Source organism: Bombus huntii, chromosome 5, assembly GCF_024542735.1.
Source record: "Bombus huntii isolate Logan2020A chromosome 5, iyBomHunt1.1, whole genome shotgun sequence".
NCBI lineage: Eukaryota > Metazoa > Arthropoda > Insecta > Hymenoptera > Apidae > Bombus > Bombus huntii.
In genome coordinates, this window is record NC_066242.1 from 5075135 (window position 1) to 5613584 (window position 538450).

The window sequence follows — 538450 nt, forward strand, 5'->3', positions numbered from 1 at the left end:
TAAACCTTTCGTAATATACCACTATATAGTACTGTAATTTATAAAATTTATTTATAGAAATTTACTTCTTGTTAGTTGTAGGAAAAAGAGTCTATTAGCACGGAAAATTTGTAACTTGTGATTTCTAAAATTTCGCTAAGGCTACAGATAGCTTAATTGCAATGAAGTTAGCGTGACTGTCATTCTCTACGTCCAGTTTGCTCGAAGAAAAATTGAGATCTCTTCAGTTTTCAACGGCCTATTCCATGAAAAGTACATAATATATTCCACAAAGTACACGCGAACAACCTTCTTCCGCGTTATGATCACCGCGATACGCTTTTGCCGCTGTTTTCTTATTACACGCTTACCAACGCTTCTTTTTCTGATCCACGTTGTTTCCTTCTGGCCAAGATGGAACCCTCCTTCCGATCCCCTACCGTTCCCTCAGCAAACCCTTTCGTTTTCTAATTAACAATACACGTTCGTGCATCCCGGCTATAATAATGCATAAATTTACATAAAGAACTTTGACTGAAACGGAAAGTTCCCCGCGCTTCTCCTACGCCTTCCAACATTTAATCTCGGTGATAGAATTCTATAGCGTTCCGACGATCTTAATCGTAAATTTTTGCAAAGACGCTGTCTGAGTACGGAGTAACGCGGCACATACTAAGAAACATGGTGTTTGCTCAGATGAATTTCATTTTCACTAGCGCAGAATCCGCTTTCGAAAGAAGGAACAAACGAAGCTACGTGGTATTTTGTTTCTTTGCTTTTAAATACGCCACGTAGCTTATGCAAATAGCGTATACGAATAAACACTCGTATAGATATAATCCAACGAGAAACAAGTTCTTATTCGTACGTTTTACAAGAAATACAAACCTTCGAGAACGAACTGTTGCAATTCTTTGCAATCTCTAGGAAAAATTACAATTTTTTTCATATGACCACTCCGACGGTTCTAACGTTAAAAGTGTTTACATCTCGCTTTCGGTCGCTTCTACGGTTTAGTTCTCAGCCGATGATACGATTCTCAGAAGGTTAGGATTTCGCATAATTTCTATACAAATCTGCTCGATATTCGTCTGGTTGGCTCGTTGGCCGGTAGCCGGCCGTTCCAGAACGCTAGCAAAATTCCACCGCACTTGGAATCGATTCGCGTGATATCCTTCATGGCATCCGTTAACCGATCCCCATGTATATCCTTGTAAAAACATTCTTTTCGTTCGCACGGCGATGGAAGAGGGCTGAAAGAGGGCATGGAATGGAGAATCGCGCGATAGATCGGCGTTCACGTCACGCCGCGATGATCAATACGAACGTTTCTGTATGTGGCTGGTTTCCTACGTGCGTTTCACGCATGCCAAAAGGTTACGTAATTGCTACGTGCTGTTATTATAGCTGGTTATTAAATTACGAATATTCCAAATTTCCATCTTCTTGGTATACTTGAGAGGTATGAACGAACAACTATCGTAGCGAAGTGTATTAATTAGTAAGACGTTGTACAGATACGTTTTGATGGTTTAAGGCCACAGATGGAATATATGGTAAGTCTCATTTCCTTTCTTTTGTTGAAGAACAATTTAATGATTCACGATATGGCGAAGCAATTGTACATGCGGACATTTTCAATGATGTTGCTATTAATTCATTGGTACGCGTTTCGATGAATAGGGAAAGGATATGTCCATAGAGCTGGAACTAATTGAGCGAAGTTACTGTGGTTTACGTTGCGATATCAAAAGTGAGAAGAAGCGAAAGGGAAAGAGGAAAGAACTCGATCGTTGGAAAGTAAAATGTGGCGAACACTCGTTAAATAAAATGATGCGGAAACCTCTGATCTAGAATGTAACAGAATCTTAATTGCCGTTTTAATAAGAGCAACCAAATATAAGAATGGGAACACGTATTTATGTTTTAATGGAAGAAACACGATGAAGGAAACGTCATGGTTCGCGTGAGAAGAATATAAATGTTAATTAATTGATCGTTGTTACGTCGTCTAGATGGATTTAACCACGATTGGATAACTTTTATAGGAAGAGGTGATCCTGGATAGCCGCCAAGTCTGGCACAGACATCCACGTTGTCTGCAATTCGTAACGACAAATAAATCAGCCTGCGCGGCCGACGTTAATTGAAAAAGAGGAGAAAAACGTCAAATGACAACGAGGTGTAGCCATGATCGTACTCACTTCTCGGAAAGTCAATGGCATGAAATACAAAAGAAACGATGCATCCTTTCAACGAAACGCTTGAAGAACTGCCGATGCACACGCGATCCGTATGCTAGCTCACGTACAGGCAGAAATATGATTGATAATAAACGACTACTCTTTTTATCAAACACACGAGAGTCGTTGTATGATTTATACGGATCGTTTTATTTTTTATAAATTTCCTTCGTCTTAATCGTGTACATACGCATACGTAAGAACTATCATTTAATGCAAAAGATACGCCGAAGCAAAATAAATTTTCTTCCACTCGAGTTGATACGAAAGCAACGATCAGATGAACTTTCACCCATAAATGTCGAGATTAGATATTTTTTGAATTGTAGGAAAAAGATCGTTTACCACTTGTTGATAAAAGAAATTGCTTTTTTCGTATTTAAAGTTACAACAGTTATTTACAAATAATGTAGATATTATCTACTAAATAAGTATTTCTCGACGCAAAACGTAGGCTATTACGAAGAAACATCGTAACCTGTCTGACAGTTGGTTATGTACTAATCGAATGATTATCCTCACTTAACTATTAAAAAACTATGGATGTGAATAAGTTAATATTCGGTAACAGTTACTCTTTGAATAGCGTGAAAAAAAACCAAAGAGAGGAAATAGAGGTAATCACGAGGAGTCACGAAACATTAAAAACACCTTTTACAGGAAGCGTGTTGTATTATATGAATAAAAGTAAATACTATAATTACTTTCACGTCCTCTGTATTAAGAATCTATTTCTTCGATTATACATATAGCTGGATAACACTTGAATGGACCAAAGGGAAGAAGAAATAGGAGAAAAAGCAGAGGCTGAACGGAAGGCACACGCTAGTTCTTGCACATAAATTGGACAGGGCTGTTTTTTACTTTGCGGAATGCGATGTGCGCCAACGGCGTTGTAGTGGAGCTATCTATAGGGAACTGCAAGTCCGCCAGGGAAAAACCGCTGCTTTACGATACACGTATCCTCGAAAACGCGTTGTCTTTGGGGAATCCTCTAATTATCATGAAATACGGTACTCAACTTCCCTCCGGCTCGTGCTATCTATTCGTGCCTTTCGATCGATTGACTGATTTACGCTGCTGTTAACATCCATTATCTAAGAAAGCATTATTACTCTGATAATTTTCACCAGAAACCTTTTTCCTGCTTGCCAGTCGAATCTTACGATCTTCACGATCGCCTATCTCTTCCCAGTACGAAGATAGTTCCACTATACCTGCAGCAATAGACGTTTCAATGTTGCTTTCCAACTATGTAATTAGCTTCTTAGAGACATGAAAATTCGAATACTTCAAACTCTTCGATATAAAATTTTGAATGTTTGAATAAATATTTAACAATTTTCAATCCTGATAAATCTGGAGCTTCGGGCGTTTTATACAAACTTTGAAGATTAAACGAAACTCAGGATTACAAATTTACTGAAACTTAGTGTTTTAAGTATCGAGCCTTGTCGTTTCAAGTAATTTAGAACTGGAATTAACGATTTTCAAGCGATTACGTCACTGGGTAACAAGATCGTGTCACTCATTCGTTGACAATTTTCATTACACCACGAAGTTCCACCGTGTCTAACGGAACAAACTATTAGATTGTTTCGCAAAAAAAAGAAAGCTGAATTATTAATCAAACATCGTAAAACGAAACTACGGGTGCTCGGTGTAAAGCTCGTAGAAGGGACAAAATTATTTCGCGAATTATAATCATACGACCAGGTAATTTCTCTTCAATTTCGTTAATGTACCGAACAGTAGCTCGGATCGGTGCAGCGTAAGAAAAATCACGGCCGAGCGTTTTCGTAAATCGCTTTAACAAGGGCCTGACGCGAATACCAGAGTTCTCGCTCGTGCCCAATTAATCGCGATTGGGGGAACAGGTTCCCTCGCGCGTTTCAGCCTCGCGTTCGTACTTCCGCCGAGTTTCTTGGCCCCCTGAATAATGTATACGCGTCTAATAACAGACGCGTTAAATTACGTCATAACATTATCGTGAGATGTGAGCTCGAAAAGAACATGGTAGCTTATGTAGAAATTTTTCGTAGGAACTATGTGTTCTTTCGAATTAATAAGCGGATACGATGATTTAGGTGGTAACGATAACGAAGTAACTCGACAAATAATATTAGGTTGTCCGTCAAGTTTCTTTCGTTTTATGAAGAAATAATAGACGCACAACGTTTTTTGTTTTATATTATTTTGTCGAATTACATTTTGTTCTGTTGAGATAAACACCGCGACATTTCACAGTTTGGTTTCTCGTTTATATGAAGGTGCATTGTTGTAAGAAACACGTTTGCGAAGACACTTTTCGGACAACCTAATATTTAATCATTTCACAAGCAACGTTGTAGTCGTCTGTATAATTTCAAAACGAAAAATTATATATGAAAATTAAAATATAATTAAAATAATAATGAATGATGTATTACCGTATCATTTTCCGGAATTACCTTTCTGCCGTGTAATAATTTTTCGACATCGCTGTTGAAAAAATGATCGAGATTTGGTTGCGTGGAACGATAAGATGCGATAATGAAAGCTTCTTTTTGTATAAAATAAGTAAAAATTTGTCCGCGTTCGAGAATAAACCAGATAACGTGAGAATCGTATCTAATGAAACTGATATTGGTGGAGAGCTTCGATGTAGAATCTTACGATACGGGAATTAGAAATACGAAACCTGTAAGTGTGATTCATAGTACAGTAGAAGTCCATTTATCTGAACAGTTCCTATAACTGACATTTACCGATTCTCCACGCTACATACGATTTCTCGTTCAGGTAATAGGAATTCGCATACAGAGAAGTGGATTCAATCGGCAGGAGTTCGGTTAGTCGAACATCGGCTAAAAGATGAGTGAAACTCCATCTAACAGGATTGTGAAACTTTTGTTTATAGCGAGATACACAGATTAAGATAAAAGATAGAGGATCGATAAGACAACTTGAATTTCACATGAGGAATTTAATACGTTTAACAGGATTTAAAATTCAGGAACGCTTATTACAATATCCAAAAGAAAAGCTTCTTTCTAACAATCATCGACGATGGAGATGTCCAAGGCGAAGGATAAAAAATTAATAGCTTTCATCGAAACGGTCCACTCTGTTTTCGGCAACTTTTCTGCGATACAAGAATTCGGTCGTAACAAGTTTTGAACGTTGCGACATTTCTTAGGGTCTTAAATAACCGATACCTACGGTGTGTTCTCTCATGAATACAAGAAGCCTGAAACTCGTTAAAAAGCCGTCTTCGCCAATTAAAAATGCCATAGAAACCATGCACCACAAACGTTGCCAGTCATTGGGATGTAAAGAAAGAGAAAATAAACGAACAAGGAAGGAAGAAAAACACAAGAGTCCAGGTCGAAATTTACTCGTTAAACTGGTATGATGGCGGGTGTGTCTTTGTCGCGATAACGTGATCCGGTCTTTGCTTGAAAATGAATGCATTAACACTAGCCCCGCGGAATTGCTTGCAGTAAAGTTAAGCCAGGCGCTGTTAATGGCTTCGTTCGTTTTTAAGGGCTCAAATTTACGATTTCTGGCGGTCTCTGGGCCCATTAATTAACGATAAAAAGATCGGAAGACCGTTTGTCTTCTTCTCGCCATATATTCTATCCACTCTGATAAAAAAGTGACATCGCTATCTACTGTAATCCTGCCGAAAATTTCCACATCGAAGTCGTAATAAATTCTATTACTTGATTTATTTATTTTTCATTCGTGATGATTTATTTCTTTGTTTGACGAAGAGCGGTTAGATTTCGCTAAATACGCGTAAGTCTGAAAGTTGTCTCTTTCCTAACTTATTTGACTGTTTAGAATGAAATCTGAATCAACGAGACGCTGGTAAGGAACGTGTTACATATCCACCAGTTTCCGACGTATTTTCATCAAGATAACGACCATGACGTTTAATAACGATATATTACAAACGACCATATTACACTCGAGATATGTTACCGTAACCCAAAATTATATGGTGACACGAGCTGAAAAAGGACAACAGAGCGACGAGCAGCGAGTAATCGGCCATTCGATCGTTTTCCTCTTTTTCTTTCTTTCAGAAAAAATCAACCACTTTCTTCCCACCGCCACGATCTTGTGGCTCGAGGCCAATCGTTTATAGCGACGATTCAAAGGGACGTTAATGTCCACCCAAAATTCAGCCCTGTCATTCGTAAGATCGGTCTTTTTACGATGCTTCTTGCATTCCGGCGCCTGTTTCTGTCGTCTCCGAACAAAGCAGCGCATCTACTACCACGTATCCGTGATATCGTTGGCTGGTTCACGTGGGAAGATTTACGCGATATCGAGCTGCAAGATATACGACGAAACGATCGGCGCAAGTGGCCCGCGGAAACGATCTGGGGATGGTTAGTTAAACACGCTGATACCGTTATGCCTAGCAGGATTTTGCCCATCGAACGCTGCCAGTTTGTCGTTTCATTTAGCAAAGGACAATGTATTTACAGTAGACTGCTGCTTAACTGACCCCATGGAAGCGGCGGACCGCTGGTCGCGTAAACGAATGGTCGTTTAATTTGGAAATGTATGTATACCAAGCGTCGTTTATTTGTTGTTAATGAAAAAGATGCGCATACCCATATACGTACGTGTAATGTACGTGTAATGTACGACTCGGTCGCTCATTATATGAGAACACTCGACGTTCTGTATCATACGCTTTAAGTTTATTAAAACGAGATCACATCTCGCCACGCTGACCAATTGCTTTTATTTCGATAAAAATGTGACTGGTTAAAGCGGGACCGGATAATTGGAAGTTTTCTGTATTACGGACGACGCTATTTAATTTTTCTGTTAATCGTGCACTTAAGACGTTTCAATGATGCAAGATAAAAATCCAGAGATCTCGTATCGAACGACATGAAAATCGATTTTAACGACTTACTTACGCAGCCCCGATGGTTTTTCTGTCCACGTTCAAATTCAAACTGTATCTATCTGGCGTATAAATCGCACAGAGAAAGTTACACTTACGCTGGGTTTGGCATGCGCGAGAGAAACGCTGCGCGTTTTGATACATCGGGGAATCTGAATGAAAATACGATGAGAATTATAGACGCGATTCAAGATTTCCTTGCGCTACTTTCTCACGACCGAGTATCGATCTCATCCTAGAAAAAATTCCAGTCGTCGAATCTAATTTACATGCACGTCTTACCTCCACCTCTTGACTCCACTCTAGAAAAAACATATTCTTATCGAGTTTTTCACCTGTCGCCTGTTCGTATTCATTCTCCTATCCAACGCATTAATGAACGCTCACGATGGCGAGTCTATAGGCTACACGACCAACATCAGATCCCGTGCCTTACCAACGTAAACGAAATATCCTCCTCGAATAATTGAATGTTCTGTCTCCAACGCGGTTTCAAATTTCTCCTTTACTTCTAAGACTTGGATGTCTTTTGTCCTCCATAATGTGTTGGACGAGGCCGCGTTCAATTATTGCAAATTCATCGTACGGTGAATGCTCGTGCATCCAGTCGATGCATCGTGCATGAAGCTTACGTAACGACATCGCGCAACAACGGACACGCGTTAACCCCGGCCTCGAGATGGTCGTTGTCGATCGATCAGAGAATTCTTCGTCTCCTGAATCGAGGGTCGAAAAGGACCCAGGCTACGCGAACGGTACACGTAACTGAACGGTCAGAATAAATAAGCTGTGGTACGAGAAAAAACCATGATTCCGCGCGTATGGTACAAATCGATACGATGTGGTCGTCTGTCGGTATGCGACACGAACAGATGTGCAACGCTATGAGAATGATGTTTTTCGGCAGGCGCTTGTGCGAGTTAAAGCCCTCGAGCTTTTTGTTTGCCCACATTGGACTCGGATCCGTTATGTTAAACGATTAAGTATGATTACGTAGCCTGGGATAATTGACCCGTCAACTACTGGATCCCTTCTTCTCCAAACAACTTAATTGTTCAAACGTCTTCGTCTTCTTCTTCTTCTTTACTGGGAATTATGAAACGTGGTAAAAATATTCGTACGTGACACGACCACGAACGAGTTTTGCGATTTTTAGATGCTGAAGCGCGCTGATAGATTACGATTTAACACAGTTATAACGACGAGATGGTTAGGCTAATGGGACTGACACGTTACATATTGATACACAAACAACTCGATATTTATCCCTACTGCGTTCTTCTGCTCATTTTCCGTTTAATTGCATTTTTCTAAATATTCATTAAAAAACGTGTGAAATTTGAACGAAATATGAAAAGATTGTAATTCGGAATTACGTAACTTTTTGCTCGAATCTTCCGTTAAGTATCTTCCTAAACCTTTACGAATCTTCGCTGATTGCTACTCATAAAATTAAAACAAGATTGAAATACAAAAATTCGAGGATTGCGGCAGAGATAATTTATAATACGTAGATAGTACATGAAGGTGATTTATTATAATTTATAATACGAATAAATGACTTAACGGCTCTTTATTAGAAAGGATATATATATATAGTATAAATAGAAATATTCGTCGTGAATATTCTAAGCAGAAGTGAATATATATATATATTCATATCATATACTCATATAATACTGTATATGTATAATAAATATTTCTAATATAAGATAAATATTTAAACGAACGAAACGGTGAGATTTACGGTGTTTGCTTGCAAGGAGAAACATCGGGAATTTATAGGTGAAAATGTGGGATATTTGTCAGGCTGGAACGACGTAACTTTCATCATTTTACCTTCGACCATGACTTTCGCGAGTTATCGTTTCCAGTTAGTGGTATAACTCGATAATAGCCGGTTAAAAGTAGAAAGCGATTCAAGCTGCGTCAAAACGCGTTCAGCGGCGTCGCCCTGTGCATGCTCATCGTGACGATTCGTTGATGCATTTTTAACGACAGAGAAATCCTGGAGATTCGCGAAAAGGGACATTACAATCTCGTTAAGAACCTTGGCAAAACTCAAATCGTTTCGGACTACGTATTTGTTAAAAGTAAAATCAGAAAGCGGATTCAACGGAAGAAATTACAGCTATGTAGACCGCAACCGTGCAATCAGACATGATGATAATGTGTCAACATTTGCATCCGAACATTTATTTATTGCTTTTCGTTACTTTATATATTTTTACGTATTATGCTGCTTATTTTACAGTGAATTTAACACATAATGAAGTAATGAATACGCGTAATACAATTAATATAGTATAGTATAGCATAGAAAATATAGTAAAGAAGGAAGTATGGCATAGCATAGTAATGCATATTTTTTTCTTATCGTCTATTGTTTCTGGTACTTGTTTATCCATTGAACTCTATCGATTGCCATCTCTCTATATCGATTCCCACGCGAATCTATGTCAAAGAGGTTGAACGTCGAACTATGAATAATTGTGCAAATATTTCTCGATACGAGTATCGTACAAGACAAGCTCGGTAGTAGTTCCTCTGCGAATCTTTCTGTCCTTCTCTCTTTTTCACGTTACCTTGTCAAGACACTGAGAAGTACGGTCTTTACTGGTCGGAACCACTCCGATTCTTCTATCTCGTGAAGTGCAGAGGTAAAGCGAGGATCGAGACTGAAGCTGTTTCGCGATTGCTCTCACACGGAAGTGTGGGCAAACTTCAATCAAGTTTTTATTTGTTTTAAAACTTTGAATGTTAATACATCCAGTAAAAATCCTAACACAAGTGTCGTCTTATACTCGAACATACTTTTAAAAGATATTTGCGTTTTAAACAAATTCTTCTGATCTATTTCGCTATAATACTTTCTCATAAATAATAATGGTTACTTGCTGAAAGACAATTTCCATGATCGGTAATGTATATTTCCCGATATCTAAAGATATTCTAATCATTTTCGATGCTTATTCCTAACCAAAGTCATTTCAACTGACGTATCCTATACTATAATTATTTAAATTAGGATTTAACAACTATGATTCCGGGTTACAATTAGCGGGCGTTGGAAGGTTGCGGATTTCCATTCTTCTGGGACAAAAAAATTACAATGATTAATAATGGACAACAATACAAAAATTTAATCGACACGTTTAATATAAGTCCTGCATAGAGATAAAGAGACGTTGCTTTAGCACGCGTCACAGAGAATATAATTCGCGAGTAACTGATTTAACGTCAGAGTAACATTTCATATCCACAAGGTTCTCGTGATAGAATCACCGGCACCGGCTGCAAAAGTATTAATAAAGAGGAAACATTCGATTTCACACGTTTCGTGGCTGTGAACAGATATCGAATCGCTTTCAGCAACCATACGCTTAAGTGAAAATCCAGAGATAACGCATGTGCCAAATACACAGCGATTGGTTCCGGAAACAGCGACCGATATGGATGGCACTCTCCATCAAAGCCTTGAACACGTTTTTGACCAAAGAACTTTAATGTGACAGTCCTCGGATCAATTGACGTTGCTCGTAAAAAAACTTAACAGAAATATCTATCCACTCTCTGACATCTTACGAACCGGATTCTTTCAAAGAACATCTGCGCCATATTAATGATTCTATCGGATTCAAAGAAGAGTACCAGTCCGTAATGCTTGGCAATTCTTGTCAGGCACAAGAAAAGTTTTCTGGTAATTTCCGAGTTGGAAAAAGTTCGTTCGATAAAGTGCACAAATACTGTGTGTAAGAAGGAAACAACGACGCTGATAGTTTCTCGTTATGGACATTAAAATTCCCTTTAATAGCGACCATAATCTCGAGAAGATCCGCGAATCGTTGGTCGTTCGCTCGGTTTTCGCGCTTCGCACTATCGTCGAAGAGTAAGAACGCAATAAGAAACGACACACCGAGCGGCACTTTTGATGTTACTTGATGCCTTGTCCCTCTAAATTGCTTCTAAGCTGGATATTTAAAATGACTGAACTCAATGTGTCTCTTTACTTCTTACTTTTTCCTTACTTTGTTCCCACTTTGAATAACGAACAGCGTGTTATCGCTTTATGTGTATCGCCAACAATGGTTCGTGCTAATCAGCCTCGTAAAATGAAAAAGTTAAGAGATAAGAAATATAATATAATCGAAGCTTCTTAAACAATTGCAAGTACGCTACAAAAGTGTTATATGTTGTATAAATAAAATACACAAATATTTATTACGAATAAATATGTTATAAGTGAATTACAAAGATATTGTTATAAACATTCTTGAGTCTAGACAATTTTGCAGTCACAGATATCAGCACGTGGAGGTTGCTGCGAATGGAGATCCGTAGAGAATTTTACCAGAAATCGTCATTAACGAAGTTCGTCGAATCTAAATTGGTTGTGGATTTCGTTTTTATCTAGAAATGGTTTCTTTGTCAGGTGTGTCGCCTGCTGTTGTATCCTTAGTCTTTGCTGTCTTGGTGTAAATAAAATCATAAAAAAGGCGCGAGTGTTAATCCATAAATCTAAAAAGTCGTAAATGTTACGGCGATACGTCTCAATTGACGGTAACTAGTTGATCGTCGTTGGGCCCAACTCGAAATTAAACGAAAGAAGTAAAATGTACGGGATGGAGTCAGGCGATATAATACACGACTACCATCTGTTATTATGACGAAACAGAAAAGTATAACCATACGTTCTAGAAGTATGGAGACGTGTTTATGGTTGAGGAACACGCGTAACATACCTAATTTAATAAGTAAGATAAAACAACGTGGATGTGGTTGGTATGCACGTGTATTATAATTAAACAATCGCTTAGAATATTCTAACGAGGTCCAGAAGCTGGCACAAGTCTGTAACTATAGTTGATCAGATTGATAATTTTTTTAACGAAGCTTACAAACTCAACACAAGACGAGGATGTAATGTCAAAGTCGTACAAGAATAAACGTACACCTAGCTCTTTTCACATTCTTCTACCTGATCAACAGAGAAGAGATATAACTAACGGTAGTCGTCAAGGGAAACATAAAATTTCGAAAATTGTCCAATGTGTAACGCTTTTTGTTACAATTCCAAGAAGGTTTCATTCGAAAGGAATGTCGACGAATACCAATGGAACGCTATTCCCCTGGTTATCGTGACACTTTCACGAAAACAGAAATCTTTATTTCGCCTGTTACTGTCGCTCGATTATTCTTCGTACTTCGAATACGATAAATCCTTCTTCGAAACGACACCGTCTCCTCAATTCGACAAATTTTCAAGCAAAAAACCGTAAAACACACGATGCAAGAGACAGTAATACTAAAAATATATAGCTAAGAAATTCAAAAGTATTTGCACATCCTTGTATTTCTTGTATTTTTTGTACTAACTACATACAAAAATACTACAAAAATTTGGTGCTACGAAAATGAAACGTAAAACCTAATAAAGAGACGCCCCATTGAAAGATAAGGAAGTGTGCAAATACTTTTTTATAGCCACCGTATGTCTTGATTTCTGTCCGACAAAAGCAGACGTCGCTGAAGACGTTTTCGAAATAAATAATAATAATAATGATAATAATAAAAGACGAAGCATTTTGAAGAAAGTATCCAATAGATCTAGTGACCCAGCCAACAGATACCTTCGGGACATGGGACATTAATTAATTCCTGTAATTAATACACGGTATAGCTTGAGAAAGATATTGTTATTAATATCGCGGAAGAGGCTTTATCGATGCGTTCATCGGGATTTCCAAAGAACTTTTACGAGGCAGAAGAGTGTTAATGAGCCAGTTAGAGTAAATGAGCGTAGCACGTGCTATATTCGTGCCGCGAATGATCCTAGAAATCCATTTAAGGGAACGTTCGCTCTTCCACGCTCCATGGTCAAAGAAAGTGGCGTAATTGAAAGAAATAATAATAGGCAACCAGTGTCACCGGCTTAGGACATGTCCGCTCTTGTTTAGTTACTTTAATTGAATCAAGTCGTGTTACGAAGATCGAGTGGAATCACTGGTTTTTGCTGTGTATAAAGAATAGTCGAAGATTGTCGGCAATCTTCTAGGACATCCGTTACACAGAGGCGTGAAACCTTCCTCTTGATTGAACGACTGAGGGCTATTTAATTGCCTCTCGAAATGATATCACACCGGAGAAATTTAATTTACGGGTTTCGCGAAGTCTTTTAAGAGAGATACCAGTTTCCACTTCTCCGAAAAATATCTTCATCCAGGAAAGAATTCTCCTGTCTTCCGTTTCGCGAATAGCTTGATCGATTTGCGAACTATACCACTCGAACAAAAATAAAATAAGCAATCACGAACAGATTTAATCGTCAAGTGCTATAACGATTTATCCTTTCCACGAGCATCAGATTATTTTCGAGTCACTGTATATCACCGAGATAGTACCGTTTCGCGCACCAGCCAAACAGTTCTGAACGTTTCCATCGAGTTCGCTCGACGTCACGTCGTTTCGTGCAGAATTTCACGCTGAGTCAGCTTCCAAATGTAGGCTCGTTAATTATGCGACATACGGTCCAATGAAGTCCACGCGATTCTAGTAAAATTCCAAAGATGAGCACTCCTCAGTGGCAGGGAAAAAAACCACGACGGAGGGAGTTGCTCGCGGCACCAAATTTCCGGTATCCCGACGAGTCGCCGTTTCGAGATTTAATCTTCCGAACAACAAGGACTGTGTGCATGTTCCAAGCGATAGCTGCACGACGATCCGATGATTCCTGATTGCTCGAACGGAAAATAGACCATCCTTAGATCTGGAATGGATAAAACGGCGCTGATGCGACGATATAACGCAACTGCCAGCAAAGAAAATAACTGGAAAAAGCGCTTTCCTCTTCCTCGAAATGATTCATGAGTAACAAAGCGCTCTTCTTCTAGGTTCTAAATAATGAAAACGAACAAAAAGTTATTGATAACTAATAACCTTTATAAGTTAAAGGATAGGGTAATCAAGGTGATATTCAATTACTTCGAATCGACAGCTGGACGAGACTGACCAGATCTGTACTGTCGTAAAACTTACGTAACCGGTTGATAAAAGCAGATCGGATAGATATTTCAACGCAGCAATTTCTTTGCTTAGGCAATTAGACGTTATTTTCTTTTAACAGGAAGACTGGATCTTCACGCTGACAGACGTTACTTTGCTGGGAACGGGGGGGTGTGATAATTATCAATTACGAAACGAGCTTCGACATTGAAAACGACACCAAGATACATCGAAGAGAAATCAAACAGTCTTATCCCCGTCAAGTATCAAACGAACGAAATTAATCTTGAAATTTATCTTAATTAAGCGGCATGATGAAAATTACAAAGGCGTCGAACGCTGTTTCTAACGAATCAATGGCTTTGAACGCTAGGCAAAGCGAAATAGAATTTCTTACAGCCGCGGTTATTGCTTCGTTTCATAAAGATCGTTGGTTAATTGTGCAAAACACACCAACGAGCCGCGAAACTGGTTTTCTATCACGGTGTTGTTGTAGCCTGGTCGATTCACTGATAATCAGAGAAGTTTATGAGCGCGGCAATTACGTATTCCAAAGTGCAAATACCGATAATGCGACTAATCCACGCGAATTATCCGCTAAGATGTTTAAATCATTCACGTACCGAACAAATACAAAATAATTTTATATGACCGAGCCTGCACGTTTCTGCTACTAAAGAAAATCGACGAACGAGGAAGTCGAGTGGATTAATGAAAGTCTTTTCCATCCGTTATTTAATTCTTGATAACTTCATCCCGAATGCATATGCGTAAGTTAACGGAACATACTGCCAGTCTTTACGATAATTTACTCTATCTCGTATTATCATTTGTCCGCAAACTGTACTTATGTATCAGATGGCGCATGCGAATAAAGAAATATCGGACCAGTTACGGATGCGAGTTATAAATCAGAACTGGTTTATATATCAAAGATAAAGTTTCAAAATTTCGTGCCATGGAAGCCGCAGAATCTTTGGATGCGCTCTATAGAACGATGAGAAACGTAGACGATAATCGCGGCGAGTTTATTAAACACACGTTCAATCTCGTGATTCTCGTGATATATAATTAAATACGGTACACCACGTGAATCGGAAATCCTTTAGAGTAGTCATGTAGTTAACACGCGATACTCTGTGGGGGGAAGAAAGTAATTTACTTTCGTGATATATGTTGCTTCTTTCCACCGCTGATTTCAATGAATTACCTGCTCGAATTACCTGTGCGGCGTCTTTGCTGTAATTACACCGTCGTAGAGTAATAAAAAAAAAAAGAAGAAAAAAGATAACGGAATGCAATGGTCGCCGAAGAAAATAGAATTAATTTCATAGAAAAAGTTAATAGTATAAGTGGCGTTAAATTAATATAAATTAATTTAACTTAATTAAATTAAGATAAAGAATTTGGAAATATCTGCGCGCGTCCTTGCCGTGTCATTGACAATCCTCGACTACGAATCGCAAATATGCCTTAGCATCGAAATTTATTCGTTGCAAGAACAGGCATACGTTGGAAGTACGAAACGTTAGAACGAAACGATTCATCGAACGATCCGTGGTGAGAATATCGTACGAGCTCGGTACAAAAGGCAGTGGAAACGGAGAAGGTAGCGGGACGCGGCTCTTTACGTAGCGTAGGCGAGAGCGGAACGAGCGAAGGTGATAAATCCGAGCTCCCAGCTTTTTCCCATCGATGACCATAAGGTGCACTTGGGGATGCATAGCTTGCCGCCACGATGCTGTTTGCTCGGTGCGTTCGAGTGGCTGAAGGCACGCCTGGCGTTGCCAAGGTAAGTAACAGGGGCGGTCTGTTGAGACAAAGAACTCGCGGAAGTTGCCATCGAGCCATTATAAATCTCTTATGGAGGCGCGTTTGTAATATTTATCGGGGTGTGAATCAGCACCGGCATCTTTGCTGCAGTGGGTGGAATTCAAATTTATAGCTGCTATGAATGGTATTGTTTGAATTAAAAAATGCTAATGGAAATTAAAAGATTCGCCGGTTTAACGCGTTTAATACGCTATTAATGAACGTAATTTCGATACTTTTTACACGCAAGACGATACTTAATATATTAATTGCCTTAATATATGCTAATATATGCTCTTCTCTTTTTTGTACGTATATGTCGATCAAATCTTAATAATTTCGCGTCATTCCATGAACACTGCTTTCATCTTAACAATCGAATCGTATCACGTCGCGCACAAAGTATTTTTAGAACGCGCAATTGGCATATCTCGTTTCCATCAAGCAAACATATTCGCATACGCGTTGTCGTATAATATATCCCGTAATTTCCTCAAGAGGAATGCATCTGCGTTAACATTCGTTGAATCATCTTAAGGTAGACTCTTCCTACCTGAATCAAATTCTACCAATACGGATTACCGTAATTGTTGAAGAAAATCATGTGGAATAGAAATTGGTCAAGCATCGCTTATGTAAGCTATCATAACGTCCATCTGACACGAAAATTTCATTCCATCTATCCGAATAGGAATCCCACGATACTGTAGAACCATTCAAACCGCTAATGTAACCAGTGGTACTCGCATCGACAGATCCCATGATGCTCGAACGATGCACTCGAATGTGCTACCGTGAGACGCGTGATCCGGGTTCGCTCGCTCTTTCTCCGCCGAATAGTAATAGCCGTGGTAAACCACGTAAGTACCATGGGTTATATGTAATATGTTAGCATACTGATGATACCACAAAATCTTCGTAAAGGATATTCAAATCGGAGGGTAGACGTTAACCGACAAAAAAAAGGGTGTAGGTTAATAGCCAAGAATGGTAATTTGTAATTTTTTTTGAATGTCAGTGATTTGCATGCTTGTGGGATGAGGCGTGCGTAGACCATTATTTACCATCGATGGCATCTAGTCGGTTTATTGGAAATTCTAGTACCTGTTTCGAACATCGTAGAATAATATAATCAATTTTAATTGAGTATACATATCGTTGCTTGAGGTAACATCGCGAGGTAGAATTAGATTAAAAAGAAAAGTATATTTTATTCATACGCTGTACGGTATAAGTGAGCAATTTTTTACAAACACTAGCGTGCATATCGATATGTTAGAACGTTGTAGCTTGAATCCATAAAGGCCATGACTAATATTGAAAACAATCACAACACATCATAACATATTCGTATATTGTTAACATTCTCAAATACTGGTTTCTTAATTGGCATTAACGATATGGTGTTCAATGTTCGAGGCCTATGTTTTACGCTTAATGGAAAGATTTATCGAGAGGAATTTCAATTTTCTCGGAACGTGTCCGTTTATCGCATACGTGAGCAGAAGGAGCCGCTAAAAACAATTTAAAGGATGCTGGTAGGATCGAGAGGCGCACGGTAATGTCGACGCGGCTCCGATTTCCTTAAACCAAATCGCAACCAAGCAAAACCGATACTCTTGACGAAAGTACTCTTATCACCACCATTTCACGGCAGAGTGACGATCATCGTATAAATTCCAACGGGTTGACTCGACTGAGAAGCACGCATAGCTGTTCTTCGTGATCATTAATACCATCGAGAGACCAAACAGTCGTTCATTCAGATTAGCGTCGTTAAAATTTCTCAGTTATAAATGTATCTAATTTCGAAAATATCAAGAGGAGCCAAATCATACTAATAAATTAGCAAAGATAAACGTTTTATTACTCCAAAAAACATGTCTCTCGATCCACTGATCGAACTATATGGATACCTATTAAGGATCTAAAGAAATATCGTTTATCGATGTGCAGAAGTTTTCGGCTAAGTAGATTTTTCACGATTAAATTCGTTCGATTCTAAAACTTTCTTAAAATGAATTCACGTAACACGCGAAACGTGTTGATGAAGGTGCGTAAAGAAACCGTGAAGGACGAAGCAAGAAGAAAATCAATTGGATCAGATATCTTCTTACTCCGCTATTTACATACCGCGTTTTAATTTTCAATTTTCTGAAGCGTTCACGGTAAACAAATTTCGCGAACACGCAACGTTGCGTAAAACCCAATTACGGTTATTTATCTTGGCTACTGGTTATCCAACGATTCTCCTGTTTTACTTATTATGCATATCACTTTTCCGCCCGTTATTTGTTGCGCTATTTACTTTAATTACTTGCAGACTCGTCCTAATTACACGGTTCAGATTCACTTCGTGCCAGTTCCCATATAGGAATTAACGGAGATCAAAGCGTAGCCAGAGGCTTCGAATATCAAAAGAAACTCGATTAAAATTAATAACCGATAATCACACGATCTGCTCGTTCGCGGTGCAATTACGCCTGGCTCGCTTGTTCGTCCCGTTTCGCCTCGCCTTGATGAAGACTCGTGAGCTCGTTTCCGACTTCTTTAATCTCGATAATTACACCTTCTTGCCGCCCTCGTCATTTCGTTCTTGTTTTCTACGCCAGTCGCGCAACGACAACTCGCAAATTCGAATTTTGTAACGTGTCAACGTAAATCATTATCCGTTCTAGCACCGGTTATTCGTGGTGCTCCGCCCGCGCCGATGAGGAAAATTTCCCAATAAAATTAATAATTTACGATCACAGGTCTCATCATTCTCGTAAGGATGACCATCTACGACGGAATCGAGACGATGAAATTGATCCGCGATCTGGTTACCAGCAAGAATTCCATCGTCCCGTGAAACAAACTCCTCGCTAGAGGTGGCATCGCAGAATCTTTATTCGAAGCTGGCACTAGTAACAGACACCTTAAAGATACCATCGACAAAAGTATATTTTTATTGAAACTTCCTTCCTGCGATAAAAAATTGATGCTTTCTATTGTCAACGTTTTTATCTCTTGGCATTGCTGCGAAAATTTGCACGTTTCGTAGCATGTCGGAAACATGTTTCGCCAATTGTGCCTCGAGAAAAGAAAATACGAAATTACGAAGAGATTCGTTTGGAGTGGTGAATCGTCTTGGCGAATCGCGCCATCGATCGCGTACGATGATTTTCACGCTGGAACCACGATTATCTTGGTAATTACACGGTGCCAGTTGTTCGAGGCCTTCCTGATCTTCCGCGTCTGGTTGCGTTATTGCCATGAACCGGTGGCAGCGAGCGCGTTCCATGCATCCGCGTCAACTGTTTACCTGAGATTTGCATAAAAAGCTCGTCGTCCAGTTTTCGTGGATCGCTTACTGGAAGAGTGCCTTTATCCGTTAAAATTCCCGATGCGCAGCCAGATATCGGGGTCATTTTTAGCCGGTCTTTTACTGCTGATTGCGTATACCTTCTTAAAATGCCCACGATTTTAACGAAAAAAAACCCGCGACATTTCTCCGTTAAATTACGCTACATTGAACAGTCAACGAACATTCTTGCTTGCAGTATGAATTTTTAACTACCTTTTGCTTCCTCGGCATCTTGTTAACCTCTCCTTGGGTTTAGAGAAAACGATCATTTTTTGTTATTCTGAGAACTATGTAAGTAGACAATTGTTATTTCAAAACTGTCCTTTTATTTGCGTTATATGCGATATAAATAAATATAATAAAAAAAAAATTTGTATACATGTATATGTACCAAAATCTCATAAGAAATGAACTTGTGCGATTAAGTTGTATCGTCGCTTAAAAGCTTTTTTTCTTCTTCACTAAAATCTTCGTTCGTCCATCCATGAGATAATTTATCAGAATAGTAAAAAATGGTCGTATCTGTCGTATGTAGAAGGAGTTAATTTGTCTTTTATCTAGCTCGATAGTAGACTTTGATCGAAGGATGTAACGGATAGTAGGTTAATGGACGAGTCCACCAGTGGATTTTTAGTTATACAAGACGACATCCTTAAAGAGAGACGAAGAGTTTAATTGCGAAGAGTGACAATCGATTGAGAAACTTAAGAGCGAGCGTACGTCTAAAGTTGACCCGAAGAAATTTAGCCACGCGACGTGGGCATCGTCCTTGATACACAGAATATGCGTACATGAACACGTTGCCTAACAATTTGACGCGTCCAACTGCTACCTAGCTGGCAAAGTTTCTTGACAGAGGCGTTTAATCAACTAGATGGAACAAGTAGGTCTCGATTCCTCATTCGTCGCGAGCCTCTAAAAGGTCTTCTTATCGTAATGCTTCTTCGACGATCTTTAACACGAATCTCCTGGTGTTCTAACCGTTCCGCTATTTCCTGTCCCATTTTTGTTAACTGGGAATGCATCTATAGACGCACCTTCAAACAACTAACGACAAGATAAATAAACAAGCTATTAGACGGACAAATTTGTATTATCGCTATCGAACGTCGTTAAAATGAAACACAAAAATAATACACGACGCACGAATAAGTCGACAAATTTTTATTCGATTCTAATAAATATAAATCTATAGCAATTTTTCAATTTTATGCTAAAAATCTTCTTAGGACGTTAGACGTCTTGTTTGCTAAAATCAGAGCAAGATCGAAGTATAGAAATTCGACCGCGAGATCGCAGCGAAGTTAAAAAAAGAAAATTACCGATAATGGAAAGAAACAACGGGAAAACAGACATAGAATTTGAAAGAATATCCTGTAAAAGGATAGAGTCATCGATAACCAAGAAATGCCCGTTTCTACGAGAATTTTTCTGTCAGAATAACAGCATACCGATGGAAAGTTGCATTTATAATGGGAACTAGCGTCATGGGGCAGAACCAAGTTACCATTAAAGGTGAAACCTCGATGGCATCTCATTGCGTCGAGGCAAGTTACAGACTTTGATTTTATTTACAACTTCCACGAACGTTCAACATCGACGTTAGTAATGGTGTTTCCACGGGTTTCCATCCCCATTTTAAGGCGGTACCGCGAGATTCCTTGTGGGATCACCAAGCGTGCGGTATATCCTGTACAAATGTACATTAGGACCAAGCCGAGGCGGAATTGATGGTCGGATACAACTCGTAATGCACGTGATCCCAGTGCAACCTGCCGTTAATATGATCTATGCCCGCGAACTTGCACTTTTCACGTTGTTTATGGCATATTCGTGAATACGCTCGCTTAGCCGCTATCACGATCGCCGCATTGCTATTCGACGAGATACTGTACGGTCACCATTGCTGGTAGTTTTCGTGAATTAAAATCGCGATAGACGCGACCATAAATGGAAATCTTTCGACCGGCTCGCTGGATATTATATATAATAACATTTCTTTGTTATACTGAAATTATATTTTATGTTTCATATAATCGTACGCATGTTCATACGCATATGAAACATAAAATATGAGATAATGAGATTACATTATAATTTTGTAATTACAATATATAAAATTGTGGAAATATTACTCGTTAAGAAATGAATTATTTTATATAATTATAAAATTGATTTAAAAATTCTGAAACTATATTTTATATTTCGTATATTAATATACATGTTTATATAAAATATAATTTCACTGGAACAGAGAAATGTTACTGTATTTTAATATCCTCCGGCATTATATCAATTAATTACATGTATTCCTACGTTATTCTGATTATGAGCGGAATATATAAAAAAGCAAAACTGAATTAGAAAGTAACGAAAATAACAATGTCGATAACGATATTAATAGAAAGAAGAAAGGAGAAAGGATTTATAAGATTCGTTTGAGTCGACTAAAACGAGAGAGTTACCTCTCTTCCTTGAAAAGAAGCAAGCAGTTTACAATTTACAATCGTGTAATCCACGAAACCGTGGCAAATTGTCGATATTTCGGATCCAATTGATTCCATGATATGGAAAAGTCTTATTATGTCGCTGTTCTTAAATTTCTCATGAAAACTTCTGTCTCATTTGTCATGGTCGTGTGGTCATAAAATGCGCATCAATGTCGCAGTAAATTTGCCAGCGCCACAGGTTCGTGTTTTTCGACTGGCGTCAAAAACAGGACAACCATGTCACTACCGAGCACCAATTACGATCTTCAAGTCAGAAAGAAGCTAAATGCGTTCCTGCCAGTACGGCAAACGAAGACAAGCGTTTATCGTTCGTCGTTTAGTGTCTCGAGAGCACAGAAGGAAAAGTAATTTTTCGCCAGAGACATAATTCGTTATGCCTGGATGACTTTGTTTACTCTACTCTTTGTCAAATTCGTTTGCACACCCTTCTTCTTGTCGTGTTTGAGACTTCATTCGTAATAAACAAATTTCTAAATGTTTTGTATAATACGTACAACGTTGTGTGCATAAATGTGTTCAAAAGTGGATCACTACAATTATATAGTTAGAGCATAAATATATGAGTATATAATGCATGACATATATATATACAAAGTATATAATTACATACAGATTACGCGATTATTTATCAAACCGACGTAGGGATTAATCCAAATGTGATAAACATTTTTTCAATGAATTTTTTCCAATGAATGGATGGAAGAAATGTAAAGTTTCTCGCAAAGTTGGCATGGTTAAATCATGAGGACTGGAGGAGAGAAGAAACAGCTTCAAAGAGATCGAGCTTTGTCGGTAGTGGATGCTGGTGATTCTTCACCGAGGTATCTTGTCGTCGATCAAACGTAGGAATTCAGCTGGTGAGTCGAGCAAGTTCGTGAATTAGATTAGCAGTAGAAACCAGGTTCCTGGTCTGTGGACAACTCGACAGGGAAGAAAAAAAAGGAACGATTCCGTACGCGAATCGAACGATACGATGTATTAGCGACGATAGACAAACACGGTGGAAGAAACTGCACGAAACTTCAATAGTCAATCTGAAGTTATTATGCAGAGTTGAGGATTTGACAGGTAAGATTTGTCAGTATATTGTACGGTTACAATCGAGCAAAAGATAGGACATTTTAACTAAGAAGGGCAATTCTGTATACGCAGAAGAGAGAACCAAATGGAAGAAACAGAGAAATATTCCATCCTTTCGGATATCAGACGAGAATTCGTGACAAAGAATCGAGGAAGCTGATGGATCTTGTAAGATCGGATTGTGACTCGAATATCTGTCATAGGTCGTTGAATTGGATGAGGACGTTCGCCATACGAGCCACATGATGCATTCACGCTCTACTGCGTGACAAAAGTCCTCTATCTATTGCCGCTTACGATTTTACCGATGTTCCGTTGCTCGTTTACCGCTATATCATCGTATAAATTATGCGCCTTACTGTGAAAAGTAATATTTCAACGTTCGTAACCACAACTAATGGAATTAACTTGGGGATATTAACATTGGTAAATGTTCAGATATTCGTTCTCGAAACGTAATAGAAGAAGTAATTAATAAAATTGTATAACGTTCGCGTTATCGCATAAGGAGTGTAGATTTTCGATCTACCACCCACGTATCGCGCGTCTGAATCTCCGATTCATTATTATTAATCGATTCGTCCGTCGACCATATGTCGTTTGCTGACATTCCAACAAACGGTTCATAGTTACGAGTAATCATAAGATAATCACGACCGTTATTGTTGTTATTATTAATGGATTTTGTCGCGTGAGATACAAAATGGAATTATCTATGGAAAATTTCTCTAGCAAGTAATAAATCTAAAAAAGTCAACGGCAAAGACGGGATACAGCGTGAAACTTGATTTTAATTTTCCCAATGTCGTAAGCCTAAATTCGTGCTACAGGCAAAGTCCGAGAATATCCTTCCTATTCTGTGATCGAACAGAATAATCTTGCGTGTGAATTTGACAAGGAAGATCCACTTATTCGCAGAAAAATACTTAACTTTCACTCGACGCGATGCGCTGGTCGAAATGGAATTCGCTGGAGTTTCTCCGCGACAGCCTGACCAGTTTGTTCACTTGTACAAACTGGCAGCTTCGGCGTTGGATTAAGGGATGACCATTCGAGCTCGCAAATATTAGAACAGGGAGGCAGAAGGCAGAGTTTTATGATGCTGCGGCCCGATAGAATCGGAAGTTCCGGAAAACGAGACGCAGCTTCGTCAATAAACCGTGTTTGTCTTCAAACACGTGTCTCTCCGTGAGAAGTGTTTTCTCTTTCGATGCCTAAGACATTTTCTACTACTTCTACGAGTTGTCTACAGAGTGTTAGCTACACTTTAACAACGTGTTCTGTTAACCGCGGACACGGTGCTTCCTTCCCCCGAGTTATGTTCAAACAGGGCGCCACCAGAATCCACGTCTGTCCGCATCGTTCTTTGCATCAGAGTTCATTGCCTCTGAGTTTCAACCACTGATCGAACCTCCTCTACGACCGATAAATATTATGTTCCAGGTGATTTACATAATTACCGAAATTTATCGGTTAATAAAGACGCGAATAGTTGCCTCGGGCGTGTTTCTTTGTCGGTAAACCCAGCCAGGGTACAGTTGTACAATGTTCGCCGAAATGAATTTCTCAAATTTTTTCTCTCGTAAAGCAGTCTGAAACTGGATGAAAGTGGACCAGGTATCGGCTGTTTTTCGGTGGAGATTCTAAACTATAACAAATGTTAACTAGACGAGGATCGAGTGAAGTAAATAGCTTGACAGTCACTCTATTCCCGTTAACACGAAGAAACCAGATCTGACAGAGTGCAATTAATGTTCACTAGAAAATAGAACACCCTAAATCCTTTCAAACGACACGGACTGGCCATGTTCGTGGAAAGTCAAACGATATGTCGGCCCTGCTATAGTAGTAAATATTCTCATCTCGTGTCAGACCCTTCATTTCTCTTCAACGCGTTAGACCAGATTCTTCTTCTTGCATCGTGTGTCGGACCGAACACGTGTTTCAGCCGCACTTAAATTCAAGTTCGGCTATACGGAACACGGTCGCAACACGTCGACATCGTTACGGTTTATGTTGAAGCATACAATTACGGTTACTTTCAACAACCTGACCGTCTGTTACTTGTAATACTCTAGTGACTAGAGCCTGATCGGTTGTTGCGATCTTTATATCTTAACTCAACTAGCGTTTCATCGCAGAAATAATTTTCAAATAATGATTTAGTAAAGATTGGAAGTAATTGTCGAACTATAATTTAATAATAATCGACTAGCAAATTTCTCATATTCTTTTAGATCATAGTTCAGAAAGAAGAAAAAGAACATACTTGTGTGAATCTAAAAAATCGATTTTCCTGTTAGCTTATTGAAATGTGCATTAAAAACTTCCAAAAATTAATGAAGTTATAGTGAAAGTTACCATTAAAATAATAAAGCAAAGACATATTGTCAGTCTTTGGAATTAGTTTCTCAATTGTATCTATGTTATATATGTTATATATATATTAATAGTGAGTTCATAGATTTTTGTCTACAAAATATTCGAAAATAAATGAATTCTAAATTGATAATTTTAATCTTTTTAATTTTTTCGGTTCTATGAAACTACAGTAATTCAAAAATTCTGATCGATAATTTATGTCTCGCAATGCCTGTAATCGAAATTTGTTGGCAAATTTGGCTTTCAAACTCTTCTGACACTTCTACTTTCTAAACTGAACCAGTATCTCATCCGTTATTTTAAAAATATCCTTCTGATAATAAAATCGATAAAGATGTCAATTCTCGTAATTGGGAGTGTCAGGTAATTAAACTCAACTCGATTAACGAAGAACCTGACGAAAACTAGAAACTCGAAGAATAGCGCAAAAAAGAGGAATATTTCAACATTGGACGACGAGACGATCACGGGCCGTAAAGCTATTTCTAATCCCACCGTAAATTTTAAGATATACATAAAACCGACAAAATGTTTAGCTGACAGTAACACCGTTTGTCATAATAATGAAACTGTAAACATTGAAATTTCTTAATCTCGTGCCTTTATAAGGAATTATAATCACGATTATGACATGTATATGATACTTAAAAGTACCAAAATATCTTGTTGAAATGCGCCATTCATAAGAAGCGATGATTATAACGTATACTGTTTAAAGTATCACAGTTTAAGCAATCGACTCTGGATTGCTGGAAATTGAGTCGAACGAAAAAGTGGTGAAAATAACAAAATCGTCAATTTCACAAGACCATAAATAAATATTATATATATAAATTGTTTAAAATACTAAAAACAACTTGAGAAAATCTAGAAAATTTCACGGACTAAACAAATTTGACGTACCGTTTCCTGGACGTGTCTAATTTTTGAGAAACATACGCTCGCACCTATTCGCTTTCGCAGTGAAACTGTCAATCATTCGCGAACGTAAAGACGACGCAAGTTGCCCTTTTTGAGATTGGAAAATTACGTAAAACGGTGATTCGAACGAAGCAAATAACCTGGTCCAGCATGGATGAAACGATCTGCATAATTTTACATTATTATTGAACATGATGGCTGGAAAATAATCAGAAGAGTATGCTCGTCGCAAAAACTAACGGTCCAAGGATTAAGAAACTCCCGCGAAGCGGTATTTTAATAATATCGCAATACTCGCTGCCTGAACGAAACGTTGGTGCATTAATGGGGCGACAAAAACCTTAAACAAGTTAGCGGAATTCCATTCTGTAAAATAGCGATTACATTTTGCCGAAAAGAAAAACAAGGAAGTTATACTAATGGCATAATTGAACGAACAACGACACAGTTAGAAATTCTTAATCGTACTAATAGATCGATATCTGTGAAAAATCCTGAATAACATTACAATTCCATTCATCGAGCGCTGTCACTTTTATTATATCGTTAAAACTGTGAAATTTACTCAAAGTTAGTTTATTCTTGATAATTTGAAAATGACATGTCGCTAATGTCGATACACGCAGAAAAACAAATAAGTCGTGTCTTGTACGCATAGAATTTTCATAATTACAGACGCCGGTAACCTGAGTTACAACTGTAGATTCGTGTAAATCTGAAAGAGGTATCTAACGGATAACGACGCGAAATAGAAAATAATAAAGTAAAGATGATTTCGAAAACATCCATAGAAGAAATCTTCATCGTAAGTGTAATCTTTCAACGCTCGACGGCTGATTTATTGATCTGATAAAACGTCTTTACGGCTAGATTGCATCGCATATAATATATCATATTTCAATACTAGGAAACATTTGTAATATATTTGCTAAATTTAATTAGAGAATAGACACATTTTATCCTTTTATCATTTATCTACATCAAGCGCCGGCAATTCTAGTTTTCGTGATATTAGTTAAGTTTAGATTAAGAGTTGCGATAGCTCTTAAAGAACTTTGTTATTTACTTGTTTACGAAATAAATACAAATTAAGATAGCTCTAAAAAAACTTTGTTATTTACTTGTTTACGAAATAAATACAAATTAAGATAGCTCTAAAAAAACTTTGTTATTTACTTGTTTACGAAATAAATACAAATTAAGATAACTCTAAAATAACTTTGTTATTTACTTGTTTACAAAATAAGTACAAATTTCATAATAATTCAACTGTTTGATCAATTCGATTAAAAATAAATCGCTAGCCGTATTTTAATTTATCATAGATCTATAGTTTCTTCACTGAAAAACTGTCTACTAAACTAACTAAATTAAAGTTGAATTTGATACGAACAGTTTCCTTCTCCACCTTCCGCATCTTGAAATTCGTCAGAAATGAATAAATATCCACCGCCGACTGATTATAAATTTTACAAAATTACATCGAGAGGATGGTGTAATTCATTTTCGCAGCTAATAAATCTAACTGTTTAGGTCTTATTTCGTATAAAACGTCAATGTGCAACCACTTCAGGCGCGGTTAATAAACCCATACCCAGAGAATTATTATAGCGAGAGCAACAGCGACATAATTAAGTCCCATGATAAGAATCGTCTTTAATTTCCACTTAATGAAAGATCGTCCATAACATCGAGGGAAACGCATCGGCGATCGTTTGCAAAGATGGAAGCGACAACAAGAGACGCATAGTTACGAGCTAATTATAAGCCGGCCGATGATTATTCCTTCATTCTCGTAACCAGAAATGACATGTTTGTCATTTATGGTGCTCTCTCAATTTCCTACCTATCGGGCAAAGCACGCGTTTTATCTCAATCGGTAGACCCACCGCTCTCTTAGTAATTAATCGAATTCATCTTTACGTACATTTCAAGGCCACTTCGCTGCTCTGTATGTAATTATCGCCAATCATTTGATTCTTTTTGAAATTATATCAAGTTTGCCGATCGTACTGCAATGAACTGACAGTCGACATTGTGGATAATTGTATTGAAGGGACAATGAAGAATGCAACATAGTGGAAGGCTAGAAAATAAAAAACGAAGATTTTTTTTGTTTTTGTTTGTGCTGATGAAAATAGAATATGCCAAGTACATATATTTCAGTTCGGTCTAATTATCAAGGTTCCGCAATGACTTTAGTTTGCTTTCCAACAAAATGAAAGGATAAGGTTAATTATCAAAATTTGCCAAGGCTGTTTAGTAGATAAAGAAAGGAAATAATTGTTCTCGGATATTCTTTTTCGAATTGGTTAAAAAATTCCAGCATGTGAAAGTATCGACGTACTTGTTGGTTAATAAAAGGAATAATATTCTTCAACATGACAAATTGTATTGTGATATTCCTTTTGCTAAGACGATCGATGAAATCTAAAATTAGATGTAATTCGCTTAGGAAAAATTGAATTTACAAATGTATTGTTGCGATATTTTTCTTCGTCTCGTTGCCTTCATATGCGACGAAACTTTTTTGATAACATATAACATTATTTAAGAATTGATTACTCGCTGTTAACGATGTAAATAATTTTCACACCAGCTTCTTTCCATTCGCACGAGACGTATTATCGATTACGCGTTGAACCTCTGTTAATAACGTCTTCTTCATCAGACAGATGTTAAACGAGAAATGCAGAACGTGTCGATTCACACTGTAGTAGTCTTTTTTTTCACGTAGCTACAATCTTGGATCGATGATTTCTTCTCGATCAAAGCGACGATTTAAAAGCGTGACGCGCGGAATTCTAATTTCTCTCTTTTTCTTAACTGTAAGACATATACGGAACGTTTCTTTCCAACATCGATCAACGTGACAAATGGTGTTGAGATTTTTAATCACTGACGATGCGAGGACGATGCTACAAGTATGACAAAAATTCGATATAACGTTACGAAAGGACACTGATACTTTAGGCAACATCTCTTTTAACATATTTTAGGATCTCTTAATGGTAAATATGCCTTTTTTCACATTTACCGGACATAAATCGTAACACGTATGTCAATGGACTTTTGGTCGTTAAATTTATTTCGACCCCTTGTTCGCCGTAAGCGCCATATATGGATGTGTAAAATCTATACCAATCTACGAAATATGGAAATACATATAGTTACAAGCTAAGATACAGCGCGGCAGTAAATTAAATCGCCGAGTAGCTACACCGATTGACTTCTTAAGATTCTATTCCTACTGTATTCTGTTTTTAAGTAGACTCGTAACTAATGGGATTTCGTTTATAAGTGAACACAAATTTCACGATTTCGATATACTGTCTAAAGTACATTGACTCTGTATTAAAGAATTTTTCACAGAAGTCGGACTAATCGCGTTTCAAAATTTCTGACCACTGCGTGCGCCGATACTTGTATCAATTTCTATAATTTCGTTCATTGACTTAAATTCAAGTTGATTAGCTTTAGATCTGCTGCCGTTTCTAATGGAAAATAATGAATACCTAAAATACCGAAAATGCGAAAGTGGAGCAGCAAAGTCGTTGCATTAAAAAGAAGAAACAGCTGGAAGAATCTGGACTTTGCTCGAAACTCGGAGGGATACTCCGAATCAAACGAATAACAAGTACATCGATATATACTTTCAAGTTACTCGAACGAAACTTTTGTCTGAAAAGTCAATCTGAATTTTAGAATTCTACATCCGCGTGGTAACTTTTCTGTACGTTGAAAGTCAATGATCTCTCATAGCTTCGAGGCCCGTGAAATTGACACGTCACGTCTAAAGCATCAGAGTTCCGTTTGTCAAATCTCTCCTTTACTCGAAGAAAAATCATCGTGATCAAAGCGAACAGACGAAGCAGATACTCGACAGATTCGAAACGGATAGTTGACAGATTCGAAACGATAGATAAATTTCGTATCGCCAGGCGATTCGTGAGGAAGATGCAATCTCTGGTGGCATGCACCTTGACACAGAACGCGACATTGCAGTGGATAATCGGTCACGTACGATCTCGTACTGCGATCTGCTCTTCATCCGTGCTCATTCGCGACCCATTCCCTTCGCGTAATCCCAAGTTATAAGGCGGAAATGTTGCACGCATCTCGGCGAACGTGGTCGATTACAATCGGGCGACGCGTGTCCGTGAAAATGCAGACTAATTGCGCGCATTCCGATTCTTAACTCGAACTGTTGACCATTTACATGCACGGACAGCTCAATTGCGGTTCCCTTTTAAGATATTCGATCTTTCGATAATTTCTCCAATCTCACGGTTGCAAATTTTCTGGAAGAATTAATACCACATTGAATTGCCACGCACTATGAAAACTCAGGTGATTCTGATCCATACGATATTATTTTACGTTTACGCTTCCTCAAGTATAGATATTTAGGTGTCGTTGTTCTATTAAACTATATAAATCGTATAGCAGCGTTTCTCAACGTTCTTTCTAAATATTTACAAACATGAAAGTATGAAAATATTTCACGCGATACAATCTATTAATAGACTGGCACGATCGTTTATAAAAAGATTCCAGAAGAAATTAATTCTGTTGCGTAACAGTGACACGAGCCAGGAACATATCGCAAGTTCTTCGGTATCTGTGAATCGGATACAAGCGAAACACTACCGGGAACGTGATTAATGGCTGCTATTAGTGGCGAAGAAACCAGGACGTTCGTAATTCGTGAGCTGGTTACCAAGAAGAGACAAGTAAATATAATTTTATGTATGTATGTTCCCGAGGTAATTCTTTAGAGGTGATTCAAGAATCGACGTTTCGAGAGCAGAAATTACACGGCACAATTTGAACACTGAAGAAATTTTTACCGACTTGATTACGGTATTTTTATGCAAATCTAATTTTTATCCACGCAGGAATCCGGATCTTGGAATCTAGATCAATGTACAATTTTCATTTCTGATTCGTAGTTAAATTACCTTCAGTCAAAAGGATATTTTTTACCCACATTCTACATTCTGTACATTTCTATACGTTTATATTTCCTATAAATATATCACACACTTTCCTGTAAATATCCACAGTTTATTAATCACGTTAGACAAATTTCGATTCGTCGACGATTTAGACGAATAATCGTTCTTCCATTCGAATTATGGAAATCATAAATTACAATGTAATTTTAACAAATAATCAACCACGTAGAGTCCATAAAACAAAAGTGACAGTTTTCCTCTAGCTGTATCAAAGTATCCATTCAAATTCGATGGATTAGAACAGCGTGGTAAATGTTCCAACAATTCGTGGCAACGACGTTCTTGTTCCCACCACTGACAATTAAGTGCGTGCAAATACACTCGGTGAAATGCGTATGAAATTACCATTCTTCGTGCGATGCATTCATCAAACATTATACTGCAGATTATGCGGAATACCAACTAACGCGTTAACCGATACGAACCTGGAAATGATAAGAAAGTGGGCTTCTTCGTTTTTTATGTAATTCGATAATGATTCGTAAGATTCGAATTATTCGTTTGGATTCACGCGAGAAGACTCGCGTAGGAAAAAAGATGAGAATAATCGTTTCGCCGAAAATTATGGGAAGCGTAACTTGTCTGTTGAAATTAATTATATGAAGCGTTTAACTGTACAGGCATTAAATCGAACACCCTCGAATTTACTTTTCTCCGGCTGACGTTGCCAACTGTGTCAATACGAAAAGAAAATTTGCATTTTACGCGAGTAATGGTTAACGAATAATTATTTTCGAATAACTGGTGCTCCGCTGCATCGAATAAACATTACTCCGAATAATACCTCCTCTTGGGTTATCCATTTTTTACGCAGCTAGTTATAAAATACCACATGCCATGATTCGCTTCATCGCTGTGTGTAATATCGAACACGTGAAAAATTCATGATTTGGGTTAGATTCAAATTCATTGGAGAAAATAATATTGGCTTTGTGACAGAAACGTTTTCTTTATTTGATATTCCTTTGTACGTTTGTGAAATTTACAACTTTATTTATATTTTTATTTTTCTAATGCAATAACGCACGTTTCATTTTTTACGAATAGTCCAACTCGTTATTTGATCGACAGTCGATGGTAAAACGTATTGTTCGGATCAAACAGAAGCGTACAAGTTACGAGCGATTGTGTTCTAAGATGAAGCTCGTTAAGTTGATTAATTATCTCATCAAACATCGTGCCTGATGAAGCAAACATCGGTCTTTTTTCTATCTCGAACATATACGAAAAAATTAATTAAATTTCACACGCGATACCCATCCGTGTCGAACGACAGATTAAAATCCAATAAATTTCATTTTTATCGAGCTATGCTAATTCCATATTCTCTTTTTTCATGGCTGGCAGATAAGTTTTCAACACGTGCGTGCGATGAAAGCTTAACACGCGTCAGTTAAGATTCATCCATCGACGATAAAAAATATTACGTTAACTACCTCTCGATACGTAAAATGCGATCTGTCGGCTATAAATTTTCCCGATGCATAAAATAATACCTTGTGACCCACCGGCCATCTGCGTAACTCTGGGTTTAAGCTGAAACGTATTTCACTGTAATGGCTCTCGCGTTGGCAATTCATATTTTCAACCGAGACCAATCGAAAACATTGTGTGTACATATATATACGATGGGAAAATATCTTCCCTTTCCGGATGCTTGATAAAATTTTAAGGTCATAACGTATCACCATGATGTCGCTACTCGATTTCTAAGGGTTAATATATAGCTTCCACGGTAATACTTTTAATCCATTCGAAACCGGTTTATTATCACAAAATATTATAGTTTATAATACTTTCTTTCCAAATCGCAAAAGCTATAATTACTTATGAAAATTTTCGTCCACCCTGTAATAAGACTCTTTGTCAAAATTTCATTTTTATTACAATAATCTTATATAGTATGATACGTACAGTTAATCTTATGCTAATCGTAAATATCAAAATATTTTCATTAAAATAACAATTCATCAATTTTCACTGCAAAATTAATGTATTCTGTTTCTGTATATTAATTATTATTATAGTATATTATTATAGTATATTATTATTAATGTATTAATGTTTCTGGCACTGTCAGCGACGATTACTATTTTTAAAAGATATATTTTAACTTTTCCGGCATCTGGATACAGACAGATTGTACGAGAATTAGTAATGATTCGATGAATTTAGACAGCATGTATTGTTGGGGCTTTCATGTTTTCATCTTTTCCGTATCTCAATAGGAAATACGCTGTCATAAACCTCGTAATTTTCACCAGTCATGCTTCGATACGAAAGCCAATCAAAGTCTATGTATAGAGTCTTAATAGAATAGAGAAATAGACTTTTAGATAACACGTTCTTCGGACTTGTAACAGCATTGCACAGGGTAACACAGTAGAGCAAACTAATGAACGTTATCGATGAGAGTTTAATGGAATAGTTCTAGACATCAACAAATAATCATTCAGCAACCACCAACGCTCGTCATTTACTGACACTTCAAAGTCCACTATCTTGGATGGTTACTGGAATTAACAAGAGAGGAAATAATTATTACTTTATTATCATCTCACTTTATTATTACTTTATGTGTTAATAAATTTACATAACACTACGGTGTATTTTAATAAAAATAATTCTTCCATAAAATGTACAAAAAGTCTCTGTAAACACATGCTACGTATACATATGTACGTGTTATAATACGACGTAATCTGTCGTTCTTCTCTCCGCTCTATCCAAATAAGATAAACCGGAGTCTTCGCTAGTCAATCCAAACACGAGCACGGGCCAGCTATCAGGGAAATCAACAGAATCATAAAGAAGAAGATATCGCGTCGTAAATTTTGAGCGAAACAAGAAAAAGAACTAAAAAGAATCACTGAATAACCGGTACTACGGACTTCGCGAGAGAAGCTATTCATTCTAAAAGCAATTAAAAGGGGAGAGAGCAATTAATAGGGAGAAGCAAGGTACGTATTTCTCTAAACTAACGTCGAATATCCGACGAGCTTCGTTCTCTGCAATCCTAAGTCTCGCCGGAAAGTATTTAGATGCGATCGCGATAGACATCAACAGGCCGAAAAAAGGCACTTTAACAGACGTAAGAAAACTTTAAAGGATGTGCTAATATTTCCGGACGTGATCGAACGCGTGCCTTCATCGACCATCTGGGATTCTATTAAACATCTGTTTCTTTTTTCTCTCCTTATCGTGTAATCATACCGTTTAACTCCCCGACAATTTTCCTAACCGTGTTAAATTGCGAGAATGATATGACACGAGAATTCAAGAGTAGAAGTAAAATCTATGTTTTTATAGAAATTCCGATTATGATTCGGAAGATATGAGATCGCTCTATCGCATTGTTTCGCACGTTCTTGATCCAATTGTACTTTTCTAACGTTAGAAAGTATTTCGAGTTTGAAGTTAAACACATTGAAAGAAGTTGATATCGGTGTACGTATAGGATTTCTCGTTCCCATCTTACGTTAAAACATTAAAAATCCTTTTTAAATGAAAGACTGTTATTAAAGATATATAAATTTCGCACGCGTTCCTAATGAAACGTTGATAAAATTTCTACCTAATCTTAAATAATAATTTCAAATGTCCACACTTTTGACCGGGAACGGATAATTAATTACAGGATAATTCAGGGATTTGTCGTGGATTATACGGCTCCAAAGGCGTAACCGTGAAATTGAAGTAATTATAAGGTTGAAATAAACGCGCGGCCGCCTCTGTTGACTAAAATTAATAGCGGTAATTAATCAGTCTTAAAAGTTTTATAGTGACCGAACGTTGTTTGCGTATATCTTGCTTGAGATTTTTCTCTGCTCGTTGATTGGTTTGTCACATTTGCCACGCTCAACCGTCCACCACTATTTACACATAAATCTCCTCAATAAAGAGATTTAGCAGAATGCTCCTCGCGTCTTTAAATCATCCGCTGTCGACGGTTTGGTTGCGGTAAAATATCGCTCGTGATCGTCTGTGACAAATTTAAGGTCCGCTACATTGTACAAAGACGTTTTTGGCTCGATATAAACGGAAGTTGGAGCACAAAAGAAACACAATGACGTTACTCGTACTAAATATAGAAAATTAAGTCGGAAGACTCGTTAAATACTCGCTTAATCGTTTCTTCTATCTCTTTCCAGTAACCTGCCCACCAACGTTTCCACTTTTACATTCAGATGACGCATCGGTGTCTTTCATTGCAGATTCATTACGAAAGCATCGCTGTTCCATTCTGAAATAATAGTGTTCGTATGGCGAGACTTCTCGAACGCGAAATTACCGTTCTTAGCATCTTGTCCAGCGAAGCATGTTGCTTCCGTGCTGGGAAAAAAATGCCAAAGAAAAATCTTCCTACAAGCTGGAATCGTATCCCGGCGTACGCGCATTTACGGTAAACTACGGGCACACGAAACAGGCATAAATTACACGTTCGATGCATGTCGCGAGCGGCGCATCAACATCAACGCAACGTGTGCCCACGTTATGCACAATCGAGCCGATGGCACGCGTGAGATAAGTTCAGACGATGGGAAACGCGAAAGAAGCGGTTGGAATACCTTCCAATCAGAGGTTCACCGAAACTCACTCATCTTTTTTTACTAACCGCCATAGTCCATGCTCGAGCGGAAGTTTGGCCCCGAACGATTCTCCTAACAGCGATGAAAAATCAATTTCTCATTTTTCTCACTCGTGATTCCTTCTCGCATCTTCGTGTCTCAATCGTTTGCCTCGATTTCGTAACGATAAAGACGTGATAGTACTGACAATAATTTTGCATATAGTTGTAAAGCATCGTAGATATCAAAATCGCACGAGATTTCGCATTTAAATGCTACTGAATTTCTCAATCGAGTAAAACGTAGTAGCAAAATAATGATAAATAAAAGACGTAAATGAAATTTATCTCGTGATAAATCTATTTTTGCAGACTGCATTTTGAATAGTTATACAGATATGGAAATACAGAATAAAGAACTACGGAAACACGAAAATGTTTTAGAATGAAGGAAAAATCAAAGAAAAAACTGGTTGATTTATTCATGACCGAAGGCAAACAACAGACGTTCCTTCGTCGTTCTTCCTCATGGACGTTTAGCTTGGAAAAAAGGTTACAGTAATTCGCTCCACTTTGTTTCAGAATGCAGAGGAGAAGATGCTTCTTCTAGTCCTCGTCCTCGCGGGCTGCTTGAACGTTCTCGAGATTGTTCGTTGTCAAGAGCTTTCGGTCATCAGGCACTCCGATGGAGACATTTTCACGTTGGAAGGTAAGCCGAGCATTAAATGCAATTACAAATGCTTTTTCTTATTCTTATCCTCTTGACTCGAGTAATCAGAGATGGAAGCTGAGGGCTTGGTGACGTTTCGAATAAAGCCACGATTCTTGTTCGCGGAAGAGCGAAACCGTAAATTGCGTAACCGTGATTTGCAGGGTTGGAGAAATCGTACGGGATTTGATATTAAAAACAACGGAAAAGAGGAACGTGCACGTTTCGCGCGGGACCGTGAAGCACAAGGGGCGCTAGGGAAAAAAGCTCGTAACAAATTAACCATGAAATTACAATGTAACGATTTGACAGCTGTATTTCACCTGGCCAGATTATATGTCGTGCTCCGTCCGTACGACCACGGATGAAGTTCTCCCCCGTGGAAATTTATCTACGATCATTACTACTTAAGTAATAGCGTGTAAAAGTACAGTTACGTGGTGTTCTTCCTGCTTTCCCGAAAGATCACTCCGAAAGAACCGAAATCTCGAGGACGATGAGATAGAAGTATATTTATATGCCACGCTGAAGCCAATAACGTAGATAATCTAACATTTTTCTACAATACCGTACATTCAAGATTAATAATGTATTCCCAACATTCTCAGTTCGTTTTTTAAACCTATATTCCTTCTCGTGTAACTTTCGTGTCTACGTAAGTTGATTTCGAAGCATTTGTTAACCGAAAGATCCTTGAGTTGAAAGAAATCAAACTCCAGACGATTATCGCGTCTAATAGAGGAATATTATGTTATTACCTAAGTGTGACAAAATGTGATCTGCAATAGGAACTTCGTCGCATCTCACTGTAGTAAATTGCAAACTAAATTAGTTAACGAGCTATGTGCATTTTCCTCTTTTGCATCTCTCTCTCTCTCTCTCTCTTTCTCTTGTAACTATAGACCATAAAACATAGCAATATAAAAAAGGAACGAGTATCTACTCGCAGATTAAAAATTAAAAATTACGAACACGATTGTTTAGGTTCCTGTACGGAGGCTTGCACGGTGCTCAGCAGCGGAACAGCCAGCCCTTACACACGTAGTCCTTCGACCGCAGGACTCGTTCCTCCCAACAACACTTGCACCTGCCAGTGCAACCACGGCCTCCCTACCTTCCGGGAGGATCTTCACATCTGCGTGAATGATATTCACGGTAAGCCGCTTTAATCCTCGCGCCGTATGGTTATTTTCTAATGAACGCAATCAACTCCGTATACACGTCGATGCTTTCCTCGTAATTCGAGTCGGTCGAGTCCAATATGAAACCTTCAGTCTGGAAATAATCCGACTGAATGTGCAGTATCTTTTCGATGATGCGTATCAGAACATTGTCGATTTCCCGCTTGTATGATTATCCGTAAGAATCGAGTGCACCCAACGGTACCACACACGTGTACGTTTCGCGATGGTCCATTTCTGCTGCGGTCGGCCGAATCGCGTTTCAAAGGTCCTTTGGTACTCGATCGATGAAGAATCCTGCGATATTTATCCCTTCCAGACGGCCTCGTCTTCCTTTGCAGTGCCGAGAAAACGATCCTGAAAGTACCGTTTCCAAATGGCGACGATTTCAGAAACACGCTACATGTAAATTAACATAAATGTATAACTGTCAAACGGAATTTCACCTCGATTTCTGGTTGTATCTTCTCGAATTTCGGTTTTTAATACGCATAATCCCTTTTATTATAATTAAATACGAGCAAGTTGCATTTTGGTAGCCGATTGCAAATGCCTGCCATTCGCTTAAAACAGTCGCGTAAGACTGTTTAACGATCTTACACCGGACAAACAAGCGCTGAAACGCGATTTAGCCGAGAGGAAGATTTTTCTCTGATGCGCGATACTATTTCAAGTATCATTGTCTTAACCCTTGAACCCGCGAGCAACCGGATTCTCGATTTGCATACACAGAAAGCATAGAACCTGCGAGTTACAACTTTTACGGTAGATATTTTATAAAGGATATTATGTAAATAGATGGCAAAGTATAGTTCAAATTCGCGCCACGAAGATATAACGTGCTTGGAGAAATGTTACAAGTCCTATAATTCAATCTGCTGGTAATAATTTGTTTCATAGTCGAGACACTCCTGCGTTTCGTTTCCCTGTTTGTAGCTGTCCTCTTCGTAATTCCATTCAGCTGTGTCTTCTCCTATTCCGCGATCGAGCAGTTGCATGCACGTACCGTTTTCAATTGAACCGTGTCATCAGAAATGATTGCCCTAGCTGTTCATGCAAATGGTTCTCGGACCACGTACTTCTGCATGACTTTGCAGCAGCAGCGAACAACTGCACGCGTGCAACACACTACAATTTCAATGGTACACGTCGTTTGCTGAAACAAGGAAAACGAGATTTCTTTTTTAAAAAAGTCAAATTGTTCAAGGGCGAATTAAAATTGAAGCTGCTGCACGAGGAATGGCGAAACTGACAGATAATCTCGTTATTGTACTCGGAATATTCGATCCGCATGACGCGGCACCGTGAAACGTATAGTTAAGTCGATGTAATCAAAGGGTAGTTGACCTGACTAATTGGATTAATTTGCAATTTAAAATGTACTACGCGTGGCCCGTGTTTCAGAGGGAAATTAATAAGGAATTTGCTCTGATAGCGGTTAACCACACACCTTGTATTTCTGATTTCAACGTGTTCGATCGCCCAGCAACTGTATAATGCACTATACTTAAAACCTCGTTACACGTCACCTTGAATATTATCTTTATCGAATCTTGTCCACAAAGATGCGGACTACCAACTTAAATGTAAAAGCATGTACGATTATGGATAACTATAATATACATCAGCAAATGTGAATATTGACACGATGAAGACGTAACGGTAAAAAAGAAAATATTGTAGCGTTAAAATGAATCGGAGGAGAATTTCTGTTTCTACGTGTCTAGAAATTAAAAGGTTCAAAGAAAAAAAATTGTTTAAAGCAGGTTACACCGATATTCTAAAAAGGCTCTCGCTCGGAGTATCAGAGTGACATAAAACTAAATTTTCGATCACGGCAATCTCGCTAGGATTTACATTTCTTTAATTTCAAGCAAAGAGAAAAAAAGAGTGAGATGTAATGTATTCAGTATATCATCCGATGAAATCTCTACGACCTTTAGAGAGCTATAGCAACGGTCCTCATCGATCTCGATTTTCTAGGCTCGCCAGAATCGCGACAAGACAGTGCGAAATCGTTACATTGCAACGCTGCCAACCGGAGACTTCGATGCGCGCACAAGATACGAAAGCGCGAGAAAAATTGCGGCGCCATTATTCAATCGTATGATGGTATCGGCTAAATTATTGCTACCTACGAAACCTACTTTTCTAAAACTTGTACTAATCGTTAAACTTTTCATGAAAATTCTCTTATTAATTTTATAAATGGGCTAACAATATTTACGCGTTTATTGGAAATTTAAATAAGCAAACATTTACAGAATATGTACAAGAATGTACAGAATATGTCCAAAGTAAAATAAACATTATAACAGTTGAACGATAAAACGAATTTCTATTTAGATTTCATTTTTAAACTATTATATTATATTATTAAACTATTCAAATTTTAAAAGATACTATTTTTCATGTTTAAAAAGGTCGTAAAATTTATGCATTTTTAGAGACACATCCAACATACTTGTAACTTACTTTTACATAAAAAGAAGAAAAATTCCATCAAATGTATAAACCTAAAAAGTTTAGACGATGATTTTATTCTTCGGATATTATAAGATATACTTAATTAAAAAGAGGAATTTGAAATAGGCATGCATTGCATGCATATAAGTACGAGTGGATTCAATAGCTAGGTATTCGCCAGTCGAGAAGTCGTGATTCGTCGCCGAATATCTTGCCCAGTGATCGTAAGCTATGAATAGTAATGGAATACCTTCACGATTGCTGACCCACGTAAGGACCGTGCCCGTTGCACGGTATCTCATTAAAGTTCACTGCTTCGTATCAAAAAGTTCAGACGATACAGCATCCGCGATAATTAACGCGCATCGCGTGTACGAAGGACGATGGAAAAAAAATCTGGCAGTGAAAACCTGAGAATACGAGAACAAGAAGTTACAATAACTAAAAATGGCCTCATAAGGATAGGAGTTATGGCAGAAATAAAAGGGAAACACAAAGACGCGAATGAAAGGAATTTTAAGGGAAAGAAGAATACGTGGAAAGACAAAGGACGGTACGAAAAAAATACAAGTAATAAAGTCATCAAGCTTGAGAATGACCTGCTAATTCCTAGAATCTCCAAGTTCTATTCAGATTTTAAAAGACGTGTTACCATTCGTGTTTGAATGGCAATGAAAATTTGATACCTTTCAACGTGATTAATAAAATTATCACAAAAAGCAGGTGTGACATACATCTTATATATACACGTTATGACAGTACATGTGTACGCACGCAGACATTATTATATACAGTAATTTTGTTCAGTTGTCAGTATTCTTTGTGTATCACGCTTTACATTCGACGCACGTTGCAGCAAAACAATTCTGTTCCTGAGCACCGTAATTTCCTTCCGTCTGCACGGATGTCACTGTTCCTTGCCGTGCATTTAGCTAATACGCGTCACATCTTTTAAATACTTGTCATAATCTTAATCTTCATAATCTCCATATATTTACAAAATATTATCTACCTATACAGTTACGAATTCGAAACGAATTAAAGAAATTCTCAGACGTCGTTTAGGTATCGATCCAATTTTTTTACACACGATATTTTACACGCGCGAGAAGTAAAGAAAGCTTTCAAATTTGAAATTCATTACTCCGAATAGTACAGTTGTTCTAGACAATGAGTAATTTACTTTATGACCTCGAGATCATGGCAGAAGGTCGCATACAAGTTTCACCTTATGACCGAACCCCTCGAGCTTACCAAACCAGCAATAATGTAACCATGCGACCCTAATATTTCATGTGCACACGTATTATACACAACTTATTTTCCATCAGGCTACTTCGTAGACGCACATGACAAACGAAGTAACATTATTGTGCACAGAGTTCTCCGATCCCATTACCATTTATACGAATTAATTACAGCTTAGACGCAAATTTCAATAGAAGGCAACGAACGGCTAGTTTTTATTTCAGGCCACGCTAACATCTATCTACCCGTTTAATGAGGATTCAAATTCAATTGGTTGAGTAAGTGTCCCATTGTTTCTGGCGTCACAATCGTGACCTTAATCTCTCCAAGACCAATAAACCATAAAACGACTGGTATTCCTTTGCTATTCATGCGATCTTAATATTAATTGCAATAATCTTATGAGTTGTACACGTGTACGGATTATTGGTAGAGCTCGAAGGAATCATCTCACCGATGGTTGGGCTATAATTTTCATTCCTCGCGTTGTTCCTCACGTTCGTCCTTTTCTGGTGTCCTGCGTTGAGGCAACTACGTGAAACAAGTTTCCCGACGAAATTGGTAAGGGATTCTTAACCAAGCTATGTTCCTTACGGATATCCAATCGATGATAAACACTTGGAACGCATTGCGTTTATTAACTTCTTAATCATTTCATGCATCGACGGACTGTTAATCGCACTTTCATCTTCATATTATTTAATATTCAGCCAAGAAGACCGATGCAATCTCTACGGTGAATTATCGATAAATTTCGTAATATTCATTTGCAGTAAAATAGTTTGTCTTCGAATAAAGAAACCCATTTACGAAGATAGATATTTATCCATCGTCTTCGTCTTCTTCGTCCAATTATACTCGATACAGGTTTATTACACTCGTAAACTACTTAAAATGAAGCAGGTAACAAAGTCGAAGATCGCGGTACGATATAACGTGGACGGTCATAAAAATCTTCGCTTTATTTTTTGGCACAACCTGTTTCAATTACAACAAGCACAGAACGTAACCGCTTCTTGTAACTGGATAGCCTTCGATGCTAAATTGATGTTGCGAGATTACTATCACGATAAAATAATCTAATCTCGATAAAATAAACCATCATCGCAAATTTTTTCTATGCTCGTCCGTAGATGGAATTCTAACGAGATGGAAACGAGTATTAATTAGTGAATAATTAAAATCACGCATTTTACACGAATGTCCGTTATTCAAATGATCTAGTCGAACTAAAACTTAGATTGCCTATATTTTAGATAACTTCAAAATTGTTAAATCACGATTGAAACGTCGTACAATTTTTTATATTTTCTCCACTGTATCGCCAATACTGTTTCTCTTCTCTATATTCTCAAACTCTACCAATGCTTTAACTCTAATTCGTCGACGCTTGAAAGCCTATCGACCCTCCTATTCCGCACAGAAATCTTTAACAAATATATATTTTGGCAAGCTCTTATTTTAGCACATCTTTTATAAACGACGCGTCATAAAAGCATTCTTCTTGCAAATATTGTGTTGAAGTAATTACTTCAAGAAAAACTCTACACCTTTTTCTTTCGTATATTCGTGACCAGGAGACCGCTATTACAAAGAGAATAGAATTTAGTGAAAAAACTTAAAATAAAGAGAGGCCCATATTATTGTGCCCCTGAATATAAATTTTGTTTTAGTATACAAAGTCTAGAAACATAAGAGCTATAAGTAGATTTCTATTGCTGTTTCTTGTAGCCTTCAGCTAGAGCTACACACCAAGTTAATCTTTTGGAAATGTCCTTTGTTATAAATATGAACATGCTCCCTATCATACTCTTCTTCCTATTGTATTGTAACACTGTAAGAGTGAGGATCTGGATCAGCATACACTTATATTTATACTTATACCTATACTTATTTCAATATATTTTTCTATTACAAATTCATCCACTGGTTCCTCTATCAGTCAACTTCAACATATTATGTAGGTCAGGACGCACTTGGCAGCGAGGCTTGAACATTAATACATCCAGAAGCTTTTTACTGGTCGAAACTATGCAGCAATGCCGTATATTCTGGCGACGTTGGCATCTGTCGGAATGGCATCCTTCGTCGATTTCACGTGCCTAAAAACCTGGCAAACTTGCTTGTCGAAGTATACGACACGTATCCAGCCGCGTTAACAGTATCCCGGTACGCGGACTATCGCATTAAGGTGTACTCGAGGACTGTCCGGAGGAACAATGTCGAGGAATTAATCATGTCGTCAGGATGAACGAGTCTTTCTGCGTCTCGAGGCCGTGTCATCGTCGCGATACATCGTTCTCGTGAATTTCACAGTTTTCTTGTCATTAATTTTCGCCGATTTCCCGCGGCATCGAAGAAACAGCGCCAGGTTTATCCGCTTTGCGAAAACAGAAGACATATTTCACAAGGCCAAAAGATATTTCAAATTTCACGCAAAATCCGCTTCTCGTCGCTCGATCTGTCACGTCGAGATCCACTCGCGCATTAGTCAACGAAATACCGCTTCGACGATTCGACTGGAATCTTCGAACATCGGTAGATTCGAAGAGAATTCAGAAATGCAGGAAACGGTAATTCATCGAAAGAATCCTAAGCAGTGTGTTTAACCGAAGCATCTGACAGAAAATTACGATTTCTTCTTCATAATAGTCAGAATAATTTATGGATAGATATCGTACGCGCCTGTATACCTATCGCGGTTTAAAGCGTACGCGAGAAACGTTTTAAACGGACGTAGTAATAGGTACGTATCTGTTTTTCGCAGAGGCTGACGCGTAGCTCGTGGTAGCCGGTAATTAAAAAAGCTGAGCACAAGCCAGTGGTTCGATGCCGGCGTCGTCAGGGTCAACCGGTCGTGTCAAACGTGTCTCTTGCCGTTTTGCAAGCCCGCTCGTGTGTCCTATGCAGCCGATAAATAACAGATTCGCGGTTGTATAGTTGCGGCGAAGTCTGCACGCCAAGAGAACACGCGGTGCAACCGTAGGTTGATCAAAAGTACCGCAAGGAACAATATCTCTTCCTCCTTTGACTTGTCCACCTCGATAAAACCATCTTCACGGCCCCGCGACTAGTAAATGCCAGTACGTACACACGATTTCGAGTCGAAACCACGATCATAATAGCGTAAAGTCGACAATAGTCGGTGGAAGCGAAAGTTTCATTCAGCGGATAAAAGTCTCCTTCGTTATATCGTTCAAGAGATTTCAAAATAAGAATTTTTTCTTCTTCGCAAGAATTCACCCTACGAATTAGGAATTTGAAAATTCTGTAAGAAAAGAGTACTTACTCCTCAGCACTAATCGTGTTAATTTATTTCAGTTACGGTGGATAGTTTTTGCCATCGAAGTCAAACAATACGCGAGTCCTTAACGCTTCTTGAAGTAGAAAGAGGATCACAAATTGCAAATCTTCTCTTAATAGGCAGTATATAGTTATCGTAAATAATTATAATCCTCAGCCACTCTGATTATCCGTAATTATTCCATCCGTACACGCAATCAGTGTTCGAGCCACGTTTATACTAAGTCACTTAACAGCCACGGTTGAGTTAAGTAAATTCATCGTAATTTGTTCACTGTTTACTAATTCCTACGTCTTTAAACGAGCTTATGCAGAGTTTCTCTACTTCTACCGTCTCTGCAGCGCCTTCCCTCTCCGTGAACATTAATAAATCATGTGCAGACGTTCATTCATATCAGGCATTCTTCGTGTTAAACCATCAAAAGAGAATCGAACGACGGAATTTACCACAAAGCTGTACCAGCATTGGTATTCATCGAAACCGGGTAGCTATAATTTCACCATACCAATTCCAATGTGACTTTATCTACAAGAGCCTGTGGTTCGCTGAGCAAAAAGGCAGGAAGATCGGTTTCGAGGATTGGTCGTGGTTCGACGGAGGTCAAGGTTCATCGGCGAGTATCGTCCCGTTCGCTCACTTCCCGGGGTCGAGCTTGCTGATCGTTAATCAACGGCTCTTTATCCGCTGGTCGATCGTAGAAGGCACAAGTAGCCGGGCCAGCGTCCTCCTACGAGCAAACGAGGACACCGAAGAAGAGAGCTGCCGGCGTTAATTGCTCGCTGGCATCGATTATCGTAAATCGTGTCGTTGAACGACCACTTTTAACGAGATACACGCCGGTGAATCGCGTCGACCGAGAAAACTTGAATGAGAGATCTATTCCTCGAGGCCCCTTGATGAAAGTGAGAAGACGGTTCCGTAGTTGGTTTCACGATTTTCAACGATGGAGGGGCGGCGTACCGATTCGAAAAAATCGACTCAATGCTTCGCATTGCATAGTTACGAAATGCGTATAGTAAATGAGAATCAACGTGACACAGTTTTTTTTATTAGCTAGTATATAATCTGAGGATACTAATAAATCTTACGTAGCTATGGGAACTTAGAAGAAATGGCTATGGCAATTACGTATAGTGACTCACGGAAATGTTCGAAACACTTGGGGAAACTTTTTACAACTATATTACGCGCGTCATATAAAATGTTTTGAAATTTCATTGTTTAATGAGACACAGCTATTATATTGATACAATTTGAAACAAAACTTTAAGTGCATATAAGAGTCACGATATCTATCGCAACCATGCACTTCGCAAAGATCATCCAAGTATTTGAATAATCAACTATTCGCCACATTTGTAAGCTAAAATATTTAGTGTAGCTATGGATTATATAGCTATGGATTATTGCATAATAAATGTCATTTTCCAACGAGCTCGTTTTGTACGTTCCATTTTTTCGAAGCTTCAGTCTGATTATTCTCTTCGCTCTTAAAATATCCCCGTTCTATTTCTTGCAAAGTGCACCGTGCTGAAACATGATTTACAAACCACTTTCCTTTATGGACATAATAAGAGTATCTCCATTGAGGAAAACAGCAAAAATACTACGTTTTTATATTCCATACAGAATCAATATATCCGATAAGAAACTGATAAAATCGCAAAAAGATGTACCGATGTTAACGTTTTTTACTCTGACTAGAAATGTTCACTTCAAGATATGCTACGGTTAAACGAAATTCATTAATACGACAACCTAATATTATATTGAAAAACGTAACGATAAGAGAAATCCTTTCGCAGGATACTGGGAATTAAAAACCACTCCGTTAATAATGATTGTTTGATTTTCGAGAAACTAAATATTAGTTACGTAGGTATTTTCGTAGTAAAATTATCTCAGTTAGGAAACTAGTCGTGAAAAAGTGAAAGTAAGATAAATATAAGATGCAAGAGCTTTGAGAAGCCAAAAGGTTTCGTCTAATAGAATTATTCGAGCACTCGTCGGCAACGATTACGTTTATTAGGTAAATGGACTTACTAAGTCTCCATTGAAATTTCCATTGGAACCGCGCGAAGAGCGAAACCATTAGGAACACGAACCGCAATTTACGTCTAGCGATCGTGATTCCGTATTAGGAGCCGAGTATTACAACGCTGTCAGTAAAAACAGCTTCTCGTTGGTAGCCCTAATCGACCGCAAATTTCTCGTTGTTCCCAACCGAATGCACTTTCGCGCGAATTCTTCGCGACCATTAGGAATGTACCTGTACCTATCCGAATATTAACCTTAATGCAATTCTTCTTCGCATGTCCATGAGAAAAACGTACAAAAGGATACGCGTATCTCTGGTAATAACGCCACGACCATCTTTTTTCTCGTCTAGAAATTTCACGGTAAAGCTTCGATAATGGTACACGCAAACGCGTGAAGCGAAAATAAAATACCAATTGTGCGGACACGGTTTCCAGCGTTAAAAGATTGAAAGAGAGTTCTACTTCTACGAACGATGCAGCTAGCATAAGGCGGATCGAGCAATTAGTAGAACGCAAAGATAAATCTAGGCGGTCAGGGTCGGGACCTCGGATCGGTGAATATGCGCCACCAGGCACATGGCATTTTCTCTTTTGGCGCACACGTGTCGCCTTGTACGAATCTGCGTATCCGACCAGGAAAGTCAACGAAAGATCTACGAGACTCTCCCTTTGGCTTTCTCCTTACAGAACAATGATGCCCTACTAAACGTGACCAGGCCGATTCGACAACCTACCGAAGATCTAGACTCGTCGAGAACACTCGGTTGTATAGATCGGTAGATTAGGTAGTCGTGCATGATTCGCGGCACGATTCAAACGTAGTGAACGCGGCCCATCACGCGGCGAAAGAAGCATCGTTCTGCGTTGCAATTACTTTTCCGAAAAACAATGGAATATATATTCGTTATTTTTGTACAGACCAATGATACGTTAACTGGCTCGTTAACACTTTGACTGCCACGTTGGTCATATATGACCGGCCACGGTTTCTCCTGTGACGCCACGGTGGTCATTGATGACCGAAGCGCTTGAACTTCTTACAATTCTAAAAATTGTATGAAAATTGACAGTTAGGGCATTTTGAATATAAGCGATAAATAGAAGATACTTTGAAATAAAAAGTGCCCCATTGAACAATTAAAAACTTTTAGTAGAACATCAATAAAAAAAAAAAATGAGAACGAATCTTGCATCTAACGGTGCACTGTGTTTGCATCCATATCTTCAAGGGGTAATCTACGAATATTATTATAAGCACATCTTAAAAAATAATCGTAAATGCTGCTTTATAATCATATAATTGAAGTTGGAAGTGTGCACACACCTTACTATTATATATAGAATGAGTAAATACTGTTTACTAGTATCTTCTACACGTTTCAACAATATATTCTGGACGTTTTGCTTACGAGGAAATAACGAACGCGAATGATTTGTTGAAATAAACTAAGCCTTGTTATATGGTAATATGTCGTTATCAACTGTTAGCAAGGCGCCACGGTGGTCACCCGTGACCACCAAGAAGATAAACGGCCCATCGGAGAAGAATGTTGTCTTACATCATCAATTTATTATTTTGCCATTATATGCTTTGAATAATAAAAAATACTCCCATGGCGTCCTGAGGGAAACGTGTGATTTCGTCGTGGCAGTCAAAGTGTTAAGATAAGCGCTAATTTCATATCTTCTAAAATATGATACACCCAAAAATAAAATATTTAAAAAAATGTCGAAGAGTATGAAGAAGTGTTTAACTCCAAATCCAAAGGAAAGGACAATTTTGGTAACGCGAGATCGATTGACGACACACTGGATTCTAAAGCTGTACACGAAAGAAACACATTTTTGATATCGTGTGCTTCTTTTATAACAGCCCTTTAAACAATTCCGCGAGAAACGGCATTTTCCGGAATAACTAGTTCCACTGATTTTCAGGAATACCAGCGAACCGCACAGTAGATACGTCAAACACTTAAATCTTGATAAACGGCAAAGCATTATCGTATGACATTCTCTCGTTAAGGAACCGGTCCCGTCTTCGCCGCAATTTGCAGCCGTGTCGGCTCGCACGAGTTTACCGGCTCCCTCTCTCCCTCTCCGTTTACTCTATTTCTACGAAAAACGTATCGATAAATAATGCTCGTAAAGAACGCTCTATTAACGATATTAGTATTAAAGATTTCTTCGAAGACAAGAACTGAAAGGTAAAAACCGTTCAATATCGATGTACGATATGTATTTGATAGTGGCCGTTTATTTGCATTATCGTGCAAAAAGATTGACTGAAACGTTCTAAGACCGGTTTTATTAGGTACCAGATTACTCGCGATGACAATTCGCTCGCCATCGACAGAATCATTAACATTTTAACGAGCGGTCTCTTCTTTCCGACAGAGACCTCGTAACTGTTAATTACAAATTAAACAACATATTTTGTAAGGTATCGTAACATTCGACACGGATCATGCCACGTTAAGAATCTTCGGTCTTGGAATTCGCTCCTCGACGATTCCATGATACGAGGAGACCTTTTTTACAACCGATTAAATAGCCCTTCAAAGAGAATATATCAAAATTCGAGGCAACCAGTAGTTAATTAACATATTTACGGATACGTTACGTTGCTTGTACCTGGTTTCTCCTAACTGTTACCTCGATGAAGATTCTTTTTTTCTTTTTTTTTCTTTATTAAGGACTTAACTTTACAGGAAATAAACGCGTCAACGAAATAACGTATAACCGCGCCCGACCAATTTTCTCCAAAGAGATCGACCATCTCACGAGATTCGGTGCATTCGACAAAATACAAACATACGTGGTCCTTTGTACATTTCCTGATCAAAGGAAGCGCTCTGTCCATTGTGCCTTCGTGCGGAGCATACCGAATTTTCGAGCGAGCTGTATAATTGCACCGCGTTCAGATTACCGCGACCGATACGCGACTGAAAACTGCAAGCCGTGCTTTCGTGCATACGCACGAAATTGCCAGTCACGACAAAAACGTTAACTTGTGCGGCAAGAACACGTTCGTTCGTCGATGGATGTGGTATCCCTGAGAGATCGCTTGGGATTAGAGAAAACGCGAGGAAACCATCAATGGAATATCATTGAATTTCAAACGATAAATATATTTTGCTATGATACCTCGGAATGAGTCGTAAAATTCTTATTCTTCGATTTGCCTAATTCTATTTTATAGTTCTATTCGTTCTTTCGTACGTATTGGAGTATCGATCGGAGAAAGTAAATAAAAATAAAAAAAAGAAATATACGTTATATTTCGTAGCTACAGAACCATTCTGTAAAATTGTGAATTCATCTACAGGTACAAGGTACGAGATACGAACGAGAAGTTGTCTTCAAATTAAGATTAAAATCATAAAATCGAGAAAACTGTACTTATCATTCTCTGTTTCTTGCCCATGATTTTTATATCGTAGACAAAATATAGAAGACGAATAATTCCGTTTGAACGATTGAATGCTTGCAGAATGCAACGTGGCTGGTTTCGTCAGTAACACGGGCCAAATCGAAAGGGTGCCGTACGTGTTTTTACCTCAACGTGGCCAAATAATATACCCCCATGCAGAAATTCGATTCGAAGGTAAGTTAAATCAATCGGAGGATATTGTGAAATTTTACACCCTCAAAATCATCTCGAACGTTACACATACTCTCTGTAATTCTGTCGTTATCAATCGATCAATGTCTCCGACGTTGAAAGCACTAATTTTTTATACGATCAAAGGTGTGAGCACGCCAGTGTGTGGTATAACCGGAGCTCAGCAATTAGGACGCGCAGGATGGTCAGAATTGAGAAACCTTTCGGACACCGAGCCACCCTTCAGGCTGTTTCGTGACGAAGGAAGAACGTTCCTCCAGGTTAGTTGCGTAAAATAAGTCATTACACTGTCAGCAGGCGATATAATTTAAAGGTGAAAAATTACACAGAATACGCCTAATAGCCGGAAATACGTAAAATATCACGGCTCGTCATGATATTTAGCGAATGAAACAAGTCTCTATGTAGTTACACCACTTGTAGAAATTATGTAATACGATGAATATTTTGGCTTAAAGAAAGAAAATGATTGAAATATATCGAGCGAAAATTGAAGATGTCAGAGTATTCTTTTGCTTTGCTGTTAAAAATTGTAACGTGTAGCCTATGTTGGATATTTTATATATTTTTATACGTTACACGTGTTCTTTGCATTTTCGTAGCTTTTGTAATTCCAATGTGTAGAACATCTAAGCATTTTACAATTTTAAGAGAATTACACTGACCAACGAAACATTAGCTTTTACGACACTGATAATATCGAAAGCCTTAAGGAAGACTGAAGAATAATTTTTAACGTAAAGATTAGAGTGTCCTGTTTTAAATGCTCGACGATCAACGTTCCTTTTTGTCGCGTTGTGATGCAAAAAGTGCATTTTTATATACAGCAGCTTTTTAGTAGTAGCGAGCTTTCGAGATTGAATGAAATACAGCTGCGCACATCCAAGTGCCGCAATTTTGCGACCTACCGGTTAATGAACGTCCCTCGGTCTGTCCGAGACAAATGAACGAAGAACAGGCGTCCAGTGTTTCTTCTGGAAACTTGTAAAACCTTTGATGTAAGGTTAATAAGGAACTTGGAAGGCAGCCGCTCACAGAAACGTTCCACGGCGGAATGTGAACGTGACGTTAAAATTTCATGCACCGGAGAAACCGAAGACGTGGACAACGATATATACGGTACTGTTAGGTGAAATTCGTGCACTTTCCGTTCAATTCTTCCTCATAAAAATATAAACGGGACAAAAAGAGAAAAATTTGCTTCGATGTATTTCCTTATTCATCTATTGCTTGCCCTTTTGCGTGTTGCTTCTTCTTAAAAAAAAAAAAGAATTTCCTCTGGCATTGAACTCCTCTGCTTTTAACAGAATAATTTAATTCGAACGATTTTGTTTCAGTGGATAGGTGAAACGGGACTAAGAGCGGCAGCTGAGGGTCGAGTAGTGACGGCCAAACTCGTCTGCAGAGACGCCTCGCCGAAGTCGAAGCTTCCCAGCGTCTTCACCCCGTGCGTGGCTTTCAGGGTCGCTGGTTCACCGTCTAAAAGTAGTCGGTATTCAACATATCCCGTGATCGAACGAAAATAAATTCTTTCATAAAAATGGAAATTTCAATTGCGGGACGTAGAAACGCGGAGAAAATAATGATTTCTGCTTTGATATAGCACGCAATTGTTCTCTTTACCTAAGTTATCGTCCACAATCAATAGCCTAATAATTAATATTTCAATCGTACGTTACATATTATTTTATAATATTATTCTATATTAAATATTACAATAAATATCGTTTTAATATTATTTATAACATTTGATTACAAACGACTAATACGGTGAACTCGTAGAACCGTTCTCTACGATTTCGATGATTTCTGAATATGTTATAAAAATCAACACTTTGAACAACTTTCTCCTATACATACGACCTTCGGTTTCGCTTGGTTTCCGAGATATTTGCAAAAATCTGTCGATACCACTGTAGCGCATTTCTGGTTATAGTTGTGCGTGTGTAGAGGCGTACACGTCGTAAACGTCCCGTACGCAACGTGCATATGCGAGGCTACAAGAAACATCTTATATATTATGTCTTTATATTATATATTATATATTATATATATCGTATAATATATAACTCGATTAGAAGTGAATATCATCAATGTATTGGGTTTGGAGAGATTCTACGAGTTCACCAGCGATATAATTGTAAATATTAAAAAGAAATCTATCACGGTACATTCTAAAACTGTGCTCCTTTCTTTTTGTCTCTCTGCAGATGTTCGAGAAGTGATGTTCTCTTCGACGACACAACTCTCACAAGGCCTTTCCGCCACGGAATACACGGCCATCGGTCTTTCGTCCGTGATTCTTGCCTTGATCTACGTTGCGAGCGTGTCCTTGTATCTTCATAGCAAAAAGACTAGGAGGAAAATCGTCGAGGAGCCGGAAATAAGCTTGACTCCTGGCCGAGAAGTTAGTGGATTGGTGAAGAACAATCCTTTGCTCGCTGCTTCGAGACACTTCGAGAGCGATACGAACAGCGGCTTAACGGAGAGTGATCTTGGCGATGATCTGCCACCAAGCGACGGTGAACAGGGATTTGAAAATGTTGGTGAAGCTACCTTTAAAGTATTCTATCTGAAAATCGCAAGAGAAAAACATCGTAAACACATTTCTTGGTTTCCTAATTTCAATATCGTTTCTTGATTAAGCAGAAGGGTTTTAATAATGACATAGTTGAAAATAACGACAACTTGTTGAACGCAGGGATCTTTCAAATAGCTTTCAAATAATTGGCGAATCGACGACGTGTTATACGGTTATGAAAACAAAGAATACTTTGGAGAGAATGGTAAAAACACGTGTTTATCTCCAAACCCACATAAAAGACAATTTTGATAACATAGAATTGATATACCAAATATCTTATTACTGTTTCCTTGCAAAAAGATAGGAAATGTGACTTAACGTGTTCTTCTCCTGCAGTCTTAATTTTTATTTTAAATCAATTCAAAGAAGCTTTGGAGCGTGAAAATCATCTTCTATGTACAAACAGATTACTTCGGCTATTGTTCATCCCCATTGCATTTACATGGAACAATCTGAGGGTTGCTTTGGAACTGGATCGATTCTAGGTGAAAGACTGCCAGAAGAGGATGTACGAGTCGTGGAAACCGCGGATAATCCGCATCAACAGGATGTGCCGGTGTTGCCCGGGGCTCAGAGAAGAAAACTGTACTTCAACCCCGCTTATTTCGACAGACAATTGTTGCTTGTAAGCTTTCCCATAACTTCTGTAGATACGAGATGAAATAGATTCTCTGGTGAAAAACTGATTTCCTATATTTTGATAACTGCGAGATAATTTAAACAGCCGGGCATCTTTCTAGGCGCCCCCTCCAGCAGCCATCGAGTTCCTTCTCAAAATTCGGGAAGTTATCTCTATCGCGAAGCACAAAATGGCCGCAAAGAGATTCGTCCCTACTCTCGTCGGTTAGTTGACAGTTTCTTTTTCTCTATTTTAACTTAACGATCAGGGAAGGTGACAGGAAACGATTCTCAACTAATTCAAAATATCCAATATTTCTTCTATCCACGATTCAGGTATACCGGAAGAAGAAATGAACACGGAGCACTGCGACACCACGAAAAATCAGCAACAATCAGCTTCGAATTCGGCTCAGAGTTCTATTACGAAGTCACGGAAGTCTCAACGATGCACCGGATGCCCAGGTTGCACAAACTCGTTCAGGGACACGCCTGCGCTTCCGGAACCTGATCAAACGAATCCAGGTGAGAGTAAAGTTCGCGCGTGGTTAGAGGACGTCAGATCAACGCCTCAACGACGTTGGCGAGACGCGGAGGAAGCTCGGAAAGCGCTTCAGGAAAATACTAAAACCTTCAACAAGAATTTGGAGTATTTAAAAGAGCTGGCCAAACGAGAATTCGACACGGACGTGAAAGGTTTAACAGGAAAACTCCTTTCTTCGTGGAAGGATAATCCACCGATGCTGAAAACGTTTCAAAACGTCGCAAGAAGCGAAATCCTGGAGACAGGCGATCGGCATAGCGTTTCAAAACGTTCGACCAAGTCGATGTTCGAGGAATCGAACTATTATTCGTCGAGGAACAAGGATTGTTCGGTCAGTAATGGCAACGATGTCATTAATGCCAGAGTAAGGAATGCCATCGAAAATTCGTTCATTAAACAGATGGAAGAGGACGCAACGTTGAAGAAAGAGACGGTGGAGAAAACAGAAGCTGAAGAGGAGAGAATCGTAGTCCCTAAGGACGAAGATAATAAAATGGAAGAGAGAATGGCTGTCAAGGAGAGTTCACTTGGAAAACAAGCGAATAAATTCAATGAAAATACAACACGATCGAAAAAGGAGCTACCGGATATGATCAATGAGCTTCCAGGTGCTAAAAATACGGCAAAACGTATAATGGATGCCGTGATCCGCGAAATGGTCGATGCAAAGGTACTAGAACATCATTCGAGATCAGGCAACATCACGGATTATGAAGTGGATAGTTTAGAACGGTCGAAATCTAGCAGAAAGTCGTCTACTTCGCCAGAATCGACCGATCAATCGAGTCCAGCATTATCCACCGCTCTGCCAATGGACGAGGAACTGACGATGCAAAACGCTGTGATTAACACTAGGACCGGTGAAATGATGGTACCGAATAAACTGAACAAGGATATCCTCGAAAGAAGCTATTACAATAGCCTGCCCGAGCTAATTTCTTCGCAAAAATCGGAAAGTTACTCGCTTGTTAGCGAAGTGTACGTGAACGACGGTTATGATAGTCCAGCCTGTAGCGACGATTCTGGGCCAGAAATTCAATACGAGCCCGAGAATCCTGGTCATTTAACTATCAAGGTTCAAGATTCCCCGAAGAACTACGTCAAGCAGGATGAATCTGAATACGAGCCAGACACGTTGGATAGGAAACCGATGAAATTGAAGATCAATGACGACGTAAACTACGAAAAGGACGTTCCTGATGAGATCTACGTGGACTCTCTGGAAAGACCTGCTCAAATCCTCCTTAAAAGCAAAGGCAGTTTTCGCGATCAAGACTCGTCGAAAAATGGCTCGTGTTTGCAACGTGGCTACGGTAGCCTTCGAGAAATCTACGAAGCTAGACTGAAGTCGTGTCCCAGAGACTTGTCTAACAGCACCAAATCGCTAAATGGCCATTTGGATGACTCTATGTCCTGGAAGAAGTGTAAGTATTTAACGCCAGAGACCAGACAGTTGAAGAGGCAACGACAACCGAGCAACCAACCTGACGTGGTACCGTTACCACCTATGGAGGACATCTATCAGCATCCGAAACCTCCGCGCCGTGTGAAGGACGCGAAATTACCATCAAACTCTCTGTCAAAAAACTGCTGGGACAGGAGTCCTGCCGAAGCGGGTGACCCTACGACCAGCAACGGTGCTCCTGTCCCGCTTGAACACACCCACGTAGGGACCACTGATTGTTCTTACTCCTGCAAGTTTCAATTGCCCGAGGAATCGATGACAAGGTGCAAACACCAATTGGAAGACCAAATCAGAAGCAATTGCACGCGAGGCAAGTCAAAGTCCAACGTTTCTGCATCATGGAGCAATCCTCGTAGTCATAAAGATAAAAAGAAGTTGTTCGATCAGTATTGTAAACAGGATAACCAGAGGAGGAACAGCGAACCTCAAACTTACAAAAAGCATCTGACAAAACCTTCCAGAAACTGCGAATCGACCAGCAATTCCACGAGTCATTTATCCGGTTATCAGCAGCCACGAATGAAAGTAGAAGATAGCGGATACTTAAGCAGCACAGACAGCAATGGCTCGCACAAACAGCTACTGAAACACGAGGTGAGCAGCGTTTCGGAAACCGACGAGACAGAATCCGTATGTGACGGTGCGAGCGAAAGCGGCGCCGAAAGCGTTGGAACAGACAGTGTCTTCTTTGGAAATTTCCGCAGACTCTCAGGCGTGGAAATTGGAATGAAGCACACGTACCTTCAACCGTTTTGTACCAGGAATGAGAACGGTGTTTTAGAAAGGGCAAACTTTAGCACCAGCGATAGCGAGACTGAGAGTTTCATCACGGTTCTTCCGCCATGTGGAACTAGAGAGCCAATTTAATCGTAAAGCTGTTTGATGAGTAAAGTTGTATTGTTTTTCTGTTATTTCGATATCGTGTAGCAAAGAATTGATTAGCATAAATTGTAGTATAATTATTGTACCTGTTTAGAGGTTGCAATTGATGATTGTGATGGTAATTATAGAATTTTTTACGTCTTGCTTTTTTTTCTTTTTCAAAGACTATATAGTAAAATGAATGAAATGACTTGGATATACAGTACTAAATACACTCAGAATGAGTAAAAATCAAAATTAAATTGCCATCTATCTACGTGGATAGATATTTTCACAATAGTGGCAATTCACAAACATTCTCACAAAAGACATAATTAGTATTGTTTAATAACGCGTTTAAGGGCCAGTACTTTCATGTTTCTATTACTTCTGCACATTACATTGTATCTTTTACAGACAGTCCTAGATTTTAAGTAGAAACATAAATAGAAGTTTCTTGAATGTATAGAATTATCTTTTACTGATTTTTTACTATTTTTGTTTAATGAACTGGTTTTCTTAATCTAAGGATAACTATGCGTAAATTCCTTTTTACTTAATTGATAAAACGTGACAGACGCGTTTGAAAGTTCTCTAAACGGGTAAATGTACAGTTTAATTACTGATATTAAGTCTGAGTAAATCTGAAAGTAAACTACTTCGCATTTACTAGTTTACCGACTCTTGATATACTTATATCATATGTTATGAAAAGGGTTACTAAATTTCAGGGAAGATTTATTTAATCGTATCCCTTATATTCTACTAAGAAGGATATATATATATATGTCGGAGATGAAAGGACAACGGAGCCTTCCCTTTGGAACTTTAGGAAAATCCCTTAACACTGTAATCTAGATTCTATCACAGCCGTAATTAAGCAATTTTCGTCATTCAATCCGATTGTATTTGTTCGAGACTTGTGATAATGAGCTTGGGCTCGAGGCGACAACCAGTCGCCGAACGTAGCCGCGATCAAGGGATGAACGTTTTGTCTAACAAAGGTATGTAGTAATAGTATAGTTCTCCTTAAAAAGAAATAGTTGTAGCGGCACTCGACAGTAAACATTTCAACGGTTTCTGTTCCGTGGCTCGCCACACGCAGACCCTATTCTTCGAGTAAGATGATTACCAAATGTCGATGCATCTCCACAGTACATGTTCAGCTAGCCTGAGGACCCGTTATAAATCTTAAAATTTAGTTAACTAAAGTCCTTCAAACAGGCAAACAGTCTTTGTCCCAACTACGGGAAGATAGGGGAAATTTATTTTTCTCGCGAACGACGCTTCCCGCTAGCAACTTTTCCTCAAGGGTGGCTAGCATCCTTCTCTAACCACCAACATGGAAATTGAACAATTAACAGCAACGTCAATTTCCCTCACTTTCCGAACGAAGGCATCTCTCCACGAATCCGATGATCTCGTGTCCTTAGACACACCACATCATAGTTTTCCTCTGCAGCATCATCGTGACGGAAAGTCATTCTTCTCGTGAGGTCTCATTAGCGAATTACATGGCGTCTTTACGCTCGGTGAATATTTTACGTTTTAACAAAGAGTTAGTTTAATAATACTTGTACCGTAGACAAGCAAGTTGAGTACAACTTGGACTTTGGAAGAAAACGCATTTTGTTGTCCCGTTGACCGCAGATTCGTTATTGAACCTAGGATCATTGTCGTTAGTTTCTCGAGTATCTAATTACCACGGTTACTTGTCAAATTCTGTAATAATCATATTTGTACTAGTAAATATCTCCTTTATCGCATAACAACAACGTCTAATCCAAATGAAGATTCGTTTCACGCCCCTAACCCTAATCATAATGTGAACCCGACATATATATATATAATTCATTTAGAGGAGGAAAAAGGAATTGTGGCCGACGATACGTAGAAATTGCCATCGTAATTTAACTTGATAGTGAAGTGGCCGGAAGTGCAATATTATGTGGTAAAGATATAATAGATAAATAATTAAACAGATTACTGATATTCTTACTAGAATATTGTAATACTACAACTTATAATTGCTAGTCGATGTGATAGTAATTTCCTTACGAAACGGAAAAAAAATTTTTATATCAAATGACATACAAAGAATTGATTACAACACGCACAAGTAGGAAATTATATAAACAACGTAAAAGTTGTTTTGTTTTCACACCACCATGTAGTTATCCAATCTTGAATTTTAATGTTATTAATACACTTGTTATTGTTATCTTTCATGTTAGTCATGAAATAAAAGAGATTATAACATTTTATATATTCATCAAAGGAGACCTCGACTACTTACCGATGTTTCACATTTTATTTAATTAATGGTTATCTTATTTAATTTGGTGCTCATTGTTGACTTTATTGTTACAAAATATTACGCTTTGTTTAATAATGGCATTTATCACGAAATATAAAGTTAACTGTATTTGTTATTATCGAAATAGATTTTTACATATTTCCTATTTATGTATTTTATATTTATAGTATGTTACATCCTAATATATATGTACTTTCGTTATTCTATTAATTTATTATAGTCATATATATTTATATTCTAGGATAAAAAATAATTGTTAAACAAATAGAAACAAAACAAATAATAATAATTGTTATATGTTAGAGCTTAAAAATATTAATAAGAATCGTCGCGCCTCGCCTCTCGTAATAGAGTAATCTTTTTCATATCAGAAGCGCACGCTTCAATGTACCTGCCAGATGTATATAAAATAGATTTTAATATATTGAATGTCTATAATATAACAATATAGCAGTGCTATATATAATATATTTTATATTATTATATTATTATAATAGTTATATATATATATAAAATATTTTTATATATAATATATATATAACTATTATAATCCATTTATATATATATATATATATATATATATATATATGGAATGTTTTATTTAACATATAAACGTACTTACACAGACTTACGACTTAATCGATTACATCGAATGTTTTCAATGGCTACTTCTAAACCGAAGCTAAAGCGTTCTCAATAAAACTAAATTGCATACGTAAAAGGCAATTTTCAACGTCAATCGTAATCAGTTTTCTGACTGATATCACAGAAAGATATATTTAGATAAACTAACAATCAGTATAAGCATAATTCATTAAAAATTAATGCTACGTTAATGAAAGTAGCTTTGACAATCACAAATATCTTGTACTGTATTGACGGCGAAGTTACAAATATTGTATATGCGATTAATAATTAAAATCTAACGTGAATAACTTTGGGATTGAGAATCTAATTCTTAATATTCTCTCTCATAAATTCGGGAAACATGGTGTTGGCAGGGTTTTAGGATTTTAGCGAAACAGGATGTAAGTATTGTATTAAATATTAGTTTGCTAAAGAATAATATATCGGCACGTTTATATGAAATTTTATAAAATACAAATGCTATTGAATTTTTACATAACTATAGATAAATTATTGTACAACGAAGATTATACTGTGATTTACAGAACACACATAGAGAAATTTATGTTTATACATGTAAAAAAATGACAGGTAGGAAATGAGCAACATTAAAGTAAATATCAAAATTATAATTTATATATATATTTATATATATTTATATATATATATATTTATATTATATATTCTTATCATCACTATATGTATTTATTTATATTTACATATAAGTAGATAAGTTGTTTTTTTTTTTTTGCTTCTAAATATTAACATAGAATTAAAGATTCTGTGATACAGTGTCACAAAAATGTTCATTGTTTAAATTTTTCTAATGTTTTGTTCTTAAATTTTCGTTTGCATCTGATGTATTGTCAATATGTCGTGACGATTCCGTCAATATTTTTGAAATTAAAACCATTAAATCGTCTCTAAATGGTTGAATTAACTGTAGCTTATCTTGGTAACCATTTTTACCTTCATATTTAATTATAAAATGCACGATACCCCACAACATACTTCGAAGTTGTAATAGCATGTCCGCGATTCTGGAAAAAGACAATGTATAAAATAAAAGATAAGTTGGTCATGTAAAAAATATAGATAGAAATACGAACTCGGGTTTACACGTCAAATTTAAATTCTTTATGTTATTTATCCTAATACAAATTTGTTCTTCTTCGGTGGAAACATTGTTTTGTATCTGTAAGAAAATAGCATTTAGCATTGTATAAACATATATTAACGGTTATATTCAAAAACATACCTTTTCACACTCAACATCAGCTTCGCTGAATAATAGGACCGATAATGGTGATATCATACTAGTATCAGAAACTATACAAGAATGTCTTTTAACAAACTCCATCTTATTGATGTAAGTCAAAAGCTCACTTGGCCATGTTGTTCTATTGTAATTTACACTCCCATTATTAATTTTAACGACTTTGTTAGCCCTAAAAAGCAGAAAACTATATAAATTTTAGCCCTTTCTTGTATATTATAATTATATGTATTTTTAAAAAATATATTAACTCAGTCATTAATATGTTTGCTTTGTTTGTAAAAGATCTTTTTTTATATCCATAAACATTTCTTTTTATCAAATGATTCGTAGCAGCAAATAAGATCGCTCGAATCAATTCATTATTACCAGAATATGCATTCAAATATTTAAAATTAGATGTCTCTGAAACCATTCCACTGCTTACAAGTTCATTTACATACGTCGAAAACAACTCTACGAATAAACAATAGTTATTCCTAATATTAAATATTATTTTTCCTCACATATATGTATAACAGACTTACTTTGTGTCACATCAAAGATTTTTTTAAACTCAATTCGATCAGCATTCTGCATGGCAGCAGATAACGAGTTATTATCACTGTACTTCATATGTTGAAAATATTTTAATATACCAATATGATCACTTGTTTCGTGAAATTCCAACACGTTTCCTTTCAAAACTCTAGAGGGACTTGATATTTCATTTAACGAAAGAGTAGGTCCATTAAAAGAAGCAAATGTAGTAATTATTGATAACACAGGATTAAAACACCTAAAAAAATAAACTGAAATATACAACAAGAACTTTTTAAAAATATAAACATAAATATGTAGTATAAAATATATGGAAAAATAAGAATATCTTCTAGCAACAATGTAAATTTTTACATACTGCAAAACGCAGGAAAGTACTGCAGCTTTACTTAAATTCGGATGCAACGAAATATACGAAACACGTTCGCCCAAACTTGTAAAATTTTCATCCTTATCGAGAAAGCCAGAAATTTTCAAATTATTTACAGCAGAAATTATTGAACTAATATTCGGTGGATCAATCATATTATTAAAGAAATCCAATGCTTTCTTATCAGATAATGTTTTACTAATAATAATTGCTTCTTCCAATGGAATTTTTAATATCTCCGGTCTCGGATATAGATCTAATTCATTATATTGTTTTCGAGTAATTAAGTGATAACTTTCACCAGATTTTACACGTCCAGCTCTTCCTTTCCTAAATATTAATAAAAATATATTTTAATCTTTTCTTTCTTTGAAAATAAAATCACAACGTTGCATAAAATAAAAACTACCTCTGACAAATACTAGCTTGTGATATTAGACTAAAATCTAAGCTGGATAGAAGCTTCTGTTTATTCCATCTTACTTCTCTCTTAACAGCAGTATCTATAACATATTTTATATCTCGGATGGTAATACCAGTTTCAGCTATATCTGTAGCTAAAATAATCTTTGTAATATTATCAGGAGCTGATCTGAAAACCTTTTGCTGGTCATTATTTGAAACTTTAGAATGAAGTGGTAATATTAATAAATTACTAATTTTATATTGGAGCATGTTATATAACTCCTTAATTTCTTTCCAACCGGGGAGAAAACATAAAATAGCTCCAGGTGGTTTATCTTTAATAATCCACTGTATTAGACTCACTATGTTATTGAAAGGAATTTCTATTTTCATAGGAGTATTCTGATTTGATGAGTTCTCATTTAAAAAATCAATATCATCCAAAAAATGCATTTTTACATGATGTAATTCTCCAGGGACATCAATAACTGTGGTGGAAAAATATTGTTGGAATACATCTGTGTTTATACTTGCAGACATAACTATAAGTTTTACATGTGGATTGTGTTCCAACATATCTTTAAATAACATTAGCAACATATCTGTTTGTAGACTTCTTTCATGAGCTTCATCTATAATTACGTGTGATACTCCTTTTAATGTAGAATTATGTCTTAATTTTTGCAGGAGTATGCCAGTTGTGCAATATAAAATTGAGCCACTTGTTCTTGGCGTTTTATTATCAAAACGGACATGATAACCTATTTTATCGCCTATTTTTTCATCCCTTTCAAACGCAACACGTTCAGTCAAAGAAATAGCTGATATTCTACGAGGTTCTGACACAACTATATTACATTCATGTGTATTATTTTGTTTTATGTATTTATCCAGTATGAACTGTGGAACTTGGGTACTTTTGCCACAACCAGTGTCTCCTTTAATTATCAAAACCTGGTTATTTTCTAAAGCATTAAGTATTTCTTCCCTGAAAGAAGTTTTTAAGCAATAAATAATTTGATAATAAATGTTATGTATAGATATATAAATACATACTTATAATTAATAATAGGCAAATCTGTTATGTCTTTATATCTTGTTTTTACATTCCTTATTGAATGATTACTATGCATTTCAGCAAAATCATCATCTAATGAAAGATTATCTTCCGATTCTTTTTCCGAACTGTCTTCATTAAGTTCAGTAGCACATGGTATTGTTATTATAGATTTTACTTCCTACAAATAATCATAATAAACAAATTAAGATATTTATAAGTATTAAACAAACACTTCTGTTACTTATAAACCTTACATTATTAAAAGTATCAATCAAAGATTGTATTTTACTTGTGAACTCTGGTGAAAGATTAATATTAACAGATCGTTGAGATTCACAAAAACTATGTTTACTTTTATTATCATATAATATAGGTTTAAAATCTTTAATTTTCCCATTCATATATAGCCAATCTAAACACATTAATGCTGCATCATGTGCAGCTTTCTTTTTGTTTGATGCTATATTGCAAAAGGATGCTTCATAAGGCCATGTGACATCAATAGTACACTTCATTTTATTAATTTTCCCTTTTATTACTGAATATGTATATGATATGCATAACTTATTGAATTCTCTATATACAGCACTATAAATAAGGTCAAGATTTTGCTTAGGATATGGATGAATTTTTTCAAGACCTGAAATTTGAAATGAAAATATTATTGAAATTTAATTTTATATAATATCTGTACAACATACATTTGTATATTATTCATTAATTAAAGGAAATTGATATTATTTTATCATACTTACTTGTTTTCCTAATTGCAAAATCGTTAAAATTCGGTACATTTGTATCTTGCTCTTTCTGTTTCTATTATGATAATTTTGCTGTTAGTATGTTTATATACTACACTACACTACATTTTAAAAAAAGAAATAGTATGCTACATACTTAATTATACAATTTCTATTTCATATTATGATTACATGTTTCATATTATAATTATGTTATATTTACCTGCATAGAGTTATTTACTTCTCTGAGATTATTTTTATCGATATTGAACTTCAATGAAAAAATAATAAAATGAGATTAGATCTGACTGATTTGCATCCCTCGTAAAATCAAATTTTGATTAATTACTTACATTATAAGATGTATCAGATTGGGGTTTAATTTTTGATTCCTTTTTATAACATCGATAAAATGTTTGATAGTTATAAAACTTTCTTAAATGTGATCTATACATTTTGTTTGTACAATAAAATATTAAACTGTTCAACAAAAATATTTTGGATCATTATTTTTATATGCTTGGTTAAAGTTATATATTATAAATTACTTACTGGCTACATAAAGATTTTCTTGAATTAAGCATGATTTCAGATAAAATCATTTTCCTAAGTTTAATAACAATTTTTATACAATACTGGTATTTGTGGCAATACAATATAACCTAATATAACAGAATTTAAAAAGTTAAATTCATCATCTAATATACTTATAAGTATATATATTTGTAAGTTACATTTACAATATGATTTCATATATTTCAGTTTTATCTTTTTGTTTTATTAAATAAGTATTTAGGATTTATGTAAATATTTTAAACAATCGTAATTTTGCAATTCATATACAATGCAAATTCATTGCAATTCACACTTGAATTATACTTGTAAAAATTCAGGAAACTGTATGAGATATGTATGTATTATAGATATACTTGAAGTATATCGTATAATTCGTATATGAGTTTCGCGTCTACATAATACGTGCTTTTAGATAAACGCCACGTCTATGATGATACCGACTGAAACTCGTTTACCGGTTAGTTAAGAGTGTTAAACGACAATCAACAGTGAGCTGAAAGAAATTCTTACGTGAAAAATATGATTAGTCGTAGTTCAATTATATTGCTATGGAATATTGTGTTACTTTTCGGATTAAATATCCAATCTTTCGCTACTGCCAGCACCATTGATCCCGATTTGAATTTTAAGAACGTGGAAAAACATATTGATCTGCAATCTCAATTAACAAAAATTACAACTAGACTTATATTAGAAAATGGAAGTAAAGATCGACACATGCGAAATTTCCTTTTTTCACTGGAACCTGAACAAAAAAGTAGTCTTAGTTACATAGCAGCTTATAGAGAACCTGTGCGAGTTGAATTAAAGCTAACCAAAGTGAAGGTAAATGCTTATCCAGATGAAACTTTCTATCAAATTGAATTAAAAGACCCATTGTCTCCTGGAAGAACTATGTCTGTTGAAATTGAATGGATATTAGCTCATGAACTTATACCTCATCCTAAAGAGATCACACAAAAAGAAAAACAATTAGTAAAATATATAGGAAATATTTATCTTTATGCACCATATAGCATAATGAAACAAACAACCACTGTATCTTTACCATCACGTAATATTGAAAGCTACACTAAATTTAAACCTGTTTCGCAGAGTGATTCATTTATCACATATGGTCCATATGAGAAACTTTCTCCATTTTCTTATGAAGAATTAAACATACACTTTGAAAATAACAATAAATTCCTCACAGTTACCAGACTTGAAAGGAATATTGAAATATCACACTGGGGTAATATAGCAGTAGAAGAACATATTGACTTATTACATACTGGAGCATTACTAAAAGGCTCATTTTCACGATATGAATTTGCCAGAGAACCAAAATCATGGGAAGCTAGTATTCAAAGTTTCGATACCATTTTACCTGCAGCTGCCTCTGATATTTATTATAGAGATGAAATTGGTAACATTTCAACATCACATACTCGTATTAAAAAGGATTCAGTAGAACTAAATCTTCGCCCAAGATTTCCACTGTTTGGTGGTTGGAAAACTAAATATATAGTTGGATATAATGTACCTAGCTATGAGTATTTATTCCATTCTGGAGATCTATATACTTTAGAAATGAGATTGTTGGATCATGTTTTTGATGATATGGTTGTAGATGAATTAATTGTAAAGATTATCTTACCAGAAGGTTCCAAGAATATTGAATTAAGCCTTCCATATTCTGCAACACGTTTGCCAGATTCTCTTTATTACACATACTTAGACACTACTGGTCGTCCAGTAATTTCTGTTACTAAGAAGAATTTAGTTGAGAATCATATTCAGAATTTTAAACTAAAATATACATTTCCACGTATATTGATGTTACAAGAACCATTGCTTGTAGCTGCAGCTTTATATTTACTATTTTTATTAGTAATTACTTATGTAAGACTTGATTTTTCAATTGACAAAGATGAAGTTTCAGAAAGTAAATTAAGAATTGCTGGGCAGTGTGAAAAGATCTTAGCTGCACAAGATCGTAGAGTAACTTCTTACAATGAACTAGATGATCAGTTAGCATATCTTAAAGCCAACAAAGATGCTAATGCATTTCTATCTGTAGTAAAAGGTATTAATCAAGAATATAAGAGTGCAACCAGTTCTATTACTGAAATTGCACAACGCTTGAAAGGAGAATCAGGAGATGTATATGATCGTATTCAAGAATTACAGAAATATGATAGAACTTTAAAAGAACTTTATAATCAACAACAAGCATTGTATGTAGACAAATTAGTACCAGGCAAGATAGGACGTCAACAATTTGTAGAAGCAGAAGCAGCTGTTACAAAGAAAAAAGAAGAATGTGTTGAGAAAATAAACTCTATCATAAAATCACTACAGTAATAACATATTCCTGAATACTTTCAGTTAAAAAAATATTTGAGAACAAGAGACTCAATAAAAATAATTTAAATAATAGGTTATAATAATAAGTTGAAAGAACGTTTCCTTTACAATGAATTAAAATTTGTAATAAAAAAAATTGTAATAAACAATTTGTAATAAATATATATTATAAATTATACATTTTATATTTTTATTATCCATTTGGTTATGATATAATAATGACGCATATTTTAAGTCGCTACTTCGAAGTAGAGAATTTATATTTGTAATTCTTTATAAAGGATTACAGAGACACAATATATGGAAGTATGTAGTATACTATAAGTACAAAATACATATACTTGCTATGCTGAAATGAGGATAGGAAATAATATAAAGTACGTCCAATGAAAATTACATTGATTTTCACAAAATATAATTGTAGTTAAATTCATTGCATGTACAATAAATGACAAAAAAATATAATTTCTATTTTCATGGCATGTCAAATATCCACTCATATGTTAGTATGTATACAACGCCGGTTAAATAAGACACCTGCTAACCTTTCAGACAGCATCGTGTTTGAGAAAACTGTCATTTCACTGATAGGTTGAATGCTCGGTAGTAGAATGAGTAATTTAAGAAAATTTATAGGTAATTAAATTCTTTATTCAGTAATCGTATTAACATTTTAATAATCGACGTTTATGCATAAACTACAGTGTAGCTTTGTGTTTTTTTTAAGATATTTATAAAAAGGTTATACTTTAACAAATAATATATTCTACCGTTGTTAATTTTAATGCAGACATCGGGGCCAATTTGACAGATCCTATGTATCAAGGAATTTATCATGGATCACAAAAACATCTACCAGATTTGGATAAAGTTTTAGAACGAAGTTGGAATAATAATATTTCAAAAATTATAATCACTGCCGGTAATATAGAAGAAAGCAAAAAGGCTCTTGAAATAGCACGAACAGATGGTGAGATGCTTTTGTATAAATAATGAAAACATAATATTAATTAAGTATAACTTGGTGTACTGTCGCGTCTCTCTATCACAGGCAGCTATATTTTATAATTTTCAAATTCTATTTTTTATGTAGAGATATTAATGTTTTACAAAAAGTACAATGATTTTGGTACAATTAACATTTTATGCACCTTACAGGCTTTCAACTGTGAGGGTAAAGACTTATTGTTATAATGTACAGCTACTGTTTATTTCTTATTGTTAGACTGAAATACAATCATTGCATATGAAGAAACCAGTGAAAGAGAGATGCAATGGTGTTGTGATTCTATTCTCTAACTACAACAACAAAATGCATGTCAATGGAAATACCTAGGTACATATTATATTATTATTTTTTCTCTTTTATTGAATTTATTCATATATTGACTGTTACGTATATTTCAGAGCGACTATTTTCTACAGTTGGCTGTCATCCGACACGTTGTAATGAATTTGAAGAAAGTGGCAACCCAGAAGCATATCTCAAATCATTATCGGATCTAGCTGCAGACAATAAAGATAAAGTTGTTGCTATTGGTGAAATGGGACTAGATTATGATAGGCTGCAATTTTGCTCCAAAGATATTCAAAAGAAATATTTTGAAATGCAATTATCTTTATGTTCCACTTTAAAGTTACCAATGTTTCTACATTGCCGTAATGCTAGTGAAGATTTTGTAAGAATTTTAAGAAAACATAAAGATACATTAACAGCTGGTGTTGTACACTCTTTTGATGGTAACCCAGAAGAAGCTAATTCCATTTTACAAATGGGGTTGTATATTGGTATCAATGGATGGTATGTTAAATAAGTAACGTATTTATTTTATATCAAATAATTAATACATGATGTTATTTATAGCTCTCTAAAAACAGAAGAAAACCTTTTTGCTGTTACAACTATACCATCAGATAAATTGATGATAGAAACTGATTGTCCATGGTGTGAGATAAGGCCTACACATGCTTCTGCAAAAGATGTTATTACTCATTTTCCATCCATTAAAAAGGAAAAGTGGCAATCTGATAAAATGGTTAAAGGAAGAAACGAACCATGTACCATAGTGTAAATATATTGATCAATTTTTAAACTAAAATTTGCAATTATTATGATATAATTATGATTAAATTGTATTTACATTGCATACTTGTTAAAAAACAAAAAGATTTTAATTATGGAATGAAATATATATTATTATTTGATTTCTTTTTACAGCCAAATTTTGGAAGTACTTGCACGAATTAGAGACGAAGAAGAGGAATATTTATGCAACCAAATATATAAAAATACAATGAAAGTCTTTTTTCCTCATGAACTTTAACACAGTAATTCAAACTGAAACATTAACTTCATAATCAGTGTGCGTTTTAGTATTGCACGCTCATACATATAATCAGGGAAAAATGCTGTGAAATTATATAAAAAAAATAAACATAATTTCTACTAAAATCATTTCTGAAAAGGAAGGAAATGAAATACATTTTTACACGCATAGTTCTATGGATGTGACGAGTATCACATTCCACTGATCTCTTTCCATATAAAACTTTAATATTTGTTTCTCCTTTTTTGTTAAATTTATCATTGTCACTATAATCATCACCATTAGAGTTGCATGATTAGCGCTATTATATAATTATAATAATAATTATATTACTATACATATATTTATCAACATTATTCTGTATGTCCTATGAATATTATTATTATTATTATTGCTGTATCCAATGACATTAAGTTAATATTTTACATGTACTATAAAATCAACAATAATCTATAATAATCTAGCTTTATTTTTGTAAAAAAAAGATAATACCAAAAAGTAATTTTATTTAATACATTGTCCGATTTATAAATCAACTTGTTATTATATTATTATTCAACACCATATTAGAAACATTAAATGAAAATATATTAATGAATATACAAATATGAGGTTTTAAGTTTGGTACTACATACATATAGTGTAGTCTATATATTACTTTAATAATTATTTTGACAATAGTAACTTAAAAAAGAAACTGACATTTTCATTAAATTTATGGATCTTAATATCATACTTAATGGTATGATACATTTTTCAAATATCACAGGTAAAATGGCCGTCACAATATATTTGGAAATGTATAATATCAAGTTTGGAATTGTAGAACTAAATGCAGAGGTATGAAAGGAGATTTTTTTGATCACCGAAAAAAATCGGTATGCAACTTTTAATAAATTTCATTCATGGAACTTTAGAAAGTGTTTGCACCTTTTCATACACCCAATCATAAGTTTGACTCGCTAATGTCTGTGTGGTGTCAATAGCTTTTGAGGCATAATTTTGCAAATTTTCTGGGCTTAATTTTCCACTAAAAACATAATATTATAAAGTATAACTCTTCATACTTCAAAAACTTTTTATGTACTTACACAAAGACATTATGTTCTAGCCATTGAAGTGTTGCAGTTGAGCGTTCATTCAACTTCTCCACACATAAATTTGAGTAAAGTTTTACATATTCTAAACCTTGATTACTTCGTAATTTAATTTCATCCAACATTCCTGGGACATAATACTCTATCTATAAAGCAAGCAAAGTATTTACTTACAGTATCTACAACTTATATATTGAAATCATTAAGACTTACTATTTGTACAATCAGTGGACCATTTCTTCCAATATATTCTGCAATATTACCAAAAACTTTAAGAGAAAGATGCTTCATTAAAAGATAAGCATCTCCTGCTAATTTAATATAAGGTTTACATGTTTCAACAATTGTTTTATAATGTTCTGGTGAAGTATCTTCTATAAATTCAAGTGCTTTAGTAGAATATTCTTGCACTACAATCCATGACTGTTGTCCATAGGCAACTAATCCAGTTCTTTTTAAAAACTTATTTACTAAAAAGTTATATTATAAATATAAAAATTAATATACTTAAATAATATTTCAAACAGACTGAATATTTCTTTTTTTGTATATATATGTATGTATATTGTGTGTATGTATATATATATATATATATATATATTTACCTTTAAAATCATCATGTTTGTATATGTCATAAGCAAGGATGGCACTAATAAAAAGTAATAACAAAATAATTCCCTTTTTCCAGGAATATTTCTTATTAGCAGAAGCTGTCATTTTCAGTAACAAAGCCTGTAATAAAAGTGTAATAGAACAATGTATTACATGTTAATTTATTTACCATTTAACATAACGAGTCTAAAGGTCAATATCAATTATCAAAAGAGCAATCTTATTACAGATGTATATATGTAAATGAATTTAATTTCTGAATACGTACTTTTTATTCACAGAGTTGATGAAGAAATGAAAATATTTTCTAAATTATTTATTCTAAAATATTGTCTGTAATATGTATCTTTGTACAAAAAAGGAATGACGCGATGAATGATGTTAATGTCGTCAGTAGCGATGCTGAAGGGACAATATGCGATCGATAGTCCCCTTCCGACAAAACAAACGTACCTAACCTACACTATATTTAAAATTCAAATTTCTCAAAATCATTCAAATATTACACTCACGATTTTTCAAAATAAAAACAAGCTCAAATGCAAATTTTGCAGGTTATTGCTGGAAAATTATACCGGTATTTAAACGTCTTTCCTCACTGACAAACAGGCAATTAATCTACACGCGATTTATACGTTACGTAGTATTCCGCTGACACTCATGCTTTGCGCATATACGTGTGTATAATACAATAATCAAATGTTACATGGATTATTTCCATATTTCAAGACATTTGTCACAATGCGTATAAAACATTCTAATTTCGGCAAAAAGTATTATTTTTATATAAATATTAAATATATTTATTTAATACAAAAACAAATATTTAAATTTACCTTGCATATCTTACTACAATTATTAGCAAGACCTTCATCTTTGCCCTTTTTCCACCTTTCATTAATTGTCTGAAATTCTATACATGTTTCTTTTAAACATTTTGTTTCTAATGTTATGTGCAAATCATGCCATTTAGCATCTAAAAAAAATTAAATGAAATTAAATTTAATAAATCCATTATATATATATATATCAACTATAAAGTTAAATCACTATTCTTACCAATATGCATTAAAATCAAATGAGATTGATATAAATTTTTGGCATAAACAGACCTCCACACAAAGAAACAAAATGGATCTGTAGCCAAACAAGTCACAAGTGCTTTGATTAATTCATCCCTATAGTTTGTATCTACCTTCTGTGTAACTTTTGTAATTAACAATTCAAACAGCTTCACATAACTTATATTCTTATTTTTAAACAATATTGACTAAAAAGAATAAAAAAAAATTATGTCTATTTCATACTAAAATGGTGTTTTGTATTAATATAACACTCAAATACCTACTCTTAATTTTTCAATGCTGTTATTGATCTCCCCGCTTACAGAAACAGGAATATTAAATTTCCCAGAATATGTATCTTCTACAATGTCAAGATAAAGTTCTGGTTTAAGATCATAACAGATGTCATGCCCAAATACAAGATCATTCAAAATTTGTGCTACATAACTACAGTAACTCTTTGTCTCTAACATAGGAGACATTACTTCATGCCATACTTTCAAACCCACAATTAAGTTTTTTCTACCAGCTTGTGAGATTGCCCACAATAAAGAAAGACCAATATTTTTTCTATTTTGATAGGAATTTTTTACACGCATCAATTTAGAAATGTTAGCAATTGTCATTTCAGGATTAATACGTGCTAGAAGTTGTAAAAATATTTTATGACCCACAGCAGGTGATCCCTTAACCATATCAGTAGCCATTGTAGTAAGAGTATTTTCATAAAAAAGTTGGGCTGTTTGTTTGCCTGCCATATCAATTGCCTTTTCTAATATGGAAGAAATTGTTTTAGGTACTATACTTAAAGGATAGTCTTTAGGCTTCCCAGAAAAGACTGCATCTTCTTTATCAACAGGTATTTTTATATTAAGGAAGGCAGCAAGATCTTTTAACCAAATTAATGGAGCTTCAGGAAATTTAGTTTGACTACTAGTAAAAATATTTCGAAGCTCTTCTGCATTAATCTGTTGGAAATGATATTTCAATATCAATAAACTTATCTGTAAATTATACATAAAGAACATTTTTTAAAAGTATATATATATATATATATATATATATACCACATTTAATGCATCTTTTATAGACTTTGGGGGTTTTTCCTTTGGTTCTTGCTTCTTTTTCTCAGACTGCTGCTGTTTCTGCTGTTTCTTCTTTTCTTCATTCTCTTTCATTTTATTTTCTTTCTCCTTTGACGGCTTTTTATTTTCCTTGTTATTATCCAAATTATCATATAATGTTTTTACTTGACTTAAGGGAACTGAAAAAAGATAAGTTCTAAACTAACATACTTTCATCTGTATAATGCAATAAACATATTTTCATCTAGAAACTTTATTTTTGAATGTATATATAAAGCAAATTTTACAATAACATTTTATTTGAATAAAAGTGTTTATAAACTTTAAGAATTTTTATTAGTAGTAGTATATAAAAGTGATAACAATTTTATACAAAGCTGAGTAGAGACACTTACGAAAATCTTCCACTTTTGGTACATTTTCGATAAATTTCTTTTTTTCTACTTTTGTAAGTTTATTGATCTTGCCATTGCTTTTGTCTTTCTTATTTCTTCCAACTATTTCCCATCCACCAGACGACATAATGCTATAAATGCAATAAACAAATGGACAGCTAATAATGCTATTAAAAGGTACTGAAGTGTTTGTTGGCAGTTGGCAGTTATGTTGCTGTCCGTATATCGTAGGTACGTGGTCGCGCATGCGTAGAAAGTTGCCACGCGCTACTCTTTCATGAAATAACTTTCTTAGTCCTTTTATAGATAGGTAATTAATAATAACATGTAATATCTACATTATCATGACATTTATTATAAGTAATATAAATAATTATGAAATATCCAATTTATTATCAACTAGCAAATAACTAGTTAGAAACTAACTCAGTTAGAAATTTCTTACTTTCACTTTATAATAAATGTTGATATTATATTTACAAATATATACAATTTAGCGTTTTATATATTTAATTATGTAAAAACTGTAACGTGTTCCTGCTATTCGAAAAGAAAGAAATCAAAGAGTTCTTTCTTAAAACACAATATTTCTCATTTAATTAAATACACAAAATTACAATGTTTACATGAAATAATACTTTTAAAAGATATTATTACAGTAAATTACATATAACTAAAAAATAAATATACAATTTTATAAAGTTAATTTTTTTTACGTCGTCAATGAATCATAAACAAAATTTAATTTTCATATCAGTCCTGTTTCAAGAAAAAGTAAAATAAATAAGAACAAATTATATGATGTGACATAGATATGTAGTATGAATATGGTCAGACTCTATTCTTTGGTATGATAGTATGCAATACATGCTACAGAGATTCGTACTATAGTTATGTCGTCTCTAACGCTTATAATCTGTGTTGTTCGTTGTATGGTATAATCATATTTTATATGTGCTATAATGCGACAATGCAAGAGGGAATATCATGTTGTAAATATGTTCAAATTAACTATTATTTGATTGAATAAAGATAATGTAATAATACAAAATACTATTTGACTGAAACATATATTATATATCCTCTAATAATCAAAAAATAATGATAATCAAAGAGTCTTACTAATTTCTTTAACCTTGATAAATTGACATCCTGTGAAAAATTGTTGCTCGAGACTGTTTGCTAACAAAAATGCATTTTAAAAATGAATATCGTAGATCCATAGATGAATACAAACCTGCTGTACCGATAAAAAGAAAAATGAGCCTTTATTGGATCTTAGTAATCTTAAGAATCATATTAACTCTTATTCCTCAAACAGGATATATTCATCCTGACGAATATTTTCAATCTATCGAAGTCATATCTGGTAAGTACAATGATGTTATTGTCTAGGAATAACATGATTAATTTATATGTTTATATGTTAATTTATAATATAAACAAATTATGGGGGGAATTTATATTTTGTAGGGGATTATTTTGACATTGATGTCAACAAACCGTGGGAATTTAATTCAACGTTTCCCGTAAGAACTGTTTTAATACCACAAATCATAGTTGGTATGCCATATTCAATTTTGAAGAGACTTTCGAAATATACAGTTTTTTATTTGGGTATATCATTGAAATCGCCATATTTTCTTATATCATCTCCACGTCTGTTAGTGTGTGGCTTATCTTTTATATCAGATTATTGTTTGTATAAAATCTGTTACATATATGGTCAAAATTACAAAATAAGACTGATCATTTATGCCAGTTCCTATGTTATGCTTGTTTATGCCACTCATACATTATCAAATACTATTGAACTGGTGTTAACAGCTTTATTATTATATTATACATCATATTCTATGGCATATTCAGAAAAGGTACTAACATATGTACTATTATGATAAGAATTTATAGACTGGTTCATAAAGTGTAATATTTATCATTTTAGGTAGTTGTTCAAAGTGATTATCTATCAGATAAATATAATGAAGCAAAAACTGGTATAGAAAGAGTAAAATACTACAAACTTAAAACTACATTGCCGCCACATTCTTTAAATCATTGTATAAAAATTGCAACAGTTACTGTGATTGGTATATTCAATAGACCAACATTCATTGCATTTGCCTTTGCTCCTATATTCTTTTGGCTACAGAGAGGTTTAGGTTCAAAAACTGTAGGTTTTGGAGACTTTCATGTTCGAATATTCACCTTCATTGCCTGTGGAATACCTACCACTGTTTTCTTTATTTTAGTTGATAGCTTCTATTTTGGTTATTTAACAATGGCAGAGATAGGTAATCTTGACATTAGCATGAATAACTTTGTGGTAACACCACTGAATTTTCTCAGATACAATTCAAATACTAAAAACCTACAGGATCATGGCTTACATCCTCATTATTTACATTTGATAGTAAATGTACCCCTTTTATATAATATTCTTGGAGTTATTGGCCTTTGTACATTTGGAAAACTATTATACAGGTAAATATCTCAATAGTATTGTTTACAATCAATATTACACAAAAAGTTAATAAATCGAAATAATTAGGACAATTGTCATTTACAGTGGTTTAAAAGCACAATGGTTAAATTTGCCACGAATACAAAGTGTTGTTGGTTTAATGACAACATCTTTTATTACACCTATCATATTATTATCAATATTTCCTCATCAAGAGCCTAGGTTTATTATACCAATATTGTTACCTTTAACTTTTTTGTATGCACCAAATATAAGTCAAACATCAGGAGTTGACACTATCGCACGTATTGCAGAAAATGATGAGTCCTCAAATGCATTTACAACAAGAAATAAGTTGAATAAACTACAGATTTTTTGGTTTATATGTAATATTGTATTAACGTTCTTCTATGGATTTGCTCATCAAGGTGGAGTTTTACCCTTATCATCTCATATAGCAACTGAATTAAAAGCAAAACCAGATCTTACGCATATACATTTATTTACATCTCACACTTATTCTGTACCAACAGCACTTTTACATTTAAGAAATACCAAAAAGACATATGTAAGTAGTGCAAATCATAAGTATAAATTAATAAAAGATTTTTATCTTTATGAACAAGGATCAAAATCTTTAAGAGATGTATGTAATGTTATTGCTTCGAAACTTCGTGAATGTGAATATAAGTATGTCACCAAGAAGGTACCATATAGATTGTATTATGCTCTTCCTGCTACAGATTTGGAAGAGTTTATTTTTATTCAAAATAGTATAAATTTATTCAATTATCATATTGCACATAAATTTTATCCACACATTACAGTTGAAAAATTACCGTTTTCAAAAGCCGTTAAAAATATTACGCGTTTAACAAATCTAACCACATTTTCAGTGAATAGATTGACTGAAATTATGGATAACATACTTGAGGTTTTTCAACAGTTTCAATTGTTATTAATACGAATTGAGTATTTAGTAGATAATAAATATAAAAATATACATATATCATGAAAGGAATTATTATAATTCATAATTACAATACTTTAAATTAATCGTTAAATTAACGTAATACGTATTTATTTACCATTTAGTCAATATAATAAGTACATTTGTTACTATAATAAGAAAAAATATATGATTACTTCATATAATATGAAAACATATTTGTAATTCTTAACAGTAAAGCAATATTATACTTAAAACTTACATTAAACAACTCGTAAGATTATCCTAAATTAGGATCCATATAAGATATTTAAAATATGCATTATTAAAATTTTTAAAAATAAAAGTAAATATATGTACAAAAATTATTTAAACTAAATAATGTTGTAATATTAAAATCAATATGTGTTACATTATAATCTACAATTTCACTTTCAATAAAATTATTTAGTTCCATCTTGAATATACTACTTATTCAATGATTATTATCCTGCATAGAAAAATTTATTTATTTATTTAAACATGATACGGAAATTAAAATGTGTATTTTATAGATTTACAAATATTATAAAATACACAGTGTTAATTATAAATTTTTCTTAAATACATGTTTATTTCAATTATCATTTATATTTCATATGTCCATGGTAATTCCTCATTAAATTTACTTTGATGTGCAGCATTACGCGCGGCAAATAATCGCTATAAACATTATCAAACGTATTGTACAGACAAAATTATAGTAAAATGAATATCTTCAAAAAAATTTATTATAACTTACCACATTATCTATGTATGCCTCACATTTGTAACACCAAACTGATAAATCACTGAAACTTAGGGCCAATGGATGTTCCATTTCTTCAGCGTGTATTAAACCATGTTGATTAATACTACGAGCACAGTGAACAGTATAACACTGTAAACAGATCCAGTTTTCAACATTGCTTTCACATTCTATACATGGTGAATATATATCAATTCCAGAAACTGGTACATCCTTGACACTATCCAAATGTGGACATTCTCGTAAAGGTATCACTGCAAACATGTCTCCATCCACTAATGCCTGTAAAATTGAAAATAAATTCCAATTGTAAAAATCACAATTCATCTTAAATAAATATTTATAATGTCAAAATTTAAATATTAATTACTTGCGAATTTTCCAACAAATAATCATGTAAACTTTTATTTCCAGTCATTTGCGCACTTGCTCTTTCGCCTTGTTCACCACTACTACCAGCAGCAATATTGGTAATATTTTCATCAGAATGTTCTTCTTCTTCATCCTGATTCATGCATTTCTTTGTATACTTGGAACCTATAAAAATAATCCTATACAATAATCCTATACAACATGACTACACATATATTTTTAACCTACCATACCTTCGTCATTATAAGAAGTATTAATTGTCGTATGTGTACATCGCTCATGTACAGATTTAAGAAACTCTTGTAATTTCTCACAATCTTCTTGTGAGGCCACTTTATTTATCAGCTTCCAAGTTGTAAGATTCTTCTGCCTAGTTTGCATTTTTTCTGTTTCTATTTCTTCCAATGCTATCTTAGATTCTGAATGCTTTAATATTTCTTCACTGTCTATAACACGTTCATTTGTCTTTATATGTGGAACTTTGGGCTTAGGAAGTACTCTCTCTTTCGGTAAAGATAAATTAAATACTAAATGCGCCCAATATTGTTTTTGTGTTTTTATAACATTATTTATAGTATGAATAGCGCTCGCGCATGGAGTTTGTCCATTCTCTAATATCGGTAAAGGATCACCAAGCAAAGATTTTGTGCAAATAGCCATTGCATGCGCGACTGAATTAATATTGTAACCTCCTTCAAGACTAAGAATAATACGACCATTAGCTAAAGAAGATAGCCAATGTGTTAAGTGTCCGTACATTTCTGGTGTCACGAAACAACCTTAAAAAAAAAATATTTAAGTTAAATTTATTATTTTAATTATAATATTTAAATATCTAAATTTTTCTCAGTTGTAAAAGACATAAAATTGCATATATACCTCCTAGAGGATCCCCAATACATGCATCAAAACCCGCAGAAACTAAGACTAATTCCGGATTAAACTGATAAGCAATTGGCATTATTATCTGTTGAAATGCTGCTATATATTCTGCATCGCCCATTCCTTTCTATATAACACATAAATAATATATGATGATAAATTTGCTTTAAGTAACTTATTCTATAGCATATTTTTTAAAATCAACCTTATTCCATGGAATGTTAACAGTGAAACCTTCTCCTGATAGAGAACCGACATAAGAGTAATTTGCTCGTTTAGAATTTGGAAAAAAATTGCCATTATCATAACGATGGACAGACATATACAAAATTTTAGGGTCTTCCTCAAAGATGGATTGAGTTCCATTACCATGATGTATATCCCAATCTACTATCAATACTCTGAAAAATTATATTATTCTTTGTACTAAGATTGTACGTTATTAACCATTTGAGTCCCAAGCAGCGCGATCGCGCTGTTTAGATTTTGTGTCGAAATGTCCCAGTACATTTGAACGCTACGGACGATTGACGGTATTTTCTATTTCATTGTTATCTTCCCAATAATTTTTATTGAACAAAACTTGAAGTATTTATAAGCTAATAATACGCATATATAATAATATAGATGTATTTCATAAAATAACAAATATGACGAGCGCTATTGCACCGCTTATTTCTCTTCGCAATCGATTAAGACAAGCGCTATCTGGCTGTTCGGAATTTTTCGACTCTGTTTTTTTCAAAGATCTCTGGGACTCAAACGGTTAAAAGAAAATTAATTATAATACCTTTTTACATGATGAAATTCTACCGCATATCTAGCTGCTACAGCAATATTGTTAAAGATACAAAAACCACATGCTGTATTCTCTGCAGCATGATGGCCTGGAGGCCTAACAATAGCAATACCAGATTGACTTTCTCCATTTAATACGCTATCAACTACTTGTAATAATGATCCAGTTGATATACAGGCACTTGTCCAGGTTTCAGGATGCAAATAAACCGAATTATAAGTTTCTGCCTGCCTTTTTAGCTCTTTTGGTTTTAAGTTTTCTGTATCTTTTATTGAATCTATATATTCTTTTGAATGGACTAATATTAATTCTTCTCTTGTTGCACTTCGTCCCTTTAAAATAATCAACGAACAAAATGTAATATTTCAAATAAAAAATTTAGTGTTAATAAAAGAGATTTAATAATGCAAAGTGAATACATGAACATACCTGTTGCACATAACATCGATCAAGTAAATTGCACTCTTGATATTTTTTATAAATAATATTAATACGATGTGGTTTTTCTGGATGATTATCATTAGACATATCACAATGTTTTAACATTCTATCATCATAAACAATGCACACTTTGTTAGGTGCTTTAGATAAATTAGTAACTAAAGAAAAAATTAAATTTATATAATTTGTTGTTATATATAGGATTAATTATTATTAACTATTAAACTTGATATTTACACTGTATTAATGCATTTAACTGCTTTTCTATCATTTCGATAACTTCTTTATTTTGAGTTGGGTAGCAATTTCGAGTCTCATACACTTCAGGCTTAATATCAGTTCCTCTAAAATAAATATATAAATGGTATTTTTATATAATAATTAAATACAATAAAATTCTTGTTAAAATTAGTTTAATTTCTTACTTGAATGTAACTACCGGTAAATATTGATTAGTACTTCCTCCTTTATTATTTGTTGTACTATTAATACTGTATGTATCTTGGTATTGATAGCATTTCCAATATGGTTTATGTGCATAAATTGTATTTAAAATGGTATCACGTACGCTAAAATCATGTTAAATATAAACGTAATTAATGAATTGCATATGTCATACTAAGAATTCTCAGGTTTACCTTATTGAAGGTAATGTAAGAGTTTCTAACATAGGGCATGGATCACCTAACAAAGTACGTAGTGTTAATGCTGCACTTTCTGCTAATGATTTTAAACAATAACCACCCTGTAACGAGAAATATAATGAAAGCATATTTGAAAGCTATAAATATGCAATAAAAATTTAATAACAAAATGAAAATATATTTTATACCTCCAATATAACAGCAACTTTCCCAGAGGCTAAACTCAATAATGATGATAGTAAATGAGCATAACATGCAGGTGTTAGCAACATTTCACCCTGGATATCATAAAATGAAAACATTGAAATTATTATCTATAATTTATTGATATATATAACAACATTAAATTTATTATATATATCAACCTTTTTGTCTCCAATCACGGAATCAAATCCAGCCGAGACAATCACAAGATCTGAATTAAACTAAGATAAAAAAAAAGTTAACAAGTAATATTTATTATTTTACCTCAGGACAGCCCAACGCTGCATCATATCCAGCTGATACTATTATAAGATCAGGTTGAAACTAGAATAATTAAAATTGGCTTATTTTATATAAATCACATTGAAAATTATATTGATATTTTATACAATATATTTGCATTAATATTACATTATTTGGATTATTATAAATTGCAATAATATACTACCTCATAGGCCATTGGCAATAAAACTTGTTGAAATATGGCTAAATAATCAGCATTGGTCATGCCAGTTTTATTAAGTGGCACATTAAAATTATATCCTTCTCCTAAACCATCTCCAACAAAATGGAAATTAGATTCTCTAAGATTTGGCCAAAATTCTCCATTTTCATAACGGTGAATTGAAAAATAAATTACTCTGTACAGAATTTCCAAGTAATACAAAAATTATTCAAAAACATTTAGAGAAAGTTCGAAAGTATTTACATACCGTGGGTCATTATAGAACATTTGCTGAGTAGCTTGTCCATGGTGTATATCCCAATCAACAATCAAAATTTTACTAGCTAAATTGCTACTTAAAACTTTTTCAGCAGCAATTGCGACATTATTGAAGAAACAATATCCACAATATTCTGATTTCATTGCATGATGTCCTGGTGGCCTGAAATATTTTAAGAAATAAAAAAATATAACTTTCAATTATATTATTATTATTTATTCATTTATGTATCAATCAAGCATTACTACATTACCTTATAATGGCCATACCATTCTGAATTTCTTCTTTGCAAATGCTTTCCACTAAATTTATTGTTGAACCCACAGCTAACAAAGACAATTGATAGGTAGACTAGAACAATTTTAAATAAATCAATATTTAAATCTAACATTTTGATCTTATATTTAAAATAAGTACATACAGGATGTATATAAATGGCATCATATGTTGATGATAATAATTCTAAACTATCTACATCTGTACATTCATCAGTAGCCTTCAAAATATCTATCTGTTCTTGGCTGTGCTTCATTAGTATTTCATCCTCTGAGGCTTGTCTTGGTGTAACGAATTTACATCTATTTATTAAACCTAACTCCTCACATCTCTGCATAACTCTTATCAACCTAGCAGGACATTCTGGATAACTTGGATCCCAAAGGCATTTATGTTCTGTCATAGAACGATCAAATACAATGCCAGTTTCCTTCCTTTTTATATTATATGCATCAATAGCTTTTTGATATATATCATGTACAAAAACATTGTTAGATTTCTTTCTTTGTAATACACGTTGTGTTGCTTCATGTTTAGCTGCTATTAAAGCAGCAGATGGACGAACCTGATTAAATTACACAATTAGTATCAATTGTTATTTTTTCATAAATTTATACTTACATTAAACATTTTTGCAGAATTTTTGGCACTTTTCTTATCTGTCACAGACATAGTATTTTTAATATTTCTATTATTTATCTTCTCTGAATTTTCTATAGCTTTTATTAACTCGATTTCACTGTCTGCTAATTGTTTAACAGCAGAGTATAAATTTTTGCAGATCACAGGATCAGACTGACAGGATCAATTTTATACATGTAATACAAAAAAATAGATGAAAAATAAGTTAATTTTACAAGAATGTATATTGTAGAATAAAACATAGAATAGATCTTTAATTCTGTGTCAAAAGAAGCCTTAATTGCACAATGACATTGTTACTTAAAAATAAAATGAATTTATAGAAAAAATTCAAAGTGATTGAATTTCAATTATAAGTATTATCGCATATATAAATAACACTGATAAATACGAAGAGAAATAATATAATTAAAAACACTACACACGCGATAAAATCTAATGCAAGGATATTTATTTACTAAATTACAAAAATTGTGAAGAAACTAAATGTTGTCAATTTATATATGGATGACGTTATGAGACATATAGCTTAGTATAGACTTGTATAGACTTGTTTAGCTATTTGTTTACCCCTTCCACTTCACCGTATCGTGGCGCACAAAATCCTATCATGTTTGTTTTACTCAAATAATCAACGATAACGAATATATATGATTAAGAAAATTTATCCTCTCACCATTTGTGTTTTTAAGTAACCCCAAAATTTTCAGTAAAGAAGCACTTTAATAGATAATTTCTACAAACAAGTCATGCTCAAAAGAGAAACTTTAGACTTTTGTCAATCAAATCAGATTTATTTTATATGAATCAAATATCTTCATTGTGAAAATGCAGTTGTCCCGACTTTTTTCATTTTTCACTTTCAATTTTATTCTTATACGTACAATTCCAATAAAGACCATTCGAGTTATAGGCGACAATTGAAATTACAGTAATGCCATCATTTAGTCCAAGATAGAATCACGAATTTTGAAAATAAACGAAATCCACATCTGTCGAGTCCAGTTCACACCTAAACATGCATGCAGATATACTGCACCGGTTCGAAGCTGTTCAGTCTTCTGATTGGTCGTCATAACATATTAATGATATTTATAAAATTTTTAGAGATAAAGGAAAGAAAATATTGAGAAGAAAGCGTATTTTATTTTTCCTAACAATCTCCATTCAGTCGTATGACTCGTATGGTTGTATTAGTTTCATAAAAATTCTATGACACTATTCATTTGATGCGAAATATGCAATTGAATAAAAATATTTAATACTAGTTTAATTGAAATCATAGTTATAATGAAAAAGTGTAAAATATTACAATGATTTATAAGTACATATATCAAAAGATTTTACATTGATATATAGTAATTCTTTATGATTTGCTAAAAAGTAGAAATTTTATCCGAGTAAGTATAGCTATCGAGGGAAGTATTTATATGTTCGTTTAGAAAATCTTGGATACTTAAGTAAATAGTTGTAGGTACTATTTCTTCCCGGTTGAAAGTGCTACCGAGATACAAATATTCAATACATTTTTATTTACTTCTATAACTTCATTCCATGTCTAAGTTGAAAGAACTAACAGAGATAACAAAACCAAATTTTAGACAATTAACACAGTATTATTGCATGAAAAATATTTCTTATTTCTAAACGCTTACTGAATTGATTATATTCATTTAATCTTATTTTAGTAATAAAATTTTATAAGTAACTGTATTATATATTATTTAAATTATCATAACAATGTGTCAAGCATTCATCGTATGCAATTTTACGATGTTTATGTAATAAAACTTTAATAGATGCTATATATTTCTCAATAATGCAATGCAATATAAACTATGTAAATATTATAGGATTTGCATTTCTTTGATTAACAAGATAACATTTGTAAATTTATTAATTTGTATAATGAAAAAATAGTATGTGGTTTTCAGAGAATACATTTTTTTTCAAATAGCGTACAATGTTTCCACCAAGTTCGTACAATACCAATGAACGCCAGATAGCGATATTTTAATCAATTTTTTGATTGAAATTTAAAAATGTCGAACGCATATTGGTTTATGCGAAAGTAGAAGATAGAAGCATGTAAGTACATATGTATTTATATACACTCTTCCCGTACATATGTATGTAAGTAAGTACTTAAGTGTGTGCAAAAGACACGTTGGCTGTGGTGTGAAGCAACGTAGCTTCAGATTCTTTGAATAATGATTCGGTTTATTATGATATAATTTTTAATATCATTGTAATATATTCAAAAGATTAATTTACTGAAATATACATATTCTATTTCATATGTTTATGTATTTTTAATTGAGGTAATTAAAGATATTTTCTTTTTAGCTCTTTACTACAATATTTCAACAAATATTTAGATTGTGTAGTGATTAAATGAGTATTGAAGCAATAACACTATTTTAAGTTTTAATTTTTTAATTATTTTCAGCTATGTACGTTGCATACTTCGTTTTCTCCTCTTTATCAGTTATTTTTGTCATGTACCCAAAGATTATTTTTTATTTTATATTTATGTAGATTTCTCAATATATAATGAGATAAATTCTCCGATTATAATGTTATGAATTATAAAAATGTTATTGCCAAATTTTTATTTCAGGTGTGATTATCTTAAACAAAATGAGAATTGTACAGCTCAGGCGAAATCGTCTTTTCAGTATTATTATCTGTAGCATATTTTTGCTTTACACATTGTATATTGTTATAAACTTTTTTTCTGACAAGCCTATTAACAATTTAAAGGAATATTGGTCAGATAGTCTAAAATCAGTTAAACGGGTAAATATAATATTAAATTATTTTTATACTATATAAACATAATTTTTTAAACATAAAAGTATCAACATCCTATTAAAAGCAATCTTGTCTTAAGCTAAATTACAAAAATGAACTGTAATAATTTATTCATTGAAATTTTCTCATATAAATGACTAATAATATAAGTATGTCACCTATAGTATATTATACTTAGCATAGTATGATAAAGATACATTCAAAACAATAATTACATTTAAAAAAGGAACTAAAGGAAGAAATTCTATTAAAGTAAAGGATAAAATGTTTTTTATACTTTTATATAAATGTATTTTATATGAACTACTATTCTATAGGTACCAGTTCTATCAAAAGAGCTTGGTAATTTTGAACTCAAGCATGTATCAATTAGAAGTGGACCTGGAGAAGGAGGGAAACCTTATATCCTTAGGGATGATCAACAGAATGATGTTCAACAATCAGAAATAGATTACGGCATGAATATGGTGTGCTCGGATGAAATTTCATTAGATAGATCGATCCTTGATACAAGAATGCCTGAGTAAATCAATATTGCTACAATTAAACATTTTATAACAGTAATATTTAAACTAGATTTTCACTTATTCTGTTTACAGATGTAAACACTGGAATTATCCAGAAGTACTCCCCCGAACTAGTGTAATTATAGTATTTCATAATGAAGGTTGGTCTGTATTACTGAGAACTGTCCACAGTGTGATAAATCGTACTCCCCCACAATTTTTAGAAGAAATTTTACTTGTAGATGACTTTTCTGATAAAGGTGAATAGCAGTAATATGGTAAGAGTATCAAAATAAAAGTAATAACAAGTATGTATTTTTATAGATAATTTAAAAGGAGATTTAGATTCATATATAGAACGGTGGGAAGGTAAAGTAAAATTAATAAGAAATGATAAAAGAGAAGGTTTAATAAGAACGAGATCACGTGGTGCACGTGAAGCTAAGGGTGAAGTTATAGTGTTTTTGGATGCACATTGTGAAGTTAATGTTAACTGGTTACCACCTCTCTTAGCCCCAATAGCTGTTGATAGGTAATTTTTTATCAAATAATAAATTCTCTATTATTCATCTGAAAGTTAATTTATTAAAATCTTTTAAATATTTCTAGAACTGTGATGACAGTTCCTATTATCGATGGCATTGACCATAAGACCTTTGAGTATCGACCTGTGTATCAAGAAGGACATTTATATAGAGGTATTTTTGAATGGGGAATGCTGTATAAAGAAAATGAACTTCCTGCACGGGAGAAAAAATCTCGACCTTATAACAGCATGCCATACAAGTAACTCACATTTTAAAAAATATTCTTTGACATGTAGAATGAAGTTATTTTACATTCATATATCAGGAATAATTCATTTCAGGTCTCCTACTCACGCTGGTGGCTTATTTGCGATAAATCGTGAATACTTTTTGTCGTTGGGTGGATATGATGACGGATTGCTTGTGTGGGGTGGAGAAAACTTTGAGTTATCATTTAAAATATGGCAATGTGGGGGAAATATTCTTTGGGTACCATGTTCGCACGTTGGTCATGTGTATAGAGGGTTTATGCCCTATACATTTGGAAAATTGGCTCAAAAAAAAAAAGGACCGCTGATAACCATAGTAAGTAAAACATTTTTATGGGTATAAATTAATTTGAAGGATATAAAATAACATATGATTTAATATAAATTTATAAAAATCGTTAACTCTTTCTAGAATTATAAAAGAGTTGTTGAAACTTGGTTTGATGATAAATATAAAGAATTCTTTTATACAAGGGAACCACTAGCGCAATTGCTTGATCATGGTGATATATCAGAGCAATTAGAATTTAAAAGAAGGAAAAGGTGTAAAAGTTTTCAATGGTATATGGAAAATGTTGCTTATGATGTTTTCGATAAATTTCCCGAATTACCACCTAATATTCACTGGGGAGAGGTAATAATAACAATATCTATCGCCTATAATTTTTTGTTCTATTATGTTCTATAATTTTTTATGTTATATTATGTTCTATAATTTTTTATGTTATATTATGTCGTAATTTTTTATGTGTGTTTCTACATGTCACTGAATTTTTTCTTCTCTTTTTATTTTCCTTTTAATCTTAGTTGCGAAACATAGCGACAGGAATGTGTTTGGATACAATGAGTCATTCGCCTCCTAGTTTAATGGCTACTACTGATTGTCATGGATTTGGTAATAATCAGGTAATTTTTTACTTTTTATATCTCTTTTTAAGCAAAATTCTTTATTTATGAATTATGATTTATATAGTTTCATTTTTCAGTTAATTAGATTAAACGCTAAAGGTCAATTAGGTGTCGGAGAACGATGCATATCTGCTGATAGTCAAGGAGTGAAATTCGTATTTTGCCGGTTAGGGACTGTAGATGGTCCATGGCAATACGATGAGGTAAATGTCAATAAATATGTTACCATTTTATTGCCCAATTTTTTATTTTATTATAAATGATATATTACTTTTGCAGAAAACGAAGACGCTTTTACACAGAGTGCACAAGAAGTGCATGGCACTTCATCCTCAAACTCAACAGTTATCACTAATGCCATGTGATATCAATAATACGTATCAACAGTGGTCTTTCCATCAAATTCATCCAAAGTGGTGAAGAAACGTAAGTACTGGTGCTGTTTGCATATGAGACGTTTCATGCTGAATTAAACTATACTCATTAAAGACTTTTGGCAAAAATCTATCTATGCATTGACTATTCTTTTATACAAAAAATTGTGTTTACGATACATGGTGTTTTATATTTCCCTACTATAAATAACTCGAATATTTGTGCAAAATCAAAAATGCGTAAAAATCATATTGTAAATTTTTCTTTAAAATTTACTTTAAAATAACAGTTATAAAATACTTATATAAAAAATAGGGCTGTAAAATCTTAACAGCGCTAAAATAAGACTTATATTGTCATTTGAAACCGTAAATAAGTCATGATCATTAATGAAATGAAGAAACTGCTCATTTTGATACAATTTCAATGAAACTGTTTTAATATAATACAATAACATAATTTATTAAAATACTTAATTCTTTCATATATTCATATAACTTCCTATAATGCCAAGTATATTGACACGTCATGGTTTGTCTTATCTTATCTTAGATAAATTTAAGTTCGCTCCTAGTTTATCTATTTTTTGAGTAGTAGAATAAGATTAGTAAAATCACTTTCTTTAAATAAAGGTTCCCTATATCTGCTCGAAATAAAAAAGAGATTGCTGCACACATTCGCGTATCCACCGATCGTGCAAAATGCTTACAAATGTTTGTGAGCATTTAGAGATGTTAGCAAATATTGGTGGTGAATATTTATTAAATATCGCTCAAATACTAATAAATAAGGATAGATAAAGCTAGTTTTTGAAGACAATAGTAGTCTTGTCTCTTCATCGTGCCTTTGTTTGTTTGATAGTTGTGATTTATAAGAAATCCACAACCACATGAGGTGCTATTCGTGTGGACAATACTGGTTTAGGATCTTATTATATTTCTTCTGTCGAAATTATTGGAAAGAATTTACAAATGTTAGTAAATATTTGCGTGCATACGTGTTCCATCTGTGCATTGACTGGTTAATAGGCTTGCAAACGTTTATAAACTATTAGCGTGATTGGTGGACATGCGTCTTAAACGGTTGCAAGGAATGTATATGTTTTAATCATTTTAGAGTGCATTTCGCTTAAATTATCGATATAATATGAGAATGTGTGCTTCCGTTTTCGACTGATTCTTCTTAAGAGAGCATGTTACTGATGTAGTTTTGTAATGGTTTTTAATTTTTTAAAACACACTTTCAGGCAAGAAGTTACTTAGCATAATGTAAAAAAATAAAAGGAATGTCTTATCACAAGTTATGTACTAATAAAATAAAGTAAATATATAATTTGTAATAATTCTCTGTTTTTTCTGTGACTGTTAAATCTTTATGTCAATTATATGAAGAACTATCAATTTTATTAATATTTTTTATTGTAAGAAAATAACTTTATTTAAATTTCATACAAATGAGTGAATAAATAGTATTGTTACTTTAGAGAAGTTTAATAATTTAATTATTATTTTAAATATATACAGGTGCTTAAGGTTGTAAGGGACTTGGAAATCCAAGCTTCAGGACGGATTGGAAAGATTCGGGCAGGATCTCACCCGAATTCTTCCGATTCATCCCGAACCTGTATTCTCAGATATTCGAATCCAACCCTATTGTAAGAATAACTTACAACATATTTGGTCTTCATCCAAAAAAGCTATTAATATTTAGTACTTAATTATAGCAAATATCATTTTCTGAAGTATATGGTCAATCACAGTTAAGTTTGATATTGAGGACTAGACTTAACTTACAATTCTAATTAACATCTCTTACAGAAAAGTAAACGTTAATCAAGAAGCTTGAGTGACAGTGACAATGGAGTGACTCGAGTTTCTATAGTAGTTGGTCTTACAGATGTCTGAAATAACATTAAATTATATAGATATCTATTTATATAGTTATCGAGTAGAAGAAGAAATATTTACCTTATTACGATCTCTAATATTAAATGCACCATAAACAATAGGATTCATGCAGGAGTTTGTACATGCGAATAGAAAGAGACCTTTCTGGATTCGTTGATCAACTTTATATGCTGAATTTCGATCAATCCAATACCTATACATTTAGATATATTTTTTTTTCAATGTCAGATAGACTTATGTATATAATATAGGATACTTTAGGATTCAATGTCCTAATACATATGTTTTCCTATTAACGAGTAATAGCACTTACCAAAGACTCATTACGTAATATGGTGTCCAGCAAATAAAGAATACAGCAACAATGATCACCGTCATCTTTAATGTTCGTATTTTCGCTCGTGTAAGAAAAGCCATAGAAGAACGACGAATTTTATCTGAAATTCGTTAACCATTTACTATTTCATGAAAAATAAGTAAATTGTTTTCTGATTTTATAAGAATTTACTAAAATTTATATATATTACCTTCGCTATTTTTCGATCTTCTGCATATTTCCAGTAAAATGTTCGCGTAGGTGTATATTATTACGACAAGGGGAAACCAATACATCATGATCATTCCAAAGAGAGAATAAGTTATTTCGTGAGTATATGTTGGAAATGCATTAAACGTGACACACTGTGAATACCATGTGATATTTGGATGAGTTTCCAGGTGAAATACTAGCATCTAAGGAAGAAAAAGATTACGGTAGATATACTATGTGTATTTTGAACTAAATTAGAAATTGTAAGATTCTCCACTTTTATCAGTTATTTATAATTATCATACCTGAGGCATTGAACACAAGACAGATCCCACCCAAGCGAAGCATAACAAAATTTTTCCTCTTCTATTAATATACCACAATTGCAATGGTTTTATTATTGCATAATATCTGAAATTAGAAAATTTAATATTTTTCAGTAATATTTTATTTCAATTTTGTAAAAAATTATTAAAAATTTAACTATGATGCCACTAAAAATAGAATTCATTATTACTTTATTTTTTATTTCATTGCCTTATCCATGAATTTATGAAATGTAAAAGCAGATCAATAGTATATGAGAATTTCTTTTTTATAACTATTTTTTATATTTATAATAAATTATAATATATAATATATAAACAATGTAAGTTTTACATTTGTAATTTTTTGTATAGAAAAATTTAAAAATTAGTTGATTCAACAATTGAGAGCTACAAAAAAGAAATGCGACGTAAGCTTCCTAAAATGGTCAGTACAATTTTTTTACTATATTGAGTGAGAAAAGAAAGAAAAAATAGAAAAAATAAGATTGCTTTAAAAAATTAAACTGACCTGTCTATACTTATGCATGCCAGAATGAAAGATGATAAGTACAGACCGAACATCCTAAAAAAAGCCATTATTCGGCACATCGCGTCTCCTGCTTTCCAGGAGACTGTGACCGCCCAACCGATTTCGAGTGGCATCATTAAAAAAGTTACCTGAAAATTGTTTCAGGTTAATACAATTTCATTTAATAAAACTTATTTCTATGTAGTATGTATTTTCCTCCTTCTATTTATTTATAAAAGATATTAAACTAGTTCGATTATTTTGAATGGAAAATACTCTGTACACAGATCATTGATTTACGTAGCATTATTGCATGGTATTAATGTTTGTTAATACATAGAGGCAAATTGTACGTAGTATCTTACCTTACTTTTATTTTATAGTCTATCTATGGTATGTGTCGGTAGTGAAATTTTTAACGATATAATTGTTACGATATTAGCTTGTAATTACGAACGCGTTAATTAATTTTCTCAAGAAAAATTACCATAATTAATCTACTACTACATTACGAAAAATTAAGGGATCACTAGATTTTCATGCAAAAAGTTATCGATCTTCGAAAAATTTAGTTATAAATTACAAACCAAAGCTATTGCAATTATAATGCAATTATAATTAAAGTTTATTATAATATTTCAATATTGATAAAGAGAGAAGAATATACTAAATTATACTTACAAGTAGATCAGCGATCGCAAGATGCATTAACATCGTGTGTATCCTCGATTTGGATACACGTTTGCGACGCATAATTAATACTAACACCGTCGTGTTTCCGATTGCAGATATTATCATTAACACGCTGTAAAAGACAATACTAACAATGTGGCCTTCGTTGAAACGCATATCAATCGGCAATTCCACTTCATTCGAAATATTTGCCCGCGAATTGGACAGTTCCATAGAACTAATCGTTTTTATTCCATTTTCCATAATGTATCTCAATACTTTTAGAAATTCTGGTATCAAATGAATTGATAAATAATTAATAATTAAATTTGGAATTATATTTGGAATTTAAAAATTATTATAAAAACACGACGAATTAATACCAAATTAGAAAGAAATGATGACCTTATAAATGATTAAAAAAAGAATTTATCTTAATAGAATATAGCTTTACCTTGATAATAAACCATAAAGTAAAAATTATTTTAGTAAATGAAATGTCTTCTTTTATTTTCTACATTTCCCTAAAATCAGAATTCACGTACGATCGGAACCTCTTAAAACAAAGTTTTATCATAACTGATTTCTACAAAAATATAACAAGTCAAATATTTAAAACTGAAATGGTACCAAGATGATAAAGAAGAAAAATGCAAGCACAGATAAAGAATGACCATTGAACAGCCAGAGTTTTAGCGTTATCGTTTTACCCAAAGCTTTCTCAAATTAATGATTTTGTAACTCATACAATTATATCATCAGTATACAGATGTAGAAGTGTGCAAAACTAATAAAAAAAGAAGTAGTCAAATAACGAGAGATACGTTGTAATATCAAGAATTATGAAGATTAATCTTCATCATACATTTCGTTCGTCATGTGTAAAATGTGTGCACCCTTAATTTTTGCAGTAATTAATACGAATTACAAATACATATTATGTCATTCGTTCTCTTCTATCATAACACCATACATCTTACACTTTAATCCATTCTGTTGTTCAAATATCAACAGCGTTTGATACCGATATCGATAAATTCATTATTCATTTGTACGACACTTTGGACTGCGACTATAACAAAAATCACTCCCCATTTTTTGTTCAAATTCAATTGCAATTAATTTGATTAATTTTTTCAGATCCTTTCAAATTAATTCGTCTCTGATATTTTAATGAACGTAGAAATGATTGTCTTCTTCTTCTTAAATACATAATGCCATGAAGTATGTTTTAATGTCCCAACATTTTCTACCAAAATTTCGAATCTTTTAAATCTTTTTAATTGTGGATTTTTAAATTAATTATTCACTTTAATATAATATTTAGTTTTTAGTTAATCAGAAAGATTTTATTGATAAAACACCGTTCAAAATTTATCCATTGTTCCAACAATTTTTTCTATATCTTCTTTTATAAATAATTCTCATTTTCTCGGTTAAACTCGGTTTCACTATCTTAAATTTTCAACACACGTGGATCAAAGTAATACATGCTTAAACAACGTATGAATAAGAAAATTTAAACAGAATATGACACTCCTTCGAAAACTGGTACGTAGTTCATATTATATAGTTTATAACAATGTTTGCGAGATAAAAGTTATCTATTTGTAAAGAATGGCAAAAATAAGACGAAAATTAACTTGTAAAGTTAAATCACAATTTAACTAAGAATTTAAAGCTTAAATGAATTTAATAAAGAGATGATAACTGAAATATCAAAGACAGGAACATCCAAGCAAAAACTGCAAATTCCATGGTGCAACTAACATTTATAAACCTACAGACGATTGGTCCGCTAATCTAGGGTCAAGTGTTAAATCAAAACCGATAAGAATACGCTGTTATTATGTTACTGTCGAATGCTGATGACAATAACGAAGATTCCATTTTAGAAAAATGGTAAAATTCTATTAGAATTTATTTTTAATTCAATTAATTGTCTTTACTATTACTAAAGACACCCAGGAACCCTTTTAATTCCAACTTTGGGCATTATTTTCACCACATGTAATTAAGTATTCTTTTTTAGGATTATGTGAAGAAGATTAAAAGATAAAACAAGAGCAAAGTTCAATGGAGGGAAAAATTGTCAAAAAACTTTAATGTACATAAATGTACAAGTTTTTAAAATTGAAATTATTTAATGAAATCGTTAATAAAAATTACAAAAAATGAATTTGAAATATAATTATTAAAAATAATGAATTCAATGTATAATTTTAGATCTTTTCTGCATAATATATGTATATATACAATTAACAAATATACAAACACTAACATGTTTTACAAAATTAGATTATTTTATAACATAAATTCTATTTTGTTATAAATTTCCCAAGTAAGTTTCCAATAATTTATGAATGGAACTATACATGAAATGTTAAATATGATAAGTGAATGAAATTTGAATTAGAAACTGTACATAATTAACAATATCGAGTAGCGTTACTCGTCCCAATCATCGGTATCTGGTTGAGAGTCATACTCGCTGGTGGCCGAATTTCTATCTGACGCAACTGCATCGCTTGGTTTGGGAGGAGGAGGAATCAAGCTGGACATTCTTTCGAGAGCACTACCTCCGGACCCAGCGATTCCCTTCCTTCTGAGTGCTAATTTTGCGTGCAAATCAGCCATTAAATCTCCTCCAACGGATGCAGAGGACCAACGATTTCCTTCTTTTTCCTCTGGTGGTACAGTATGTCTCAGTTTCGCCCTTCCTATACCACCAGCGTTGCGAATAGCTTCCATTAAATTAGATCTGACATCCGGTTTGATTGCTTTATTCAGATCCTTAACAATTTTCTTTTTGTCTGAATCTTTAGTTTGAGATTCAGGAATGGTTGTTTTGGATTCAGCTGGAGGCAGTGGCGGTGGAGGCGGTGGAGGAGAAAGAGGTGGCGGTGGTAGTGGCGGTGGCGGTGGCGGTGGTATCGATGGATCTAACAACGATGAGACTAATGAGGAACGGCTATCAGTCTTAGAGTTCGAAGAAGCAGAAGTCGACGTGTCTGATGCGATCAAGGGAGGAGGAGGAGGTGGTGGAGCAGGCTCAGTAGAATCTTTTGAGAAATCGGTATCGGCAAAGCCAGGTAAGTTTGGGATAGTTCGGTCATGTTTTGTACTCGAATCCTTCTCGTCTATTGTTGATGTTGGAGTTGGTAGATCAAGCCGAACGGTAGGAGTGGTTACTGCTGAGGAAGGTGCAATAGGACTTTGAGAATTAAAATCTAAAACGAATTTTTCATCGTCTACAATTCCAGGTAGATCCGGAAGTATTAGCGGCACATTTATCTGTGGCACCTGTATGATAGAATATTTCATGTGACCATATGTTCTGTATATGTTCTTCTTTACATTTTATAAGTAATATATTGTAATTAAACAATATTAAAATTAAATTTTAATAAAAGATCTTACCTCTCCTAAGGTTGGTGTATATAGATAACTACTAGATAAATCCATTTCTGATGATAACCATGGTTGTATAATTGAATCTGGTGCATCTTCTATTTGCTGTTTGTCATTTAATTTGTGGGAAGTCTGTTTAGTAGATATCTTATATGGATTGTCCATACTACTGAACAATAGAGAATTGATCGAAGATAATTCAAAAGGGAATGTCACTTCGTTGTTATCTGTATAAAGTTCTTTATTAGATTTAGATCGAACATGATAAAATTGTAGCTTTTCTTGCAGATTATTATTTGATACATATTGGCCATCTTCTGTTTTACAATTAGAAGATAGATATGTTTCAGGAATATCTCTTATAGGTACAGAACATTTGTAAACTTTTGGTATCTTATTGATATCATCACACTGAGGCGGTATAGCCAATTCATATTCTTTGTATGTGTGACTAGCAGGATACCTTGCAGCAGAAAACATTTTTACAGCTTTTAAATTTAAGTTAGTTTGTAAATATTTTAATCGATCTTGAAGTTTTGTGGCCCTATCTTTAACATTTGACAATCTAGAAAAAAAATGTATTAACATTTTTGTATAAATTAAAAAAATTTTAATTCCTAAAATATTTAGTAATATAGAAGAAAAGTACCTTTGACCATTTTGAAAAAGCCTTTTATCAATAGACTCAAATATATAATTAACAGCAGAATCTAGATTGTCGAGAGCTTCTGCTATTTGAACTATTGTTTCCTCGTGCCTTAAATTATCAGGAATAACACCTAAATATAAAATTTAAATAAAATGTTTATTTTTTTATATTTTTCCTCTTATATATATAAATTAATTTATTTACCAATTTCAGTTCGGTTTGGCATTGTTAATGTTTTTTAATAATATGTATATTTTCTTAACTCAATAAAAAATCATATTATGTTCCATTGCAGCATAATACACACACATAATTACGTTAACATTTAGCCACATACAAAACATTTTACATAGATTAAATTTTTAGTACACTTATCATCACCAGTTAACCTGATCCATACAATCGTATGATAATCAAAATAAATTTAATAGTTCTTTTGGAAAGTTTACATGTAGATTTACACGTAGATCTGCCAGTAATTATTTTTACGAAGTGTTCATGTATGTGACAACTAAATAGAATGCAATGGTCTTTTTTTACATAAAAGAGAATAATATATTATTTACATTTTTTATGCCATAAAAAATATTCGATATTATGGAATAAATAAACATTCATTATGCTAACATCTCAATGATAAAACTATTGTGTATCTGCCTTGATACCATGAAGATGATCGCGAATCTGTTCTATTATTTTTGACGCAACATTTAAATGTTATAAAATTCTGATATTCTGTTTTATATTTAGATATATTTTACGTCACAATAATCTATATTTAATAACACAGATTATTTATTATATACATATATATTTACTTGTAATCTGCTTAGTTCTAACAAAAGAGTGTTGTTTACTTTAATTACTAAACAATATTCAAATAATCTTTTATTCGTTTATTATTAAGTTTCTAAAGTGGTAAGATTTCATTAAATTAATTAATTAATGTTAATTAAATAAATGCGTGTGACAAAACAAAGAGATTATTTATTTAATATTGAAGACATATATCATAATTTACCGATAACAACAATTTATCTTTTTATCCAAAAAACCATGTAACAATTTGTACCTGACTATTAATCTAGATTACAACATTTCTGATAATTACCGATATTCTGTCTAATTTTGTAAGTCCATAAAGGTCTTTCAATATCAATTTGTTAGAAATTATATTTCATAAAAATTGTCTAAAAACAAAACATTACGAATAAATTATACATAATATGCCATAAATTTGAAGAGATCCAATCAAATTAATATTGATTACTGTAATATATGATAATAATATACTCTTGTATAAAGCAAATACTATTGAATATAGATATATTTATATATTCAGACAATGGTTATGTTGGTTAGCTAATATGATAATTTCATATTAATACATAATAATGTTTTACTCATAATTTCTAATATACTGTAACATTTAATTAACTATTCTTTTTTTCTTTTTAGGTTATAGATTATATCAATCTTTTAACAAAACATGAAATATTTTGCTATAAGATATGACAAAGTGTACATAAATTTATAAAATAATCTTTACTGTTCACAGTATATGAAAATAAGCTTATAGTAATAAAGACTAAACGTTGAAGAACATGCTTATTCATTGCCTTTTGATAGATGTAAATAAAGGAGTTCTGTTTAAATGTGTAAAACAATCTATGTTATCACTACCTGTAATGGCAAATCTAACTACGAAGACTAAAACGCATTATGAGACGTTGGGATTGCAACCAACTGCAACTTATAATGAAATAAAGTCTGCATATTATGAATTGACATTAAAATTTCATCCTGACAAGAATAAAAGTGAATCTGCAAAAGAAATGTTTCATGAAATTTCAAATGCATATGACGTACTTAGTAAATATGAAACACGTAAACAATATGATAGAACTCAACTAATTAATCAGGATTTGCAGAGTTTGAAAAATAAAAGATATGAGAGGTTTAAACCAAAAAACATCCAACTATATAAAAATCAACCTAGAAACATTTTTAATTTTGATGAGTGGGTACAGCAACATTATAGTGATACATTTCAAAAGAGTCTATTAACAAATGAAAAAAAAAATATAAATATGGAAATTATGGGAAGTACACACAACAGTCAAGATCTACTTGTTATGATAATTTTAATAATATTGATGACAATAGTAATCTTCATTTATGAACGCATAAATAATAGGAAATATGAGGAGTTTAAAGTTGCACAGAAGCATAGAAATAAGTAACAATTGTATGTTTAAAATTAGTCTTTATTTACATAAAGAACACGATATAAGAAGAAAATTATGATGAAAAATATGTCTATGTAGAACATGATAAAAATAAGTAACAATTGTATGTTTAAAATTAGTCTTTATTTACATAAAGAACACGATATAAGAAGAAAATTATGATGAAAAATATGTCTATGTAGAACATGATAACATTTACATGTTTATTTCATTAACCCCAATATCAAAAACGTGTACATACAGTTTATATTATATATTTTAACATATTTATTTCAGAAAACGAATCTATTTTAATATATCACAATAACATTACAAAATCTAATACATTGGTTGTAAATTATCTTAATTATATTATCTATTAATTAAATGTTACAAATATTTTGATGTATTATATGCGTTAATCACTTAAAAATATTGTTAATTAAAATTACGTATTTCTTATACATTAAAGAAAATTCAATATTTAAAAACTTAACTGATTGCAATACAATGCTGTATTGTAATAAATGTAACTTAGTATGGTTTAAAATATGGAAAACCAGATGGTACAGGCATTGGCATTGAAACAGGTCCAGCTGGATAAGGAACAGCAGGAGCTAGACTTCTAAAATTACTAGCTATTGGATATCCAGGACCAACAGCAGTATGTGATTTTCTTATTAACTCTCTCAATTTATCTACTTTAACTTTACGTAGATGCATTAATTTTCGACGTGATAAAAATTGTTCTAAAAATTCATCTACTTCCATATCTCCAGCCAGAAATTTTTCAGCTATGGTCTGTATATTAAAAAATACAAATATTACTTTGTAGAAATCACAAATTATGTTCAAGAATTTTAACACATTGCCAAACAAATGAGTTTCATATAAATCTTTCTGAAAAGAATGATAAAAGAAGAAATATAAATATAATAAAAATTAATAAAATGAAATATGAGAATGGCAATGTATTAATAATTATAATAGTATTAAGTCATACTTCCGATTCTTCTTCAATTTCCGCTGCTGCTGTTTGCAATAAATCTAATGCAGTATCAGCAGTCATTTCCCCAGACTTATTTTCTGTAAATATTAGAAAAAATATAATAAGTGTTAGTTATTATTTATATATTATATAGAATATATAACTAGTACTAGTACAGGGAAAAAGAAAGAATACATACTTATCTCATCCAATTTTTCTTTTACGCTCATGCATAATCTACTTCCTTTTTCACTAAGTTCCTTTAATATTTGTTTACCTTCTTGTAATTCTGGTTGTTTTGATAAATTAAACTCTGCCAGAGATGTATTACTTGCCATTAATAATTCTTTTTCAGTTTCTAAATTCTTAAACTGATAGAAAGAAAAGATGTGAATTACATAAAATTCCACACATAGAAAAATTATAAATTGGAAACGTAAAATACCTCTAGTAACAATTTAATTACCTGCTTTACATCTTTTACAATATCTTCAAATTTTGAATCATCGTTTAATAATTCCTTCAGTTCATCGTTTGTTAAATGTGATAACAGACCTAGTGCTGCAGGTATGTCTGGTTCCTGATTTGATTTAAACATTATTTAATATTAATCAGTTTCGCGGTTATGATAATGTTCATGAATTAAATTTTATTTTTTAAGCAAAATTGTTGTCGATTTATTTAATTATATTACACAGAATCAACATTTTATTATACACACTGGTTAATATAAAAATACATTGATTGACCTTTCCACATAAAAAAAATTTTATTAATTTAGTTATAATGTGAAATTGATTATTATTAAATATAATTATCAAAACTTAATACAATTTTAATCGCGTAAATTTTATCAAAATATGCGTTTCAATTAATGACACAATTTATAGATATTATGATATTACTTGAAATCACTGTAAAATAACAAGTTAATAGATACACGACTCAATGTAAAAATCATGGACTTATATACAAGTCTGACAACTCGCCCAATTTTTAGTGGTGGGGATGTCATCATTTTGTTATATTCCCTTACAAGTTGCATGGCGCTATCATACAATTTTTTCAGTGCGCATGCGTCACAGCAGCCAAGAGCACAGTAGGATGATCGCGACCAATGCGTTATTTGGCGCAAAATAACCATTTTCAAATTTCAAAACCAAAGGAGGTACTTAATCATCGGAGGTAAATTTTGTTGTAAATTTATTTATTGAAAACATTTTAGAATAAATGAAACAGTTATCAGGTAAAAAATAAACACTACAGAACTGAATTTTGTTTACAACAAAGAACAAAATAAAGCTAATTTTATAAAAATGGAAATATCAGATTGCATCTTCGAGTTAGATTATTAATGAAAAAAGATTTTTTACCCCTTAATATAGTAGAAGATAATTTAACTAAATTAAACAATGAAAAATTAATATTTAAAATAAATGAACAATTTTTTATATATGCATTCAATATTTTGTATTTATTACTATAACAACATAAACATACACAAAACAGTACTAATTTCGCAGACAGTATGTTGCAATAATTGTATCTTTGAATCGCATTTTTTCTTATTATATATTTGTCTTTAAAATGTTTTTGACGCATCGGTTATAGTGATCTTAATTGTGTTATTTCAGAAATGGCTTGCAATTACTTTTTTTTTAAATCCACGTTTTTGGATATTTTAAATAACGAATATTTTTTGTTGTATTTATATTTACTACTGCAATCCAGCACAATACATACACAAAACATCTTTACTATATACACTTTTCTCCCAAGCACAATCACGATCGTATAGACGTTTCTGTTTTTTTTCTACCCGCCTCTCTTTTCTATTCTGATATATGGCAGCCTAGTGACAGTTTCTGTCGCCCGTTGTAAAGCAGCGTAAATCACTAAATGTGCATTTGCATTAAGGCAGTTTCATGATAGTACTAGAACCATACGGTTAATAAGGGAATTAAAATACATCAAAATGGCGATATCTCCCTCAATAGGACTTGTTGGACGGCCTCTATGCAGCGTTCTCTTTCTTACGCACTGACGTATTCTATTCTCATAGTTCTATGGTTGTAATTGTAGTATATTGTAAACAATATTAAAATAAATGAACAGTTTTAATATTTTAATCTGCATTTATAGCATTAATAGAAACAATTCTCATTTGAAGTGAAAACTTATATTTTAACAAAAACTCAATTATATTTCTTATAAAATAAAAATATGAATAGGTTACAATTATGTTTCCAAAGTCTTATGAGCATAAAGTATGTAAATTATGGAGGTAAATATATGGATAAAAACTCTAATGTATGAGAAAATGAGTATATAATATCTTAATTGCAAATATAGTTTGCAGATATATTCAGCGATGGGTTGCTCCAACTCAATTTGAAATAACCCGAAGAAAAAGGAGGTTACCACCTCAACCTGAACCAAAACGTAGTAATTTTATTGAGTGGAATAGAAATATAGAAATATATGCATTTAATCAAAGACTTTCAGAAAAATTCGATATTGAGAAATTGAATCAAGCTTTTATACACAAATCATATATCCTTGATGAATTAAAAAAGCAGGAAAATATGGGAATAGAGGATCCTAAACTAGATGTGCAACATAACGAAGAATATATTAAAAAAGGGAGAGAAATAACTTCAGCAGTTGTAAAGAAGTATTTAAATAAAAGTTTACCACGTCTTCCTGAAATTGGTATTATGTATGTATAAACTGTATGATATGTATTTGTGTATGCACATAAGTATTATAAAAAATGTATCAGCTATAATCAAAAAACAAAATTTTCATGTTATATAAACTGCAGATTTGAATTTCTAAATTCATTCCTAATATATTCACTTATATTTTAGGGCACTTCATGACTATCTTTTGTCTCAAGAGATATTAGCTACAGCAGCTTTACATATTGGAACAAAAGACATCATTTTAACTAGTGTTTGTATATAACTTAACTATTTTAGTAATTCATTGTTCTGTTACAAACTAATAACTTTATTATATATTATTTAGGAACATCCTGTGTCCCAAGAAACATTGGCACAAACATTTACAGCACTCGTGGGAGCACTTGCTGAAAGCGTTAATATTGATCACACAAGTGCTTTTGTCAGAGATTTTTTGATAGTAGGATTAGCAAGCAAAGATCTAACTGAAATATGGTGCCCAACTAAACCATTCGAAATGTTAAATGATGTAATTTCTACAGAGAAGAAAACACCTATAGAAGCAAGACTTATTGGACAAACTGGAAGAAATACACTTTTAGCTGCCTATCATATTGGAATTTATGCAAACAAAGAATATTTAGGTTCAGGTAATATTTTTAAATATTTGAAAGGCACAAGTATCTTATAACAAATAATTAATTAATTACATTTGTAGGTTTTGGACAAACCATTTCAGAAGCAAGAGATGTAGCTGCTATTAATATATTAGCTCAGATGTATGGATTATACCACACAAGTCAACCATTACGATTTAACGAAGAAATAAATATGTCTGCTTCAAAACAGTTACCAAATTTGTAGAACGTTAAATAATATTAATTATAAATGTATATATGTACATACAAAATATAATTAACCCTTGCTTTACAATAATGTCGTCCTACTGATATATTATTACTGCAAAAATAAAATGTATTGAATAATTTATTTAAACAAGTTAATGGAAGTATTAAACAAGAAATATAGTTTCAACAAATTATAGATAATAAAAGTAGATAAAATACTAATATAAGACTTAAAGAAATTATATCACGCATCAGTAAATACATGTTTGGAATCAATTTTCCTTTTATGTAAAACTGAACATATTTAACATGTATCGAACACGATTACCATTTTATAAAAGAAAAAGCATAACTTCGTATCAAATAAAAATATACAGAAATATTTGAAGTTGCTTGCAGTAAAAATTTCATGAAAGTAATATTAAAAATATATTGTTTTGAAAAGAAGTTAACAAACATGACAATTATATACAAATCAATATCATTATATAAATTTTTTTATTCTTGTATATTATATTACTCTATTTTTAAGAATATTTTGTGAACGCAATAAACTACTTAAGTATGTATGTGGGGAAAAACTGCATAACGGTATTAGCAACGTCCGTATTATATGACATAAAATTTTGCTTATAGTGAAATAACTGAAATCGTCTCATGCTTATGGTATGATTTTTATTAATTGCTAGTTGATAATATTACGAAAATTTGTAGTATAGTTTCTCATATGATCAAAATATTAAAAAACTAACATATGCATGTAAACGATAAAATTATCAAAAATTAATAAATTATTTTTAAATTATTTTATACTTTCTTGTTTTAATATTATTTTTATTTTGCAACCTTCTCATAAATTCAGCGCATAGCTACAATTATAACCAGAAAGTTGATTACAATACAAAAAAATATACAAAATAGTTCACATTTTTCATTTCTTTATAAGAATGAGGATTAACATATGAATTATTTTTACACGATTCTAGTCATATATTCTACGTTTCTATTACTAATGTTATTTCATACCGATTTATACCATGGTTGTTATTTTACATCAAAATAAAGCAACTTATTATTAATGACATTACTATATACATAAATTATAATTTAAGAATTATAATAAATATTTTACATTTTCCCTAAATATGAATTCCAATTCTATTTAAAGAAAAGATTCAAATCATGGAATAATACGACTACATATGTACTATATATATATATATATATATTTTGCAATTGATTAAAAATATATATATAAGAATATGAAATTACGGACGAAAGAATATTATAATTTAATAAAAACAGCATATATATCCCCGGTATATATGTGAAGACGGCAATAAAGGAAACGGCCATATTATTTCAGAACATATTTTTCAAATCAAAGATACTTAATTATTATAATCACAAGCAACATTTCAGAAATGAAATTAAATTTTAAAATAGCAATTTTTTTTAGATGGTATAGGAGTTAAATATCACTCAAAATTTTTCTATATCGGTCGTAGGTATAATATTGATTACTTATGATTCATGCTATCCCCTTTAAGGTGGTTCATCCTTGTCCCCATCCGCACTCCACCGCTCTGAGTTTCCGCCACTTCTACCATCTCCCTCTTTCTCTTTCTCTCTTCATTTTTGTTGCTCTTTTTTTACGGTCGTCTCGCTTCTTATTCTGTCTATTTCTTTTGCACTTCAGTCAGTTTCTTTCTCCTTTCCACGCGGCATCATTCTTTCTTTCTTTCTTTCTCGCTTATTCACTTACATACATATATATATGTACGCGTGCGCGCACACAAATATACGCAATCGCACGTATTATCCCACTACTTGCTCTATTCCTGCGTGTAACGACTCAATGGCGTTGCCACACCCTTTCGCCATCGAGTAATCAGTGTTATTGTTTTACAGTTCCACTTCTGTTATTATTTCTCATTATAAGGAGCGTAATGTATCGATTCGAGAAATATTTTAAATACATCGCGACAAGGTGTATTCGTATTTAACGAAATAAAACAGGGAGAAACGATGATTCAGCATTAAAATCGGTTATATCGATAATGAAGGAATAATATGTAAAGAAACCAATTTGTGTAGTCTACGCCCCTGGATTCTTGATGTTTGGGCTTGGTTTTACAGATATACCATATTACATATTTCGTTTATTTCGAAACAAATTTTAAATTTGCAGTATGAAATAGTTCATCGTTTTCTTGTTTTGCAAACTTGCAAGTTTTTGGATTTGTTTATGTACTTTAAAGTATATTTTCATCAATTTTAAGTTGCATTATAAGCTTGTGTGGTATAAGCATTACTGTAAATTCTGGCTTACAAGATAAATAATTCATTTTTTAGATTCAAAGATTTTGAAGTTATAAATAGATTATGGGTGTTTATGTAAATTCATATTTTTATGAACACATTCAATGATATGAAATCTAAGCAAAGGTTTGATCCGTCCACTATATATTATAACGACTACTTTTTCGAATATTTTGTTTATTTTTACATTTATATATGCATCCTGTACATGCATTTTTGCATCTTTAAATTTCCCATAAAAGCTCAAACATCCGCAATCTATAAGATTACTAATATATTTTATTACATAATTTCGTTTTATTAACATGCAATTTATTTATTATATATATAAACTATTCTCATAATTATTATATGTTTCCATGTTGTAATATGGTAAAGTTCGAAACCGAAACATATCACAATAATAGGAATTGTATAATAAATGATGAAACCCCTTATGCCAAAATGCTGGACGTGGCACAACAAACGTAGTATAACAACAGTGATTATACTCTACTTGATTCATCATTTCATTTATTTTATATTTAATTGAGAATTTCTATAATCTATTGAATAGTACATTCACGATATTGGCATAAGAGAAATGATATAATGTATGGATAATAATACATTCGAGTATGCAATACAACGTATATTATATACATGAAGTAAGTTAGTGAAACGAAACTATTTCGTACGCGTACATATACAAATACATGTATGTATTTAGAATATGTCAAACGTTTTTCTGAAATCTCAAGAGATCAGTGGAAAACTTCGTAGCCTGTTTAAGACTCGGTAGATCTCTCATTCTCTCGTGTATTTGTCCCCCCCCCCCCTCTTCCCCTTCTTTCTATCTCCTTCAACTCAGTAAAACGGGATTCTTTCCTTCTCTGGTCTGCCGTTCTCCGTATACTTGTGTGTTGGTGGATTGCTTGGCGTCCATGAAGCCTTTTGCGACGTTGCCATGCGTATGCCAGTAATGCATCGTTGCCGGGCTCTTGCACTGTTCCGTTCCTTTTTGCTCGTTCACACGCTCTACCCGTCTCTCTCGTACCTTCATATGTGCGCGGCCAGGATCAACCATATACCCTCCTCCGACAACGGCCGACATCCCTACCCGTACTATTCACAGCCCCTCCCGGCCCCTCCTCTTCATTTCGCTGCTCTTCCCTCTACCCAACCCTTCTCTTCCCTTCTACCCGGCCGCAAAGGCAGCGAGTTTGCTTGTGCCCGATACAGTGCCGTATACATCGCTCTTAACTTACTTGCACCTACGCTTTTGAAAGTCGAATTTTATTATTAGTAGAAATTAACACACCAACTGCCGCTGATATGACTATTTTTTCAGGATTGAAGTATAGTTAGATAAGAGCAATTATCAATGATTTTTAAGAAAAGAAGAATTTCTTGCACTTATTTGAATTGATGATAATAAATGATGCAAGGTATGATATTTGATAACAAACTCTTTATATTCTTGTTATTGGTTTAATTACAGAGATTTGTCATTTTCTATTTCAGGATTTTAGTAAAATGATTGGGAAGATTCTGATTACGTGTATCTTCTTAAAGAATGAAAAATTTCGAGGACAAATGTTCAATGTTACATCGTAAAATGTAGATATTCTTGAATATATGTTTTAGTTAAATATGTAAGAAAGGAAATTTGATATGTATGTTAAAGATTAAAAGTTACTCCTATTATAGCTATAATGCCACTTTTTATTTAGAATTAAAATCATCTGCATTCGACTAATCATCTTTTACTTTTTATCGTACTTTACATCGAATCATTTTATATCAATAAAAAATCTAAAGTATTTGTATGGCATAGTATATTTCCCATTGTCTTTTTCATTTTTACTAAATGTATTAAATAGGTACTAATGTATTATCTATTTAGTTCATAAAAATTCCGAATTCTAAGTGAAAGCCTAGATTAAAGAACGCGTAACAAAAATGAATGAAAATTTGAATGTAAATAGCAGTACTTGAAATATGTATATCGAATAGCACGAATAATGAAATATATAATAGTAAACGATAAAATTTGAAAAAAATGTAAATATAATGTATATACGCTACTGGAATACTTAGTTTCTTGCCATAAAAAGAAAAAATTTTATAAATATCATAATAAATGATAGTCGGACAGAAATAATAAATTCATGATAAAAAGATGAAATTGAACATTTGATCTAACATCTAACATTTCTTAATTTTTTCATCAAGATATGAGATCAAACGTTTTTGTTAAATAATGATACTTTTTCCAGTGTTTCTTCTCAGTTACATTTAATTGTCAATTAAAAGCAGTTTTTATCCACACATACATACATACATACATACAACAGCATTTTGCATAGATCAGCGTTTTGTCATATATATATGTAAGTTAACACTAGAATTATTAGTGATTAAAATAACTAATTCATAATTTTTCATGGAAATTTCATAGATCGACAATATATTTTTAGGAATTTGAATGATCATAAGATTATGTATGTATGTATGTGCATAATTGAGGATTCCAGTTCGTATGATAACAAAATTTATATATTTTTTCATATACCTTCAACTTAAATTTCTTTAGCATAAACTTTATAGTTCTGGTGTTGTGAATCCTACGAACTTACCAAACAAACAATTTCATACAACATATTGTAAAACCTTACAACATTATAGTTAATACGTTTCTAAACTATCACCTTTAAGTCGCGGAGATCTTTAGGGTTGTATACATGGATCTCTCTTTCCAACATGCCGTTATTATCTAAAATAAACTTTTCATATTTTCCATTAATTTACTATATTTAAAAGTCTGTCTATATTATCTTACAGATCTAAGATCCAACGATATAATAATATACATCAAAAAAATGAGAAAAAAAGGGAAAAATATGTGTTCGACGAGAAGTAGTGGCACTGAGGGGACCTGAATGTAACGGTCCTGAGCTAGCGTAGACCTCCGTCCCCCGCGACGCTACGTCGTCAGTCGGTTCGGTCGCTCGCTCGTTCTCGTTCGTTTTCCCCCCACTTTGTCTCATACGTCCCCGTCCCCTTATAACCCCACCTGCCCCTCGCCCAAAAACTTTACCCTCACCCCGCCGTATTCAATGCCTCTCCCCCCGGACCTCTCTGTGATTCCGCCTTGCCTGCTGCCAGCCAGCCGTCCGTCCTTACGTCCGTCCGTCCACCGTTTGGGATCTATGGTTGTGTCGGTGGATTTCGTGACGTTAACCTGGCGGCCCTGAAAACGTTGGACTGACCGTACGATTTTCGACTTACCCTTATCGTTGGGGTCGCGAATGTGAGACGCGAGTGCTTTTTTTAATCACCATAGGTTGCCGCAACTGGAATATACGCACGGACTAGTTTCGGGTAAGAGAAGAGAAATGTGTGTGGTGAAACTAACCGATACATTCCCCGGTCGTGTTGAACGCTCCTCGACGGAGTGTAAGAAACTCTTAAATAACTAGTGATCGACGAAAAGAAATGTTGGTGTAGAAGAAAATATTGCCTAAACGTAGTCTCTCAGGTTCTTTTTTCTTTTTTTCTTTCTCTTATACACATACGCGCACATCTACATATACACGTATACACATATACGAGCGCGCGTGCGCATGTATATGTACATACATTCGTACACGACCACACAATCCTTTTCTTTTATCTTCCTTTCTTTCAACAATATACGTAAATGTGTGTAATTTATCCTTATTCTCTTGTATAGCTATGCTTGAATTTGTGTACATATACTGTTAATTCTTATTGCATAGTATATTCTATCCTTTCTTCTCCTCCACCTTTCTTCTACTCTTTCTTCAGATTTATTCTTCTCGTTTTCGGATAGAATACTATTTTTGATTTTGTACGGGAATATTCGAAATGAATTATCTGTGCATTGAGAACATCATATGTATATATGAGTAATTTTTAGTGAAGTTTCAACATTTGTATTGGCAACATTTTTTCTTTGGAAGCTAGATTTGATTTCTTCAAAAATGCTCCAGTATTTATTTGTGAACATTTCCTTAGAATTAATCTGATTTGAATAATATCATTTTAAAGTGATACTCCTTTGTATGATACATTTAATTAGTCTCTTACATATACTATTAATTTTATAGTGCTCATTTATATTATAAACCACATTCTATCCTTTCTTCCTCTCCCCTGTCTACCTTTTTCTACCGCCTCTTCCTTTTCATATTTATTCTGTTTATTCTTGGTATAAGATAAACAGGGAGATAATAGAAAAAGAGAGAGAACGAATACATCTGCACCTGTATCTAAGCCTAAACAGTTATATAGTGGTATTACGAAGTGTACAATAGTGAAATCCATGCATTCTGATAGCATCGTAGCTGGAAACGATTCCGTAATATGTGCTGTCCGTGTACGTCGCTCGTAATGTTCATCTGCAACATTTGAAGTGCGTTCTAATCGGTCGTTCGTTCATTCGTTGGTCGTTCTCATCGATTCATTTTATTCGTGCCGTGGTAGTTTTATTTGTTTCACTTGTTCTTCGGCCCTTCGGGCACAATTATACATGTTCTCTCGTTCATGTTTCTTCTTGCAGTTCCCAAACAAGTCTTGTCGCCGTTTACGCATATTTTAACCTGTGTTCTAAGATTTTCAAGAATAACGTGTTTAAGTGGTGCTCCATGGTGTTTAGAAGTTACCGACCGAGTGTATTACTTCTATTTTCTGGCTACCTGCGTATTTAGATTCGTGTACTCGTGTTTCTTTTTGCCTGCAACGATTTTTAAAAAAGTGTCGTCTCAACGAACTTCTGTGTGTTTTCGTGATATATCGCAACACAAGTGTTCCCCGCAAAGTTCTTTCCTTTGATACACGAGATTCACATTTTATAATGATGTCCCGGAGCAGTGGTGAGAGTGCTGAAGAGTATTCAAGATCCTGAAATAGCGAATCTAATAATAGGCGATATCTTATTCCGACCACTTTTCGTGTGAACTTGAAGAGATAACAACGTGCAGCGTGTGATTAATTAACGAACAAAATCGTACGTATGTTATATAATTGTTATATGTCCGAAAAATGAAAATGTAAAAAGAAATATTATCGATATAGTGAATGGATGAATTATAACACGATCAACCCTTTCTTTCGTGAAACGTTTACCGCCTGGGGAACAAGCGAACTCATGATCGCAACTGTTGAACCTATGATGACGTGTCTCGTTCGTTTGCATTATATCAATCTTTGTTTTCCTTAACGTTTCTTCTCTCGTGAGCAACGATATTACGTTTTAATTAGACTAGTCGTTGTGATTTATAACGTTTTAGCTAAGTGATAAAAAATGGTAGTTCTTCTGATAATTGCGAATATCTTTGGTTAAAGGAATGTTTTCATTTATTTAAACACTGACCAATTTCTTTGATTTTCCTCGTTCCTGCATATGTGTTGGAGAAGAAGAGATTCTAAACGATTCTTCGCTTTACTACACTCCTGTTACTTCTTTTATTCAATGTTAGTGACATTTAGGTTTAACTCTATTTTTAAATCGATTCAAGTTGAAGACTTTCCACTTCGTGGTACAACGGTTTCTCTTAACCTTACACATATGCATGTAATTCCACTGAATTTAGTTGATTCCCTGCGAATGGAGCTTTACAAAATTTTATTGCTTATTCGAAAAGTGAGCTAAAAATCGCGATTGAGGATGTCGACTATCTAATTTTGAGTACACGCCTACAGTTATGTAAGTGAACTATACGAGAATCGAGTACCTTATCAGTTATCTGCAAAGTACTTTGATCGGGTAGAGCAGTTCGATGCTGCGGTATTGGTATTTCAATAAATACTCGGCTTGGATTTTCTTCGAATTTTCGCATTGTAAACGAGATCTATTGTTTTTTTTTCTAATTCATTGTGTCTTTGAAACTTTCTTCTTTTTACATTTAATTTTTTCATATAATCTTTTAATCTTAGATTTTTTAAATTTTAGAACACGAATAATAGAATTTCTTTTATGTTATTTTTTTATTCTTGAAATAAATTATACGATGCCTTGTGAAAAATGAAATTCGGATAAAATTAATTGTTATGAACAAGATGACAGAAGAAAATTGTAAACTCTGAAATGGTAGATTCCTTAGAACTCATACAAAATGCGATGATTATATTGCAATTTTAATTTTTGGATATTTTAGTTCTCTGAATTTTTTTATTGATTGGAAATTGACCTTTTTTTCTCATTTTTATGCTTTTTTTTGAAGAGGATTCTGCGATTTTTGGCTCATGAAAGGAAATTCTTAGATTGTGACTTTAATTTTGTTCTTTAAGTTTTCTATTCGTCCAGGATGTAATTCTATTATTTTTATCTTTTACGACTTTTGGCTCATACTTTAGCTCACATTATCGCTGACACAATATACTAGTTTTCGATTTGCGACTTTTTGCTCATATCAAGTGCGAGCCTGTGATTTTAACTTGGATTTTTTGCACTTCTGCGTTCGCAGAATTTGATTTTGATTTCGCATATTTTACAATATTATTCACACGTTGTATCCTTACCCTTTGCGTCTCGCTGTTAATGGATAGTTCTCCTTATTTGTTTGATTCAGATAAAAGAAATACTTTAGAATTGCTATTAATTTTATGTCGATATCGATAATCATGCGTAGAATTATCAGTACAGACATAGAAAATTAGTCATGTCGTGTACTGCAAAATTTTATTTATTTTTATCTAAAATATTTCTTTCATGATTGCAGTTTATCTAGTTTTCTTCTTCTTGATAAATTCTCGGCACTGGACAGTTCTTCCAATATTTATTACTAAAGATTTGTTATAAACATCTCTTTTAAATATATACTTTGATTTTTAAAATCAAAAGGTTTCAGGTTAAGGCACTACAAAAAATCGAAACACTTCTCTTCCATTTATGTTAAACATCTTCGTGAAATTTTCAGTGCCTTCCATGTGTTTTTTATGTCTGTGATAATATTTGTGAGTCATTCGTTTGTTTTACCAGTTTTGTATTATCTCAAAAAAATACTTAGTTTCAGTTTTTAAAGAATATTCTTAATGAAATAGGACAATTTTAATATTATGAGAAAGTAGTGTAACATTACATAAAAACTTTGTAACATATTGTTATTCTATAATCGTATTTATGAAATATTGTAAATGCCTAGTAAATTATATGTTTTTTAATCAATATGAAATTATGTTCCATAAAGTATATTTAATAATATTTTCTAGGTATATTTCATTGAATTTATTCAAAAGTCTAGAATATAAATGCTTGATATTTGTCAAGATTTATATATAACAAAAGCATAATGCTAAATTTAAGGAAATCAATGTAGAACTATTATACATATATAAAATTACTGCTTTACAATATTTAAATAACAATAAAAATTTATACCTTACCAGTAAATTATATCTTAACCTAATGTAAAAACTAAAATCGTGAAAAATTTTTAAATTAATTAGAATTTTTAATATCATTTCTTGTTTCATATTTCTTTGATTGTTATTCATATTACTACTATATTTGTTTCTAAATGTGATGATTACTGAGAAATTAAAGTTTGCTATTCGGTTTAGAAATATGGATCATTTTTGTATATTTCCGCGTGAGGAGTATACTATAACTTGTTATTACTTCTAAATGAGTCATAATAGATAAGCAAAATTATTCCTTTTTATTTTTATTTGTAATATTATTTTATCCATAACATTAGAAAAGTAACAAATTATTTATATTCGTGTTTGTATAATACATCTGTACCATTTTCATAGTTCATCTTGTATACGCAAAATGTTGTAGTACATATTTAATTTCGCATGTAGCCACTATTTTATTTTATATAATCCATCTTCTAACATGAATACGTATAGTTTCTGAATTATGCAATTTTTGGAATCAGATTCTTTAACGATGAAAAATTTTGTCTATATTATATAAATATCATTGAATATTCATAAATTTGATGTAGGAAGTACAAACAAATAAAAAAAAATGGAGAAAAATGTGAACTAAATTTATGTATACATGCAAAATATATTATATGTGTGTGTGTGTATTTCTCCTTTAATGTGCGGTTATTTTCCTTCCGTATATGCGCATTGCGTATGAAGTCATAGACATAAAAAATGGATTATGGGTAAATCCTATGCACTTTATTGCTGTATGTTTATTGCATTAATAAACGCGATGACATATTTTCAAATATATTTTAACCATATTCTCGTTGCAAATGCGGTTCAAAAGTAATGAAATCATCTATGGATCGCTATTAAGAAGCAAAAGCAAAAGAATAAAATAATATGGATAACGATACTAACTATATGCAGGTTCTAGTTCTAGTACTTAAAATCGTATTCAAAATATTACTAATAGGGTATCTAAGTATCCTTAAAAGTAAGTCTAATAAATTTTATTAATTTCAAATGTAAATAATGTACAAATCTATGCTTTGATTTATTATACAATTTCTTGATGAACGCATCATGCGATCTATGTAGTAATAATATATATATAGTAATAATTAGCCAGCTCGTGGCTAATAAAATCAGTAATTTTATTAGTAATTAATCTATACTTTGGCCTTTCTTGTTTCTGAAAATAATGATTTAAAAGTACTTTTTAAATAATTCGAGATATCTTCCGATATGGCAGTGACATAATTAGGAAGTCGTATCGGGGTGCGCAGAAGAGTTTTCAAACAAAATACAGTCCTTTTATTGGTATGATCTATCACTTCGCACTCGCCCTTTTTACGCGTTGACGCGCTACAAAAGTACAGTCCAGTTCGGTTTGATTCGACTCTTCTCGGTTCGACTCGGCTCGACTTTGAGTCACAACGACTGCGGAGCTATCGACCGTTCTAGGTTTAGCAAGATAATAATAATTCGGATGGAATGTATTCAGCGCGCGCGCGGGAATGGAATGAATTCTTGTACGCTTTATACGTCGCTGTATTGGTTATTATTAGTTTTAATACTAACGAGAAGAGTAATGTTCTAGGATATTCATTGTCGCTTTTAGTAACTTTTTATTTGTTACCAGATTTCCTCCAGATAATCAACATAAAGTGGTTCAATTTTTTCTAACGAAAATTGATTAGGATCTTCAATGAATATAAATAAGAAAAAATTATTGCTTAAACATAGGTTATTTGAAGTTGTATTACAAATTTATAACAAAAATAGAAAATATGGATAAAAAAATACTTAGATCTATACAACTTGATGTTACACCACTAGACTTTTACATGTCAGTGGTTTGAAAAAGAGGTATCGTAAACATGTATTAGTACACGTGATGAACTAAGGAGTTGAGGAAGAGTTGATTAATTCGTTGAGATGAAGCAAGCTTAAAATGATCTTCTTAGGATAATAATTTAATTTTTTACTGTAATTAAGTATTCTATCAATGACTATTAGAAACAGTGACCATTTTAAAATGGGGTATTAAAACCTAACCATTAGATTGATAAATCTATTCTTATCTTATAATACAGTAATTATAAATATATTGTTATCGTCTTCAGAATATTTTATAATTCTTTAATAATGTTTCAAACTTCCTATATCTATGTAACTTTTTTTAATTATGCAAAATATGGCAAAACAGTGTAATACGCCATATATAAGATTTATGTTTATATTTATATTAGTGAAGAATATTTATTTTCGGAAGTATAAACTGGTTTTAACTTTTTACCTGTACATTACGCGTTCAAATGGCTGATTAAAGTTATGTAACAGGTTTTGGAACCACATTTTCAGGGTAGAATGTAATCATACCTTTTTTTTAAGATTGCATGAACTTTATATAGTTTGAAAAATTGAGGTTAGAATTCTCTTAATTGTATACGCGAGTGTAATTTCATTATAAGCTGCATCATTAATTTGTGTCCTTATAATGCGATAATGTCCTTAAAAAGTATATACGTTTACAAAGCACAAATTAAAATACTTTTTAAATCAGAATAAGGCTTATATACTTTTTCTATGTATCGATCACGATACATATATTTCAATAGTTACGTTGACAATATTTTTTCATAGAAACTAATACATTTTGTTAGGAAGTATTAAAGAGAACTTAAATTAGCATCCAGAATTTCCTTAGAATTATCATAATCTGAATAATATCGTTCCAAAAGGATATCCTAAATTTACAAAAAATTTAGGCGATAGTTAAAATAAATATATAAATATAGATCACTAAAATGTAATTTTTTTATGAAGTTGTATCGTTAAAAGTTTTATGTGTGTGTGAATGAATTTTATAAATAAAAAATATCGATTTAGTACATAGCACTAGATTCTTCTGTTTGTCTGTTACGTAGAAATTAATTTTATATTTAAGGCGTAGACACATCTGCAATGCGTTCAATGTTGCTTACGATAGAATTATGCGTGATTTTACATGGGAAAAAGTCAAGGAGCATTGTGTTTCTTGTTATCTACATAGGCTTGAATTTAATGTGTAAATTTTTACAGTTTTGAGACGTAATAGCAGACTTTCAAAGAAATGCAAATCAGGGTTTGAGCTGTTTTACATATAAACATAAAATTATTTCACACATTAAATTAAACATTAAATATTTGTGAAATATATTATAGAGTGACATAGTTAGTTGGAATTGTTTAAACTGAAACAATTATGTGAATGTATTTAAAGAAGATGTAGAAGTCAATTATTCGTATAAGTTTACTGACAATCTTAAATATAAAAGTTGTATTACCTTTGACAATATAACTAATTAAGGTGTAAATCCTTGTATAATTATGCATTGCTATGTAGATACAGTTATATATAGTAAGTTATACATCTGTGCGTTAAATTATGATCTTACTTTTTTCGATTCTTTCTCCCGTTACTATTTTATTTGACTTGTTTATCTATGCGACTTTCATCGTTATATCTTGTTACGAAAGCGTTTTGATGTAACGTGTTTATGTTCATCCATCTTTTTGGCTGAACGTTGTTGTTTCGCAATCTTTCATAAGTCAAGTCTTATAAGTGCGTTACTAGCACTTCATGAAATGTAGCTATATCTTTACCTTGCAAGGTAAAAGACCTCTATTCTTATATTAGATCTATAGAAAGCTTAAATACACACACACATTCAAAATATCGATATTATCTAACATACAATAGCAAATAAAGCTTACTTATTATTTGTTATTACTTAAGGAAATAATTATTATTTATTTTTTCCAATATAAATATTTTGTATGTATATTTGATATAATTTTTTCTGGAATATATATACATAATTCTGTGGTATACATACTACGAAGATCGATCGTTTCCACTGCATTCAAGATGACATATTTTGATTTTAAACGCGATGTATTTTTCAATGTAGGCGAAAGAATTTACTGTGCACGCGTTTAATTTTTATTTTAAATATATAATAAATATTTTACTTTTATCAAATTCATAAATGTAAATTCTTAAATATCAATTGTTATTTAAAGACGATAATTAATATTTAAGTATATACATGGTATTAATAATGAAGTATAATTATTAAAATTTAAGTAGTGGTTCACATATCTTTCTGATCTTTCATGATCATAGCGAAAATATGTTCATTACGTTACACGTAGGTTATACATGAGGATATAGCTTAAAGTCCTTAATTTCTCCTTTCTTATTTGAAATATGATTTTAGAAATAGGAGAACTATCTTTTGGAAGGAGCTGGTCAAATATTAATCGCAAAGACGCATTAGTATGGTGTGTGCAATTATGTACGAAAAACGCATTTTAGTATGAAAGTGTATATTTACTATCTTACAAGATCTTTGTTCTCTTCTTATTCAATAGCAATTTATACATGTGGTCACAAAGAGAATTTTTATTACTTTTAAAATCTCAAATAAGTTTACTAATTCGTTAGGATGAAGTATATTTTCATATCTAAGTCGTAGTTCTTCATTTATTTGAATCCTTAAGAAATTCTCCTTCATTCTACTATTAATATAAGTCGTAAATGTACATATAGTAAAATATGCATCATATCTCTCTTTCAAAGATATTGTAGATATTCGTAGTCAAATAATTAATAATCGTTACAAAATTATGATTTATAAAATTGATTTAAAATAAAGTATCTTTATGACAAATATCAATAATAAAAAGCAAAATATCAATAACTTGCGTTTTATTTACAGAAATACTGCCGGGGATATTGCCGTTGCTGCCATTATCACCGCTACAGAGATTCAAGAACGAGTGGATGTCTAAAGATGAAATGTCCCTATATGCCAAGTAATTCATCCACCAAATTAAAAGCCGTGGTTAAACATTAAGAAGAGGAAGAGAACAAAATTATTAACTCCAAGAGTACAAAAAAAAAAAAAACTAAGAAACGAATGGAAACGAAACGAAGGAAGTACACAGAAGAAACAAAAGAAGAATAGCGTTAGTGGTGGAAAGAAAGGATCGAATGGCATAAACTTTAAGAAGAAAACAACATCGATTCGGATATCTTTGATGCAACCAGTTGTCGTCAGTTGCTGTATGCGCTGAAACTGTGCGCGTATATGTTTCTCGTTCTACCATCTTGAAAGTCATCCAATTTCTTTCTCTTGGTAGCGCGCTGGGTCACGTGTACCGGAAGCGTGCACGGTGCGTGCATCGTACACGCACTGTGCTAGGCTACTATGAAACGAAGGAACATCGGGTCGAAAGGAAAACCAACAAAACAACACGATAATAGCAGACGATAGAAGAACTGCATAATGAAAGCGAGTTTGACGATAAATTTGTTTTATTGCGGGAGTGATAACGGATGGTGTAGCAGCAGTAGTAGCGGTAGCAGCAGTAGGAACGACAACCCCGAAATAAATACAGATGACACTACTGGCAGTAAGCAAAAAGGAAATGACAATGGTTTTAACAGCAACGATGAACCGCGAGTGGAATATAGTGTGGAAGTTGTTAAGTGTGAGCCACGTGGCAACAGTGATGATGAGATTGTCGAGCAGTTGTATTTCAGCGAGGTGTACTCACACTGATTTGTGAGTACTAGTAGAGAAAGAGAAAGCGGGAGACAGAGAGATAGAAGCCACCAAGACTCTCGTGGAGAGCGGGGCACTGAAAGATATGCGGACCTTTGTGCGAACAGCTGAACCGGAAGTTGTGAGAACAAGTGGAGTGCAACGCGCTCCGCCTAATCGGTGATAGGGTCAGTCGGTTAAAAGAAGACAAAATTGGCATTCGCAGCGACGGCAACGCGGCATCTTTCACAATTACCTTTTTCTCTCATCCCTTCCCTCTTTTTCTTGTTTCGTTTCGTTTCACCTCGTTTCCTTTCTCTCTCTCTCTTTTTCTCGAAACTCTTTGACTCGACTCTCACTCATTTATTTTATATATGTATATACTGTTCTACTCTCTGTTGATTACCGAAAAGTCTCACCTTTTTATTTCTCGATCGAGTAACATTCGTTAAGTATATATCGTATAATGGTGACACACGCAATTAAAACGTTGGAAGGATAATGCAAATGAAAATTCGTCGTATAGAAGCCGCGTCGCGTTCCCCCACAATAATGAAGGTATACTTTCCTAAATACATACATACATGTATCGAGACGATCGGTGCTGGACACTCGCATGGCCGTCGCTGGATCTGTTTAGATCTATATCTTATGATACTACTATTTATGTAATTGTGCTTATGTTATATCGTAGTTTTGAATATTTGTTTCACATATAGGCTATAAATAACACTTCCAGAAATCGACTATAGCGAAAGAAGAGTTGAAGTTAAGTATTTTTATATCTACAATGGCACATTGTTTTTTGGATTACCAAATGTTTTCAGATATCTAGTTTATTGGATTAAATATGACATCATTAAAGATAAAGTCAATATATATGTATATTCTTATCGCGGAAATCGTTTTCTCACATCTTTTGTTATTTAGACTTGTCATTAAAAAACTGATTATATTGCGTCTTTCACAGATTTCTTCAACAGACTTCACACTATTCAAACTGTAGCTCATATTTTCTTAGCATACTTCGTAAAAAGTTCAGAAAGAAGATAAATGAAAGAAAATTAGTTCTTGGGCTTGAAAAGAGTTATCGATGGCCGTGCGAGTGTTAAATCACACTGTTCCTTCGATACATGTACGAAATGTAGGAAAAATTTGTACAACCAAATCTATAGCATGTTTTAGCATGTGAACGGCGATTGTGAGTTATTTCAATATTTCTGAGATATTTACAAAAATGGAAAATACATTTTATAGATATTTCAACAGAATATGTATTAAAATCTCTAAATAGATTAAAAAATTTCTTAAGTTAGTAAGTATGAAGAAAATATGGAAAAACCACTTCAAAAATTTTCTTAAGATAAAAATTCGAAAACCGTAGCAGAAATGTACAATTTAATTAAACAATTTCAATTCCAATTTTTCATAATCCTAACAATCGAAGTTCTCTATTTTACCTTCGTAGTACCGTAACTAAAAATTCTGTATAAAAGTCATAATCGCGTGTATTAATGCGCGCGCATGTCCCTTTATGTGTGTTCAGCTTGGCGGGAAGATTTAAACAGCAGATACTAATTTGATATTTCTCCAACTGTTATCTACAGAAATCGTCGCTGGAGCAACAGCGCAAGAAAGAAATTTGAAAAGTCAGTTAAGTTGTGTTACGAGTGTACGAAACCGAGTGGCGTGGAACGCATGAAAGTGTATGTAAGCTAACACAGGAAGAGAAAGAGAGAGAAACAACGAGCGAACAACAGAGAAGAAGGAAGAGGTGGCGAGAAAGAAAAAGAAACAAAACGTCACACGAAGAAATGAAGACAGTGTGAGTACCAGTGGAAGAAAGGGGAAATGATAAAGAAAAAGAAAGAGTTTACGAAGGGAATAGCTTAGTGAGAATAGAAGCAAAAAGTTCGCGCGACGTACAGTATAATGTGGAGTAGCGTGTTTCGCAAAAGTTTTTAAAAAGTCGATATAGAATTTATAAATAGATCGGTTGGTATACTCACATATGTGCACGCGTACGCATGTGTGCGTGATTACGCGCGCACATGTACGTGATTTGCACTCGAGACTGAAGCGGTGAATTATTCTCGCACGGATTGACTACTCGTGGGGGAAATTTGAGATCCGGCTTACCTTCCACAGCTGACGTCATTACCGGTAAGTTGTTTTTCCGTTACTAGTAGATTTATACCTTTACGACGTTAAAAATTCTGCTTTGTTTTTTTATGATTTGTTTTTTTCAAGGCAAATACCTTTCTTCATTTATCTATCTTCAAAGCTAGATACTTATCTTCTAATGAAAATTAATGTATTGGTTCTTAATAAGCTTTTTAAGCATTAGTTATATTTATGTAAACATATATTTATGTATGAGTTAAAGGGGGCATCACATTAAAAAAGATGGTCAAGTATGTAGATATATTACTCTTACTTTTTGTTGGAAATCTAATAAAATATTTTAAAATGAAAGTTTCGCTTTCAGCTTTTTGGCAGTCAAGAATAGAATTAATTTTTTTCTTTTATATGATATCATGAAAAACTATTTTCAATTAACGACAAATTGACAACAGTAGAAGTACACGAAAGGGTTTTCTAATTTTGTACATTCGAACGTGTTGTACGTCGCGATGATTTTCTATGTCTTCTCGTTAACGCTGCGTAGATTACTGATGACCCACGTTGATGATCTTATTATGCAGCATGCATTTTACGCTAGAAGCACGTACTTCATAATGCTCATGGAACTATGAACACAGTTATCGTGAAGAAGCAATAAGAATGATACACAGTCATACCCAAATCAAATAACTCCTTTGATTTTATAATTTATTTTTTGTTCCTATTAAGATTGTTTTATTTAGTGGTTCACTATATATCTAATAGAATAACTATCCATTGACTCGACTAATGATTATTTGGATTAACTATTCCTCTTTTATATTTCCACTCGACGCTTTAATAACAATTGATTATGAAACTGATGACAACAAATTATTGAATATGACTTAATAAAACAGCGTTTAGATAAAAATGCATAAAATTAAAAAAGAAAAAAGTGTGTGTGATCAAAATAATTAAAAAGTCTTTGCAGTCTGATAATAAATTTTTCCTAGCAATTAATATTTTGAAAAAGTTATTAGGTGCAAGTTAGAAAAGTTACTTCTATTAATGGCTAAGTAAAATAATAGTTAATATGTAATAGTCTTATGTGCGGAGGTCAGAGAAAAAGAAAAAAGCTAGTTACTTTGACAAGTGTTTGAGTTTATCAATAAATATAAGTGAAGTATATCTTGACTTTATGTACTGAATGGTTTTTTGGGCCATTAAAAGTTGTAGTAACTTAAAAATTAGAAAATGTTACTTAACACGTTCATTCACGAAGACAATCTTGAATCCTTTTATTATGATTATATATTCGTATAAAGGTTATTTCATCTACAGTATCGACGAGAAGTTTTACAAGATTTTTAACACTAGAACACGAATAATACACTTCGTAAAATATATTTACATTCGATATTCCTTTAACATAAACATTTATGATTTTTCCAAAGTTCTATTTTTGTTAAATAATATTACAGATTTTATGTTAGCCAAAAAACTGTAGTTTAAGAAAGTAGATGTAGCTTCTAACTTATCTCTGATTGATACAATATTTATAGAATACCTAACCAGATCCTTAACTCTTAATTTATAGTTCAATAATCACCTTTCTAGGGATTACGATGTTCCCTGAGGTGGCTATGAGGAGGTCGTGATTATTTTTATTTACAACTTCTTCACAAACAATTTTATCACGATCATTCTCGTCATTTATTCCTTTCGACATAGCTATGATACAAATTCTTACAACATTGCAATATGATACTAGTGATCGTAACGCTTAATAAATAAAATAGACTAAGGATCACTATCACTAATTATTGCAAACTTTTTAGTCAATTTACGTGTTTGTGCAAAAATCCAGAAACGAGGATGTAGCTTTCGTAGGAAACTATATTTACAAGAATTGACATAGTAAATTGGTGGGAATACAGCTGTATGCAATTCTCCGAATTATTTCATTGCTATTCTTGCTTGTCTGATATCTTTCGTGAGGTATAATTAGAAATCTCATTGTGGTAATCTCACTACCGAGAAATATATATATGTATTCATCTAGAGTCTAGAGTAAAATAAAATGATATATTACACATTTTTAAAGAATATATTCTTTAAAATCAGAATACTGTATATCAAGTTTTTAATTCTTTTATTCAATAGTATAAAAAATTTCTTTGTTAATTATTAATATCGACGGAGACATTGAATTTTGAAAATTCTTATAAATTCCAAATTTTGGATCTTGCATTTTTTAACAATCTCAGTTATAACTTTTATTAATAATATTTTTAATGAAAGACTATCATTGGGAAAATAAAAGAAAAATTATTGCTTACTGATATTCATATATAGTTCTCCAATTATTACTTGGCTTATACATACTCCTCCAAACCGTTTCTATATACAGCTTTCGGTTCTCTTTGAGTGTCATTACAGTACCGTTACTTCGATGATGCTAGCCGTTGACGTCCTTGTGAACTTTTTCCTTCTTTTTAAGGATGGCGCACCACGATCACGCGTTAATGTCGATTTCCATTTATTTCACGTACAAATGTATGAATTTCGACTGAGATATTCGGTATCAACCGATCAATTATTTATTACTTGTTAACTACCTTTAACGTGACTTATACATACTTAGTCGATCAGTACTGTTATACTTTGCATTCATTTACTTTAAAATCAAATTTTTCAAAAGCTACATATTTCTAAAGTGTAAGTAGTTAAAGTATAGTATTTTACAATAGTTAATAATTTTATGTAATGCACATGTACGAGTTTCGTGGCATTATATTATAAAATGTATTCAAAGTATATAAGGAAAAGGCAATGAAGAAGGAAAATAAGAAAACAGTGCAAAGTAATTTGTAATAATTCTGGAAAGGAAAAATTGTGCAATGTAGTTAATTTATTATTTATAATTCACGTATGAATTTAACGAAAACGTTATTAATTAAAGAGTACAGATAGCAGATAATGATGAAAGGTAATATTAATTATTGGATTAAAAAGTAATGAACGAAAGAACTATTACATAATCAGGCTTACTGTTTCGTAATAAATATTAATAGTCAATACTTAGCTCGGAAATAATCGTAATTAATCATTTCAATTAATTTATTCCACACGTACATTGATTATATATATGTATTGTTTTGATTGTTATCAATATATTAATGAATTATTTTTTTAATTTATTAAAAGAATACAGAAAGCAAGAATTATAAAAGTTTTGCTCAATCGCGTTAACAATTATGTTATATTAAAAATTATGTTTCTGAGAAAACTGACTAATTCCTTATATCTACTATGGAGTATGGGTATTCTAGTTATGATTACGATTATATCTTTTAATGATTATATCTTAGTATTGTCTTTAGATACTAGATATCATAAGAATAGCAAAATTTATAGCAAATGTCTGTAACAAACGTAACTAAAAATGAATATTGAACATCGTAAATAAAAGTTAATCACAGGAATATATTTGTAGTTTGTTTAGAAAAGTTATTAAATTAAAATACTTATTTCTAAAAGAGCAACCTACGCATATAACATACACATATAGTGGGCATATAATTCATCGGTGTAAAAATCTGAAAAATATCGGTGAGCTGAACGCTGTACGCTCCCATCGTAAACCCGATAATGGCATTGTGTCTTGCTTGATGTGCACTGTCATACTTTCTAATGTGTAGCATTCTCATGACCTTCCTTTTTGTCTGATCTCCGTATTTTACCAACTGCACATCACAAATTAAAAAGTAAAGAAAGTGTATCGTGACATATTCTAAATTTAATCTTTTGGAAATCACAGCAACGTTATTAATCTTATTACTAAATTGAAAAATTTTTATTATTATAATAGTTAATATAATATCACAAAAGTTTGTCGCAAAATATGGAATATATAATAAATCTTTTACATTTAAATACAATTAATATTCTGTAGCTCAGATTTAACAACTTAAATTCTATAATAAGTATAACTTGAATAACACACATATCTTAAGTATTTTTGCCTGCATATATATCAATATGATGAAAAGAGGAGGTTCCGCAGATGTTTTGAGACCGATAACATTTAGTGATATTGCGCGTCTCTGACGAACTTCTAAAATTATTGATCGAAATGTTGTTATCTAATTGCAGTTGACAAAATAGGGAATATTATTGATACTGTCGGGTAAAATTGAAATATACATATTAGGAAACGAATGAAAGGAAAGGAGAAGAAGGAAAGGAAGGGTAAAAAGGAGGGAAAGAAAGATAAATGTAATAAATTGTACGATTTATATTAACGTCACGTAATCTATGTTTGCTTCCAATTTATGAATCCTTTCTTATAAAGATAACTGTATACAGTATATAATAATATAAAATATAATATATAATAATAATATATATTATAATATATTAAAAATATATATTGATAAATTTATTAACAAGATAAATAAGTAATCAATAGTCAAACACGAGTATGAAACTATTGATAAGTCTTTAACAACCGATATGAACAATAATAAATAACTAATTTATATATACAAATATAAAAAGGAGGAATTTTAAAAAAGATAAAAAACGAAGGCAATGTTTCTAATTAATTTTTATGGATTTTTTCCAGTACACAATGCGCTAGGGGTGATGGAGACAGTGAGCAAGCAAGTCCAAGTAGTGAGCGGACTGGGGGTGGGGGGTCCGGTGGGCCCGGTGGGTCCAGTGGGGGCCGATTTGCATCACCATCATCATCCTCACCCCCACTCTCATCCTCCACACCCACATGCCCACCCCCACGGTCATCCTCACGGACCCCATGGCCACTCACTGGTCGGCGTAACGTCGACCCCTGGCAGAGGTCAGACACAACCACCGGTCTCGCATAACCAGCATTTACCCGCGAGATCTACTCCGGTACAGCTACATAGGTAAGTTATTTTCTTGCCTATGTTGTATTGCTATCGCAGTTCCATTGCACACCATATTGTTCACGTGTAGTGTGTACAATATAATTAAAAGTTATGCGCATGCGCTTAATTCTGCGCGAAAAACGACTTAACACATCGTTTGATGAAACGCATCTATAATGCAATCGTAAAGGAATACACTACGTGAAAGAATAATTATTGTTTTTGTTGTCTTTCAGTTATTTTCATTGATCATTTAGCCTTAAGTATGACAGCATGATATATTGATACAATGATTGGACAAAATTGGACCTAAATGCATTGATATATTATCATATCATATGATGTGTAATTTATTGAAATTTTATAGAGATAAAAGTATTAAATATAGATAGCACATTGAGTGGGCGTTGATGTTAAAGTAAATGTTCATATTTACATATACAGCTTATATTAATTACGATAATAATATATGCTACTATGGCTTTCTCTATTATTTATGCCACCTTATATGAAATATATGTTTATAATGTTGGATTCTAATTATTGAGTAATTGTTTGTAATTAAATTTAAATAGTAGGATATCAGAAAAAATTTTTCTTTTTTAATTTTTCTTTTATTAGAAGAAATTTGGAAATAATATAGTGTAACTATTATCACAGTTATTTCATTTTTATATGTTTTATTATTATATTGCCGTTATTGTTTAAAAGTTTAGTTATATTTATTAATATATATTGCAATGGATTCTGTATTGTATAAATTCAAATATTGAAACTTGAAATACGCGGCAGATAGAACATTGAAGTTGGATGCGTAACATACATACATTCGGTGTACTGCGCATGCGTTCTCCCAATTTTACCACTACTGCTACCTGTCGATTCTAACCTCAAACGTCAACGTGCAACGTTGATTTTTAACCTTGCAAGGTTTACATTTACGATTGTAGTTTACTGAAATATATATATGGACGATGGTATAGTGTATTTTACTGAAATTATCAAAATAAAGCCGCAATTTTTGGGAACGCAATGTACCAGATGTGTGAATGGAGAATGTACGTGGGAAGGAAAGATTTCTTTGAAACTCAAGATTGTCCGTTTGCATGATGAAGTAAGTCCACACAGTTATTTCTGTTGCTTCTAGTCGTTATTCCTCGCATGAACAATATCATTACATTATAGTCCATTCTCGTATTAGTATAGTACGTTTCTAACAATGGCATCAGTTACAGTCATATGAGTGATTTCCCCAATGTCTATATCATGAGTTTTATATAGAAAATCATTGTAAATTGTTTTGTTTATTAAGTGACTCGTGATATTGCTCTGCCATAAATATCAAATCCTATGATGTTATTCTATTACAGTGTTTACTATTAGCATAGTAATTACAGTTTTACTATTAGCATACAAAATTTAATTAATCAACAGTAATTCGCATATCAGAAATTTCTCATAGAATGGTTAGTAACGTACATAAAGAATAAAATAAATAATATGGAAAACGCGGGAAAATCAGTTAGGTTAGGTACGGTCTGAGGATTGTGCAAATGAACCAAACAATACGAAGGAACGCAGTACATGTATATGTTACGCACATTTACACATTTACACATACTATGGGTTACATTACGAGTTACGAATCTGGTCTCTTATAGACAAAACTTGTGTAAGAAATAGAAACACGATAAAATAAAAATTTTGCTTTATTACAATCGTTTTTAAAATGATGTTTGATTTTAATATTTGATTTTAGAATCTTTATTTTACACATAATGAATTACATTGAAAAACTACGAGGTTATTAATTAAATAGATAGCCTAAATAAATTGGCAAGTTAAAAATTTCGGTCTGTTTTCTAATAATTTATTGTTCATTTGTATTTGAATTGGTGGAAAATAGTAATAGATGTAGGAATTTGTTCAACGGGAAAGAGAAAGCTAACAGTAGGTCGCATGACGGGGAATAAAAGATGGCGGTGATAGCGGAAATGCACTTTTTTTACCTGTGAATAGGTAAAAAAAAGCAAAGGAAAATAAAATTAACGTGTTGCATCTAATTACGTATATATAAATTTATAATGTCAAAGCTTAAGACATTATCAATTTTATTAACAAAATATTATGCCGGTTATATAGCATTCTTATAAATATTTGTACAAACTTTATGAATATTTCGCTGACTAAGAAATTTACATTAAAATACCTGAGACATATTTTCAAGAGGAAATAAGTGAGGAAAGAATCAGAGACATTAACGGAGGCGTGAACGAAAAGTAGAATTGAAGGAAGGGGCTCAAGGCTACGTAGATTTCTATTTCCTGCAATTCTCTTTCAGACGAAAACAAAAATAGAATACATTTCTTAATATAACACTTAATTCTTTAATAAAATTGGGTTATGTAGAAAATTATGGATATAATATTTAAAAATAGATATTTATTTAAAAATTCAAAGATTTCTAGACTTTGTGGAAAAATTAATTAATCATAACTTTTTATCGTTTTATCGTTGTTGTCTTGAGTATATTATTTGCGATGGTAATACAATTACGATGAAATTCATAAGATATATGTATACATTGAAAACATTTGTTATCGCAGGTGCAACTTTGCATTTCTTTTATTTATATAGGTATTTTATGATATAACTTTATGTAATATAGAATATGTGTTATTGATAAATAGTGATAATAGTGTAGTGATAATTTCTGCTTCGTTTTGACATGATGCATGTGGCGCTATATGATACGTACTTAGACGCTTTTTATGTTGTTTTCATATTTTAGATGTACCCGCCATGTTTTATACCCTAACCTATCATATTACTTTTCTTATCTGTATGTTATGGTCTTTCTTCTCTTTAATTATTTTAAAATCCCTATTATTTCTAATGTAAACAGTGATATGAAAAATATCATCATATATTTTTATCATCTGGTCAACTGTAAGATATACAAATTCTAGATTAATTTTGTTACTGTCCTTCAAATTTAAGAAATTGTCTGGAAAATACGATTGATTTGAAAATGATTCACAGAAGACAGCAGTTAATTTTATACGTCTTATCTATTACAGTGCTATTTGTCCCAAAGGTGGTATTTTATTTCTCACCTAAGTATTAAATTCATCATCATTGAACCTGTATAGGTTCATATGTACAACTTATGTGTGCATATCATGTTATCGTTCTCTCCGTGACCTATGTATGTACGTACATAACATTCTATCGCACGCGCATCATTCATAAAAGGGAAAAAGAGTAGGTGATACACGGGAGGGAGAAGATTTTAGAAGTGGGAGGAGGGGGTCAGTGACCGTTACATCATCGGGAACTCATAGTCTAGGAAAATCCATAAAGTCGTCATTCATTTGCGATTATAAATTCGTATATAAGAAAAAAATAGCAATTAAGAAAGATCGAATGATTCATTAATATGAAAAATATATCGTGCATAACTGTGGGCTAATATTGTGGATAATAGTTGTTTTTATAGCGTTAATTGTTTCTTAATATTATATTTTGTCTTTTCATTAATTTAATTTACAATCATTGCAATTTAATTTTTCTTCTACTAACTGGATAATAATTATTGAAATTATTTGTTTGACATTATTGTATATGCTATTGTTTATGATAATTCAAAAATACATAGTTCTTTTTTTTGTGAATCGTTATGTTGTGAATAGTTTCGTAATTTGCCTAAAAAGATTTAATATCATTAATATGTGTTTACAAAATTTTCAAATAGAAATAGTTAAGAGAGGGTGTCGTTGTTAATAGCTGAAAATATATGCATATTTCTTGGATGTGAGCTAGGCTAAGACTATATATAGACTAAACTATAATTCCGAATGATTTGAAATATTCATTTAGTTGCTGCGGCACAGACTATACTCTTTCAAAAAATATAATCAATTTTGTTTACAGTATACAAAACGTTAATGCCAAATAATAGATATCAATTTATAGAAGAATTTAATTTAGCAATTTTCAAATATATTATTGAATACATGTGTGTTACACATAATTTTATTTCGTATTACAATTATGTGTAACAACTACTTTTACGTTTTTTGAGTATGTATTAGTTTATCTTTTGTTCTCAGAAAAAGATTAAAAAAAAATCATATATTCAATAACGTATGAAATATATTAGATAATTTCGGAAAAGAAATCTTTATAAACGCTATATCAGACTACATCGGTTGATCGTTCACTATTATCCACCAACGAATAACTCTAAGAACGTTTGGCAAGCCTCGAATGTATTCAACGATATGGCAACGTCGCCTTACGAAAGCAGACAGGCACATTCACCCTTTGTGATGTTCAACGCATGCGCAGTCATTCTACAGAGAATAGGTACCGATGCACCGGCACGCGGAATCATGATCTGTGGAATACTGCGACATCGCATATCGTTATACACTATGGCGCATGCGCGGTATATTTTGCCACATGTGACAAACTAGCGTCGAAAGGTCGTGTATCTACTATTCTGCCATACATATGTATAGCCAATGGTTGATTTCACGTGAAGCATATTTTTACCGCGTGACGCGATTGGTTAGTTGATGGTCATTCGTCAATTTTTATATGCATTTATTTCTTACAGTTTATCTTTTCATATAAATCTAATTTTGTACACATATGTAACTTTTTCATATTATTTTTCTTTTAATATGGAACACGCTTCTTTTTTATGTATGTGTATGTGTATGTATATGTATATGTATATGTATATGTATATGTATGTACATATGTACATATTGTATACAGAACATGTATATGTATAACAACCTGTTCGTAAAAGATAGTTCATTTGAACATAAGTAGGATTTATTTATGTTTGTACATAATAGGTAAAATTATTGGTGTATAAAGGTATTTGGTTAGGAGATCTTATGTAAAGGTATATTTAGCTTAAAAGTCTACTAGGTAATTTGATATCATCAGTATAATTTATTAAAAACAAAGGACTTACTTCCCCATAAAGAAAAATTGAACAAATCTTAGATATTCTTCAATGAGCGGGAAGCACTTCATAGGTTGTTTCTCTTTATAGTAACCATCGCTAATAACAATATAAGCTCAGTTTCCACGATGTTGACAAGTACTTAAAAAAAAAAGTATGCTTTTAAGTATTTTCATTATGATACTAAAATGGCTGCTTGTTTAACGAGTTTTGTATGATACGTAAGAATATCTTACTTATATTGCACACTACAGTAGTATATAATATATCAAGAAATACAATCTGAGAAAACCGTTACCATTGTAGGGACGTGAAGTGTCTAATACGATTTTCTCAATAGAAATGCAAAGCATAAATGTAAGTGTATGTATCGTAAATAACCGCGTTGAGTATAAAATATCGTAAAAATGATCTTTGTAATTTCAGAACTTTTATACATATACAAAATCTTGCACAATCTTGTGGAATAGGAAATTTAATTAATTGTACTATACAAGTACCAAAATAAATGCAGCACTGTGCAAATACATTTGCTAATATATTACTTTGCTCCTTTATAATAAATTTCGAATGATATGAATATATATGCATATATATAACAAAATATGAAAATTACGAAGATTTTGCCGTTACTGATATATCTTCTTCCAAAATGAATTGTTAATTTGTATGCCACTGTCCCAGTCTAACCTCGTAATTCAGGTTTCCGAATGTTTGCAGGCCGACGCAGAGTTATGTCAACATCAAGAGCAGCAGCCCTGTATCTCCAAGAACTATAGGAACAGGAGTGACGTATGTGCAGGGCGGTGCGGCTTCATCTTCAGCAGCAGCAGCGGGGACAGTCGGAAGTGGAAGTGGCGGAGGTCCTTCAATCGGTGGCAGCGGTAGCGGTGGAGGAGGCGGTGGTGTTAGCAACGCCGGTGGCGCGAACAGCGGTACAGGAGTCGTCGGGGCTGGAGCTGGTTCCGTTGGAAACGTAGCACCAGCCGGAAATGGTAACAACAACGGTACCAATAACAGCGCCGGTGCGGGGAGCAATAGTGGCGGAAACAGCGGTACAGTGGGTGGTGCACCAGGAGGTTACGTTGCTGTGCCCATGGCTGGTAGCCTGCGGTATATCCATCCGTACCCGTCGACGCCTACGTCGGCGTCGGTGCCGGCTGTAGCGACGATGGTCACATCGGCCTCGTCGGCACCGACTCCAATACCCGTTCCAGCACCCGCAGCTGCACCTGTCAATCCACCTACTGTTAGTCAAACACCACCACCATCGCTTTCGGGAACGTATGCCACAAGAGATGGTGGATATCGCGGCGCCACCACGAATGTAGGTATTTTTCTCTTCGATTTATCCCACGATAAATCGGTTGCGCCCTCATTTTTTCTTACTCTGTTGCTTTCGTTACACGTGTGTGCGCGCATGTGTGTGCGCGCGCGCGCACGTGTGTGTGAGAGAGAGAGTCACTAAGAGGTTTTAGATAACAGATTATAAATATTCATTTTTTCATAGACAGCGGGAAATATTTTTCTAACGATTAAAGGCTTGCGTGTAAATATGTAGAACCATAGGAAATGAAAGATTAGATTTTAATCAATGTTAAATTAATAAGATATTCTTAATAATAAAATAGAAATTGTAGGACACAATATCCTATTTGTAAAGGGTGATACATAGACAAATTGATTGTACTAAGACAAGTATATATCCCATTTAATATCCTTTACATTAATTTATTTACTTCTTCCACAAAAATTTGAATTGTTTCGACAAAAGAGTTGGTAGGTGAAAGTCATGTAGGAGGCTAACATGTACAGTTCATCATAAAAGTTTACATATACGTATGTATCCGACTTTTTTCATTAACGAAATCAAAAGTTGTTCAAACTAATCTCTTTGCTGGAATATTTGAAATTGATTAGATGAATTTGTGGCTGGCTGATTGTATATATATTGTATATATATAATAATCTATTACACCTAATCTAGTGTTTTAAACGCGTTACACGAAACGCGCATTGTATCTGCCAGTGCCCTTGACTTTCAACCACTATTAGCCGTCCCCTGTTCTCTTCACTGCCTAGCAATATAATCTTCTTTGTCGCGGATGTTGTGCAGTTTTGGATTAATTTTACCGCCATATCGAAGTTGCGGAATTCTGATGAGATTATGTTTGATGGTTTCAGCAATATCTTTGTCGTAAATGTTGTTTCATTCCATTTCAACAATTTTAAATTTCGACAGACATTGTGTCAACTTTCAAATTGTTACGTGATAAATTGTCAACTTAGTTTAAAATTTGTAAATGAGCGTAAGTTTGATTTAAAACCTTACTTTCTATTTTGGGATATTTATTACAATATATAGTAATAATAGAGGTATACGATGTAACATTGAATATAAGAACTATGAATAAGTCAGAGTATATGAACATGTATAAGAGAATAATTATATCCCCTGTATGTTATACTTCTGTTATCTAAAAAAAGAAAAGAAAAGAATGTACAAAAATCAAGTCTAGTTTATTAAAAGTGTAGCTGCTTATTCGAATCGATTTCGAACTGAATCATATATTTAATCATTAATGCTCGATTAACTTTTCTAAAATGAAAACACTCGATATATAGATAGAATAAGATAAACAGCTTAGTAAGAGGTCATATCTGTTATCTGTTTGGGTGGCAGATTATGATCCTAAGGCATGGTATAAGCAAGACGTAGAAGGCGTGAGAAAGAAAGACGAATCGACTAAAAGTGGAGTTTAGTCATAATACGAGTGCAAGGAACGTATGACGGTGTCGTAGGTATATCGATGGTCTACCGTCTGCCCTCTTGAACCGGGTCATCGATTTTCTTGAAATAGGTTCGTGCCGAGAATGTTAGACAAGATAAATTGAATAAAATGCGCGATGAAAAAAGCAATAGAACCACATACATCTTAAATGAGAAGAAGATAAAGATAAAGATAGAGCAGAATAGATAGGTGGACAAATAAAATGAGATTCGAAAGAATGAACAGACATTTATTATGACATCTTTCAGGTGAACGAGAGGATTGCCATTAGCGTGAGCAGTAGTCCCCTGTCGCAAATAGGAGTCGGTGTTGGAGTAGTTGCAGCCGAATATGCGGCGAATAGCGGTATAGGTAGTGGTATGGCTGGTGGAAGAGGGGACAGACCGAGGATATCTCTTTTACCACCTGCTTCGGTGACACCAACACCTTCACCAACAGCACCAGATTATCAGCACGTGTCCAGTGCAAGAAATTCACGAATAGCCCTGATGCCCGTCCAGCCGGATCAGTATTGCAATCGTACGGCCGTTGAAATGGCCAATATGCAGGAGGCGCCGCCCTTCAAGAAGATACGCCTCAGCCAACCGACTCAGATTCAATTGCAGTCCCAATCGCAATCTCGCTGTCATAGTTTGTCACCCGCTGACCCGTGCGTTAAGCAGGAGCACGTGGTGCAGTTACAGCAACCACTTAGGATAGACACTAGGGTGGGTACATAGGTGGTACATAGATACACAGGATGATTCAGGATAAATGTGAAAAACCTTGACATTTAGTAGATTGCTTTCGAGATAGCTTTGAGAAACTTACTGAGCGAATTCTATTGTCGATATTTATGTAGGTACAAGTATTTAACTCGCTGAGTGTCGCGTTATATACATTTGAATGATGTCTGTATATTTTGTAAAGAATTTCTTATTTGTATTGGATGTTACAACACTATAGATTCTATAATTGAAAATGAATATACAGTATAAGGATTAAATATATAGTTGTATGGTAAAAGTTATATGCGAAAAATATTGAATTTGTCTTTGATAAAGTTATACAAAAAAATTTCAACATTTAATGAATTCTGTTATGGTTTCATTGTTATTACAATAAGATTATAAGCTTGACATGATATAGTGTTTAAGGAATTAACAAAAGAAGATAGGTAATATTAAGTATGTGTATCTTTAGAAGTACTCGTGCAAAACATTTATTAAAAAGTCTCTATATTAAAAAGATATATATATATAGAAGATTACAAAATATGTCAAGGTCTTTCACATTTCTTTTGAAAATATTTTTTACAAGTAATTGTGTTTCTCCTTCATCTTTCTCTGGATCAATAATTTTTCCATTCCTAAATTTTCATTTTATGGGATATTATAAGATATGAATAATTTCTGTTTGAAGCAGCCGGCAACAGAAGCGTATACACCCCAAACTGAAGCGATTTCACCTACGCTTCCGGAACCGAATACGCAAGAAGATGCGCAGTTCAGAAGCACCAAGGATGATCTTCTACAGCAAATCTCCAAGGTTGATAGAGAAATTGCAAAAAGGGAGTCTCAGATAAATAAGCTTCGGAAAAAGTTAAAGGAATTGGAAGAGACAGCTAATAAACCTCTAGAAGCTAGTGGACTTAAACGACAGGTTGAGGAGCAGTCTCAGCAACCAAAGCATCAGTCTTTGGCACAAAAAATTTATGCTGAGAATAGGGTAAGATATTAATTCAAATTTTGTTTAATTCAACATGTGTAATGTAGGTTTTACATTCTACCAAATTAACCTATTAAATGAGATAAATGAGTTAACTCGTTATTTGAAAATGACTTCTCGTTGAATAAAACGAGATGATTCATCGTGAATGTGTACTAATCATACATCTAAGAAAAGAATGAATATATCGTTTGGTTCTTACTCTTAATAATGAAACAGCTGTTTTAATCTGTACTTGTGCTATACTGATGTTTGTATAAGAAATAAAGTGTGTTTCATTTAATATTAGCAAGACGAGTTAACTGAATTAAACAGAATATATTTTTAAATAAGAAATAATCTAGTTTTTCATTGGTTGAATGAAATCATACGTTAATTACAGAGGAAGGCAGAAGAAGCTCATAGACTTTTAGAGAGGCTAGGTCCAAAAGTGGAACTACCTTTATACAATCAGCCATCAGATACAAGCGTGTATCAAGAAAATCGAACAAAACATCAAACGTGTATGAGAGCAAGGCTTATAGCGAGGCTTCGACGAGAACACGCTGAACGCGCATCTCTCCATCGACAACAGTCACAAACGTATGCTATTTTGGTACAGGAGTGGCATCGTAAAGTAGAGCGATTGGAAGCAACGCAGAAAAGGAAGTCAAAAGAAGCGAAGAATCGCGAATTCTTCGAGAAAGTGTTTCCAGAATTGCGGAAACAAAGGGAAGACAAAGAGCGTTTTAATAGAGTCGGTGCACGTATCAAGAGTGAAGCTGATTTGGAGGAAATTATGGACGGCCTTCAAGAACAAGAGGTATATTATTTCATAATTAAGAAAAGGAAATTACGGGAAAAAGTTCATAGGTTAAAAGTTACCAAGGTTAAAAGGAAATCTACAAAATTATTGTTTACAAAAATACTTCATTATCACAAATGGGTAGATCATATTTACCGATTTGCGATTTATGTACTAACATTCTGATTATATTCCTGGCAATATTAAGGTTTAGGTTTAAAAAATAACATTCTTTTTCGAATCAAATCTCTTCGAAAATTTTCTATTTTAATTCAATAATATTATGACGAATAGTCAAAAAGTTATAAAATTGTGTGGTCTTTTTATACTATCACTAACAATCGATAAATTCATAATACTAATAATCCACTTGGTATATGAACTTTTGTAATATATTTATTGTTTGAAAAATTCAATGTATAATAACAATTTCTAAAATTGGTTTTATAGATGGAAGATAAAAAGATGCGTTCGTACGCAGTAATACCTCCATTATTGTTGGATACAAAGCAGAGACGAATCGCATTTCAAAATCGAAATGGTCTTCTTCAGCCGGAAGAATTAGAGGCTCTTCACAGTGAACGAAAGTTAATCAACGTATGGAGTTCTGTGGAGCACGAATTGTTTAAAGAAAAATATCTACAACATCCTAAGAACTTTGGAACGATAGCTCAATCTTTAGAACATAAGTCCGTTCCAGATTGCGTGCATCATTACTACCTCACTAAAAAAGCAGAAAATTATAAGCAGCTCTTGCGAAAATCGCGGCAACGAACACGTAGCTCTCGAAATAATCCTAATAATAAAGTGAGTGTAATTGTAATCAAATTTAAAAGCATTTGTACATAGATATTCTTTGAAAATTGTATAAATGCATTTAATTAATTAATACATAATAATGTTAATTCTATAACAATTATTAACCTTATAATTGTTTTCTTTTTCAGGTAAATAATAGCAGTTCAAGTATTGGAAATCTAGACATTTTAACTACAGGTGTGACAACAAGGTTGCAACGTGAGCAACAGCAAAAAACACAAGAGAATCCTCAAAATAGTTCAGCAGGGACATCAAGTACAACGACGATGACGACGACGATGACGACGACGACGACTACGGCTACGTCAAGTGTATCAACTGCTGTTGCAACAACGATAGCGACCACTTCGACGACTCCTTTAAATTCATCAACGTCGAGTATATGTTTAACGACGGACTCTGTAATAGCATCAACGACAGCTACAACGACATCCGTGTTGAGCACCACGACATCGTCTGTCGCGACGTTGTCGACGACAACAAGCGCGAAGGACAATAGGGAAATCAATAAAGAAAACAAAGAAAGTAAAATGGAAGCGAAGGAGTCGCACCTTATTAAAGTCGAAGTGAAAGAGGAGCCTCAATTAAGTTCTGAAACGGTGTCCGGAAAGGACGTCAAAGTAATGTACGTAATATCATTTCTTATAAATATTTTTAATTTGACTTGTAGAAAATATTAAATATATACCTATATCATATCGTGGGGTTGTATAAATGGAAGTAGCATGCTTTATTAATTCTTTAATGAATTTGTAAGTATTTCAAACATAGATTTTTTAAATTAATATTACGTAAGTTTAACACACACTTGAGATGACATATACATCTTGTAGTATAATAGTTACTGTGATTTTCGCCCTACCTACAGAAGGAATGAGAGAAACAGTGGTCATATTTGATTTATTGTTTGGTAACTAGAATATTGACGTAATCGATATTTTAGTTGTAAATGTATACGCACAATCGCTTACCAGGACCAATAACCGTTTCTTTTTATATTTTGGTTACGTTTGGATACTATAAACCTTAAAATAGAATTTCATAGTGGCTAGATAATTGATTGGACGTATCTTTATGGATTGTTATAATTTACATTGATTGTTAGTAATATAAATAATGTTAATTATCTATCATTATAATCTTTAAGTTTTAATCTTGGAAGTATTATCGTGGATATGAGGAAAAATTTCTCCTTTATGAGAAAATATTTCATATATTTAATCTTTGAACTAACTTATGCATCCTAGCTTGGTACTAGCTCCTAGATTTTTACAGTATTAGTAATGATTTGTAGTATAGACCATTTTATATATCTTTACCTATCTTTATCCTAGTCTATGTTTCGAGCTTCTGTGATGTATGTAGGTCGTTTTCAAGATGCATATATTACATGTATTCCTCTACCTGTAAAACAGCACACTGTTTTGATAAATTGCGTCACTTTTGCCAAGATGCTAATATCAAAGTAAATATCAAAATATACTAAAGGAAGTCCTCTTGCAGTCATAAATATAGTTGTATATATCACATAAATTTCATTCTTAACTTTCGTGGTTTTTTTTCTCAAAAATTGTTGCAACCAGATTGTAGTTACTATCTTTGTCTTTGGTAATGTGCATTTAATAATGTATGAATACTTTCATACACTTGCATTAGGATTTAGGATATTCAAATTTAATAATTATGAATTTTTAAATTTAATTTAATTTAATACATTGCAAGTTCACATAAGTTTCAATGAAAAAATTTTTAAATAAAGATTCTTACAATTGACTTTTTGTTACACTTTTAAGAATTTGCTGGAATTAAAAATTTCTAGTCTTTCTGGGAGGCTGATAAATTGGAAGCATAACTCTAGCAGGAAATCACTTTAGAAATTGCAATTGATATAAAACCATGCAGTTTGATTGTTTGAACGGGCTTCATCTTACTAAAGATATTCATCGTGCAAACAGACCAATTTTACCAACCAATCATTACTTACAATTTTTAAAATGTTAAAAAATAATTGAAGGAGGTATTCGTCCAAATTTATGTTGAAAATAAGTAAGCCTTTCACTCTTTTTACTTTTTTAATAAAAAAAATTTTAAAGTTTGTTCATTCTATATGTATATATGATCTGCAACAAAAATTATATATTTTATATATAAATATAATAAATACCGGTATCGATTTACTAAAAATTGTCTAGTATCAAAAAATTGTTTCTACAACAATTCTATTTATTCATAATTTCAATGAAATGAACAAATAATCTTTTAATAATCACAACGAATATTAAAATTGTCCATACGCAGAAGCAATTTAATCTTCACCCGTTTTTAAATCGTTTTTCAGATCGTAATTTCCACTCTTCGTTCATCAACTTTTACAGTAAAATTTCTGACGATAAAAATTAATTTAATGGTATCCATCAATGGAATTATAATTCTCGGAAAATGAAAGAAAAGAAAAGAAAAAGAATACAAATAAATCGCTGAAGCGGAATAGGAGGAGGAATAGAGAGGGTTTGAGTTGAATGGAGGATAGATAGGGGGAAATAGAAGGTGGTGGTAAAATGGAGGTTCGAGAGGGAAGGTAGGGTAGTTATTAGCAGATTGTAATGCTAATCAATGGTTACTGGTTAGTGGATTATGTTTGCGTAGGCATTCATCATCGAAATGGAGTCGATCGTTGAAAATCTGATTCCGAACCGCGTGAAGACCAGAATGTTTACTCCCCTCGTTCGTTTAGAAATGATGTACAGAGTGTTTTATTAACCCTGCAGTAATTGTATTCATACTGTATGGATGAATAATTCTCTCTATTTTTTTTTAATTGTATTGAGCTTTTTGAATTTTATTGGGCCATATACGTAAAATATTTTTTTTATATACCATCTTCTTTTTTTTTCTTAAATTCTTGCACAGACAAAGGGTTAATTCAATTCAATTTCAAGTTTGTTTCTCTTTAAATTACATTTACATGAACTATTTTCCCTATTAAGTAAATGTAGTTAATGGATAAAAAGTCTTTTTAACTGACTGTTCGTTTTATCGTTGTAAAATAAAATATTCTAGGTTTGTAACAGCAATGATTCAGGCTTCGCTGGATTAATGTGACGAATATACGTACAATACAAATAAGTACACATAAAATTTAACATAACAAATATAAATAAAAAATATAAGATTTAATATAAATTATAGGCAGGAATATTGAAACTTTTAATAGGAATGTTTTAGAAAATTGTTGAAAAAGGTTTTATTAAATGAGTAGTGAATAACAACTAATAGATTTTTATCGTTGGATTTATTGTTATAAAATTGATAAGAACAGTACATTGTTAAATTTGAAAGATATTAAGGGGCAGAAATCACGTTGCAGGGAAGCAAACAACAGCGATGGTGGAAGCGTGGTAACCGCGAGCAGGATAAAAGAAAAGAAGAAAGATAGTCATGCCAACCCTATGGAAACCAGCGACGAGGAAGCCCAACCGATGGACACCATTGGTAAGTTTCGCTAAATATATCTTACCAGTTTGCTTTGCCCACCTTTCATGATATATCACTGCAACGTTATCACAAACATTTAAATGTTATTATCGTATTTAAATGTTTAAATTCGTGTGATTTGATTTTTGTCTATGTTTAATAAACATTTATATCGTTTTTCTTCATTTCTTATTTTCTAAATGACAGTTCTTGCATAAAAAGAAATTTCAATTCCTTTTTTCAATGAGAATTCAGAGATTTATGTGTTCTTGTTTCACAATTGAGAAAACTATATAAAGGCATCTATGTAGTACAAGTTAATTACATTGAAGAAATATCTTCTAGTTTTAGAATAGGTATCTATCAGTGTTTTACATTATATTCCTGTTGGTAATATGAAAGAAACTTCGAATTAATTTTCTACAATGTAATAAAAACTTGTATAATACATATAATTTTTATCTTTTTGAAAAATTCTGGACATAGTGCTGTAACGTATTTTCGTTTTAGATCAAATGACAGTATCTTTATTATACTTTCGAATTTATTGAACTAATTCAATATTCAAGATATTCTAATTCTAATAAAATTAAAATTGAGAATATTTTATTAATTTAAAAACACGATGGGATCTTACAAGCTCGAACGCGATAAGAGTGTTGAAATTTTGTCGAATGGGACAATTACAAATTTGAAGGACGTAATGACGATAAACACAGAATTGTTAATAAACTCAAGTAGAATGAATGCAATAATCGTTTAAAAGAACTTCAATCTCTATATTAAAGAGTGTTATGCATATTATATGTATATTTTCATTTTCTAATATTTGATCATTTCTATTAAGTAATTAATTAATTAATGTAAGAAGTTAGTTTTTATTGGACTGTACAGATTTGAACCATACTGTCATATAGTGTAAATATTAGTATAATAATTAATAATACTTTCATTATTTAAATTTTGTAGTATGTCGTTGTTTTTTTAGTCATAATTCCAATGTAATTCATGGGTCAAAATTACTGAAATTTCAATGCTGGTCAATTGTCTCCTCTTTCACACATTATTATTTTTCATATTATAATTACATACATGTAGTACATTATAATGTAACTAATGCTTATAATATATGATTATACAATTTAACACATCAGCAGATAATTTTCAAATTATATAGTTTGACACATGAATATCGATTGAATATTGATAGAAAATTTATTTTATATGCAATCGTCGATATTTAGTTCAATTATATTTTATTATAATTATATTCATTATAATTGGTATACTTTTACATTTTAATATTTAATGGAACGTCGACTATCAATAATATCACCTATCTTTATGTATTTCCTTTATTTCCTTTATTTCCATTTGTTTAACATTATTTTCAATCTACTATCATAAAACAGAAGGAATCTAGTTTCCTATTTGACGAAATGTCAATTGCTAATGTATTAACATTATCTAACTGTATTCATCTAATTTCACTAATTCAGCTTACTTCTACGGAACGCAAGTAATTTATTCTGTTATTTGACCAGTCCGCTTAAGCAATTTGTCATATGCTAAAATTATTTATCTTCATTTATTTTCGCTTAACGTTTCCACTATATCCAATTTACTTCTACAAGACACGAATATCTTGTTTTTCATTGAAATAGGTAAGTGTTTTTAATCAACTACGGATTTATTGAAATTATCTTCGCTTCGATTTTCATTCATTTAACATCTCGTCCAATTCACCTCAACAAACCATAAATAACAGTTCAATTCATTGTCTGTCGTTATTCGTCGTTGAAGTAGTCGACTCTTGATCCTCGGTAGCTGTGCTATTAGCTTCGTCGGACTGCGTTCTCTCCTCCGTATTCGCATGGCACAATTTCCTGTGTTTATGTACAAAATAATAGCTCGGGAATTTGCATCCACAGATCTTACACGGATAATACTGAACATTTAAATCCAACAATCGAACTTCTCTTCTATTTCGAGCCTCTGTATCCTGTCTCTGTCTATTTCCAGTCGGATCGTTTGCTCTTGTCGGCAACAAATGCCTCTTGGTATGTTTTCTGTAACAATACTGCGACTTGAAAGTGTGCCTACAGTATCGGCAAGTGTAGCTTCCGCTGCTGTTGCTCGTATCCATTGCAGACTCGATTTGGTCGCAAGGAGTTCTAACAGCCGTTGGTCCTCCGTTTTCGTCATTTTCGCCGGAGGCGTTTTCTGCTTCAAAACACGGCCTCTGTAAACGCGGTTGTAGTACAGAACTAGACCCACACGAGGCTGTTGACGAGTAATTTTCATTCAACACTCGATGGAACTTGACTGGACCATCGCAACAAGCCACGTCGTAAACCACTGACAAAACACCCGAAGAACTATCGTTTGCCCTATTGGAACTGCGTCCTCTTCGTCTAGATCTTCCTCGATCGTCCTCGCTGATCGACGTTGATTCGATGTTCCTGTCACTGTTTCGAGGCATTGCCGTGTCTTCTACAGGTGTCAGAGGTGGAGATCGATGTTGTTGCTCGTTGTTGCTCGAATTTGGATGTTCGTAACGGCGTTCTTCCGTAGATTGACGCTGCTGTTCCGTTGTCTTTTTGCTTTGACACGGTGGTACCGAGGATTGAGAAGCGGAGGACGGCGTAGGTGAAATCGATTGACAAGGCGACGACGTTCGTGTCGATGTGGCAACGTTAGAGGTGGTGAAAGTGGTAAACGCAGCTGCTGCTGCTGCTGCCACAAAGGGCAAAGAATTGGAGGACACGTTCTCTGGTGATTTTGGTCTACAGTCCACTCGTAGGCTCCGATTTCGCTCGATTTTGAAGACTGATGATTTTGGCGATAAAACTTCTCTGTTGGCAGATGTTACGAAACGTTAGGTTTCTTCATACCATGCAATGAAACATACCCGAACTATAATATGATTATTTTACAGTAAACTGCTTCTTCTATCATCTACTTATTACTTATTTATTGGAAGTTAATATTTCAGTTGGAAAGTTGGTACTACAATTGCTCGGAATAGCTGGACAATTACATCTTTAGTAAATCCAAGAAGTTGAAACGAAATTAGATATTCAGCATTGTCACACTTTTAGCACAATCTAAAGTCTACTAGTGAGAACGCGTTTGTAATATCAAATGATAATAAGATTTGTAATATGTCTGTCTCTGACACGAGATTCCAAATCTTCTAAAATGCAAAAAGGACTTCACATATTATTTATCTCGATATACGTTAAAATCAACAAAATCAACATCCAAACCTATAAGCCGTCGAGCTATGCGTTTCTTGAATGCTGGAGGTCGGGGCGACGGAAACGCCGAGTGGAACGGTCGATTGCATTAGCACCGACGGTTGCAGTTGAGGTAAATGTGGAATACCGATAGACGAGGGTACAGGTGCTGTTGGTGGATAAAGAGGCGCTGTCGGTGGCCAGCATATACTTGGATCTATCATCAACCTGTTTGGTATTGGTCTGAGTATATTTCCCGAGCCTGGCGTCGACGTGGATATGGAGGTCGACGTCAACGTCGACGTCGGGCCTGCTGGTACCGGTATCGGCGTTGGCAAAGGCGGCGGTGCCCTCAGCCTTAGTAAAGCAGCCCTGCATTGCTCCAGTGCCCCTGGCATGTGCAGCAAATGCGTGGCCAATAGCACGCTGTACACGTTATCCAACGTTACCTCCAACCTACCCGTATACATGTAGTTCAATAATGGCGCGAATGCTTCTCCACCTAGAAATTAGAATTTAAAACAAGAAAAAAAATATATAGCCGTTTTTTCATTTATTGCTATATGCAGTTGTTGAAATTTCTTGTTTATCTTTTTTACAGTTCGTCGATTCTTTCTGCGTTTAACTCGTAGCTTGTGCGTCGATGAGTTTTTCAGTAAACATTATAGGGAAATTAGAGCATTGGATTTTGATTATATATAGGTATACAGAGGGAATACTAGTTCAGAAAAACGAGCATTGTTCCGTTTGAAACAGATGTTTTATACTTCTGAGTACAAGCGGTCTTATGGAAATTCTTCTACTGACTGATACAAAAAGAAATCTGTAAAGAAATGACACCGTATTGTTGGAAAGCCGTATGTGGAAACAAAAGGAAAGGACAGAGGCAAGGTATTATTGTCGCAAATTTAATTTCTGTTTGAAAACGTACACGCTAGAAACGTTTGATAAACGTCAAATAAGGAATAACTAGAAAGATACCGAAAGAGAAATTTTTTATTGCAGTTATTTTCGTAAGCATTGGAAGGTTTAACGAAAATGCAAAGGCATTCTTATTTAGGAACATTCAGATTTTCCAAATTGTTAATGTTTAGTCTAAGGAAAGGTGACTTTGCGCGATGTTCTTTTCTTCAATTTTAAATGTATTAAAATCCATCAGAACTTTTTTCTAGGCGAGCTTACAAATAAATCGACGAGTTGGAGAACGGTACAAATTCAAAATTACAAATGTTTTCAAATATACCAACTAACATTAGCTTTGGCGTATCAGTAAAGCTATCGATCTCGCAGCCCCATTCCAGTTTAGACGCACAAATAAAACATTGTAGGAAATTTTAAATAATCGAAATAAAACCATATTGAACTCGTATCATTTTTCAACTCACCGACTCGAATAAATTACGATATTTACCAATGGACGAAACCGAGACAGACGTGACAGGCTGTCGTTGCGATGGTCCCGACAAATTGGTAGTAGTCACCGCGATTGCGGTGGTTGGCAAGTTAGTACAAGATGTAATATTCGTGTTAACACCTTGATTAGATGTCGTCGGTGTGCTAGTTAGCAAAGCTTTTAGATATCCGCTATGAGCGGCCAGAACACCTTTGTGAGCGACGAACTGATGCTCTCCTTCGTTTCCCACTCTGACCACTGTGTCAGGTGGCGATAAAGTTTCTTGAAGTCTTGAATAATTGTCTGGCGTAACGCTGTCACCGAACCAAGCTCTATATAAACTATACATCGTACGATTTCGACTATGTACCAACTAAATGATTTATTAATTGACGTATATAGACATTGTGCAGAATTATTGATCGACGATAAACTTTGGACAAATTCGTTTGGATAAAGTTGCTGGAATTAGGATGAATTCACATCGATAATCGCACGAAGATTTATTTACTCCGGTATCTTGTTAAAAGTAACTTTCACTTGTAATTTTAAGGAGTCGAATTAATTTGAGTAACAACATCTTTTTAAAGATCTACGACCAATCCCTTCCGATTGAATTAATTTCAAAACTGTTCAGATTATCACATTTCTTTTCGATCTACCGATTCCTTCGCTTGACAAAGTCAAGCAGCCTTCTAATATTAATTAAAATCTTATTCCTGCGGTTCCTCGATTAATTTTCCAATAAAATCATTTTCAATCTGCAGTATTATTATATAAAACTGTGTTCTTCCAATTGCGCGGTGAATTTTCAAAGCGAATCCCACCGAAACAAATGTTCGAACTTGTCCAACTATGACACACGTTTCTTTCCAATTTCCCGATTCCACCCCTTTGGCGTTACTTGCTAGAACCGTAAATATCTTCAAATATTGTACAGATTCTCCCATTAATTGTCAAATCAATTTCTCAAACTTCTCCAACAATCACGTTCCTCCTCCGTTCCCAATTCCGCCTCATTTCCTCCACTCGTCGAACTTCCTGTCCTCTTATTTAAAACCTTATTTCTCCGACGAATTCTCCGGTTGTACTCGAATCAATTATAAAAGCCAACTTCTCCGATTATCACTATCCGTTTTCATCCCCAAATTCTCCACGATCTTCCAGTTGTCAGAGTCATCAAACACTCTTTCGCTCTCGACTTATCAGCGAACGTACATTTCTAAGATGCCGAAGATTCACGACGACAAAGTACGACCGATAAATGGTATAATCGACGATTGAGAAGCGAATATAAACGCGAAGTCGAAGAGGTAACCGGCGTGCGTCGCGATTGCCCGTGATTTGAACGCCAGGTTTCCGTGACGTTGCGCCACCGTCGTAAACGTCCGTAATTCGGCTAGTTTTTCGACGAGGTTCTACCGCCCTTCGAGTTTCCTCCTCCAGACGGCTGGTATCAGCCAGTCCCTGTGCAGCCCACCCCATCCCCTAGCCAACGGAGAACCGCCCCCGACGAGTCGAGATTGGCGGCGCTGCCTCGATTACTGGCAGGGTTGCACGTGCGCCTGGTGTATTTACCATGTCGAAAATTGTACCAAGCATTTTTCTTCGTCTTCCCCTACCATATATCCTGCACTTCCACTTCCTCTTTCTTCTACCTCCTCTTTTACCTATCGGTGGCTACCTCGTGCTTCTTCTTCGTGTTTTAAACTTGTATTTTGGTATTCTGTCTTTCTTTATAGTTTCTCTTCTTGTTTTATCTTTCATTTCCCTCTATCGGCCACTTTCTTCCTGCTTTTGGTTATCGAGTTTCTAATGGCGAGTTAAGCGTAGTATTTCGAGATGTTGCTATCGATACCTATGGGGAGAGCGACATTTTAGTTCCAGAGGAAATATGTCGAAACGACGATGACTTCGAACGTGTTTGGATTCGGCACGCATCTAAAAATATTACGCGTTTTGGACACGTGTGTTATTTCGCAAACTACCATCGACCAGAGTTCCCTTGACGTTTGAATTCTTAACAGATACCTAAGTTTCCTATAGACCCCTAAATTTCTCACGAATAATCTAATCGTTAATTAAGACGTCAATTAATCAAAAACAAAGCGCGCTTCGTTATGTTACGCGTTTTTATATCCATTCACGAAGGCGAAACATTTTCATTCGATGAATCCAGTCTAAGATTTTTACGCGATATCGTCGTTAGTTTGTTGTTGCCGAAAGGAAGAAATGAAACGGAAGGGAATGACTATGGGAAGAAGGAGAAAAAATAGAAAGAGAGAGAATCAATCGCGGTCGCGATTCGACTAGCGCAAGACGTGGAAGCTCTGTTTTTTTATTCTTGTCATCCTCGTACTCGTGGGATGTGATCGACGTACCCCTACTCTCTGTTTCTCTGATAGTGTATCGCGTTCTGGCAAAAAGAACGAAAAAAAGCCGATTGGGTTGTTGAGTCAATTAGTCCTACGAATCATCGACGTGGTTATTTTTCCAAGTTAGAAGAGCTGGTCGGTGTTTTTTTACATTTTGAATCGTTGAATTGAATTATACGCTGCTAAAAATCGCCAGCATAAATAACTAGTTTAATTTCGGACTATACACTTTTTACAAGATTGATACGATATATCAAATTACTAACTGAAGTTACGATTCGAATAGAAACATCCAGCTCGCAGAAATATTACTTTGAACTAAGTTGCATTTCTCTTTCTGCATATTCATCGCGTATATCCGAACCTAAGGTTCTTTGCGTCCGCGCCTTCGAATAACATGAATTAAGCGCTTCAATTAGGGAATTGAAACAGAAGAAAGGAATTAAAGAAATTAAATTATAAGAAGTATGTGAAACCAAAGGAAGATGTGAAAGAAAATAATGAAGTTACACAAATTATGAAACGTTCAAAGAAACAAATAAAACAAGTTACTAAATCCAGTAAAGAAACCAACGAATCAGAAAACGGCCAAGCTATCGACTGTCGAGCAAAAATGAAAGAGTTCCTCTCTTTGTCCAAAAAATTACCGAAACGTATCGCACGCGTAACACTCGTCGCTTAAAACGAGAATAGAAAACGCAAAAGACGCAAACACGGAAGAAAGGGAACACAGGATAAAAGACGAAACAAAGACTTTGATGACCACAGTTTGGCATGGTTGTTCGGTGATTAGAGTGCCTTTAGAGTCGAAAAGCGTAGATGAAGAGGAGCGTGTTCCTCCTCAAGAACGTTCTTTCCCGGATGCGTCTTTTGCCTGTCCTCCCCTTTCTTCCTTTCCCTTCTTCCCTCCTTCCTTTCTCTGTTTCACCCCTATCTCGTTTCCTCTATTCTGGCTGCTCTCTGATGTTTTTCATCAAATTAACTCGCGGCTACGAGTACTCTTTCTCCGCAGTGTTTGCATAATATCGTTTATAATTCAGGTTGCGCTGAAATTTCACTTTATTCCGCCTGGTGGCCCGTATACGTACAGGTCGCTCGTTTGCTCGCTCTCTTCGCTTTTTCGACCCTCGGCCACCCTTCTATATCGGTTCGAACTATCTTACTCTTTCTCTCTGTACACGGTGTCCCAGGGTTTTCTGGCACAAACCACTTGTCATTCCGATTTGAGGATTGAAAATTGGATGCAAAGAATGATACAAGAATGGCGCTGCTTCGTTCGGAAATCGCGCAATACCTTCTAACAGACTTTTCGTTAAATCATTAACCTCGGATGTTCGTATTTTTATTTCTATCGCCGCTATTTTAGACATTTTGCTTGGTATTTTATGTATCGACGCTGAAACTATCGCGATGATCAGAACGATCAATTCGTAATTTTTATTTGCACTTTTGGCAGTTCGAATGTCTGTGAGTAAAATGTAATTTCTTCTATTCTAGGTATTATTAGATCCTTCTTATTTTTAATTCTTTCAGTTTTATATCTTTTTTATTTTTACCAATAGGAGTCAATGGATATATTGGGAAAAATTGGTGGTAAATTCTTTGAGACACCATGTGTATTTTCTTTTCTTTCGCCCTATCGCATTTTCGCGAACCGGAAAATTTGCGTTCCTTCGCCGTTCGAATAGAGAACGGTCTGTGTACGGAAAAGTGTACGTGCTTCCGGACACACATGAGAATATATCTTCATATCGTGGAAAGAGTTGTTTTGTTTCTTCCATCCCGGTATTTCGCATTTTTCCTCGTCTTCTGGAGGAAAATTAGGTTTCGTATCGAATCGATAACGTTGATCGAGCTTACTATAATTATTGGTCAAACGAAAATAAGGAACCGTAATCAACGACATTCTTTTCTTACGAGTAAACAAAATTTCCGTTGTACAGGGCTAGAAAACTGAAAAATGAATGAAAATGTGTTATTTCTATGTAGGTTGCCCACGCGATACAAATAAATTTTGATATTCTCCGTTAAAAAAAAACGAAGATATAAATTTAGTATTTCGCATTGATTTCTCACTTTATTCTATCTAGACAATTTTTGAACGTATTAATTATTTGAAAAAAGAAGAGAAACCATAAATGAGAAAATCGTATCAGCTCCGTTCCAAGAATGTTTGAATTCTCGAACTGATAATTCCTATAAATCTGTAATAATGGAGCATAATAATGTCACTAGAAAAGTACGTTGAATTATACAAAGATTACTTTGATTAAATAGGTAATGTTTTCATGTTAGAAACTTTATTTGGGCCAGCGACGTTTCACTTATACCAGTCTATCTATGCAGTCACTCAGCAAAATTAAAACAAAACCAGAATTCTAAATACAAAGAGTTGGCGTAAATAACGGAAAATAAGGGAGGTATACAGAGCCATTGAAGTTAATCGTGGGTCATCGTAACAGGGTGGTGTGGAACAGCCGCGGTTCCAGGCAAGAATGCGTCGCCACCAATTCAGAATGGGACATGGCGATTACGCACATTTCCCAGGAGACCTGCAGCTTTAAACTGAAGTTAACAGACGCAAAGTTCCCCCTGTCCCTCCGTTTCCTCCTCCACGCCGTCCCTTTATCCCGTTGTATCCCGATCGAAGCAACAACCACTACTATAATCGTCGTTTACATAGCTATTAGTATCATTGTCGTCATCGTTGATAATAATACTACCGATTAACGTGATATCACCTGAATTGATTCTGTCGCTATATCTTCTCTAATTTATCGTCTCTTCTTTGTAAAATTGTTCGTTTTACAGGAATAATTCAAACATTAGTGCTATGGTAAAGAAACTTTCCAAGCTGTAGACACACGTAAATTTGTCAAAATTCTTTAATATTTTCCAAGTAGGAAAAATTTATTCTGATGGAACGATTACGTTCGACGAGTGGGATAATATTCACCCCGATATCGTTGATGTCGTATGGTGCTCCAGTAATATATACAGTGATATCTAAATAGAAAAATATGTATGTACCTATAAATTCAGCTACGTAATCGTGGAAAGTTTCTTTTTCCTCGTACGTTGATCTGAATGGTATCTTGCAGTAATATTCACGTCTCGTGTCTTAGAGCACGATTATGACAAAGAAAAACCACTATATCGTAGTAATATTTATTGTTCGCTGCTAAATATCTTTCCCCTTATCCATCGTATGATTCGTATGATCGCAGTCGAACAGGAAATTTTAACTGTACACCTTGCATTAGTCGTTCTATGCAATTTTGGTCAGATCGGTTCAACGATTTAACCATCACACACGTATGGTCTTTTTCGATATTTTCTCAATCACTTCAATCGTATTCCATGCTCCCTAGAAAACTCTTTGCATCTTTCCCGTGTTTCCACGAGCTGTTAGTTAAATTGTCGCCGGACTCCATGACAAAGTACATGAAACTGATCGCCGCTTCAATTGGCAGAATCGAAATTCACCGCGGTGGAAAGGAAGGAAATAGCTGTTCGGGCTCGCGCAACGTATAATCGGGAGCAGAAGTGTACACATTGGAGAGGTCGGTATCGCTCTCCCCGGATCCCAGGGAGACGAGAAAGAACGCTCTCGCGGTTTAATGCTCCAAGCTCGGTCGAGACAAGCTGAGCAAACACTTTTCGCGATATTACCAGGATCCGTACGGGCTTTCTGCAGCTTCTCTTCGCCGCTTTCGCCATCATTCTCTCTCTCTCTCTCTCTCTCTCTCCATCCCCTTTCTCTATGCCGAACACGTTCGTACTAACTTATTTTCTTTCTATTTCTCTCTTTCACTGTCTGTCCCTTGCAGATAGGCTATTTCGCTTGTAATGAAATAAATACTCACCTGCTCAGAAATCCACTTATTCTTCCTTTGCGTTTCATCGACCCGTATGGTGCGTTGGTTCTTGATTCAGTTGACCCTCTGTCTTTAATTTTAATGGCGTTGTATGTAATTGGCGAAGCGATCGAATTGAAGGTTTCGCGATGGGATTTGTGAAGTTTTTAGCGAGCTCTTCGAATAGGGGTTCCTTCTATAGGGTCTTGTTGTTTCAAGCTGTGGTTTAGGGATGTTGTCGACGTGGAAAGGGTTTAACGATAGATATTTATAAATAGAATTGGATGGTATGTATTGAATACATCGCGTTGAACATACAGTATAAAATCAAGTAGTATAAGAACAGAGTATAATAGATAGAGTAATAGAGTTGTAAAAGAAGTAGTAGTATAAGAATAATTAAATCGTTGCAAGTACGATTGCCGATCTAATTATTAGATTTCCTCTTGCGTCCTACGATGAGAACGTATAACACGTAGCAATACCAACGCTTTTATTTCCATTGAAATATTAAACATTCGTCCGCTTCGCGATTCGATTGTTCTTATCCAAGATCCATAACAAGACCTGGATACCGTATTTAACTGTGAAGTAACATGATAATATAAATTTAATAATTCCAGCTATAATTAATTATACTTTTAATTCGGCAAATGATCATTGAACGCTGAAACGAATCAAACGAAGCTTGCCTACTGCGTTTAACATTTTCCCGACTTTTCGTTTAATACTCAACTGTAAAGCTGGTAGGATCGAATCAAATGAATCATCATCATCATCCCAATAAAAGATAATCATCTGTTACCGTGAACAAAAGGCCTATCTACCTTTTGAACATTCATTGGTCGTACACAGTGGACAGGGAAAAGTGTTGTTAGTGACGTCGCATAAACGAACTACCCTCGAATAAATGCGTTCCATCGTCTGCACAGGTAAATTTGTAATCGTAGCAGCCAGTTGCCACAGCAAATGGGTAGGAAAATTAAATGACCGTGGAAACGGTGATCTCGCGTCGGTGTAGCTAGTTACACTGGTTAGAGCTGACGCCAAGGGGTGGTAACATTTTGGTTTGAGAGAGCCGGAACCTCGTGGTGGTGGTAACTTCGTCGTTGGGCCGAAAGGCCGATGACGCGCGCGTGCGCGCACTCTTGGCGCGAGCTAATTAGCGTCTTGATTTACTTAATCCCAATTAATGCCTTTAGCTGCAGAGCAACACACAGCTGTCGTGTTCCTGTGTGCATTAGACGGTTGGTAAAGTGAGAGGAAGAGAAAGAGAGGGAGAAACAGAGAGAGAGAGAGAGAGAGAGGGAGAGAGCGAGGAGTGTGGTTGAATTCAACGCGAAAGCCATGGCCGCGTTTTCGTTGTGCAAATAATGGATTATCTACGTATGGATGGATACACATCGTGCACAGTTAATATAGCTTTCTGCGTGTGATCTAGTTGTCTGTAAGCGCATAAATATGTACGTATAGGAGTATGGTTCTGTGTGTAGAATGTTATTTAACCTGTTAATCGGAGAAGAGTTATTACTTGGATTAGTAATATTTCTTGGATGTATATGGTAATTTATTTATCCGAGGCTTGGCTATTTTTTCGTATGTTTTATTTCTATTAAAAATTAATTATATCGTATTTTCTTCGCTAATATTATCCATAAATGACGTAGCATTTGATATTTTTAAACGTAAATTTCAATAAGATAATATAATAAATATCTACTAGAATCATCAGGATTCTTCTTTTATTTTTCTTTAGAACGATCGCCGCTCATCTATCGGTGAGATATTATCAAAAAATACAGACAAGTAATAGTCGTACGACTTTTTTGATTGGTAGTTCAAATTTAACTAACTACGTCGTGGCATATAGTACATGTGATGTATAGACAAAAGGACGAAATAAAATGGTTAATACGTATCTTTATTTTACTGGATTATTCCTATAAAATTATTCAATTTATGTATTCTCCGTTCATAATAGGTGAAAATGGTTGATCATACAGGTAATGCTGTTCCAGCTACGAATGGTCATTTCATCGTCGATACTATAATATCATGTGCTTCTCTATTTCTGCTGTTCGATTAACACATATTACTTACACGACTAGATCTCATTTGGACCAGGATCAATCGGTTTTCCAGAATAAGTAATCGCGACGATCTCTCCCGTATTTATTCGACCTGTTTCTCCATTTGTCATCGTGATCATCGAGCGCAGCCAGTTCTCTGTGAAAAAGCTTACAGCCAAATGTCATAAGTTTCTCTAATAATTCGATCGAATTAACGCATAATTGTCGATCACGAGTTATAGATGAATTTATTTTAATCAATCACGTTTCAATATTTTCATACTAATTTCAGTAAGATCAGAGATTGGAGCTCGTCGTTAGATTTCGATATTACGCCGAGGGAATTTCATTTTCTATAACAAAGGAAATTGTCAATCGTTCTTGTTATCTTTTTTATTTTCATATCATACATTCGATCAAAGTAATTCCGATTTTATAACTTTCTTTGATAACGATTACCTAGAAAAGTCGAATCGCGGATATAAAATAACTGTGAAACGAGGGATTTTAACGTGGTTCGAAAAACTGTTAAGTTTATTTATCTTTCTTGTAGTTCTCTATCTACAGGTTTATAATTTCGTTCGATAACAGTGTATTTCCTCGCATAAATTATTTCCATATTTCTCGCGAATATTTCTCGCAAATCAATTTGGCAAATACTAAAAGTTGATTAAAAGCCATTGAATTCATTGTATAATTACCGAATTAAAGGAATTAATCGAATAAAAAGGCAACTCTCCTCCCTTTACCGATCCTAACGAATTTTTGTTTACGAGAAGTTCTGCAAGAACAGCGTTTGTACGTCATTAAAACGTGCTGCACCGAACACACGTGGCCAAACACGGTAATCGAATCATTCGATGTACGCGCGTATATACATACGTGTATTTACTCACGGAACCCATCCCATAAAGTTCTTCAATTCGAAGATTTTATTCCGTTACCAAACCCTGCCCACGTTATAATTCATCGACTTTCATAACAGGAATAAAATAATCGACGTAGTAATTTCCATTATCGCGTTACGCTTTATACATTCACTGGATGTATCCGTTTCAACGAAAAATACAGTTAAAACCGGTGTCCCGGCATATTGGATTATAGAAAAATGAATTCTCGTTATTTCTCGTGATATTACGATTGATTTGACTCGATTGTGTTACGGTTGTATTATCACGTGTTTGACGATTCCTTGGTCCTCGTATTGGTTGAATCACGAAAAACCACCGCACATATTTGCTTTTAATCATTTTTGTCGGGCCGGACCGTTATGTAATCTCATAAATACGTAAATAAAAAAACGCGTCGTTTCGATGCCTCCAGCGAAACGTTGGGCGCAAACACAAGAGAAGAGAACCCTCTCTATCTACTCCCTTAACCCCTTTCGATTATTCGTTTTAATTTCTATACTTCTTCGCGATATGGATTTATTCGTCCAACATCTGGAATTAAAAAACAAAGAAGGGAGCAATCTTTTTTATTAGGAGGGAATATTTTTCAACTAGATGCTTGTCGAAGGAAAAGTTACAATATGTTTACGTAATAGATTTTCAGATATGTACCAAATATTTTATAGCCTTCAAAAGAGGATCTTATAGCCTTCAAAACGTTGCGTTTGATACGCGTCCCACTTAATTCTAGAACGATCGACAATTATGACGAAGCTATTTCTACCAAAACCAGTCAAAACGGCTGGTCTTCAAAAAATACGTAATAATATATAATAGAATATATATTATAATACTAATAGAATATTATATAATAGAATATATTTAATATATATATTAATATATATGTCGGGTTAAGATCGGAATTTTGGGCGCGTGATAACTCTTCGCGTGGACTAGCCATCGTTTCACAAAGCCGAGATTATATGTACACGTATATACAAGATTATCACTAAGCTTAACAAATAATTAAGTCTAATGAATAATAAATTTGATGAACAATGAAGTTGATGAATAATATGACTTACGAATAATGAATTTAATGTACACTATTAACAATGTTTTTGCTGGGTTCAAACGAATCCACGGCCAACGAGATAATTCTTTACTAAGCGTAAAAAATAATCTTAGGCGTAAAATACGATTGACGAAAATGCTCGATGTGTCACTCTCCAAGGCAATCACACGAATGCCAGCCTCGTCTGCAATTCGATACGCACTCGTTAGAAGCATCGAGAAGTTCCGAACGTCGTTGCTAGGCAGCTTCTGCCTGGAGTTTGGTTATTGATACAATGTATGTCCCATTGTCTCGGCACCTCCGAGGTAACCTCACACGTGGCTAGGCCCGCTCTAGAGGCCGCATGCCGCCACAATCACACTTCTCGGAAAACCCATACAACCACTCCAGACCTCCGTTAGGCAAAATGTTTATCTCGTGACTGTGGCTACGTTCGGCGACCAATTGTCACCTCGAACCCAATCTCGCTATCACAAATTTTAAACAATTACAGCTATAATAAAACCTAGGCTAAAGTACTAGAGGATGTTCTCAAAATTTCCAAGGAAAGGCTTCGGCTTTCCTTTCATCTCCGACATATATATATATTATATAATAGATAGAATAATATATAATACGTAATAGAATATTTTTGTATTTCATTTCTTTTCCTATTAAAATTATTTGTATTACATTTCTGCTATTATTAATCCATCTGCAACCATGATCCCTAAATGGCTGTTAGTAAATTTATAAAAATTGCAGAACCAATCATTTTGACTGGTGTTTCGACCACTCGCGGAGAGACGCGCTCGCGAGGAAGCACGCCAACGGGAGTCGTAAATTCCCGTTACGATTAGATAATCGACGCCACGAAATGATCGATCCCCTATTTCGATTAGGATAATAGAGGTGGTTAATTGAATATTACACTGATGTACTTACTTGTAAATGACAGTTTATACCAACAACTTTGTGAAGGAGATAGTTACGCTGGTGCGTATGTATAAGATGAGTGAGTGACTGATCTTCGGGTGAAAACCCGGTCGAAGGAATGTTGACTGTTTGAAGGATGGAAAATCAGTGATGTTCGATGACGATGCTGTAGCGGAGGAAAGATAAGGATGGGTATGTCTAGCGCACGGGACCATCGGATTTGTTGGTGACGATTTTGGCCAAGAGAGGGAGGGAAATAGGATTCGTTGTTAATTAGTTAAACGAAGGTTGGTGGGCTAGGAAGGGTCTTAGCCGCCCTCGATAGCAAGTTGCTATTAGGAAGCATCGTACGTGGGAAAAACCAAGCCGTCAAGCCGTGGTAGACAATAGTCCTTAGAAAGTGATTTAGAAAAAGATATTTGTTCGGTCTAAAGGACCTTAGTAATTGCAAATTACTGGGATTTATGACGGGTCCTTAAGGCTATTGAGGGTACGCCTTAAGGATGAGCGGACATCTGGTGTCCGTCTGGCCCGCGTTGTATGACCTAATCCAGGTAGAGAGTCGCCCGACGTAACATCCTCCCCCCGTTGAGAGTGTACCGATCAAAATTTCTGTAAAGGTAAAATTAATTGGAGCTGTCGCCCAAGTCTTTGTCGATTGTTGGTTATGCGTATTCCGCTGGATCGGGTTGGCTCGGTAGTGTGACCGGCCGCTTGCACCTCGGTCCAGGATGCTCCTTGACGTATGAACGGGAGCCATCCGGATGATGCTGTCGTCCCCAGGGTGAACTTGGCGATGCGACCGAAGGGCCGTTGGCTTGAGGGTCGGTTGTCTCCCTCGTAGTCTAGATCTCCGTCTTCCTCATCGCTGTCGAGCGATTTCCATTTGAAGTTCACGACCCAGGGGAAGTGTCGTGGATCTTGCTTCTGGAAGTGTTGTAAACACCTCGGCCCAGAAAGTGTCGTTGAAGGGAACGTCAGTGGTGCTTGGTGAAGATTCCTCCAACACGGCGCGGAGTTTTGAGGTTTGGATCTTATCCCTGATTGAGCCGTGATGTGGCAGGTAGTAGCTGTGGTCTGAGGGATGATCTGTCTTGGAAATGTGAACGATATCTGTAGTGGATTGGGAGACTAGCCTCCCCCCGATGACCCGCCCGAATCGCACTCTCTTGTTGATGATCCTTGGTAGAGAAGAAGCGTTGAGCGTTGTGATTGGGATTCGTTTTGCCACTGGAGAGTATAGTGGCGTCGTTGCAGCCAAGGGTGACTTCAGGGAGAAGTTTGTGGTATGCGGTGTGTTCGGTGTGGCGTTCTGTGAACTCAGTAGAGAATCGTTGAGATCAGATGGAATGTTCTCGGGTGGTACAGATGACGTGATGTGAGAGAGATGATTGGACGTCGACACGTGTTGGACGTTCATCGTGGAAGTATTGTCCGAGGAAAAACTACCCCTGAACGGTTTGGTCCGTTGTCGAAGCCTTTACAGTAGGTTTCGACTCAACGTTGACCTTGCTGTCCTGGATGGGACTCAACCCGTTACTATTTAGATTGTGAACTGCGGTTAAAGAGTCATGAACGTTCTGTAACAGATTAGGGGAGATTAGTTTCTGAAACGATTTGTCGCCTGGTGAGACCTTCTCTTTCTTCAGGTCTAAAGGCTCGTTGAAAGTTGTCACCTTCAAGGTGGTTTGTATCATTGGGTGAGATGGTCGAGATAATGCGGACGCGAACTTGATTGTTGTCAAGTCGCGTGTAGGTGACGTGCTGTGGGTGTCATGCAATGAGATGCGTGTGTCTTGCGACGAGATCGAAGGTAAATTTAATGCGATATTATCCGTCGGAAGAGAATGAACGTTGTTGTTCATATTATTATTGTTTATACTAAACAGCACACACATACAATACAAACAAGGCAAGTCAAATACCTAGAACTCCACTTAGATACACGACTCACATGGAAACAGCATATTAAAGCAACAATAGACAAAATACAGATGGCAAGGAGACAAATATACTGGCTAACAAGTCGAAAATACAAACTAAGCATAGAAAACAAACTAAAAATATATAAAATGGCCATAAAACCAATCTGGACGTACGGAATAGCACTATGGGGAACAGCAGCAATGAGCCATATAACCAAAATAGAGGCAATGGAATCTAAAATACTCAGAACAATAGTAAACGCGCCATGGTACGTTAGAAACGAGGACATTCGGAAAGACCTGGGAATACCAACGGTCAAGGAGGAGATTAACAGAAGTGCAAGAAGGTATAGAGAAAGAATAGCAACGCACCCAAACCGGCTGGCAGCGGAAACGGTCGACACATCAAGCATAAAAAGAAGATTAAAAAGAAAACACCCAACAGATCTCACAAAGGACATAACCTAACAAACACGATGATGGTACCCCGCTGGGGGTAGCCACCGACATGTCATATTAGTATACCGCTATAATATTTTACCAAATGTCCTACTGGACAAATTGTAAAAATTTAAATAAATAAATAATTAAAAAAAAAAACAAAGGACATAACCTAACAAACACGATGATGGTACTCCGCTGGGGGTAGCCACCGACATGTTATATTAGTATACCGCTATAATATTTTACCAAATGTCCTACTGGACAAATTGTAAAAATTTAAAGAAATAAATAATAAAAAAAAAGCAAAGGACATAACCTAACAACACGATGATAGTACCCCGCTGGGAGTAGCCACCGACATGTTATATTAGTATACCGCTATAATATTTTACCAAATGTCCTACTGGACAAATTGTAAAAATTTAAATAAATAAATAATTAAAAAAAAACAAAAACAAAGGACATAACCTAACAAACACGATGATGGTACCCCGCTGGGGGTAGCCACCGACATGTTATATTAGTATACCGCTATAATATTTTACCAAATGTCCTACTGGACAAATTGTAAAAATTTAAAGAAATAAATAATAAAAAAAAAAGCAAAGGACATAACCTAACAACACAATGATAGTACCCCGCTGGAGGTAGCCACCGACATGTTATATTAGTATACCGCTATAATATTTTACCAAATGTCCTACTGGACAAATTGTAAAAATTTAAATAAATAAATAATTAAAAAAAACAAAAACAAAGGACATAACCTAACAAACACGATGATGGTACCCCGCTGGGGGTAGCCACCGACATGTTATATTAGTATACCGCTATAATACTTTACCAAATGTCCTACTGGACAAATTGTAAAAATTTAAATAAATAAATAATTAAAAAAAACAAAAACAAAGGACATAACCTAACAAACACGATGATGGTACCCCGCTGGGGGTAGCCACCGACATGTTATATTAGTATACCGCTATAATACTTTACCAAATGTCCTACTGGACAAATTGTAAAAATTTAAAGAAATAAATAATAAAAAAAAAGCAAAGGACATAATCTAACAAACACGATGATGGTACCCCGCTGGGGGCAGCCACCCACATGATATATTAGTATACCGCTATAATACTTTACCAAATGTCCTACTGGACAAATTGTAAAAATTTAAAGAAATAAATAATAAAAAAAAAGCAAGGGTCATAACCTAACAACACGATGATGGTACCCCGCTGGGGGTAGCCACCGACATGTTATATTAGTATACCGCTATAATATTTTACCAAATGTCCTACTGGACAAATTGTAAAAATTTAAAGAAATAAATAATAAAAAAAAAGCAAAGGACATAACCTAACAACACGATGATAGTACCCCACTGGGGGTAGCCACCGACATGTTATATTAGTATACCGCTATAATATTTTACCAAATATCCTACTGGACAAATTGTAAAAATTTAAATAAATAAATAATTAAAAAAAACAAAAACAAAGGACATAATCTAACAAACACGATGATGGTACCCCGCTGGGGGCAGCCACCCACATGATATATTAGTATACCGCTATAATACTTTACCAAATATCCTACTGGACAAATTGTAAAAATTTAAAGAAATAAATAATAAAAAAAAAGCAAGGGTCATAACCTAACAACACGATGATGGTACCCCGCTGGGGGTAGCCACCGACATGTTATATTAGTATACCGCTATAATATTTTACCAAATGTCCTACTGGACAAATTGTAAAAATTTAAAGAAATAAATAATAAAAAAAAAGCAAAGGACATAACCTAACAACACGATGATAGTACCCCACTGGGGGTAGCCACCGACATGTTATATTAGTATACCGCTATAATATTTTACCAAATATCCTACTGGACAAATTGTAAAAATTTAAATAAATAAATAATTAAAAAAAACAAAAACAAAGGACATAATCTAACAAACACGATGATGGTACCCCGCTGGGGGCAGCCACCCACATGATATATTAGTATACCGCTATAATACTTTACCAAATATCCTACTGGACAAATTGTAAAAATTTAAAGAAATAAATAATAAAAAAAAAAGCAAGGGTCATAACCTAACAACACGATGATGGTACCCCGCTGGGGGTAGCCACCGACATGTTATATTAGTATACCGCTATAATATTTTACCAAATATCCTACTGGACAAATTGTAAAAATTTAAATAAATAAATAATTAAAAAAAACAAAAACAAAGGACATAATCTAACAAACACGATGATGGTACCCCGCTGGGGGCAGCCACCCACATGATATATTAGTATACCGCTATAATACTTTACCAAATGTCCTACTGGACAAATTGTAAAAATTTAAAGAAATAAATAATAAAAAAAAAGCAAGGGTCATAACCTAACAACACGATGATGGTACCCCGCTGGGGGTAGCCACCGACATGTTATATTAGTATACCGCTATAATATTTTACCAAATGTCCTACTGGACAAATTGTAAAAATTTAAAGAAATAAATAATAAAAAAAAAGCAAAGGACATAACCTAACAACACGATGATAGTACCCCACTGGGGGTAGCCACCGACATGTTATATTAGTATACCGCTATAATATTTTACCAAATATCCTACTGGACAAATTGTAAAAATTTAAATAAATAAATAATTAAAAAAAACAAAAACAAAGGACATAACCTAACAAACACGATGATGGTACCCCGCTGGGGGTAGCCACCGACATGTTATATTAGTATACCGCTATAATACTTTACCAAATATCCTACTGGACAAATTGTAAAAATTTAAAGAAATAAATAATAAAAAAAAAAGCAAGGGTCATAACCTAACAACACGATGATGGTACCCCGCTGGGGGTAGCCACCGACATGTTATATTAGTATACCGCTATAATATTTTACCAAATGTCCTACTGGACAAATTGTAAAAATTTAAATAAATAAATAATTAAAAAAAACAAAAACAAAGGACATAATCTAACAAACACGATGATGGTACCCCGCTGGGGGTAGCCACCGACATGTTATATTAGTATACCGCTATAATACTTTACCAAATGTCCTACTGGACAAATTGTAAAAATTTAAAGAAATAAATAATAAAAAAAAAGCAAAGGACATAATCTAACAAACACGATGATGGTACCCCGCTGGGGGCAGCCACCCACATGATATATTAGTATACCGCTATAATACTTTACCAAATGTCCTACTGGACAAATTGTAAAAATTTAAAGAAATAAATAATAAAAAAAAAGCAAGGGTCATAACCTAACAACACGATGATGGTACCCCGCTGGGGGTAGCCACCGACATGTTATATTAGTATACCGCTATAATATTTTACCAAATGTCCTACTGGACAAATTGTAAAAATTTAAAGAAATAAATAATAAAAAAAAAGCAAAGGACATAACCTAACAACACGATGATAGTACCCCACTGGGGGTAGCCACCGACATGTTATATTAGTATACCGCTATAATATTTTACCAAATATCCTACTGGACAAATTGTAAAAATTTAAATAAATAAATAATTAAAAAAAACAAAAACAAAGGACATAATCTAACAAACACGATGATGGTACCCCGCTGGGGGCAGCCACCCACATGATATATTAGTATACCGCTATAATACTTTACCAAATATCCTACTGGACAAATTGTAAAAATTTAAAGAAATAAATAATAAAAAAAAAAGCAAGGGTCATAACCTAACAACACGATGATGGTACCCCGCTGGGGGTAGCCACCGACATGTTATATTAGTATACCGCTATAATATTTTACCAAATATCCTACTGGACAAATTGTAAAAATTTAAATAAATAAATAATTAAAAAAAACAAAAACAAAGGACATAATCTAACAAACACGATGATGGTACCCCGCTGGGGGCAGCCACCCACATGATATATTAGTATACCGCTATAATACTTTACCAAATATCCTACTGGACAAATTGTAAAAATTTAAAGAAATAAATAATAAAAAAAAAAGCAAGGGTCATAACCTAACAACACGATGATGGTACCCCGCTGGGGGTAGCCACCGACATGTTATATTAGTATACCGCTATAATATTTTACCAAATATCCTACTGGACAAATTGTAAAAATTTAAATAAATAAATAATTAAAAAAAACAAAAACAAAGGACATAATCTAACAAACACGATGATGGTACCCCGCTGGGGGCAGCCACCCACATGATATATTAGTATACCGCTATAATACTTTACCAAATGTCCTACTGGACAAATTGTAAAAATTTAAAGAAATAAATAATAAAAAAAAAAGCAAGGGTCATAACCTAACAACACGATGATGGTACCCCGCTGGGGGTAGCCACCGACATGTTATATTAGTATACCGCTATAATATTTTACCAAATGTCCTACTGGACAAATTGTAAAAATTTAAAGAAATAAATAATAAAAAAAAAGCAAAGGACATAACCTAACAACACGATGATAGTACCCCACTGGGGGTAGCCACCGACATGTTATATTAGTATACCGCTATAATATTTTACCAAATATCCTACTGGACAAATTGTAAAAATTTAAATAAATAAATAATTAAAAGAAACAAAAACAAAGGACATAATCTAACAAACACGATGATGGTACCCCGCTGGGGGCAGCCACCCACATGATATATTAGTATACCGCTATAATATTTTACCAAATGTCCTACTGGACAAATTGTAAAAATTTAAAGAAATAAATAATAAAAAAAAAGCAAAGGACATAACCTAACAACACGATGATAGTACCCCACTGGGGGTAGCCACCGACATGTTATATTAGTATACCGCTATAATATTTTACCAAATATCCTACTGGACAAATTGTAAAAATTTAAATAAATAAATAATTAAAAAAAACAAAAACAAAGGACATAACCTAACAAACACGATGATGGTACCCCGCTGGGGGTAGCCACCGACATGTTATATTAGTATACCGCTATAATACTTTACCAAATGTCCTACTGGACAAATTGTAAAAATTTAAATAAATAAATAATAAAAAAAAGAAAAATATTATTATTGTTTCTCTGGAAACTGATAGACGTGTTGCTGCTGCATTCCGGTGGTTGTGAATTCGCCATGGTAGGTACTTTATCCGTAGTCCCTCGTCGAGTTCCCAAAGGCGGGTGAGGTCCGTTCCTAGATGTGTCGTGGAGGCATGAAAGACCCTTGCGGTTAATTGGGAAAGTGGGCTCCCCCCGATGACCCATCCGAATCGTTTATTGGCAGGCGCAGATCGGGGCCTTGTGCTTGGAGGTTTTGTCGGAGGTGTTCGGTTGCGAAAGATATTCCGATTCTTGATTCCAGCGTCGGATCTATGTAAAAGCCTGTGGTGGCGTCGTTCTCATATGCGGCAAGATCCGGCGTTACAATATTGAAGCGTGTGTCCTGTCGTCAGGCAGTTAGTACATGCTGATATTTCTTCGACGGATATAACCCGTTCTTCGATAGTTTTCGTCCTGAAGGTATTGCAGCTCCAAATTTTGTGTGGTCCACGGCAAATTGGACAGCGCGACGGCGATTAGAACGTGACAAATGCATGCCCACGTGTTTGGCGTGTCGTTCTTGCCGGTTCGATGACCTGACAGCGATCGTTCAAAAACCTTAGGAAGTCTTTGAATGTAGGCAATGGTGTGGATTTTATCTTGTCCTTCGATATTAAATTGGTTTCTCGGTCTAACCTAGAGGTACATAGATATAACAGCAAGGCATCTGCGGTTGGTTGACCGAGAGCTTTCAAGGCCTTGTAATGTGACTCTAGTTTGGTTGTATAGGACTGCAAGTCTCGATGTGCTGTCCGTGATAAGGAGGCCGTGTCAATTATCTCCTGCAAATGTTTCTCTACGACTTTTGCTGGTCCGTTGTATCTTTGTTCCAGTATTTCCCACGCGGCTGCGTAATTAATTGTCACATTACTTAGCGATGATATAGCGAGAGCCGCTCCATGCGTTAAACAAGAACGGAGATATATTAGTCGTTTGCAGTCGTCAATACGGGGGTTATTGTGAACTGTGGAGCGAAATTGATCCGCGAAACCTGGCCAATCTTCGTAGGCTCCCGAAAAGGTAGGTAGTCGAATTCTCGATAAATCGACGGAATCCGGCAATGACATGTTCAATAAGTTTGTGGTAAGACTTCGAATTATCGGCTCTAATTGTTTGTTTGCGTTACTAATGATGGCAGACGCCTGTCCGGTAATAGTATAAAACATCTGTTGTAAGTCAACACGATCCTGCTGTGTTTGACCTTCATCGCTATCGTCTAAGTCACATTGACTTTCTTTGAACTCTATAAATTCTACTTCTATGTCGCTTAAATTACGTTGGATAGCATATATGGATGCCCCTTCTTCATAAGTATCGAGCAATGTGCGAGAAGCTTCTAATTCTTTCCTGAATCCTTCTCGTTTCCGTAACAACTGTCTTACGCGCTCTTCCTGATTGGAAGCCATGAGGGGTTTTGATAATTTGAATGAGCTTACCTTGCAGTCGCGGTGCGGACGGCGGTCCGACTATCGGTTGTTGATCGTTAATGTGCGGCAAGCGGTTGAGTATTTGTTTGGCACGGAAGGTGTTCCTTCCCAGAAATGACACTTGTATTGTTGAGACAGAAGTTGTTCCGGCTGCAAGTTGTTGCATATCACTGTGCAGCGGAGTTTCGTTGACGTGCGCTTCGCGAGGAAGGTGATCCTTTCCGAAGGCGACACCTTTGAAATGAGGTTGAAGTTGTTGGAACTTGCTATGTTGATAAGTGTCCAGCTGCGGCGGGAGGTTTAATGGTTGCGTTCCTCGACCTACGAGTTATGCCTCTTCGAAGGTGGCGCACCTGACGTCACTGACTTCGTTGTAGTTATAACGTTTCCGCTGCTGGTTACGATGTAATCACATGGTACTGAGTGGTCACTGGTAAGTGCATTTTTCACAGATACGTGATCCGGCTCGAAGGACCATATGTTTCGACCACTCGCGGAGAGACGCGATCGCGAGGAAGCACGCCAACGGGAGTCGTAAATTCCCGTTACGATTAGATAATCGACGCCACGAAATGATCGATCCCCTATTTCGATTAGGATAATAGAGGTGGTTAATTGAATATTACACTGATGTACTTACTTGTAAATGACAGTTTATACCAACAACTTTGTGAAGGAGATAGTTACGCTGGTGCGTATGTATAAGATGAGTGAGTGACTGATCTTCGGGTGAAAACCCGGTCGAAGGAATGTTGACTGTTTGAAGGATGGAAAATCAGTGATGTTCGATGACGATGCTGTAGCGGAGGAAAGATAAGGATGGGTATGTCTAGCGCACGGGACCATCGGATTTGTTGGTGACGATTTTGGCCAAGAGAGGGAGGGAAATAGGATTCGTTGTTAATTAGTTAAACGAAGGTTGGTGGGCTAGGAAGGGTCTTAGCCGCCCTCGATAGCAAGTTGCTATTAGGAAGCATCATACGTGGGAAAAACCAAGCTGTGAAGCCGTGGTAGACAATAGTCCTTAGAAAGTGATTTAGAAAAAGATATTTGTTCGGTCTGAAGGATCTTAGTAATTACTGGGATTTATGACAGGTCCTTAAGGCTATTGAGGGTACGCCTTAAGGATGAACGGACATCTGGTGTCCGTCTAGGCCGCGGTGTATGACCTGGTCCAGGTAGAGAGTCGCCCGACGTAACAATTGGCGTAGAAGTTCTAGTGTTAGCATCTTGCGACTTAGTGATCGATCCGGAATTTTCCTCATAATCGACACAGTAATATTGAATGATACCCGATAGAAATTCTGAAAACGTGTGGGAAGTTGTACGGAACGAGGAACTGATTGTAGAAGTCTTTGACAAGTAGCAGTTATCTTGATACAAGATTATTTTAATTTTGAATATATAAAAGAAGAAGTAAATTCAGTATATTATTCCTTTAATTATCGCGAAAAAATGTAACATGAAGTAGGAATTGTAAAATAAGCGTGTGTCCTGTCGTCAGGCAATTAGTACATGCTGCTATTTCTTCGGTGGCTATAACCCGTTCTTCGATGGTTTTCGTCCTGAAGGTATTGCAGTTCCAAATTTTGTGTGGTCCACGGCAAATTGGACAGAGCGACGGCGATTGGAACGTGGCAAATGCCTGTCCACATGGTTGGCGTGTCGTTCTTGCCGGTTCGATGACCTGACAGCGATCGTTCAAAAACTTTAGGAAGTCTTTGAACGTGGGGAATGGTGTGGATTTTGTCTTGTCCTTCCATATTAAATTGGTTTCCCGGTCTAACTTAGAGGTACATAGGTATAACAGCAAGGCATCTAAATTATCGCGGAAAAATGTAACATGAAGTAGGAGTTGTAAAATAAAAGTGTAAAACCAGTCGTTTGTTAATTAATGTTAATTAAGCATTTCACATTAGAACTATCTAATCTATCCAAGTGATGAGTTTCACGTTTCTTTTTCTACGATTGCTCAAAACATGTAGGAGCTTTTAGAATTGAAGTCATACACGTTTATTTTATTCTCGTTGGGTATCACTTTAATCAATGTGATTCAAGTATAGCGTAACTAAGTACACACATTGGTACACGCAAGTTTATAATTCTTACGTTTATATTTTTCATCGCCTTTCTTTCGATAATCTGACTACTTGAAAATCATGACAATTATTAATTCTGTGGGTAATAAACTGCAGTTTGTTCCACTTAGCTTATACGCGCTTAAAGACATTCGTTTAAGCCAGGTTAATCGTGCTTTCTTTCTCCGCTTAATCCCCAGTCACAATGAGTAAACGGGTAATATTCCGTGTTTGCTATTCGCATAATACACACGCACGCGTGCACGGTCGGAATCAAAGAGAATATTTTATTAATACACACAGTCGCTGCTGCATGCACATTGGGGACACGTGTAATAATACTTATTTGTTGGTTTAACCCATTACCTGACCCTTACATGCTTGTTCACGGACATTTGAATCATCGATACATACCGCTTCGCTGTTACGAAACAGAAAAAGATTGGACGCGTTGTTTCGTATATTTATTTCGAGAATTCAGCGCCTTCTTTCGTTTCGCATATCGTAGGAAATTTTTGTAACATTTCATTCGGTCATCGACACGCTATCGTTTTTTTTTTTTAGGTTTCTCCGGTTTTCGTCGATTAATTTTCTAGCAATTTTCAAGTCCCTTGATTTCCCTACTATCTTTATATCGATTTCCTGTAATCTTCTACACCAATTCTCCCGTTGCTTTACGATAATTGCAAATTATTAATTCCATCTCGTTGGACGTTCTTCTATTCTACTTGAATTGCCACGAGTCCTGTTCAATTCTCTATATTCTACTTAAGTTCTCAACGCAATCACACGGATACAATGTATACAGAAATTATCTAGCATTTATCTTATCAACGTGATCCATTTCCATAAGCGTGGCTGAGAAAAACCCCGCATAATAAATTTCGACCGAAAACCATCGATCGGTATAAAGAGAAGCGAGAATTACACGCATGGCCAGAACTAAAGGCGGATAAATGAAATGGAGAGGAAGGGTTGCAGGAAGGGGAAAGGTGTATGGGATTCTCTCGTGATACCCTTTCTGAAATATTCAAGGTATACTCGTCGACTGTTTCGAGCCAGCTTAATTAGCACGTAGCTAATGTCTCTCCCTTACGAGTGATATCTTTTTCTTTCCTTTTTCTGTTCTTCGCTTTTCCCCCATTTCTCTCTCTCCCTCTCTCTTTTTGTTATCTTTCGATTTATCGTTTGAACAAGCTCAACGACATTCTTCCGATTGCAGCCTTTGTTTCGCGTCCTTGAATGCCACGACACAGCGAGGAAATGTAGCTTTGCGCAAAATGTCAAGTATCCAGGTGTTCTGTGTCCGTTTTATAAGCATTATTTTATCGTATGATTTAATAGAGTTTCATGACGTCGAATTATAATTTTATTCTGTACGTGGCAGAATGAATGCTTGTTAGAACTGCGCGATCGTTTCAAGAAAAACTATTTGAAATTAAAGCGCGTTCGTGCATCAATCTTTCGTATTATTTTTCCGTGAAATGAAAGTAATTCTTGTTAAAAGTATTCGTGTAGCAACATCAATTGCGTACGTGGACAGTGAGATTAAGAAATATACAGAGAGCGAAGTTGTAAGGGCGAACGAACGCATCTAACAGAAGGGAAGCTTACGCTGGTATTCGAGCTCCTTGAAGACTCACAACAGATCTCGTATCAATCGTTGATGCGTGATAAAAGTGTACAAGAAAATTGATAGATTTAGAAGAACTTGATTTATCGATGTAATGAATAATCTAATCGTTCATCTGATATATATATATCCAATCATTTATTTCTCGTTAAAAGGCTGATAATTAAAATCGTGTAAAAGTACAACATAATACGCCATCGACATCGGATTATAATTATCGACGATTTTTCAATCGTTCAAAGTGATCCGCGAGCTTTCGTTATATCAAACTACGATGATACACGCACTAATCTCTAGAGGCCTGTCATACGGTATACTCGTGTCTTTCGAAACACGGAGAAAATTACTGTTGACGCAGGACTACCGATGGTGTATACTGTATCAAACCGGATATAGCGAAGAGAAGCGGAAGGGACACAGTAGCCAACGCGCGAGAGGAAGAATTGTCTACCGAGCAATCATATAAACGCCATACGAGAATATTCGCGACACTGATTGGCAGCTATTCCCCTGTGCCAGAGAAATTGCTTCTCATAATTTAGCTATTGCATACGATCCGATGGCTAATTTTACGAAGCTCGGATAGAATTGATCGGATAATTGCCTCGGAACGTCGTTAAAAATTTGTCGAATTAAATCATTGTTATTTTTGTTGTTGTTTGTTTATTCGTTAAGTGGATTAGAAATTTTCGTTTGTTAAGGTAGAAATCCTTTTTATTCAGAGTCTTCTCTGAATAATTGATAGTAAGAAATTCTCAGTTATTTAAATGAAACGACGATGGGGTTTTTTTTATGTAAATTATTACTTATTATGTATATACTCTATATACCGAATATTATTTTTTTGATAGATGGGTATATTTCATATAACCATTAGTCTGTTTTAATTGATTAATTTGTTTAAATCGTTCAGTTTTTGTCTGCCTTGCACGATGATATCGTTTAATAATTACAATATTGTGTCTGTTTTAGTGAAATCAAGATATTTTCATATATTCGTACCTGATATATTTATTATTCGATTAATTACATGAAGATTGAAAAAGGATATAATTGGAAAAATATATTTTTTGTTACATAGGAAGAAAGCAATAGATTTACACGATACGCTACGATGAAGTGACATTCGCAAGTAATAAGAGGAAACATATAAGTAAAACAATATTGAGGGTTGTAAATTAGCTTATTAACGTAGCTTTAATTGTCTGTCATATCAAACTCTGTTAATTTATTTGATTGATGTACATAACACAAAACTAACGGAACTCGCGCTCGACCGCGATACTAGAAATTAATAATTATCGCAAATGCTTGTGTCATTCACAGATTGATTAATTACATCACGTCCGCAACGTGAAAATATATCCACTTAACAAATAAATGACACCAAGGTTAAATGTTTCAGATCATTATCAAATCATTATGTACTTTGTAAACGTAAATTAATTTAAACGATGATCGACATACGTTTCGAATGGCCATTATATTGATTACCTTTTTGCTTTGTTTATGTTTAACGTTATACGAAATAGCAGTTTCTTTCGAGTTCAAATAATTTCTTCCATGGTACGTTTCTCGGCGAAGAAATATACATAGAAACATACAAAAACATACTATTCCATATGTAATCTCGAATTAGTATTCACGTATCGGTGTCAATGATTTTTCAAATACATATAAAAATTCGAATATCATAAACCTTACACAATGATGTAAACTCAAAATATTATATCAAATAACATAAAACATTTCTTCTTTTTCTTTTTTTTTTTTTTGAAAAAACAACGTCGCTAGAATAAACTGACAAATGAAACAAATTTTATTGCTAAAATTTTGTATTAACATATTGATGTAAATATCGTATTAGCCATTGTACGCTGGAATTTCCAAACTATCAATTTATACTTGTTACGGAATAAATAAAAGGTGGCATAAGTAAGTGGCAATGGGAATCAGAGAATTAACCCTTAAAAACTGAAAAGTATGAAATTTAGCTGCTGACCGATTTTTACAAGCCCGCTGTATCTCTTTCAGCGACTATACTTAAGCAAATGAGCCCGACAATAATAGCCGTGGAAAGAATAAACTTAAATTTTTCACCTGGCACCCAACCCGTTCCTGGATAAAACCATCAAAGCGATTTTACCATGTCTCCCGCCTCTACGTCAATGTTTGCGAGGCCGCGGGCGAGAGAGAACTTTTTAATTGGCTACCCTTAATTAGTTAACCAGCAAAGTCTCGGTAATTATTCTGTTTCTCGCTCCGTTTCCGTGCGGCCCGACTGCCCGTCCTCCTCCCATCCGACCTGCTGCTGCTTCATCGCTTTTTCCTCATCCCTCTACACATTCGCAGCCTCCTCCCTTCGTGTTTTCGCTGCGAGTTCTTGCTTCTACGCTCTGCAGTCCGACAGAGTTGAGCACCATCCCGTATCAAGCGATCGTACCGCTGCTATTTGCACAACTTCATCGCGAACGGAATGTCAAAATATAGAATGTCGCGTCAGGAAAATGATAAAAAGCTTTCGTTCGAAGGATCATCGAAGTAAAGGGCTGGTAGATTGTTAGTGAATTTCCGAATTCGGCTACAGGCTTGCAGCTTTCATTTTGGTTTAGATCTTGCGAGCCTTTTTAGGTTTAGCTTGGACAACGTCCTTTTTTTCTTTTTCTCTTCTTTTAATCAATTTGTATGGGAACTAAATGAATAAGAGGATGGAGATTGGTCGATTGATAGTCGACTTTTGGATACTCTTAACTTACAATATCGTACGAGAGACGTGATACACCATTCAGGCTACAAACACCTACTAATTTTCTTGACCGCATTCGAACGTGCAGATACATTTTCTTGAAAAATATTAGAAAGCTACCCTTAAAAATGTCTTCAGAAAGAATATTAAGCGTTGTCGATAAATATTTTAGATATAGTGACAGTAACGATATTTTACTTCCTCTATGAAAACGTTGTAAACGACTGGTTATCGAAGATGATCAATTGGTAGTAATTATTCATCAGACATTTTGTAAAATAAAATTAATTGTATCTTATACATGCATTTACATATCAAAAGACGTGTGCGATTTGCACAGCTTCGAACGCTCAGCTAAACCGTGAAATAGTTCGACGTGTGGCAGACCTTGTTGTTCTTTATGGTACGCGCTATCTGAACTTAAAGCGTAAAGCAAGGGGATAAACTTGGAGCTTTGTGTATTTAAATCTAGATCGAAAAACATATCTTTAATCTTTGCACTCGAGAGCATTATTACTATTGGATAACCTGATAGATGCGACGATGTGCGATAGATCGATATTTAGCTTTTGGATTTAAGTCTTCAGATCTAGGATTAGATTTCTTGATGTTGTTAAAACATGTAACTTCGTTGTTGTTGTTGAGTCACTAAGTTTTAGTGTATTCAATTTTAATCTGTATTCTATATTTTGATAGCCTATCACATAGAACACACGATACTCTAACATGTAGTAACTTAATCCAAACTTATATCTTATTTATGGTACAACGGTACTAATTGAAATAGTGTGAAGAAAGATGTGTTTTAAGGAGTACACTGGAAATCTGGAATATATTAATAAATGCATTAACATGAAAAAGTTACTCTAATTTCATCCTTCTCAAAGTCTTCGTTTAATCTTCAAATGTAGCTTTGAAAAAAGTCCGATGTAACTTGCCCTTTCCTAACATAAGAATTAATACCGATATTACAGTCGTTGTTGAAAATTTTCACATCATCTTGATCGTATTATTACAAAGATACATATATTTTTCCTTGTTTCAGAAGGTGGCAGACAAATCGGTCCGCACGCCTGCACAGTTTGTCAAAACATCGTGGAAGGAAATACGCAGAGCAGAGCATTGCCACGAAGTCAAGCGTCACAGTATGGACTACGAGAAGATCAAGTAGCACCTGGTGCACGCGTGTGCAATACCTGTAGATGCAAGGCCGTCAGAGGACGGTACACTGCGTGCCCATTGCCCGGTTGCCCAAATCTGAACAACGCTAGCTCGAAAACGAGGGTGAAGAGGTTGCGAGCTTTACCTGCCAAATGGCTCGATTTACCTGCTGAAATTCGCGATCCAATTATTCAAGAGTTTCGTAAGTATCATATGTATTTCCTTTCAATAGTTAGATAAAAAAATGATTCGATAGAGAAAGTTTATTTTACGAAATAGATATCCAAATTCAAATTTTCCAATAAAAAATATTAATTTCAAAGGAAATTGCATAAAACATATACCAAAATTGGAAGTTTACAGTAATAAATATTTATATTATAAATTAAGGGTAGAATAGATTTATATTTCAAAAATATTTATCAATGATATTTATTATTTTGTGATATTTCGTTTTCCAGAAATACCAAGTAGCGCGACGAAATGTTGCTCGGCCTGTTTCAATCGTATATCTCGTCGATTGGCACCGCATCTAACCGGTGGTACTGAAGTGCCCGAGGGCTCAGCCGATTCCCTTGCTCGACAATGGACGGATGAGGAACTGGAACAACTAAGGAGAGCCCTTCGAGAGCACGGTACCAACTGGGTGAAGGTTGCCGAGCAAATATCTGGAAAGACGAACCATCAATGCAAAAATTATTATTTTGCCTATCGAAAGAAGCTAAGTTTAGACCAGGTTGTAGCAGAATATTATCAGTCATTGGGCGAAGAGAGAAGACCTTGTTTAACGGACGAAGAAGAAAGTGGTAGCAGTACGAGTAGCTGTGACGAGTTGGCGGTAAGCTGTTAATTAGTTTCCTTGAAAGAATATTTATAACGATTTTATACAGAAAAGTACATTTTGATGAAGATAAACTATATTTAATAATATTGAATGAAACTGTACTTTAAAGTTGCATCACAAGAGTTAAAGAAAAATTTTGTAATTTTATTAAACAATGTGCAATTTCCTCTTTCCACAAATTAAATTAAATTATATAAAATTATATCTATAATAATACAAATCTTTGTAGCAATAAAGAAGAAATAAATTCATTATTTTAAAATTTTTTATTTAGGTCCATGATTCGAGCGATACAGCCAGTGCAGGTAGTCCAGCGAACAATTTGTCCAGTGGAACACCAGGTACACCGGGTGCCACGGCATCCTCGAATCTGCCAATATCCTATTCGCGATCGACAGACCAGAAGCTTGGTGACAAGTTAGTAGCGGATATCGCTGTGGTATCATTGGTACCTCCGGTGAGCATAGGCCCATCGCAACAGTCTTCCACCAGTGGAAGTAGCAATGCTGCTTCGGCTGGCACTAGAGAAGATTATGATAGTTCTGCCACGGTAAGACCAAGTTTTAATTCGCTTGATGGTTAAAGAGGAAATACTAGAGTAAATTATGTAGCTTGTATGCGTTATGTAGCATTCATAAGAGAGAACATTTTAATTGATTGATATTTAGATCAAGCTGATTATTGATATTCGTAGCGAACAAAAGTTTTACTAATTAATTTTCTTTTTATTATCTTATTTTCCTTAAATACATTTAGTTTTCATTTTTCTTCTCATATATTTTTAGGTATTACTTTATATTTTATAAGATTTTTGTATTTTTATTGATTTATTTTAATCAGAATTAATCAAAATTATTTTAATCAATATTTAAATCAAAATTATAATAATAATTTTTATAATTTATTTCTAATAGATTATAATTTTCTTTCGATGTATTATTCTGTACATTGAACATTTCATAGTTTTATAGAACTACTGAAACAATTAATCTTACATAATTCAATAAAATTATACCATCAAACTATATACCTGAAAAATAAATTGCATTATCCTACAGCATTAAATGAGTTAAAATGATCTCAATGCTATTTTAGTTCTGTTTTCCTTGTTTTCATAATTAAATATGGAAAGAAGTTTGTCACTTGATAGGGCCGTCTGATAGAGGTTCGCTGATTGTTTCAGGAGACAGCGGACGAAGGTCAGGGAGGTACCGATCTAGAAAATAACAGCGTAGTCGTTACGTTAACAACTGCCAATAATTCCACGACGCTGCAACAACAGCACCAGCAGTCGCATCAACAGGTGCCACCACCTTCACACTCACCACCATCCACTACCAGCAACTCCAATCCTCTCACCGTGAAGGATCTTATGCTTGGCGTTATTGAGATGCAACTGAAACGTAATCCTAACAGTCCAGCTGGTACCGGTGGTTCGTCGATACCAGTCAACTCTGGAACACCAACGATATCGAGTATATTAAAAACGGATCATAGGAACGATATCACCTTTGTAAGAGAATATAAACCGTCGGTCACTATGGCAAACGCTAGTATGCCAAGGGACTCGAATTTGGCTACTTTGTCGGTGGTATCTGGTCCTCACCATGGACACCGATCTGCTCCTAGTCCTCAGCAAATTGGTAAGTATTCTTCCTTTTCTTTTTCGTTATGAACGAGTATTTTACCAGTTGTCTTCATTTACTTATCTGTCGTTTGAATTTTCTAATTGTTATACATTTTTATATTCAATTTTTATAAACTATCTAAAAGAAGGAGTTGAAATCTTATATCTACGTTTGTAATCTGTAATCCTATTATCTTATATTCTTGTGATTTATACAACTTTAATTATTAAATTTTGTAATTATATAATTATTTTCATTACTACAGAAAATAATCGTATACGAAAATTCCTTTATTAGGTCAAATGCAAGCAACTATTACTCCCTGTCCACCGGCGCCATCGAGCAGTCAGTCATCGACATCGGATATACTTCCAAAGGAAGGATTAGTCGTGATGCAAGTACAACAGGCACTACGGGAAAGCACCGAGGGCACCCTAGATCTGAGTATCAAGAAACCAAGGCAGCAACAAGAATACAATCATTCCCTACAAACGCTTCACAAACCACCAACCGTTACACTCTACCGGCCAGAACCTCCACCAGGAGCTTACTATCATCCTCACGCTCACCCAGAACAAGGACGCGGCGCGAAAAGTCCTCTGGTATATGCGTCGTCACCACGACCTCAAGCACCTCTTACACCTAAGATGAATAAAGTCTCGGTCCCACCGCCGCATCCTAAATTATCACCCAAGTTGGGCGCGATAGGGACAACGAGCCACAAAAGTGGTTCCATTACACATGGTACTCCAGTGTCCACTGCACGTTACGAGGGTCTTCTTAGACAAATGACTCCTCCAGGAAACCCTGGTAACGCCTCTGGAACGCCCAGCGTGCCCAGTGGCGCCAATGCAGTGAACGCTCCCAGCAATCAAGGACCTAAAGAAACGGGATCCATAACTCAAGGGACACCTGTTCATCCTTTCGCGGTGGATAAGCGCGCGCCAATGTACGATTATCACCGCACCATTAGACACTCACCTGTAACGACCGGCAATATTCCTGGCCAAGGTCAGGCCCAACCCGGAACGGCAGCAGTGGTAGTGACCCATAGCAATCAGTATAATTCTTATTCGGGACGACCACCTCCTAGTTACAGCATGGAACAACAGCTATCTTCGAGACAGATAATCATGAACGATTACATAACCAGTCAACAGATGCATGCGCGTAGTCGAAGCGTTGGTACGTCTGAAGGTAGTAGTAAAAACGAAGCACCATCTACGTTGTACTATACCAGCACACCTCCGCCACAGACCCACACGCAGCCTCGACAGGGTGTGATACAGAGGCATAACCCACAAAAACAGATCCATTTTCCGCCGCCACCGGGACTGGAGGCGTTCTCCAGTTTGGTGGATGTTGCTGTACAACAACCAAGTCTTCCGGTTCCCCATCCTCATGGACATCCTGCATCTGGTACCAGCAGTCACGAAGGTCTTGGTAAGACCATGGCAGATAGATTGTTGGCTGATCGTTATGGGGATAAGCATCGTCTAGCCATGCATCAAGATCATAGAATGACTGTAGCTCATCATCATCAGCGTGACAGAGAAAGAGAACGAGATCTGGTTCACTTGCGCGAGAAGGAAGAATATAGACTACAAAGAGAGAAAGAAATTCAACAGGAACACAGATTGGCTCAGCAGAGGGAGAAAGATGTGCAACATGCTGAACACAGGCTATCGATACAGCAACGAGAGAAAGATATGCAGCATACTGAACACCGTCTTGCCGTCCATCAACAAAGAGAGAAAGAGATTCATCAGCAAATGGCAGCAGCTGCTGCTCAACGTGAGAAAGAACATCAAGAGCATCGTTTGGCTGTGCAACAGCAAAGGGAGAGAGATTTGGTACATTTACAGCAGCAACAGCAACAGCAACAGCAGCAGCTACAACAGCATATTCAACAACAACAGAGGATGGAAGCTGAAAGACGACACATGGCTCAGCTGTACAGAGATCAACAGCAGCAACAGCTTGATAGGGACAGCAGATTAATAAGTACTGGGTTTACTCAATCCTCGAGACTTCAGCAACCACAACAATCCCAACAACAACAACAACAACAACAGCAATCATCCTCTAGACAAAACCAGTCCTCCAATCAGCAGCAAAACGAGTCAGCATCTACGTTAACTGCTGCCAGTTTGATAGATGCTATTATAACACACCAAATTAATCAGAGTGTCGAGAACACTGGTGGAAATTCTCAACCGCAGCGACCTGGTGATCGTCTTTTCCAGGTAACTGAAAATTTGTTGTGTTAATTTTTGCGTGATGTAATTTCATTTATCAAGTGTTCCTGTAGGTAAATGTGTTTTATATAATAGAAAACTTTTCAGGGATTTCACCGGGAAGCCCCAGTAGAACCAAATGGGATGGCTCATAGTCCTGCCGGCGAGGGGAATGGTGGCAACAACGGAGCTGGGAGCGCAGGTGGCACTGGAAGTGGAAATAAACCGATCACTCTTGGAGAACACGTTGACCATATTGTTTCTAAAGATTATGGTCCACCACATTCCTCATATCGATCGTACAGCGGGTAAGTTTCGAATGTAGTTTACTATATTTTTCATAACTCGTTACTCTAATTCCTTCAAATAAATATTATATACCGTTTACGTAAATAAAATTATATAAATAAAAATAAGGAAAGATAACTATTATGCAGATTCTTATTATAAAATGTTTCCTGATCAAATAGGTATCAAATCTCGGAAGATCAGTGGAAGAGGCGAAAAACTAGCGAACCCGATTCCGTTAAAGCCGGAGACGAGCGTCAGATAATTCGAGTCACGCAGCAACAATCACAACAGCAGCAGCAACAGCAACAGCAGCAACAGCAGCATCAACATCAACACCAACACCAACACCAGCATCAGCAACCAGCATCGTCAGTAGGAAAACAATTCCACTCGGTCGAACCAGTTTCGCCACCAGAACCAGGTACCAATCATTACGGTCGTCGCCTGTATGAAACAACCACTGCCACATCAACTTCCGGAACTCCTTCCAATAAGCCGCACCTTTCACCTTTGGATTACGTTAAGAACAAGATCGTTGAAGTGATGCGTACATCAGAGGACGACAAAGGAGGTAGCGTAGCTGACAGAAACGGAGGAAACGTAACGAGCGGAGAAAAGGACGACAAAATCGGAGGGAACGTGGAAAGCCCCTCGAGTGGAGAAATGATGGTCGACGAGACTCCGAATCAAACTCCTCAACCACCAGCACCGGCACCCACTACCACCTTTTATCCATTCAGCGCTTTAGGCGTTCACACTGGCCCGCCGCCAGCGCCACCACCCCCGACTTCCGGATCAGCCTCTGTGACAAAATCTGAGCAAATGCAAGCCGAGCCGGCACCATTGCTTTCTGCGCAGTACGAACCACTTTCTGACGAGGATTGATAGTCTAATAATTTAGGAACGTGTACAGCAATCTGTACTGATCGACGCTCTGAGAATATTCTTAGGGTATTTATGTGGTTTGTTTATCCTGGATGAAAATCATGTCCAGAGTTTGATGATGAATGTTGAATATCTGACAATTACCAATATCTTTTCTCGGGCGTTAGCCACTGCGTTCTAACTGGTCGTGTCCAATAGTTCTTCTCAAATGATAAACAAGTCAAAGGACCTTTTCTCTTATTTCGTTCCGTTTCGTTCCGTTTTTTCATTTCCATTCTCTTTTTTTCTTTTCCTTTTTTTTAACATGAACTCTATCATATTCCGCAAATAGAGATTATAGTACGATGTTTTTATATATATGAATAGAGTTTATTTTATAAATTTCATATTCCGTCAGTGTATTCTTTTAGTCGAGGATCGTTTCCGTACTCTCTGTGTACATGTAAATGCGGTTGTTTTACGGAAACGTTATTATTTTTTTAATACTCGTCCCAACGCACGAGAAACGATAACAGCGTAATTTTAATTAATAATTGATATTTTTTTACGCATTACTTATTCTCCGCGCTAATCTGTACGTAAACGTTGTGTATAATTATCAGCTAGATTAAATATAATTATTTCTGTTTTCACCGCCACTTCTTTTTGTTTTTTATAAAAACGCTATGATTTTTTTATGATATCATTCGCTTCTAACTTATACTAGTTACTTATACAAAACGAGGATTTTTTAATTTCAAAACGGCACAGAGGAATCTATACAGATGTAAAATTATTAAATCTTCTGTAATACACATATCGTCGTGATATTTAATTTTTTTATTGAATTTGAAAAAAATATAAGAATAGTGTGTAGTGAAATTTTGGCCAAAAGCGAAAATTGTTTTTAATGCTCATAAAAGCTTTTGAGTAGTGTTCAGTCGTCTTTCTACACGTAATTTTGCGTCTAATTATAGAAAGAAAGTGTGCATCGTACGCAAGTATTCGATCCTTTCCAGAACAAGACTATCAACAAAGATTAAGCGAATAGAATCGACCTGTAGAACGTCCAGGCTAGCCCAAGTTCACAATGGAGACGCTTTTTTGTACATAATGAATGATATATAATCGTTAAACGACGATACAACGTTAGAAAGGCATACGTGTTTTTATTTGGAATGAATCTGTGATGTGTTTGGGAGTATAAAAAAATAGCTTCATCTGTTAATACCAGTGCGAAGAGATCGTAGCCTCAAATTTTGACGAAAAGTCAATATGGCGGACGTGTAAGGACATATAAAATGCATCCTCGCACAGGTTAACGGTGTACTGTCTTATCGAGATCATATTTAAATGTTCTCTTCTTGGTGAAGTGGGTTTTAAACAAAACAACAAAAAAAGTGTAATTCTAAGTGTTGTACATAGTACACAATATTAATTTCTAAGTTGAACAAGTAGGTATATGATGGCTAGTTTAATCGTATGCTATATTGTAAGAATCTAGATTTAGCGTAAGTGATGTAGCTAGCATTTAGGGATTAGACGCCATGAACTGACTAGGGAAGGAACTTCCCGAACTACTTCTCTTATTAATAATAAAAAGAAGAAGAAGAAGAAAGAAAGAAAGAAAACGTATACAGGCGATTATAAATGATCAATGGGAAGAATGATCATCCGTCACATGCAAGCGAATGGATGTGAATTTTATTTTATTTGATTGAAATTATAGAACCTGTACGCTCTGACTATCAAACAAACAAGAAAAATACATTACGCAGTTATACACGTTGCAAAACACAAGTTACATTTTCACTTACTCAAATAAATACATATACATGCATACATACATCGGTGAAGACACGTGTAACACATAAAAAATTTTTATATAGCCTAATTTTATATTTGTATGCAAACGTAAGTTGAACCGTGCGGTCTGCTCCTTCATTTAGTCACGCGACACTCGAAACAAGAACCTTAGTCCCCTTGTCATAAGAAAAATATTGCTTTTTATTGCAAATATCTCCTGCACGGGAAATCACTTCTACCAAACGAGTATATATACATATATGTATACATACATACATAACACACATACGTATGTATGTATGTATGTATGTATATGCTTATTATATACATACATTTAATATATATGTATATTCCTTCGTACTTTATTTCTTTACACACTTTTTTATAATCAAGCTCATGAAAGCTCTCGAGAAAAAAAAGCATTCAGTCGGATAATGCGAGTGCCTCTATACATTTGTGCGAACTATTTTTACCAAAATGTAAACATAGATTTCGTTGTCTCTACATTGTGGGTCGCGGTAACATCATCTTCGTTTCGCTTTATATGTTTACATCGTTTTGTTTCCGCGAGGATCATATCGGAGGAGTATCCAATATTATATGTACATACTGCACACGCGTGAAATATTTGTTCGATAGAGAATGTTCGAACTATAACGTCGGTGAAATAGAGTTCGTTTGCATCTATATATATATATATATAGATGATATATATATATATGTATGTGTGTATGTATGTATGTATGTATGTATGTTGCGACACATGATCGTTTCAGTGAAGCAGACAATGTCCAAAAAGGGAAAAAATGGAACAGATGTCTCGAGACCAATGTTATGAACGAAAAACAAAGATCTTACAAAGCCTCCTTGACACGATCACGAGTTGATAAAATAATGATTTTAAAATTCAAAGACTTCTATGTGTTGACTTTTCTTCGACGTTTTTTTTCTAGCGATTTTACTTTTCTTGAAAATGAAAAAAGGAACGAAAGGAAAAGTTTAGCTTTTCCTATAGGCGTTCGTATTAAACTTTAACACAGGAAATACTCCTTACAAACGAATAGCAACGGTGGTATCGGGACACTTCAGGATTGCGAATTCGTCGTTTACCTCTCGCGAGTTACATGTTACCGTCGTTCGTCTATAGAAAAAAAAGAGGAAGAGTGAAAGAACGAGAGAGAGAGAGTGAAAGAACGAAAGAGAGAGAGAGAGAGAGAGAGAGTGTGTGTGTGTGTGTATGCAAAACAAGATCGTTTGATAAAACCGTGTCTGTAAATAAACGAACTTATTAACCTTCGCTTCGCCAGTGGTCTCATGTTAAGGATTCTTAGTATCTTTTCAACTTGCGACTTCGAAAAAAAGAGAACTTCTGCGTTCTATGCCGCGATTTTTACATATTTTTAAACGACAACGTAAAAAGGAGTCTTTAAAGATCTCGGATGTTAAGGAAACACGTGATCATCGATGCATCCATGCCGACACACTGTCCTTTCTCATGCTGTTGTGATTATAGTAATATCGCGTCATTCGAATGAATTATATTACGTTTAGTTGGTAACACAGTATCAAATTATGGTCACCATCATTATTATCTTTATCTCTACAATTACAATTACAATTATAATATCCCGTCATATTGATTAATCCTGCAATAGCATTTTGTTTTTTGGGGTTATCGAAAGCGGCAATCTTCGCGAATGTAATTCCAATGATTTGCATAAATTGATATTCTGCGATCTATAAATCAGTGTAACAGATTTTTATCCTTCTTATTTGGGCAAAACTCACATCATTTCCTTTTTCCAATTTAATTAACTCAAGTTATTGTCTTTCATTGACATTCAAAGAGTCATGTAAGATATTCGATTATTTCTTGCAAATCCAAATGTAACATCACTATACATAAAGCCAATGTATATCTTTTTCGTAGAAATTGCTTCTTATACTTCTGTCATGTCATATAGACCTTTCACTTCAGAAACTGGGATCTTTTATGTCCTATACTAACCTGGATCTTTTACTGTTAACGATGTGCCACTGCAGGATTAATATTGTTCTGTTCGATCGTAGAATCGTGAATGTCAAACAGAACGGGATATAAATCAGAAATTTCTCTCAGCGTGTGATAGTAATTTAAAATACTGTTCTGTTCAACGCATATAACGTAAAAACGATATTCAAAATGAAATGCGTTAAAAGATGTCAATCAGAGATCATCTTCTCAGTATTATTCGGATAATCTACCCTGGGCGCAAGAAGGTATTCATGAGAAAAATTAAAATGACAATATACAGGGTGTCCGAGTCTTTTCCAGGCAAATTTTATCAGAATGTTCTATAGATATAAATAAGAAAAAGATATTATACAAATATAAGTCGTTCGAAGCTTTATTAAAATGTAATAATAAAGATGAAAAATATAAAAAAACAATACGTAAAAGTTAGATCACCAGTATCGGCTGACTTCACACGTCGATACTTTCATGTGTGAATAACCTTAGAAGAAAATACTTATATTAAACAATTATTAATATATGTGAACGAATACAAAGATTTAATTAATTCACTGAGATTGACTTCGTAGATAATTTTAAATTGGGATAGTAACACTTAATGATTACATTGATTGTGAACTTATCCTTGTCTTATAACATAGTACATTCAAATCAGCTTCTTGAAATTTTTCAATAAAGCTTCGAACGACCTATATCTACGTAACATCCTTTTCTTATGTACACCTAACAAACTATGACCAGAAGAAATTAGAATACCCTGTATAAACATGTGTACACTATATAAATTCACGCGAGGAAAAACACCATGGAAATTCTGCAGCTTCGCATGAGATATACAGAGCATTTATTTTAGCCAATGGTAAGGCGATTCACAATCAACATAAATCGTATTATTACGGAGCTTTACATTCGTCGTAACATCAAAGAAATAAACAGCAGAAAAGAACAAAAAGATAAGAGTAAATTTTAAATTATACAAAATCGGAGTCCTGAAGAATACCGTGTTTAAATGCTTCCAATAAATTAAACAAATAAAAAACAAAAGATAACATATAGAGAATGGAATATTAGGACGAAACAAATACATAAACGGAAAAGTATACCTAGTGTGAACGACAGCAATTTCTAAACCGTGATCCGATTGTACTTTTCGAAGAGTGCCCTTGGCGTTTCTCTGCTTTCTTTCTGCTGCATTAACGTAGATTGTCGTAGGTCGTAGGTGATCGAACGCTTTTACTTTTCTCGCTCGCCGCCTTATCGAACTTCATCATCAATAGCTCCATGTCTTCGGCCGTAATACGAAACTTATGAAATATACATATTGAGTATGTATAATCACCAAATTAATACACACAGAATTATATGTGTCTCTCAGAAACTACGTTGGTCAACTTCATACATGAAAAGATAAAAAAAAGTGGTAGAAAAATGTATATACCTTGCTTATTTTATGATTATTTATGTTATATTCTTGCAGTGTACGAATAAAAAAATAAACTGACGAATGTAAGTCACTTTTTTTAATCAAGCTAGATGCTAATCACGTGCTCAGAGAATGCAATTCTAAAATTTGATGAAAAGTGGTGTTGATCAATTTGGCTCCTGAGAGCCAAATATATATGTGTACCGGAAAAATTTTTGTGAACTCTCTTTGATCTATGCGTCGATCTTTGTACATACGTACAAACACGACTCGACATTGTGCAATTGTGTGTAAAAATATTTTCAAGATTAACACTTGCTCAGATCGAACTCTCGAGCGAACTCTCGGATATTAATAGCGGAATCGAATGTCCTATATTAGAGTTGAAGTTAGAAAGTGGAGTACGACAATGGCAATCCTCTTTTTTAGATACTTCGCAACATCGCAAGACAAAGTCAAGTGAAAATAAATATACATACATGAGAAAACACACAGACACGATAAAAGAGAACAAAAAAGATGAAAACTAATATTATCGTTGACATGGCAGGTAAATCACATCTAGACTATTCTATAGACTAGAAACGACGTAAGATATCGATAAGACATCGTGTGTATGTACCTATAATCGTTTGCAACCTGAAGGGACATCTATCGATTGATGATTCCTTTCACATAAGGAAATCTGTACATAGGTAAAAGAGAGAAAGTAGATGGAATGAGGTAAAGAACACGCCGAGGTACTCAGCTCCATCCTAAGCAAAAAATATTGTACCATAATAATAATAATGATGATGATGATGACGATGATAATGCTTATGATGCGGTTGCGCGGAATGCGAGAAACTAATAAGAAGATAAAAGAGTAAATGAAACGAGATTTAAACAAAAAGGAAGAGGAAGAAAAAGCAAAAAAAAAAAAAAGAAAAAAAGGAGAAAAGAGAAGTGAAATAATAACATTAAAATAAACAAAAGAAGAAAGGCTAAGAAGCGATATTACCTACGAACCCGCTATTAATGCGATTAATTCAAATAAATTAACTACAATTAATAGCGAGCGAGAGCATACCACGCCTACAGTAAACTACAGGTGTAGCATACACGATAATATTATTATCAAGACAGTTCAATGTAAATTGTTATTTTTGTTGAAATAAAAATCACCTCCGTTATAATAACGATCACCCCTTTTGACTCTTGTCTCTGTGAACACTTTATTATAGTTTTTATTGTGGCCAATTATGGATATACAGAGCGTACATGAGTCTCTTTTTTTTTTAAGACGCGCACAGCGCCGTATGAAATTTAAAGTTCCTGATAGATTAATATAAAACTGAAATTTAAGGATTAAATTCACAAATTACATATATCGAAATATTTAATTAGAAAGAATAGCCTGGGTTATGTCAAATTTATTTTTACTCTACGATTCATTGTTCCTTCGTTTTATTTCCATGTTAGGTAAGGAGGATGAAAAAGGGTACATATTTATTTTTGGTGGGTCAGTCATTGGTGACTCATGTGACAGGAAACGTGTTAACGATTAGTAAATTTCAAAGGAAGCTTCAAACTGATTTCGATATCTAATAAGTATTTTTCTTTTGAAATAGATAAAAATATATATGATAATTTAATTATACAGTTAATCATTTATGTACATAAGTAGAATCTAACGATATGTCGTTCTTTTTTTTTATTGATAAATATAATACTTGACTGAAAAAATATATGCATATATAGGAAATGATCGTACCTGTCCAAAATAATGGTACTTATTATTAAGATAGAAACTGTTTATCGAACGAATGAGGAAACTTAACGATTATCTGTATTTTAATGTCGAAATAGTATCTAAAGCGATGGTTGATTTAGAATTTACTCTATTCTATTTTATACAGAATGCGTGCAAAATATGCAAGTAATATGAACAAAATGTTTCTTTGTCCCCGCATCGAGTTTAATTATTTTAGGTTAAATATTTAGTGTCGCTCATAATTAATTTTATAATAAGAAATTTATATTCTAATTTTATAATGAATCTAACTATTATTCGACGATTTAACAATTTTAATTTACAATAACGAATGACAAAGTAATAAAACATAAATTAATTAAAAATTTAATTAAAGCAATTCGACACATATCTATTAAATTGCAACATTAATATAATTTGTATAAATACTAAGAATAGACTCTACTTGACAATCTTTTCTACTGTCCCATTTCATTATTATTGCTAAAATTAGTTGGTATTCTTTTTTTTTTAAATAATGATTCCCTTCTCCAGATAAATAGTTTTGCTATATAATATTTACAGTGCATACAATATCTACATTATCATTAAGTTACTATATCATTTTGTAATGCTAAAAAATAAAAATAAAAAACATATATTTCCCATTAAAAAATACAGTCCTCCCATTTCTGTTTATTTTTAAAATTATTTGACTAATTATGAGCGATACTATACGCAAATAATTATTGATTTTATATAGTAGCACAAACACGCATTTTTTAATTTAACATTTCATATTTATTATAAAACTTACATACACAAGATAATACATAAGAAGCACTTACATGCGAAGAATCATCTAAATACGATTAACGAATAAAGTTGAGGTTCTTTGATAAATTTTTCTTTATTCAGTCAATCAAAATTTTCTTTATTCGCTCAAGTTCGTTTTAAAATAATTTTTGTTCAGTTTCTCTCGATTTTCTGTCGGATTACCCTGTCTATTAAGATCATTACAACTATCATGTAACATACATTTTTGAAACAACAACTTCACTTCAATTATCGTATTAATTACGTCTTTTACAATGAAGCTCTTAAACTAATAGTTTAGTTTCATGTTTTGCATTTTCATTATATGTATTTCGTTATTCTCGAGAGCAGTCTAATTTTAAATCGGTTATCTTAATATGAAAGTACAAAAATGAAGGACTTATATTATCTTTGACTTTCATTGGATTGTAAGCTGTGTTCCCTTCTTGTGCGTATTTCATATATTTGAATCTTAAAGATATGATTAGTATTTATGTGATAAAAACAAAAGAAGAATGAAAAAAATAAATAAAGATTTTATTTGGTGAGAATAAAAAAATTAATATACTTGCATTTTCCTTGCATATACTGATATTAATAATTAACTTAATTAGTAACAGAACATAATAGATACACTTGTGCATGACAAACCTGAATAATTATTAAAATTGCTTTAAATTGAAATATACTTTCAAATGATTGTACCTCATGATTCACGGGTATCTTCTAAAATATATTTTTATGATTTTGATATATTGCCAAAATTTAAGATAATTACTGTTGAATTAAAAATTTTGTAATATTTTAAGTGTGACTTTATGAAAGTTGTGTAATATTTCATTATGAACAGAGTAGTTAAAATTAAAACTCAATATGTTTATTTTCCTGATAAAATTAAAATAGTGCGTTTTTAAATAAATGATAATGGTAAAACAGTGCTATTTTTTATATACACCTCAGACTTAGATTTCATTTTATACTTACAAGGCACTAGTAATTTTTTATTTTCTATTGTCGTTCTATTTTTGTCAAGTTTTTATCTATATTGAAACAAATAATTTTACTATTTTAGCAGCCAAAACATAGATTTTGCAAATAAAAATTTATGAAAGTCTTTATACATCTTACACATATATGTGGACAAATTTGTTCTGTAACATTAGTTTAGTAGTTTGCAAATCAGGTACATGACATAGTGAATTATAAATACATGATATAATGAAGCACAGAAACTTATTACATAAAAATTACCGTAGAAGAGAAACGTTCCATAATAGTATATATGTATATAAATATATATACCAGTAATACTTTAATATTTTACATATATTATAATAATAAAATTTATTTTTTCCAAATTAAATACTAATCAAATATTATTCTAATATGTGCTCAAATATTGAAAACAACGCACTATAAAATTATCATATTGCAATTATCGCTTTAGGATATAGCATTTGTAACATTTATATCTTATCATTATATTTTATAGCATTTAATATTTTATCTTTGAACGATTATCATTTAACGTATTTAATTTATTATTATAAAAATAATTGCTTTTATTATACTTTTAGAGACAATGAAATAGCAAAAAAGTTATATTACATTTTTTTACCATTAACGCGGAATATTATCGAGTATAAAATTATTTGTCATTACGATATGTAATACCTATTTCTTCTGTGCAAAATATAGAGACCTTCTATATCACAGTATGCAATATATTAATGTTCAGTTTAGATATATACAAGTGCACTGAAATTTGCACCTTATTTATCTAACTGGTATTGTAGAAAAAGTTTCACTTGTCTCTACTTACATAGTGGCAAGATTACAAACTTCGACTGCGTTAGAAAACGCAACAGCATTAAGAGTAACTAATCATAATAAGACGTATATAAAATATTCCATAAAATGGCGGCTGTCATAAGTACAGTGTAAGTAATAATACTGGCCCACCACACGACTTTTTCCCAAGTTTTTACTTCGAGATTACGAAGTACATTTATACCTACGAGCAAACCCGCAATGGCACCAGCAAAGTGAGCAACATATCCAACTTGGTCATTGGTTTCTAACACGTAACGGTTATATATTGCTTGACTAATGTCAACAACTGTTACAATAAGGAATACTAACAATTGTAAAATAGCAAATTCCATTTGCGACCAGTTCATTAATATAGTTGCCACATGAGCTGTAATTAATGCATATACACCACCTGATGCTCCTGCTAAATATACTGTAGGATCCGATACAGAGGTACCAAGAGATCCTGCTACGACACCTGCTATATATATAGTTAATACTCTCCACCATTTGTGTACCATCTCCAGTGGAATACCCAGCATTATTTGCACAAGTAGGTTTACTACTAAATGAAATACTCTGTATAAAGAAAAGTACATACATTTTAATTATTTAATCATATAAATAGTTATCTGTAGAATAAGAAAAATACATACCCCACATGTACAAACATATATGTTAAATACCTCCATGCTTGGTATCTTTTGTGTGGATTATAAATAAATAATGTAGCTGCTGGTCCTTCGACTGAAGGTGATTTATATACAATTACATCGTATAAAAATAAAGTAATTTCTAGTATAGATATAATTATCATTGCTAGTGCTGGAGGTTTACAACTATATTCTTCTTCATACTGCCCATCAGGTATGTCACTAGACCTTGCTAGACCTTCAAAAGGAGATGGTCTTTGTGGAACCATAGATTGTACATATCGTTGCACAAGATGACCAAAAACACCTTGCATATCTTTTCTATGAATCTAAAGAAGGATATAGAATTTGTTTATTAGTTTCACACTGAATAATAAAAAATATTATGGTGAAGTAATCTAAAAGAGATAAAATAGATCCTATAATTGTATAAATTCAATTGACCTGGTAATCAACAGATGATTATTGATCTATTAAAAAATAGTCCTTTATCAATATCTTTATTTTTTCAATAATGATAAAAGTAATAATATATAGAATAAAGTACATAAATAAGTATTATTTTATGGTAAGAACACAATTGCAGATAAAGTAAAATTATAATAAAAGTAATAGTAATAGAGATAAAAATACCATAGCTATAAATTCTGGATAATCTAGATATCCAGAATCATCTAGATCTGCTTTATGCATTATTATATGGACAACCCTGGTTGGAATATCATTAGAGTAACTAGAACTGCGTATCATAGCTCGCAATTCTTGATACGAGATTTTCCCATCTCCATCAAGATCATATTTTTCAAATATAGATTTCCAATGCTGAAAACATCGAAATTATTGCAATATATAAAAAGCTATACCGTTTATCAAATTTATAATATATAATGTTTATACAGGTTATGGGACACTTATAATGAAAAGTATGCATAGAAAAGATAAACTCTTACAGAATTATTATACTGCAATGGTATTGTTATACCAGACTCTCCTTCTTGATTACTTGACATTCTTATTAATTTGAAACCTCTGCAACACAAAATAAAACCTAATGTAAATAAATATACGATACAATAAATATTATATGACTTAATCTCATTATTCTTATCCTAAAAAAAACAAATTAATCCTTTCAAAAAGGTGAAGTAGTATAATTTATTGAAATTACTATAAAAAAATATACTTTACATTTTATACTTGATAAAGGAAAGAATATATATGTACATTTAAATTCTTTTCATACCTGTATCCGATTAATTTGTCAAATTTGTACACTTGTTAAATTGCATATTAAACGTACGAATGACACAAGTTATGTCTACTTCTACGGCACACGATCTACTACATTCTCTAGCTATTACGGAGAAATTTATTTTACACATTATTTATACGAATGATACACGATTATTTTATCTTATCAGATCGATGCATTATCCGGAATATAGACAGAGAAGATTTATGTATTGTGTAGTAGACGATTGAGATACATGTACGGTTCTACATGTATTCTATGTATCCGCGTGATGTATATTGTACATAGACATTGATTTATTCAAGCATCTTTGATTTTTTCGAGAAATACCATTAATCTTAATACCTCTGCAATCGACAAGAATTTTAATCGTCAGTCAGATAGCTTAGTTTATCTTCGAACCAAATTTCCCATTACTATGATCGGTTAGTATTATATGTACACAGTACGAAGACTCGTATCTCATCAGGTATAACAGGACACGTTTTGAAAAGACTATACGGTTGAAAGTCGCCAGCGTCGCAACTCGCAACAGGTGAACTTAAAGCGGCCCAAGCATCGCACGAATAGAAAGTACCGTAAGATGTTCTACTGTGTGGCAGAATGTTGTAATTATTTCTTTATTGACATAACAGAACAGTTCTACCTGTTTGTATAGTTAGATAAAATAAAATTCTTATTAATAATAAAGTTAAAAATCTAATTCCTAATGTAGCAATTTCTAATTTCTTTCTTTTTCCTTATAATAATTTGGATAATTGATTAAAATAAATGTTAATGATGATTGAAATTACAAAAAATTCCTTATTGATAATAACATTAAAAGTGGAGATAGTAATTAAAATCTAATATTATTGTAAGATAATAAAAAGTTGTAATTCACCGGTATACTAACAAGAATACATATCTTCATTGATGATTCATACAGTTTTCTTAGTGAATCATAAAATTCGTGTGTATGTAAGTACGCTAGATAGCTTGCATACGTATGTATATTGTTTAGCTTTACTTTCATCAAAAAATTAATGAAGTCTGGAGCGACATTTGGTACTTTGTTACCAGCAAGTGATTGAAATAGAATATAACATTAGAGTATTTATGAAAGAATTGTGAGAGATTTATATAAATAGAATTACATAGATCAAAATGCTCGTGAAATATTAAAAAATTTCAGATTATCCGTTCAGTATTACTCTCTTAAAATTATTATAATTATATGTTATTAATATTACTTATATCATTAAAAAGGAATTATTTATTATTACATTATTAGAATAATATAATATAAATACACTTTTATTTAATTTTTTACAAAAAATTATCTGCAATTAAAAATCTTAATACATGCTATTGAAAACTAATATTTTATATATGTATATACATGTAGGTATATACAGATAACTTTCTTGATATTTAATCACTCGCGAAAGATGTGTATGAAATATTGCTGTGTTTATTACATGTCCCGCCTTATAAAAAGCTGACTCAACAGGATGTAAGGTTTTTACAACTACATTTTATTTCTATGTCAAAAGAAATTCGCCACAATCATACGTAAGAGGGTACAGACAACATAAAACGTAAGTATTCAGCTGTGTATGTATATATTCGTGTTGTCAGACCCGTTACCAAGTAACAGAGGAATCGATATACAATATTTCGTATGCGATTGTCGGTACCTTGTTCTCGTCAGTTAGCTCTTTTTTCTCATACCCAAATGTTCTTTTATTTCAAATCGATTTCTTATCAAGTGATCGATATACTTCGGAGTAAAAACAAAAAATGGCATATAAGATACGGAAGCAAAAAATTGCCGTCAATTACAAAGTTAAAGAACCTATAAGCAACTTTAAAATAAGGTAACATTTTGAATCTTCATCTTTCGTTATGATAAAAAAATTTTACAAATGTCAACGCTCATAAGATTATTATTTTTCACTATTATTGTCTGTTTATTATTCCTTTCTATTATTATCTCTTTCTTGGTCAGTTCCAATGTATTGTTTAAAATGTATAATTAACCCTGAAATGGTATACATACTATTTTTCTTAGACTATTAAATAGCGCACGAGGTCTCTTGTGCATTGAAATACAGCTCACATTGTGTCATCTATGTTATATGTCAGTAAAAAGATTATTTTATAAAGGAGGAGGAGGACTATGTAAAATAAATCACTATCTATTTCCATACAAAATTTTGCTAAGACCGTGAAAGAGTCTGGCATGCTATTGCAAGATTAATTCTGATCGCCCAAATTGAAAACAACGCGACTGTTCTGCCGCCGAAACTGGTACCAGACATGTCGATAGAATTAGATCCCGGCCATCTGGCAGAGATTGTTTCTACATTCTAAATTGTATTTATCTTCCGTGTGTTTATTGTTTCAGAGTCAAAATCGTGCAGCAAAGGCCTTTGCTTGCAGAACTGCTCGAAAACGAAGGGGATACCAGGGACTCGAATTTTCTTAAAGAGGAGGATCGTATTTTTAACTGGCAGGAAAAAGTATTTAGTCCATTCGAACTAAGTTTTTACAGTGAAGAAACGAATTGTCTGACTGAATGTCAGAAAGCATATTACAGACAAATCAAAGAGAAGAATATCGAGGGTTCTCATCTTTATACCTACACACAAAATGATTCTTATTATCTGGGTGACGAATTGTTAACGAAACCTTATAAGACAAAATTGGCAATTAAAAACCAAACTGCATTGCCGGCTTTGCAAAATCGTAAACCTTTCCCTGAAAGGTATAATAAAGCGGTTATTGATGATGCACCTGACGAAACAAGGATTCGAACGAATCATTATCTTTACATGGAGCGTTCTACAATGTATGTCATGGTTGACTTATCTGAACGAGATAAAATCTTAACACGCTCCGACGAGAATACGGAAATAGTGCTGTTCACGATTACGTATAATGAATTGCATAAAATTCTGACGGTAAATCCCGACTTCACGAACGACCATTATTACACTATCACGAATTCCAGCGGCATTCAATTTAATTATTGGCTCGAGCATGTTTCCGAGAAACAATCGTCATTGGAATTACAGCAACAACAAAATGAATCGCGAAAAGTGAGTATGTATATGTATATAAAATGCATGATCAGATTTTTCCATGGTAAACCGGTTTAAACATGTTTGCATAATTAAATGCTGCCTTCTTTAGTTTTTTGTATACCTTTAATTTAAGTTGAAGGTGAAAGTTATTATTACATTTTTAATCTAGTGTTACAAGTAAAATATTTAGGACTAAATCAATTGAAGATTTGATTACATTAATTCAAATCTTTCATTGTAAATTGGTTTGAACGTTTTAAAATATTTCTATTTAATTCTGTTTGCATATTTACATACGGTCTTTTCTATTGTTTCCAAGTTAAAAATTTTATTAATAATTTTTCTAATTTTAATTATGTGACAATATTATATTATAAAATATATACATACCCAACATAGGAGATTTCAGAGACTTGTCTCATCATTCTTTGAGGATAAAACATAATTCTTGAATTCAGCGAAAATTAATCATTAACACAACAGTTATAATCTTTTATAACTAAACATATGACACACTAAACTAATTTTAGTTGTTTTATTTTACATTTGGTTAAAACATACTCGGAAAATGTGATTATCTTCATATTTAATTCTGTATTTTCGATCATTTTACTACAATACAATGAAAACTTATTAATTACTTAGAATATATGAAATACGTGGGAACGATGAAGTACATTCACCGGCGTAGTCTCAAACTCAACTGAATCTTATGGCAGTGAATGGCTCCTTGAATACGTTCACACTATCGATTCTCCTCCGTATACATTTATGAATACATACATATATCTATATGTTTATATGTACACGGTCGAGCAGTATATATTGTTATTTAAACGGAAAAGCAACTTTCACACAGTTTCGGATTATCACGATAATGTATTATCGTAGTGTATTATTTAAGATATTATCCTGTTATATGTAAAAAACATATACTTTTTACGATAAAATTATTTGAGAAATAATTAAAGGCATTATAAAAATGTTTCAAAATATCATACTTATTCATTTTTTAATAATATATACAAAGTAACCAGATAATGTTTTGATTTTTATATTTTAGGAAATTAAAGAACATCTGATGTATAAAGAAGCAGAAGTATTTCACAGCTTTCAGTTAGCATCATCAAATGTATATAAATTTTTTATAAAATTGGACATTTTATCAGCTCATGATTTCTTTTTTAATGGACTTTGCATTTCTTACTATGTTGATTTGCCAGAACATTGGGGCACAAGTCAAGTTGATAGATTGTATGGAAGAACTCAAAGATGTAATTTAAAGAATAACTCTGCGTATTTTAGTTATGCCTCTGAAATATCATTAGATTTTCAATCTGCAGCTATGCTTGATGCAAACAGTATTTTACCATCTTGGCCTCGATTATTGCTATCAGTTACATCACTTGACAACTGGTTTAGGTAAATTAAATATAAAAATTTTTATACTTTGCATAATAAAAAAATTAAATTTAACAATTAAAAACTTCAGATATCGTACAGAAGGTTATGCTGTTATTCCTTTGCCTGTATTACCTGGTTCATATAAATTCAATATCCCAACTTGGCGACCAACAGGAAGTATTATCAACACCCTTAGAAGATTTTTTACAGGTGGTACTTATGAATTGGAAGACATAACTCACTGTAGTATCCCAAAAGGACATGAAGATAAAATGTTAAATAAGTCATACTTAAATGTTACACCAAGTGGTTACATTAAGTTAAATATGAATATCATCCATCAAACTCATGGCTCAATTAAACAAGATGACCACTTAAATTATTTTCAGAGATTGAGCACAGATAAACTTATGACTAATATAGACAATATTTTTGAACAGTTCAAAGCAGCCAGAGAACGTATGTTACAAATAAAAAATTTAAACATTTAATTATGTAAATTTAAATGATTAATAAGCTATAAAAAGTGATCTGTGATGTATTGTAAATACTAGATAAAGGATAATCTGTAATGCATAATATTTGAAAATAAACATTTTTTAATACATTTGTAAAATGGTGTAGAATATCATAATTTCTTCCAATAATTATTATATATCAGTTTAAATGTAATATCAGGATATTTATTTTTAACCTACAAATATATTTTGTCATATATTGATTGATATAGTTAAGAATTGCTTTAGATTCATAGTACACAATATTTGAATTATTTCTTCCATATGTTTTTAAATGATAATACACAAAAGGAAAGATAATAAAATAATTACAAATATATACATTCAATACAACTGGTGAATATGCAAAATTATAGATAAATATTTATTTTATAAAAACGTAAAAGTTTATTAACATTCACCAAAATGTACTTTAGTCTTTTCCTTCTTTTTTAATTTTTCAATAGCCATTTATAAAATATTCCTACCAATTCTTACCAATTATGACTTGTACCAAGTTATGTAATATAATATGTAGTATATATTTATTTTGTTGCATTAAAATAACATTATAGAATTCTCTGTTACCTGTTTTCAAATGTAACAATGCTACATGAAAATTAAAAAAGTGAGAAGAGTTTAACATTTTTTCTAGAAATCTGATTAACAATTAAAAGACTAGAGCAAAAGTGCAAACATACATTCTATAAGCATTTTAATCATTGTCTCTTTTTTGCAGCTTTTACTGCTTTTGCTTTTTGTTTCTCCCCACCAGATAAGAATGATGTTATTACTTCAGACATTTCTGGCATATTGTAATTGGTGAAATTATTTAATTGCTCCATCTCCTGAAAAATACAGAAGTAATATACAAATTGTAAATTTAACATTGTACAATAAAACTTATAAAATTATATTATTAAAGTTATTTACCAACCTTTCTAGTTTCAGGGTCATTCATGATTTTTGGTATAATCATAATTAGCAATAACGGTAATATCATCATTAAAACCTATAAAGATATAAAAAATGATAAATTGAATTTCTTTTCTATATAAATGTAAATTTATGTGTGTAATAGTATTCATACCATGGGATTAAATAAAAAGTCAGTTGCTCTCCACTGTTCTCTAACTTGGAAATAACGGAATGGTGTGAGTGGTCTCATTTTTAATGGATATGGAACTTGTATTACTTGAGACGTCTGAATCAAATTAACTTTCCTTGCTCTGAATTTTCCCTTTGAGTTAATTTCTACTCTAACAGGTTCATAAACACAGTTTGGATTTACAACTTCAATTACATATGATCCTGACGGTACATTTGAAATAATAAACGTTCCATCCTCCCTAAAAGTGTAAAACATACAAAGTACAAATATATTAATAGGGATACTAATATAAAGTTGAAATAAGCATTACTTCAGATATTTTCTATCTGATAAAAATATACAGTTGAAAAATTTTTAATTTTCAGCCAAAAATATCTAACGTAAATTTACCTTAAGAAACCATAATGTTCTCCACCATTAGCCATGACATGAGTCATTAATTGCCATCCACTTGGAGCTCCATTTTCCCATGGAAATACTTTTCCTTCGATAACATACAGATCTGTCGATATATCCTCGTCATTTTCGGCGATTACATACTTATTCGATGTGTTGATAATAATAAAAAGTAGAAAAATAGCACTTTTATACATAATTATATTGGATGTACACTCAGCACATAGAAGTTCGTATCAGATGTTCAACTGTTGCCACTACAGTAAAGTGTAGATTACTATTATTGAACTATAGATCTTTTAAATATTATTTTAGATATTATTTCTGATACTTTTGAAGTACAAAATTACATTACATATTTTTAAAGATTATATTAAGTTTAATGAATTAGAGAATATTTTAAATAAAACATAACATATGAGTTGTTCCTATATAACGCGTATTGGTAGTACTGAATAATACTTCAGTTTTCAGAGCATAACTAATTAGGCGAAACGTTTTAGACTTGTGCGGTCAGTAATAAATAATTTGTTATTCTAGGATTACATATATTTACATTATTGAAGAAATTAAGAAACAGTAAGAACATCAAAATGGATGACAAATTACGTCAAATGGAAGATGAGATGAATAGGTATTAAATAGTTGTAAATATACACAATGTTCCTAACCTTTTTGTTATAATTCGTTTTATTGGTTATTTATATATATATATATACACTTCTGTTTACTATGCAACTAATTATTTAATTTACGTTTTTAAGTTTCAAGTGGCTGATTTATTACGAAACAAATAAATTATTATAAATCTTTGTACAAATATGATTGAAAACTTGTACTTGAAGTATGAATGGTTTTATGTATTAACAAATTAAAACTAATTCTTAGATTTGAAGCTGAAATTGGTGGTCAGTTAGTTACACCAATGGTTAGACCTGTAATTGGTGCAAATACTTATAATCAAGTGGCTAGACAATTGGAGCAACATGAACTTCCAACACCAGTTGTTGCTGCTGCTGCAGCTAGTTTAGCTTTTCCTCCAATGATTGGATTTCCACCACCACCGCCACCACCACCACCTCCTCCTCCACCACCGCCAATGTTAATTCCACAACAAGTAGCAAGACAAGGTAAATGGAAGCTTTTTTATCATAAGATTACATTTATTGCAAGTAGTTTACTGATGAGCTATTGTCTTACACAGGTACGGTTCCTTCTATTACAACATACTCATCACCTGCACAGATAAGTAATCCATATTTACCAAATATGGTGGACCCGTGTTTAAGTGCTACTCCAAAAACATACGAATCTACATCAGCACCAATGATTCATCCAGAAATTATTGAACAGATTATCAATACAAAGATCCCAGAAGATGACAGCAAAAAGAAACCCAAGGTGAAAGGTGTAAGTACTGCAGCAGAATTAGCAATTAGCCAAGGGAAGGCAAGTTCTATCATGGCTAATGCTAGCGCAGAAGAGACTCATCCAAAGGGTAAAGGGAAGAAAAATAAAAAAATCATACGAATGGCTGGTGGACAAACATGGGAAGATCCTTCCTTACTAGAATGGGATGAAGGTTAATTATTTATTTATATTTATATTCTTCATAAGCTTTAATTTGTTTTAAATATATTTTACATTTTTCTTTATATTGCAGATGATTTCAGAATATTTTGTGGAGATTTAGGAAACGACGTCACAGATGAAATGCTAGTAAGAGTCTTTGGCAAATATCCGAGTTTTCAGAAAGCAAAGGTAGTCAGGGACAAAAGGACAAATAAGACGAAAGGATTTGGGTTTGTGTCCTTCAAGGATCCACAAGATTTCATCAAAGCAATGAAAGAAATGAACGGTAAGAGAAATAACCACTTATTATTAATAATAATTATAATTAATAATAATTTAAGATAAATTATATTCTCAAATATGAAAAAAATAACTGATTTTAATATAACCAAAGCTATACATAAGAAGTAAGTTTTAATTTTCTTAGAAATTAAAAATTCATTTTATTATGGTTTTGAATCATATAACAGAAAAGAATAAATGATAATTTTATACATAATGAGGTAGAATCTTTAATATTTTACTGAATTATTTAGTGAAGTTTTAATGAAAATTTAAAGGGATATTAATGCTTGATTTCTCATATAATAATTATTCACAGCTAACAAAATTAAGAAATTTTTTGGTAGATTAAAATAAAACGTTTGAATAAATATGTAAAAAGTATGTACAAATAATTAATGAATAATTGGAGTTATGGTTATTTGCGGATGTTTTTTTAGAAAAAGGATATTTAGATTGTAATTTATCTAAAATATGACTCTTAGTTAAAATTAAATATAACTAAATATCTATACAGTTGATTTCGTATTCCAAAATTATGAGATCAGTATTCCATTTACACACTTAAGTAGGAGATTCTTTTCATTTGCCAAACGGACCCCAGCCATATGATATAAAAAGCTGCGGTATTATCGAGTATTGTCTTCTTTGTTGCGTGGAACTTCCATTACGCACAGCAATGCGAGTATTAGGATGTATTATAGGTGGCGTTGTACTTTCAGTTTTTCCCAGATCTTGTTGTTGTGAAGTACCTTAACATAACATGTACCATGTGTATCTGTGCTTATATGCGATAATGTATTATCGTTTTCTTTCTTGTTTAATATTTCCTTACTGGCATAATTTCCACGAGGACTATATGGATTCATATAAAGAATAGAAAAGGGCATGCCGCCAGCACCCCAACTACGTGACATATCTTTCTTCGACAATCTATTTCCGATTTGCTTGTTAGCCAGTGACAATTGGTGAACTTTTCTGTTCAGTGGTGGGGAACTATCACCCCATGTTTCTATAATCGTATTGGGATCTAAACTTGAAGTTTCTCGACGAATATCCATTCTATAATTCATAACAGCATTATTTCATATCATTATATAGAATAATATGGGAATTAAGGATCATACAAATTATCTACTTTGATATGGGGAGGTCCTCTGGAGTCAAAGGAATATCTTTCTGAACTTCTTGCATCGGTAACCATTTCCAACAACCTCCATTTGAAGAGCATGCAGAGGAGACCACAGCATCCAATACATTTTGCTCCAAACTGTTCCTCATATCAAGCAGTGGCACTGCTTGACACATCATCCACAATGCGTTCAATGTGAAGACAAAGACTGTAGTCGTAAACATTATTTTTCTATCTTTATTCCTTCAAGTATATTCTCGTTCGATATCTTTCTCGTGTTCGTTCAACGTTTCCACTTCCGTGAAACGATTCGTTATTATAGATACAGCTGGTGTGCTCCCACTGGCGAATTCTGAAAAGTATTATAAAACTAAATAAATCTTTGATAAATTTTCGATGGAAAACGTATGCAGGCATCGCGTATAAATTTAATAGAAACGTGGGTGACGATGCTGTATCACGAAACGCATCATGGTCGAACGTCGTGACGATCGGTCGTGATCGTTATTAGGCCGGTCACAAATCCTTGAATTTGACGACAGTCAGGTATGCTGTTTACGTTTTCCAGACATTTCTGCAATGGTTACGTTCTATTTATACAACATTCCTGCTAAATTTAGTGCGGTGAATAACCACCAACTTGCCGATTTTAGTGACTGGGGTAGGGAGAGATAGCATTGTCGCTCGTTGACAATGAAACCGACACTTGAGCGATTTCAGATGGACCAAAGGATTTTTAATCAGCTTGCTAATTCCGTTTAATTCGTTTAAGTATTGTTTATACATTTCCTAGTTTCGTTCATTATTTTTTCCCCCGTTGTTCGGCTTAATATAGGAAAGATTCAGAAGCATATTCTTTTTTTCTTTCAGAATTCTGAGACTGATAGCTAAAAGGTACTATTCAACTAATGCAAAACTGACATGCCATTTTATTTAAAAAAGAATGAGAAGGCATTTGATCTTCCGTTAGAAGTCATCCGACCCCTATAATTTGATCCACTCATAATGATTAGGGTATGATGATGTTCCATCTAATTAGAAAAAAAGCTCGTGTCTCAATATTTTTAATTTAAAAAAACAGTTCTGGGGATGTCTTACGCGACTCACCCTGCATATAAGCTATTTCAATGAAATATATATCATGAATGAAAAAAGATTACTAAAAGATTTAGAAAGAAAGAATTATAAAAAATGTGTATTTACAAATTAATTGTTTAAAACGACCGATTATTGTTTTTCAATATTTTATGTTTTTTAGCAATGTGAAAGAAATTGTGGAAAGAAGCTTAAAAAATATTTATCGCAGTCCTTTTGCAAATTAGAGATTGCCGATTCTAATGCTCTGCATTTATTGGAAAACACATGCAATTACTTGAAAAAATAGCTATATCTATGAGGTCGGCTTTACGTATCTATCTACCGGTGGTTTATTAAAATGACATCTTTTCAGTCTCTACGAGCGGAATTTTATATCTAGTTTGAAATTTAAAACAATACTCTGTTACTGAGATTAATATTTATGAGATTCATAAAATATGGTATTATTACGGTATTGTTATTACTATCGTATAAGGAAATCGTACAATATAGCAGATCTATTACACATTGATAAAGAGAAATGAATTATTACAGTTACGTAGGTCCTTCAATTAAGTAATTTCAGTGTGTTTATGGGCGACCATTCGAAAGTATCAAATGCGTGATTATGCGATATTATCTCAATATTTTGGCAATTCTTTTTTAATAACTCGATCTAAGTGTTATTAATACGAAATATTTCGTATTTTCTTTACATATTCTATTTAATGGCACTTAGAAAAAGATACCATTTTATGTTCGAATTCTGTACAATTACTGTGTCCCAAACGAGAGAAAAAAGAAATTTCATTAATTTCATACCACAGCTAAGCTTCGTATAAACATTCAACGAAAGATTCTAAAATTGTATTGAATTAAAAAAGCAAATAAGAAAATGGAAAAATATTAGGAAAAATTAAAAGACTCACCGTGGGCTCGACCGTCTGTTCGTTCAGTCGTCCGTTCGGTTTCTCGTTAGAGGAAATTCGTTGTTACCTCTTCGTATCAATCTCACCGAGTTCCTCGTGAGTTTAGCGCGCGAATACGGAGCCACTTGGACATCCGTTACCCGTCGGGGTGACTACGACGGAATGCGTTGCGACCTCGCTCGTCCCGGTACTCATTCAACAACCCCTACCAGTACCGTTCTTCCCTTTAACCCCTCCACCTAACCATAAAACAGCCAATCGGAATCGTTTTGTTCGACAAACAACCGATCGTGTGCGACGTGACTTCTTACTCGTCATCATAATCGTCATCGTACCCGTTACATCTACCTAGTGGATATCGTCATCGTTACGTTTCATTGCTCTTTTTGCCGAGTCCTTTTCGCTTCTTTCGTCATTCACTTTTCTTGGTAGTTCGGTAGCTTAGTTTAGTTTCTTAGCGAGTCTTTCTCTGTTCGCCTTTTTCAGTATCGATGGCGTCAGTCGGTACTTTTTACTTTTAGATTTGTTTGATCAATATCGAAAAAGGGAGAGAATATTGAAAGATCCGCTGAAAAAGTATAAAATCGCAAGCGTAAAGTTGTAAAGAATTGTTCCACGTGCTAGAATGTATTAACGAGTTTTTAAGATTTAACAAGGGTTTAATAAGTTTTTTCTCATCCTCATTTTCGTCATATTTCCTTATATTTTCTACCAACCTTTCACCATTTGTTTCATTTATTTCGTAATTATACCGTCCTCTTATCTTTCCTTAGTACGTCACTCTCTTTCTCTTCGTCATCTTCTCTCTCGTTTACTTCATTCTTCTCGTTTTTTCGCTCCTACTCATCTCTTTAACAAATCCTCTTCGTGTTTCTTCTTTCTTTTTTTCTTTTCTTACGAATGCTTGTTTCTTTTCTTGAATTTTCTACCACTTCTCTGTAACTCCCCCGCAGTTTCTTCACCTTTCTTTCTGTTTTCTTCGTATCTTCCTCCCGTCTTCTTCGTCTTCCTTAGCGTCTTTCTCAACTGCTGTCGTAATCATTATCTTTCTCGTTCGCTCGACTTTCCTTGCTCTATTACTTCGTTTTCGATTACACTTATCTTTTTTGTTATGGTATTAACCATGTTATATTGTATAATATTTATTTCTGTATAAAGCAAGTCAGCCAATTGGGCAAGCTGCATTTCTTGCTTCGTATTAGATGGAAGAAATTTTGCAGAGAAATGAGTTGAGTAGAGGACCGATCTTTTTCCTATTTCACATTCAGGGTATACGCAATGAAGATCAACGATACTGTCGCTTCTTTCCATTCATATCATTGTAGTACATTGTTTTATTACGTAATCTCGAATCTTTGAATTTTAGATGGTTTCAAAAATATTCCAAAAGTTTATAGTCTGTCGTTCGAAGACCTTCCCTATCGCTATACTAATTTACATATTCCCATCCTGCTTCTACTAATTTATATCTCAAGTTCCGATTGAGTTGGATTTGTTTATTATTATCGTTATTACCAAAAAATGTGTAGCTTGGTGGCTTCGAGACTACAATAACGCAATTGTTCTATCTAATATTTATTTTTACAACATCGGTGGATGAATAAAAGCAACTTTGTTTCGCTACATTACGAACATAAATGAGACCAATAGAGCGTCTCACAAATCTTTCAATAACTAGACCTATAAGAACCACGATGGCCCAACACTTCACTTAACGATTAATTGAACTATTATAGCTACTTATTTTTATTATTTCCAGATACGTCTTTTACCTATTATTGGTCTGTTACAACGTGTCTTATCTGAACAGTATCTAAAATCTAAAGTATATCGATATGATACAGATATCGTCCGATCGGTTGGTCAGAAACTTGTCGTTTGTTTAAATTTCGCGTTTTACCCGCAAAATTTCCGTTTCTCACTGGTTTGGGAACGATCGGTCTTGGCGGTAGTCGCATTCCATCGACGAGATTCCTCTTCCTCTTCATCTTGCGTTTCGCAGGATGAATCAGAGTCCTACACATGTTGCTGTGTTCGACTCCGTTCACCACACAGTGGGTGAGAAATAGCACGAATATTTCTGTCGATATATTTATTTCACGACGAGGGACACGACTCGATTACAAAATAAACATATTGTCTCTGCGAAGGCGATCGTATATTAAACGGGGTGGCTCGTCGAAGTAGGCGGCCAAAGCTTGAGCAGGCTAGACTATTTTATTGGTCTGAATAACGAGGTCTTTGAGATTTTTTTGACGGAACCCGATGTACTTTACCCGATGTAACTTTCCAGGAATCAGCGTATATGCGTAATCTTGTGTCCTTTGCATTCCTCTTTTCTTTTTCTTCGCCATTGAAATGGATTCCTGCGCGAATAATGCAGAAGGATAGATGCACAAAGCGTGATTGTTGAATATCTTGAAAAAGACAAATCTTCTTTTGTGGTCTTTATAGAAATATTAATAGATAAATCTGTTCGTGAGTTCTAGAGATAAAAATTTCTTTATTCGAAGTTTAGTAGCGCGATGTTTTACGCTTTAGAAGAACAAACAGTATTGTTATATATTATATAAGATTCATTCATTAGGATTCAGTAGGACTTGGTCTTTCGTTAATTAGAATGAAATTTTACTTGATGTACGATTTACTGATTTCTTACGGATTTTTTATTGTCAGAACGACTTTCAATCATTACTGTAACGAATGAACGATTTATTTAGAGAAAAATTTGCATCTCTTGAAACATTACTAATTATTCGAATTTAGTTGCTCGGACGTGAACGAGTTATTCGAGCAAAGATTATAGATACATGATGGGAGAAATTAGCGAACTCTTCTTGATGCTTGTCCCAATTATTTTGCCCCTATGCCCAGATAAATGGATTTTTATTGCTCCCTTTTATTGCAAATAAACGTTCTATTCTCCGCAAATTATTTTATTCATCAATTTCTGAATATTTAAGAAAATTTATTCCCACGAAACATTCAATTTTCTACTGAATTCTTTCAGCGTACTATTACCACAAGCTATGATATATCTTCTCTGGCTGTTCATTACGCTAAACTCGTTCCTAAATTCCTTAAAGCATTCTGGTACACTAAATTTTTTAGTCACGTTGCCACAGTACACATCATTTGTTGTCCACACCTCGTTCTTCCTACTCGCGAGAATGAAATATCGTTAAGTGACGAAATACGAATATTACGCTCACTTATATCCAGACGAACTTGACTGGTTGAGACTTAAATTAGAATTGAGTGATACCACATGCAAAGTCTGTGTTTGATCTCCGTAACTGAACCTTATACGTATCGCTTTTACGTTAATGTTTCCAGAGTTTAGTACAATATAAATAGTCTAGTTTCCAGAATAAGTGTTATTTATTCATGAAATTATTATTAAGATAGGTAGCATAATTTCTTGTAAGCACTGTTATGAGCACGTTTTTGAAAAATTGCCTTGCCAAGTGATATTTACAAGGTGCACATTTAAATTTAAGAACTTATTCAGAACCATTATATTTTTTATGTATTCTCTCACGTTTTATAAATCTTGTTCTTTATCGTGAAAACTTTTCCTTCCATTATTTCGAATCTCTAAGAGTTTTCTACAAATACGTATTTTTTGTTAAAAAACCGAGGCGTTCTTTAAATGTTTCCAAGCGGAAAGATATTTCGTGACAGTTTCTCTAAAGCGTATCATGACAATAGAAATCGGAAGGTTCAACAACTGTCTAAGGAAGCGGATAAAAATATACTATTCGAAGTTATAGATAGTTTTATTAGTATTCGGAAATATGTTAAATTTATGAATTATATTGTTAAATCTGTCCCTTCGTTAAGATCAACAACGAAAGATTTTTTAATAAAAATATTCCTTGTCAATAGGCGGTCGAAATCTATTTCCGGTTAGTAATAATTATGAAAATATCCTATAATTTCTATAATTCCTTAGATTTTAATCTGAAGATACGAATACTTTTCAAATATTTTTGTTCTTGTGTAATCGAATGTCCCTGCAATTATTTTCAGCAGTGTACATTTTGATGCACAACTGCAATATTTGCACGACCATGGTGAATAATAAGTTGGAAATTGTTTGCATTCCCGTTTGTTGATCGAGAAATCGATCATTGTGGTCGGAGCAATTAGCGTAAAAAGTTTTTAAGCACCATCTATACACAATACACATAGAGTACGGGAAAAGTGCATTGTAAGTTAATATATAGTATATCTATATAACATTCCGAATGATTTCCCAAATGATTGTTCATTGGAGTATAAAAGGCAAATTTCTTTTATAAATGTAATACGAATATGTAAAAAATAATTTTATAGATAAAATATATAAAAATAATTTATTTATTGATGACATTTGTTCGACCGTTTCGCGGAGAGACCTGATCGCGAAGAAGTGCGCCAACGACAGTCGTAAATTCCGATTTGATTATCGACGTCACGAGTCGGTCGATCTCCTATTTCGGTTAGGATAATAGAGGTGGTTGAACTGATTATAGCATTGAATTAACAGGTTACAATATACACTTTATTCTAACAACTTTGTAGATATAAGTAGTTACGCGTGGTACGTGTAGACGTATTCTCAGCGAAGTGTAAGTAACAAGTTAAACTGATGACTGGTCAATGAACGGAAAACCAGTCAAGAGATGGTGACTGATTTAAGGATGAAACCAGTAAAGTTTGCTGACAATGCTGTCGCAGAGGAAAACTATTGATGGGTATGTCATCGAATTCGTTGATGACAATTTTGGCTAGGAAAGTGAGGACAACGGTCATTGTTTCTAAATGGATAAGAAAAAGGCTGGTAGGTAAGGATGGGTGCTGGTCGCCCCTAATCAGAGGTCGCCCGTGGGTGGCATTGTACATAGGAAAACCACTTTCCCGTGTTTTCTCGGAATGGACAATAGATCTAAAGAATACTTCAACCAAAAAAATACTTGTTTGGTCTGAAGGACCTTAACACTTAGCCAACCGAATAGGGAGATATCTCCCCTCTGTGAAAAACATCGTTGCGTGACCGAACGAGAAAATCTCCCTTTTAGACTTTAGCAACGCGTTTTCTTTTTTTTTTTTTTGTTGTTGTTATTATTAGTTATTGTTTACCTGGAACTGTTCCCAATTAACTGCGCCACTTTTTTTGCTTTTATAAAGTATAGTATATAATAAAATACATCAATTTAGTGGTGTTAAAACTAATTCAAAAGTTATACTATCATTTATGACTAAATAAAGTTATTATATAATCGAACGGTACCACACTGCAAAGAGATATTGCAGAATGCATTATGAATTTTTAATTTCACGTTCAAGTCGTGTTATTTATCTTTAATGATCTTTAATGTTTTTAATTTTACCTATATTTTTTATACTTTTAACATATAATTTTAGTTTGATGTTTTGTATAAACAATATGTGAAATTGTAAAATAAAATCATTGACCGCAAAATATAATTGACCACTTAAATAATTTTTATACTTCTTTGTTTTTTAAGTAGTGAATATTAGTCCTCGATACTTGGAAAAATGCGCGGTGGACAGCGCGTATAGGTTGGCTTATTCGAGCGCGGTGGAAACGTATAGCTCGCAGTGGCGCGCGCTGTTGGCTAAGTGTTAACTATGAAAATGCTAAGATTTATGGTGAATCCTTAAGATTATCGACGGCCCGCAATAAGGGTATGTAGATATCCGGCAGTCATCTTGCCCGAGGTATGGTGTCCGGTTTGTGTAGAGAACCGCCGGACGTAACACATTATTCCGTACTAAAATGAGACACCGTGTATGTAACGGCAGCGATAAGTGGTAGGTCCAGAATTTGATCAGACGCAACAAGTAGTTTAAACACACGTACGAGCGAATCAATGAATACGATAGAGACTGTCTGCAAGAATCGGTATGTTTAGCATATTAAGCTAATACAAAAGCGATGGATCTTTCATATAATTTCTTTGAAAGAAGCCTTCTACAACCGTTAAAAAGAATCTAAACTAACAAAATGATGAAAAAAACATTTGAATAATTTTTAACTTAGAAAATAAAAAGAAATAAAATATTTATTCTTTTTCAACATTATACGAAAGATTTTGATAATCGTTCTTTTATGAATTATTAAGTTTTTCAACATTTTATTGAATATAAAAGGCTAAGTCATAGAAATGATGACTGTTTGAACGGATATATGAGTGAATGTTTGAGGTACCTGGTTTGACTCGATTTCTGTCGTTGTCCTGGGTGTAACCTTGCGATCACTTTGAATAAGATTAAACAGCTGATCAATGACTTTGTCATGATTACCATCGTTTTTCTGAATGTTTAATTATAATCTTTGCTCTTAAAATATAGTTTCCATTTTTAAGTAAACGTTTTTAAAAATTTGGAACATCATAATAAATTTTCATTATTTCTGTTGCGTATTATCGACTAAAGAGAAACCGGTCAGGTCAAACCGATCGGTCGATAACGCGTACCTCGAATGACTTAACGTTCAAGGTGGAGGAGATGAAATAACTCGAGTGTTAGATTTAGAAGGCACTTTATTTATATTAGTTGTAGCACTTAACCTTAGTCTTCGTTGCTTGTAGTTGAACGAAGTTGGGACCTTGTCGTCCTGTGTGTATTCTTCGTTGCTTATAGTTGAACTACCGCGTGCCCTTCCGGCTGGTCCTCGCCTGGGTTCTTCCTGGTCTCGAGTGATTACGTTTACTGCCCTGGGAGGACCGGTAATTCGGAATTTTCTAATGAGGGAAATGGGCCTGTCTGTGCCATAAACGGACGTCCAACTAAAATTCCGAACAATTTCTTTTTAAAAAAAATTTGCGAGTATTATTAAAACATAGTTAAACACATTTGTAGACTGTTAGCGGAAAGAGTTGTGCAGGTTGGTTAAAAAGAAATTTCAGAAAGAGTTTAGAAAATTCATCTTACAATGGAATTTAGGATTCAAAGAGTTTTGGTTGCAATTAATTACGTACTCTGTATCGTGCTACCATATTTCAATATGTGTCGCGAAAAGACCCTTGGTACTTTTGTTTGGAGGAATAAATGTGAAAAGCTTCAATATATTATATTGTCCTTATCGAGCAAGCAACTTGCCTTATATTCTCTTCGTTTATAGCAGTAATACGATTTTACTAATTTCCTTATGCTAATTTCTTAAATTACTTTCTTGGAATTGTAAAATTGTAAACGACGCTGAGTGTTTATTCTCTGTAATTAATAATTATATGGCGTTGGGAATATAGGATTCCGCTACCCTTTTACGATATCATTTTGTTTCCTCGTAACGAGGAGAGTTTTATTTGATCATTAAATATTTCATTCCAAGCCTCAGATATTTCAAACGAAAAAATTGTATGTTACATATTTTTTTTTTTTTTTTTTAAGAAAAAAAATTAAGAATTAAAGGAATTTTAGCTTCTTAAGAATTTCATTCCGATTCATTTCCATGAAAAGAGAAAATTGCTGTTATTCGAGTGCAGAATAAAGGATCAGAAATAGAAGTAAGACTCGAAATAGTCGTGAAGAAAAATTTGCTGGAAAAGCCCAAGGGGATATATAATTGCTTTTTATTGTATTTTATTATGGATATACAATTAGCTCGTAGTTTAAAGATTTTTTATTATTTTCTATTCGTTTTTTTTTATTCGTATATAGTATAAAATATTTGTCAATCTATTTTATAAAAATGTAAAATAGAATCTTCTGTAAAGTTTTATTTCCAAAATAATCGCATTGTTATGTTTACATAGGAGTTTGAGATTCAGAAAAATTATTTTCTAAATATTTCTGGTTACATTTTTATATCTAAATTGAAGCTAAAATAGCAGTATCTGTTAATAAGAGTACATTATTTTTAAGCGAATCTTAAAGAAGTTTCAATCTATAATTGACGTTTTCGTCAATTAAAAAAGATGGTTTTAATTAATTTATATTATATATTAGTAACCTCTTGCTCCACGAAAAATGTCCAATACATAGCAAAATTTCGTAATAGTACCCACGAAACATCAATCATCGGTTTCCCTTTTCATGAATGAAAACGAGCCATCGAAATTTTAAAAACGATTCCACAAGTTTTTGCTTCGATAATTCCACTTTTGTCGTACTAACAAAATTCTATTAGAAAAATGAATTTAGAGCTTTATATTTCATTATTTATTAAAAGCAAAGGCTTACAAAGTGATTTTTAACTTAGCAAAATTAGATATTTTGCGAAAGTAAATTGCACGAAGCTCCGGAGGAACAAAGTCAATTCATTTTTGCATCCAAGATTTTGTGTTAAAATACTCTTTTAGAAATGTTATATCGGAAATGTTAGATTGGAAAAATTAAACATAACATAAATATATAAAAATGGTTAAATCAACTATGAAATTATAAATAAAATTATGACATTACAATACTATATTATAATAGATTATAAAACCCACTGAAAGAAAATTTTGCATAAAGATTTTTCATTACTTCTCGCATACAGACTAACGATAGAAAATGTATATTGCTTTTACAAATCAAACGCGAAAACATCCTTTCAAATGCACTACTTGAAGTTCTACAGAAAACTATACCATATACAATTTAGATATTACGTTGCTAGTGAGAGAACATTCTATATTTACTTTACGCTCTTTCAACCGTCATTGTTAACTGAAACCTTAAAATATAAATATCATATTTCCAACAACAATAAGGTACATTTTGCACGTTTTGATTTTAAATTTGTTATCACTTGATCGATCGAAGGTAAGATATTTCATACCTACTATACATACAACATATAACATTCTTTCCTATGTTCCTTATTTTAAATAAATGTTCAAAAACGTGTTGACATGCGTTTTTACTTTGTTCCATACATTTGTTTCCAGATACCATATATTACTCCCATTTCAGATTAATGAATTTATGCTCCCAGTTTATTCCTCGAAATATATCATACTATATTCCTATGCCATTCTACGAATTTGATAACAAGATTTCATAGAATTTCTGCACTACTATCATAGTTTAATATTAGAATATAAATTTAGAATGATTTGTTTATTACAATAATTTCATCTTACAGAATACTGATTTCGGTTGTTACAACTTTTCAGGAAGTAATGGTAAAGTAATTTAATTTTGAAATAATCAATACTTCACTGTCTCGATGGCGATTATAATTTTTCGATAAATTCGATTGATATCTTCTGCCATCCTGTTTCCGCTATTTTGAAAGCTGATTTCCGTTTCCGGTTTCCTTCCCTTTCCTTATTTGTTCCAAGTAATTCCATCCATATTTTATACTATCCAAATCTATATCCTATTTAGTGCGGACTTCTATGATATCGTTTCACTTGAGTGAAATCCATTTGTTAATTTTCTCGAAAGAAAATCTTTCTATTTAATTTAAGTAATAACTACATATAACGCGGAAGTAATTTACTTGTTATCTGCCCTAGATTGTTTCCATTAATATCTGTTAAAACGTTGTTACTTCTTGCTCTTTCTCATGATTCATACTCTATTGAGAAATCGTCAAACTATGAATTTTTGCAACCAATGTTTAATTTTCTTGGTATTTGGAAAACTTTCTTCAAAATGCTACTGGAGGAATCATGTTTACGTTTCCAGTAATTTCTTCGACATTTCAACAAATGTAATTGGTACACTCAATCAGGAGCTTCTTTTATATGTAAAAATAAATTGGAAAGAAAGTATAACATTTTTTCGCTTGAGATCTTGTTTTTGAGAAAACAAGGATGGATGTATATAAGTTTAGATCACTAAAAGATCGGGACTAAGAATTAAATACTTCGATATAAAGAGATGCTGCGAATAAAAATATTCGAAAAGACAAAAATTGTTCAGAATTACGTACACTCGTGGGCGTGCTTGGTTCGTTGACAAAACAATGAAACGCGAACTCTAAATGAATTTACTTTGAATATCGTTGACACTGTGGGTAATATCGCCATCTTTTGTCATGATTTTCACAGATAGTAGAGGGTCTCTAATTCAGTCGTATCATGTTTTTCGTGTAAACCACTTAAGCCTACGGTTTATTTGTGCTTTATCCGTATCTCAGATATTGACTTCCTTTTATACGGGGTTCTTTTGCAGTTGAGTAACAAACCGTAATTTTAAAATAGTACAAGACTTACCAAACGTTCGTTAGAAAAAGCTAGAATCACATTTTCAAATATGTCATATAAATATTTTAAGTATTTGAGTCTTTGAGATTTATTAAAGCAAACTGATTATAGAAGCATCGCAAGACAGTCGCATTAATCCAACGTTTAGCTTTAATGAATTAATTGATTTTGTACTCTTCCAATTAATATGTACAGAGTTTTGCAAGAACCCGATAGTCGAGACGGAAAGACATCGGGTCAGGTCGGGTCGGGTCGGGTCGGATCGGATCGGATCGGATCGGATCGAGTCGGGCCAGGTCGGGTCGCGTTCCTGAGAATTTCCGGGTTTCCCGCGAATTTCCAAGTGTCTCAAGAATGTCTGGGTTTTCCGACAGTATCTGAGTTTCTCGGAAATTTTAGGGAAGTCCGAACGAACGTTCACGAGAATCCCGAAACTTTCGGGAACCCGTTCTGGCTCCTAAAAGATTCTCGTCGTACCGACCTAGCATTTTCGGGTTCTCACACACCTCTACTCTATAAATGTTCGAAGGCAGGATTATAAATAAAAATAAAGATAATATAAATGCAATTAAAAAAATAATATATGCGAAACATTAATAACCAAAACAAAAGTAATAATAGCAACTAAGTATTATCAGATGATAGGATATGGCAAGCGTCTAGACATATTCATTCAACTAGAAAAAAATAGAAAGGAAGGAAAAAGAAAAGAAAGAGATCACTCTCTCCTGTAAGAATAACTTCAATCTAATGAAATTGTTTTCTTTCAGGTCGATATGTAGGCTCACGTCCCATAAAGCTACGGAAGAGTTCATGGAAACAACGGAATTTAGAGACAGTACGGAAAAAAGAGAAAGAGAAGCAAGCTTTAATTGGCTTGTTAACCGGGCGGTGACGTGATAAAGAACCTTTGTTCTTTTTCTCGTTCATATTTATTTAATCGGATTCTACACTGACTCACTGTTGTTGCTTTTATTCAAACAATTGTCATCGAGACGTCTGTACATAAAGTATATTTACGAAAGCTTGACAACTCGCGCCAATGGATACGTTTTTTAAGAATCTATTTCACAGGAGTAAAAATGTCTACGATCGAGTACTATGTTACATCGTGATTGACTACCATGTAGTATATAAAAATTGCATGTAGATGAACATGGAAATAAATTCTTACTACAAATGAATTGTTCGTGTTACTTACTCAGTGATTTTGTTTATGTTTACAGTGATTATGTTTACATATTTGTTTATTTTTTGTCAATTCTTTTATTATTTTGTAAATATCAATATTGATTTAATAAATATGAATATGAATTGTTTAGATATTAAGGTATTTTATTGTAATATTGTTTTTATTTTTAAATATCTAACTGTAATTATTCAATGTAAAGTCGATTGTACAATATGTAAATTTTATTTTATGTGTTTTGCTTCAATATTATTTATAGTTTACATACTTATCGACACAGAGTAAAACTCCTCGTAAACTATGGACTAACGTAACTACAGGGGAGAACATAGGAATTACATGTGTATCGACTCTTATAACTTACAATTAGTTATGACTATCGACTAACTTAATAAGATATCTTACAGCGTCTTACGATGAATAACAATAATTCATTTATTATTCAATCATTACCTAAAATCACTATGAGAATTTTGTGCTTGAAATTTTTTTGCATAAGGGAAGGATGTATTTAGAGTCTCTATATGCAGCAATCTCCACGTGATGAGATTAATTGGCAATTATTATTATTGCAATTTATACATGTGATGAAGCAATTATTATTTGATATATGTATAATCTATAATTATATCATATAATGTAGTAGACCACAATTATAAATTATATCACTATGTGATGTAATCGTGACTTATATATCAAATGGTAAGATCTAATTGTCTGTAATTGCAATTATATTTTTATATAATTAGAAAACTTATTAAGTTGTTCTGAAATGTGAGTCATTTGGTAAAACAGACTTTGTTATAAATTTACTATTCAATATTTTCACATTTATACATTTCTTCATTTAAAAAAATTAATTGTTCACAAATGTTCTATAATAATTTCACGAATTATCGTTTACAAATCTCTCTTAAAAACTGAGCCAGCTTGTGATCCACGTTATCGGATTTAAGTCTTCGTTCCAAGCTTTCAAAATCCACCCTTTCGAGCCACGTAGGTGGATCAATTTCTTTTGAAGGAAATGGGCAGAGTAAACGTTCGACTGCAGCACACAAACCGCACCAAGTTCTAAAATTTAACGGTTCCTTAATTTCACCAATCGTAAGATTTAAATATGCCTCTTGCTCTTGAGTTATAGGTTTTCCGATCATATCCTGAAGAGCTTCAAGAATAATGCTTGGCGAAATGCATTTAGTATTTCCCATCGTATCTTCTTGGAATTTGTTGAAAACTCTTCTGAAAATCAACTTTCTTCCCGAAGTGACAAAGACGTGTTTATTTAGATATCCCAATATTGTTAACCCTGACAAAGATTTACAAAAATTTTATTTAAATTATATAACATTATTTGCAAAATTACAAGAATTTAATTGTTTGAAATATCTGTATAGTGCAAGGATATTTTTATTTATATAAAAATGTAATATACACGAAAGATACTAATTTCAATGTACTATGGGAATCTTTCAAATTTGTGTGGTAATGTGATGAGAACAACTTGTTCAAAATCTATTTGCGCTTATTAATACTATAACTGCTTTCGGGAATAACTTTCACCAGGGCCGGAAACTTTGTTAAGAATTTACAAAATGCGAATTATCACTAAAAATCATATGACGTTACAGTAGCGTCATTAATCGTTATGGTGTTAAGATTAGCCCAATTTATTAAAAATTCAATGATTGTTTACCGTGTAAACTTTCACTGCCGAGAATTTCAAAACGAGCTGCTTGGCGGGAAAATACGCGCGGTGTATCAACTAGCGCGGGGTTTGAAAATATTTGAGATCGTCTAGAGTGCGAATAATGTTCGCCTCTTACCCGCAGAGCTTCTTCGAATGCGATTTTTCTCTAAAATTAATATTAATTTCATAAAATCTTTTCCAAAATTACAAATTTTAAATTTATCCGAATTACTAAATAATTTTTCACAAAATTTGCGAATCTTACCCTAACTGAGAACTCTGCTTCCACTTTGTCACTGTCTAATTCTCTGCACAAATGCTTCAATATATCTGGATCAATGAAACTAGGAAATATCATAGAAGGCATGTTATCCGTTGCAGAGATCTTCTTAGGGGTGGTTGCCAAATTCTCTACATCCCCGCTGTTCGTATGAATCCTATCAGAAAAGAAAAATATAAATGAAATGTGTAAATAAAAAAAGTAGGAATTAAAATATTATAATAAAGAATCATTACTAACGACGTTCTCCTAGATCCATCGCCTATATGCGAGATTTGAGTATCAGTTGGTTCAAATAAATCACGAACTTCTGTTTGTTGTCCATAGCCTGATCCTCTTCTGCATTTCCCTTTACGTAATCGTCTTCCTCTTCTGCGAGTTACTGTAACTTCTTTAGTTGGCTTTTCAACTTTTTCTTCTTCCATGTGTTCACTGAAATTCTAACATAAATTCTTCGTTAACAATAGAATGTTATATCTTTCAACGTCATGGTCGAATTAATTTAATTCATGTGGAATTAATTTAATCGTAAATACCAATTCATCCTCTATATTTATAAATGTATCTGTAATATCCCCTGGATTCGGTGTACGCATCGTACGTTTTGAACTGGGTTTAGATACAAAAATTTCACTTTTTCGGTAAGTGGGCGGTGGTTCTAAAGTCAACGCGTGCCAAGAGAATGTTTCATTTTCCTATAAATAAAATTGATTTTAATCATTATAATTAGGAAAGATCTGTAATATTATTTTATTAAACTTCCTGATAAACTTAAGAAACACGATAAATTCTAAATATTTAATATAACTCTCTCTCTTTCTCTATCTTTAATAGAAGTAGGGTAAATTACGAACCATTTGCTTTCGTGAGTTGGCTCTAAGATCTAAAATTAATGTAATACGTTCACGTAGATCGCAGGTCACCGGATGTTCTTCCTGAATCGGTCGATTTGTCAAAGCAGGGCCGCTAGCGAGCGTGGGTGCGGGAGTCAAAGGTCTTGAATCAGTCTGGGTATATTTTCGAAACAGTTCCTCAGGTACAGTAGGAGCATCATTAGTCACTTCATTTCCCGTATTCCCACGTACATCGGTAGCACTGCATGTGGCTACCAAACTGGCTCTAATCATATCCATTTCTTCTGGTAATAATAAAGCCTTCCCTTCCGTTGCCTATAGTATATGAAAGGAAATTTGTATTACCTTACATTCCATTTTCAGTATCTTATTTAAAATATCACAAATTTAATATTTAATACATAGCTTCCTTAATGAATGCTTGTTAAAAATGTAAATTTTACCCATGTATCTTTGGCACGTCTGAGAACTTCTTTTGCTTCACAATCTGCTGGGTGATTACACAATATAGAACATCCATAAGGATAAGGATTAAAAAGGCCAGAGAAAGGTCTAAGAATAAAAGGCGCTGGTTTGGTGAAACCTGCCAATTCCACGTGCTATAACAAATAAAATATTTATATTATTTAATCATCATTCTATACAATACGTAATACTGCAAAGCAGTGCGATGAATTCATCGCTTAAATGCGGCAAAGGTAATGCAGAGGAAGTTTGAACTGAAAATATTTTGTTAATCAACCAGGAACGAATACATAAAGTACTTGGTATTTATTTAATTACACATTGTACATATGAACACAAAAAGGTAATTATAAATCATTTTATTGTAGTCGGTTGTGATGGAAATAGTTGCGATTTACTTACGTATAATCGTAAATTGCAACTTTTCATTCAGATATGATCACAATCTAATTATAACAGATTTATCTAATTATAGTGCAATCATAACAAAGTGATATTACGGTTTTGCGACAGTTACGATCCATTCACGGTAATCCAACGTAATCGTGATTTACTATTAGTTTAGGCGCACGCTTGAAATACTACTGTAATATCTTAATCTTATCATCAGATAATCGCATTGATATTTCTTGTCATCGATATAAATTCAACTATAATTTTATATTTTCTCTAGAAGTTTATTCTAAGAAGTTTATTTTGATGTATGAAAGTATAACTATAATATCTTTTTGGAATTAAAAATAAAATAATTATTAAATACTAAATATATTCAATTATAATAATTATTATAATTATATAAAATATAAGTTTATGTTATTGAGGGATAAAATATTTAACGAAATCAAAGTAAAATAACAAATGGATACTCTTCTTTCCGACTGTATCGTCGCGTAATTCATTCTTTTATTGCCGATTTTCTTCGATAAATACCTTTGGTTTAGGCCGATAGGTTGGTCGAATACGTGCTTCTAAGAGGCCAGTTGCACTTGCGATTCCTGACATAATCCTGCATAAAATTATTGCTATTGTACTACGTAAGACAAGAACCCTCATTAAGGCGTGAATAAATCAGTCGCTCGTTGTCTTGGAGGCACGTTGCTAACGTGAATTTGATGGTTCGATTATATGCAGCCAAAGAATGGAAGATGTTAGACTACTTCCTCGCCTTTACTACTTTGCCGATTGTCGTACAACAAAAAATAATTTTGTTACAAAGAAAGAAAGGGATCATATTAATAAATGAAATGTAATAAAGTCACATAGACGAAATTTTACATTTTATTGTCATAAATTGTATTCTCTGATTTTAAAGGAGAAGATAGATTAAAAAAAGGTATACTGTTGATATGCAATAAGAAATGTTTTTTCAACATGTCTGTGATATAATTTTTATTGATTAAACCAGGAACTGAATACAGAAAGTATTTAAAAGTTCGAATAACAATAAAGAAGTAAATACATAATTATATACTTTGTAAATAAAGATATCGTTAGTTCGCCAAATGATGGAAGAACAAATCGATTTGAAAAATATTTAAAGTAATAATTACACAGGATATTTATAAATGTATTATGTTTATTTATCTTTTGTACAATCTAATTAATGTTCTTAAATTTTAAGCATTTTCTCTAAATATGGATCATCTTGTTGGTGCCCTGGATATTTTTTCTTATACTTTAATCCAGTTACCAAAGTGGAACTCTTCGGGAATGCTGTTTTTCCATTGAACAACGTATCCGTATCTGAAATATTATTATTTAATTTGGAATGTTATATAAGACACAGAATTCACAATTTTCTAATTACACGATCCTAAAAGACATCTAACTGTACTGTACATAGGTAAATTAGGAACTTGGACAAGCCGTTCAATGATTTTGTCTTTGAGGAGGTAATGAAAGGAAATTCAAAGAAAGAGTATTAGATAACAATGTAAGATAAACTAATCAAGAGAACAGTTGTAACTGTATGAAAATTGAGAGATATTTTTTATTTAACAAGAACTGAACAATTAATCTTTTTCTATGTTAAATCGATTTCCTAAAACATGTACTTTTCTTTAATTGTGTTACTGTCTTAGCAATGCCTACAATATATGGTATTAAATTTAAAAGCAATTTAAAAGCAATTATTAAGAAATTAGAAAGTGTAATTGCTTCTTATAGCAACGTTCTGCATGTTTCCCGTAGAATGGTTGTATTATTACAATCCCTCGAGAATTAGTCAGTCATTCAAGGTCATTTTCTCTACTTAAACGGCATTAATTAGTAACCCCTTCATTCATTGAATAATTGCAGTTATTTCTCAGGTAGACATAAAATGTTAGTCCAGATAGACAGGAAATGTGATAAAACAGTTTCTGTGTAGATAGATCTTCAAATACTATGTCATAAATTCCTTTTGCGTATCTTGTTGTCGATATGTCTACCAGCTGACACTGTTAGCTTAATAAAAAAATGTTTAATAGGATACTTACCAGGATGAAATCGAACATAATCGTAATTAATATGCAAATTCTTTGGCAATTCCATAGAATGCATAGCATCGAATGGAGTTATATTACTGACATGTTTTGTGTAGTATTTTTTCAAATCACCTAGAATACATAATACATCCTATAATTATATAAAACATGATAATTCATATTCGTAAGAGTCGAAAAATAATTTCACAAATAAAACACGACATGGAAAAAAATATTAGATTGTTTTAAATAATTTATTAATAATCTTATTTAATTTGTTTTAGGCTTTTAATAATATTAATAATTTTAATAATAATACCATGTACTTTAAAATCCAAAGTTTCTCAAAAATATTTTCTCATTTAAAAATGAATAAAATTTTTCATTAAATCTTACTTTTATCGAAAATTAAGGGAAGCATCGATTAATACAACGAGTGTGTGAATTATTCAAATTTATTATATATAATATAATAGATTGTGACCCTAGAAATTTTCTGCAGAACTTACTAACTGTTTTGATGCTATATAATACGGAATTCATTATCGGATGTTGAAATTCTTGCTCGCATGCTAAGAAAAGATTGAAACGTTGCACTGGGTCCTCGAGTTTTGTTGTACATTTTGTGGAAATTTGTTGCTCCTCGCAAATTTTATCTATCCTATCGTATGTATCATCCGATGGTTTGTATTCTTTTTGATATCTCAAAAATCTGAAACAATTGGAATGATTCTTGTATTTAAAGTAAATTTAACATGATATTTATTATCTTTCTCATTTACATTATCTCTATCTATCGATAATTAATACGGATACTAACATAAATAAATTATAAACAATAATAACGTAAAATTATATTTAATAAAAAAAATATTGAATTTATCCATTAAAATTGAAAGATTATCTCAAAAGTTCCTTTGTTTTTTAACTTCTCCTATCAAATGTTAAAAATATCGATTTTCCGGATGAGACCTAGCTTTCTTACTTCGTAGACGATATATTTCAGTAAAGCGTTCAATATTATAATTTCAATACTAATGATTTAAACAATTTTAACTTATCTCCATATCGCTATAATCGTTGTAAAATTGCAAATTTGTTTTGGAATCGATTACAAATCACGTCAATTATAATTAAACGAAACTTCAAACGATTTGTACATAACGGTAAAAGCTTAAATGTATTGAAAGGTTATGCTTTAAAACTAAACCTTATACTAACTATTCAAATATTATGATTCTATTATCGTCCATGCATATATCATGAAAAATCACGAATGATATTCATGATTTCTGAATTACCATTTAAATTAAGTATTAAATAATAAAATTCAGGATTCAGACCATAAGAACAAAACAAATGAGAATGTATTAAAAAGAGATTATTTATTTTCTATACAAGGGTAGTATGTTAATTATATATAATTACTTGCTTCAGAATTGTAATCAATCAATTTAGATATAATTCTCCGTCACAAGTTCATTTGACATGATCAGCTCTAGTATAGAAATTATTTCAATAGTGTACGAGAGTTAAACATATCAAGGATACATCCCCTGTGAGTAGCACACAGGTTTTCCAAAGACTATCTTTACCATTGATAGCCATTGATTTTGCTTGTTGAAAATCAATATCGCCTCTTCTAGATTATGTATCCCAACACGACTCGCGCCAAACTTTTCGTACCGTGTAAAAGACTCTGGTTACCGGATGAAGCGCAGCAAGGGAGGCTTCCCTTAGAAGAGGTGGCCAATTGGAGCGTTCGAGCGGAGGGGACAAGATCGATGTCCAACTGCCGTACGGTGGTGCCCTCAGTTGTATTTTCTCAGGATACAGTTATGACCAATATGTGCCAGGAACGAAACGAAACGTATGGAAACCCCGTGACTAGGAAAATTTTTCTCATATTCTAGTGAAAAGTACGCTTCACCAAAATGATATGATTAATAACTACTTGATCGTATTTAGAAATTCATCGAGTTTATAGCCAGATTGAAATTGGTTTGTACACGTCAAACCAGTAACATGTATTTCATACGTTTCATGTTTTTAATTGATATTAAAATAAAGTTCGAAAAATATTAGTTGTTCTCGTAAACTGGAGCGCAGTTTCATTTTTCTTTTGTTACGCATTAATTCTGATCTATGTAGCGAGAGACGGGCGATAGTTTGTCAATGTTAATTACAAGGACGGAGAAACTTGGTCTTCGAAACAGGTGTTCTCAATAAAAACTGGCACAGCCGAAGAACTAAAATATCCAGGAACTAAACCGTTTTTGACATTTTCTTTGCACGAATATTCTATCCCTTGCTACATTTAAATATATATTTATTATTTTTAATGAATATTTAATTAAGATATTCCTCATGTAATTTTTCCTCTATTCGGATTTTAAATTAAACATGTAACTTTTAGTATAGATTTCTATAACTTAACCATCCTTTCAAAAAAATGCGTTGCAGAAATTGTAAAATAAAATTAGATACCTTGCTATCCTTTTGAAAGGTCCATAGATTTAAAAAAATTTTTTATTTGACTAATTATAGCAAATAAAGATACAAACAGATTACTTTTTTGCAGAGAATACATTTCATAGAATTGATGTATTTTTAATAACGAAATATCTTTTACAAACGCGATGCGTCTTAAACTATTTCAACAAGTTTATAATTCTCGTAATTGTCTGAAAACTTGGCATACAAAAAGATATACTATTAGTTATTACGTCACATGTAAAAGTGGAAACAAATCCAGCTTATATACATAGATACGTGCTTATAAACCTGAATTACTTTAATGCCAAAATGTCATTTAGTTCCAATCAAGTGACATTCTAAAAAAGTAGTTGTTTATTATAATATCTAATAAAATGCAATTTGTATCGAAATTTTGAAACATCACAATTTAATAATTCAAACTTAATAATTCAATTCCGTGAAAATATTACGCAGACTTCTTTAAATTTGCGTTGACTCTACGAGATTACGTATATAATATACGTATAAATATACGTATCTAACATCTTATATGTTTCAAATTTTACATTTCATACAACTTAATGTTACATTTGTAAGACAAGATTCATAAAAGTTTTCAACATATTAATTTCTTATCTATAATATTCATAATATAAAATATAATACTTCAAGCAGTAATAAAAACGTTTTTCCATTCGTTAAAATGAAAGTTAAACTAGAATATAAAAATTCCAAGACCAGGTTAATTTTATCTGTCATCATATGTATTAAAAAAAAAACTGCATAGAAGCTAATGAACCTGCTATAACCTTTGGATTACTTTCAATCCAATCATATATTGCTATCGTATATTGAACGATTTTTTAAATTTGAGGGAAATATGAAAGAATCGTTGCATACGCGTGATCACTTATTTTATACTAAAATCTTTATTAAAACGATCGAAATGTTTTGTTTGTTAAAATTGGGATATAAAAATTAGGAAAATATAGCGAGGTTAATTTATATGTAACTATTATACAAAAGGATGATTGCAAGATATAATCTTTCCAACTATTTCTTAATTTTCAGCAATATTGTTCAGATTTAAACTTTTCTTCTATTTGGACAGTTGGAATAACACAAATGCAGCAAAAGAAAATGTCATCAATATACTAAATTTAAATCGCGAAAAGACAATGAAATTATTTTGAAGAAGCATTATCAAAAATAGTTAAATTAATTTCATCCCTATTCACATGAGTCTACTACAAAAAGAGTTGCACAAGAACTAGAGAGAAGCTAGGGTGCTAGAAACGCGTTGGTCTTCCCTGAGAAGCTGTCAAATCCAGGAGTTTATTGGTCGGAGCTTGAAAGAGAGGGGGTAAACGGTAATATGGCTACGGTGTGTCCTCTGCCAGTTAGCCATCGGCGCGACGTAACGCGAATATTTCGATCTTACGAGTCCGTAATCTAATCAAATTACTCACCCTTTGCAAGCGAGAGATCTGTTATCATCGTTGATCATACGAGTCGGCATCTGAGGACGTTTCTTACTCTTGAAACGAGTTATATCGTATCGTAGGCTCGTCTGTAAAATGATGATACTTTCGTTAGTGCGCGAACTACGTAAGTTGAATTTCTTTACTCCTAATCGGGAGTATCATGTAATGATGATGGTGATTGAGAAGTGTACGTGAAAAAAAGTGTTCTACACTGACCGTGTTCACGGCAAGGATAGTGGGTGAACACTTAAAAGGATTGACGAGTGAACCATGCCTGATGAGCGCCGCCATCTTCTTCCTCTATGTCGAATTAAACTGCGCGAGTGATCGGTAGAAGGCGCCTCGGGCGGCTGCGCTTGTTGTTTCCCATCGTCCGCCATTTTACGGTCGCCATTGAGAAGTGAAAACCCTCCTAAATGTTCTCGAATAATAGCGGCCTCGCCGTGTGATTTTTCGGGGCCTGAGAGAGGCGCGCCGCCGCGAGAAGTGTTGCTAATGAGTGTACGCCGTACGATGGAGAAGCCATGACGCATCCGTCGCATCAAACGAACGGCGCTAGCCTGGAGGACTGCCACACGAATTTCTTCGCACTGGTGAGTGATCAGTGAGCCCACTCTCTTCACTCGTAAGACTCATATAGTCGCGCATATCTGCTTCAATGTGTGTGATTTGAAGAATCGAGATGGCAGAATGGAGACGGAGGCTTCAGAGGATAGAAGTGCCAGTTGTCCAATGAATGTTTAACGGTACCGCGTAATGTCGCGAGCAGAAGTCGCCCGGGTTAACCTATATATCGGAGAATTCCCGTGGGCAGTACTCGATCGTTCGTGTCGACGTCGGTGTTGTGTATCGCGCGGCACTCCCCTCCCCTCCCTTCCCTCTCACCCATTACTGTGTGTACAGGGTGTTCCAGTTTTTTTCTGACTGAAACCTTTTCCATTATTCTCTATGGATATAAATAAGGAAAATATGTCGTATAAACATAGGTTGTTTGAAGCTTCATTAAGAAGTTATGACAGAAATACGTGATGCGAAAGGAACGATATTACGAACTGCTAAATCGTCAGGTGTGTCTCATGCTAGTAGTTTTTGAAAGAAAAAGCATGTCAAGCAAAAACTAATACGTAATGAACTAATATAAATGATTTGATTAATTCAGTGCAAAAAATTTAAGAGTGAGATCTAAGGGGAAAACGAAAGAAAGAATTCCAAACAAATAACAACTAACACAAAAAATGAAATAAAATGATCATAGAGTAATGGATTCAAACTTTTACCGGTGTGTCTTATGACTATTGTCAAAAACGGTAAACATTTCGAAACAGAGTATTAATAGCTAGAAGTTTGGGTTAGGTTGTCAACCTATTTTCGTTTTGTATTATAGTAACTGAGAGCTTGTTGCCATTCCTTTTGTATTTCGTATTTTTCTTAGAACTTTTTAATCTAGTTTCAAACAACCTATATTTATACGACATCTTTCCGTTATTTGTTCATAACACACTAAAAAGTCTGATCGAGCAATTGGAGCACCCTGTATAATATGTACATATATAGCATGTCTCGAAAATTATGGTTCAAGATGAGGAAAATTCTGTGATTCAAAATGGAATAACAATCAAGAATGATAAAATTGCGTTGGAGGCTCCGTTTCTGAGAAAATTGAGTTTGACAACTTGTCAAGTGTACGCGAACTTGATTAATTCCCGTGTGTATACGAGTGTACAGTCAGCAAAATCATTCAATACTTTGTTTTGTATACTTACTTGACAATTTTTCAAATTCAATTTTTTTAATTTTGTTATTTTTAATTTTCGTGTTATGTGGAATGTATAGAATCTTCTTAACCTCGATTTTGTACCACAATTCTTGCAGCGCGTTGTATATACGTACGTATAAATACAGAGATTTACGAAGGAAAGGGGAATAAATAGTATTTACTGATGAGAATAAAAAATGTTTGATCAATATAGGTTCTAAAATTTTGTTGGTAGCAAAATTAGAAACGACGCAATCTCATTCTGAATTTAAAACATTATACTGAGCAAATTAAGAAACAATTCATTTGTGTTGATATATAAGTGATATTTTGTGAGGGAGTTTAACCATATCTACAAAATTCAATGGGTGTGTGTAGGTTTGTATAATTGACTGTCTATAGGTATTTATACAGGGTGTCCTAAGTTTTACCGTATGAAGTTTATTAATGTGTTCTAGAGATAAAAATGTCATATAACAAAAAGTTCATAAGTGCTTTATTCTTCGTAGTACAATTATTCAGTTGTGAAAAAATAATGAGAATCAATATCGCACATGAAGAAACGAATCAAGATCAAAACCGATTTCAGTTTATAAATGATTGGACATTGCGATTATCCGATGTCAGATGTGTATCGATAATTTCGTCTTGTATTGATGCTTCGCATACTATTTATTTCACATTTCATATTTGTCCTATAATTTTTTAATTGAGGATTTATAACATTTTTTTGTTAGATTGGTGCGTATGAAATGTCATTTGTACGAATTGCGGATTTGACAGATTAATTTCCTCCTATGAATCTAAATTTGGAAAAACCGATATGAAAGTTATTAGAAATACAAATGTTGCATTTGAGAACTAGTAATTCTTATAAATATAGAATAGTGAAACTTGTTAGTTGAGAAAGTGCATCGAATTATGTCTAGATTAACAGTTAAACTTTCATTTGAAGAAACAGCATTTTGTATGCATCAATCTAACACAACCTTATTTTTCTAGTTTTATTTTTATACTACTCTGATGAAGTTTGCACGGAAAACTGGACACCCTGTATAAACGCGCAAGCGTGTATACGCGCGTCACTGGGATTTAAAGTTTATAAGACCCAATGTCATGCCTGATTCACGTCGGCCCTGAGTTTCCCACTCGTGAGAGAATTAAGGAGGTTGCAACAGTGCTGACCACTGATATCCTTTGATTACCGTAGTGAATATTGTTCGATTGTTTCTAGCGTGTTATGTTATTGTTGTTTTTACTACTAATCTCTGGATAAACTGTTGAAAACGCGGCGTGTTTTCGTCTCTTCCCCCAATGACGAGATAACGAAATCGTCTCTCGTAACATTCCTTTCGCCTTTCAAGGGAACCACAAAACTGTGCCAGACGATTGTTTGCACCGGTTGAAAGCCCTCGTCTTTGCTCTGCTCTGGTCCGACAAGTCTAGGAATTTCTTTTCCGTTGAACTCAACGAATCTCGAACGTGTATGTATGCGATGCATACCAACCTATCAGAATATATTGATTTTTCGTGATACACCTGTCTGTGTTATATTTTGAAAATAGGATATTGATTCTTATTAACGTGACATTAGGTTAATTTATTCATTAATAGAATATTTAATAAATTCTAAGTTTATTCTGAGATAGTTTCGCTTGCTCAATATATATATCACTTTTTTAGTCTTTTTATCTATTAAAACATTCTAAAAATTTATTCACTTATGTTTAACATATAAAATTTATTTGTTATATAATGTAAATTGTATGTTATTCATCAATATATTCAATTTTATTGAGTAAGTGTTCGTTGATGTCTCGAGATACCATACTCGTGAAAATCCCTAGAAATCCTGAAGAATGTAGTTATACTTTGACAAATGAAAATGTAATACCTTGCCGTATATCATATGCTTTGCTAATTTAAATATTTTTATTAAACAAGACACGTTATCTATTCATTCTTGAAAGCTTTTTTTTTACTGATGCTTTAATGATAAACGTATAACAATGATGTCATTAATAGGGACTAATACCCTAGGCGTATCCAACATCAGATACGTATTTTTTCCTATTCGTCTATGCAACCATTTCTGTGAATAGATTTTCGTCGAATGTACGACTTATCTTCATTAGTTTCTCTGAACTTTCTAAGAATACCTGACATACCTGTGAAGTTGTTATTAAACGTTGTTTCTGCTGAAGATATACGATTAAACATAATTCACACGTGACAAAGCTCAATTATATTTTACCTTTTGTAACGTTATAACTTCATAACATTTTATCTGCCTCTATGAATTTAATATGAACATCAATCCCGAAGTAAATTACATATATATTTCTGTTTTGTTATATTTTGCATTAATCTTCTTATTACATTTTTAACAAAAATTTAATTCTTTAAAATATGTTACTAATTGAGATGTCAGTCGCTGATAAGCGATTACTTACACATCATTAAAGAAATAATTTCTCTTTTTTGATTGTTAATATTGATATTTTTCGAATATACAGTTAAAAGATTTACTGCAATAATAGGTTTAAATACAATTTAAATACAAATAAATATTAACGATAAAAAAAATTCTGAGTATATGAACGCCTCAGTGTACAAATATTTAAATGTGTGTCAGTTCAATACGAATAATATTTACGCGCTTCAATGAAATAATTAGACGTTTCATAATAAAATTTTAATCTTTGTTTATGTTCACGAAACTTGAAAATGTATATTAATATTAAATAGATGATAATACATTGATTTAATAAATATTGAAAAAAAAGAATCACTGATAATTTAGTGATATAAAACGCCTTCGAAACTGTGGCTAAAGAATTTTTTTACTTTTGGGGCCAACTGCCCCCACGCTGTTAATTTCTACTGTCTTTTCTTTTTTTCTAGTAAATTTGTGAAAAAATAAAGGAGTATAATGTTTAGTAAAAGATCGTAATTTTAATAACAAAAAATAGTAATATTTTATACATAATGTGATAGCCTGAATAAATCTTTACATTTATGACACATTCGTGACTCCTGTATGCTTTTAAAGTTTAGTCATCTATTTTAGAAACGGCCTGTATGCAAGGCCTTTAGGCTGTCTCTCCCCTCTTTCTCTCTTCATTTTGACCATGCAGAATGCGCGCGACTCATGTATACACATACTTATCACGGGTATAACGGCGAGACAGACACATTTTTCTGTTACACTCGCAGTGTACCGCATTCTCACGAACAGTCAATCAAAACATCCACCTGAATGAATTTCTACTGTTCGTTTCGTATCTTTCTTATATTTTTTCTTTCTCTCCTTTTTTTAACTTAATTTTATAGTAGCGCTCGTCTGGATAACAACAAAATGAAGAAGTTTTTGGAAATTGATTTTAGGGGATTTTCCAAAGCAGACATCATCGTGATAAAAGTTGTTAAAATGAGCTATTCGAATGATTGGGATTTATAAAACATTAATTAATTATTTTAATTAATTAAATTAATTTAATTAAAATTAAATAAAATTTATTTAATTAATTAAAATTAATTAAACAGGGCTTATTTATCGATTGTTTATTTATTATTATTATTTCGACTATTCTCCTTAGGATTTTTCTATTTTATTGTACATCTTCATTGGATTAGATTAAAATTCGGGAAAGTTTAGTTGTTGCGTGTCATGTCGTCAGTACTGGTTTGTCGGTTGCAGGGAAAACTATGCTTTCGTTTTGGCTCCCCCCCTCCCCCCGCCCCGTAGCTTTCCCCGATGAAATTCGTTTACGTCTGACGACAGTTCGTCGGCCTCCGCTATTCCGCACGAATTCGATTTAAGAAATTATTTCGAAATTATCTACTAAGGATATCTACTACGTAACATGACATGATCTTGGAGTACGGTATATTCTTGTATTATTTTTACCAATATTATGAAATATCGTGATTCTGATAGCATCTGAATTTTTGTGCAATCCATTCTTTTATTGGAGTATTATTTTATTAATTTTGAGGGTCTTCGTAATTATTTGAATGTTAATAATAACTCACTGAAGTCACTTTTTAAACTTTTATTTACATTCTTTATAAAGCATAGTTTAACAATTTTACAGTAATACCAATTTATTTATTTATTTCTATAGTTAATCTTCTTATTATTTCTATTCTATTAATTAATTTTTCTGTGTATTAAGGATCGAATCCTTTAAAGATTATTGAAATGATTAATGTCCTTAAAATTCACTAAAAATCAGAAATAGATACTTCGTTTGATACCCACAAAGTGACATATACAATTTTTTAAGCAGGTAAGACCTCAGATGTTTTGAATAGAATAACTTTGTTGGCGGCTTTTTGTGTACAGCTTTATAGTTACTTTGTATTCACGGTAAAATTCGAGTTGCAACGGCCTGGTAGGAGCAATGCTCGGTCGCAGTGGTTCTCAATACAAATACATGTATATGTATATACAGAAACACGTCCATCTATTATCAAAGATAATTAGATAATTAATCTAATTAATTAGATAAGCACACATGTTAATTTTATCAATAAACATCTATATCTCAACATAAAATTATATACTGGATTATAATTCTTGAATAATTTTAATAATTTATTTAAAAGAAATTATGATGAAATAAATATTTTGTTGCGATTTGTGAGGGAAATTTTTAGTCAAGTGAATAATTATTGATATCAATTGTAACAAATTATTTTATACGTAGCATATTTTATTCTGTCACAATTCTCGATTTACCGTTATAAATCGAACGACGGGAGAACAGGCCAATAATTTCTCAGTTAACTAAGATCTATAATTAATTAGGAATATTAATAAATACCCATCAATTGTCGGTTTTCAATTGCAATTTAGTTCGACCCTCATCCGCCTCTTATTTCCCCAATTCAGTTTATCTCTCCTAACACTATATAAATCTAGAGGGATATTTTCAAGTGTAAATAACGAGAATAACTGTAATGAAACGTACGTTACAAATAACACGAATGTATACATAATATATCAAGTTTATCGCAACTTGTCAAATTAACAAGGAGTGAATGAGAGTTGATCTCCTCCACAATTCATTCAAAAATCAAAAGTTTGTTTCTTAATTTTTTTCAACGTATGAACATACTGACAGAATGGATGCTAGATTACAGAAATAAAATTGAAGCACATCTAACTTGTATTCTTTTTCCATTGAGCCCTTTAATTCTTCAGATCATGATAGCGATGTGAGAATTCAGATTCACCTTAAAGGACACATGTTGTCCAATTTAAGGTTGAAACTGTCTGTACCTTTGATTCAAATTGTTATGGATCACCTATGATGCAATAGCGATACAATGCAAAGGTTAAAAGTAGCAGAATTTGTAAGATTCCATTGTCGTTCTTTGAGTGGGGAGCAAAGTGTGCTCGAAATTGAGACTCTTGATCTTTTTCTTGGACCAAATTTAGTCGAGATTCATCCGAAAGTGGTTTCTAAAAGTTTGGTGATGGGATAAAAAAAAGAATGATGTTCCGAGGTCAGCTCGAAGCAAAAGTGGCGAGCTCAAAACCGAGCAATGTGTAAACTCTCTTGTAGTCTTAACACGTGACGTCCTCGCAGTGCAAGGCTTTCACCTAGGCTGGTCAAGCCCCCTTCGACTTCTCCTGTTTCTCTCCACGGAGCACCAGTTTCAGCATAATCTAGCCGAGTGACTTCGTCGACGAAGAAGCCGCGTGCCTCACGTATCTCGCCCGAGAAATCACCAGACCGGACTCTGATATAATTTAGAATACCCAGTGTCTCTCGAATCGAATTCTTCTCTCGACATTTTTACGTCGAACTTATTTTGCTTGAACTTATCTGACAATGACTGATAAATGACATTTAAGTAGTCTTCATAATTTCATGAAATTAAATTCAAAATTAGAGTTAATTGACTTCGTTTGGAGCGAATGGAAACATATGAAACAATAGTAAGGGCATGCTAAATATTTACAATTTCCTTTGCACGTATAGAGAAATAGGAAAATAGAGGATGACGAGATTGGATGGCTAGGATGATTGTGCGATTCGTGTACAATTTTCTGGTAAACTTGTCAATTAGACAATTTAATTACAGGTTCGACAAAGCTGCATATTACAACATACCTTGTAATTTATTTTAATATAATCTACGTGCAGATTTTTTGTGTATTGTAATTAATTATGTGGAAATAATAACTGAGACAGGAATAGGAATAAGCGAAAGTGATAATAATATATATTAGTCAGCAGGATGCTGTATTTGAATGTTGAGATGAACTGTTTAAGTTTAAATAGAGGAACACATAATTTTCTACGTAAAAAAGTCATTCTTTCAAAGATAAGGGTATATAATTTAATTGTTCTGTTAAATATCGTTTATTTTATATTTACACTTTTTCACTTAATGAATAATTTCTCACTTTGTTGTGCTTGTTAAATATTGATATATGGCTAGAATTTATTTTTTCCTTTTTCGTATAATTTGTAAATTCTTTTTTTTTTAATGGTAACTGCAATTTTAACCATTACTTCGAAATGTCGTTTAGATATTAATAACTGGTTTCTAAATTAAAGATAAATGAAAATAAATAATCAAAAATTATTATAGTTATTAAATATCAGTATGAGTATGTATGTAATATTATTGAAACAATCATATCTGCCGTAATACTTCACTGTAAGTTAACATAAGGATAAAGGGACTTTCAAAATAACCAATAACAAGAACAAAGTTAGAAGAATCCACACAGCAAGTACGATTTCATAGGGAAAAAATGAAAGAGGAACGTCGGTGGCATCGTAGAGGCGTACTCTATCCACTTTCGAGTAACTTGTACGCAAGAGAATTCCGCTTCGTTACGCACGTGAATGTAATGTTCGTGCTGCTTTAACGGCAAGCGTATAAGGAGGGCAGTAACAGAAATGGGAATTTACAGCTGTAGCTGCGTTCTACGCGCACCGAAACACGCTCTGCTACTAGAAAAATGAGATTGTACAGTTTTCTTCTGTCTTCATTAACACGTTCGGTCGGCATTGTTTCCTTCTGGTGACACGATCAATAATTCGATGTGCAATTGTGTATGTTTTCGACTCGAACCATGAGGATTGCGATCGGTTGCATTTGGAATTATAATCGGTTGAAGGCTGCGTCGATACTTTGTCCGTAGTTATTTCGTTGTTCCATATGTTTTTGTTCTTACCGTTCTAACCAATTTAGTAAAATGTTTAGACCAAAATATTGTACATTGATAATATTTGAAGACATTAAAGTAGCAGATGATATGTTTAAATATGTTTGGAATCTAAAATCAAAGTTTCGTACTGTTATGATAGATCTTTATATGGTCCATAGCTCAAATTTTTAATATGAAAAGTAAATTTTTAAAGCTACGGAGTTTTGTCTTTTTGGTAATATTTTTTAATTTCAAGGAAATAATATTTAACACAATGTATTATTTGATTCATTCATTGATTAATCTTTTATACTCGAAAAGAAAGAGTAAGAAGAAACATTTAGAAATAAACGTGTAAAATAAACTTGTTAGAAATGTTTTATTGTATACTAAAGAATTATGTTCGAGAAGACCACGACAACTACTAAAATTTGTTCTTCATTACACCAGGAATGTAGGGACATCATTGAAATAAAGATAAATTTTATGGCCCAAGTAATATGAGCTCAAAAAATTCCCCTAAAAATTATCTCGGTATCTTACAATTTAATATCCAACACAGACTGTTAAATTATTCGATAATTACACGTCTTAAAATTTTAGACAAACTGTAACCACTGATAAAATAGAAAATTTGGAAAGAGGGCAAAGACAGGATAAAGTAATGCAAAGCGAGAGAGAAAGAATCTATAAGAAACGATACCGTGGGAGAAAAGCAATACGAATACAGGCGCGTACGACAGGATGAAACGAGGGAATGTGGCGGACCCGCGAGTTGAATCCACGCGGGCGGCCTTGCACGTCGCCTTGCTTGTATTGATCAGCAAGCTTGACAGCCCCGTAGCGTTGCGATGGGCGCCTTTGCTCACCGATTATTTCGTCTCGTCGACACGATAGGCGCCACCGCGCGCCCTTACCTTCCCAATCGATTCTTTTTTCATCTATTGTCTCTAAAATATAATAGAATCAAGAAAATATCACTTCTATTCGTTATATTTTCATTATTATAGATAGAATATAGATATTGGTGTATTCCGAAAAATTTTGAATTAAATTTTGGGGATGTGTAATTTTATAGGTTATTTAGATATTTTATCTAATTTCCCAGGTATTTTAGGTTATTAGTACTTGTTGAATGACATTAATGATAAGATATAAACAATTTGGAAAGAATTTTTCTTTCTTAAACAGGTTTAATAGTTCTATAGTAATACTTCGCAATAACAAATAATATACTTATCTTTTTGTTTACAACCATAAACATAAATTTTTTGCATCTTGAATATTATATATGTGTCATAGAAAAAATAAACTCATAGAAAAAATTGATGTTTTGTACTTTTTAATTTGTAGTATTTGCATGAAAAAATAAGTAGTCTGAATATGAATTAAAAGTAACGTTAACGATACACGATAAAAAAACGTTATTAGATTTATATATTATCCTATTTAGTATCATAGGAAGTTTCCGCTCTTATTTGAATCTGTTCCGGTTATGTCAGCTGGCAATATGACGTAAGAAAAGGCGCATGTTTGATTGGTTGAGAAGCGCGCGACCTGCTCGCGACTGCGCGTGTCTTTATTACTCTGACAGACACATCGTGGCGCCATACGATAGACAGACGTGCTTACGGTGGCGCCGCGGTTCATATACATTGTACTAAAAACAAGAAAATATGTGGAAATTCTCTGTTCCACCCTGCTATTATTACTGTCTTAGTGTGATTATGACAGTTTTTAAGTAACAGAAGGTAGCAAATGTTATGCATAACCATCTAACAAATAACAACATGTCTAAATCATATCGAAAAGGTATTATGCCTTCTAAAGTGTTTAAGATAAATGAAACTTTAGCAAAGTACATAACATCTGATTAGGCCTAAACTAGGTCGTTAATAATACCGTTGTAATAATTACGACAAACTTATGAATCACTGAATTATTTAAATGTGTCAATAATTAACGATTAATTTGTATTTAACAATAATTAAAATTGTGTCTCTCTCTATCAATTCTTTTTTCTTATCTTGTACGTAGCTTACAGCCAGTAACAACAAAATGTTATTTGCAAACTTATAATAAGTTACAGTAAATTGTTTTAATAGAAAAGATATATAATTATCATAAAACGATTGATTATGTTTGACGTTGAGTGCATTTAAATTACAAATATCGTTCTCACGCATGCGTTAATAGCAACTGCACATTTCAAGTGTTCAGAATCGACTTTAAACTGTATATCGATTACCCACGAAAAAAGCATCGACTATTCGTATAGAAGGCAGCAAAAAATGTATGAATCAGATGCATTAGAGATATCAGACCAGGGTGAATGGCCTCTGACTAACCAAGATAAGATACATTTTTCCTTAAACATGGATACCTTGTATACAACTCAATTTCAACTAAAGTATTTATCTTCCTATTTCCTTCCTATCAAGCACAAGTTCATTGACGTTTTCAGAAAGTTGCAAGCTGATGTAACGGAAAATTTAACGTTCAGTGCAGACTGATGCGTTCAACGGGAAATCATTTGGTTTCGTTACAGATATCTGTATGAATATTTATGATTTATTCATCGCTTTCACTTTTTATTTAGAGTCCTCCTAATAAATACATAGTTATCATATATTAGTAATTTATCATTATATTTTTTATAAATGCTGTTAATAAAACATAAAACAAAATTCTTGTGAAACTGCAATTAAAAAGTTTATGTATGTCTCTAACCTACATTGAATATCTATTTAATGTTCGTATAGAAACATTATTTAGACTACGCAAAATTGTAGTTTGCAGTAATTTGTATTAAAATTGTAAATTATTAATTATTTTATTGCTTTAATTCTTATTAGCAAAGTTATAAAAAAACATAACCTTTTTCTTAAATCATTATGGTTTTACAATTAGTACAATTATATTGTTGATGTAAAAACTGTATTATCAATATCGATAACTCTTTAACAAGATATTAATTACTTTTTAGTAAACAAAATTGCAACATAATCTCAAGTTCTAATACTAATCTGCACATTAAAGGAGAATCTTATTGTTCACGGTTAAATCAACGATTTGTTACGTTGCGTGACAAATGGAAATAGAATGCGGCGAAAGTTCAAGGACCGACCTTTCTCAATGGTCAATGAATGATCCGATACATTCCCTACAGTCCCTAACCTATCTTCGCTAATTGGAAGAGTTTGTACAAGTGTTATGTTATACGTGTAAATTATATATTTTATCATTGCTTTTAGCCGCTGACACTAATAAATGTATAATCAAATATTATTAAAGATATATAAAGCTTCATTTAATTAATTTAACAGATTTATTTTTCAGTTAATTAGATAAAATATATGACATTAACAGGGTAGATTATTTTCATATATCCATTTAAATTCCTTCTCAAAAGTTCAGCTAGAAGTTAGATCTACCATGCAATAGTTCCTCTTTTTGAAATTATCATAGTTGAACATTTTAATATCTTAATCACAATACATTTTAAAGGCAATCTTGTAGAATTTATTTGACTTACTAACGGTAAATAGATCGACTACCTTTTAATAAATTAAGAATTTTAATTCTTCAATTATTAAAAGTCAGTTATATCCACAAATTGATATTACATTCAGCATCATTTTGTTTCAGCATTGATTAATACAATATCGAAATACTCATTGTCAATATGCTTTTAATCATCATCATAGATATACTTTTCCCATGAATATTAATCTTTATAAATATTATATCTTTAAAAAGAAAAACGACCTTCTATCCATACATCTTAGAAAAAATTATTCAAACGCTACAAGTGCACCACTGTATATCTACGAAATTTCTATCTTAAAATTATGAGCTAGTCGTTTTAACAATTCTAGTAGCTCTATTATTAATATTTGGATTGATTCGTAAGAGTTTAATAAATATGGCTAACGAGTAATTTTATTATTATAGACGGATCTCTGCGGTATCAAATGGAAGAAGCTCGTGTGGGGCGAAGTAGCCGGCGATTTCGGGGGTACCCCCCTCGAGGACCCGGTGTTATCGAGCTTCTCGCGGTGCCTCGCGGGTGACATTCTCTGCGTGTGGCGACGAGTCGCCGCTACACCGGCTACCTCCGGCCCAGCAACCGCCTCGGCAACTGGAGCTGGAATCTTCGACCTAGGCATTGCACCCTCGCCCGCACCGCCACCCCTTTCCCTTACTGCCGCTAAGGAACTCTGGATTTTCTGGTATGGCGAGGAACCTGATCTCTCCGGTCTGGTGTCGCCGGAACTCATCGCGTGTGGTGAGTAATGAAGCTCTTACTATCCTCACGGACATCTTCAATTCTCTAATAGACATATTTTATAATAGACGATAGAGTCATAGACGCTTGTCTGTTTGTAAGATGTGAAATTTATGCGTCTAAATTGAGAAATATACAAGGTGTTAACCTCGTGCCCTATTAACTATGGTCGATCTACTACGAACAACAATTATACTCAAATGTAGTCTTTACTTTAATTTTAATCTTTCTTCTGGATCCACACTATTGAAAATGATTGAAGTACAAACAATATACAGTATCTCGTACTGATTTTCATATCAGTTACAATATTTTAAAAGCAACTAGTTAAGTTTAATAAGCATAAAATAAATTATAAAGCTTAAGGCGAATAGATAGATTACGAACGAAATGAATTTTCTAAAACAGTAACGAGTTGTAAAGTACATAAGCTGAAGAGGCATCAGCTATCCGTATTATATTTAAAATACTTCTCATTAGAATCGAATATATTATTCGAATTAGAATAGAATAATAATCATGATTTCTTGAGTTACTGCAACATAGAGTAACATTGTTCTCGTATGTTAAATATTCAAGTAATATGAGCAAACAAGTCTTGGAATTTCTTCATTACGTATCGAACTTACTCCTGAGAGAACTATAAATATTTCTACATATTTTCCTCTGTTGAAACTGATCGTAATCTATTTGATTTATTAGGGTTTGTTATTGGCGAGGATTGATTTATATATTTATGATTCATCTTAAGAACTGAACCAAAATCCTGGAAACTAACAATGTTTACTTTTTAATTCCTTTCAACTTCCATGACATCTGTTACTTGTATCAGAATAATATGAACTTTAAACCTTCGATTACAATAGTTGAATCATAGATGATCCAAACAGTTTAGATTAGATTTGAAGCTTAGAGGGAGAAACAGAAAACCATTGCTAGTTCTTACAGAATTAAAATTAATATTAAAATTACAAAAGCCAAAAGATTTGTTATATATACACAATAAAATAACGATTGAATGATACCGTAAGAATAACAATTCATTGATTAAACGATCGGATCAATCCAAAAGCGATATACCGCGAATTCTTGTGGACGTCGTTGTAGAAAATCCCGTATGCTTTTGTTTCGGAGAAAGAAGGTGTGCAAAGCGAACGAAGCGGTAACGTTAGCTAGACCGTGTTTCTCTGCACAGGGTCGCTGAACCATGTACTTGTCTGCAACTCGGTGCGATGCGACGCAAGGTTCCATTATTGTGCATCGCAAGGAATACACCAATTGCGGAACCAACTAGTAAACCGTTAGTCTTGGTTAAACCAGATTTTTGGATGCTATAGATTAAAAAGAAATTTAAACAACTATACATATATTCTGTCAAAAATTTTAATAAATCATCAACTATTAAATGGATGTAGAAAAATATAATTTTTTCCTTATCGATATATGATGAAAAAATAATTTTATGAAGTTAGAGAAATATTTGTTTAGCACAAACTATGCGATAATGAAAATGACGGTGAAAATAACTCTTTTGAATACACATATTTAGAAGTGAAGAATTTCATATAGAAAAGTTAGTTACAATTGTTTTGTTGCCAGCAAGATATTTTCAACAAAATATACATTCTATGAAATCTTGAATACTAGTGAAATCGAGATCTGTAATATTTATGAATATACTATACACATATAGAAATCTAGGAATCTATAGGACATAATTCAATTGAGTCCATTTGATTTTTATATAAATATTATGCAATAAAGATGTAAAATATAAATATGTATATATTGTAATTTATAAAAATTATATTACATAAAGTGGTATAATTTGTTTTATTGTAATACTAATTTATTTTAGAAAGTGAAACTGATACATACCACACACTCACACAGTTGATGTTCATGAAGCGTAAAGTTCATTACTATTTCACGAGTAAAGCAGAATTACATTGCTAAATGCAAAATTAGACGTATTTTTTGAGAAACGAAAATATAAAGTAATACCGTTATATTATAAGATAAGAAAATGTATATTTCATCTTAGATCACGAGCATAAAATTCTAGAATTTTTTAGTTGTCTCGACCAACATTTCTTTTGTCTTCTACGGATTGCCTAGCGTCGACGTGACTGGCTGTAATTTTATACACGAATTGCATTACTTTCACAATGGAATCGGTCGTTTCTTTCGACCAATAAGAATAGGCATTGCCTCGATTTGATGAAGAAAGTAGATCGCGGGAAAATAACAAAAACTACGTGCTTCTAAAACAAAATTCATTTCGTTCCTTCTGTTCACAAAAAGAAAAAAAGTGTGAATGTAAAACGTTTTCTAAATATTATATCAAATATTATACAAATTTTTGAAATATTATATTATATATATATATATAAAGTAAGATTATGTTCTAATATAAATATTTTGATTACAGAAAGTGAACAGGGTTCTTGGGAAAGCGGATTATCGTATGAATGCCGGTCACTTCTTTTCAAGGCTCTGCATAACTTAATCGAACGGTGCTTACTATCTCGTGATTTTGTTCGCCTTGGAAAGTGGTTCGTACAACCTTATGACGGATTCGAGAAACACCGTTGCAGTAGGTACGTTCTTCTATTTTTGTTAATAATAATTTTCAATCATAGTTACGAGACAAACTATTAATCAATCTTCTTGTAACTTAATTCAGCAAAATAATTTTAGTACCATTTACAGTAGCCACCTGTCATTCTCCTTTGCCTTTTTTGTGCATGGAGAAAGCACTGTATGTGCAAGTGTGGATGTCAGGCAGCATCCTGCTGTGAGACATCTTACAAGGACTTGCTTACAACGCACCCAAACTTCCCAGTCTGGTGTCAAAGGTAAGCTAGATTCTACAAGATAATTTAAAAACGCAATAGTATATGCTGCTACTGCAAATATGTAATTATTTAATGTATCTTCTGTTTCAGTGATACTAGCTCCTTATGGACTAGCAGGTACATTAACTGGCCCAGTGGGGCGTACAGATAGTCAACTCCTTGAAGAATGGAAACACTTTTATCCGATTAATGGCAGTAATGTAGAAGCAGGACTTCCATCTCTAGTAGAAGTGCTTGTTGGTGGTGTTCGCATGCGTTATCCCTCATGTTATGTCCTGGTCACAGATATGGATGATACTCCATCTGATACTGCTCTTTCTCCACCAAATAGTCCTGCTAGTTATGAACATCCTCTCTTGAGTCAGCAGGATATACGAGCGGCTACCGAATTACCAGAACGTGTATGGGCAGAATGTACTTTGAGTTCACCAATTTCTGCTTCCAAGACAGAATCTTCCACAGAACCTGGAACCTGGACCTTCATTGATCCAACACAAAAGTCTTCCTGTACCTGTTCAAAGTAAGTAATACTTTCTTGTAACTTTTATTAGTGAGTCTAACTTTTACTGCATTGTATGTAATATATTTCATATTTTATTTCATGTAGTGGTTAATAGTAAAGTTCAGAAATTTCAGGAATTTCGCATTGATATAATTTGAGAAATTGTTTGTTAAAACAATTTCATATTTTTTCCCCATATTTTTTATATATATCTTCATGATATAAACAAAAAAAAAAGAACAATGCAGTAATAGCGATAGTAGTAATAACACTTTTATCCAAAGTTTGTAGTATAAAGTGAAAGTATATATATAGAATAAGATTACTGTTAGATTTTTAACTATTATCTTCCTTGCACATTTATTATATGTAGCAGTAAATATATACGTCTTTTCACTGTATCTTATGTTTATCTGATAATATTCAAAATAGTATAGTCTGCAATTGTTATTGATTCTATCTGCATGTTATAGCACAATTTATAAAATGTAGATTGTTTAAAATATTACAGTACAAGTAGTAATTTTTTTAATGGCTGTTGCTATATGTGCATGTAAATTTAGTTTTTGAGAATGGCTAGAATGCAATTATTTCTTGAAATTGGTTCTCTTACTTATGACAACAGGACTGTCCTATATTGAAAACTTTCATATAAAATAATATAAACTTTATGTTCCTTTTAAACAATACATGGTAAGTCCATATCATAATAAAACTGAACATAAATCTCAGGATATAGTTATCATGGGTAAGCTTGTGTACTTTCTTTAAATTTTAAATAAATAATAACTAAAAGTTTTATTCAGATTAAACATTATATTTTTTGTGAGAAGAAAGATTTTAACATTATATCATTACACCAATGTAGGTTTGATAAAATTGTAAAGATAATAAAAGTTGATATTAAACTACTTATCTATTTCTATTCCACACGTTGCTGCTCAGTAAATCAGAATAATTAAGATAAGTAAACATATGAAAAAACGAGATATTAAATACATCGGTTGCAGGTATGCCACCCCCGGGGGTTGGAAGAGCCTGGCCTCCTCTCAGGTTCAGAGGGAGAGAGTAGATAAAGGTGGACGGAGGGTCGTACCGTTTCATCGACGCTCTACCACCCAGTGGGATGCTTGCCCCTCTGTCCCTGCTAATGCCCCCAGGTGGGTAATTTCTGCCCCGATATCAATGAAAAAAATCATATTTTTTCCCATACCTTAATTAATCACTGCAATAATGCCAATATCGTATGATCGTTATAATACCATAACGTCATCTTTTAATTCACATCGCTTATGAAAGCTCTGCTATTTATTTAGTCATAGGAGTAACTAAATCTAATTGCACGAATAACGCATTAATCAAACGTCATTGTGCAATTTTTCTATCTTCTTTTTGTGGGGGGGGGGGCTCATTTTTGGAAAAATTATGAATATTAATTGTGGTAAAGCATACACAAGAAAAAGTGTTCATTATTATTTTATTTTAATACATAACAATACGTAAGGTGAATTTACAGTACAAATTTTATTACTCTGATTATTGAAGAGAAGCAGCTAATATGCATATTCCATATATACTTTAAATGGGATCTATTACATTTGTGTGCTTATTAATACAGACTATAGTAAGTATATTCATACATAACTGGTAACCATTATATATTGTTACATATACAGTATCATGGTATTCATAGTTAAGGTATTCCAAATATCAAGAAATCATAGAAATATGTCTCAACTTTGATTAAATTTAAGTAGTCATTATTTTTTATTTCATGCTTTATTATGCAGTTTTAGTTTTCATTTTATATATACTAAATAAACCATATTGCAGTATACAAGGTGTCCAGTAAAGTGTTTAACAAACTTACTCACATATTCAACAAATCATCCAGAACAAAAAATGTTTTATTAGCTAGATATAAGTATTGATTTTTGGTAAATGTGTGATGTGGAGTAATAGGCTGAGACTTCGTTGGACCACATATTATAAAGGTGCTATTGGCAGTAAATTATCATTGAAATTTTATTTAATTTACTTTCTTACTTGGAGGGAATAACGTTAAAAATCAGAAGAAAAATATAGTTACAACAAGATAACACTTCATTATATTGGGATAAATTTGTTAAATTTCTAAATTTACTTCTTACCTTACCAGACACCATGTATATAATTGAATAAAAAAAAGCACATTTTTATATAATATTATCAAAATGTTTTTTTTGTTTTTCCTTCCTTTTCTAAAGTTTTACCACTTCTAATTTGTAACAGTTTTAAACTATTTAGCTCTTTCAATAGTTAAAGAATGCTTTGCATGTGCATAATAATATTATTTATAACTTAAGCACGATTTCTGTAATTGTTATTTTCCTATTTGTGCATTGTTTGCTTCAATATTGTAGTTGAATCATGTTTAGGTATATAATTGTATTTTTAACAATTTTCCTAAGTAGTAAAATAATTGTAGGTGTGTTGTATCATAAAATTCTCTTCATAAAAACGTTCATGGTGGTAGTTGTATGTGTATCATTTTTTATTCAGCATGAATCAACTTATCAAGGTCGATTATAGTCATCAAATTTAAAATATGAAATATATCATTAATATTTTTATGATACCCGGATTATTAAAAATAACTTAATTTATGATTATGTTTTCTAATTGGAATAGGTCTGTATTGAACAGAACAGAAGCGCCAAGTACACCACCAGGCGGACCTCCTTCTTATTCAAGGGGACCACCAACAGGGGGAGATTGTCTACCAGTTCCATCTGTTGGCTCACCAGGATCTCCTGCACCTTCACCTCTTCCAACACCACATTCCGAGCCAGCATCAGTTCCACCAGCAGAGCCTACAATGCCTACTCTTAGTCCTCAACCACCACCCAGTCATACAAACACTGCCCCACCACTAACCCCTTCTCAAGGCCCAAAATCAATTTCCTCTGCATGCAATAATCAAGTGCATAGTCCAGCCCCTGGACCAACATTAAAACGACCAGTCTTAACCTCTAGAGAATGTGAGGATATATATCTAGAAAACGAACAGTCATTACCTTGGCTCTATGATTATTCAACGCAAGAAGCATGGCTCAATCATCCTGTAAAGCGTTTTAAGGAATCTAATACCAGTCCAGTCAATGTGAGGAGCAATACATTATATCCACCAATGAATTCTCAGGTTCCTCAATCTCAAACACCCAAATTAGAGATTAAGCAAGAACCAAATGTCAATGTTGTAAGTGACCTCTTTCATTTGTCTGAAATATTATTTACATTTTTCATATACATTGTATTTATTAATATTCGTGCAGGGAGATTGCATCGGAAGAAGAACAGATCCGTATGAGTTTGATGCAACAGGTGAAGAAAATGGCACAAGCGTTGATGGACTTAGACGGCCAAGAGATGATCCTACTAAACCAGGATCGTTATTTACTAGTGAAGGTCTTCAAGCATCCTATAAAGATTTAGACCAAATCTTTGATAATTCCGATCCTGACACTTCTAGCGATGAAATCGTACGCATTGCCTTTCCTTTTCTCTCTCTGATATTTAATATTGCGTTTGTGATTAAAGTTACAAATTATACAATATTTTTTATAGAATTTAAACCAGCTTCAAGTACAAACTCCCCCAGAGTCGAATAGATCTGGTGGACTACATGAAGAAACCAGGGTAGATGCCAATAACAGACATAATAACCGGGGAGTTGGCGTGTTACGACCAGAAGAACTTTCCAAAATGTTTCCGACGCCACCATCCTTAGAGCATAATCCCGTTGCTTCACCTTGTCAGTTAAACGACCCTTTAATGGACCAGACGGAACTTTCTGTACCTCAACGACCACTTAGGCATCTCCCCGACATTTATCCGAACATGGGATCTCCTCAAGAAGAACCAATCGATGATTGGTCCTACGTGTTCAAACCTACACCTATTTGTAAGATGGTTGGTTCTTCCAAATATGCTCCACTCACAAATCTGCCCAGCCAATCTCTACCACCTGTTACACTGCCATCGCACTGCGTATATAGATCTTCTTGGCAGTGCAACTCTACTTCCAACAATTCAGATAAACCACTTCCACCAACTAGACCTGGTTCAGTTCAACAACAACAACAACAACCATGCCCTCCGAGTCCAGCACCATTGGGAGCACCATATCGCTCGGCAACTATATCTGGAAGACCACCGCCGCCGCCATATGATCAACCAAGTCCAGCTACATCTACCACCTCTTCCTATCTGAACAAAAATCTGAATAGCATCGAAGCAGACACACCAGGCCCTACTCGTGCGCCAGAATCGAACTCTCTCATAGTGAATATCCTCTTAGGTGACACTGTGCTTAATATCTTCCGTGATCACAATTTTGACAGTTGCAGTCTCTGCGTGTGCAATGCAGGTCCAAAAGTTGTTGGTAATATTAAAGGTGCAGACGCTGGTGTGTATCTTACCCACTCATGGTCAGGCGGAGCACTGTTTCAAGATGATGATCAGATTAGGTGCAGTTGTGGCTTTAGTGCGGTTGTAAATCGACGGTTAGCTCATCAAGCTGGCTTGTTCTACGAAGATGAGATGGAAATTACTGGTATTGCAGAGGATCCAGCAGAGAAGAAAAAAGCGTCTCTAATCGCTGTAGCCTGTGGAGGGGGCAAATCGTCGGAAGGTTTAGACGTGATACCACCTAATGTGTTAGAATTGCTCAGAGAACAGTGCCTGATCATACAGAGCTCCGCAAGCAGTCTTTACAGAGCATCCAGGATCTATTCCTCAATGAAGAGCTACCCGATGCTTACGCCTACTGTGAATATGTTGGAATTCAATGATGGTAACGAAGTGTCGCTAGCAGCTCTCGATCAGGGTAAAATTAATGGTACACACAATGAAAGAACTAATCGTGTAATTGGAGTGCATCGATGGGTGTTCCTTAGAGCGAAAGGACCTCAGTGCAGTGGTGATATCGTGAGAATGATGAGAGCTCTACAACCACTGTTGCAAGATGCTGTGCAGAAAAAATGTACAACTCGAATGTGGGAAGCACCATATACCGTTGCAGGTCCCTTGACTTGGAGACAATTCCATCGTTTAGCTGGTCGCGGAACCGATGATCGATGTGAACCTCAACCAATACCTGCATTGGTTGTTGGATATGACCGAGATTGGCTGTCTTTATCACCTTATGCTTTAAGTTATTGGGAGAAACTACTCTTGGAGCCATATGCTGGACCAAGAGACGTCGCCTATGTAGTGGTAGCACCAGACAATGATTGTGTTATTAATAAAGTAAAATCATTCTTCCGCGAACTATCAACTACATATGAAGTAAGTAAATGAATTTCGCATAACATATTAATATGTTTTTATCTTTGATTATAAAGCTATGATTTATTTTAGATTTGTCGGCTAGGAAGGCATACACCTATTTCGAAAGCGTTACGCGATGGTATTCTTCGCGTTGGAAAAGCATCAATACAGAAACAAGTCAAGCAACCAATAGACGATTGGTTTAAACTTTTAGGAGAGAACCAATTAGGAGAACTATTGCGATTGTATGCGCAAGTCTGTAATCATCGATTAGCTCCATATTTAACACAGGTTATTCAAGATCGAAGTTTGTTAGATCCTGGAGACTCGCAACCGACCAACAAACAACAACAGCCGCAAACAACTATTCCTGTTACTGACACAATGCCAGCCACACCTGATGTAATGACTAACAAACCAGAATCAGTTGGTACGTTTTCATATCAAGTACCTTCTTACATTGTAAGTTAAGTTATCCTTACATTTGTTTAGAGATAAATTTACATATAAAATTTGCACATTTTTAGAAGGAGAAAATCCTAGAAGTGAAACACCGTCATCAAACACAACAACAAATACTAATTCTAATACCGGTAACACAACACCAACTTCACAAACTGCCACGATACACACTAATACAACATCGGGTCCAGATGAAGAGGAAATCGAGCCTCCAGCTATAGTCGTTTACTTAGTAGAACCTTTCTCATTGGGAGGTCCCGAAGATGCTGACCGACGAAGACTTGCTATTTTAGCTTTGTTACGTGCATATTCGACAGCAGTTAATAGCATGCCTGAAAATCTTAGATCCAATATCAACGTTCAGGTAAGATTGAATTGTGATTTTTCTTACGTTTTGTTAAAAGATCTCGAGCAACGGTAAAATGGAGAACTGAAGAAGTATTTCGCGCCGACTACATCTTTTCTATATTATAATAAAAACATTCTTGTTATAATTTATATTTTTAAAATTATTATATTTATATCAATTTATATTATTTTAATTATATTAATTTATATTATACACGTTAAAGCGAAATAATATTCAACGTTTTGTACATTGTACTTCAAATTAAGCAACTTACTAATTTATTTTCAATTTGTTTTCATCTTCAGATAATATCTTTGGAAAGTATAATGGAGTTAGGACGAGCTAGGGAAAGGCGCAAAATACAGGACGAAATGAGAGCTTTAGCGTTAAACGTGTTTCTACAGGGCCGCCGGTTATTAAATCATAACTCCACAGTAAAAAGTCTTACTGGTTTTGGTACCGCTGCCGCAGCAGACATTTTCCTTAAGAGTAAAGATGTAAGATGCATTTTTGTATTTTGTGTAGAACTGTTCCCTTAAAATAGACAATCGCGTTGCCCATGTGCCGTTTAAGACGACGAAAGTAGTAAAAGTAAACAGGCCATGACTCGATCATTTTCAGTCTTATAGTAATACTCTTGCAACTATACATCAGGAACGAAATAGAGCCCCGTACCGGTTGTACTCACCCGCCTACGTCTTGGCTCCACTACGGGCGAAAAGCGAAGCACCAGAGTCTTTTGGCATCGCTGGACCAGAAGAGTGTGCAGTTTTGTATCTCAGCTATTGTCTTAGCGAAGATCAATCATGGCTGCTAGCAGTTGCAACTGATGATAGAGGAGAAATATTTGAAACAGCTACTATCAACATTGATATACCAAATAGAAAAAGAAGAAAACGCGCCTCAGCCAGACGAATTGGATTACAAAAATTGATGGATTTCATACTTGGTGTAATGTCTCAAGGTGTAAGTAGCTCACAACAAAATATCAAATGTTGTTTAAAATATTGAATCATAAAAATTAAAAATAATGAAAATATAATTGAATTAAAAAATATATACTCAAATTGGATGTTTCCATATTTAGGTACAACCTTGGAGGTTAGTAGTAGGTCGTGTGGGACGTATTGGACATGGTGAGTTGAAAGGTTGGAGCTGGTTACTATCCAGAAAAGCGCTTCTCAAAGCCTCTAAACACCTTAAAGAAATATGTGGCCAGTGCAATCTTTTATATCCGTCAGCAGCACCTTGTGTGCTTAGCGCCTGTCTAGTCTCCCTTGAACCAGATTCAACTCTCAGGCTTATGGCTGATCAATTCACACCTGATGAAAGGTTTAGTCAGGCGTCAGTAAACTGCCAATTATCTACACCACAAGATGTTACGTGCACTCATATTCTCGTTTTTCCTACATCTGCTACCACACAGGTACAAATTTTTTTTTTAAGAGAAAAAATTTAAATGTAACTGAATGTCTAAAAATGATCATTTTTCTGCTACAGTCATCACAGACTGCATTTCAAGAGCAGCATATTAATGGACCAGAATTAGGAGATGATGAGCTATTTTCTGCACTAAACGATGATATGCCAGAAGGTATGGAAGGCATGGGAGACTTCAATGACATCTTCAATGTATGGCCAGAGGCTGGTGCTGGTGGAGGTCAAAGCCCTGGTGGTAGCCCACATCGTCCTGAAGGATCCCCACTGGGTGGAGATGGTGGAGGTTCAGGATTAGGCAATCATGATGGTCCTGGTAGTCCGTTTCCATGTAGTAACACACCAAGAGTAAGTTAAATATTTATACATATTATCTGTCTGTAAACGGTTAGTTAACTGTAAAATTTATAATTGATAGGTAGCAGTTGCTGAACAAGCAGAAGAAGTTGGAACTCTATTGCAGCAACCACTTGCTCTTGGTTACTTAGTGTCTACTGCACCAACTGGACGAATGCCACCATGGTTTTGGTCAGCCTGTCCCCATTTAGAGGGTGTTTGCCCAGTGTTCTTGAAAAATGCCTTACATTTGCATAGTCCAGCAATACAGCAGAATAGTGATGATCTATTGCAACAACAAAGTGCACTCACTGCTCATCCATTAGATTCACAGTATACCACCGATGTGCTCAGGTTTATATTGTTGCTTTCATTGACCGCATATTTTAATTTTTAATTTAATTACTATAATTCAATATAATTCATTTATAAATATCAAAATCTATCATTTTATTAATTATTATTATTAATATATTTCAGATATGTGCTGGAGGGATACAATGCACTATCATGGCTTGCAGTGGATGCGAACACGAAGGATCGTTTATCCTGCTTACCAGTGCACGTACAAGCGCTCATGCAACTCTACCATGCAGCGGCAGCTCTCGTCTGACCCACACCTTCTCCTTTCGTAGTGCAGTATGTGCACCTCTTTCATGCACTCCTTTACCATACCGCCACTTGGGGCTTTACGAGAGCAACTGGTTTCCTACGTCCGTCTTCAACTGTTTGTTAGAGACTTTAAGATTTCCTGGATAACTGGGAGAAAACGATCCTTCAAATATTAATCGATAAACCTCCAATGCGAAATACTGACTTTTTTTACTCGATTCTTTTTTAAATTAATACGATAATACGCCGCGATCGTAGCGTAAACTTGATGATTATCGATGCACAGTAATTCTTTTTAACGTTTTTCTATTCGTGTAATTCGTCAGGCGAAAAAAAAGGTAAATAGATCGTATTTTGTGTTTTCCGAAAAACAAAAAATAAGATAACACGAGATACTATTATTGATGACCGTACATTGCCGCATACCAAATGGAATCTGATGAATGGGAAGTAAAATTGTATGTGCGAGAGATTGATAGAACGAATGAACATGTGCGAGAACGAAAGAAAGTGAATAAAAGAGAGCATGTGAGAGAGAGGAAAAAGAGAAAGAACGAATGCGCGCGTATAAACGGAAAGAAAAGGAGAAACAAAAGAAAACGCGCTATAAGAAATTAACTTACAATTGCCTCTCTGTCGGTAGATAGTTCAATTACAAATCAGAATCTCTAGAAAATTACATAACCAAAATGTTTTTAATTGTAAATTGAATTTTGTACAAAGCTTTTATTATTAATAACGACGAAGTAATATAAATAATATTACGTTGTTTTTTAATTTTATATAGATGATGTAAATGAAAAAAGAAGAACGGAAAAAGAGAGGCGATATACTTCTTTTTTACAAGTAAAAATGCCTCGTACAAGCCCCTGGTGTGAGATAATTGCATATTATACTATATTATGCTCGCGCGGCACTGGGTCTCTGTTATCATGTTTCCTGGACCCATTAGCGCAATTTTTCGATGCTGTTTGACAAATTTTATTCAAATTAGGTGACCTTTATATATTATACATACATTAATAGTGTAAAATATTGTTTTTAAATAATTTATGAAGTGAGAGACATCGCCGAGATATTAGATAATTGAGAATGAGCGAAAAGAGCGCGAGAGAGTAAATGAGAATGAGAGAAGAGCACAGAGAGGTTTGTTCTCTATAATTTAGGAAACAGATGGTTTCACATACAAACAAATGAGCGCGCGGGATGAAAAAGTATATAAGGAAAAATAAAAAGACAAGAGAAAAGAATACAGGGCGCGTCTGAATGAAAGCCGATGATGGCTAATTGCGTCAGTCGCATAGTACAAATATGACTTGTACATAGCAACCCCTAATCCTCTCCCCCCTATAAAGTTAATTGGTTAATTTACTCACACACCACACTCACACTGTATCTATAGTATTTATTATCTGGGTAGAACATCATTATTGGGATTATTATTATTAATTATTATTATTATTATTACCATTATTATATTAATATTACGAAATACAGTTTTATGTGTATATATAATTATATACCTCATTTCACATGAAGTGTATGTATGTCTTACAGTTTTGATGTTGCAAGCATAGTAGAAACAGACTAACATTTTCATTTCTGTAAAATTTACCACTAGTTTAAAATTCACTGTGCATCATTTTTCTGGTAGTCACATTCTCGATATGTACAAGAAAGAGGTACATGTAAATTACTGTAAATTGGTGACATCGATGACGAATTATTAAATCATTATAGAATAATTCTCCCATTTTTTTTTAAATGCTTATGAAAAATATTGGAGAGTTCGAAATAATATAAAATTCATTACTCGCAAAAAATAAGTAATCACAATAGAAGAATAAAACATCATTTCATCAGCTAATTATATATTTGGTTGAAATTACACTAGATTTTCTTGTATAAATTCATATGTGTACAGCGATATTATCAAGATTAAATAATAAAAAATACCAATAATTGATAATGTTAATAATTAACAATATTTCTATTGTGCTTGTAACATTTATTTGTAGAACAGAGTACACCCTGTCTTGCACTTGCGATGAAATTATAAATTTCTCATCGTTACATATAGGTATGTATAAACATTATATATATTACGAAACATTTTATATATATATCACAAATTTTATCTTTCAATGAATATATTAACATCTAATTCGTTGACCCGAATAGACTAGTTATACTCATACAAAATAAGGGAAAAATATTATCACTTGATTGAATTAATGACAAATTTAAATGCGTCATGCCTAGAATTTCCAAAATTTAAAATAATTGAACAAAAATGTATCTTGAATATTTATCATAACCATTAATTTGTGGGAAAAAATTTTTATGTTGCAAAATCTCAGTTTTTCCTGATTTATTAAGATCCAAAATATTTTTTTCTAGTTTGATAATGTTCGTTTGGAAATTTATAAAGAACAGAATTATTCTTTTCATATTTCAATTAGGAATAATATGTAGACTAGTATTTAGTCGATATGGTGGTTGATTGATCTGTAGTAAGTTTTTCCACACCGTGTGTAATACCATACGGTCTTAAGTGGTAAATTAAGTACTCGAGAACATACATCATATTGGGCGATACATAGTGAAACGAAATTGCGCTATCAGAACAACAATTGAGGCCATCTTTGGTATCATAATAAATATATTTCCAGTACCAGAAATTCTTATCTACGTGGTTAGGAATTAAATGATGCTCTGGTACAAAAGGGAAGAATCTTCCGCGACCATGTGGATCCCGAGTGTCCATTGCTTTGACATTTACTTTTTCCAAACACTTTCCCATTTCCACATCTTCTGCACCTCCATTATCTGATCGACATTTTGTTTGATCAGGCAAAGCCTCCTCTACAAACTTACGTAAACCTTCCTTGCTAAGTACATATCCTGCACCACCGCTCATATATCCTTGTTTCACAAACGGTTTAAATCTACAGCCAAAATATAATGGCGAATTTTGATCATAAGATGACAGCATATATCGTAAATTTTCAACCACCACATATCTGAAAAGGTTTTAATCTCAATTAATTTTTCATTCAACAAATTAATATACATAACTAAATGCGATTGTGTAACTTTAAAACGTTACTTTAAAAATCCATACTATAAATCTTTTGCGATTTTAATATAATTTCAACCAGATCTTACATAAATCATTTCAAAATTTGAACTAAATGTCTAACTTAAGATTTGTAATTTCAATAAACTACGTACGTATCATCATCAGCTTTCATAAACCAATCAACTTCATCTTTGTACTTTTCATAAGCATATTTGAAAGCTTCTTTGGTTTTTGCCCACAAGTTATCTCTCCCTTCTTTTACTGGTAAAACAATTGTGGGTAAATTTGCATCTGGAAACATATTAAATTACAATATAATATACAATACATTACAGTATCATGTTAAAAATCGTTTCTTTTTGTTTTTATTGTTGTATTACAAAAGTATAATTTACCTTCAGCAGAGCTCATAAACAAAAGAATATTGCAACGTTTGCCCCATGTTGCTTTCACATGCTGTGCTTTACTTTGGTGATTTTTTGGACCAGTCATGATCCAACAAAGAACACGTACTTTCTTCGCAAGTTCTTGCGCAACTTTGTCTTCATCTTTATGAAAATCTTCATCTTTACCATGAAATTTTACCTCTATCTCTGGCCCAATCTATAGTATTTATTAATAAGATCAAAAACTAAATATGAAAAGATTAGAAAAAGCAAAATATAAAGCAACTACCTCTGACTCCAAGTCTGAATAATGGTGTGGATCTCTTGAAAGCATAAGACCACCAGAAAACCAATTAAATATATATGGCACATTTTTTGTAGATGTTATTAAAAGGTACGCTGAGATAAATCCAAAAATTATACCCGTAACAAGAGTTAATACAAAATGCTTACCACTTCTAACACCTACATATAAAATAATATTTAAACAATAAAAAGAGTTACAGAGAGAGTTACTTTGTTACATAAATGATATTGTATAATAGAAGCTAAATTAATAATATTAGTTAATATCATAAATTTTTAATATCAGTTTACCATTAATATTTGGAAATCTTTGCCGAACCATGATACATGTATAATACAATTAAGCTACTTTATCATTCAGTTAAAGTATTGTAGTCAACATAATTTTATTTCCATTTGTCAGCACATCAAACACACATTATACATGTTTAGTTATGTCATATTTCTGCAACATAAAATAGATTTTTCTAACTTATAATAAATTCTTATTTATTAAAGGATTAATTACCTATATACTTGAAACAGTTTAAAATCAATTAATTAAATGAAACAAAGTAAATTACACAATGCAAATTTTTGTAAAGAATTTTAATATTATCACACAAATATTATAGTAATCAACACACCTGAGAATTTCTATACATATGAGTAAAAATCAAAAATTACTCCGACCATATTTATGATTTTTTATTCTTTAAATAGATCACTATCATTTGCTATATCCTATTTATATAACAATGTTATATCGCAATCTTTAATTGCTTAAATAAAATTCTGATCTTCTTACATTAGTATTTGTATCAATCTACATTGTTTCTGAAAATAATACATAGTAATAAATATGTTATGTTTGAATAAATTAATATTATGTTAAATTAACATAAATTACCTTAATACAAAAATTTCTTTTAACTAGTTTTATCATATATATAAAATTAAATACAGAAAAACAAAAATGACATTATCATAATGTATATAATTTCTGCTTCAATATATAGTATCATAAACTCACTAATTACGTAAATCATTTAAAAAATCGTTTAACCTTATCTTACCTTGTAACTTAAATAAGATGTTATCTTATCTTAAGTATATAGACTAAAATTGATCTTTAATTTTGTACACTTTAGGTCTTACATAAAGAGATACTTAAATAGTTTCCTAAATGCTATTTAACATGATAAAACTCATGATTAATATAAAACCTCAGAGTAAGACAAATAAAATAATAAAATAATAAATAAATATCATATATAAATAAATAATATATAATATATAAATAATATATAAATAATAATAAATAATAAAGAAATAAAATAAATAAAGAGATCAAGTAAAGTGTTTAGATAAAATACTGAATCTACAACATGATATTTTTTCTAAATATATTAAGTTGCAAATATAAAAAGGACTTTGTCTTATGTTATTCTATTCGACTATTAGAGAGTTTTTGTAAATGTTTACAATAATTGCATTGTTATTATCTAACATCAATTATTCATCTTTCTTGAACACTATATTTAATACTCCCTACTCCCCATACTAGGGTTGCCAAAGGAGTCTCTTAAATGAGAGGTTACCATTACTTCCACTGTCACTCTCAATACAATCATAAAGATAAATTTGAATGTTGGCTAAGATTAGATTAAAAGATAATGGGACTATCTTTAAATAATATGGAAAATAAATATAAAACTATCAATGTAATATTAACATATTGTTTTCTTAGTAATGATTTATTTTGCTTAAATTTAATACAAGTTTAGTATAAACGAATTTTTAGACTAAAGTGTTTTGCAATTTTATTAAAATGTTACAATGTTCATAATCTCTAAATTATTTTGCAAATTATTATTGAAAGATAATTAACAGTTTTAAACATTTCTATAATTTAATTCTTATTTAATATAAATTTGTTTATTGCGATTAGGCTACAGTTTCTTAAATTACTTTATAAGTAAATAAATAAAATTACTGTATATTAGTTTACCTGATATTATATCCTGTTTATTAATTTTTGATACTCTAAAATCACTATAAATACAGGCTGTTCCAACAACAGCGGCACAACTGAGCACGGGGTGATTCCTCGTGAAAAAATAAGTTAAAAATATAAAGTTTTTGCATATGAAGCTTCGTTTCCGATAAAATCGAGTTTAAAGATTTGTTAAGTATATTTAAACTTGAATAATTTCAGACCAGATGTAAGTAAATAATAAGCAGGAGATCATTCTATATGCAAAAAGAAGTCAATAATGTAAAATAAAATTTTTCTGTTTCAAGCCTTGTTTTCAAGAAAATTTAAACGTGTTTACAGGTAATTATTGGCCTGATATAAGTGCATAATAAATTTTCAAATTTACTTTTCTCGAAAACAAAGCGTCTTATGAAAAAATTTGATTCTATATTTTTTATTTATTTTCACATATAGAATAATCTCCTGATAATTGTTTATTCATATCTAGTTTTCCAGATTGATTAATTTAAAATTCATACTTTCTCTAATAACTTTACATACTGTTTTTCACATATTGATCTTTATAATACCATAAGCCTAAATGCACGCAAATATGATCTCACTGTAATATTGTTCTCAACAGAAAAACGAAGAAAGACATGTGATCGCAGCAGGATTGTGCGACAACATGTTGCTCGTATGCATTTAGCCTAATTCTAACTAGTATGTATACTTAGAGAGGAAATTTCCTCTCTAGTATAGTCTATACAAAGAGACGAGACAGTAAACATAAACAAAATTTAATTGTTGCAGCTGCATCTACTGGTTGCCGACTAGTGAAATTCAAGTGTGACACTGTTTCGTCTCATTGGACACACTATATAATCTAGTATATTAAATTAGTATTAGCAGAGAGAAAACTCCTCTCTGGTATCAGCTGATAGCAACGGAAAACTCAATAGCTAGAGTACATATATCACGTGGTCAGTTGTGTTTACTTCCCCTGAGTCAATTGTTGTATAGTATATAATTTATAATTAAAATATAATATGCTACAGATATTACATTAAATATATTTGTTACTGAAAAATAATCATTGGTAAATACGAATTTAGTTTTCGTACTACAATGAAATTTATGTATATATAATACTATTTCCAAGTTTACTATTAAAATCGGAACAGTTTTTCCTATGTAATCACTAGTACATCATATACGACATATATACCTACGTATACATGTGACATTTGGTATAAAAGTGTTAATGTATGGAAATAAAATCTTAATTGAAATACATCAAGTCAATCAACAAGATGACAGCTAACTATTATTTCGCAATCGTCGGGCATACTGACAATCCTCTATTTGAAATTGAATTCAACAATTCTGGGAAAGATGCAAAGGTTCATCATTTTTATAGGTTATATTTAAGTAGTATGATACAATTATTTGCTGATTGTATACAACAGTATGAAAATATACTTATAATTTAAAAACAATATTATATTTACATCATTGAATTTTTAACAGAAAGAAGATTATACTCATTTAAACCAATTTATTGCACATGCTGCTCTAGATCTTGTAGATGAACATACTTGGAAAACAACAAATATGCATTTGAAAGTTGTAGACAAATTTAACCAATGGTTCGTGAGTGCATTTGTTACTGCAACTCACATTCGATTTGTCATGGTACATGACAGTAAAAATGAAGACGGTATAAAAAATTTCTTCAATGAAATGTATGAAATGTACATAAAGGTAAGATGCATATATTATAGTATTTGATATTTTATTCATATTATATAATAATAAAATTTTTAATCTCTTTTTTAGTACTCAATGAATCCATTCTATAAATTAAATACGCCTATTAAATCCATTGGCTTTGAGAAAAAGGCGCAATTATATGGTAGGAAATATTTATCTTCATAAATTGTTCATTATTTCATAGTTGTTCCTTGTATGTATCCATTGCATGAAAAGAAAATGGAAGAAGTGATACACTTAATAAAATATCGTAGAAATAATTTCTGCTATGAATAAATTATCTCTTACCTAATTAATATGTATACATAATATGTGAATATTATATGAATGTGGTCATACAAATATGTGAATTTTGAGCTGTATGTAAAAAGAAAAACATGTCACACAGTATTTTCTTTAAAACTATGTAAATTTTGTATATTAAATATTTATATATAATATATAATTTCTAGAATAATTTTTAAGTTATTCAAATGAGAAATAATTATATTTTTTAAACATTTGATTGTATATCATTGTACAAAATATATCGATTTTAATTTTAATAAGACTAAATTGAATGAATAATTGCTTCCTGTCAACTAAGGTTAGTAATAAACAATATTGTATTAGTAAAATGAAAAATTGTAAGATTAGAATCTTTTCATGCTGAAGTTATATCATGAATAAATTAAAAATTAATACTAAAAGTAAATTCAAATCATTGCAAAATTTGATTAAGTAAACAAATATTTACAATGTAAATAAATTTTATACAGTATACATACAGAATATACAGTAACGACATTTTTTTAAGTTATATACTCTTACAGTTACTTTGAGGTCAGTTACATAATTTAAAGGGTATAATTGTATAATTCAGGATTACCAATAGAAATAATCCTTATAATATCTAGATTAATAAAATGCTATAATAAACAATACATAATATATTTTTAACACATTACATATACATATCACACATAGATATTAAGACATCAATTTTATATAAATTAACTTAAAGTTAATTAGTTACAAAAATGAAACTGTTGTATTAAGTCATATAAATTCTAAAATTTTAATTTTTGTAATATTTTTATTAATATATATATATATATATATATGTATATACATATACATATATATATATACATATATATATATTATCAAAGAGAACATTTTTGAATTTCTCTTTCTGATATTACTATACCATTAGTACCTGCTAGTCCTGTACAGAGTATCGAAGAGAAAATCTATTACTTATTATCACTAATTAACCATAATATGTGTTCTCAATACGTATATATACATGTTCTACACATACATACGTGGATAGAAGTTTCGTGATGGTGGATATTTAGACAAAGAATTTAATGGTAAATTTGTATAAGGTAATACGTTATTGTATTTAATATCTAATCTAGTTAATATTATATTTCTACTATAATGTGTAGAAATATTTGTGATTTGTTGTACTTTAAATACATTATATACGTTTTTTGAACTGTAAATTATTACTATCTAGTACTGTGTATTATCAATCAGTTAAAATAAAAAAAGAATCAAATATCAAGTACTGTGTATTATCAATCAGTTAAAATAAAAAGGAATCAAATATCGTCCAAATATTAAAATTATTCGTTATTAAACTTAATATTTTAAACAACTTGCAACTCACATAGTCTTATTTTATTACATTAGTATGAAATGTTTTTATCTATTTCAAGTCTTTTAATTTTTTTCTTATAGGAGGGAGTATTAATTAAGTTGAATTTTCGAAAACAATGTTTTCCATATATTCTATGTACTTCATATTTCTTATATTATTCGTGGATAAGATTAATGTAAATGGTTTAGGTAAGTTATGTTATAGATGTTATATATAGTATACTTATTCTTCATTTTATCATCAAATACAAATTGTAAATTAATTGTTTTTGCAGACCCCAGTGACATAGTTATTGTAATATTAGATCAAAAGGAAGGTTATCATATGGCTCATGCTGAAATGTTAAAGAAAAATATTCTTGAACAAGCAGAAGCCCTTGATAAGGTATGTACAATAAAGCATATTTGATACATATAATATTAAAACATATTATATATAAAATATAATCTTTTGCACAAAACATCTATAATTTTTTTCATTAGGATCCTCCCAAAATTATCTTATCTCACAAATTGAATATTAATGGATCTTGGACAATAATACCACTTTTAAATTATTTATTGGATACATATTCCACTTCAAAATGGTTTTTCTTCTGTCTGGAGAATACTGTAATTAGATTGAATAAATTATTAAGTATTCTTCTCAAATATAAAGAAAATAAAGTATGTTATTTTAAAATTATGTTACTTATTAAAATATTTAATTGTACTTAGAATAGTTAAACACGGAGTATTTGTTTTAGAATATATGGATTGGTCATGTATTATACGATCAAGAACCAACTATCATCCATCATTTTGCAGAACATAAGAAAAAATTGAAGTATCCACATATAGCTTCAGGTTTTGGAATAACGTCAAATTTGTTAGCTAAGTATGTTATACAAGATATATTTTAAAATGAATTTAAAATTTAAATCATAGGCTTGATATGACTTTTGTTTTATCAGCCTAGTACATAAAATTAATGAAGGTGATAGACCTAAAGATGATTTTTCAATTGATGCATCATATGAATTTGCATCTTTCGTATTGAAAGTTGGTAAAGGAGTACGATTAACACATGTATCTGAAATATGCATCATATCTAATTCTGAGTGTGCTACATATCCAAGATTTTTTCATCCATGTGTAAGTCAGTACTAATGTAATTATAAGTTATAATTCTAAATAATATTCTAATTTATTTTAAATGAAGGGTTCATCTGTGACCACTGAAAATATCTATTTTGCTGTAAAAACTTGTTCGAAATTTCATATTGAGAGAATTCCTGTGATTAAAAGAACATGGGCAAAATATGCTACAAATATTGGTTACTTTAGTGATATTGCTGGTATAAATACTTTTATTATATAATTTAACAATGATTATGTGTGTTAATTACCAGTAAAGTAATGTTTCTTTTTAGTATAGATAAACATCTGCCTGATAGTTTCATTGTCCCAAATACAACACAAGGGCATTGTGCTAAAACATACAGCATTTTAGTACAAGCAGATAAAATATTAAAAAAGAAAAATTTAAATTGGTTAATAATCAGTGATGATGACACAATTTTTAGGTATGTATATTTGTTTGTATATCTGTATTATATTTGTTTGTAATATATGTATAATATATACAATTTAATAATAGATATTAATATAATATTATCTACATAAATTAGCGTGGCACGTTTGTTACGTTTATTGACATGTTACAATCCAAACACACCAGTTGCTATTGGAGAACGATATGGTTTTCAACTCTGGGATAGTGATTACGGGTATGAATATTTAACAGGTGGAGCAGGAGTTGCTTTATCTGCATCTCTGGTTCATGAAATCATAGAACTAGGTAAATGCGAATGTCCGTCATCTACTACTCCAGATGATATGTTTCTTTTTGGTATATGTCTATCACGAATCAGAGTGCAACCTGTACATTCATCAATGTTTCATCAAGTATGTTATACGAAATTATTTACTTTATTTAAGATAAATGTAATTTCTTTCAAAACAATAATATATATTTATTACAGGCACGCCCTTCAGATTATGCGACTGCATACCTTGCTTCACAAGAACCTATATCATTCCATAAATTTTGGATGATTGAACCCCAAACGGTTTATGATGAATGGTTTGCAGAAGCAGACAAATCTTTAATCACAGTAAGAAAACACACAGAATTATAATATTATTATGGTTTACTATTCATTCTGTAAGTACTAATAATAAAAATATACAATAATAAAAATCAGAATTTTATAATAAATTTTTATTATCCAGGTGTATAATTTTTATATGTATAATAAAAAATATTAAAAATATAATAACAAAAAATATTAATTACATGTTATGTACATATCATAATTTTGATCGTACTATTTCTCTCCACCATGACGGTCGTTCAAAGTTTTCTTTGACTTTAAATATTTCTTCTTTGATATGTTTATATACCTATATGCAAAATAGATTTAGATAATTGTAGATTGAATAAATGTGAGATTTTGAAAATAAATAAAATAACGTACTTGACCATCAGACATTCCTAATGGAGAATTTAATACAAAATCTGGTGGTGCTAAAACATCTACTAATGCTACTGCCTCTTGAACTAATTCTTTACACAAAATTATAATCCCTTTTCGCAATAATGTATCCATATTACTCTTGGGTGATGCATATCCACCAGCATAAAAGTCTCCTAATCTTTTTTCTAAAATAGCTGCTCCATAGAGCGAACATAACTTTATTAGCACATTGCGTTCTTCTGATCTCCATGAAGGATTTTGAATACATTCTATGAAGTACTTCATTATCACATGCTACAAAAAGAAATATTAATGAAGTTAACATAGTAATTATGTTATAATATTAAAAGAGGGTTATTACCTGCCCATATAATAGAGATAATGTTTGTGCAAAGAATACTTGAGTATTGTTTCTAATTTCGAAATCATCACAACCTTCGCGTTTCAAATTTTGTGTCTGTTCATATGTTCTTTTTAAATAATAACATAATAACCACGTAAAGGATAAAAATAAATCTGTAAAAAGGAAGTATCAAATAAACTCGTGAATTGTGAAGAGTGTTTAAATTGATTTTCATACTTTCTGGTTTCAATGTTTCATCGACTGTTGTATAAGGGAAAGTTTGCATTAAAATACTGTTGGCATCTTTCATGAAATCTGCTGTTCTTAAAGGAGAATTTATTGGTTTTCCATTGAGTACGTTTGACCATTGATTTAGTAACCAATTGCTGGCTTGTTGAATTAATACATTATTTTCGCCTTCAAATGTACAAGTTACATCATTTTCAGCTCTCAAGTCGCCCAAACGTGAGACTAATAATTACAAATTAAATAAGATAAAATAATAAAAATTAAATAAGATGAAAGCAAAGTATAAATTATTTTATCGTATTTAGTTTACAATCGACATACTTTTAAGATAACCGTGTCCTCCGCAAGACTCTCTACAATCCTGTATAATATCTCGACTAGTCCACGAACATACTGGTTTTGTTGCAGAAGATAATGCATGTATTTCCATACCTTCATTATCAATATTATCTTGATTTTTTGCAGTTATAAGTTTGAAATTAAATTCGCACATTTGATTTACAAATTCAGCAGAAAATATTTTTAGAGCATATGTTGCTGCCAAGTGAGGAAACAATCGCCATTGCTACATGTTTACGTTAAATTTTAATTGTATCATACATTTTATTTATTTATTTTTTTTTTTAGATTTTCATTCGATTCATTTAAATACCTGCGCTTGATATTTTATAACCGGCCATTCTTCTAATTCCGATGGTCCGAATTGTTTTCTTACGGTACAATATCGCACAGCAATGGTTATTGCAACAGATGCAAAGTTTGCGCATATTGATGTAATGGTAATACGCCCCGAAGATAATGCACCTAAGGATGCACCTATACGAATTTAAATATATAAATATTATTAAAATTGCTGTTAAAAAGAAAACACAATTTCTTTAAATTCTCACCAAATCGTTTGCTTTTATCTTTCACAGATGCTGTATAATTCCCATCTTCAGTAACATCTGCTGTTTTATTTAACAAACATGTTCGAGAAATAAGATAATTGTTAAACATTATGAATCCATTGTCAACTCCATTTAATCCAATTTTTTCACCCATGTCACCAACATCTATATTTGGGTAAGGTATATGAGTATTTGGATTTCTGATGGGTACAATAAAAGTATGAAGACCATGATTTTGTTGATCTGGCGTTATTAATTGTGCAAATACAATAGCATGCGTTGCAGTTTTTCCTAAAAATGCACAAATTTTATTTGTTGTTCATTTATGAATTTGATAAAGTATATATTCCTATTTATTCACCTAAACCGCCAATCCAACATTTTGCAGCTTCGAAATCAGGAGTATTTAAGATAAAAGCCTTTAATTTTGCATCATATGTAGCTGTAGTTCTTATTCCTTTTGCATTTGTTCCATGGGATATCTCAGTCAGTGCAAAACAACAAGTATACTAAAGAAAATAGTATTATATAAATAGAAAATACTATTATAATCTTTTAGCATAAGTTCAAATAAAGATTAAAATAAAATTTTGTCAAATACTGATCAATACTGGTTGATTTTATTAAAATTCTATTAAAATTCAGTATTGGAATATTTGAAACATGTTTCATTAAACTAATGCTTACTTCTCCCTCTTGAATTTTTGCTACAGTCCGAAAATGATCATCATTGCCCAATGCAAGAATTGTACTTGGTACCATACCATCCATCACACCCATTTTTATTGGTATAGAGGCTTCATATTGAAATACTATATTAAACCAATGTGCATGAGTTAGTGGACTCTGCAAAAAAGTTATAAATGGCTTATATAAGTAAAAGTTGTTTCTTCTTTTACTTATTATTGTTGATAATATATACTGCAATATTATTATCTCTCAGTGCTCGAACACGAGCATTACAAAGCCTTCGTTGTTCATCTAATGTAGTACAGTTATGTCTTTGAAATACTGATGTCTTTTTCATAAAATCCCACAATGTTTTCTGAAATGACAAAGAACATGTGAAACTTTTTATATTCATACTTTACATACAAAAATTCCAAATTAAGAAAATGAAACTAAAATTTTTCAAATATATTATTAAAATAATATCTCTTTCTATATACCTGAAATTCAACAAAATCTTCTCCTTCTATATTAAGTTTCAATAATTTCCAATCAAATGTTGCAGATTTTCTATAAGGGTCTAAAGGGCCTTTTGGTAAGTCAGCTATTGTATTCTTCATCTTAACTAAGTTCTTCGGCTACAACACCTATACAGTACAATAATGTTTAGATTTGTGCTTGATACAATATACAACGATACTTTTAAATTCTCGAGAACGCTATATAATTTATAAATTGTTTTATTAACTTTTATTAAGAATAATTTTACATAATAGTACATCTCTATTATTAATACAGTAGATACACAATTTTAAATATTACATTTATTTTATATGATAATCATTAAAACAATCAAGCACAATTTTGATGTTTTAGAGGATATGAGGCTTTTTAAAATATTTCTCATTTTTTGACAATGCAGAGAAAATAAAATATCTATCAGTAAAGGATGACAAAGCAACAAAAACAGATTGAAATTCTTGATATTTCTACTTTTATTAATGTACAGTCGTCTAATTGTATTAATTCGAATCTTTTAATTTTTTTAAATCATAAGACCATGAGTATCATAGGAAATTTTAATATCCTATTTTATTTTTAATTTATGAAGATCTTTTGCACTTATGAATGAAGGCGTACTAGTAGGCAGGTGTTAAAGAACATATTTAGATTAGATAAGAAATTTGGCAAAATATACATACGGTATACACATGTATGTATTACTACTATGTATAATACATTTTACGACATTTCGTATATTTTTGGCTTATGAATTTCCATTCGTTTTTTTGCTAGCAGTGCAGGTGTTCATGCTTTTATCATGATCTCAATATGAAATTGAAATATCAGTAATGGATTGTTCACATAAGTACTATTTATATACTTTACTCTTTTTTAAATTAATAAAATTCTTCAAATATTTATTTCCTTATTTACTATTACTTTACTATCTATTACTTTAGTATCTATTACTTTATTTTCTTATCTATAAAAATATAATCGATACTCACACAAAAAAAATAAAAATTTCAATGAATAGTCACTCGTTGGAAAGTACAACATATACTGTATACAGCAACTCATTCGACCGTTAATGAAGGCTCACTTGCGTATGAATAATATATCGATAATAAAAAGTGATTTAATATATTGTTTGGTTTGGAAACAATAAGATTAAGTTATTCAAAGTATAATAAAAAACGCATATTAAAAAAAAAATTATTTACATCTCAATTCGCGGTTATTTTGGCAAATCAAACGTAAAAGTAGACATAGTTTAACAAAGAAACAAAATGACTACTTTATATATATAAGTAATTATAGCAACTTGTATGTGATAATGATAATTGCAATATGTTTTAATACCGCAATGCATAGCATTTACACTTCGTCTACTATGTATTTTCGCTATCATAACAGGTTTCATAATACATATTAATTGGGATGTAAATATTTATATATAGAACTCATATCATTAATGATTATGCAAAGTAACACATAATATTAAATTGTAACATTACATATAGATATTTATTTTAATTTTCTCATAATATCTTCATTCAAACATTATCAAATTACCACCCATTTTTAATTTTCCCTCTGTTTTCGGTATGTATCTTACATCTCCTGTAAATTCCGTGTTAAACGACATTCATACTGATTGAAATTTGATTTTTAATTCAACATTTCAGCACGCTTTGCAATCGATTTATAAAAATAAAAATAAATTGAACTCACCGTGACCTTTTATTCAAAGTTGATGTAAACGAAACAGCTAAGTTACATTTACATTATCGATTGCATTTCCTATGTAAATTAATTCCCCTGCAAATGAGATTCCTGAATATTTTATTACTTCGTACGATCGAAAGAACAAATTAAAAGGATCCGGTAAGTCGATGGCATGCATGTGTATGTAAAGCGTTTCAATCAGAAATCGTATCGCAATTTTTAGCAGTAGAATCCGAACAATGATACTTGTTACGTTGTTTCTTCAAATCATACTGGTATCCGGCAAAAGGTAACGGCATTAATGAAGTTTAAATTAACATTATTTTAATTAGTCAATTTCTTGTGCGCGGTATTTTAATTATTATTCAAACTTTTACTTTTTACATCCTTTTCTTTATTATTAATATATTAAAGACAAAATTTAGCGAAATTCAATTAATGGAATAAAACGATCAGTTTCCGTGAATATAAATTGAAATGGAAAATTAACAATTGTACTGCATTTATAACTAGTTGCATAATTTTATTAATTTTTATTAGATATATATAGATTTCATATCTACAATCCACGAGTTAATTTACGAGAAACCTAATTTATAATTTATTTCTAATTAAAAGAAATAATCATTTAGCAAATATTTATAAAATTGTATAGTGTATTTTATAAAGAGCATCAATGCGTGAACAGTGGAAACAATTTGAAATCTGTCGTCGAAGAAATCGTGGAAGAAATTATCGACCAAAGGAATTGCATTGTTTTTGTTAGCGATTCTGTTTATCGAAATCTCGTAGATGTTAAAAATATTAAAGGTTCCTCAACTGTATTGAAATATGAGGTAAGATCAGATATTCTAATTTGTTCTTAACTTTTTATGTTCTTAACTTTACTAATTATTTATAATGTACATTCCAGATTGCACTGCGTGATAACGAACAATTTTTACAGCCAAGACGACAAGTTCAGAGAATTTTGATCGACGGAAAAGCAGTTAATTGCAGTGCATATATTATATTAATTGCTAATGGATTTATGGCAGCTGAATTTTTGCAATATACAGAAAGGTAAATATATAAATAAATATTAATCAGATCATCCTCAGATATCATAAATATTAATCAATAATCCTCAACAAATTTTTCAATCTTTTAAATAATAATGCATTCTAGTAGTCAGAAGCTACATTTATAATACAAAGGATATTGTAAAAAATGACCTATATCTTGATTTGTTATCGAATGAAAATTAACTAGTTCTATAAAAACTTTTGTTATAAGATCTACAATTTCACGATTTAATTGGATGTAATTCTTCTACGATATATTTATAGCCAGAAATTATATAATTAGAAATTCGTAGAAATTATCTAATACGATGTTTGAAAAAACTGAAACGTACTAAACAGAAATTAAAAAGGTTATATTGTTTTTTAGTTTTCCTGAAGAAAGACAAAAACATAGATAGGGATCATTTTTATTATGAACCCGAAGTGATAAAAATCAATTTTTCTCTATCATCAATTAAAACAAAAATATACTCATTAGGTTCATTTGCTAGCAATATTCTTGGTAACTTCTTCCAAATAGAAGATGCTTAGGGCCTATCATTTTTCAAACTACAGGATTTTGTTGCCACTTCCTAATGCAGTTCTACAGACATTTTAAAATACATTAACTCTTATTTCCCGCAAAACGAATATTACATCTTTTACATTTATTTCGAAACTCTACCAGATCGATGGGGCGTCACGAATCAAATCGCGAGGTTGTAAGCTTAATGTTAACCACGTTGGTATACGATTTTATCGCGAGTACTTGCCACTAAATTTAACTCTTAACTGATATCACTGGCGTCATAAATGACTTCAACAATTTTGATTGGATTAGTATTAGATTGAACAATTGTAGAAAATTACATAATAAGAACCATTACTAACATTTAATGCTCCTTATCGCGTAAAGTACAAAATACAAATTAATTAAGTGACTTAATCCAAGCTATTATGAATCATGATTCAAAGATATCAGATAAGAAATAGTTGATTATGGAACAAGATAAACTTTCACTTAATTTAGAAATACGAGGATACATGATATCATGTATACACAATAATGTCACAATAGTTTAGGATAGTTTGTGTACTTTTATTTATGATACATTTGTATAAACATATTCATTCTTAATTTCACGAAGTAATTAATTAGAGCATTCTTCCTTTTGTTATAGTCTCCCTTACTTTTATCCTCATTTATAATAATATTAATCATCATTATTTTTTTCAATTGAAAATTATTTCTATTAATACGAATTTAATTAGATATTATCAGAGATAAGGAACAACAAAAATTGAATCAACTCCTATTTCAGTTTAAAATCAGAATCAAATATCAGATTTGAAATATTAAATTTATTAATAATTATTATTTAGTATTTCAAATACTAAATTTCACTTTCTACTTTCAGAGAACGTCTTATTAACACCCGTGGATTATTTTTACTGTTATATGATTCTCGTTTATTCCGATCGCATTTGCATTATCTTTGGAACAGGATAATTAATGTAGTTTTTATTCGCCAATACAATGCATACAAGTATCGTTCTGGTGAGAAAGCTTCCAAAGAAAGAATTGATTTGGATACGGTCTATTTTCCCCTTCGTAAAAGAAAATCTATTGTGACAAAATATATAGATACTTGGTACAAAGGCAAATTGCTTTATGGTACCAATCATTTTACAGAGAAAATCACTAACTTACAAGAAAAACATTTGCAGTTTGTATAAAAGATTATAATGCAGCTATAATTATAACTATTATTTTAAGAAATAGTAAGAAAGATTTGATACATATTTCAGAATTGCTGTATTTGAGCATATTCCAGCAGTGACAACAAAGTCAAGAGCATACTATAACAAACAACCAAATAATAACACAGAAGGTCTTGGAATAGAATTTGAAGTATGTACTATATGTATACAAGACTTATGGCTTTATATTTTTATTCTTTTATATTTTTCAGTTAATGCAGATCATATCAAAAGCAATGAATTTTAAACCAAAATATTATATGCCTGATAATATTACTTTAGAGAAATGGGGCATCAACGAAGATAATCAAACTCATGTTGGATTAGTAGGTGAAGCCATACAAGGAAAGGCTGCATTTTATTTGGGTGATTTGCACTATACATTGCACCACTTGAATTACTTTGACCTTACTACCCCATACAATACTGAATGCCTTACTTTTCTGACACCAGAATCTTTAACTAAAAATTCATGGAAGCTTCTAATACTTCCATTCAAGTAAGTATAAAATGAAAGAAATGTAATTAATAAATAAATAAAATATGTATATATATATATATATTGCTTTTTAGATTTTACACCTGGATTGCTCTTGTCCTTACTTTAATTTTAGGAGGGGTTGTATTTTATTTTTTATCAATATCGTATAAAAAACATATAAGTTTGTATAAAAATCAAATGCATTTCCAAAATACATCAATGAAGAAAGAAATAAAGGGGTTATACTTATTCACTGAAATAGGAAATAGTATTTTATATACTTATGGCATGCTATTTCAAATTTCATTGCCAAGTTTGCCAAGCTCTTGGGCTGTACGGGTATTAATTGGATGGTGGTGGATTTATAGCATTTTAGTTGCAGTTGCTTATCGAGCTAGCATGACCGCAACCTTAGCGAATCCAGTTGCCAGGTGAAAATTATTTTAATAAAATGTTTCAATGTATTACACTTTATTTATATTGCAATTTGTATGCAGAGTTACTATTGATACATTAGGACAGTTGGCAAAAAGTTCTATAGAAGTTGGAGGATGGAATAAGGAGAATAAAAATTTTTTCTCAATGTCATCAGATCTTAGTAGCCAAGAAATTGGTAACAAATTCAAGTTAATTCAAGAAGAAGATAAAGCTATTGAGAAAGTGGCAAACGGTTCTTTTGCTTACTATGAGAATTCTTATTTACTTCGACATGTCCGTGTAAAGAGACAGATATTAGAGAAAGAACAAAAAGAAAATATAACTACAGTGGATATATCATCAAAGCATAACTTACATATCATGGAAGAATGTGTCATAAATATGCCAATAGCCCTTGGTTTAGAAAAAAATTCACCATTGAAACCAAGGGTTGACACTTTAGTATGTATTTCTTTTTGTAAATTATTATAAAACTATTATGAGAAAAGGTATTTAGCAATGATCTATCTTATACAATGCATATTCTTAGATAAGGCGTATAATAGAAATTGGATTAGTTGAAAAATGGTTAAGTGATGTCATGGAGTGGTCAAAAATTATGGAAATAAGACAAGAAGCAGAGTCAGAGAAAGCATTGGTTGATCTTCATAAATTACAAGGTGCATTTATTGCAATTATAGTTGGATATGTATTAGCTTTTATGGTTTTAATAGGTGAAATTTTATATTGGAAACATATTGTACTAAAAGATCCAAAGTTTGACAAGTACCATTTAGATATATTCTATAGCATTAATAATCCCAAAATATAAAAAAATAATTAATATTTTTTCATTAATTTTTCAAAAGATAAAATTTATTTTATTGTGATAATAAAATCTTAAAAGCTTAAAAATCTTAAAAATAGAAAAAGATTAATTTTTTAATATATGTTTATAAAATTATGATAAATATTATCATATAGTAGGCATAAAAAGGATATGAACTAAACTTATTGCAGATAAAAAATTTAAACATGTATGTACATAAGTTATGGTTACAGATTGCAAGATGTCTATGACTAAAAAACAGCTGCCATCAATATGATACAGCTATAACTGTGACAAAAATATAATAAAAGAATTTATAAGTCCTTAGTAAAATGTTAATAAAATTACGTACCAATAATATAACAAAGAAGGTTAAATATTCTTCCTCTCTTTGTTACACAGGCACTTGTTCTTACTTATTCATTGAATTGCTTTCTCTTTCCCTCTCTCTTTATTTTTCATGATGTTTCTTTCTCATGCTTGACTATCTTTTTTCCTTACTAATATGTATTACATATTTTTATCATTGCTCCTCTTATTCTTATTTTCTTATATCTTTTGTGTTTTTGTTCATCTATTTATATTATCCTCATTATCTAAACTCACTTTTTGTCTGTTTAAAAAAATATTTATTTATACTTCTGCTTACATTTATGTGTTCCTATTTCCCCTTATGATATGGTATAAACACATTTTTCCTCTTGAGTACACATATGTATAAGTAGAAATATGTTGTGACACATATCTATGCATTACGTAGTTTTTTAAAAATTGCATTTCGAAAGAAATTATACGTTACTCTACAAATTTTCAAGGATTTTTCATGCTTCTTATTGTACGAAATAAAATGTATTTTAAGGTATATTCACTATAGTTAATACATATTTAATCAATAAAAATTCGTTTATAAATTAAAAAAATAGGATGTTTTTTATTTTTGTACAAGTAAATAGAGATTCAAGCAAATATAAAAATCTTAATTTCATAAAATTGCAGTATGTAATTATGTATGAAAATTTTCCTATGTATGTAGATAAGAATTGAATTTGAAGAAGTATTGATTGTATTGATTTTGACTATTTTGATATGAAAATTAATTGTTAATTTGTTTAAAATTATGAAATAAGTAATAGATTCGGTTCTTTATTAACATGCATGTGAATATATTTTGATAATATTTTATATATTATTATAGGTTATTGAAATCGACAAAAATGACATCAGTAACAGAGAATAAAAAGGATGAGGCACAAGAAGATCCGATTAGATGTATATTTTTTTCAGAATTTCATCCTATTGTGGGTCCAATGATTACTTGTCAGGTTAGCTAAGGTTATACACAACGTATAATAAATATTATTTTGATTTTTTTATTTTAATTATTTTTATATGTAACTTATAAAACTTATAAAGTTCATAATGATATATGTTTTTACTAGGTTCCAGATAATTTTATTTCAAAGGATATTTTTGACAATGTCAGTGTTTATATTATACCAAAAGCAAAGTTACAGCGTAGTACTATCACAGTGTAAGTAGAGGCAAAAAGAAATATGAAAATTTAAGAATTTATTTTGAACTAGTTTATTAAATTATTTATTTTGTATAGGACATTGAAGGATTATAAAATCCTAGGATTTCCAGTAAAGATTGACGATAAGAAGTATGCAAGAAATGCATTTTATTTCAACTTATGTTTTGTATGTGATGCAGAAGCTCGTACTGTACATTATGAACCTGTTGTAAAAAAGATGTCTGATTTTTTAGTAAGAAACTATACATTGGAAATAATTGCTTTATCAATACTTTTTATCGAACTTAATTTAATTTTTCAGATGGCTCTAGAGGTAGAAAATTGTTTTTTATCTGCCTCTGAGGATAAAACAAGATTAGCAGAAATGTTGCAACATGTAATGCAAGATTTGAATTTACACAAAATGTGTACATTAACAGGTAAACACGTTTTATAAAGAATAGTTTTGTACAAAAATGTTAAAGATGTAAAATATAATATTTTAATAGAGGGGACAATGACGTCCCATTTGAAAGTCATAAAATTAGCACCTGAGCCGAAACCAGTTCTTGATCATCAGGTACCAATATTCTTGGAGGGTCGTGAAGCATTCCAAACTGATCAGTGGGATTTAACCACTCAGCAAGTATTACCATACATAGATGGATTTAATCATGTTGCACGAATAGCAGCTGAAGCAGACGTGGAAAATAATCTAGTTAAAAGTTGTGTACAGAATCTTATGTAAGTACATAAATACAAAATTTCATTTAAAACACAATTTCTCCAGTATTCATTGTTTCTATTCACTTCCAGTTATTACGGTGTTGTAACTTTAATTCCAATATTTCAATACAGTAATGTGTATGCTGCAACTTCCAAATTGAAAGAATTGGCCGAAAATACAAAATTACAAGAACGATGCATAGCATATGCTTCAAAATTCCGTAAGTTATACATCTTCATTGTGAAAACTTATCAGAATAGATAAACATTCTACAAACGATTATTTTTAGCTAGACAACCTGCATATCTTAGAGATATATATCGAATGTATGCAAGTATGACACATGGCAGCAGCATGAGAGATTTGTGTCAACGTCTCAATCCTCAGAATCTAAGAATCAATGAAAGGAGGCTGGTGCAATTTGGTCTTATTGAAGGTCTTATTCGTCGAGTATATAAGGTTATCAGATTTACTGTGAAAGATCAATTTCATTTAAACAATCATTTGTCTTATCTTTTATCAACTTTCGTAATTTGCAGTATCCAATATATTTGTCGGGATCTCCTTTTAATGAAGAGACGAAAAACAATCCAGTTTATAAGTACTTTACAGGAACATACAGTCTTGATGAAATTTGTTGTAGTACAGGTCAATCAGCTGCACAAATCGAAGATATTGTTGAACGCGATCCGAATGTTGTTATGTTATGGAAGTAATATTTAGATGTAGTATTTATGTCATGAATTTTGTTTTCTGTGATTTTGATAAGTGTAAAGGTCGTTCATTTAAGCAGGTATAGTACGCAGGATATATTGCGAATGATAAATAGACAAATTACAATTATACATTTATTGTATTTATTGTATATTGCTGATCATTCGTTTTACTTCATTGATGTATATTTCAGGCACTCTGTTTCTTCTCATCTCTTCACATTTTCTTTCCATTGCATCACGCAGCTTTTTCTTACGTATGGCGGCTTCTGTACGTATTGCTAAACCTTCCTCGAACATCTTTTGTCTTGCTTCGATGCGTTCTCTTTCTTTCTCATTTACCTGATGAAGATGATAGACATAAAATAATTTAGTCATAGTATTAGAAGAAAGATAATAAATTAAAAAATCTATAATCCAACCGCGAAAACAAACCTGTTTTAGTATTTCGCTCCTATGAATTAATGCTTGTCGTTGTTTCTTTTCAAGTTCTTTTTGTTCTCGACAGAAAGCTTCCTTCTGAACACGTACAATTTTTTCAAATTCACGTCTTTCTCGTTCTAGTTCAATTGCTTCCATTATTCGTTTGTTGTTTATTTGTTTTCCTCTTTCTTTTATAAGTAACTTTTGGGCTTGCGCTTTTTTAAGAGCTTCTTCCTTTTCTTTTTGTCTCCATTGTCTTTCCACTTCTTCTTGAATTCGTGCAGCATTCAACTCATCGATCCGCTCCTAGAAAAGGGGTGCAAAAAATAATTATTAAAATATAAGTGCGAAATGTACAATTATCTATTTATTCTTATTTATAAATATTGTAATAAAATTTATAATATACAATACAATGGTACAAATAAGAAAGAAATCCAAAGGCTTTGATATTTAAACCAGAAGCTAATAATTGCAACGTACGGTAAAAAATTTAAATAAATGTAAAAAAGGATAATTCCATTAATTAAATAATTAAATACTTGTTGACCCCTTGCTTGTAATGTCTGTATTGCAACAGTTGTTTTAGCCTTTTCTTTTTCTAATTTTTCCAATCTTCGTTCTTCCGCCAGCTTTGCTTCCCTTTCTTCCTTATACCGTTGGTATTCTTGTATCCTATGAAATATTATCATTAATGATTGACCAAAACTTCAATAATTTAATAATTTGATAAATCTTACCTAAGATCAATGACTTTATTTTGCTGCTTTTCCATGGCTTTAAAGTGTTTTAATTGCTCGTTCCCTTCAGCGAGCTGTTGTCGAATTAATGCGTTTTCGGATTCTTTATTTCGTAATTTTGTAATTTCTTCTTGTTGCCAATTGATATTGTTTAAATTAATTAATCGACTTTCCTCTTGCTTCCTTTCAAACTCTAATATCCTGTTTTCCTCGTTTTCTTTTATTTGATCGATTAGACTATTAGCAAATTTTTGTCTTTTTACTGCCTCGTCCTGCTCTTTTTTAATTTCTTCTTTAATCGCCCATCTTCTTTCATTTTCCATCATATCATTTAAACGTTTCTCTTCTTCCTCCAACTCGAGTTCCATTAGCTTTTTTTCTGCTATCTGTTAAAAATTACAAGCTTTAAATATAATGTATAAAAACAGAATTTTATTTCATTATTTAATATGTAAATTCACATTATCTACCTGAGCGTCTCTTATAGCACGACATTTAGTCTCTAAAATGATCCTATTGCACTTTTGGATTTCTTCCTCCTGTTCGAGCTTCATCTTCTCTGCTCTTTCAAGCACATGTTTCGCTCTTTTCCTAGCTTCCTCTTCTATTTCGGCCAATTGCGGACATTTTTCTCGAGGCCTTCCTTGATCTATTCTACGAAATTCCTCTTTTCTCTCCATACTCTCTTTCATAAGTCTTTGCCTCTTTTCTTCCTCCGATTTAAGAGCCGCATCTCGCTCTTCTTTCGTCAGAGAACTGTATTTTTGAAATTCGTCGTACTCTTCTTTTGTTAAAATTTTTGGAGGAGGTAGTCTCTTTTTTATGACTTTCTGTCCACTTAGTTGCATTCTTGGTTTACTTCTACCTATTTTTTTGGTTGGCTAAATAATTTAAAATGCGATCATTACAGACACGACAAATATTTGTGTATCAATGATATGATGTTATTAATTAATTAACAACATGCTAAAATAACGGGATACGTAGTTGTATTTCAATATCGAGATTTCTTTCATAGACGTTATTATTAAATTATACAAATATTATCTTACAACAATTATTATATAAATTTTCTATGTTTAAAACAAAATATAAAATTACCTCTTTTCCATTGTACGAATAACGATGTTGACCAGATTTACATTCCGCAGTTCGAATACAAGTATTCTGTAGTCCACTAGAGCAAACATCTTTGAATTTCGTTTCCTTTCTATCTCTTGCACTACAAGACGGTGATCCACAAATTGTGTTTGACTTTGATGTATTATTTCCTATTCTTTGCACTACCATTTTACACTTTCCAAGATTTTATTTTTTCCCAAACGAGATCTTCGATATTCGTTGTTTAACTTATTAATCCATGAAGGCTATTTAACAAATAATAATTATGGCAAGGTATCAATCTGAAAAATTTCTGTGATTTATTTTAATGGCACGTTACTCAAACTATTGTTGTTATTGTCGCAAATATCGGTAAAACAAAAATGGGGATAGATTAACCAGGAAGAACTAACATCGAGGACTGATGAGGAATAAGTTTTGTTCATTGTTTACAAACGGTAACCTACGATTTCGTCGTTTGTTTTGTCAATAGTAAACCGACAACATATTTCAACTCCGTAACGGAATGTTTACCGAAATATTTTTTCTAATATTATCAATATTATTTACGTTCATTTTCAACATCAAAGTATCTATAGCATAGCTATTTATTGATCAAATTTTAATATTTATTACTAAAGTAAATTTGTATATATGTACATTAAAATATTTATATTTTTTTTTATCAATTATTAATATTTCTTCAATATTTTAGGTTTCATTGAAATGCATTCTATTAAAATATACTACTAGAAATATTTTATTTTATTTTATTACTTTTAGCGAGGAAGAAGAATCCCCAAGTATAAAGTGGTAGGGTGAATCACCCCTTTTGTTCGTGTAAACGTTCGTTGCCGAGTTTCCCTATTCGTCGTCGACTTTCCTCAGGTGGGAAAATGCACATGTGACTACGTGTCGTTTGTCTATTAAATGTTCATATTACAGGAAAAATATACAATCTTGCATAATATTCGAAATGAATTTAATATGTGCATATTTGTAATTCGCTTAACTTTAAAACACGTCTGCAACGGTTTTAAGATATCCCCCTACGAATATTAGTTCCATTTGAAACTCGTGTATTTTTAAAAGGTCGGTGATAGTGAAGAGAATACCATTCATGTTTTTTATTCTAGTTCAAAACAGTCTTATATAATAATGGTTGAGGGACAGGTATAATAACAATTAACAATAAGTTTATTACAAATGTTAGAGAATGTAATAACAAAGACTATTAAAGGTTTATTATTTGATCGTTTTAATACTGAATGCAAATTTGGCAATACAAAAGAAAATTTTTGCACGCATAAAAGTTTTGCAACATATCCTGATAAACATATGATTTTTATGTTTCATGTTGTGACTAGAACTTTTAAAAAAATAGCGTTAAATTTTCGTTTTGTGCTATTCAAAGTGCTTCTAAAAATTTTAAAAGCAACCCATCATCATGCTTTATATAGTCGGTAATAACTGTCCTTCGATGAGTCTCTCGTGGGAAATATCCAACGCACCGATTATTTGGCGAATCGATTTTGCAAGGGGAACTTTTGCATTTAAGCATTAAACAGCGTCTGAAGAATAAAAAAGTCGATCGATATCATCCACACACAATGACCATTTTACACGCAGTAGTTAAATTTAACTCGATTACGTATCGAGATACTATTATTCACTATATGGACATACAATAGAATCAGAAAAGACACATTTTTGTTTTTTCCACAAACTGGCTCATGACTTGCACGTACTAGTTATGTTAATAGAATACGAATATAGTAACAATAATAGTAAGTAGATTATATACAACAAGTATAAGTAACTATTAAAGTTAAATTTGTAACTATAAAAATACGATTTATAATACTAACAGTAATTTTATAAGAAGCTTCAAAAAATAAATTTTCTATTTATTCTATTCTTATATATATATAATATATATTATGTCACAGACAGCAAATTTAATTTGTAAAATAATTTTGATTGAAAAAATTAGATGGTAATTAAGTGATTAATTACTGTTAACCATAATGATAATGATAATAGAAGAAGATAATGAAACGAACGCCGGCTTCTTAATAAATTTCAGCATTAAAATTCTATATAAATTCTAATACTGTAAAAAAATGCTTTATTGTTTCTCTACGTGTTCATACTTTAGCAAATGTATTTCTATTATAAAATATTCTTTTCCCTCCCAAGAAAACACGTATCATTTCAAATCATCCCCCGTAGTATGTACGCTCTCTTATTATATGAAAAGAAGGGAAAAAGAGAGAATGAAAAAAAAGGAAGAAAGAGAGGAAGAAAAAACAATTTGTAACTACCACATCCACCACGTTTCAACCATCCTTCCAATCGGCGATGAACAAAGATAATGTACCATATACAGGAAAAAGTTCTTTGAAAGTAATGCCAAAGAAGAACGTATTGTCCCTTTTCTTACATGTCTTGCCACTAAACATTGTATTTCTGAGCTGCGCCAAACGATTGCGTTCTAGTCAGCCAATTGCGAAGGGTTTCCCTAATAAGAACTTTTCTAGAAGTGGGAATACGAGTATACGTGTAAGATTCCTTGGTGTCTGGCTTCACTTTTCGCGCGACACCGTCTCGATCTACTTTGCAACATGTGCCGGTCGGAATAGTTAAATTTGATTAGACAAAATCATTCGACTAAAAAAAAGGCGGTTTTCCTTTTAAAATTTCCAATTGCACGCTATCTTTATTTTTAATTAACTGTTCACTCGATTTTTAGTTTACTCGGGAGAATATAATTACACGTGCACCGAAACACGCACAAGATTGTTGCCACTCCTTTTTATCTAGCTTTTAATATAATTTCCATCTTGAATTTTAAAGAACTGCATTCATTTTTTCATTTTCTCTCTTACATTTTCCTCAAATTAATGATTTATGAGAGATTTTAGAAATATAAAATTACACGAAACTATTTTTGTTAAATGATATTTTCTGTTCTTTCTTCATTCTTCGATTTGATTTTTTTAATATAACAAATTGTCACATATATTTTTTAAATAATAATTTTTTCAAATGTGGATAAGGACAGTGGGACAGAATCATAGAGTTTTGTGAATCACAAATAATTTTATCTTTTTATTGTGACAATATTTGTGTGTGCGTGTCTATAAAAGATTTGTATATCTTCATAGGTATATCAGTGGAGATGAAACATAATATTTAACAATTGCATAACATGTATTTGGTGAAAATCGTAAGTATGAATAATCGATTTGATAAAGTGAAAGACCGAGTAAAATAAATCACGTGTTTGATTCTAGTAAAGAATTAAGTATATGCTGAATAAAAGTAATCGGATACAACATTTTTATATTTAGAATGTAGATACTATTGTATTACATTAAAACAATAATATTTTAACTTTTATGCTAATGCGACTAAGGCAGTTTTGTTCCAATATATCTGTGCCAAAAGAAAGCAATTTCCCCCCCCCCCCCCCAAAAAAAAAAAAAATATTTTTTTAAGGAATATTAGACTTATAAATGCCTTAGCCACAAAATGAACTATTTTCAAAACAATAACTACTTTAGATGTATTATTAGGATAGTACTGAAATCGAAATCAATTCTGCGAATCAGCAAGTATACGTTTTACAAACTTAGTAATAGCTAACTAGAGTTTTATGTCTGTGCATCATATTGTATAATCTACTTCTACATAGTATAGTAAAGGTATGAAGTGTTATGTAATTTCTATACCTTTTATGTGATAAATAATTAATCCGCAGTTTCCAAAACAATTTGTCATAAGATGGTGCACAAAATTTGTTGAAGTATTTATAGTATTACACATTAAATATATGATATATGTTACTTTATAACATTTAGAGAAATTTAAAAGAAATTGAAATATTCCAGATTTTTCAAATACAGTCCCTTTACAAACATATTTCAAGTCTCGACAAAATTTTACGATATCCTAAACTATTTATTAGATGTAAAAAATATATGTGTGCAATTTACATGAAATAAAAGATAGCACACTAATTTTAGTTCTGACTCAGAAAAATTTCATTCTGAATTTTTGTTAACTATTTTATTTCATTGTTTCACTTTCTATCGCGCTTCTTATGCCTATAATAATAAACACACACACAAAACCGTAAAACAAATTCTAAGAATATTAAATGTCACTTAATCCATAAAATATCCATATCCAAAAACCAAACTCAAATATATTTGAAAAGCAACCATCAATTTGCTTCACATCGACTTAAATCGATACGAAGAACCTATCCCTCTTCTCACGCTGTCTCTGGACAAACCATTACTACCTCCACCAGTTACGCTGGAAGAGAAAGAAAAAATGGAAGAACTTAGTAGTTGTAAATCGAGTGATTCGCAGAAAAAACAGAGAGAAAGCTCGAAGAAGCAACCGACGTTTAAACCATTCACCAAGAACAGCAGGCCGAAGGTAATGATATCTCGCGACAGTATCATTAACAAGAAGATCAAAGATTCCTCTGGATCTCCAAGTTTGTCGTTTATTGAAGAATCTTCGAGCGAGCTGCAAGGAACGGAAGAAAAAGATGCCTGTCACGTGGAACATTTATATTGTAATGAAAATGCCACGAATTTCAAGGAGGAACTGGATGTTTGTTTGATCAGTAGCTCCAGCGAAATTCAAGGAAGTCTTAAAGTGAGCGAGACTTCGAGAGGAAACAAGAAGGTTTTGAAAAAGTTCGATAGCGCGGTCGAAGAAAATGATTTTGATTGCGCGTCGGAAGAAAGTATAATTTCCAATACAAGGGAAAAACAGACGCCTATTTTCGTTGATTTAACAGCTGATGAGAAAAGCACGCGGAAACAAACGACTTTGAAGCGATTCTGTGATGTAAAGGCAGACATGACGAATGAAAAGGAAGATGAGAACGAGAGGTGCACTACGAACATCACATTAGGTACAGAACATTGTAATAGGTGAAGATAATTTTAATGGCACTATAATTGTCATTGATAAGACATGAGATAAAATTTAAGTCCTTTTTTTTAGAGGGAAGACCTTGTTAAGAGAGAAATATATTTATTAGTATGAACAATTTTTAAACAGTTTCTAAACGAAATATTTAAAGATTTTTCTGACTCAACTCTGATTCTCGCAACACACTCACTTCTCGACTCGCATACTCTGACCTCTCGGTCGTCCCTCCTTGAAACACGAAACCGTCCTTCTGCTCTAACGTTGTATATTGTTTTTCTCATATCTCTGTAAGAACTAGGTGACTTTAGTCACATAGGTGCTCTTAAATGGAAATGAACCACAGAAGGACGACGTACACGGTTTTTTCTAATTTCAACCGATCTCTAATTCAAATTATTTTACGATATTACAATGATATAACAAATCAAGGTACAGATGTACTGTTGTATTTAATTTGTTTATGATATATTGGTCCTATATAATTTCTACTTATAAAACATATATATATATTGTTTCAATTCGCATTTCAATCTATATTTCCCCATAAAATCGTTAAACAAGTCTTTCCTTATAATGGTACTGAATATAGGACACGTAATACTACAATCTATTAATTATGAATTACAATCATTCTACACTAACTTATAATTTATTATAAATCAATAAACCACTGTTTATTATTTTTTCATTTTCATACGACGTATTTGATCTAATTTTTTTCAAAATTTATTTCAATTTACATACTTATTACGAGCATACGTATTACGAGTTCTTTTGCAATCGGATCATCAAATATAATTAATCAATATTCTGTTTTCTTTGCGCAATTTGCCATTGCATTCCAGAACCTCGAATTATAATAGCAGATAGTTCAAGCAAATTAAATTCTAATGGAAACAACAGTTTAGTAACTGCTTTACGAAAACGTGGGTCATGCTTCATACCGGTACAACCAAATCGTTCTTTACCTATTCTTCCGGCACCATCCGTACCTACGAGATCCATTCGAAAACATTCATCATCTTTCATCTTACCAAAATCTACCGTGGACGTAGTAGAAGTAGAATTAATGAAATCAAACATTGAGACATTGTCGAATAAAGAAGATATTATTTCTAAAGAACAAATAATATCAAAAGATACCGCGAGCTCGATGGCTTACCTTGTTCCACGAATTTCAAGCGTGGGAAGTCTGAGTATGATAAAGAAAAGAAATGATAACGACATGGAACACGAGACTAATGTTAAAGAAAGAAGGAAGAAAAAAAAATCGCAGGAAGCAAATTCTAGACAAAATAAAGAGGAATGTATGGATAATTCGATTAAAGAGTTCCTAACACATTTCTGTGGCTCGAATGCAACCGAAGGCGTACACAATCTTTGTACCGATAAGTGCATTAGAGCGACCTCCACAACAAAAGGAGACGAAAGAAATGGAAATAAATTAGTTCCTCCGTTGAGACTGAAAAAAGTCGCGCATACAGGTAATAATAAATAATAAAAAATAATCAAAAGGTTATATTAGTTAATACGTTAGTTAATACGTACGAACATTTAAAACAGCAAAATTACATAGAATACACATAATACGTGAAAATATATAGAATATCCAAAGTATAGTCTTCTAATATTTATTTAAGTAATATATATTTAACTAATATTTATTTAAGTAAAACGATTCCAGACTTAAACATAAAAATGTAGAATTTGCAGTCTACGTATTATATTTTGTAGAACATAACAATACAAAATTGGTTATACATCATTGTTTGATTTAATTTAAAATAATACGATTAAATAGAAAATCTTTTGAAGTAGTTCCATGATGGACGTGTTCAAAATCTTTTTATTTGATTTAAATATTATTTCTGGCAACAGAAACAGAAAGATACAACGATTCTCAAATCGTCACGGGGTCCGAACACGAATCAAACTATAGAATCATCACAGACACAGCGTCCCAATCACCACCTAGTCCAAATTCTAATAACTGGAACGATATACTCTTCGAGAAAGACACAGATTTTACCACTTTAAATACCGATAACTACAAACTAAAGTACAGGCGAAATAAAATAAAACAGAAACTGTGTGAAGTACGAAATAAAGCTTTGGAATTAGATAAGCAAATGGCGGGTGACTCGAACTCTCAACAAAATATCAGATCAAGGCAAGTGATGAATTGTTATGAGAAGCAAATAGAAAATCTATCAAAATTACATAACAAACTGTCTGCAGACCTCTCGACCTCTAAGGAAGCGATTAATGAAAATAATGATAGCATGAATTCTTCTGATAACAAGTGTCCATATATAAATTTAAACGAGAGGAACGCAGATTTTTCAGCGAATAACAGTTCTCCGGTGTCATCACCTGAACCACCTAAATTGTCACCACGATCATCTCTGGATTGTCATAGTATTCTGCCAGAAGAGGTCCGAAATAGTCCACCAATTTTACCAAAGATATGTTTAACTACCTCGTCGAGTCAAGATTCGGTGGAAGAAGAGCTACAAGTTGTTGAAAGGAAAGTTTGGCCTGTGAACGAAGAATTGATGACATCAACGTTTTCTACAGATCCACTTCCTGGGGATTTAACTGATTCCATGAACAAAGATCCTCCAGATATTGAGAAACATGTGCAGACTATGCCTGTGGGCCATAAAAATAATATCAATATCGATATAGAAAGTTCTAATTCTAGTGTAAATAAGAGAGCTTTCAATCATTCGAACAAGGTTACTCAATCACCAGAGAACAACAATGCAGCTCGGGAAAAGAAAGACGAAAGAAATAAAGGGTTTTCTCAGCGTCGTCTTGTGATCCAAGAACCAGAAACAATCAAGTGTTTGGAGTTTCCGGATGTTGGAACCATAATAAGTTCTGTAGCTAATTGCGTGGAAATACCAACAACTGTTCAAGAAAACAAATCGTTTGAGGTGATATATGCTAAACAGTTCTCATCGTCAAGGAATCATACAGTACAACCTAATTTTTATGAATCCAATCGAGAGGAAGTACCATTTTCGACAAATCATGAAGACAGTATAAATTCGCAAAAGGTTTGTAAAATATAATTTTCAGACAAATAAAATTTTATTTGTAATATTGTTTTATACTATACATAGTGCTGAATTCGTTTCAGGTTTCATCGAGTTTGGGTCAGCCAACTCAATTTGATTCTTCACAAATGATGTTGAATCAGGGGAAGCACGCGTAAGTTAAATGAAAAATTAATATATTTTATTATCTATATCTCTACCTTATATTTTATGCATACAGGTTGCGACAGAGCCGTAAAGGAGAAGAAATTCTGGCTGATTCTGTACAGAAGAGTAACGGGAATCATTCTATAACTGAACAATTTCCTACTCTTGGTAACTGGTTCGCTCGAATGTCAAAAAAGCAAGCTTCAATAACCAAACCCAAATTACAAGCCACAGAAAATGTGCCGTTTGTACCAGGAGAAAACACTACACGCGTAAGAGCAATTTAATAGAATTTTTCAATTTTCTTTTGGAATTTCTCCGAATAATCTGAATAATTTTATAATACATCGTAGCAAATTTCTGGGTCTGAAATACCAAAGATGGTTGGACCTAATATCAATAATCACATAATAAATTCAACGCCTCAACGCGGTACAGAGAAATGGCAATATCATCAGCAACAACAACTACAACCTGTTGCAGCAGTTCCTCCCTTACGACCTGGTGTTTGTCCACCACTTCCTATGACTCAATTTTACCCGAATAATTACTCCGTAAGTAGAATCAATCTATTTTAATATTTTCATTTCGGCAAGATTGAAAATGTTGAAGTAATATAATTGATGAAATATTCGTATTTTATTACAAAAGATACAGAAAACTTATTGAACAGATTCGAATACTTATGTAATATACTTTTTGTATTATATTGTATATTATATTATAAACAAATATTATATTATATTATTAATCACAGTATACCAATATTAATAATGTATAAATATTTATGCACTGATGAACTACAATCACGTATAATTTTTTACATTACAGATCGATCCTTATAATAGTGCTGCCTTAAGTTATCATCCACCAATTTGTCCTTACGGTTCTTATCCATATGACTCACGATTACATTCGGGTTCCTTACCATTTCATTTCCCTGTGCAAGAAAGCTTGCGATCAATGCACCATATGGATAAACGTTTCCCCATAATACAAGATCCAGTTGTAAGGTATCCCTCTCCATCGACAAGCACTCTACAGCATTCGGGTAATTTGGAGTTTGATCGTCTTCGAGGAAACTCTAGCACTAACAACATTGGTACCACAACTTGTTTACCATCGTTATTTCTATCACCACCGTCTTTATCAACTTCTCATCAGACCCTGCCTCAAAATTCTTTAATTGGCTATACGACAAACAATCAATTTTCTCGGAACAGAATGATACCGGATGTTGTTGCCGCAGCAGCAGCCGCTGCTGTTGTCGCTGCTGCTTCCTTTGATAGGCAACGAGATACGTTGACTTATAATAGAACCGAAACGGATGCATTATCGCCTACTGGTATTCCAAATGTCATTGACAGAGAACCACCTCACGTATCGGGTGCTACTAGATCAATTATTAATCGTGACGTAACTAATTTAACTCAAGATAGTAATTTTAACAAAGAAAGTCATGAAAACACTAAGTATCAACAAATGCAAAATTTTGTATTCGACCAATTGGCATTTGTAAAAACCACGGATAATTTTGCGCAAACAAATTCAGTTATTAATAATGATGCGCAGTCGACGATGACGTCTATTGTTCCAACAGCACAATATCGAATGCCATTAATTCCTTCACATGCACAATTATCGAAAAATGTATTAGAAACTGGAACTAGGAATTGCGAGACACCGCATCTAGGTAAAGTGAATCGTAGTCCGAATAGTTCACATAATCTCACATGTTTAAATTGTGGTATTATCGGACCAAAGTTTAAATGTTTAGGATGTGAAATGGCCTTTTATTGTGATGAACGGTGCCAAGAGAAACATTGGTATATCCACGTACAAAGATGCCCAAAGAAAATGCCAAAATTAAAGAAAGTTACATAAAATTAATTAGGTTAGAAATATAAATTTCGGAATATTGACTTGATGCACAAAATGTATTTTATGTGGAGTAAAAAAGATATTTTTCTATAGCTTTTCATACAAAAGTAAACATACTTTTAAAATGTAGTATCATATAATAATACAACAATAACAATAATATATATGTTTAACAGTTTATAATATAACTTTGTTGTGCAATAAGACTGGTATATTTCGTATCATACACATCTAATATAGTAAAGCACTACTACATTTGCACACATATGTACCTGATACATGTTTAATAAAAAAATATACCTTGATTACTCACATTTCTTTCAATTATTTAAAAAACAAATTATATATTTTTCAAATCAGATTTTTTAAAACGTTACGAATAAAAATATTATTTTGTAACAAATATAAGAAAATTATAAAAAAATTCTTATGTAATTCTTAAATGAGTGAGCATAGATTCAAAATTCATGACTATTAAAACTTGCTTTTTAATCCCTCTTGTTTTACCTTACTTGTAAGCTTATTTAAAAGTATGTGAGCTTCTTGATAATAAGGACTTGTTTTATCTGCAACTCTTTTCATCCATGCAGTTAAATGAGGCCGATTCTCTTCTGGATCATATCCAACTATTCCTAATTGAAAATTGCGTTTCTATAGTAATATAATAATACAATCTTTATTTTTTATTATTTGTTATGTTATATATTAATCATGAAAATGGTTTATCTTCTACCAAATAATAAAATATTAAAAATTATCTGCCAAGGCTTTCCTGATACTATTTATTTATTTTTATTTCATTTTCAGTGAATGCACATATCATTACTTACGAACTTGTTCTACCTCACATGACCCTAGAATATCAGCAATGCTAATTTCAGAACCAGTTAAAAAGTTTTTGTCTTTTAACCAGAAATTTTCTAGATCGTCAAGTGTTTGCATCATGCGTTTTTCATATTGCATTAGACTTTCTGGGTTCATTGATTTTCCAGTTAATAATGGTTTCATGTACTATAATAAAGATTTTTATGAGTAGGAAGAACATCATTCTCTTGTTATTATCATTGTCTATAGACTCAATATCATTCTTTATAGATAAAGGAATTTCTTTACCTTCATAAAAAAGTATGAAGCACAATTTAGTCTTGTATTAAGATGCTGCCATTCAAGATATTCATCAACTTTAAGTTGACGTTTTAAGTCTTGAGGGTACCAATGATCAGCTACCTTAAATTTTCTGCAGAGATATCTCAGAATTGCAACACTATAAAACATTCAATGTTCTTTAATTTCTTGCAAATTAAATTATAAAATTATTTATATAGAAATATGTTATAATTTATACATTTTCTTATTTCTGTAATGATTTTCATTTTGTATCTTCATTCAAAGAATAAAGGTAAAAAGTTATTAAAAAATATCAATGACATTTATAACTTTCATTTAAGTTACTAGTTTTGAAATATTAAACATAAAAAATGAAACATGACATTATATTTGTATATAATTGTAAATCAAAATTTATATTTAGTTTATTTCTTCTTGTTAATACAAATTATAAATCATACTAAAAAACAATAATACCTCTCCATCATGTTAAAACCATTGTGCTCAATAGCAGGTACTTTTTGAAAAGGATGGATCCTTTGATACTCTGGATTAAGATGTTCACCTTTCGCTAAATTTACAAATTTCCCTTCAAATGGTATATCACAAACTTTTAAAAATATATAGAGAGCTCTACTTGGCTGTGATAATAAATCATAATACAATTTGAGACTCATATTTTTAGTAATAAATTAAGCTTACAAGGATGAGAAATATATCACCAATATTATAAACTTAAATGGAAAAACTAATTCCTGAAAATAAAGAATAATTTGATAAAATGATAAAAAATATTTTTATATATTAAATTTTATATATTTTATATATTAAATAAAATATATTTTATATATATATTTAATATATTTGTAATTCCACTTGTTGATTTTTAGATAATTCTACAAATTCTAAATATATTTATACATAATGTTATCTAATCTCTCTCTCTCTTTTTAATAAATGGTAAATAAAGTCCAAAATTTGTTATTCGTTTTAATAATAAAGTTTTTTTTTACATGAAATAGCAAATTTAACATGCAATATAGAATTTAGATTTTGTAAATACTTGATTTTGACGAAATATTATTTAGATGTATGTTAGTATGTTATTAAGATAAACTTATAATTACCTTTTTTTTATAATATAAAGATAGGGCAAATGTCACTATTTTATTGCTAACTGTTTGAGTCTATTTACTGGTAAGTAAATTTCTACAATAATTCATACTAATCCTAGAACATAAAAATATCTTATAATGATAACGATTTATCTATTTAAGATTGCAATATTTCACACTGAAGATGACGGGATTTATCTTTGGCATTTAATGTAACGACGACATTCTGTCGCAGGTTGAGTAATAAATGAGATATTCCAAGAAGAAAGTAGAAATTCTACAAAAGAATTTTAAAGATTAGACAAATATAGAATCTTAAGTAACTAGGAAACAAGTGGTAGGCATCACCCGGTAGAGAAAATGGCTGACTGCGAGAAGGAGGAGGCTCACAATCTCGTAAGCTATTTGCCTTTACTTACCGTTTATCTAATCACTTAGGCGACCTCGCCGTCTCGCGGTTCGCGATGATAGTGTACCTTATCTATCGTCGAACTAATCAATTTACTCTTACTGTTTTTACTGAGACAAGTTCTTTGTGGTTATGTTCCCTTCAGTGAATGATTTTGTGATGTTACGTTTATTTCTTATTTACATATAGGAATACACAATTCAGTAATCCTATTTCAAAAATTTGTGACAGTATTTATTTTCTAGTAACTATGGTTGATTAAATCATATGAAAATATTCATTCAATACAGTTTTACAATTTATTGAATATAGGACTAAAATTGATATACAAAAATAATTTATTACTTGGACATGAGTATAGTATGTTATATATTTAAATAAATAATAGCTGTAAGATATCAAAACTTGTAGAACAAAATATTAATTTACTCAAGCATGTATTTAGTGATTATTTATAAACACTTGTGTAACAAACGATATGTATGAACCCCAAATGCAAAATGATGCAGTATTAATTCTTATTAATGTTTTAATCATTATCCACATTGTTATACGAAGCGATTAGAATTTAATTACAACATTTTTCAGCAAATGGAGTTTGAATGGGTGCTTCATGAAGAAGTACATTCTTCACTATCACAGCTAAGGAATATTTTAATGGTATTATATATTTCTGGAATTTATCATAAAACAAAATAAAGAAATTATTATTTATATTATATGCATACATGTCATGTTAATGTATGTTATATTACAGGAATGTGCACAAAGATTTCCATTAGCATTATTTGGCAACGATCAACATAATAAAACAGATAGGTTTGTATTTGCTGCACCACATGATCAAGTGAAATGTGTTGCTGTTTTAACTGGTGACAGTATTACAAATGCAGTAAGTGTCAATTATTTTGTTAATTTGCAGCTATATTATTATCTTAAAAAAACATGTTTCTAGGAAGTTAATTTTAAAGTACAGCGTCAACAAAATATTAATATGAGAACAAGTATACAAACTGAACATCCTTGGAAGTTACAACAAATACAAGATGCTGCTAATCATTTACAACAAGCTATTGCTCACATAGATAATGTTGATCGTCATTATCCATTTAAGACATCTGATGAAGTTATGCATGTATTAGGGAACATACTTGGTTGCCTCCAACGGAGTCGTACAAGTTTAATTGTTCCTAGAAAAAAAACTATTGATGATCTCATTAAAAGCCGTAATATGGTGAGTAAACATTTCTGAGGAATATTTGATTTATATTAATCCTTTACACAGTTAGGCTTGATATCATATTTCATATCTGAACTATCAATCTTTTGTATTGCAGAAGTCATTAAATCCTAATCTTCCAGAAAATTTGGCAATTAGTTTTTATATTCAAAGTTATAAACTAGTTTTAGCAATATATCAATTAGAAAATGCACATGGTAGTGTTAAATATGAAACACAACAAGCGGAATGTAGTGTTCCATGGTTAAATGATGCTTTAGTACTACTTACTATTGCATTACAGCTTTGCCAACGACTAAAAGACAAGGTTAGTTAAAATAAAACTGTTTCAAATTGTTCATTATCTTATTTGAAACATTTTTCAGATCTGTGTTTTTTCTCAATACAAAGATTTTACAGTTGGTTCTCACGTTACTTCTACAATGGGCTGGTAATAAAAACATTTGAGCAATTAACCTTCAATTGAAAGAATAGTTGTGTATATGTATATTACAGTATATCACATTTAATGCTCTGGTAGCATTTTTAGTGGGTTTTGTTTTTATAAACAAAATTTAGTTCTAAAAAACACTAAATTATATTGCATTTTCAGAAATAAGTTTTTTAATCATCTGCATATATATTTTGCTTGATACACTCTATCAAATTCAAAGATTAAATTTTACATAGCAAATTTTACACAAGAAAAATTCTTGTATATTAGTACAAGATCTGAGACTTCATTGTCATTCACGATTTTAAAAGTATTTTGCTAATTAGTTATGTGCTTATATCTATTAGTTTGTACTAGATTTCCTTTGATTATAATGTTTAATCTTTTGTAGACAGCTTTGATTTAATTAAGAATAGTTATACATCTTTACTAAGATGAAATAATTAAGCACTGTATTTATTATATCTCCTGTGATTTTTTCGGAATGTTATAATAATTTCCTTCTTACTAAATATTAATGTTCTGTTTCTAAGAAAACGTATGCAAATCTAAAGCGATTAATTTTAACTATTTTGTGTATGCAATTATTATTTTAAACACTTTAATGAATTATTTATTTTACTTACCAAAGAAAGTACTATTTAGTAAGTGTTGACGTACATTACCGTGGTATGACGTTCCTTTAAACTTTAAACTGTATCTATATATTTACATACAAATGTCTGAATTAGTATTACATCGATCATGAACTAGATGTTAGAATAATTGTTATTGATCGATGTTATTGTTATACATATAGCTCAGAAGCAATTTATAAGGATTTCAATACAGTTATATTAAATAATTAGAATTGCCTTAACTTAATAACGAAGAAACGCGAAATTTTTAATATTAAAATCGGTTTCTGTATTGAGTTAAATGGAAAGTTTTTATTTAATTTCTAAAATTTTATTCCTTCTATATTGTAATGTAAAAATTGTATATATGTACCCTATGTATGTATACATATTCAAGTATATGTCTTTTCTGCTGAAATTTTGGTATTTTTCAGTTTTATTTATTCTCATATTAATATATGTACATATATAGTTTAACTATAAATAAATTCAATAAATTAAATTGATTTACTTTCCATATAACTCAATAAAAATGCAGTATGTGATGTATATCACTTTTACGTATTTGAATTATAAATGCTTTACTTTATTGTATTAACCAATCAAAGTACAGTCTGTCCTACAAAACAAAAATTAATTTGTTTTAATTGAAAATATATCTAAAGCACTAGTATGCTCTTGCTTATTAATAAATCCAATCTCCTTCATTATCGATTATAGCTTGACAATGTACCGATATACTTTTTACTAATTTTTCGGGATACGACACAGATAGCGATCTCCATATTTTTTTAATGTAGTTCATTAAAATTCTTAACTTTAAAATACATTTTCCTTTCAATTTGTGCTTCATAATAGACCAAACATTTTTTATGCGATTTGTATCGAATGACTAAGACAATCAGTCCAACACAATGATACCGTTTTCAGATTTCCATTTGGTGCAGATGTACCTTTAACTTAGACATTATAAATTATAAGCCAAGGCATATCTGAATGTATTGTGTATGTTTATATCACAATCTCTCCTTTATTACATACCAACGCCAGTATACTTTTGTACGACAGACTGTAATTTCTGATTTATGAATTGAAAAAATTATAAAATGTAAAAATTATTTCATAAGTGCAAAGCTTTTAAGTAGCTTGTTTTTAGTACTACCAACTAAATTTACTCATTTTTGTAAAAATATTACTGAGCAAGCCACAAATTGAATATATTTGCTTTATTTTAACTATTTATATGTTTAAAATGTTATAAATTTACACGTGCTGTGCTTTAGGTATTAAAAGTTTACAGTTTTATTTTATGCATCATATCTCCTTGAGTCTATATTATTATATTGTGTACTTATATATTACATTTTATTATATCATTTTACAAATTATATTTTGTTTATAGTTACTTGTTATATTAAATATCTTGTATAAAATACAAAATAGTACTTAAATGATATAACATGATTCAGTGTATTATGTTATTTATTTTCTTGAATTTGCATTTTTTTGACATGAAAATAAATTTCAGTATGAAGTTCATATAAAAAGCAATTTTCTTTGTAATTATATTTATAATGATTAAAAACAATGGAGTTTGGTAACTTGTATGTTTAATTTTCTCATATAAATTCTATAAGAAAAGTAATAATATATTCGTCAATACTATTTGAAATATTTTGAATTTAGAAACAATAAAGAATGTAGTATATACTTATATCTAGAAAAGAAATCACAAAATGTTCCCAGTAAAAAAAAATTATGGTATATATTGTCTTTATTGCAGGGTATTGACCACTCACATAATTAGTAATATTTATACATTTCTAATGTTTAAGAAATTTTAATAAACACCAAAAATTGCTAAGTATTAAATTGAGAGAATAGAGGAGCCTAATTAATAAGAAAAACCTTTACATATTGCATTGTAATCAGTGCTACTTTTAAGAATAATAGTTTTATTCAGCTTATAAAATTATTAAAAAAATTTGGAGCGATATATTGAAAATTATATTTCGATGGATTATGTATAAACATTTATTTCATGATTACATAATAAATAATCTTTTATAATAAAATATTTAACATTTACACAATATTTTATACTGTATCAAAACTTTAAATATTTGAACATAAATTCTTCTTAGTTATATGTTGAACTAAGAAAAAGCACAACTTTTTTTTATTAATAAAAAATATGTTTCATATTCAAATAAGTTCTGTGAAATCTATTAAGAAATAAAATTATTCAAATGTACATGTGTACATTCTTTCTTATATTAATATATCCAAAAATAAAAGCTTTTTATTCACAAAAAATTTTAGTTCGTAATTTTTTCTTTTCCTGTGAATAATATCATATAAGCTGGTAATTCTTTAAAAGCTCTATCAAAAATTTATATATGCGTATAGTTTCTGTTATAAAAACAGTGCAGCTTTTATTACTTCTTCATAGTCTTACGAGTCACATAATTATAAAAAATTCTCATATTCTTATCCTTATTTAATTTAATTGTGTCAGAAAATAAAATTAATCATGACGTAAATGTAATAAAGCTCACAGAATATATATGGATCAAATATTATTCGATCATCGTTGTTCATCGTTGTTCGAGAGTAAACAACATAATCTCAACAAATTTCAATTTATCCTTCAATTATATTCAATTATAGAAAGTTTTGAAGAAGTAAAACGCGCCTGCACGGACGTTCTTTCCTACGTTGCACACACAATCGAGTTTCAGTACATATGTATTATATATATATATATATATATGTGTGAGCGCGCAGCAATTCGTGCCAGCGATAAACGACGATGACAGCAGACGACAGTTTACCATTACTTAACACACATCGTATCGCTGCTAAGACTCATTACAAAATTTCTTTATTAAATTACATATTATTTTGTTACCACATTAACGCGACGAATGGAGCGATCGTAATTACATACAATCGAAAAATATTTTCGATTTGAAGCGACGAATTCTTCGTGAAAGTGTTGAGTATTCGCGAAAAAATCATACAACATGGAAGTATTGGATCCTAGTGTCTCAAGAGACGACCAGCCTTTGTGCGTCAATGATTTTTTGGAAAAAGGTTTATTTTCAATATTTTCCTATCATATTAATCGAATAACTATTTGCTTAAATATTTTTTTTCGTGATTTTGTTTGCAACCGTTTTTTGGGAGCATTAAAAACCTTCAAAAACCTCCTGAGTTAAGAGAAGGCATTGTTTGGAAACAAAGGATTGGCAGAACGATACATAAGCTCTCCACAATATTGTCAGCTGTCAAGTTTTCTGAATATATTATTTTACGTGAACTGCATCGATCGAAACTATATTTTGAAGCTTTTTTAATAATTACTTTTTTATTTTAAAAACACGTTATAATTATGCTCCTCGGATTTTTATTTATTTATAAATTATTCTATATGAATGAAAATTTTGCAGTAAGAAGTAAATGAATATATTGAATGGAAGTAAATAGTAACAGATGTCAAGAAAAAGAAAGAACCAGAAATTGTATAAAAAGTTGTCAGAAGATACACTAGGTTAACTTAAAATAAGATATTACATATTATTTATTTTTGTTGGAAATTGAGTTGAATTTTAATATTTCAATAAGGATAGGAAAGGATCATAGATGTTTTAAAGGACTTGATGCAGTTATTAGTTTGTTAGCTGATTAATTCTGAACTTCAAATACATATCTAGATACATATCTTGATATAATAACGTATGCCAATTATTATTTTGAAAAAAGAAATATATATAACTGTATAAAATAATGAAGTATTAGTTATAGAAAATCTTACATCAAAAATTTAATTAGTAATTACAAAAATCATTAAAATAATTTTTTATAAACATTATATTTTTTTAAATAAATTTTTCTATATTCTCTCTATCTAAATAAACCTGATAACAAAATTTTACTTTTAGTTACTATACCAGATATACCTCCTGATACAAAATCATGCATAAAAGCAAGGCATACATTAGGCTTTTTAGGATTTCTAGGGTTTGCACTAGTGTATGCTATGAGAGTAAATTTATCTGTGGCTATTGTTTCAATGGTTAATCAAACAGCAGTACCACATAATGATGATAATAATACCACAGATGTTTGTCCTAAGGAAAAACCAATTAATGGAACATTCATACCAGTAAGTTATTTAATAATGTTATAATGTTTAAGTCAATGTTGCTTATAATGTATTATATAATTTAGTAAATGTTATTCATATCAATTTTAGAATTTCTGCATATGATATATATGGATGTATTTTATATTTTGTAAGAACTATAGAACTGAAGTTTGTGATTTATTGCATTCTGCATGCGTAATATTGATGCAGATCAAATGTCAACATTGTTTTTACTTCATTATCACATTAGTCATGCAAACTTATCATTTTTAGTATGACTTAACACATTGATATGTTTTTAACGCCTACATCTTTTTCCTTTATCTTGTTATATACCTATCATCTTTAAATGTTTCATGAAAACATTTTAACGCTATGTTTCTGCATATTTTGAATAGAATATTTATTTTTAATTAATTAATATTAAAATAATTAATTATGCTTTTCTTTACATACATGATTTTAAATTGTTATCAATAAAAATAAAAGTAATATACATTTCCAAAGAGTGCAGGAGAATTTGATTGGGATGAGAAGACACAAGGTGTTATATTGGGAGCTTTTTTCATCGGTTATGTTGCTACAAATGTCCCAGGTGGAAGAATGGCAGAGAAATTTGGTGGAAAGCTAATATATGGATTGGGAGTATTTTTAACTGCTGTACTGACTGTAATTACTCCTTTTGCAGCATATATAGGATTGATACCATTCTTAGCTGTACGAGTAGCAGAAGGATTTACAGAGGTATGTCCTGCTTCTATAAATTAATTTTAAAAGAACATTAATTTGAAATTTAAAAAATTTTCTGTCTATTTTATAAATAGGGTGTTACATTCCCTGCAATGCATAGCATGTTAGCGCATTGGGTACCCCCTTTAGAAAGAAGCAAATTTGCTGCTATAGTATATGCAGGTAATTATTCTTTTTTCAATGTGTGATAAATTTGATTTGTTATATTCATTCTTATACAGGTGCAAATTTTGGAACTGTAATATCATTACCAGTAAGTGGGTGGCTCTGTTCATTAGAACTTTGGGGTGGATGGCCCCTTGCATTTTATTTATTTGGAGGCCTTGGTATTGTGTGGTATGCATTTTGGACAATTTTTGTATTTGATACACCTGCACAACATAAAAAGATTGATCCTCTTGAAAGAGCATACATTGAAGCTAGTGTGGAAAAGAAGGATGAGGTTCTTTTCAATTTTTTAAAATTAAGCTTATATTCCTAACGGACTGAATAAAATTTAACTTAATGTATGTTAAAAACAGGATAATGATTCAGGAGTTCCTTGGTTATCAGTATTTACATCATTACCCATGTGGGCTATAGCTATCACTCAGTGTGGACAGTCATGGTCATTTTATACGCTTTTAACAGAATTACCAACGTATATGGATAAAATTTTGCATTTTGATGTACAACAGGACGCATTCCTTTCAGCACTGCCTTATTTAAGTTCTTGGTTAGTCGGACTCGGTATTTCAAGTTTCGCAGATGCCCTCCTTGCCCGTCAGCTTATATCTCCTTTAGCATCGTTCAAGTTATGGAATACAGTGGCTTCATTAGGACCCAGTCTCAGTTTCATTGGCGCTATCTGGGCTGGATGTGATCGTATGATGGTTATGATGATGCTCGCTGGATTAGGATCTCTACAAGGTGCAATTTATGCAGGGAATCAAATGAATCATATTGCTCTAGCACCACGATATGCGGGAACTCTTTATGGACTTACAAATGCTGCGGCAAATGGTTGCGGATTTTTAGCCCCATATTTTATTGGAAATATAGTCCAAGGACATGTCAGTATAACTACACATTGTTATTAGCAATAATAAACTTCGTTCTATAAAAATGGTTCTATAATTTTTTTACGTTTTATGTTATAGGAAACACTGGCTCGTTGGCATACAGTATTCTGGTTAGCAGCAGGAATAAATATGGCGACAAATTGTTTTTACTTAATTTTTGCATCTGCCTCGGAACAACCATGGAGTAAAGGTAGCAGTTGATGACAAAATTTAGTTAGACACGAAGTATTTCATATGGATAATAATTTACCATTAGATCGAATCGCGCTCAGTTCGTTTTAATTATTGTATTGACCGTTTCCGTCATTTAGGCACAAATCTGCGATATTTCTTTCTGCAATATTAAGTTTGATATATTTCGCATTGAATGAAGTATCTCAAACCTGAATAATTTATTATATTGTCTTGGTAAAATGATACAGAAGTTAAAAGTAAAGTTTGTTTGGATCAGTATTATTATGTTAATGAAGTTTAGGTACTAAATCTATAATTTACGTATCATTCCAATGAAGCTATACACATGACAATATGACTTTTTAAAATTTTGTTCGACTTTTTAATTTAACTGAAATGAACATGATTTAAAAAAATATTGACTTTATTTTATTTTACTTTAATCTCACTACGAAGAAGAGTAAATTATTACAGATATTTTTTCTATTTATAAAATAAGAAGTATCAAAAAATGTCTAGAGTCTATATTCTTATTTATATGTAAGAGTTTTGTATGTACATAAAAATAATGTAAAAGTGATTGGCATAGTGCAGGATGCAACAATTTTTAAATGAACAAGTGAATCTTTCTTTTGTAACTAAATATGTATGTTTCATACCGAATGTAGTTTATCTTTATATCTCCTGTGGCAATAGCCAATACGATAATATATAAATTTATAAATTTGTTTATAAAAAATATAAAAATTTCAACAAAAATAATATATGATATAGTTATAGTAAGATTTTACTAACTATAAGTTGGAAAGCAAAAAACTTTATAAAGCTAACTCCTACAAACAGACTTTAATAAAATCATTATCTTTTCCAAAAAATAATAATCTGGTACTTTAGTTGCTACATTATTTTGTCCAAAAGGAAAAGAAATAGTAAATATTTATTAGTAGTAAAATACTTACTTACATATATTGTTGATAAAGAATTGGAAATTTTAACATTATTTAAAACAAAATAATGTGCTACTATTTGTTGTTATTTTTTTTAGATATAAATGCTGTTACTTACAACTCATTTTATTTTATTCTTTTGAAAGTAATTTGATAAAAACAATTATATAAATTCAAAAATTTATATTTGAATTATAGATTAATTTACAAAGATTATTTAATATAGTAAGGCTTTACAAAAAAATAGTATTTCGTTAAAAAAATTAACATTATATATGTATATATTATATATCTTATAGGCAATGTGTAAAATATAGGCATTTTATATAATTCTTAAGAAATCTATAGAATGTCATAAATAGTATTCTCAAAATATTATCGGTGCTACTATAGCAAATTTTGTCTATCTGGGCGACCGTAGCTGCGTATATGCCTTACAACGGCCGAATAAAAATTAGCATCTAACCCAAATCTATATATATTATGAACAAAAGATAAAGTAGGTTTCTGTTAGATGGTATTTTACCCGGCCACCTTACGGAGAGTGACAATCAATGCCTAGGGAAAGTATAAAATATATTAATATAACACAAACATTTCATGCTCAACCTAAAAACGACACGCACTCTATAGATTTTGTAGGCATTATATGAAATACCAGTATTTTATATTTCCGGTAACACACAAACATACAAACATGTATATGCGGCGTATAATGAACAAAGAAAGAAATTCAACAATAACTAATTTATTTAAACATCGACTTCTGTTTATTTTCTTATGCTGTTTTTCATCGAAAGATAAAAACATAAATTTCATGCACAAGTAACTTAAAATAAAATTGTTCCCATTAAAAGTTCATTAAAAGTGTCTATATTGTATTTCTTGGGTTATTCATAAAAATGTATAAAAGTATATTTAAATAATGATAATAAAGAACAAAATTATATTTATAAAATAAATTATTCAATTAGTATTGCTAGTCTTTAATGTACATACATATACCATGTTTTCTTTGTTGTTCATATTTTAAAATTAGATTAGTAATGAATTGTACCTTGTAGAAGCTTTATAACAGTGAATAATACTTTTTGATACAATTTAATGGGAAGATACAGTTTTTTTGTATACTTTATTCAAAATTGTAGAATTAAAATAGAATAGAATAAACTTTTGTTTAATCACAATGCAAGAAGTGAAAGCTTAAAATTTAATTGCTTTTTAACAAATTATTTGTAATCTTATATTCTTACAAAGTTGCAACTATTACGAGTTTCAAATTATTTAAGTGAAGCACAATTTTCATTCAGAGAAGACTAATGTTTATCTCATAGTTAAGCAATATATCTGGTATGGTATGACAAATAATCCTTGATGATCTATGATTCTTTTCTAAATATATATATATAATATTATATTATATATATTTAATATATATATAAATATAAATAATTATATCTATATATATTTATATATATAAATATAAATAAATAAATATATATATGTATATATATATTATAATTAGAAATATATTATATATATGTAATGTATGTAACCGGCAGACTTTAAATCATCGTTCAACTAAGTTGTTCGCGTTAGAAACATGAAAATCTCCACGTAGCGTTGTTATGAAAGAAGTCGGTATAAAGTCCTTAATAGTTGCTGCAATGTTTGTGGCTAATCACGAATTTTCATCCATTTTTAAGCGGCTGTTCCAGTAATAATGATAACGTGAAAGCACTGTCGTCTTAGCGGACTTTGAAGCCTCGTAGCATGTGTTCGATCACCGCTTGTAGATGTTCTCGTCGATTTTCATTGGCTCGTATGAACGAACTTTAGCGCGCAGGCGGTAAGCCAGTTATAAGAGTAAAGACTGCGTGCAACCAAGCACATTTCTATTTACGTTGCACTCGCGATCAATCCCTCTAAGCCTTCTATAGAAACAAGGAAGTAACAACAAAAGCTTGTAAGTATCATAGCAACATTTTATTTTAGAAAATTTTGAAAAGTTCTAAGTTTTTGAAATTTTCGAAATATTTTTTAATTTCAGAAGTTTCTTATGTTCGATTTTTATTTCATGTTTAGATTTTACATACCTACTACATGCACAAGCCTTATAAACATTTGAAATTAGCAAATATTTTTAGTGAAATAGAAAATACTAATAGAAGCTAAATTAAATGAGTTGAATATATGTTTTATTAATGATTTATGAGTATGTTCATACATAATTACGTTTTGGAAAATATTATAATTTAGTTAATATAATTACAAGTATCATTTACTACACTTCGGTGAAATTAATAAATTAAATGTGAAAATAGATACACATTATAATACTTCAATTACAGCTGTAGTATTAGCAGTAGTTAGCAGTAGTATAATAAATAAATAAGAAAGTTGCCTTGTTCCGAAGTGTTACGTACTGACTTTCAACTTCAGTCGTTTCTAAACGTAATTGCGAATTCTAGCGAAAGTTGAGAAAGTGTTATATTTAGCACTATATGTAGCGAATACATATATATATATGTACTAGTGCATTGAACCTGCCTTATCATCAGACAGGGATTTCCTGTCCTTATCACAATATTATTCTAAAACTTAGTTTAACACAAAGATTAAAATTGTTACAGTTGACAATTACTTTTTCAGAGAATGGAAACGTAGACGTAATACAATAAAATTAGTATAAATACAAATGTCTTTATAAAGAATTGTTTCTAATAAAAATAGAATCATTCAGTTATCAGAATATTGGCAGTTAATAAATAAAATAGAAAAAGAAATATTTTATTTAATATTAGATTCTAACATTAAAGAATAAATAATATAATAGGGGCCAAAACGGAACGTTTTATAAATGTAATTTCGAAAATAAAAAATCGTAAAACCGAAAAATCTGAATTGTTGCAGAGTTTGAAATCGCCACAAGTTTTTTAAAATAGTGAAAGAATGGCTACCGAAGTCATGCAGCTACCGCATATCGAAGTGTTTCATCGAGTAATGGAACTTCCAGTAGTCGAAAGTGCGATATCTAAATCAACAGCGACGTATTTGCGTGTGAAAGATTGTCATCAGTTAGTGCACTGGGCACTAACCACTGCGGAAACTTCTTTAAGTAATGCAACGAAGCAAGCGGTACCTATTGCTGTTCCTATCGCCAAGAAACTCGAGAACCCTATACACTTTGTTGACCACACGTTGTGCCGTGGTCTCGATAAAATCGAAGAAAAAGTTCCAATGGTTAAAGAGAAACCTGAGCAGGTCAGATATCTATCCCCTTTTCCGGCAAACGAGATAAAAATTTCATCGGAATCTAAAAAGTCATAACTGCATGAATTTTTAAACCTAAATACATGTATCAGAAATTTTTATCATATCTTCAAACACGATTCTTACGATCTTTCTTTTAATCTTGCTATTCTAGATATAATTATATTTAATCATGGATTATTGTATCTTATCATTCAGTAATAATTTGTATTAACAAATTTTCGCTGTAAAATAATATAAATATTCTATGACAAAAAGGTATTAAAACGTTACATATAAAGTTATCGTTAGTATTAAAAATTATTATATTTTTAACTATGTGCATTTTTTGTGTTTTAGATTCTAGAAAATGCCTATACGTTAGCACGACAAACTGTTCAACCAGCTGTAATGAGCATTTCGCTTGTCAACGAATTAATAATCTCGCAAGCCTTGAGTTTCAGAGACATAAGTTGGAGTAAGGCGAATCAGATTTTAGAAACGCAGTATGGTATCGCAGCTGTTCGAGGTTTAGACAGCACAGCTGACGCTGTTAATAAATTAATCGATAAATATTTTCCTGCGACGGGGGACGAACAGTCAAAAGGTGAGCTATTTTATTAAATAGACAATTTTTAATATATAATATCAATAATAGATAACCTATAGGTGGTAATAATGCAGTATCAATATAAATTAATAAAAACAAGAGGATTTAAACATTTCAGATTAATCATAAATCATAGATTGGGGTTACGTTTATATCTCTTTAATCAATGCAACAGTAGTTAATTATGTATTTACATACAGTATAGTAGACTATAATAAATTAAATAAGAAATTAATAGACTACGAATATTTATGCAAATTTATGTTTATATGGAATCTACGTGGAAAATTGTTTTACCTACCTACTAAATATGTGTTATAAATGTCATAAATGTAAAAAATCCGCAGTTTGATTATAAATTATGTAGTCGACTATATTAGAATAATTTTGATTGTAATATCAGTTAGTATAATTTGGTTTTCATTTCAGAGATAAACACGAACGAAGAAGATAAGCTCCTTCATACCTTACAAACGGTTGGGCGTTTATCTAATAAAGCTGCTCGTCGCATGTATTCGAATATAATACTTCACTTAGGCACTATTAACACTGATAATTTAAAAGCCTATATTAAATCCTTGGTTCAGTTTCTACTATTAACGAACCGTCATGCCATAAACAGCAAAATACAAACCCATGAGACTAATTCGAAAACTACATCGAACGCAGAGACAAAAAAACAAAATTGATGTTTCGTTGGTGATAACTATGAAAAAAAACTTTTACCGATTCCATTAGCCTTCTATTTATTTCTAGCGTGCATTTTGTAATACATCACTTTTTTTCCTAAACTTCATTTTTTAAATATATAAGTATTATATATTACATTTAAGAGATTGAAATGTATTTGTATTGACAGTGATGAAAAATATACGACCAACTTTTCCAAGAATAATGTTTTGTTATTAGAACTCTCATAAATATATAATTCTACGCGATAATATAAGATACTGTGATTCAAAATATTGTTATTTTTGTATTACTGTAGAAGATAGTTCTTTAATTCCTTCTTGAAAATAGACACAATCTATTTGTTAATGTAATAAATTTGTTAAAATAATAAAATTATACGGAACATAAAATTTACAAGAAATATTATCAGAGTAAATTAAATATCAAAAAATATGTTTTGTACTTTAATATTAAATTTCTTCATATATACTAATATCTGATGAAAACAATAGTTATATTTAGTATATATATTAAAGGAACTATATTGTTTTTTTAAATAAATGTAATAAAACATCCTGAATATAATTTTCAATAATTGCTTTTATAAAAATTGTATATTGACAAAGAAGTATAAAATTACTTGTTATGAAACTATTTTTTTATTTATACTTTCTAAAAGAAAGATAGATTTGTTAGTTTTTAAAGGTTTTGTTATTAAACATTTTTTTAATAATCTGTATATATGACTTAAACAGTAGTATTATTTTACTTCAGTTTTCTTTCTAGTAATAATAATATTTTGTTTTAACTGATCTCTTAATATTTCTGGGCCTTTACCTTCATCTTCTAATCAAAAAGTAATCGTAGATAATTATATAATTTGGAAACTTAAGTAATTTAGATTAATTATTATAAAACTACTAGTGCTAAGTATTCAGCAGCTGTAACAATAACAATTTTACAAAATAAAAATGAAAATCGGAGTGAATTAAAAATAAATTTGAGTAACCCCAAATTTCCTTAAGGTATCAAATATCTCGAAAACAAAACAATACGTTTAATTACTTAGAATCAAAAATTGATCGAATCATGTTTCGCCAAAATGATTACGAATCAATGGATTCAACGTATTCTACGGTATAAAAGAATTACGATGTGACCTCCACGTCATGGATGATGTCTTGTATATATGTACTATCTTTACTCATGTATGTTTACACATCGTAGTACAGCTGCGCAGAATCACTACCATGTTCATGGCAGTAGACACGCATCGAAGTTCCCTTCTATCTACTCCATTTGAATACAGAAGGTTATTAACACGATTAAATAATATATTCAGTAACCAACAAATTTTCTTATAATTTTTTATTACTTGAAATTACTGTAGTACCTTTATATCACTATTACACACGTAAAAAATTTTATAATCTATATATTAAAATCAGCAATTTTGTTTAAAATGAAATGTAGTATGTGAATTGTAATTCATAGTAAATTAATAATAATTAAATAGTAATTATGTAATTACCAAATTTTACTTTTTTAGCAACTTATAATCTATAATATCTAAACCTAAAAATTTTATAAATTATAAAGTACATTGAATGATTGGATATACGACATAATAGTGTAATAAAGATAATTTTATTATGGTAAGGAAATAGGTATCAAACATTCCATATTATAATTATTAGAATAAATTTAGTGATATTTGTTAGACAAATATTTTATCATTAAGGGTAGAAAGTATCAATGTAAACTCCTATAATAATTTGTGTTTCGTAGTATTTGCCCAGAATATTGGGGACAGAAGAAGAGTAAGCACATACAAGTTTCTACGATCCTGAAGAATGTCTACCCCCACTTGTGTGACCATTTTCTACCCAAGCTTTTTGCCTACCTATCGCCAGTATTGCTGGATCTGTCGTGTGTATCGTTGACTATAGTGCGGCCCGCTTCTCTTACTAATATTTTGCTAACTGTTGCATCAAGTATTACACAGCAATATCAGTAAGTTATATTATTTATAATGTTTAATGATTGACTCCTTAATACTTGATGCATCTACGCATTAGATATTTACGATGTATATATTGTGTAATACTATCATTTGTGGTTATATTAAATATCAATCTAAAGAAAAGTTAAGTAGAATGAATTGGAACTGTATATGTACTTTAATACTTACTCGCAATACAATTGCGATTGTTTTAAGTAAATTTTTTACGTTTTATATAAAGAATCTATTCCTCCCTCCTTTTTTTCTATTTTCTTAATTAATGTTCTTCAAAAAATATATTTTTTCAGTTATGAAAATCTTCATTTCGTTACATACATATCAAACACATTTATCAGTTTTAAAAATATAACTACAGTGATGACTAATAAATATAAATTGACATTTAGTTTCTTAGTTGAAGCCTTAAAGAAGATACCAGAAACACTTGTAATCTTTTGTGATATATCATATATTCGTTAATCTGATAATATTTTAATAGCGTTATTATTAAAACTATATTATTTAACGCGTTTTTATATTCTATTGTCATCATTTAATTAATTTGACTGGCTACTTATTATGTTAATATTGTAATATTGATACTATTTTTGTCGTTTCATATTGTTATCGACCAGTGAAATTTCATAACCTATCGTAAAGTCATAAAAGGTTGAATATTTTACAATAAAGATCGATAACGTACACGCTATAAAAGACTCTACTACGTAAGTACTTCCTGTACTTACATCCATAATTATTGTTTGTTCTATTCTAGAGTTACGTACTATCTCATAAATTGTTCCGTCCTCCCTTTTATTATAGGTTTGAAGTAGATGTACATTAAATTTGTCACTTTTTAAAACATGAAAAATATAATTGAAAGATTTGATGATACATATTATTGAAAACTGTATAAAATCTACAAGTATTGCAATATATACACCTAATTACTATTTAATCTTGGAATTTGAATACTGCTAATGATAAAGTATATAGTACAAGAACTATCATATTGTGCGTTTATTCACGTTTGAAATTAAAAGTCATGATTTATTGTTATCTTTCTACATAATGGACATTGAACTGTGTACTCAATTTTAATGTATCATTTATTTTACAGCGAAAGAATCATGAATTATACGCGTAATCTTATGAAAAGTTGGGTATCGTAAAAAAGCTTTATTTTATGTAATATACTTATGTATTTTTAATCTTCTGCTTAATTCACCGATTACATGCAAATTTTTATTTGAAATTATGCAACATTGTTAATTTTTTAATTTCACATGTTATCCTTGACTTTCATTAAATAATTTTTATCTTCATATTATTTCACATATTATCATTGTTTGCAAAGTAGAGGTAATATTTATTCTCCTGTTACACATACGTAAAAGCATGTAAAATATAGCACGTAATAAAATTATAAAATAAAAACGTATTCGATCATCTTGCTTTTAAGGCAAATGTTACTTTTTTATTTACTACTGATTGGATGTTATTTTAAATGTGAATAGTTATTTATAGCTTAATCGCAATTAATATGATTAACGAAGATTATTTTTATTGACTCGAATGGTTATGCGATTAGTAACAGTAGAAATAAAAATATAATCCATTGAAGTCATAACAATATCTTATAAATTTATTAAAAATTTCTACACGATTGTAACGTTGAAATTGAACAACAAGTTACATCAGACCAAAGCATTAAGGAATTTAGTCTAGTTTATTTGTTGTTGTATTTGCATAATTTTTTCTTATTGTATCTGTATAATAAATACATCATTTATTAAATAATCATCAATACTTCTTTCTATTTTTCAGAAAAAATGGCAGACAATAAAGCAATTGATGGTACACCTCAGCTGGAAGTAATTAATCGCGTAAAAAGCATTCCTGTTGTTCATTCGGCAATAGAGAAAACTGGATCTACATATTCTTACTTGAAAGATTCGCATCATTTAATAAATTGGGCACTGACGCAAGCTGAAGCTGGATTTAATTATGCAACTGCAACGGCTGCTCCTCTTACTGTACCCTTGGCAAAGAAATTCGAAGGACACATTACTGCTGTTGACCAAAAATTGTGCGAAGGTCTGAACGTGGTCGAGCAGAAAGTACCAATCGTGAAACAGCCACCTCAGCAAGTAAATATATCGAGATAGAGATTGAGTAATAAGAAGTCACAACAAACTATAAACCTCTTCTAATAAAAATGAAATAAGAAAGATATACAGAAAAGATATTTCATGCGATAAAATTGTAAGAAACGAAAGTACAATGGATCGAGCGACATAAAGTGCATTTTGAAATTGTTCAACAAAGAGATAGGACCCTAATCTTGGATAATGGGGATTTGTATAGTAGAATCTTTTATCAAATGCGTTTTGTTTTAAAATGTGAAAAGATGCTAAACAGTGTACTAATACTATATTAATTAAAAATCGATTAGATTTTTATTAAAGAAATAATTAGGAGCTATTAGAGTCATATTTAATAGATTATAAGGCAACAAAAATATATTATTTCTCGTTTATACAATAAAATATCTGTGTTACAGGCTACAATATCTAAATGTACATATTCATATGATTAACGAATCTCATTTATTCTATACAGATTTACGATGCTGCGAAAGCTGTAATGAGTAGTTCCTTGCAACCAACAATCGACAAATTGCACGCTGCAAAAGAGTCTGCGGCGCAACACGCATATACATTCAAAGAAATTAGTATAAACAAAGCTAATGAGTTATTGAATAATTCATATGGTACTATGGCAGTGCAAGGTGTTGATAATACGAGCGTTCTCATTAACGGATTATTAGATCGTTATTTCCCTCCAGTTGAAGGAGAAGAAAACACACCTGGTATGTATTATTTATAAATATCTAACAAAATATCATCTCTCTATATATATACATTAAAATATTGGATAAACCTCTAAATTACTATATTTTTATTTCATAGCTCCTATATCTGCTGATGAGAACAAAGTTCTGCATACAGTACAAACTATTGGTCAATTATCCTCGAAAACTGCCAATCGAGTATATCATTCGGTTGTAGCACAATTAAAAACAGTGAAGAAAGAAGATGTAGCGTCATATATGTCGAGCGTAATATCTATTCTTCATCTAACGCATTTTTTAAGCTTAACCGATAAACACGATGAAAGTAACCACGCAAATGGAGAAAATAAAGAAAAGAAATAGGCACGATTGTTACTAACAATTGTACAATAACGTAATCGCTAGATAAGTAATTAGATTCACATCAAGTCCATATTTGTTAGTAAAATTTTTGTATTGTTCCTGCTCGGAATGCTTGTTCATCTTGCAGAATAAGGATAAATCCGTGGACTTTATGTAAGTTATGTGTAATAAATGAAAGTATCAGTTTCAAGTATGTGATAAGTTCATTCATTGATGTAAATGTAATGTAAATTTATATTATCTGTTCTATGAATTCGATGAATCACTGACATTCTCCAAGAATGTTGTAGAAAATTGTATGCGTAAGAAAGTACATCTAATTTAATTCGGTAATGATATTAAATTGCAAAAGTAACTGCACATGTAATTTATCAATGTTGTAAGAAAAAAAATAGTAAATTTTCATTTGGAGAGTTTTCGAATTTGTCGATGTGATTTTATAAAGATTTAATGTAAGATATCAAAATTAACATTTCTATTTATGTTTACATTATTAGATGCCTGAAATTATTACATTTATTTGTCGCTAAGTAATATGAGATTCAGATCTTATTCGTTGCTTTCTTATCTTGTTCATTCTCAGTATGAAAAAATGGAAACGATATCATTCCGTCAAGTAATTGCAAATAAATGTGATACTTAAGCATTAAGATACTAGTTCCACACATAATTGTAAAATTCCAGCACTTTAAGATACATGTTAAATTTTGTATACAACTAAACATGTAAATAGGAAGAAAGACACTATAAATTTATTATATTTTTGTAACAAGAAATTTGAAAAATGCGATATTTAAGTTCATTATATAATTGTACCCCTAATTATACAACTATAAATCGATAATTTTAATATTGAATTCCGTATTTGCTGTTACTTTTATAGAGTTGTTATACATAATATACTCTCTATTTATATCTGTGAAGATACTACGTGAATAGGAGACACATATATATTTTTTATGTATAGATTTTATAATCTTATATCTGTATAAATATAATATGAAAAAGACGTTGATATACTTTATTTAATATATTTAATCCAAATCGATTTTGTTTTAGTTTAAGATTTCGTCACAAGATATGTTTTATTTGAATAAATTTCTTTATTTTATTTCATGTACTAGTTTTGTACTAAAAATAATTCTTAAAAAAATTTTGTTTAATAAATATTATCGAGTACAGAAACAAATTAAAATTATTAGTACATAATTTTCTATACACTTTAAATACAAAGCGTTAAATTTTAACCGCTTATTTTTTTTATTTTATTTATCGATTCGGTGGCAAATATAATATGTCTCATAGTTTAACTGTTTAATTCCAATTTTATTTGCGAATTCAATAGTAAATATAATATGAATCATACTAACAATATAATTTGTTTTGGACGGTATCTTCAATGTTAGGACATCTGGTAGGATACTAGGCTACAATTGCTTTGAAGGAGCTAGTTTTATTTTGAATATCATACGGCAACGGTATAGAGATAAAGAAATATTAAGGACTCATCCCTGATCGTTGAAACATCATTGATAAAAGTATACATAAAGGTATATTTTATTAAAATAGTTTAAACATTTTCTGAGCTGTATAACTTTATACACAGAATAACTAACGAAATATACTACATATATCTTTTTAATGAATATACAGTGGTGTGCAAAAATTTCAATCAATTTTTTTACTACATATTTCATAAACAATATCTAAGAGAATTTAACTAATATTGGATAATAATTATATAGTATTATTATATTCATATAATTAATAATATATAATATTAAGATTCTTTAAAATGCCGCTTTTGTTTCTACCAGTGTGGAACTTTCTGCACACCACTGTAAGTATAAAGAGTGTAGTTGTATTATATTTTGCAAGCACATCAATGATATTTATATTTAATTATATTTTATATAATCTTATTCTATCCCAAATCACTTTAAAAGTAATTATTTATATGATTTTATGATATATTTTATATACATATGATTTTCAATCTATTTTATATAACGTTCTATACAGATACACAAATATTAATTAATTGTAATTTGAATGACTTTAAAGGCATATACATTTTCCGCATATTCAATATTTAATATTTAATACTTACCAATTCGATGTACCAATTTTATCTGCTAGTTGTTTCTTAAATGTTTTCTTTCATTACATTAATGATATTTTCTATAGTAATTTTCTGTTCATTGCAGATTCGGTGATGGCTCATTTTCAGATTCAGCAGTAGTCGGTGCTTTATCTATAGGTAAAGAATCCGGAGTTCAAATCTATTTGAAGTAAGTGAATTAATTAAATTATGAATTTCTAATGTTTGAATATAAATATTCTTCCAATTATGTATATATTTCGGAATTGCTTTCATTTTTTTTTTATTTGTCGATAAAATTATTTTCATATCCAAACAATTTTCTACCCACGTTCCAGTCTTTATATTTATAAAAACATGAATTTGCATAAAAAATATCTGCAGTCTATCACTTCTATCCAGGTATATTATATTTATAATGGTTCTAAATCTAAAATTGTTATTCTTTGATTCTATATCGATTTCAAAACTGTTCTAGAATCGATTTTCGTATCGATTTCACACTAATTGAAACGATTCGATATTGCGGTTGTAGATTGTTATATATATATATATATAATATAAAATATAATATATAATATAATATATATATAATATATATAATATAATAATATAATATATATATATATATATATATGATAATTATGAGAATATCTTTTTTGCAAAATCGTTATGAAAAAAGAGAACTATATAGTTATAAATTATAAATTGAATTATATAGCTTTCTTATAGCATAACTAATATTCGTTGATACAAATACTTCCTTTGAAACAGCAAAATCTTTGTCTTACCTTGCCAAATGGTTTTTATATGTTTACCATTTCTTATAACGACCGTCTTATTTGACTCAAATGCTACACGGTATCAATATCGTATTGTGCTACAGATATACAAAAATGTCCTCCAAATTTCTAATCATTTCAAAGAAAGCATTTCTCTGTACATATTAGCAAAAATTTTTCGTGTCATAAGATAAATCATATAAAATACATTTTACAATATTGTATAGTATCATTTAATATTTATAGGATTAATTTCCATTTATAAATATTATCATAGTTTACGATAATTTGCAACCACTGTTGTTAGGAAATTCTTGAAACTAATTCGTTTATAATGTACTCTTTGAAACTATACAACGTTTATTTGTTTAATTTTTATGCTACGAAACTAATTTTTTTCTAATTTTTTTTAATTTAGTGATTTAAAGGTGCATTATCTACCATACTTTTGAAAATAAGAATTGATTAGCAAACGTTTCTTTTATTTTTAATTACATTTCGAACTAGAAAAGTAGTGACTTACCCTTTCATCCTCTTAACTTCATATGAACTATAAAATATTTGAATGTTATCAATGTCTTGAGTATAAAAGTCGGTTAAAACAAGATGTACCACGCATGACTGTAAAGATGCGACAGTGGTGTCCTCATACGATTATTTAGCAGCGAATAGTAGCGTCGTATTGTAAAAAGCACTACAGTGTTATGATATTTCATAAGAGAAAGAGAAGTTATAACTGTCGTACTTGATTATTGAACAAATAAATTTCTCGGTGAAATAGATTGGATCAAGGTGTATGTTTAGTTATTGAAAGAAACGTGATAAATGTAAACAAAGTTTTATTGAAGTTGATTACATTGAGTAAGTGTCAAACAACCAATTTGTTAAGAAAAGTTAGAATAATTGGAATAATTTTTATATTACAGTTATGACAGATTTTTCTATAAATGACCTCATGTTATGCCATATGTTTCATAAAATGATTAATAAGTATTTTTCTGTGAATATGGTTCTTGTTTACTTAAATTATTCTATATCTCTTGTTGTTATTGATAAAAGTATATTTATAAGCAGTATAAAATTGAAAGAATAATATTAATACCACTGCAATGTAAAAGCATAAATCGATATGAATTTTATCAATTTATATTCAAGACTTGGAATATTCCAACTTTCAGTTTGCTTTGTATATGTTGTATATGATAACTATGTAATTGTAGATTATGGATATGCTAAACTAAGCAAATAACTATGCCACGCTAAGTTTTGTTTCCCTTTAACAAAATTATATGCTAACTTATGTTATAGATTTTGACTTTGTAAAAGATATTTACTTTATTGATAAAAATTCCATTATTGTTTATTAATATGGAAGCTGAATCATCAAAACACATATGTAAAATACAAGCTGTTAATCGCGCCCGTAAAATACCAAGTGTAAATTATTTATGGGATAAATCTACAGCAGTATATGGTCGTGTAAAAGATACAAATGTATTTGTACATTGGGCATTTAACACTATGGAGAACATAGTTAATACCATGGTTGAAAAGTCATTGCCAGTTGCTAAATTAATAGAAAAGCCTATTTGTACACTTGATAAGACATTATGTCAAGGAATTGATTATGTAGAAGTAAAATTACCCATAATAAAAGAAGAACCAAAGCAGGTTATATATATTTTAATATGTAGTTGTATTCATAGTCTTTTCTTCATAAAATCTACTTTTTCATATTGTATTAATTATTTTAGATAATAAACCGGACTAAGTCTCTTGTATCAGAACGTCTTAGACCAGCTGTTAAAACATTCACAGATTTAAAGAAGGGAACCAAACATAGAGTTAAAGTTATAAAGTTACACACTTATTACAAAGTTCATTATTTAAGAATGTATAGTTGGCAGCAGGCAGATAGAGTTATGTCAACTGAAACAGGAATTAGTATTTTAAAAACTGTTGACAGTACCACTGATTTCGTTGAATTAATATTGGATAAATACTTACCTATTCCTTCTGATGATTTTCACAATAATGAAACTGGTAAAATAGTACTTATGATATACTATAGTATTATAAAATATACGATATAGTATAGTATTATTAGTAAGAATATTAGCATTATTAACATTATCCTGTAATTAAAAATTATTGTTCATCCTTCGTAGAAAAGTTATGCAATGAAGATGCCAAACTTCATCACACTGTTGGGAGATTAAGTGAATTTAGTTCTCGTACTTCAAAACGTATTTACTTTGCTTTAATGGAATTGCAACATATTTATAGAATGGAAATTCGTTTGTTGATATCAGATATTATATGTATACTCTTATTATTCAAATACATACTGCATGGTGTGTAATATATATATGTATGCATGTATGTATGCATGTATGTATGCATGTATGTATGCATGTATGTATGTATGTATATATATACCACATACTGTATATGAAAATATACTTAATATGCAGTATATTTAAAATTGCATTTAAGCATTGTTGTGTACTTATAATAGTTTACAATAAAATATCAAATAATTCTATGATATATTAATCCAGGTATGCCTGAATCGTTATTATAATGTTTTTTGAAATAATATCCCTTCCACTTTTTCTTTCTTTATCTTTATTTGGTAGTTAAATTTTTATTTTTTTATTTTTTATGTTACATGAGAAAAATAATTTTTAAATAATACGTGTGCGTTTTTTATGATACGATGTTGTATGTGATATCAAGGCGAGTTTAATGACCTATGATAGTATGACCTGAAGTAATCTTAAGTAATAAGATATCAATGAGTCATTTCTGGATTCTGCTTACATTGCATATATAACGCTTTAATGCGTTGCAAATTTATATGTTTGTTTCGATTGAAATTCGAAAGTGTTGTCTAGTGAAGTAGAAATAAGAATAAATTTTCTTCAGTTCATATTCCACTTCTTCATTTTATGACGATATTTTCTAAAATTTTATCATTTTTATGAGAAGCCTTTTAATTCAACAGACTTCAATAAAGTATGAAGTTCTAACTATCGATCGTAATTTTTAAGTATACTGGGAATTGAAACGGTTATTATACGAGGAACGAATATTGGTACTAATTATTATGATTAATTTTACTTTTAGTAAAAGATAGGAAAGTCATTGATATCTTACTACTTAAGACCGCTTTTAATATACAAATGAATATTAATTTTGCAATCATATATACTCCTCATACTCATATTTTTTACTTTCAATAATAGTTGGAGTAATTTAAATTTACATGCTCATTGTAAATGAAACAGTCATATGTAATTATGAGAATCATTTATTTAATTTGTGAACATCTTATACGTTTTAAATTGTGTATTGTGTGAAAAATTATTACATAAGTTGTATAGTTTTGAAGAGGTCAACATTCGGCATCTTTGATTCAAGCAAGTTCTTTTATGTCAAAATATGATATGAAAGGCACGAATCATAAAATATTAATTTTCTAGAAAGGTTTTAATACAAATTTAATATCTAATATTCAATATTTGGTAAATCTTTTTAAATGGAATTTGAAAACAAATATAAATTTTGTATTTCTAGCGTTGCTACGTATCAAGACTGATATGAACGTATACACAGCCAAGGTTTTCGAATAAAAAGTTTCGAATTTCTAATTAGTACAGACGATCTGACATCTAATTAACATCGATAATCATTAGAAAACGTGAACTGTAAACAAATCGATGTTTGATTAACATCGACTGTTACTAAGAAGGAAGTCAATCTCGTCGAATATTGTTTTTAAAACTAATATTGCCGAAAAAATCTAATATTGTTACGACGATATTAATGTAAAATATGGTGGTCTATATATATCACAGTAACGTCAAGAAGATGGTTTTTATCGACATCCGGAATTTTGATTAAATACTGGAAGTTTTCAACCGTTTCACGAATCTCCAATTAAGCAGATCTATTTAAATCCCTTATTTATCTAATTAATCCTATTTAAATAATTATAATTATTCCATTTAGCATTCCTTATCGTATATATGCTACTTATATACGATATAAGTAGAAAAATCAAAGAAATGCTAAATTTTTATGGAAATATTGTCGAACTTTAAGCAGTTATAACTTCTTGAAAAGTAGCCTCCTTTTGAAAATTAAAGTCTGCTTTGTACGTAATAGAACCTTCCTGAGTTCATTTTATATTAAAAAATGGGGAGGAAAGGCGAGGCTGGATTCTTTTTCTTAATTTTACAAAATCAAGCAACTCAGCCATAGAACCTTGCTGAGTTTATCTTATATTAAAAAATGGGGAAAAGTGAAATTGGATTTTTTCTTAATTTTACAAAATCAAATAACTACGAAATTTAACCCTTTGTACTCCTCGTGTTTATTTACCACTGCCTACCAGCAACTCCGGCACATGTATGCAGCGGAGCGTCTAATACGATCCATCATGATAATATTTAAATTAATTTATTAATGATATTAACGACAAACCCAAATATATTTGTATAATATGACAATTACATATTATACATATTGTTATCCTCTCGCATGTGTAGATGTTCATCTGCCGAAAATGTACATATAAAGCATCGTTGTGTATTCGATGTATGTTCAGTATTCGATGCATTGTCTTGCCTAGGTCTTTGAAAGCTTATGTACTCTTCTGCGGTTTTCTGAAGAATGATTCCTTATTGTCACTATCTTTTATCGCTCCTGAGGTATTCTTCTCTACGCTGCAGCCCATGCTGTCCAACAAGAACTGTATAGATGTCTTCTTGACATCAATCTGTATCAATCTTCTTGTATCAATCTGTTATAACCTCCTCGATGTTGAAGTGGAACGTTTTCTCTGGAGCGTGGATTTATATCCACGTGTCATTGAGGGACATTTCATGTCATTCAGGCTCTTTTCATGTTACTTCGTGTCTTCACTTTCTGTAACCTAATTTACGAATTAGAATCACTCTTATATTTTCGGAGATTGTTCGTTGGTGTTCCATGATAAACTTTTTGTCATTCAATCATTAATACCCAATAATTAGTCTTCATGTCACTGCATTGTCCGTTTCAATGCTTATGCACAGGTAAGTCAAACAGATTCATTTCATGGTGCTATTCGTTTATACGGATGGGAAGCATGATTCAAGTGAAATAATTTTATTCAGCAAATATTGTCGCAACAAACTTTCTCTAGCTTAGTTTACGAGTTAGAAGGGCATCTATATTTATAAAGTCTGATCCTTAGTGTTCAATGATAAGTGTCTTCATTAGTCGACCGTTTAATACCCCATAATTAATCTTGTTTTCGATGAATTGTTTTCAATTCTTGTACGGCAAGAATATCTATAGTTTTTAATGGATACTTATAAATGCTTCACTTTTTATCTCATGTGTTACGGATTAATCATATCAATGAAATTCCAAATTATTTTGCATTATAATTTCACATTGTATACTGCAATTCTCCTGTCTATTCGGACATCCATTGGTCGTAGATATATATGTCGGGTTCACATTATGATTAGGATTAGGGGCGTGAAACGAATCTTCATTTGGATTACACATTGTTGTTATGCAATAGAGAAGACATTGACTAGTGCAAATATGATTATTACAGAATTTGACAAGTAACCGTGGTAATTAGATACTCGAGAAGCTAATGACAATGATCCTAGGTTCAATAACGAATCCGCGGTCAACGGGATAACAGAATACGCTTTCTTCCAAAGCCCAAGTCGTATTCGACTTGCTTGGCTACGGTGGAAGTATAACTAAACTAACTCTTTGTTAAAACGTGGAATATCCACCGAGCGTAAAGACGCTAAGTAACTCGCTAGTACGATTTCACGAGAGAATGACTTTCCGTCGCGATGCTGCTGCAGAGGAAAACTATGATGGGGTGTGTTTAAGGACACGAGATCATCGGATTCGTCGAGAGATGCCTTCGTTCGGAAAGTGAGGGAAATTGACGTTGCTGTTAATTGGTCAATTTCCATGTTGGTGGTTAGAGAAGGATGCTAGCCGCCCTTGAGGGAAAGTTGCTAGCGGAAAGCGTCGTTCGTGAGAAAAATAGATTTCCCCTATCTTCCCATAGTTGGGACAAAGACTGTTTGTCTGTTTGAAGGACTTTAGTTAACTAAATCCTAAGATTTGTAGCGGCTCCTCAGGCTAGCCGAACATGTACTGTGAAGATGCATCGACATCTGGTAATCATCTTGCCCGAAGAATAGGGTCTGTGTGTGGCGAGCCACGGGACACAAACCGTTGGAATGTTTACTGTCGCGTGCCGCTACAACTATTTCTTTTAAGGAGAGCTATGGAATTACATCATCCCTATGTTAGGTAAAAACATTCATCCCTTGACCGCGGCGAAGTTCAGCGACTGGTCGTCGCCTCTAGCCCAAGCTCATTACCATGAATCTCGAACAAATACAATCAGATTGAATGATGACAATTGTTTAATTACGCTTATGGTAGAATCTATATTACTGTGTTAAGGGATTTTCCCGAAGTTTCAAAGGGAAGGCTTCGATGTCCTTTCATCTCCGACATATATATCGATTTTCAGTATTCGGTGAACTGTCTTACTTAGGTCTCTGAAGGCTTATGCACTTTCTTAGCCGTGTCTTAGAAAATGACATCCTGTTTCCATGATTCTTTATCGTTCCTGAGGTGCAGGTACCATGATGTTTAACGAGGAACGGTATAGGTGTCTAATTCCATATATAAATCGGTTATAAATTCTTCAATTTTGAAGCGGTCTTCTTCGGATAGTGCAGGTTCACATATCTACACATCCGTCAGGCTTTTCATGTACGTGACACTTTCTCTAGTCTAGTTTCCGAATTAGAATCACGCTCATATTTCTGGGCATTGTTTGTTGGTGTTCGATGATAATATGATAAATGTCTTTGTCTTTCAATCGTTTAATATCCAACAACTAATCTTGGTCTCATTGAATTGTCCGCTTCAATTTTTGTGGAGCAGCAGATCAGACAGATTCATCTCTTAGTGACAACTCTGCTTATCCTTCCAAAGAAATAATATACTAGTGAAATAATTTTATTCAATCGAAATCAGGTTCTTTTGAACTATAATCAGGTTTTTTGATTGACAGACATTCAATTTCAACTAATACGGTTGTCAAACTTTCCCTACCTTAGTTTGCGAGTTAGAATCGTTCTCATATTTCTGGCGACCGTTTATTTTTTTATTCGACGATAATCGTTTTCGCCAATCGTTCATTTAATACCTCTTAGTTAATTTTCCAATTGGTTCAAACTATGGTTTATACGTTCCCATACCTTTATCAGCTTGGCCCTACTGTGATCAATGCAGCTAACCCTTCATAGTTTCGTTTACGAGGTAAAATCGCTTCCGTCTTTTTTTTGCGACCGTGTTCTTGGTATTGAATGATACGCGTTTTCTTCAGTCGTTCGTTTAATATTCATTTATTAATTTTATTACTGTTGAAAGTATGACTTTGGAAGTAGAATTTACACGTTTCCACAGGTTTGTTACTTTAGACGGGGGAAGTACATTTCTGGAGAGTGGAGATATAAGAGATTCACTTCTTGATTACGAAGGTCCTATCTGTTCGGAAAATAGAAAAAATATTTTTTCTGGGAAGAATCCTAGCGATGTCAAAATTGAAAGTTACTGTGTAGATGTAGATTTGAGTTCCGATTTTTCATGTCCTATGGTGTCTTGTTTGGACTCAGATGCTTCCTCAAACCTCGTCTGATATTGTTTCCGATTTGACATTTAACATGGAATTTTTTTCTGTTTCGAGTTTTCTCTCGTAGTAATAATGTCACATTCTCCAGAGTTCGGGATATCGGGAGTAGATAGTAACAAAATATGATTGGTGTACAAAGGTTAAGTATGCAAAGACAATTAATATAAAAAGACAATTAAAGTAAATTGCATCTGGAACACATTTCTCCTCATTTTTTAATTATCCAGCTGCCTACGTAAAGAATCGCAGAACATTATCAGAATATAGAATTATCAATTATCACAATATGACAGTTTCACTTAAACCCCCTGAATAATGATAATCCTATTAAACACGGATTACATTCGGAATCCTCAAGTAGAAATAACTGCAATTTTATCTACAATTATATGTAATGATGGGTTTGTTCAGGAACATGGAATAAGTAAGGGTTTATGATATTGCCGATCGGGCCCGAAGAGGGGTCTAGACCAAAAAAACTTGAAGGGCCGACAACGTCATGAACCATTCGACAAAAGAAGCAAATTGTTACCCTTCACTCCCTCTTTGAGTAATTAATAGCGGGGCAAAGGAGAGATTATGGCTCTTCTTGGGAATTTTTTGCACAGTCTACGACCAGATACTAAAGGTCAGTCGTCAAAAATAGTTATTTTTTGCTTTACGAAAATCACAGGTCATGGTCTAACCAGCGGACACAACATAACGATCGATATTCTGTATCATATCCAGAAGGGACAATCCCTTAATAACCACGCATTCAAAAGCTAATACAGTCCACACTGTGATAAACTCCCTGGCTTATACCTACTTTCGAATATTTGAACACGTACAGGGTTTACTAAAAAATGTGACTAGATGTCGCGATTATTTTGAATATTACAAAAGCAGTCAAACAGTCATTTAACACATTTTATTTTAAAATTCTGTATTGTTTTGGGATATAATGTAAATTTATTCCCTTGCTTCGTTAAATCAATCCTCAACCAATCAGAGAAAGGTGAGAACAAGGTGGTGAGAAAAAAATTGAATGATAGAAATGCTAAAAATCGGTTCATGTGATCGAAGTTGCGCAACATGAAAATTGAACGTGGCTACGGTGAAATAAACCCCACACTGAATATTTGAATAAATAAATATGCATTATCAAGAAGAGTGAGCGAGACAGATCGATCGATTTTTACGATGTGAAACGTGTGAAATACGCTTCCACCTTGAAAGACGATGAAAGTTAATAAATATAGGTATGTATAAACAATAGAATTTATTTTTAACACTTTAGTTTTTTTTATATGTTACAAAATTATTGAAATATTCGACAATATAGTATACAAAAAGCTAAAGTAAATGATTTCAAATTTTGTTATGAAACAGACTGAAATTAGTAGGCAAATTGAAATAATTGTAATCTTTAAAAAATAGTTATTTTATAATTTCGATCATCATTCATATTCCATTATTATCATGCATTTCATTACTGATATATAAATTACTAAATAATATTTTAAAACGTAAAAATTTTAAAACAATTAAGTGTGCAATCTGATAAATACGACTTAAACTCTCACATGTGTTTCTTGAGATTAATTACTAGTTTTGTAGGTTACGATCGATGTATGTGTTAATTTGTTATCGACAAACTATTGGATCGAAAAACAGCTGGATTAGGGACGAAGAAACTTGGTCGATGTCTGAAGCACTTCTGCAGACAATTTATTTATCCAATAGGAACGATGAAACTTTTTCAAACTTCAAGCTTTGTGAAAAATAACTCTGTCGAAAACGTCGTATTGAAACAATGGGATACGTCCAGTAGATAGACGATCCGTGGAAATAAAAAGTAACCGTAAGCCTGGGAAATGGACGCTTCTTACTACTTTAGCGATTTTCATTATTCGAACGATTTAGTCAAGTAATAAGTACGTATTTCCGTTAAAGAGGTAATTATAATTTTTTAAAGTATCAGAATAATATACTGTTTTCATATCAAATGCAACCAAATATCATATTTTAGGTGTTACGTTCAGCTTCATGGATTTTTCAATGCAAGATTGAAGAAACGCTGTTGAGTGCCGAAGCGTGCAGACGTGTGTCTAGTGCTCTGTGAAGTTCACAATACAACACGTGACGCCCATCCGTCGAAAGTGAATCGAAACAGACATAAACCAAGTGTTTCTAAACTTACTGGTCGAAAATCCAACGCTCCTAATCTCTAATCCGAATCATAGCCTCTCGACTAGTTATTTCAAATTGAATTAACTAGCTCGAAGATGGCCCAAGTATCTCGATCAGGCTCTCTTGAGCAAAACCATAACTGCACCGCTCTATCTCCTCCGTGGCAAAAGGACAATATATCCCTCCTTTCAAACGACACTAAAAACATAAAAAAACGTAAGCTAGAAACAGTTAAAATAAACGCAAACACTAGCCAGAACGAACAGTCAATAAGCCGTGTAACCACTTACAATAGATTCGCAATATTAGAATCCACAAACGACTCCATGGACGTATAAATTTGTTAATACTAATAATTTGTAAGTTATGAGTTGCAAAATCTCTAATAATATTGATTCAATTCTGCAAAAGAACCCAAGAGGAAGTCTTCCAAAGCACGGCTCGCTACATTGTCATCCACACGGAAAGCCTGACTGACATGTGAATACGTGTGAACAGAGCAATCGTTGATTGCAATTACGCTACGTCATGCCAAACTCGTAGGACGAGCAATTCGATCAACTAATAAGCAATATTTTGTAATTTCTCTTACATAAAACTGTACTAAAAAGCAAAACATATGCACGTATGATATTGATCAAATGTAAGATAAGTTTTCTTAGTGCATCCAAATAGTATACCGAGTCACAGCAATTACGTACCTCAATAGAATGCTATCTCGATCAGTTCCTTAAAAATTATAAATCAAACTTCGCTAGAAATAGGTATACAAAATATTATACTGCTTTCGACACTTCATTGCATATTGTATCCGCTGTTTTTCACTTCTCAATTGAAAACTGCAGAAATCTCAGTGTTTTGTCAATTGAGAATACTTTTTTCAATGTCATTCAATTTTTGTAAACTATCTATGTCATACGTTTTATGTCATACATATTATGTTACGTTTAGGATTGTTAATCTTTACCTTTTTAGAAAATATGAGAAATTCATCCACAGTCAAGGGTCATCATGGTCCTGCACTGGTGTCATGCGAACGTGATTTAAACCTCTGAAAATACTGCTTAGACCTCGAGGCAGTTCCAATTACCCCGCTACGTTGTACGCGATATTAGTTGGATGTTGACATTAGCCTTGATAAAATCTCTCGACAGCTTGTAGCTAGTCCGCTTATTATTCATTACACTTTCAAGTGCGGTGAAGCTTCGCCGGTAGGAGGGAACAAGTCTGTCGCGTGAATATCCACGTGTCGTTTTCTATGGAAGGTGGTTAAGATAACTGATATGTGCGTAATTCGTACAGTTACGCATATTTATTCCACTTTCTGGGATAAACGAATATTATATGTCTCATTACTACGAAATATTCTTTTCTTCGATAGTTCGATATTATATTTGATATGAAAATTTGATATTATATTTGATAACGTGTAAATGTAATTGCTAAGAAATTGAAAACAATTTATTGCGATTGTTTAAAATATTTAAATTACACGAAAATATTTACACACACATAATTTAGTTTTTTCACACTGCTTAAAAATAGTGTGTAGAGGATTGATCTTATCAGATATCACGAAATACAGATTACTGTTTGTGAGCAATTTATTTAAGATATTAATTCGACACAAAACACAAGTCCAGATATAATAACTTTCGCGAAATAAATACGCGCAGTCTCAAGAAACTCCGTATATACGTCTGATGCGTCTGTATGCTTATACTGCGATCGCTGAACTTCCTCGCTCGTCATTTCGTTTGTTTATTTATACTGGTCGGGGGACAGTCGGAAAGTTTGAACTTGATTGCGTTTGACGGTTGAAAGTAGCGGCGACATTGTTTTGCTCGGAGTTCATTACTCCTTGCAATACCTGTGACCTAACGGTCATGATACTCCGAAACAAAACAACAACAGGATTTGAATTTGTCCTGCTCGCGTGCCGCTATAAGTGTAATCAAATGGATATTTCAATATTGCCCGAGCAGCCGAGCTAACTGGACGTGCAAAGTAGTGCTTCAGAAAAGTGCGGCAAGTGGGGAAGAGAAATTTAAGAACGGTTACGCCTATAGCCAAACGGAGGAAACCCGTGTCTTCTATTAAGAAGACTAGCAAACCTACCATAAAAGATATTGCACCAATAAAAATTATAAACAAAAAAGATCAATACTACATATACAAAACAACAGATACATCAAAAACAAGTCAACAAACAAACCAAGGACAGGACTGCTCAGCCACAATTGAAGTTGACATGGAAATCAACAAAGTAACAACTCAACAGGACGAAAGCTGGAAGGTAGCCAGCTATAACAAAAAAAGAAAAATAACAGGTAATCTAGATACGGAAAAGCAGCGATGGCTGCAAGAATTACCGCTAAGAAACTCCTTCAGCTCGCTAACAGAAGAATTAGACGACGGCCCAACAAGCAATACCACAGCTCAATCAACACACATTACAAAACCTCCACCAATATTTGTTGAGGCGCAAATAATAGACCCGCTTATTGATCAACTAAACAATATAGTTGGAAAGGATAATTACACAATAAAACAAACAAAATTAGAACAGGTAAAAATCCAAACAAACACACCAGAAAATTATAGGAAAGTTATAAAAGAATTAAGGGGGAAAAATGCTATATACCACACGTACCAGCTCAAAACGGAAAGGAGCTACAAAGTAGTTATAAGAGGACTGCATCCAAAAATTAACACAAAAAAACTAAGTGACGAATTAGCAAATATTGGCCACTAAACAAGAACTATAAACAATATTACAAGGTACGATACGAAGCAACCACTACCGCTATTCTTAATAGAGCTAGAACCTAAAAATAATAACAAGGAAATTTTCGATAAAAAAAATTTTAAACACATTAATTACAGTCGAGCCACCCAGGCACAAAAAAGACATACCACAATGCATGAGGTGTCAACAATATGGACACACTAAAAATTACTGCAACAGGAACCCGGCGTGTGTCAAATGCGCAGGAAAGCACCTTACAGTGAACTGCCCACACACGGGAAAAATAAATGATGTAAAATGTTACAATTGCGGTGGAAATCACCCAGCTAGTTACAAAGGCTGTTTAGTAAGAAAACAACTTCAAGGTAAACTTTTTCCGCCGCTTCGTAACAGGATATACACTAACTCTCACACACATCAGGATAGCACAGTAACTGAAACATCAACAAACATACAACATGTAATGAACATCAACCATAATAATACCAACACCTTTGGTAGTCGAAGCTACGCGCAAGTAGCCAAACAGTCAACACCCTTAGATAATCAAATCCAGAACAATAACATCAACGACGCTACAGAAATCAAAGAACTGATAAAGCTATTCATTAAAAACACGGAAATGTTAGCAAAAATGATAAGTGAACAAAACGCAATCCTTAAACAGCAAACGCAACAAATCACACTCATGCTACAGCTACTCACAAACACGCTAAGCAAAAAATAAAAGTGGACACGCTTAAAATAACAGCCTGGAACTCTAACGGCCTACAACAAAAGGCCCTAGAAACTAAAACATTCCTGTACAACAATAATATCGATATACTACTTGTTTCAGAAACACACTTCACTATAAAAAACTATTTAAAAATACCGTACTACACCATATATGATACCAAGCATCCCTCAGGAAAAGCACACGGAGGGACCGCAGTAATAATAAGAAACGACATTAAACATCATTTACACAGTCAAGTTTGTAAGGAATATATCCAAGCAACCACCGTTACAGTACAAACTAGCAGCAACTATTTACAGTTGTCAGCAGTATATGTGCCACCGCGACACAAAATTACATCACAAATGTGGGAAGACTACTTCCGACACTTAGGTGACAAGTATATTGCAGCGGGAGACTATAACTCAAAGCACACACTATGGAGATCAAGAATCACCATACCTCGAGGCAGAACCTTGGAAAAATACATTAGAAATAATAACCTCACTATATTATCCACAGGAAGACCGACATACTGGCCGACAGACCTGAGCAAAATACCTGACCTGCTAGACTTTGCAGTTACAAAGGGACTAAACGCAAATAAACTAAACATAGCACCCAGCCTCGAGCTTACCTCCGACCATACGCCCATTATAATTACATACAGAAACAAACCAATACTTTACAGCAGCACAGAGAAGCTATGCAATAAAACCACCAAATGGCAAATATTCAAAGAAATAATAGAGAGCAAAATCAGCTGCAACATCCCACTGAAAACACCTGAACACATCGATCAAGCAGTAACAACACTCACAGAAACTATCCAAGAAGCAGCAAGGGCAACCACTATACCTGAAACAACCAACAGACAAACAAAAACAGCTCCACTAGACATCCTCGAAAAAATTAGAGAAAAAAGAAAAGCGAAAGCAAAATGGCAAAAACACAGAACAAAAGAAAACAAAAAACACCTAAACAAACTCACAAAAGAAATAAAAAACAAAATAAAAGAGCACAACAACAACGAGTTCACAAAGTTCATCGAGTCACTATCTGCTCACGAGAACTACAACTACTCCCTAGCCACAAAAAGCCACAAAAAAAATAAAGAAGACAACAAAAATGGTATCAGCAATCAGAAGAGCAGACAACACATGGGCAAGAAGCAACGAAGAGCAAGCTGAAGAATTTTCCAACCACCTATGCAACACATTCACCCCACACAACATCAACAACAGCAACCACAATAGTCATACGGACGAGGATGCGCTAACTACTAGTACACCAACTGACAATCACTACACCATACCCAAAGCAACAGCACAAGAAATGAGAAACATAATTGAGAAAACAAAAAACAATAAAGCACTAGGAATCGACCTAATTAACAGCAAAATCTTGAAAAACCTTCCGCCAAAAGCGATAAGACAAATCACAATAATAGTAAACGCAATATTAAAAAAAGAAATGGATCGTACATTTTACGTGGTTTTCTTGTGTTATTTACTTTTAATTTTTTGTCTCGAATCGAGGCGAAATAATACTTCGAGCTTTGCTTATTAAAACTAGCCTGATGTGTCTGCTTCTTCAAGGATATATTCGATGATTGAAACGTTATTGGATCTCATCCAATATCGGAACCGTTAGAATAGTGCTTGAGAGACACACTTGGAGTAAAGTGCCGTACATTGGTGGTGCTTGAGAGGCACACTTGGAGCGTTAAAAGTTAAGTCAAATACGGATTTTCTTTTTTTTTTTAATTTATTTACATTTTACAATTTGTCCAGTAGGACATTTGGTAAAATATTATAGCTTAGTGGTATAATAATATAACATGTGGATGGCTACCCCCAGTGGGATACCATCTTCGAATTTGATTGATTTATTTCTTTAGTGTGGTGAGTGTTTGTATGTTAGGTTATGTCCTTTGTGAGATCTGTTGGGCGTTTCCTTTTTAGTCTTCTTTTTATGAAATACGGATGAGCAGTTCTGTCCGAGCAGCCGAGCTAAACGGACGTGTAAAACAGTGCTTCAGAGAAAGTGCGGTAAGTGGGGAAAAGAAAGCTACGAACGTCAACGCCCATAGCCAAATGGTGGAAAATCCATGTCTTCTACTGATAAGATTATTATTACTAAATCCAAAATATACAAATACAAATATACAAATACAAATATATCAAATCCAAGCCAATCACTAAACGAAGAACAGGAGTGCTCAGCTATAAATTTTTTTTTGTTTTTTTTATTTTATTAATTACATTAACAATTTGTCCAGTTTGGACATTTGGTAGAATTTTTTAGCTGTTTGATTATCATGTGGGTGGCTACCCCCAGCGGAATACCATCTTCGTGTTTGTTGGGTTGTGTCCTTTATGAGGTCTGCTGGGTGTCTCCTTTTCAGTCCTCTATCCATGTTTGAGGCGTTGATCGTTTCCGCAGCTAGCCGGCTTGGGTGTGTTCCTATTCTTTCTTTATATTTTCCTGCGTGTCTGTTAATTTCCTCTTTGACCGTTGGTATTCCCAGGTCCTTGCGTATATCCTCGTTTCTAACGTACCATGGGGCGTTTACTATTGTTCTAAGAATTTTAGCTTGTACTATCTCTATTTTGTTTACATGGCTCATTGCTGCTATCCCCCATAGTGGTATTCTGTACGTCCAGATTGGTTTTATGATCGCTTTGTATATTTTTAATTTATTTTCTATACTTAATTTGGATTTTCGACTTGTTAGCCAGTGCATTTGTCTCCTTGTTGTCTGTATTTTGTCTATTATTGATTTAGTATGCTGTTTCCATGTGAGTTGTATTTCTAAGTGGAGTTTCTAAGTATGTGCGTGCCGTTCAGTAGGATGTTTGGTGGTATCTGTTTTCGCAGTGTGACTGTAATATGGTTGTATTTATCGGGGTTTGCTTTTATTTGTTTATCTTGCAGCCACTTTTCTATTTTTGTGATATGTTCTTGTAGTAATTTGACTGCTGTTTCTGGGTTAGTGTGCCTGACTAGTACTGCTGTGTCGTCCGCGAATGTCAGTATTTTGCTATTGGTAGTTGTTGGTATGTTGGCCGTGTATAGTGTGTATAGTATCGGTCCTAAGAAGCTTCCTTGCGGAACCCCTGCCTTGATGTCTTTGACTTCAGAGTATGTGTGCTTGATTTTTATTACGAAGGTTCTGCTGCTTAAGTAAGATTTTATTAATTGGTATATTTGATCCGGGAATTGTTTCCTGATTGTTTGTAGTAGGCTTTCGTGGTTTATTTTGTCAAATGCTTTCTCTATGTCCATAAAGAGGGCTGTACAGTATTGTTTGTTTTCTAATGCTAGTATTATTTCGTTGATGAGCCTGTGCATTTGCTCTATAGTGGAGTATTTGTTTCTGAATATATTATTAAATAATATAATGAATTAAATAATATAATAATATAATGAAATAATATTAGAAACATCTAAATATGACGAGTCAGTGACGTTCGTTTTATTGTCCAAGGCTTAAACAAAGAATCGACAGTAGTTATTTGCAAAGTGTGAAACAGTGGAAGGGGGGATGCAATGCTGACACAAGCACCACAGTGCTCAGACGAGGAGGGTTCTTCGTCTCGCCATTTCCAATCCCTCTTACGCTTAGCGACGTCATCCAACCAACACTAACGGACTATGAACGTTCTCCTTTACACGTACCTACACACAGAAACATCGTTACCTGTACACAATACGCGTACCGCAAGTCTGGCTCAGCCACTTTCAGACACCTTAGAATTAACGCGGTGATTTCGAGTACCCTGGGGAATTCTTTGCTCGCCCGCCAGCTACGCCTTCTTCTTACAAGCTTACGGTCCCGGGCTGAAGCTTTATTGGACTGTTGTGCTTGCCAGTCGAAACCGATTTACGAATATTTTTTCGCGGAGAATACGCGCTACGTCTTTCGTCGAGGGTAACGACCGCTGTTTAGTTGACTCTGTTTCATTATAAGTCGAATCTGTTTGATGTAATCCTTTCGATGGCTCCTTTTAGATAATTTAGGGGAGGGGGGGTCAGACGATTTGTTGTTTAAAAAGATTGTGAACTTAACAAGTGTCATCAAATAACGCATTAATATTCTATTAACGATGCACATGAAACAGTCACGAAATTTTGCAGTGTTATCTGTTCGGAGGATAGTGATAATCGTACTCTTGTTAATGTATTTTGCGTTAAATCGATATCTCAATTTGTTTTGAAGATATAGTACTGCAAAGTTGTATAATAGACGTATATCTAAGTCTATAGCCTTCGGCGGTCTGACCTACAGTTTTTCCAGGAAACGCACGTGCTTAGCTCATTTGCATCATGGCCCTACTTAAGAGGACTGGTCCCTATCACCGCGTGCGGTCGGTTGTAGATGCAGTAAATGACATCCGACTTCTTCATGGAGTTTGTCGAAAATTTACTGTTCAAAACGATTGGTAGACAATGTTACTCCGCAAACATCGCATCTTACATTCTTTATAACAGAGGAAAAAGAAAAAATTATTTATTTAAAAAAATAAGAAATAAGAAATGAAATCATATTATTTCTCGTGGAATTCTTTAAAATGGTCAATACAATAAACTGATATAGGCGAGATGCTGACAAACGGGTCAAACGTGATCTCTCACATCTGAAGAATACTTAGCGACTGAAATAAGAAGCAGTCGCAGCGCGTGTAATAATCCGCGCTTGGTGATAGAAGACAGTCGCAGCGCGCGGATTAACCCCTTCCCGTGACCAGACTGATGCTCGTAAACTGGAACTAACATTCAGTCACGATCGTAACGGGCAAAAAACAGTCCGCGAGCTCGGCTTGTTATGTCAGACTCGCGATATTCATGTTTGGGCTAAAATCTTCATCGCGAGTCTGACTCGATAAAGTACGGGAAGGGGTTAATCCGCGCTTGGATGCAAATGGGCTAGTAATAGTAATAAAAAAGAACACACTGTCCGTTACTGATCATATTAGCCAGATTATGGTTGGTCAGTGACGCGATGCAAGTGAGAAACCTGAGAGTACGAGAGAGATAGCGACGGAAAATTATCGAAGAATTCGTTTCTTTTCAAGCGATGATATCTCAGCAACGAATAGCCGGATCGAAATGAAACGAAAAGCATTTTACAGGAAAAGGTTTACTTACTTTGATAGCTGCAACTTAATTTAAAGATTTTCATTAGATTTGCAATGGTAATTGTTTAAATTTTTAGCAGTTTTAATAGGTTACTTGTGTATTTAAGATTTGTTGGAATAAATGTGTATGCTTTTTGAACAATATCGTTCATAATGGTATTGTTAATAGTTTTTATACTAATTACAATGTAAAACCACATGCATTTTGCAAAATTTTTAAGGGTGTGTGGCAATAAGCAGGCAGTTTAGATTGATTTGATCACTATTTAGATTGATTTGATATTTTAGATTTATTATAAGAGAAAGGATATCGGTTTCATATTCAAATTATCGCTACGAATATTATTCGACTACGAGTTTATAACACGTTTGAAAAAATCATTTGATTTAAAGATGATTTTTGGTTCAGAAGCAAATCATTTGTTTCTTGTGAATTAAATATTAATCGTGTACTTACGTAATGAAATTCAGAAATGAATAAAAAGTGGAATTGATCGGTTTGGTTTCTGAGAGGTTCATTTCATAAATCAAACTTAAGTATTAATAATCACGAACGCATAATATTTGTATCTAACATATATTATAAATTATTAAGTTTCATGCTAAGCTTAATTTACGAAGCTTTCTCGTGATTTATATTGTAGTTTCGATCACAACGAAATCCTAATATCGCGCGTTGAAGTAGGAATCAATCGATTGCAGCAGGTTCATGGCTCGAAGAAGGGATTTGGACAACGTCTCGAAAATCAACGATACTGCCTTTGGTAGGGGAGCTTAATTAGTATGAATTTTTTTGCTTGGTACTTTATATCTGAACGAGAGTTACGAGTGCTGCTAATCGAACACGGTGATCCCATTCCACTCGTTCTGCTTTCCGCTCGATCTTGTTGACGTTTCGAAGCATGAAGCATGGGCAGCAAAGAAAAAAAAAAGAGAGTTTAATAATAAAAGAGAGAGAATAATACAAGAAATTCAAATTGAATCTTTTTTTCTTTTTTCGTAATCTGATTGTCTACTGTGTCACATTTTTCATTTCCGATTAGCAGTTATTACATGTAGTTGCAGGCAGAAATTTAGTCATTTTTTGCGTTGCATGAGCCAGAAAATGATTTGGCAATTTAATTAACGGTTTATCTTTGTAATACTGTTTATTCTAAATTCAGAAAGATTAGTAAGTTCATTATGTAAATAATGATAATCGATGCAGATATTTAAAAATTTATCATTTAAAATATACTATTATGACTCTACTATCAGAAGGACAATAACATAAAATTTATTATCATTTCGTGAAGCATACTAATTTTATTTTAATAATGAAAAAAGATAACACCTTTTGATGATTTGTTATAGGATCGTAAAAAAGGTAGTGAGAAACGATTTTGTTTGCAATCTGTTCAGGAATAACCGCAATGTAAAATGCAGGTGTTTCCTTTTGGGCTTGCAGAACGCGTATTTCACGGTACCCTCTAATCTTCCGAGAAAGCAACCGACGAGCGCGGATTATCGAGCATGCAGCGAATTTTCTTCTTATGAGAATCCGTGTTTTTCAAGTTCGCTTTCGGTTGTTCTTCCGTTTCTCGTGGGCTCTTGGGAGTCGTTGCAGCAACTCGGAAAAAGAAACAGCGGACTGCTGGCTTTTCCTAATTTACGCCGCCATTAATCACATTCGTTCGTTTCATCCTGTTTCCGCTAATTTTGTGTACTAGAGGCCGTTAGTAATTTTTCATTTACCGAGCATACGAACACAGAACGAATGCCATCACAACATTTTACTAAAACGAGAGGATAAGAGTCGTATTTAACGTTCAGCGGGATTTTTAATTCTTTTGCCATACAGAATTTTAATGAAGTTTTAGTGTAATAACTTTGAAATTCACGAATTTATGTAAAAATATCAGTTTGAAGCAAGATACAGTGACTCACAAAAATTCCCGAACACAAGAATTGAAACAATGAAAAATTGTAGAAACTCTTCATGAACATGTTATGTATGTTTTATTAGCATTATAACGAGATTCGACTATCATGGTTATATTGATAAGATTTTTAATCAAATGATAATTTATGTGGCAGTTGCAAGATATTTACTACATATATTTTGTATAAAATTAGTATACAGCATAAATAGGTACATTGAACATATAATAATAAATAGTGTCTTGACCAACTTCTTCACTTAAAGCGAACCGTTCCATTCAAACTATAAGTCGACTAGAAGTAATGAATGCAATCAACGAACAAGACCATACAATTAAAAAGAGAATGTTGCAGTACATTTAATGTACGGCCTTCGTTATACACAAGAAACATGTAGCAATAGAAAATGTCACTAGTAAGGATAATTTATGCTTGTATCATTTTCAACGGATCCCACCAGGACTGCGAGTAAAGAATTTTTGAGGAGCATACAATCTCTGTGCATGCACATCCCAAGAAATTATGGTATACAGGAATTTCCCGCAAGAATATTGTTCACGGATGAGGTAACATTCAGCACACGTGGTATGATTAATCTTGGTAACGATCACGTCGAGACCAATGGAACTCCACACGAGCTAATAAAATCTAATTTACAGGGACGATATCTTGTAAATGTATGTTTTAGCTTAGGGAATTCTTAATAAAAAGAAAAACAGATGTTTGTTTGATTTATGGATACATATAATTATTAAAGTTATTAATCTTAGTGTTATCCTAAAATAATAATTAATTCTTTTATACTAGTTATTATATAATATTAAAATAATAATTAAACAATAAGAAAACTTGGAATCCTTCAAACATTGATCGATGAAATTTGACATTTGAAATCGATGAATTTGATGAACAATGTAGAATAGATAATTAATTAAGAAGTAGAAAGGCTTGAAATTCTTGAAACACTGCTAGAAAATAATATGTAAAATTCTCACAATGTTTGTTATCGAACGATATTTTAACTGTTTTACGATAACAAAAGGAAAAAACGGAAGGAAGAATTGTATTGAGTGCGTAGCAATGTTTTATTCGACAATATTTTGATATTTCATAATATATATCATATTATAGTTGGAAAAATTTGTAACAAGGTCATGCAGTTATAATGGAGAAACAAACATAACATGGTAGCAGATAGTATCCGTTGAATCAATAAGAATTGCAAGTACGCCTGCTGTCATAGATGTAACCAGAGCACGCGATATATCAAACGAATATTAGAAATATCGTCAAGAATTTTCAATGTAATAATTTCCATAGTCAATTATTTTATTTATCTGTTTTTAGCTGTCACTACAATAATTACCGTCTCGATAATTCAAATTAATTATCATGTGTAAAAATTACGTCATATTAAGTAGCAAAAACGAGCAATCTAAACTTTTGGTTTATAGCACTTGAACATTTAACATCTTCCCAAGTACGTTTAACCGTAGTTGAATAAATATCGGTCGTTTCATAAAACCAGGCGGCGGCGCTATCATTTTATTTACAAGATTATTTCTTCAACAGTTGCTACCGCTGCAAGACTTAGCGGTGTCTTTGAAAAGAGCAGTTTTTAAAATTCCACATAAATCCATCTGGCACATTCATTCGTTTTAAACTGCGCAAAAGACCGCAAGACATCGCAATCCATTTAGCTCAGCCCACTTTCTGGAATTACAGTGGGAGAACGCAGATACGAGCTTGTGTACACGGCGAAAAATTGCTTGCTGAAACGAAGGAATACTTTCAACAAAAATATGCAAAGGCGCTTTACACTGATAATACCTTGAATTATACATAAATGTATCATATCTTTATTAGACCAGTCCGAAATTCTTAGAACAATTCTTTTGCTACATCGAGAAATCTTTTCGATTAAGATCGTTTCACATCCCTTCAATTTAATTCGACTTAATTAAGGTAATAATATTCCAAATTTGTACAGTGTTTGTAGAAAACTATTATTTTATATAATTTATTCAAAGATCAAAAATGGCTCAGGAATTTGAACACTTGTTATAGTAAATTTTCATATATGTATCATATGTGTGTATAAAAGATTTTATAATTTCATTGGTAGTATATTTTGAAATTCCATTAGAACTGTAACTCAAGCCACAGTAAGCAAAAAGCATTGATCGGTATTGCACGATCTTACTTTACTTTTGAATACGTATAATCTATTCATCTGCAATGAATTGAACGAGGTGAGTTATTCACCGGTAATTTATTAAAAATTCAAATATATAGGTACCATGTAGATATAGCTGAGAAATCACGGAGGAATATTTCTAGAAATCAGTGGGTATCGAAGAAAGATTCTTCATTCTTTTCTGTTTGATCATAGATAGAAACGAAGGTCCAGCTAGTATTCAGTTTCTTCGTATTAGCCAAAGGAATCAAAGGCAATTGCCAAGGGTTGCGCTACCTGGAAACTGTCTGAATAGCTCCTCTTTCGTTTCTTCGTATTCTTCCAGCCTCGTTTTCTCAATCTTCTCTATGCTCCTTGGTGCTTCCTACTTTTTTGGTTACTGAAAACGTGGTTACGATGAAAAGCGTTCTTCTTTTCAACGAAAACTTTAGGAAGCAAGAGAACAACGAAAGGAAGTCGAAGAAGACAGTTGCGGATGATATCCGCTCTCTTGCGTTTATACGTGTTTTAACAGAACTTTCTTCTACTTATGTATGTATTTTGCGATACCAGCTTTTGATGATATGCTCTTATACAAGTTTGTCGTCCTATGCTGCACGTTCTGCCTTTTGTGCTTGTTAGCCTCTATACAAAAATCGTTTTTCTTCGGAATCGCTTTAGAAATAAGTCGAATATAAATATAAATGTGTTCAAATATCTTAACCTCGGCCGTAATTTTCAAATTTAATAGTTAAACTTTAAATTAATAGTTCAATTTTAAATTGATATTAATTTTAACCTTAGTTCTAAAATTTAATATACGAAAAATGAGAAAAGATACGAAACAGTACTTTTGTGTTTATGTTTTCCGTATATTTCATACGATTAGTATGATACTATATTTCAGAGCCAAGGCTTTGTACAACTACAAGAAAGGGTAGTTCTTTATAGTTTAATAAACTAGATTATTGAAGTAAATGTATAGTTATGAATGTCTTGGTTATGTAGGTGTGGTGTTGCATAGATAAAATGTATGCGAAATATGCAAATTGCTTACACTTAACGATGAATAATTTTAAAAGAGTTCTTCAAGATAAGAAGAAGCAAACTTTTTTGGATTACTGAATTGTGAAAATTATATGAATTCTACGAATTTTGATGGGAGTTTAAGCGATGAACAAGATTAAAATTTGCATTCTCGTTGATATTATTTTGTAATTAATGTAAAATATAAAATAAAATAAAATTTGTCAAAATTTCCCAATATTGAACATATCCTAATGTATACATGCATACAATGAATGTATCTAAATAGCTAACAGTTGGTCAAATAACACAATGGATCTAAATCTCGGTGTTAGGGCTTTATTGTTGTTGGTTGTTGAACTTCTTATATCGATCGGAAATTATACAAGCAATATTCGGTACTCGTTATCAACGTTGGTGCGTTTTAATTAAAGCAAAGTCTTCGATGAAATGAGTGATTTCGACAATCGTTGAAGAGATTCTACTCCTCGATCAAGCACCGTTCTTATGGATTTATTTCGTAATTTCCTTTTGGGGACACTTCATTGTGATCGGCTTCAAACGTCGAGCCTCGTTACAACATCGTTAAAAATGAATCACCGAAAATCTCATTATGAATCACCGATCATCAACAACTATTATTTTCTGACTTTGCCAAGATTCTCAGATATCATTATACTACCTTTTTTGACTTCGCTTCTTGACTGAAATAATTCTGTTTCAATTATAATTACGCATGAATCTCATCTTTACAGATTCGTTATTTGTCACTGTTATATAGGATACGTTTTACTGATATCATATATGTACTAGAATTATACTTCATTCTTTCAATTCTCCCTCGTTAAAAAAAAAGAAGTAAATATATTATCTGTGACTGAAATAAAATCTATTTTACCAGATCATTTTTAAAGAATTTCCTTAAATTTTTCAACATTTTTCGTATTATTTATTAATTATATATTCATAGTTAATAGCTTTTCACAACTTCACACTAAACCAGCATTTTTAAATAAAATTTTAATTCCCTGTTCGTCGTTATTACTTGTTAAAAACTATTTTCATCAATAAAAAAACTCTTAAATTTGTAAAAAAATTCAATCTTTAAAAGATCTGCATGTAAAATTTCGAATATGGTAACAAGATCAAAGCGAAGTATCGTCAGGTAAAACACGTCTGATGAATAGAATATTAGATCTTTGCGTGTATTTTATATATTGCGAGGTGAGCAGCCTTTTAAAATCTTTCGATACCACTTGTCTTCATCTAGGCTGAAAAGTCTGTGTGGCTTATCCGTATTGAGCGAAACAGGCGCTCGAAAATCCCGTTACGAATCTCCCCACTCTATCCAGCCATGATTCAATTGCCGATATTACGTGGTCTCTTTGTTGCACCGAGCTTTCGGTCTTGGCTTAACGGAAACTGGCCAAAAATATTGCACGTGCTGTTTGTCAAATACTCAGACGAAAAATGTAATCCCCTTCTAATTTAGCGAGATCGATCATCATTTTTCGGATTTTCTCTTAAAAATCCATCATCTCCCGGCTGAAGTCTATGTTGGACTGTCAAGATATGTACGTACTTTACTCTGACGTAATCTTATGATGAAAGTAATTCTTATACAGATGACCCTCGTTTGTAACTGTCTTTTGACTCCGACAAAGTCATCCCTGACAAATTGTAGTTCATCCGTTAAGATACCTTGTATTATATCTATCGATTATGAAACAGGAAGACTAATTGTAAGAATGATTTTCGTATAGAATTCGCAGAAATGTATCCTACTAAGTTATATAGTTTTCATTCGTTATTTCAAAATGCTTTGTTATGTTAAATATTTCTAAATTATTGAATATTACAAATCGTTCAACTTAGTTTTAAAATTACCTATAGCAAACGAGAGATCATTTATTAAGATACCTTGTATCAATATTTGACGAGTATCACAAATTTCTTTCAATTTTTAGGTTTCATTTCTCCAGCTGTTTTATCAAATTATGAATTGTCGTAAACATACACAGTTTAATTATTAGTACAATCTAACTTACAAATGAATTACAAAAATATTTTAGAGTATCGGTGTAACAAAATTCTCCTTATAGAAAGCAATAAAATTTATAAAAGATCAACTATCACAATTAATTTTCATATTAAATAGAAATATAGAGTTGCTTTGTTCTTTAACTAGCAGCAAATTTAAGTTGATCATAAGTAAACACGAGATCCTGGAATGATTCGTTTTTCTATTTTTTAAGTGTGACCAATGTCCCGCAATAATATCTTTGGCTACTCTTCCTTGAAATCGGCATTGAACGACTGTCCCTTCTTCCATCATTGGTTGACATCGGAAAGAAACGTCCAAGAATATCCTGTGAAGTGGATAGGTCTGGTTACGAGATGGAATATTGCGTGTTCAGACGATCTTCCTTTCTTTCCTAATCGTTTTTCCTTTCGAGGACGATTTCGTCCTGCAGAATGGTATAAGGCTTTGGTCTCTGCAACTTCGACCTTCCTTCCCTTACCTTTTCATCCTCTCCTACCAATAACGATCACTTTGATGTTCTTGGAGCACACGCGACAATACATCGATCCGGAATACATAGAATAACTGAAAATTGTTATGGGGAAAAGGGAAAGGGAGAGAAGCAAATAGTCCATCTCGCCACGCGATGTCATTAAATTCTTCCATCTAGTTTTCCTTTCTCTTATTTAACGTAGTTTCTTCCCTAATATTCTATATCTACATGTATCGATCTATCTATCTATATATATGTCGGAGATGAAAGGACACCGGAGCCTTCCCTTTGGAATTTTGGGGAAGTCCCTTAACACTTTAATCTAGATTCTGCCATAGCCGTAATTAAGCAATTGTCGTCATTCAATCCGATTGTATTTGTTCGAGATTTATGATAGTGAGCTTGGGCTCGAGGCGACAACCAGTCGCTGAATGTAGCCACGGTCAAGGGATGAATGTTTTTACCTAACAGAGATATGAAGTAATTCTATACCTCTCCTTAAAAGAAATAGTTGTAGCGGCATGCGACAGTAAACATTCCAACGGTTTCTGTCCCGTGGCTCGCCACACGCAGACACTATTCTTCGGGTAAGATGATTGCCAGATGTCGACGCATCTCCACATATTCAGTTAGCCTGAGGACCCGTTATAAATCTTAAGATTTAGTTAACTAAAATCTTTCAAACAGGCAAACAGTCTTTGTCCCAAATACGGGAAGATAGGGGAAATTTATATATCTCACGAAAGACGCTTCCCGCTAGCAACTTCCCCCAAGGGCGGCTAGCATCCTTCTCTAACCACCAACATGGAAATTTTTTTTTTTTTTTTTTTATTTATTTGTTGAAATTACAATCAATTCTCGCGTTGAGAATTTTCAGTAATTTTTCTGGCGTGGCGCAGTGACATGGCTGTTTATTTACAATAAGTTAATACTTATTATAGATAGATATAATTTATAATCTATGAGTATTATAAGTAAGTGCATATGCTTGATTTGGATAATTAAATGAATCTAACGTTTAGGTCTAGCGGGTAGTGCCTCTTCAGCCTGCGAATCTGGTCCGTCGTATCGAGTAGTCCAGTGATTAGGGGGTTTCGGTGTTTGTTGATTCTTTTGCTGTATCTGTTGCTATATTTTGCTATTTCCTCTTTGACGGTGGGTATCTTGAGGTCGCGGTGTATTGTTTCATTGGTTACATACCAAGGTGCGTCAATTAGGGATCTTAGCGTTTTCGATTGAAAGCGTTGGAGTATTTCGATGTTGGAGTTGCTTGCTGTTCCCCATAGTTGGATTCCGTAGGTCCAGACAGGTTTTATTACGGTCTTGTAGAGGGTAATTTTATTCTGTAAATTTAGTTTGGAGCGTCGGCCCGTGAGCCAGTAGAGTTTTTTTAGTTTGTCCTTTAGTTGCTTCCTTTTATCTGAGATGTGTGTCTTCCACGTTAGTCGCCTGTCCAGGGTCATGCCCAGGTATCGGACTGTGTCCCTGCTAGGAACTGTTGCTTTGTTGATGGTGACCTGGGGGCAGGTTTGTTTTCGGAGCGTGAAGGTTACATGTGAGGATTTCTTTTCGTTGACTTTGAAGCCCCATTTGTGAAACCACTTTTCCATGGAGTCGAGACTTCGCTGGAGAGTGGATGAGGCTATTACCGGGTCTGCGTGGGAAGCTAATAGCGCTGTGTCGTCTGCAAATGTCGCTATTGTTATGTCGTTTGATATAGGTAGGTCGGCAGTGTAGATGGAGTACAGTAGGGGTCCGAGGACACTACCTTGGGGTATGCCGGCTTCTATTGGGAATGTTGCGGAAGTGGCGTCTAGGTATTTAACCATGAATTGTCTATTGGTTAGGTATGATTTTAGGATGGAGAAGTAGGGGTGGGGTAGGATCTTTTTAAGTTTGTATAGTAGCCCTTCATGCCATACTTTATCGAATGCCTGTTGGATGTCTAGGAAAACCGCTGAGCAATATTTTTTCTTTTCGAGTGATTGACTGATCGTATGAGTTAAGCGGTGGATTTGCTCTACTGTAGAATGATGTTTTCGGAAGCCGAATTGGTGATCTGGGAGTGTTTTCAAGTTCTCTAGGATTGGAAGGAGTCGGTTCGTAAGCATCTTCTCCAATAGTTTGGACAGGGTAGGTAAAAGACTGATTGGGCGATAGGAGCAGGTTTCGTGTATCGGTTTACCGGGTTTAGGGATGAGGGTAATCAATGAGATTTTCCAAGCCTTAGGATAGTGTTCCAGGCGAAGGATAGCATTAAAAATCGATGTGATGAGTGCTATCCCTTTTGTGGGAAGTTCCTTGATTGCTCTATTGCCTATTAGGTCGTGTCCTGCTGCTTTCTTGGGGTTAAGGCGACTGATTGTTTCTATAGTCTCAGCAGAGGAGAAGGGTTCGATAGGAGGGGACATTTGGAAGGGGGTGTGTAGGTATTCAGTAACGTCCGCGGCGACTTGGGGGGAATGGGGTTTGAATACTTTTGACAAGTGTTTTGCAAACAGGTCGGCTTTTTCTATAGGGCTTCGCGCCCATCCACCTTGCGGACGGCGGATAGGTGGGATTATTTGTGGGGGGCGTGTGAGTTTCCTGGAGGCCTTCCATAGTGAGTAGTTGGTGTCGGCTGTGGGCGATAAGCTGGCGAGGTATTTATGGAAACAGTCGTTTTTATAGTTGGTTAAGGTTCTGGTTAGCTTTCTAGTTGCGTTGTTAAGTTTTCGTTTGTCCTCCGGTGTTCTGTGGGTCTGCCATACTCTTCTTAGTCTACGTTTTTCTGCTATTTTTTTTAGTATGAATTGTGGATATTCTTGTTTGCTGTTGGTTGGCTTTGTCGGTGTGGAGAGGCGGATTGCGTTTATTATGCTCGTGTTTAAGTATTCCGTGGCTGCTTCGATATCTTCCTTTGTTTTTAGTGGGGTGAAGGCTGAGGTTGAGTGTGTAAAGACTTCTCTGAAGAGCTGCCAGTTGGTGTGTTGGTTGTGAATGGAGCCATTAGGTGTACTCTCGATGATTGTTGAACTGACTGTTGCTATCACGGGAGAATGATCAGAGGAGAGATCGGCCGAGGAGTTGATCTGGACGTGTCTTGATGGGATATTTTTAGTTATGAAGAAGTCGAGAAGGTCGGGTATTTTGTTGGTGTCAGTGGGCCAGTATGTGGGTTCGTATGTGGTGAGGTAGTTGAGGTTGTTGTTTATTATGCTGTTTAAGAGGTTTTTGCCTCTTGCTGTAACCAGTCTGCTGCCCCATTGGATGTGCTTGGCGTTATAGTCTCCTCCAACTATGAATCTGTTGCCCAGGGTGTCCAGGAAGTTATCAAAGTCTTCTTTGGCGATGGAGTGTCTGGGAGGGCAGTATACTGCTGAGGTGGTGATTGAGCCATGACAGTCTTCTATTGCTACGTTTGTTGCTTGGAGGTAGTCTTTCTGGAATGGTGGGAGTTCGTAGTGCTTAATACTTGCTTTGATTATTATTCCGGTGCCACCGTGGGCCTTTCCGCTGGGGTGTTGAGTATGGTAGAATTTGTAACCATTTATTTTCAGGTAGCTCTTGTCGGTGAAGTGGGTTTCCGATACGAGCATTACGTCGATTTGCTGGTGTTTTAAGAAGAGTTCTAGTTCACGTTTGTGTTGCGCTAGACCGTTGGCGTTCCAGAGAGCTATGCGCCTTGGTTTTATTTTGAGTCGGGGCGTGCTAATTTTTCCACGATGAGTGTTAGTAGCGATAGCAAGTGATTTATTTGCTCCGATTGTTTCTCTATTAGCTTTTCGAGCCTTGAGGAGTTGTCTGCGTTTGGTGGGTTGGGGACACTGTTTTGGGGAAGGTTCCTTTGGCTGTTCGGGTTATTTTGGATGCCTTGTACTGCTTGGGCATAGGAGGTTGAGGTGGAGATGAAATTGGTAGGACTGGGTGTTTGGTTGGTTGAGGGGGTTGGGGTAGTCGAGAATTTCGGCGGGCTGGTTGTTTGGTTGGATACCTCTTTTGCTCTGAGCTTAGGGTACCTGTTCGTGTATAGTGTTTTATATGCTGGGCAGCCTTTGTAGTTGGCAGGGTGGTCCCCTTGGCAGTGGATGCATTTCGCTGGGGTTTCCGGTGATTTGGCGCACTGGTCAGTGGAGTGAGAGCCTGCGCATTTAACGCAGCGGAAAGTATGGTTGCAGTATTTCTGCGTATGACCGTACCTTTGGCACCTTTTGCACTGCACTATTTCTTTTTTCACGAGCGGTGGTTCGATCTTTACTATCGCGTTCATTAGGCGACTGACGCTGTATATTTCCTTATTATTCGGTTTTTGTTTAATGTCTAGGAAGAATAAGGATAACGGGTCTTTCGAGACTCTATGCCTTATGTTACTTACGTTGATGACTTCGTGGCCAAGTTTTGAGAGTTCGTATTTTAGTTCGTCTATGTCTGCTGAGTGGTGTATGTTTCGTAGGACCACCCGGAAAGGCCTTTCCTGTTTGAGTTGGTAGGTGTGGAAGTTGGCGTTCAGGGTCCTGAGTGTCTTGGTGAGTTTTCTGTAAGCTTCTGGGTTCGTCGGTAGTATTTTCACCTTGTTGTTGCTTATCTTAAGGTTATATTCCTCCTTGCTGATATCTCTCTCTAGGGACTTGGTCATTGTCTGTATGTCAATGACGTCGTCTACAAATATTGGTGGGGGAGGGGGGATTCTCTGTGAATGTTGGTTTGGTGGCGGTTCTACGATTTCCATGGCGTCGTTTGAGGATTCCAATACGGCGAACCTGTTGTGTGTGTTTATTTGCGTTGCTGGTTCTATTTTCCTTTTCTTTGTAGTGTTAGCGTCGTTAGTGCGGAGAGTTCTGCTGCACTTCTGCCAGGGGGGGGGGGTAGCACGGGGTAGCTGCGAGTCTGCTCCGGAGAGCCTGGTCGCGGTTGCTGGGCCATCATCGAGCTAGTTAATTCGGAATGAACAACTAGTCGTGAGGCTGTGAGGCTAGTATTCGGGTTGGGGTTAGGTGCGTGGGATTTTCTTCTCCCTAGAGGGTAAGGGACACTTAGCTGCGTTCTCTTTCGACAGTTGGGCGACGCGTGTTGTTTTCGAACTACGCTGGGCACTCGAGGCACGTCTGCACGCTTCGGCACTCCACAGCGAACTCAACATGGAAATTGACCAATAAACAGCAACGTCAACTTCTTTCACTTTCCGAACGAGAGCATCTCACCACGCATCCGATGATCTCGTGTTTTTAGACACAACCCACCATAGTTTTCCTTTGCAGCATCATCGCGACGGAAAGATATTCTCTCATAAGGTCACATTAACGAGACACATAACGTCCTTACGCTCAGTGGATATTCTATGTTTTAACAAAGGGTAAGTTCATGGTAATAGGTTATAACGTTATAAAATATAACGTAATACGTTATAACGTCATACCATATTACGTAATACGTTATAGCGTCATACCATATAACGTAATACGTTATAACGTCATATCATATAACGTATTACGTTATAACGTTGTGCCTTATAACGTAATACGATATAACGATATACCATATAACGCAATACGTTATAACGTTATACCATATAACGTAATACGTTATAACGTTATACTATATAACGTAAAACGTTATAACGATATACCATATAACGCAATACGTTATAACGTTATACCATATAAGGTAATACGTTACAACGTCATACCATATAACGTAATACGTTATAACGTCATACCATATAACGAAATACGTTATAACGTTATACCATATAATGTAATACGATATAACGTCATACCACGTAAAGTAATACGTTATAACGCTATACCATATAACGTAATACGTGTAGTATCGTGGACGAAAAGCCTAAGAGATATCGGGCGAACCATGAACAATGTCGCGAGAGCCGAGGCGCCGTCGGGTCCATCAATGTGTCATCAGTCTTTTCAAGTGCATAGTTTCGTAGAAAAGACCTACGTGACCCTGGCTACGAGCGTCTGCAGAACACGTGTGCCTCGAAAAGACAATAGAATGCGACAACGGCCAGAGAGTCAGTCGAGGAGCAGAGTGCAAGTCGAGAAGCAGAGTTTGCGAGTGGCGTTGCCGAGAGAGTGTTGATTGCATTTTGTGAAACTCGAGTCGTTATCTAATTATTTAGTTGTGCTGTTTCCTGTACGTTTGGTGTGAATAGTTCAGGTTGAACAACAATCGTCTTTTTCTGTCCGATTAACATCTGTATCATCCATACCTTGTAAATATATTATATAACGATAGTACATACGTTATAACGACATACCATATAACGTAATACGTTATAACGTTAAACCATATAACGTAATACGTTATAACGTTATATCATATAACGTAATACGTTATAACGTTATACCATATAACGTAATACGTTATAACGTTATACTATATAATGTAATGCGTCATGGCGTTATACCATATGACGTTATACCACATAACGTAATACGTTATAACGTTATATCACATAACGCAATACCATATAACGTTATACCATATAACGTAATACGTTATAACGTTATACCATATAACGTAATACGTTATAACGTTACACCAAATAATGTAATGCGTCATGGCGTTATACCATATGACGTTATACCACATAAAGCAATACCATATAACGTTATACCATATAACGTAATACGTTATAACGTTATACCATATAACGTAATATGTTATAACGTCATACCATGTAACGTAATACGCTATAACGTTATATCACATAACGTAAGACGTTATAACGTTATATCATATAACGTAATACGTTATAACGTAGTACCATATAATGTAATACGTTATAACAAATAACGTTATACCATATGACGTTATACCACATAACGCGATACCATATAACGTTATACAATATAACGTAATACGTTATAACGTTATACCATATAACGTAATACGTTACAACGTCATACCATATAACGTTATACGTTATAACGTCATAACGTCATACCATATAACGTAATACGTTATAACGTTATACCATATAACGTAATATGTTATAACGTCATACCATGTAACGTAATACGCTATAACGTTATATCACATAACGTAAGACGTTATAACGTTATATCATATAACGTAATACGTTATAACGTTATATCATATAACGTGATACGTTATAACGTTATACCATATAACGTAATACGTCATAACGATAACCATATAACGTAATACGATATAACTTCATACCATATAACGTAATACGTTATAACGTCATACCATATAACGTTATACGTTATAACGTCATAACGTCATACCATATAACGTAATACGTTATAACGTTATACCATATAACGTAATATGTTATAACGTCATATCATGTAACGTAATACGCTATAACGTTATATCACATAACGTAAGACGTTATAACGTTATATCATATAACGTGATACGTTATAACGTTATACCATATAACGTAATACGTCATAACGATAACCATATAACGTAATACGTCATAACGATAACCATATAACGTAATACGTTATAACGTTATATCACATAACGTAAGACGTTATAACGTTATATCATATAACGTAATACGTTATAACGTTATATCATATAACGTGATACGTTATAACGTTATACCATATAACGTAATACGTCATAACGATAACCATATAACGTAATACGTTATAACGTTATACCATATAACGTAATACGTTATAACGTTATACCATATAACGTAATACGTTATAACGTAATACCATATAACGTAATACGTTATAACGTCATACCATATAACGTAATACGATATAACTTCATACTATATAACGTAATACGTTATAACGTCATACCATATAACGTTATACCATATAACGTAATACGTTATAACGTTATGCCATATAACGTAATTCGTTATAACGTCATACCATGTAACGTAATTCGTTATAACGTTATACCATACAACGTAATACGTTATAACGTAATACGTTATAACGTAATACGTTATAACTTTATACCATATAACGTTATACCATATAACGTAATACGTTATAACGCTATACCATATAACGTAATACGTCATAACGATATACCATATGACGTAATACGTCATAACGATATACCATATAACGTAATACGTCATAACGCTATACCACATAACGTAATACGTTACAACGTTATACTATATTACGTAATACGTTATAACGTTATACCATATAACGTAATACGTTATAACTTCATACCATATAACGTTATACCTTATAACGTAATACGTTATAACGTCATAACATATAACGTTATACCATATAACGTAATACGTTATAACGTTATACCATATAACGTAATACGTCATAACGATATAACATATAACGTAATACGTTATAACGTTATACCCTATAACGTAATACGTTTTTGCGTTACACCATATAACGTCATACTATATAACGTTATAAGATATAACGTAATACGTTATAGCGTTATAACATATAACGTAATACGTCATAACGATATATAATACAACGTAATACGTTATAACGACATACCATATAACGTAATACGTTATAACGTTACACTATATAACGTAATACGTTATAACGTTATACCATATAACGTAATACGTTATAACGTTATGCCATATAACGTAATTCGTTATAACGTCACACCATGTAACGTAATACGTTATAACGTTATACCATATAACGTAATACGTTATAACGTCATACAATATAACGTTATACCATATAACGCAATACGTTATAACGTTACACTATATAACGTAATACGTCATAACGATATAACATATAACGTAATACATTAGAACGTTATACCCTATAACGTAATACGTTATAACGTCATACCATATAACGTAATACCATATAACGTAATACGTTACAACGTTATAATATATTACGTAATACGTTATAACGTTATACCATATAACGTAATACGTTATAACTTCATACCATATAACGTTATACCTTATAACGTAATACGTTATAACGTCATAACATATAACGTTATACCATATAACGTAATACGTTATAACGTTATACCATATAACGTAATACGTTATAACGTTATACCATATAACGTAATACGTTATAACGTTATACCATATAACGTAATACGTTATAACGTCATACCATATAACGTAATACGTTACAGCGTTATACCATATAGCGTAATACCTTATAACGTCATGACATATAACGTTGTACCATATAACGTAATACGTTATAACGTTGTACCATATAACGTAATACGTTATAACGTTATACCATATAACGTAATATGTTATAACGTCATACAATATAACGTTATACCTTATAACGCAATACGTTATAACGTTACACTATATAACGTAATACGTCATAACGATATAACATATAACGTAATACGTTAGAACGTTATACCCTATAACGTAATACGTTATAACGTCATACCATATAACGTAATACCATATAACGTAATACGTTACAACGTTATACTATATTACGTAATACGTTATAACGTTATACCATATAACGTAATACGTTATAACTTCATACCATATAACGTTATACCTTATAACGTAATACGTTATAACGTCATAACATATAACGTTATACCATATAACGTAATACGTTATAACGTTATACCATATAACGTAATACGTTATAACGTTATACCATATAACGTAATACGTTATAACGTTATACCATATAACGTAATACGTTATAACGTCATACCATATAACGTAATACCTTACAGCGTTATACCATATAGCGTAATACCTTATAACGTCATAACATATAACGTTGTACCATATAACGTAATACGTTATAACGTTGTACCATATAACGTAATACGTTATAACGTTATACCATATAACGTAATATGTTATAACGTCATACAATATAACGTTATACCTTATAACGCAATACGTTATAACGTTACACTATATAACGTAATACGTCATAACGATATAACATATAACGTAATACGTTATAACGTTATACCCTATAACGTAATACGTTTTAGCCTTACACCATATAACGTCATACTATATTACGTTATAAGATATAACGTAATACGTTATAGCGTTATAACATATAACGTAATACGTCATAACGATATATAATACAACGTAATACGTTATAACGACATACCATATAACGTAATACGTTATAACGTTACACTATATAACGTAATACGTTATAACGTTATACCATATAACGTAATACGTTATAACGTTATACCATATAACGTAATACGTTATAACTTCATACCATATAACGTTATACCTTTTAACATAATACGTTATAACGTCACAACATATAACGTAATACGTCATAGCGATATACCATATAACGTAATACGTCATAACGATATACCATATAGCGTAATACCTTATAACGTCATAACGTATAACGTTGTACCATATAACGTAATACGTTATAACGTTGTACCATATAACGTAACACGTTATAACGTTATACCATATAACGTAATACGTTATAACGTCATACAATATAACGTTATATCATATAACGCAATACGTTATAACGTTACACTATATAACGTAATACGTCATAACGATATAACATATAACGTAATACGTTATAACGTTATACCCTATAACGTAATACGTTCTAGCGTTACACCATATAACGTCATACTATATAACGTTATAAGATATAACGTAATACGTTATAGCGTTATAACATATAACGTGATACGTTATAACGTTATATCATATAACGTAATACGTTATAACTTCATACCATATAACGTTATACCTTTTAACATAATACGTTATAACGTCATAACATATAACGTAATACGTTATAACGTTATATCACATAACGTAAGACGTTATAACGATATACCATATAACGTAATACGTTATAACGTAGTACCATGTAACGTAATACGTTATAACGTTACACCATATAATGTAATACGTTATAACGTAATACCATATAACGTAATCCGTTACAACGTTATACCATATAACGTAATATGTTATAATGTTATACCATATAACGTAATACGTTATAACGTCATACAATATAACGTTATACCATATAACGTAATACGTTATAACTTCATACCATATAACGTTATACCTTTTAACATAATACGTTATAACGTCATAACATATAACGTTGTACCATATAACGTAATACCTTATAACGTTGTACCATATAACGTAATACGTGATAACGTTATACCATATAACATAATACGTTATAACGTCATACAATATAACGTTTTACCATATAACGCAATACGTCATAACGTTACACTATATAACGTAATACGTCATAACGCTATACCACATAACGTAATACGTTACAACGTTATACTATATTACGTAATACGTTATAACGTTATACCATATAACGTAATACGTTATAACTTCATACCATATAACGTTATACCTTATAACGTAATACGTTATAACGTCATAACATATAACGTTATACCATATAACGTAATACGTTATAACGTTATACCATATAACGTAATACGTCATAACGATATAACATATAACGTAATACGTTATAAAGTTATACCCTATAACGTAATACGTTTTTGCGTTACACCATATAACGTCATACTATATAACGTTATAAGATATAACGTAATACGTTATAGCGTTATAACATATAACGTAATACGTCATAACGATATATAATACAACGTAATACGTTATAACGACATACCATATAACGTAATACGTTATAACGTTACACTATATAACGTAATACGTTATAACGTTATACCATATAACGTAATACGTTATAACGTTATGCCATATAACGTAATTCGTTATAACGTCACACCATGTAACGTAATACGTTATAACGTTATACCATATAACGTAATACGTTATAACGTCATACAATATAACGTTATACCATATAACGCAATACGTTATAACGTTACACTATATAACGTAATACGTCATAACGATATAACATATAACGTAATACGTTAGAACGTTATACCCTATAACGTAATACGTTATAACGTCATACCATATAACGTAATACCATATAACGTAATACGTTACAACGTTATAATATATTACGTAATACGTTATAACGTTATACCATATAACGTAATACGTTATAACTTCATACCATATAACGTTATACCTTATAACGTAATACGTTATAACGTCATAACATATAACGTTATACCATATAACGTAATACGTTATAACGTTATACCATATAACGTAATACGTTATAACGTTATACCATATATAACGTAATACGTTATAACGTTATACCATATAACGTAATACGTTATAACGTCATACCATATAACGTAATACGTTACAGCGTTATACCATATAGCGTAATACCTTATAACGTCATAACATATAACGTTGTACCATATAACGTAATACGTTATAACGTTGTACCATATAACGTAATACGTTATAACGTTATACCGTATAACGTAATATGTTATAACGTCATACAATATAACGTTATACCTTATAACGCAATACGTTATAACGTTACACTATATAACGTAATACGTCATAACGATATAACATATAACGTAATACGTTATAACGTTATATAATACAACGTAATACGTTATAACGACATACCATATAACGTAATACGTTATAACGTTACACTATATAACGTAATACGTTATAACGTTATACCATATAACGTAATACGTTATAACGTTATACCATATAACGTAATACGTTATAACTTCATACCATATAACGTTATACCTTTTAACATAATACGTTATAACGTCACAACATATAACGTAATACGTCATAACGATATACGATATAACGTAATACGTCATAACGATATACCATATAGCGTAATACCTTATAACGTCATAACGTATAACGTTGTACCATATAACGTAATACGTTATAACGTTGTACCATATAACGTAACACGTTATAACGTTATACCATATAACGTAATACGTTATAACGTCATACAATATAACGTTATATCATATAACGCAATACGTTATAACGTTACACTATATAACGTAATACGTCATAACGATATAACATATAACGTGATACGTTATAACGTTATATCATATAACGTAATACGTTATAACTTCATACCATATAACGTTATACCTTTTAACATAATACGTTATAACGTCATAACATATAACGTAATACGTTATAACGTTATATCACATAACGTAAGACGTTATAACGATATACCATATAACGTAATACGTTATAACGTAGTACCATGTAACGTAATACGTTATAACGTTACACCATATAATGTAATACGTTATAACGTAATACCATATAACGTAATCCGTTACAACGTTATACCATATAACGTAATATGTTATAACGTTATACCATATAACGTAATACGTTATAACGTCATACAATATAACGTTATACCATATAACGTAATACGTTATAACTTCATACCATATAACGTTATACCTTTTAACATAATACGTTATAACGTCATAACATATAACGTTGTACCATATAACGTAATACCTTATAACGTTGTACCATATAACGTAATACGTGATAACGTTATACCATATAACATAATACGTTATAACGTCATACAATATAACGTTTTACCATATAACGCAATACGTCATAACGTTACACTATATAACGTAATACGTCATAACGCTATACCACATAACGTAATACGTTATAACGTTACACCATATAATGTAATTCGTTATCACGTTATACCATATAACGTAATACGTTATAACGTAATACCATATAACGTAATACGTTACAACGTTATACCATATAACGTTATACGTTATAACGTAATACCATACAACGTAATACGTTACAACGATATACCATAAAACGTAATACGTTATAACGTCATACAATATAACGTTATACCATATAACGTAATACGTTATAACGTAATACCATACAACGTAATACGTTACAACGATATACCATATAACGTAATACGTTATAACGTTATATCATATAACGTAATACGTTATAACGTTATATCATATAACGTGATACGTTATAACGTTATACCATATAACGTAATACGTCATAACGATATACAATATAACGTAATACGTTATAACGTTATACCATATAACGTAATACGTTATAACGTTACACTATATAACGTAATACGCTATAACGTTATACCATATAACGTAATACGTTATAACGTAATACCATATAACGTAATAAGTTATAACGTAATACCATATAACGTAATTCGTTATAATGTCACACCATGTAACGTAATACGTTATAACGTTATACCATATAACGTAATACGTTATAACTTTATACCATATAACGTAATACGTTATAACGTTATACCATATTACGTAATACGTTACAACGTTATACCAAATAATGTAATACGTTACAGCGTTATACCATATAACGTAATATGTTATAACGTCATACCATATAACGTAATAAGTTATAACGTTATACCATATAACGTAATACGTTATAACGTCATACAATATAACGTTATACCATATAACGTAATAAGTTATAACGTTATACCATATAACGTAATACGTTATAACGTCATTCAATATAACGTTATAGCATATAACGTAATACGTTATAACGTAATACCATATAACGTAATACGTTACAACGTTATACCATATAACGTAATACGTTATAACTTCATACCATATAAAGTAATACGTTATAACGTTATACCAAATAATGTAATGCGTTATAACGTTGTACCACATAACGTAATACGTTATAACGTTGTACGTTATATCGTTATACCATATGACGTTATACCATATAACGTAATACGTTATAACGTTATACCATATAACGTTATACCATATACCGTAATACGTTATAAAGTAATACCATATAACGTAATACGTTATAACGTTATACCATATAACGTAATACGTTATAACGTTACACTATATAACGTAATACGTTATAACGTTATACCATATAACGTAATACGTCATAACGATATACAATATAACGTAATACGTTATAACGTTATACCATATAACGTAATACGTTATAACGTCATACCATATAACGTAATACGTTACAGCGTTATACCATATAGCGTAATACCTTATAACGTCATAACATATAACGTTGTACCATATAACGTAATACGTTACAACGTTATACCATATAACATAATAAGTTATAACGTTATACCTTATAACGTAATACGTTATAACGTCATACCATATAACGTTATACCATATAACGCAATACGTTATAACGTTATTCCATATAACGCAATACGTTATAACGATATACCATATAACGTAATACGTTATAACGTCATACGTTATAACGTTATACCATATAACGTAATACGTTATAACGTTGTACCACATAACGTAATACGTTATAACGTTATACCATATAACGTAATACGTTATAACGTCATACGTTATAACGTCATACAATATAACGTTATACCATATAACGCAATAGGTTATAACGTTACACTATGTAACGTAATACGTTATAACGATATACCATATAACGTAATACGTTATAACGTCATACCATATAACGTTATACCATATACAGTAATACGTTATAACGTAATACGTTATAACGTCATACAATATAACGTTATACCATATAACGCAATACGTTATAACGTTACACTATATAGCGTAATACGTCATAACGGTATAACATATAACGTAATACGTTATAACGTTATACCCTATAACGTAATACGTTTTAGCGTTACACCATATAACGTCATACGTTACAACGTTATACCATTTAACGTAATACGTTATAACGTTACATTATATAACGTAATACGTTATAACGTTATACCATATAACGTAATACGTTATAACGTTATTTCATATAACGTAATACGTTATAACGTTATACCATATAACGTAAAACGTTATAACGTAATACCATATAACGTAATACGTTACAACGTTATACCATATAACGTAATACGTTATAACGTTACATTATATAACGTAATACGTTATAACGTTATACCATATAACGTAATACGTTATAACGTTATACCATATAACGTAATACGTTATAACGTTATATCATATAACGTAATACGTTATAACGTTATACCATATAACGTAAAACGTTATAACGTAATACCATATAACGTAATACGTTACAACGTTATACCATATAACGTAATACGTTATAACGTTACATTATATAACGTAATACGTTATAACGTTACACCATATAACGTAATACGTTATAACGTTATACTATATTACGTAATACGTTATAACGTTATACCATATAACGTAATACGTTATAACTTCATACCATATAACGTTATACCTTTTAACATAATACGTTATAACGTCACAACATATGACGTAATACGTTATAACGTTATATCACATAACGTAAGACGTTATAACGATATACCATACAACGTAATACGTTACAACGTTATACCATATAACGTAATATGTTACAACGTTATACCATATAACGTAATACGTTATAACGTCATACAATATAACGTTATACCATATAACGTAATACGTTATAACTTCATACCATATAACGTTATACCTTTTAACATAATACGTTATAACGTCATAACATATAACGTTGTACCATATAACGTAATACCTTATAACGTTGTACCATATAACGTAATACGTGATAACGTTATACCATATAACATAATACGTTATAACGTAATACGTTATAACGTCATACAATATAACGCTATACCATATAACGCAATACGTCATAACGTTACACTATATAACGTAATACGTCATAACGCTATACCATATAACGTAATACGTTATAACGTTACACCATATAATGTAATTCGTTATCTCGTTATACCATATAACGTAATACGTTATAACGTAATACCATATAACGTAATACGTTACAACGTTATACCATATAACGTAATATGTTATAACGTCATACCATATAACGTAATAAGTTATAACGTTATACCATATAACGTAATACGTTATAACGTTATACCATATAACGTAATAAGTTATAACGTTATATCATATAACGTAATACGTTATAACGTCATACAACATAACGTTATACTATATAACGTAATACGTTATAACGTAATACCATATAACGTTATACGTTACAACGTTATACCATGTAACGTAATACGTTATAACGTTATATCATATAGCGTAATACGTTATAACGTTATATCATATAACGTGATACGTCATAACGATATACAATATAACGTAATACGTTATAACGTTATACCATATAACGTTATACCATATACCGTAATACGTTATAAAGTAATACCATATAACGTAATACGTTATAACTTTATACCATATAGCGTAATACGTTATAACGTCATAACATATAACGTTGTACCATATAACGTAATACGTTATAACGTTGTACCATATAACGTAATACGTTATAACGTCATAACATATAACGTTGTACCATATAACGTAATACGTTATAAGGTTGTACCATATAACGTAATACGTTATAACGTTATACCATATAACGTAATACGTTATAACGTAATACGTTATAACGTCAAACAATATAACGTTATACCATATAACGCAATACGTTATAACGTTACACTATATAACGTAATACGTCATAACGTTATACCATATAACGCAATACGTTATAACGTTACACTATATAACGTAATACGTTATAACGTTATACCATATAACGTAATACGTTATAACGTCATACCCTATAACGTAATACGTTTTAGCGTTACACCATATAACGTCATACTATATAACGTTATAAGATATAACGTAATACGATATAGCGTTATAACATATAGCGTGATGCGTGATAACGTTATACCCTATAACGTAATACGTTATAACGTTACACCATATAACGTAATACGTTATAACGTTATACTATATTACGTAATACGTTATAACGTTATACCATATAACGTAATACGTTATAACGTTATATCATATAACGTGATACGTCATAACGATATACAATATAACGTAATACGTTATAACGTTATACCATATAACGTAATACGTTATAACGTTACACTATATAACGTAATACGTTATAACGTTATACCGTATAACGTAATACGTTATAACGTCATACCATATAACGTAATACGTTACAGCGTTATACCATATAGCGTAATACCTTATAACGTCATAACATATAACGTTACACCATATAACGTAATACGTTATAACTTCATACCATATAACGTTATACCTTATATCGTAATACGTTATAACGTCATAACATATAACGTTATACCATATAACGTAATACGTTATAACGTTATACCAAATAACGTAATACGTCATAACGATATACCATATAACGTAATACGTCATAACGATATACCATATAACGCAATACGTTATAACGTTATACCATATAACGTTGTACCATATAACGTAATACGTTATAACGTTATACCATATAACGTTGTACCATATAACGTAATACGTTATAACGTCATACCATATAGCGTAATACGTTATAACGTCATAACATATAACGTTGTACCATATAACGTAATACGTTATAACGTTGTACCATATAACGTAATTCGTTATAACGTTATACCATATAACGTAATACGTTATAACCTAATACGTTATAACGTCAAACAATATATCGTTATACCATATAACGCAATACGTTATAACGTTACACTATATAACGTAATACGTCATAACGATATAACATATAACGTAATACGTTAGAACGTTATACCCTATAACGTAAAACGTTATAACGTCATACCATATAACGTAATACCATATAACGTAATACGTTACAACGTTATACTATATTACGTAATACGTTATAACGTTATACCATATAACGTAATACGTTATAACTTCATACCATATAACGTTATACCTTATAACGTAATACGTTATTACGTTATACCTTATAACGTAATACGTTATAACGTCAGAACATATAACGTTATACCTCATAACGTAATACGTTATAACGTTATACCATATAACGTAATACGTCATAACGATATACCATATTACGTAATACGTTATAACGTTATACCTTGTAACGTATTACGTTATAACATCATACCATATAACGTTATACCTTATAACGTAATACGTTATAACGTTATACCTTATAACGTAATTCGTTATAACGTCACACCATGTAACGTAATACGTTATAACGTTATACCATATAACGTAATACGTTATAACTTTATACCATATAACGTAATACGTTATAGCGTTACACCATATAATGTAATTCGTTATCACGTTATACCATATAACGTAATACGTTATATCGTAATACCACATAACGTAATACGTTATAACGTTGTACGTTATATCGTTATACCATATGACGTTATACCATATAACGTAATACGTTATAACGTTATACCATATAACGTAATACGCTATAACGTTATACCATATAACGTAATACGTTATAACGTCATACCATATAACGTAATACGTTACAGCGTTGTACCATATAGCGTAATACCTTATAACGTTATACCATATAACGTAATACGTTATAACGTTATACCATATAACGTAATAAGTTATAACGTTATATCATATAACGTAATACGTTATAACGTCATACAACATAACGTTATACTATATAACGTAATACGTTATAACGTAATACCATATAACGTTATACGTTACAACGTTATACCATGTAACGTAATACGTTATAACGTTATATCATATAGCGTAATACGTTATAACGTTATATCATATAACGTGATACGTCATAACGATATACAATATAACGTAATACGTTATAACGTTATACCATATAACGTTATACCATATACCGTAATACGTTATAAAGTAATACCATATAACGTAATACGTTATAAATTTATACCATATAGCGTAATACGTTATAACGTCATAACATATAACGTTGTACCATATAACGTAATACGTTATAACGTTGTACCATATAACGTAATACGTTATAACGTCATAACATATAACGTTGTACCATATAACGTAATACGTTATAAGGTTGTACCATATAACGTAATACGTTATAACGTTATACCATATAACGTAATACGTTATAACGTAATACGTTATAACGTCAAACAATATAACGTTATACCATATAACGCAATACGTTATAACGTTACACTATATAACGTAATACGTCATAACGTTATACCATATAACGCAATACGTTATAACGTTACACTATATAACGTAATACGTTATAACGTTATATCATATAACGTAATACGTTATAACGTCATACCATATAACGTTATACCATATACAGTAATACGTTATAACGTAATACGTTATAACGTCATACAATATAACGTTATACCATATAACGCAATACGTTATAACATTACACTATATAACGTAATACGTCATAACGATATAACATATAACGTAATACGTTATAACGTTATACCCTATAACGTAATACGTTTTAGCGTTACACCATATAACGTCATACTATATAACGTTATAAGATATAACGTAATACGATATAGCGTTATAACATATAGCGTGATGCGTGATAACGTTATACCCTATAACGTAATACGTTATAACGTTATACCATATAACGTAATACGTTATAACTTTATACCATATAACGTAATACGTTATAACGTTACACCATATTACGTAATACGTTATAACGTTATATCATATAACGTGATACGTCATAACGATATACAATATAACGTAATACGTTATAACGTTATACCATATAACGTAATACGTTATAACGTTATACCATATAACGTAATAAATTATAACATTATACCATATAACGTAATACGTTATAACGTAATACCATATAACGTAATACGTTACAGCGTTATACCATATAGCGTAATACCTTATAACGTCATAACATATAACGTTGTACCATATAACGTAATACGTTATAACGTTGTACCATATAACGTAATACGTTATAACGTTATACCATATAACGTAATACGTTACAGCGTTATACCATATAGCGTAATACGTTATAACGTCATAACATATAACGTTGTACCATATAACGTAATACGTTATAACGTTGTACCATATAACGTAATACGTTATAACGTTATACCATATAACGTAATACGTTATAACCTAATACGTTATAACGTCATACCATATAACGTAATACCATATAACGTAATACGTTACAACGTTATACTATATTACGTAATACTTTATAACGTTATACCATATAACGTAATACGTTATAACTTCATACCATATAACGTTATACCTTATAACGTAATACGTTATTACGTTATACCTTATAACGTAATACGTTATAACGTCAGAACATATAACGTTATACCTTATAACGTAATACGTTATAACGTTATACCATATAACGTAATACGTCATAACGATATACCATATTACGTAATACGTTATAACGTTATACCTTGTAACGTATTACGTTATAACGTCATACCATATAACGTTATACCTTATAACGTAATACGTTATAACGTTATACCTTATAACGTATTACGTTATAACGTCATACCATATAACGTTATACCATATAACGTAATTCGTTATAACGTCACACCATGTAACGTAATACGTTATAACGTTATACCATATAACGTAATACGTTATAACTTTATACCATATAACGTAATACGTTATAGCGTTACACCATATAATGTAATTCGTCATCACGTTATACCATTTAACGTAATACGTTATATCGTAATACCATATAACGTAATACGTTACATCGTTATACCATATTACGTAATACGTTATAACGTTATACCAAATAATGTAATGCGTTATAACGTAGTACCACATAACGTAATACGTTATAACGTTGTACGTTATATCGTTATACCATATGACGTTATACCATATAACGTAATACGTTATAACGTTATACCATATAACGTAATACGCTATAACGTTATACCATATAACGTAATACGTTATAACGTCATACCATATAACGTAATACGTTACAGCGTTATACCATATAGCGTAATACCTTATAACGTCATAACATATAACGTTGTACGATATAACGTAATACGTTATAACGTTGTACCACATAACGTAATACGTTATAACGTTATACCATATAACGTAATACGTTATAACGTCATACGTTATAACGTCATACAATATAACGTTATACCATATAACGCAATAGGTTATAACGTTACACTATATAACGTAATACGTTATAACGATATAACATATAACGTAATACGTTAGAACGTTATACCCTATAACGTAATACGTTATAACGTTACACCATATAATGTAATTCGTTATCACGTTATACCATATAACGTAATACGTTATAACGTAATACCATATAACGTAATACGTTACAACGTTATACCATATATCGTAATACGTTATAACGTTACACCATATAACGTAATACGTTATAACGTTACACAATATAACATAATACTTTATAACGTTACACCATATAACGTAGTAAATTATAACATTATACCATATAACGTAATACGTTATAACGTAATACCATATAACGTAATACGTTATAACGTCATACCATATAACGTAATACGTTATAACGTTATATCATATAACGTAATACGTTATAACGTTATACCATATAACGTAAAACGTTATAACGTAATACCATATAACGTAATACGTTACAACGTTATACCATATAACGTAATACGTTATAACGTTACATTATATAACGTAATTCGTTATAACGTTATACCATATAACGTAATACGTTATAACGTCATACCATATAACGTTATACCATATACAGTAATACGTTATAACGTAATACGTTATAACGTCATACAATATAACGTTATACCATATAACGCAATACGTTATAACGTTACACTATATAACGTAATACGTTATAACGTTATACTATATTACGTAATACGTTATAACGTTATACCATATAACGTAATACGTTTTAGCGTTACACCATATAACGTCATACTATATAACGTTATAAGATATAACGTAATACGATATAGCGTTATAACATATAGCGTGATACGTGATAACGTTATACCCTATAACGTAATACGTTATAACGTTACACCATATAACGTAATACGTTATAACGTTATACTATATTACGTAATACGTTATAACGTTATACCATATAACGTAATACGTTATAACTTCATACCATATAACGTTATACCTTTTAACATAATACGTTATAACGTCACAACATATGACGTAATACGTTATAACGTTATATCACATAACGTAAGACGTTATAACGATATACCATACAACGTAATACGTTACAACGTTATACCATATAACGTAATATGTTACAACGTTATACCATATAACGTAATACGTTATAACGTCATACATTATAACGTTATACCATATAACGTAATACGTTATAACTTCATACCATATAACGTTATACCTTTTAACATAATACGTTATAACGTCATAACATATAACGTTGTACCATATAACGTAATACCTTATAACGTTGTACCATACGTTATAACGTCATACAATATAACGCTATACCATATAACGCAATACGTCATAACGTTACACTATATAACGTAATACGTCATAACGCTATACCATATAACGTAATACGTTATAACGTTACACCATATAATGTAATTCGTTATCACGTTATACCATATAACGTAATACGTTATAACGTAATACCATATAACGTAATACGTTACAACGTTATACCATATAACGTAATATGTTATAACGTCATACCATATAACGTAATAAGTTATAACGTTATACCATATAACGTAATACGTTATAACGTTATACCATATAACGTAATAAGTTATAACGTTATATCATATAACGTAATACGTTATAACGTCATACAACACAACGTTATACTATATAACGTAATACGTTATAACGTAATACCATATAACGTTATACGTTACAACGTTATACCATGTAACGTAATACGTTATAACGTTATATCATATAGCGTAATACGTTATAACGTTATATCATATAACGTGATACGTCATAACGATATACAATATACCATACATTACGATATACCATATATAATACGTTATAACGTTCTACCATATATCGTAATACGTTATAACGTAATACCATATAACGTAATACGTTACAACGTTATACCATATAACGTAATACGTTATAACGTTATATTATATAACGTAATACGTTATAAAGTAATACCCTATAACGTAATACGTTATAACGTTACACCATATAACGTAATACGTTATAACGTTATACTCTATAACGTAATACGTTATAACGTTACACCATATATCGTAATACGTTATAACGTTATACTATATTACGTAATACGTTATAACGTTATACCAAATAATGTAACGCGTTATAACGTAGTACCACATAACGTAATACGTTATAACGTTGTATGTTATATCGTTATACCATATGACGTTATACCATATAACGTAATACGTTATAACGTTATACCATATAACGTAATACGTTATAACGTTATACCATATAACGTAATACGTCATAACGATATACCATATAACGCAATACGTTATAACGTTATATCATATAACGTAATACGTTATAACGTTGTACCACATAACGTAATACGTTCTAACGTTATACCATATAACTTAATACGTTATAACGTTATACCATATAACGTAATACGTTATAACGTCATACCATATAACGTTATACCATATACCGTAATACGTTATAAAGTAATACCATATAACGTAATTCGTTATAACTTTATACCATATAGCGTAATACGTTATAACGTCATAACATATAACGTTGTATCATATAACGTAATACGTTATAACGATGTACCATATAACGTAATACGTTCTAACGTCATACCATATAACGTAATACGTTATAACGTTATACCATATAACGTAATACGTTATAACGTTGTACCATATATCGTAATACGTTATAACGTTATACCATATAACGTAATACTTTATAACGTTACATCATATAACGTAATACTTTATAACTTTATACCATATAACGTAATACGTTATAACATTATACCATATTACGTAATACGTTATAACGTTATAGCAAATAATGTAATGCGTTATAACGTTATACCATATAACGTAATACGTTATAACGATATACCATATAACGTAATACGTTATAACGTAATACGTTATAGCGTCATACCATATAACGTAATACGTTATAACGTCATACCATATAACGTTGTACCATGTAATGTAATAGGTTATAACGTTATACCATATAACGTAATATGCTATAACGTTATACCATATAACGTAATACGTCATAACGATATACCATATTACGCAATACGTTATAACGTTATACCATATAACGTTATACGTCATAACGATATACCATGTGACGTAATACATTATAACGTTATACCATATAACGTTATACCATATAACGTAATACGTTATAACGTTACACTATATAACGTAATACGTTATAACGTCATACAATATATCGTTATACCATATGACGCAACACGTCATGACGTTATACCATATAACGTAATACGTTATAACGTTATACCATATAACGTTGTACCATATAACGTTGTACCATATAACGTAATACGTTATAACGTTACACCTTATAACGTAATACGTTATAATGTTATACCATATAACGTAATACGTTATAACGTTATACCATATAACGTAATACGTCATAACGATATACCATATAACGTAATACGTCATAACGATATACCATATAACGCAATACGTTATAACGTTATATCATATAACGTAATACGTTATAACGTTCTACCATATAACGTAATACCTTATAACGTAATACCATATAACGTAATACGTTACAACGTTATACCATATAACGTAATATGTTATAGCGTTACATTATATAACGTAATACGTTATAACGTTATACCATATAACGTAATACGTTATAACGTTATACCATATAACGTAATACGTTATAACGTATTACGTTATAACGTCATACCATATAACGTAATACGTTATAACGTCATACCATATAACGTTGTACCATATAACGTAATAGGTTATAACGTTATAGCATATAACGTAATAGGTTATAACGTTATACCATATAACGCAATACGTTATAACGTTATACCATATAACGTAATACGTTATAACGTTATACCATATAACGTTGTACCATATAACGTAATAGGTTATAACGTTATAGCATATAACGTAATACGTTATAACGTTATACCATATAACGAAATACGTTATAACGTCATACCATATAACGTGATACGTTATAACGTTATACCATATAACGTTGTACCATATAACGTAATAGGTTATAACGTTATAGCATATAACGTAATACGTTATAACGTTATACCATATAACGCAACACGTTATAACGTTATACCATATAACGTAATACGTTATAACGTTATACCATATAACGTAATACGTTATAACGTAATACGTTATAACGTCATACCATATAACGTAATACGTTATAACGTTATACCATATAACGTTGTACCATATAACGTAATAGGTTATAACGTTATAGCATATAACGTATTACGTTATAACGTCATACCATATAACGTTATACCATATAACGTGATACGTTATAACGTTATACCATATAACGTAATACGTTATAACGTAATACCATATAACGTGATACGTTATAATGTTATTCCATATAACGTTATACGTCATAACGATATACCATGTAACGTAATACGTTATAACGTTATACCATACAACGTTATACCATGTAACGTAATACGTTATAACGTTACACTATATAACGTAATACGTTATAACGTCATACCATATAACGTAATACGTTATAACGTTATACCATACAACGTTGTACCATATAACGTAATAGGTTATAACGTTATAGCATATAACGTATTACGTTATAACGTCATACCATATAACGTTATACCATATAACGTGATACGTTATAACGTTATACTATATAACGTAATACGTTATAACGTTCTACCATATAACGTAATACCTTATAACGTAATACCATATAACGTAATACGTTACAACGTTATACCATATAACGTAATATGTTATAGCGTTACATTATATAACGTAATACGTTATAACGTTATACCATATAACGTAATACGTTATAACGTTATACCATATAACGTAATACGTTATAACGTTATACCATATATCGTAATACGTTATAACGTTATACCATATAACGTAATACGTTATAACGTAATACGTTATAACGTCATACCATATAGCGTAATACGTTATAACGTCATACCATATAACGTAATACGTTATAACGTTATACCATATAACGTTGTACCATATAACGTTATAGGTTATAACGTTATACCATATAACGCAATATGTTATAACGTTATACCATATAACGTAACACGTTATAACGTTATACCATATAACGTTGTACCATATAACGTAATAGGTTATAACGTTATACCATATAACGTAATACGTTATAACGTTATACCTTATAACGTAATACGTTATAACGTTATACCATATAACGCAATACGTTATAACGTTATACCTTATAACGGAATACGTTATAACGTTATACCATATAACGTAATACGTTATAACGTTATACCATATAACGTTGTACCATATAACGCAATACGTTATAACGTTATACCATATAACGTAATACGTTATAACGTTATACCATATAACGTAATACGTTATAACGTTATACCATATAGCGTGATACGTTATAACGTTATACCATATAACGTAATACGTCATAACGATATACCATATTACGCAATACGTTATAACGTTATACCATATAACGTGATACGTTATAACGTTATACCATATAACGTAACACGTAATAACGTTATACCATATAACGATGTACCATATAACGTAATACGTTGTAACGTTATACCTTATAACGTAATACGTTATAACATTATACCATATAACGCAATACGTTATAACGTTATACCATATAACGTAATACGTTATAACGTTATACCATATAACGTGATACGTTATAATGTTATACCATATAACGTTATACGTCATAACGATATACCATGTGACGTAATACATTATAACGTTATACCATATAACGTTATACCATATAACGTAATACGTTATAACGTTATACCATATAACGTTGTACCATATAACGTAATAGGTTATAACGTTACACCATATAACGTAATACGTTATAACGTCATACCATATAACGCAATACGTTATAACGTTATACCAAATAAGGTGATACGTTATAATGTTATACCATCTAACGTAATACGTCATAACGATATAGCATATAACGTAATACGTTATAACGTTATACCTTATAACGTAATACGTTATAACGTTGTACCATATAACGCAATACGTTATAACGTTATACCTTATAACGTAATACGTTATAACGTTATACCATATAACGCAATACGTTATAACGTTATACCTTATAACGGAATACGTTATAACGTTATACCATATAACGTAATACGTTATAACGTTATACCATATAACGTTGTACCATATAACGCAATACGTTATAACGTTATACCATATAACGTAATACGTTATAACGTTATACCTTATAACGTAATACGTTATAACGTTATACCATATAACGTAATACGTTATAACGTCATACCATATAACGTTATACCTTATAACGCAATACGTTATAACGTTATACCATATAACGTTGTACCATATAACGTAATACGTTATAACGTTATACCATATAACGTTATACCATATAACGTTGTACCATATAACGTAATAGGTTATAACGTTACACCATATAACGTAATACGTTATAACGTCATACCATATAACGCAATACGTTATAACGTTATACCAAATAAGGTGATACGTTATAATGTTATACCATCTAACGTAATACGTTATAACGTTATACCCTATAACGTAATACGTTATAACGTCATACCATATAACGTTATACCTTATAACGTAATACGTTATAACGTTATACCATATAACGTTGTACCATATAACGTAATACGTTATAACGTTATACCATATAACGTTATACCATATAACGTTGTGCCATATAACGCAATACGTTATAACGTTATACCATATAACGTAATACGTTATAACGTTATACCTTATAACGTAATTCGTTATAACGTTATACCATATAACGTAATACGTTATAACGCCATACCATATAACGTTATACCTTATAACGTAATACGTTATAACGTCATACCATATAACGTTATACCATATAACGTTTTACCATATAACGTAATACGTTATAACGTTATACCCTATAACGTAATACGTTATAACGTTATACCATATAACGTTATACCATATAACGTTGTACCATATACCGTAATACGTTATAACGTTATACCTTATCACGTAATACGTTATAACGTTATACCATATAACGTTGTACCATATAACGTAATACGTTATAACGTTATACCTTATAACGTAATACGTTATAACGTTATACCATATAACGAAATACGTTATAACGTCATACCATATAACGTTATACCATATAGCGTAATACGTTATAACGTCATAAAATATAACGTTATACCATATAACGCAATACGTTATAACGTTATACCATATAACGTAATACGTTATAACGTTATACCATATAACGTGATACGTTATAATGTTATTCCATATAACGTTTACGTCATAACGATATACCATGTAACGTAATACGTTATAACGTTATACCATATAACGTTATACCATATAACGTAATACGTTATAACGTTACACTATATAACGTAATACGTTATAACGTCAAACAATATATCGTTATACCATATAACGCAACACGTTATAACGTTATACCATATAACGTAATACGTTATAACGTTATACCATATAACGTAATACGTTATAACGTAATACGCTATAACGTAATACGTTATAACGTCATACCATATAACGTAATACGTTATAACGTTATACCATATAACGTTGTACCATATAACGTAATAGGTTATAACGTTATACCATATAACGTAATATGTTATAACGTTATAACATATAACGTAATACGTTATAACGTCATACCATATAACGAAATACGTTATAACGTTATACCATATAACGTAATACGTTATAACGTTATACCATATAATGTAATACGTCATAACGATATACCATATAGCGTAATACGTTATAACGTTGTACCATATAACGCAATACGTTATAACGTTATACCATATAACGTAATACGTTATAACGTTATACCATATAACGTAATACGTTATAACGTAATACGTTATAACGTCATACCATATAACGTTATACAATATAACGTAATACGTTATAACGTCATACCATATAACGTTATACCATATAACGTAATACGTTATAACGTTATACCATATAACGTTATACCATATAACGATGTACCATATAACGTAATACGTTATAACGTTATACATTATAACGTAATACGTTATAACGTTACACTATATAACGTAATACGTTATAACGTCATAAAATATAACGTTATACCATATAACGCAATACGTTATAACGTTATACCATATAACGTAATACGTTATAACGTTATACCATATAACGTAATACGTTATAAAGTTATACCATATAACGTAATACGTTATAACGTTATACCATATAACGAAATACGTTATAACGTCATACCATATAACGTGATACGTTATAATGTTATACCATATAATGTAATACGTCATAACGATATACCATATAGCGTAATACGTTATAACGTTGTACCATATAACGCAATACGTTATAACGTTATACCATATAACGTAATACGTTATAACGTTATACCATATAACGTAATACGTTATAACGTAATACGTTATAACGTCATACCATATAACGTAATACGTTATAACGTTATACCATATAACGTTGTACCATATAACGTAATAGGTTATAACGTTACACTATATAACGTAATACGTTATAACGTCATACAATATATCGTTATACCATATGACGCAACACGTCATAACGTTATACCATATAACGTAATACGTTATAACGTTATACCATATAACGTAATACGTTATAACGTTATACCATAAAGCGATGTACCATGTAACGTAATACGTTGTAACGTTATACCTTATAACGTAATACGTTATAACATTATACCATATAACGCAATACGTTATAACGTTATACCATATAACGTAATACGTTATAACGTTATACCATATAACGTGATACGCTATAATGTTATACCATATAACGTTATACGTCATAACGATATACCATGTGACGTAATACATTATAACGTTATACCATATAACGTTATACCATATAACGTAATACGTCATAACGATATACCATATTACGCAATACGTTACAACGTTATACCATATAACGTGATACGTTATAACGTTATACCATATAACGTAACACGTAATAACGTTATACCATATAACGATGTACCATATAACGTAATACGTTGTAACGTTATACCTTATAACGTAATACGTTATAACATTATACCATATAACGCAATACGTTATAACGTTATACCATATAACGTAATACGTTATAACGTTATACCATATAACGTGATACGTTATAATGTTATACCATATAACGTTATACGTCATAACGATATACCATGTGACGTAATACATTATAACGTTATACCATATAACGTTATACCATATAACGTAATACGTTATAACGTTATACCATATAACGTTGTACCATATAACGTAATAGGTTATAACGTTACACCATATAACGTAATACGTTATAACGTCATACCATATAACGCAATACGTTATAACGTTATACCAAATAAGGTGATACGTTATAATGTTATACCATCTAACGTAATACGTCATAACGATATACCATATAACGTAATACGTTATAACGTTATACCTTATAACGTAATACGTTATAACGTTATACCATATAACGCAATACGTTATAACGTTATACCTTATTACGGAATACGTTATAACGTTATACCATATAACGTAATACGTTATAACGTTATACCATATAACGATGTACCATATAACTTAATACGTTATAACGTTATACCTTATAACGTAATACGTTATAACGTTATACCATATAACGCAATATGTTATAACGTTATACCATATAACGCAATACGTTATAACGTTATACCTTATAACGGAATACGTTATAACGTTATACCATATAACGTAATACGTTATAACGTTATACCATATAACGATGTACCATATAACGTAATACGTTATAACGTCATACCATATAACGCAATACGTTATAACGTTATACCAAATAAGGTGATACGTTATAATGTTATACCATCTAACGTAATACGTCATAACGATATAGCATATAACGTAATACGTTATAACGTTATACCTTATAACGTAATACGTTATAACGTTATACCATATAACGCAATACGTTATAACGTTATACCTTATAACGGAATACGTTATAACGTTATACCATATAACGTAATACGTTATAACGTTATACCATATAACGTTGTACCATATAACGCAATACGTTATAACGTTATACCATATAACGTAATACGTTATAACGTTATACCTTATAACGTAATACGTTATAACGTTATACCATATAACGTTATACCATATAACGTTGTACCATATAACGTAATACGTTATAACGTTATACCCTATAACGTAATACGTTATAACGTCATACCATATAACGTTATACCTTATAACGTAACACGTTATAACGTTATACCATATAACGTTGTACCATATAACGTAATACGTTATAACGTTATACCATATAACGTTATACCATATAACGTTGTGCCATATAACGCAATACGTTATAACGTTATACCATATAACGTAATACGTTATAACGTTATACCTTATAACGTAATTCGTTATAACGTTATACCATATAACGTAATACGTTATAACGCCATACCATATAACGTTATACCTTATAACGTAATACGTTATAACGTCATACCATATAACGTTATACCATATAACGTTTTACCATATAACGTAATACGTTATAACGTTATACCCTATAACGTAATACGTTATAACGTTATACCATATAACGTTATACCATATAACGTTGTACCATATACCGTAATACGTTATAACGTTATACCTTATCACGTAATACGTTATAACGTTATACCATATAACGTTGTACCATATAACGTAATACGTTATAACGTTATACCTTATAACGTAATACGTTATAACGTTATACCATATAACGTAATACGTTATAACGTCATACCATATAACGTTATACCATATAGCGTAATACGTTATAACGTCATACCATATAACGTTATACCCTATAACGAAATACGTTAATTTTTATACCATATAACGTTATACCATATAACGATGTACCATATAACGTAATACGTTATAACGTTATACATTATAACGTAATACGTTATAACGTTACACTATATAACGTAATACGTTATAACGTCATAAAATATAACGTTATACCATATAACGCAATACGTTATAACGTTATACCATATAACGTAATACGTTATAACGTTATACCATATAACGTGATACGTTATAATGTTATTCCATATAACGTTTACGTCATAACGATATACCATGTAACGTAATACGTTATAACGTTATACCATATAACGTTATACCATATAACGTAATACGTTATAACGTTACACTATATAACGTAATACGTTATAACGTCATACAATATATCGTTATACCATATAACGCAACACGTTATAACGTTATACCATATAACGTAATACGTTATAACGTTATACCATATAACGTAATACGTTATAACGTAATACGTTATAACGTCATACCATATAACGTAATACGTTATAACGTTATACCATATAACGTTGTACCATATAACGTAATAGGTTATAACGTTATACCATATAACGTAATATGTTATAACGTTATAACATATAACGTAATACGTTATAACGTCATACCATATAACGTAATACGTTATAACGTTATACCATATAACGTAATACGTTATAACGTTATACCATATAATGTAATACGTCATAACGATATACCATATAGCGTAATACGTTATAACGTTGTACCATATAACGCAATACGTTATAACGTTATACCATATAACGTAATACGTTATAACGTTATACCATATAACGTAATACGTTATAACGTAATACGTTATAACGTCATACCATATAACGTAATACGTTATAACGTCATACCATATAACGTTATACCATATAACGTAATACGTTATAACGTCATACCATATAACGTTATACAATATAACGTAATACGTTATAACGTCATACCATATAACGTTATACCCTATAACGTAATACGTTATAACGTTATACCATATAACGTTATACCATATAACGATGTACCATATAACGTAATACGTTATAACGTTATACATTATAACGTAATACGTTATAACGTTACACTATATAACGTAATACGTTATAACGTCATAAAATATAACGTTATACCATATAACGCAATACGTTATAACGTTATACCATATAACGTAATACGTTATAACGTTATACCATATAACGTAATACGTTATAAAGTTATACCATATAACGTAATACGTTATAACGTTATACCATATAACGAAATACGTTATAACGTCATACCATATAACGTGATACGTTATAATGTTATACCATATAATGTAATACGTCATAACGATATACCATATAGCGTAATACGTTATAACGTTGTACCATATAACGCAATATGTTATAACGTTATACCATATAACGTAATACGTTATAACGTTATACCATATAACGTAATACGTTATAACGTAATACGTTATAACGTCATACCATATAACGTAATACGTTATAACGTTATACCATATAACGTTGTACCATATAACGTAATAGGTTATAACGTTACACTATATAACGTTATACGTTATAACGTCATACAATATATCGTTATACCATATGACGCAACACGTCATAACGTTATACCATATAACGTAATACGTTATAACGTTATACCATATAACGTAATACGTTATAACGTTATACCATAAAGCGATGTACCATGTAACGTAATACGTTGTAACGTTATACCTTATAACGTAATACGTTATAACATTATACCATATAACGCAATACGTTATAACGTTATACCATATAACGTAATACGTTATAACGTTATACTATATAACGTAATACGTTATAACGTCATACAGTATATCGTTATACCATATGACGCAACACGTCATAACGTTATACCATATAACGTAATACGTTATAACGTTATACCATATAACGTTGTACCATATAACGTAATAGGTTATAACGTTACACCATATAACGTAATACGTTATAACGTCATACCATATAACGCAATACGTTATAACGTTATATCAAATAAGGTGATACGTTATAATGTTATACCATCTAACGTAATACGTCATAACGATATACCATATAACGTAATACGTTATAACGTTATACCTTATAACGTAATACGTTATAACGTTATACCATATAACGCAATACGTTATAACGTTATACCTTATAACGGAATACGTTATAACGTTATACATTATAACGTAATACGTTATAACGTTACACTATATAACGTAATACGTTATAACGTCATAAAATATAACGTTATACCATATAACGCAATACGTTATAACGTTATACCATATAACGTAATACGTTATAACGTTATACCATATAACTTAATACGTTATAAAGTTATACCATATAACGTAATACGTTATAACGTTATACCATATAACGAAATACGTTATAACGTCATACCATATAACGTGATACGTTATAATGTTATACCATATAATGTAATACGTCATAACGATATACCATATAGCGTAATACGTTATAACGTTGTACCATATAACGCAATACGTTATAACGTTATACCATATAACGTAATACGTTATAACGTTATACCATATAACGTAATACGTTATAACGTAATACGTTATAACGTCATACCATATAACGTAATACGTTATAACGTTATACCATATAACGTTGTACCATATAACGTAATAGGTTATAACGTTACACTATATAACGTAATACGTTATAACGTCATACAATATATCGTTATACCATATGACGCAACACGTCATATCGTTATACAATATAACGTAATACGTTATAACGTTATACCATATAACGTAATACGTTATAACGTTATACCATAAAGCGATGTACCATGTAACGTAATACGTTGTAACGTTATACCTTATAACGTAATACGTTATAACATTATACCATATATCGCAATACGTTATAACGTTATACCATATAACGTAATACGTTATAACGTTATACCATATAACGTGATACGTTATAATGTTATACCATATAACGTTATACGTCATAACGATATACCATGTGACGTAATACATTATAACGTTATACCATATAACGTTATACCATATAACGTAATACTTCATAACGATATACCATATTACGCAATACGTTATAACGTTATACCATATAACGCGATACGTTATAACGTTATACCATATAACGTAACACGTAATAACGTTATACCATATAACGATGTACCATATAACGTAATACGTTGTAACGTTATACCTTATAACGTAATACGTTATAACATTATACCATATAACGCAATACGTTATAACGTTATACCATATAACGTAATACGTTATAACGTTATAACATATAACGTGATACGTTATAATGTTATACCATATAACGTTATACGTCATAACGATATACCATGTGACGTAATACATTATAACGTTATACCATATAACGTTATACCATATAACGTAATACGTTATAACGTTATACCATATAACGTTGTACCATATAACGTAATAGGTTATAACGTTACACCATATAACGTAATACGTTATAACGTCATACCATATAACGCAATACGTTATAACGTTATACCAAATAAGGTGATACGTTATAATGTTATACCATCTAACGTAATACGTCATAACGATATACCATATAACGTAATACGTTATAACGTTATACCTTATAACGTAATACGTTATAACGTTATACCATATAACGCAATACGTTATAACGTTATACCTTATTACGGAATACGTTATAACGTTATACCATATAACGTAATACGTTATAACGTTATACCATATAACGATGTACCATATAACTTAATACGTTATAACGTTATACCTTATAACGTAATACGTTATAACGTTATACCATATAACGCAATATGTTATAACGTTATACCATATAACGCAATACGTTATAACGTTATACCTTATAACGGAATACGTTATAACGTTATACCATATAACGTAATACGTTATAACGTTATACCATATAACGATGTACCATATAACGTAATACGTTATAACGTCATACCATATAACGCAATACGTTATAACGTTATACCAAATAAGGTGATACGTTATAATGTTATACCATCTAACGTAATACGTCATAACGATATAGCATATAACGTAATACGTTATAACGTTATACCTTATAACGTAATACGTTATAACGTTATACCATATAACGCAATACGTTATAACGTTATACCTTATAACGGAATACGTTATAACGTTATACCATATAACGTAATACGTTATAACGTTATACCATATAACGTTGTACCATATAACGCAATACGTTATAACGTTATACCATATAACGTAATACGTTATAACGTTATAACTTATAACGTAATACGTTATAACGTTATACCATATAACGTAATACGTTATAACGTCATATCATATAACGTTATACCTTATAACGTAATACGTTATAACGTTATACCATATAACGTTGTACCATATAACGTAATACGTTATAACGTTATACCATATAACGTTATACCATATAACGTTGTACCATATAACGTAATACGTTATAACGTTATACCCTATAACGTAATACGTTATAACGTCATACCATATAACGTTATACCTTATAACGTAATACGTTATAACGTTATACCATATAACGTTGTACCATATAACGTAATACGTTATAACGTTATACCATATAACGTTATACCATATAACGTTGTGCCATATAACGCAATACGTTATAACGTTATACCATATAACGTAATACGTTATAACGTTATACCTTATAACGTAATTCGTTATAACGTTATACCATATAACGTAATACGTTATAACGCCATACCATATAACGTTATACCTTATAACGTAATACGTTATAACGTCATACCATATAACGTTATACCATATAACGTTTTACCATATAACGTAATACGTTATAACGTTATACCCTATAACGTAATACGTTATAACGTTATACCATATAACGTTATACCATATAACGTTGTACCATATACCGTAATACGTTATAACGTTATACCTTATCACGTAATACGTTATAACGTTATACCATATAACGTTGTACCATATAACGTAATACGTTATAACGTTATACCTTATAGCGTAATACGTTATAACGTCATACCATATAACGTTATACCCTATAACGAAATACGTTAATTTTTATACCATATAACGTTATACCATATAACGATGTACCATATAACGTAATACGTTATAACGTTATACATTATAACGTAATACGTTATAACGTTACACTATATAACGTAATACGTTATAACGTCATAAAATATAACGTTATACCATATAACGCAATACGTTATAACGTTATACCATATAACGTAATACGTTATAACGTTATACCATATAACGTGATACGTTATAATGTTATTCCATATAACGTTTACGTCATAACGATATACCATGTAACGTAATACGTTATAACGTTATACCATATAACGTTATACCATATAACGTAATACGTTATAACGTTACACTATATAACGTAATACGTTATAACGTCATACAATATATCGTTATACCATATAACGCAACACGTTATAACGTTATACCATATAACGTAATACGTTATAACGTTATACCATATAACGTAATACGTTATAACGTTACACTATATAACGTAATACGTTATAACGTCATACAATATATCGTTATACCATATAACGCAACACGTTATAACGTTATACCATATAACGTAATACGTTATAACGTTATACCATATAACGTATTACGTTATAACGTTATACCATATAACGTAATACGTTATAACGTTCCACCATATAACGTAATACGTTATAACGGCATACCTTATAACGTTATACCATATAACGTAACTCGTTATAACGTTATACCATATAACGTAATACGTTATAACGGCATACCATATAACGTTATACCATATAACGTATTACGTTATAACGTTATACCATATAACGTAATACGTTATAACGATATACCATATAACGTAATACGTTATAACGTTTTAACATATAACGTAATACGTTATAACGTTATACCATATAACGTAATACGTGATAACGTTATACTATATTACGTAATACGTTATAACGTTATAACATATAAAGTAATACGTTATAACGTTTTATCATATAACGTAATACGTTATAACGTTATACCATATAACGTAATACGTTATAACGTTATACTATATTACGTAATACGTTATAACGTTATACCATATAAAGTAATACGTTATAATGTTACACCATATAACGTAATACGTTATAACGTTATACCATATAACGTAATACGTTATAACGTTATACTATATTACGTAATACGTTATAACGGCATACCTTATAACGTTATACCATATAACGTAACACGTTATAACGTTATACCATATAACGTAATACGTTATAACATTATACCAGATAACGTAATACGACATAACGTTATACCATATATCGTAATACGTTATAACGTTATACTATATTACGTAAAACGTTATAACGGCATACCATATAACGTTATACCATATAACGTATTACGTTATAACGTTATACCATATTAAGTAATACGTTAGAATGTTACACCATATAACGTAATACGTTATAACGTTATACCATGTAACGTAATTCGTTATAACGTTATACCATATAACGTAATACGTTATAACGTTATACCATATAGCGTAATACGTTATAGCGTTATACCATATAACGTAATACGTTATAACGGCATACCTTATAACGTTATACCATATAACGTAATACGTTATAACGTTATACCATATAACGTAATACGTTATAACGTTATACCATTTAACGTAATACGTTATAACGTTATACCATATAACGTAATACGTTATAACGTTATACCATATTACGTAATACGTTATAACGTTATACCATATAACGTAATACGTTATAACGTTATACCATATAACGTAATACGTTATAACGTTATACCATATAACGTAATACGTTATAACGTTATACCATATAACGTAATACGTTATAACGTTATACTATATTACGTAATACGTTATAACGTTATAACATATAAAGTAATACGTTATAACGTTTTAACATATAACGTAATACGTTATAACGTTATACCATATAACGTAATACGTTATAACGTTATACTATATTACGTAATACGTTATAACGTTATACCATATAAAGTAATACGTTAGAATGTTACACCATATAACGTAATACGTTATAACGTTATACCATGTAACGTAATTCGTTATAACGTTATACCATATAACGTATTACGTTATAACGTTATACCATATAACGTAATACGTTATAACGTTTTAACATATAACGTAATACGATATAACTTTATACCATGTAGCGTAATACGATATAACGTTATACCATATAGCGTAATACGTTATAACGTTATACCATATAGCGTAATACGTTATAGCGTTATACCATATAACGTTATACGTTATAACGGCATACCTTATAACGTTATACCATATAACGTAATACGTTATAACGTTATACCATATAACGTAATACGTTTTAACGTTATACCATATAACGTAATACGTTATAACGTTATACCATATAACGTATTACGTTATAACGTTATACCATATAACGTAATACGTTATAACGTTCTACCATATAACGTAATACGTTATAACGGCATACCTTATAACGTTATACCATATAACGTAATAGGTTATAACGTTACACTATATAACGTAATACGTTATAACGTCATACAATATATCGTTATACCATATGACGCAACACGTCATATCGTTATACCATATAACGTAATACGTTATAACGTTATACCATATAACGTAATACGTTATAACGTTATACCATAAAGCGATGTACCATGTAACGTAATACGTTGTAACGTTATACCATATAACGTAATACGTTATAACGTTATACTATATTACGTAATACGTTATAACGTTATACCATATAAAGTAATACGTTAGAATGTTACACCATATAACGTAATACGTTATAACGTTATACCATGTAACGTAATTCGTTATAACGTTATACCATATAACGTATTACGTTATAACGTTATACCATATAACGTAATACGTTATAACGTTTTAACATATAACGTAATACGATATAACTTTATACCATGTAGCGTAATACGATATAACGTTATACCATATAGCGTAATACGTTATAACGTTATACCATATAGCGTAATACGTTATAGCGTTATACCATATAACGTTATACGTTATAACGGCATACCTTATAACGTTATACCATATAACGTAATACGTTATAACGTTATACCATATAACGTAATACGTTATAACGTTCTACCATATAACGTAATACGTTATAACGGCATACCTTATAACGTTATACCATATAACGTAATACGTTATAACGTTATACCATATAACGTAATACGTTATAACGTTATACCATATAACGTTATACCATATAACGTTGTGCCATATAACGCAATACGTTATAACGTTATACCATATAACGTAATACGTTATAACGTTATACCTTATAACGTAATTCGTTATAACGTTATACCATATAACGTAATACGTTATAACGCCATACCATATAACGTTATACCTTATAACGTAATACGTTATAACGTCATACCATATAACGTTATACCATATAACGTTTTACCATATAACGTAATACGTTATAACGTTATACCCTATAACGTAATACGTTATAACGTTATACCATATAACGTTATACCATATAACGTTGTACCATATACCGTAATACGTTATAACGTTATACCTTATCACGTAATACGTTATAACGTTATACCATATAACGTTGTACCATATAACGTAATACGTTATAACGTTATACCTTATAGCGTAATACGTTATAACGTCATACCATATAACGTTATACCCTATAACGAAATACGTTAATTTTTATACCATATAACGTTATACCATATAACGATGTACCATATAACGTAATACGTTATAACGTTATACATTATAACGTAATACGTTATAACGTTACACTATATAACGTAATACGTTATAACGTCATAAAATATAACGTTATACCATATAACGCAATACGTTATAACGTTATACCATATAACGTAATACGTTATAACGTTATACCATATAACGTGATACGTTATAATGTTATTCCATATAACGTTTACGTCATAACGATATACCATGTAACGTAATACGTTATAACGTTATACCATATAACGTTATACCATATAACGTAATACGTTATAACGTTACACTATATAACGTAATACGTTATAACGTCATACAATATATCGTTATACCATATAACGCAACACGTTATAACGTTATACCATATAACGTAATACGTTATAACGTTATACCATATAACGTAATACGTTATAACGTTACACTATATAACGTAATACGTTATAACGTCATACAATATATCGTTATACCATATAACGCAACACGTTATAACGTTATACCATATAACGTAATACGTTATAACGTTATACCATATAACGTATTACGTTATAACGTTATACCATATAACGTAATACGTTATAACGTTCCACCATATAACGTAATACGTTATAACGGCATACCTTATAACGTTATACCATATAACGTAACTCGTTATAACGTTATACCATATAACGTAATACGTTATAACGGCATACCATATAACGTTATACCATATAACGTATTACGTTATAACGTTATACCATATAACGTAATACGTTATAACGATATACCATATAACGTAATACGTTATAACGTTTTAACATATAACGTAATACGTTATAACGTTATACCATATAACGTAATACGTGATAACGTTATACTATATTACGTAATACGTTATAACGTTATAACATATAAAGTAATACGTTATAACGTTTTATCATATAACGTAATACGTTATAACGTTATACCATATAACGTAATACGTTATAACGTTATACTATATTACGTAATACGTTATAACGTTATACCATATAAAGTAATACGTTATAATGTTACACCATATAACGTAATACGTTATAACGTTATACCATATAACGTAATACGTTATAACGTTATACTATATTACGTAATACGTTATAACGGCATACCTTATAACGTTATACCATATAACGTAACACGTTATAACGTTATACCATATAACGTAATACGTTATAACATTATACCAGATAACGTAATACGACATAACGTTATACCATATATCGTAATACGTTATAACGTTATACTATATTACGTAAAACGTTATAACGGCATACCATATAACGTTATACCATATAACGTATTACGTTATAACGTTATACCATATTAAGTAATACGTTAGAATGTTACACCATATAACGTAATACGTTATAACGTTATACCATGTAACGTAATTCGTTATAACGTTATACCATATAACGTAATACGTTATAACGTTATACCATATAGCGTAATACGTTATAGCGTTATACCATATAACGTAATACGTTATAACGGCATACCTTATAACGTTATACCATATAACGTAATACGTTATAACGTTATACCATATAACGTAATACGTTATAACGTTATACCATTTAACGTAATACGTTATAAAGTTATACCATATAACGTAATACGTTATAACGTTATACCATATTACGTAATACGTTATAACGTTATACCATATAACGTAATACGTTATAACGTTATACCATATAACGTAATACGTTATAACGTTATACCATATAACGTAATACGTTATAACGTTATACCATATAACGTAATACGTTATAACGTTATACTATATTACGTAATACGTTATAACGTTATAACATATAAAGTAATACGTTATAACGTTTTAACATATAACGTAATACGTTATAACGTTATACCATATAACGTAATACGTTATAACGTTATACTATATTACGTAATACGTTATAACGTTATACCATATAAAGTAATACGTTAGAATGTTACACCATATAACGTAATACGTTATAACGTTATACCATGTAACGTAATTCGTTATAACGTTATACCATATAACGTATTACGTTATAACGTTATACCATATAACGTAATACGTTATAACGTTTTAACATATAACGTAATACGATATAACTTTATACCATGTAGCGTAATACGATATAACGTTATACCATATAGCGTAATACGTTATAACGTTATACCATATAGCGTAATACGTTATAGCGTTATACCATATAACGTTATACGTTATAACGGCATACCTTATAACGTTATACCATATAACGTAATACGTTATAACGTTATACCATATAACGTAATACGTTTTAACGTTATACCATATAACGTAATACGTTATAACGTTATACCATATAACGTATTACGTTATAACGTTATACCATATAACGTAATACGTTATAACGTTCTACCATATAACGTAATACGTTATAACGGCATACCTTATAACGTTATACCATATAACGTAATAGGTTATAACGTTACACTATATAACGTAATACGTTATAACGTCATACAATATATCGTTATACCATATGACGCAACACGTCATATCGTTATACCATATAACGTAATACGTTATAACGTTATACCATATAACGTAATACGTTATAACGTTATACCATAAAGCGATGTACCATGTAACGTAATACGTTGTAACGTTATACCTTATAACGTAATACGTTATAACATTATACCATATAACGCAATACGTTATAACGTTATACCATATAACGTAATACGTTATAACGTTATACCATATAACGTGATACGTTATAACGTTATACCATATAACGTAATACGTTATAACGTTATACCATATAACGTGATACGTTATAATGTTATACCATATAACGTTATACGTCATAACGATATACCATGTGACGTAATACATTATAACGTTATACCATATAACGTTATACCATATAACGTAATACGTCATAACGATATACCATATTACGCAATACGTTATAACGTTATACCATATAACGTGATACGTTATAACGTTATACCATATAACGTAACACGTAATAACGTTATACCATATAACGATGTACCATATAACGTAATACGTTGTAACGTTATACCTTATAACGTAATACGTTATAACATTATACCATATAACGCAATACGTTATAACGTTATACCATATAACGTAATACGTTATAACGTTATACCATATAACGTGATACGTTATAATGTTATACCATATAACGTTATACGTCATAACGATATACCATGTGACGTAATACATTATAACGTTATACCATATAACGTTATACCATATAACGTAATACGTTATAACGTTATACCATATAACGTTGTACCATATAACGTAATAGGTTATAACGTTACACCATATAACGTAATACGTTATAACGTCATACCATATAACGCAATACGTTATAACGTTATACCTTATAACGTAATACGTTATAACGTTATACCATATAACGCAATACGTTATAACGTTATACCTTATTACGGAATACGTTATAACGTTATACCATATAACGTAATACGTTATAACGTTATACCATATAACGATGTACCATATAACTTAATACGTTATAACGTTATACCTTATAACGTAATACGTTATAACGTTATACCATATAACGCAATATGTTATAACGTTATACCATATAACGCAATACGTTATAACGTTATACCTTATAACGGAATACGTTATAACGTTATACCATATAACGTAATACGTTATAACGTTATACCATATAACGATGTACCATATAACGTAATACGTTATAACGTCATACCATATAACGCAATACGTTATAACGTTATACCAAATAAGGTGATACGTTATAATGTTATACCATCTAACGTAATACGTCATAACGATATAGCATATAACGTAATACGTTATAACGTTATACCTTATAACGTAATACGTTATAACGTTATACCATATAACGCAATACGTTATAACGTTATACCTTATAACGTAATACGTTATAACGTTATACCATATAACGCAATACGTTATAACGTTATACCTTATAACGGAATACGTTATAACGTTATACCATATAACGTAATACGTTATAACGTTATACCATATAACGTTGTACCATATAACGCAATACGTTATAACGGTATACCATATAACGTAATACGTTATAACGTTATACCTTATAACGTAATACGTTATAACGTCATACCATATAACGTTATACCTTATAACGTAATACGTTATAACGTTATACCATATAACGTTGTACCATATAACGTAATACGTTATAACGTTATACCATATAACGTTATACCATATAACGTTGTACCATATAACGTAATACGTTATAACGTTATACCCTATAACGTAATACGTTATAACGTCATACCATATAACGTTATACCTTATAACGTAATACGTTATAACGTTATACCATATAACGTTGTACCATATAACGTAATACGTTATAACGATATACCATATAACGTTATACCATATAACGTTGTGCCATATAACGCAATACGTTATAACGTTATACCATATAACGTAATACGTTATAACGTTATACCTTATAACGTAATTCGTTATAACGTTATACCATATAACGTAATACGTTATAACGCCATACCATATAACGTTATACCTTATAACGTATTACGTTATAACGTCATACCATATAACGTTATACCATATAACGTTTTACCATATAACGTAATACGTTATAACGTTATACCCTATAACGTAATACGTTATAACGTTATACCATATAACGTTATACCATATAACGTTGTACCATATACCGTAATACGTTATAACGTTATACCTTATCACGTAATACGTTATAACGTCATACCTTATAACGATGTACCATATAACGTAATACGTTATAACGTTATACATTATATCGTTATACCATATGACGCAACACGTCATAACGTTATACCATATAACGTAATACGTTATAACGTTATACCATATAACGTTGTACCATATAACGTAATAGGTTATAACGTTACACCATATAACGTAATACGTTATAACGTCATACCATATAACGCAATACGTTATAACGTTATATCAAATAAGGTGATACGTTATAATGTTATACCATCTAACGTAATACGTCATAACGATATACCATATAACGTAATACGTTATAACGTTATACCTTATAACGTAATACGTTATAACGTTATACCATATAACGCAATACGTTATAACGTTATACCTTATAACGGAATACGTTATAACGTTATACCATATAACGTAATACGTTATAACGTTATACCATATAACGATGTACCATATAACGTAATACGTTATAACGTTACACTATATAACGTAATACGTTATAACGTCATACAATATATCGTTATACCATATGACGCAACACGTTATAACGTTATACCTAATAACGTAATACGTTATAACGTCATACCATATAACGTTATACCATATAACGTGATACGTTATAACGTTATACCATATAACGTAATACGTCATAACGATATACCATATTACGCAATACGTTATAACGTTATACCAAATAAGGTGATACGTTATAATGTTATACCATATAACGTAATACGTCATAACAATATACCATATAACGTAATACGTTATAACGTTATACCTTATAACGTTATACCTTATAACGTAATACGTTATAACGTTATACCTTATAACGTAATACGTTATAACCTTATACCATATAACGTTGTACCATATAACGTAATACGTTATAACGTTATACCTTATAACGTAATACGTTATAACGTTATACCATATAACGTAATACGTTATAACGCCATACAATATATCGTTATACCATATGACGCAACACGTTATAACGTTATACCTAATAACGTAATACGTTATAACGTCATACCATATAACGTTATACCATATAACGTGATACGTTATAACGTTATACCATATAACGTAATACGTTATAACGTTATACCATATAACGTAATACGTTATAACGTTATACCATAAAGCGATGTACCATGTAACGTAATACGTTGTAACGTTATACCTTATAACGTAATACTTTATAACATTATACCATATAACGCAATACGTTATAACGTTATACCATATAACGTAATACGTTATAACGTTATACCATATAACGTGATACGTTATAATGTTATACCATATAACGTTATACGTCATAACGATATACCATGTGACGTAATACATTATAACGTTATACCATATAACGTTATACCATATAACGTAATACGTTATAACGTTATACTATATAACGTAATACGTTATAACGTCATACAGTATATCGTTATACCATATGACGCAACACGTCATAACGTTATACCATATAACGTAATACGTTATAACGTTATACCATATAACGTTGTACCATATAACGTAATAGGTTATAACGTTACACCATATAACGTAATACGTTATAACGTCATACCATATAACGCAATACGTTATAACGTTATATCAAATAAGGTGATACGTTATAATGTTATACCATCTAACGTAATACGTCATAACGATATACCATATTACGCAATACGTTATAACGTTATACCAAATAAGGTGATACGTTATAATGTTATACCTTATAACGTAATACGTCATAACGATATACCATATAACGTTATACCTAATAACGTAATACGTTATAACGTTATACCATATAACGTTGTGCCATATAACGTAATACGTTATAACGTTACACTATATAACGTAATACGTTATAACGTCATACAATATATCGTTATACCATATGACGCAACACGTTATAACGTTATACCTAATAACGTAATACGTTATAACGTCATACCATATAACGTTATACCATATAACGTGATACGTTATAACGTTATACCATATAACGTAATACGTCATAACGATATACCTTATTACGCAATACGTTATAACGTTATACCAAATAAGGTGATACGTTATAATGTTATACCATATAACGTAATACGTCATAACAATATACCATATAACGTAATACGTTATAACGTTATACCTTATAACGTAATACGTTATAACGTTATACCATATAACGTAATACGTTATAACGTCATACCATATAACGTTATACCTTATAACGTAATACGTTATAACGTTATACCTTATAACGTAATACGTTATAACCTTATACCATATAACGTTGTACCATATAACGTAATACGTTATAACGTTATACCTTATAACGTAATACGTTATAACGTTATACCATATAACGTAATACGTTATAACGCCACACCATATAACGTTATACCTTATAACGTAATACGTTATAACGTCATACCATATAACGTTATACCATATAACGTTGTACCATATAACGTAATACGTTATAACGTTATACCCTATAACGTAATACGTTATAACGTTATACCATATAACGTTATACCATATAACGTTGTACCATATACCGTAATACGTTATAACGTTATACCTTATAACGTAATACGTTATAACGTTATACCATATAACGTTGTACCATATAACGTAATATGTTATAACGTTATACCTTATAACGTAATACGTTATAACGTTACACTATATAACGTTATACGTTATAACGTCATAAAATATAACGTTATACCATATAACGCAATACGTTATAACGTTATACCATATAACGGAATACGTTATAACGTTATACCATATAACGTGATACGTTATAATGTTATTCCATATAACGTTTACGTCATAACGATATACCATGTAACGTAATACGTTATAACGTTATACCATATAACGTTATACCATATAACGTAATACGTTATAACGTTACACTATATAACGTAATACGTTATAACGTCATACAATATATCGTTATACCATATAACGCAACACGTTATAACGTTATACCATATAACGTAATACGTTATAACGTTATACCATATAACGAAATACGTTATAACGTCATACCATATAACGTAATATGTTATTACGTTATACCATATAACGTAATACGTTATAACGTTATACCATATAACGTAATATGTTATAACGTTATACCATATAACGTAATACGTTATAACGTTATACCATATAACGTTATACCATATAACGTAATACGTTATAACGTTATACCATATAACGTAATACGATATAACGTTATAGCATATAACGAAATACGTTATAACGTCATACCATATAACGTAATACGTTATAACGTTATACCATATAACGAAAAACGTTATAACGTCATACCATATAACGTAATATGTTATAGCGTTATATCATATAACGTGATACGTTATAACGATATACCATATAACGCGATACGTTATAACGTTATACCGTATAACGTAATACGTTATAACGTCATACCATATAACGTTATACCATATAACGTGATACGTTATAACGATATACCATATAACGTAATACGTCATAACGATATACCATATTACACAATACGTTATAACGTTATACCATATAACGTGATACGTCATAACGATATACCATATTACGTAATACGTTATAACGTTATACCTTATAACGTAATACGTTAAAACGTTATACCATATAACGTTGTACCATATAACGTAATACGTTATAACGTTATACCTTATAACGTAATACGTCATAACGATATAACATATAACGTAATACGTTATAACGTTATACCCTATAACGTAATACGTTTTAGCCTTACACCATATAACGTCATACTATATAACGTTATAAGATATAACGTAATACGTTATAGCGTTATAACATATAACGTAATACGTCATAACGATATATAATACAACGTAATACGTTATAACGACATACCATATAACGTAATACGTTATAACGTTACACTATATAACGTAATACGTTATAACGTTATACCATATAACGTAATACGTTATAACGTTATACCATATAACGTAATACGTTATAACTTCATACCATATAACGTTATACCTTTTAACATAATACGTTATAACGTCACAAGATATAACGTAATACGTCATAACGATATACCATATAACGTAATACGTCATAACGATATAACATATAGCGTAATACCTTATAACGTCATAACGTATAACGTTGTACCATATAACGTAATACGTTATAACGTTGTACCATATAACGTAACACGTTATAACGTTATAACGTCATACAATATAACGTTATATCATATAACGCAATACGTTATAACGTTACACTATATAACGTAATACGTCATAACGCTATACCACATAACGTAATACGTTATAACGTTACACCATATAATGTAATTCGTTATCACGTTATACCATATAACGTAATACGTTATAACGTAATACCATATAACGTAATACGTTACAACGTTATACCATATAACGTTATACGTTATAACGTAATACCATACAACGTAATACGTTACAACGATATACCATATAACGTAATATGTTATAACGTCATACAATATAACGTTATACCATATAACGTAATACGTTATAACATAATACCATACAACGTAATACGTTACAACGATATACCATATAACGTAATACGTTATAACGTTATATCATATAACGTAATACGTTATAACGTTATATCATATAACGTGATACGTTATAACGTTATACCATATAACGTAATACGTCATAACGATATACAATATAACGTAATACGTTATAACGTTATACCATATAACGTAATACGTTATAACGTTATACCATATAACGTTGTACCATATAACGTAATAGGTTATAACGTTACACTATATAACGTAATACGTTATAACGTCATACAATATATCGTTATACCATATGACGCAACACGTCATAACGTTATACCATATAACGTAATACGTTATAACGTTATACCATATAACGTAATACGTTATAACGTTATACCATAAAGCGATGTACCATGTAACGTGATACGTTATAATGTTATACCATATAATGTAATACGTCATAACGATATACCATATAACGTAATACGTTATAACGTTATACCATATAACGCAATACGTTATAAAGTTATACCATATAACGTAATACGTTATAACGTTATACCATATAACGAAATACGTTATAACGTCATACCATATAACGTGATACGTTATAATGTTATACCATATAATGTAATACGTCATAACGATATACCATATAGCGTAATACGTTATAACGTTGTACCATATAACGCAATACGTTATAACGTTATACCATATAACGTAATACGTTATAACGTTATACCATATAACGTAATACGTTATAACGTAATACGTTATAACGTCATACCATATAACGTAATACGTTATAACGTCATACCATATAACGTTATACCATATAACGTAATACGTTATAACGTCATACCATATAACGTTATACAATATAACGTAATACGTTATAACGTCATACCATATAACGTTATACCCTATAACGTAATACGTTATAACGTTATACCATATAACGTTATACCATATAACGATGTACCATATAACGTAATACGTTATAACGTTATACATTATAACGTAATACGTTATAACGTTACACTATATAACGTAATACGTTATAACGTCATAAAATATAACGTTATACCATATAACGCAATACGTTATAACGCTATACCATATAACGTAATACGTTATAACGTTATACCATATAACGTGATACGTTATTATGTTATTCCATATAACGTTTACGTCATAACGATATACCATGCAACGTAATACGTTATAACGTTATACCATATAACGTTATACCATATAACGTAATACGTTATAACGTTACACTATATAACGTAATACGTTATAACGTCATACAATATATCGTTATACCATATAACGCAACACGTTATAACGTTATACCATATAACGTAATACGTTATAACGTTATACCATATAACGTAATACGTTATAACGTAATACGTTATAACGTCATACCATATAACGTAATACGTTATAACGTTATACCATATAACGTAATAAGTTATAACGTGATACGTTATAATGTTATACCATATAATGTAATACGTCATAACGATATACCATATAACGTAATACGTTATAACGTTATACCATATAACGTAATACGTTATAAAGTTATACCATATAACGTAATACGTTATAACGTTATACCATATAACGAAATACGTTATAACGTCATACCATATAACGTGATACGTTATAATGTTATACCATATAATGTAATACGTCATAACGATATACCATATAGCGTAATACGTTATAACGTTGTACCATATAACGCAATACGTTATAACGTTATACCATATAACGTAATACGTTATAACGTTATACCATATAACGTAATACGTTATAACGTAATACGTTATAACGTCATACCATATAACGTAATACGTTATAACGTTATACCATATAACGTTGTACCATATAACGTAATAGGTTATAACGTTACACTATATAACGTAATACGTTATAACGTCATACAATATATCGTTATACCATATGACGCAACACGTCATAACGTTATACCATATAACGTAATACGTTATAACGTTATACCATATAACGTAATACGTTATAACGTTATACCATAAAGCGATGTACCATGTAACGTAATACGTTGTAACGTTATACCTTATAACGTAATACGTTATAACATTATACCATATAACGCAATACGTTATAACGTTATACCATATAACGTAATACGTTATAACGTTATACCATATAACGTGATACGTTATAATGTTATACCATATAACGTTATACGTCATAACGATATACCATGTGACGTAATACATTATAACGTTATACCATATAACGTTGTACCATATAACGTAATACGTTATAACGTCATACAGTATATCGTTATACCATATGACGCAACACGTCATAACGTTATACCATATAACGTAATACGTTATAACGTTATACCATATAACGTTGTACCATATAACGTAATAGGTTATAACGTTACACCATATAACGTAATACGTTATAACGTCATACCATATAACGCAATACGTTATAACGTTATATCAAATAAGGTGATACGTTATAATGTTATACCATCTAACGTAATACGTCATAACGATATACCATATAACGTAATACGTTATAACGTTATACCTTATAACGTAATACGTTATAACGTTATACCATATAACGCAATACGTTATAACGTTATACCTTATAACGGAATACGTTATAACGTTATACCATATAACGTAATACGTTATAACGTTATACCATATAACGATGTACCATATAACGTAATACGTTATAACGTTATACCTTATAACGTAATACGCTATAACGTTATACCATATAACGCAATACGTTATAACGTTATACCATATAACGTAATACGTCATAACGATATACCATATTACGCAATACGTTATAACGTTATACCAAATAATGTGATACGTTATAATGTTATACCTTATAACGTAATACGTCATAACGATATACCATATAACGTTATACCTAATAACGTAATACGTTATAACGTTATACCATATAACGTTGTACCATATAACGTAATACGTTATAACGTTACACTATATAACGTAATACGTTATAACGTCATACAATATATCGTTATACCATATGACGCAACACGTTATAACGTTATACCTAATAACGTAATACGTTATAACGTCATACCATATAACGTTATACCATATAACGTGATACGTTATAACGTTATACCATATAACGTAATACGTCATAACGATATACCATATTACGCAATACGTTATAACGTTATACCAAATAAGGTGATACGTTATAATGTTATACCATATAACGTAATACGTCATAACAATATACCATATAACGTAATACGTTATAACGTTATACCTTATAACGTAATACGTTATAACGTTATACCATATAACGTAATACGTTATAACGTCATACCATATAACGTTATACCTTATAACGTAATACGTTATAACGTTATACCTTATAACGTAATACGTTACAACCTTATACCATATAACGTTATACCATATAACGTAATACGTCATAACGATATACAATATAACGTAATACGTTATAACGTTATACCATATAACGTAATACGTTATAACGTTATACCATATAACGTTGTACCATATAACGTAATAGGTTATAACGTTACACTATATAACGTAATACGTTATAACGTCATACAATATATCGTTATACCATATGACGCAACACGTCATAACGTTATACCATATAACGTAATACGTTATAACGTTATACCATATAACGTAATACGTTATAACGTTATACCATAAAGCGATGTACCATGTAACGTGATACGTTATAATGTTATACCATATAATGTAATACGTCATAACGATATACCATATAACGTAATACGTTATAACGTTATACCATATAACGCAATACGTTATAAAGTTATACCATATAACGTAATACGTTATAACGTTATACCATATAACGAAATACGTTATAACGTCATACCATATAACGTGATACGTTATAATGTTATACCATATAATGTAATACGTCATAACGATATACCATATAGCGTAATACGTTATAACGTTGTACCATATAACGCAATACGTTATAACGTTATACCATATAACGTAATACGTTATAACGTTATACCATATAACGTAATACGTTATAACGTAATACGTTATAACGTCATACCATATAACGTAATACGTTATAACGTCATACCATATAACGTTATACAATATAACGTAATACGTTATAACGTCATACCATATAACGTTATACCCTATAACGTAATACGTTATAACGTTATACCATATAACGTTATACCATATAACGATGTACCATATAACGTAATACGTTATAACGTTATACATTATAACGTAATACGTTATAACGTTACACTATATAACGTAATACGTTATAACGTCATAAAATATAACGTTATACCATATAACGCAATACGTTATAACGTTATACCATATAACGTAATACGTTATAACGTTATACCATATAACGTGATACGTTATTATGTTATTCCATATAACGTTTACGTCATAACGATATACCATGCAACGTAATACGTTATAACGTTATACCATATAACGTTATACCATATAACGTAATACGTTATAACGTTACACTATATAACGTAATACGTTATAACGTCATACAATATATCGTTATACCATATAACGCAACACGTTATAACGTTATACCATATAACGTAATACGTTATAACGTTATACCATATAACGTAATACGTTATAACGTAATACGTTATAACGTCATACCATATAACGTAATACGTTATAACGTTATACCATATAACGTAATAAGTTATAACGTGATACGTTATAATGTTATACCATATAATGTAATACGTCATAACGATATACCATATAACGTAATACGTTATAACGTTATACCATATAACGTAATACGTTATAAAGTTATACCATATAACGTAATACGTTATAACGTTATACCATATAACGAAATACGTTATAACGTCATACCATATAACGTGATACGTTATAATGTTATACCATATAATGTAATACGTCATAACGATATACCATATAGCGTAATACGTTATAACGTTGTACCATATAACGCAATACGTTATAACGTTATACCATATAACGTAATACGTTATAACGTTATACCATATAACGTAATACGTTATAACGTAATACGTTATAACGTCATACCATATAACGTAATACGTTATAACGTTATACCATATAACGTTGTACCATATAACGTAATAGGTTATAACGTTACACTATATAACGTAATACGTTATAACGTCATACAATATATCGTTATACCATATGACGCAACACGTCATAACGTTATACCATATAACGTAATACGTTATAACGTTATACCATATAACGTAATACGTTATAACGTTATACCATAAAGCGATGTACCATGTAACGTAATACGTTGTAACGTTATACCTTATAACGTAATACGTTATAACATTATACCATATAACGCAATACGTTATAACGTTATACCATATAACGTAATACGTTATAACGTTATACCATATAACGTGATACGTTATAATGTTATACCATATAACGTTATACGTCATAACGATATACCATGTGACGTAATACATTATAACGTTATACCATATAACGTTATACCATATAACGTAATACGTTATAACGTCATACCATATAACGCAATACGTTATAACGTTATATCAAATAAGGTGATACGTTATAATGTTATACCATCTAACGTAATACGTCATAACGATATACCATATAACGTAATACGTTATAACGTTATACCTTATAACGTAATACGTTATAACGTTATACCATATAACGCAATACGTTATAACGTTATACCTTATAACGGAATACGTTATAACGTTATACCATATAACGTAATACGTTATAACGTTATACCATATAACGATGTACCATATAACGTAATACGTTATAACGTTATACCTTATAACGTAATACGCTATAACGTTATACCATATAACGCAATACGTTATAACGTTATACCATATAACGTAATACGTCATAACGATATACCATATTACGCAATACGTTATAACGTTATACCAAATAATGTGATACGTTATAATGTTATACCTTATAACGTAATACGTCATAACGATATACCATATAACGTTATACCTAATAACGTAATACGTTATAACGTTATACCATATAACGTTGTACCATATAACGTAATACGTTATAACGATACACTATATAACGTAATACGTTATAACGTCATACAATAAATCGTTATACCATATGACGCAACACGTTATAACGTTATACCTAATAACGTAATACGTTATAACGTCATACCATATAACGTAATACGTCATAACGATATACCATATTACGCAATACGTTATAACGTTATACCATATAACGTAATACGTTATAACGTCATACCATATAACGTTATACCTTATAACGTAATACGTTATAACGTTATACCTTATAACGTAATACGTTACAACCTTATACCATATAACGTTATACCATATAACGTAATACGTCATAACGATATACAATATAACGTAATACGTTATAACGTTATACCATATAACGTAATACGTTATAACGTTATACCATATAACGTTGTACCATATAACGTAATAGGTTATAACGTTACACTATATAACGTAATACGTTATAACGTCATACAATATATCGTTATACCATATGACGCAACACGTCATAACGTTATACCATATAACGTAATACGTTATAACGTTATACCATATAACGTAATACGTTATAACGTTATACCATAAAGCGATGTACCATGTAACGTGATACGTTATAATGTTATACCATATAATGTAATACGTCATAACGATATACCATATAACGTAATACGTTATAACGTTATACCATATAACGCAATACGTTATAAAGTTATACCATATAACGTAATACGTTATAACGTTATACCATATAACGAAATACGTTATAACGTCATACCATATAACGTGATACGTTATAATGTTATACCATATAATGTAATACGTCATAACGATATACCATATAGCGTAATACGTTATAACGTTGTACCATATAACGCAATACGTTATAACGTTATACCATATAACGTAATACGTTATAACGTTATACCATATAACGTAATACGTTATAACGTAATACGTTATAACGTCATACCATATAACGTAATACGTTATAACGTCATCCCATATAACGTTATACCATATAACGTAATACGTTATAACGTCATACCATATAACGTTATACAATATAACGTAATACGTTATAACGTCATACCATATAACGTTATACCCTATAACGTAATACGTTATAACGTTATACCATATAACGTTATACCATATAACGATGTACCATATAACGTAATACGTTATAACGTTATACATTATAACGTAATACGTTATAACGTTACACTATATAACGTAATACGTTATAACGTCATAAAATATAACGTTATACCATATAACGCAATACGTTATAACGTTATACCATATAACGTAATACGTTATAACGTTATACCATATAACGTGATACGTTATTATGTTATTCCATATAACGTTTACGTCATAACGATATACCATGCAACGTAATACGTTATAACGTTATACCATATAACGTTATACCATATAACGTAATACGTTATAACGTTACACTATATAACGTAATACGTTATAACGTCATACAATATATCGTTATACCATATAACGCAACACGTTATAACGTTATACCATATAACGTAATACGTTATAACGTTATACCATATAACGTAATACGTTATAACGTAATACGTTATAACGTCATACCATATAACGTAATACGTTATAACGTTATACCATATAACGTAATAAGTTATAACGTGATACGTTATAATGTTATACCATATAATGTAATACGTCATAACGATATACCATATAACGTAATACGTTATAACGTTATACCATATAACGTAATACGTTATAAAGTTATACCATATAACGTAATACGTTATAACGTTATACCATATAACGAAATACGTTATAACGTCATACCATATAACGTGATACGTTATAATGTTATACCATATAATGTAATACGTCATAACGATATACCATATAGCGTAATACGTTATAACGTTGTACCATATAACGCAATACGTTATAACGTTATACCATATAACGTAATACGTTATAACGTTATACCATATAACGTTATACCATATAACGTAATACGTTATAACGTCATACAGTATATCGTTATACCATATGACGCAACACGTCATAACGTTATACCATATAACGTAATACGTTATAACGTTATACCATATAACGTTGTACCATATAACGTAATAGGTTATAACGTTACACCATATAACGCAATACGTTATAACGTTATATCAAATAAGGTGATACGTTATAATGTTATACCATCTAACGTAATACGTCATAACGATATACCATATAACGTAATACGTTATAACGTTATACCTTATAACGTAATACGTTATAACGTTATACCATATAACGCAATACGTTATAACGTTATACCTTATAACGGAATACGTTATAACGTTATACCATATAACGTAATACGTTATAACGTTATACCATATAACGATGTACCATATAACGTAATACGTTATAACGTTATACCTTATAACGTAATACGCTATAACGTTATACCATATAACGCAATACGTTATAACGTTATACCATATAACGTAATACGTCATAACGATATACCATATTACGCAATACGTTATAACGTTATACCAAATAATGTGATACGTTATAATGTTATACCTTATAACGTAATACGTCATAACGATATACCATATAACGTTATACCTAATAACGTAATACGTTATAACGTTATACCATATAACGTTGTACCATATAACGTAATACGTTATAACGTTACACTATATAACGTAATACGTTATAACGTCATACAATATATCGTTATACCATATGACGCAACACGTTATAACGTTATACCTAATAACGTAATACGTTATAACGTAATACCATATAACGTTATACCATATAACGTGATACGTTATAACGTTATACCATATAACGTAATACGTCATAACGATATACCATATTACGCAATACGTTATAACGTTATACCAAATAAGGTGATACGTTATAATGTTATACCATATAACGTAATACGTCATAACAATATACCATATAACGTAATACGTTATAACGTTATACCTTATAACGTAATACGTTATAACGTTATACCATATAACGTAATACGTTATAACGTCATACCATATAACGTTATACCTTATAACGTAATACGTTATAACGTTATACCTTATAACGTAATACGTTACAACCTTATACCATATAACGTTATACCATATAACGTAATACGTCATAACGATATACAATATAACGTAATACGTTATAACGTTATACCATATAACGTAATACGTTATAACGTTATACCATATAACGTTGTACCATATAACGTAATAGGTTATAACGTTACACTATATAACGTAATACGTTATAACGTCATACAATATATCGTTATACCATATGACGCAACACGTCATAACGTTATACCATATAACGTAATACGTTATAACGTTATACCATATAACGTAATACGTTATAACGTTATACCATAAAGCGATGTACCATGTAACGTGATACGTTATAATGTTATACCATATAATGTAATACGTCATAACGATATACCATATAACGTAATACGTTATAACGTTATACCATATAACGCAATACGTTATAAAGTTATACCATATAACGTAATACGTTATAACGTTATACCATATAACGAAATACGTTATAACGTCATACCATATAACGTGATACGTTATAATGTTATACCATATAATGTAATACGTCATAACGATATACCATATAGCGTAATACGTTATAACGTTGTACCATATAACGCAATACGTTATAACGTTATACCATATAACGTAATACGTTATAACGTTATACCATATAACGTAATACGTTATAACGTTATACCATATAACGTGATACGTTATTATGTTATTCCATATAACGTTTACGTCATAACGATATACCATGCAACGTAATACGTTATAACGTTATACCTTATAACGTTATACCATATAACGTAATACGTTATAACGTTACACTATATAACGTAATACGTTATAACGTCATACAATATATCGTTATACCATATAACGCAACACGTTATAACGTTATACCATATAACGTAATACGTTATAACGTTATACCATATAACGTAATACGTTATAACGTAATACGTTATAACGTCATACCATATAACGTAATACGTTATAACGTTATACCATATAACGTAATAAGTTATAACGTGATACGTTATAATGTTATACCATATAATGTAATACGTCATAACGATATACCATATAACGTAATACGTTATAACGTTATACCATATAACGTAATACATTATAAAGTTATACCATATAACGTAATACGTTATAACGTTATACCATATAACGAAATACGTTATAACGTCATACCATATAACGTGATACGTTATAATGTTATACCATATAATGTAATACGTCATAACGATATACCATATAGCGTAATACGTTATAACGTTGTACCATATAACGCAATACGTTATAACGTTATACCATATAACGTAATACGTTATAACGTTATACCATATAACGTAATACGTTATAACGTAATACGTTATAACGTCATACCATATAACGTAATACGTTATAACGTTATACCATATAACGTTGTACCATATAACGTAATAGGTTATAACGTTACACTATATAACGTAATACGTTATAACATCATACAATATATCGTTATACCATATGACGCAACACGTCATAACGTTATACCATATATCGCAATACGTTATAACGTTATACCATATAACGTAATACGTTATAACGTTATACCATATAACGTGATACGTTATAATGTTATACCATATAACGTTATACGTCATAACGATATACCATGTGACGTAATACATTATAACGTTATACCATATAACGTTATACCATATAACGTAATACGTTATAACGTCATACAGTATATCGTTATACCATATGACGCAACACGTCATAACGTTATACCATATAACGTAATACGTTATAACGTTATACCATATAACGTTGTACCATATAACGTAATAGGTTATAACGTTACACCATATAACGTAATACGTTATAACGTCATACCATATAACGCAATACGTTATAACGTTATATCAAATAAGGTGATACGTTATAATGTTATACCATCTAACGTAATACGTCATAACGATATACCATATAACGTAATACGTTATAACGTTATACCTTATAACGTAATACGTTATAACGTTATACCATATAACGCAATACGTTATAACGTTATACCTTATAACGGAATACGTTATAACGTTATACCATATAACGCAATACGTTATAACGTTATACCATATAACGATGTACCGTATAACGTAATACGTTATAACGTTATACCTTATAACGTAATACGCTATAACGTTATACCATATAACGCAATACGTTATAACGTTATACCATATAACGTAATACGTCATAACGATATACCATATTACGCAATACGTTATAACGTTATACCAAATAAGGTGATACGTTATAATGTTATACCTTATAACGTAATACGTCATAACGATATACCATATAACGTTATACCTAATAACGTAATACGTTATAACGTTATACCATATAACGTTGTACCATATAACGTAATACGTTATAACGTTACACTATATAACGTAATACGTTATAACGTCATACAATATATCGTTATACCATATGACGCAACACGTTATAACGTTATACCTAATAACGTAATACGTTATAACGTCATACCATATAACGTTATACCATATAACGTGATACGTTATAACGTTATACCATATAACGTAATACGTCATAACGATATACCATATTACGCAATACGTTATAACGTTATACCAAATAAGGTGATACGTTATAATGTTATACCATATAACGTAATACGTCATAACAATATACCATATAACGTAATACGTTATAACGTTATACCTTATAACGTAATACGTTATAACGTTATACCATATAACGTAATACGTTATAACGTCACACCATATAACGTTATACCTTATAACGTAATACGTTATAACGTTATACCTTATAACGTAATACGTTACAACCTTATACCATATAACGTTGTACCATATAACGTAATACGTTATAACGTTATACCTTATAACGTAATACGTTATAACGTTATACCATATAACGTAATACGTTATAACGCCATACCATATAACGTTATACCTTATAACGTAATACGTTATAACGTCATACCATATAACGTTATACCATATAACGTTGTACCATATAACGTAATACGTTATAACGTTATACCCTATAACGTAATACGTTATAACGTTATACCATATAACGTTATACCATATAACGTTGTACCATATACCGTAATACGTTATAACGTTATACCTTATAACGTAATACGTTATAACGTTATACCATATAACGTAATACGTTATAACGTTATACCATATAACGTGATACGTTATTATGTTATTCCATATAACGTTTACGTCATAACGATATACCATGCAACGTAATACGTTATAACGTTATACCATATAACGTTATACCATATAACGTAATACGTTATAACGTTACACTATATAACGTAATACGTTATAACGTCATACAATATATCGTTATACCATATAACGCAACACGTTATAACGTTATACCATATAACGTAATACGTTATAACGTTATACCATATAACGTAATACGTTATAACGTAATACGTTATAACGTCATACCATATAACGTAATACGTTATAACGTTATACCATATAACGTAATAAGTTATAACGTGATACGTTATAATGTTATACCATATAATGTAATACGTCATAACGATATACCATATAACGTAATACGTTATAACGTTATACCATATAACGTAATACATTATAAAGTTATACCATATAACGTAATACGTTATAACGTTATACCATATAACGAAATACGTTATAACGTCATACCATATAACGTGATACGTTATAATGTTATACCATATAATGTAATACGTCATAACGATATACCATATAGCGTAATACGTTATAACGTTGTACCATATAACGCAATACGTTATAACGTTATACCATATAACGTAATACGTTATAACGTTATACCATATAACGTAATACGTTATAACGTAATACGTTATAACGTCATACCATATAACGTAATACGTTATAACGTTATACCATATAACGTTGTACCATATAACGTAATAGGTTATAACGTTACACTATATAACGTAATACGTTATAACATCATACAATATATCGTTATACCATATGACGCAACACGTCATAACGTTATACCATATAACGCAATACGTTATAACGTTATACCATATAACGTAATACGTTATAACGTTATACCATATAACGTGATACGTTATAATGTTATACCATATAACGTTATACGTCATAACGATATACCATGTGACGTAATACATTATAACGTTATACCATATAACGTTATACCATATAACGTAATACGTTATAACGTCATACAGTATATCGTTATACCATATGACGCAACACGTCATAACGTTATACCATATAACGTAATACGATATAACGTTATACCATATAACGTTGTACCATATAACGTAATAGGTTATAACGTTACACCATATAACGTAATACGTTATAACGTCATACCATATAACGCAATACGTTATAACGTTATATCAAATAAGGTGATACGTTATAATGTTATACCATCTAACGTAATACGTCATAACGATATACCATATAACGTAATACGTTATAACGTTATACCTTATAACGTAATACGTTATAACGTTATACCATATAACGCAATACGTTATAACGTTATACCTTATAACGGAATACGTTATAACGTTATACCATATAACGTAATACGTTATAACGTTATACCATATAACGATGTACCGTATAACGTAATACGTTATAACGTTATACCTTATAACGTAATACGCTATAACGTTATACCATATAACGCAATACGTTATAACGTTATACCATATAACGTAATACGTCATAACGATATACCATATTACGCAATACGTTATAACGTTATACCAAATAAGGTGATACGTTATAATGTTATACCTTATAACGTAATACGTCATAACGATATACCATATAACGTTATACCTAATAACGTAATACGTTATAACGTTATACCATATAACGTTGTACCATATAACGTAATACGTTATAACGTTACACTATATAACGTAATACGTTATAACGTCATACAATATATCGTTATACCATATGACGCAACACGTTATAACGTTATACCTAATAACGTAATACGTTATAACGTCATACCATATAACGTTATACCATATAACGTGATACGTTATAACGTTATACCATATAACGTAATACGTCATAACGATATACCATATTACGCAATACGTTATAACGTTATACCAAATAAGGTGATACGTTATAATGTTATACCATATAACGTAATACGTCATAACAATATACCATATAACGTAATACGTTATAACGTTATACCTTATAACGTAATACGTTATAACGTTATACCATATAACGTAATACGTTATAACGTCACACCATATAACGTTATACCTTATAACGTAATACGTTATAACGTTATACCTTATAACGTAATACGTTACAACCTTATACCATATAACGTTGTACCATATAACGTAATACGTTATAACGTTATACCTTATAACGTAATACGTTATAACGTTATACCATATAACGTAATACGTTATAACGCCATACCATATAACGTTATACCTTATAACGTAATACGTTATAACGTCATACCATATAACGTTATACCATATAACGTTGTACCATATAACGTAATACGTTATAACGTTATACCCTATAACGTAATACGTTATAACGTTATACCATATAACGTTATACCATATAACGTTGTACCATATACCGTAATACGTTATAACGTTATACCTTATAACGTAATACGTTATAACGTTATACCATATAACGTTGTACCATATAACGTAATATGTTATAACGTTATACCTTATAACGTAATACGTTATAACGTTACACTATATAACGTTATACGTTATAACGTCATAAAATATAACGTTATACCATATAACGCAATACGTTATAACGTTATACCATATAACGTAATACGTTATAACGTTATACCATATAACGTGATACGTTATAATGTTATTCCATATAACGTTTACGTCATAACGATATACCATGTAACGTAATACGTTATAACGTTATACCATATAACGTTATACCATATAACGTAATACGTTATAACGTTACACTATATAACGTAATACGTTATAACGTCATACAATATATCGTTATACCATATAACGCAACACGTTATAACGTTATACCATATAACGTAATACGTTATAACGTTATACCATATAACGAAAAACGTTATAACGTCATACCATATAACGTAATATGTTATTACGTTATACCATATAACGTAATACGTTATAACGTTATACCATATAACGTAATATGTTATAACGTTATACCATATAACGTAATACGTTATAACGTTATACCATATAACGTTATACCATATAACGTAATACGTTATAACGTTATACCATATAACGTAATACGATATAACGTTATAGCATATAACGAAATACGTTATAACGTCATACCATATAACGTAATACGTTATAACGTTATACCATATAACGAAAAACGTTATAACGTCATACCATATAACGTAATATGTTATAGCGTTATATCATATAACGTGATACGTTATAACGATATACCATATAACGCGATACGTTATAACGTTATACCGTATAACGTAATACGTTATAACGTCATACCATATAACGTTATACCATATAACGTGATACGTTATAACGATATACCATATAACGTAATACGTCATAACGATATACCATATTACACAATACGTTATAACGTTATACCATATAACGTGATACGTCATAACGATATACCATATTACGTAATACCTTTTAACATAATACGTTATAACGTCACAACATATAACGTAATACGTCATAACGATATACCATATAACGTAATACGTCATAACGATATACCATATAGCGTAATACCTTATAACGTCATAACGTATAACGTTGTACCATATAACGTAATACGTTATAACGTTGTACCTTATAACGTAATACGTCATAACGATATAACATATAACGTAATACGTTATAACGTTATACCCTATAACGTAATACGTTTTAGCCTTACACCATATAACGTCATACTATATAACGTTATAAGATATAACGTAATACGTTATAGCGTTATAACATATAACGTAATACGTCATAACGATATATAATACAACGTAATACGTTATAACGACATACCATATAACGTAATACGTTATAACGTTACACTATATAACGTAATACGTTATAACGTTATACCATATAACGTAATACGTTATAACGTTATACCATATAACGTAATACGTTATAACTTCATACCATATAACGTTATACCTTTTAACATAATACGTTATAACGTCACAACATATAACGTAATACGTCATAACGATATACCATATAACGTAATACGTCATAACGATATACCATATAGCGTAATACCTTATAACGTCATAACGTATAACGTTGTACCATATAAGGTAATACGTTATAACGTTGTACCATATAACGTAACACGTTATAACGTTATAACGTCATACAATATAACGTTATATCATATAACGCAATACGTTATAACGTTACACTATATAACGTAATACGTCATAACGATATAACATATAACGTAATACGTTATAACGTTATACCCTATAACGTAATACGTTCTAGCGTTACACCATATAACGTCATACTATATAAAGTTATAAGATATAACGTAATACGTTATAGCGTTATAACATATAACGTGATACGTTATAACGTTATATCATATAACGTAATACGTTATAACTTCATACCATATAACGTTATACCTTTTAACATAATACGTTATAACGTCATAACATATAACGTAATACGTTATAACGTTATATCACATAACGTATGACGTTATAACGATATACCATATAACGTAATACGTTATAACGTAGTACCATGTAACGTAATACGTTATAACGTTACACCATATAATGTAATACGTTATAACGTAATACCATATAACGTAATCCGTTACAACGTTATACCATATAACGTAATATGTTATAACGTTATACCATATAACGTAATACGTTATAACGTCATACAATATAACGTTATACCATATAACGTAATACGTTATAACTTCATACCATATAACGTTATACCTTTTAACATAATACGTTATAACGTCATAACATATAACGTTGTACCATATAACGTAATACCTTATAACGTTGTACCATATAACGTAATACGTGATAACGTTATACCATATAACATAATACGTTATAACGTCATACAATATAACGTTTTACCATATAACGCAATACGTCATAACGTTACACTATATAACGTAATACGTCATAACGCTATACCACATAACGTAATACGTTATAACGTTACACCATATAATGTAATTCGTTATCACGTTATACCATATAACGTAATACGTTATAACGTAATACCATATAACGTAATACGTTACAACGTTATACCATATAACGTTATACGTTATAACGTAATACCATACAACGTAATACGTTACAACGATATACCATATAACGTAATACGTTATAACGTCATACAATATAACGTTATACCATATAACGTAATACGTTATAACATAATACCATACAACGTAATACGTTACAACGATATACCATATAACGTAATACGTTATAACGTTATATCATATAACGTAATACGTTATAACGTTATATCATATAACGTGATACGTTATAACGTTATACCATATAACGTAATACGTCATAACGATATACAATATAACGTAATACGTTATAACGTTATACCATATAACGAAATACGTTATAACGTTATACCATATTACGTAATACGTTACAACGTTATACCAAATAATGTAATACGTTACAGCGTTATACCATATAACGTAATATGTTATAACGTCATACCATGTAACGTAATACGTTATAACGTTATACCATATAACGTAATACGTTATAACTTTATACCATATAACGTAATACGTTATAACGTTATACCATATTACGTAATACGTTACAACGTTATACCAAATATTGTAATACGTTACAGCGTTATACCATATAACGTAATATGTTATAACGTCATACCATATAACGTAATAAGTTATAACGTTATACCATATAACGTAATACGTTATAACGTCATACAATATAACGTTATACCATATAACGTAATAAGTTATAACGTTATACCATATAACGTAATACGTTATAACGTCATTCAATATAACGTTATAGCATATAACGTAATACGTTATAACGTAATACCATATAACGTAATACGTTACAACGTTATACCATATAACGTAATACGTTACAACGTTATACCATATAACGTAATCCGTTATAACGTTATATCATATAACGTAATACGTTATAACGTTATATCATATAACGTGATACGTTATAACGTTATACCATATAACGTAATACGTCATAACGATATACAATATAACGTAATACGTTATAACGTCATACCATATAACGTTACACCTTTTAACATAATATGTTATAACGTCATAACATATAACGTTGTACCATATAACGTAATACCTTATAACCTTGTACCATATAACGTAATACGTGATAACGTTATACCATATAACATAATACGTTATAACGTAATACGTTATAACGTCATACAATATAACCTTATACCATATAACGCAATACGTCATAACGTTACACTATATAACGTAATACGTCATAACGCTATACCATATAACGTAATACGCTATAACGTTACACTGTATAACGTAATACGTTATAACGTTATACCATATAACGTAATACGTTATAACGTTATACCATATAACGTAATACGTTATAACGTTACAACATATAACGTAATACGTTATAACGTTACACTATATAACGTAATACGTTATAACGTTATATCATATAACGTAATACGTTAGAACGTTATACCATAAAACGTAATACGTTATAACGTCATACAATATAACGTTATACCATATAACGCAATACGTCATAACGTTACACTACATAACGTAATACGTTATAACGTTATACCGTATAACGTAATACGTTATAACGTTATACCATATATCGTAATACGTTATAACGTTACAACATATAACGTCATACTATATAACGTTATAAGATATAACGTAATACGTTATAACGTTATACCATATAACGTAATACGTTATAACGTTATACCATATAACGTAATACGTTATAACGTTACAACATATAACGTAATACGTTATAACGTTACACTATATAACGTAATACGTTATAACGTTATATCATATAACGTAATACGTTAGAACGTTATACCATAAAACGTAATACGTTATAACGTCATACAATATAACGTTATACCATATAACGCAATACGTCATAACGTTACACTACATAACGTAATACGTTATAACGTTATACCGTATAACGTAATACGTTATAACGTTATACCATATATCGTAATACGTTATAACGTTACAACATATAACGTCATACTATATAACGTTATAAGATATAACGTAATACGTTATAACGTTATACCATATAACGTGATACGTTATAACGTTATACCATATAACGTAATACGTCATAACGATATAGCATATAACGTAATACGTTATAACGTTATACCATATACCGTAATACGTTACAACGTTATACCATATAACGTAATCCGTTATAACGTTATATCATATAACGTAATACGTTATAACGTTATATCATATAACGTGATACGTTATAACGTTATACCATATAACGTAATACGTCATAACGATATACAATATAACGTAATACGTTATAACGTCATACCATATAACGTTACACCTTTTAACATAATATGTTATAACGTCATAACATATAACGTTGTACCATATAACGTAATACCTTATAACGTTGTACCATATAACGTAATACGTGATAACGTTATACCATATAACATAATACGTTATAACGTAATACGTTATAACGTCATACAATATAACCTTATACCATATAACGCAATACGTCATAACGTTACACTATATAACGTAATACGTCATAACGCTATACCATATAACGTAATACGCTATAACGTTACACTGTATAACGTAATACGTTATAACGTTATACCATATAACGTAATACGTTATAACGTTATACCATATAACGTAATACGTTATAACGTTACAACATATAACGTAATACGTTATAACGTTACACTATATAACGTAATACGTTATAACGTTATATCATATAACGTAATACGTTAGAACGTTATACCATAAAACGTAATACGTTATAACGTCATACAATATAACGTTATACCATATAACGCAATACGTCATAACGTTACACTACATAACGTAATACGTTATAACGTTATACCGTATAACGTAATACGTTATAACGTTATACCATATATCGTAATACGTTATAACGTTACAACATATAACGTCATACTATATAACGTTATAAGATATAACGTAATACGTTATAACGTTATACCATATAACGTAATACGTTATAACGTTATACCATATAACGTAATACGTTATAACGTTACAACATATAACGTAATACGTTATAACGTTACACTATATAACGTAATACGTTATAACGTTATATCATATAACGTAATACGTTAGAACGTTATACCATAAAACGTAATACGTTATAACGTCATACAATATAACGTTATACCATATAACGCAATACGTCATAACGTTACACTACATAACGTAATACGTTATAACGTTATACCGTATAACGTAATACGTTATAACGTTATACCATATATCGTAATACGTTATAACGTTACAACATATAACGTCATACTATATAACGTTATAAGATATAACGTAATACGTTATAACGTTATACCATATAACGTGATACGTTATAACGTTATACCATATAACGTAATACGTCATAACGATATAGCATATAACGTAATACGTTATAACGTTATACCATATACCGTAATACGTTATAACGTTACACTATATAACGTAATACGTTATAACGTTATACCATGTAACGTAATACGTTATAACGTTATACCACATAACGTAATACGTTATAACGTTACAACATATAACGTCATACTATATAACGTTATAAGATATAACGTAATACGTTATAGCGTTATACCATATAACGTGATACGTTATAACGTTATACCATGTAACGTAATACGTCATAACGATATACCTTATAAAGTAATACGTTATAACGTCAAACCATATAACGTTATTCCATATAACGTAATACGTTATAACGTTACACTACATAACGTAATACGTTATAACGTTATACCATATAACGTAATACGTTATAACGTTATACCATATAACGTAATACGTTATAACGTTACAACATATAACGTCATACTATATAACGTTATAAGATATAACGTAATACGTTATAGCGTTATACCATATAACGTGATACGTTATAACGTTATGCCATATAACGTAATACGTTACAGCGTTATAGCATATAACGTAATACGTTATAACGTAATACCATATAACCTAATACGTTATAACGTTATACCATATTACGTAATACGTTATAACGTTGTACCAAATAATGTAATGCGTTATAACGTAGTACCACATAACGTAATACGTTATAACGTTGTACGTTATATCGTTATACCCTATGACGTTATACCATATAACGAAATACGTTATAACGTTATACCATATAACGTAATACGTTATAACGTTATACCATATAACGTAATACGTTATAACGTCATACCATATAACGTAATACGTTACAGCGTTATACCATATAGCGTAATACGTTATAACTTCATACCATATAACGTTGAACCATATAACGTAACACGTTATAAAGTAATACCATATAACGAAATACGTTATAACTTTATACCATATAGCGTTATACCATATAACGTAATACGTCATAACGTTATACCATATAACGTAATACGTCATAACGATATACCATATAACGTAATACGTTACAACGTTATACCATATAACGTAATACGTTATAACGTTATATCATATAACGTAATACGTTATAACGTTATACCAAATAATGTAATGCGTTATAACGTAGTACCACATAACGTAATACGTTATAACGTTGTACGTTATATCGTTATACCATATGACGTTATACCATATAACGTAATACGTTATAACGTTATACCATATAACGTTATACCATATACCGTAATACGTTATAAAGTAATACCATATAACGTAATACGTTATAACGTTATACCATATAACGTAATACGTTATAACGTTACACTATATAACGTAATACGTTATAACGTTATACCATATAACGTAATACGTCATAACGATATACAATATAACGTAATACGTTATAACGTTATACCATATAACGTAATACGTTATAACGTCATACCATATAACGTAATACGTTACAGCGTTATACCATATAGCGTAATACCTTATAACGTCATAACATATAACGTTGTACCATATAACGTAATACGTTACAACGTTATACCATATAACATAATACGTTATAACGTTATACCTTATAACGTAATACGTTATAACGTCATACCATATAACGTTATACCATATAACGCAATACGTTATAACGTTATTCCATATAACGCAATACGTTATAACGATATACCATATAACGTAATACGTTATAACGTCATACGTTATAACGTTACATTATATAACGTAATACGTTATAACGTCATACAATATAACGTTATACCATATAACGTAATACGTCATAACGATATAGCATATAACGTAATACGTTATAACGTTATACCATATACCGTAATACGTTATAACGTTACACTATATAACGTAATACGTTATAACGTTATACCATATAACGTAATACGTTATAACGTTATACCATATAACGTAATACGTTATAACGTTACAACATATAACGTCATACTATATAACGTTATAAGATATAACGTAATACGTTATAGCGTTATAACATATAACGTGATACGTTATAACGTTATGCCATATAACGTAATACGTCATAAAGATATACCATATAACGTAATACGTTATAACGTTATACCATATAACGTAATACGTTATAACTTTATACCATATAACGTAATACGTTATAACGTTACACCATATAACGTCATACTATATAACGTTATACCATATAACGTAATACGTTATAACGTTATACCATATAACGTAATACGTTATAACGTTACGCCAAATAATGTAATGCGTCATGGCGTTATACCATATGACGTTATACCACATAAAGCAATACCATATAACGTTATACCATATAACGTAATACGTTATAACGTTATACAATATAACGTAATACGTTACAACGTCACACCATATAATGTTATACGTTATAACGTCATAACGTCATACCTTATAAACTAATACGTTATAGCGTCATACCATATAACGTTATTCCATGTAACGTAATACGTTATAGCGTTATACCACATAACGTAATACGTTATAACGTCATACCATATAACGTAATACGTTACAGCGTTATAGCATATAACGTAATACGTTATAACGTAATACCATATAACCTAATACGTTATAACGTTATACCATATTACGTAATACGTTATAACGTTGTACCAAATAATGTAATGCGTTATAACGTAGTACCACATAACGTAATACGTTATAACGTTGTACGTTATATCGTTATACCCTATGACGTTATACCATATAACGAAATACGTTATAACGTTATACCATATAACGTAATACGTTATAACGTTATACCATATAACGCAATACGTTACAACGTCATACCATATAACGTAATACGTTACAGCGTTATACCATATAGCGTAATACGTTATAACTTCATACCATATAACGTTGAACCATATAACGTAACACGTTATAAAGTAATACCATATAACGAAATACGTTATAACTTTATACCATATAGCGTTATACCATATAACGTAATACGTCATAACGTTATACCATATAACGTAATACGTCATAACGATATACCATATAACGTAATACGTTACCACGTTATACCATATAACGTAATACGTTATAACGTTATATCATATAACGTAATACGTTATAACGTTATATCATATAACGTGATACGTTATAACGTTATACCATATAACGTAATACGTCATAACGATATACAATATAACGTAATACGTTATAACTTCATACCATATAAAGTAATACGTTATAACGTTATACCAAATAATGTAACGCGTTATAACGTAGTACCACATAACGTAATACGTTATAACGTTATACCATATAACGTAATACGTTATAACGTAATACGCTCTAACGTCATACCATATAACGTTATACCATGTAACGTAATATGTTATAACGTTACACTATATAACGTAATACGTTATAACGTCATACAGTATAGCGTTATACCATATAACGCAATACGTTATAACTTTGTACGATATAACGTAATACGTTATAACGTCATACCATATAACGTAATACGTTATAACGTTATACCATATAACGTTGTACCATATAACGTAATAGGTTATAACGTTATACCTTATAACGTAATACGTTATTACGTTATACCATATAACGATGTACCATATAACGTAATACGTTATAACGTTATACCTTATAACGTAATACGTTATAACGTCATACCATATAACGTAATATGTTATAACGTTATACCATATAACGTAATACGTCATAACGGCATACCATATAACGTTATACCATATAACGTAATACGTTATAACGTTATAGCATATAACGTAATACGTTATAACGTTATACCATTAACGAAATACGTTATAACGTTATATCATATAATGTGATACGTTATAATGTTATACCATATAACGTTATACGTCATAACGATATACGATGTAACTTAATACGTTATAACGTTATACCATATAACGTGATAAGTTATAATGTTATACCATATAACGTAATACGTCATAACGATATACCATATAACGTAATACGTCATAACGTTATACCATATAACGTAATACGTTATAACATTATACCATATATCGTAATACGTTATAACGTTACACTATATAACGTAATACGTTATAACGTCATACAATATATCGTTATACCATATAACGCAATACGTTATAACGTGATACCATATAACGTAATACGTTATAACGTTATAGCATATAACGTAATACGTTATAACGTTATACCATATAACGTTATACGTTATAACGTCATACCATATAGCGTAATACGTTATAACGTTACATTATATAAAGTAATTCGTTATAACGTCATACAATATAACGTTATACCATTATAACGCAATACGTTATAACGTTATACCATATAACGTAATACGTTATAACGTTATACCATATAAGATGTTACGTTATAATGTTATACCATATAACGTTATACGTCATAACGATATACCATGTAACGTAATACGTAATAACGTTATACCATATAACGATATACCATATAACGTAATACGTTACAACGTTACACTATATAACGTAATACGTTGTAACGTCATACAATATATCGTTATACCATATAACGATGTACCATATAACGTAATACGTTATAACGTTATACCATATAACGTAATACGTTATAACGTTATACCATATGACGTAATACGTTATAACGTTATACCATATAACGTAATACGTTATAACGTAATACGCTTTAACGTCATACTATATAACGTTATACCATGTAAAGTAATATGTTATAACGTTACACTATATAACGTAATACGTTATAACGTCATACAGTATAACGTTATACCATATAACGCAATACGTTATAACGTTACACTATATAACGTAATACGTTATAACGTCATACAGTATAACGTTATACCATATAACGCAATACGTTATAACGTTATACCATATAACGTAATACGTTATAACGTCATACCATATAACGAAATACGTTATAATGTCATACAATATAACGTTATATCATATAACGCAATACGTTATAACGTTATACCATATAACGTAATACGTTATAACGTTATACCATATAACGTAATACGTTATAACGTTATACCATATAACGAAATACGTTATAACGTCATACCATATAACGAAATACGTTATAACGTCATACAATATAACGTAATACGTTATAACGTTATACCATATAACGTAATACGTTATAACGTCATACCATATAACGTAATACGTTATAATGTTATACCATATAACGTAATACGTTATAACGTCATACCATATAACGTTATACCTTATAACGTAATACGTTATAACGTCATACCATATAACGTTATACCATATAACGTAATAGGTTATAACGTTATACCTTATAACGTAATACGTTATAACGTTATACCATATAACGATGTACCATATAACGTAATACGTTATAACGTTATACCTTATAACGTAATACGTTATAACGTAATACGCTATAACGTCATACCATATAACGTTATACCATCTAAAGTAATATGTTATAACGTTACACTATATAACGTAATACGTTATAACTTCATACAGTATAACGTTATACCATATAACGTAATACGTTATAACGTCATACCATATAACGTAATACGTTATAACGTTATACCATATAACGTAATACGTTATAACGTTATACCATATAACGTAATACGTTAGAACGTAATACGCTATAACGTCATACCATATAACGTTATACCATGTAACGTAATATGTTATAACGTTACACTATATAACGTAATACGTTATAAAGTCATACAATATAACGTTATACTATATAACGCAATACGTTATAACGTTATACCATATAACGTAATGCGTTATAACGTTATACCATATAACGTAATACGTTATAACGTTATACCATAATAATGTAATACGTTATAACGTTATACCATATAACGTAATACGTTGTAACGTCATACCATATAACGAAATACGTTATAACGTTATACCATATAACGTAATACGTTATAACGTTATACCATATAACGTAATACGTTATAACGTAATACGCTATAACGTCATACCATATAACGCTATACCATGTAAAGTAATACGTTACAACGTTACACTATATAACGTAATACGTTGTAACGTCATACAATATATCGTTATACCATATAACGATGTACCATATAACGTAATACGTTATAACGTTATGCCATTTAACGCAATACGTTATAACGTCATACAATATAACGTTATACCTTATAACGTAATACGTTATAACGTCATACCATATAACGTAGTACGTTATAACGTTATACCATATAACGTAATACGTCATAACGTTATACCATATAACGTTGTACCATATAACGTAATAGATTATAACGTTATACCTTATAACGTAATACGTTATAACGTTATACCATATAACGTAATACGTTATAACGTTATACCATATGACGTAATACGTTATAACGTTATACCATATAACGTAATACGTTATAACGTAATACGCTTTAACGTCATACTATATAACGTTATACCATGTAAAGTAATATGTTATAACGTTACACTATATAACGTAATACGTTATAACGTCATACAGAATAACGTTATACCATATAACGCAATACGTTATAACGTTATACCATATAACGTAATACGTTATAACGTTATACCATATAACGTAATACGTTATAACGTTATACCATAATAATGTAATACGTTATAACGTTATACCATATAACGTAATACGTTGTAACGTCATACCATATAACGAAATACGTTATAACGTCATACAATATAACGTAATACGTTATAACGTTATACCATATAACGTAATACGTTATAACGTTATACCATATAACGTAATACGTTATAAAGTAATACGCTATAACGTCATACCATATAACGTTATACCATGTAACGTAATATGTTATAACGTTACACTACATAACGTAATACGTTATAAAGTCATACAATATAACGTTATACTATATAACGCAATACGTTATAACGTTATACCATATAACGTAATACGTTATAACGTTATACCATATAACGTAATACGTTATAACGTTATACCATATAACGAAATACGTTATAACGTCATACCATATAACGAAATACGTTATAACGTCATACAATATAACGTAATACGTTATAACGTTATACCATATAACGTAATACGTTATAACGTTATACCATATAACGTAATACGTTATAACGTAATACGCTATAACGTCATACCATATAACGTTATACCATGTAAAGTAATATGTTATAACGTTACACTATATAACGTAATACGTTATAACGTCATACAGTATAACGTTATACCATATAACGCAATACGTTATAACGTTACAGTATATAACGTAATACGTTATAACGTCATACAGTATAACGTTATACCATATAACGCAATACGTTATAACGTTATACCATATAACGTAATACGTTATAACGTCATACCATATAACGAAATACGTTATAATGTCATACAATATAACGCTATACCATATAGCGCAATACGTTATAACGTTATACCATATAACGTAATACGTTATCACGTTATACCATATAACGTAATACGTTATAACGTCATACAATATAACGTAATACGTTATAACGTTATACCATATAACGTAATACGTTATAACGTCACACCATATAACGTAATACGTTATAACGTTATACCATATAACGTAATACGTTATAACGATATACCATATAACGTAATACGTTATAACGTAATACGCTATAACGTCATACTATATAACGTTATACAATGTAACGTAATATGTTATAACGTTACACTATATAGCGTAATACGTTATAACGTCATACAATATAACGTTATACTATATAACGCAATACGTTATAACGTTATACCATATAACGTAATACGTTATAACGTCATACAGTATAACGTTATACCATATAACGTAATACGTTATAACGTCATACCATATAACGTAATACGTTATAACGTTATACCATATAACGTAATACGTTATAACGTTATACCATATAACGTAATACGTTATAACGTAATACGCTCTAACGTCATACCATATAACGTTATACCATGTAACGTAATATGTTATAACGTTACACTATATAACGTAATACGTTATAACGTCATACAGTATAGCGTTATACCATATAACGCAATACGTTATAACTTTGTACCATATAACGTAATACGTTATAACGTCATACCATATAACGTAATACGTTATAACGTTATACCATATAACGTTGTACCATATAACGTAATAGGTTATAACGTTATACCTTATAACGTAATACGTTATTACGTTATACCCTATAACGATGTACCATATAACGTAATACGTTATAACGTTATACCTTATAACGTAATACGTTATAACGTCATACCATATAACGTAATAGGTTATAACGTTATACCTTATAACGTAATACGTTATTACGTTATACCCTATAACGATGTACCATATAACGTAATACGTTATAACGTTATACCTTATAACGTAATACGTTATAACGTCATACCATATAACGTAATATGTTATAACGTTATACCATATAACGTAATACGTCATAACGGCATACCATATAACGTTATACCATATAACGTAATACGTTATAACGTTATACCATATATCGTAATACGTTATAACGTTACACTATATAACGTAATACGTTATAACGTCATACAATATATCGTTATACCATATAACGCAATACGTTATAACGTGATACCATATAACGTAATACGTTATAACGTTATAGCATATAACGTAATACGTTATAACGTTATACCATATAACGTTATACGTTATAACGTCATACCATATAGCGTAATACGTTATAACGTTACATTATATAAAGTAATTCGTTATAACGTCATACAATATAACGTTATACCATTATAACGCAATACGTTATAACGTTATACCATATAACGTAATACGTTATAACGTTATACCATATAAGATGTTACGTTATAATGTTATACCATATAACGTTATACGTCATAACGATATACCATGTAACGTAATACGTAATAACGTTATACCATATAACGTTATACCATATAACGTAATACGTTACAACGTTACACTATATAACGTAATACGTTGTAACGTCATACAATATATCGTTATACCATATAACGATGTACCATATAACGTAATACGTTTTAACGTTATACCATATAACGTAATACGTTATAACGTTATACCATATGACGTAATACGTTATAACGTTATACCATATAACGTAATACGTTATAACGTAATACGCTTTAACGTCATACTATATAACGTTATACCATGTAAAGTAATATGTTATAACGTTACACTATATAACGTAATACGTTATAACGTCATACAGTATAACGTTATACCATATAACGCAATACGTTATAACGTTACACTATATAACGTAATACGTTATAACGTCATACAGTATAACGTTATACCATATAACGCAATACGTTATAACGTTATACCATATAACGTAATACGCTATAACGTCATACCATATAACGAAATACGTTATAATGTCATACAATATAACGTTATATCATATAACGCAATACGTTATAACGTTATACCATATAACGTAATACGTTATAACGTTATACCATATAACGTAATACGTTATAACGTTATACCATATAACGAAATACGTTATAACGTCATACCATATAACGAAATACGTTATAACGTCATACAATATAACGTAATACGTTATAACGTTATACCATATAACGTAATACGTTATAACGTCATACCATATAACGTAATACGTTATAACTTTATACCATATAACGTAATACGTTATATCGTCATACCATATAACGTTATACCTTATAACGTAATACGTTATAACGTCATACCATATAACGTTATACCATATAACGTAATAGGTTATAACGTTATACCTTATAACGTAATACGTTATAACGTTATACCATATAACGATGTACCATATAACGTAATACGTTATAACGTTATACCTTATAACGTAATACGTTATAACGTAATACGTTATAACGTAATACGCTATAACGTCATACCATATAACGTTATACCATCTAAAGTAATATGTTATAACGTTACACTATATAACGTAATACGTTATAACTTCATACAGTATAACGTTATACCATATAACGTAATACGTTATAACGTCATACCATATAACGTAATACGTTATAACGTTATACCATATAACGTAATACGTTATAACGTTATACCATATAACGTAATACGTTATAACGTAATACGCTATAACGTCATACCATATAACGTTATACCATGTAACGTAATATGTTATAACGTTATACCATATAACGTAATACGTCATAACGGCATACCATATAACGTTATACCATATAACGTAATACGTTATAACGTTATAGCATATAACGTAATACGTTATAACGTTATACCATATAACGAAATACGTTATAACGTCATACCATATAACGTAATACGTTATAACGTTATACCATATAACGTAATACGTTATAACGTCATACCATATAACGTAATACGTTATGACGTTATACCATATAACGTAATACGTTATAACGTTATACCATATAACGTAATACGTTATAACGTAATACGCTATAACGTCATACCATATAACGCTATACCATGTAAAGTAATATGTTATAACGTTACACTATATAACGTAATACGTTATAACGTCATACAGTATAACGTTATACCATATATCGCAATACGTTATAACGTTACAGTATATAACGTAATACGTTATAACGTAATACGCTATAACGTCATACCATATAACGAAATACGTTATAACGTCATACCATATAACGTAATACGTTATAACGTTATACCATATAACGTAATACGTTATAACGTCATACCATATAACGTAATACGTTATAACGTTATAGCATATAACGTAATATGTTATAACGTTATACCATATAACGTAATACGTCATAACGGCATACCATATAACGTTATACCATATAACGTAATACGTTATAACGTTATACCATATAACGAAATACGTTATAACGTCATACCATATAACGTAATACGTTATAACGTTATACCATATAACGTAATACGTTATAACGTCATACCATATAACGTAATACGTTATAACGTTATACCATATAACGTAATACGTTATAACGTTACACTATATAACGTAATACGTTATAACGTCATACAATATATCGTTATACCATATAACGCAATACGTTATAAAGTTATACCATATAACGTGATACGTTATAATGTTATACCATATAATGTAATACGTCATAACGATATACCATATAACGTAATACGTTATAACGTTATACCATATAACGCAATACGTTATAACGTTATACCATATAACGTAATACGTTATAACGTTATACCATATAACGTAATACGTTATATCGTAATACGTTATAACGTCATACCATATAACGTAATACGTTATAACGTCATACCATATAACGTTGTACCATATAACGTAATAGGTTATAACGTTATACCTTATAACGTAATACGTTATAACGTTATACCATATAACGATGTACCATATAACGTAATACGTTATAACGTTATACCTTATAACGTAATACGTTATAACGTTATACCTTATAACGTAATACGTTATAACGTTATACCTTATAACGTAATACGTTATTACGTTATAACATATAACGCAATACGTTATAACGTTATACCATATAACGTAATACGTTATAACGTTATACCATATAACATGTTACGTTATAATGCTATACCATATAACGTTATACGTCATAACGTTATACCATATAACGTAATACGTTATAACGTCATACCATATGACGTAATACGTTATAACGTTATACCATATAACGTTGTACCATATAACGTAATAGGTTATAACGTTATACCATATAACGTAATATGTTATAACGTTATACCATATAACGTTATACCATATAACGTAATACGTTATAACGGCATACCATATAACGTTATACCACATAACGTAATACGTTCTAACGTTATAGCATATAACGTAATACGTTATAACGTTATACCATATAACGAAATACGTTATAACGTCATACCACATAACGTAATACGTTATAACGTTATACCATACAACGAAAAACGTTATAACGTCATACCATATATCGTAATATGTTATAGCGTTATATCATATAACGTGATACGTTATAACGATATACCATATAACGTAATACGTTATAACGTTATACCTTATAACGTAATACGTTATAACGTCATACCATATAACGTTATACCATATAACGTGATACGTTATAACGTTATACCATATAACGTAATACGTCATAACGATATATCATATTACACAATACGTTATAACGTTATACCATATAACGTGATACGTCATAACGATATACCATATTACGTAATACGTTATAACGTTATACCTTATAACGTAATACGTTAAAACGTTATACCATATAACGTAATACGTTATAACGTAATACCTTATAACGTAATACGTTATAACGTAATACGCTATAACGTCATACCATATAACGTTATACCATGTAAAGTAATATGTTATAACGTTACACTATATAACGTAATACGTTATAACGTCATACAGTATAACGTTATACCATATAACGCAATACGTTATAACGTTACACTATATAACGTAATACGTTATAACGTCATACAGTATAACGTTATACCATATAACGCAATACGTTATAACGTTATACCATATAACGTAATACGTTATAACGTCATACCATATAACGAAATACGTTATAATGTCATACAATATAACGTTATACCATATAACGCAATACGTTATAACGTTATACCATATAACGTAATACGCTATCACGTTATACCATATAACGTAATACGTTATAACGTTATACCATATAACGAAATACGTTATAACGTCATACCATATAACGAAATACGTTATAACGTCATACCACATAACGAAATTCGTTATAACTTCATACCATATAACGTAATACGTTATAACGTTATACCATATAACGTAATACGTTATAACGTCATACCATATAACGTTATACCTTATAACGTAATACGTTATAACGTCATACCATATAACGTTATACCATATAACGTAATAGGTTATAACGTTATACCTTATAACGTAATACGTTATAACGTTATACCATATAACGATGTACCATATAACGTAATACGTTATAACGTTATACCTTATAACGTAATACGTTATAACGTTATACCATATAACGTAATACGTTATAACGTCATACCATATAACGTTATACCTTATAACGTAATACGTTATAACGTCATACCAAATAACGTAATACGTTATAACGTCATACCAAATAACGTAATATGTTATAACGTTATAACATATAACGTAATACGTTATAACGTCATACCATATAACGTAATACGTTATAACGTTATACCATATAACGTAATACGTTATAACGTTATACCGTATAACGTAATACGTTATAACGTAATACGTAATAACGTCATACCATATAACGTTATACCATGTAAAGTAATATGTTATAACGTTACACTATATAACGTAATACGTTATAACGTCATACAGTATAGCGTTATACCATATAACGCAATACGTTATAACTTTATACCATATAACGTAATACGTTATAACGTCATACCATATATCGTAATACGTTATAACGTTATACCATATAACGTTGTACCATATAACGTAATAGGTTATAACGTTATACCTTATAACGTAATACGTTATTACGTTATACCATATAACGATGTACCATATAACGTAATACGTTATAACGTTATACCTTATAACGTAATACGTTATAACGTCATACCATATAACGTAATATGTTATAACGTTATACCATATAACGTAATACGTCATAACGGCATACCATATAACGTTATACCATATAACGTAATACGTTATAACGTCATACCATATAACGTAATACGTTATAACGTTACACTATATAACGTAATACGTTATAACGTCATACAATATAACGTTATACCATATAACGCAATACGTTATAACGTTATACCATATAACGTAATACGTTATAACGTTATATCATATAATGTGATACGTTATAATGTTATACCATATAACGTTATACGTCATAACGATATACCATGTAACGTAATACGTTATAACGTTATACCATATAACGTGATACGTTATAATGTTATACCATATAACGTAATACGTCATAATGATATACCATATAACGTAATACGTCATAACGATATTCCATATTACGTAATACGTTATAACGTTATACCTTATAACGTAATACGTTAAAACGTTATACCATATAACGTAATACGTTATAACGTCATACCATATTACGTTATACCATGTAACGTAATATGTTATAACGTTACACTATATAACGTAATACGTTATAACGTCATACAGTATAGCGTTATACCATATAACGCAATACGTTATAACTTTGTACCATATAACGTAATACGTTATAACGTCATACCATATAACGTAATACGTTATAACGTTATACCATATAACGTTGTACCATATAACGTAATAGGTTATAACGTTATACCTTATAACGTAATACGTTATTACGTTATACCCTATAACGATGTACCATATAACGTAATACGTTATAACGTTATACCTTATAACGTAATACGTTATAACGTCATACCATATAACGTAATAGGTTATAACGTTATACCTTATAACGTAATACGTTATTACGTTATACCCTATAACGATGTACCATATAACGTAATACGTTATAACGTTATACCTTATAACGTAATACGTTATAACGTCATACCATATAACGTAATATGTTATAACGTTATACCATATAACGTAATACGTCATAACGGCATACCATATAACGTTATACCATATAACGTAATACGTTATAACGTTATACCATATATCGTTATACGTTATAACGTTACACTATATAACGTAATACGTTATAACGTCATACAATATATCGTTATACCATATAACGCAATACGTTATAACGTGATACCATATAACGTAATACGTTATAACGTTATAGCATATAACGTAATACGTTATAACGTTATACCATATAACGTTATACGTTATAACGTCATACCATATAGCGTAATACGTTATAACGTTACATTATATAAAGTAATTCGTTATAACGTCATACAATATAACGTTATACCATTATAACGCAATACGTTATAACGTTATACCATATAACGTAATACGTTATAACGTTATACCATATAAGATGTTACGTTATAATGTTATACCATATAACGTTATACGTCATAACGATATACCATGTAACGTAATACGTAATAACGTTATACCATATAACGTTATACCATATAACGTAATACGTTACAACGTTACACTATATAACGTAATACGTTGTAACGTCATACAATATATCGTTATACCATATAACGATGTACCATATAACGTAATACGTTTTAACGTTATACCATATAACGTAATACGTTATAACGTTATACCATATGACGTAATACGTTATAACGTTATACCATATAACGTAATACGTTATAACGTAATACGCTTTAACGTCATACTATATAACGTTATACCATGTAAAGTAATATGTTATAACGTTACACTATATAACGTAATACGTTATAACGTCATACAGTATAACGTTATACCATATAACGCAATACGTTATAACGTTACACTATATAACGTAATACGTTATAACGTCATACAGTATAACGTTATACCATATAACGCAATACGTTATAACGTTATACCATATAACGTAATACGCTATAACGTCATACCATATAACGAAATACGTTATAATGTCATACAATATAACGTTATATCATATAACGCAATACGTTATAACGTTATACCATATAACGTAATACGTTATAACGTTATACCATATAACGTAATACGTTATAACGTTATACCATATAACGAAATACGTTATAACGTCATACCATATAACGAAATACGTTATAACGTCATACAATATAACGTAATACGTTATAACGTTATACCATATAACGTAATACGTTATAACGTCATACCATATAACGTAATACGTTATAACGTTATACCATATAACGTAATACGTTATATCGTCATACCATATAACGTTATACCTTATAACGTAATACGTTATAACGTCATACCATATAACGTTATACCATGTAACGTAATATGTTATAACGTTATACCATATAACGTAATACGTCATAACGGCATACCATATAACGTTATACCATATAACGTAATACGTTATAACGTTATAGCATATAACGTAATACGTTATAACGTTATACCATATAACGATGTACCATATAACGTAATACGTTATAACGTTATACCTTATAACGTAATACGTTATAACGTAATACGCTATAACGTCATACCATATAACGTTATACCATCTAAAGTAATATGTTATAACGTTACACTATATAACGTAATACGTTATAACTTCATACAGTATAACGTTATACCATATAACGTAATACGTTATAACGTCATACCATATAACGTAATACGTTATAACGTTATACCATATAACGTAATACGTTATAACGTTATACCATATAACGTAATACGTTATAACGTAATACGCTATAACGTCATACCATATAACGTTATACCATGTAACGTAATATGTTATAACGTTATACCATATAACGTAATACGTCATAACGGCATACCATATAACGTTATACCATATAACGTAATACGTTATAACGTTATAGCATATAACGTAATACGTTATAACGTTATACCATATAACGAAATACGTTATAACGTCATACCATATAACGTAATACGTTATAACGTTATACCATATAACGTAATACGTTATAACGTCATACCATATAACGTAATACGTTATAACGTCATACCATATAACGTAATACGTTATAACGTTATACCATATAACGTAATACGTTATAACGTAATACGCTATAACGTCATACCATATAACGCTATACCATGTAAAGTAATATGTTATAACGTTACACTATATAACGTAATACGTTATAACGTCATACAGTATAACGTTATACCATATATCGCAATACGTTATAACGTTACAGTATATAACGTAATACGTTATAACGTCATACAGTATAACGTTATACCATATAACGCAATACGTTATAACGTTATACCATATAACGTAATACGTTATAACGTTACACTATATAACGTAATACGTTATAACGTCATACAATATATCGTTATACCATATAACGCAATACGTTATAAAGTTATACCATATAACGTGATACGTTATAATGTTATACCATATAATGTAATACGTCATAACGATATACCATATAACGTAATACGTTATAACGTTATACCATATAACGCAATACGTTATAACGTTATACCATATAACGTAATACGTTATAACGTTATACCATATAACGTAATACGTTATATCGTAATACGTTATAACGTCATACCTTATAACGTAATACGTTATAACGTCATACCATATAACGTTGTACCATATAACGTAATAGGTTATAACGTTATACCTTATAACGTAATACGTTATAACGTTATACCATATAACGATGTACCATATAACGTAATACGTTATAACGTTATACCTTATAACGTAATACGTTATAACGTTATACCTTATAACGTAATACGTTATAACGTTATAACATATAACGCAATACGTTATAACGTTATACCATATAACGTAATACGTTATAACGTTATACCATATAACATGTTACGTTATAATGCTATACCATATAACGTTATACGTCATAACGTTATACCATATAACGTAATACGTTATAACGTCATACCATATGACGTAATACGTTATAACGTTATACCATATAACGTTGTACCATATAACGTAATAGGTTATAACGTTATACCATATAACGTAATATGTTATAACGTTATACCATATAACGTTATACCATATAACGTAATACGTTATAACGGCATACCATATAACGTTATACCACATAACGTAATACGTTCTAACGTTATAGCATATAACGTAATACGTTATAACGTTATACCATATAACGAAATACGTTATAACGTCATACCACATAACGTAATACGTTATAACGTTATACCATACAACGAAAAACGTTATAACGTCATACCATATAACGTAATATGTTATAGCGTTATATCATATAACGTGATACGTTATAACGATATACCATATAACGTAATACGTTATAACGTTATACCTTATAACGTAATACGTTATAACGTCATACCATATAACGTTATACCATATAACGTGATACGTTATAACGTTATACCATATAACGTAATACGTCATAACGATATATCATATTACACAATACGTTATAACGTTATACCATATAACGTGATACGTCATAACGATATACCATATTACGTAATACGTTATAACGTTATACCTTATAACGTAATACGTTAAAACGTTATACCATATAACGTAATACGTTATAACGTAATACCTTATAACGTAATACGTTATAACGTAATACGCTATAACGCCATACCATATAACGTTATACCATGTAAAGTAATATGTTATAACGTTACACTATATAACGTAATACGTTATAACGTCATACAGTATAACGTTATACCATATAACGCAATACGTTATAACGTTACACTATATAACGTAATACGTTATAACGTCATACAGTATAACGTTATACCATATAACGCAATACGTTATAACGTTATACCATATAACGTAATACGTTATAACGTCATACCATATAACGAAATACGTTATAATGTCATACAATATAACGTTATACCATATAACGCAATACGTTATAACGTTATACCATATAACGTAATACGCTATCACGTTATACCATATAACGTAATACGTTATAACGTTATACCATATAACGAAATACGTTATAACGTCATACCATATAACGAAATACGTTATAACGTCATACCACATAACGAAATTCGTTATAACTTCATACCATATAACGTAATACGTTATAACGTTATACCATATAACGTAATACGTTATAACGTCATACCATATAACGTTATACCTTATAACGTAATACGTTATAACGTCATACCATATAACGTTATACCATATAACGTAATAGGTTATAACGTTATACCTTATAACGTAATACGTTATAACGTTATACCATATAACGATGTACCATATAACGTAATACGTTATAACGTTATACCTTATAACGTAATACGTTATAACGTTATACCATATAACGTAATACGTTATAACGTCATACCATATAACGTTATACCTTATAACGTAATACGTTATAACGTCATACCAAATAACGTAATACGTTATAACGTCATACCAAATAACGTAATATGTTATAACGTTATAACATATAACGTAATACGTTATAACGTCATACCATATAACGTAATACGTTATAACGTTATACCATATAACGTAATACGTTATAACGTTATACCGTATAACGTAATACGTTATAACGTAATACGTAATAACGTCATACCATATAACGTTATACCATGTAAAGTAATATGTTATAACGTTACACTATATAACGTAATACGTTATAACGTCATACAGTATAGCGTTATACCATATAACGCAATACGTTATAACTTTATACCATATAACGTAATACGTTATAACGTCATACCATATATCGTAATACGTTATAACGTTATACCATATAACGTTGTACCATATAACGTAATAGGTTATAACGTTATACCTTATAACGTAATACGTTATTACGTTATACCATATAACGATGTACCATATAACGTAATACGTTATAACGTTATACCTTATAACGTAATACGTTATAACGTCATACCATATAACGTAATATGTTATAACGTTATACCATATAACGTAATACGTCATAACGGCATACCATATAACGTTATACCATATAACGTAATACGTTATAACGTCATACCATATAACGTAATACGTTATAACGTTACACTATATAACGTAATACGTTATAACGTCATACAGTATAGCGTTATACCATATAACGCAATACGTTATAACTTTGTACCATATAACGTAATACGTTATAACGTCATACCATATAACGTAATACGTTATAACGTTATACCATATAACGTTGTACCATATAACGTAATAGGTTATAACGTTATACCTTATAACGTAATACGTTATTACGTTATACCCTATAACGATGTACCATATAACGTAATACGTTATAACGTTATACCTTATAACGTAATACGTTATAACGTCATACCATATAACGTAATAGGTTATAACGTTATACCTTATAACGTAATACGTTATTACGTTATACCCTATAACGATGTACCATATAACGTAATACGTTATAACGTCATACCATATAACGAAATACGTTATAATGTCATACAATATAACGCTATACCATATAGCGCAATACGTTATAACGTTATACCATATAACGTAATACGTTATCACGTTATACCATATAACGTAATACGTTATAACGTCATACAATATAACGTAATACGTTATAACGTTATACCATATAACGTAATACGTTATAACGTCACACCATATAACGTAATACGTTATAACGTTATACCATATAACGTAATACGTTATAACGATATACCATATAACGTAATACGTTATAACGTAATACGCTATAACGTCATACCATATAACGTTATACAATGTAACGTAATATGTTATAACGTTACACTATATAGCGTAATACGTTATAACGTCATACAATATAACGTTATACTATATAACGCAATACGTTATAACGTTATACCATATAACGTAATACGTTATAACGTCATACAGTATAACGTTATACCATATAACGTAATACGTTATAACGTCATACCATATAACGTAATACGTTATAACGTTATACCATATAACGTAATACGTTATAACGTTATACCATATAACGTAATACGTTATAACGTAATACGCTCTAACGTCATACCATATAACGTTATACCATGTAACGTAATATGTTATAACGTTACACTATATAACGTAATACGTTATAACGTCATACAGTATAGCGTTATACCATATAACGCAATACGTTATAACTTTGTACCATATAACGTAATACGTTATAACGTCATACCATATAACGTAATACGTTATAACGTTATACCATATAACGTTGTACCATATAACGTAATAGGTTATAACGTTATACCTTATAACGTAATACGTTATTACGTTATACCCTATAACGATGTACCATATAACGTAATACGTTATAACGTTATACCTTATAACGTAATACGTTATAACGTCATACCATATAACGTAATAGGTTATAACGTTATACCTTATAACGTAATACGTTATTACGTTATACCCTATAACGATGTACCATATAACGTAATACGTTATAACGTTATACCTTATAACGTAATACGTTATAACGTCATACCATATAACGTAATATGTTATAACGTTATACCATATAACGTAATACGTCATAACGGCATACCATATAACGTTATACCATATAACGTAATACGTTATAACGTTATACCATATATCGTTATACGTTATAACGTTACACTATATAACGTAATACGTTATAACGTCATACAATATATCGTTATACCATATAACGCAATACGTTATAACGTGATACCATATAACGTAATACGTTATAACGTTATAGCATATAACGTAATACGTTATAACGTTATACCATATAACGTTATACGTTATAACGTCATACCATATAGCGTAATATGTTATAACGTTACATTATATAAAGTAATTCGTTATAACGTCATACAATATAACGTTATACCATTATAACGCAATACGTTATAACGTTATACCATATAACGTAATACGTTATAACGTTATACCATATAAGATGTTACGTTATAATGTTATACCATATAACGTTATACGTCATAACGATATACCATGTAACGTAATACGTAATAACGTTATACCATATAACGTTATACCATATAACGTAATACGTTACAACGTTACACTATATAACGTAATACGTTGTAACGTCATACAATATATCGTTATACCATATAACGATGTACCATATAACGTAATACGTTTTAACGTTATACCATATAACGTAATACGTTATAACGTTATACCATATGACGTAATACGTTATAACGTTATACCATATAACGTAATACGTTATAACGTAATACGCTTTAACGTCATACTATATAACGTTATACCATGTAAAGTAATATGTTATAACGTTACACTATATAACGTAATACGTTATAACGTCATACAGTATAACGTTATACCATATAACGCAATACGTTATAACGTTACACTATATAACGTAATACGTTATAACGTCATACAGTATAACGTTATACCATATAACGCAATACGTTATAACGTTATACCATATAACGTAATACGCTATAACGTCATACCATATAACGAAATACGTTATAATGTCATACAATATAACGTTATATCATATAACGCAATACGTTATGACGTTATACCATATAACGTAATACGTTATAACGTTATACCATATAACGTAATACGTTATAACGTTATACCATATAACGAAATACGTTATAACGTCATACCATATAACGAAATACGTTATAACGTCATACAATATAACGTAATACGTTATAACGTTATACCATATAACGTAATACGTTATAACGTCATACCATATAACGTAATACGTTATAACGTTATACCATATAACGTAATACGTTATATCGTCATACCATATAACGTTATACCTTATAACGTAATACGTTATAACGTCATACCATATAACGTTATACCATATAACGTAATAGGTTATAACGTTATACCTTATAACGTAATACGTTATAACGTTATACCATATAACGATGTACCATATAACGTAATACGTTATAACGTTATACCTTATAACGTAATACGTTATAACGTAATACGCTATAACGTCATACCATATAACGTTATACCATCTAAAGTAATATGTTATAACGTTACACTATATAACGTAATACGTTATAACTTCATACAGTATAACGTTATACCATATAACGTAATACGTTATAACGTCATACCATATAACGTAATACGTTATAACGTTATACCATATAACGTAATACGTTATAACGTTATACCATATAACGTAATACGTTATAACGTAATACGCTATAACGTCATACCATATAACGTTATACCATGTAACGTAATATGTTATAACGTTATACCATATAACGTAATACGTCATAACGGCATACCATATAACGTTATACCATATAACGTAATACGTTATAACGTTATAGCATATAACGTAATACGTTATAACGTTATACCATATAACGAAATACGTTATAACGTCATACCATATAACGTAATACGTTATAACGTTATACCATATAACGTAATACGTTATAACGTCATACCATATAACGTAATACGTTATAACGTTATACCATATAACGTAATACGTTATAACGTTATACCATATAACGTAATACGTTATAACGTAATACGCTATAACGTCATACCATATAACGCTATACCATGTAAAGTAATATGTTATAACGTTACACTATATAACGTAATACGTTATAACGTCATACAGTATAACGTTATACCATATATCGCAATACGTTATAACGTTACAGTATATAACGTAATACGTTATAACGTCATACAGTATAACGTTATACCATATAACGCAATACGTTATAACGTTATACCATATAACGTAATACGTTATAACGTTACACTATATAACGTAATACGTTATAACGTCATACAATATATCGTTATACCATATAACGCAATACGTTATAAAGTTATACCATATAACGTGATACGTTATAATGTTATACCATATAATGTAATACGTCATAACGATATACCATATAACGTAATACGTTATAACGTTATACCATATAACGCAATACGTTATAACGTTATACCATATAACGTAATACGTTATAACGTTATACCATATAACGTAATACGTTATATCGTAATACGTTATAACGTCATACCATATAACGTAATACGTTATAACGTCATACCATATAACGTTGTACCATATAACGTAATAGGTTATAACGTTATACCTTATAACGTAATACGTTATAACGTTATACCATATAACGATGTACCATATAACGTAATACGTTATAACGTTATACCTTATAACGTAATACGTTATAACGTTATACCTTATAACGTAATACGTTATAACGTTATAACATATAACGCAATACGTTATAACGTTATACCATATAACGTAATACGTTATAACGTTATACCATATAACATGTTACGTTATAATGCTATACCATATAACGTTATACGTCATAACGTTATACCATATAACGTAATACGTTATAACGTCATACCATATGACGTAATACGTTATAACGTTATACCATATAACGTTGTACCATATAACGTAATAGGTTATAACGTTATACCATATAACGTAATATGTTATAACGTTATACCATATAACGTTATACCATATAACGTAATACGTTATAACGGCATACCATATAACGTTATACCACATAACGTAATACGTTCTAACGTTATAGCATATAACGTAATACGTTATAACGTTATACCATATAACGAAATACGTTATAACGTCATACCACATAACGTAATACGTTATAACGTTATACCATACAACGAAAAACGTTATAACGTCATACCATATAACGTAATATGTTATAGCGTTATATCATATAACGTGATACGTTATAACGATATACCATATAACGTAATACGTTATAACGTTATACCTTATAACGTAATACGTTATAACGTCATACCATATAACGTTATACCATATAACGTGATACGTTATAACGTTATACCATATAACGTAATACGTCATAACGATATATCATATTACACAATACGTTATAACGTTATACCATATAACGTGATACGTCATAACGATATACCATATTACGTAATACGTTATAACGTTATACCTTATAACGTAATACGTTAAAACGTTATACCATATAACGTAATACGTTATAACGTAATACCTTATAACGTAATACGTTATAACGTAATACGCTATAACGTCATACCATATAACGTTATACCATGTAAAGTAATATGTTATAACGTTACACTATATAACGTAATACGTTATAACGTCATACAGTATAACGTTATACCATATAACGCAATACGTTATAACGTTACACTATATAACGTAATACGTTATAACGTCATACAGTATAACGTTATACCATATAACGCAATACGTTATAACGTTATACCATATAACGTAATACGTTATAACGTCATACCATATAACGAAATACGTTATAATGTCATACAATATAACGTTATACCATATAACGCAATACGTTATAACGTTATACCATATAACGTAATACGCTATCACGTTATACCATATAACGTAATACGTTATAACGTTATACCATATAACGAAATACGTTATAACGTCATACCATATAACGAAATACGTTATAACGTCATACCACATAACGAAATTCGTTATAACTTCATACCATATAACGTAATACGTTATAACGTTATACCATATAACGTAATACGTTATAACGTCATACCATATAACGTTATACCTTATAACGTAATACGTTATAACGTCATACCATATAACGTTATACCATATAACGTAATAGGTTATAACGTTATACCTTATAACGTAATACGTTATAACGTTATACCATATAACGATGTACCATATAACGTAATACGTTATAACGTTATACCTTATAACGTAATACGTTATAACGTTATACCATATAACGTAATACGTTATAACGTCATACCATATAACGTTATACCTTATAACGTAATACGTTATAACGTCATACCAAATAACGTAATACGTTATAACGTCATACCAAATAACGTAATATGTTATAACGTTATAACATATAACGTAATACGTTATAACGTCATACCATATAACGTAATACGTTATAACGTTATACCATATAACGTAATACGTTATAACGTTATACCGTATAACGTAATACGTTATAACGTAATACGTAATAACGTCATACCATATAACGTTATACCATGTAAAGTAATATGTTATAACGTTACACTATATAACGTAATACGTTATAACGTCATACAGTATAGCGTTATACCATATAACGCAATACGTTATAACTTTATACCATATAACGTAATACGTTATAACGTCATACCATATATCGTAATACGTTATAACGTTATACCATATAACGTTGTACCATATAACGTAATAGGTTATAACGTTATACCTTATAACGTAATACGTTATTACGTTATACCATATAACGATGTACCATATAACGTAATACGTTATAACGTTATACCTTATAACGTAATACGTTATAACGTCATACCATATAACGTAATATGTTATAACGTTATACCATATAACGTAATACGTCATAACGGCATACCATATAACGTTATACCATATAACGTAATACGTTATAACGTCATACCATATAACGTAATACGTTATAACGTTACACTATATAACGTAATACGTTATAACGTCATACAATATAACGTTATACCATATAACGCAATACGTTATAACGTTATACCATATAACGTAATACGTTATAACGTTATATCATATAATGTGATACGTTATAATGTTATACCATATAACGTTATACGTCATAACGATATACCATGTAACGTAATACGTTATAACGTTATACCATATAACGTGATACGTTATAATGTTATACCATATAACGTAATACGTCATAATGATATACCATATAACGTAATACGTCATAACGATATTCCATATTACGTAATACGTTATAACGTTATACCTTATAACGTAATACGTTAAAACGTTATACCATATAACGTAATACGTTATAACGTCATACCATCTTACGTTATACCTTATAACGTAATACGTTATAACGTCATACCATATAACGTAATATGTTATAACGTTATACCATATAACGTAATACGTTATAACGTTATACCATATATCGTAATACGTTATAACGTTACACTATATAACGTAATACGTTATAACGTCATACAATATATCGTTATACCATATAACGCAATACGTTATAACGTGATACCATATAACGTAATACGTTATAACGTTATAGCATATAACGTAATACGTTATAACGTTATACCATATAACATTATACGTTATAACGTCATACCATATAACGTAATACGTTATAACGATACATTATATAAAGTAATACGTTATAACGTCATACAATATAACGTTATACCATATAACGCAATACGTTATAACGTTATACCATATAACGTAATACGTTATAACGTTATACCATATAACATGTTACGTTATAATGTTATACCATATAACGTTATACGTCATAACGATATACCATGTAACGTAATACGTAATAACGTTATACCATATAACGTTATACCATATAACGTAATACGTTACAACGTTACACTATATAACGTAATACGTTGTAACGTCATACAATATATCGTTATACCATATAACGTAACACGTTATAACGTTATACCATATAACGTAATACGTTATAACGTTATACCATATAACGTTGTACCATATAACGTAATAGGTTATAACGTTATACCATATAACGTAATATGTTATAACGTTATACCATGTAACGTAATACGTTATAACGGCATACCATATAACGTTATACCGTATAACGTAATACGTTATAACGTTATAGCATATAACGTAATACGTTATAACGTTATACCATATAACGAAATACGTTATAACGTCATACCATATAACGTAATACGTTATAACGTTATACCATATAACGTAATACGTTATAACGTTATACCATATATCGTAATACGTTATAACGTTACACTATATAACGTAATACGTTATAACGTCATACAATATATCGTTATACCATATAACGCAATACGTTATAAAGTTATACCATATAACGTGATACGTTATAAAGTTATACCATATAATGTAATACGTCATAACGATATACCATATAACGTAATACGTTATAACGTTATACCATATAACGCAATACGTTATAACGTTATACCATATAACGTAATACGTTATAACGTTATACCATATAACGTAATACGTTATAACGTTATACCATATAACATGTTACGTTATAATGCTATACCATATAACGTTATACGTCATTACGTTATACCATATATCGTAATACGTTATAACGTCATACCATATAACGTAATACGTTATAACGTCATACCATATAACGTTGTACCATATAACGTAATAGGTTATAACGTTATACCTTATAACGTAATACGTTATAACGTTATACCATATAACGATGTACCATATAACGTAATACGTTATAACGTTATACCTTATAACGTAATACGTTATAACGTTATACCATATAACGCAATACGTTATAACGTTACACCATATAACGTAATACGTTATAACGTTATACCATATAACATGTTACGTTATAATGCTATACCATATAACGTTATACGTTATAACGTCATACCATATAACGTAATACGTAATAACGTTATACCATATAACGTAATACGTCATAACGTTATACCATATAACGATGTACCATATAACGTAATAGGTTATAACGTTATACCTTATAACGTAATACGTTATAACGTTATACCATATAACGTAATAGGTTATAACGTTATACCTTATAACGAAATACGTTATAACGTTATACCATATAACGATGTACCATATAACGCAATACGTTATAACGTTACACTATATAACGTAATACGTTATAACGTCATACAGTATAACGTTATACCATATAACGCAATACGTTATAACGTTATACCATATAACGTAATACGTTATAACGTCATACCATATAACGAAATACGTTATAATGTCATACAATATAACGTTATACCATATAACGCAATACGTTATAACGTTATACCATATAAGGTAATACGTTATAACGTTATACCATATAACGTAATACGTTATAACGTCATACCATATAACGTAATACGTCATAACGTTATACCATATAACGTTGTACCATATAACGTAATAGGTTATAACGTTATACCTTATAACGTAATACGTTATAACGTTATACCATATAACGTTATACCTTATAACGTAATACGTTATAACGTCATACCATATAACGTTATACCATATAACGTAATAGGTTATAACGTTATACCTTATAACGAAATACGTTATAACGTTATACCATATAACGATGTACCATATAACGTAATACGTTATAACGTCATACCATATAACGTAACACGTTATAACGTTATACCATATAACGTAATACGTTATAACGTTATACCATATAACGTAATACGTTATAACGTAATACGCTATAACGTCATACCATATATCGTTATACCATGTAACGTAAAATGTTATAACGTTACACTATATAACGTAATACGTTATAACGTCATACAATATAACGTAATACGTTATAACGTTATACCATATAACGTAATACGTTATAACGTCGTACCATATAACGTAATACGTTATAACGTTATACCATATAACGTAATACGTTATAACGTTATACCATGTAACGAAATACGTTATAACGTCATACCATATAACGAAATACGTTATAACGTCATACCATATAACGAAATACGTTATAACGTCATACCATATAACGAAATTCGTTATAACGTCACACCATATAACGTAATACGTTATAACGTTATACCATATAACGTAATACGTTATAACGTCATACCGTATAACGCAATACGTTATAACGTTATACCATATAACGTAATACGTTATAACGTTATACCATATAACGTAATACGTTATAACGTTATACCATATAACGTAATACGTTATAACGTTATACCTTATAACGTAATACGTTATAACGTTATACCATATAACGTAATACGTTATAACGTTATACCTTATAACGTAATACGTTATAACGTTATACCATATAACGATGTACCATATAACGTAATACGTTATAACGTCATACAATATAACGTTATACTATATAACGTAATACGTTATAACGTTATACCATATAACGTAATACGTTATAACGTAATACGTTATAACGTAATACGTTATAACGTCATACCATATAACGTAATACGTCATAACGTTATACCATATAACGTTGTACCATATAACGTAATAGGTTATAACGTTATACCTTATAACGTAATACGTTATAACGTTATACCATATAACGTTATACCATATAACGTAATACGTTATAACGTTACACTATATAACGTAATACGTTATAACGTCATACCATATAACGTTATACCTTATAACGTAATACGTTATAACGTCATACCATATAACGTTATACCATATAACGTAATAGGTTATAACGTTATACCTTATAACGTAATACGTTATAACGTTATACCATATAACGATGTACCTTATAACGTAATACGTTATAACGTCATACCAAATAACGTAATATGTTATAACGTTATACCATATAACGTAATACGTTATAACGTCATACCATATAACGTAATACGTTATAACGTTATACCATATAACGTAATACGTTATAGCGTTATACCATATAACGTAATACGTTATAACGTAATACGCTATAACGTCATACCATATAACGTTATACCATGTAAAGTAATATGTTATAACGTTACACTATATAACGTAATACGTTATAACGTCATACAGTATAGCGTTATACCATATAACGCAATACGTTATAACTTTATACCATATAACGTAATACGTTATAACGTTATACCATATAACGTTGTACCATATAACGTAATAGGTTATAACGTTATACCTTATAACGTAATACGTTATTACGTTATACCATATAACGATGTACCATATAACGTAATACGTTATAACGTTATACCTTATAACGTAATACGTTATAACGTTATAGCATATAACGTAATACGTTATAACGTTATACCATATAACGAAATACGTTATAACGTCATACCATATAACGTAATACGTAATAACGTTATACCATATAACGTAATACGTTATAACGTCATATCATATAACGTAATACGTTATAACGTTATACCATATAACGTAATACGTTATAACGTAATACGCTATAACGTCATACCATATAACGTTATACCATGTAACGTAATATGTTATAACGTTACACTATATAACGTAATACGTTATAACGTCATACAATATAACGTTATACTATATAACGCAATACGATATAACTTTATACCTTATAACGTGATACGTTATAACGTTATACCATATAACGTAATACGTTATAACGTTATACCATATAACGTAATACGTTATAACGTAATACGTTATAACGTCATACCATATAACGTAATACGTCATAACGTTATACCATATAACGTTGTACCATATAACGTAATACGTTATAACGTTATACCTTATAACGTAATACGTTATAACGTCATACCATATAACGTAATATGTTATAACGTTATACCATATAACGTAATACGTCATAACGGCATACCATATAACGTTATACCATATAACGTAATACGTTATAACGTTATACCATATAACGAAATACGTTATAACGTCATACCATATAACGTAATACGTTATAACGTTATACCATATAACGTAATACGTTATAACGTCGTACCATATAACGTAATATGTTATAACGTTATACCATATAACGAAATACGTTATAACGTCATACCATATAACGTAATACGTTATAACGTTATACCATATAACGTAATACGTTATAACGTTATACCATATAACGTAATACGTTATAACGTAATACGCTATAACGTCATACCATATAACGTTATACCATGTAACGTAAAATGTTATAACGTTACACTATATAACGTAATACGTTATAACGTCATACAATATAACGTAATACGTTATAACGTTATACCATATAACGTAATACGTTATAACGTCGTACCATATAACGTAATACGTTATAACGTTTTACCATATAACGTAATACGTTATAACGTTATACCATGGAACGAAATACGTTATAACGTCATACCATATAACGTAATACGTTATAACGTCATACCATATAACGTAATACGTTATAACGTTATACCATATAACGTAATACGTTATAACGTTATACCATATAACGTAATACGTTATAACGTAATACGCTATAACGTCATACCATATAACGTTATACCATGTAAAGTAATATGTTATAACGTTACACTATATAACGTAATACGTTATAACGTCATACAGTATAACGTTATACCATATAACGCAATACGTTATAACGTTACACTATATAACGTAATACGTTATAACGTCATACAGTATAACGTTATACCATATAACGCAATACGTTATAACGTTACACTATATAACGTAATACGTTATAACGTCATACAGTATAACGTCATACCATATAACGTAATACGTTATAACGTTATACCATATAACGTAATACGTTATAACGTTATACCATATAACGTAATACGTTATAACGTAATACGCTATAACGTCATACCATATAACGTTATACCATGTAAAGTAATATGTTATAACGTTACACTATATAACGTAATACGTTATAACGTCATACAGTATAGCGTTATACCATATAACGCAATACGTTATAACTTTATACCATATAACGTAATACGTTATAACGTTATACCATATAACGTTGTACCATATAACGTAATAGGTTATAACGTTATACCTTATAACGTAATACGTTATTACGTTATACCATATAACGATGTACCATATAACGTAATACGTTATAACGTTATACCTTATAACGTAATACGTTATAACGTTATAGCATATAACGTAATACGTTATAACGTTATACCATATAACGAAATACGTTATAACGTCATACCATATAACGTAATACGTAATAACGTTATACCATATAACGTAACACGTTATAACGTCATACCATATAACGTAATACGTTATAACGTTATACCATATAACGTAATACGTTATAACGTAATACGCTATAACGTCATACCATATAACGTTATACCATGTAACGTAATATGTTATAACGTTACACTATATAACGTAATACGTTATAACGTCATACAATATAACGTTATACTATATAACGCAATACGATATAACGTTATACCTTATAACGTGATACGTTATAACGTTATACCATATAACGTAATACGTTATAACGTCATACCATATAACGTAATACGTTATAACGTAATACGTTATAACGTCATACCATATAACGTAATACGTCATAACGTTATACCATATAACGTTGTACCATATAACGTAATACGTTATAACGTTATACCTTATAACGTAATACGTTATAACGTCATACCATATAACGTAATATGTTATAACGTTATACCATATAACGTAATACGTCATAACGGCATACCATATAACGTTATACCATATAACGTAATACGTTATAACGTTATACCATATAACGAAATACGTTATAACGTCATACCATATAACGTAATACGTTATAACGTTATACCATATAACGTAATACGTTATAACGTCGTACCATATAACGTAATAAGTTATAACGTTATACCATATAACGAAATACGTTATAACGTCATACCATATAACGTAATACGTTATAACGTTATACCATATAACGTAATACGTTATAACGTAATACGCTATAACGTCATACCATATAACGTTATACCATGTAACGTAAAATGTTATAACGTTACACTATATAACGTAATACGTTATAACGTCATACAATATAACGATGTACCATATAACGTAATACGTTATAACGTCATACAATATAACGTTATACTATATAACGTAATACGTTATAACGTTATACCATATAACGTAATACGTTATAACGTAATACGTTATAACGTAATACGTTATAACGTCATACCATATAACGTTATACCATATAACGTAATACGTTATAACGTTATACCATATAACGAAATACGTTATAACGTCATACCATATAACGTAATACGTTATAACGTTATACCATATAACGTAATACGTTATAACGTCGTACCATATAACGTAATAAGTTATAACGTTATACCATATAAAGAAATACGTTATAACGTCATACCATATAACGTAATACGTTATAACGTTATACCATATAACGTAATACGTTATAACGTTATAACATATAACGTTATACCTTATAACGTAATACGTTATAACGTCATACCATATAACGTTATACCATATAACGTAATAGGTTATAACGTTATACCTTATAACGTAATACGTTATAACGTTATACCATATAACGATGTACCATATAACGTAATACGTTATAACGTCATACAATATAACGTTATACTATATAACGTAATACGTTATAACGTTATACCATATAACGTAATACGTTATAACGTAATACGTTATAACGTAATACGTTATAACGTCATACCATATAACGTAATACGTCATAACGTTATACCATATAACGTTGTACCATATAACGTAATAGGTTATAACGTTATACCTTATAACGTAATACGTTATAACGTTATACCATATAACGTTATACCATATAACGTAATACGTTATAACGTTACACTATATAACGTAATACGTTATAACGTCATACCATATAACGTTATACCTTATAACGTAATACGTTATAACGTCATACCATATAACGTTATACCATATAACGTAATAGGTTATAACGTTATACCTTATAACGTAATACGTTATAACGTTATACCATATAACGATGTACCTTATAACGTAATACGTTATAACGTCATACCAAATAACGTAATATGTTATAACGTTATACCATATAACGTAATACGTTATAACGTAATACGTTATAACGTCATACCATATAACGTAATACGTCATAACGTTATACCATATAACGTTGTACCATATAACGTAATAGGTTATAACGTTATACCTTATAACGTAATACGTTATAACGTTATACCATATAACGTTATACCATATAACGTAATACGTTATAACGTTACACTATATAACGTAATACGTTATAACGTTATACCATATAACGATGTACCTTATAACGTAATACGTTATAACGTCATACCAAATAACGCAATATGTTATAACGTTATACCATATAACGTAATACGTTATAACGTCATACCATATAACGTAATACGTTATAACGTTATACCATATAACGTAATACGTTATAACGTTATACCATATAACGTAATACGTTATAACGTAATACGCTATAACGTCATACCATATAACGTTATACCATGTAACGTAAAATGTTATAACGTTACACTATATAACGTAATACGTTATAACGTCATACAATATAACGATGTACCATATAACGTAATACGTTATAACGTCATACAATATAACGTTATACTATATAACGTAATACGTTATAACGTCGTACCATATAACGTAATAAGTTATAACGTTATACCATATAAAGAAATACGTTATAACGTCATACCATATAACGTAATACGTTATAACGTTATACCTTATAACGTAATACGTTATTACGTTATACCATATAACGATGTACCATATAACGTAATACGTTATAACGTTATACCTTATAACGTAATACGTTATAACGTTATAGCATATAACGTAATACGTTATAACGTTATACCATATAACGAAATACGTTATAACGTCATACCATATAACGTAATACGTAATAACGTTATACCATATAACGTAATACGTTATAACGTCATACCATATGACGTAATACGTTATAACGTTATACCATATAACGTAATACGTTATAACGTAATACGCTATAACGTCATACCATATAACGTTATACCATGTAACGTAATATGTTATAACGTTACACTATATAACGTAATACGTTATAACGTCATACAATATAACGTTATACTATATAACGCAATACGATATAACGTTATACCTTATAACGTGATACGTTATAACGTTATACCATATAACGTAATACGTTATAACGTTATACCATATAACGTAATACGTTATAACGTAATACGTTATAACGTCATACCATATAACGTAATACGTCATAACGTTATACCATATAACGTTGTACCATATAACGTAATACGTTATAACGTTATACCTTATAACGTAATACGTTATAACGTCATACCATATAACGTAATAGGTTATAACGTTATACCTTATAACGTAATACGTTATTACGTTATACCATATAACGATGTACCATATAACGTAATACGTTATAACGTTATACCTTATAACGTAATACGTTATAACGTTATAGCATATAACGTAATACGTTATAACGTTATACCATATAACGAAATACGTTATAACGTCATACCATATAACGTAATACGTAATAACGTTATACCATATAACGTAATACGTCATAACGTTATACCATATAACGTTGTACCATATAACGTAATAGGTTATAACGTTATACCTTATAACGTAATACGTTATAACGTTATACCATATAACGTTATACCTTATAACGTAATACGTTATAACGTTGTACCATATAACGTAATACGTTATAACGTCATACCATATAACGTTATACCTTATAACGTAATACGTTATAACGTCATACCACATAACGTAATACGTTATAACGTTATACCATATAACGTAATACGTTATAACGTAATACCTTATAACGTAATATGTTATAACGTAATACGCTATAACGTCATACCATATAACGTTATACCATGTAAAGTAATATGTTATAACGTTACACTATATAACGTAATACGTTATAACGTCATACAGTATAACGTTATACCATATAACGCAATACGCTATAACGTTACACTATATAACGTAATACGTTATAACGTCATACAGTATAACGTTATACCATATAACGCAATACGTTATAACGTTATACCATATAACGTAATACGTTATAACGTCATACCATATAACGAAATACGTTATAATGTCATACAATATAACGTTATACCATATAACGCAATACGTTATAACGTTATACCATATAACGTAATACGTTATAACGTTATACCATATAACGTAATACGTTATAACGTTATACCATATAACGTAATACGTTATAACGTAATACGTTATAACGTCATACCATATAACGTAATACGTCATAACGTTATACCATATAACGTTGTACCATATAACGTAATAGGTTATAACGTTATACCTTATAACGTAATACGTTATAACGTTATACCATATAACGTTATACCTTATAACGTAATACGTTATAACGTCATACCATATAACGTTATACCATATAACGTAATAGGTTATAACGTTATACCTTATAACGTAATACGTTATAACGTTATACCATATAACGATGTACCATATAACGTAATACGTTATAACGTCATACCATATAACGTAACACGTTATAACGTTATACCATATAACGTAATACGTTATAACGTTATACCATATAACGTAATACGTTATAACGTAATACGCTATAACGTCATACCATATAACGTTATACCATGTAACGTAAAATGTTATAACGTTACACTATATAACGTAATACGTTATAACGTCATACAATATAACGTAATACGTTATAACGTTATACCATATAACGTAATACGTTATAACGTCGTACCATATAACGTAATACGTTATAACGTTATACCATATAACGTAATACGTTATAACGTTATACCATATAACGATGTACCATATAACGTAATACGTTATAACGTCATACAATATAACGTTATACTATATAACGTAATACGTTATAACGTCATACCATATAACGAAATACGTTATAACGTCATACCATATAACGAAATACGTTATAACGTCATACCATATAACGAAATTCGTTATAACGTCACACCATATAACGTAATACGTTATAACGTTATACCATATAACGTAATACGTTATAACGTCATACCGTATAACGCAATACGTTATAACGTTATACCATATAAAGTAATACGTTATAACGTTATACCATATAACGTAATACGTTATAACGTTATACCATATAACGTAATACGTTATAACGTTATACCTTATAACGTAATACGTTATAACGTTATACCATATAACGTAATACGTTATAACGTTATACCTTATAACGTAATACGTTATAACGTTATACCATATAACGATGTACCATATAACGTAATACGTTATAACGTCATACAATATAACGTTATACTATATAACGTAATACGTTATAACGTTATACCATATAACGTAATACGTTATAACGTAATACGTTATAACGTAATACGTTATAACGTCATACCATATAACGTAATACGTCATAACGTTATACCATATAACGTTGTACCATATAACGTAATAGGTTATAACGTTATACCTTATAACGTAATACGTTATAACGTTATACCATATAACGTTATACCATATAACGTAATACGTTATAACGTTACACTATATAACGTAATACGTTATAACGTCATACCTTATAACGTTATACCTTATAACGTAATACGTTATACCGTCATACCATATAACGTTATACCATATAACGTAATAGGTTATAACGTTATACCTTATAACGTAATACGTTATAACGTTATACCATATAACGATGTACCTTATAACGTAATACGTTATAACGTCATACCAAATAACGTAATATGTTATAACGTTATACCATATAACGTAATACGTTATAACGTCATACCATATAACGTAATACGTTATAACGTTATACCATATAACGTAATACGTTATAACGTTATACCATATAACGTAATACGTTATAACGTAATACGCTATAACGTCATACCATATAACGTTATACCATGTAAAGTAATATGTTATAACGTTACACTATATAACGTAATACGTTATAACGTCATACAGTATAGCGTTATACCATATAACGCAATACGTTATAACTTTATACCATATAACGTAATACGTTATAACGTTATACCATATAACGTTGTACCATATAACGTAATAGGTTATAACGTTATACCTTATAACGTAATACGTTATTACGTTATACCATATAACGATGTACCATATAACGTAATACGTTATAACGTTATACCTTATAACGTAATACGTTATAACGTTATACCTTATAACGTAATACGTTATAACGTTATAGCATATAACGTAATACGTTATAACGTTATACCATATAACGAAATACGTTATAACGTCATACCATATAACGTAATACGTAATAACGTTATACTATATAACGTAATACGTTATAACGTCATACCATATAACGTAATACGTTATAACGTAATACGCTATAACGTCATACCATATAACGTTATACCATGTAACGTAATATGTTATAACGTTACACTATATAACGTAATACGTTATAACGTCATACAATATAACGTTATACTATATAACGCAATACGATATAACGTTATACCTTATAACGTGATACGTTATAACGTTATACCATATAACGTAATACGTTATAACGTTATACCATATAACGTAATACGTTATAACGTAATACGTTATAACGTCATACCATATAACGTAATACGTCATAACGTTATACCATATAACGTTGTACCATATAACGTAATACGTTATAACGTTATACCTTATAACGTAATACGTTATAACGATATACCATATTACGTAATACGTTATAACGTTATACCTTATAACGTAATACGTTAAAACGTTATACCATATAACGTTGTACCATATAACGTAATACGTTATAACGTTATACCTTATAACGTAATACGTTAAAACGTTATACCATATAACGTTGTACCATATAACGTAATACGTTATAACGTTATACCTTATAACGTAATACGTTATAACGTTATACCATATAACGTAATAAGTTATAACGTCATACCATATAACGTTATACCTTATAACGTAATACGTTATAACGTCATACCATATAACGTAATACGTTATAACGTTATACCATATAACGTAATACGTCATAACGTTATACCATATAACGTTGTACCATATAACGTAATAGGTTATAACGTTATACCTTATAACGTAATACGTTATAACGTTATACCATATAACGATGTACCATATAACGTAATACGTTATAACGTTATACCTTATAACGTAATACGTTATAACGTTATAGCATATAACGTAATACGTTATAACGTTATACCATATAACGAAATACGTTATAACGTCATACCATATAACGTAATACGTAATAACGTTATACTATATAACGTAATACGTTATAACGTCATACCATATAACGTAATACGTTATAACGTTATACCATATAACGTAATACGTTATAACGTAATACGCTATAACGTCATACCATATAACGTTATACCATGTAACGTAATATGTTATAACGTTACACTATATAACGTAATACGTTATAACGTCATACAATATAACGTTATACTATATAACGCAATACGATATAACGTTATACCTTATAACGTGATACGTTATAACGTTATACCATATAACGTAATACGTTATAACGTTATACCATATAACGTAATACGTTATAACGTAATACGTTATAACGTAATACGTTATAACGTCATACCATATAACGTAATACGTCATAACGTTATACCATATAACGTTGTACCATATAACGTAATACGTTATAACGTTATACCTTATAACGTAATACGTTATAACGTCATACCATATAACGTAATATGTTATAACGTTATACCATATAACGTAATACGTCATAACGGCATACCATATAACGTTATACCATATAACGTAATACGTTATAACGTTATACCATATAACGAAATACGTTATAACGTCATACCATATAACGTAATACGTTATAACGTTATACCATATAACGTAATACGTTATAACGTCGTACCATATAACGTAATAAGTTATAACGTTATACCATATAACGTAATACGTTATAACGTTATACCATATAACGAAATACGTTATAACGTCATACCATATAACGTAATACGTTATAACGTTATACCATATAACGTAATACGTTATAACGTTATACCATATAACTTAATACGTTATAACGTAATACGCTATAACGTCTTCCCATATAACGTTATACCATGTAACGTAAAATGTTATAACGTTACACTATATAACGTAATACGTTATAACGTCATACAATATAACGTAATACGTTATAACGTTACCCCATATAACGTAATACGTTATAACGTCGTACCATATAACGTAATACGTTATAACGTTATACCATGTAACGAAATACGTTATAACGTCATTCCATATAACGTAATACGTTATAGCGTTACACTTTATAACGTAATACGTTATAACGTAATACGCTGTAACGTCATACCATATAACGTTATACCATGTAACGTAATATGTTATAACGTTACACTATATAACGTAATACGTTATAACGTCATACAGTATAACGTTATACTATATAACGCAATACGATATAACGTTATACCATATAACGTGATACGTTATAACGTTATACCATATAACGTAATACGTTATAACGTTATACCATATAACGTAATACGTTATAACGTAATACGTTATAACGTCATACCATATAACGTAATACGTCATAACGTTATACCATATAACGTTGTACGATATAACGTAATACGTTATAACGCTATACCTTATAACGTAATACGTTATAACGTCATACCATATAACGTAATATGTTATAACGTAATACCATATAACGTAATACGTCATAACGGCATACCATATAACGTTATACCATATAACGTAATACGTTATAACGTTATAGCATATAATGTAATACGTTATAACGTTATACCATGTAACGAAATACGTTATGACGTCATACCATATAACGTAATACGTTATAACGTTATACCATATAACGTAATACGTTATAACGTCATACCATATAACGTAATACGTTATAACTTTACACTATATAACGTAATACGTTATAACGTCATACAATATAACGTTATACCATATAACGCAATACGTTATAACGTTATACCATATAACGTAATACGTTATAAATGTTATATCATATAATGTGATACGTTATAATGTTATACCATATAACGTTATACGTCATAACGATATACCATGTAACGTAATACGTTATAACGTTATAGCATATAATGTAATACGTTATAACGTTATACCATGTAACGAAATACGTTATGACGTCATACCATATAACGTAATACGTTATAACGTTATACCATATAACGTAATACGTTATAACGTCATACCATATAACGTAATACGTTATAACGTTACACTATATAACGTAATACGTTATAACGTCATACCATATAACGTTATACCTTATAACGTAATACGTTATAATGTCATACCATATAACGTAGTATGTTATAACGTTATACCATATAACGTAATACGTCATAACGTTATACCATATATCGTAATACGTTACAACGTTACACTATATAACGTAATACGTTATAACGTCATACAATATATCGTTATACCATATAACGCAATACGTTATAACGTGATACCATATAACGTAATACGTTATAACGTTATAGCATATAACGTAATACGTTATAACGTTATACCATATAACGTTATACGTTACAACGTTACACTATATAACGTAATACGTTATAACGTCATACAATATATCGTTATACCACATAACGTGATACGTTATAACGATATACCATATAACGTAATACGTTATAACGTTATACCTTATAACGTAATACGTTATAACGTCATACCATATAACGTTATACCATATAACGTGATACGTTATAACGTCATACCATATAACGTAATACGTTATAACGTTATACCATATAACGTTGTACCATATAACGTAATAGGTTATAACGTTATACCATATAACGTAATACGTTATAGCGTCATACAATATAACGTAATACGTTATAACGTTATACCATATAACGTAATACGTTATAACGTCGTACCATATAACGTAATACGTTATAACGTTATACCATATAACGTAATACGTTATAACGTCATACCATATAACGAAATTCGTTATAACGTCACACCATATAACGTAATACGTTATAACGTTATACCATATAACGTAATACGTTATAACGTCATACCGTATAACGTAATACGTTATAACGTAATACGCTATAACGTCATACCATATAACGTTATAGCATGTAACGTAATATGTTATAACGTTACACTATATAACGTAATACGTTATAACGTCATACCATATAACGTAATACGTCATAACGTTATACCATATAACGTTGTACCATATAACGTAATAGGTTATAACGTTATACCTTATAACGTAACACGTTATAACGTTATACCATATAACGTTATACCATATAACGTAATACGTTATAACGTTACACTATATAACGTAATACGTTATAACGTCATACCATATAACGTTATACCTTATAACGTAATACGTTATAACGTCATACCATATAACGTTATACCATATAACGTAATAGGTTATAACGTTATACCTTATAACGTAATACGTTATAACGTTATACCATATAACGATGTACCTTATAACGTAATACGTTATAACGTCATACCAAATAACGTAATATGTTGTAACGTTATACCATATAACGTAATACGTTATAACGTCATACCATATAACGTAATACGTTATAACTTTATACCATATAACGTAATACGTTATAACGTTATACAATATAACATAATACGTTATAACGTAATACGCTATAATGTCATACCATATAACGTTATACCATGTAAAGTAATATGTTATAACGTTACACTATATAACGTAATACGTTATAACGTCATACAGTATAGCGTTATACCATATAACGCAATACGTTATAACTTTATACCATATAACGTAATACGTTATAACGTCATACCATATAACGTAATACGTTATAACGTTATACCATATAACGTTGTACCATATAACGTAATAGGTTATAACGTTATACCTTATAACGTAATACGTTATTACGTTATACCATATAACGATGTACCATATAACGTAATACGTTATAACGTTATACCTTATAACGTAATACGTTATAACGTTATAGCATATAACGTAATACGTTATAACGTTATACCATATAACGAAATACGTTATAACGTCATACCATATAACGTAATACGTAATAACGTTATACCATATAACGTAATACGTTATAACGTCATACCATATAACGTAATACGTTATAACGTTATACCATATAACGTAATACGTTATAACGTAATACGCTATAACGTCATACCATATAACGTTATACCATGTAACGTAATATGTTATAACGTTACACTATATAACGTAATACGTTATAACGTCATACAATACAACGTTATACTATATAACGCAATACGATATAACGTTATACCTTATAACGTGATACGTTATAACGTTATACCATATAACGTAATACGTTATAACGTTATACCATATAACGTAATACGTTATAACGTAATACGTTATAACATCATACCATATAACGTAATACGTCATAACGTTATACCATATAACGTTGTACCATATAACGTAATACGTTATAACGTTATACCTTATAACGAAATACGTTATAACGTCATACCATATAACGTAATACGTTATAACGTTATACCATATAACGTAATACGTTATAACGTCGTACCATATAACGTAATAAGTTATAACGTCGTACCATATAACGTCATAAGTTATAACGTTATACCATATAACGAAATACGTTATAACGTCATACCATATAACGAAATACGTTATAACGTCATACCATATAACGTAATACGTTATAACGGCATACCATATAACGTTATACCATATAACGTAATACGTTATAACGTTATACCATATAACGAAATACGTTATAACGTCATACCATATAACGTAATACGTCATAACGGCATACCATATAACGTTATACCATATAACGTAATACGTTATAACGTTATACCATATAACGAAATACGTTATAACGTCATACCATATAACGTAATACGTTATAACGTTATACCATATAACGTAATACGTTATAACGTCGTACCATATAACGTAATAAGTTATAACGTCGTACCATATAACGTAATAAGTTATAACGTTATACCATATAACGAAATACGTTATAACGTCATACCATATAACGAAATACGTTATAACGTCATACCATATAACGTAATACGTTATAACGTTATACCATATAACGTAATACGTTATAACGTAATACGCTATAACGTCATACCATATAACGTTATACCATGTAACGTAAAATGTTATAACGTTACACTATATAACGTAATACGTTATAACGTCATACAATATAACGTAATACGTTATAACGTTATACCATATAACGTAATACGTTATAACGTCGTACCATATAACGTAATACGTTATAACGTTATACCATATAACGTAATACGTTATAACGTTATACCATGGAAAGAAATACGTTATAACGTCATACCATATAACGTAATACGTTATAACGTTACACTTTATAACGTAATACGTTATAACGTAATACGCTGTAACGTCATACCATATAACGTTATACCATGTAACGTAATATGTTATAACGTTACACTATATAACGTAATACGTTACAACGTCATACAATATAACGTTATACTATATAACGCAATAAGATATAACGTTATACCATATAACGTGATACGTTATAACGTTATACCATATAACGTAATACGTTATAACGTTATACCATATAATGTAATACGTTATAACGTAATACGTTATAACGTCATACCATATAACGTAATACGCCATAACGTTATACCATATAACGTTGTACCATATAACGTAATACGTTATAACGTTATACCTTATAACGTAATACGTTATAACGTCATACCATATAACGTAATATGTTATAACGTAATACCATATAACGTAATACGTCATAACGGCATACCATATAACGTTATACCATATAACGTAATACGTTATAACGTTATAGCATATAATGTAATACGTTATAACGTTATGCCTTATAACGTAATACGTTATAACGTTATACCATATAACGTAATAAGTTATAACGTCATACCATATAACGTTATACCTTATAACGTAATACGTTATAACGTCATACCATATAACGTAATACGTTATAACGTTATACCATATAACGTAATACGTCATAACGTTATACCATATAACGTTGTACCATATAACGTAATAGGTTATAACGTTATACCTTATAACGTAATACGTTATAACGTTATACCATATAACGATGTACCATATAACGTAATAGGTTATAACGTTATACCATATAACGTAATACGTTATAGCGTCATACAATATAACGTAATACGTTATAACGTTATACCATATAACGTAATACGTTATAACGTCGTACCATATAACGTAATACGTTATAACGTTATACCATATAACGTAATACGTTATAACGTCATACCATATAACGAAATTCGTTATAACGTCACACCATATAACGTAATACGTTATAACGTTATACCATATAACGTAATACGTTATAACGTCATACCGTATAACGTAATACGTTATAACGTAATACGCTATAACGTCATACCATATAACGTTATAGCATGTAACGTAATATGTTATAACGTTACACTATATAACGTAATACGTTATAACGTCATACCATATAACGTAATACGTCATAACGTTATACCATATAACGTTGTACCATATAACGTAATAGGTTATAACGTTATACCTTATAACGTAACACGTTATAACGTTATACCATATAACGTTATACCATATAACGTAATACGTTATAACGTTACACTATATAACGTAATACGTTATAACGTCATACCATATAACGTTATACCTTATAACGTAATACGTTATAACGTCATACCATATAACGTTATACCATATAACGTAATAGGTTATAACGTTATACCTTATAACGTAATACGTTATAACGTTATACCATATAACGATGTACCTTATAACGTAATACGTTATAACGTCATACCAAATAACGTAATATGTTGTAACGTTATACCATATAACGTAATACGTTATAACGTCATACCATATAACGTAATACGTTATAACTTTATACCATATAACGTAATACGTTATAACGTTATACAATATAACATAATACGTTATAACGTAATACGCTATAACGTCATACCATATAACGTTATACCATGTAAAGTAATATGTTATAACGTTACACTATATAACGTAATACGTTATAACGTCATACAGTATAGCGTTATACCATATAACGCAATACGTTATAACTTTATACCATATAACGTAATACGTTATAACGTCATACCATATAACGTAATACGTTATAACGTTATACCATATAACGTTGTACCATATAACGTAATAGGTTATAACGTTATACCTTATAACGTAATACGTTATTACGTTATACCATATAACGATGTACCATATAACGTAATACGTTATAACGTTAAACCCTATAACGTAATACGTTATAACGATATACCATATTACGTAATACGTTATAACGTTATACCTTATAACGTAATACGTTAAAACGTTATACCATATAACGTTGTACCATATAACGTAATACGTTATAACGTTATACCTTATAACGTAATACGTTATAACGTTATACCATATAACGTAATAAGTTATAACGTCATACCATATAACGTTATACCTTATAACGTAATACGTTATAACGTCATACCATATAACGTAATACGTTATAACGTTATACCATATAACGTAATACGTCATAACGTTATACCATATAACGTTGTACCATATAACGTAATAGGTTATAACGTTATACCTTATAACGTAATACGTTATAACGTTATACCATATAACGATGTACCATATAACGTAATACGTTATAACGTTATACCTTATAACGTAATACGTTATAACGTTATAGCATATAACGTAATACGTTATAACGTTATACCATATAACGAAATACGTTATAACGTCATACCATATAACGTAATACGTAATAACGTTATACTATATAACGTAATACGTTATAACGTCATACCATATAACGTAATACGTTATAACGTTATACCATATAACGTAATACGTTATAACGTAATACGCTATAACGTCATACCATATAACGTTATACCATGTAACGTAATATGTTATAACGTTACACTATATAACGTAATACGTTATAACGTCATACAATATAACGTTATACTATATAACGCAATACGATATAACGTTATACCTTATAACGTGATACGTTATAACGTTATACCATATAACGTAATACGTTATAACGTTATACCATATAACGTAATACGTTATAACGTAATACGTTATAACGTAATACGTTATAACGTCATACCATATAACGTAATACGTCATAACGTTATACCATATAACGTTGTACCATATAACGTAATACGTTATAACGTTATACCTTATAACGTAATACGTTATAACGTCATACCATATAACGTAATATGTTATAACGTTATACCATATAACGTAATACGTCATAACGGCATACCATATAACGTTATACCATATAACGTAATACGTTATAACGTTATACCATATAACGAAATACGTTATAACGTCATACCATATAACGTAATACGTTATAACGTTATACCATATAACGTAATACGTTATAACGTCGTACCATATAACGTAATAAGTTATAACGTTATACCATATAACGTAATACGTTATAACGTTATACCATATAACGAAATACGTTATAACGTCATACCATATAACGTAATACGTTATAACGTTATACCATATAACGTAATACGTTATAACGTTATACCATATAACTTAATACGTTATAACGTAATACGCTATAACGTCTTCCCATATAACGTTATACCATGTAACGTAAAATGTTATAACGTTACACTATATAACGTAATACGTTATAACGTCATACAATATAACGTAATACGTTATAACGTTACCCCATATAACGTAATACGTTATAACGTCGTACCATATAACGTAATACGTTATAACGTTATACCATGTAACGAAATACGTTATAACGTCATACCATATAAGGTAATACGTTATAGCGTTACACTTTATAACGTAATACGTTATAACGTAATACGCTGTAACGTCATACCATATAACGTTATACCATGTAACGTAATATGTTATAACGTTACACTATATAACGTAATACGTTATAACGTCATACAATATAACGTTATACTATATAACGCAATACGATATAACGTTATACCATATAACGTGATACGTTATAACGTTATACCATATAACGTAATACGTTATAACGTTATACCATATAACGTAATACGTTATAACGTAATACGTTATAACGTCATACCATATAACGTAATACGTCATAACGTTATACCATATAACGTTGTACGATATAACGTAATACGTTATAACGCTATACCTTATAACGTAATACGTTATAACGTCATACCATATAACGTAATATGTTATAACGTAATACCATATAACGTAATACGTCATAACGGCATACCATATAACGTTATACCATATAACGTAATACGTTATAACGTTATAGCATATAATGTAATACGTTATAACGTTATACCATGTAACGAAATACGTTATGACGTCATACCATATAACGTAATACGTTATAACGTTATACCATATAACGTAATACGTTATAACGTCATACCATATAACGTAATACGTTATAACGTTACACTATATAACGTAATACGTTATAACGTCATACAATATAACGTTATACCATATAACGCAATACGTTATAACGTTATACCATATAACGTAATACGTTATAAATGTTATATCATATAATGTGATACGTTATAATGTTATACCATATAACGTTATACGTCGTAACGATATACCATGTAACGTAATACGTTATAACGTTATACCATATAACGTGATACGTTATAATGTTATACCATATAACGTAATACGTCATAACGATATACCATATAACGTAATACGTCATAACGATATTCCATATTACGTAATACGTTATAACGTTATACCTTATAACGTAATACGTTAAAACGTTATACCATATAACGTAATACGTTATAACGTCATACCATATAACGTTATACCTTATAACGTAATACGTTATAACGTCATACCATATAACGTAGTATGTTATAACGTTATACCATATAACGTAATACGTCATAACGTTATACCATATATCGTAATACGTTACAACGTTACACTATATAACGTAATACGTTATAACGTCATACAATATATCGTTATACCATATAACGCAATACGTTATAACGTGATACCATATAACGTAATACGTTATAACGTTATAGCATATAACGTAATACGTTATAACGTTATACCATATAACGTTATACGTTATAACGTCATACCATATGACGTAATACGTTATAACGTTATACCATATAACGTTGTACCATATAACGTAATAGGTTATAACGTTATACCATATAACGTAATATGTTATAACGTTATACCATGTAACGTAATACGTTATAACGGCATACCATATAACGTTATACCATATAACGAAATACGTTATAACGTCATACCATATAACGTAATACGTTATAACGTTATACCATATAACGAAAAACGTTATAACGTCATACCATATAACGTAATATGTTATAGCGTTATATCATATAACGTGATACGTTATAACGATATACCATATAACGTGATACGTTATAACGATATACCATATAACGTAATACGTTATAACGTTATACCTTATAACGTAATACGTTATAACGTCATACCATATAACGTTATACCATATAACGTGATACGTTATAACGTCATACCATATAACGTAATACATTATGACGTTATACCATATAACGAAAAACGTTATAACGTCATACCATATAACGTTATACCTTATAACGTAATACGTTATAACGTTATACCTTATAACGTAATACGTTATAACGTTATACCGTATAACGAAATACGTTATAATGTCATACAATATAACGTTATATCATATAACGCAATACGTTATAACGTTATACCATATAACGTAATACGTTATCACGTTATACCATATAACGTAATACGTTATAACGTTATACTATATAACGAAATACGTTATAACGTCATACCATATAACGAAATACGTTATAACGTCATACAATATAACGTAATACGTTATAACGTTATACCATATAACGTAATACGTTATAACGTCATACCATATAACGTAATACGTTATAACGTTATACCATATAACGATGTACCATATAACGTAATACGTTATAACGTTATACCTTATAACGTAATACGTTATAACGTTATAGCATATAACGTAATACGTTATAACGTTATACCATATAACGAAATACGTTATAACGTCATACCATATAACGTAATATGTAATAACGTTATGCTATATAACGTAATACGTTATAACGTCATACCATATAACGTAATATGTTATAACGTTATACCATATAACGTAATACGTTATAACGTAATACGCTATAACGTCATACCATATAACGTTATACCATGTAACGTAATATGTTATAACGTTACACTATATAACGTAATACGTTATAACGTCATACAATATAACGTTATACTATATAACGCAATACGATATAACGTTATACCTTATAACGTGATACGTTATAACGTTATACCATATAAGGTAATACGTTATAACGTCATACCATATAACGTAATACGTTATAACGTTATACCATATAACGTAATACGTTATAACGTCGTACCATATAACGTAATAAGTTATAACGTTATACCATATAACGTAATACGTTATAACGTTATACCATATAACGAAATACGTTATAACGTCATACCACATAACGTAATACGTTATAACGTTATACCATATAACGTAATACGTTATAACGTAATACGCTATAACGTCATACCATATAACGTTATACCATGTAACGTAATATGTTATAACGTTACACTATATAACGTAATACGTTATAACGTCATACCATATAACGTAATACGTTATAACGTTATACCATATAACGTAATACGTTATAACGTTATACCATGTAACGTAATACGTTATAACGTTATACCATATAACGTATTACGTTATAACGATATACCATATAACGATGTACCATATAACGTAATACGTTATAACGTTATACCTTATAACGTAATACGTTATAACGTCATACCATATAACGTAATACGTTATAACGTAATACGTTATAACGTCATACCATATAACGTTATACCATATAACGTAATAGGTTATAACGTTATACCTTATAACGTAATACGTTATAACGTTATACCATATAACGATGTACCATATAACGTAATACGTTATAACGTTATACCTTATAACGTAATACGTTATAACGTTATACCATATAACGTAATACGTTGTAACGTCATACCATATAACGTTATACCTTATAACGTAATACGTTATAACGTCATACCAAATAACGTAATATGTTATAACGTTATACCATATAAAGTAATACGTTATAACGTTATACCATATAACGTAATACGTTATAACGTAATACGCTATAACGTCATACCATATAACGTTATACCATGTAAAGTAATATGTTATAACGTTACACTATATATCGTAATACGTTATAACGTCATACAGTATAGCGTTATACCATATAACGCAATACGTTATAACGTTATACCATATAACGTAATACGTTATAACGTTATACCATATAACGTAATACGTTATAACGTCATACCATATAACGTAATACGTTATAACGTTATACCATATAACGTTGTACCATATAACGTTATACCATATAACGTAATACGTTATAACGTAATACGCTATAACGTCATACCATATAACGTTATACCATATATCGTAATACGTTACAACGTTACACTATATAACGTAATACGTTATAACGTCATACAATATATCGTTATACCATATAACGCAATACGTTATAACGTGATACCATATAACGTAATACGTTATAACGTTATAGCATATAACGTAATACGTTATAACGTTATACCATATAACGTTATACGTTATAACGTCATACCATATGACGTAATACGTTATAACGTTATACCATATAACGTTGTACCATATAACGTAATAGGTTATAACGTTATACCATATAACGTAATATGTTATAACGTTATACCATGTAACGTAATACGTTATAACGGCATACCATATAACGTTATACCATATAACGAAATACGTTATAACGTCATACCATATAACGTAATACGTTATAACGTTATACCATATAACGAAAAACGTTATAACGTCATACCATATAACGTAATATGTTATAGCGTTATATCATATAACGTGATACGTTATAACGATATACCATATAACGTGATACGTTATAACGATATACCATATAACGTAATACGTTATAACGTTATACCTTATAACGTAATACGTTATAACGTCATACCATATAACGTTATACCATATAACGTGATACGTTATAACGTCATACCATATAACGTAATACATTATGACGTTATACCATATAACGAAAAACGTTATAACGTCATACCATATAACGTTATACCTTATAACGTAATACGTTATAACGTTATACCTTATAACGTAATACGTTATAACGTTATACCGTATAACGAAATACGTTATAATGTCATACAATATAACGTTATATCATATAACGCAATACGTTATAACGTTATACCATATAACGTAATACGTTATCACGTTATACCATATAACGTAATACGTTATAACGTTATACTATATAACGAAATACGTTATAACGTCATACCATATAACGAAATACGTTATAACGTCATACAATATAACGTAATACGTTATAACGTTATACCATATAACGTAATACGTTATAACGTCATACCATATAACGTAATACGTTATAACGTTATACCATATAACGATGTACCATATAACGTAATACGTTATAACGTTATACCTTATAACGTAATACGTTATAACGTTATAGCATATAACGTAATACGTTATAACGTTATACCATATAACGAAATACGTTATAACGTCATACCATATAACGTAATATGTAATAACGTTATGCTATATAACGTAATACGTTATAACGTCATACCATATAACGTAATATGTTATAACGTTATACCATATAACGTAATACGTTATAACGTAATACGCTATAACGTCATACCATATAACGTTATACCATGTAACGTAATATGTTATAACGTTACACTATATAACGTAATACGTTATAACGTCATACCATATAACGTAATACGTTATAACGTTATACCATATAACGTAATACGTTATAACGTTATACCATGTAACGTAATACGTTATAACGTTATACCATATAACGTATTACGTTATAACGATATACCATATAACGATGTACCATATAACGTAATACGTTATAACGTTATACCTTATAACGTAATACGTTATAACGTCATACCATATAACGTAATACGTTATAACGTAATACGTTATAACGTCATACCATATAACGTTATACCATATAACGTAATAGGTTATAACGTTATACCTTATAACGTAATACGTTATAACGTTATACCATATAACGATGTACCATATAACGTAATACGTTATAACGTTATACCTTATAACGTAATACGTTATAACGTTATACCATATAACGTAATACGTTGTAACGTCATACCATATAACGTTATACCTTATAACGTAATACGTTATAACGTCATACCAAATAACGTAATATGTTATAACGTTATACCATATAAAGTAATACGTTATAACGTTATACCATATAACGTAATACGTTATAACGTAATACGCTATAACGTCATACCATATAACGTTATACCATGTAAAGTAATATGTTATAACGTTACACTATATATCGTAATACGTTATAACGTCATACAGTATAGCGTTATACCATATAACGCAATACGTTATAACGTTATACCATATAACGTAATACGTTATAACGTTATACCATATAACGTAATACGTTATAACGTCATACCATATAACGTAATACGTTATAACGTTATACCATATAACGTTGTACCATATAACGTTGTACCATATAACGTAATAGGTTATAACGTTATACCTTATAACGTAATACGTTATTACGTTATACCATATAACGATGTACCATATAACGTAATACGTTATAACGTTATACCTTATAACGTAATACGTTATAACGTTATAGCATATAACGTACTACGTTATAACGTTATACCATATAACGAAATACGTTATAACGTCATACCATATAACGTAATACGTAATAACGTTATACCATATAACGTAATACGTTATAACGTCATACCATATAACGTAATACGTTATAACGTTATACCATATAACGTAATACGTTATAACGTTATACCATATAACGTAATACGTTATAACGTAATACGCTATAACGTCTTACCATATAACGTTATACCATGTAACGTAAAATGTTATAACGTTACACTATATAACGTAATACGTTATAACGTCATACAAAATAACGTTATACCATATAACGCAATACGTTATAACGTTATACCATATAACGTTATACCATATAACGTAATACGTTATAACGTTATACCATATAACGAAATACGTTATAACGTCATACCATATAACGTAATACGTTATAACGTTATACCATATAACGTAATACGTTATAACGTCGTACCATATAACGTAATAAGTTATAACGTTATACCATATAACGTAATACGTTATAACGTTATACCATATAACGAAATACGTTATAACGTCATACCACATAACGTAATACGTTATAACGTTATACCATATAACGTAATACGTTATAACGTAATACGCTATAACGTCATACCATATAACGTTATACCATGTAACGTAATATGTTATAACGTTACACTATATAACGTAATACGTTATAACGTCATACAATATAACGTCATACTATATAACGCAATACGATATAACGTTATACCTTATAACGTGATACGTTATAACGTTATACCATATAACGTAATACGTTATAACGTTATACCATATAACGTAATACGTTATAACGTAATACGTTATAACGTCATACCATATAACTTAATACGTCATAACGTTATACCATATAACGTTGTACCATATAGCGTAATACGTTATAACGTTATAGCATATAACGTAATACGTTATAACGTTATACCATATAACGAAATACGTTATAACGTCATACCATATAACGTAATACGTTATAACGTTATACCATATAACGTAATACGTTATAACGTCATACCATTTAACGTAATACGTTATAACGTTACATTATATAAAGTAATAGGTTATAACGTCATACAATATAACGTTATACCATATAACGCAATACGTTATAACGTTATACCATATATCGTAATACGTTATAACGTTACACTATATAACGTAATACGTTATAACGTCATACCATATAACGTAATACGTTATAACGTTATACCATATAACGTAATACGTTATAACGTCGTACCATATAACGTAATAAGTTATAACGTTATACCATATAACGAAATACGTTATAACGTCATACCATATAAAGTAATACGTTATAACGTTATACAATATATCGTTATACCATATAACGCAATACGTTATAACGTGATACCATATAACGTAATACGTTATAACGTCATACCATATAACGTAATACGTTATAACGTTATACCATATAACGTAATACGTTATAACGTCGTACCATATAACGTAATAAGTTATAACGTTATACCATATAACGTAGTACGTTATAACGTCATACCATATAACGTAATACGTTATAACGTTACATTATATAAAGTAATAGGTTATAACGTCATACAATATAACGTTATACCATATAACGCAATACGTTATAACGTTATACCATATATCGTAATACGTTATAACGTTACACTATATAACGTAATACGTTATAACGTCATACAATATATCGTTATACCATATAACGCAATACGTTATAACGTGATACCATATAACGTAATACGTTATAACGTTATAGCATATAACGTAATACGTTATAACGTTATACCATATAACGTAATACGTTATAACGTTATACCATATAACGTAATACGTTATAACGTAATACGCTATAACGTCTTACCATATAACGTTATACCATGTAACGTAAAATGTTATAACGTTACACTATATAACGTAATACGTTATAACGTCATACAAAATAACGTTATACCATATAACGCAATACGTTATAACGTTATACCATATAACGTAATACGTTATAACGTTATACCATATAACGTAATACGTTATAACGTTATACCATATAACGAAATACGTTATAACGTCATACCATATAACGTAATACGTTATAACGTTATACCATATAACGTAATACGTTATAACGTCGTACCATATAACGTAATAAGTTATAACGTTATACCATATAACGAAATACGTTATAACGTCATACCATATAAAGTAATACGTTATAACGTTATACCATATAACGTAATACGTTATAACGTCGTACCATATAACGTAATAAGTTATAACGTTATACCATATAACGTAATACGTTATAACGTTATACCATATAACGAAATACGTTATAACGTCATACCACATAACGTAATACGTTATAACGTCATACCATATAACGTTATACCATGTAACGTAATATGTTATAACGTTACACTATATAACGTAATACGTTATAACGTCATACAATATAACGTTATACTATATAACGCAATACGATATAACGTTATACCTTATAACGTGATACGTTATAACGTTATACCATATAACGTAATACGTTATAACTTTATACCATATAACGTAATACGTTATAACGTAATACGTTATAACGTCATACCATATAACGTAATACGTCATAACGTTATACCATATAACGTTGTACCATATAACGTAATACGTTATAACGTTATAGCATATAACGTAATACGTTATAACGTTATACCATATAACGAAATACGTTATAACGTCATACCATATAACGTAATACGTTATAACGTTATACCATATAACGTAATACGTTATAACGTCATACCATTTAACGTAATACGTTATAACGTTACACTATATAACGTAATACGTTATAACGTCATACAATATAACGTTATACCATATAACGCAATACGTTATAACGTTATAACATATAACGTAATACGTTATAACGTTATATTATATAATGTGATACGTTATAATGTTATACCATATAACGTTATACGTCATAACCATATACCATGTAACGTAATACGTTATAACGTTATACCATATAACGTGATACGTTATAATGTTATACCATATAACGTAATACGTCATAACGTTATACCATATAACGTAATACGTCATAACGATATTCCATATTACGTAATACGTTATAACGTTAGACCTTATAACGTAATACGTTAAAACGTTATACCATATAACGTAATACGTTATAACGTCATACCATATAACGTTATACTATATAACGCAATACGATATAACGTTATACCTTATAACGTGATACGTTATAACGTTATACCATATAACGTAATACGTTATAACGTTATACCATATAACGTAATACGTCATAACGTTATACCATATAACGTTGTACCATATAACGTAATACGTTATAACGTTATAGCATATAACGTAATACGTTATAACGTTATACTATATAACGAAATACGTTATAACGTCATACCATATAACGTAATAAGTTATAACGTTATACCATATAACGTAATACGTTATAACGTCATACCATTTAACGTAATACGTTATAACGTTACACTATATAACGTAATACGTTATAACGTCATACAATATAACGTTATACCATATAACGCAATATGTTATAACGTTATACCATATAACGTAATACGTTATAACGTTATACCATATATCGTAATACGTTTTAACGTTACACTATATAACGTAATACGTTATAACGTCATACAATATATCGTTATACCATATAACGCAATACGTTATAACGTGATACCATATAACGTAATACGTTATAACGTTATAGCATATAACGTAATACGTTATAACGTTATACCATATAACGTAATACGTTATAACGTCATACCATATAACGTAATACGTTATAACGTTACATTATATAAAGTAATAGGTTATAACGTCATACAATATATCGTTATACCATATAACGCAACACGTTATAACGTTATACCATATAACGTAATACGTTATAACGTTATACCATACAACGTAATACGTTATAACGTCATACCATATAACGTAATACGTTATAACGTTATACCATATAACGTTGTACCATATAACGTAATAGGTTATAACGTTATACCATATAACGTAATATGTTATAACGTTATACCATATAACGTAATACGTTATAACGGCATACCATATAACGTTATATCACATAACGTAATACGTTATAACGTTATAGCATATAACGTAATACGTTATAACGTTATACCATATAACGAAATACGTTATAACGTCATACCATATAACGTGATACGTCATAACGATATACCATATAACGTAATACGTTATAACGTTATACCTTATAACGTAATACGTTATAACGTCATACCATATAACGTTATACCTTATAACGTAATACGTTAAAACGTTATACCATATAACGTTGTACCATATAACGTAATACGTTATAACGTTATACCTTATAACGTAATACGTTATAACGTTATATCATATAACGTGATACGTTATAACGATATACCATATAACGTAATACGTCATAACGATATACCATATTACACAATACGTTATAACGTTATACCATATAACGTGAAACGTCATAACGATATACCATATTACGTAATACGTTATAACGTTATACCTTATAACGTAGTACCATATAACGTAATACGTTATAACGTTATACCTTATAACGTAATACGTTATAACGTCATACCATATAACGTTATACCATATAACGTGATACGTTATAACGTTATACCATATAACGTAATACGTCATAACGATATACCATATTACACAATACGTTATAACGTTATACCATATAACGTGATACGTCATAACGATATACCATATTACGTAATACGTTATAACGTTATACCTTATAACGTAGTACGTTAAAACGTTATACCATATAACGTTGTACCATATAACGTAATATGTTATAACGTTATACCTTATAACGTAATACGTTATAACGTTATACCATATAACGTAATACGTTATAACGTCATACCATATAACGTTATACCTTATAACGTAATACGTTATAACGTCATACCATACAACGTAATACGTTATAACGTTATACCATATAACGTAATACGTCATAACGTTATACCATATAACGTTGTACCATATAACGTAATATGTTATAACGTTATACCTTATAACGTAATACCTTATAACGTTATACCATATAACGATGTACCATATAACGTAATACGTTATAAGGTCATACCATATAACGTAATATGTTATAACGTTATACCACATAACGTAATACGTTATAACGGCATACCATATAACGGTTTACCATATAACGTAATACGTTATAACGTCATACCATATAACGTAATACTTTATAACGTTATACCATATAACGTAATACGTTATAACGTCATACCATATAACGTTATACCTTATAACGTAATACGTTATAACGTCATACCATATAACGTAATATGTTATAACGTTATACCATATAACGTAATACGTTATAACGGCATACCATATAACGTTATACCTTATAACGTAATACGTTATAACGTCATACCATATAACGTCATACCATATAACGTAATACGTCATAACGTTATACCATATAACGTTGTACCATATAACGTAATACGTTATAACGTTATAGCATATAACGTAATACGTTATAACGTTATACCATATAACGAAATACGTTATAACGTCATACCATATAACGTAATACGTTATAACGTTATACCATATAACGTAATACGTTATAACGTCATACCATTTAACGTAATACGTTATAACGTTACACTATATAACGTAATACGTTATAACGTCATACAATATAACGTTATACCATATAACGCAATACGTTATAACGTTATAACATATAACGTAATACGTTATAACGTTATATTATATAATGTGATACGTTATAATGTTATACCATATAACGTTATACGTCATAACCATATACCATGTAACGTAATACGTTATAACGTTATACCATATAACGTGATACGTTATAATGTTATACCATATAACGTAATACGTCATAACGTTATACCATATAACGTAATACGTCATAACGATATTCCATATTACGTAATACGTTATAACGTTAGACCTTATAACGTAATACGTTAAAACGTTATACCATATAACGTAATACGTTATAACGTCATACCATATAACGTTATACTATATAACGCAATACGATATAACGTTATACCTTATAACGTGATACGTTATAACGTTATACCATATAACGTAATACGTTATAACGTTATACCATATAACGTAATACGTCATAACGTTATACCATATAACGTTGTACCATATAACGTAATACGTTATAACGTTATAGCATATAACGTAATACGTTATAACGTTATACTATATAACGAAATACGTTATAACGTCATACCATATAACGTAATAAGTTATAACGTTATACCATATAACGTAATACGTTATAACGTCATACCATTTAACGTAATACGTTATAACGTTACACTATATAACGTAATACGTTATAACGTCATACAATATAACGTTATACCATATAACGCAATATGTTATAACGTTATACCATATAACGTAATACGTTATAACGTTATACCATATATCGTAATACGTTTTAACGTTACACTATATAACGTAATACGTTATAACGTCATACAATATATCGTTATACCATATAACGCAATACGTTATAACGTGATACCATATAACGTAATACGTTATAACGTTATAGCATATAACGTAATACGTTATAACGTTATACCATATAACGTAATACGTTATAACGTCATACCATATAACGTAATACGTTATAACGTTACATTATATAAAGTAATAGGTTATAACGTCATACAATATATCGTTATACCATATAACGCAACACGTTATAACGTTATACCATATAACGTAATACGTTATAACGTTATACCATACAACGTAATACGTTATAACGTCATACCATATAACGTAATACGTTATAACGTTATACCATATAACGTTGTACCATATAACGTAATAGGTTATAACGTTATACCATATAACGTAATATGTTATAACGTTATACCATATAACGTAATACGTTATAACGGCATACCATATAACGTTATATCACATAACGTAATACGTTATAACGTTATAGCATATAACGTAATACGTTATAACGTTATACCATATAACGAAATACGTTATAACGTCATACCATATAACGTGATACGTCATAACGATATACCATATAACGTAATACGTTATAACGTTATACCTTATAACGTAATACGTTATAACGTCATACCATATAACGTTATACCTTATAACGTAATACGTTAAAACGTTATACCATATAACGTTGTACCATATAACGTAATACGTTATAACGTTATACCTTATAACGTAATACGTTATAACGTTATATCATATAACGTGATACGTTATAACGATATACCATATAACGTAATACGTCATAACGATATACCATATTACACAATACGTTATAACGTTATACCATATAACGTGAAACGTCATAACGATATACCATATTACGTAATACGTTATAACGTTATACCTTATAACGTAGTACCATATAACGTAATACGTTATAACGTTATACCTTATAACGTAATACGTTATAACGTCATACCATATAACGTTATACCATATAACGTGATACGTTATAACGTTATACCATATAACGTAATACGTCATAACGATATACCATATTACACAATACGTTATAACGTTATACCATATAACGTGATACGTCATAACGATATACCATATTACGTAATACGTTATAACGTTATACCTTATAACGTAGTACGTTAAAACGTTATACCATATAACGTTGTACCATATAACGTAATATGTTATAACGTTATACCTTATAACGTAATACGTTATAACGTTATACCATATAACGTAATACGTTATAACGTCATACCATATAACGTTATACCTTATAACGTAATACGTTATAACGTCATACCATACAACGTAATACGTTATAACGTTATACCATATAACGTAATACGTCATAACGTTATACCATATAACGTTGTACCATATAACGTAATATGTTATAACGTTATACCTTATAACGTAATACCTTATAACGTTATACCATATAACGATGTACCATATAACGTAATACGTTATAAGGTCATACCATATAACGTAATATGTTATAACGTTATACCACATAACGTAATACGTTATAACGGCATACCATATAACGGTTTACCATATAACGTAATACGTTATAACGTCATACCATATAACGTAATACTTTATAACGTTATACCATATAACGTAATACGTTATAACGTCATACCATATAACGTTATACCTTATAACGTAATACGTTATAACGTCATACCATATAACGTAATATGTTATAACGTTATACCATATAACGTAATACGTTATAACGGCATACCATATAACGTTATACCTTATAACGTAATACGTTATAACGTCATACCATATAACGCTATACCATATAACGTGATACGTTATAACGTTATACCATATAACGTAATACGTCATAACGATATACCATATTACACAATACGTTATAACGTTATACCATATAACGTGATACGTCATAATGATATACCATATTACGTAATACGTTATAACGTTATACCTTATAACGTAATACGTTAAAACGTTATACCATATAACGTTGTACCATATAACGTAATATGTTATAACGTTATACCTTATAACGTAATACGTTATAACGTTATACCATATAACGTAATACGTTATAACGTCATACCATATAACGTTATACCTTATAACGTAATACGTTATAACGTCATACCATATAACGTAATACGTTATAACGTTATACCATATAACGTAATACGTCATAACGTTATACCATATAACGTTGTACCATATAACGTAATAGGTTATAACGTTATACCTTATAACGTAATACGTTATAACGTTATACCATATAACGATGTACCATATAACGTAATACGTTATAACGTTATACCTTATAACGTAATACGTTATAACGTTATACCATATAACGTAATACGTTATAACGTCATACCATATAACGTTATACCTTATAACGTAATACGTTATAACGTCATACCATATAACGTAATATGTTATAACGTTATACCATATAACGTAATACGTTATAACGGCATACCATATAACGGTTTACCATATAACGTAATACGTTATAACGTTATAGCATATATCGTAATACGTTATAACGTTATACCATATAACGAAATACGTTGTAACGTCATACCATATAACGTAATACTTTATAACGTTATACCATATAACGTAATACGTCATAACGATATACCATATTACGCAATACGTTATAACGTTATACCATATAACGTGATACGTTATAATGTTATACCATATAACGTAATACGTCATAACGATATACCATATAACGTAATACGTTATATCGTTATACCATATAACGCAATACGTTATAACGTTATACCATATAACGTAATACGTCATAACGATATTCCATATTACGTAATACGTTATAACGTTATACCTTATAACGTAATACGTTAAAACGTTATACCATATAACGTAATACGTTATAACGTAATACGCTATAACGTCATACCATATAACGTTATACCATGTAAAATAATATGTTATAACGTTACACTATATAACGTAATACGTTATAACGTCATACAGTATAACGTTATACCATATAACGCAATACGTTATAACGTTATACCATATAACGTAATACGTTATAACGTTATACCATATAACGTAATACGTTATAACGTCATACCATATAACGTAATACGTTATATCGTTATACCATATAACGTAATACGTTATAACGTTATACCATATAACGTAATACGTTATAACGTAATACGCTATAACGTCATACCATATAACGTTATACCATGTAAAGTAATATGTTATAACGTTACACTATATAACGTAATACGTTATAACGTCATACAGTATAACGTTATACCATATAACGCAATACGTTATAACGTTACACTATATAACGTAATACGTTATAACGTCATACAGTATAACGTTATACCATATAACGCAATACGTTATAACGTTATACCATATAACGTAATACGTTATAACGTAATACGCTATAACGTCATACCATATAACGTTATACCATATAACGTAATACGTTATAACGTTATACCATATAACGTAATACGTTATAACGTTATACCATATAACGTAATACGTTATAACGTTATACCATATAACGTAATACGTTATAACGTCATACCATATAACGTAATACGTTATAACGTCATACCATATAACGAAATACGTTATAACGTCATACCATATAACGTAATACGTTATAACGTCATACCATATAACGTAATACGTTATATCGTTATACCATATAACGTAATACGTTATAACGTTATACCATATAACGTTGTACCATATAACGTAATAGGTTATAACGTTACACTATATAACGTAATACGTTATAACGTCATACAGTATAACGTTATACCATATAACGTAATACGTTATAACGTCATACCATATAACGTAATACGTTATAACGTCATACCATATAACGTAATACGTTATAACGTCATACCATATAACGTAATACGTTATATCGTTATACCATATAACGTAATACGTTATAACGTTATACCATATAACGTAATACGTTATAACGTAATACGCTATAACGTCATACCATATAACGTTATACCATGTAAAGTAATATGTTATAACGTTACACTATATAACGTAATACGTTATAACGTTATACCATATAACGTAATACTTTATAACGTCATACCATATAACGTAATACGTTATATCGTTATACCATATAACGTAATACGTTATATCGTTATACCATATAACGTAATACGTTATAACGTAATACGCTATAACGTCATACCATATAACGTTATACCATGTAAAGTAATATGTTATAACGTTACACTATATAACGTAATACGTTATAACGTCATACAGTATAACGTTATACCATATAACGCAATAAGTTATAACGTTACACTATATAACGTAATACGTTATAACGTAATACGCTATAACGTCATACCATATAACGTTATACCATATAACGTAATACGTTATAACGTTATACCATATAACGTAATACGTTATAACGTTATACCATATAACGTAATACGTTATAACGTTATACCATATAACGTAATACGTTATAACGTCATACCATATAACGTAATACGTTATAACGTCATACCATATAACGAAATACGTTATAACGACATACCATATAACGTAATACGTTATAACGTTATACCATATAACGTAATACGTTATAACGTCATACCATATAACGTAATACGTTATAACGTTATACCATATAACGTAATACATTATAACGTTATACCATATAACCTAATACGTTATAACGTAATACGTTATAACGTCATACCATATAACGTTATACAATATAACTAAAAACGTTATAACGTCATACCATATAACGTAATATGTTATAGCGTTATATCATGTAACGTGATACGTTATAACGATATACCATATAACGTAATACGTTATAACGTTATACCTTATAACGTAATACGTTATAACGTCATACCATATAACGTTATACCATATAACGTGATACGTTATAACGTTATACCATATAACGTAATACGTCATAACGATATACCATATTACACAATACGTTATAACGTTATACCATATAACGTGATACGTCATAACGATATACCATATTACGTAATACGTTATAACGTTATACCTTATAACGTAATACGTTATAACGTCATACCATATAACGTTATACCATATAACGTAATACGTTATAACGTTATACCATATAACGTAATACTTTATAACGTCATACCATATAACGTAATACGTTATATCGTTATACCATATAACGTAATACGTTATAACGTCATACCATATAACGTTATACCATATAACGTAATACGTTATAACGTTATACCATATAACGTAATACTTTATAACGTCATACCATATAACGTAATACGTTATATCGTTATACCATATAACGTAATACGTTATATCGTTATACCATATAACGTAATACGTTATAACGTAATACGCTATAACGTCATACCATATAACGTTATACCATATAACGTGATACGTTATAACGTTATACCATATAACGTAATACGTCATAACGATATACCATATTACACAATACGTTATAACGTTATACCATATAACGTGATACGTCATAACGATATACCATATTACGTAATACGTTATAACGTTATACCATATAACGCAATACGTTATAACGTTATACCATATAACGTAATACGTTATAACGTTATACCATATAACGTAATACGTTATAACGTCATACCATATAACGTAATACGTTATAACGTCATACCATATAACGTAATACGTTATAACGTCATACCATATAACGTAATACGTTATAACGTTATACCTTATAACGTAATACGTTATAACGTCATACCATATAACGTAATACGTTATAACGTTATACCTTATAACGTAATACGTTATAACGTCATACCATATAACATTATACCTTATAACGTAATACGTTATAACGTTATACCATATAACGATGTACCATATAACGTAATACGTTATAACGTTATACCTTATAACGTAATACGTTATAACGTTATACCATATAACGTAATACGTTATAACGTCATACCATATAACGTTATACCTTACAACGTAATACGTTATAACGTCATACCATATAACGTAATATGTTATAACGTTATACCATATAACGTTGTACCATATAACGTAATAGGTTATAACGTTATACCTTATAACGTCATACGTTATAACGTTATACCATATAACGATGTACCATATAACGTAATACGTTATAACGTTGTACCATATAACGTAATAGGATATAACGTTATACCTTATAACGTAATACGTTATAACGTTATACCATATAACGATGTACCATATAACGTAATACGTTATAACGTTATACCTTATAACGTAATACGTTATAACGTTATACCATATAACGTAATACGTTATAACGTCATACCATATAACGTTATACCTTATAACGTAATACGTTATAACGTCATACCATATAACGTAATATGTTATAACGTCATACCATATAACGTAATACTTTATAACGTTATACCATATAACGTAATACGTCATAACGATATACCATATTACGCAATACGTTATAACGTTATACCATATAACGTGATACGTTATAATGTTATACCATATAACGTAATACGTCATAACGACATACCATATAACGTAATACGTTATAACGTTATACCATATAACGCAATACGTTATAACGTTATACCATATAACGTAATACGTCATAACGATATTCCATATTACGTAATACGTTATAACGTTATACCTTATAACGTAATACTTTAAAACGTTATACCATATAACGTTGTACCATATAACGTAATACGTTATAACGTTATACCTTATAGCGTAATATGTTATAACGTTATACCATATAACGTAATACGTTATAACGTTATACCATATAACGTTATACCATATAACGTAATACGTTATAACGTTATACCTTATAGCGCAATATGTTATAACGTTATACCATATAACGCAATACGTTATAACGTTATACCATATAACGTAATACGTTATAACGTTATACCATATAACGTAATACGTTATAACGTCATACCATATAACGTAATACGTTATAACGTTATACCATATAACGTAATACGTTATAACGTTATACCATATAACGTAATACGTTATAACGTTATACCTTATAAAGTAATCCGTTATAACGTTATACCATATAACGTAATACGTTACAACGTCATACCATATAACGTAATACGTTATAACGTTATACCATATAACGTAATCCGTTATAACGTCATACCATATAACGTAATACGTTATAACGTTATACCATATAACGTAATACGCTATAACGTCATACCATATAACGTTATACCATGTAAAGTAATATGTTATAACGTTACACTATATAACGTAATACGTTATAACGTCATACAGTATAACGTTATACCATATAACGCAATACGTTATAACGTTATACCATATAACGTAATACGTTATAACGTAATACGCTATAACGTCATACCATATAACGTTATACCATGTAAAGTAATATGTTATAACGTTACACTATATAACGTAATACGTTATAACGTCATACAGTATAACGTTATACCATATAACGCAATACGTTATAACGTTACACTATATAACGTAATACGTTATAACGTCATACAGTATAACGTTATACCATATAACGCAATACGTTATAACGTTATACCATATAACGTAATACGTTATAACGTAATACGCTATAACGTCATACCATATAACGTTATACCATATATCGTAATACGTTATAACGTTATACCATATAACGTAATACGTTATAACGTTATACCACATAACGTTATACGTTATAACGTTATACCATATAACGTAATACGTTATAACGTAATACGTTATAACGTCATACCATATAACGTTATACGTTATAACGTTATACCATATAACGTTGTACCATATAACGTAATAGGTTATAACGTTACACTATATAACGTAATACGTTATAACGTCATACAGTATAACGTCATACAATATAACGTAATACGTTACAACGTTATACCATATAACGTAATACGTTATAACGTCATACCATATAACGTAATACGTTATAACGTCATACCATATAACGTAATACGTTATAACGTTATACCATATAACGTAATACGTTATAACGTTATACGTTATAACGTCATACCATATAACGTAATACGTCATAACGTTATACCAGATAACGTTGTACCATATAACGTTATAGGTTATAACGTTATACCTTATAACGTAATACGTTATAACGTTATACCATATAACGTTATACCATATAACGTAATACGTTATAACGTTACACTATATAACGTAATACGTTATAACGTTATACCATATAACGATGCACCATATAACGTAATACGTTATAACGTTATACCTTATAACGTAATACGTTATAACGTCATACCAAATAACGTAATTTGTTATAACGTTATACCATATAACGTAATACGTTATAACGTCATACCATATAACGTAATACGTTATAACGTTATACCATATAACATAATACGTTATAACGTTATACCATATAACGTAATACGTTATAACGTTATACCATATAACGTAATACGTTATAACGTTATACCATATAACGTAATACGTTATAACGTAATGCGCTATAACGTCATACCATATAACGTTATACCATGTAAAGTAATATGTTATAACGTTACACTATATAACGTAATACGCTATAACGTCATACCATATAACGTTATACCATGTATCGTAATATGTTATAACGTTACACTATATAACGTAATACGTTATAACGTCATACAATATAACGTTATACTATATAACGCAATACGTTATAACGTTATACCATATAACGTAATACGTTATAACGTTATACCATATAACGTAATACGTTATAACGTTATACTATATAACGTAATACGTTATAACGTAATACGTTATAACGTCATACCATATAACGTAATACGTTATAACGTCATACCATATAACGTTATACCTTATAACGTAATACGTTATAACGTCATACCGAATAACGTAATATGTTATAACGTTATACCATATAACGTAATACGTTATAACGTCATACCATATAACGTAATACGTTATAACGTTATACCATATAACGTAATACGTTATAACGTTATACCATATAACGTAATACGTTATAACGTAATACGCTATAACGTCATACCATATAACGTTATACCATGTAAAGTAATACTTTATAACGTTACTCTATATAACGTAATACGTAATACGTCATACAGTATAACGTTATACCATATAACGCAATACGTTATAACTTTATACCATATAACGTAATACGTTATAACGTCATACTATATAACGTAATACGTTATAACGATATACCATATAACGATGTACCATATAACGTAATACGTTATAACGTTATACCTTATAACGTAATACGTTATAACGTTATAGCATATAACGTAATACGTTATAACGTTATACCATATAACGAAATACGTTATAACGTCATACCATATAACGTAATACATAATAACGTTATACCATATAACGTAATACGTTATAACGTCATACCATATAACGTAATACGTTATAACGTTATACCATATAACGTAATACGTTATAACGTTATACCATATAACGTAATACGTTATAACGTAATACGCTATAACGTCATACCATATAACGTTATACCATGTAACGTAAAATGTTATAACGTTACACTATATAACGTAATACGTTATAACGTCATACAATATAACGTTATACCATATAACGCAATGCGTTATAACGTTATACCATATAACGTAATGCGTTATAACGTTATACCATATAACGAAATACGTTATAACGTTATACCATATAACGAAATACGTTATAACGTCATACCATATAACGTAATACGTCATAACGTTATACCATATAACGTTGTACCATATAACGTAATAGGTTATAACGTTATACCTTATAACGTAATACGTTATAACGTTATACCATATAATGATGTACCATATAACGTAATACGTTATAACGTTATACCTTATAACGTAATACGTTATAACGTTATACCATATAACGTAATACGTTATAACGTCATACCATATAACGTTATACCTTATAACGTAATACGTTATAACGTCATACCATATAACGTAATATGTTATAACGTTATACCATATAACGTTGTACCATATAACGTAATAGGTTATAACGTTATACCTTATAACGTAATACGTTATAACGTTATACCATATAACGAAATACGTTATAACGTCATACCATATAACGTAATACATAATAACGTTATACCATATAACGTAATACGTTATAACGTCATACCATATAACGTAATACGTTATAACGTTATACCATATAACGTGATACGTTATAACGTTACACCATATAACGTAATACGTTATAACGTTACACCATATAACGTAATACGTTATAACGTTACACCATATAACGTAATACGTTATAACGTTATACCATATAACGTGATACGTTATAACGTTATACCTTATAACGTAATACGTTATAACGTTATACCATATAACGTAATACGTTATAACGTTATACCATATAACGTAATACGTTATAACGTTAGACCATATAACGAAATACGTTATAACGTCATACCATATAACGTAATACGTTATTACGTCATACCATATAACGTAATAGGTTATAACGTTATACCATATAACGAAATACGTTATAGCGTCATACAATATAACGTTATACCATATAACGCAATACGTTATAACGTTATACCATATAACGCAATACGTTATAACGTTATACCATATAACGCAATACGTTATAACGTTATACCATATAACGTAATACGTTATAACGTTTTACCATATAACGAAATACGTTATAACGCCATACCATATAACGTAATACGTTATAACGTTATACCATATAACGTAATACGTTATAACGTCATACCATATAACGTAATACGTTATAACGTTATGCCATATAACGTGATACGTTATAACGTTATACCATATAACGTTGTACCATATAACGTAATACGTTATAACGTTACACCATATAACGTTGTACCATATAACGTAATACGTTATAACGTTATACCATATAACGTAATACGTTATAACGTTATACCATATAACGTTGTACCATATAACGTAATACGTTATAACTTTATACCATATAACGTGATACGTTATAACGTTACACTATATAACGTAATACTTTATAACGTCATACAATATAACGTTATACCATATAACGTGATACGTTCTAATGTTATACCATATAACGTAATACCATATAACGTTGTACCATATAACGTAATACGTTATAACGTTATACCTTATAACGTAATACGTTATAACGTTATACCATATAACGTTGTACCATATAACGTAATACGTTATAACGTTATACCTTATAACGTAATACGTTATAACGTTATACCATATAACGTAATACGTTATAACGTCATACCACATAACGTTATACCATATAACGTAATACGTTATAACGTTATACCTTATAACGTAATACGTTATAACGTTATACCATATAACGTTATACCATATAACGTAATACGTTATAACGTCATACCATATAACGTAATATGTTATAACGTTATACCATATAACGTGATACGTTATAACGTTACACCATATAACGTGATACGTTATAACGTTACACCATATAACGTAATACGTTATAACGTTACACCATATAACGTAATACGTTATAACGTTACACCATATAACGTAATACGTTATAACGTTACACCATATAACGCAATACGTTATAACGTTAGACCATATAACGCAATACGTTATAACGTTATACCATATAACGCAATACGTTATAACGTTATACCATATAACGTAATACGTTATAACGTTTTACCATATAACGAAATACGTTATAACGCCATACCATATAACGTAATACGTTATAACGTTATACCATATAACGTAATACGTTATTACGTCATACCATATAACGTAATACGTTATAACGTTATGCCATATAACGTAATACGTTATAACGTCATACAATATAACGTTATACCATATAACGCAATACGTTATAACGTTATACCATATAACGTCATACGTTATAACGTTATACCATATAACGTAATACGTTATAACGTTATACCATATAACGTAATACGTTATAACGTAATACGTTATAACGTTACGCCATATAACGTGATACGTTATAATGTTATACCATATAACGTAATACCATATAACGTTGTACCATATAACGTAATACGTTATAACGTTATACCTTATAACGTAATACGTTATAACGTTATACCTTATAACGTAATACGTTATAACGTTATGCCATATATCGTAATACGTTATAACGTTATACCATATAACTTGATACGTTATAACGTTATACCATATAACGTTGTACCATATAACGTAATACGTTATAACGTTATACCATATAACGTTGTACCATATAACGTAATACGTTATAACGTTATACCATATAACGTAATACGTTATAACGTTATACCATATAACGTGATACGTTATAACGTTATACCTTATAACGTAATACGTTATAACGTTATACCATATAACGTAATACGTTATAACGTTGTACCATATAACGTAATACGTTATAACGTTATACCTTATAACGTAATACGTTATAACGTTATACCATATAACGTAATACGTTATAACGTTAGACCATATAACGAAATACGTTATAACGTCATACCATATAACGTAATACGTTATTACGTCATACCATATAACGTAATAGGTTATAACGTTATACCATATAACGTAATACGTTATAACGTTATACCATATAACGAAATACGTTATAGCGTCATACAATATAACGTTATACCATATAACGCAATACGTTATAACGTTATACCATATAACGCAATACGTTATAACGTTATACCATATAACGCAATACGTTATAACGTTATACCATATAACGTAATACGTTATAACGTTTTACCATATAACGAAATACGTTATAACGCCATACCATATAACGTAATACGTTATAACGTTATACCATATAACGTAATACGTTATAACGTCATACCATATAACGTAATACGTTATAACGTTATGCCATATAACGTGATACGTTATAACGTTATACCATATAACGTTGTACCATATAACGTAATACGTTATAACGTTATACCATATAACGTTGTACCATATAACGTAATACGTTATAACGTTATACCATATAACGTAATACGTTATAACGTTATACCATATAACGTTGTACCATATAACGTAATACGTTATAACTTTATACCATATAACGTGATACGTTATAACGTTACACTATATAACGTAATACTTTATAACGTCATACAATATAACGTTATACCATATAACGTGATACGTTATAATGTTATACCATATAACGTAATACCATATAACGTTGTACCATATAACGTAATACGTTATAACGTTATACCTTATAACGTAATACGTTATAACGTTATACCATATAACGTTGTACCATATAACGTAATACGTTATAACGTTATACCTTATAACGTAATACGTTATAACGTTATACCATATAACGTAATAGGTTATAACGTCATACCACATAACGTTATACCATATAACGTAATACGTTATAACGTTATACCTTATAACGTAATACGTTATAACGTTATACCATATAACGTTATACCATATAACGTAATACGTTATAACGTCATACCATATAACGTAATATGTTATAACGTTATACCATATAACGTGATACGTTATAACGTTACACCATATAACGTAATACGTTATAACGTTACACCATATAACGTAATACGTTATAACGTTACACCATATAACGTAATACGTTATAACGTTATACCATATAACGTGATACGTTATAACGTTATACCATATAACGTGATACGTTATAACGTCATACCTTATAACGTGATACGTTATAACGTTATACCATATAACGTAATACGTTATAACGTTATACCATATAACGTAATACGTTATAACGTTAGACCATATAACGAATTACGTTATAACGTCATACCATATAACGTAATACGTTATTACGTCATACCATATAACGTAATAGGTTATAACGTTATACCATATAACGTAATACGTTATAACGTTATACCATATAACGAAATACGTTATAGCGTCATACAATATAACGTTATACCATATAACGCAATACGTTATAACGTTATACCATATAACGTAATACGTTATAACGTTATACCATATAACGCAATACGTTATAACGTTATACCATATAACGTAATACGTTATAACGTTTTACCATATAACGAAATACGTTATAACGCCATACCATATAACGTAATACGTTATAACGTTATACCATATAACGTAATACGTTATTACGTCATACCATATAACGTAATACGTTATTACGTCATACCATATAACGTAATAGGTTATAACGTTATACCATATAACGTAATACGTTATAACGTTATACCATATAACGAAATACGTTATAGCGTCATACAATATAACGTTATACCATATAACGCAATACGTTATAACGTTATACCATATAACGTAATACGTTATAACGTTATACCATATAACGCAATACGTTATAACGTTATACCATATAACGTAATACGTTATAACGTTTTACCATATAACGAAATACGTTATAACGCCATACCATATAACGTAATACGTTATAACGTTATACCATATAACGTAATACGTTATTACGTCATACCATATAACGTAATACGTTATAACGTTATACCATATAACGTAATACGTTATAACGTTATACCATATAACGAAATACGTTATAGCGTCATACAATATAACGTTATACCATATAACGCAATACGTTATAACGTTATACCATATAACGTAATACGTTATAACGTTATACCATATAACGCAATACGTTATAACGTTATACCATATAACGTAATACGTTATAACGTCATACCACATAACGTTATATCATATAACGTAATACGTAATAACGTTATACCTTATAACGTAATACGTTATAACGTTATACCATATAACGTTATACCATATAACGTAATACGTTATAACGTCATACCATATAACGTAATATGTTATAACGTTATACCATATAACGTGATACGTTATAACGTTACACCATATAACGTAATACGTTATAACGTTACACCATATAACGTAATACGTTATAACGTTATACCATATAACGTAATACGTTATATCGTTATACCATATAACGTGATACGTTATAACGTTATACCTTATAACGTAATACGTTATAACGTTATACCATATAACGTAATACGTTATAACGTTATACCATATAACGTAACACGTTATAACGTTAGACCATATAACGAAATACGTTATAACGTCATACCATATAACGTAATACGTTATTACGTCATACCATATAACGTAATAGGTTATAACGTTATACCATATAACGTAATACGTTATAACGTTATACCATATAACGAAATACGTTATAGCGTCATACAATATAACGTTATACCATATAACGCAATACGTTATAAGGTTATACCATATAACATAATACGTTATAACGTTATACCATATAACGCAATACGTTATAACGTTATACCATATAACGTAATACGTTATAACGTTTTACCATATAACGAAATACGTTATAACGCCATACCATATAACGTAATACGTTATAACGTTATACCATATAACGTAATACGTTATAACGTCATACCATATAACGTAATACGTTATAACGTTATGCCATATATCGTAATACGTTATAACGTTATACCATATAACTTGATACGTTATAACGTTATACCATATAACGTTGTTCCATATAACGTAATACGTTATAACGTTATACCATATAACGTTGTACCATATAACGTAATACGTTATAACGTTATACCATATAACGTAATACGTTATAACGTTATACCATATAACGTGATACGTTATAACGTTATACCTTATAACGTAATACGTTATAACGTTATAGCATATAACGTAATACGTTATAACGTTATACCATATAACGTAATACGTTATAACGTTATACCATATAACGTCATACCATATAACGTAATACGTTATTACGTCATACCATATAACGTAATAGGTTATAACGTTATACCATATAACGTAATACGTTATAACGTTATACCATATAACGAAATACGTTATAGCGTCATACAATATAACGTTATACCATATAACGCAATACGTTATAACGTTATACCATATAACGTAATACGTTATAACGTTATACCATATAACGTAATACGTTATAACGTCATACCATATAACGTAATACGTTATAACGTTACGCCATATAACGTAATACGTTATAACGTTATACCATATAACGTGATACGTTATAACGTTATACCATATAACGTTGTACCATATAACGTAATACGTTATAACGTTATACCATATAACGTTGTACCATATAACGTAATACGTTATAACGTTATACCATATAACGTAATACGTTATAACGTTATACCATATAACGTGATACGTTATAACGTTATACCATATAACGTGATACGTTATAACGTTATACCTTATAACGTAATACGTTATAACGTAATACGTTATAACGTTATACCATATAACGTAATACGTTATAACGTTATACCATATAACGTAATACGTTATAACGTTATACCATATAACGTGATACGTTATAACGTTATACCATATAACGTGATACGTTATAACGTTATACCTTATAACGTAATACGTTATAACGTTACACCATATAACGTAATACGTTATAACGTTATACCATATAACGTAATACGTTATAACGTTATACCATATAACGCGATACGTTATAACGTTATACCTTATAACGTAATACGTTATAACGTTATACCATATAACGTAATACGTTATAACGTTATACCATATAACGTAATACGTTATAACGTCATACCATATAACGTAATATGTTATAACGTTATACCATATAACGTGATACGTTATAACGTTACACCATATAACGTAATACGTTATAACGTTACACCATATAATGTAATTCGTTATCACGTTATACCATATAACGTGATACGTTATAACGTTACACCATATAACGTAATTCGTTATCAGGTTATACCATATAACGTGATACGTTATAACGTTACACCATATAACGTAATACGTTATAACGTTATACCATATAACGAAATACGTTATAACGTCATACCATATAACGTAATACGTTATTACGTCATACCATATAACGTAATACGTTATAACGTTACGCCATATAACGTAATACGTTATAACGTTATACCATATAACGTGATACGTTATAACGTTATACCATATAACGTTGTACCATATAACGTAATACGTTATAACGTTATACCATATAACGTTGTACCATATAACGTAATACGTTATAACGTTATACCATATAACGTAATACGTTATAACGTTATACCTTATAACGTAATACGTTATAACGTTATACCATATAACGTAATACGTTATAACGTTATACCATATAACGTGATACGTTATAACGTTATACCATATAACGTTGTACCATATAACGTAATACGTTATAACGTTATACCATATAACGTTATACCTTATAACGTAATACGTTATAACGTCATACCATATAACGTTATACCATATAACGTAATAGGTTATAACGTTATACCTTATAACGTAATACGTTATAACGTTATACCATATAACGTAATACGTTATAACGTCATACCATATAACGTAATATGTTATAACGTTATACCATATAACGTGATACGTTATAACGTTACACCATATAACGTAATACGTTATAACGTTACACCATATAATGTAATTCGTTATCACGTTATACCATATAACGTAATACGTTATAACGTTATACCATATAACGTAATACGTTATAACGTTATACCATATAACGTGATACGTTATAACGTTATACCTTATAACGTAATACGTTATAACGTTATACCATATAACGTAATACGTTATAACGTTATACCATATAACGTAATACGTTATAACGTTATACCATATAACGAAATACGTTATAACGTCATACCAAATGACGTAATACGTTATAACGTTATACCATATAACGTAATACGTTATAACGTTATACCATATAACGTAATACGTTATAACGTAATACGCTATAACGTCATACCATATAACGAAATACGTTATAACGTCATACCATATAACGTAATACGTTATAACGTTATACCTTATAACGTAATACGTTATAACGTTATACCATATAACGTAATACGTTATAACGTTATACCATATAACGTAATACGTTATAACGTCATACCATATAACGTAATACGTTATAACGTTACGCCATATAACGTAATACGTTATAACGTTATACCATATAACGTGATACGTTATAACGTTACACCTTATAACGTAATACGTTATAACGTTACACCATATAACGTAATACGTTATAACGTTATACCATATAACGTAATACGTTATAACGTTATACCTTATAACGTAATACGTTATAACGTTATACCATATAACGTAATACGTTATAACGTTATACCATATAACGTAATACGTTATAACGTTATACCATATAACGTAATACGTTATAACGTCATACCATATAACGTAATATGTTATAACGTTATACCATATAACGTGATACGTTATAACGTTACACCATATAACGTAATACGTTATAACGTTACACCATATAATGTAATTCGTTATCACGTTATACCATATAACGTGATACGTTATAACGTTACACCATATAACGTAATTCGTTATCACGTTATACCATATAACGTGATACGTTATAACGTTACACCATATAACGTAATACGTTATAACGTTATACCATATAACGAAATACGTTATAACGTCATACCATATAACGTAATACGTTATTACGTCATACCATATAACGTAATACGTTATAACGTTACGCCATATAACGTAATACGTTATAACGTTATACCATATAACGTGATACGTTATAACGTTATACCATATAACGTTGTACCATATAACGTAATACGTTATAACGTTATACCATATAACGTTGTACCATATAACGTAATACGTTATAACGTTATACCATATAACGTAATACGTTATAACGTTATACCTTATAACGTAATACGTTATAACGTTATACCATATAACGTAATACGTTATAACGTTATACCATATAACGTGATACGTTATAACGTTATACCATATAACGTTGTACCATATAACGTAATACGTTATAACGTTATACCATATAACGTTATACCTTATAACGTAATACGTTATAACGTCATACCATATAACGTTATACCATATAACGTAATAGGTTATAACGTTATACCTTATAACGTAATACGTTATAACGTTATACCATATAACGTAATACGTTATAACGTCATACCATATAACGTAATATGTTATAACGTTATACCATATAACGTGATACGTTATAACGTTACACCATATAACGTAATACGTTATAACGTTACACCATATAATGTAATTCGTTATCACGTTATACCATATAACGTAATACGTTATAACGTTATACCATATAACGTAATACGTTATAACGTTATACCATATAACGTGATACGTTATAACGTTATACCTTATAACGTAATACGTTATAACGTTATACCATATAACGTAATACGTTATAACGTTATTCCATATAACGTAATACGTTATAACGTTATACCATATAACGAAATACGTTATAACGTCATACCAAATGACGTAATACGTTATAACGTTATACCATATAACGTAATACGTTATAACGTTATACCATATAACGTAATACGTTATAACGTAATACGCTATAACGTCATACCATATAACGAAATACGTTATAACGTCATACCATATAACGTAATACGTTATAACGTTATACCTTATAACGTAATACGTTATAACGTTATACCATATAACGTAATACGTTATAACGTTATACCATATAACGTAATACGTTATAACGTTATACCATATAACGTCATACCATATAACGTAATACGTTATTACGTCATACCATATAACGTAATAGGTTATAACGTTATACCATATAACGTAATACGTTATAACGTTATACCATATAACGAAATACGTTATAGCGTCATACAATATAACGTTATACCATATAACGCAATACGTTATAACGTTATACCATATAACGTAATACGTTATAACGTCATACCATATAACGTAATACGTTATAACGTTACGCCATATAACGTAATACGTTATAACGTTATACCATATAACGTGATACGTTATAACGTTATACCATATAACGTTGTACCATATAACGTAATACGTTATAACGTTATACCATATAACGTTGTACCATATAACGTAATACGTTATAACGTTATACCATATAACGTAATACGTTATAACGTTATACCATATAACGTGATACGTTATAACGTTATACCATATAACGTGATACGTTATAACGTTATACCTTATAACGTAATACGTTATAACGTAATACGTTATAACGTTATACCATATAACGTAATACGTTATAACGTTATACCATATAACGTGATACGTTATAACGTTATACCATATAACGTGATACGTTATAACGTTATACCATATAACGTGATACGTTATAACGTTATACCTTATAACGTAATACGTTATAACGTTACACCATATAACGTAATACGTTATAACGTTATACCATATAACGTAATACGTTATAACGTTATACCATATAACGCGATACGTTATAACGTTATACCTTATAACGTAATACGTTATAACGTTATACCATATAACGTAATACGTTATAACGTTATACCATATAACGTAATACGTTATAACGTCATACCACATAACGTTATTCCATATAACGTAATACGTTATAACGTTATACCTTATAACGTAATACGTTATAACGTTATACCATATAACGTTATACCATATAACGTAATACGTTATAACGTCATACCATATAACGTAATATGTTATAACGTTATACCATATAACGTGATACGTTATAACGTTACACCATATAACGTAATACGTTATAACGTTACACCATATAATGTAATTCGTTATCACGTTATACCATATAACGTGATACGTTATAACGTTACACCATATAACGTAATTCGTTATCACGTTATACCATATAACGTGATACGTTATAACGTTACACCATATAACGTAATACGTTATAACGTTATACCATATAACGAAATACGTTATAACGTCATACCATATAACGTAATACGTTATTACGTCATACCATATAACGTAATACGTTATAACGTTACGCCATATAACGTAATACGTTATAACGTTATACCATATAACGTGATACGTTATAACGTTATACCATATAACGTTGTACCATATAACGTAATACGTTATAACGTTATACCATATAACGTTGTACCATATAACGTAATACGTTATAACGTTATACCATATAACGTAATACGTTATAACGTTATACCTTATAACGTAATACGTTATAACGTTATACCATATAACGTAATACGTTATAACGTTATACCATATAACGTGATACGTTATAACGTTATACCATATAACGTTGTACCATATAACGTAATACGTTATAACGTTATACCATATAACGTTGTACCATATAACGTAATACGTTATAACGTTATACCATATAACGTAATACGTTATAACGTTATACCATATAACGTGATACGTTATAACGTTATACCTTATAACGTAATACGTTATAACGTTATACCATATAACGTAATACGTTATAACGTCATACCATATAACGTTATACCTTATAACGTAATACGTTATAACGTCATACCATATAACGTTATACCATATAACGTAATAGGTTATAACGTTATACCTTATAACGTAATACGTTATAACGTTATACCATATAACGTAATACGTTATAACGTCATACCATATAACGTAATATGTTATAACGTTATACCATATAACGTGATACGTTATAACGTTACACCATATAACGTAATACGTTATAACGTTACACCATATAATGTAATTCGTTATCACGTTATACCATATAACGTAATACGTTATAACGTTATACCATATAACGTAATACGTTATAACGTTATACCATATAACGTGATACGTTATAACGTTATACCTTATAACGTAATACGTTATAACGTTATACCATATAACGTAATACGTTATAACGTTATACCATATAACGTAATACGTTATAACGTTATACCATATAACGAAATACGTTATAACGTCATACCAAATGACGTAATACGTTATAACGTTATACCATATAACGTAATACGTTATAACGTTATACCATATAACGTAATACGTTATAACGTAATACGCTATAACGTCATACCATATAACGAAATACGTTATAACGTCATACCATATAACGTAATACGTTATAACGTTATACCATATAACGTAATACGTTATAACGTTATACCATATAACGAAATACGTTATAACGTCATACCATATAACGTAATACGTTATAACGTTATACCATATAACGTAATACGCTATAACGTCATACCATATAACGTTATACCATGTAACGTAAAATGTTATAACGTTACACTATATAACGTAATACGTTATAACGTCATACCATATAACGATATACCATATAACGTAATACGTTATAACGTTACACTATATAACGTATACGTTATAACGTCATACAATATAACGTTATACCATATAACGCAATACGTTATAACGTTATACCATATAACGTAATACGTTATAACGTTATACCATATAACGTTGTACCATATAACGTAATACGTTATAACGTCATACCATATAACGTAATACGTTATTACGTCATACCATATAACGTAATAGGTTATAACGTTATACCATATAACGTGATACGTTATAACGTTACACCATATAACGTAATACGTTATAACGTTATACCATATAACGAAATACGTTATAACGTCATACCATATAACGTAATACGTTATTACGTCATACCATATAACGTAATACGTTATAACGTTACGCCATATAACGTAATACGTTATAACGTTATACCATATAACGTGATACGTTATAACGTTATACCATATAACGTTGTACCATATAACGTAATACGTTATAACGTTATACCATATAACGTTGTACCATATAACGTAATACGTTATAACGTTATACCATATAACGTAATACGTTATAACGTTATACCTTATAACGTAATACGTTATAACGTTATACCATATAACGTAATACGTTATAACGTTATACCATATAACGTGATACGTTATAACGTTATACCATATAACGTTGTACCATATAACGTAATACGTTATAACGTTATACCATATAACGTTGTACCATATAACGTAATACGTTATAACGTTATACCATATAACGTAATACGTTATAACGTTATACCATATAACGTGATACGTTATAACGTTATACCTTATAACGTAATACGTTATAACGTTATACCATATAACGTAATACGTTATAACGTCATACCATATAACGTTATACCTTATAACGTAATACGTTATAACGTCATACCATATAACGTTATACCATATAACGTAATAGGTTATAACGTTATACCTTATAACGTAATACGTTATAACGTTATACCATATAACGTAATACGTTATAACGTCATACCATATAACGTAATATGTTATAACGTTATACCATATAACGTGATACGTTATAACGTTACACCATATAACGTAATACGTTATAACGTTACACCATATAATGTAATTCGTTATCACGTTATACCATATAACGTAATACGTTATAACGTTATACCATATAACGTAATACGTTATAACGTTATACCATATAACGTGATACGTTATAACGTTATACCTTATAACGTAATACGTTATAACGTTATACCATATAACGTAATACGTTATAACGTTATACCATATAACGTAATACGTTATAACGTTATACCATATAACGAAATACGTTATAACGTCATACCAAATGACGTAATACGTTATAACGTTATACCATATAACGTAATACGTTATAACGTTATACCATATAACGTAATACGTTATAACGTAATACGCTATAACGTCATACCATATAACGAAATACGTTATAACGTCATACCATATAACGTAATACGTTATAACGTTATACCATATAACGTAATACGTTATAACGTTATACCATATAACGAAATACGTTATAACGTCATACCATATAACGTAATAGGTTATAACGTTATACCATATAACGTAATACGTTATAACGTTATACCATATAACGAAATACGTTATAACGTCATACAATATAACGTTATACCATATAACGCAATACGTTATAACGTTATACCATATAACGTAATATGTTATAACGTTATACCATATAACGTTGTACCATATAACGTAATACGTTATAACGTTATACCATATAACGTGATACGTTATAACGTTATACCTTATAACGTAATACGTTATAACGTCATACCACATAACGTTATACCATATAACGTAATACGTTATAACGTTATACCTTATAACGTAATACGTTATAACGTTATACCATATAACGTTATACCATATAACGTAATACGTTATAACGTCATACCATATAACGTAATATGTTATAACGTTATACCATATAACGTGATGCGTTATAACGTTACACCATATAACGTAATACGTTATAACGTTACACCATATAATGTAATTCGTTATCACGTTATACCATATAACGTGATACGTTATAACGTTACACCATATAACGTAATACGTTATAACGTTATACCATATAACGAAATACGTTATAACGTCATACCATATAACATAATACGTTATTACGTCATACCATATAACGTAATAGGTTATAACGTTATACCATATAACGTAATACGTTATAACGTTATACCATATAACGAAATACGTTAGAACGTCATACAATATAACGTTATACCATATAACGCAATACGTTATAACGTTATACCATATAACGTAATACGTTATAACGTTATACCATATAACGCAATACGTTATAACGTTATACCATATAACGTAATACGTTATAACGTTTTACCATATAACGAAATACGTTATAACGCCATACCATATAACGTAATACGTTATAACGTTATACCATATAACGTAATACGTTATAACGTCATACCATATAACGTAATACGTTATAACGTTATGCCATATAACGTAATACGTTATAACGTAATACGCTATAACGTCATACCATGTAACGTTATACCATGTAACGTAATATGTTATAACGTTATACCATATAACGTAATACGTTATAACGTTATACCATATAACGAAATACGTTATAACGTCATACCATATAACGGAATACGTTATAACGTTATACCATATAACGTAATACGTCATAAATATATACCATATAACGTAATACGTTATAACGTTATACCTTATAACGTAATACGTTATAACGTTACACTATATAACGTAACACGTTATAACGTCATACAATATAAAGTTATACCATATAACGCAATATGTTATAACGTTATACCATATAACGTAATACGTTATAACGTTATACCATATAACGTAATACGTTATAACGTCATACCATATAACGTTGTACCATATAACGTAATACGTTATAACGTCATACCACATAACGTTATACCATATAACGTAATACGTTATAACGTTATACCATATAACGTAATACGTTATAACGTAATACGTTATAACGTTATGCCATATAACGTGATACGTTATAATGTTATACCATATAACGTAATACGTTATAACGATATACCATATAACGTAATACGTTATAACGTTATACCATATAACGTTGTACCATATACCGTAATACGTTATAACGTTATACCTTATAACGTAATACGTTATTACGTCATACCATATAACGCAATACGTTATAACGTTATACCATATAACGTAATACGTTATAACGTTATCCCATATAACGAAATACGTTATAACGTCATACAATATAACGTTATACCATATAACGCAATACGTTATAACGTTATACCATATAACGTAATACGTTATAACGTTATACCATATAACGTAATACGTCATAAATATATACCATATAACGTAATACGTTATAACGTTATACCTTATAACGTAATACGTTATAACGTTACACTATATAACGTAACACGTCATAACGTTATACCATATAACGTAATACGTTATAACGTTATACCATATAACGTAATACGTTATAACGTTATACCATATAACGTAATACGTTATAACGTTATACCATATAACGTAATACGTTATAACGTAATACGTTATAACGTTATGCCATATAACGTGATACGTTATAATGTTATACCATATAACGTAATACCATATAACGTTGTACCATATAACGTAATACATTATAACGTTATACCTTATAACGTAATACGTTATAACGTTATACCATATAACGTTGTACCATATAACGTAATACGTTATAACTTTATACCTTATAACGTAATACGTTATAACGTTATACCATATAACGTAATACGTTATAACGTCATACCATATAACGTTGTACCATATAACGTAATACGTTATAACGTTACACCTTATAACGTAATACGTTATAACGTTATACCAAATAACGTAATACGTTATAACGTCATACCACATAACGTTGTACCATATAACGTAATACGTTATAACGTTATACCTTATAACGTAATACGTTATAACGTTATACCATATAACGTAATACGTTATAACGTCATACCATATAACGTTATACCCTATAACGTAATACGTTATAACGTTATACCATATAACGTTGTACCATATAACGTAATACGTTATAACGTTATACCATATAACGTTGTACCATATACCGTAATACGTTATAACGTTATACCTTATAACGTAATACGTTAGAACGTCATACCATATAACGTTATACCTTATAACGTAATGCCATCTAACGTAATATGTTATAACGTTATACCATATAACGTAATACGTTATAACGTCATACCATATAACGTAATATGTTATAACGTTATACCATATAACGTGATACGTTATAACGTTACACCATATAACGTAATACGTTATAATGTTACACCATATAATGTAATTCGTTATCACGTTATACCATATAACGAAATACGTTATAACGTCATACGATATAACGTAATACGTTATAACGTTATACCATATAACGTAATACGTTATAACGTCATACCATATAACGTAATACGTTATAATGTTACACCATATAATGTAATTCGTTATCACGTTATACCATATAACGAAATACGTTATAACGTCATACGCTATAACGTCATACCTTATAACGTTATACCATGTAAAGTAATATGTTATAACGTTACACTATATAACGTAATACGTTATAACGTCATACAGTATAACGTTATACCATATAACGCAATACGTTATAACGTTATACCATATAACGTAATACGTTATAACGTTATACCATATAACGTAATACGTTATAACGTTATACCATATAACGTAATACGTTATAACGTAATACGTTATAACGTCATACCTTATAACGTTATACCTTATAACGTAATACGTTATAACGCCATACAATATAACGTTATACCATATAACGCAATACGTTATAACGTTATACCATATAACGTAATACGTTATAACGTTATACCATATAACGTAATACGTTATAACGTTATACCATATAACGTAATACGTTATAACGTAATACGTTATAACGTTATGCCATATAACGTGATACGTTATAATGTTATACCATATAACGTAATACGTCATAACGATATACCATATAACGTAATACGTTATAACGTTATACCATATAACGTAATACGTTATAACGGTATACCATATAACGTAATACGTTATAACGTCATACCATATAACGTTATACCTTATAACGTAATACGTTATAACGTTATACCATATAACGTAATACGTTATAACGTTATACCATATAACGTAATACGTTATAACGTTATACCATATAACGTAATACGTTATAACGTAATACGTTATAACGTTATGCCATATAACGTGATACGTTATAATGTTATACCATATAACGTAATACGTCATAACGATATACCATATAACGTAATACGTTATAACGTTATACCATATAACGTAATACGTTATAACGGTATACCATATAACGTAATACGTTATAACGTCATACCATATAACGTTATACCTTATAACGTAATACGTTATAACGTTATACCATATAACGTAATACGTTATAACGTTATACCATATAACGTAATACGTTATAACGTAATACGTTATAACGTCATACCTTATAACGTTATACCTTATAACGTAATACGTTATAACGCCATACAATATAACGTTATACCATATAACGCAATACGTTATAACGTTATACCATATAACGTAATACGTTATAACGTTATACCATATAACGTAATACGTTATAACGTTATACCATATAACGTAATACGTTATAACGTAATACGTTATAACGTTATGCCATATAACGTGATACGTTATAATGTTATACCATATAACGTAATACGTCATAACGATATACCATATAACGTAATACGTTATAACGTTATACCATATAACGTAATACGTTATAACGGTATACCATATAACGTAATACGTTATAACGTCATACCATATAACGTTATACCTTATAACGTAATACGTTATAACGTTATACCATATAACGTAATACGTTATAACGTTATACCATATAACGTAATACGTTATAACGTTATACCATATAACGTAATACGTTATAACGTAATACGTTATAACGTTACACCTTATAACGTAATACGTTATAACGTTATACCAAATAACGTAATACGTTATAACGTCATACCACATAACGTTATACCATATAACGTAATACGTTATAACGTAATACGTTATAACGTTACACCTTATAACGTAATACGTTATAACGTTATACCAAATAACGTAATACGTTATAACGTCATACCACATAACGTTATACCATATAACGTAATACGTTATAACGTTATACCAAATAACGTAATACGTTATAACGTCATACCACATAACGTTATACCATATAACGTAATACGTTATAACGTTATACCTTATAACGTAATACGTTATAACGTCATACCACATAACGTTATACCATATAACGTAATACGTTATAACGTTATACCTTATAACGTAATACGTTATAACGTTATACCATATAACGTGATACGTTATAACGTTACACCATATAACGTAATACGTTATAATGTTACACCATATAATGTAATTCGTTATCACGTTATACCATATAACGAAATACGTTATAACGTCATACGATATAACGTAATACGTTATAACGTTATACCATATAACGTAATACGTTATAACGTCATACCATATAACGTAATACGTTATAACGTAATACGCTATAACGTCATACCTTATAACGTTATACCATGTAAAGTAATATGTTATAACGTTACACTATATAACGTAATACGTTATAACGTCATACAGTATAACGTTATACCATATAACGCAATACGTTATAACGTTATACCATATAACGTAATACGTTATAACGTTATACCATATAACGTAATACGTTATAACGTTATACCATATAACGTAATACGTTATAACGTAATACGTTATAACGTCATACCTTATAACGTTATACCTTATAACGTAATACGTTATAACGCCATACAATATAACGTTATACCATATAACGCAATACGTTATAACGTTATACCATATAACGTAATACGTTATAACGTTATACCATATAACGTAATACGTTATAACGTTATACCATATAACGTAATACGTTATAACGTAATACGTTATAACGTTATGCCATATAACGTGATACGTTATAATGTTATACCATATAACGTAATACGTCATAACGATATACCATATAACGTAATACGTTATAACGTTATACCATATAACGTAATACGTTATAACGGTATACCATATAACGTAATACGTTATAACGTCATACCATATAACGTTATACCTTATAACGTAATACGTTATAACGTTATACCATATAACGTAATACGTTATAACGTTATACCATATAACGTAATACGTTATAACGTTATACCATATAACGTAATACGTTATAACGTAATACGTTATAACGTTATGCCATATAACGTGATACGTTATAATGTTATACCATATAACGTAATACGTCATAACGATATACCATATAACGTAATACGTTATAACGTTATACCATATAACGTAATACGTTATAACGGTATACCATATAACGTAATACGTTATAACGTCATACCATATAACGTTATACCTTATAACGTAATACGTTATAACGTTATACCATATAACGTAATACGTTATAACGTTATACCATATAACGTAATACGTTATAACGTAATACGTTATAACGTCATACCTTATAACGTTATACCTTATAACGTAATACGTTATAACGCCATACAATATAACGTTATACCATATAACGCAATACGTTATAACGTTATACCATATAACGTAATACGTTATAACGTTATACCATATAACGTAATACGTTATAACGTTATACCATATAACGTAATACGTTATAACGTAATACGTTATAACGTTATGCCATATAACGTGATACGTTATAATGTTATACCATATAACGTAATACGTCATAACGATATACCATATAACGTAATACGTTATAACGTTATACCATATAACGTAATACGTTATAACGGTATACCATATAACGTAATACGTTATAACGTCATACCATATAACGTTATACCTTATAACGTAATACGTTATAACGTTATACCATATAACGTTGTACCATATAACGTAATACGTTATAACGTTATACCATATAACGTTGTACGATATACCGTAATACGTTATAACGTTATACCTTATAACGTGATACGTTATAACGTTACACCATATAACGTAATACGTTATAACGTTACACCATATAATGTAATTCGTTATCACGTTATACCATATAACGAAATACGTTATAACGTCATACCATATAACGTAATACGTTATAACGTCATACAGTATAACGTTATACCATATAACGCAATACGTTATAACGCAATACGTTATAACGTTATACCATATAACGTATTACGTTATAACGTTATGCCATATAACGTGATACGTTATAATGTTATACCATATAACGTAATACGTTATAACTTTATACCTTATAACGTAATACGTTATAACGTTATACCATATAACGTAATACGTTATAACGTCATACCATATAACGTTGTACCATATAACGTAATACGTTATAACGTTACACCTTATAACGTAATACGTTATAACGTTATACCAAATAACGTAATACGTTATAACGTCATACCACATAACGTTATACCATATAACGTAATACGTTATAACGTTATACCTTATAACGTAATACGTTATAACGTTATACCATATAACGTAATACGTTATAACGTCATACCATATAACGTAATACCATCTAACGTAATATGTTATAACGTTATACCATATAACGTAATACGTTATAACGTTACACCATATAATGTAATTCGTTATCACGTTATACCATATTACGAAATACGTTATAACGTCATACCATATAACGTAATACGTTATAACGTTATACCATATAACGTAATACGTTATAACGTCATAACATATAACGTAATACGTTATAACGTTATACCATATAACGTAATACGTTATAACGTCATACCATATAACGTAATACGTTATAACGTAATACGCTATAACGTCATACCATATAACGTTATACCATGTAAAGTAATATGTTATAACGTTACACTATATAACGTAATACGTTATAATGTTACACCATATAATGTAATTCGTTATCACGTTATACCATATAACGAAATACGTTATAACGTCATACGATATAACGTAATACGTTATAACGTTATACCATATAACGTAATACGTTATAACGTCATACCATATAACGTAATACGTTATAACGTAATACGCTATAACGTCATACCTTATAACGTTATACCATGTAAAGTAATATGTTATAACGTTACACTATATAACGTAATACGTTATAACGTCATACAGTATAACGTTATACCATATAACGCAATACGTTATAACGTTATACCATATAACGTAATACGTTATAACGTTATACCATATAACGTAATACGTTATAACGTTATACCATATAACGTAATACGTTATAACGTAATACGTTATAATGTCATACCTTATAACGTTATACCTTATAACGTAATACGTTATAACGCCATACAATATAACGTTATACCATATAACGCATTACGTTATAACGTTATACCATATAACGTAATACGTTATAACGTTATACCATATAACGTAATACGTTATAACGTTATACCATATAACGTAATACGTTATAACGTTATACCATATAACGTAATACGTTATAACGGTATACCATATAACGTAATACGTTATAACGTCATACCATATAACGTTATACCTTATAACGTAATACGTTATAACGTTATACCATATAACGTAATACGTTATAACGTTATACCATATAACGTAATACGTTATAACGTTATACCATATAACGTAATACGTTATAACGTAATACGTTATAACGTTATGCCATATAACGTGATACGTTATAATGTTATACCATATAACGTAATACGTCATAACGATATACCATATAACGTAATACGTTATAGCGTTATACCATATAACGTAATACGTTATAACGGTATACCATATAGCGTAATACGTTATAACGTCATACCATATAACGTTATACCTTATAACGTAATACGTTATAACGTTATACCATATAACGTTGTACCATATAACGTAATACGTTATAACGTTATACCTTATAACGTTATACGTTATAACGTTATACCATTTAACGTAATACGTTATAACGTCATACCATATAACGTTATACCTTATAACGTAATACGTTATAACGTCATACCATATAACGTTATACCATATAACGTTATACCTTATAACGTAATACGTTATAACGTTATACCATATAACGTTGTACCATATAACGTAATACGTTATAACGTTATACCATATAACGTTGTACGATATACCGTAATACGTTATAACGTTATACCTTATAACGTAATACGTTAGAACGTCATACCATATAACGTTATACCTTATAACGTAATACCATCTAACGTAATATGTTATAACGTTATACCATATAACGTAATACGTTATAACGTCATACCATATAACGTAATATGTTATAACGTTATACCATATAACGTGATACGTTATAACGTTACACCATATAACGTAATACGTTATAACGTTACACCATATAATGTAATTCGTTATCACGTTATACCATATAACGAAATACGTTATAACGTCATACCATATAACGTAATACGTTATAACGTTATACCATATAAGGTAATACGTTATAACGTCATACCATATAACGTAATACGTTATAACGTTATACCATGTAACGTAATACGTTATAACGTTATACCATATAACGTAATACGTTGTAACGTAATACGCTATAACGTTATACCATATAACGCAATACGTTATAACGCAATACGTTATAACGTTATACCATATAACGTATTACGTTATAACGTTATGCCATATAACGTGATACGTTATAACGTTATACCATATAACGTAATACGTTATAACGTCATACCATATAACGCAATACGTTATAACGTTATACCATATAACGTAATACGTTATAACGTTATCCCATATAACGAAATACGTTATAACGTCATACAATATAACGTTATACCATATAACGCAATACGTTATAACGTTATACCATATAACGTAATACGTTATAACGTTATACCATATAACGTAATACGTCATAAATATATACCATATAACGTAATACGTTATAACGTTATACCTTATAACGTAATACGTTATAACGTTACACTATATAACGTAACACGTTATAACGTTATACCATATAACGTAATACGTTATAACGTTATACCATATAACGTAATACGTTATAACGTTATACCATATAACGTAATACGTTATAACGTTATACCATATAACGTAATACGTTATAACGTAATACGTTATAACGTTATGCCATATAACGTGATACGTTATAATGTTATACCATATAACGTAATACCATATAACGTTGTACCATATAACGTAATACATTATAACGTTATACCTTATAACGTAATACGTTATAACGTTATACCATATAACGTTGTACCCTATAACGTAATACGTTATAACTTTATACCTTATAACGTAATACGTTATAACGTTATACCATATAACGTAATACGTTATAACGTCATACCATATAACGTTGTACCATATAACGTAAGACGTTATAACGTTACACCTTATAACGTAATACGTTATAACGTTATACCAAATAACGTAATACGTTATAACGTCATACCACATAACGTTGTACCATATAACGTAATACGTTATAACGTTATACCTTATAACGTAATACGTTATAACGTTATACCATATAACGTAATACGTTATAACGTCATACCATATAACGTTATACCCTATAACGTAATACGTTATAACGTTATACCATATAACGTTGTACCATATAACGTAATACGTTATAACGTTATACCATATAACGTTGTACCATATACCGTAATACGTTATAACGTTATACCTTATAACGTAATACGTTAGAACGTCATACCATATAACGTTATACCTTATAACGTAATGCCATCTAACGTAATATGTTATAACGTTATACCATATAACGTAATACGTTATAACGTCATACCATATAACGTAATATGTTATAACGTTATACCATATAACGTGATACGTTATAACGTTACACCATATAACGTAATACGTTATAATGTTACACCATATAATGTAATTCGTTATCACGTTATACCATATAACGAAATACGTTATAACGTCATACGATATAACGTAATACGTTATAACGTTATACCATATAACGTAATACGTTATAACGTCATACCATATAACGTAATACGTTATAACGTAATACGCTATAACGTCATACCTTATAACGTTATACCATGTAAAGTAATATGTTATAACGTTACACTATATAACGTAATACGTTATAACGTCATACAGTATAACGTTATACCATATAACGCAATACGTTATAACGTTATACCATATAACGTAATACGTTATAACGTTATACCATATAACGTAATACGTTATAACGTTATACCATATAACGTAATACGTTATAACGTAATACGTTATAACGTCATACCTTATAACGTTATACCTTATAACGTAATACGTTATAACGCCATACAATATAACGTTATACCATATAACGCAATACGTTATAACGTTATACCATATAACGTAATACGTTATAACGTTATACCATATAACGTAATACGTTATAACGTTATACCATATAACGTAATACGTTATAACGTAATACGTTATAACGTTATGCCATATAACGTGATACGTTATAATGTTATACCATATAACGTAATACGTCATAACGATATACCATATAACGTAATACGTTATAACGTTATACCATATAACGTAATACGTTATAACGGTATACCATATAACGTAATACGTTATAACGTCATACCATATAACGTTATACCTTATAACGTAATACGTTATAACGTTATACCATATAACGTAATACGTTATAACGTTATACCATATAACGTAATACGTTATAACGTTATACCATATAACGTAATACGTTATAACGTAATACGTTATAACGTTATGCCATATAACGTGATACGTTATAATGTTATACCATATAACGTAATACGTCATAACGATATACCATATAACGTAATACGTTATAACGTTATACCATATAACGTAATACGTTATAACGGTATACCATATAACGTAATACGTTATAACGTCATACCATATAACGTTATACCTTATAACGTAATACGTTATAACGTTATACCATATAACGTAATACGTTATAACGTTATGCCATATAACGTGATACGTTATAATGTTATACCATATAACGTAATACGTCATAACGATATACCATATAACGTAATACGTTATAACGTTATACCATATAACGTAATACGTTATAACGGTATACCATATAACGTAATACGTTATAACGTCATACCATATAACGTTATACCTTATAACGTAATACGTTATAACGTTATACCATATAACGTAATACGTTATAACGTTATACCATATAACGTAATACGTTATAACGTTATACCATATAACGTAATACGTTATAACGTAATACGTTATAACGTTACACCTTATAACGTAATACGTTATAACGTTATACCAAATAACGTAATACGTTATAACGTCATACCACATAACGTTATACCATATAACGTAATACGTTATAACGTAATACGTTATAACGTTACACCTTATAACGTAATACGTTATAACGTTATACCAAATAACGTAATACGTTATAACGTCATACCACATAACGTTATACCATATAACGTAATACGTTATAACGTTATACCAAATAACGTAATACGTTATAACGTCATACCACATAACGTTATACCATATAACGTAATACGTTATAACGTTATACCTTATAACGTAATACGTTATAACGTCATACCACATAACGTTATACCATATAACGTAATACGTTATAACGTTATACCTTATAACGTAATACGTTATAACGTTATACCATATAACGTGATACGTTATAACGTTACACCATATAACGTAATACGTTATAATGTTACACCATATAATGTAATTCGTTATCACGTTATACCATATAACGAAATACGTTATAACGTCATACGATATAACGTAATACGTTATAACGTTATACCATATAACGTAATACGTTATAACGTCATACCATATAACGTAATACGTTATAACGTAATACGCTATAACGTCATACCTTATAACGTTATACCATGTAAAGTAATATGTTATAACGTTACACTATATAACGTAATACGTTATAACGTCATACAGTATAACGTTATACCATATAACGCAATACGTTATAACGTTATACCATATAACGTAATACGTTATAACGTTATACCATATAACGTAATACGTTATAACGTTATACCATATAACGTAATACGTTATAACGTAATACGTTATAACGTCATACCTTATAACGTTATACCTTATAACGTAATACGTTATAACGCCATACAATATAACGTTATACCATATAACGCAATACGTTATAACGTTATACCATATAACGTAATACGTTATAACGTTATACCATATAACGTAATACGTTATAACGTTATACCATATAACGTAATACGTTATAACGTAATACGTTATAACGTTATGCCATATAACGTGATACGTTATAATGTTATACCATATAACGTAATACGTCATAACGATATACCATATAACGTAATACGTTATAACGTTATACCATATAACGTAATACGTTATAACGGTATACCATATAACGTAATACGTTATAACGTCATACCATATAACGTTATACCTTATAACGTAATACGTTATAACGTTATACCATATAACGTAATACGTTATAACGTTATACCATATAACGTAATACGTTATAACGTTATACCATATAACGTAATACGTTATAACGTAATACGTTATAACGTTATGCCATATAACGTGATACGTTATAATGTTATACCATATAACGTAATACGTCATAACGATATACCATATAACGTAATACGTTATAACGTTATACCATATAACGTAATACGTTATAACGGTATACCATATAACGTAATACGTTATAACGTCATACCATATAACGTTATACCTTATAACGTAATACGTTATAACGTTATACCATATAACGTAATACGTTATAACGTTATACCATATAACGTAATACGTTATAACGTAATACGTTATAACGTCATACCTTATAACGTTATACCTTATAACGTAATACGTTATAACGCCATACAATATAACGTTATACCATATAACGCAATACGTTATAACGTTATACCATATAACGTAATACGTTATAACGTTATACCATATAACGTAATACGTTATAACGTTATACCATATAACGTAATACGTTATAACGTAATACGTTATAACGTTATGCCATATAACGTGATACGTTATAATGTTATACCATATAACGTAATACGTCATAACGATATACCATATAACGTAATACGTTATAACGTTATACCATATAACGTAATACGTTATAACGGTATACCATATAACGTAATACGTTATAACGTCATACCATATAACGTTATACCTTATAACGTAATACGTTATAACGTTATACCATTTAACGTAATACGTTATAACGTTATACCTTATAACGTTATACGTTATAACGTTATACCATTTAACGTAATACGTTATAACGTCATACCATATAACGTTATACCTTATAACGTAATACGTTATAACGTCATACCATATAACGTTATACCATATAACGTTATACCTTATAACGTAATACGTTATAACGTTATACCATATAACGTTGTACCATATAACGTAATACGTTATAACGTTATACCATATAACGTTGTACGATATACCGTAATACGTTATAACGTTATACCTTATAACGTGATACGTTATAACGTTACACCATATAACGTAATACGTTATAACGTTACACCATATAATGTAATTCGTTATCACGTTATACCATATAACGAAATACGTTATAACGTCATACCATATAACGTAATACGTTATAACGTTATACCATATAAAGTAATACGTTATAACGTCATACCATATAACGTAATACGTTATAACGTTATACCATGTAACGTAATACGTTATAACGTTATACCATATAACGTAATACGTTATAACGTAATACGCTATAACGTCATACCATATAACGTTATACCATGTAAAGTAATATGTTATAACGTTACACAATATAACGTAATACGTTATAACGTCATACAGTATAACGTTATACCATATAACGCAATACGTTATAACGCAATACGTTATAACGTTATACCATATAACGTATTACGTTATAACGTTATGCCATATAACGTGATACGTTATAATGTTATACCATATAACGTAATACGTTATAACTTTATACCTTATAACGTAATACGTTATAACGTTATACCATATAACGTAATACGTTATAACGTCATACCATATAACGTTGTACCATATAACGTAATACGTTATAACGTTACACCTTATAACGTAATACGTTATAACGTTATACCAAATAACGTAATACGTTATAACGTCATACCACATAACGTTATACCATATAACGTAATACGTTATAACGTTATACCTTATAACGTAATACGTTATAACGTTATACCATATAACGTAATACGTTATAACGTCATACCATATAACGTAATACCATCTAACGTAATATGTTATAACGTTATACCATATAACGTAATACGTTATAACGTTACACCATATAATGTAATTCGTTATCACGTTATACCATATAACGAAATACGTTATAACGTCATACCATATAACGTAATACGTTATAACGTTATACCATATAACGTAATACGTTATAACGTCATAACATATAACGTAATACGTTATAACGTTATACCATATAACGTAATACGTTATAACGTCATACCATATAACGTAATACGTTATAACGTAATACGCTATAACGTCATACCATATAACGTTATACCATGTAAAGTAATATGTTATAACGTTACACTATATAACGTAATACGTTATAATGTTACACCATATAATGTAATTCGTTATCACGTTATACCATATAACGAAATACGTTATAACGTCATACGATATAACGTAATACGTTATAACGTTATACCATATAACGTAATACGTTATAACGTCATACCATATAACGTAATACGTTATAACGTAATACGCTATAACGTCATACCTTATAACGTTATACCATGTAAAGTAATATGTTATAACGTTACACTATATAACGTAATACGTTATAACGTCATACAGTATAACGTTATACCATATAACGCAATACGTTATAACGTTATACCATATAACGTAATACGTTATAACGTTATACCATATAACGTAATACGTTATAACGTTATACCATATAACGTAATACGTTATAACGTAATACGTTATAATGTCATACCTTATAACGTTATACCTTATAACGTAATACGTTATAACGCCATACAATATAACGTTATACCATATAACGCAATACGTTATAACGTTATACCATATAACGTAATACGTTATAACGTTACACCATATAATGTAATTCGTTATCACGTTATACCATATAACGAAATACGTTATAACGTCATACCATATAACGTAATACGTTATAACGTTATACCATATAAGGTAATACGTTATAACGTCATACCATATAACGTAATACGTTATAACGTTATACCATGTAACGTAATACGTTATAACGTTATACCATATAACGTAATACGTTGTAACGTAATACGCTATAACGTTATACCATATAACGCAATACGTTATAACGCAATACGTTATAACGTTATACCATATAACGTATTACGTTATAACGTTATGCCATATAACGTGATACGTTATAACGTTATACCATATAACGTAATACGTTATAACGTCATACCATATAACGTTGTACCATATAACGTAATACGTTATAACGTTACACCTTATAACGTAATACGTTATAACGTTATACCAAATAACGTAATACGTTATAACGTCATACCACATAACGTTATACCATATAACGTAATACGTTATAACGTTATACCTTATAACGTAATACGTTATAACGTTATACCATATAACGTAATACGTTATAACGTCATACCATATAACGTAATACCATCTAACGTAATATGTTATAACGTTATACCATATAACGTAATACGTTATAACGTTACACCATATAATGTAATTCGTTATCACGTTATACCATATAACGAAATACGTTATAACGTCATACCATATAACGTAATACGTTATAACGTTATACCATATAACGTAATACGTTATAACGTCATACCATATAACGTAATACGTTATAACGTTATACCATATAACGTAATACGTTATAACGTCATACCATATAACGTAATACGTTATAACGTAATACGCTATAACGTCATACCATATAACGTTATACCATGTAAAGTAATATGTTATAACGTTACACTATATAACGTAATACGTTATGACGTCATACAGTATAACGTTATACCATATAACGCAATACGTTATAACGTTATACCATATAACGTAATACGTCATAACGATATACCATATAACGTAATACGTTATAACGTTATACCATATAACGTAATACGTTATAACGGTATACCATATAACGTAATACGTTATAACGTCATACCATATAACGTCACACCTTATAACGTAATATGTTATAACGTTATACCATATAACGTTGTACCATATAACGTAATACGTTATAACGTTATACCTTATAACGTTATACGTTATAACGTTATACCATATAACGTAATACGTTATAACGTTATACCATATAACGTAATACGTTATAACGTTATACCGTATAACGTAATACGTTATAACGTTATACCATATAACGTAATACGTTATAAAGTAATACGTTATAACGTCATACCATATAACGTAATACGTTATAACGTTATACCATATAACGTTGTACCATATACCGTAATACGTTATAACGTTATACCTTATAACGTAATACGTTATTACGTCATACCATATAACGCAATACGTTATAACGTTATACCATATAACGTAATACGTTATAACGTTATACCATATAACGAAATACGTTATAACGTCATACAATATAACGTTATACCATATAACGCAATACGTTATAACGTTATACCATATAACGTAATACGTTATAACGTTATACCATATAACGCAATACGTTATAACGTTATACCATATAACGTAATACGTTATAACGTTTTACCATATAACGAAATACGTTATAACGCCATACCATATAACGTAATACGTTATAACGTTATACCATATAACGTAATACGTTATAACGTCATACCATATAACGTAATACGTTATAACGTTATGCCATATAACGTAATACGTTATAACGTTATACCATATAACGTAATACGTTATAACGTAATACGCTATAACGTCATACCATATAACGTTATACCATGTAACGTAATATGTTATAACGTTACACTATATAACGTAATACGTTATAACGTCATACAATATAACGTTATACCATATAACGCAATACGTTATAACGTTATACCATACAACGTAATACGTTATAACGTTATACCATATAACGTAATACGTCATAAATATATACCATATAACGTAATACGTTATAACGTTATACCTTATAACGTAATACGTTATAACGTTACACTATATAACGTAACACGTTATAACGTCATACAATATAACGTTATACCATATAACGCAATACGTTATAACGTTATACCATATAACGTAATACGTTATAACGTTATACCATATAACGTAATACGTTATAACGTTATACCATATAACGTAATACGTTATAACGTTATACCATATAACGTAATACGTTATAACGTTATACCATATAACGTAATACGTTATAACGTAATACGTTATAACGTTATGCCATATAACGTGATACGTTATAATGTTATACCATATAACGTAATACCATATAACGTTGTACCATATAACGTAATACGTTATAACGTTATACCCTATAACGTAATACGTTATAACGTTATACCATATAACGTTGTACCATATAACGTAATACGTTATAACGTTATACCTTATAACGTAATACGTTATAACGTTATACCATATAACGTAATACGTTATAACGTAATACGTTATAACGTTATGCCATATAACGTGATACGTTATAATGTTATACCATATAACGTAATACGTCATAACGATATACCATATAACGTAATACGTTATAACGTTATACCATATAACGTAATACGTTATAACGGTATACCATATAACGTAATACGTTATAACGGTATACCATATAGCGTAATACGTTATAACGTCATACCATATAACGTTATACCTTATAACGTAATACGTTATAACGTTATACCATATAACGTTGTACCATATAACGTAATACGTTATAACGTTATACCTTATAACGTTATACGTTATAACGTTATACCATTTAACGTAATACGTTATAACGTCATACCATATAACGTTATACCTTATAACGTAATACGTTATAACGTCATACCATATAACGTTATACCATATAACGTTATACCTTATAACGTAATACGTTATAACGTTATACCATATAACGTTGTACCATATAACGTAATACGTTATAACGTTATACCATATAACGTTGTACGATATACCGTAATACGTTATAACGTTATACCTTATAACGTAATACGTTAGAACGTCATACCATATAACGTTATACCTTATAACGTAATACCATCTAACGTAATATGTTATAACGTTATACCATATAACGTAATACGTTATAACGTCATACCATATAACGTAATATGTTATAACGTTATACCATATAACGTGATACGTTATAACGTTACACCATATAACGTAATACGTTATAACGGTATACCATATAACGTAATACGTTATAACGTCATACCATATAACGTTATACCTTATAACGTAATACGTTATAACGTTATACCATATAACGTAATACGTTATAACGTTATACCATATAACGTAATACGTTATAACGTCATACCATATAACGTAATATGTTATAACGTTATACCATATAACGTGATACGTTATAACGTTACACCATATAACGTAATACGTTATAACGGTATACCATATAACGTAATACGTTATAACGTCATACCATATAACGTAATACGTTATAACGTCATACCATATAACGTTATACCTTATAACGTAATATGTTATAACGTTATACCATATAACGTTGTACCATATAACGTAATACGTTATAACGTTATACCTTATAACGTTATACGTTATAACGTTATACCATATAACGTAATACGTTATAACGTTATACCATATAACGTAATACGTTATAACGTTATACCGTATAACGTAATACGTTATAACGTTATACCATATAACGTAATACGTTATAAAGTAATACGTTATAACGTCATACCATATAACGTAATACGTTATAACGTTATACCATATAACGTTGTACCATATACCGTAATACGTTATAACGTTATACCTTATAACGTAATACGTTATTACGTCATACCATATAACGCAATACGTTATAACGTTATACCATATAACGTAATACGTTATAACGTTATACCATATAACGAAATACGTTATAACGTCATACAATATAACGTTATACCATATAACGCAATACGTTATAACGTTATACCATATAACGTAATACGTTATAACGTTATACCATATAACGCAATACGTTATAACGTTATACCATATAACGTAATACGTTATAACGTTTTACCATATAACGAAATACGTTATAACGCCATACCATATAACGTAATACGTTATAACGTTATACCATATAACGTAATACGTTATAACGTTGTACCATATAACGTAATACGTTATAACGTTATACCCTATAACGTAATACGTTATAACGTTATACCATATAACGTTGTACCATATAACGTAATACGTTATAACGTTATACCTTATAACGTAATACGTTATAACGTTATACCATATAACGTAATACGTTATAACGTAATACGTTATAACGTTATGCCATATAACGTGATACGTTATAATGTTATACCATATAACGTAATACGTCATAACGATATACCATATAACGTAATACGTTATAACGTTATACCATATAACGTAATACGTTATAACGGTATACCATATAACGTAATACGTTATAACGTCATACCATATAACGTTATACCTTATAACGTAATACGTTATAACGTTATACCATATAACGTAATACGTTATAACGTTATACCATATAACGTAATACGTTATAACGTTATACCATATAACGTAATACGTTATAACGTAATACGTTATAACGTTATGCCATATAACGTGATACGTTATAATGTTATACCATATAACGTAATACGTCATAACGATATACCATATAACGTAATACGTTATAACGTTATACCATATAACGTAATACGTTATAACGGTATACCATATAGCGTAATACGTTATAACGTCATACCATATAACGTTATACCTTATAACGTAATACGTTATAACGTTATACCATATAACGTTGTACCATATAACGTAATACGTTATAACGTTATACCTTATAACGTTATACGTTATAACGTTATACCATTTAACGTAATACGTTATAACGTCATACCATATAACGTTATACCTTATAACGTAATACGTTATAACGTCATACCATATAACGTTATACCATATAACGTTATACCTTATAACGTAATACGTTATAACGTTATACCATATAACGTTGTACCATATAACGTAATACGTTATAACGTTATACCATATAACGTTGTACGATATACCGTAATACGTTATAACGTTATACCTTATAACGTAATACGTTAGAACGTCATACCATATAACGTTATACCTTATAACGTAATACCATCTAACGTAATATGTTATAACGTTATACCATATAACGTAATACGTTATAACGTCATACCATATAACGTAATATGTTATAACGTTATACCATATAACGTGATACGTTATAACGTTACACCATATAACGTAATACGTTATAACGGTATACCATATAACGTAATACGTTATAACGTCATACCATATAACGTTACACCTTATAACGTAATACGTTATAACGTTATACCATATAACGTAATACGTTATAACGTTATACCATATAACGTAATACGTTATAACGTTATACCATATAACGTAATACGTTATAACGTAATACGTTATAACGTTATGCCATATAACGTGATACGTTATAATGTTATACCATATAACGTAATACGTCATAACGATATACCATATAACGTAATACGTCATAACGATATACCATATAACGTAATACGTTATAACGTTATACCATATAACGTAATACGTTATAACGGTATACCATATAACGTAATACGTTATAACGTCATACCATATAACGTTATACCTTATAACGTAATACGTTATAACGTTATACCATATAACGTAATACGTTATAACGTTATACCATATAACGTAATACGTTATAACGTTATACCATATAACGTAATACGTTATAACGTAATACGTTATAACGTTATGCCATATAACGTGATACGTTATAATGTTATACCATATAACGTAATACGTCATAACGATATACCATATAACGTAATACGTTATAACGTTATACCATATAACGTAATACGTTATAACGGTATACCATATAGCGTAATACGTTATAACGTCATACCATATAACGTTATACCTTATAACGTAATACGTTATAACGTTATACCATATAACGTTGTACCATATAACGTAATACGTTATAACGTTATACCTTATAACGATATACGTTATAACGTTATACCATTTAACGTAATACGTTATAACGTCATACCATATAACGTTATACCTTATAACGTAATACGTTATAACGTCATACCATATAACGTTATACCATATAACGTTATACCTTATAACGTAATACGTTATAACGTTATACCATATAACGTTGTACCATATAACGTAATACGTTATAACGTTATACCATATAACGTTGTACGATATACCGTAATACGTTATAACGTTATACCTTATAACGTAATACGTTAGAACGTCATACCATATAACGTTATACCTTATAACGTAATACCATATAACGTAATACGTTATAACGGTATACCATATAACGTAATACGTTATAACGTCATACCATATAACGTCACACCTTATAACGTAATACGTTATAACGTTATACCATATAACGTTGTACCATATAACGTAACACGTTATAACGTTATACCTTATAACGTTATACGTTATAACGTTATACCATATAACGTAATACGTTATAACGTTATACCATATAACGTAATACGTTATAACGTTATACCGTATAACGTAATACGTTATAACGTTATACCATATAACGTAATACGTTATAACGTAATACGTTATAACGTCATACCATATAACGTAATACGTTATAACGTTATACCATATAACGTTGTACCATATACCGTAATACGTTATAACGTTATACATTATAACGTAATACGTTATTACGTCATACCATATAACGCAATACGTTATAACGTTATACCATATAACGTAATACGTTATAACGTTATACCATATAACGAAATACGTTATAACGTCATACAATATAACGTTATACCATATAACGCAATACGTTATAACGTTATACCATATAACGTAATACGTTATAACGTTATACCATATAACGCAATACGTTATAACGTTATACCATATAACGTAATACGTTATAACGTTTTACCATATAACGAAATACGTTATAACGCCATACCATATAACGTAATACGTTATAACGTTATACCATATAACGTAATACGTTATAACGTCATACCATATAACGTAATACGTTATAACGTTATGCCATATAACGTAATACGTTATAACGTTATTCCATATAACGTAATACGTTATAACGTAATACGCTATAACGTCATACCATATAACGTTATACCATGTAACGTAATATGTTATAACGTTACACTATATAACGTAATACGTTATAACGTCATACAATATAACGTTATACCATATAACGCAATACGTTATAACGTTATACCATACAACGTAATACGTTATAACGTTATACCATATAACGTAATACGTCATAAATATATACCATATAACGTAATACGTTATAACGTTATACCTTATAACGTAATACGTTATAACGTTACACTATATAACGTAACACGTTATAACGTCATACAATATAACGTTATACCATATAACGCAATACGTTATAACGTTATACCATATAACGTAATACGTTATAACGTTATACCATATAACGTAATACGTTATAACGTTATACCATATAACGTAATACGTTATAACGTAATACGTTATAACGTTATGCCATATAACGTGATACGTTATAATGTTATACCATATAACGTAATACCATATAACGTTGTACCATATAACGTAATACGTTATAACGTTATACCCTATAACGTAATACGTTATAACGTTATACCATATAACGTTGTACCATATAACGTAATACGTTATAACGTTATACCTTATAACGTAATACGTTATAACGTTATACCATATAACGTAATACGTTATAACGTAATACGTTATAACGTTATGCCATATAACGTGATACGTTATAATGTTATACCATATAACGTAATACGTCATAACGATATACCATATAACGTAATACGTTATAAAGTTATACCATATAACGTAATACGTTATAACGGTATACCATATAACGTAATACGTTATAACGTCATACAATATAACGTTATACCTTATAACGTAATACGTTATAACGTTATACCATATAACGTAATACGTTATAACGTTATACCATATAACGTAATACGTTATAACGTTATACCATATAACGTAATACGTTATAACGTAATACGTTATAACGTTATGCCATATAACGTGATACGTTATAATGTTATACCATATAACGTAATACGTCATAACGATATACCATATAACGTAATACGTTATAACGTTATACCATATAACGTAATACGTTATAACGGTATACCATATAGCGTAATACGTTATAACGTCATACCATATAACGTTATACCTTATAACGTAATACGTTATAACGTTATACCATATAACGTTGTACCATATAACGTAATACGTTATAACGTTATACCTTATAACGTTATACGTTATAACGTTATACCATTTAACGTAATACGTTATAACGTCATACCATATAACGTTATACCTTATAACGTAATACGTTATAACGTCATACCATATAACGTTATACCATATAACGTTATACCTTATAACGTAATACGTTATAACGTTATACCATATAACGTTGTACCATATAACGTAATACGTTATAACGTTATACCATATAACGTTGTACGATATACCGTAATACGTTATAACGTTATACCTTATAACGTAATACGTTAGAACGTCATACCATATAACGTTATACCTTATAACGTAATACCATCTAACGTAATATGTTATAACGTTATACCATATAACGTAATACGTTATAACGTCATACCATATAACGTAATATGTTATAACGTTATACCATATAACGTGATACGTTATAACGTTACACCATATAACGTAATACGTTATAACGGTATACCATATAACGTAATACGTTATAACGTCATACCATATAACGTTATACCTTATAACGTAATACGTTATAACGTTATACCATATAACGTAATACGTTATAACGTTATACCATATAACGTAATACGTTATAACGTTATACCATATAACGTAATACGTTATAACGTAATACGTTATAACGTTATGCCATATAACGTGATACGTTATAATGTTATACCATATAACGTAATACGTCATAACGATATACCATATAACGTAATACGTTATAACGTTATACCATATAACGTAATACGTTATAACGGTATACCATATAACGTAATACGTTATAACGTCATACCATATAACGTCACACCTTATAACGTAATACGTTATAACGTTATACCATATAACGTTGTACCATATAACGTAATACGTTATAACGTTATACCTTATAACGTTATACGTTATAACGTTATACCATATAACGTAATACGTTATAACGTTATACCATATAACGTAATACGTTATAACGTTATACCGTATAACGTAATACGTTATAACGTTATACCATATAACGTAATACGTTATAACGTAATACGTTATAACGTAATACGTTATAACGTCATACCATATAACGTAATACGTTATAACGTTATACCATATAACGTTGTACCATATACCGTAATACGTTATAACGTTATACCTTATAACGTAATACGTTATTACGTCATACCATATAACGCAATACGTTATAACGTTATACCATATAACGTAATACGTTATAACGTTATACCATATAACGAAATACGTTATAACGCCATACCATATAACGTAATACGTTATAACGTTATACCATATAACGTAATACGTTATAACGTCATACCATATAACGTAATACGTTATAACGTTATGCCATATATCGTAATACGTCATAACGTTATACCATATAACGTAATACGTTATAACGTAATACGCTATAACGTCATACCATATAACGTTATACCATGTAACGTAATATGTTATAACGTTACACTATATAACGTAATACGTTATAACGTCATACAATATAACGTTATACCATATAACGCAATACGTTATAACGTTATACCATACAACGTAATACGTTATAACGTTATACCATATAACGTAATACGTCATAAATATATACCATATAACGTAATACGTTATAACGTTATACCTTATAACGTAATACGTTATAACGTTACACTATATAACGTAACACGTTATAACGTCATACAATATAACGTTATACCATATAACGCAATACGTTATAACGTTATACCATATAACGTAATACGTTATAACGTTATACCATATAACGTAATACGTTATAACGTTATACCATATAACGTAATACGTTATAACGTAATACGTTATAACGTTATGCCATATAACGTGATACGTTATAATGTTATACCATATAACGTAATACCATATAACGTTGTACCATATAACGTAATACGTTATAACGTTATACCCTATAACGTAATACGTTATAACGTTATACCATATAACGTTGTACCATATAACGTAATACGTCATAACGATATAAAATATAACGTAATACGTTATAACGTTATACCATATAACGTAATACGTTATAACGGTATACCATATAGCGTAATACGTTATAACGTCATACCATATAACGTTATACCTTATAACGTAATACGTTATAACGTTATACCATATAACGTTGTACCATATAACGTAATACGTTATAACGTTATACCTTATAACGTTATACGTTATAACGTTATACCATTTAACGTAATACGTTATAACGTCATACCATATAACGTTATACCTTATAACGTAATACGTTATAACGTCATACCATATAACGTAATACGTTATAACGTTATACCCTATAACGTAATACGTTATAACGTTATACCATATAACGTTGTACCATATAACGTAATACGTTATAACGTTATACCTTATAACGTAATACGTTATAACGTTATACCATATAACGTAATACGTTATAACGTAATACGTTATAACGTTATGCCATATAACGTGATACGTTATAATGTTATACCATATAACGTAATACGTCATAACGATATACCATATAACGTAATACGTTATAACGTTATACCATATAACGTAATACGTTATAACGGTATACCATATAACGTAATACGTTATAACGTCATACCATATAACGTTATACCTTATAACGTAATACGTTATAACGTTATACCATATAACGTAATACGTTATAACGTTATACCATATAACGTAATACGTTATAACGTTATACCATATAACATAATACGTTATAACGTAATACGTTATAACGTTATGCCATATAACGTGATACGTTATAATGTTATACCATATAACGTAATACGTCATAACGATATACCATATAACGTAATACGTTATAACGTTATACCATATAACGTAATACGTTATAACGGTATACCATATAACGTAATACGTTATAACGTCATACCATATAACGTCACACCTTATAACGTAATACGTTATAACGTTATACCATATAACGTTGTACCATATAACGTAATACGTTATAACGTTATACCTTATAACGTTATACGTTATAACGTTATACCATATAACGTAATACGTTATAACGTTATACCATATAACGTAATACGTTATAACGTTATACCGTATAACGTAATACGTTATAACGTTATACCATATAACGTAATACGTTATAACGTAATACGTTATAACGTCATACCATATAACGTAATACGTTATAACGTTATACCATATAACGTTGTACCATATACCGTAATACGTTATAACGTTATACCTTATAACGTAATACGTTATTACGTCATACCATATAACGCAATACGTTATAACGTTATACCATATAACGTAATACGTTATAACGTTATACCATATAACGAAATACGTTATAACGTCATACACTATAACGTTATACCATATAACGCAATACGTTATAACGTTATACCATATAACGTAATACGTTATAACGTTATACCTTATAACGTAATACGTTATTACGTCATACCATATAACGCAATACGTTATAACGTTATACCATATAACGTAATACGTTATAACGTTATACCATATAACGAAATACGTTATAACGTCATACAATATAACGTTATACCATATAACGCAATACGTTATAACGTTATACCATATAACGTTATGCCATATAACGTAATACGTTATAACGTTATACCATATAACGTAATACGTTATAACGTAATACGCTATAACGTCATACCATATAACGTTATACCATGTAACGTAATATGTTATAACGTTACACTATATAACGTAATACGTTATAACGTCATACAATATAACGTTATACCATATAACGCAATACGTTATAACGTTATACCATACAACGTAATACGTTATAACGTTATACCATATAACGTAATACGTCATAAATATATACCATATAACGTAATACGTTATAACGTTATACCTTATATCGTAATACGTTATAACGTTACACTATATAACGTAACACGTTATAACGTCATACAATATAACGTTATACCATATAACGCAATACGTTATAACGTTATACCATATAACGTAATACGTTATAACGTTATACCATATAACGTAATACGTTATAACGTTATACCATATAACGTTGTACCATATAACGTAATACGTTATAACGTTATACCTTATAACGTAATACGTTATAACGTTATACCATATAACGTAATACGTTATAACGTAATACGTTATAACGTTATGCCATATAACGTGATACGTTATAATGTTATACCATATAACGTAATACGTCATAACGATATACCATATAACGTAATACGTTATACCGTTATACCATATAACGTAATACGTTATAACGGTATACCATATAACGTAATACGTTATAACGTCATACCATATAACGTAATACGTTATAACGGTATACCATATAGCGTAATACGTTATAACGTCATACCATATAACGTTATACCTTATAACGTAATACGTTATAACGTTATACCATATAACGTTGTACCATATAACGTAATACGTTATAACGTTATACCTTATAACGTTATACGTTATAACGTTATACCATTTAACGTAATACGTTATAACGTCATACCATATAACGTTATACCTTATAATGTAATACGTTATAACGTCATACCATATAACGTTATACCATATAACGTAATACGTTATAACGTTATACCTTATAACGTAATACGTTATAACGTTACACTATATAACGTAACACGTTATAACGTCATACAATATAACGTTATACCATATAACGCAATACGTTATAACGTTATACCATATAACGTAATACGTTATAACGTTATACCATATAACGTAATACGTTATAACGTTATACCATATAACGTTGTACCTTATAACGTAATACGTTATAACGTTATACCATATAACGTAATACGTTATAACGTTATACCATATAACGTAATACGTTATAACGTTATACCATATAACGTAATACGTTATAACGTAATACGTTATAACGTTATGCCATATAACGTGATACGTTATAATGTTATACCATATAACGTAATACGTCATAACGATATACCATATAACGTAATACGTTATAACGTTATACCATATAACGTAATACGTTATAACGGTATACCATATAGCGTAATACGTTATAACGTCATACCATATAACGTTATACCTTATAACGTAATACGTTATAACGTTATACCATATAACGTTGTACCATATAACGTAATACGTTATAACGTTATACCTTATAACGTTATACGTTATAACGTTATACCATTTAACGTAATACGTTATAACGTCATACCATATAACGTTATACCTTATAACGTAATACGTTATAACGTCATACCATATAACGTTATACCATATAACGTTATACCTTATAACGTAATACGTTATAACGTTATACCATATAACGTTGTACCATATAACGTAATACGTTATAACGTTATACCATATAACGTTGTACGATATACCGTAATACGTTATAACGTTATACCTTATAACGTAATACGTTAGAACGTCATACCATATAACGTTATACCTTATAACGTAATACCATCTAACGTAATATGTTATAACGTTACACTATATAACGTAATATCGTTATAACGTCATACAGTATAACGTTATACCATATAACGCAATACGTTATAACGTTGTACCATATACCGTAATACGTTATAACGTTATACCTTATAACGTAATACGTTAGAACGTCATACCATATAACGTTATACCTTATAACGTAATGCCATCTAACGTAATATGTTATAACGTTATACCATATAACGTAATACGTTATAACGTCATACCATATAACGTAATACGTTATAACGTTATACCATATAACGTAATACGTTATAACGTTATACCATATAACGTAATACGTTATAACGTAATACGTTATAATGTCGTACCTTATAACGTTATACCTTTTAACGTAATACGTTATAACGCCATACAATATAACGTTATACCATATAACGCAATACGTTATAACGTTATACCTTATAACGTTATACCATATAACGTAATACGTTATAACGTTATACCATATAACGCAATACGTTATAACGTTATACCATATAACGTAATACGTTATAACGTTTTACCGTATAACGAAATACGTTATAACGCCATACCATATAACGTAGTACGTTATAACGTTACACTATATAACGTAATACGTTATAACGTCATACAATATAACGTCATACCATATAACGCAATACGTTATAACGTTATACCATATAACGTAATACGTTATAACGTTATACCATATAACGCAATACGTTATAACGTTATACCATATAACGCAATACGTTATAACGTTATACCATATAACGCAATACGTTATAACGTTATACCATATAACGCAATACGTTATAACGTTATACCTTATAACGTAATACGTTATAACGTTACACTATATAACGTAATACGTTATAACGTCATACAATATAACGTTATACCATATAACGCAATACGTTATAACGTTATACCATATAACGTAATACGTTATAACGTTATACCATATAACGTAATACGTTATAACGTTATACCATATAACGTAATACGTTATAACGTAATACGTTATAACGTTATGCCATATAACGTGATACGTTATAATGTTATACCATATAACGTAATACGTCATAACGATATACCATATAACGTAATACGTTATAACGTTATACCATATAACGTAATACGTTATAACGGTATACCATATAACGTAATACGTTATAACGTCATACCATATAACGTCACACCTTATAACGTAATACGTTATAACGTTATACCATATAACGTTGTACCATATAACGTAATACGTTATAACGTTATACCTTATAACGTTATACGTTATAACGTTATACCTTATAACGTTATACGTTATAACGTTATACCATATAACGTAATACGTTATAACGTTATACCATATAACGTAATACGTTATAACGTTATACCGTATAACGTAATACGTTATAACGTTATACCATATAACGTAATACGTTATAACGTAATACGTTATAACGTCATACCATATAACGTAATACGTTATAACGTTATACCATATAACGTTGTACCATATACCGTAATACGTTATAACGTTATACCTTATAACGTAATACGTTACTACGTCATACCATATAACGCAATACGTTATAACGTTATACCATATAACGCAATACGTTATAACGTTATACCATACAACGTAATACGTTATAACGTTATACCATATAACGTAATACGTCATAAATATATACCATATAACGTAATACGTTATAACGTTATACCTTATAACGTAATACGTTATAACGTTACACTATATAACGTAACACGTTATAACGTCAAACAATATAACGTTATACCATATAACGCAATACGTTATAACGTTATACCATATAACGTAATACGTTATAACGTTATACCATATAACGTAATACGTTATAACGTTATACCATATAACGTAATACGTTATAACGTAATACGTTATAACGTTATGCCAAATAACGTGATACGTTATAATGTTATACCATATAACGTAATACCATATAACGTTGTACCATATAACGTAATACGTTATAACGTTATACCCTATAACGTAATACGTTATAACGTTATACCATATAACGTTGTACCATATAACGTAATACGTTATAACGTTATACCTTATAACGTAATACGTTATAACGTTATACCATATAACGTAATACGTTATAACGTCATACCATATAACGTTGTACCATATAACGTAATACGTTATAACGTTATACCTTATAACGTAATACGTTATAACGTTATACCATATAACGTAATACGTTATAACGTCATACCATATAACGTTATACCATATAACGTAATACGTTATAACGTTATACCATATAACGTTGTACCATATACCGTAATACGTTATAACGTTATACCTTATAACGTAATACGTTAGAACGTCATACCATATAACGTTATACCTTATAACGTAATGCCATCTAACGTAATATGTTATAACGTTATACCATATAACGTAATACGTTATAACGTCATACCATATAACGTAATATGTTATAACGTTATACCATATAACGTGATACGTTATAACGTTACACCATATAACGTAATACGTTATAATGTTACACCATATAATGTAATTCGTTATCACGTTATACCATATAACGAAATACGTTATAACGTCATACCATATAACGTAATACGTTATAACGTTATACCATATAACGTAATACGTTATAACGTCATACCATATAACGTAATACGTTATAACGTAATACGCTATAACGTCATACCATATAACGTTATACCATGTAAAGTAATATGTTATAACGTTACACTATATAACGTAATATCGTTATAACGTCATACAGTATAACGTTATACCATATAACGCAATACGTTATAACGTTATACCATATAACGTAATATGTTATAATGTTATACCATATAACGTGATACGTTATAACGTTACACCATATAACGTAATACGTTATAATGTTACACCATATAATGTAATTCGTTATCACGTTATACCATATAACGAAATACGTTATAACGTCATACCATATAACGTAATACGTTATAACGTTATACCATATAACGTAATACGTTATAACGTCATACCATATAACGTAATACGTTATAACGTTATACCATATAACGTAATACCATATAACGTTGTACCATATAACGTAATACGTTATAACGTTATACCTTATAACGTAATACGTTACAACGTTATACCATATAACGTTGTACCATATAACGTAATACGTTATAACGTTATACCTTATAACGTAATACGTTATAACGTTATACCATATAACGTAATACGTTATAACGTCATACCATATAACGTTGTACCATATAACGTAATACGTTATAACGTTACACCTTATAACGTAATACGTTATAACGTTATACCATATAACGTAATACGTTATAACGTCATACCACATAACGTTATACCATATAACGTAATACGTTATAACGTTATACCTTATAACGTAATACGTTATAACGTTATACCATATAACGTAATACGTTATAACGTCATACCATATAACGTTATACCCTATAACGTAATACGTTATAACGTTATACCATATAACGTTGTACCATATAACGTAATACGTTATAACGTTATACCATATAACGTTGTATCATATACCGTAATACGTTATAACGTTATACCTTATAACGTAATACGTTAGAACGTCATACAGTATAACGTTATACCATATAACGCAATACGTTATAACGTTATACCATATAACGTAATACGTTATAACGTTATACCATATAACGTAATACGTTATAACGTTATACCATATAACGTAATACGTTATAACGTAATACGTTATAACGTCATACCATATAACGTAATACGTTATAGCGTTATACCATATAACGTTGTACCATATAACGTAATACGTTATAACGTTATACCTTATAACGTAATACGTTATAACGTTATAGCATATAACGTAATACGTTATAACGTTATACCATATAACGAAATACGTTATAACGTCATACCATATAACGTAATACGTTATAACGTTATACCATATAACGTAATACGTTATAACGTCATACCATATAACGTAATACGTTATAACGTCATACCATATAACGTAATACGTTATAACGTTATACCATATAACGTAATTCGTTATAACGTTATACCATATAACGTAATACCTTATAACGTCATACCATATAACGTTATACCATATAACGTTATACCTTATAACGTAATACGTTATAACGTTATACCATATAACGTTGTACCATATAACGTAATACGTTATAACGTCATACAGTATAACGTTATACCATATAACGCAATACGTTATAACGTCATACCATATAACGTAATACGTTATAACGTAATACGCTATAACGTCATACCATATAACGTTATACCATGTAAAGTAATATGTTATAACGTTACACTATATAACGTAATACGTTATAACGTCATACAGTATAACGTTATACCATATAACGCAATACGTTATAACGTTATACCATATAACGTAATACGTTATAACGTTATACCATATAACGTAATACGTTATAACGTTATACCATATAACGTAATACGTTATAACGTAATACGTTATAACGTTATACCTTATAACGTAATACGTTATAACGTTATACCATATAACGTAATACGTTATAACGTCATACCATATAACGTTATACCATATAATACGTTATAACGTTATACCATATAACGTTGTACCATATACCGTAATACGTTATAACGTTATACCTTATAACGTAATACGTTAGAACGTCATACCATATAACGTTATACCTTATAACGTAATGCCATCTAACGTAATATGTTATAACGTTATACCATATAACGTAATACGTTATAACGTCATACCATATAACGTAATACGTTATAACGTTATACCATATAACGTAATACGTTATAACGTTATACCATATAACGTAATACGTTATAACGTAATACGTTATAATGTCGTACCTTATAACGTTATACCTTTTAACGTAATACGTTATAACGCCATACAATATAACGTTATACCATATAACGCAATACGTTATAACGTTATACCTTATAACGTTATACCATATAACGTAATACGTTATAACGTTATACCATATAACGCAATACGTTATAACGTTATACCATATAACGTAATACGTTATAACGTTTTACCGTATAACGAAATACGTTATAACGCCATACCATATAACGTAGTACGTTATAACGTTACACTATATAACGTAATACGTTATAACGTCATACAATATAACGTCATACCATATAACGCAATACGTTATAACGTTATACCATATAACGTAATACGTTATAACGTTATACCATATAACGCAATACGTTATAACGTTATACCATATAACGCAATACGTTATAACGTTATACCATATAACGCAATACGTTATAACGTTATACCATATAACGCAATACGTTATAACGTTATACCTTATAACGTAATACGTTATAACGTTACACTATATAACGTAATACGTTATAACGTCATACAATATAACGTTATACCATATAACGCAATACGTTATAACGTTATACCATATAACGTAATACGTTATAACGTTATACCATATAACGTAATACGTTATAACGTTATACCATATAACGTAATACGTTATAACGTAATACGTTATAACGTTATGCCATATAACGTGATACGTTATAATGTTATACCATATAACGTAATACGTCATAACGATATACCATATAACGTAATACGTTATAACGTTATACCATATAACGTAATACGTTATAACGGTATACCATATAACGTAATACGTTATAACGTCATACCATATAACGTCACACCTTATAACGTAATACGTTATAACGTTATACCATATAACGTTGTACCATATAACGTAATACGTTATAACGTTATACCTTATAACGTTATACGTTATAACGTTATACCTTATAACGTTATACGTTATAACGTTATACCATATAACGTAATACGTTATAACGTTATACCATATAACGTAATACGTTATAACGTTATACCGTATAACGTAATACGTTATAACGTTATACCATATAACGTAATACGTTATAACGTAATACGTTATAACGTCATACCATATAACGTAATACGTTATAACGTTATACCATATAACGTTGTACCATATACCGTAATACGTTATAACGTTATACCTTATAACGTAATACGTTACTACGTCATACCATATAACGCAATACGTTATAACGTTATACCATATAACGTAATACGTTATAACGTTATACCATATAACGAAATACGTTATAACGTCATACAATATAACGTTATACCATATAACGCAATACGTTATAACGTTATACCATATAACGTAATACGTTATAACGTTATGCCATATAACGTAATACGTTATAACGTTATGCCATATAACGTAATACGTTATAACGTTATACCATATAACGTAATACGTTATAACGTAATACGCTATAACGTCATACCATATAACGTTATACCATGTAACGTAATATGTTATAACGTTACACTATATAACGTAATACGTTATAACGTCATACAATATAACGTTATACCATATAACGCAATACGTTATAACGTTATACCATACAACGTAATACGTTATAACGTTATACCATATAACGTAATACGTCATAAATATATACCATATAACGTAATACGTTATAACGTTATACCATATAACGTAATACGTTATAACGTTATACCATATAACGTAATACGTTATAACGTTATACCATATAACGTAATACGTTATAACGTAATACGTTATAACGTTATGCCAAATAACGTGATACGTTATAATGTTATACCATATAACGTAATACCATATAACGTTGTACCATATAACGTAATACGTTATAACGTTATACCCTATAACGTAATACGTTATAACGTTATACCATATAACGTTGTACCATATAACGTAATACGTTATAACGTTATACCTTATAACGTAATACGTTATAACGTTATACCATATAACGTAATACGTTATAACGTCATACCATATAACGTTGTACCATATAACGTAATACGTTATAACGTTATACCTTATAACGTAATACGTTATAACGTTATACCATATAACGTAATACGTTATAACGTCATACCATATAACGTTATACCATATAACGTAATACGTTATAACGTTATACCATATAACGTTGTACCATATACCGTAATACGTTATAACGTTATACCTTATAACGTAATACGTTAGAACGTCATACCATATAACGTTATACCTTATAACGTAATGCCATCTAACGTAATATGTTATAACGTTATACCATATAACGTAATACGTTATAACGTCATACCATATAACGTAATATGTTATAACGTTATACCATATAACGTGATACGTTATAACGTTACACCATATAACGTAATACGTTATAATGTTACACCATATAATGTAATTCGTTATCACGTTATACCATATAACGAAATACGTTATAACGTCATACCATATAACGTAATACGTTATAACGTTATACCATATAACGTAATACGTTATAACGTCATACCATATAACGTAATACGTTATAACGTAATACGCTATAACGTCATACCATATAACGTTATACCATGTAAAGTAATATGTTATAACGTTACACTATATAACGTAATATCGTTATAACGTCATACAGTATAACGTTATACCATATAACGCAATACGTTATAACGTTATACCATATAACGTAATATGTTATAATGTTATACCATATAACGTGATACGTTATAACGTTACACCATATAACGTAATACGTTATAATGTTACACCATATAATGTAATTCGTTATCACGTTATACCATATAACGAAATACGTTATAACGTCATACCATATAACGTAATACGTTATAACGTTATACCATATAACGTAATACGTTATAACGTCATACCATATAACGTAATACGTTATAACGTTATACCATATAACGTAATACCATATAACGTTGTACCATATAACGTAATACGTTATAACGTTATACCTTATAACGTAATACGTTACAACGTTATACCATATAACGTTGTACCATATAACGTAATACGTTATAACGTTATACCTTATAACGTAATACGTTATAACGTTATACCATATAACGTAATACGTTATAACGTCATACCATATAACGTTGTACCATATAACGTAATACGTTATAACGTTACACCTTATAACGTAATACGTTATAACGTTATACCATATAACGTAATACGTTATAACGTCATACCACATAACGTTATACCATATAACGTAATACGTTATAACGTTATACCTTATAACGTAATACGTTATAACGTTATACCATATAACGTAATACGTTATAACGTCATACCATATAACGTTATACCCTATAACGTAATACGTTATAACGTTATACCATATAACGTTGTACCATATAACGTAATACGTTATAACGTTACACCATATAACGTTGTATCATATACCGTAATACGTTATAACGTTATACCTTATAACGTAATACGTTAGAACGTCATACAGTATAACGTTATACCATATAACGCAATACGTTATAACGTTATACCATATAACGTAATACGTTATAACGTTATACCATATAACGTAATACGTTATAACGTTATACCATATAACGTAATACGTTATAACGTAATACGTTATAACGTCATACCATATAACGTAATACGTTATAGCGTTATACCATATAACGTTGTACCATATAACGTAATACGTTATAACGTTATACCTTATAACGTAATACGTTATAACGTTATAGCATATAACGTAATACGTTATAACGTTATACCATATAACGAAATACGTTATAACGTCATACCATATAACGTAATACGTTATAACGTTATACCATATAACGTAATACGTTATAACGTCATACCATATAACGTAATACGTTATAACGTCATACCATATAACGTAATACGTTATAACGTTATACCATATAACGTAATTCGTTATAACGTTATACCATATAACGTAATACCTTATAACGTCATACCATATAACGTTATACCATATAACGTTATACCTTATAACGTAATACGTTATAACGTTATACCATATAACGTTGTACCATATAACGTAATACGTTATAACGTTATACCATATAACGTTGTACCATATACCGTAATACGTTATAACGTTATACCTTATAACGTAATACGTTAGAACGTCATACCATATAACGTTATACCTTATAACGTAATACCATCTAACGTAATATGTTATAACGTTATACCATATAACGTAATACGTTATAACGTCATACCATATAACGTAATATGTTATAACGTTATACCATATAACGTGATACGTTATAACGTTACACCATATAACGTAATACGTTATAACGTTACACCATATAATGTAATTCGTTATCACGTTATACCATATAACGAAATACGTTATAACGTCATACCATATAACGTAATACGTTATAACGTTATACCATATAACGTAATACGTTATAACGTCATACCATATAACGTAATACGTTATAACGTTATACCATATAACGTAATACGTTATAACGGTATACCATATAACGTAATACGTTATAACGTAATACGCTATAACGTCATACCATATAACGTTATACCATGTAAAGTAATATGTTATAACGTTACACAATATAACGAAATACGTTATAACGTCATACAGTATAACGTTGTACCATATAACGCAATACGTTATAACGTTATACCATATAACGTAATACGTTATAACGTTATACCATATAACGCAATACGTTATAACGTTATACCATATAACGTAATACGTTATAACGTAATACGTTATAACGTCATACCATATAACGTAATACGTTATAACGTTATACCATATAACGTTGTACCATATAACGAAATACGTTATAACGTCATACCATATAACGTAATACGTTATAACGTTATACCATATAACGTAATACGTTATAACGTCATACCATATAACGTAATACGTTATAACGTTATACCATATAACGTAATACGATATAACGTTATACCATATAACGTAATACGTTATAACGTAATACGCTATAACGTCATACCATATAACGTTAAACCATGTAACGTAGTATGATATAACGTTACACTATATAACGTAATACGTTATAACGTCATACAATATAAAGTTATACTATATAACGCAATACGTTATAACGTTATACCATATAACGTAATACGTTATAACGTTATACCATATAACGTAATTCGTTATAACGTTATACCATATAACGTAATACGTTATAACGTTATACCATATAACGTTATACGTTATAACGTTTTACCATATAACGAAATACGTTATAACGCCATACCATATAACGTAATACGTTATAACGTTATACCATATAACGTAATACGTTATAACGTCATACCATATAACGTAATACGTTATAACGTTATGCGATATAACGTAATACGTTATAACGTTATACCATATAACGTAATACGTTATAACGTAATACGGTATAACGTCACACCATATAACGCTATACGTTATAACGTTATACCATATAACCTAATATGTTATAAAGTTATACCATATAACGTAATACGTTATAACGTTTTACCATGTAACGCATTACGTTATAACGTTATACCATCTAACGTAATACGTTATAACGTCATACCATATAACGATATACCATATAACGTAATACGTTATAACGTTACACTATATAACGTATACGTTATAACGTCATACAATATAACGTTATACCATATAACGCAATACGTTATAACGTTATACCATATAACGCAATACGTCATACCGTTATACCATATAACGTAATACGTTATAACGTTATACCATATAACGTAATACGTTATAACGTCATACCATATAACGTAATATGTTATAACGTTATACCATATAACGTGATACGTTATAACGTTACACCATATAACGTAATACGTTATAACGTTACACCATATAATGTAATTCGTTATCACGTTATACCATATAACGAAATACGTTATAACGTCATACCATATAACGTAATACGTTATAACGTTATACCATATAACGTAATACGTTATAACGTCATACCATATAACGTAATACGTTATAACGTTATACCATATAACGTAATACGTTATAACGTTATACCATATAACGTAATGCGTTATAACGTCATACCATATAACGTAATACGTTATAACGTTATACCATATAACGTAATACGTTATAACGTCATACCATATAACGAAATACGTTATAACGTCATACCATATAACGTAATACGTTATAACGTTATACCATATAACGTAATGCGTTATAACGTCATACCATATAACGTAATACGTTATAACGTTATACCATATAACGTAATACGTCATAACGATATACCATATAACGTAATACGTTATAACGTTATACCTTATAACGTTATACGTTATAACGTTATACCATCTAACGTAATACGTTACAACGTTATACCATATAACGTAATACGTTATAACGTTATACCATATAACGTAGTACGTTATAACGTCATACAATATAACGTTATACTATATAACGCAATACGTTATAACGTTATACCATATAACGTAATACGTTATAACGTTATACCATATAACGTAATTCGTTATAACGTTATACCATATAACGTAATACGTTATAACGTTATACCATATAACGTAATACGTTATAACGTTATACCACATAACGTAATACGTTATAACGTAATACGTTATAACGTCACACCATATAACGCTATACGTTATAACTTTATACCATATAACCTAATATGTTATAACGTTATACCATGTAACGTAATACGTTATAACGTCATACAATATAACGTTATACCATATAACGCAATACGTTATAACGTTACACTATATAACGTAATACGTTATAACGTTATACCATATAACTTTGTACCATATAACGTAATACGTTATAACGTTATACCATATAACGTTGTACCATATACCGTAATACTTTATAACGTTATACCTTATAACGTAATACGTTAGAACGTCATACCATATAACGTTATACCTTATAACGTAATACCATCTAACGTAATATGTTATAACGTTATACCATATAACGTAATACGTTATAACGTCATACCATATAACGTTATACCTTATAACGTAATACCATCTAACGTAATATGTTATAACGTTATACCATATAACGTAATACGTTATAACGTCATACCATATAACGTAATATGTTATAACGTAATACCATCTAACGTAATATGTTATAACGTTATACCATATAACGTAATACGTTATAACGGTATACCATATAACGTAATACGTTATAACGTTATACCATATAACGTAATACGTTATAACGTAATACGTTATAACGTTATGCCATATAACGTGATACGTTATAATGTTATACCATATAACGTAATACCATATAACGTTGTACCATATAACGTAATACGTTATAACGTTATACCTTATAACGTAATACGTTATAACGTTATACCATATAACGTTGTACCATATAACGCAATACGTTATAACGTTATAACATATAACGCAATACGTTATAACGTTATACCATATAACGTAATACGTTCTAACGTTATACCATATAACTTTGTACCATATAACGTAATACGTTATAACGTTATACCATATAACGTTGTACCATATACCGTAATACGTTATAACGTTATACGTTATAACGTAATACGTTAGAACGTCATACCATATAACGTTATACCTTATAACGAAATACCATCTAACGTAATTTGTTATAACGTTATACCATATAACGTAATACGTTATAACGTCATACCATATAACGTAATATGTTATAACGTTATACCATATAACGTGATACGTTATAACGTTACACCATATAACGTAATACGTTATAACGTTACACCATATAATGTAATTCGTTATCACGTTATACCATATTACGTAATACGTTATAACGTTATACCTTATAACGTAATACGTTATAACGTTATACCATATAACGTGATACGTTATAATGTTATACCTTATAACTTAATATGTTATAACGTTATACCATATAACGTAATACGTTATAACGTCATACCATATAACGTTATACCTTATAACGTTATACCTTATAACGTAATACGTTATAACGCCATACAATATAACGTTATACCATATAACGCAATACGTTATAACGTTATACCTTATAACGTTATACCATATAACGTTGTACCATATAACGTAATACGTCATAAATATATACCATATAACGTAATACGTTATAACGTTATACCTTATAACGTAATACGTTATAACGTTACACTATATAACGTAACACGCTATAACGTCATACAATATAACGTTATACCATATAACGTAATACGTTATAACGTCATACCATATAACGTAATATGTTATAACGTTATACCATATAACGTGATACGTTATAACGTTACACCATATAACGTAATACGTTATAACGTTACACCATATAATGTAATTCGTTATCACGTTATACCATATAACGAAATACGTTATAACGTTATACCATATAACGTAATACGTTATAACGTCATACCATATAACGCAATACGTTATAACGTTATACCATATAACGTAATACGTTATAACGTTATACCATATAACGTAATACGTTATAACGTAATACGCTATAACGTCATACCATATAACGTTATACCATGTAAAGTAATATGTTATAACGTTACACAATATAACGTAAAATGTTATAACGTCATACAGTATAACGTTATACCATATAACGCAATACGTTATAACGTTATACCATATAACGAAATACGTTATAACGTCATACCATATAACGTAATACGTTATAACGTTATACCATACAACGTAATACGTTATAACGTCATACCATATAACGTAATACGTTATAACGTTATACCATATAACGTAATACGTTATAACGTTATACCATATAACGTAATACGTTATAACGTAATACGTTATAACGTTATGCCATATAACGTGATACGTTATAATGTTATACCATATAACGTAATACGTCATAACGATATACCATATAACGTAATACGTTATAACGTTATACCTTATAACGTTATACGATATAACGTTATACCATATAACGTAATACGTTATAACGTCATACCATATAACGTTATACCTTATAACGTAATACGTTATAACGTCATACGATATAACGTTATACCATATAACGTTATACCTTATAACGTAATACGTTATAACGTTATACCATATAACGTTGTACCATATAACGTAATACGTTATAACGTTATACCATATAACGTTGCACCATATACCGTAATACGTTATAACGTTATACCTTATAACGTAATACGTTAGAACGTCATACCATATAACGTTATACCTTATAACGTAATACCATATAACGTAATACGTTATAACGTTATACCATATAACGTAATACGTTATAACGTTATACCATATAACGTAATACGTCATAACGATATACCATATAACGTAATACGTTATAACGTTATGCCATATAACGTGATACGTTATAACGTTACACCATATAACGTAATACGTTATAACGTTACACCATATAATGTAATTCGTTATCACGTTATACCATAAAACGAAATACGTTATAACGTTATACCATATAACGTAATACGTTATAACGTTATACCATATAACGTAATACGTTATAACGTTATACCATATAACGTAATACGTTATAACGTTATACCATATAACGAAATACGTTATAACGTCATACCATATAACGTAATACGTTATAACGTTATACCATATAACGTAATACGTTATAACGTTATACCTTATAACGTAATACGTTATAACGTTACACTATATAACGTAACACGTTATAACGTCATACAATATAACGTTATACCATATAACGCAATACGTTATAACGTTATACCATATAACGTAATACGTTATAACGTTATACCATATAACGTAATACGTTATAACGTTATACCATATAACGTAGTACCATATAACGTTGTACCATATAACGTAATACGTTATAACGTTATACCTTATAACGTAATACGTTACAACGTTATACCATATAACGTTGTACCATATAACGTAATACGTTATAACGTTATACCTTATAACGTAATACGTTATAACGTTATACCATATAACGTAATACGTTATAACGTCATACCATATAACGTTGTACCATATAACGTAATACGTTATAACGTTACACCTTATAACGTAATACGTTATAACGTTATACCATATAACGTAATACGTTATAACGTCATACCACATAACGTTATACCATATAACGTAATACGTTATAACGTTATACCTTATAACGTAATACGTTATAACGTTATACCATATAACGTAATACGTTATAACGTCATACCATATAACGTTATACCATATAACGTAATACGTTATAACGTTATACCATATAACGTAATACGTTATAACGTTATACCTTATAACGTAATACGTTATAACGTTACACTATATAACGTAACACGTTATAACGTCATACAATATAACGTTATACCATATAACGCAATGCGTTATAACGTTATACCATATAACGTAATACGTTATAACGTCATACCATATAACGTTATACCCTATAACGTAATACGTTATAACGTTATACCATATAACGTTGTACCATATAACGTAATACGTTATAACGTTATACCATATAACGTTGTACCGTATACCGTAATACGTTATAACGTTATACCTTATAACGTAATACGTTAGAACGTCATACAGTATAACGTTATACCATATAACGCAATACGTTATAACGTTATACCATATAACGTAATACGTTATAACGTTATACCATATAACGTAATACGTTATAACGTTATACCATATAACGTAATACGTTATAACGTCATACCATATAACGTAATACGTTATAACGTTATACCATATAACGTTGTACCATATAACGTAATACGTTATAACGTTATACCTTATAACGTAATACGTTATAACGTTATAGCATATAACGTAATACGTTATAACGTTATACCATATAACGAAATACGTTATAACGTCATACCATATAACGTAATACGTTATAACGTTATACCATATAACGTAATACGTTATAACGTCATACCATATAACGTAATACGTTATAACGTCATACCATATAACG

General features: G+C 31.2%; 37 protein-coding genes and 5 long non-coding RNA genes across 101 annotated transcripts; 24 read left to right on the forward strand and 18 right to left on the reverse strand.

Moving 5' to 3' along the window:
- Positions 1 to 50196: 50196 nt before the first annotated feature.
- Positions 50197 to 59177, forward strand: LOC126865798 (uncharacterized). Its single transcript, XM_050618695.1, has 7 exons — positions 50197 to 50320; positions 50465 to 50598; positions 51676 to 51826; positions 52549 to 52880; positions 53329 to 53547; positions 53663 to 53765; positions 53877 to 59177. Exons 1-7 carry the CDS (start codon positions 50197 to 50199, stop codon positions 56414 to 56416), a joined length of 3603 nt encoding a protein of 1200 aa, XP_050474652.1. The 3' UTR covers positions 56417 to 59177.
- Positions 59178 to 60018: 841 nt separating this feature from the next.
- LOC126865505 (ATP-dependent RNA helicase DHX30-like) lies at positions 60019 to 64665 on the reverse strand. Of its 3 annotated transcripts, none has more exons than XM_050618103.1 (14): positions 64612 to 64665; positions 64298 to 64407; positions 64099 to 64225; positions 63969 to 64016; positions 63761 to 63821; positions 63260 to 63645; positions 63002 to 63183; positions 61950 to 62933; positions 61529 to 61870; positions 61158 to 61408; positions 60882 to 61086; positions 60613 to 60802; positions 60464 to 60549; positions 60019 to 60394 (listed from the first exon to the last, which is right to left on the reverse strand). In XM_050618103.1, the coding sequence occupies exons 2-14, from the start codon at positions 64345 to 64347 to the stop codon at positions 60178 to 60180; spliced, it is 3129 nt and encodes a 1042-aa protein (XP_050474060.1). In that variant the 5' UTR covers positions 64348 to 64407; positions 64612 to 64665; the 3' UTR covers positions 60019 to 60177. The 3 variants fall into 3 exon arrangements, with proteins under 3 accessions (XP_050474060.1, XP_050474061.1, XP_050474059.1); XM_050618104.1 differs by having other exon boundaries at positions 64486 to 64624; XM_050618102.1 differs by having other exon boundaries at positions 64480 to 64624.
- Positions 64666 to 64721: 56 nt separating this feature from the next.
- On the forward strand, positions 64722 to 66848 carry LOC126865512 (dolichyl-diphosphooligosaccharide--protein glycosyltransferase subunit 1). The gene has a single exon (XM_050618119.1). The coding sequence runs from the start codon at positions 64841 to 64843 to the stop codon at positions 66665 to 66667; it is 1827 nt and encodes a 608-aa protein (XP_050474076.1). The 5' UTR covers positions 64722 to 64840; the 3' UTR covers positions 66668 to 66848.
- Positions 66849 to 67006: 158 nt separating this feature from the next.
- On the forward strand, positions 67007 to 69533 carry LOC126865529 (deoxyribonuclease TATDN1). Its single transcript, XM_050618152.1, has 5 exons — positions 67007 to 67306; positions 67461 to 67640; positions 68078 to 68471; positions 68535 to 68738; positions 68889 to 69533. Exons 1-5 carry the CDS (start codon positions 67267 to 67269, stop codon positions 68992 to 68994), a joined length of 924 nt encoding a protein of 307 aa, XP_050474109.1. The 5' UTR covers positions 67007 to 67266; the 3' UTR covers positions 68995 to 69533.
- LOC126865507 (transmembrane protein 214-A) lies at positions 68008 to 73477 on the reverse strand. 3 transcript variants are annotated; one of them, XM_050618107.1, is made up of 9 exons: positions 73251 to 73477; positions 72838 to 73034; positions 72055 to 72738; positions 71766 to 71976; positions 71543 to 71682; positions 70700 to 70826; positions 70308 to 70564; positions 70089 to 70240; positions 68008 to 68176 (listed from the first exon to the last, which is right to left on the reverse strand). In XM_050618107.1, the coding sequence occupies exons 1-9, from the start codon at positions 73375 to 73377 to the stop codon at positions 68173 to 68175; spliced, it is 1899 nt and encodes a 632-aa protein (XP_050474064.1). In that variant the 5' UTR covers positions 73378 to 73477; the 3' UTR covers positions 68008 to 68172. The 3 variants fall into 3 exon arrangements, with proteins under 3 accessions (XP_050474064.1, XP_050474063.1, XP_050474062.1); XM_050618106.1 differs by lacking the exon at positions 68008 to 68176 and adding an exon at positions 69634 to 70027 and having other exon boundaries at positions 72841 to 73034; positions 73251 to 73474; XM_050618105.1 differs by lacking the exon at positions 68008 to 68176 and adding an exon at positions 69634 to 70027 and having other exon boundaries at positions 73251 to 73474.
- Positions 73478 to 74104: 627 nt separating this feature from the next.
- On the forward strand, positions 74105 to 77126 carry LOC126865509 (GPI mannosyltransferase 4). Its single transcript, XM_050618112.1, has 4 exons — positions 74105 to 74619; positions 74724 to 75124; positions 75196 to 75734; positions 75820 to 77126. The coding sequence occupies exons 1-4, from the start codon at positions 74442 to 74444 to the stop codon at positions 76727 to 76729; spliced, it is 2028 nt and encodes a 675-aa protein (XP_050474069.1). The 5' UTR covers positions 74105 to 74441; the 3' UTR covers positions 76730 to 77126.
- On the reverse strand, positions 76779 to 83454 carry LOC126865504 (histone deacetylase 6). Of its 4 annotated transcripts, none has more exons than XM_050618099.1 (19): positions 83112 to 83454; positions 82415 to 82588; positions 81939 to 82358; positions 81771 to 81868; positions 81506 to 81679; positions 81241 to 81433; positions 81057 to 81116; positions 80777 to 80866; positions 80583 to 80689; positions 80370 to 80513; positions 80182 to 80288; positions 79933 to 80102; positions 79495 to 79835; positions 78910 to 79105; positions 78702 to 78831; positions 78056 to 78601; positions 77821 to 77987; positions 77445 to 77732; positions 76779 to 77365 (listed from the first exon to the last, which is right to left on the reverse strand). In XM_050618099.1, the coding sequence occupies exons 1-19, from the start codon at positions 83112 to 83114 to the stop codon at positions 77291 to 77293; spliced, it is 3483 nt and encodes a 1160-aa protein (XP_050474056.1). In that variant the 5' UTR covers positions 83115 to 83454; the 3' UTR covers positions 76779 to 77290. The 4 variants fall into 4 exon arrangements, with proteins under 4 accessions (XP_050474056.1, XP_050474055.1, XP_050474058.1 ...); XM_050618098.1 differs by having other exon boundaries at positions 83320 to 83451; XM_050618101.1 differs by lacking the exon at positions 83112 to 83454 and adding an exon at positions 82902 to 83033.
- A 165-nt stretch (positions 83455 to 83619) lies between these two features.
- On the forward strand, positions 83620 to 89177 carry LOC126865513 (N-acetylgalactosaminyltransferase 7). 4 transcript variants are annotated; one of them, XM_050618122.1, is made up of 12 exons: positions 83621 to 83835; positions 84393 to 84523; positions 85056 to 85234; positions 85567 to 85772; positions 85849 to 86015; positions 86080 to 86287; positions 86365 to 86541; positions 86624 to 86867; positions 86964 to 87185; positions 87359 to 87457; positions 87538 to 87663; positions 87740 to 89177. In XM_050618122.1, exons 3-12 carry the CDS (start codon positions 85076 to 85078, stop codon positions 87878 to 87880), a joined length of 1749 nt encoding a protein of 582 aa, XP_050474079.1. In that variant the 5' UTR covers positions 83621 to 83835; positions 84393 to 84523; positions 85056 to 85075; the 3' UTR covers positions 87881 to 89177. The 4 variants fall into 4 exon arrangements, with proteins under 4 accessions (XP_050474080.1, XP_050474079.1, XP_050474077.1 ...); XM_050618123.1 differs by lacking the exon at positions 84393 to 84523 and having other exon boundaries at positions 83620 to 83835; XM_050618120.1 differs by lacking the exon at positions 83621 to 83835 and having other exon boundaries at positions 83876 to 84523.
- A 67-nt stretch (positions 89178 to 89244) lies between these two features.
- On the reverse strand, positions 89245 to 92923 carry LOC126865525 (adipokinetic hormone/corazonin-related peptide receptor variant I). The gene is made up of 9 exons (XM_050618149.1): positions 92411 to 92923; positions 92235 to 92304; positions 91790 to 92070; positions 91109 to 91257; positions 90577 to 90682; positions 90270 to 90474; positions 90056 to 90179; positions 89803 to 89935; positions 89245 to 89735 (listed from the first exon to the last, which is right to left on the reverse strand). The coding sequence occupies exons 2-9, from the start codon at positions 92248 to 92250 to the stop codon at positions 89664 to 89666; spliced, it is 1086 nt and encodes a 361-aa protein (XP_050474106.1). The 5' UTR covers positions 92251 to 92304; positions 92411 to 92923; the 3' UTR covers positions 89245 to 89663.
- On the forward strand, positions 90092 to 93988 carry LOC126865541 (uncharacterized). The gene is made up of 4 exons (XR_007689584.1): positions 90092 to 90218; positions 90304 to 90495; positions 92921 to 93682; positions 93813 to 93988. It is a non-coding gene; the product is annotated as an uncharacterized LOC126865541 (long non-coding RNA).
- On the reverse strand, positions 93899 to 96360 carry LOC126865518 (WASH complex subunit 1-like). The gene is made up of 4 exons (XM_050618128.1): positions 96045 to 96360; positions 95841 to 95970; positions 95201 to 95756; positions 93899 to 95083 (listed from the first exon to the last, which is right to left on the reverse strand). The coding sequence occupies exons 1-4, from the start codon at positions 96064 to 96066 to the stop codon at positions 94229 to 94231; spliced, it is 1563 nt and encodes a 520-aa protein (XP_050474085.1). The 5' UTR covers positions 96067 to 96360; the 3' UTR covers positions 93899 to 94228.
- A 259-nt stretch (positions 96361 to 96619) lies between these two features.
- Positions 96620 to 98123, forward strand: LOC126865535 (dnaJ homolog subfamily C member 30, mitochondrial-like). 3 transcript variants are annotated; one of them, XM_050618163.1, is made up of 2 exons: positions 96620 to 96758; positions 97299 to 98123. In XM_050618163.1, exon 2 carries the CDS (start codon positions 97445 to 97447, stop codon positions 98081 to 98083), a length of 639 nt encoding a protein of 212 aa, XP_050474120.1. In that variant the 5' UTR covers positions 96620 to 96758; positions 97299 to 97444; the 3' UTR covers positions 98084 to 98123. The 3 variants fall into 3 exon arrangements, with proteins under 3 accessions (XP_050474120.1, XP_050474122.1, XP_050474121.1); XM_050618165.1 differs by lacking the exon at positions 96620 to 96758 and adding an exon at positions 96803 to 96970; XM_050618164.1 differs by lacking the exon at positions 96620 to 96758 and adding an exon at positions 96994 to 97197.
- A 67-nt stretch (positions 98124 to 98190) lies between these two features.
- LOC126865534 (vacuolar protein sorting-associated protein 37B-like) lies at positions 98191 to 100044 on the reverse strand. The gene is made up of 4 exons (XM_050618161.1): positions 99523 to 100044; positions 99256 to 99427; positions 99072 to 99154; positions 98191 to 98869 (listed from the first exon to the last, which is right to left on the reverse strand). Exons 1-4 carry the CDS (start codon positions 99652 to 99654, stop codon positions 98603 to 98605), a joined length of 654 nt encoding a protein of 217 aa, XP_050474118.1. The 5' UTR covers positions 99655 to 100044; the 3' UTR covers positions 98191 to 98602.
- A 941-nt stretch (positions 100045 to 100985) lies between these two features.
- Positions 100986 to 102739, forward strand: LOC126865528 (39S ribosomal protein L44, mitochondrial). Its single transcript, XM_050618151.1, has 5 exons — positions 100986 to 101340; positions 101409 to 101775; positions 101927 to 102011; positions 102087 to 102390; positions 102459 to 102739. The coding sequence occupies exons 1-5, from the start codon at positions 101280 to 101282 to the stop codon at positions 102602 to 102604; spliced, it is 963 nt and encodes a 320-aa protein (XP_050474108.1). The 5' UTR covers positions 100986 to 101279; the 3' UTR covers positions 102605 to 102739.
- Positions 102740 to 106593: 3854 nt separating this feature from the next.
- On the reverse strand, positions 106594 to 108451 carry LOC126865544 (uncharacterized). The gene is made up of 2 exons (XR_007689587.1): positions 108308 to 108451; positions 106594 to 108245 (listed from the first exon to the last, which is right to left on the reverse strand). It is a non-coding gene; the product is annotated as an uncharacterized LOC126865544 (long non-coding RNA).
- On the forward strand, positions 108127 to 178316 carry LOC126865502 (uncharacterized). 14 transcript variants are annotated; one of them, XM_050618079.1, is made up of 19 exons: positions 108128 to 108273; positions 109475 to 109921; positions 117066 to 118451; positions 119501 to 120056; positions 124627 to 124927; positions 130611 to 131217; positions 132931 to 133389; positions 134084 to 134389; positions 134772 to 135191; positions 135624 to 135980; positions 136121 to 136617; positions 139360 to 139484; positions 171678 to 171995; positions 172255 to 172631; positions 172912 to 173187; positions 173821 to 174280; positions 174563 to 176511; positions 176599 to 176810; positions 176973 to 178316. In XM_050618079.1, exons 5-19 carry the CDS (start codon positions 124647 to 124649, stop codon positions 177676 to 177678), a joined length of 7350 nt encoding a protein of 2449 aa, XP_050474036.1. In that variant the 5' UTR covers positions 108128 to 108273; positions 109475 to 109921; positions 117066 to 118451; positions 119501 to 120056; positions 124627 to 124646; the 3' UTR covers positions 177679 to 178316. The 14 variants fall into 14 exon arrangements, with proteins under 14 accessions (XP_050474035.1, XP_050474047.1, XP_050474045.1 ...); XM_050618080.1 differs by lacking the exon at positions 108128 to 108273 and adding an exon at positions 108280 to 108430; XM_050618078.1 differs by lacking the exon at positions 109475 to 109921 and having other exon boundaries at positions 108127 to 108273.
- LOC126865511 (mucin-5AC) lies at positions 139491 to 144456 on the reverse strand. The gene is made up of 3 exons (XM_050618117.1): positions 144117 to 144456; positions 142736 to 143207; positions 139491 to 142321 (listed from the first exon to the last, which is right to left on the reverse strand). Exons 1-3 carry the CDS (start codon positions 144445 to 144447, stop codon positions 141241 to 141243), a joined length of 1884 nt encoding a protein of 627 aa, XP_050474074.1. The 5' UTR covers positions 144448 to 144456; the 3' UTR covers positions 139491 to 141240.
- Positions 156955 to 157779, forward strand: LOC126865542 (uncharacterized). The gene is made up of 2 exons (XR_007689585.1): positions 156955 to 157092; positions 157169 to 157779. It is a non-coding gene; the product is annotated as an uncharacterized LOC126865542 (long non-coding RNA).
- On the reverse strand, positions 157863 to 160109 carry LOC126865540 (uncharacterized). 4 transcript variants are annotated; one of them, XR_007689580.1, is made up of 4 exons: positions 160049 to 160109; positions 159306 to 159451; positions 158862 to 159007; positions 157863 to 158264 (listed from the first exon to the last, which is right to left on the reverse strand). It is a non-coding gene; the product is annotated as an uncharacterized LOC126865540 (long non-coding RNA). The 4 variants fall into 4 exon arrangements; XR_007689581.1 differs by lacking the exon at positions 159306 to 159451; XR_007689582.1 differs by lacking the exon at positions 158862 to 159007.
- LOC126865543 (uncharacterized) lies at positions 160449 to 161222 on the forward strand. The gene is made up of 2 exons (XR_007689586.1): positions 160449 to 160485; positions 161077 to 161222. It is a non-coding gene; the product is annotated as an uncharacterized LOC126865543 (long non-coding RNA).
- Positions 178317 to 183695: 5379 nt separating the features above from the next.
- On the reverse strand, positions 183696 to 193302 carry LOC126865523 (rhomboid-related protein 2). 3 transcript variants are annotated; one of them, XM_050618142.1, is made up of 5 exons: positions 192624 to 193302; positions 188864 to 188942; positions 188547 to 188735; positions 187917 to 188242; positions 183696 to 187839 (listed from the first exon to the last, which is right to left on the reverse strand). In XM_050618142.1, the coding sequence occupies exons 1-5, from the start codon at positions 192674 to 192676 to the stop codon at positions 187329 to 187331; spliced, it is 1158 nt and encodes a 385-aa protein (XP_050474099.1). In that variant the 5' UTR covers positions 192677 to 193302; the 3' UTR covers positions 183696 to 187328. The 3 variants fall into 3 exon arrangements, with proteins under 3 accessions (XP_050474099.1, XP_050474101.1, XP_050474100.1); XM_050618144.1 differs by lacking the exon at positions 192624 to 193302 and adding an exon at positions 189511 to 189704; XM_050618143.1 differs by lacking the exon at positions 192624 to 193302 and adding an exon at positions 189157 to 189703.
- On the forward strand, positions 190589 to 194830 carry LOC126865519 (tectonic-like complex member MKS1). Its single transcript, XM_050618129.1, has 4 exons — positions 190589 to 191024; positions 191555 to 192248; positions 193297 to 193655; positions 193726 to 194830. Exons 1-4 carry the CDS (start codon positions 190948 to 190950, stop codon positions 194126 to 194128), a joined length of 1533 nt encoding a protein of 510 aa, XP_050474086.1. The 5' UTR covers positions 190589 to 190947; the 3' UTR covers positions 194129 to 194830.
- LOC126865533 (ER membrane protein complex subunit 7) lies at positions 194493 to 195905 on the reverse strand. Its single transcript, XM_050618160.1, has 4 exons — positions 195636 to 195905; positions 195225 to 195483; positions 195072 to 195146; positions 194493 to 194982 (listed from the first exon to the last, which is right to left on the reverse strand). Exons 1-4 carry the CDS (start codon positions 195836 to 195838, stop codon positions 194854 to 194856), a joined length of 666 nt encoding a protein of 221 aa, XP_050474117.1. The 5' UTR covers positions 195839 to 195905; the 3' UTR covers positions 194493 to 194853.
- A 190-nt stretch (positions 195906 to 196095) lies between these two features.
- LOC126865527 (RNA-binding protein 42) lies at positions 196096 to 211968 on the forward strand. Its single transcript, XM_050618150.1, has 5 exons — positions 196096 to 196275; positions 196530 to 196771; positions 196846 to 197223; positions 197305 to 197499; positions 211555 to 211968. Exons 1-5 carry the CDS (start codon positions 196235 to 196237, stop codon positions 211677 to 211679), a joined length of 981 nt encoding a protein of 326 aa, XP_050474107.1. The 5' UTR covers positions 196096 to 196234; the 3' UTR covers positions 211680 to 211968.
- Positions 197542 to 211548, reverse strand: LOC126865537 (uncharacterized). The gene is made up of 4 exons (XM_050618168.1): positions 200634 to 211548; positions 198634 to 198979; positions 198331 to 198557; positions 197542 to 198247 (listed from the first exon to the last, which is right to left on the reverse strand). The coding sequence occupies exons 2-4, from the start codon at positions 198849 to 198851 to the stop codon at positions 198078 to 198080; spliced, it is 615 nt and encodes a 204-aa protein (XP_050474125.1). The 5' UTR covers positions 198852 to 198979; positions 200634 to 211548; the 3' UTR covers positions 197542 to 198077.
- Positions 211969 to 212102: 134 nt separating the features above from the next.
- On the reverse strand, positions 212103 to 216484 carry LOC126865517 (uncharacterized). The gene is made up of 8 exons (XM_050618127.1): positions 216190 to 216484; positions 215238 to 215393; positions 214795 to 215109; positions 214477 to 214635; positions 214181 to 214380; positions 213926 to 214097; positions 213667 to 213826; positions 212103 to 213279 (listed from the first exon to the last, which is right to left on the reverse strand). Exons 1-8 carry the CDS (start codon positions 216310 to 216312, stop codon positions 212867 to 212869), a joined length of 1698 nt encoding a protein of 565 aa, XP_050474084.1. The 5' UTR covers positions 216313 to 216484; the 3' UTR covers positions 212103 to 212866.
- A 149-nt stretch (positions 216485 to 216633) lies between these two features.
- Positions 216634 to 222051, reverse strand: LOC126865536 (uncharacterized). The gene is made up of 5 exons (XM_050618166.1): positions 221903 to 222051; positions 221672 to 221772; positions 218234 to 218436; positions 217737 to 217856; positions 216634 to 217002 (listed from the first exon to the last, which is right to left on the reverse strand). The coding sequence occupies exons 1-5, from the start codon at positions 221975 to 221977 to the stop codon at positions 216869 to 216871; spliced, it is 633 nt and encodes a 210-aa protein (XP_050474123.1). The 5' UTR covers positions 221978 to 222051; the 3' UTR covers positions 216634 to 216868.
- Positions 222052 to 222131: 80 nt separating this feature from the next.
- Positions 222132 to 248285, forward strand: LOC126865503 (mediator of RNA polymerase II transcription subunit 13). Of its 4 annotated transcripts, none has more exons than XM_050618093.1 (17): positions 222132 to 222279; positions 234571 to 234904; positions 237336 to 237504; positions 237617 to 237762; positions 237853 to 238282; positions 239275 to 239424; positions 240935 to 241502; positions 241579 to 241785; positions 241871 to 243592; positions 243665 to 244004; positions 244102 to 244400; positions 244691 to 244882; positions 245007 to 245351; positions 245473 to 245811; positions 245886 to 246170; positions 246241 to 246512; positions 246639 to 248285. In XM_050618093.1, the coding sequence occupies exons 1-17, from the start codon at positions 222211 to 222213 to the stop codon at positions 246769 to 246771; spliced, it is 6000 nt and encodes a 1999-aa protein (XP_050474050.1). In that variant the 5' UTR covers positions 222132 to 222210; the 3' UTR covers positions 246772 to 248285. The 4 variants fall into 4 exon arrangements, with proteins under 4 accessions (XP_050474050.1, XP_050474052.1, XP_050474053.1 ...); XM_050618095.1 differs by having other exon boundaries at positions 245040 to 245351; XM_050618096.1 differs by lacking the exon at positions 239275 to 239424.
- Positions 248286 to 248624: 339 nt separating this feature from the next.
- Positions 248625 to 252789, reverse strand: LOC126865524 (glycoprotein-N-acetylgalactosamine 3-beta-galactosyltransferase 1). 4 transcript variants are annotated; one of them, XM_050618147.1, is made up of 8 exons: positions 252034 to 252144; positions 251600 to 251712; positions 251171 to 251360; positions 250836 to 250989; positions 250528 to 250703; positions 250248 to 250455; positions 250005 to 250143; positions 248625 to 249793 (listed from the first exon to the last, which is right to left on the reverse strand). In XM_050618147.1, the coding sequence occupies exons 4-8, from the start codon at positions 250864 to 250866 to the stop codon at positions 249247 to 249249; spliced, it is 1101 nt and encodes a 366-aa protein (XP_050474104.1). In that variant the 5' UTR covers positions 250867 to 250989; positions 251171 to 251360; positions 251600 to 251712; positions 252034 to 252144; the 3' UTR covers positions 248625 to 249246. The 4 variants fall into 4 exon arrangements, with proteins under 4 accessions (XP_050474104.1, XP_050474102.1, XP_050474103.1 ...); XM_050618145.1 differs by lacking the exons at positions 251600 to 251712; positions 252034 to 252144 and adding an exon at positions 252535 to 252788; XM_050618146.1 differs by lacking the exons at positions 251600 to 251712; positions 252034 to 252144 and adding an exon at positions 251434 to 251592.
- A 364-nt stretch (positions 252790 to 253153) lies between these two features.
- LOC126865538 (probable trafficking protein particle complex subunit 2) lies at positions 253154 to 254829 on the forward strand. Its single transcript, XM_050618169.1, has 5 exons — positions 253154 to 253224; positions 253315 to 253484; positions 253560 to 253904; positions 254032 to 254265; positions 254341 to 254829. The coding sequence occupies exons 3-5, from the start codon at positions 253815 to 253817 to the stop codon at positions 254437 to 254439; spliced, it is 423 nt and encodes a 140-aa protein (XP_050474126.1). The 5' UTR covers positions 253154 to 253224; positions 253315 to 253484; positions 253560 to 253814; the 3' UTR covers positions 254440 to 254829.
- A 642-nt stretch (positions 254830 to 255471) lies between these two features.
- On the forward strand, positions 255472 to 258258 carry LOC126865521 (beta-1,3-glucosyltransferase). Of its 2 annotated transcripts, XM_050618133.1 has the most exons (11): positions 255472 to 255644; positions 256003 to 256110; positions 256197 to 256306; positions 256405 to 256587; positions 256668 to 256798; positions 256875 to 257055; positions 257123 to 257258; positions 257339 to 257486; positions 257592 to 257868; positions 257946 to 258127; positions 258196 to 258258. In XM_050618133.1, exons 2-10 carry the CDS (start codon positions 256038 to 256040, stop codon positions 258099 to 258101), a joined length of 1395 nt encoding a protein of 464 aa, XP_050474090.1. In that variant the 5' UTR covers positions 255472 to 255644; positions 256003 to 256037; the 3' UTR covers positions 258102 to 258127; positions 258196 to 258258. The 2 variants fall into 2 exon arrangements, with proteins under 2 accessions (XP_050474090.1, XP_050474089.1); XM_050618132.1 differs by lacking the exon at positions 258196 to 258258 and having other exon boundaries at positions 257946 to 258169.
- Positions 258164 to 268103, reverse strand: LOC126865510 (peroxisomal acyl-coenzyme A oxidase 3). Of its 4 annotated transcripts, XM_050618115.1 has the most exons (13): positions 264552 to 264611; positions 262830 to 262916; positions 261092 to 261238; positions 260845 to 260967; positions 260610 to 260768; positions 260284 to 260431; positions 259923 to 260213; positions 259685 to 259848; positions 259354 to 259597; positions 259021 to 259254; positions 258802 to 258956; positions 258441 to 258734; positions 258164 to 258366 (listed from the first exon to the last, which is right to left on the reverse strand). In XM_050618115.1, exons 3-13 carry the CDS (start codon positions 261209 to 261211, stop codon positions 258274 to 258276), a joined length of 2025 nt encoding a protein of 674 aa, XP_050474072.1. In that variant the 5' UTR covers positions 261212 to 261238; positions 262830 to 262916; positions 264552 to 264611; the 3' UTR covers positions 258164 to 258273. The 4 variants fall into 4 exon arrangements, with proteins under 4 accessions (XP_050474072.1, XP_050474071.1, XP_050474070.1 ...); XM_050618114.1 differs by lacking the exons at positions 262830 to 262916; positions 264552 to 264611 and adding an exon at positions 268004 to 268103; XM_050618113.1 differs by lacking the exons at positions 262830 to 262916; positions 264552 to 264611 and adding an exon at positions 267707 to 267997.
- Positions 262911 to 267759, forward strand: LOC126865508 (ionotropic receptor 21a-like). Of its 3 annotated transcripts, XM_050618109.1 has the most exons (9): positions 262911 to 263112; positions 263479 to 263659; positions 263737 to 263885; positions 265285 to 265593; positions 265676 to 265778; positions 265840 to 266126; positions 266201 to 266539; positions 266606 to 266987; positions 267076 to 267759. In XM_050618109.1, the coding sequence occupies exons 1-9, from the start codon at positions 263063 to 263065 to the stop codon at positions 267355 to 267357; spliced, it is 2082 nt and encodes a 693-aa protein (XP_050474066.1). In that variant the 5' UTR covers positions 262911 to 263062; the 3' UTR covers positions 267358 to 267759. The 3 variants fall into 3 exon arrangements, with proteins under 3 accessions (XP_050474066.1, XP_050474068.1, XP_050474067.1); XM_050618111.1 differs by lacking the exon at positions 263479 to 263659 and having other exon boundaries at positions 263770 to 263885; XM_050618110.1 differs by lacking the exons at positions 262911 to 263112; positions 263479 to 263659; positions 263737 to 263885 and adding an exon at positions 264476 to 264608.
- LOC126865522 (GATOR complex protein NPRL2) lies at positions 267078 to 270439 on the forward strand. Of its 7 annotated transcripts, none has more exons than XM_050618139.1 (9): positions 267078 to 267205; positions 268550 to 268676; positions 268794 to 268885; positions 268964 to 269120; positions 269190 to 269307; positions 269377 to 269611; positions 269684 to 269814; positions 269884 to 270053; positions 270134 to 270439. In XM_050618139.1, the coding sequence occupies exons 2-9, from the start codon at positions 268569 to 268571 to the stop codon at positions 270308 to 270310; spliced, it is 1188 nt and encodes a 395-aa protein (XP_050474096.1). In that variant the 5' UTR covers positions 267078 to 267205; positions 268550 to 268568; the 3' UTR covers positions 270311 to 270439. The 7 variants fall into 7 exon arrangements, with proteins under 7 accessions (XP_050474096.1, XP_050474095.1, XP_050474092.1 ...); XM_050618138.1 differs by lacking the exon at positions 267078 to 267205 and adding an exon at positions 268060 to 268213; XM_050618135.1 differs by lacking the exon at positions 267078 to 267205 and adding an exon at positions 268252 to 268349.
- A 7-nt stretch (positions 270440 to 270446) lies between these two features.
- Positions 270447 to 281809, reverse strand: LOC126865515 (cilia- and flagella-associated protein 45-like). 3 transcript variants are annotated; one of them, XM_050618126.1, is made up of 7 exons: positions 281665 to 281774; positions 272572 to 272837; positions 271941 to 272351; positions 271471 to 271856; positions 271273 to 271405; positions 270743 to 271036; positions 270447 to 270649 (listed from the first exon to the last, which is right to left on the reverse strand). In XM_050618126.1, the coding sequence occupies exons 2-7, from the start codon at positions 272758 to 272760 to the stop codon at positions 270452 to 270454; spliced, it is 1611 nt and encodes a 536-aa protein (XP_050474083.1). In that variant the 5' UTR covers positions 272761 to 272837; positions 281665 to 281774; the 3' UTR covers positions 270447 to 270451. The 3 variants fall into 3 exon arrangements, with proteins under 3 accessions (XP_050474083.1, XP_050474081.1, XP_050474082.1); XM_050618124.1 differs by having other exon boundaries at positions 270447 to 271036; positions 281665 to 281809; XM_050618125.1 differs by having other exon boundaries at positions 270447 to 271036; positions 272572 to 272873; positions 281665 to 281758.
- LOC126865539 (uncharacterized) lies at positions 272880 to 282925 on the forward strand. Its single transcript, XM_050618170.1, is given in 6 exon segments — positions 272880 to 277507; positions 278373 to 279011; positions 279406 to 280589; positions 280673 to 281008; positions 281090 to 281290; positions 281568 to 282925. Coding segments are annotated over 6 exon segments (4008 nt in total). The 5' UTR covers positions 272880 to 276912; the 3' UTR covers positions 282621 to 282925.
- Positions 282655 to 285000, reverse strand: LOC126865532 (glutathione S-transferase theta-1-like). Its single transcript, XM_050618159.1, has 5 exons — positions 284852 to 285000; positions 284202 to 284479; positions 283731 to 283881; positions 283448 to 283628; positions 282655 to 283249 (listed from the first exon to the last, which is right to left on the reverse strand). Exons 2-5 carry the CDS (start codon positions 284399 to 284401, stop codon positions 283092 to 283094), a joined length of 690 nt encoding a protein of 229 aa, XP_050474116.1. The 5' UTR covers positions 284402 to 284479; positions 284852 to 285000; the 3' UTR covers positions 282655 to 283091.
- Positions 285001 to 285086: 86 nt separating this feature from the next.
- Positions 285087 to 289615, forward strand: LOC126865531 (protein rogdi). 4 transcript variants are annotated; one of them, XM_050618155.1, is made up of 6 exons: positions 285087 to 285235; positions 285837 to 285908; positions 286006 to 286140; positions 286204 to 286482; positions 286586 to 286795; positions 286854 to 289615. In XM_050618155.1, exons 1-6 carry the CDS (start codon positions 285200 to 285202, stop codon positions 286920 to 286922), a joined length of 801 nt encoding a protein of 266 aa, XP_050474112.1. In that variant the 5' UTR covers positions 285087 to 285199; the 3' UTR covers positions 286923 to 289615. The 4 variants fall into 4 exon arrangements, with proteins under 4 accessions (XP_050474112.1, XP_050474113.1, XP_050474114.1 ...); XM_050618156.1 differs by having other exon boundaries at positions 286879 to 289615; XM_050618157.1 differs by lacking the exon at positions 285087 to 285235 and adding an exon at positions 285456 to 285608.
- A 704-nt stretch (positions 289616 to 290319) lies between these two features.
- Positions 290320 to 295596, forward strand: LOC126865520 (sialin). The gene is made up of 7 exons (XM_050618131.1): positions 290320 to 290634; positions 291483 to 291706; positions 292196 to 292432; positions 292513 to 292600; positions 292660 to 292880; positions 292960 to 293490; positions 293578 to 295596. The coding sequence occupies exons 1-7, from the start codon at positions 290565 to 290567 to the stop codon at positions 293698 to 293700; spliced, it is 1494 nt and encodes a 497-aa protein (XP_050474088.1). The 5' UTR covers positions 290320 to 290564; the 3' UTR covers positions 293701 to 295596.
- Positions 295597 to 296337: 741 nt separating this feature from the next.
- Positions 296338 to 299377, forward strand: LOC126865530 (lipid storage droplets surface-binding protein 2-like). The gene is made up of 4 exons (XM_050618154.1): positions 296338 to 296586; positions 297534 to 297884; positions 298233 to 298479; positions 298912 to 299377. The coding sequence occupies exons 2-4, from the start codon at positions 297573 to 297575 to the stop codon at positions 299169 to 299171; spliced, it is 819 nt and encodes a 272-aa protein (XP_050474111.1). The 5' UTR covers positions 296338 to 296586; positions 297534 to 297572; the 3' UTR covers positions 299172 to 299377.
- A 1012-nt stretch (positions 299378 to 300389) lies between these two features.
- LOC126865987 (lipid storage droplets surface-binding protein 2-like) lies at positions 300390 to 305382 on the forward strand. Of its 2 annotated transcripts, XM_050618986.1 has the most exons (6): positions 300390 to 300466; positions 300943 to 301167; positions 302277 to 302314; positions 302984 to 303306; positions 303779 to 304028; positions 304129 to 305382. In XM_050618986.1, exons 1-6 carry the CDS (start codon positions 300405 to 300407, stop codon positions 304371 to 304373), a joined length of 1143 nt encoding a protein of 380 aa, XP_050474943.1. In that variant the 5' UTR covers positions 300390 to 300404; the 3' UTR covers positions 304374 to 305382. The 2 variants fall into 2 exon arrangements, with proteins under 2 accessions (XP_050474943.1, XP_050474944.1); XM_050618987.1 differs by lacking the exons at positions 300390 to 300466; positions 300943 to 301167 and adding an exon at positions 302122 to 302144.
- Positions 305383 to 307904: 2522 nt separating this feature from the next.
- Positions 307905 to 325569, forward strand: LOC126865989 (lipid storage droplets surface-binding protein 2-like). 6 transcript variants are annotated; one of them, XM_050618993.1, is made up of 8 exons: positions 307905 to 308117; positions 308183 to 308927; positions 309011 to 309299; positions 309425 to 309610; positions 314766 to 314876; positions 316047 to 316232; positions 316591 to 316928; positions 317003 to 325569. In XM_050618993.1, exons 2-5 carry the CDS (start codon positions 308625 to 308627, stop codon positions 314777 to 314779), a joined length of 792 nt encoding a protein of 263 aa, XP_050474950.1. In that variant the 5' UTR covers positions 307905 to 308117; positions 308183 to 308624; the 3' UTR covers positions 314780 to 314876; positions 316047 to 316232; positions 316591 to 316928; positions 317003 to 325569. The 6 variants fall into 6 exon arrangements, with proteins under 6 accessions (XP_050474950.1, XP_050474948.1, XP_050474947.1 ...); XM_050618991.1 differs by having other exon boundaries at positions 314766 to 316232; XM_050618990.1 differs by lacking the exon at positions 314766 to 314876 and having other exon boundaries at positions 315403 to 316232.
- Positions 325570 to 538450: the final 212881 nt, after the last annotated feature.

What these genes read in the sequence shown, in the direction of transcription:
- LOC126865523 (XM_050618142.1), bottom strand. Translation starts at nt 192,676, where the DNA reads ATGTTTTATCCTCAAAGAATGATGAGACAAGTCTCTGAAATCTCCTAT. An exon ending in TCTGAAATCTCCTATGTTGG is followed by an intron (nt 188,943 to 192,623) that starts GTATGTATATAT and finishes TTTGTGTTGCAG; the next exon opens with AGGTTTCAAATTAATAAGAA. An exon ending in TATATGTTTGTACATGTGGG is followed by an intron (nt 187,840 to 187,916) that starts GTATGTATTTTT and finishes TTCTTTATACAG; the next exon opens with AGTATTTCATTTAGTAGTAA.
- LOC126865502 (XM_050618078.1), top strand. Translation starts at nt 124,647, where the DNA reads ATGGAGACAGTGAGCAAGCAAGTCCAAGTAGTGAGCGGACTGGGGGTG. An exon ending in CCAACCGATGGACACCATTG is followed by an intron (nt 139,485 to 171,677) that starts GTAAGTTTCGCT and finishes TCCTTGTTTCAG; the next exon opens with AAGGTGGCAGACAAATCGGT. An exon ending in GTAGCTGTGACGAGTTGGCG is followed by an intron (nt 172,632 to 172,911) that starts GTAAGCTGTTAA and finishes TTTTTTATTTAG; the next exon opens with GTCCATGATTCGAGCGATAC.
- LOC126865535 (XM_050618163.1), top strand. Translation starts at nt 97,445, where the DNA reads ATGCTTATTCATTGCCTTTTGATAGATGTAAATAAAGGAGTTCTGTTT.
- LOC126865798 (XM_050618695.1), top strand. Translation starts at nt 50,197, where the DNA reads ATGCTTGCAGAATGCAACGTGGCTGGTTTCGTCAGTAACACGGGCCAA. An exon ending in TGCAGAAATTCGATTCGAAG is followed by an intron (nt 50,321 to 50,464) that starts GTAAGTTAAATC and finishes ATACGATCAAAG; the next exon opens with GTGTGAGCACGCCAGTGTGT. An exon ending in TCGACAGACAATTGTTGCTT is followed by an intron (nt 53,548 to 53,662) that starts GTAAGCTTTCCC and finishes GCATCTTTCTAG; the next exon opens with GCGCCCCCTCCAGCAGCCAT.
- LOC126865531 (XM_050618155.1), top strand. Translation starts at nt 285,200, where the DNA reads ATGGCTGACTGCGAGAAGGAGGAGGCTCACAATCTC. An exon ending in GTGACAGTATTACAAATGCA is followed by an intron (nt 286,141 to 286,203) that starts GTAAGTGTCAAT and finishes ACATGTTTCTAG; the next exon opens with GAAGTTAATTTTAAAGTACA. An exon ending in GCCAACGACTAAAAGACAAG is followed by an intron (nt 286,796 to 286,853) that starts GTTAGTTAAAAT and finishes AACATTTTTCAG; the next exon opens with ATCTGTGTTTTTTCTCAATA.
- LOC126865987 (XM_050618986.1), top strand. Translation starts at nt 300,405, where the DNA reads ATGTTCATGGCAGTAGACACGCATCGAAGTTCCCTTCTATCTACTCCA. An exon ending in ACTCCATTTGAATACAGAAG is followed by an intron (nt 300,467 to 300,942) that starts GTTATTAACACG and finishes TGTGTTTCGTAG; the next exon opens with TATTTGCCCAGAATATTGGG. An exon ending in TACGCGTAATCTTATGAAAA is followed by an intron (nt 302,315 to 302,983) that starts GTTGGGTATCGT and finishes TCTATTTTTCAG; the next exon opens with AAAAAATGGCAGACAATAAA.
- LOC126865518 (XM_050618128.1), bottom strand. Translation starts at nt 96,066, where the DNA reads ATGCCAAACCGAACTGAAATTG. An exon ending in GCCAAACCGAACTGAAATTG is followed by an intron (nt 95,971 to 96,044) that starts GTAAATAAATTA and finishes TTTTATATTTAG; the next exon opens with GTGTTATTCCTGATAATTTA. An exon ending in ATACACCAACCTTAGGAGAG is followed by an intron (nt 95,084 to 95,200) that starts GTAAGATCTTTT and finishes TCTATCATACAG; the next exon opens with GTGCCACAGATAAATGTGCC.
- LOC126865521 (XM_050618133.1), top strand. Translation starts at nt 256,038, where the DNA reads ATGTTTTCCATATATTCTATGTACTTCATATTTCTTATATTATTCGTG. An exon ending in ACGTCAAATTTGTTAGCTAA is followed by an intron (nt 256,799 to 256,874) that starts GTATGTTATACA and finishes TTGTTTTATCAG; the next exon opens with CCTAGTACATAAAATTAATG. An exon ending in ATTCATCAATGTTTCATCAA is followed by an intron (nt 257,869 to 257,945) that starts GTATGTTATACG and finishes TATTTATTACAG; the next exon opens with GCACGCCCTTCAGATTATGC.
- LOC126865524 (XM_050618148.1), bottom strand. Translation starts at nt 250,866, where the DNA reads ATGGTTCGGCAAAGATTTCCAAATATTAATG. An exon ending in AAGATTTCCAAATATTAATG is followed by an intron (nt 250,704 to 250,835) that starts GTAAACTGATAT and finishes TTTTATATGTAG; the next exon opens with GTGTTAGAAGTGGTAAGCAT. An exon ending in ATTCAGACTTGGAGTCAGAG is followed by an intron (nt 250,456 to 250,527) that starts GTAGTTGCTTTA and finishes TAAATACTATAG; the next exon opens with ATTGGGCCAGAGATAGAGGT.
- LOC126865537 (XM_050618168.1), bottom strand. Translation starts at nt 198,851, where the DNA reads ATGTTTACGACTACAGTCTTTGTCTTCACATTGAACGCATTGTGGATG. An exon ending in GAGGACCTCCCCATATCAAA is followed by an intron (nt 198,558 to 198,633) that starts GTAGATAATTTG and finishes TATGAATTATAG; the next exon opens with AATGGATATTCGTCGAGAAA. An exon ending in TCCTCGTGGAAATTATGCCA is followed by an intron (nt 198,248 to 198,330) that starts GTAAGGAAATAT and finishes TGTTATGTTAAG; the next exon opens with GTACTTCACAACAACAAGAT.
- LOC126865533 (XM_050618160.1), bottom strand. Translation starts at nt 195,838, where the DNA reads ATGTATAAAAGTGCTATTTTTCTACTTTTTATTATTATCAACACATCG. An exon ending in GAACATTATGGTTTCTTAAG is followed by an intron (nt 195,484 to 195,635) that starts GTAAATTTACGT and finishes TTACACTTTTAG; the next exon opens with GGAGGATGGAACGTTTATTA. An exon ending in ATGACCCTGAAACTAGAAAG is followed by an intron (nt 194,983 to 195,071) that starts GTTGGTAAATAA and finishes TGTATTTTTCAG; the next exon opens with GAGATGGAGCAATTAAATAA.
- LOC126865508 (XM_050618109.1), top strand. Translation starts at nt 263,063, where the DNA reads ATGATACTTGTTACGTTGTTTCTTCAAATCATACTGGTATCCGGCAAA. An exon ending in CTTCTAATACTTCCATTCAA is followed by an intron (nt 266,127 to 266,200) that starts GTAAGTATAAAA and finishes ATTGCTTTTTAG; the next exon opens with ATTTTACACCTGGATTGCTC. An exon ending in AACCAAGGGTTGACACTTTA is followed by an intron (nt 266,988 to 267,075) that starts GTATGTATTTCT and finishes GCATATTCTTAG; the next exon opens with ATAAGGCGTATAATAGAAAT.
- LOC126865529 (XM_050618152.1), top strand. Translation starts at nt 67,267, where the DNA reads ATGCTCGGTAGTAGAATGAGTAATTTAAGAAAATTTATAG. An exon ending in TAATTTAAGAAAATTTATAG is followed by an intron (nt 67,307 to 67,460) that starts GTAATTAAATTC and finishes ATTTTAATGCAG; the next exon opens with ACATCGGGGCCAATTTGACA. An exon ending in AACGAACCATGTACCATAGT is followed by an intron (nt 68,739 to 68,888) that starts GTAAATATATTG and finishes TTCTTTTTACAG; the next exon opens with CCAAATTTTGGAAGTACTTG.
- LOC126865520 (XM_050618131.1), top strand. Translation starts at nt 290,565, where the DNA reads ATGGAAGTATTGGATCCTAGTGTCTCAAGAGACGACCAGCCTTTGTGC. An exon ending in TAGCAGAAGGATTTACAGAG is followed by an intron (nt 292,433 to 292,512) that starts GTATGTCCTGCT and finishes TTTTATAAATAG; the next exon opens with GGTGTTACATTCCCTGCAAT. An exon ending in TGCTGCTATAGTATATGCAG is followed by an intron (nt 292,601 to 292,659) that starts GTAATTATTCTT and finishes ATTCTTATACAG; the next exon opens with GTGCAAATTTTGGAACTGTA.
- LOC126865510 (XM_050618114.1), bottom strand. Translation starts at nt 261,211, where the DNA reads ATGAAGAATACAATAGCTGACTTACCAAAAGGCCCTTTAGACCCTTAT. An exon ending in TTATAAAATATCAAGCGCAG is followed by an intron (nt 259,598 to 259,684) that starts GTATTTAAATGA and finishes GTAAACATGTAG; the next exon opens with CAATGGCGATTGTTTCCTCA. An exon ending in AGGACACGGTTATCTTAAAA is followed by an intron (nt 259,255 to 259,353) that starts GTATGTCGATTG and finishes TGTAATTATTAG; the next exon opens with TCTCACGTTTGGGCGACTTG.
- LOC126865522 (XM_050618134.1), top strand. Translation starts at nt 268,279, where the DNA reads ATGTTTTTTATTTTTGTACAAGTAAATAGAGATTCAAGCAAATATAAA. An exon ending in GTCCAATGATTACTTGTCAG is followed by an intron (nt 268,677 to 268,793) that starts GTTAGCTAAGGT and finishes TGTTTTTACTAG; the next exon opens with GTTCCAGATAATTTTATTTC. An exon ending in AAAAGATGTCTGATTTTTTA is followed by an intron (nt 269,121 to 269,189) that starts GTAAGAAACTAT and finishes TTAATTTTTCAG; the next exon opens with ATGGCTCTAGAGGTAGAAAA.
- LOC126865515 (XM_050618124.1), bottom strand. Translation starts at nt 272,760, where the DNA reads ATGGTAGTGCAAAGAATAGGAAATAATACATCAAAGTCAAACACAATT. An exon ending in ATTCGTACAATGGAAAAGAG is followed by an intron (nt 272,352 to 272,571) that starts GTAATTTTATAT and finishes TAAATTATTTAG; the next exon opens with CCAACCAAAAAAATAGGTAG. An exon ending in GTGCTATAAGAGACGCTCAG is followed by an intron (nt 271,857 to 271,940) that starts GTAGATAATGTG and finishes AATTTTTAACAG; the next exon opens with ATAGCAGAAAAAAAGCTAAT.
- LOC126865517 (XM_050618127.1), bottom strand. Translation starts at nt 216,312, where the DNA reads ATGAGGGTTCTTGTCTTACGTAGTACAATAGCAATAATTTTATGCAGG. An exon ending in GACGTGCCAAAGATACATGG is followed by an intron (nt 215,110 to 215,237) that starts GTAAAATTTACA and finishes CATATACTATAG; the next exon opens with GCAACGGAAGGGAAGGCTTT. An exon ending in CGGCAGTGAAAGTTTACACG is followed by an intron (nt 213,280 to 213,666) that starts GTAAACAATCAT and finishes AATCTTTGTCAG; the next exon opens with GGTTAACAATATTGGGATAT.
- LOC126865513 (XM_050618123.1), top strand. Translation starts at nt 85,076, where the DNA reads ATGAGAATTGTACAGCTCAGGCGAAATCGTCTTTTCAGTATTATTATC. An exon ending in CTAATATTCACTGGGGAGAG is followed by an intron (nt 87,186 to 87,358) that starts GTAATAATAACA and finishes TTTTAATCTTAG; the next exon opens with TTGCGAAACATAGCGACAGG. An exon ending in ATGGATTTGGTAATAATCAG is followed by an intron (nt 87,458 to 87,537) that starts GTAATTTTTTAC and finishes TTCATTTTTCAG; the next exon opens with TTAATTAGATTAAACGCTAA.
- LOC126865512 (XM_050618119.1), top strand. Translation starts at nt 64,841, where the DNA reads ATGATTAGTCGTAGTTCAATTATATTGCTATGGAATATTGTGTTACTT.
- LOC126865536 (XM_050618166.1), bottom strand. Translation starts at nt 221,977, where the DNA reads ATGGCGGCGCTCATCAGGCATGGTTCACTCGTCAATCCTTTTAAGTGT. An exon ending in AGATCTCTCGCTTGCAAAGG is followed by an intron (nt 218,437 to 221,671) that starts GTGAGTAATTTG and finishes CAATTGTTTCAG; the next exon opens with ATTTTTGAGATATCAAAAAG. An exon ending in TTATGTTCGATTTCATCCTG is followed by an intron (nt 217,003 to 217,736) that starts GTAAGTATCCTA and finishes ATAATATTTCAG; the next exon opens with ATACGGATACGTTGTTCAAT.
- LOC126865530 (XM_050618154.1), top strand. Translation starts at nt 297,573, where the DNA reads ATGGCTACCGAAGTCATGCAGCTACCGCATATCGAAGTGTTTCATCGA. An exon ending in TTAAAGAGAAACCTGAGCAG is followed by an intron (nt 297,885 to 298,232) that starts GTCAGATATCTA and finishes TTTGTGTTTTAG; the next exon opens with ATTCTAGAAAATGCCTATAC. An exon ending in GGGGGACGAACAGTCAAAAG is followed by an intron (nt 298,480 to 298,911) that starts GTGAGCTATTTT and finishes TTTTCATTTCAG; the next exon opens with AGATAAACACGAACGAAGAA.
- LOC126865525 (XM_050618149.1), bottom strand. An exon ending in TCTTGTGTTCAATGCCTCAG is followed by an intron (nt 90,475 to 90,576) that starts GTATGATAATTA and finishes TTTCTTCCTTAG; the next exon opens with ATGCTAGTATTTCACCTGGA. An exon ending in AAGATCGAAAAATAGCGAAG is followed by an intron (nt 90,180 to 90,269) that starts GTAATATATATA and finishes AACGAATTTCAG; the next exon opens with ATAAAATTCGTCGTTCTTCT.
- LOC126865528 (XM_050618151.1), top strand. Translation starts at nt 101,280, where the DNA reads ATGAATAGGTTACAATTATGTTTCCAAAGTCTTATGAGCATAAAGTAT. An exon ending in AAAGTATGTAAATTATGGAG is followed by an intron (nt 101,341 to 101,408) that starts GTAAATATATGG and finishes TTGCAAATATAG; the next exon opens with TTTGCAGATATATTCAGCGA. An exon ending in AAGACATCATTTTAACTAGT is followed by an intron (nt 102,012 to 102,086) that starts GTTTGTATATAA and finishes TATATTATTTAG; the next exon opens with GAACATCCTGTGTCCCAAGA.
- LOC126865532 (XM_050618159.1), bottom strand. Translation starts at nt 284,401, where the DNA reads ATGAGTCTCAAATTGTATTATGATTTATTATCACAGCCAAGTAGAGCT. An exon ending in GGTTTTAACATGATGGAGAG is followed by an intron (nt 283,882 to 284,201) that starts GTATTATTGTTT and finishes AATGTTTTATAG; the next exon opens with TGTTGCAATTCTGAGATATC. An exon ending in ATGTGAGGTAGAACAAGTTC is followed by an intron (nt 283,250 to 283,447) that starts GTAAGTAATGAT and finishes ATTTTCAATTAG; the next exon opens with GAATAGTTGGATATGATCCA.
- LOC126865504 (XM_050618098.1), bottom strand. An exon ending in CTTACATTACCTTCAATAAG is followed by an intron (nt 80,514 to 80,582) that starts GTAAACCTGAGA and finishes ACATGATTTTAG; the next exon opens with CGTACGTGATACCATTTTAA. An exon ending in TACTTCTTATAATGACGAAG is followed by an intron (nt 77,988 to 78,055) that starts GTATGGTAGGTT and finishes TTATTTTTATAG; the next exon opens with GTTCCAAGTATACAAAGAAA.
- LOC126865503 (XM_050618093.1), top strand. Translation starts at nt 222,211, where the DNA reads ATGACGCATCCGTCGCATCAAACGAACGGCGCTAGCCTGGAGGACTGC. An exon ending in TTCCCAGTCTGGTGTCAAAG is followed by an intron (nt 237,763 to 237,852) that starts GTAAGCTAGATT and finishes CTTCTGTTTCAG; the next exon opens with TGATACTAGCTCCTTATGGA. An exon ending in CTACATCTGCTACCACACAG is followed by an intron (nt 245,812 to 245,885) that starts GTACAAATTTTT and finishes TTTCTGCTACAG; the next exon opens with TCATCACAGACTGCATTTCA.
- LOC126865511 (XM_050618117.1), bottom strand. Translation starts at nt 144,447, where the DNA reads ATGTATAGTTTATATAGAGCTTGGTTCGGTGACAGCGTTACGCCAGAC. An exon ending in TGTCTCGGTTTCGTCCATTG is followed by an intron (nt 143,208 to 144,116) that starts GTAAATATCGTA and finishes TCTAATTTCTAG; the next exon opens with GTGGAGAAGCATTCGCGCCA. An exon ending in CATAGCTCGACGGCTTATAG is followed by an intron (nt 142,322 to 142,735) that starts GTTTGGATGTTG and finishes ATCTGCCAACAG; the next exon opens with AGAAGTTTTATCGCCAAAAT.
- LOC126865527 (XM_050618150.1), top strand. Translation starts at nt 196,235, where the DNA reads ATGGATGACAAATTACGTCAAATGGAAGATGAGATGAATAG. An exon ending in ATGGAAGATGAGATGAATAG is followed by an intron (nt 196,276 to 196,529) that starts GTATTAAATAGT and finishes ACTAATTCTTAG; the next exon opens with ATTTGAAGCTGAAATTGGTG. An exon ending in CTTACTAGAATGGGATGAAG is followed by an intron (nt 197,224 to 197,304) that starts GTTAATTATTTA and finishes TTTATATTGCAG; the next exon opens with ATGATTTCAGAATATTTTGT.
- LOC126865519 (XM_050618129.1), top strand. Translation starts at nt 190,948, where the DNA reads ATGGCATATAAGATACGGAAGCAAAAAATTGCCGTCAATTACAAAGTT. An exon ending in ATAAGCAACTTTAAAATAAG is followed by an intron (nt 191,025 to 191,554) that starts GTAACATTTTGA and finishes TTATTGTTTCAG; the next exon opens with AGTCAAAATCGTGCAGCAAA. An exon ending in TCACTTGACAACTGGTTTAG is followed by an intron (nt 193,656 to 193,725) that starts GTAAATTAAATA and finishes TAAAAACTTCAG; the next exon opens with ATATCGTACAGAAGGTTATG.
- LOC126865989 (XM_050618988.1), top strand. Translation starts at nt 308,625, where the DNA reads ATGGAAGCTGAATCATCAAAACACATATGTAAAATACAAGCTGTTAAT. An exon ending in TAAAAGAAGAACCAAAGCAG is followed by an intron (nt 308,928 to 309,010) that starts GTTATATATATT and finishes TAATTATTTTAG; the next exon opens with ATAATAAACCGGACTAAGTC. An exon ending in TTTTCACAATAATGAAACTG is followed by an intron (nt 309,300 to 309,424) that starts GTAAAATAGTAC and finishes CATCCTTCGTAG; the next exon opens with AAAAGTTATGCAATGAAGAT.
- LOC126865505 (XM_050618103.1), bottom strand. Translation starts at nt 64,347, where the DNA reads ATGATTTTATCTGAAATCATGCTTAATTCAAGAAAATCTTTATGTAGC. An exon ending in AATCTTTGATGTGACACAAA is followed by an intron (nt 61,087 to 61,157) that starts GTAAGTCTGTTA and finishes GTTTATTCGTAG; the next exon opens with AGTTGTTTTCGACGTATGTA. An exon ending in GCAAACATATTAATGACTGA is followed by an intron (nt 60,803 to 60,881) that starts GTTAATATATTT and finishes TCTGCTTTTTAG; the next exon opens with GGCTAACAAAGTCGTTAAAA.
- LOC126865509 (XM_050618112.1), top strand. Translation starts at nt 74,442, where the DNA reads ATGCATTTTAAAAATGAATATCGTAGATCCATAGATGAATACAAACCT. An exon ending in ATCTATCGAAGTCATATCTG is followed by an intron (nt 74,620 to 74,723) that starts GTAAGTACAATG and finishes TATATTTTGTAG; the next exon opens with GGGATTATTTTGACATTGAT. An exon ending in TTTGGAAAACTATTATACAG is followed by an intron (nt 75,735 to 75,819) that starts GTAAATATCTCA and finishes TGTCATTTACAG; the next exon opens with TGGTTTAAAAGCACAATGGT.
- LOC126865534 (XM_050618161.1), bottom strand. Translation starts at nt 99,654, where the DNA reads ATGTTTAAATCAAATCAGGAACCAGACATACCTGCAGCACTAGGTCTG. An exon ending in AGAAAAATTGGATGAGATAA is followed by an intron (nt 99,155 to 99,255) that starts GTATGTATTCTT and finishes TAATATTTACAG; the next exon opens with AAAATAAGTCTGGGGAAATG. An exon ending in AAATTGAAGAAGAATCGGAA is followed by an intron (nt 98,870 to 99,071) that starts GTATGACTTAAT and finishes TTTAATATACAG; the next exon opens with ACCATAGCTGAAAAATTTCT.
- LOC126865538 (XM_050618169.1), top strand. Translation starts at nt 253,815, where the DNA reads ATGACAGCTAACTATTATTTCGCAATCGTCGGGCATACTGACAATCCT. An exon ending in ATTCTGGGAAAGATGCAAAG is followed by an intron (nt 253,905 to 254,031) that starts GTTCATCATTTT and finishes AATTTTTAACAG; the next exon opens with AAAGAAGATTATACTCATTT. An exon ending in TGTATGAAATGTACATAAAG is followed by an intron (nt 254,266 to 254,340) that starts GTAAGATGCATA and finishes TCTCTTTTTTAG; the next exon opens with TACTCAATGAATCCATTCTA.
- LOC126865507 (XM_050618105.1), bottom strand. Translation starts at nt 73,377, where the DNA reads ATGTCGTCTGGTGGATGGGAAATAGTTGGAAGAAATAAGAAAGACAAA. An exon ending in ACCAAAAGTGGAAGATTTTC is followed by an intron (nt 73,035 to 73,250) that starts GTAAGTGTCTCT and finishes ATCTTTTTTCAG; the next exon opens with TTCCCTTAAGTCAAGTAAAA. An exon ending in TTTGATTTTAATGCATATTG is followed by an intron (nt 71,683 to 71,765) that starts GTAAGAATAGTG and finishes AATTTTTTTTAG; the next exon opens with ATGCTAAATGGCATGATTTG.